Raw genomic sequence first — 576,716 nt, 5'->3', positions numbered from 1 at the left:
TTTTTTCAGGTTATTGGGCAAACTGAGCTGTGAGTGATGTTTATGTCAACAGTCAACTGGACTTCCTTTCGCTCCTTAGACAGCTCATTAACCGTGATTCAGCTAAACTATCGTGCTGTAATTTTAGAGTTGCCCCTGAAGTAAGAAGGAGGCTTACTTCTGTGAGATGTAGCTCCAGTGTCAGTCCCATTGTTTAGTAAAACTTCTATCTTCATCATATACCGTGTTCTGAAATAAAAGGCAGCTCTTCTCTACCGAGGAGCTTTCAGCGCATGACAGAAACTCTGCTGTCAGTGTCTAGAGCTTGAATTTTTGCCTATGGCATCCCTAGGTTTGATTAGAAAGAATTTCAGGTATGTAATGGCCTATTTTTAAGCATGTTATTAATGCTGTGTGTGTGTGCGTGCTTATCCATGTGTGTATGTGTGCATCTATGTGTGCATGCCCTTGTGTGTGTGCTCTTATGTCTAGGTGTATGACCATATGTGGCCATTCATGTGCCAATGTGTGCATATGTGCATGTGCATGTGCGTGTGTGTGTGTGTGTGTGTGTGTGTGTGTGTGTGTGTGTCTATATGTGCTTACATTTTTACATCAGGCCATTATAAAGTTCATTACAAAAAAGTTAACCATCTGCATTTCCCTTTTAACATGGAGTAGTAGTAAACCTGCAGACAGATTTCACTTTTACACAGATTTAGAAGTGATTGTAATGTCTCCCACACAGAGAGAACATTTAGGTGTGATGAATCCAATGCAAAGTGTCAGTTTGTTGTTAAAACTCAACAAGAGTCAGGAGATTAGCAAAAGACTCTGTATGTCCTTTAATATCATGATATGTTCTTCTCTCTTGACAACTTGGATAATAGATGGTCAAATTTATGTGAGAAAACTGGTGACATTTCAAAATCTATACTATCATCTCATATAAATGAAATTTTAAAATATGCAGTGCTTCTGTCTTCCACAACATCATTTAACACTAGCACAATTTTAAGCATTAAAATGTTTTTTTCTCTGCTACTGAAAATCTCAACCAAGGAGACACAGGCTCACATATGCAGAGTTTCTTCGTTTACACCATGGAAAGCATCAATAAAGAAAGAATATGGAATATCTATATAATTGTCACTTTGCATATGTTTCAATCTGGTATAAGAGCCAATGCCCTGATATTGAATTTTAAAAGAGATGATACAACCATGTACACTTCCCTGAGTCCTGATGCTTCTTCAAGGTATTGATTTCAGTAATTATCCAGTGCCATAAACGTAAGGTCAACAGGTCAAGGTACATCATAGCAGAGAGGATGGTTTTGTTTGATTCCTTCTGGCCAGGCTTCCCTGAGATGCTAAAGAGGGCATTGGTGCCCAGGGTGTAGCACCTACTGCTCTAGCACTTTCTTTTGTAGTGTTCTCTGCCTACAGTGTTGGAATTCTTCAGGAGTGAAAGGCCCAGCTATACAAATGTGAAAACCTCTATGTATTAGGATGGCAGGTCTTATAAGGAGCTGCTGTAAAGAGGAGATACCTCTGGTCGGACTGAATGTTGACACACAGTTCTTGACCAGGGAATCCTGGAGTAAGGTAGCTCTCCAGTGATAGCCTTGAGTCCCTCACTGCAGATTTTCAGTAAGCTCATTTTTCTATATCTGTGGTGTCTAGTTTCCAGGGACCCATCCATCCTGGGCAGCATGCCACTGCAAAGCCTGTGGCATTTCAGCATGTCAGACCTAGGCTGATAATTCCATGGCCTTAACCCCATGTGAACACTACTTCCAAACTTCTGCTGTCAAAACATGTGTCTGTCCTAAAGGTATGTATAGATGGGGGGAAAAGTGAAACAAAGATGTGCAGCCTCCTTAATACAGCAGGGGTGCATTTTGTCTCCTGTTCCTTACAGGGTTATCACAGAGTAGGAGAGGATGAATGTCAGCCTGTAGATAAGACGCCTGAGGCTCAAGGCACACACAGCTACTGTAGGAGGCCTAGGCTCTGCTGCACATACTGGGTGGGGCTCCCGGCTCTGCTGCATGTTTTGGGTGAGGCACAGTCTGGGCATTATCACTTCACCAGAGAGAAAAGCTGGGCTCTGACTTGGGGAGAGCACCAGGCCTTCCAAGTCAAACTCAGGATTCCTAATCTTCCTGTGGATCTTACCTGCTCTCAGATACTCTAATCCAGGACCAATTGTTGCTATAATTTTCCACAAGAGAGCAATTTGGGTTCTTTTTAAAATATTGTTTAATTTTTATTGGCATACAGAGCATTAAATATCATTATGGCAACTTTCAACCAAACGTGTTTTAGTAGGATCTCCTTTCTCCTCATCCCTCACCTTCCACATTCCCCTGCTATCCTTCATATCCTTTTCACATGTATATACATAATCCATATATGTGTGTATATATGGATTCATATATTATATCTACAGAAATTTATATATAATATTTATATTTGTATATTTATATATATTTATATTATATATTTATATATATATTTATATATGTGTGTGTTTGCATAATATGTTACATAATATATGTTTATATAATGTTATTTATGTTTATATTATATATAAATTATATATATGTCTTTCACATTTTCATTATTTATTCATCTGTTGATGAGAATTTCAGCAAATTAGATTTCCATGTTATCATAAATAAAGCATCAATACACATGGGTATTCAAGTGTCTCTCTGGTAGGACAAAAAGTCCTTTGAGTATTTCACATTAGTATGTGTCCCTGGGTCATATAGTAATTCTATTTTTAATATTTAGGAAACCCTCATACTTACTTTCATAATTGTTCCACTACTTTCTACCAATATTGAGTTGTGGTTTATTTTTATCCAGATCCTGGCCAGCATTTGTTCCCAGACTTCTTGTTAACCATTCTGATTGAGATTTGTATCTCAAAGTAGTTTTAATCTATATTTCTCCACTGGCAGAAAAAGTTTTCCTCTGATACTGAAAAGGTTTTGAAGTACATATTCATATTTTGTGTTTCTTTTTTTTTTTTCTTTTTTTTTTTTTAGAGTTAGTTGTTAATAATTTTCTTTTGTTTTCTTTTTTCTTTTTTTTTTAAATTAATTTATTCTTGTTACATCTCAATGGTTATCCCATCCCTTGTATCTTCCCATTCTTCCCTCCCTCCCATTTTCCCATTATTCCCCTCCCCTATGACTTTTCCTGAGGGGGATTACCTCCCCCTGTATATGCTCATAGGGTATCAAGTCTCTTTTTGGTAACCTGCTGTCCTTCCTCTGAGTGCCACCAGGTCTCCCCCTTCAGGGCACATGGTCAAATGTGAGGCACCAGAGTACGTGAGAAAGTCATATCCCACTCTGCACTCAAGTGTGGAGAATGTTCTGACCATTGGCTAGATCTGGGTAGGGGTTTAAAGTTTACCTCCTGTATTGTCCTTGGCTGGTGCCTTAGTTTGAGCGGGACCCCTGGGCCCAAATCTGCCTATCATAATGTTCTACTTGTAGGTTTCTAGGATACTCTGGATCCTTCTACTTTGCTATTCTCCCATGCTTCTCTCATCTAGAGTCCCAATAGGATGTCCTCCCCTCTGTCCCAGTTTCCTGGTAAGTGAAGGCTTTCGTGGGACATGCCCCTTGGGCTTGTGTTTCTTCTGAGCAGCAGCTGTCCATTTTTGGAAGTTCATTTTTTAAGTTTTGGGTGTTTAAAAATTATTTGTAAATTCTGTATACTAGGCCCCTGAAATATACCAGGTAAAGATTTTTTTCCTATTCTGTGTACTCTGATAATATAATATATATTCCTAAATATCTCGATGACAAGCCTATGCATTATTTCTCACATCCAAAACAATACAAATGAATAGTGGTCTTGAATTAAAGAAACAGGACTGAAATATCCTATGAAGCAATATGATAGGCAGATTTGGGCCCAGGGGTCCCGCTCAAACTAAGGCACCAGCCAAAGACAATACAGGAGGTAAACTTTAAACCCCTTCCCAGATCTAGCCAATGGTCAGAATATTCTCCACAGTTGAGTGGAGAATGTGATATGACTTTCTCATGTACTCTGGTGCCTCACATTTGACCATGTCCCCTAGAGGGGGAGACCTGGTGGCACTCAGAGGAAGGACAGCAGGTAGCCAAGAAGAGACTTGATACCCTATGAGAATATACAGGGGGAGGTAATCCCCCTCAGGAACAGTCATAGGGGAGGGGAATAATGGGAAAATGGGGGGGGGAGGAATGGGAGGATACAAGGGATGGGATAAACATTGAGATGTAACAAGAATAAATTAATTTTTAAAAAAAGAAAAAAAAAGAAATATGTCTGCCTATTTCATTCATTCATTCATTCTTTACCTCTAAAAAGAGGTGGATCACAAAAAGTATTCTCCTTCTAACACCATGCACTGCAAAGTGAAAGCCTAAAATCGCATCGTGGCTATGATGTTCAGTCAATGAATGTAATGCAGGTGATTTTTTTGGCTTTCTTTTCTCTTTAACATGGTGATAACCAGAACCAATTGATTTGTTTCTCCGATTGCTAAAGCCCTCCCATCACTTTCTTCAACATCGGTGTTGAATAAATCAATGTAATGTTCCCCTGAAGTGAATTGAAAATTAATTTACACAACCAAGACGATCCTCCTAATAACGGGGAACATGGGATGGGGAAATTGGAAATCATTACCCAGCAAACATTATCTGCATTATTTTTGTAGCTGCTTTAGATTGCATTGTAATAGAAAATTAGGAGACCGGCTGTGAAGAAGTTTAAGAGGGTCCCCTGAAGAGTGGCTGCTTTAAAATTGATTCTTTAAGAAAGCATTAAAAAGCTATTGGAATTGATTGCCTGCTAATATAAAGGAAAAACTCTTTGCCACCATTTGAGCTAAAAAAGAGCATCTTCATTCATGCATGTTATTAAAACTACTGGCCTGAAAGCCCCTGTAGAAAGATAAAGGATATGGATGGGATATTAAAATGGCAATCTTTACCTTATCTGGGATTTCAACTTAATACATAGCTTTTATTAATTTACCAGGAACCATTAGTTAGGATGTCAAAGACCATACTTACAATTAAAATGCTATAGGATTGTGGTATCTTTAATAAACAGTAGATGATGAATTCTCCATTAATCTTTCAAACATGAGACAATGCTTCTACTAAGAATAATTCTGAATATACTGATTTTCTATTGCAAACTTTCTGTACAGAACCAGTAGCAGTCTTAGCTGACAACATCTCTGAGTAGCTCTTCCAACTTTCCTTGAAGTGAGAAAATGACCAATCAAATTGCAGCAGTTTCTAGATAGTGGTTACCATCTTACAATCACATCAACACAGCCTTAAAAGGTCCCATATATCTGAGACATGGGCTATAACTGGCAAACAATTTTGTGTGGTAGCATATACACGTGTAAGTAAATTCAATAGGGTGCCTTAACACTACACTTCCCTCTCTTTCTAAGCCTTTGGTTTTTATTACATCAAATTGGAAATTGATTTGTCTCTTTTAATACTTGGTAAGCAGTACTATGTAACATCAAAGAATAATGGGTTGAGAATATCTTTTCAAATACTATATATTAGGCATCACTTTTTTGCTTTTGGGCTAATATCAAGCATGATGTAAAATATAACATATTACTGTTTACTTCAGGAGTTTTCTTGGAACTCAGACCTCGCCATGACTCCACTCAGTCCCTTTCTCCTTCTCCCTCTGTTTTATGGACAGTAAATATTTTGACACTGATAAACTATTATCAGCAGATTCTTGGTGGAGGAAAAGGCTAGATGCTGACAATGTCAGCTAAATCTGCATTCCTAAAAGGAGAATTTCAACCAAGACCCATCATAGCACCTCGCTCTCAGTGGCATCACTAGTCCTTAGTGATATGCTAAAATAACAAACAAACAAGAAAACAAAACAAAATAGATTAATGAGTCCCTTTGGGTGCTTCAGTTAGGAAACCTCTGGAGACCGCTGAGTGGGACTCATCCTCACTGTAGTGAATTTTGTGTTGTTCAGCCCAGGCTGCCAACATTTCTCAAGTATCTACTGCAAGAAATGAAGGAAACCTAATGTTTTTTTTTTCAGAACTTTTGAAATTAAATAACATCCACCGTGACAAATTTAACAAGCTTTTTTATGTTTTCTTATTAACATTTTGTTTTCATTTGATTAATGAGGTGATCTTTTCCCTATGCCCTGGTTTCCCTGGGACAGCATCGTTCCAGTTGCTGTGCATAGCCATTTCACCCTCGATGCCATCTGATACAGCTACCCTATTTACGCTGAAGACAATAAAGCGATGTTTAGAGCTTGTTAATGTTGGTGATGCAGATGGTTACAGTAACATATCATTAAAATTTAACACAGTCGCAAAAAAAGGCCAATACGACTTTCGTTACTAAGTTACAACACATTGAGATTGTAGAATGCACACAATTATTGGTGTCAAGAGTTAAGCTAAACAGTGAAGTTCTCCCTCAGCTCACTCCACCAAGGCAACTGTCATTAACAAATCTTTGTCTAAAGAGAAAATGTATATGTTTTCATAAATAATATCATTCCATGTTTAAGTTTATATATTTCACTCTGATGTAAAAGGCAGAAATAAAATAAACTTTCAATAACAAACAAAATTACATTTCCTTAGCATGCTTCTCAAATCTGTGGATCAAAGGTAAGAAACAAAACAGCATGTGTTGACAGCAAAGGAAAGAGGCTGTGCAACATATGGCCACCCCAGCAGTCGGGGCTTTCCCCAGACCACCTCTTTCATGCCCAAGTTCTGCACTTCTCTTAATTTAATTCTGTAATAACTTTACTAATATTGAATATCACATCAAAAATGATGATAAGACCAAAATTCTCCGACCCGAAGGAAAAGATTCTTATTTAGGTTGAAGCATTTTTGTTATGTGGATATCACATTAAAAATCCAAAGATTAAATATACTATTAAATAAATATCAACATTTTATTATAGATTTGTAGCTTTTTCAGAATACAGAAGTCATATACAACATAGGAAAGGTCTGCTTTGTAGGCTTCTCTGTCTGGCGTTTGCAGTTTTTGTTTTATCACCGTTCTCACTAAAACTTCAGATTTTTTTTTTATTCTAACAGTTTGGCACAAATATTAACTTTGAATATCAGATGTGTTTGGTAGAAAAGTTGTTTGTACATTAGATCCTTAAGATGTTGCATATAATCTAACAGTAGAAAGATATAAATACAGACACTGGGAATAGGGCTATAATTCAGTAGTAGAGCATTGGATCAGGGTGTATGAGACCCTGGCTTTGTGTTCAATACCACAAAAATCAAAGTAATATAGTATAATTTATACATATACACACATACAGACATATATAACGCCTGTATTTAGAGTACTAATGTCCTAAAATAAAGGGAAACACAATCATTTTTGTTTTTCTCCTCAGAAAATATTTATTTTACTTTTTAAAATGTCTCTTTTGAAAAAAACAAAAGAATATTATTCCATAATTCCAAAAGCTAGGAGAATAGTACTCTGTAATTCCAAAAGATAAAGGTGCCATTAGAAAGAATATGTGTTCTTCTAGAAGAATTGAGGTAAACTGAGCTCTAAAACAATCTCCACATGCTGAAACACGAGACAGCACGCAGAAAAAGCCACAAAGATCATCTGTGTGTCTCCTCATGTCACAAGGCATGACCATTGGTCTCCCAAGGACAAGAAACTGAGAACCAAGGGCCCACATTCATAACTTAATAGAATTTAGATTCTCTAATTTCATTCATTTCTTGTAGTCCAGTGGGCTACTCTATTTGCACAAAAGCAAAGCGCAGCAATTCATGAGAAACTGAGCAAACATTCATCCCCTAAATGAGCCAGTGTGAGTTGAAAGGAATCACAAAATGTAAAGGACAGAAAGTTAAGTGTCTGGTTATATATCATATCTGTGAAAATTAACGTTTTTAGATTTTTTTTTTACTCCCTCTTTCTTCATAAGAGCACTGAGAGACAAATAAGCTTAACGTTATAGCCTCTAAAGAGTGTGTCAATAAACAGTGGGCACAACAGTTAAACTATCTATCTCTGGAAAAGTCACTACCTAAACACACAGAAGCAAACATCTCTCTCTCTCTCTCTCTCTCACACACACACACACACACACACACACACACACACACACACACACACGCACGCACACTGGATAGTGGTCACCTTTTGAGTGATGAAAGATATTTAACATAAGACATACAGAAACCCAGGATCTCTGATGCATCTTTTTTTTTTTTTATGAAGCATTTCTTGTAGTTTCCTTTCTTTAATTGACATGTTAAGTAAAACTGAGCAAACAGAAGAACTAGCCAGTGAAGGACATTCTTTTTAATGAGATCAGGCATCATCCATCAAGATTCTTGACAGGAACTGGAGACTGACTGCTCCCCTGTCCCGCCTGGCATCTATAAGAGAAAGTGCTCCACCCAGAAGGGCCGCTCAGCCAGGTTCAGCATTCCCCCTACTGTTGTGGCAGCCATCAAGAAAAATTATTTGTGAGGCAGCATCTTGAACAGATGGCCTGTAGACAAGTTAGAAATGGGAAAAAAAAACCTATGAGAAGAAAATTGTAGAAGTGAAGCCCAGATTTTAAACCACAGGCAATAGACTACTGAGGGGCCCTGCTCTCTAGCTATGGAGCGACAAAGACAAGCTCTTCCTGGACATGTGTTAGCCAAGTCTACCTCTTGGATCCACGCCAGACTCTTGATGGCTTGTTTGCATGGTCATATCAACTCTATGAGTGATAAGGGGAGGCCAAGTAAAGAAACTTAAAAAGTCTACATTTGCATTTATCTTGAATGAAATCATTTCATAACACTAATAAAGGTGGAGGTGCATTATTACCGCTTAAATTCCCAACCTGGTTGACTAGAGTTATTTCTGAATTGGCAAGGGATAGAAATGAGAGCTTCTGTCATGCTAAAGCAAGTGCCCTACCCCTGGAGCAGAAGAAGCGACATGCCATTCCTTCTTCTGTCACCAACATGTTAAAGGTGTTAATGTATTTGAGAAAAGAACACGAAGGCAACCCTTGGTTCTACACCTCACCTGACCCTTCCTCAGGACCCACTTAAGCTGCTCTTTCATTCGGAAAATGATGAACTCTGCTTCTTTCAGAAGCACTCAGGAAGCCCATAAACAGACAGACTCTCGCCAGGCTGGACATTTGGTTTTGTTTGCAAGGGACAATGTACCCTCCATCTTTTCTGACACTATTGTAGAAACTTGCTCTAAAGTTGTATTTCTTTCATGCGTTACAATAGGATAATGTTATTTATTAAGCACCTTTCATATGTGCTTAACCATGAGCACAGCCTACCTCACACAATCCAACACTTAAAGATGTGTGCTTTTTGAGTAAAGAAACTGGGATGCAGAGACATGGTACAATTCATTCAAGGTTGAAAACTTATTCTAATTTTCATAAATGACTTTCCTGTCTTTAATAGTACAAAGTTTCTCCCCTGTCGCCTGGTAACAGAACTGACATATTGCCCACTGCATCATAGGTAGGATTCTGTTTATATTTTTTTCTATGGTTTTGCTCCTACCCCCCTCCTCTAAAGTGCCCCAGGGTAAAGACTCGGAAGAAACTGGATGATTGGCTAAAAGTCAGCATGTGATCTTCTAGCATCAGGCAACATGATTGGATGGACAGGTTGGATTTTGGAAGAGTGGATACTTCATGATCTGTGTATGCAGGGTACCAGCAGCATTTCTTTGTCCTTTCACAATTGCACCCTGCTGCTGAATCAAGCTGGAAGCAAAGCTTGAGAGGTGGAAAAGACATCCTCAAAGTCCTGCTGATGCAGCTGATGCTAATGTACATCTTCGGACTTTGCCGAAGCAAAAGCAGAGCCAGGCTTTTGCTGTTGCGACTGAGAAGGAATCAGAACAATACTAGAGCCTGAACTAGATTCACTCCCTTTGATTATAGAGCCATCCTGGCTACTATAATTCTTCATCAGAAGCCAATTAGAGAAGGGAGTCATTCCACTGTTAGTATAATCAGGACCAAATGTGGAAATGGTACCTAAATGCCCTGTACATGGCCCCATTAGGGTAATTGGCATTTTTAGTATAATTGGCTTTTATATGGTTTTCTTAGGTATCTCTGGTGATAAGGACTGTGTTTTATTCATCCTTGTAATCCTGCTGAGTATAATCTTTAGGATTTAAAAGGTGCTTAATAAATGCTTTTAGAATAAAAAAATATACTCCTGGAATCTTATGGAAACAGAATTCCTCTCAGGGGGATGCTCTATGCAAGGCCATTGCCTGTTGTAAGTGCCTGGGTTGGCTCTATATATTAAGACCTGAATTTATCCCAGAGATTCTGGACGGCTGTAATGAAGCTCTCTCGTTCATCCTTCCTCTGCTCACTTGATTTTGGCTTCCATAAGAATGCTAATCGCTTACCGAAATACTTAAGTTTTCTACTTTGTCTTCTTCTAATAAACTGTAAGAAGCTTCTCAAATGCAATTCTAGGAAGAGAATCAGACCTCTAAAATGACTGAGTGGGTATACACAGCGTGGTCAGGAAGTCTAGAGATTCACTCAGTTCCACATTTCTAATGTTCCCCAGCACATTCTACATGGGCATTAACTACTATAGTCACAGACAAAATAATTAAGCAGCACACATGTATCCTAATGCAATGGATATATTTGTTTGAAATTATTAAGTGTACTCCTGATCAAAATATTGTATCACTATATGAATTCTAAAACCAAAATGCTTCTACTAAATCCATACTGGTAGTCATATTGATTAAGACAGTACTGTTTGAAGACAGTCTGCTAAACTCAGCCATCTTAGTCTAAATTAACTACAGAAAAAAATCGAGACAACAAAATCTAGGAAATCTAGGACTATATCACAGTGGAACAATAAAAACTAGTCAAATATTACTTTACAAATCTTTATTTGGCTTTGATAGTTTTAAAGCATATCCATTGGGTCTTAAAATTTACTTATAAACAAACTTGAAGCGATGATAATCTACCAAAATTATGTTTTCAAATCTGTGCAACATTAAAATGCATTAACTAAGAAGAGTTCAGATAAAAATTTACTATGATAAAAATGATTATAATGATTGATTTAAAAAGTGATTGAAGAAACCATGGTGATCATCTTTGTTCTTTCTTTTCAGGATTATGTGCCTATGCAGTACCTTTTATTTTTTCTTCTTTGTCACCTTTAGAGCTACTGAAAATGACACACTTGATATTTTTCCAGGAGTATCATGAACTTTATAAATACTGTAGTTCAATGATAATATCAATCAGTAACCCTCATCTAATTAAATAAAAACATAATGATGTCTCTTATTTGCCTACTCTTCGTTATTTTTTATCAGAAAGAATAGCCCAGGCATACTGCTGACAGTTGGAAGCTTCTGGATGCAAGTCCTACTTTAAGAAAGAGAAAGAGAACAAGAACGCCCTCCTTCTCTAAACAGTGCTTCCATCAGACATCAGGCACTTGATACTGGAGTTGAGACCAAACCAGCCGCCTTTCATTTCACATTTCCTTGATGAAAACCATACGTATCTCACATGAGAAACAGTTGCCTACACCAACGGGTGACTCCTTCCCACTTGTAACATGTGCAAGCATTTTCTGTACCTGAAAGTAACTTGGCTATAGTTTTGATGTTCCTTTCATAAATGGCATGTGGTCAAGTTTTTCCTCTCACTTGCATAAGTGTGTAAAAATTACACCAAAATGATGGATCCTTGAGAACCAAGATGGAATTCTCAGGGAAGGAAGCAAGACTGGATGTGTGTTTTATTGAATTGTAAAGGTTTGTTTCAAATATTTTAAAAAATGTAAAAGCCCAAATATTTAGATTTCCAACTAATCCAAGATTCTTTATTTAGGATTTATATACAACTATACATATAGTGTTGCTAGATATTTTAATATAGCAAATGGCTAGAATAAACATAGACTCATTTATTTTTATAAAGATCACAGTAAGCTACCGAGTCTGTAGATGCCCAGCACCTAGTTACCTAAATGTTTCATCTCTGATTGCTGCTTTCCACAGAGAATGTTTTCCATTTACATGTGAGCTGTGATCGTAAACGGAATAAGTAATTAAAGAGAAAGGGAAAACATACAGAAGAAAAAAGACAACAAGCCATCATCAAAATAGCTATTTTGGGGAAGATGAATGCCATCTCTGAAATTTCAGAGCTTGTTGCAAAGGATTTTCCATCTTTTTTTTTTTTTTTTTTTTTTAAACTCTATTCATGACTCTTAGGGGCCCAGTTTTTACCTGAATTAATTTACTCATTTGTATTAAACTTTCAAGTCAACTTTTCACCACATACATTCTCATGCTCTGTCTCTGATATTATACAGATGCTAACATTAAAGTGCTCTTCATCGTAAGGTGGCCTGGAGGAGACATCAAGTCAATCAAGCAGACAGCAAAGGCATGGAAGGAGCTGAACCCTGTTTATCTGAGAAGGAGCTACTGGCAGCAAATGGCTGCTAAAGCGTTATCATATTTTGAGGATGTGGACACTGGTGGGTTGTTCATAGCCCAGTGAAGGGTGCATATGGGCAGCCCTAATTACATTCAGGATATTATTAAAAACAAAAATTTTAAGGTGGACATGAATCAGGGAGGAAGGTGGGGCGGAGACACTGAGGGGAACAGGAAGGAGGTTGTTGTGGATGGATATGATCAATGCATGTAGAACTTGCAAAGAACAATTACTTAATGTTTAACTTAATATTAATATTATTAAACAGAATATCAGCATACACTATTTCAAATGATTTGACACACTTTCTAGTTCTGTGGAGCACAGAGTGTTATATTTAAGATTGAGAAATTACTGCCGTTTTCTTTTTAGAAAGCTATTATATATCAAGTAAATGCTTAATACTTAACTAGTCAGCGTGTGTGTATGTGAGTGTGTGTGTGTGTGCATGCGTGTGTTTCTAATAAAACTGTGTTTTAAAATACTAAAAAGAAAAGTGCCTGAAGCTATTTTAAAGCTCTTTTCTTCCAGGAATACTGCTTTTGGCTATGTGCATGTCCCTAGTTAATACCCTTCCTCAAACTCTATTTGAGTAACTGTGACATTTTCTGCCTTTATTCACAACTTTAGACTCAAATCACAACATTTACTTGCCAATCCACAACTTGTACTGGCACTAATTTTTATGCAAAATGAAATAATTTGTTTTAGATATGGAAATGCATTCATTAAACATAAGTAGAGGAATACAATAGCATACAATCTGGGAGAGGAGAAATAAGCAGAGATACGTATTATTTATAACGCCTTTTAGAAAGATTATATTATTTAAATATAAAATATATAAAAGAATGAAGCCACCATTGTACAATAATCCTATAGCTGGAAAATTAATGAGCAATGTTAAAAATGCAGCTAAGAACATACCGTTTGTCCATGTCATTGAGTATTAAGCTTCTCTCCTTTCTACTTAACATTTCCAACTATTTTGACTTTTAATTTGTTAACACATGGCCATCTCAGCTCTAAGTTTATAGACATTGCCTTCTCCATAGAACGTCTAAATCAAAGTGCTACACGTTTCTGACTACACCCGACCAGGGACACTCTAACCTCCCCCACGCTCTGTTGGGAGTCCATCACAGCATTGACTTAAAAAACAACCTACAATGCCTATGAGGCAGGAAAAAAGTTCATAGAAATTCAAGAAAAAAAGAGTTTATCCCCAACTTAAAAACAGCATCCATTTAGGTCTCTACAATAGACCCTTGCTAGTTAAAATACAAGTTGCTGACATTTAAAATTATATTAAAAAGTAAATTTTAGCCAAGAGTGAATGACAGTAATCCCAGTTTGCAGAAGGCAAAAGCAGAAGGACAGTGAATTTGAGGCCAGCCTTTGGCTACAGACTCTAATTCAAATAAAGTATAAAATAATAAAAAATATAGGTTAACATCTAAAAATATTAATAACACTGTCATCATATTGCTGACCACTAGCCAATGTGAATTTTGTCTCTTACCACTAATCCTAGCATAAGCTGAGGCACCTGAACAGTAAATGTACTTTCCGTCCAGACCCAGTATTATTTTATCAGAATAATTGTCAGCCATCATTGTGTTCCTTTTCTGCAAACTTCAGTAAAATAATAACCCTTTGCTGGTCTACAGCTTTTAAGCTCACCATATCCTGCCAAGTTTCAGGTTCCTGACCTATGAGTTTCCTCTTCCTCTTTTGTATTGCATATTGTTCAAAGTCGTAAAAGGCACTATATTTAGCAAACTGCATTTTCCAAACTAGTTATTGTATTAAATTCTTTTTTCTTATCTAATCTCTGTTTTGCAGAGCATTATTTGAACGGCTCTTCTGTATATTATTCCACTATTGGAAGAGTTATATGTGTTTACCATTGTGCCTGCTTGTGTAAATTTAGTAAAACTATATATTAGAAAATAACCATGACATAAGAAGATGCTGGACTGGACCAATGCCCTCCTAATCACTAAGTGATGTACACCATGCATCAGAGTGTAAAGCTGTAACTTTTGTGTTGTTTTTATGATGCTGACACTGGGGAAAGAACATGAGCCTTAGGTATCCTAGGCAAGCAGTGCATCCCCAGAACCATATATCCCTCAGACACGTCTTTGTTGTGCTGCCAAGATTCGCCCCAAACTCCTGAGCTCAGGCAAATCTTCCCTAGTGCCCGCTATTACAGTCGTTTAAACCCTGGTCAGTGAACTGAATTATTGACACCCTCAGACACGAGTCCAGCTAAATCATTTTTTGAAAACTCATCAAGTTGAAGTACATCCACTGATGAGATGTGTTGTACAAAATGTCTCTGCTTTGATTGACAGATAACTCAGTCATGTCTTAGGAAATTCAGAGCGTGGAGATGCTGATGCATAGCCCTTACTTCTCAAGCCTTCGTGTGTTCCAGACTTACCTGGGGCTTTGTTTGATATATCCATAGCTCTGGGCTCAGGCTCCAGGGATAGGACTTATAAGATGAGAACTCAGAATCTACATTTTCAAGGAACTTCTGCTGGTTCTGATGCAGTAATTTTTCACGCCACACAGCAGTCAATCACTATTTGAGCTTCTGTATTAATATTCCACAGGTTAGTGCTATTTAACATCAAACTAAGTATTTGAATCAACACTCCATCATGAATGCCTATAAAACTAGCTTATTTTGTAAGTTTAGCTCAATGTCCCTTATTACAGCATGGAATTAATAGTCTCTGTATCTTATCATTATCCGATGTGTGTTAAGGAAACATTTAAAATTATTCCCTTGGACCCTAGTGGTGTACTTTAAAGACTTAAAGAGTTAAGATTCATTGTTTAAAAAATAGGACTATGACAAAATAGAAATCGAAATAAAACCATTCTTCAGTTGTTATATTTGTGTGTCTTTTTTGTGTTCTTTTTCTTATATTTTTTAATGGCAAAAGAAGGGTAAAAATATATTCAAGTTCTTACTTTAAAATTATCAAGGTTTCTATTAATTGTCCACACATTAAAGAAAACTGATTTATTTTAGTTCAAAGTCACCAAGTGGTCCCTTAAAATTACTGAGTGAGACTATTTTTTTAAGAATGTCTGTCCTTCAAGAAAGAACTTTGCATATGCAAATAAATGACGAAAGAGAGTTCTTTAAGAGAAAATGTACAAAGTAGACGAATTTTCTGTCACTAAGTACTTGGAAATTGTTGATGCATAACATATAAGCACCCATGCAATACAAGTGTCTTGATGGTAGCTAACCGGTAAAGTGAGTTCTGCTTGTGCCTTTATAGAAAAGTGTCCATAATAATGTAATCAGTCTTTATTTTTGTATTCTTAGGTTCTTTTAATTTTAAATAAAGAGCATTTGACTTACACAGACTTTAATTTTCTTCTTCCAAAGCGAGGCTTGCAATTGGTCTCTGTGAGGCCACCTGAGTCCTAAGGAACAGGCACACCTGCCCAAGATCAAAGTTCTCATTGACCTTGGGAACACAGCAGCTTCAATGCAATAATCTCACTTAGGAAGGAGGAAAGCCATATGTGAACGAGCATTAACCGCTCTTAGCCCGCATCAGGATGAGCACTCCCTTGGCTCAGGTTTGGATTCTGAGCAAAGGAATTTGGCCTGCACTTCCTCATGCTTAGCCAGGACAGCCTGATAAAGAGGTGCGACGTTAGCTTAATCAGCTGCTCTACATTTCTGAAATTTCCCCAATATGTTCCTCATGAGTTTGCTTCCAGTTGATAGACAGAAGGAACACATTCCCACTTGTAGTTTGTTTTTCTGAAATCAGTTTCCCATGTGTTATGGAGCACTGAGCTCAGAAAATATAGCTAACTACACCCACCAATGTAATTATAGAGGGTCTATTTACTGCCTGTAATAACGCGAAAATTTGTATAGTTTATTTTTTAAAGTCACAACAATTCTCTTGACATGACTATTATCATTAGCACAATTGTACACAGAAGAAGCTAAGGTCCAGAGAAGCTCAGCAATTCACCTAATGGTGGAATTATTGCATAGACAAAGAAAACTATATAATTATGTAGGTAGATTGAATTGTGGTTTTAACCTTCTACGTTGTATATTTTTAAAAGCAGTTGGCTAAGTGTGCTATTGCTCTGTTGTAAAGCACTTGCCTAGTATGTATGACATCTTGGCTTCAATTTCTAATACCTACGAGACAACTCTACCAAGCATGGAGGCATTTATATAGTCTTACCTGAATGTTGTTTTCAGTGGTGTATCTGTATTAAATCGTTTTCTGTAAAAAGTCACCATCATCACCATCATCATCATCATCATCACCACACTACTGCACCACCAGCATCATCATTATTGTCACTACACTTAGAGATGCTGAGGCCAAGAACCTTGTGTAAAGGTGAAAAGCTGACAAATGAAGGACAAGTGACTTAACTCAAGTAACTGGTTTCAAAATAGGCGTTTTTAATCAGGATGATATACAAACATTAAATAAGTTCCAAATAGCCATTTTTAGCTATTAAAAATGAAACTGCCTACTCATATACATCAAGAATTAACATAACATGACATAACATCTGTGCAATTCCACTTGATAAAAACTAACACTCCAATCCTATTCCTGCCACACACGGACGGGGTAAGGACACCCGCTAGACATCAGACGTATCTTGCTGTATAATTCTGAATCACGTCTGACACACAAAGGTAAGTGTTTAGACTCCTGAGAAGGTCTAAACAGCACAGAATAATCCACAAGGACAAGGAGCTGTAGATGACCATGACACTGGGGAAGGCGACACTGCACAGAATGTCTAAATTTGACATTACAGCTCTGATGAAGCAGAATAAATAAGATCTGATCAGAAATAAATGTACATGAGGTGACATAAATCATCTTTAAGAGAACCTAATGGAATGCTAAAATTATCTTGGATTATGTTTACAGTGTGTAAGATTCTAGTGAGTGCATCTAATTTGAGGTAGAGGAAGTCTGAGGTCAGTCTCTTTATGGGACCTGGCCATAGTGTTGCTGGGTTCCAATTTTCTCCACAAAGTGATAAGTTTAGTTAGCAAACACGAATTCTGCTAAGATACATCATCAGAAGAAAGGAACTTGGGCACTGTTTGTATTTAGGACATGGACTCAAATATCTGCAGTGCTTGGATTGTTTGCATCTTGATGATCTTAAAATGGAGGATCAGCACAAGCACTCTCCTCCTCAGACCATCCTTTCTACTCTCCTGGGAGCTCAGCCCTGGACAATTACAGGGTTGCTATCACAGCAGCTGTCCCTGTTGCCTGGTAGTGATCTTCTGGGTGTAAAACCTTAGGACTCCTGAGGGACATGACAATGTGAGTTAACATTACGTCTCTATGTTGTCTTCTGAAAGGCATAGGTTAATGGTACTATTTTTTTAAAAAAGTAAAATACTAGGGTTTTTTCCTTAGAAACTTTCTGTTTGCTATTATTGTTCTGCAATTAACCAATCATATTCTCATATTAATGTTTTTGCAAATGAAGAAGCATACAAATAAATATTTCAATTTCAAATCAATCAACAGAAGAAATTGAAATTGATAAAACACATTTAAAATGAATGAATCATTTTCTTAAGTTGAACACATGATGAAGTTGAATAATTATAATATCTTATTCAGGCTTTAGAATCTATTAAGATGATTTTTAAAATAAAATTCTTTTGGTCTCTTTCTTGGAACTATCTACTTAAGATCCAGTATCTGCTTTTCCAAAATTGTCTGATTATTACCATCAAGAAATTATTTCTCATAAAATCTCTTTAAAAATTCAAAATATATAATATTTAGGAATTATATATTAATAGTGACTACATTCAAAAGTTAGCATGATAACCCAAATTATTTTTCCTTTTGGAATATAAATACTGCAACTTAGGTGGCATGGCACCATTGAATACAGCCTGCCATATGCTTTTGATTTCACTGAGAGACATGCCATCTGCTGCCACATTAAATAATGATTCAAAAATATTTGAGGGAAGAATGGCAGAAGACTGTAACCAAATGCAAGAGTTCTGTCCACCAGCCGTGGTCTGGTATCTGGCCTGAGTAGCCGTTCATTTTGATTACTTCTAATAATGAAGTCAATTCCAGGGGAAAAAAGTGAAGTCTCCCTTTATTCTGGGTGATGGAGTGAGCACAGTGTGGTTCACCCAGCATGATTATTGATACAGATTTAGAAAGAAGTCTTTGACATAAAAGTGAAAACCAAAGATCCTGAGGCAATTTATATCTTAAAGACATTTTGGCCCAGTGACTAGGATTAAGAGAGAGAACACATTTGTGCAGTTAATTTATTATAAAAATTCAATACCTTCCTGGGGTTTGGAGAAGGAAGAAAATGGTCAGAAATAAGACTTCAAAGGGACATATTTATTTAGAGAAAGTAAATAAGTTTTGTTACTATATTTCACCAGGTGCTGAATCACCTAAGTGTGTATTTTAACTACACATAATAAATCCCTTAAGATTCCCAGAGAACAGAGGTAATTTTTCTAAGAGGCTTAAAAATAGAAATCTCAAGTATATCCAGACAATGATTTTACAGTATTGTTTTTCCAAAAAATAAAAAGGAGCAAAATCAAATGTGAATTTCTTAGACAAAGTTTTATAAGTAGCTGCATGAATATTTGGGTTTTTGTACTGGAAAGGGGAAATATTTATATCTAATGAGCCAAAATTTGGCAGAAACAACACCAATATGAACAAGACCACTTGAGGTTGACCGAAATCTTCCTTGTAAAAGAAAAATAATAGAACCAATCCCTGACTGTAAGCCTGGATTGAGGATAAAAAAATAATCCTGCTTCACAGGTTTATAACAAATGCTAAAAGGTTCTGTTCAAATGCTTTGTACCACATAACTAGAGGATAAATTTCTTACAAATAATAAAATTACCAGATTTCTTTTTGAATTAAGATTTAAGCAGTGTGTGGTGGCACACACCTTTAAATCCAGCACTCAGAAGCCAGAGGCAGAGAGAGCTCTATGAATTCAAGCCCAGCCTGGTCTATAAAGCAAGTTCAGGACCACCAGAGCTATTACACAGAGAAACCCTGTCTTGATAAACCAAAGATGGATAGGTAGATGATTAGATAGATAGATAGATGATAGATAGATAGATAGATAGATAGATAGATAGATAAATGGGTAGATAGATAGAATTTGACCACAAAACTCAAATCTAATGCAACCACATATTATTAAAGTTTCACACTCCAATATACCTATTTCATCTATTAAGTGGCTGTATTTGGCTTGCTTTAGAAAGTTCATGATGCCATTTTCTGAAAATTACTTAACAGGCACCTGAAAAAGCATTAAAAGAAACAATCAATTATCGACACATAACATACATGATTTATTTACATTATGCTTTCAACTGTTTTACCTACAAAACACTCACTTTGTATATAAGAAAACTTAAGCTTGATAGGGTAATCAGTGTCCTAAAAGCAGATCATTAATTCTTAACAGAATCAAAAGTGAATATGGCTGTAGAGATGGCTCAGGGGTTAAGAGTCGTATGGACTGCTTTTCCAGATGACCTGGGTTCAGTTCCCAGCACCCACACGGCAGCTAACAGCAGTCTGTAACTCCAGTTTCAGAGGATCCAAAACCCTCTTCTCGCCTCCAAGTACATTGCAAACACATGGTGGAGTGACATAACTTGAGACAAAACATCCATAAATAAAATTAAAATAAGTGAATCTTTACCCTAAATAATGTATCAGCACAAAAGCCAGCTTCATATGCATCAAAGACCTCAGTAGAAAACCTGGAATTCTAACACTGTAAGAAAACAAAATGGGAGTATGCTACAGCATATAGGTGCAGGAGGGGACTTTCTATGTAGGACTTATGTGACTAAGGAAATTAGGTCAACAAGTGACAAATGGGACTTTGTAGAGCTAAATAGTGTGCAGCAAATGAAACAACCAACAAAGTGAAGAGGTTTTTAAAGCGTTTTATATATTTTGGATATTGGCCCTCTCGTGGATATGTAGCTGGTGAAAATCCTTTCCCTTTCTACTACTTTGTCTAAATGATGGTGTCCCTCCCTCGCTGTCATTACCTTTTCAGTTTCATGCAGTCCCATTTATTAATTGTTTATCTTAGTCCCTGTGCTAATAGAGTTCTATTCAGAAAGCCTTTTCCTTGTGCCAATGAGCTCAAGACTATTACCCACTTTCTCTTCTATTAGGTTCTATGTGTCTGATGTAATGTTGAGGTCAATATTCTGTGCGGAGTTGAGTTTTGTGCAGGGTGATAAGTACAGATTGAGTTATATTCTTCTACATGCAGACATCAATTTGATCATCACCAGTTATTGAAGATGCCACATTTTTCTTTTGTGTATTTCTTGGTTACTTATCAATAATATGATGTCTATATGTATGTGGATATATATCCATGTCTTCAATTCTATTCCATTGATCAACATTTCTGTATTTTTGTGCTTATATCATGCTGTTTTCATTACTATATCTCCATAGTACAACTTGGTAGGATGACCATTTTAACTATGTTAATCCTATAGATGCCTGAGCATGGGACATCTTTCCCTCTTCTGATATCTTATTCAAATTCCCTCCTCAATGTTTTATCATACAAGTCTTTCACTTGTATGGTTAGAGCTGCCTAAAGGTATTTTGTATTGTTTGAGGCTGTTGTGAAAGGTGTTATTTCCCTGATTTCTTTCTCAGTTAATTTGTCATTTGTATATAAGACAGTTATTAATTTTTTAAAAATTACTTCTTATCCACCTACTTGGCTGAAAGTGTTTATCAGATCTTAGATTTTCCCAGTTGATTTTTTAGGACCACCTATGAATACTATCATATCATCTGCAAATGAAGGTGCTTTGACGTCTTCCTTTCTAATTTGTATCCCCTTGATCTCTTTCAGTTGCCTTATTCCTCTAACTAAGACTTCAAGTACTGTATTGAATAGTTATGCAGGGAGCTAATGACCTTGCTTTTGATTTTAGTGGAAATCTTTTGAGTTTCTCTCCATTTAAGAGGATGTTGTCTATAGGCTTGCTTTAAACTGCCTTTATTATGTTGCAGCATTTCCCTTGTTTCCCTAATCTCTCCAGGACTTTCATCATGAAAGAGTGTTGGAAATTGGCAAAAGTCTGTTCTAGTTATAATGAGATAATTATGTGGTATGGGTCTTTCAACTTGTATTTCAAACAAATGATATAGCCATTTTAATATCTGACAAAATAGAGTTCCAGCCAAGATGAGCCAGAAGACATATAAATGGATACCACATACCCAACTTCATGAAAGAAACACTACTATAGTTTGAATCACATATTGACCCTCACACACTGATAGGGGAGACTTCAATATCCAATTCTCCTCAAAGTACATATTATCCAAACAAAACATAAGTAGAGAAATGCTGGACCTAATTGATGTTATAAACCAAATGGAGTTAGCAGATGTCTACAGAAAATTTCTCCCCTCCAAAAAAAAAAGAATAAATCCTCTCAGACCTTCATGGAACTTTCTCTCAAGTCAGCTACATACTTGGATACAAAGCAAGTTTCAACAATATGAGAAAATTGAAATAACATATTGAATCCTATCTGACAACCATGAGTTTAAATTGGATAACAATGAACCAGTACCAACAGAAAGCTTACTAACTCCTGAAAACTGAGTAGCTCTCTACTGGAAAAAAAAAAAAAAAACTGGGTCAAGGCAGAAATTAAGAAAGAAACAAGACTATCTAGAATTGAGGGAACATGAATGAAAAACCCATTCTCCACAGTTGTATGGGGAGTGGGAACTGCCTCTGATACGAACTCTGGTGACCAGGATTTGATTACTTCCCCTTGGTGGAGAGGCCTGTAAGGCACACAGAGGAAGGGGATGCAGGCTATCTAGATGAGACCTGATAAGCTGTGGTCAGACTGTGAGGGGAGAGAGGCCACACTGGTCTAGGGCAAGGGAATAGGGCAGAAGAGGGAGGGAGAGTGAGAATGGGAAGATACAAGTGAGGGGTAACAATCAGGATGTAACACGAGTATATTATAAAACAATAATCAATAAAAAACATGACATACCCAAACTTATGGGACACAAGAAAGGCAGTTCTAAGAATCAAGCTCATAGCATTAAGTATCTACACAAAATTAAACTAATAAAATCTCATACATCCTTAGCCATCAAGGAAATGCAAATCAAAACTACTTCAATATTCCATTTACACTATCAGAATGGCTAAGATCTGTAACGGAAGTGATACCTTGTCCTGTCAAGGATGTGGAACAAGGGGAGCACTCTTCCATTACAAGCAGGAGTTCAAATCTGTACAGCCACTGTGGAAATCAATATGACAGTTTCTGAGAAAATTGGAAATGAATCTACCTCAGGACCCAACTATACCACGATTAGACATACACGTAAAGGATGGTCCATCCTACCAAAAGGATACTTGCTCAACTATGTTCACATTGGCTTTGTTCATTATACCCAGAAATTAGAAACAACCTAGATGTCCCTCAACTGTAGAATGAATAATGAAAATATGGTACATTAATACAATGGAGTATTACGCATATAAAAATAACATCAAAAATTTGCCTGCAAATTGATGGAGTTAGGAAAAAAATTCTGAGTGAAGAAGCCAGACCCAGGAAGAGACAAACATGGTATGTACTCACTTATAATTGGATATTAGCCTTAAGTAAATGATAATCATGCTACAATCTACAAACCCAGAGAGGTAAGATAACAAGGAGGGCTCTAAGGGACACATGCTAATCTCCATGAAAAGAGAAATAAAAATAGATTTTGTAGGTGGTCCGGAGGTAGGTGCAGTTTCAAATAGGAGCTATCAGGTGGAGGGAGGATGGAGGGATATAGTTTTGGAAGAGATTATTGGAACTGAAAGGTATTTGGGGAATGATATGGAAACCTCATATGGTGCAAACTTTTTGGCATCTGTGAGGACCTTTTTGGCACCTGAGTGAGGACGCCCAGTGATGGAGGATATGGAGCCTACCATGCTTAGTCTGTAACAAGGGAAGGCACCCAGTGGTAGTACTAGAATATCAACCCAGCACAAAACCTTAGAGCCGCAATCTTTCCTGCTTGCAAGTTGTATTGTGGCAATAGTGGTACAGAACTTGTAGAATAGGCCAACCAATGACTGGTCTAATTTGAGGCCCACCCACAATAGGGAACTGATGCCTGAAACCACCTGACTGACCAGGAACTAGAGGCTGGATAGCCCAGAGACCTAGGAAAAAGCAAAAAATGGCTGTCAAAAGAAAAAAAAATCAATGAAATGATTTCTACTGGCATTCTTCTAGCCTTTAATCTAGTTGTCATTAGAAAGACTGCCACTAGCAGCTAATGCGACCAGATTCAGAGACCCATAGCCATAGGTGGAGAGAGAGCACAGGTTAGAGGTCTCCATTGGTGCCTTCCCCTCAGAGATGGAGCTTGGGAAATCTTAAGGACAAGGGAGAGGGAGAATTGTGACAGGCAGAGGGTAGAGAACCCTGGGAGAGGATGGCCCTTGTAATCGACTAAGCAAGACTCCTGGGAACTCAAGTAACCGGAATGGCAATAATGAAGCCTTCGTGGCTCTATCCTAGGGGCTCTGTATATGTTATGGTTATCGGTTTGGTGTTCTGAGGGGACTCCTGACAATGGAAGTGGGGGTGTCTCTGACTCTTTTGCCTTCTCCTGGGGCCCTTTTCCTCCTAATGGGTTTGCTCACCCAGCCTTGATGTCTTGTGCAATGTCTTCCTTGCCCAGTCTTGTGCCTGATCTTATTGTATCTTATGACAAGTACCTTTGATGTCCCTGAGAAGCCTGGTCTTTCCTGAGGAGGAAAAGGGGGAGTGGACCTGGGAGGGGGAGTAGAGGAACATAGAACTGGGCGGGATGGAGGGAGGAGAGGCTGCCTTCAAGATGTATGAAATAATAATAATAATTTTTAAAAAATACAGGCAGCAACCAGGTACTGAGTCTGGCTGCCAAACATGGATGGAGCTCAGGGATCCTTGTGGAACTTAGAGGGGAATGATAGAAGGACCCAGAGGGGATAAGAACTCTATAAGAAGACCAGCAGAGTCAACTAACCTAGGCCCACTTGGGCTTACAGAGACTGAAGCAGCAACCGAAGAACACGCATGGTCTGGACCTAGGCCCCCAACACATATGGAGATGATGGGCAGCTTGGTCTTCATGGGGATCTGCTGGCAGATGCAGTGGTGCTGTTTCTGACATGAACTCTGCTGCCTGTTATTGAATCACTTCCCCCATAGCAGGGCTGCCTTGCCCGGCTTCAGTGGAAGACGATGCATTCAGTCCTGATAAGACTTGAAGTGCTGGGGTGGCTTCATATGGGGGTGGGGGGCCTTAGTTCCCCTTTTCTGAGAAGAAGGAAAGGGGAGAAAGGAGGAGGGTGAGAGGATGGGACTAGGAGGAGAGGAGGGAGGGGGCTGTGGTTTGGATGTAAAATAAATAAATAAATAAACTTAATTTTAAAAAATAAAATAAAATGACTAGTGGAAAATAAAAGAGAAAGAGAAAGCATCAAAAGCTGAGATAAAACTCGGATTAAAGTAGAAAAGAAAGCTGCTTGGAGACAGATCTGACTCTACATGCCCCAGATGGTTGGACTGCAATTCTGCCTGGCAAGAAAAAGAAACTTGTTCTGTGGGTAGAAAAATTTACAGAGTCACTGGGAAATTCCCTTCACCCATCCACATTCTGATTCCTGCAGCCTCTGCCTCTCTATGGAAAGCCCCCTTAACTTATTCAAACTGTGTTAGTAAAATTATCCCCAGTTTCTTCCCACAGAAAGAATTTTTACAATGTAAGAATTAGGGTCTTGAAGGCCACAATGCATTTGGGGTTGAATTCTATGCAGGTTGAGAGATAAGGATTTAGTTTCATTCTGCTATGTGTTGACATCCAGATGACCCAAGACCATTTGTAGACCATGCTGTCGTGTTTTCTGATGTGTGCTTTGGAAATCTTTGTCAAAAATAAGGTGGCTACAGTGATGTGGATTTGTATGTAGGTCCTCGATTCCATTTCGTTGATCAGTGCATTGGAGCAGCCACAGTCTGTTCCTTCACCATCAATTACTGCAAAGAAAAGCTTCTCTGATTAAAGCTGAGAATAACATTTATCTATAGATATAATCATCATATCTTCTCAGGACCCCTACAAAAAATCCTATTACACACACACACACACACACACACACACACACACACACACACACCAAGGAGATAAACTTAACCAAAGAATGAAAGGACTTTATAATGAACATTTTCATACACTGAAAGCAGAAACTGAGGTACAAACTAAACGTAACGACTACCCAGGCTTAAGGTTTGAAAGAATTAATTTTGTATAGAAATTATCAACCTACCAGAAGTAATCTACAGATTCAATGCGGCAGCAATAAAAATTCCAGGGCCATTCTTCACAGACAGAAAAATGAAACCTAAAAGTTATGTGGGTGCACAAAAGATGACGGATACTCAAAGCAATCCTTAACAAAAAAATGAATACTGCAGGAGCTATCATCACACCTGATTTCAAGCTGTACCACAGCATCATGAGAGTAGAAACAGCTATCGCTGAACTTGATTATGAACATCATAATAGAAACAACTTAGCAGCAGAATTAAACATAAGACAATGGCACTTCCCTCTTGGAGGCTCAGAGAACACCACAGGAGGAAGAGAGAATGTGAGAACCTGCAGAAAGAAAGAAAGACTCCAGCGCTCCATGTCCTGTGCATAGCGGTGCATTCTTAAACATAGCTGGAGTTTATAGTATTGGGTCTGCATAAAATTGTCACTGTCAACAGTTGAGTCCTGAATGGAGAACGGACTTGTGAGGTCCAACATCTCCTGATGAACTCTTGGCTACTGAGTGATTGTGGAAGAGAAAGAATCATTGTCTTCACTTGTGTGCTCACTAGTGAACCCAACAGGCTCCACCAGAGAGTTGTAAACCCATGCTTATACAGAGATTCTTGGTTAAACTCAGTGCAGCACAAAACAGAATGAAAACCATGAATGTGGAGATTGGGTAGTTAGGGAAGTCGGGATGATGACCGGAGTTAGAGGACAGTAGGAAAGGGTGGAGATGTGTTAAAATGCTTTGTGAATCTGCATGAAATTCTAAGAGAAGAAATTTAATTAATAAAACTGTAAAGTAAATAAATCACTTTCAAATAACAAAAACTGTGGCAAGTTATGACCAGCAAGGGCCCCTTTGCATTTAACATGAGAATGTAATAAGTGATAGTTTAATTGTATTTTTAATAAAGAAGACTTTTTTTCCCTAAAACCGTGAGACCCAGAGAAGGAGTAGCTAACTTAACATAATCAATTCTCTGAGTCTGGGTGATGTTTTTTTCCCTAGATAATGGCATGGCATTCTCTTGGTTGATACTAATTTTCAAACTTTTCTTTTCCCTATTTTCTAGTTGCTCTTTTTTTTTTCCCACTTGCCAGTTTAGGAATTTGCTTGGCTCCTTTCCTCCATTTAATGACTACATTTTAAAAAAGATTTGGCTATGTGCCTAGAGGCTCTTGGGTGTTGAGTGTCATATAAACAAAATTAATTACTAACTTCAGTGCCAATATCAGGTCACCGGCACTGAAAGTTCAATGGAAAGAAAATGCAGAGTGGTGAAAATTTCAACAAATGATACATTATTTTTACATAAAACAAACCATATATACAAGTTAATAAAATTTCACATTTGTACAATGTTTTTATTTAATGGATTTATATGCATTGTTTCACACAGTTGCCATAGCAACATCATTTATTGGCCACTATGGAGTTACCAACTTTACTAAAGTAAAGAACTAAGCCTCCGGAAACAATTGCTCTACCACATACTTTTTATTCACTCAACAAATACCACGAACCATGAACCACATATTGCCCTAAGACGTGTAAGATACCCAACCATTCAAGAGCTCCCAGTACTGAAATATTTCCTAGGATGCAGATGTTCAGTGATAAAGTGGGCCAGTCATGGCCAACACTACACCTGGTCACATCACGCAATTCTTGCCATCTTGTAAGCACCATTCAATTGTAGTCTCTATCTTTCTCCACTCTTATCTCTTGCTGGACTCAAACATCCAGCATTTCACTGCACATTCTCTTGAATGCTGCCACCAAAGCCAGCCCTCCTTGCTCCCTAATTTGTCTTACATTTCTCCAACTCTCCAACTCAAGGTGAGCTGGGAAGACAGAGCCCAAGTTTAAACCCATGGATGCTACATGACAGCTTGGATACATGGACGTGTGGCTAAAATATATCTTCCCTCATCCTGACTGTTCCACCAAGTATTCAAATAAGCAAATTCTCAAACCCAAAATTTTATTTTCTTCACAGGCAGTTCAGCCTTTTAACTTCCCTATTTCTGTTGTCAGTCAGTACCATTGTCTGGGTCCCTAAGCTCCAGATCGGTCAGTCTGGGGCAAAGACAGTCACCACACCTAATGCACTAACGGTTCAGAGCATGCATTTCTTTATGAGATGCCTAGGACCCATCCACCGTTTCATGGACCTGTACTTCAAGTACCCTTGCTCCACAATCCAACTTCCTTACCTCTATTTTTTTCCATTCAATCAGTTTAAACTGGGCCTACTCTCAAGTTGAAATGCATGCTGGTCTTAATGTTTAATGATGTTTTCTATAAGCAAAACACAAGTAACCCCTTCTCGTGAAGTCCCTTTCTCACTTTAGTTGTGCTTTTCCTCAGAAATTATACTTTTTCCCCCTCCAAACTCTCATTCATCTTTTAATACAATCTTCAACTTCAAAGTACTGCAGGTTTTTTTCTCTAGTTTCAAAAGCATATGAATACTCTCCTTTGAACTCATTGACTTTGTTCTGAGTGACTCACCTCACCTGCTTCCTGTTGTAATTATTTTTATCCTCATCTGTCTTCTCTGTCTTCAGAGTAGATTATCTACTGTAGACCAAACATACATGGCTCTGATTCATTCTACTATCCCTGGGTAACCCAGCAAGGTACTCATTAAGTTATCATTCAAGTTTAAACTGTTCAACACCTCCCAGCTCTGACTCTTAAAATACATTTTACGAACTAGCATCTGTGTGTGTGTGTGTGTGTGTGTGTGTGTGTGTGTGTATTTTCAGAATGCACTATTTGATCATTAGTGAGTCCATATTCCTATCAATCCAATCAGCTCTTCTTTACCTTCCTTGTAAAAGAGTCTTTAGGACAAATAACCTATTCTTGGAAGGACAATAATTTGTGTTCAGAAAATAGGCTTTAATTGAGTAATTTTTCAGATGGCTGATACTGAATTGTCATTAAAATATACATATATGGGGAATAAATTGTTTCTCCCTATTTAGAGAGGACAATAATGAAAGCATAATATCATAGAGCTGAAGGTTTATTGATTTTAGATTATATATGTGTTGTAGGATTAAACACAAAAATCAACAAACAACGAACTCCTTACTTTGGATCCAAAAATGCTTTACCAAATTAAGGTAGAACTTATTTAAACTTTATAACAAAATTTTTTATCACAGTTTAGACTTTATAAGGCAACTTTGAAAACAACAAGGCTGAGAAGAAATATGCATTTCTCATGATGTTCTCAAAATGTTCGCTCAAAGGTTTTTGTCTGTTCTTGAACCTGAAAGCAAGACTAATGAAAAAAATACAGTCACATCATTTCATACCTTATCCATTTCTCACTTTTCAATGCCTCTCTCCATAGTGAAGTTTCTTCCTGTCCCAACAGCGGACTAAGGAGACCATTACCTCAGACACCTCTAGCAATATTGCAGAACTAAGACTCTGCCTTTTTATCTTCATCATAATTGACTCTTCTTTCCTTGTTCGGAGTTGACTGACATAAGGGAAAGGAAGAGATAAATTGGTGACCCAAGCATATGGCATCTAATATCTGCTACTTTGGATTTGAGGTTTGATTTAGTAGCTATTGGAGAGTTTGGGGAAACTGTCTTTTATCTTCTTTAAATACCATCACTACTGGATCATTTAACTTCCCTGTCAGCTTTGTTATTCAGGACAATGGTTTTTTTTTTTTTTTCAGTTGCAGAGTATTTTGGTTTCCCCTTCCCTCTAGCATTCATAAGCACAAACATTTAGTTTTATCATTTCGAGAAGACAAAAGTGTTGACTGACACCAAGACATGTTTTCGTTGTCATTCTATTTATAGGTACAGAATAAAAAGCAAATTTCCATTTCTTATTCAATACAAAAATACACTCTGCTCTTGGAGACACATCCTGGTAATGCAATGATTGATGAGAGGCATTTTTACATCGCAGAGAAACGGAACAGAGGTCCATAGTGAACAACTTCTGTTTAGACAACATGGCACTGATAATTGCTATCAGCCATGCTCAAGAGAGCTCATGTTGGATATTCAGGGATCCATGAGTCATCCCAAACTTGCTGACACTAAATGTTCAGGGATCCCAGAAGTAAACTGTGATGCGGATTCTGCTAAAATAAAGCATTGAGGTCAGAGACCTGAGTGTTTGCCTGATTTCCTGACCAGCCTACCTGTCTGTGTCTGCCTATAAACCTGCATGCTCACCTCTAAGCAGCCTAACTCCCCACCCACTCACCCACATCTGCATCTGCCTCACATGTGCTGGAATGCCTGGGAGCCTACTAGCACTGATCTGCCAGCTGTCGGTGTGGTAGCTCCCCTCTCGAGTGAATATAGTATGTCGGACCTTCCTACAGCTTCTCACATTCTCTTCAACTTTTGGGCCTTCAGGGTGCTGCCTCCTCTCCTGGCTTTGAATTTAGAGTTCAGTACTGGTTGAAGGGCACCATTTTCTAATTGGTACAGAAGCACCATGTAAGCAGATAGCATGTTGGCTGTGAGGAGCTGATGAAGGTTTCCCAGTGCCTGATAGAAAGAGAATAAAAATAAACCAGGATTTAGAGCTTCATGAATAGAAGCCTCCTGCCAGTCCAGAACTTATCTGCACATAAAGTTAATTGATGAAAAGAAGAGAAGTTGAAATGGTGCTTGGGATTCTGGTAGAAAAGACTCAGAGGCAACCCTGACACTGTGAGAGCTGTTGTGCAGTGAATGAGGTCTGACAGAGACTGAAACTAGCATTGTGTTTCCCCATACAGGGGCAATGCCAGGGGCATGGGGGTTGGCGCGGGACACAGAACAAGACATGGATGCCTGTGAAGCAGAACGCAAGCTGGTAGATGAAATACTCATTCTAAGGTCTAAATAATTCTGCACAAGAGGTCACACTCTGAGTTTAATGGAAAGGCCGTTAAGGCAGTGAAAGATATTCCACAGCTACAACATTTGTCTTTGGAAGAGATGATCTTTCCTACTTGCAGCTCTCTTCAACTCTCTATGGTGCTGATGGAGAGAGGAACCTGTGTCAAAGAGATGCTACTGTGATCCCAGCAACCTTCATGCTGCTCTCCTTTATTCTTCACAAGGATGGTCCCATGCTCCTCCACTCAACTGACTCTTCTTTTCACTTATATGCCTGCTCCTTTATTATAGATATAAACTATTTTACAGGAATAAGATTGGTGAACTTCTTTCACCTTCTACCATATCATTCATTCGTCTAATTAGTATTAATTAAAGGTTCAATTTGCATCAGAAACAGCACCTGGCACAAATGAAAAAAGACTCGTTTCTTCCTATCTATTTCAATAGCTCTTGGTCAGTAGTGTCGTATCCTAGATTAAGTGTTCTGTCCTACAGGATTTCTTGAACAATGTGTGCTGGAGGGGAATATGCATGTACACATGTGTGTGGATATATGCATTTAAGTGGGAACATGTTTGCCCATGCAGGCACATGTTTGCCCATATAGGCACATAGAAAGGCCAGAAGTTGTTGTCAAGATTTCTTTCTCAATCACTTTTCCACCTATTACTTACTTGATTGTTTGTTTGTTTATAAGAGAAGCTCTCACTATCTCCGGAAGTTGCGTCCTTTCTCTCTGTAAACTTATTGTCAACAGTTTTCCCTTGTTCAACTTTAATATCTAGTTAATGAACTCTGAAAAAAGTTCCTGCTTTTCAGTCTATTAGTATTTCCTTTTAAAACATTTTATTTAGCACCAAAGAGATCTAAGGGTATATGTCTGTGCCTTCTTTCGCGCATCTGTGTATATCAAGGTCAGAAGACAACTTAAGGGGGTCAGTTGTCAATATTTTCAGCTTAACATAAAAATACTGTATTTTATTTCTGTTTAAAAACCTCCTAGCTAATCATATAGTTATCTCCATTTCCGTCTTCCTCATCTTGGAGTGTTATCTATCTGTGTAGTACTATGGTATCATAACACCAAACCCAGTTATGTGGGCATGTAGTCTTTTGTACTTTTTGAGGGCTCTAAATAGTTTGTCAGAAGTATAATTTGTTGAGGTCTCCTGACTATGCAATTTTGGAATTCTTAGTCTTTTCTTTTTCCTGTTGAGCTTGTCACAGGTTTTGCATTCCTGGCTCTGGTTCTTTCTCTCCCCTCCCTCCCTCACACCCTTCCCTAGTCCCTGGTCTGGTCCCCTATCACTGCTTCTGTTCTCATTTTATGGCATCTTTCTCTTCCTTGAGTAATTCAAGTGTGTTAGTTTCAGTATTTAATCAAGAGATTGATTTAAATAAGAAATGTTTCTAGTGTCCTCTCCAGACCCTGGAACAGTAGTCCAACTCCCTTTTCTAAACTGATGCTCCTCCGTTTACTATTCACTCCTCAGAACTTTCTTCCTCTGTTTTTGGCCACCTGACTAGCTGCCCTTTCATAGCTTGTTCTAGTTCTTCTGTTGTTACTTTCAATTTCATAGCGTTGGCATTGTTCCAGAACCTGTATTTACCTTTTGAAAGCTATTTCTTCTTAACTAGTCTTATCCTTGTAACTACCAAATTTACATGTGTTCCTGATGATCAGACACATATTGATATCATTATGTGTCCAATACCTGTTTTTAGTAATAAAGGAAATCCAATACAATCAAGAAAAGCTACTGTTATTCATCTTTCAAGCCTGGTACTTCTTGGGTCTTAGCCACCTAGTAATGGCCCTTTCGAAGGCTTCAAATTCAGGGCTCTTCTTGGTCCTTTTTCATTCATCACTGCTCTAGTGTCATTTATATTGCTCATCCTGCCAAAATACACTCCAGACCCTCAATGTGTGATGTAATTCTATTTTGGGACTTTATTATTAATAAAGTTCTTGCACACACCAGGATGTCTTTTGTGTCTGGGTATTTATACTGATTCTTTCTTTTCTATTCTTTGATGCCTACCCAGCCTTATATGGGAGGGGTTTGTACTATTTTTTTTTTTCATGTCTTATTTGATCTTAAATATTGTCTTCTTCAATAAGGCCTTCCTAAAATAGCTTCTCAAGGGCAGACACTGTATGAACCTGCCTTTTCTGGATCTTTGCACACTTTTACCAGTGTCAAAATGTTATTATTCATTGTTTATTTATGTATTTATTTATTTTTCCCTGGTTAAGATACAACTTCTGTTTGAGATAGGAGGACTTGAAGAATAGACTTTTTTACACTGCAAAAATGTTAGCTGCCTGGCCAAGAGTTGGGTATGGTCAGATAGACTGACCAAATAGGCAGGCCCTCAAAAGAAACACAGTAAATATGCACTTATTTGCATTATTGTTAAGAAAAAATTCTGTACCATTCCTATCGCATCAGTTTTATTAATGAATGTTAGACACTATACCTTCTAGAAAGATCTAGGTCAGTCCAATCCTACATTACACTTTCTGTACACTTGTTCACTGAGTCTTAAAAAAAAAAAAGCCTGTACAGACTGAGTATACCGACCCCCAGTGTATCACCTTTCAGGTGATGCTCGCCTCATACTTTGAAGCAGAAGATGGATATGCAGGAGGAAGAAGGTAAAATATGATGCATTCTGAAAGATAATATTTTAGATATGGAACCAAGACTTGAAATATAGTGAAGCCTGGGGAGAGTTTACCTTAATTTATTTCATTTGTCTGATAATTATTGTCAGTCTTTAACAAATGGTAAGCATTTGCCTGTTACATATGTGCACATTTTTTAACATTGAGAAAAAAACATTGCTTCTGACTTAAAAGGAATCTATGAAAATAGTCCCAGAAGTTTGTGTATATACACCAACCTTCTTCCAACTCTCTTATCTTGTCTTATAATGTAATAGTACAAAATAAATATTAGTACAGTATTGATCTCTACACTTTATTTGGATTTTACTAGTTTTCTCCAATTATGTCAAATTTTTGCAACAGGATCCCTCCCAAGACATCATATTGTATTCGAAAGTTATGTTGTATTAGTCTGTTTTGGAAAACTGCAATTTTTGACTTTCCTTGTTTTTTATATCTCTGAAACTGTGTCCTAGACACATATGTCTGAAATTGTGTCTTGGTAACATAACAGGTATCCTTGTCTCAATGAGTAGATAGTCAATAAATATTTTGTAATGGAACAAACATATGACCTGAGGGTAGAAATATGTTCTCAAATATTGATTTATATCCACCAGAGAAAAGTACTAGATGTATGGAAAGATAGATAGCAAAAAATATACTTACACAGTAGCTAGCCAAGACTGAACTGCCTTATGTGTCCTGGGCTAGCTATGCAAGACTAAATTTGTTTGACAGGGGATTGGGAGGTTGTGCTGGTAAGTCAGGAACTGACACATTCTAGAAGAACTTCTTTCACTAAGAAATGGCATTTCTTTCCACACAAGCTACAAGTGTAATCTTCTCCATAACATAAACTGATTATAGAATTTAATTACATCTATATAATATCAAGACAAAAACTCCAAGACTAATTATTATATTAGTCATTTTCCTATTAGTGTGATTTAAAAAAAAACATAACCAAGGTAAATTATAAAAAGACAGCTTTATTTTGGACTTAAAGTTTCAGAGAAATAAAAGGAGGAAGGATGGCAGCACTCAGCATTGGCAGTTGGGACAGTTGAGAACTCACACCTCAAGCCATAGAGAGAGCAAATTTGGAATGGCATATGTCTTCTGAAACCTCAACACCACCCCTAGTGATGTACTTCCTCCACCAAGGCCATACATCCTAAGCTTCCCAAATAGTACTCCCAACTGGGGATGAAACATTTAAATGCCTCAGACCATGGGGACATCTCATTCAAAGCACCACACCACTGTTTTGATTGAATAATTAAACTATGTATTAGACAAATGGATGCTTAAAAATGTCCCATTGAAACATTTGGCTTCTGACAGTTTGCATCAGAGGTACAGCCACGTTATGATCGGAGATGCATGATATCAACATGATACCACAGTAATCCTGACCTTCACCACCTGATAAAGGTGGTTCTTGCTGTTTTTCATTCTAGGGCATCTGTCACTTTCATCTCTTGCTACCCTCTCCGACCTAATGGGTCACAAGTGCTAGAAAGCACAGAGGCAGAAGGATTAAGCTCTGAGTCTTGAACTAAGCAGAATCTAGGCATGTCCTTTGGGACTCCTTCATAAAAATATCTCCCACTTTCCCCCTCCACTTATTAATTTGATCATTTGTTTGTGCCACTATGGCTTGCCTGTATTTTTTGTGTTACAAGCTAATATGACATCTTTGGTAGTTCTGATCATTAAGAGCTCTCATAGCTTCATCCACATGGCCCTTGGTACAACATATAATTGTGCAAAGACAGTTTTCAGTGCTTTCTTATACTACAGGGAGTTCCAGGTTTATCTAGCATTTTTTCCTGCTGTTATCTGTCAGTCAACCACTGGAAAATTCCAGGTACAGGAGAGACTATCTTTTTTATTTCTTTTTAAAAATATTAATGTATGTGTTTATTCATGTTACATTCCAATCATAGCCCCTCCCTCCTCTCCTCCTGACCCCCCTCTCCTTCCCTATTCCCCCTATCCTCCCCTCCCCTCAGAAAAGGGAAGCCCACCCCAACTAACCCACCCCAGTACATCACATCACATTGCATCATGACTGAGTGCATCCTCTTCCTCTGTGACCTGGCAAGGCAGCCCTGTCGGGGGAAATGATCATAAAGCAGACAACAGAGTTCATGTCAGGGACAGCCCTTGATCTCCTTACTAGAGACCCACATGAAGCTGGAGCTGCCATCTGCTACATCTGTGTAAGGGGCCTAGGTCCAGTCCATTCACGGTCCTTGATTGTTGCTTCAGTCCCTGCAAACCCCCCTGGGCCCTGGTTAATTGGCTCTGTTGGTCTTCTTATGGAGCTCCTGTCCCCTCCAGGTCCTTCTACCCATCTCCCTACTTTTCCACAAGACTCTTTATTCTACCTTCCATGTTTGGCTGTGAGGAGAAACTGTATCTTAAATAAAATGGTGTGGAGTATTTGTGCTGGCAAGTTTGATGCCAATTTGGCCCAAGCTAGAGTCATATTGAAACAAGGAACCACAATTGAGAAAATGCCCTCACAAGATTAATCAGTGGCAAGCCCTTGATATATTTTCTTGAGCAGTGATTGACATGGGAGGGCCCAGTTCACCATGGGCGGTGCCCTTCTCTGGCTTAGAAGTCATGGATGCTATAACAACACTGGTTGAGAAAGCCATGAGGAACAAGCAGGTAGGAGAACTTCCCCCCAAGGCCTCTACATCAGCTCCTGCCTCCAGGTTTCTTCCCTGCTTGAGTTCCTGTCCTGACTTTCATCAGTGGTAGATTTTCATATGGAACTGGAACCTAAAATAAACTCTTTCTTCCTCAAGTTGCTTTTGTTCATTATATTTCATCTCAACAAGAGAGACTCTAACTAAGACAATGCCCTAAGAACAACACCCAAAGATGTCCTCCAGACTTCCCACAGGCACATATACATATGCACATGCTTATGAATACACACACAAAAAAATGAAAATAATATTTATAAACCAAGACCTTTGTGAGAGTGTAGTTATCGCTACTGGATATCACTGCTTCTAGGCTTGTTCTTGAAATTATATATACATATATATAATTTTATTATATACTTTATTATATACTAATTATATTATATTAAAATGTACTAAGTATAAGTGTTTCTGCATTTGTCAAATTATATTTATATATATACATATAGTTATAACAGTTTTAGAATTTTTAACCTATATTCTTATGAGAAGGGAGAAAGAAAATTCTCCAAGAGTTCAGTGTTTGTGTGTAGATTTTTTTGCCAGTCTTAATTTTTCTAGCAAAATAGGAAGCAAAGTTACTTGCCAATAATTTCTTTCTGTTAGATGAGGCCCAGCTTTTCTCCAACTCACTATATAGCCAAAATGACCTTAAACATCTTCGTCTCCTGATTCTGCCTCTATCTGGCACTACAGAATGCACCACCTTGCTTGGTTTTCTAGAAGTTTTTCTTCTATACTTTAAACTTCATTCTTTCCTATTTATAACTCCATGGATCTTGACAAGTATAGTTGTACATCCATCACTGAAGAGCAATACAGTATATTTCTGTTATTCTAACACTTCCCTTGTGCATCCTTTTTGTAGTCAACTACTTGAACTAATGTGCTTTGCTTAAACTTTTATGTCTTTTATTTTTACTCTTTTCTTGATATGCTCTTGATTATATTATTGGATGATTATAGGGGAAACTCCACTGATGTATGCTAAGCACATAACCATTTTTTTTCTGCTCATTCTAATTTAATCAAATATTTACCAAGCTCTTCACACTGTCAGACAAAACGAGGCACAACACTTATACAGGATGCTTGTGGCTAAGGGTGTGTTTATTGCATACAGTATGTTTAAATTTTCACCTACTTTATTTCTTTCTAATTACCATGTTAATGGTTAATTGGGAAACTGACAGAAGCTTTCTTTTAAGAAACCAGTTAGAGTTACAAAAAAAAAAAAAAAAAATTTGATGCCATACTAATGAGATACTAAGGAGGAACATGCAGTAAACTCCATGGAATTCATGTTTCAAAATAATCGTGTAACAATTCAAAATGGATCAACACTATAGCATTAGGATATAATACAAATTCCATTGCCTTGTTGCATTTATAACTTATATATAAAACCATTGTAGGCCTTATTGATAAGCTGTATTTTTTCACTTACTAAATAAACTTCTGGATATCCCTTTGCTCAGTGGGTGGCATCTCTCAGACTGTCTACACACATGTTTATGCAGGGAAGATGGTGAGGTTTATCTTTGAACAGTCTTGCAGTTTTATCTCTTTTGCTGCATTCTCTCCATGACTCCACAGATTTAAATATGCTTAAAAGCCACACAGTATTGAGGAAAATGTGCTCAGAGGGTTCCTAAATAAAGCCTAATTAATTTTCAAAGATACCGATACACTAGAATAGTGTTTCTAATGCAATTTTCTGATGTAGAAAATAGCAATAGGATAAATTTAGGGAATTAGTAAATTAAAACCCAGTGTGTAGTCCCTTTTACTCTACCAGTTTTTAAGACTGGCTTTCCGTGTTAGCAATTCACCTCTCTTAATGATCTCAGAAATCTTTTCACTAATTTACGTCCCAACAATCAACTAAATACAATGATTCAGCTTCCCCAGCTCCTTGTGATCAAGATGGGATAACTGCTTTGCCTTATATACTCAAAGGACACTGCTTTCAGAAATAGTTTAGGATTCTGCCTTAATAGGCAACTTTTCTCAATGGAATTTTAAATCTGGTGTGTTGAACAATCTCCACAATAAAAAGAGAGGTCTCAAGAGTATTTGTAACTTAGCTAAATAAAAGCAGAAGCTGGTGTGTTCACCCTTGTATAATCTGAGAGTTTCTAGTATACTTGGCTTCCACATTGTCTTCCAAATGACCTCCAATTCCAGCCACCTTTCCCTTACTCTCCCCCTCTACCCATCTCCCCAAACCTGATTCATCCTGTTTCCATTCCCACCTGCCCCCATTACACCCACAAAATCTATGCTATTTCCCTTTCCTACATAGATCCAGGTGTCTCCCCTTAGAGTCCTCGTTGCTACTTAGGCTCTCTGGGTTTATACGTTGTATCATGATTATTAATTATAGATACCTAATATCCATTGATAAGTGAAAACATAGGATGTTTGTGTTTCTGGGTCTGGGTTACCTCAGAATAATTTTTTTCTAGTTGCATGCATTTGCCATGACAAATGTCATGATGTCATTTTTTAACAGCTGAATAGTATTCTATTTTATAAATGTTCCACATTTTCTCTATCCAGTTTTCAGTTGAAAAACATCTAGGTTCTTCTCAGCTTCTGGCTATTATGAATGAAAAGCACTATGAACAGAATTGAACAAGTGTCCTTGTGGTAGAACAGAAAATATTTTGGGTATATGCCCAAAATGTATAGCTGGGTCTTGAGGTAGATCAATTCCCAGGTTTCTGAGGAACTGCCATATTGATTTTCATAGTAGCTATACAAGTTTTCACTATGATCATCATAGAGGATTGTTCTCCCTACTCTACATCCTTTCCAGAATGAGCTGTCACCTGTGTTATTGATCGCAGCCAATCTGACCAGTGGAAGATGGACTCTCAAAGTAGTTTTGGTTTGCATTACCTTGATGGCTAAGGGTATTGAACAGTCCTTTAAGTGCTTTTCAACCCCTTAAGATTCTTCTACTGAAAATTCTCAGTTTAGATTTGAACGCTATTTTTTATTTTGTCTGTTGATGTCTAGTTTCTCGAGTTCCTTATATATTTTGGGTATCAGCCCTCTATAGGATGTGGAGTTGGTGAAACCCTTTTCCCATTCTCTAGGTTCCTGTTTAGGACTCCTATTAATCGAGGATATGAAGCCTAAACTGGCCAAATTCTGTAACCGGGGAACTTACTGTGGTATGACTGGGGCATCAACCCAGGTACAAAACCTTTGACCTACAATCTATCATGATCAAAGATCAATGCCTAGCCAAATTGTCATCAAAGCACCTTGCTCTTGCAGCTGATGGGAGCAGATACAGAGACCCACAGCCAAACATTAGACACGGAGAGAGCCCAAATTGGAGATCACCATTGGGGCCTGTCCCTCAGAGCTCAGGGAACCCCTCAGAAGAGGGTGAGGAAGATTTGTAAGAGCCAGAGGGATCAAGGATGCCAGGAGAATGCAGCCCACAGAGTCAACTAAGCAGAGGTCATAGGGGCTCACAGAGACTGAAGTGGCAGTCATGGAGCCTGCACTGAGTCTGGGCTAGGACCTCTGCAATTATGTTATAGTTGTTAGCTTGATGTTTTTGTGGGACTCTTAATAGTGGGAGTGGGACTGTTTCTGACCCTTTCACCTGGCCTTGGGACCCTTTTCCTCCTACTGAGTTGTTTCATCCAACCCTGATATTAAGGTTTGTGCCTTGTCTTGTTGTAACTTTTTAATGCCAGGTTTAGTTGTATCCCTGGGAGGTGTGTGCTTTTTTTAAAGGAAAACAGAGAAGGCATGGATCTGGGAGAAAAAGGGAGCTGAGGTGGGCAAGAAGGAGTGGAGGAAGGGGAAACTGCAATCAGGTGTGTTGAACAAGAAAAGAATAAAAACAAAAGAAAAATTTAAGTGGAATCTAGAAGGTTGCAGATAGCCACTCTTTAGTAGGCCTGGGAAAATCTTCCTTTCATTGTAATTTAAAGCACGAGAATAGTGAGGGACCAGAGCAGTCACTTACACACCACAATTTAATCTCATGTGGAGAGTTGGTGCCCCATGTAGGCCTATTATCTTCTCACCATATATAAAGTGGTGAACATTCGTAGAAGGTGATCTGCTTGGAAATATATTCAGTAGGATGGTTAATTAAATGAGAGAAAGGTTGGGGTAACCACTGAAATGAGAATGAATGTTGCTTTAGGATAATTCAATATTCAAAAACAGATTTGACATTTTCCTGTAAACTATATGTTTCTTGCAGCTGTTCGGGTAATTATTTTGCCAGCTTCTAATTGCAGATGTTGGCATCTGGAAATTAGGAATAAGTAGTAGTTTCTTTAGGGGATAGGATGAAATGTGTGTAAACATGAGGTTGCATCTGCCATACACAGCTCTTCTAGGATTACTGGAACTTTTACACAGATCTAATCACCTTAAATATTGAAAAGGCTTAAGTCACACACACACACACACACACACACAGACACGTGTGTGTGTGTGTGTGTATGTATGTATGTATGTATGTATGTCTCTCTGTATAGAAAAACTATATATGTGAATATATATAATTTCATATTTCAAAACTGAATTTGCTGACAAATGTCCAAAACCAGAGCAAAAAATAAAGGCAAGTATTTAAACAATTAAATAAAAGGAGTTATTTTATTGAATTATTCAAATAGTTGCTTTAACTCTGCCACTTAGCCATGATTATGATAAGCAAACAAAATGCTCTTTTCTCCTATATGTAATTGCTACAGCCACATAAAAAGGGTGCTGACAAACTTTGCATTATAAAATGGTCTCAATAGGTGACAGCAATTGCAAGACTGATGTGTCAATCTCCTGAGAATAGATTTCAGAAAGGAAAAGACATCCTTAAGCATCTCTTCAAGTCCTGTAATAATGTCAGTCACTTTATTTTCCAGTCAGAGGCTGCTGAAGGTCAGTACCTCTCCAACAGCTGGAGACACACATCTGTTCCTAGAGATGTGGTTTTTGTTATATGGCGGGTACCACTAATCACTACATTCAAGTCTCCTGAGTATCGCTTTAAGTTGTATATACAACTATGGGATAGAAGATGAAAGCAGTAAAAATGAGGACTTTAAGACACACCCAAACATTTGTTTCTCTGAAAGTTACTATAGGGAGAATGAAAAGGAAAATGGGAAGAAATTTGCAAATCACTAAAGTAACAATGTCTACGGAATTTAAAGAGCTCCCAAACTCAATAAAATGATAAAATAAACAGCCTAAACTGAAGGGGTGGGGAAGGGACAGATGTTTCTCAAAAGAAGATGCTGGAGCAGCAAATTAGCATATAAAAAGATGTTCAATATCATTAAACATTAGGGAAATGCAAATTAAAACCATGATGAGATAACTGTGTGCATTGATGAGAATAGCTATAGTTTAAAAAAAAAAAAATCTGACAATACCAAGTGCTGACAAGAATGTAAAACTATGATAAATCTTATGCATTTCTCTGCGAGCCTAAAAAAGTTCCGCTTGTCTGAGACATGTTCTAGTGTACTTCCAACCATAAAACCCCTAAAACCCCACTCTTGTGTATTTACCAAGAAAAATAAAAATCTGCGTTCACTCTAAACCTTGCACAGAAATGTTGCTTTAGAAACCTTGTTCATAGTCACTCTGAATTGGAAATAGCAGTGGGCTTTTCAGTGGATGATTGGACAAATCTTTACCCATGTAGTGGGATATGACTCATCACTAAAACAGACTAAGAACTAATAAACACATCTATATGTAAGATCCTCAAGGGTTTTCTTTTTTCAACCAGTTTTCAAGTGTTATACATTAAATTATCTCATTTAGAACAGATCTGTGGTTAACAGGCTGAGGGATTGGCCAGAGGTCAATTGTTCTGTATCCTGACTGTGGCAGTGACTATATCAGTCTATGGTTAAAAGTAATGCACTGCAAAATGTAAACTTTAACTTTTCAGACATATCAACTTTTCAAATCTTCCAGTTGTTACCTATGTAAACTGTGACATAATAATCAGTTTTCAATGTTACTTGTTCCTTTAATCATTAGGTAATAGTTTGTACCATCCATTGATATTTTCAAATTAGTGACAGCTACCTCTTCTGTGATGAATTGTACATAATTAATCAAGTCACTTTGCATTTTAAAGTAAGTATTTTATATAAAGAACTTTCAATTCATTAGATGACCCCAGAATACTGTCAAGTGCTTGGGAGAATCCAGACTGTGTCCAGATCCAGAGCAAGGAGTCAAAGGGTCTCCTGTATAAGAGCTAACAGACAGTCTAAAACATGTGGCATTTCCACACCTCAGGTTCAGCTGGGACAACTTCAGATGAACATCAATGCTGGAAAAGCCCCATAAATCAAGACTCCCTGCTACTAAGATGCAGTCATGTGACCTTTCCTAGGGGGATGCCAGCAGAGTGAACAGACATTTACTCATGAGTTTGTTCTCTTAGATCCCACTACATGTGTAAACTTTTGTCTAATCACTCATTCGAAAGGCCCACTGTTATTTTCACTGCTGGGTGATTATGAACAATGCCTCTGAAACAGCAGTTATGTATGAGGTTTAGAGTGAATATAGATTTTTACTTATCTTGGTAAATACATAAGAGAATACGAGTGACAGAGAAAAGAAATCATCCCACTAGAGTCTACCTTGCTCGGCATCTCCTGGTGAGGGGTACTTAAGAGAAACGGATGTCTCAAAGGCAGCCACATCACCAAAAGCCCACCCAAGCTTGCATCATGATGCACAAAAGCTACATCGCTGGAGCTCCCTATGCAAGTTACAGACAATTCTAGGAGTCTCCAGCAATGTTTGCTGCTGATGCATTCTTATAGAGGAGCTTGTGACTCTCCTAGCTTTCTGAGCTTCCAGACCTATGTAAGTTTCCACTGGCCTCCTCCTAAGACTCAGGCCTCCCTCCTGGAGGGTGTGTTTCAAGTCCGAGGTGTCTACCCAACAGAAACATTGAAGAGAAATTCAGGGTACCAGTCCCTTAGAAGCATCTACATTTTAATCTCAGGGCTAAGTCTATCCTTTCCCTTCAAGCTTAACCTGTCTCCTACAGGCATGCATTGTTGATTTATGATTTAAGTGTTCTTAGAGTACTCGTCTACCTGTGGCTCAGCCCCTGGATAGGATTTAGAGCCAAGATGAAAAAGCAGCATAATCCAGAACAAGCACTGCTGGCTCATCCTATTGAGACTAACATAAACTGTACAGAAAAATTCTTCTTGCTGCTCCTCAGAAGCTGATTTTAGGTTCTGTCACTAATGGAAGTAGGGTGAACAGCAGTGCGGGAACTCAAGAGTGCTCTGGGTGGACATTTACTGGAAAATTAGTGCTCAATGCTTAAATGAGTGGGGTTTTTTTTTTTGGAAAGCCTTTTAATGTGTCTAAAATTAGAGTGTTGAGGTTTCTTAGAAGTTTAAATATGTTCTCCAGAGGAAAGGTGAGATACTGGTCAATTGATAAACCACATATAACTTACTCACAATAATGTCTGCTCATAAGTTTATTATGCCAAATAGGAAGAGTTGAGCCATCTTATTTTCTTACATTATTTCTTTTACTTTGATTTTACTTTGTTTTAGATAGGTATGCTGGCTAGTGTTTTCTCTACTTAACACAAGCTAGGGTTATGTGGGAAGAAGGGAAACTCAATGGAGAAAAAGCCTCTGTAATATTTAGACAAGTCTGTAGTGCATTTTCTTAATGATTGATGTGCACATATCACCCTTAGACAGGTGCTCTTGAGTCATATGAGAAATCCCACTAGGCAGCACTCTTTCTTGACCTCCGCATCAGTTCCTGCCTCCAGTTCCTGCCCTAACTTCCTTGGATGATGGAATAACTCTAAACCATAAGACGAAATAAACTTCCTTTTCCCTTCTCACATTGCTTTGTATAATGTATTAATACAAACATAAAATTCTAACTGAGAAAACAAGTGTCTCACTAAGTTTTATAGGCTGGTCTTGTGCACATGGCCTCTAGTGATCTTTCTGCCCTAGCCTGCATAACAGCTCGGATTATGTACAGGCATGTACACCTGTACGTGCACATGAGCAATTTTAAATAGTGATAGCCAAAGACCAGGTGAATGCTGAGCTGATGATTGAATTGCTCTTCCTGTACTTTGTAGTGGGTACACCTGTAGCCCAAATGTCATAATTACTGTCTTCAGTTGTCTCTAGCATTAAAAGTGTGGCTATAGGATCATAAATCACATCAATATGATTCTGCCTTGTCACTCAGAAGTTTGCTTTTTTTACGTAGTGTGGATTTTTTTTTTTACAGTGCTATTTATTTGGAGCACAAAATGTGACATACCACATTAAATTTTATAAGCATACAATAATGCCTTTGTCAAAAGCAAAACCAATTTTTTGGGAGAAATTAGGAATTATTTGTGTTATTTGATGAGTGCCAATTTTATAAAAATTATTTCATAATTTTTGTTCCAGTATATACATCAAAAGAAAAACAAAGAAAAAATAAATCACAGCTACTTCTACATATTCAAAATATTTTCTTAAAGTCTAAAAAATATTCATTTATTATCATTACAACAAGAACTCATGATTTAGAAATCTGCTTTCAAAATTACTCTGAGACCTTAGTTTACATATGCAATATCAAAACAGCAGCCTTTCCAGGCTTTTCCGAGAAGTGTGTCCACTGTCACCTACCTTCACACCCCTCTTCCACACTGCTTTAATAATTATAATTTTATAATATGCTATGATAACTTGTAGTGAAAATGAGTTAATTTACATTCAAGAAATGACTTGTCAATTTACAGTAATTTATTCACTCTCATATCACAGAATAATTAGGTGACTCCCCACTCCTCACCTTCAAGCAGAATTATGAATTTGCTTAATCTTGTGTTAATATATAAATAATCGAATCATATTATCTGCCCTGTGTCTCTCATACTTAATATAGAGCCAATGACACTAAGCTATAGCACCTGCCACATGTCCAGTAGCACTGTTGCAGTGTGATGAGTAAACGTAAGACTGATGTCATACTTCCCACTATTTCAAGTTAAAAATAGAACTTCTGACAAGTAACACGTGTACCTAGTGTGAACCTTAGGGTGTAGCTATTGTCCCTTTCTCACACCTTACTCAAAACTCTGTTCTTCAGTTCTTAACTTTGCCTATGGATATTTTCTATAAAATTCCCTAGCCCAAGGCAAGACGCCTTCAATGTTAATTCCAGAACCATTTCTTGGTACACACAACTTGATCTTCTCTCTGCCTCTAGTTCACCAGATATCATCTATTTTCCTTTTTTATTTCATAGTAACTATTAGCTAATATCAAATGCTGTGAGCAATGATTCTCTTCAAGGAAAACACACTGAGAGTCCTTTAAGTTCAATTCAGCTTTATTGCCTCATAAAGTAATTAGAAAATAGAAACTACCCTTGGTTTTTTCCATTTAAAAATCACTGAGGAAAAAATTTTTTTAATTTAAAAAATCACTGAGGAGTTATACATGTGAAGATTTCTTCTATCTTTTTCTGTCTAGAGTATCTAACCTGATCAACAGCACACAGTAGGGCTAATAACAAATTTGATTCATCTATGTAAAAAAAAAAAAAAAAAAAAAGAGTATATGTGATGGTTGTCTTCTTTTTAGACCACACTCTAAAATCAGCGTAGAAGTCAGGAAACTACTAAGGAACCATGCGGGATGTATTACAAATGAAGAGTTTAGAATACTGGTAAATTAAAAAAACGTGGTATAGAGATGAATATGGGGAGGAATAACTATCACTATAGAGATCGTGGAAGAATTCATATGGAAATATTTTACCACGGAAGTTCACTAAAATATACATATATTTGTGTTTTTAAAGTTTGAATGGTATTACCCTATAGTAGGGAGACAATGTCTCCTCCAGACAACATAAGCTATCAAGTAAAAGGCCCAGGACCAGATAGATATAGGTAACCTCTTTCTGAGTTGTTGAGCAGTGGGGCCCCATACATTACATCCTATTCTCTTTGTTCTTGGTCACTGTGTGGAACTTGATGGGAAAATACTGTCACTGAAGACATTATATACGTTAGTCACAGAAGATCAAGCTGGCACCAACTAGAAGTGTCATTCCTACTGGCTAACTTGCATAGTGCTGAAAAGTGCTGTGCACAATATCAGAACTGCAAAGTAATCAAAACTCTGACCCTGCTTGAACCCTGAAAACTACAAGGATGAGTAGCCTGGCAAGATATGCTCACTGGTACAATATTAGCTGGTACAATGTTATGGGATAGATCTTAGGGGTCTAGGGGAGAACCTACCACCATTATTCTAATTAATGATTATAAGAATACAGTGAACCCTGAGGTTTTAACATTATACCCAAAAATCTGTGCATTATGCAACCCTCATGTAAGGACCCCCTTTTACAGTAGTTGGTGATAAATACAGAGACCCACAACTGGTCAGCAGGCAGAAAATAAAGGACTATGAAGTGCCCAGCCTTAAATGTAACAGCTATATTAGGCCTCAGTTTGGAAGAGGGGAAAGAAAGACTGTATGAGCCAGAGTTAGTGGCTACATGCAGCACAACTCCGTTTGCTGGACCTGACAGCAGCATTACACACAGGAACTTAACAGCGGCTCTGACTGCATGCTCAAAGTCTTCCCAGAATCCAGCCACACAAAACTCCAGCATAAAGCCAAATTATAAAACTGAGAAGCTATAGTTAATCAATGGCTATTGGAGGAGGGAAAAATCAATTTTCCCCTCAGGGATGTAGCCCCTGGTAGGTTTCCCATACCCTAAGTAGGTGGTTCTACACTACTCCTATAGACACTTAGCTGACTCAGTGGGTTTAAACAGTAAGCATGTGAAATTGTTAGGGAAAGGTGGTAGTATGGATAGAGAAGTTATAATGAAGGAAGCGAGTACAGGATGGGTTTAATCTAAACATATTATATGTATTATGAAACTCTCAAACTACAAAAACTACCATTGAGAGAGAGAGAGAGAGAGAGAGAGAAACAGGGTCTGGAGAGATGGCTCAGAGGTTAAGAGCACTGGCTGGTCTTCCAAAGGTCCTGAGTTCAATCCCCAGCAAGCACATGATGGCTCATCTGTAATGAGAACCAGATGCAATCTTCTGGCATCAGGAATATACCCTGGAAGAATACTGTATCCAAAATAAATTAAGTAAAACCACACACACACACACACACACATACACACAAACCAGAGGATCTCAGAACCTAGGTAATTCTGACGTAGCAATAAAACATTATCCCATGGTCACACATACACATCATCATTTATACCAAGACTGGAGGCACACATGAACATTACAGGACACAGGACCACCAGGCAAGCTACATTTCAGTATGCCCCACTTGAACTGTGACCCTCTAGCCATTAGACACAATGGCCAAGAGATACAAGCTCCATCACTCTATATTCCAGCAATGTTGTGTGGCAGTATTTTAACAAGGAAAGGGGATGAACAGAAAGAGAAAAATGAGGAAATGAAAGAGAGGGAATACACCTAGGACCTAGAGTAGACAAGCGCGAGAGAAAAATAACTAGCAAGTATGATGAACCCAAAATGGCTTTATATATGGCAGCCCCTGAACCTCTGGAGACGAGCAGGTTGCAGATGCTGCTATTTGGAACACATCTGCATCTATTCAGACATCCTCTGGAGTTGCCCTTCCATCCTCATTTAATCGTTAAGTATCTAAAGACCACTGTAAACTCTCCTATCAAATCCATCCTCCTGAAAAGCTTTTAAGCCAGTCGCCCGGCAGCCCAGAGACACAGCCTAAGCTAAACTGACTGCCCTACCTCCTCACTTGCAGAGCTGCCTGTTTGATTTCCATAAAAGGTTACAAGCTCTTCAACTATGAAGCTCTTTTTTTTTTCTTTCTTTCTTTTTTGTAAAGGAAAAAAATGTTAAATCAGCAATTTTCCATTTTTCCAGAACAAAACCAGGGACACACTTTATGACTTCTCTTCCACGTACTCCTAACACTGGCATTCCACTGCAAAACACTGAAAGGAAAGCTACCTTGTTATGTTTTGATCTAAGCTGAAATCCATTTTAATTTCTATGTTTGGATCAAGATATTGATTTTATTCCTCAGATATCCCACCTGTAAGCAGGAAAAATTTTAGTGTTTGATTCCATGAAGCAGAATGGAGCACTATTTCAGGCCGACTTCGTAGCGATAAGCTGGTCCATGCTGCAGCAGAGTAATAAACAAGCTCCCTGCATTGTACGCGTGGGGAGCCACAGGGAGAAATAGCTGATCTCAGGTGTGACATTAACTCAGAGCAAATGTCCTACAGTCAACCTTGAGACTGAGGCAAGATCGTGATGGATTCACACATGGTAGGATGTAATAGAATTGAGAGATATATCAAAGCAATACATTACCAGATTATCAGATTATCATTTTTCTCTCACAAATACCTTCTCTTTTCACATATAAGCTCTGTGGTAAGTGTTTAATCTTCTAAAATCTCTCTCTCTCTCTCTCTCTCTCTCTCTCTCTCTCTCTCTCTCTCTCTCTCTCTGTGTGTGTGTGTGTGTGTGTGTGTGTGTGTGTGTGTGTGTGTGTCTCCTGCTTTCTGAGAGAGCAGATTCTCAATGAACAGTTCATTCAGAGGCTGAGAAATAGTGCCTTTAAGAGAAGGAAAGCAGGAACTAAATCAATTTCCCATAAATCTTGGTATGTACCATTGAAGGAAAAGAAAGGAGGGATGGAGGAAGGAAGCAAGGGAGGAAAGAAGGGAAGGAAGAATGGAGGAAGTGAGGGAGCAAAGCAAGAGCTTCATGATTTAATTAATCCTATTGTTTCTGATTGGCTATAAATAGATGATAACTTCTGGATATCCCCTGAACCATTTAAGTATAGTTCTTCTGTTTCAACATTAAAAACAGCTTTTTCCAGGAGGCAATGAGAGACTTCAAATGTCTAAAGTTGTGGCAGATGAGGAATCTGAAAGGAAAGAGCTCACTATTGTTTCTTTCAATCTAAAAGAGGAGGTCAGTCTCCCTAGGAAGGAGAATTATGATAAATACTTGTGGATGAGTGGAGGGGGGATGAAATAGGAGGATCAAGCAGGGAAGGGAATGAGAATGAGTATAGGGAGGGACAGACAAAACTATGGGCCATTTGTAGCTCCTATGGAAACCTAATATAATAGAATCTTCATATATATATATATATGTATATATATATACATATATATATATATGCAAATTGGAAATTAGTAGTCTCTAAAGGAGTCTCTCTGGAGAAAGAAATCACTCTTAAGGGTAGGCTGCACGCCCAGCAGTGTATGGCCAACACAAAAAGGAATTCAATGTTTTTGGAGGTTCTGTCTCATAATATTGTCAGGGCATTTTGTGTTTGTCCTTCTCTTTAGCATTTTTTCTTATTTGATTGTTTAGTCATATTCCAATTTGTTTGTTTTTTGCCTTGTTTGGTTTTATTATAATTTCTTAGATGCTTGTTTGTTTTCTAACATGAGACAGAAATAGGTGTTTTTGGATGGGACAGGAGGTGGAACTGGTAGAAGTAGGCAGTGGATAAACTCTGATAATAATATATTGTATGAAAAAGTCTATTTTCAACAAAAATAGATAGAAAACAAGAACACAGAAAAATTGTTATGAAAAATTTAAGCATCTTGTCCATAGTAGTTGAGATGAAACTGTTTCTGTAGTAAACTAGGGTTATAGTTTGCTAGAATTATAAATGATTTTACTTGCCTAGGGAAAAAATAATAGTTTTGAACTATAAGGTAACCTAGAGAGCTTTAGTTGGAACTCAAGTGGAGATGAGAAGAAAGTGTGAAAATTTCATAGTAGCCAGGTATTCCATATGTCAACTTTCCAACTGTTATTAGAATTTTCCAGCTGTGTTTTTCTTTAAAATATAATTTATTGCAGAGACCAACATCTATCAGGGAACAGCAGGTGATAACTCTCTCCCAACTCCTGGCCTTCTAGAGCTCACCAGCAGCAGCACAGTCTTGCCTCAAGCCCTCTGTGCCCCATTTCCCCCCAACGCCACCTCTGCACACTCCACACTCCAGCTCCCAGGCCAGTTCCATTTCCTGGGTCCCACCTCCACAGGCAATCTGAGAGACCAGTAGCCATCAGAGACTACCAGTTCTCCCTGTACACCCAGAGGCCTGCTGTCACCCAGGGGGGAAAAAAAAAAAAAAAAAGACTGCTATCACCTGGAACCATGAACTCTACCCACAATTCCAGAGGCCTACTACCATCAGCAACCACCAGGCTTGCCAACTTCAGGGACAACTGGATGGCTAGAGGTCAGTGTAATAACAAAATCAACAAAAACCCAGGGTCATACGTCACTCCTAGGACCAGGGATCTTACTGGAGCAAGCCCTAGATATCATAATACACCTGAAGCTCAAGAAAACAATCTTAAATCTGATGTTATGAAAAAGACAGAGGCTGTAAATCCCTCAAAGAAATACAGGAAAACACAATCAAATGAGAGAATGAAATGAATATAACTGTTCAGATCTGAAAGTGGAAATAGAAGAAAGAAAGCACACTCTGAGGTAACCCTGGAGATGGCAAACCTAAGAAAGAGAACGGGAACTGAAAGTACAAGTATCACCAACAGAATGCAAGAGATGGAAGGAAGAGTCTCATACGTAGAAGATACGAAAGGAGAAAAATGCCAAATCTAAAAATGTTTCTAATATACAACATCCAGGAAATTTGAGACATTATGAAAAGACCAAATCTAAGAATAACAGGAATAGAGGAAGGAGAAGATTCCCAGCTCAAAAAGCCCAGAAATTATCTTCAACAAAAATCATAGAAGAAAACTTCCCTAACCTAAATTAAATTTTAAAAAAAAAATGCCTATAATGCACAAGAAGCTTACAGAACACCAGATATACTGGACAAAAAAAATCCTCCTGTCACATAATAATTAAAACACCAAATATACAGAAGATAGAACTCATTGCTACAGGAGACTACTTCCTGAACAGAAAAGCAACAGCTCAGGCACTAAGAGAAACAGTTAATAAATGGGACCTCATGAAACTGAAAATCTTCTCTAAGGCAAAGGACACTGTCAATAGGAGAGAACCGTATCCTACAGATTGGGGAAAGATCTTCAGCAACCTTACATATGACAAAAATTTAATATCCAAAATATAGAGAGAACTCAAGAAATTAAACACCAACAAACCAGATAATCTGATTAAAAATTGGGGTACAAAGATAAACAAAGAAGTCTCAACAGAGGAATATTGAATGGCTGAGAAACACTTAAAGAAATGTTCAGTTTCCTTAGTCATCAGGGGATGCAAATCAAAATGACTCTAAGATTCCATTTTACACCTGTCAGAATGGCTAAGATCAAAAACTCAAGGGATAGCACATACTACCAAGGATGTGGAGGATAAATGCTCCTTCATTGCTGCTGAGACTGCAAACTTGTACAAGTACTTTAGAAATCAATTTGACAGTTTCTCAGAAAACTGGAAATAGTTCTACCTCAAAACCCAGCTATACCACTCCTGGGCATATACGCAAAAGATGATCCATCATACAACAAAGACATTTGTTCAACTATGTTCATAGCAGCTTTAATCATAATAGCCAGAAACTGGAAAAAAACTAGATGTTCCTCAACTGAAAAAAAAAATGGATAAACTGTGGTGCATTTATGCAACGGAATACTATTCAGCTATTAAAAGCAAAGAAAACAAGTAATTTTCAGGCTAATGGCTGAGTGAGGTAACCCAGACCCAGAAAGAAACACAAAGTATATACTCACTTGTAAGTAGATATTAACCATATAATACAGGATAATCATACCACAATCCACAGTCCCAAAAAGCTAAGTAACAAAAAGAGCTCAAGGGAGGAGACTTGAATCTCAGAAGGGGAAATAAAATAGACATTGGAAGCCACTAAAGAGAAAGAACTGGGTTGGAGAGGTGGTGGGGAGGTGAGCAAGGGTGGGTATCAGGTGTGGGAAAGAAGAGGTGAGAGGTGGTAGGGCTGGGAGAAGGATGGGATCTCTAGGAAAACATTGAGACCTACAACAGGGTAGGCTCCTGGGAGGATATGGGGTGACTCTAGCTGATACTACTAGAAGCAGCAGATATGGAGACTGAAGTGGTCAACTATAAAGCAACAGGACTTCCAATCGAGGGAGAAGAACACCAACCCACCCACATTTACCCTGCCCACAAGATGGGCAGGGATAAAGATGTAGCAATTTTAGGAAATATTTAGCCAATGACTGGTCCAACGTGAGACCTACCCCATGGGAGAGAGTCAACCCCTGTCACTATTAATGATACTCTGCCGTGCTTCCAGACATGAGCCAAGATAACTGTTTTCTGAGAGGCTCCACCCAGAAGCAGATCAAAACAGATGCTGAAACTCACAGACAAACATTAGAGAGAGATCTGGGAATCCTGTGGAAGAGTTGAGGGAAGGATAGAGAGACCTGAAGGGGACAAGAACTTCACAAGAAGACCAACAGAGTCAAGTAACCTAGGCCCATGGGGGCTCAGAGAGACTGTTCCTAGGCTCCCTACACATACAGAACTGATAGAAAGCTTGGTATAAAGTATAAAGTTTAACAACACTCCATTGAGGACATTATTTGAATTGAGTCTTAGTCACAGGACTTGGTGTTAAGGAAGTTAGGAAATAAGGAATTTCATAATCCAAGAAACAGAAGCTAAATCATGCATGATACTCTCTGAAGAATAAAATAAGAGTGTTTTGTATGGTGGTTTATGTGGTTGGTTTATTGACTTGGTTTTTGTTTTGAAATTTTCCATCCTTTGGATTTATCCATAAATATCAATATGATAAGAAGGTAGACATACTGTAAGTCAATAGGAAACTCAAGAAAGTGAAGATAATAATAAACACTTAATAAACACCAAAAGAATAAAAGAAGGAATGGAAAGATGCTATATCTCTTGAGCCTGAACTGATGAAGGCTTTGACAATTCTCATGAGTGTGAGACATTGTCAATAATACACTTTCACTCGGGACTTCATAGATTCTCCATCCCTTACATAGTCACTTAGAGTTTTCTTCAATCCCCACCCTTTACCTTGGCACCTTGGAAAGTGTCTGTGAAAATGATAAAGCCATGTGCTGCGGTAGCCTTCCCTGGGGAAACATGAAAAAAATTCTACCTACCCTGATAGGGCATCAGTGACAGCCCTAATCAATCTACCCAAATCTAGCTTGGTGAACCAATGACTTTCCCAGCATGTCCAAAAAGCTACATCATAGAAAATCCTAACCCAGAATGGATGATGACTTCCTCATTGCTCATTAAAGGACAGTCCTCAATCCCTCACCCTGACTTCAGTTATATTTTCACACTTTACACACTGTGGTACTTCCCAATACTGTATGTAGCTGTGGCAGAATTGCATGCAGCTCAAAGGCACAGTAGCAACTGGCTGGAAGTTCAGATGTGGAACTAACAACTCCCCCATGTCCTTCCTTCTATGAAGAATTGCTAACAGAACTGATTAACTGAGAATTTCTGGCAATTTATCATGGCTGCTTCAATTAAGCTAGTAATGGCTGCTAATGCTTAGAGGACACCTTACCACAATACCAAGCATAATCAAGCCTCAGGCCCCTTGAAGTAAGTGGATGCATTTCTGCTTAGCAAGCACGTGTCTCTATGAGGTATGGAACTCAGAACAATCATAAAACTTCTACTGGTACTTGCTACCTAACAAAAAGTACAGTCATTCTGAACTAGCTGGGCTTCCTGTCATTTACGGTACCACGTCAGCGATTTTCCTTCTTTATGTGCAGACTAATTCTACAGTCCACTGTGAGATGTTTGAAGGGTTGGTCCTGACTTGTCATCATGTATTTATAGCACAAGGCACTAAATAACAGACTATTTCCATAATTGGATAAATTGTGCCTTTTGTTATACAAATTGCCTGTGCCGAAACTGACAAAGTACTATTACACTTATACATACTTACAAAGTTTTTAAAAGCATGACTTTCACTATTGATAGGGTGGGTAAGTTATTTTCTTACTCCAAGAAAAGTATTGATTTTTGAGAGTATGGAAAGTTGGTTATTGCCGTCTTTAATACCACTATTAGCAACACCTTGACGTTCTGGTCATTATTGCAGCCCATGGTTGTCACAGCTGGGTATAACAGTTGGTTGTTTTCCTCTATTGACAGCACCATCATGCTTTCTGGTACTATGGGAGCTAGCAACATCTGTCTAATTGGACTTAAGGCACACTCAACAGGGGGGTAATTGTGCCACATACCAGAAATCTCCTATCTGGGACTAGTACTGTTGTGGATATCAGAAGGGAACTTAATGCTGTCACTTTACTAAAACCAACATAATTGCTAAATGCATTCTAAAACTTATCCTTACACCCAAAGATAATGTTTTATCCTTAAGAAACAACAACAATAACAACAAATCAAACATAAACCCTCCTCTTTAAAACAAACGGAGAGCATTGAAGAAAACCATAACTGGACACAATGACAAGACCAAAATTCATGAATATTCCAGTACCAATGGATACATCTACAACACAACTCCTGAACCCAGAGCTCAGGAAATATGATTGAAGAGGAAGCAGGAAAGATTATAGGACCCAAAGGGAGTCTGCTATGGGAACTGTGCCTCCAAGAAATGCCTGCTTAAACGAGGCCTACAAATGAAGAAGTGGGGAAAATCTGTGCAATCCCATCCCTAAACAAAGAACTATAGGCATTTAATGACTGACCAGAAAGGAAAAATTAGGTTCTCCCAATGATGAACCCCTAATCGACTATCCAACATAAAATGATCAGCTCTGAAATTATATGTGCACATATGGCAAAAAAAAATTGTATTTCTCTCCCTCTCCCTCTCCCTCTCTCTGTCTCTGTCTCTGTCTCTGTCTGTCTGTCTGTCTCTCTCTCTCTCTCTCTCTCTCTCTGTGTATGTGTGTGTGTGTGAGTGTGTGTGTGTGTGTGTGTGTGTGTGTGTGCAACAAGAATAACCAAAGAAATGAAGCCATCAATTTGCAAGTGAGTGGAAACCATGAAAGAATTTGGAGGAAGGAGATATGGGAGAAGTTGAAGTGAGAATGGAAGAGAAAAACAATGTAATTATGTTTTAATTAAAATCATATTAAAATAGCAAGCATTTTTAAAGTATGTAAAATTGTAAAACCCAAGATATACAGGAGATGAGATGCACCTTAAGACTTACTTATTTTTATACTCTGTGATTCGTCTGTAGAGATGTAGGCGCTCCATATGAACATTACGGACCACAAAAATCAGAAGAAGCAGGAAATAAACTACAGGAAATGGAGTTACAGATGGTTGTGATTTATAATGTTGGTGCCAGGAATTAACCAGAATCCTCTGGAAGAGTGCACTTAGCCACTGAGCCATCTCTTTAGTCTTTTGTTTTTCTAGTGGAAAATCTGCATTGGAGATTTGGCTACAAAACAAAAGTTTGGAAAATATAACCTGTAAAAATATTTGATTAACAAACATGTGCAGAGAAACTAATGTTATACCAGCTCTACTATTTATCCTGTGTGCTGTAATAAGGTTCAAAAAAAAAAATCGTTTTGTACTATTTGCTGGCCTGTGACTTGGATTTTCACAAAGGGAAAATAAAAAGAAATTAGAACAAGCTTCAGGTTTTCCTTCTGCAAGATTACGTTTTGTTGCAAAACATGTAGGGACAATTAAATTTGAAAATAGGAGACATCTTAGCTACTTACATTTTTCCTATAAAACCATAACGTAAAAAATATACCATTCTATAGCCACAAGAACAAAAACTATTATAATTCACAATAACCCATATCATTTTATCAGGTATTCTCCCCCCAAAAGCCTTTTTTGTCTCTGAGATGTGCTTGTCTTTACTCTGGTCAATTAAGCTTATAAACATCACCCAATGTTTATTTTTTAAAACCTAAATGTGATTTAGATATAGAGATTATAGTGATGGTTAAATTGAAAGTGGTTTAATGACTAACACAATACATTTACACGGATGCTGATGTAAAAATAGTAAAATGTAATTTTTGTTTCTGAATTTCTAAGTTTCACTGAAAGGTCAAATATACTTTCTCTTTAAGTTCATCAACAAATATTTTAAAATGAATAGTGTTAAGACTAGAAATCTTACCATGTTGCTTTCTATAACTTCTGATGTATACAATTGTCTTAAGATGGGAGAAGGCACATTCCAAGGAAGGATAGAATGCACAGCTTATCACTTGGATTTTCACAGAAAAAGGGGACCATTTCTGGGCAAAAAACAAAAAAAAAGAGCTCACTGGAAAATTTGAGATTTCAAGATGATCTGAAGTCACTTAGTTAATTTGATTTGTAAACTATGAATATCTAAGAATTTTATTTTTTCACTTCAGCCTCGCAACTTGCTCTCTTTTTATTCCCAAACAATCAAACAGCCAAACGACAGCAAAATGTGACGTTAGGAGAAGGTATAGAAAATAGGAAAAGTGGATCCTTTTTCAACAAGAACTGCATTTTAGCCTGAACCTTTCATTTAGCACAAAAGGTCACTATTTTAAATTACAAAAGAAAAACAAACAGTGAGAATTAATTGCTATGGGTTTTCTGGTTCCCTTAAAAAAAAGAGAGAGAATGTGATGATTATTCGTGGACTGACCATCCTCTTCTGCGTAGATGGAGAGGTAGCCCTGATTTGCGAAACTGTTGTGCAACTCCACTAAATTCCACTAGTGTTTTCTGTATATATACTTTGAAGATGTTTGTACAGCGTTTTCTGACTCTTTTATACACATACAAAGACCTGATTTCTTTTTAGCTTTTTATTTCTTACAAAAGTGAAGTTGAATTCAATGGAGAATGTAATGTCTGTGTAGAAAATGACGGCCCACAGTGCGCGGCAGAACCTGTAAGACAAACTGAGCGGATCGGGTCATCGCCTTTCCATTTGTTGGGCTTTAGGGTTGGCACTGGCTATTCCATGAATAGGAACAAGGCAGGCAACACAAAGGCTAAAACAAAGAACCAGAAGCAAAGTGTGGAGGGAAGAAAGAAAGGAATTATGAGGTCTGTTTTTAAGCTCACAGTCGGAAAAAGAGTAGAAATTCATACTAGAATTTATCATGCAAATTACTATGTTAAGTATGTGTAAGAGGCCTAACAGGGAAAAGTGAAAGATTCATCAATGAATACCAAGTTAGAATTAGAACTACATTCTGGTGCGCTAGTGCATAGCGGGATGACTTTTGAAAAAAGTGATAATACTGTGAAAATTCTAAAAAGCTACAAGGAAGGATTTCAAAGGGTCACCAGAAAGAAACGATAAACGTGTAAGGAGATCAGCATATTTATCTTGAGTTGAAAATTACACGACATGACCATTCATCCGCACATCACACAGTGCCCCGTAAATGTGTATGATGTGTACAATTTGAAATACTTACTTTTGTTTCAAACTATAATTAACTTATAAACAAAAGTTGATTCTACGTGAGTCACTGACTCAATGGAATTAATGTTCATTATTCATCTGTGAAAATTTAAGTATTTATGCCACAACTATTAGTGAATATATATACATACTTCCAAGTCGTATATGTAGTATGAAGTTGTCCAAAACACATGTCTCATTGGTATGCTGTGATTCACACCTGTAATCCCAGCACCTGGGAAGCAGATAGAAGATAAAGGTAGTTAGTCCAAGGCCAGACTGTTGTATAGTGTTGGAAAACTATGCACAGTGGCTTCCCCCTGGGGCGGGGGAGGGGCTTGCCAGGCCACAAAGTAAGAGTATACAGGCAGTCCAGATGAGACTGAGGTCAGACTAAAGGGGAGGAGGGCTTCCCCTTTCTGAGGATTAGGGGAGGGGGAGGGAGGATAACGGAGGGAGGGTGGAACCAGGAGGTAACAAGGAAGGGGCCTACAATCGGAATATAAAGTGAACAAATTAAATTTTTTAAAATAAATAAATAAATAAAATAAGAGAGGCTATTCAATGAATCCTTGGATATATACATTTACTTACAAATTAAAATATCTTTACCTACTTTGTGAATACTGTGTCGCAAAGAAATAAAAAAAAAAATGGAATATTGTAATCTCATGCTAAAAGTTTGTCTAATATCTTTAGTCACCAGGAATTAAAGCATCTTCCTGAGTAATGTGTGGCCTTAATTCGGGCACATGTTGAGTGCCCTCGTGCTGTATTCAGACCTGTGCATAGTCTAGTGAAAAGTAACAAACAAACAACCATAGCCAATGATGAACCTACCCAGTGAGCGGAAGGTAGGGCGTGCTGTGGAAGGAAACCAGAGCAGAATATCCAATACCAGAGTTGTTCAGCTATAGAGAGGGGTCATTTGTTTTGCAATTTTACATAGAAGAGTGGTGAGGAATAGTCACTGTGTGCTCAGACTTGAAGGCCAAAGGCAGTCCCTCCACGAGTTGGGTATCTATCTTGTGAGAGATAGCTGTTAAGTCAAGGATAGCTGCAAGGTTTTCCCGCTGAGAAAGTAGATGGGTTTGTCATTGATGAAGATTAAGACTGTGCATAAGCAGGTACCAAATCCACTGCACTTCCCCTGGGTTTGCTCCTTCAGACTGTTTAACATCCTTGCTTTGCTTGCTGCAGCGGAGCCTCAGGTCTCCCATTTTTTCCCCCTCAGGCTATATCTATCCTCTTTGTCTTCTACCTGCAATCAGCTCCTACAAAACTTTCTTTCACTAAGACACTCTCTCTTCTATCTCCCACTCTAAGTCTCCACTGTCTGCAGAAAAATGCCACATATCTGCCTCTTCCTGCCACTTCTCTGCCTTCATCACTTCTGCTGTTTGTCATAAGGTTGTCCCTGACACAGCCGTCTTGTTCTTCAACCTCACTCCCCAAATTTATTTCTTGTTCTAGTAATTTTAATAATTTAAATTAATTCACCTTCTTCTCCCATGCCGGTCTTTGGATTTGAGCAATTAACATATGGAAATTAAGAAGCTTGTCAAAGTCTTTAAAATGTTGTCAAGGCTGAGGCAAGTAACAAAAGTCTTTGTAAATAAAGTGAGGTTTAAAGCCAGAATACAGAATGCATAAACTGCTGTAGATTAAAAGAACTCACATATTGTCCTGAGAACATTTGCTACTCACAGAGGGACGGGGTGTCCTTGAACCCTTGAACACATGGACAAGGAAGAAGGCTTCAAATAATATCTGCATTAAAAGTCTCATTGAGTGAAGTGATATTGGAAATAGCCATTGGTTTATGGAGCCTACAAGCAAGATTGTCCCCTCCAAAATCAAGCAGTGGGGGACAGAAGGAGATAATAGGTGAAAAACATCTGAGAGAAGAAAGAAAACTCATAAGCCTGAGCTGTGATAGGCATACATTTTAAATTTATGCATTTAGTGTTGCATGAAAATTTCAAGTTAGAAAATTAATATAAAAGCTAATACAACTGAGAAAATTGAGATGCCTCATGGGACTGCCACCTAAGGACACTTTTATTGTTTATAGGTGATTAAGAAAAAAGTCATGCAACTGAAACAAAACAAGAGTAAAATAGAGATAGATAATCTACTATTAAAAATTATTCAGAAAAATCCAGAAAGAAGATTCATATTCCTAGAAATTTGTATTTTGAAAAAATATGAAATATCAAATGTGCTAGAATCTTGAAGAAACAAGAGGGAAATTCTTCTTAAAAGACACATGTATAAAAAGGCCAAGTACCACATGTGGCCAAATATAAAGAATAGAGAAGTGATTTGTTCATTTAGGAACACAGGATTTTCTTTTATTCAACACACCCTAAGCACAAATGGAACAATGTGGATAACTGAAAATAAAATACTGCTGAGTGTCGTCAGTGTCCTAATGTTGCTATAACTAGAATTTTAATATGACATTTCATAAAGGAATATTTTAATTTATAAATGTTACCTTTCCCACATTTTCATTGAATATTCTTATAAACACATTTAAAACCATAGAAAAGTAAGTGCTTTCCCCACTTATACCATATGTTTCATGAAGCTTTCATGATTTCAAAATGTTGTTCTGAGGAGTAGAAAGATCAAATGTCAAAAAATAATGGCTTGGAGTCTTTAAGTGTTTTTGTAACTAGACTAAACAAAATGTTTTAGAACAAATTGTCCTAATCTAAAACTATAAGGATGACATTTGATTTAGTTAATCTATTTAACTTGGGGGGGGTGTAATTTCTAAATATTAGTGAATTCTTTCTTACCTTTTCCATTAACACTTTATAGCTGCAACCTGCAGAATAGAGTTGTACAATCTTAGGGTCTTTGGATCTAGAAATAGTATCTGACTTTTTGGTGAATCAATGGATACATAATGAATTACTTATATGTTCCCTTCACTAAACAATATGTAATCCTTAAGCATGTGATACTGATATTTTTCCAAGACTTATGCCAGTCGTTCCAATGTAGGATAACTAACATCTAACTGATAAATATTACTTAGGTTTATTCTCCAGCACTAGAAAATTCTAATACAATTTTTTTTCATCTCTTACCTTGAAGATTCTCAGCCTGAAAACTCCAGTTCTAATGTGTTTGTTTCATTGAGGCAAAGCTAGCCTTGAACTTGTTAGGTAGCTGAGGCTGACCTTGTATTCCTGATCCTCTCCCCTTTACCTCACATGAGCTAGGATTATAATCATGCACAAATGCTCAGCTAGGACATTTACATATTTCTTTCCCATGGCAATCTCTTTCCCTCTGAATGTAGTTTGTCAAAAATACTTACATACATCCATACAAACACACACACACACACACACACACACACACGGGATATGTTTTCAAATTTTCCTAAGCTGAAGAAAGCAATAGAATCACTGGCCAGTTTCTTTTTTAAATTCTGGGAACACTGGACTTCCTGGAAAGCAGAGAACATTCATCTTACAATGTTACAATGCCTTCCAAGATATCTGAAAGTTTCCTCCACTATCATCTTAGCCAGAATCTGGAAACAACCTAAATGTCCCTCAACCACAGAATGGATAAAGAAACCGGTACATTTACACAATGGAATACTATACACTTATCCGAAACAATGAAATCTTGAAATTTGCAGGCAAATGTATAGAACTAGAAATGATCATCCTGAGTGAGGTAATTCATACCCAGAAAGACATGCATAGTATGTACTCACTTATAAGTGAATATTGACCAACATAGATGCCCTCTGGGAGACTCCCCACAGCAAGGGAAAAGGACAGGTGCTGGGACTCACAGGTAGGCTCTGGGTGGAGTGCTGAGAGTAGTATGGAAGAGTGGGAGGATAGAAGGTCTCAAAGGGTTCAGGAACCACAAGGAGACCATAAGGCCTGCAGATCTGGACCCAGGAGGGCCTGCACAAACTGTTGTACCAACCAAGGACAATACATACAGTGAACCTAGACCCCCCGTTCAGATCTAGCCAATGGACAGTTCATTCTCCACGGTTGTTGGAGAGCAGGAACTACCTCTGACACGAACTCTGGTGCCCCCAATTTGATCACTTCCCCTTGGCAGGGAGGCCCTGGGGGCACACAGAGGGATGCAGGTTATCCTGATGAGACCTGATAGGCTATGGTCATATGGTGGGGGAGGAGGGCCCCTTCTGTCAGAGGTCTAGGGGAGGGCAATAGGGTGGAAAGGAAGGGAGGGTGGGAACAGGAAGATACAAGCAAGCAGTTAACAATCGGGATGTAATATGGATAAATTATAATAAATTTTAAAAAAGAAAAAAAGCTATCTGAAAGTTTCACATCCATAGACATTTCAATATTAAATTAAACAGGATACTTTGAAGGTGTACCCCTCTTTCTGTAGCCCACTGTAATACAATGTAATACTATCTAGTCCCCAACCAAACCTGTATACTTTCTGTTCCTAGTAAACATGCACAAGTCAACAGGAGTTCATATTGCATAAGGTGGCTAAGTTTTATAGCCAGGCACATTTATGCAAGCCTTGTGATGCAGCAAGAAACTAAAATGTACAGCATCTCATGTTTATGTTTATTGGATAAATAAAACTATACACTGATTTTTAAAAATCCATAGTGTGCGCAAATGTCCTATAGTACAATAAAGTTTGTTAAATTTGCAAATGCTCTGTATGTGTGAAAAAATCAGTAATACTAGAAAATAATCTGTCTTTGATTTAAATTATATATTTCATTAAAGTGGAATGATTGAACTTCATTGATTTCAATCTGATTACCAGGGGAATGACAGAGAAAAGCTACTGTGTGTTTGTCAGGCTGTGGAGCAATCAAGAAAGGTATGGTAGAGTTGGAGTGAATGGGAGCAGGGAGAGCCTGTGGTAAAGGGAGATAGCACATAAGGAAAGGGAGAAGGTGTGGTAAGAGCAGAGCCTGTGTGAGCCTTTAGAGATATTGTAGGAACATGCCATTTCATCTACATAGAGTAAGATGGACATTCGCTTTTGCCCTGGCCGGCGGGGTCTTCAAACGGAACCTGGGAAGAGGTGTGGGAGTGAAAGAAGGACAGGAGACACGAAGAAATGAGGGCAATTCCGGATTCTGATCAAGCCCCGTTTATTGAAAATTCTTACAGGGTTTATATAGACAATATCTAGGGCCAGGGCAGGGTTGCTGTGGGAACCTAATGGCAGATATCCCGCCATCTGTCCTTGGCAGGAAGAGCCCCAGGATAAGGGAGTGAGCTCTGAGGGAACACAGCTATGGAAGCAAGCTAAGCAAGTGGCTTCCCAGGACCAGGAGGAGCCCGCTACGTGTCAGGCAGCAGTTCCCAGGGTCCAGGTGGAATGGCTTGGGCTGACCCCAGCCTGCTACGTGCCAGGCAGAGGTATAGAAAATGGAATTGCCCAGTGTTTCAAGCCAAGAGCCACTAAGGGGCAGCTCCCCACATGCTTTATAATAATTTTGACTGTATATATATATATATATATATGTGTGTGTGTGTGTGTGTGTGTGTGTGTGTGTGTGTGTGTGTGTGTGCGCGCATATAGTGGACATGCTATATATTACAACGTAAAATAGAGAGAATGCGGCATGTCGAATCTGCATCACTCCCCTGGACTCCTTTAACATAGGATCACATCCTGGGTAATTTGAAACAGTGGACATTCATCCTTATGGTTCTGGAGGTTAAAAGTCTGACTTCAGGCCTTTATTGGGGCCATCCTGTCTCTGCAATCTTTAGGGAAGAATCTTGGTCCTTCTCAGACCGGCTGCCCCCCCCCCCCCCCCCCCCCGCTTCTATCCTTGCTGTCCCTGGGCTTGCAGAGGAGCGTCCTGTCTCTGTATCACACAGTGTTCTCCCTGTGGCTTTTTGTAACTTCTCTTACAACTCTTCCACAAAGACGTTAGTCATAATCTATTAGCACTCTCCCTGATTCAGTGTGACCTCAGTTTAAGGTGATTACGTTCCCGAAGAATCTATTTCCAAGCCAGGACACATTTCCAGGGATTGGGGATAGTTCCAATCTTCCAAGGGGGAAAAGTAATGCTTATCAGCGTCTACCTCAAAAGACTTGCTATTGATAAAGATAATGAAAGCTAAAATGGTTGCTCATAGTTTTAATTACATGAAGCCTATTGTTATACATTGAGATGTTTATTTCAGTCACTTTGTCAAGTATTAGTGGTAAGAGAATATATGTTCAGTGCATATGCTGGGCAGGGGATGTAAGCTATCAGAAATTAAGTACAGCTGGCAGCCTGAGTTAATTGTGGCTATGTCATCTATTGGATGCATTTATTTCAGGGTACAGAAAGTGACAGTCACATTGTAAAGCATGTAGCATAGGTTGTGTCAGAAGTCCATCCTCCCATGTCTTCTATTCTCTTGTTTGCTTTATTTTATTTTATTTTTTTGTTTGTTTGTTTGTTTTTGTTATTGTTATTTTGTCTCTGCATTTTTAAGGGCATGTTTGTCTTTCCCTCTGTTGCCTTTTCAATCACAGGTTCTCAAACTTGCAATTAAAAGTTAAGTAAGTTTTTGTTTATTTTCCAGCAGTATTTTTAAATATTTATGAAGGATCTTAAGTCTGACTTGCTTTGAGGAAATATAGATAAATTAATAATTGATGGGACTGCTTTGCAGAAAATTAAAGGTTGAAAGCACGTGTTAAAAAAATTAAATCATCCGTGACTAAGATAACAGATGTCATTGATTGGAAATCTTGCACAAAAAAAAGCACAATTAGTTATTTTTTTTAGTTCAAGTAAACTGGAAATGTAATGATCTATGACAACTTGCATAATTTTAAGATGTGAGGCAAAAGAGAAATTTTATTTCCTTATCCCAGAGTTTATGAGATTGTGGTTTATTAATATGGAAGCAAAAATAACTAAAGCTAAGACTCTACTTTATGTAGAATACATACATGATGTATTTGGAGAATTACTATAATTATAAATACATATTTCTTATTAACCTTTTGGCACAAAAACATTTGCAGTTTAATTGGTTTTTTTTGTTGTTGTTGTTGTTGTTGTTGTTGTTGTTTTGTTTTTGTGATATTTGATATTCTCCTCATTTTTTTAAAATTTTTTAAATAATTTATTCAGATTATATCCTGATTGTTATCCTCTCACTTGTATCTTCCCATTCTGCCTCCTTCCCTCTTTCACCCTAATCCCCTCCCCTAGATGTGTGACAGAGAGGATCCCCTATCATATGATCAGGCCTATCAGGTCTCATCCAGATAGCCTGTTTCCCCTTCCTCTGAGTGCCACAAGGCCTCCCCTCAAAGGGGAAGTGGTCAAGTAGGGGGCACCAGAGTTTATGTCAAAAGCAGTCCCTGCTCTCCCCCACAACCACGGAGAATGAGCTGTCCATTGGCTAGAACTGAACAGGGGATCTAGGTTAACTGCATGCAGTTTAATTGTATCTTTTACAGTAGGTGTTTTTGTACCTAAAGCAGATAAAATGTGAAAGGCAGTGTATAGAAGCTATTGAGTAACAAATGCTGGCTACGCACAGACATAGATAATTCCCACAGCTGTGGAAGAGCAGCTCACAATTTGCTCAAGATTTATGGAAAAGAACATTCAGTCTTGACTGGAAGGATTCATTAGAGGCTAACCTTTCTATAAAAGTTCAACAATTTTGCTTCTACCTAGAGAATAAGACAGTCTACACAAATCCTCACAGGCCATTTCAGACACAGAAGAGCAGAAAGCCTAACCTAGGTCCTTGCCAAAAAACCTTACTTTCTTATTTCAAGTAGAACAAAAACAAAAACAAACAAAAACTATGCAGAGTAAGTTCACTGAGTAATGAACTGCACTACCTAGTCTCTTTTACTCATTCAAGCCAGGAAATAGTCTCTGTAAAGGTATTATTTTTAAAAAGGCATTGATTTGCCTACATAGATTCAAAGCATCTTTTATTTCTTTGCTATAAAATACCCCATAACTTGATGGATCAAGTTTTATAATTCTGGCATGCCCATCTCTGTGACTGTAAAACACCTGCCCCTTTATGAGGCACTGGTGTGAACAGCTTGTAATGTTCAGGGCAGTAGAACTTTATATAGTAATTGAAACTAAAAATAAATAAGCTGTTTCCTAGGTCTTCTAAAAAGTGAAGATATAATATTTTTTCATATAGGCAAATTTGAAAACTATGTATATCCCTACAAAAGCCAAGGATGCCTGAAATCTGGAATATTTCCACAAAATTAGTGGAGCAATTATCTTTAAAAATTCACTTCATTCAATGTCATGTATTTGTATTGCTATGTTCTTGTACTGTTGAATTATGAAAGAAGGGGTGGATGGATGGATGGATGGATGGACGGATGGATTTATGGATGAAAGGAAAGAAGGGAAAGAAGTAATGTCTTCATCAAAACACTTATGGAGAGACCATGACTCCCCTATACTTAAAAGAACCCAGAGGAATCTATGGTGGATGTGGATGTAGCCATGGTTCCTCGGTAGTCTCAACGTTAGGGAAAGCACCCTGGCTTTTTGTGGTTCCTACTGTCCATTTGGTCATCTGAGTGAGGCCACTGTGTTTACTCTCCTCATAGAGAATAGAAGACTCTGCACATCTTAGAGCTTTTGTTTTACCAAGAAGACTTTTGTTCTCCACATTAAATAAAGAAACAAGTGATTATCTTGATCTATAAATACTTAGTCCTCACCTCTGAAAATAAAACATGAAGCTAAGGAATCTATTTTATGCTCTCAAAATGGCTTTATACGGATGCTTAAATTTGTCAACAATTCATAGCGAATGGAAAATACTATGCTTGTGGAAACGTTGGCTTTTTTCTGTAGTTAAAATATAAGACTATCTTGCCATCGCTGTCACGTACTGTTTCCCCTAGGCATCGTCAAAGAAGCAATGTTTGGCAGAATCTGTGCGGTTTTTCTATATTTGACCATTTCATTCAAGAAAGCACAAGAGAAATAGCTTCAGTACCTGGGATAAGGAGGTCATGGGCTGTTCATCTGACTTTCAGTTACTGTTAAAACTCACTCTTCATGGTGGCTGAAATGCATATTCCCTACAATGAAAAGCAGTTATTCAGAACTACCAGCAAGAGCAGAAATTAAAAAGCAAAGGATTCATTTTAAAATGAGTAACTAAGGTTAGAAATAAAAGTAATCTCTTCATTTTCATCATGGAATTGACACTGTGATGAGCTGCCTACGATTTCCTGCAGAACCCAGGGACTTACTCCTCTGGCTACTAGAACTGTATTCATTGTTTCTGTTCTCCTAACATTGTCTTTGGAGTGAACTATCGTGGCTCCTTCCTGGGTCACAACATTCAATGACTGGTGCAATGTACAAAGTGTAGTATGTAGCATATGAGATATGAGTAGAGGTTATGAATATATCACATGGAATAGAGAATGGTAATAGCACTTTCATGGAAATATGGAGCAAGTCCTCATCATTGAGGCATCAGAATTTTCTCTCTGCCTGTTTTGCCTAGAATGGCATAATGATGGGGTGGCTGACTTATAAAAAAAAATGTAATGATTATAATTCTGAAGATTGTTGTCATTAGTAAGGTAAGGGCACTCTTGCTAGCTGCAGAGCCAAAACCAATGCCGACAGAACTACTTAATCCTGTAGCTTCTATGAACAGGGACCATTGTTTTTATGTGGATGGTACTCTCATGGCAAGAAAGTTTTTATATGCAAGTGGCTCTGTATCACCATCTCCTATATTTGTATAAAATAGCAAGGATTCAACATACAATGGATACTTACACATCTGTGTTTCTTGTAGCATTCTTCACAAGAGACCAGTTACAGAATCAGAGTAAGTGTCTAACCACAAATTAAAGAGAATGTGATATATATATATATATAATTTACAGGAAATGGAAAGAACTGGAGATTATAGTGAATGAAATGAATAAGACTCAGACTCAGAAGGACAAATATAATACATTTTCTCTAATGTATTTAAATACAATATTGATAGTTGGAGGGAGCAGGGGGAGAAGGAGGAATGTAGATATACATTGTTAAAGTATATGATAGATATGACATATTTGTGTGAAAATATCCTTAGGATATTTATCACTATGTACAGTGAATTTGACAAAAAAAATGGTTTATAGTTTTTTTTTTTAAAGAGAAGCTTAATATGAAATAAATAACTTTGGGAAATAGGTGTCTTTGAAATAGTTATTAAAAAATAGTAAAATATCTATTACTCAGGAATCATTTTGAAATTTCAAACTTGTTTAACTTTCACATTACAACATTACAAGAAGCAATTTTGCATTAAAGATCATTTGTCAATGTTTCAGAATGCCTACCTCTATCTAGAAAGGAACGCTTGTATCTGGGCTGAAAAGATGTGTTCTTTACCTTTTTCTGCTTTTGTCTCTTTATACAGTTTCAACCTCTAATGGAGCAAGATGACAGGAGGAAAGAGTGGAAAGAAAAACATTAATGTTAGGGTTAATATCAGGTGGTAATTTCCCTGTTGAAAATCTCTACTTCCCAGAACACACCTGTCTAAATTACTGTTCTATTGCTGTGAAGAGACATAATGACCAAGACAACTCTTCTGAAGGAAAGCATTTAATTGGGGCCTTGCTTACAGTTCGAGAGGGTGAGTTCATGATCATCATGGTGGAAAGCAGACAGAAATGGAGCTGAATCAACAGCTGAGAGCTTTACATGCTGGTCCACAGGCAGCATGCAGAGAGAGTCAGACACTGGTCCTGGAGTGGAATTTTGAAATCTAAAAGCCTGCTTACTCCCAGTGACACCCATTCTCCAGCAAGGACACATCTACCAAATCTTCTAATCCTTCTGAAATAGTTCCACTACCTGATGATTAAGAACTCACATATATGAGCCTACAGGGTTCATTCTCCTTTAACTCACTACATTCCTGTCCCTGAGCCCTAGAGTCCTGTGGTCATATCATAATGCAAAATGCATTCAGTTTTATGTCCAAAAGCATCATATCCTTTCATGGTCTCAATGCTGTTTAAAACTCTAAAGGTCACTATCTCTTCGAGGCTCAAAGCAATCACTTTACTATAACCTTGAAAAGTCAAAATAAAAAGGCAGATCACTTACTTCTAACAGACAATGGTACAGATTATACGTTGCTATTCCAAAAATACTAGACCAAAGCAAGACCAAAAGTCCAGCTGGGCATGCTCCAAATTCTGTGTCCTTATGTCTTATGTCAAAGCATGCCAGATCTCTAACTCCTTTCAGCTTCATTGATTACAACAAAGCTCTCTTTCTTAGGTGGTTCCACAAGCTGTTAGCAGTTTTCCACAGCAGGTACCCCATGACTTTGGCAACTCCACCATCTTGGGGTCGCCAGTCTCCAGTGCCATATAAAATGAGAACATGACTACTCCAAGGTATGGCTGAAGGGAAAGTTTTTGGTTTGGGTTTTTTAGATATGAGGGAGAATACAGTCAGGTGCATCTGGAAGAGTTCAGAGCAAGGAGAGAGAGTAGTGGACTAAACATGGCCAGCAGGCTGGACCAGGCCATGAGAGGAAAGAGAAAAGAGGAGAGTGAGAAAGGAGAACCAAGAGAAAGCCAAAAAGGGACACAGCCAAAATGGCCAGGCTATGTAGGAATGAGAAACTGGAGGAAAGAAAGTTCTTGAGTCAGGTTAGTTCAGGCTAGGGTTAGGGTCAGAAGAGCCAGAATGTCAGAGTGAACTCTATCACAGGTACTGCTAATAGAGCTGGAGGCCAGCATGTGCTTTGATATGCTAATGGAACCACAGTTTGCCATTTGTTTCCTTTACACCTGACAAACACAATCTAGATTTCACCTTGACAGCTCCACACCATGGCTTCTCCAGGCCTCCACGCAAGGACTTCTCTACCAAATGCTTGGTCTCAGTAGCTTTCCTTAGCCACAGAAGAAGAGTCCATAACCACTTCCTTATGTCTTTCTTAATTCTAAATTCAGAATCATGGTGCTGAAGTTGCCAAGTTCTGCTTCTTACTTGGGCTGAAACCTTGTCCCCTCTGACTTGAATTTGCATTAACTTTGACTTGCTGATGGTTTCAAGGAAACCCTTCTGTCTTATTTATTTCACAGGCTGCAAGATTAGTTGGATGAAGTCTTTCCCTGAGCTTCCACTCTCTTTATTCCATTTAGTATCAGGATTTTTTTTTAATTTTTAATCTCCTTGAGCATAAAAGTTAGTTCCAATGTTACATCTCCTGGTGCTCCTGTTTCCCTCAAACTGTATATTTCATATTTCTCTGTTTATTTCCCTCCTCTTCATTATAGATATGTATAAACTGATCACTACTAACTGTGTGACACAGTCAATACTGGCCTGTCTTGAAAGCTTTTCTGCCAATATCATTAATCCAAAATTCTTCAATTTATCTTTAGGCAGATTTTTAGGACAAAGACAAAAAGCATCCACAGTCTTTGCCAAAGTCTATGTCAGGTGCTAATATTCATCCCCCTTAAACCTCTTGAGCCAAGCCTTCACCGTCCAAAGGAGACAGCACCACTTTTTTCAATGTTCATACAAAGATATCCTACTAAGCCCCACTTAATGCATTCAACTGGCTTTCTAGTTCCAAAGTCTTCCATATCTCTCCAAGCAAGACCATGGTCAAGCTTGTCTCAGTACTATCCCACTATGGTATCAAATTTTGTCTTAATTACTGTTCTATTTCTGTGAAGAGATACCATGACCAAGGCAACTCTAAACAGGGAACATTTAAATGGGGGGGGGAGGTTTGCTTTCCATTTTAGAGGATTAGTCCATGATTATGATGGTAGGAAGCAGACAACCATGGCACTGGAGCTCCACAGGCAGCAGGCAGCTGGGGGAGGGGTAACGGGGGGGGGAGCTGGGGGAGGGGAAGCGGGCAGAGCGGGAGGGAGCCTGGTGCTAGAATGGACCTTAGAAATCCCAAAGGCTACTCCCAGTGACACACACCCCCCCCCTCTAACAAGGCCACACCTCCTAGACCTTCTCAAAGAGTTCCACGGAGTACCAAATATTCAAACATACAAGCTTATGGGGGAGGGGAGCATTTGCATTCAAATCACCACTGTACCAAACAGCACCACAGTGCCTGCCTGCTCCTTCGTCTGGTCTGTTGACACCAGTGGCTAAGCACATTAATTTGGCACACTTCATTCTACCCAGTTATGACATACAGTGTTCCATAGCTTCCAATCTGCTTGAAGAGACTGTTTGTTATGTGTATCATCTTTTCCCGTCTTGTTTATATATTTTACAACCTACATGGATTCAAACAAAATTATCAAGATTTTTTTATGTGTTTAAATAAGACAAACTGTATAATTTTTAAATGCTAATGGGAGAAAAAAATCTTGCTAAGTTCTGTTCTTTATAAAATAAATGCACATGGAAAGAAGGAGGAGATCTAAGTCTGTGTTTGGTTCCCATGTATTCTAATCCTCAAGATATGTGTGCTTATTCTAAAATTGACATTGCTTCCCAAATTTTCCCGATACCAATATATGATTCTCTTTCAAATAATACAACTCAATACTTTGATAATGATTTTGTGTAGTTCTGCAGCATGAAATAAAAAATAGGTTTTTTTTTTTAAACTTTGGAAACCAAATACTAGCCTCGGTGGTCTATCTACTATCACATGTCCCAGTGCTGTTTGTGTTGCCATTGTTAGCAGATCTGTGTTCAGTTTTTGGCTAGGTAGGTACTTCACTCTGAGTGCAAACAATGTGAAAAATATCTGAAATTTAGTCCCATTTGTTGTAATATATAAATATAGAGTCTGCTCTGACTTTAAAATAGTTACTTTAATTGAAAATAGCTGTAATGTTGGGGGGGGGGGCAAAATGATGTAAAAATTTGAAAGGTCTGTTCTTACCTATTCATTAAGCATTAATTGTATAATTGATGCAGGACAGAAGTTTGACATTCTGCCCCCTTAGAAAAATTAATGGAGCTCATTCTTATTTCAGTGGGCGGTAAAAATGTTTTTACATTTTAAAAATGACTGCAGTTCAAATGGTTATATATGTACCTGGACAACTTCCCTGATTTTTGACTCTTGGTCAGAAAATCTTAAAATATTCATGCTGTGTCCTATTAAGTTTTGTACCAAAGAAAAGAGAATGCTGGGACATTTTATCCAAGTGTAGTTTCTGCAATGCCTGCGCCTGTGTTTCCTGAGGTCATGAATCACTCCCTCTGCAAACATAAGCAACATAGTTAAGTGCAGGGAAAGATTTATGGGGAATGTTTGGGTATCTTCTGCCTCTATCCATTCCTATTTTGTATTTTTCAATTTAATTTCATCTTTAGCTGTGGTTTAATGAGAATGTTCCTGATAGGCTCAGATATTTCAATACTAGCTCCCAAATTGGTGATACTGTTTGTGTAGGCTTAGGAGGTGTAGCCCTGGTGGAGGAAGTACCTCATTGAAAATGGGCTTGAGAGTTTAAAGATTCACATCACCTCAGTGTGTCTTTCTCTGCTTACTGTTTGAAGTTCAAGCTGTAAACTCAAGCTTCTGGCTCTTCTCACCATTCCTTCACTCTGCCACATGCACTTTAACCCCCTAACCAGAAGCCCAAGTAAACACTTCCTTCTATAAGTTGTGTTGGTCATAATGGTTTTTTTGTTTGTTTGTTTGTTTTTGTTTTTGTTTTTTTTAATCACAGCTACAGAGAAGTGACTAGTAGAGTTAGTGTTCCTGTACTCTGTTTTCGCTATTTCTTTCATGGTTCTTTTTTCCTTGCACATAGAAATATCCTACTTCTCAAAGATAATAAACATAACATTACTTAACATGTTTATGGGCAAGTAGGGCCTGAGATATTATCACCTCTGCTTCATAGACTCCAATGAAGTTGTTACAGATGTTGAAATAACGAAATAGTGAATATATAATAAGTGAATTAAAATAAGCTAATAATGTCAATATGAATGGTAAAAAAGAGGAAGATATGGAGTTTTCCAATTAACTAAGCACTGGGTGGACATATAGGTATAACATTTGTTTTTTAAAAAAAAAATGAAACTATGTTAATAGCTGATGAATTGTCTCTGCAAGTGTTATGAGAGAAAAATGTTAAGGTTTACTCAAGACTGTATACATTGTACTTCTGTATACAATGAATGTGTTGTTGATACTTGTGGACATTGACTGTTGGGGATGTTCGGTTAGGTTTTAGCATTCCATCTATGAATGAACCATTTTTTCTGTCTATAAAAATGTCAGTCTGCACATTCCCAATTGTGTGGTTCTACTCTAAATATGCACCATGTTACGACTGTATGAGTAAGCGTCTTTCTGAAGTGTCGAGATCCTGTGCTGTGTGTCTCTGGAATTCCACAGTGCAATGGGTTCATAGTACCATTTCAGTAGAATGGAGCACCTCGGGAGACGTTTCCCTCTGAGATCACCACAAGTAACACATTCCATGTCATGCTTGTCTGGCTTCACAAACTTTTCAAAATAAATGAAATAAAATAAAATAAAATAAACTCTAAAATCTGATTCTTCTGTAAGAGCAAACGGAAAGATGATATCTGAAAATAACCCCAAGCCCTTGTTTTAGAAAAGGAACTCCAGGAAATAACAAGTAAGCTCTTCAGGCATTAATCAGCATTTTCCTCGTGTGGGTTTTATTTCTAAATGAGTAAACAGGAGCTTCTGAACTTTTGTTTAACACAACGTAGTGTGTGATACAGTTCAACCCAGCCTCACAGAAGCACATTACTAACAGTCTAACACTTCCTTTTAAGCACCTCTTTCTTCCATGGTTAGTTCTTCATTTAGCATTAAAAAGACTACACTGCAGAACTCAGAAAAGAAACAAAAATTTTACTCATAAGGAGCATGAAAATTACACGTAACTAAAGTGTCTTTGATATCAAAATTATATTGGGTAAGGGAGAAATATTTTAGTTTAAGATTAACACAGTTGGGAATGTGGCAGACTTTCTATTAGTCCAGATTCTGGCAAGGGCATGAGGGAAAATACCACTATTTGTTAAGGAATGCAGGATATATAACAAGGAGCTATGGATTAACAACCCATTATTCACCCATTTATGTACAAACATATGCTAACAGGCTATCACATGCACACTCACACATGATTAAATCATTCTCACATGGTTTATATAGCATCTAGATGTAGTCTAATAGACACACCAAGTCACATGTGCATACATTATTAGATACCAAATTAATCAAAGTAATCATAATTATAAATTGAAGTTATTTACCTTACAGTCAGGTTATTAAAATATGACTACTTAGTTGCCAAATATTTTGTAACCATATTAAAATATCATTTTTTAAAAGATGGCAGAACCTTGATCAATTCAAGAATGTGTCAGGATAAAAAAAAATAAGAGGAAATGTTCCACTTTCACTTCTTTGGCTGTGGCAAATATCCTGACCAACAGCAATAGTTTATGTGCTCTAATACTATGAGAACTGTAAGTAGCTTTGGGGATATCCTAATGCAGCCCACACTGTTTATTCTGCTTATGAGTGCAAGTTATGGTAATTACAGAGAGAAAGGCAAGGCAAGAAATCAAGCAGTTAGTCACATCTCATCCACAGTCCAGAACACAGAGAAACAAATGGATCCTTGCTTGTTTGCTTTGTTTGATGCTTATGCCCAATTAGCCTTCTTCACTCTTACATAGTTCCGGGACCAAGCCCATAAATGATGCAACACACAGTGGATTGTGTCCTCCTACATCAATTAGCAGTTGACACAATACCCCACAGGCATGTCCACATGCCAACCTGACCTAGACAATTCCTCACTTAGATTCCTCTCAGACAAGTTTAGCGCTGTCACTCTAACATCTAAAGCTAGCCAGCTCAGCAACAAGCAGCACATCTTGTGTCTGGGAAAGCATGACTTCTGTTCCAGTTTGGGGACCTACGAGCTCTGCGGGCTCCATTAGGATTTCGAATTTTTCATATTCTTAGAGCATATATTTTCATGTGAGAAAAAGTCACAATGTCTGTTGGCTAACCCCAAGTCATCTGCTAAAGTATTGAAGTAAAACATTTAAAATAAAATATATTATATTATTATTATATTCTTCATTAAGTTAATGGTAATGTTTCCCATAGAAAACATTATAAATGATTGACATACTGTACTTTGAGCTTAGACGTATGCCTGTTTAGAGAGATAAAAATCTTTAGGAGTTATAACAGTAAATATCTGTATTACCATGGAATATATAACTTCCTAGGTTCTCATTTCCTTTTGTATTAAATAGGCATTTCCTTCCATTTTCATATAGTAAAGAAAAACAAGCATGTGAAGTACTCATATTTACTATTGTAAATATGTACTCATATTAACTATTGATTTTCTAAAATATGAGATATCTCATATAAAACATAAAATATCTGATACTTTAATATTCCAATGACAGGCCACATTTCAGAGTATTACTATTTCTGACAGCGCTCAAGTTCAAAGAAGATATAACCTGCCCAAGGCCACACAGTTGATGTGAAGTTGATGTCTAGTTCTGATTGACTCTTCATCAATGCATAACTGATTGAATATATGCAGATATCTAAATAAAGAAAATCCCTAGAGGCTTCTAGAAAAGAAGTCGCAGAAAACATAGTCTCATCTTCTAGGATGGTTGTTTCTAACCAGAGTTGCTTATCAGAACTGTGAGGCACTCCCGAATGACCAAGCTTCATTCAAAACCAAGAGTACCTATAAATAAAGTGAGCCTGTGGTGTTTTAAGAGTTACCTAGAAGAACCATGAAGATTGGGAGTTACTGTTTTGATGAATAATTTGTAAATTATGGTCTCCAGTTGGGCACATCAGCATCTGGGGGCTGCAGTCACCCTCTACCTAACTGAAAGCTTGGGTCTGGGGCTCACCGACATATGGTTTCAAAAACCATCTCGGCTGTCCTGACACAGTAAGGTTGGAAGCTTGTTGAGCTGTGTCAAAGATTCTAGAGGACTATTTTAAAAGTTTGAGGTCCACAGAACCAACTATAGAACCTGAGTTTTTTAAATGCACACTTGAAGGTAGGATGTCAAGGTAGAGCATAAAATTTGCATTTCTAGCAAGTTCTCAGGAGATGCAGGTGTCTGCAAAGAGACCCCCGAGTAGAGCTGATCTGTGGTCTACTGTTCATTTGGTTTTTTTTTATTTGTGCCATCAGTGGCAATTGTCTACTAAAGATAATGTTCTGGAATCATAAGGAACGTACCTAGAAAGATCTTCCCAGATAGTAAAAAGTAAGAGAACACGAACTTACTTCTGTAGCACACCCAATGGTAGAAATCAAACAGATTGTGAATCTATTAGAGATAACCATGGGTAAGCCTCAGGACTTCCTGTTCCCTACATCTATTCTGAATGGACTGAAGTCTTTTGCACCCCAAACTGTGTTAGACTATAGAAAGACTGCTTATAGCCCGCACCACAATTCATTACTGAAGCTATAAGCCTCGAAAAAATATGATGGTATGGAAACCATTAAGTTATGGGTGGTATTCGTTGTTGTTCCTTCTAATTCTTACAGCAATGTTAGGGGAAATTGTCATTCATAAATATTCATAAAGGTTATTATCCACAACCTTTATGAATGTGATGAGTGTCCTTACGGAAGAGGGCTCCTAAAGCTAGCTTGTTCTTTCACCCATATGAGCAGATGCATCTAAGAGGAAATGGTCCCTTAAGAGAATATTATTGTTTTAGCGCCTTGATCTTAGACTTCCCATCATCTATAAATATGATAAATAAATTTAAGATATCTGTCTACAACATTTGGTAAAACAACCTAATTCATACAAAATTGCCTATGATACACTTTGTTTTAATGTCTGATGAGCATTGCCTGGATTCCCGTACTCTACTTGGGATACATTGGCAGGTGCAAGGATTGAGACTTGTAAATATTTAAGAGCTGGCAATGTTCTCTAAGTGCTTAGCTCATTGTAGGTGCTTCTAACTGCTTGACGAAGGCATAAAAGCAAGCTGTAGACAATTTTTCCAGAAGACACTTCTATATACGAAAGAAACAGCTAGATTTTCATTTTCCCCCTACAGGTGTGTTCTCTCTCCACCTCTCCCTCTCTCTCTCTTTCTCTCCCTCTCTCCCTCTCTCTCTCTCTCTCTCTCTCTCTCTCTCTCTCTCTCTCTCTCTCTCTCCCCCCTCTCTCTCTCCTCTTTCTCTAAAAAAGCTCAAGAACTAGAAACTCAAGAAGGTCTCCCTGCTCTGAGAGAACTAAGAGCGTAATCGATCTCTGCGCTCCCGAGAGAAAGAGGCTCTCCCTCTCGCTCATGAGCCCGCGATCTACAGCCCTCTCCTCTCGCCCTCTCTCACTCCTCCCTTCACCATCGCTCTCCCTCTCCTCTCCGCCTCTCCCTCTCAGTCCTCATCCCTTCTATCACTCTCTTCCTACTCCATCCTCCCTCTCTCCCCTCGATCCCCATCTACCTCTTCTCCCTCTCTCTCTCCCTCTCTCTCTCTCCCTCTCTCTCTCTCTCTCTCTCCCTCTCACTCCCTCTCTCTCTTTCCCTCTCTCTCCCTCTCTCCCTCTCCCTCTCCCTCTCCCCCCCCCCCGCAGCCCCCAGCATGGGCACAGGCTTGCATACACTGCCTGCCCCTCTCCCTCCCTCTCCCTCTCCCTCTCACCCCCCCCCCCACCACCAGCATGGGCACAGGCTTGCATACACTGCCTGCCCCTCTTCCTTCCTCTCTCTCCCTCTCTCTCCCTCTCCCTCTCCCCCCCCCCCCCCCCGCAGCCCCCAGCGTGGGCACAGGCTTGCCCCTCTCCCTCTCTAACACTGTGACCTCCTTATGCGTCCACCAACCACATGGAGTGAACATAAAATGCCAACAGATTTAAAAGTACTGAAAGGATTTTGCTCTGAGAAGAGCAGAATTTTTATTTTGAGCTGCAATTCACAGGTCTTACAGGCTGTCATTTTGTCCTTTCCCTTGTTATTAAAGTTGAAAAGCAAAACAGGCAAAAATTTTGAAAGGGCAACTGCAAATGACCAAAGAAAATGAAATTTAATATTTTACAGAGTTCGGTATTTTGTGTGTGTGTGTGTGTGTGACAATTGTTTGCAATGCTTGTCCTTTATTTCTAAAACCAGAGAGGCAAGATAAACACTTGCTCTAAAAGTCAGAAACAAAGACAAAAATATAATCTTGAGACAAGAGGCTCAGCCCATCGGGAAATCATGAAATCTGACAGTCACCTTTCCAGAAAGGTGTGAGTATTTAAATTAGGCTGGGAAGACAAAATGACTAATTATATTTGGTTTGCGCTGGCCACATGACTCAGGACACAAAATGTAAACTGGAAAGCCACATAGAGGATAACATTTTGAGTAGGTGTAATGTCGAGATCGCCCAGATTGCGATATCCCCGAAATGACCACAGGGCTCAAAACCAATGCAACATTGGTCACAATCAGTCGCAATCCTTCCTGATACAGCAGGATAGGAGAGTGACCCAGAGCTTCAAGGGCAATGAGTTTATAAGGGGAAACGGAGTTGTAGGTCACAGGAATGTTGACCTTTTGGCAGGTTGGGTGGAGACTGAGTCTGGAGGGGAAGTTTTTTGTTTGTTTGTTTGTTCCTTTGTTTGATTGTTTGTCTTAATCTCAGAGGAACATTGGGAGCTAACTGTATGTAATCACTCCTGTGGAGTTTCTGGAGACTGCTGGCAGGTGTCATTCCCAGAACACAAGGAGAAGTGTCACAGAGAGGACAAGTTCTCGTACAGAACATGGCATTAATTTTGCCCTTACATAGGTACCTACTCATGAACATCACTCTGGAAAGTTACTCCATTGCATACAAGCATGACCCACTCTGGATCTCAGAGAAGAGCTCCAGGCTGGAAAGGAGCCCAAGGCATGTACCGGCTTAACCACAGATCTGCATGAGACTGGCTGGGAAGAGTGGATGAAAATGCAAAACAGTCTTAGGATGAACCTTTAATAAGTCTAAAATTTAATGATGAGTAAAGCTACAGTGATGTGAACATTCTGACCAGACTTTATCCTAATCTAAAAAGATGTTGTCAACAAAATGGGAAATAACAAATGAACAGAGTTAAATACGTTAGTGCCATAATTTCTAATGGCAAGAAACAGCAGCGCAAAAACAGCCTAGAATGGTCACTAACTTAAGTAAAGGATGGACAGTTTTTCAAATATGCAATCAAAGAATATACTCGGGTCTGATTTTCAGTTTAACTAAAAGATATTTAAAGACTAAAGAGATAGCTCAGTGGATGAAGCACTTACCATGCAAACTTGGGGCGGGGGAGCAGAGTTTGGACCCTCAGAACATAAAGCTAGGTATGGCATCATGCCCCTGTAATGCAGATATCCCTGGGGAGAGATGGGAGGTGGAGACAAAAGAATCCCTGGAAACTTGCAGGCCAGATGGCCTGGCATATGCAGCACAAACAGGAAACTCACCTCAAGCAAGGCAGAAAGGGAGAACTGACAACTGGGGCTATCCTTTGACCTCAACCTGCGTGCATTGTCTGGTACGCCACTCTCACACACATATACACTATAAACACATTATCATACACCTACATTAAAAATGAGGTTTCATTTATCAAAATATATTCCCTGTGTCTACTAGAACACTTGGTTTTCTCCAGAAAACACTATGCTGAACCAGGAGAAGCTCCTTGCCTCTGAGATACAAAGCCGAGTTTTCAGAGATGCTAGCAAGACAACAACTCCACTATAAACCTTAAAAAGTCCCTGTTTTCCAGAGAGAGGAGAGGGTTGATAACAGAGGGAGAGAGCTAGCAGTTCTTTGTGAATTACTGAGAGCAGGCTGTATAGGGAGGTGAGGAAGTACAAAGCAGAGTTGAGTAGGGCGTTTCCAGGAAGAAAATAATACTTCTAGGCATTCATTTTAAAGCCCATTCCATATGACATTAAATAATAATAACTTTTAATTTCCCAGAAATATATCATCATTCAAAAAGACCAGTTAGTTTTAGTACTGGGTTTTGCACCAAAGTGTATATAAACACAATTTTTTTTTTTCCTCTTTAAACACAATAGCTGCTAAGGTGCTTGGGCAAATGAGCACACAGAAGAGTTAGTGAAACACCCATCTAATGACTTCACCAAAGTCTCTCAGGACTTTCAATGAGATTTTTAAATCTTCATCTTAGTGATCTTTTTATATTTACATTTTAAATTGTTCAGAGGAGTATCTTAGATGAATAGAGGGAATGGATGAAAACATAATTGAAAATACATGGACCATCATCTTCAAGGTTTTGATAATCTGTACATTAAATTTTCTACCTGTTTTTCCTTCCAAGCGTCTGCATTTCTGTGGACATTAGTACTCCGTTGTCTAAATACCCATTGTCTAAATAGGTATATTTAAGTATCTCAGTAAACCTAAAATATAAGGATGGAAATTTCTTAAGCTGAATGTCAAAGTGCCCGCTTAATGGTATTTGTGCTGTGTGGTCAGAACTTGGCAGTAGGCTTATCTGTGGTTGCAGTCCCACACTGAAGAGGGTCCTTGGGGTCTGACAATGCTGGCATCATCGTATACCTCTGTTACGTGGGCAAAGCAGGCAGCCAGAGCAGAGTTCTCCGCACACATATGGAAAGATTTATAGACATGGCACAAGAGCACTCTGCCTGTTCCCTCCTTTAAATAAGTATGACTTTCCACGAATCTCTCTCTAAATCAACTACAGAATGACAAATATCTGGGCAAAGGAAAGGCCACAAAAATATCACTTACAGTAAGCACTATTGAAGTTTTAGAAGCATGGTATTGAATTCGCTGTTGTACTTTCTGCATATGATTCATTATGTGGGATGCTCCCTACCTCTCCACACACCATATATTTCTCCCATTATCATTCAGAGAGGAGTTTAGAGCCTCCTGCTTTCTGTCAAGTTCATTCTTTTCTCAATACGAGGGGTCAGGAGGAAAATATTTCAGTGTATTTTTCATCGAATGAGTTGAGGAGATAGAATAAAGGTCTTTTCCTAATTGATTCCATGATACGAAAACCCTGCGATTGAGAGGAAAATGACTTACAGATGTATGTCTCCTTCAACCATGAAGGCTTATGTTAAAGAAAATCTTGACTTTCTCTTGACTCAATAACATCTTAGAGTTCTTTCTACATTGCGATACTTAACATTAAGCTCACACTCTTCCCGAATAATTTGCCGTAATGCAGGTTTGCTGTATGTCCACTCTACTTCTCCGTTCTAGAACGGGTTGGCACCGCATAATTTAATGGATCTTTAACCTCTCTCTAAAGCGTATCATATGTGCTCTAATTATCTACTGGATGTCTGTCTCTGTTTGGATGCCCACAGATGGGCCTCAAATCCCCCATGTCCAGAGTGCAATTAATCACCACTGCTTCACTGTTAATCCCTGCATATCCTCTAGGTCAAGGTGATTAAAAACATTAGGGAGCAAAGGGATGGTCAGGGCTGATTCGAACTGGCTTATAATGAAGTCAGCACCAACTCTCAGAATAAGCATTTAGAGACTACCACAGCTATTTAACAATGCTACAGACCTCTTCTTCCACTCACATATTCTGACTGCATTTTACAGAAAGATACAAAAGAAGAAGAAGGAGGAGGAGGAGGAGGTGGTGGTGGAGGAAAAAGAAGAAGAATTTTAAGCCAGTACTTCATCACAAATAATCTGAGAACACTGACAATTGAACTCAACAAACAGTGCCACCCTTTAAGCAGACAGCCATGCCAGAGAGAGAGTGGAGGAGAGCAGAGAGGAACAGGTCCAGAAGCAGAGCATGACGTTTTCTAAGGCTCATCTTTACTAGCCTATTTCCTTTTAAGACAAAGGCAGAAGGATTGTCTTTCTGCACCTGCTCTCAGCTCCCTGGGGCTCTCCAACCACTGCTCTATCTTTTTTTGCCATATAGCAGTATCTGCTTTTTTTTTTTTCCCTACAATTTCTACTATAAAATATATTTTGATGCGGATTTCCCCTCCCCCAACTGCTGCCTATATATTTGTTCCTCTTTGTAGTAACAATTTCATAAACAAAACCTTGAGCGAGGCTGGAGAGTAGACTCGGGACTTAGAATAGCGGCTGCTCTCACGGAGGGTGTGGGTCCAGTTCTTGCCACCCACGTGGTGGCTCACAACCTTCTGTAACTCAAATTCGGAGGGATCTGATGCTTCCTTCTCCCCACCCTGGGGAAACAGTCACACTCACGATACAACCACATACAAACAAAACATCCATTACACAAAACTTGGAAATAAATTGAATGTTAAAATAAACATGCTTGGCCCATAGCACGGTCCCTTTGAAGCTCCAGGTCAGCTGTGCTAGCCCATTGCAGGGTGATTCTAGATTTTCAAAATCATGACAAATAGCCAGTGGTATCCTTATTTCTAAAGCCAGTGTTGTACATTTGAAGCAATTGACTAACCTTTTCCCGAAGGCCCTACTGCCCAAAGGGCCTATTTCAAATCTGTGAAATAAAATGTGAAGTTATCTCTTAACACAAAGTTGCAAAATTGCCCTTGCAGAGTCTTTGAGAAGTCAGCGTACACAGCAAGTCGAAAGGCTGTCTGGCAGCATTGAGGCTTTAGTGGCACCACAGCTCTGCTTTCTCCATGGACTGTCACTGTGCTGCAGTAAGACAAAGTGGTGGTCAGATTAACCCCACTTTTCTCCTTTCAAAGGCCTTTAGTGGTATAAGGCTCTCTGTGTTGAAGGAGAAACAAGGAGGGCCAAATTCCAGGCAGCGTTAATATTTAAAGACTTGGCAGAAAAGGTGTTTACTGAGAGCACCGAGGGAAAAACAACAGCGGCCAGAGAGGGGGATGAGCATGCAAAAACGGGAGCTGAAAACTACAAGAGGTTTAAAAGGTGGTCAATAGCAGCAACTGTAAGCAAATTATGCTGTGCGAGGCAGGAAAACACCTGATTGGGAGTAAAAGCTAAGAAGCCACTGGGGACTTTATCAAGAGCAGTTTCAGCAGCACCCGGGAAGTCCTTGCAACTGTAGCTTCTGATGAATTGGACACAACCACCGCTTCTTGCAGCACCGAGAGCAGAGTTAGTCTCCACAGTATTCCCAAAGCCATAAAATATGTGACCACAATTAGTGGGCAGAAGCAAATCTCCCTGGGAAAATCTTTCTCCCTCCCAAAGGCTCTGACCGGAGAGTGTTATCTGTCATCATCTACTTTACAGCATAAACCGCCCAGGCGCCCACGGAAGAGAGCCCATCAACACGTCAGTAAAGCTAGCTTTCCCCCCCTGGAGAACTTGAGTTCCACAGTTGCATCTCTGACTCTTTATTATTATTTATTCTTGTTCTCTTCTCCCAGATTCATTCTTCTCACCTAAGAACAAAGAAAGAGGCACATGATGCCAAACATAAGTCAGCCTGAATGTTACTCCTAGGAAAGACTAATAACTCTGTGCTTCCCCCTGTCCTTTCTCCCAGAGCCCTCCTCAGGAAATGCTTCTGTAGGAAGGACTGTAAGCTTTGTCACAGGTGAAAACAGTCTCGGTGGGCTTTACCCTTGGACACACCATGGATACCATGAGATAGACTGGGTGGAGCCATCCTGGGCCTGAAATTCAGAAAATTTACCTGGGGACTCCACCTGGACTATTGTTTTTCTAATCAACCCTCAATGGGAGAAGGAGATCGCCCTTCACACTTGACACAGGCAGGCAGAGAGGAGAGAGCAACAACAGGTTCAAACTGGGCTTGAGCACACATGGATCAGCGAACAGGCCGAGCAGCACACAGGCCAGAGACACCTAGAGACCAAAAGGTTCACTCTTTTTTCCCTTTAACCTTTTCCCCCTCTTGTGTAATAAAGGGTTGGGTTGTATAATAAAGTTTAATTGTTAAGAAAACAAAACCTACATGCTTCCTCTGTTTTGACATGTGTGTCATGGAGGTTTCTGTATTTCCAAGCAGCAGAAACACTTCCTCTTCTTCTTCTTCTTCTTCTTCTTCTTCTTTTTCTTCTTCTTCTTCTTCTTCTTCTTCTTCTTCTTCTTTTTCTTCTTCTTCTTCTTCTTCTTCTTCTTCTTCTTCTTCCTCTTCTTCTTTTTCTTCTTCTTCTTCTTCTTTTTCTTCTTCTTCTATGTAAACTCATTTTTATTAAACATTTAAAAATTTTTACATATACATTTATATTATTACACATATGTCCAATACACTACCAATAGCAAGAAGAACCAAGAAATAATCAGAATTATATAAATGTTACATTCTTTCTTAGTGTTTTGGCTATTTACATTTGGCAACCTTGAAGAAAACATCTTTCCTATCTTGGTGCGTCTACAATTCCTAATGTAAATCAGTATCTATCATATCTCGTCATTATCAACTTAAAACATATTAACCCCTAAACAACTAAGCTTAGTTGTAAAACTAAGTTATCTGGTTTTCAACCCCATCAGAGACTTGATAAGGAATAAAATTAATTACCTGAGTATGCAGGGGGTGCAGGTTAGCAGCTTCCAAAATGAAAAGATGACAGAGATGGTTTGCTACCTGAGCAGTCACCCAAAACTCTTTGTAATGTTCGAGCACCATCTTCAGCCTTCTGACCCAATATATCTGACAAACATATTTGTGAGGCAGGAACTATTGAGGACTTGCTTACCCTGTTTTGGAAAAGTTTGGCCATTGACTGCATCCAAGCTTGCCCTTCTTTAGGCAGAATTCTAGAAACGAGGACATTTTGCCCAGTGGCTTGTTTGAACACTTCTTGAAGGGAACACACACTTCTTACTACCCAGTGTTAGGGGTAGGAGCTGCACTCTTGGGATGCCTTGGTATGTGAGAATAGTGCTTGCCTGGCAAGCCTGAAGCCCTGAGTTCAGCACCCATCTCCCTGCACACAACATACACAGGGAGTCAAAGGACACCTACAACTTCAAGAATAGTCCATAAAAACAGAAGGTCATACATTCGGTCAGGAATGTGTAAAATCACCATAGATGCAGCTGCATTACACACTGCAGTACACACTGACTTAGAAGTGTGCGTTTTATGACTACTAGACTTCTTCTAACGGTTGTCTTCCAAAGACAGAATGATATCCATCCATCCTCACAGGTAGGTAGGTAGGACATGGGATGACTTTGTTCTAGCTGATGAAACGCAACCAGAGTCAAGTTTGCCAGAAATAGATAAACAGTCATGGTGAAGATAGTGCCTTCATATAGAGTCACCAGAGTCAAGCAGCCTGGTTAGCCGGGAGACCAGCTGGAAAACACTCATCGCCAAACCTGGAAGCAGTCCTCCTTTATGAGTGGAAAGCTCACTCTAAGCCATGAGATTTGCAGCACTGTGGGATAGAACTCAGTCAATAAAGTGCTTATTGTCCAAGCAGGAGGGTGTGAGTTCAATTCTTTAGCATCCGCATTCAAGAAGGAGATAAGGCAATGTAATTATAGTAGTACCTGTAATCCCACCACTAGAGAGGCAGAGACAGGAAGCTCTCACTTTAGCCAAGTATAGTATCTGTAATCCCACCACTAGAGAGGCAGAGACAGGAAGCTCTCACTTTAGCCAAGCCAGTGATTGTCAAACTGATGTCTCAAAACTAAGGTGTAGAGAGATTTAAAAGGATGCCTGACCTGTATTTATGTTACGTACACACACATACACACATAGATGCCACATGTTTATATATATATATATATTCATATATATATGTATGAATATACTATATACACACTCATTTGAAGTATGATTTGTTATCACACACCATAGCCTTTCCCACTTTAAATATTAAAAGCACCATATTATTTTAACTTAAAAGGACTTTTTCTAAAATGTCTTCTTTTTAGAGATGAAACTCATCTGTGATTATATGTGGCATGTTCAGTCATCAGACTTCTGTGTGATACAGAAAACCCTTGAATGCAAATTCCCTGAAAATTTTTCAGCTGCTTACTCACAAAGTTGCAATCTAATAGTACCCAAATAGTAGAGTAGGCCACTGGTGGCATATTGTTACCGACATTAAAATTAAATGTAAATGTATATGCATGCATGAATGAACATATGTTACTAAGGAAGTAACACATGGCTCGAGAGAGTTTTACTGTGTCTCTGCAATGTCTTCTGTGTAACTTGGTGGATTTGGCACCATTCACCTTTATTAAGAAAACCATAACCGATCAAACTGCAGAGTTGTGGAACCCAGTACCAACGGATACATTCTTCAAAGCACTCCTACACCTAAGGCTCAGGAATATTTCAGAAGACAGGGCAGAAAGATTGTAAGAGCCAGAGGACCAGGGAGTTTGATGTGATATGGTGTCACCTAGTAATATAGGAGCTACACACAACAGGACTGCCAGATCATGAGCCGAGCAAGCACACCAGTCAACATGCCAAAGTGAATGGGGAAAAGTCCAGGAGGCCTCAAACCTGCACAAAGAGCTGTAGCCAACAGAAAAAAGCTGAGAGCAGGCAAGGTAGGCTTCCCTAGGAGGAGCACACCAATTGGGTGTCCAGTACCAAATGGTCAGCCCTAAACACATACATACAAGTAGCATCATACGATACTGTTCATGCACCAACTGGTGAAAAAAAAAAACACGAATTTGAAGGAGCGACAGTATGGAAGGGTTATGAGGGGGTGGGGAAAGGGAAGGGGAAATGTTGTGATTTTATTATAATCTCAAAAGTAAAATAAGAAAAGAAAGATTTTTAGATTCATGTTAAGCCTAAAATGCCTTAAATGTTGTGTTAGTATCCTTAATGTGATGTTAGTTTTACCATTGTTATTGCTAAGAAAACTAAAGCATAGGGAATAAAATTGTATTCTAAATCCATGCTACCTAGCTGCTCTCAGAAGTAAAACACATACACACACACACACACACACACACACACACACACATAGTGGTCTACCTGATCCTACCAGGTAGGATTCATTGTCTGCAATCACAGAGTTCAGCCTGCTTCTTGGGGTGAGGAAGTAACCAGGAGTTGTGTGGTGGGGCTTGGTTTTGTGTGAGTAGAGAAAGAAGAGTTGTTTCTTCTACATGGACAGTCAGAAAGCACTCCAGAAAGAAACCTTGCAACATCAGGAACAGAAAGGGGGCTTGCCTGACTAGAACTGAGCAGACAGCAATGATGGCTAAGCCCTAAACAGCAGGCTGCTTCTTCAGAGTTCGCTTGCATGCTCATCGGACATGTGGGAGGGTGATTTCTGCTAGGAGAAAAAATTGGTGGTCTTCAGGGAATATTCATTATTGTTGAGTAAGGGTTAGGGACGAAGCAAAACAGAGTGAAGAGAATTGCTGTCCATTACATAAGACTGAAGTAGTCTCCTAGATTTCTCTGGGGACAGGTGTGATGAAAACAATGTCATTCACACTCCTGTTTTCCCTTGTGGTCTTGTAAGCCATTAGGATGCACAATCTCCCCCTTATGTGCCCATGTGCCTGTGAACAAACATCCATTTCTGGGGGCCTTTAATCTTCTTTGATAAAGTACTAATTGCCCCATGCTCAAATGACCCTCTGTTCTAAACTTGGACTGCAGTCTGAAAGTGGGGCCCCAAATTCCAGCCCTCTCTGCTAGAGATCTCTTAATGATAATGCCATTTCTTCTGGGACGTTTCTTTGAAAGTGAAGATTGTATTACAAATAACTTTGTATCTCATTAGAAAACCATGTTCAACAAATGTCTTCTAAGATAAGGACTGAGGACAAAAGCACCAAACTCTATGATTCAAAGCCACCAAGGCAATAGCTTCTCTCTGTTGCTTAGCTTTAAGTTTACCTTCACTGATGTACTGGTGGAGGTTTTTCAGGAAGTGCTATGCCCTTCTGAAAGCAATGGGGACTTCAAGTACCATATAATTACTTATATCTAATTTTTAAAAGACCTGTTTGTCTGCTGTGAAAATAGAAATCACCTCAATGTCAAAATACCACAGGAAAGTGGAAAGAGAAGCCACACTAGCCTTTCCGTGGCAGCTTATGCCACAGCAAGTAAGGGCTCACTAGTCAACAGCATCCATAGCTTCCCCCCAGTGTCCATAGAACTTCAGAGATTTGTCCATCATGCATTGCTAAGTAATGGTTAAAGTCTGTTTGTATGGAGCACTTTGGGTTATGTTTCTATCTCCAGCACTGACGTTAAAGCAATGTTCTGATGTAGTCTGAGCATGTAAATAAATGCACTTCTACATGAGTAACGACTCAGCAGTAAGAAATGATTCTACAGGTATAAACACACTAGCTACACACACGGTAAGCAAGCTAATATCAGAGGGAAGTTCAACTCATTGATCACAAGTCGTACACTCATCTGTCTTTCAAGAGAGTCTTACTTTTCCAAAGAAAAATTGTTTTCCCAGACTCTTAGAGATATCTATTTCCAGGTCAGCTTGTTTTCATCACATTTTCAAAAAGAGGCAACATACCCAGCATGGAATGAAAGGAGAAGAGCACCATGGAGGGTAAGAATTTCACCACATCCTGGAGAAAGAGACAATGACACAGCAAAGGGGGTCAAATTCCAGAAACACAGACCACATCAGATGGAAGTCTCTACGTGTTGATGGCTAATCAGGGGTTAATGAGAATCCTTGGAGTATCCCCTGAAGCCCCCAAGATATCTAATCTACTTCAAGTAAAATTCTTAGCTCTCTAGTTTCCTCACCCTCAAGCAGTCAACCCAGCCGACGCTTATTCAAGTGGACAGTTACTAGGGCATTTGTAATATGGCTCCAAATGGCCAAGATGAAAGTGTCTTTCTCCAGACAGAGCTGCGCTGATTTATCTAGCTTTCTCATGCTTCCTGTAACTTGTTCTCCCTAAACTCAATCCTCTGGCTGACCTTGCTTAGCTTGTATTATATTTTAGATAAGCCCATCTATTAATAATTTACTTGTTTCTCATTTACATCATGTTATGTTTGTTTTCCTAAGGAAGTAAGAGTATTGATTTTAATTCCTATATCATGAAGCAAATTATTTCTGACCTCTATATGTACAGAAGATATGCACTTAAGCTGCAACTCTTGCTAGTCATAAAATGCCCTGCTGAATCATGAATATTAAAACCAATAATTTTCCATCATGGGTCCAAGAGTATATACTTACATGAGGAGAAAAAATGAAGCAATTTAATTTTAAGCCAAAAAAGTAACTGGAGCATGTAGGAGTTGAGAGAAGTTTTCAGGATAATATAAGGGATTAATATAAGATCTTAATATTAAATGTATTGATATTTATATATTAAATATAATTATTATGCTCTGAGAACATTTATTCAGAATTCTATCATTCTTCTCTGATTAAAAGAACTTTGCTTTCCTCAGGAATGGAGGAAATGACTCCTAACTATTACCTAAACTTCCCAGGATGTCCACTTTTCCTATTTTTTATACATTCTATTGAAATACAGGAGACTTTGGCTTGTAATGATTCTTCCCATACGCAAAGCAATGCGCATTTACAATATTTCAAGCTTTCCTAAGGCTATGTTCCTCCCACACTACATGATTAATCTTTAAGATGGTATGTACATGTAATCTTATACATGTATTAATGTTCTTTTCTTCCCAAATTGGGAGTTTTCCAAATTCGGAGACGTTGATTGTCCCTAAGATGTTTAAGGTAGATGTGCAAGCACTAGAGGACAAGGAAGGAAGGAAAGCCAGGGGGCAGCTCTCTGTTCTCAGATCTCCATGCAAGAGGAGTCCATCGCAAGATTGATTAGCAGTCGAAAAACGTGGATACTCTTTCACTTGTTGTAAGTGACACTGCCAAAATTTTCAAAATGGTAATATTCAGAAATACAATCCTGTCAAAGTGACTCAGACTACCTGCTCCTTGGATCATGATCCTCTTCCCTGGCTTCTACCATGGTCACCAGCCCCTTATGGTCCATTGCTGTTACTACAATGTCTTTCTAGAATTTTATATATATATATTTTTTCTATTTATTTTGTATTTTTGAGTTTTTGAAACAAGCTGTCACTGTTGTCCTGGCCCACGTGGTACTCATTCGTTATGCAGCTCCATCGTGACCTGACGTTTGGAGCAATCCTTTTGGTGCAGCCTCCTGAATGATCATCGTGCCAATCTTTTTTTTTTTTTTAATGTATGTTTTATTTATTATAATTTGTTCACATTACATCCAGATTGTTCTTCCCTCACTCTTATCTTCCCGTTCCCATTCTCTCTCTCCCTCCTGCCCTATGCCCCACTAGACCTCTGATGAGGGCCATCCTACCTCACCCACTGTCTGGCCACAGCCTATCAGGTAACATCAAGAGATCCTGCATCCTCTTCCTCTGTATGCGTGGAAGGCCTTCCTGCCAAGGGTCAGTGATCAAATCATGGGCACCAGGGTGCATGTCAGGGGATCAGCAGCAGTAGTCACCCCACGCACACATCGCCGCCCCTCCCCCCCCCCCCCCCCCCCCCGCCACCGTGCTGTGGAGAATCAGTTGTCCATTGGGTACATCTCAACAGGGGGTCTAGGTTCTCTGCATGCATTGTCCATGGTTAGTGCATCAGTTTGTGCAGGCCCCCCTGTGTCCAGATCCTGCAGATGGTGATGTGCTTCCTGTGGACCTCCTGCCCCTCCCAGACCTTTTATCTCCCCTCCCCCACTCTTCCCTACAACTCTCTGTGCTCTGCCCAGAGTCCAACTTGAGAATCCCAGTATCTGTCCCAATCCCCCACTGGATGCAGTCTCTCAGAGGAGATCTCTTTTGGACTAATCTTTGTAACTCCTCCAAACCACTGTGAACTCCTTGAGAATATGGTATCTTTTTGCATGAATCATCTTACAAAACTAAAAAAAAAAACCATTCAGCGCTACGTGTAACTTTATATTTTTAGCTTTTATGCAATGTCAAGTATGTTGAAAATATTTGATAAATAATTAATTGAATGATCAATTGCATTAGCTAAATATCATTAGTTCACTTGTGTGGAACCTAAGATGAAACCTATAACTCAGTAAACAGATAGTAAGAAGAATTTAGTTCTTAATAGGTTTCTTAATTATCAGATAAGACTGTAAAAGTGAAAATTATCTTTTCTATGTCAAATCCACCTTAAAAGTAGGCAGTCACCAGTCATTCAAGCCCCTTCAGTTGGTCTTGGACAAGTGTACTCTCTAATTGTTTTAAACCTTATTAACTTTAAAAACTAGTGAACAGCTTTAAAGTGTAAATAAGCATCAGGCTATCAGGATTTATAGTTTTATATGACTCTCAAATATTAATTTATGCATATTTGTCCAAACAGTGAGGCAAGATTGATGACAATTAACTGGTTTTATTTAGACCTGAGTAAGGTTATGCCAGATAGTCTTCAATACTTGAAACTTTAAAACAAAATAAGATAAAGTAGTATTATGATTTGGATTTTTTTAAAAAAAAAAAACCTTCATTTACAAATATCTAAGAAAAATCATTACTAAGTCAAAATAAAGCATATCTACTCTTAGTGTTCAGGGGAAATAAACTGCTTTTCACAATACCAAAATGAATGTCAAAATGGATCATTTTATTATTAATGTCAATTTTTTATTTTCTAGAGATGGAACTACATAGAAAATAATGTCATAATCAATGAAGCAGGATAAGAAAAAAAAATTAAGTGTGGGCCGTGAAGGAAAATCTTTTATGTGCTTGTGATCCAGATCCATTTAGATTTATTGAAACATTAATAGATATCATGTCACTCCAAATAGTTGTCTGGTGATAATAATTATGTTGGGGGGCCATACTTTGTCAAGTTGATTCTACATATAAGAATTTTACTACCAAACCAATAATACCATAATGGGATTTCTCTTCTAAAACAACAGTGTCCTATTAAATGTCAGCAGATTTTAAAATCAGGTTAAAGAAAGCTTTGCAAATTGTGCTTTTTAAATGTATTTTCAAAATATGATAGAAGGAAATCAGGGAACAATATTCAGTGGTTGCTTTTGCTTGGAATCCATCAAACATTCTACCAGAGAAAAACATCAATCTGATACTTAAATTTCCATATGACTTCAATAATCTCTACTATTTTATTTCATGTCGTGTGTCTGTGTGTGTGTGTGTGTGTGTGTGTGTTTAACTGTCCCATCATCTCATTCTGCAGGATCAAAGTTGGTGTCCAGCAGCCTCTCCCCTGTGACCACATCAAATTGTCACCAGGGGCCTCCAACAGTTTCTGTGTAATTAGCTTCCATTTCTGAAACTCAAACAGAAACCGTTGAAAATGTAATGATAACTGGTGTATGGATAAAAAGGGCTCATTCGTTGCCATTCACTATGCCAATTCAGCCATGATAAATTAACAGAGATAGAGCATTCTCCATATTTCTTGTGCACTCCAGCCCAAGCCCAGGGTCTGCATGCTAAGTGCAAGGACCCGGTGGGAGATCTACATAATCAGGAGGCCTTTACGTGCTCTGAGTGTGTAGCCAAAACAGCCAAGCTCTGACTCATCTCCACGTCAGGCTTGTTTTTTTAATGTATAATTTTGTTGTGATGTGAATCATTGAAATTTAAGCACGTTAAGCTAAATATTTGAACAATACGTAAAAACCTTTATTTTTTTTAAAAAAAAAAATCCAAACTGTGTGTTTGAAGATTTTTTAAGTACTTTAACTGAACATAAAGTAACTACTTGTAATAATCTTAAGGAATCTTAGCTTCTCTCTTCCTGGAAGGTTGAGATTTGGGGCACAGGAATGTTTTGCTCTCTCTGAAAAGCAAATTATTTTAGTACAAACTTGCCTCCTCCGGATGAGGGGATGTGAAAGCTCAGCATTTAATAGATGAGCTGAAAATCCAGGTCAGCAGTGACAGAGGATTTAGGCTCCGTGTACATCAAAGAGCAAATCTCTGCATTATCGGGGTAAAGGCTGCCTTTCTCTTCAGACAGTTGAAAACTGAACAGAGAAATGGGGAAAGTAAGAAATGGGAAGTTTTCATAGAGATATTATTTGTCAGACATTATTAACATCTTAAATGGATGCATTGGAGACAAGAACTGTGATATTAAGCCCCGCTGTCACCCTGGAAAGCTACCCTTGTAACGGAAAATGGTAGACATCCTGGCTGTTGCTGTATGTAGGACAGTCAGCCCCTCCAGGCCAACATGAACCTCACTCAGAATCCACATGTTTCAAAATTCCAAAACTTTATAAGAAGCCCACTTAATGTTTACTTAAAATTGGGGCAGCACTGTGATACTGAGAGCCTCAAAGTTACTTCTGTAAAACCCTCCTGGTTTTACAAATCATCTGAATGCTCTTCACTCAGGCCTTGTCACTTAAATTCGAAAATTAACAAAAAAAAATCATAACAAACTATGAGTAACCATTCAAAAAGCTCAATTTGCTAAGTAGAACAAGTGTCAAATATAAAAGGCCATACTACAGTATTTGTCAAAATAAAATTTTAAAAAATACTCCAGCTGTTAACTTTGGCAACATAATAACATGTGAAATATAGAAGTAATTTAACTTCTAGCTTTGCAGTATAGGGGAAGGAGATGGGAGCAGCCTGCAGTAGTGATACCAAATACAGGGTCACTGTCTTCTTCGCAGCCACTGTTAAGGAAGCATCTTCTGTAAGAGGGGTGGTTTAAAACCATGTAAACCTTCTTTCCTAACAGCTGCCCAGTTCTCTCCAGCAGAGTTGGGAGGGGGGACTCTTTAGCACTAAAATGACCTTTCCACGAATAGGTTAGCCAGGTGCAAGCTGCCAGATGTGCATTTCCATAGTCTCTGATCCTCAGGAGGCAATTTATCTCTTCTATGGGATAAGGCTCAATTCTCCCAAGAAGGGTGTAGAAAGTCAACATTTTATTGTTTCCGTAGGTAAGCTTGATCACATTTTATACCATCCAATAAAGAATGCTCTTAAAAAACATTTTTTTTGTCATCACCTCATGATTGTAACACAAAACAGACTTCTTGGTATTGGGAGGCAGTAGGAAGATGTCTATAAAACCAAATATTAAAACTTTAATAACACCCCTGTCGAATACCCTCTGCAACCACTCTGCTTTGAACGATTAACTCTTGGTTCAAAGTCATGTTGGATGACTTATGCAAAGAGCTAAAGAGGCTTGAAACGATAGCGGACGGAGGTCAGCTGAGTTAGGGGTCTCCTGGCAACCTCAAAACATTCCCTCAGCCCATCAGTTGGGTACTTGCTCCACAACCAAGCTCAAACCCTGTCTCCTGTTTTGTGACTTCTCAAATTCAACATGAGTTTTTTTTCCAGTTAGAGCAGCAGATCCAGGCTCTACAACCTTTTTGATCCACCCTGCAGTTCTGAAGTCTTTCTGAGTCACTAAACTCTTGAGATAACTAATATCTTATGCTCTTTCAAAGACTTCAGAAGATACTATGTATTCAGTTTGACAAGTCCCTCCCTGTTTTTGCTTCCTTTCTTTGTTTGACCTAACCCGGTGGTACCTAAACCTAGTGTTTATAGACTCATAGGGGGAAAATGCCTAAAACTAAATTCTTAAGCCTTAGCCAGGTTTCTAATTCTGCAAGTATACAGGGAATCAGGAATTCCCAAATGATTTCACTAGGATGACAAATATTTGGCCGGATCATTAAGGACCACCGTGAGGTTTGGGTCTATGTCATTGGTGGGATATTATCTCCAAGAAAGAATAGCTTTGTGGCCTTTTCATTTTTTATTTTATTATTTGCTGTGCATGGGTATTTTGCTTGCATGAATATCTATGGACTAACATGTGCGGTGTCCTCATAGCTCTGAAAAAGGTAGGTGTTTGTAAATCACCCTGTGAGTGTGCTGGAAAAGGAGCCTGGGTCCCCCCGGAAAAGCAGCCGGTGCTCTTAGCCCCTGAGCATTCATTACTTCAGCCCACTTTACAAGCTTTGATATTTGACACGCTGGAGTTCAAAACTCTCACTAACGGATGGGCCCTCTGAGATTCACTCTTCTCCTTTACAAGACAAGGACTAATCTCAGTTGTCATATGAACGCAATGAGATACTTTTTTCCAAAGACATTCATATAAGGTAAAGGAAAAAAAAAAAAAAAACCAGGAGGCTGGAGACACATTGAGTAGCAGTACAGAAATAATGGCGACGACACAGAATCCTGTTGTACTGCACTGCTTTCCTGATGAGGAAGTGATGTCATCACACTTTTCTGAGCTTTGGAATGGAATGATCCCGGGTGGAAAGTTAAAAGTGGGAGCGTTTAGACAAAGTTTTAGTCAGAGCGCAGGGGACTTCTTCCCTTGAGCAACGTGAGAACGCTTCTATGTAATTCATTTATTCACCACATTTGTTAGTTGCCAAGCAGCTCTTATACAAAGGATATCACAAAGGGATGTAAGAGAGATGAAATCCCCACTCTGAATTTCTTTTTGTATTTTTATTTATTTATTTAAATTAGTTATGTTTTTACTTTGCATCCCAACCGCAGTTCCCCCTCCCTCCTCTTCTCCCAGGCCCTCCCTCTCACCTCACCTCCACCTAATCGTATCAAGTTGCAGTAAGACTAACAGCATTTTCCTCTTTTGAGGCTACACAAGGCACCCCAGTTAGGAGAAAGTAGTCCAAAGGCAGACAATGTAGCGAGAGATAGCCCCTTCTCCTGCTTTAGGAGTCCTACATGAAGACCTAGGCAGAGGGCATAAGTCTGTCTCATGCATGCTCTCTGGTTGGCAGTTCAATCTCTATGAGCCCATATGGACCCGGGTTAGTTGATTGTGCAGGTTTTCTTGTGGTGACCTTGACACCTCAGGCTCATTCAATCCTTCCTCATCCTCTTCCACAGGATTAATGTTTAGCTGTGGGTTTATGCATCTGTTTCCATCAGTTGCTGAGTGCAGCCTTTCTGATGACCGTTATGCTATACTCCTGTCTACAAGTATAGTAGGTAACATTAACAGTGTCAGAGGCTCCCTCTCATGCATGGGTCTCAAGCTGGACCAGTCATTAGTTGGCCAGTCCCTCAAATTCTGCCCCATCTTTTACCCCTGCACATCTGTAGGCACGACAAATTGTATGTCTGAGGTTTTGTGGATGGGTTGGTGTCCCAGTCCATCCATGGGAAGTCTTGCTTGGTTACAGGAGATGGCCAGGTCAGGCTTCATATATCCCACTGTTAGGAATCTTAACTAGAATCACCCACATAGATTCCTGGAAGTTTTTATTGTCCTGTTTCACCTCATCCCAGCCTATTTTTACTTTCTATTCTAGCAAGAGCAATGCTGATAAGAGACATAAACATATGAGCAGCGCATTACTACACAAGAACAATTAGGTTATGATAAGTACCATACAAGATATTTAGTGGGCAATCAGAGAGTGTTTAGATAGATGCTGCAGTACATCTCCCAGGCTGAAATACAAAGGACACAAGGGATGTAGCTACAAGAAGAATGTCCTTCTTGTAGAAAGAGCAGCTATGACAAAGGTTCTAGGACAATAAACTTGGCATGACCAGAAATCTAGAATAAAGCTACAGTGGCTGAGGTACAGTGGGTAAATCAAGAAGGCAACACATGAAGGAAAGACATAGAAAGTCAACAGAGCAAAGAGAACACCATACCAGACTCTGGACTCTAGCTTTTCTCCTAAGCAAGACGAGAATGCACTGGAAGTTTTCCAGTAGAGCAATATGATTACTATATACTTAATTCCAAGGTTCAATGTGGGCTCTTTCATCTAATGTTGAATTGGTTTTGTGAGAACAGGACCAGAAGAAAGGCAACCATTTGGGAGGCTGTCATAGTAACCCAGGCAGGAGGCCAACTGAAGAGACTGATGCTGATGAGGAGGGTGGAGATGCATTCAGAGGAGACATTTGTATTGCTTTGTGAAATGGAACATGTGGGATGCTGAGGGCAACTAAAAGGCAATTAAGGACTTCAGTATGTGGATGCTGGCTGCCTACGACCAAGTTACAAAAGACCAACACAGTCTGTGTCAATGACTTACAGTGGTGCTTCAGCTGCCATGAGACTTCAACAGCAACCAATTTAGCTATTGTCAAAGGTTCAGGAACGTCATCCAAAGGATAGATGATATTGTCACTGGGCATCGTCAATATTTTATAATAAGAAAGGGTGAAAAGTACTTTTCAACATGCTCACACAAAGACCAACTTTTTTTTTTTTTTTAAATCACTTAGATTAGATACTTAAAAATGTATAGGTGAATTATTAATCTAGGACAGGGCTTGATAGCTTTCATACAGCGAGTCAAATGTAGACAAAGGCCTTATGTTCCAGGTGAGCAGAAGTTAAAACATCAAAGCCTCTGTGGTAAATGCGCATCTTTCAGGTTCCCTATAAGAAAATCTGAAGAACCGTGCCTGTCTTACAGAAGGACTTGAAGGAACTTCTTCAGGTGTACAAATATACATAGGTTTGAATATACACAGATCTCAGCAATATGTATTCTCCTAGGAGGCTCTGACCTCCTCAGGGAGAAATGTCTATGATACCAGGGCCCTTGTTAATTTCTACGATGCCCCACCCCCCCTTTACAGCTGCTTGTATGGAAAGAGCTAACAGCTTCACACACTTCCTTGGTAGAATTTGGCCCACCTATAAGCAAGCATAAATGAGACTAAAGCCCTAGGTGTGTGAAAGCTATGATATAAAACAGATAATTGAATTGTTTACTTTACAAGGCCACTGCTCTAACTTGAATTATTCAATAAAACCTCATCAATTCAAGCCTAAATAACCTCATGTACAATTAACCAACTAAACTACATGTAATCAAAACATGCTACATTTTGTTCAAATCATTCTTTACAAAAGGATTTGAGGAAGCAAAGTAGGCTCAAGTTCATTTGTTTGGTTTGACCACGAGTCCTTTCCTTTCCTTCTATTCTGTGAACTATGTGCGTTATGTTACAAAGTAGCACACACCAGTGGTGATGTAAAGCAATCTGAATCATTCATATTGTGTGTTTAATGAGCTGTATTGCATGCTTAGGTCCCTGACCTCTGACAGTGGTTTCTATCTTAGCTTACAATATTAACTTTCCTTGAAATGAATATATCTCAATGTCTCCTTGTATGTTTTCTTGGGCAGATTTCATACTACTTTCCTTCCATTGCTCTAATGACTAAGGTCCTGTAGACTTCACATTTATTTACTAGGTGTAAAAATCATAATCAACACTGACTTGCAAAATTATATTCTTTTTAATTTTGCTTAGAGAAATAAAAACTAAATTGCAGGCGCACGGTCCTAGGTTCATGGAGTTATCCTTCCCCAGGTGACAGGAGAATTTAGTGTGAGCCCATAAGCACTTAAGACATTAGGGCAGGCGGTTCAACCAGCAGCAGACTTTTGTCACTTATCTGTAACAGAGAAATCTCTGTCTTGAACAGTGAGAAATAACGAACAGTGGAATTTGATTGAGGCTTATTTTTCATAGTTGAACAAACGATAACGTAAGTAAGAGAACCCGCTAAAACATGACACAGGACAAATAATGTTAATTTGTAAAAGGAAGGAAGTTTGGAAAGCTAATAGTTCATGAGAACTCACTATGAGCCAACTGAGCTATGAGGAAGTTCATGTGACCATTCACAGTAACCCGCGAGCTGTGCCCTGTGATTATGCCTAAGTAGGGGGAAGTGGCCATTCCAAGTGGCTGAGTTCTTGCGGGTCACACAGAGGCCACACAGGGAAAGAGGATGCTGGATCCACAGATGAGATCTGCTTCCCAAACAGTGTTGACAGAATAGAGTCAGTCTCTCAAGTCTTTTCACATCCCTGAAGGATCAGGCTCTGGGCAGCCTTTACAGTGACTAGTTGGGGAGGGGAGTCCTGGAAGAGTGTTGCCCTCAGTTAGCAGCAGACAAGGGCTGGAGCTAGAGACATTGGCCCAAGGAAGAATTTCCAATCCATCTCAGTAGCCTTTTCTCTGACTGGTAGCAGAGACAACATCTAAACAGCTTGGCACATTTGCCCTTTTCACACCAAAGTTTCCGTGTGTGTGTGTGTGTGTGTGTGTGTGTGTTTGTGTGTGTCTGAGAATGTGTGTGTGTGAGAGAGAGTGTTTTTGTGGGTATGTGAGAGTGTGTATATGAGAGAGAGTATGTGTAAGAGAGTATGTGTGAGAGAGTATGTTTGTGCAAGTGTGTTTGAGTGTGTTTGAGGGTGTATGAGTGTGTGAGAGAGAAAGAATGTATGTGTGCATGTGTGTGTGTGTGTGTGTGTGTACACACAACTGTGTACCTGTATTGTATGCATGTAGGTGTTCAGGTACATGTGACCCTGGTGTGTGTGTGTGTGTGTGTGTGTGTGTGTGTGTGTGTGTAAGAATTTCCATTTCATCTCTCATTATGTAACTCATAGTGTGACCTTGGAAAGGTAACACCCTCTTGTTCTTTCTGCTTTGCTATCAGACATAAAGGGAACAGCAGCAGTTTCAAGGCTGCTGAGATGATTAAATCACATATCAAGGAAGGCTCACTCCAAAAGCGGCTGGTTATCACGAAGCTCTCTGGTAGTGACACATTTCTGTTCCTTTCTCGGTTCTTCGGTTCTTACGCCCTATTTTGTATTTCTCATCTGTCACTTTAGCGATGCCTCATTTATTTGATATATCAGAGAATAAGGTGTTCCACTAGAAATTAATGGATTTTCCACAAAACCAAACCAGGGAAATTAATTCTTTAGCTTTCATCATTTTAAGTGGAATGTTTTCAAAACAAGAATTACTCATATCCTGCCTCCTTAAATATGGTTTATTAAACACAGTTATCATTCATGATGCCTCTGTTGCATCCTTCCTACAAACCTTGGGTGCCGCCCAAATGCTGCCACTAGGATTGCCTCGGGTGTTTGTTTCTAATACTCCATTGCTGATTAGCATGCCGTAGAGCCCGTGCTTTATAGTCTTTCTTCCCAAGTAACCCCAAGTTCTGTGATGACATAGCCCGTGTCTACCATATGCCCATGTTCCAAAACTAGTGCATGCAGTACAGGAAAGGTTGCCAAGCACGGCCTGAAGCTATAAAACTCAGTGGTAATCTGAACCTAGTCCTGTCTTAGGAAGGAGAAGGAAACACGCAAGCCAATGACAGCAAACACCTTTGTTACAGATTAGGCAATGCAGTCAGGGAAGAGACCAAAGAAGATACAAGATGTCAGCAATATGGTGTAGGAGAATTCCTACTGCCCCCTGGAGGAACAACTCTGGCCCTACACTTCCTATTCTTGGCACTTTGCACGCACGCGCGCGCGCACACACACACACACACACACACACACACACACACACACACGCCACTAAAATCTCATGGCTACCTCTGTTTCTGCAGCGTATATCATCTCCTCTGCCTGCTTTCTCTCTGCCTTTCTTCTTTCTTATCTTGCTGGGGCCCTGTCATGTTATTTGGCTTCTTGGCTTCTGCAAGAAAAAACTGACCTTTCATGTGCATCACATTTAAGGGAAAGGTTTTGTCCTTCCTGTTGGGAAGTTAATTCATCAGAACCCATTCATTATAACCTTTCTGTCTTTGGGTCCTTTTAAGTTCACGAAAGAGCTCAAAGCTCGTGGTTTCTTCCATTCAAACAGGGTAGACATAGTTTTTCCTTTTGTAACTGATATCAGTCCTGCTGTTTGGACTGGGACTTTGGGGGACTATGGTTGTGTTGTTTTCTGTGAAGCTGACCTGCTAGATGTCATTTCAGCATCATTCCGTTTATGACGAACATTACTGGAATTCAGAATCCCTCCCTCAGAGGATTAGGGAGTGTGATGGTCTAGCTTCATGACTCCCAGATGGACAGCTTGATCCATCAGGAACTCCCTTTGCTCTCCTGATTCTTCACCCAGACAGACTTAACTAAGGGAGACTGGTGTCACTGGAGGGATAACACCGTTCTGCAAGAAATGACATGCTTAAATCATGAAATAAAAAAAGGAAAGAGAGAGAGAAAAAATATATGTATCGAATCAACTCTTTCTAAAATTTATGTCAAAGCACAGCACATTTTTGATGCTGATCTGAAAGCATGCCAAGTCTAGAGGTCCAATATGGTAGAGGATGATCCCCAAACTATGAATGATCATGGCTCAGGATCACCAAGAGTAAGGGATGGCAATTAAGAGGTCTACCAGAGAGTTTCCTCTGCAGTGGGTTCCTGGCTGCAAATTCAATGCACAGAACTAAAAAATGAGGAGAACAGAAGGTTTCTGGGATATAAAAATGAGCATTTTTATGGTTGTCAATTTGTCATTCTGGGTAAGATACAAATTTTTATCTATGCCTTCTCATGAAAGTAAGGCAAGAGGAAGGAGAAAGAAAGAAGATGCATGGAGTAAGAAGAGGCAGGCATGGCATAAAGTGTTGCTCCCCTGTGTGACATTACTAACCACACGGACCTATTAAGCACAGGACAGACAGTGAGTGTGCATTGAGAAGGAGGTTGTAGAACTGCATTATGCACAGGATGTTGTGAACACAGCCTGAACCAAGCCATGCAAGGATCACATGCGTAATGGTCATACTGACCATATGTTGAAAGGGTAATTTGTCTATGTTTGTTTAAATGAAATACATTATCTAGAGTAAATGTATCTGTTTTTACTTGTGAAATATGTTGTAGTAAATAAAAAAATCTATCTAATGTGGCTTAATATCAAAACTTATAATTATTATGATGATATTATCTAACCCGTTATCACAATCAATAAAGAAAGTGACACATGATAGATTTTAGAATAGCCTTATTACACCTGGGGCATGGCAGATATGACCTCCTAAGCTATCTTTATTTCCCAAGCCCCCATCCCATGCCGTCTTCTCTAATAATTTCTAACTGGGCTCTTTCCCGTCCATAATCCTCAAAGATTCACTTATACTGTTCACCTAGGCCACTTCTTTCTATCCGAAACGGAACTTCAACACTCTCCCTCTTGGCCCACGTGGTTTTTTTTTCCTAGCCCATGGCGGTTGGGTTCATCATCCTTCTTCTGTCCCTGTTTCCTACCCAAGATCCTTCTCTCTGCAAACCCCTTGAACCTTCACTCTACCTCTTCCTTCTGCCCTGCCCAAGTGCAGCCTTCTATGCAGCCAGTCAGTGAGGCAACATTACCCAGCAATTTTTGGGGTGTGTGAGTGTCTGCTCATAACAGTAAAAATCTCGGGATGGGGTGGGAGGCAAGCAATTAATAAATACAATGCACTAGACCATGACCCAAGAGAAATGTCTACTAGAACAATTTAAATTACATGAATTGTTAACATATGTGGGTCAGGTAATAGTTTGGAGATTTTGTGCTTTTTATGGTTCTTTCTTTAAAAATATTATTTATTTATTTAGTTGGTTGGTTAATTATATCCGTATAGGTATTTTGCCTGCATGTATGTCTGTGTGAATGTGTCAGATCTTGGAGTTACAGACAGTTGTGAACTGCCCTGTGGGTGCTTGGAATTGAATGCTGGTCCTCTGGAAGAGCAGTCAGTGGTCACAACTGCTGAGCCATTTCTTCAGCCTTGTAGTTTATGTTTCTTCATTTGTGAGAATTTCATATATGTATACAATGAAATATGGTAAATTTACCTTCATTTTCTCCCCTAACTCCCCCATATTTCCCTCAATACATCCCTCTGTTAACTTCATGTCTCTGTTTTTTGTTGTTGTCTTTTTTTTAACCCACTAAGTCCAGACAGTGCCTCCCATATGTGCATGAGTATGGGGCCACGCACAGGATCATGGGAATCCTATCACCGGCTGCATTCTCACAAAAGAGTGTTTCTCTTTCTCTCAGCAGATATTGACTGCCAAATGCTACTCAGTAAGAGGTTTGGCATGGAGATCTATCCCAGCTTTGCCAGAATTTTGACTGGCTTGATATTCTACAGGTCTTAAGCAGATATGCAGCTGCTATGAGTTCCTGTGTATACCACTATGCCATATCCAAAAGACAACGCTTCACAGCAGTCCACCCCGTTCTCTGGCTCTCACTTTTCCTTCCACCTCCTCTTCTACAATGTTCCAACCCAGAGGATAGTGAGAACATGTTTACACAGATGTCCCATTTCAGGCCTTGCACTGAGTCCCTAATTCTCAGCACTGCAAAATAAAAAAAAAAAATAAAATAAAAAAATTAGAAGGTTCTTTGGCCAAGGTTGAAAGAAGCCCAAGTATGTGGATACAAAAATGAATCTTTAGAAGTTGCTTGGACAGTATAAAAATTCAGCAAAGATAACAATAGAGGGTGTATCCCTAGGGGATATGACTTCCATAGGCTTTTGATCATGATTACGGTACCAGGTTTAGGCATTCCCTCCTGTGAAGCAGGTCTCATATCCAATCAGAAAGTTTATGGTTATTCCCATAACATTTATGCCACTATTGTACCATTGAGTTTACAGCATGTCTGGCAGGTCAGTATCACATTATGTGGGGTCCATCACTAAATAAGACTTTTGATGTGGTCTTCTCTCGCCAGCAGCCTAAGTAGCACTTTCTGGCACTAGAAAAGATGGCCACCAGGGAAGACATTTCTTGATTCATTTAAGACTATTTTCTCTGTGTCCTGCAGCCAGAGTTTATGGTATCTCCAATAATGGGCTTTTACCATCACATAGTAGGTTTTGGGACCATATGTGTATAGGAATTTTTAGCATACATAACAGAAAATTCTTAAGTCATCCAGAATTATTAGTCAGGGTCAGGTCAATATTTATTCTCACACAACAGACCAAGAGGAGACTGTGAACCAACACTTCATCACTGGAGATGCAGTTCTTTCTCTGTTGTTTGGTTCCACCATCCTGACCCAAGGTGGTTGCAGAAACACTAACCAGAATGATCACACTCCATCCAGCGGAGAAGAGAAAGGGGTGCAGTAAGAATGAAATCCATAAGTGACCTTCTGCCATCACCTTATTCCACCTTCCTTGATAGGCAAAGACCTACTTTGGTCAAAATACAAATAACCCGACAATTCCTGTGTGATTTTGTAGGGAACCTATCTGTTTTCATTAGTGCCATTTACTTCCATGGTCTCCCATCAATTCAGAGTCTCCTGGACAGTGATTTCTTTATTCTTTTCAGCCAAATGTGCAGCCAAAAAATCAGGTGTTACTCCTCCGATGATGGTTTGTCCCTGGTTGCCTGAAACTCTGAGGATGTTGTCCTGGCATCATTATTAATAGTCTTCTTTTTCTTCTCTTGTAAGTACTTTAGTGCCCATGACAAATGGCATGGTCATCTTTGTTTTTTACCACCAAAGAAACAAGAAATAGCTGATAAAGTAGATTTTCTTTGTTGGAGAACTTTGCAGTATCACTCAAGAAACCTCCCGTTGCACAGCACCAATATTCTGAAGATTTACTCATGGGTATTTGAATTTCCAGACTGATGAATTAAAGGGCTTTATCACTATTTTTTATATATTCACTTAAGTATTTGTGGTGCGACTCTAAGTGACAAACACTGTGCATTTAGGACAGTGAGACTTCAGCAATAAAATAAAGTCAGTATAATTCATCTTAACTTTGAACTCATTTCCTATTTCAGTGGAAGAGTAATAGTCAATTTTTCTAACAGTCTGGATTCTTGCTCTATTATCCTCTCCCCTACCCTTGGACATTTCTAAGTCTATTTATGTCTTTCTTGTGCCAGAAATAATATCTGTCCACTATTTTCCAAAATATTAACCATGTGATACTTTTAATTGTTTTTTAGATTTATTTTACGTGTATGAGTGTTTTGCCTATGTGTGTTTATGTGTACCATGTTTGTGCGTAGAAGTCAGAAAAGGGCTTCAGATCCTCTGAAACTACGGTTATGGATAGTTGAGAACTACTATGTGGATTAAACCTGGGAATCGCACCTGGATCCTCTCCAAAGAGCACCAAGTACTTTTAACCACTCCAGCTCCATTACTTCTTTTTCTCTTAAATTACATCACTTTTCCCTTTCTCTTTTCTCTCTCCAACCCTTCTCCAACCCCCTCCTTCCATCTTCTCCCATATCCCCAGACCATTAAACTGATAGCTTCTTTTTGTTACTATTATTGTTGTTGTTGTTGTTATCATTAAATCACACACATAACTATGCACAAATACAAAAGCACAACCTGCTGAGCCCATGTGTGTTGTTTGTGTGTATTGGTTTCAGGACTGACCACTTTGATTTGCATAGATAACTGGGAGCCAGCTCTCCATCTCTCCACAGTGATTAGCTGCCTATAGTTCTTTCTCTATGGGTTGGACCCTGCACGATTTTCCGCCTTCCAAGTTAATCAGAATGACAGGATATATGTGTGACTGAATGTGTGCGTGTGCATGTGCGTTTATGTGTGTGTGTGTGTGTGTGTGTGTGTGTGTGTGTGTGTGCAATAAGTGGCACTTAAATACTGGTAGTAACCTATAGACATCTAACTGGTTTAAGATCCACTCAACAGGAGGAAAATTATACCTGATACTAAAAACCTAGCCAACTTCCTGGGGCTCATAGGTCTTAGAAGAGAAAATACTTTGCTAGACCAGCCTAATTCCTAACTACATACTAAATCTTACCTTTAAACCCACAAATAAGTGTAGTTACCACCCTCATTAAAGAAGCTTCTCCTTAGAGCAAATAGAGATCAACACAGAAAACCACAACTGGACACAATGCACAGGGCCCCTACACTTACGGCTCAGAGACATCGTGGAAGAGGGAGTGGAAAGATTGGAAGAACTACAACACCAGAAAGTGAGATGTAACCAGTATCTTCTAAAAATGGCTGCATAAGGAAGATCGAACAGAGGCAATATCGACACCGCTATTTCCTTCAGAATGGCTAATAATCAAATAATATTTGAAAAGACGGCGTTCTTTTTTTTTTGTTGTTGTTGTTGTTGTTTTTGTTTTCGAGACAGGGTTTCTCTGTGTAGCCTTGGCCATCCTGGACTCACTTTGAAGACAGCGTTCTTAGTGTAACCGGAAGTGGTGCATCTCAGCACCTGAGGAGCTCTTAAAAGAACTGCGGTGGAAACTCTCACTAACTCTTCTAAGCAAACTTTGCTGCAGACCGGTCCTCATTCGTATCCGATGCGATCATCTCTGGACACATCCCTTCAACTGCCCAAGTGTGGAGAATTTAGAAGTCTCCCTGCTCATGGCTCCTCTGTTCTGCCTGATGGTGTTCAGGCATGCTCTCTGTTAAAACCACTCCGAAGATGACACTACCAGCCTCCTCTGTGCTTTACAGAGCACGAAGCATAGGACTTCCTAAAAGATTGATTGACTATTCCACCAACTTCAGCTTCTCCTGTACTAGAATCCTGCAGACTGTTGTGATGATGCTCTGTGCTAAACCCACCCCTTTGTTGCTCTGCAGGTATTTCAGTAGTCAACAGGTCCCTGTGGCCGGTTTTTAAGTTCCTTGAAGGTATGGTGATTTAAATCACAGCGACTTTGCAGATTCATAGTTCCCTTAGCAAATTAATGATGATTCACTACTGAAAAATTGTTTTCTCTATGTAACTTCTTTATCTTTTTATAAAAACAAATATTACTTTTGTTCACCTATTATCAAGAAGTTTTGACGCATTCATTCTCATATGTGGTATATATTAAATTCACCTAGAAATCTATGGCTAATTTTTATTCTTGGCTCATGTCATTTAGATTCTTATTTAATTGATTTGGGTGCAACAATCAGATCATTGTCACTGTAAAGCTTCCTAAATGGTTCTGTGTTGCAGGCCATTTGAGATTATGAGTCATTAGCTTCATATTCAAGGTGACATCAGGACCATTAGGAGCATTCAGCCTAGGAGGGGCTAAGTGCCCATGTTAGTAAGCTTGTGGGTGATTCCCATGGACTTTAGGTTTAGAATAATGACAAAGAATAGAAATACAATGCAAATAACATATGTGATTGAGCCCCATACCACAGTCCTGTTGCAAAGATTTATAAAAGGTGAAAATAACTTGGTCATATAATTTATTTAGCTTCTTGGATTCTGACTATTATTCCAATACTTAATATAAAATGATTGATGAAATGTTTTGTGGTATTATTTAAAATTCTCTGTTCATTTTACACTCCTAGCGTGTCAATCTTCTTTGCTACATTCTAGTATTTCATAGCCACCTGTGGCTGCGTCTACCACTGGACAGACAGTGAAGATACAAGTCTTACGAACCCTGCTGGGATAATCCTAACTATAGATTTTCACATAAATGCTTTGCTCCAATCAAAAGGAATAGATGCATTTCAACCACCTAAAAGGGAGAATTATCAGTGTGTTGTTATTACAAAAATAAATAATAATAAGGAGTAGGGGACGGCTCAGCCAGTAAAGGTGCTTGCCACTGAACTTGAAGACCTAAAATTCATTCCCAGAATCCACAGGGTGGAATGAGGTAATCACTCTGACCAAGTTATCCTCTGACCTGTACACAAGTGCCCATGACACACATGCACTCTCATTCCTCCGCACAAATAATGAACGCGTGCAAAACCAACTCAAACAAAAAGAAAATAAGAGTATTCGTGAAATTTAACTTGATTTAAATGTTTCATAATACACCATTTTAAAACATCACCCCACAAATATATATAATTTGATGTGTACCATTAAAAATAACTTTAGTTCTAAATCAGGAACTTACCGTGGACAATTAATCTGCAGTTCACTTCCTGGGGCTGGAGACATGGCTCAGTGGCTAAGAAGGTACATTGTTCTCACAGAGGGACCCGAGTTCAGTTCACAGCATCACATCAGGCAGCTTACAGCTACTTATAACTCCAGATCCGGGGGATGCCTCATGCACATACACATACATACACACACATATAAAGAATAATGTAATTTACATATTAATAAAGTATTAATATATAAGTAAATAAAATATTTTATATATTAGTAAATAAATAATAGTGAAGCACACTTTCTGGACTTATATTACTAGCCTCATTCTTTCCCATAGACTACAAAGTTATTCCTCTACTTTACCTGGTTTTAGCTTTTACATTAGTTGGCTTTCAGTTGCTGTCATGAAATGCCATGACCACAGAAATCTACAGAAAGAAAGGTTTATTAGAGCTTATGATTCCAGAGAGACAGGGGTCCATCACCAATTGGTTACATTTGTCCACCACCCTTATGCCATAATGTTTTGACTAAAGGACAGATGCTTCATCTTAAACTTCATCCAAAGGGAGACCAGCAACACTCTATTGTTTGTTTCAAAACTTAACCAATACCTAAACGGAGATCCCAAAAGGTTTTATTATTAGCCTAGAATTGATACAACCCATAATATTAGCCAATGAATCCAAGATATGTGTTTTGTAAATGTTAACCAGCTTTCTGCTTAAAGAACAAAACTCCGTTCACATGAGATAGGGTGGGGGTCATGAAAACCTTGCCAAACTCATTCCTTGCTTGTTCCTCGTCTCTCTCCACATGATGACATAGGCAGCCAAAAACCTGACACTTCTCAGACACGGGGATGCTTTGTCTTGCTTTACACTGTCTGGTGCTGTAGCCACTAGCCACATGCGCCTGCTAGAAATGTCTGTTCCAAATTGAAACGTGTTGTACATGTAAAATACATACCAGATTTCAAGTCTTGGTACATATGTAACTTTTCTATGGTTTCTGTAAAAATCTACTACACATTTAGTAATATAAAATATTCATCTATCATTTCACAGTTCTACAGATCAGAAATGTTAGTGTTTTCTCTTCTTAGAATCTCAGAGGCCAGCATAAACCTTTACACAGCTTCGTCCTTTTCTGAAGGCTCCAGACAAAAGCTGCCTCCAAGCTCACTCATGTGGCAGAGAAGAATTACTTGGGTGGTAGAGAAGGTGTCTTTTTTTTTCTTTCCTGTTTGTTAGCTATTAGCTTCTCAGCTCCCAAGCATTTCTGTCACATTGTCACCTCTATCTTCAAATGAGCAAGGACATATTGTATCCTGAGCTTGAGATAAGCTGTCTGGCTTCTCCTTCTGCCATATCTTCTGTTTCTAGTCCGTGAAAATCCTCTGATGTTAGGAACATGTGTAAAAGCCCAGCGTAGTGTGGAGTAGGATAATGGTGCATGCCTGTAATCCCAACATGTGAAAGGGAGAGCAGTGAGGTTTTGTAAGTTTGAGATTCAACAGGATTATATGAAGCTGTGCCTCCAAAACGAACACACACACACACACACACACACACACACACACACACGCACACACACACTGTGCTCATAGAAACTCAGGGTTTCCGCTCAGTAGTTGAACACATAAACAACTGTAGCTTCTATAAATACCGTTGAAAGTTCTCTTCAGCTGGCCTGGTAGTTCATACTTAGAATCCCAGCATTAGGGAAGCTGAGGCAGAAGGATTGCCATGAGTTAAGGGACAGACTTGGCTACATAGTAAATTCTAGGACATTCTGGACAACTTAGTTAGACACTATCTCTAAGGTGTTTTGTTTTTTTAATCCTTTTTATTAATTTATTCATATTACATCTCAATTGTTATTTCGTCTCTTGTATCCTCCCATTCTTCCCTCCTGCCCCTTTCCCTCTACTCCCCTCCCCTATGACTGAGGTCCTTCTCTGTCACAGTCATAGGGGAGTTGTTTTGTTTTTAATGGCTGGAAATAGAGAAGTTTCATAGTATGTACAATCTTTAGGCTCAATCATATGCATGGAAAATAATAAATACATGCTAGGTATGTTTCATCATTAAAGTATAAACATAAACTGTAGCTCTAGAAACAACAACAACAACAAAACTTTGTGGAGAACTGTAGCTCTGCCAAGCAATTTACATTAAGTAAAATTCATTGTACCTCTGGATTTATCCTGCTGCCATGGATTTGAAGATAGCAGAACACAGAACTTAGTACATAGAACCAGTGACAGAGATAACCATACACATATAATATAAAACTATATAACTCATGAGGATTATGTAGTGCATACAGAAATAGATAGATAATTCATCTGTACAACACAACTATAGTTAAGTTTTGGATTCGTGCATATGCTATATAAAAACACATACACACCCATAGACCCACACTATGTTATATGTGTGTGCATATGTACCCACACACACACATATATATACAATATATTGTATATATAATATATATTTATATTCAGTAGTTTGTATTTTATTTTCTTCTCTTCAGACCATGGTAACCATTTGAATGAAAGGCTAAAGTGACGAGACATTTATTTAAAAATGACATATAGAATGGTGTTCAATGGCATGCCATTTTAAACCATTTGATTCATGCTCCAAATTCACTGGAGTACAATTTTGGAATATAGAAAATCATGGCAGATTAATTGTATAACAGTCACCAAATGTTCAGATTTCAGATTTAAGCAATCCTTGACATGTATGGACGTCCCTATACTGGAATGATTTTGAGGTATTTACATCATGTACAGAGATTTATTTTCCTTTCATATAAAAGCAGTGGCTTTTTACAAGTTAAAATATGCAGCTTTTTATTTTAACTATTTAAATTGTATTATATACAAATATTGCTTTACTATTTAAGAAAGGAACTCATATCATTAAACTACAGTCTGTAACTTAACTATACCTGAAAGATTCTTTTTACCATATAGGGCAAGGCACTTATAGGCTCTAGGAATTAATATGTGGATATCTTAGGAGTTATTCTGCTGTCATACTGTGAAAGTACAAAAGATTTTCTTAGTAATTTTTGATCACTTGTTGAGATTATATTACTAAGAATATTATGGTTTAAATAAAATATATTTCTAAAATTAGTTTACCTATTCTGAGCAGCTGAAATATTTTAATTTTCAAATTTGGCTCATATCTGTGTCTTGTACCACACTTGTATTGATCAGCACTAGCACTCAAAGGCTCAAGGGTGATAAGATTCTTCTTAACCATCCCCACATATTCTGCCATTCCATCTTGGGGCCTGTGTCTTTCACTGGAAATGGCTTCTTTACAATAATATCTGGCTTTACATCTTTAGGTTTCTTAAGAATAATCACAGCGCCTTAGCTACTTTTCTATTGATGTGAAGAGGTACCCTGACCAAGGCAACACATAATAGAAAATATTTATTGTAACTCATGGTTTCAGAGTGTTAGATTCCATGGGGAGCATGAAAGCAGGTAGGTAGGCATGGCACTAAAATAAGGCTAAGAGTTCACATCTTGACCTGCAAGTTGGAGGCAGAGAGAAAGCTAACTGGGAATGGTGTAGACTTTTGAAACCTCAAAGCACTCTCTAGTGACACACCTCCTCCAACAAGGCCACACCTCTTCCAACAAGGCCACACCTCCTCTAATAAGGCCACACCTCCTCCAACAAGACCACACCTCCTTCAACAAAGCCACACCTCTTCCAACAAAGCCACATCTCCTCCAACAAGGCCACACCTACTCCAACTAGGCCATACCTACTCCAACTAGGCCACACTTCCTAATCCTTCCCAACAGTTCCACTAACTGGGGACCAAACATTTAACCACATGAGTCTATGTGGACCATTATCACTTTCAAACCACCCCACACAGTAAAACATACTAAAAAAGAAATCTCTTCTTTTGTGTATAAGATATTCTATTATATGAAGCCTCTCTCCATGGAATCAGGGATCATTTTGTTCATGTTTTGCTTTTCAGTGGTTGGCATGTAGAAGGCTCTTCCAACAAATACCTGATAGTCAAATGATTCCAGGTGCCAATTACAGCTCACGGAAAGAAGCAAAAATCAACTTTGGAAGGTAAACCCTGCCCAATTTCCTAACAATGATAAACATCTACAAACCATGGGGTAAGCAATCTCCATTAGGAGCTGTCAACTGAATAATGCTTAATGATTTTGTTTTGATGAGTCAAGAGAGCTGATGGTTCAGGAAGAAAAAAAATCTTTACCAGATGAACATTCTAATTATCCAAGTGTTTTCATTGCTGTGCTCTATCTGGCTTTTGCGATTAAGCCAAAAAATAAAATCAAATTTGTGACTGTTTTCAAAATATTTTTTGGATGTACCACTTTGTGTGGAGTTTAGCTCCTGTCAGATGGGACTCTCGTGTGCCTTAATCTAGTCCTCCAACACTAAGGAAGCTAAAGGGCGTAGTTGGACCCATGCGTCATAATCTGTGACGCACCAGGCTTTAGCCTGAGGGGTGACCCTGTGACAGTGAGGCAAAATCTATGATGCTTTCCAAGCTCATCAGCTACCCAGGATAACGATCCTCTGAGGAAAAGTTAGAGTGGTTGAGAAAGCATAGCCTTCTGGAACATTCTCTCCTGCCAAGCATCACCCTAAAAGAATAGTGGAATGGGTACATTTTACCCATCCCCTTTCCCTGTAACCTTCCTGATTGCAAAGATTGTGTGCATCAATAAAGAGATTATACAAATAAACACTTAGAAGATAGTTCGCCAATTGAAAGGGTTGATAGGCGGAATAGGGCATTCTTCAAAATCTATTGTCATGCCTTTCTGGACTTTATTCTTTATCAGCACTTTTTTTTCCCCTCAAGAAAAACAAAATAGCAACATTTGTTGGGGGGGGGGGACTGTGTTCCTTCCTTTCTTATTACTTTTATTGTTTGAGGTTTCTTTTAGACTCTAATGTGGCATTGTGATTTTGAGATGGAAAGAAATCCCTTGTCTTTCAAACAGAAGAATGTGATTGTGTGCTATTGTTGCCAATGATGAGCTAAAGAGGTTAATGGATCACAGGGCTGGCAAACAGCCATCTCTCCTGCTGCTCCTCATATTACACGGTATACATGTGGCTGTTGCTGCTGAGCTTACAAATTTTGTCTGAGTAGATGGTAAATAAGTTTATGGAGGTTTAACTTATCTCTCCTAGGTCTCAACAGCTCTTTCCTCCAGGCGATTGCCTGCCAACTTAAAAATGCACTTTGGGATCCGAGCTCATGCCCTTTCACCGTGGTGGTAAAAAAAATGGGACTTGGAAAGGAAGTGAGGCTGCTTCTGAATGAGAATCCAGAAATACCGTATCTGATGGATTGCCACTGACCTTTCATCTCCAGATAGACAGAATTAACACAGGGCGATGATGACCATAACAAAGTACAGATACGGGAGAAAGCACAGCAGTTCTTCCTAGTGTTGCTGCTGGTGATCGTTCTCACAGTACTAATTAAGAGGACCAGTCATCTCTACTGACCCCAACTTATCTAAGCTTTGAATGTCATAACTGTCATTTGAAAACAGGCCAGTTCTCCTGAGCAGCAACATAGTGGTTTCTTCCTAAAGGACTTGTACATTTGTGCAATGTTGATACCCTATGAGCATACACAGGAGGAGGAGGTCCCCCTCAGTCACAATCATAGGGGAAGGGAGTAAGGAGAAAATGAGAGGGAGGGAGGAATGGGAGGATACAAGGGATGGGATAACAATTGAGATGTAATATGAATAAATTAATAAACTATCTTTTTTTTTTTTTTTTAAGTATGCAAGAGACAGACTACCTCTCCAGAAAGAACTAGGGGAAGAGGGAATGAAAGGAGAAACAATGTTTGTTTGTTCAGGCAACCCCAGAGAGACCAACCGGGTGGTAACTTTATCTTCAGGAAGGACAATTTTCTTGTAATTGTGATTAGTCAGGGATGCTTCTTGAGAACTAGAATTGGGAGGAAAGTAGCACAAATATACTTCCAGGTGGGATCCCTCCCATTAGGCAAAGACACCTAATGCAGTAAACAGACTCGGTCCCCTGGCCTGCCATTGTGCAGGCGACAAAGGGTAGGACAATTTGGAAAGGTGCATGTGCCTCTGGGCTTTGGAACTCCAGACCTTGCCTGAAGGCTGAGCAAGCCCAGAGCTCCTTCTCTTCCCGACTAGGCGGTGATCGCCCCCTGTGACTCTGAACGCACACAGCAGCCCAAAGCACAGGCGGCTGACGCCACCAGCCACTCCAGTCCGCCAGAACTCTCACCTGGCATGCCTAAGTCAATGTGGCCCATCTGGACACCTGTGCATCGATCTCACGCTCAAGCTCTGGGTCTAGCGTCCCACCATTACATCAGAGAGACCTATCTCGGCTCCTTAGACACTGAGTTACTTCAATCTCTGAGTATTAGACCAATGTCCCGCCTGCCCAGTCACCGCTTTAGGTTCTCAAAGCTGTGATCTTAGATTGTTCAGGAGCCCTGACCACCCACCTTGCAGCCACACTGTGCTAGCCAAAGCTTTCTGCTCCCGTGTGGGACATGCTGTGGCCCAACCGCACATCTTCCACCTCACGGAATATCTCCCCCTCCCACCCCTCAGGCTTCAACCCTTAAGGCCGGGCCCTCCCCCTGCCTCGGTGCCCATACCCACCTCTCAGTCACCTGCGCTCCCTTCTCCACCCTTTTCCTCCTCCTCCCTTTCCTTTTGGTCTCTCCGCTGCCTTAACGAGCACAGGAGCGGCCACTGGAGGAGGAGCAGAGGGAGGAGGGGAGCACACGGAGGAGAAGGGGCGGGGTGGGTGGGAAGAGAGCCGGGAGGGTGTGGACTGGCAGCCACTCTGCAGCTGGCCGCCGGGGACCTGGTCCCTCCCGCGAGCCGAAGTGATGGAGGGGAAGATATCCTCTTAGACACATACACGCGCGCGCATCCAGCTGGGCACGTCTCCGGGAGGCAGCAGCCGGCTCCAGCGCGCCAGGGACCGGGCGGCGGCCGTGACAGTGCGAGCGGCAGGGAGTCCGCGGTCCTCACAGCTTGAAACCGGCCGCAGGAGGACGAGCGAGGGAAGATCTCAGCCGCACTGACTTGCTCTTTTAGAGACATCCGGAGGGACCGAGTTCCTGACACTGTCACCACGGATGCCCGAGGCTCTGCCCCTCGCTTGAGGGGTCCCGGTGGGCGCCGGTGCCCGCGTCGTGAGAGGAGAATGCAAACCTCCTCCCGCAGAGCTCCTGCAGTCCCCTTCGCTGCGTGGAGTCGGGCTCCAGCGGCTGCCCCTGACGTGCTCGCGCCGCGGGAGCGCGCCCTGCCGCACCTGGCTCCAGCCTCCTAGGGAAGTGCGCGAAACGCGCCCTAAACTCCACTACTTGTCCCCTCCCCTCGCCGCTCTCCGCCAAGGACCTCGCGGCGGCCGCGGTCGCCGCCTCAGAGTGAAAACCCGCCCGCCCCGCACTCACGCGTGAGTACGGCGCTGCTTGCCTGCCCTGCTCGCCTGCTGGCTCACAGCCGAGCTTCCCAAACTACTGGACCACTTCTTCAGACCTCGGGAAAGGCCTGGCGACCCGGCGCGACTGGTCTGGACCACCACTTCCCAAATTGCGGCCGGCGCTGAGGCTGTGGCCACTGGGGACTACGGTGAGTGAGCAGGGCTATCTGCCGGCCTCGCGCGGGAAAGAGGGTAGGGCACTCGAAGCTCGGACCTTCTGGATTTGGGGTAAATTGACAAGGGGAGTCACCTAGAGGAGGCGTCTCTCTGCCTCAAGCACTTTTTGGGTCACAGTTTTCCTGGGTGCCTCCTGAGGGATAACTTGGAACCCCTTGCTTGGGTGGGGGTCTAAACTAATGGGAAAGGAGAAACAGCGAGAGCAATTGCTTGAGCGAATTTAGCGGTCTTCCTCCAAGTCTGCCCTTCTGTCCCCACTCTCTCATCCGTCTGTCTTGCCCAGGGACCTATATCCAGCGCTCTCCTAGAGTCGGATCCAGAACATGCATTCACAGTTTGATGATGATCTCTCAGCAGAGTTTGGTCATTTTTGCTTGGCTGCTTCTGAGGAGGTTATGTACTGTCACCTGGAGTTATATGGTAGCTTTAAGGGGAGTAGGATGCACTGAGGCCCAAGCAAAAGGCAAACAGAGTATAGGCAGAAGTCACATTACCATGGAAGTGGGTGCCTACTGTTTGGAGAAGACCCTACACTCTTGGTGTCATTTCTCATTTCCTCAAGCCTCTCTCTGCTCAATATCTCTCTCTCTCTCTCTCTCTCTCTCTCTCTCTCTCTCTCTCTCTCTCTCTCTCTCTCTCTCTCTCTCTCACACACACACACACACACACACACACACACACACACACGGGATGGGTGCAATCGAGCAGGTGATCATATTATTATTTTTAAGAGGTCTGCAGCCACTGTGACCCACTGCTGCATTGCCTCCTGCCTCCTGGACTTAGAATATTACCCAGTGAGGAATAATAAAACTGCCTGTTGGGCATGACTTTAGGTGCTTCAGGTTCCAAGCAAACCTCTAGTGCTCCTCCTGAGTCATTTCATCATGGTGTGCACAGTTCTCAGGCTTTGATCCTTGAGTATATTCACCCAGAAAAGCTATTGCTGGAGAGAGAGAGAGAGCGAGAGAGAGAGAGAGAGAGAGAGAGAGAGAGAGAGAGAGAGAGAGAGAGAGAGAGAGATTCTTCGTTTGTGTTCTCTCTGTGTCTCTGTCTCTGCCTCTCTCTCTCTTTCTTTTCTCCTCCCTCTCCCCCCCAGTCTCTCTCTCTGCCTCTCTCTATCATCTCTCTCTGTCTCTATCTCTCTCTTGCTCTTTTTTCTCCTCCCTCACTTTCTTTCTGTCTCTGTGTTCCCTCTCTCTCTCTCTCTCTCTCTCTCTCTCTCTCTCTCTCTCTGTCCTCTCTCCTCTCTCTCTCTCTCTCTCTCTCTGTCCTCTCTCCTCTCTCTCTCTCTCTCTCTCTCTCTCTCTCTCTCTCTCTCTCTCTCTCTCTCCCTCTCTCTCTCTGTTATTTCAAGTAAAATATTAGTCTCTTAAGGGGACATTTAATGTTTATAAAGTGCTTTACATCATACATTTTGTGGATGCATTTAATTGCCCCATGACTCTCTTCTGATTTATGTAAACTGAGCCTGATAAATGGCATGCAGGGTCTGGGGTGGGGCAAAACAGGCGGGCATCCTCTTGGTGTCACTGCTTCTTTCTAAACTGATTTGTTGACAGTCATAAAAGTGGGTGCTTCTAAAGGGTGTTATTCTGTGCATCTACATATTCTAGAGCTTTAAAAAATTATTTTCATGCTGCAATTCACTTCAAACATATCTGTCTTCTATTCAAAGAAACTGTTGATGTTGTTTTTTTTAAAGCGATTACCAAATTTAGATATCAAGTATAACTATTTTAAAAGTAGCTTATTGCTAGTAATTACAACAGATTTTAAAGTTACCTCTTTTCCTCCTCTTCATGATTTTTCTTCCCTATTCTTAAATTAGTAAAGTTTGTAGCAGGAGAAATAAAAGCACCTTTTCTTACCTTTTCCATTACTCTTGTTTGCAAGTGGCCCTGTTTGCAGTGACTGGGTCAGTATCAGACAGGCTTCTAGGAGAAAATAGAGTTATTTACTAGTGAATTGTGCTAAAACAAGGCAATGAGAAAAGAGTGGGAAGGAAACTATTGGTTGGCTTGTAATTGTCTCCACTGCAGTGTTTTAGCTGGGGTAGGAATAATAGCCCTGGCCTCTCCTCCAAGACACCCTTGGCTATTTAAACATGTTCTTTCTTCAATTAGGAAAATAGAAATAGGCATTGTTACTCATGTAAACCATTTTCAAATAGATATGCTTAAACAATTTATGAGGGAAATTATGGGCAGAGCATTCGATGACTGGTCACAGCAGGTACTAGGTCCTGGTTTCTAGACTAACCCAGACCTGGAGCTTACTGTTTGAAGTCACTCCCTTTAAGATCTTTGTGCGGAGACTTCCTGGGTTCAGTTTGGCAGTTTGGATGATATGCTGGCTTCACTCTTCTTACCATTTTGCAGGCATACGCAGATGTTTTTGAATGAATAACTTTTCTCCTCACTGAATTTGTACTCATTCAAAGAGTATTTCTTGAGCACATGAGCGGACACAATAAGCATAGCTGAGCCGGGCCATTATTTCAAACAAGGAAGGGTTATTGCTGGAAGTAGGGTGTTTGCTCCTACCCTGGGTAAATGGAACAGCAGAGCAGTCACTTTCTTAAGGAAGCAGTATTTTCCCTAAAGTAGGTGATCCAGGAACAAAGAGCTGTTGACTCAAGAGTCACATGAGATATTAGAGTATCTAACTTAATTTTCCATCCCAGTCCTGCCATTATTTTTAATTGATGTCGTCTCTCATCTTCTGGCTGCTTGTCTGGGTTCTTAGAGTAAGTCATGAGTCTGCACTGGGTCTCATTTCCAACTCTGTCTTTCTCTATACTTCTATGGAGCAGAGCCAGATCTCAACACATCATTAGTATTCGCTTATGAATAAATGCAAATCTTCCTGTAGCCTCAAAAAAAAACCAAACTGAATTCACAGAACAGTGTGTTGCTTCCTCATTTCCTCATCCCTATACTTTTCCAACCTCAGCAGCAGTGATACCTCCTAATAATGCAATTATATGCAAATGAGAAAGTTAAAAATGATTGTTTAGGTTCTTAGAGAAAAAAATGAAACTTCTTATGGAAATTTTAGTTGGGGAAAATTTCCTTTGACTCTCTGAGCATACCTTGGCAGGGTGAATTTTTTATGGTGGTAGTCTTTACTCATGAATAAAATAACTCTAGTAAAAGACACTATTTATTGATGATGAGAGTAAGTGCCCTTACTAAAACTGACTGTGGCATATGTAGGAATATAATATGAACTGTAACAGTGAATGTGTAACAAACTGAGTACTTACATATTTTATTTACTTCATGAGCATGATTTTACATTTTTGTGCAGTATTTTATTGTAATAGTTTAGTATTATAATTGAATAATTATTGTTTGGGAATTGGACTACAGCCTGTTTAAAGGAAACAACTGAGAAGTATGGAGACAAAAAAAAAATTAAGAAAAAGGAATAATGGTTCAAATTGCACGTTCACCTTTATTCAAGTCCTGTCTCCTCTTTTCTGAGGGGGCAACATAGAGGAAAGTCAAAGCCAGGTGACTTATTAAATTCTCATTATGGACTGGCAGGCTGAAATGCTGCAATTCAGAGCAGTAGGATCTTTAAAGTTTCCCAGTAACTTACTATGAATTCTTTAAAGTAAGCAAAGGCATATTTTTTCCTGGAATCCAATTAGCTATTAGCAAGCTTTTCTCTATATATAATCCAAGTTTGTTTTAGAGAACCATAATGCTACCCTAACGGATAAACATGAAGTGCAATTAGGCAGTTATGACTACATTTGAAGTCGCCGCTCAAACACACTCCAAAATAGTTAACCCTTACCAAATATTTAAAAGAAACTATTTCATTTCCAGATCCCTGTTAACGTACAGGTAAGGATAAATACCCTTTCTAAACCTTATATGCAAGTCTCATTATCTGGCTTATTATTTATTAATATGTTTTGCAATGGATTACTTTCCATTATTTTGAAAAATTTTATGAATGAAAGCTGTGTTTGTATTAAGAACTGTTTGAAGAATTGTCTTTACCAAGTTTCATATTTAAATATAGGCTAATATAATATATATGTAGACGTGTTCACATTTGTATATAAAATACTTGTTTCCATTGGATCTTTGTTTATAACTCTATTGTAATAACTTTGACTGACATAAGGTCATCCCTTTGTGACATATGTGATTTGTAATGAGAGCCTCATCCTTCGAGTGATGCGTACAAGTGTTTCAGAAGTTTGGTGTAAGAATTTATACCAAAGTGATAAGCTTTTATGAGCCACTTGATTAATAAATATCCACGTGTGTGTGTGTGTGTGTCTAACACTTTCTAAAATACTCAAGTAACAATAACTCATTTATTTCTACAAGTCTTGAGGAGAGAAAACACAAATTGCTATTATACTCATTTTGGAGATGAGGAAATTTGCAGCCTCATCTTACTAAATGATAGTTAAAGCGCTATAGCTACCCAATGGCAAAGCAGATACTTGGTCCCAGGCAGCTTCCTATGGTACTCCACTGCTTTTTAATGTTTTTTTTTTTTTTTTTTTTTTTTTTAAGTTTACTTAAATAAATTATATGCTGGCTAGTTTTTGTTAACTTTACCCAAACTAGAGTAAGCTTGGAAGAATGAACCTCAATTGTAGAATTACTTAGATCTATTTGGCCTGTGAACATGTCTGTGAGTTATTGTCTTGATTAATGCTTGATGTGGGAGGGCCCAACCCACCGTGGGTGGTGCCAACACCGGTAGGTATTCCTAAGCAAGCCAGCAAGTAGTTCTATTCCATTGTCTCTGCTTCCATTGTCCTGTTTCCAGTTCCTGCCTTGAGCTCCTGAGCTCAGCATGCACTGTAATGTGGAAGTTTAAACCAATAAACTCTGTCTTCTCCGAAGTCATTTTTTGGTTGTGTTGATTACCATATCGAGAGCAAACAGCAGAGGCTCAAGTGAGCAGTGAATTAAAGGTAATATGACATACATCCTGGCTTCTGAGATCTACAATGGTTTTTGACTTAAATTCATGAGGAATTTACAGGGAAGGGGGTTGTAATGAAACAGTGGCATAACCTGAACTTAGGTGGGACTGGGGTGCAGAGCTGCACCTCAATGTAGTTTTTAATTGGCTCAATTATTTCCTAAGGTTCAGCTGCTTTTAAATTAGGTAACTTTAAGAACTGGTGCTATACTTAAGCAGTTTTAATAGCACAGAAGATCTGATCCTGAATGTTTTGTGCTTCCCATAATATCCTTGTTATGTGAACTTCTTGCACTGAGGTCAATGCTGTGTGTTACTATGAGGTGCATGCCAAAGAAAACGTTTTACAAAAGGTGTGAGATGTAACTTAGCCTTGTCACCCTCATCTGCATACAATAGGTATCCTACTGTTGTTTGCTGTATGAATTGAAGCAAGCTTTTTCGTAAGTTGTTTGTCCAGAGGCAAAACAAAAGCAAAAAGCTTTTAAGCATCTTTATAATTACATTGTGTAATTTTACAGTCCTAATGTCATTCCTTGTCTAAGGGACACTTTCTGTTTCATGTTGATTTCAGTCATCATCTATGAATCATCTCTGAAGCCATGTGGAATAATAATCTTTGTGAAATGGGGTGGTAGAACAAAGCAAGAGAGTATAAGGAGTGTGAAAAAAATAAATGGATTCAAACACTTGCATTTAGAAAGAGGGAAGAGAGGCTGTAATTGTGCCTTTTATTTTAAAAGGACATAAAAAGACAGGATTAACATTAAATAACAGAATCTTTAAGCACAACTGGCCTGTCATAAATATTAGAGATCTTGCTATTTGAGTGTAGTTTGGGGAACTATTTGTAAACATATTAAAATGTCACTGCGATACTTTCTGCCATAGTTAGCTAACTCAAATTCCCTAAAGAAACTCACAGTAATCAAATGTACCTCGACGTGGATATTTATCACAGTACACGTGCGAGTTTGGACAGGGCTGGGCAAGTTGGACTCTGTTCTCACTATTGCTTACAGGTGACACCTTGGAGCAAGTTGCTTAGTGTTTGTAATTCTTATTAATTTAAAATATTATGTGGTGGGAGAAATGTCATTTGTAGATGCCCTCATAATAACTTGTACAAAATATGTAGAGTGTCAGATATGAGTCAGTGACTGATCCTGCTGACAGCATCATCGTGTTTGTGGCAGCAGCAGCAGCAGCAGCAGCACTGTGGCAGCATCAGGATGATAAAATCAAACAGCCATGTGATGCCCAATATGCAAACGATCGAATCACAGGGTTGTGGGCTGTAAAGCACAGCTTCTGTGTATTCTCTTACTGCTGAGGCAAGAACACAAGAAGGGATGTTTCAGACCTTAAGTTTGATTTCTGGACTTAAAAGTCCGTGTCTAGCATAGAATGTCAGCAGCTGGGAGTCCAGTTCAGTGACAGAGCATTCACCCAGAATGCCTAAGGCCCTAGGTCCCATGCTAAAAATCACCATAACGTGGAGCAGGAAGTTGAGAGAAGGCGCAAAGGTTTATGAAAGAGGTAACTCATCGTCTTTTTAAAGCCTGGCTATAGCACTTTTGGCTTTGTCTTGTCTTGCTTTGTTTACTTTTATCTCTCATTATGGAGACCTAGCATCTCTGGACTGTAACTCACTAACCCAGCAGACCTCAAATGTGGAGCACTTGCCCTGAATTTGCCTCTCAAGTGCTGTGGTTATCTGCAAGTGCCACAGAGCCCAGCTTGAAGACCTGCTGGGCCTGTTTGGAAACTACTTTGCCATCTGCATCCTCCTTAAAGGGGGTGGGGGATGGGAGGCAGGTTTCTCTCAAAGCCACCACAATATTGTTAATCTCTTGACGTTCATTATTAACTAAAGGTTGTGAGGTATATGGACATTCTTTGTACTCTTATCCTTTACATGGTATAGCTAGAATTCATTGTATAAAGAGAAAAGATTGATCTTGGTCGTGGTCATTAAATAGTTACTTCTTTTAAACATATAATTTAGTTCTTAGATTTCTCCTTTTTGTTAACTCATTTAATTTAGGAACTCATTCTGCCACCCCTACTCAGTTTTATGAGCTTAGATATCCATGCCCTTTTATGTAATTTTCATTTAATGAACTAATAAATGATGCTACCTCACAGTTAATCAATATTTCCAAAGTCTACCCCTATGCTTCTTTATTTTCCTGTGCCTTTCTTGCCACACACCTTCCCTTTCAAAAAGTTTTCTTTCTTAGTTTGTCATGTTACACTATTTTCACATGTGTATATAAAAGTGACTTAAGCAACAAACTAAACTACATTAATTTTAGCAAACTTTTGTATTTATTTTTAAGTAGGTTTTCAATGGTTTTTCAATATCCTGCTGCATCAAACTATATTGGATGCAGTAATGGAATTGGCCCTGCGTGCAAGTAGGATTTCCTCACCTGGACAGACAGCTGCCTAAAACCTCAAATTCCTAACTGCATCTGTTTTCTGAGCTGAAGGAAATGAAGCAGGACTAGAAAACACTAGAAGGAGTTTCTTCTCAAGAACATGATATGGGAAAGTGGCAAGGCTCTGTGAGTGACAAACCTCTGTGACTGAGAGGCCTCTGTGACTGACAATCCCCATAGGTGGCATGGCTCCATGACTGACAAGCCTTTGTGACTGAACAAACCTCTGTGACTGACAAACCTCTGTGACTGACAAACCTCTGTGACTGAACAAGCCTCTATGACTGACAAGCCTGTGACTGACCAGCCTCTATGAGTGACAAACCTCTGTGAGCTGTAAGCCTCTGTGACTGACAAGCCCCTGTGACTGACAAGCCTCTGTGACTGACAAACCTCTGTGACTGACAGGCTTCTATGACTGACAAGCCTCTATGAGTGACAAACTTCTGTGAGTGACAAACCTCTGTGAGTGGCAAGCCTCTGTAACTGGCAGGCCTCTGTGACTGGCAAACCCAGTACCTGACAGGCCTCTGAATGGCAAGCTTCTGTGGCTGACAGTCCCCATAAGTGGCATGATTCTATGAGTGGCAAGCCTCTGTGACTGACAAGTCTCTGTGAATGACAAGCCTTTGTGAGAGGCAAGGTGTTGTAAGTGACAAGCTGTTGTGAGTGGTAAGCCTCTAAGTGACAAGCCTCTGTAAGTGACAAGCCTCTGTAAGTGACAAGCCTCTAGTGACAAGCTCTGTAGTGATAAGCCTCTGAAGTGACAAGCCTCTGTGAGTGATAAGCCTCTGTGACTAACAAGTCTCTGTGACTGACACAAGCCTCTGTGACTGACACAAGCCTCTGTGACTGACTGACACAAGCCTCTGTAGTGACAAGTCTCTGTGACTGACAAGCCTCTGTGACTGACAAACCTCTGTGACTGACAGGCCTCTGTGACTGACAGGCCTCTGTGACTAACACAAGCTTCAGTGAGTGGCAAGCCTCTGGGTGTGGCAAGCCTCTGTGAGTGACAAGTCTCTGTAGTGACAAGCCTCTGTGACTGGCAAACCTCTGTGACTGACAAGTCTCTGTGACTGACACAAGCCTCTGTGACTGACAAACCTCTGTGACTGACAGGCCTCTGTGACTGACAACCCTGCATTTGCAGCCCTCCTCTCAGCAGCATGCCCAGCAAAGCTTTGAGTTTCACTTTTCTGATCATGGGTTTTGCTTCTCTGGGTCTGGGCTTTGCTGGATTGCGATCCTTCACACATGTATCCATGACATTTAACACATGATATAAAGAGATGGGAGTTATTTCTGTGGACATCTCAGAATCCAGGAAGCTGGCACTAAGACACTTGACTTGGGGTGAGGGGGCAGAAGGAGAGAACTGAGGCAGCAAGGAGGACAGGTTGAGGGTATGTGAGAGACTCATGGGCCACGGACAGGCAGGGTTCTATCCCACCATTTCTGAATCTACACTAGATGTATAGTGTCAACATAACATGGACATCTGAGCATGTTATTGCTTATTGTCTTGATAGCAGTGCCTGGCATACCAAAATTGTTAGTATTGGGTGCATTGTTATTTCCTGATTTCCTTTGGGTAGAATTCCATAATTAGATGTTTATCTTAGTGTCATATGCTATCCACTTTGAAATGGATGAGGAGAGACAGTCAGGAGTTACTATGGCAGCGTCTAGTTGTAGAGCTTTGAAACTCTTCAAACTAATGGACTCCCAATTACGTTCACTAACAAATGGCTTGAGAAATTTCATGAACTATTGCTTTCTTAATATTACTTCTTCTCAAGTACTTTGTTATTCCACTCTCCTGTGTTGGCAAAGCCATCTACCTAGTCACCCAAGAACAGTGAGAGACAGATTGTTACAGGGATCATAATAGGAAACAGACATATCCTTTTATTGTCCTCCTGCTCCGCACAGGTGTGCCCCTAGGGGCATGAGCATCCTGCCTCCTGAGCACTTATGTGTCTCACTAGCACTAGGTACCACTTTAGTTCAGGCCACTGAGAAGTCCCAGCTGAATCATGATACCCTTCTCCAGCCTTGAGTCTCCCTCTTTTTAAGTGCTTCCGAAAGGCTCCTAACTGTAAACCTTACCACATAATCCCCTTGCAGCACCCTCCAGCTGAAGGGCCATGCTCAAACTTACTCAAGATCCTTCTTAGCTCAGTCTTACTTTTCCAGTGACAAGGTCTGGATTCATCCCCTTTTCCAGGACATCACAGCAATTGTGTGTGTGTGTTTCCAAGAAGCAATGGGCCATGTCCCTTCATACAACCTTGCCTTTGAATACATACGTATAATGTTTATTACTCTTCTAACTTTTTTACTTTCCTCACCATCACGCTTTGCTTTACTACCTTTGATGCCCATTCCCAAACCAGAACGAGCTAGATTTCTGATCATCTGCTTTAGTCTCAATCACACTCTGGAGTTGGAGCATTGTTTCATATTTCCCTATCACAGACTCATAATCATCCACTCACCTCTCAAGTGACCCTAAACCTGTATCTCCAGTGTAGCCACAGAATCTGGAATAAAAGAGGCACTGAGTACATTTTACTGAAAACTGACCATCCTTTCCCTCCCTCTGCCTAACATTGTCACTCCTCTTTCTTATGTGGTACATTTTCCGACTCATCTCAGTGCTCATTTGTTGAGTGACTGCTGTATGCCAGAGAATGGGCTTGATGCTGAAGACACAAAAGGACTTAATTTTTCACTTAGGACACTTATAGGCCAAAAAAGAAAGAAAGGAAAGGAAAGAAAACTTACAGGCCTGATGATAAGACCAAGTGGCACAGAAACAAGGATCTGTTGACATTACTAAATGATGGTGAAAAGAACCAAGGAAGCTGGTATGAGAAGGACTGGGGGAGCAGGGACATCCCATCCCTCTCTCTGGCCTCTCCCTGTAAATCCTTCTCTCCAGTAACTTCAACTACTTATGGTAAGCATCCACCTATGGAGAATAATTATTCATTTGATTTTGGCTTTTTTGAGACAGGGCTTTTCTGTGTAGCCCTGGCTGTCCTGGAACTCCCTATGTGTACCGGACTGACCTCCAACTCGCAGAGATCTACCTGCCTGACTCCTGAGTGCTAGGATTAAAGGTGTGTGCTGCCATCCCTGGCTACTTATTACTTTTAGGACTAAATTTGGAACTCTGCTTCTCTAACAATGGTCTATAAGAAATTGGAATTTTAAAAAAATTTTTATACTTTCAAATCAAGAAAGATTCCGATGTTGCCATCAAAGTCCATGAACTCATCTTTTGAGATTTTTCTATTAAAAGTCTTTTCACCATATAATATAATCATATTACATGCTTATGTTCATATTTCTTATAAAGCAGGAGTCATTTAACCAATTGTTATCTGCTTAATGTAATTAAAATTCTGAAAAATCTTATTCCTCTATGGATATTTGAGATATGTCTAAAATTAAATTAGTTTACCCTGAACAAAATAGAAAACTCAATAAGACCAAAAGATAAGCTAATAACATATGATAATCCCATCACAGATGCTTATCTACTATGAAAGAAATAGCAGCCTGTTGGTCAATGTATTTCACAGTAAACACATGGAAACAAGGTTTTTCTTTTTATGTGTGTGTCTATTCCCTAGTAAGTAACCACAAATATGAATAGAATAAAAAGATATGTAAAACATAATATTACCTTCAAAACTATCTCAAGTATTCTATACTATGAGCATACAGGCATATTTAATGTAGTATATAAACTAAAGGCTGAGAAATCTGTTAAAGATCCAGAATCTATAGTGATTCATAATGTAAAAGCTTTTAAGTGATGACATGATGGCACAGATGGAAAATTCCTCATCTGACCTCACGTTACAAATCAGTTAAACACAAGTGCACTAACACATTGTGTAAAACTGAAAGACGAAAATAAGGTGCATGTGAAACACGAATGACTTTTCTGCTTACACTTGCTCTATTCCCCAATTTACATAATAACCAACAACTGCGTCTGAAATTTGAGCCTTTCAGATAAGAAATCCAGCACCTGAATAGAGTAAACACTTAGCTGACTTATGTGGTATACCCTTCCTGAAATTCAGAATCAAGAACACACAGTCAAATAAAGTGCTGGATATTTTCCTTATCTCCCTTGTAGATTACATAAAACATTAGCAGGTATAGTTAACAATCCAGACACAAGAATCTCATTTATACCTTAAAACCAAGAGAAAAACCAATGTGAGAGAACTAAGTCAATTTGCCAGCTTTCAGTTAGAATTTTACCTTGAAATTCTCATTGTGAAGCTTTAATAGTATTTTAATTTTTAATTGCTTTATTTATATTTGTTTGTTTGTTGTATGTGGGCAGTCCTGTGCCAGAGTGGGCATAGTACATGCATGTGGAGCTTAGAGGACAGTTTGTAGGAATTAGCTCTCTCCTGTCACCTTGTATATCCTGGGGGCTGTCTACAGGCCATCAGCCTTGGCAGCAAGTGCCTTTCCCTGTTGAGCCATCTTGCTGGCTACTCTATTCTAAAAGATTGCTTAACCAGGGGTTGGATGTATATGTGTGTGTATGTGTGTGTGTGTGTGTGTGTGTGTGTGTGTGTGTGTGTGTGTGTGTGTGTGTGTGAGAGAGAGAGAGAGAGAGAGAGAGAGAAAGACAGAGACAGAGACAGAGACAGACAGAGAGACAGAGAGACAGAGAGAGAATGATAATATCATAATAAAAGGAACTTTTGTTTATTATAAATAGATAGATAACCCTCCAAATGCATGATTGGAAGATGCTTAAAACTGAAGTTATGATGAGGAAAATGCCATAAAGAGGTCCCTAAAGTGAGTACGGTTGTCCTGCATCCCTTCTTCTCGCAGTCTTCTCTATGGACCTACCAGTCCTGGGAGCCTGTTATGAGCTCGGGCAGATATCCTGGGATTCCTCTGGTGCAGTCTTCACACCAGGCCATGTGAGATAGTAAAGCAAACTAGAAGCAAAATATGTCTCAATGCTTTTGGAGACTCTGGAGAGGCGAGATCATGGGCACATATACTGGACAAGGGAACCCCGGTATAGGAAGGTGAGGCAAAGGTACACAGGACCTGGGTGACCTGTGTTTGCTTGTATGAAAAACAAAATCCGGGTTCATCAATGCAAAGGTTCCAAGGTGTGTCATTGGCTCTGCTGCCTAAAATCTTATGAAATTGCTGACCACATTAGCCAGTGTTGTGACACCAACTCAAAGCTCACCAGATGCCCAGTGAGCACCTACAATATTCCAGGACCACAGTCAGCTGACTCAGAAGATGGACTTCAGCAGACACCAGCCTCTCTAAGGACTCAGCAGCAGAGGTGAGAGAACCCATCAAAGTGACAAATTAAAAAAACAAAACAAAACACAAACTACTAGAGCCCTCTTTACCATCGTCTTTTATCTTTTGGAATTTTCACTTTAAATATACCTTATTTTGAAGGCCTTCAATGTCTCTTTCATTTCTTCTATTACTGTTTCTTTTAGAAGTAAGAGCACTTAGGAATAGCATTAATTTTCTCTGTAGATATAGTTCAAGAGTATACTGAAAAACGAGGCATTTATGCCATTCCCAATGAACTATAGATACTGTGTAAGTTAGTGTCTTTATATGCTTTTGTGTAATTTTAGTTTACTTTTCATTGCTTTTGCCTCTGAGAAACTTCTCTTTCCCTGGTGTGAATACACATTTATATGAATATATTTTTATATGTGCCATATATATTTAAGAAACATGGTACATCCAGAATAATAGCTGGCAAATTTGTAAGAAACTACACAAGATAATTAATAACTAACATCGTGGGGTCCTATTGGAATGTTGCATTAAAAAAACAGATGGTGGGAGAAGGATGGTGCAGTCTGGGTGCTATGAGGGTGTGAGAAATCTTTTATCCTCAGTGAGGAGGAGCTACTCACAGGCCAACCTTCCCTCGTGCTGTGTATCCTGCTGAGCTTATTTTTCATCTTGACCCTTCTGCCAGTCTGTCATATATAACTCCTTGGGACTTCATCTTCTACTCTCTATTCCCACCACATCCGTTTCCAATGTCAGGGATGTGCGTAGCCCTTTGACCCTGGACAGGACGCCAGCATCTGTGGCTGCCATAGCACCTACCTCACGCAGTGAAGTCAGGCTGTGTTCACTTTGTCCTGACCTTGTTTTAGTATCACAGATTCAGATCTATTGATATTACATACAAAGATCATGAAAGTATTTGTTTTCAAATGCAGTTTGCCCCCAGAGAACCTGGCTGAGTATCAGTGAAAAAATATACAAAGAAAAGCAACTGTTCTTCCTCAAAAGGGATGTTCCTGTGCTTCTAACGCAGTTTGACAGCAACTCGAAGGTACATGCAGACTGATGGTGATCTCAATGATGTCACTCTCGGCTTTTCTTATGGATTTGCCACCTATTTCCTGATGTGCTTTCAGTGTGTGGCATGAGGATCTCATAGTAGAATTGAGAAAACACTAAGATCTATTGGTATTACACAGAGGGGTCGTGGTATTGAGATTTCAATTGATAAAGTAAGGACAATTTAATTGTAACTGTTTATCACTGCATGTGCTGAAAGTCACACAGAATAGTCCAGTAAACATGTCATCAGAATAAAAACGGCAATTCGTTCATCATTTATAAAATAGTGAGTTTCCAATCTGATAAAGTAAGCAGTCACCTTGCCTATCCCACACACTCAATATTAGGCCCCCCCCCCTTCCTTTTTTCTTTCTTTCTTTCTTTTTTTTTTTTTTTAATCATTTAGAGCAGAGCAACTGAAAATAGATTATACTGACAAGGAGTAATTACTGACAGCTGCATTTAATTAGCAAAGCAGATTTCTGCTCATGACAATAAAGTATTATTACATGTTTAGCTCTAACAGTGTGAGGTGACTTTGCGAGCAGAAACAGAAGACCTGCTTTTCCTACTGAAAATCACGTGCACACATGGTTTGGCTGGAGTTGAGCTTGTGCTGCGTGGGAGTGTCTATGGTTTTACAAAAAGGGAGAAAAACAGTAACTGTAAAGTGTTTTTCTTTTCCTTTTTCTTTTTTTAGGCAAACAGACAGATTGTACAAGGATAAAAAGTAGTCTGAAGCCAACAATTGGCTCTCATTCTGGAGTTGTATGTCATTGTTTTTATGTTTGTGTGTGTGTGTTGGGTGGGAGTCCAGGGACACTTGAGTATAGACACAGAAACATAATCCTTGCACATTTGTAGGTTTTTTATTCTTCCTCTCCCCTTCCTCCTGTTCTTGCCTCTCTTGTACTCACCTTCTCCCCTTTTTCTTTTTCTTTTAATCTTACAGATATTTCTTGGTTGTAGAGTATTTTAAAAGCACATGTGCTCAAACTTAGAACTTGTCTAAAAACTTTCAAATCAAATGCAACATCTACTTACTTGACTTGCTGTCTCATCCTGTTATTATTCTGTTTGTCAGCACAACTTTTTTTTTTTTTTTTTACTAAGGGTGAATCTACCTTGCTTGGACTTGAAGCATTGCAATTTGGGTTCAGTATTTGGCCAGTACCCCACCCCCTACCCTATTACAGCATTACTAACTCACAGTGCACGAGTGGGTATGGCTGTTTTAAAAATGACTATCAAGCCGGGCGTGGTGGCGCACGCCTTTAATCCCAGCACTCGGGAGGCAGAGGCAGGCGGATCGCTGTGAGTTCGAGGCCAGCCTGGTCTACAAAGTGAGTCCAGGATGGCCAAGGCTACACAGAGAAACCCTGTCTCGAAAAACCAAAAAAAAAAAAAAAAAAAAAAAAAAAAAAAATGACTATCAAGATGAGGGAAAAAAATCCTACCATTTCTTCATTTACTTGATTTTTACTTTTTTGCCATTTAAAAAAAATGTTACTCAGGGATATCTAAAGGTCGCTCTTGTGAAGCTGATGTGATGTATTTTCATGGCACTGTCTTAAGTTATATGAATAGTATTTCTTTCTTAAACTGTGATGATGGCCTCCGTCTAAGACACTGCTCTCTTGTAATTTGCCATTGTATATGCTGTAAGCATAGTCGGGTACTGTGTTTATTGCAAGAACAGGCAAGATGAATATCCATAAGGAAACCCTAAACTGATGCTCAAAAGAACTGAGCATCAAACTCTTCAGCACTTTGCCTTTCGTCATTGCTTTCACTTCCACTCACCTTCTAGTGCATATAAACTAAGGGGCAAGGGGGAAACTTGCAAGGGCGGGGGGCGGAGGGTGGGGGGCGGGGGGTGAAGAGCAAAGGTGTTATTGTGGCTAATTTACCAGTACAGCCTAATAATGTTTATTATCAGGCCTATAATTATTATTATGGCAGGATTTTCTAACACACTAGCAATCAATCAAGACACATACACCTGTTATGTTTTCAAATTGCCTTAGTTAACCTGGGGCAGGGCAGATATTAACCCCCTAAACTACTTTCCATAGTGGGGCAGGTATGGAATTCCTGCCCCAATCCCATGCCATCTGCTTGGAATTGTTTCTATCAAGCTACCTCCCATCCACAATCCCAAATACTTGCTAATGGTCTTCATCTGCTCCAAGTCTCCATCCTTGGTGCAGCCTCCTTCCTCTTCCTCTTCTCTAGTCTCTCCTCTTCCCAAAAGTCTCTCTGTTTCCCCAAGCCCAGGAACCTTAGCCATGCTTATCCCATTTGCCCTGCCCAGGTGTGGTGGCTTTTTGTTGGTTTAACAGGTTAGGCTCTTAGGCAGGGTACAAGGTGGGACACAGAAAGAAAGCAGTAATTAGCATCAAAATCCATCAGACCAACCTCCATTAAGCAAGAGCATCCCAGAGGCTGTGACCAGCATGATGCCCATTCATCAGGACACTGTGACCTCTCTGTATCCAACTGTGGGCTGAGGACAAAAATAAATGTGTGCAAGCCAAAGAATGGGTTATCTCTGTTGGAAAACTGAGCCCTTCTCTAAGGGAAATATTTCCTGAGCCTTCCTGTAAGTCAGCCGATTTTACTAAAAGTAACGTCTAAGACATAGCAGTTTGTGTGGGTATTAAGTATCAATAACTTAACGTGTACTTAGTTAGGAGACTTTGAGTTCCTCTATTAAGCCACAGACTTCACCAGTACCCCAAATAAGAGGTCCTACTGAGCATCATAATACTCGCATGCCTACATCTTTAAAGCAGAGTTGTGTCCCTTTTTTGTGACTTAGAAATCAAGAGAGAATGGCGACTCCTTACCGTAGCTTCACTGTAGCTTTAAGTCAAAGCTAAGTGCTTTACTTAAAAAAATAAAAATAAAAAGGCATTTTGGTCACTGGAATTGGGCATGTTTGACAACTCAGTGTTTCAACTACAAAACTTTCCCAAATTAGACCTAAAATTGGCGACTACTACCCAACTGCTCTAATTACGGTGCTAGCCCATAAATTAGTGCGGGGGGGGGGGGGGTGCCAGCTCAGATGTTCCTTTTAAAGGAATGCCGTTGACTTTCATACTGCTGTCACTTAGAGTGCCTGATTCGAGCATCAGGCAACCGATGACCGAGGGCCTACTGTGTGTGGCAGAGAGGAACAAAGCAGTGCCTTGCTTTCAGTGAGTCAGGAAAAAAAAAAAAAAAAAAAAAAAAAAAAAAAAAAAAAAAAAAAGGTAAACCATTACCTAAAATTAAATAAGGATTAATTCTTTATCATTTTCCCCCTTGGCATATAGTAAGTCCTCAATAAGTGAGTGAAATCCTTTATGTGGTGTTATGGGGAAAGTGCAGAGGAACAGAAGGTGTGAGAGGAAGGTAACAGAAAGGGCTCCAGGAAGAGAGAAAGCATACACAGGAAACACTAAATAGGATTAGCAGGGGTACCTTCATGAGGCCACAGTACTGGACAAACCCGAGTGTGTTTCCCCCTTTCCTCTCCTTTCTTTCTTGTTCCTCTCCCTTTGCTGTTTCCATTTGAGTCGGGGCTACAGTTTGACTCTGAGAGCCCTGCCACATCCTTGCTTTGAATGCTTGTTGTAAAAGGAACTTTTCTTGCCTGTTCTGTCTTCACCTGGGTCTAGCTTGTTCTCTCACTCAACCTCTCTCTATAAAATCACCTCCTCCCTTCTCACTCTCTGCGTTGCTCCTTTCAGTAGCTTCCCTTTCCTTTTCTGTTCTTGTGAGAGTTGGGTGTGTCCTATTCTGTCAAATCTTTCACTGATTCGTCACTTTTTCTTCCATTCAATTAAACATCACCTTCAAATATAGGTGCTTCCTTCTACAAACTAACTTTACGTTTATTGTTTGGGATTAGACGCATGTACCACCATGCCTGGACCTAAGCTCTTCTTTACATGACACTTGCTCTATACCAGGCTGGCCTTGGACTCCGATCTGTTTGCCTCTGTCTCCTGGATTAAAGATGTGTTTGCATCCTAGCGGAATCACACAGACCTAGTTCTTTGGGTGAGATCTGGTAGCAGAGCAGCCATATTCTGAATTAAAATTCCTCTGCAGCTTGTCCCTCAATGTGGGCTAATATTTTGGGAGATTGCAGGAGCTTTGAGAGGCATAACCCACCTAGTGAGGGAAGTAGAGGAGATGGGTTTTAAGGCTTTATCCCTCCTCTTGGCCCTGTCACTTCAGGAATTTCCAACAGACATCCCTGCTGCAGTGAGCTATGCCCTGCTTTTTCAGTCATGATAGACAGAAAGCACAGCTCAGTAGGTACTTAAGTGTTTACCTCAAGTTACCTTGGTTTTAGGACAAGGGATGTACAAATAAGCTTCCGGTGACTGTCTTGTTGTTTTGTTATAATACAAGATTTGCCACGCAAACCACTCAAGCACAAATCTCAGTGAGATGTTGAAAATTTATTAGAATGCCACACCCCAAGACTAGTCATGACCCGGGGACACAGTGGACTCAGGTGCGCAACTGTGATGTTGGTCGGCTTCAAAGGCAGGTTTTTTATATGAAAAACTGTAACCAGGTAACAACCAGGTAACTAGGTGGGAAGCAAAGGGGAAAGCAGGATTACATCATTTTGACCAGCTCAACACAAGAAGAATCTATTTTGTTCCAAGCACAATGTCCAAGTAACTAGCCAAAGCATTTTAAGCTGATTGACTAGGATATAAGCTTGGGGACTTTCGAGTTTCCCACTGTTCTGGGAGAAACGACCATAGCAGGATGTTTCCGTCTTAGAACATACATTTATGTTGTATCATTTTATTCAAAGCAGCAAGCATTGGACCTTCCTGGTTTCAGGCATGAAGGACCTGAGAGGTTGAACTGAATTTCACCTTATGATCAAAAGAGAGACTTGGAGTCAAAATGGTTTCTGATATGCTAAGAGCTGGTGTTAGCAGAAGAGCTACACTCATGCTAGGACCTAAAGAAGGTCTCAGTGGAGGAGCTACAGAGTTTAAGCAGGTTACAACAGTTTGACTTGAAATCAATTTTATTGGTGATTTGAAGAAACTCTAGGGACCTAGACTCAGTGAGTAATTTGGACATTCCTACATTCCCATGCAGTAAGTATTTGGAATGTTCTTCCACCTCTAGCCATGCTCACGTGAGCAGATTCCATATTCAGACCCATCATGCCTTGTGAATCCTAATGGAGCTGTCTTCTTTATACCAGCAAGCCTTGGCAGAGAGATTCCACCTTAATCACGTTTTACTCCAACATGTTTAAGCCAATCACCCAATTTAGAGCTGTAGTAGGCTAAACTGTCTTTTTTTCCCCCATATTTAGAACTTCAAAAGCCTTAGACATGACCCTAGGCTTCTTCTGTGGTCTAATTAGGTTCTTATTCCAGCCACTCATTAGTTGTCCCTGGCTAAATAACCCCGTCATAAACCGAGTCATCACACTTGTACCACACTTTGGAGGGTCAGGCTTTAGATGGATGTGATGGTGCATGAATGTGTGGGTGTCCTGACGATGCCAGAGTAGGTGTTCCTTCGCTCTGAGGCTGGGAGACTCACACTTCCAGGGTTTAATTCCTACTCTGGGTCAGCCCTAAAACTTTCCTGTTTTTGTTTGTTTGTTTGTTTTAACAATTCTCCTTTCTCATCGTTATTGCGCTAAAGCCAATCACAAACATCATCAGAATGTGGAATTAGGAGTTGGTTAGCCCATTCTGTGGCTGAAGTTGTTTTGTCTTTTAATGTTCCTTAAGTTGCTAAGACCATATCAACAACGAGAATCACCATGAAGCCTGGGTTTCCATCATGCTGACTAATCCATGTGAGAAAACCTGCTCTGGCGACTCATTCACAGCTCATCCCTTGCCCACACTTATGACTTTGGCTCTACCTAATGAGGGTCTCTCAGAGCATCATAACATGGAGAGTATAGTCATAGATTTTGCACATTTGAATGAGTTGTTTCAAAGGTTCAAGTAGACTTTGGCTGGAAGTGGCAAGAACATTATGATCAGTCAATAATTGATAAGTGGCACCTCAAGTGCACAGGGGAATTCATTTTTGTGGAAGGATATCTATAAGAATTTTTAGTAAATAAGTCCTAGCCCATAGATAATGAGATAATTTGTGGGAAAGGGCACTTATATATTTTTTAAAACAGAGCCAGAACTATCAAGCTAATGTTGCATCAAAATGTTTTGAGCTCCAAGGATTTTGTTGCATTGTATCATGATTGAATGTCAAGAGCCATGTGTAAATGATGAATAAATTTGATGCGTTGAAACCAGAAGCCTGTCCTAGTCAGAGACTCCTTGCCCCTCCAGGGCCAGCCTAGAGATGAGCGTTTTCAGAAAAGATATTAAGGGAAACACAGGTGTGACTTTCTCACAGGATGCAGTTTAGCAGCTTCCTAGTTTTCTCACCCAGGCATTAAATTGGATGCCAATGAGACCTGGCCGCCTGTTATCTAAAGGGGAACCAGAGTGGATAAGCATTTCCACGCAGTTATATTTTCATATGCAACGATGACAGTAGGAATATATGGCAACTCTTCTCTAGGATTCTATTTGTTTCATATTAACCCCTTCACTCCTTTTCCCTTTGAATCTTACATTCTCAGGGGTTAAGAAGAAACAGGATAGTCGGTGTTGCTGGAATCATCCTCCCTGCAGTGTCTTTAGTGACAGACTGAAGCAGAACTGTAGATGACCTTGGCTCAGTGTTCATCCAAAATAGCCCTCTGGCTCTCTTCAGTTCTGCAGTTGAGTTTTTTTTTTGTTTGTTTTTGTTTTTGTTTTTGTTTTTTGCCCCACATCAATCTTTAAAATGGGCATGCAGGCAGCTTGGTATAGAGAGTAAAACCTTGTCTAGACAGCAACAACAAAAATCAACCTAGAATGTTTAATAACTTTACATTCTTTAGTTTTCTGTGTACTGAGATGAAAAGTAAGGTGCACTGGTGCACCAAGCAAGCACAGTAAAAAAAAAAAAAAAAAAAAAAAAAAAAAAAAAAAAACCACATAGCTCCTGGCATGTCATGCATATTACTGTCACTAGAATCCTGTGGTAGGAGTTCTGTGCCCTACTTTTTCATGTGAAGAAATTGTAGCTTAATGAAATCATTTAAAGTTGAGCAGCTGAGAACTGAACTATCTTTCTTGTTCCATAAACGCATGCCTCCTGCTCTGCAGTTACTCACAATTATAAACGCTTTGGATTCCAGGGATAAATGTTAGCATTCCTGCACATGGTAAAAACAAGCAGGTCAAATATGGGGCACCAGAGTTCATGTGAAAATCAGACCCCACTCTCCACTCAACTGTGGAGAATGTCCTGTCCATTAGCTAGATCTGGGTAGGGGTTCGAAGCTTACTGCACATATTGCCCGTGGCCGGTGCCATAGTTTGAGCAGGACCCCTGGGCCCAGATCTGCCCATCATAATGTTCTTCTTGTAGGTTTCTAGGACCCTCTGGATCCTATTTCCCCATTCTCCCATGCTTCTCTCACCTAGAGTCTCAATAGGATATCCTCCCCTCTGTCCCACTTTCCTGGTAAGTGAAGACTTTCATAGGGCATATCCCTTGGGCTAGTGTCAAGATATAAGTGAGTATAAACCATTTGACTCTTTCTGCTTCTGGGTTAACTCACCCATTATGATCATTTCTAGTTCAATCCATGTTTCCACAAATTTCAGGGAGGCCTGGTGGCACTCAGAGGAAGGATAGCAGGCTACCAAGAAGAGACTTGATACCCTATTAGCATATACAGGGGGAGGAGGTCCCCCTCAGTCACAGCCATAGGGGAGGGGTTTAAGGGGAAAATGAAAGGGGGGAGGAATGGGAGGATACAAGGGATGGGATAACAATTGAGATGTAATATGAATAAATTAATAAAATATATGAAAAACAAGCAGGTCAAAGACCTGACCTGTATTGCCCAACCCCCACATTCCTGCTGATCATCAAAAGAAGACTCTTTAATCACTTCACTTGTCATTAAGCATGTTTCAGGCTCCTTTCCCAATCCCCAAAACAATTATATTTTACAATTTTCCCTTGTCACATCTAGATAAAAAAGACAAAAGCCTCCCTTCATCATGGTATATGATTCTTTATTCTGGGTATTGGACAGGAACGTGCTATATTAGATTGTGACAAATGGCAAGTCTCGATGCTCTGACCTCTCAAAAACAAATTTCTCCCCTCTATCTTCGAACATTACAACTGGAAGGCTCTGCTCCAACTTGTCTCCATTCTGAGGCCAATGGCCAATGCAACATGTAGCAGAAATATTGCACATGTGGTGGGGGAGAGAGGAGCAAAATAAGATGCTTCTCTGTATGAGATTCCTCCTTGAAGCAACACAAGTCACACGCACACTTCTAGTAGCCAAATGCATGTCCAGGTCCAGGTCTGACACCAATGGACAAGAATTAAAGGAAATAGAATATTTGGGGAGTTCCATCCTGTCTATACCACTAAATACGAATGCTCACTTGCATCTCAGTACCACACATAGTCATCTTATTGGGTAAGACAAGGAAGTCTTAAGAGATACAGGGATGGGAGATGACAAGAGGGAAGGACATGTGATGCAGAAAATTCTTTCAAATGCCACTCTTGTGCTCTCTGCAACAATGGCCGGCAGGACTCCTGTCTGGTCACAAATAACTTTTCTTCACAGCTACTGTTTCAGTTTAAGTAGATATTGGCCATTGCCAACAGAGAACTCACAGGCCACCATGTTGCCTTTACGAATTTATAATTTGTATTTAGAATCTGGAACCACTTTATGTGATGCCAATTCTGCAGCTGATTTTTTTAAAAAAATGTGTTATGCAAGCTAATGTAGATTGTAAGTATAAACAAAGTGCAAGGAAAAGGCAGGTCCTTCTGTCTCCTTCAACCTCAACTAGGGAATGCCGGGCAGACAATATATTTAGTGTGGTTTTTTAAATTAAGGTTAAGTTGCTTCAGAGACAGTGCTTTATGGGTAGGTTGATTTATTTTGGGGGTTGGAATGAAGCAAATTGAAAATATATCCACTTTCCAAAGACACATTATGTAGCTACTTTTAAAATGAATTTTTTTTTTTTCAGTTGCACAGGAAACACATTTGCAGCACAGAGAGATTTCCTTGTCTGCTTTTCGTGATAGAAATTTCAACACCATTACTGGTGTTAATGCTACTAATACAAGTGAGCATTGTGTCAGCAAAGGCCTTCATGCTATCAGGACTGCAGAAATGAAAATATGCAGTATGTTACATTAATATAAACCTCTCAAAAGAGGCATATTAGACAGAGATCATATTAAAAAGTGGCTTTTTCCCTAAGTATGATTTTAATAATTAATTGGAGAGAACATCCTATCACACCACAGGGCTATTAAGTGGCCAGAATGCGGCTGACTTCCTGAGCTTCCTTGGCCTCCCATTAGCATGATACAGGCAGAAGCCACAGTCAGATAAATTGCCAAATTCCAAACAGATATACATGGGTTTCTCATGTATAATTTCTTCAGAACATGTCAAACCTAAGACTGTGACATAAAGCTCATATGATATTATGTTAACATCATATTGAAATGTTGCCACATACATCCTTAAAGACCTTTACAGCCAGTAAACTTGGACTATTGGCAACAACAGTGACCATTGAATGGAATGGCACCAAGGCCGGGAAGGCACTCTCCAGGCCCATTGGCTTGCCGTCTACCAGGGCATGTGAACCTAAGAGCAGAAGCTCAGGCAGGGAACGTGTTGAGCCCAAATGCAAAGACAGACAGTACTTGAGAGGGGGAGTCGATATCCCTAACAAGGGTGAAAGATGAAGGCTGAGAAATAAGGAGCAACCTAGCAGAGAAAGAAAAGAATTGCTAGTCCCGTAGATGTAAGAACTAGCATGCAGCTTTAGGTGTGAAGGAGGATGTGACTCCAAGGCCTGGAATGTCTCAGCACTGTGCTTGGTCCTCAAGTCTTATTCACACAGTGCTACTGGACGAGGCTGGGGATGGGAGAGGGGCTCACAGCAGCTGAGTCAGCTGTTCACTGTTTCAGGCTTTATATAAATGCATCCAAAATTAGTTACATCTACTAATTTCTTCCAAGCGATATGTATTGTTCCTTTCCTAGGCATTGTTCTGGTCCTGAGGACCCTTCAGTGAACAAAAGGAAGAACCGTGTTTAGCCTTATGCATTTAATATTTCCAAATAACTCATAGTTTGGGTTTTAACACTTTAAATGTTATTCCCCACCCCGCAAATAGAAGATTATGCATCATCCAACTCTCTGATATGTAAGTCAAATAAAACAAATCTGTGCCATCTCAGCTCAGGTTACAGTCATTAAACCTCACCATTCCTCATGTCACATGTATCCTGATATCACCTCCAAACTGTGTCACTATCAGCTAGAAACCAAGAACGAGGGTACAGATGGTGCGGCACACTGCATTGCAAGAGGAGCATGAATACACAAGCACATTAGTGTCAGAGTCAAGAGATGAGAGATCAGACGGCCCCACAGATGTTTACTACGTGAGCCTTCCTGACGTAGTGCACCCTGCAAAGAGTCGGCATTCAGGAGGCCTCGTGAGTCACCATGAGACCACTAAAGATCACACCTAGAGAGACACGCGACACACATGAGCCCAAACTATTCAGGAGGCTGGGTCAAGTATGTCCAGGACCAGAGTCACCATGGGTAACATAAAGAGACCAGATTTCTTGAAGAAAAAAAGAAATGGAAAGCCAAGATAGACATTATCTATTAGGCAGTAAAGAGTGGGTTTAAAAGACAGAGGGCCTCAGGTGTCTAGCCCAGTCCCCAAAATAGTGTAGTCTCTAACAAAATGCCTATCTCACCACCAATTCCTACATATATTTTTGAGAGCATCTCTTATATATGCTCCGTAACAAGTTCTATTGTAGCATTATCATTATCAGCAGTAGTGTCACTATTTCTTCCCTCCCAGTAAATGGCTAAATGCAAATAGTGAGTGGAGGAATTTGATGCACCATCCCTTATTATGAAGGATGACAAAGATGATGAGACTCTAAACCATCAGAAAAACCGTGGAGGCAATGATAGAGAAATTAAAAAAAAAAAAAAAAAAAAAAAAGACTTTAAAAAACCCCAACAGCATGTGTGCAAAGGGGCTGCATTAATGGAATGTGGATTATTATAACAAAATATTGATAAACGCCCTCAGTATCTAACCATAAAGCTGAAGAAATTGAATGTTTTCCATACAGTCAAATTTTATTAAAGTGTAATAAAAAGATAAAGCTTTAAAAATATGAGATGGCTTGTAATATACAAAAGCAATATGTACGCTCTCTAGAAAAATAACATTAAGCTATTCCCCACACAACACACACACACACGCACAATGCAATTGATACTTTGTGTGTGTGTGTGTGTATGTGTGTATGTGTGTGTGTGTGTGTGTGTGGTGTGTTCATTGTGTACACACCCATGCAAGTGTATGTGGAGGCCAGATGTTGATGTCAGATGTCCTTCTCAGTCTCTCTCTACTTTATTTATGAGACAGAGCCTCTCTCGGAACCTAGGGCTACCACTTCAGGTAGACTGACTGACTGGCCAGAAATCCCCAGGGATCTTCCTGAGCCCATCTCTTGGCTGCTGGGATTACAGACATGTGATGTCATGCATGGCTTTCCATGTGGGTTCCAGCAATCTGAACTCAGATCTTCATGATGACTAAATAAATAAATGGATGTAGAAATTGTAAATCCACCTAAAGTGTCTCAGAAATCTAATCTCAGACACACTGAGAATGATTAATAAAAAGAAAAAGAAGCAAGTTAGGCAGGCCAATAATGACTAGGTAGGCTATTTAGAAAAGAAATCCATGTAGGATTTGAAATTATGAAGACTGAAGTTGAGTTGGAGCATTGCTAACATTTTTTTTTTTTAAGTATGGGCTATTTAGTATAGACATTAAAACTTTCTTCTAATCACCTTATACTATGGCCTATATATGATGTGGGCAGACTGTACTGTGTTTCCCAGAATGGGAAGCCACGAATAGCAAGGTGTTAAACGGTAGAGATTAATGAGCATTGGCAGATCAGGGTAGGGGATCTGGGGTGGCATCTGCTCACACTGCAGTGAGCTTAACTCTCGCCAGTTATATGAATTTTCAAAGGGAGAAAACCTCACTTCATCTGATAAAGTATTCTAAGTTTCACATTGAGCTAACAGTGATGTTAACAAGGACATCTTGCCTCCTTCTTCATAAGCTTTAATGTTTAGATGATATGGAAGCAGAGCACTAGCCATTTTTTCTAAAATGAACTGTCTCTCCAATCCCTCTGCTTTATCCAGCCCATCCATAGGCACCGTCATTATTTTGTAGTCTTTAGGATAATTTGTGACTATTTCAATGGTATCTGGTGTTAGTGTCACTTCCCAACTAAAATGTAAGCGCTACTAATGAAGGCACCACATCACGTTTTGTCCCTATCTTGGTCGGTGCCAATGCTATCACTATGAGTATTCAAGGAGTATCTGTTAAATAACAGATCGATGCATAAAGTGTTTTCTCCTTAAACCTTGAATAATAAAAAAAATATGATGTACAACTAAAGTGTCATATCCATGGACATCTCACCACACTGAAGAATGTGTTTCATATAGTATTTGAGAACTGCTAGAAATTTTCCTCTGTTTTCATCAGAAGCCTTACTTTCTTGTTTTTGTTTTTGAGATTATAACATAACTACAACAATTTTCCCTCCCGAACCTCCCATATACCCTCCTTGCTCTCTTTTGAATTCACAACCTCTTTTTTTCACTAATTGTTGTTATATATATTTTTTTCATAACTAAAACCCAATTATCCATATAATATTACTTGTATGCATATTTTCAGGGCTGACCATTTGGTATTGGATAACCAACTGATGGGCTCTATGCTGGGAAAGACTGTTTCTCCCACATTTAGCAACCCTTAGTTGCCTGTAGCTCTTGGGCCTTTTGAATTCACTTTGGTATGCTATGGGTATCCTCCTTGTTCAGTTCACATTTAAGCCGCCATGTTGGTGAGATTTTGTTGTGTAGCTTCTAAAATTATTAAGAAACAGAAAGCTCCTGCTACTCCAGCTCTTACAATCTTTCTGACATTTCCCCCCACAATATCCCCAGAGCCCTTACAATCTTGCAGACCTTTCCCCCCACAATATCCCCAGAGCCTTTGCTGCAGTGGATGTTTTGCAGATGAATCCTGTGGCCCTTTGGTACTGGGGTCCACAACTTTGCATTTTGATTGTCTGTGATTGTCTGTTATAGTCTCTGTCTGCGTCAAAGACAAGTCTCCCTTGATGAGGAGTTTGGACCACACGTATCTGGCCTAAGAAAAAGTATTTAGATGTTTTTAAGGATTATGCTGGTTTAGTAAAGGAGTAGTCATATACCCCCACCCACCCTGTAATCATGACTTCATTAGCACTGATTAGTTGGATAGGTTTCCAGTACCAGGCGTGATCTCCTTCTTGTTGTGTGCTTTTTAAGTCCAATTAGAGAGTTGTTGGTTACTGCCAAGGTATTCATGCCACTATTGCGCCCTTAGGCTTATCATGGCATGCCAGTTATTGTTGTAATTCATAGGTATTATAGATGAGTAGGATTATTGGTTATATTCCTCCTTTGGAAGCTTGGATGACACTTTCTGATGCCATGAAAGCTAGTCCTCAAAGAGGAGTCATAGGAGCCTCTTTCTTAAGGAAGATCTGCAGCTGTATTCCAATCATGTCAGTAGCTACGTTGGTGAGTATCACACTGCAAAGTGTCATTTGGGGAGGAGGACACCACTTCTACCTGACAACATGCTGTTCTGGGGAATCACCTCCAAGATTGGTCTATGTACTTTTAAAAAATATAATAAGATGGTTAGCCTTTTAAGTAAGTTTTAGCCTTCTAAAGATGTCAGACATTTATCTGCAGCTTGGCATTTTCACATTTTAAAGACTGAGAATTAGAAATTTAATTACTTGCACAGTCATCATATGAATTATTGGAACTTCTAAGATCTTAAATCAGATGTCTGCATCAACCTTTGGTGAGTTTTCTCTTTTAACTACACAATTATAACTTGTTTTTTGAAGAAAAACCTCGTTTCTCAATCTGAATATGTAACTACTATGCAACTGTTTCATTGCCCTAAAGTATAAAAATAGTGACAAAACAAAAACATCTTCCTGGTTCATAGTTTATTTCCTTTGTGTAAGCTAACCTGAAACAGTGACTTATAAAATAGCCAAAACCCTTTTTAATTACCTAAAATATAAATTTTTTTTTGCTTTCAAAGTCTTAGAAATAAATTGTCCTGGTAATTTATTTGACTTACATGCATCGAAGAGATTGATTTTTATAGTAATATTAATATCAGCATATATAAATAATATTTCAGTGTACCTGTTGTCCATGGATTAAATGTCATCTTGTAATATGTGGGTTGTCTTCCTGTGATATCATTTGCTCTTATTTTTTCCATCTTTTGGATCAAGTTGTCACTTATGCACTTTTAGTAGATCTAGATTTGGCTCCATTTCTTGTCCCCTTGGAATTGAAAAAAAAAATCATCAATTTGATTTCAGCGCTCATTTGATATGTGACAGAATAAACAATACTGGATGTGTTCCAGGTCCACATTATGGTTACTGCCATCCCTCCTCCAACAGATGGCCAATGTGCTGCTTGCTTTATGGGTGTCCTTAGACTAGGATGCTTCCTGCATCACTGGTTTATTGCAACTGGTAGTGATATGGTTGGAAAAGTAGGGTCCAAAAGCAGATGACATCGTATAATTTACACAAATAATTATCAGTACACAGGCAAACTACTTAAATACAAAAATAACTTATATGTGGGAATGCTAGCTCACTGATGGCCTAATTCACCTTATATTACAATAAACTCAATAATGGTTAATAGAAAAAGTCACATGCCCGCTTCCATTTCTCTTAATGGCCCTGCAGGGGTAGGCTGTAGCATGAATGAAAAGATGGTATGTTTTCAAAGCCTTGGCAGCCCGCAGTGACCTTCAGTAGAGATGAAATGCTCCGCTGGCTGGAGGAACAATTGAGCTGAAACCAGTGAGGCGCGGTAAGACTTCCCAAATTAAAAGCCGCCAGCAACTGCCCAGACAAGAAGAGAGAGAAAAGAATATCACTCTGCAAGGTGATTTTATGCAAACGTTAAGAATGGAGAAGGAAACAAAACTCAGATAAAAGAAATATTTCCATCATAGTGTAATGTGCATATGGTGTCTAGATCACAGATTGTAACTGCTTGAAAAACATAAATCAATAAAAAAAAAAAACCCAGACCTTTTGTATAAAATTGTACATGAAGAAAACACTAGTGTTCATAACATCTGACACACAGACTGTTTTTTTTTTTTAAATCCATCCTGTCAGGCAGGATGCATCTGTCGACCATGCTTGTGAAGACTTACCCCGTATTTATTGTGAAGTGTGTGTGTGGAGTCCACTGACGGTAGAGCTATAAGAGTGGAAAAATAATTGAATATGGTGAGGTTTCTAGCCATTTGTTGGAAAGCTAAAATGACCCCTTAAATATGTCTCTAGGCTAAAGGCCAAATGAAGCAGAAAAGTAAACATGCACATCTTGTATTTCTGTTAGGAATAAGAGGAATTGTTAAAAAAAAAAAAAAAAAAAGAGAGTGAGTACAGAGGTATGCCATTTTCTAATGTGAGATGTGACAATTTTGCCAAAAGGCTGATAAATAATTCTAACCATGTATAATGCTTGCATACTCTTCACATGAAATTTTATTTGTGCAAATAAAAAATGAACCTATACTCATAAATGCTGTACTGTCCATATGTTATCGAAGCAGTACAATAAAATTATTCATTTTACAAGAATATATACTTACATCAAACTGGGAACAGTAAAATAATATAAAAGAGAGAATATCTTCATTTCAAACTTGCTTGAAGAAAATTTTCTCATACAGAGTGGTGCACAGCCCTTGGCAGTACTCCCTGGATGGTGTATGCCTATCAATCCTCTTTGCAGTTACTGACCTACATAGTATCTGTGCCAAGTCTTAATGTTGGAAACTTCTGAGTGCTAGGCATGAATAAAGAATGAAGTTGTAAGCATCCATGTGTGCCTGCTGCTTATGGATGAAGAAAATGTATATAAGTGAAAATTCGAAACAAAAAGGATGGTCATGAGTTACTTCAGTTCTTTGGGATCTTTTCTGATCACATTCACTTGGGAATTTGATGAAGACTCTGCCTTGTCTCCAGAGACAAGAGAATACAAACATCTGCCATAGAGTTGTATGAGCCTCCACAGAGTTCTTGGGCCCCTGAAAGAAATGAAAAGCTCACTTTTATTTCTTGCAGTGAATTACTCAAAATACTCACTTTCTTCCATTCAATCCAGAGGCATTTTAGCCTCAGTGATTACACTCTACCCAACCACTGCAAGGCTCTTCTTTAGCTATTTCCCTCTGTGTTACAAAGCCAATGTTCTCAAATGTGCGGTTTAAACAGCAGCAACAGCAACAGTATTGAGAGGTTACAAACCTGCCCTGCTGGTTCAGGAGGGCCATCTGTCCATCTACAGAAAGAAGCCTTCCCATTGACTCGTGTGATAAATTGCTTTATCTAATTCACATTGTACAATGTATTTTTAATCTTCTCAAAATATGTAGCTTACATTTAACAAAGCGAACACACCTTAAAAGTGTATCTTGGTAAGTTTGGAAAAGCTACCTATTCCCTTTAATGTCTCTTGTATTCAAGATATTGAATATTTTTACATATCCTCTTATATTTTTGTAGTCAGAAAGCCCATCTGTCCCCAGTAAATGATTTGCTTTTTACCGCCATTGGTTACTAATGTTTGCTCTAGAACTTCATACAAATGAAATCAGCCTTTGTTTCCTTAGGATAATTTGGTTTGAAATTTACCCAATGTCATCATTAATCTAAAAACTCATTAATCTTTAACTCCCAGTCATGATGCACTGAATGGATATGCCACTGCCTGTGTCCTTTCACCTATCAGTAGACACTTGCATTGATTATGGCTTGGGATTCTTGTGAATAAAGCTACCAGGAGCATCCCTCTGTAAGTCCTGTGGGTATGTTTCTATTTGTCTCAGACTAGAACTAAGAGCTACTGGATGCTGTGGTTAAGGTGTTTGATACAGTGACTTCATTCTGATGGGGGCACAAGAATCCCACGTTCATCAATGTCACAACCCACATTGAATATCCTAAGTATTTTGTTATGGAAACTGGTATTTTCCCTGCTAGTGAATGTGGTTTTAGGTTCCTTTTCCTTTCATGGTTTTGTTGGCCATGTGTTTATCTTTTCTAACGATATCCCTGATCACTTCTTCTGGTCACTTTTAAATGGGTTGATATCTTAGTTAGGCTTTCTATTGCTGTGAGAACCACCATGACCAAAACAACTTGGGGAGGACAGGGCTTATTTGGCTTACACTTCCATCATAGACCATTACTGAAGGAAGTCAGAACTGAAACTTAAAACAGGGCAGCAACCTGGAGACAGGAGGTGATGCAGAGGCCATGGAGGGGTGCTGATTACTGGATTGTTCCTCATAGCTTGCTCAGTCTGTTTTCTTGTAGAATCCAGAACCTCCAGCCCAGGGATAGGACCATCCACAGTAGGCTGGGCCTTCCCCCATTGAAAAAATGCCCTATAGGCTTGCCTACAGCCAGAGCTTATAAAAGCATTTTCTTTCTTTCTTTTTTTGGAGAGGAGGTTTAATTTTTAATTTATTATAATTTATTCATATTACATCCAGATTATTATTGCCTCATTTGTATCTTCCCTTCCATTCCCACCCTCCCTTCCTCTTCTTTCCTATTTCCCTCCCCTAGACCTCTGACAGAAGGGGATCTCCTCCCCTAACATATGACCACAGCCTATGAGGTCTCATCAGGATAGCCTGCTTCCTCTTCCTCTGTGTTTTGCCTGGCCTCCCAACTAAGGGGAAATGATCAAATTTGGGGCACCAGAGTTCATGTCAGAGGCAGTGCACACTCCCCCTAGAACCGTGGAGAATGAGCTGTCCATTGGCTAGATCTGAACAGGGGGTCTAGGTTCACTGCATATATTATCCTTGGTTGGTACAATAGTTTGTACAGGCCCTGCTGGATTCAGATCTACCAGCCTTGATGGTCTCCTTGTGAGGTTCCTGAACCTTCTGGATCCTTCCATACCCCATTCTTCCATACCACTCTCAGCACTCCACCAGGAGTCCAGCAGAGAGTATCAGCATCTGTCCCAATCCCCACTGGATGGAGTCTCTCAAAGGACATCTGTGTTGGGCTAATATCCACATATAAGTCCTCCTCTCAGATGATTTTAGCTTGTGTTGACATAAAACTAGCCAGTACAAATGATTTTCTTATTACTCAACCTTATTTTTTATTATAATTTTTGTTTCTGAATTCAGGTTTTCTGTCATAATTATTATATGTATTATAAATATTTGTTCCCAGTCTGACTTGTCTCTTTGTTTTCTTGATAAATTATGTCTTGAAAATAAGCAATTATAATCTAATAGTTTCTATTTATAAGCTTTTTTCTTTTAATCTTTTGTTTCTGTCTTTATGGCCCTAATGATTGAATCTAGGGTTTCCCAGGCAAGTGTTCTACCCTTGTGCTATACTCTAAACTTCTTTTCACATTCTGTTTTGAAACAGGTGAGACTTTAAACTTAACAATTTTCTTACCTCAGCCTTCCTAGTAGCAGACTGCCAGATCTGCTGGGATGTTTGGTGTTGGTTTAGAAATCCTTATCTGTCTCAAGGATCTTCTGTTGTGATATATATTGGATAAGACACACAATTAGCTTATATGTTAGTGAGTATGCTTATATTCTATTTAGAATTAATCATATTTTGTGCAGAGTAGGGAGATCAAGATCAGTACTTTTTTGTTTCTTGTTTGTTTCCACTTGGGTATCTTTCTTAAAACTTGACATTTTAAAATGTGGAGTTTAAATGTTTAAATGGAACATTAAAAAATGTTCCAACATATTTTTAAAATGTCAGAGAAGCATTTGTTTTTTATGTTTTAAAAATATATTTAAGAACCTCCTTATGGAGATGGCTTCAAAGGTGGCAAACAAGCCACTGGGGAAAATGTCCTCATTTCTACCACAGACAGAATTCTGCCTATAAATGGGCAAGCTTAGATGCAGGCAGAGTCGATGGCCAAACTCTGCCAAGACAGGGTAAGCAGGTCCTCAATAGTTCCTGCCTCACAAATATGTCTTGCAGATATATTGGGCCAGAAGGCTAAAGATGATGCTCCAAGGTTTTAGAGAGTTTTATGTAACTGCTCAGGCAGCAAACTGTCTCTGTCATCTCATTTGGGAAGCTGCTAATCTATACTCTCTGTATACTCAGGTAATTAATTTTATTCTTTCTCACATCTCTGATGAGGTTGAAGACAAGATAGTTTAATTTTACAATTAAGCTTAGTTGTTTAGGTGTTAAGATGTCCTTTGTCTACATAGATGTGTTAAGTTGATAATGATGAGCTATGATAGATATTGATTTACGTTCAGAATTTTAGACTCACCAAGATAGGAAAAATGTTTTCTTCAAGGCTGCCAAATACAAGTAGCCAAAACACTATGAATATAACATTTATATAATTCCTGATTGTTTTGTGGTTCTTCTTGCTGTAGTAGTTTATTGTATATATGTGGAATAATATAAATGTATATGTAAAAATTAAAAATATATTTAATAAAAAATGTTATATTTCTTTAAAATTTTTTAAAGCGTTCTCCATCACTTTTAGATTTTTGAGCAGATGTTTGATTTGGTGTTAGTTTTCAAACTTTAACAAGAGATCTAACTATTCCTGCAGAATTTAGTATTTGCCTAAGTATAAATCCAAGTTTGTTCCAATTTTCCTAGAAGGAAAAGACAAAAACTCTAATGGTACTGATTTTCAAAGGGGAATGTTAAACTTCAAATAAAATGACTTAAATAATGCACAAATTAGGAAAACATGCTATGATTCAGAAAGGACTGTAAAGAGTAACTTGCACATGGACATGGATTTCAAATAGCTCTATTTTTAAAGTAAGATATAAGCAGAGAGTGGTTTAATTCAGCCATAATCTTTCTTCTCAGAAGTAGGTCCTCACAATACATTCATTCATGTACTTCCAAGTATGAAATCACAAAGCCACAATGAAAGCATGATCTGCCTGGTATTGTGACCCTTAAGGCACTGTAGAGTTAGTTCTGCCTTAAATAAAGACCAAGTTCGTATGGCGTCCTACATTTGACCTAACCATTTCTCTGGGAATGAACACATAATACATTTTTTATTATTCTTGTTTTTGTTTTGGTCATTACAATCAATACTGTGGTTATCAACCTATTATATATAATTTTTGCATTCTTGTCAGATTCTTTTAGGTGGAAGTATTTGTTTCAATGAATAAAAAAATGCAGTTACATTTCTTTATTTATATAATTCATTGTTCAGTCTGAACATCTAATTTTGGTGCCTTTGCCTGTATCAGCATTACTCAACCTCAAGGGATATTTATACACTGCAAGTTTATACTATGTAGTTGCCAAACTCTGTTTTCCCAGAGGATATTTGATTGCTTCAATGAGTTTATATAAGTGGAAATATAATAAAAGTACTGTCATATGGACTTATCACTGAAAATTATGGGGGAATATAATTCTATCATTAATTAAACATACATCCAACAAATATTGATCATGTTCAAGGCTTTATCTACAATACAAATTACTTGAAAAACAATAGTTTTTCTGAGTGTCAAGGAGGAAGAAAGAAGCTATTTGGTTAGTAAATGCAATTGCCTCTTCTACCACGGGAAACATTTTTATTATTTTGACTTATTTCCTCTTTACAGTCCACGTAAGTTTGAAGACTTGGTGTTGCATTGCTATAGGCATTCCTTTCTCAGAGCCTTTACACACCACACAGATAATCTTAAGCATTTGCTTTCTTTCCTCTTTGAGAAAAAGCGATGACAATCCCAAACCTTTTCTTGTGGAACCACTTCTCAAGCTTTGACTGGTGCCTGGTACGTGCAGAGCTCTTGCTCATCAGGTGCTGTATATAATAAATGCACTGAGCATCCTCGGGATGCTATTATGTAATAAATGTGTTGAGTATCCTCAAGGAGCCGCCTACTAGGGACTTGAAAACCGAAAAGGTTTGGTTAGCTATAAGAATTTGAGTTTATGGTTAGACTTGTCTTCCGCGGAGGCCATAGCATTATTTTTTTTCTCCCAACCATTCCATGCCGAAGTGCTGTTTTCCTGCTGCTGAGGCATAGAGACAATAAGTTCACATGCAAGGGTTTCATTCGCTCAGAAGTTTGATTCTCTACACGTTGCCCTTCAGACTTTGGTGAAAAACTTGGTGAAAACTATCAAAAGGTCTAGGATCCCTTTTCTTTGGATTGACTTTTATATTTATGACATAGAAATTGGAAAAAAAAGCCTTGGCAGGCTATATTTAATGCAAACTTAATTTTCTGCTTTGAATGTTCAACAATCTTGGCACAAAGACGATTGTTGTCCTATATTTTCCCAGTCTCTAGTGCCTCATATTGAAAAATGATGATTCTTAACACAAAAGGATATATGACATTTTCAACCCAAGGTTACTATTTAATTCATTACACTAGATAATACTTCTGACATACACATATATGTGTCTGATTGACAAGTCACTTCTATAGGAAGAGGTTTCACCTATTAACTACTTAAATCCATGCCCTGGGCAACTCTTCTTGTACGTTAAGTATTTTAAAGCTTCGGCCACTTTTAAAGAAATATCTTCTAGAGAGTTCATTTGCTCTGGTATATAAGTGGAAAATGAGAATGAATCTCTTAGACCATGACCAAAGAGACTGTCTTCAGCCTCTGGGAGACTTCTTGTGCAAAGTTAGCCTCCTAGGTCTTCCACCATCTAAGTGTGCGTTGTTAAGGTGAGAGGCTCCCTTGGTGCCACATGGCAGTCGAATGCAATGTTCTCTCCCCAAAAAGTGCTTTGTGCAATCAGGTCCCGTCCTTGCTTTCTGCTTGCCCATTTATGCAAAGTTGCTCTGCAGACTGCAGCCCACTTGTTTTGTGCTTTCTTGGATTAGAACGTTGGGTCCTCCATGACATATGGGCCTCAACTACCAGGGAGTGAGAATATCTCCAAGGGCATTTCCAGGTTTTATTGGTAAGTGGAGAACCACTTCACTGCCCTGTCTGTGGCTCTTGTCTCCTTACTTGGGCTCTTCTTGATTCTGAAACTGATACTGGGGACCTCAATGGCAAGTCAAAATATTGTGAAAGAGCTGTTTTCTTCTTGTGTTTATACTTAAGGTTAAGTATTAAATGAGACTATTTTCCACTATACAGGCCAGTCAAACAAGGCTAAGAAAGTTAAGAAACTTAGGATCTAAAAAAAAGTTTGTAAAACTTCAGTTTAATCCTGATCCACTCCTCTACTTATTACTAAGTGAAATTTCAGCTCAGCATTTTAGTAGGTGTTTAATTTTATTTCATGAAATAAAGACTATTCTGCTAATTATTTATTTCTTCTCTATGATCAGTGGCAGGATATGTATTGTCCCTATTAACTACTTTTTAAGAAAACAACGTCTAAGCCTCCACTATAACTATTCATTAAATCTTTTACTACATCAATCTTAATATAGCAAATGAGTAACTATCGTGTACATTTTTATAAGATTCTATAAATTTGTATGTATCAAAACGGTCAAAACTCATAAATAACATGACACAAAGCCGATATGCATGAATATCTTTGACAATAAAGGTGAACTCACTGTGCATTGCTAATAATTAAAATGGTAGTATGTCTACATTTTCCAGGCTATGTTGCTCCCAACATCATGATGTCCGTTAAAAGAAAGCCAATCTCATCTCACTAGTAAACAACAATTAATCTGATTTTTACATTTAAATGCAATTTTTCACCCCTTACCTTTACAGAAAGCTAACTCAATGTAGAAATTGCAAATGCTATGTACTATTTTACAGGGGTTTTAATATCAAAATTATTTTATAAATATCCTCTGAATCCTTATTTTAGACAAGCATCAATACATCCATTTTTCATCCTTGTTTCTACATTAAGTTTTAATATAGCAATAAAACTCTTAGACATCTGTTGATTTTAGAAAACAGCAGTGAGGTTTTATTGTAGTTCTTAAAAATCTGATTATATGAGAAAAAAGGGAAGCCAGTTGCACTATTCTCAAAGGGGAAAGAACTCTAGTTTTGATATGACTTAACCACTGACCAGAGTCTGTAACCACAGACCTCCAGTAGCAATCATAGTGGTGTGCTAGCAAACGTAGACCTAGACAATTCTATGGTCATAACAGAATATGGGCTTAGGAGCCGAAGTGTAGATTTTCCTCTTAGCACACACAGTCTTACTTTGAATTTTCTATATCAATAAACATGGAAGAACAATTGGCATTTTCTGGTAATGATCCTAGCTTAGAAGGCATGTCATATGCCCATCTGCTTTTACTACTACTGCTAACTGTACATAGCCTCCATCCAAGTCTCCGACAGTTGCTGCTACTACTTGTACCTTGGTGGCCAGAGCTGCATTTCAGGAGGACTGAGGAGATTTTGAAATGGACCAAAGAAGGAATCTTATCTGAAAGTATGTTTCATAGGCAGAGAGTAGGTGCTTAGAACTCAGGGATTCTCTTAGTGATCATGGTCTCTAACAAACTCAATAACAGACAAAGATTGTCAGATCTCTGACTTGTTTTTTAAACCTACTGGATTCCCATGTATGTACCTACTGGATTCCTGAGTATGTCACAAATCATTTATTACATCTTTGTTTACACCGTGTGCCTAATAAAACATGGAACATTATTTAGCATAGTTATCTTTTCCTCTTCTAGGATCAAATGAGACTAATGTAGTCTATGATCATTAACAATTGTGGTTAACAATTTATAGAGAGTATATAGGGGATATAGACTCCTGAAATCCTCTAGTCCAGCGATTCTTAGAAGACAAAGATGATTTTGTGCTTTTCATTACATTGGTATTTGTATGGTTGATGAAAAAATAAGTGGTGGGTGGCACCAAACTGATTGCCGTGCATTCACTTTAAGAGGAGACTAAGAGGAGGCAGCTATATTTATCAAAGAAATGACACAGTAAAAATTACTAACTGTAAGAGAAATCCTTGAGTGTGCTTTTATCCATATGCTATGTGCTGAAATAAAGCATATACACAAAACATTTCTTCTGCATGCACCAGTACAAATGTTTTCTTGAGAGTAAAGCACATGTGAGTTGTTTGAGTTGCCAGCTGAACTAGCCACATTTTCATTGAGGCAGTTATTTACCTAGAAGGACTGACAATGTATCATTATTTGTACTTAGAAATTTTACAGACATTTGTCAACAAATGAAGAAAATGAATAATATTTGCTTCTAGTGATAGCATTCAAGATTTCAAGTAAAAGTACAAGAAAAAAGTCTATATTTATGCCACCATTGGTGTTACACCTTTCCTGATGAAGTACTTGTTGATATTAATACATGTGAATTTTGGATAATTGAATGTGTCAACATTTAGAAAATCTTCAGAAGTCACTTCGGTACTTTTTAAAAGTCCAGTGTATTACTTTATAATTTATGTTTGCTAAAAATCCATTCATTCAAGGTGAAAAATGGGTCAATATATTTTAATGTGCTGGAAATGATTGATATGGTTTCAGATCTCATATTACAACTACCATTTAAGGCATTATTGCTTGTCAGTTTTTGGTGTGGTATAAAAAATAATGCTCAAAATTACATGAAAGGTATTAAATTACTCTTTCCTCTTCACCTACAAATCTGCGTTAGATCTATATTTTATTTCTCTACCAACCAAATGGCATATTACAACAGATTGCCTAATGAAACATTTATGACAGTCCACAAATGGCCTGTATTAAACCATATATATGTTAAGTAGATTTATAAATATATAAAACAGTAGATAACTTCCTAAATTCCTATACTTTTTTGCTTTGAATGTGCAATTATCTTTGTAACATTATTACTGATATTAACATAAAATAAACACGTTCATTACTATTATTCTAAAAATCAATCAATACTTCAAAATAGTATAGGTTAAAATCTCTATAATCGTTAGGAGATTTAGATAATATCTGCATAGTCAAAAACTTACAAGAACAACAAGTCTTGAGAATTAGTGATTGCAAACCATTAAGTGTGGGTTGTGAATGAAGGTATTCACATCCAAAGTAAATCTTTACTAGCCACTAGAGGGCGCTTCCATTTTATATAAATACATAATGTGGAGGCAATAAAATTTACCTGTTCCATTTCATTAGTAGCCCAATTGCCTCACAAAGGACTCACTAAAGAAGACACTTAAGAGAATACCGCAGGTTCTTGACATATTGTGTCATATGGGAAGAAGTTCCTCTGACAGCATCCTTACCCGTAACAGAATGATGATCCTTTCTTTTGACTGACTTTTGGGTAAGTGCCAGTTGAGTGGATATCAGTCAGAAACATTTAATCTTATGTTTGACCCAGGGATGTCCATACCTCTTACACAGGGATGACTATGCCTGTGGATGGAATGGTCACTCAATGAGTCATTATCTCTCTTTTCTGGAGCCAATGGAGAGTCACATGTCTGCTGAAGCCAATCATCCCTGGGTTTTTTTGTTTTGTTTTGTTTTATTTTATTTTTTTAATTTTCTCTAAAAAGGAAGAAAGAAAGGAAGAAAGGAAGAAAAAAGAAAGAAAGGAAGGAAGGAAGGAAGGAAGAGGAAGTGAAAACTCCTTAAATATATTTTTCTTTTTAAAAAACATTTTCACATGTTTATGTAGCCCCAGCATTCTTGTTGCCCCTCCCCTCACCTAGTGGTTCTCTTTTTAACTAGGAACATTTTTAATATGGTCAAACCTAATTCAGTAACGGCAGTGTCAAAGTTGCTGATCTCTTGATAGATTCGGTGTGGGCTCTTTTTATTCCTGCTTGAGACAGAGTAGTACTCTCTGTGAAGAATAAATCCAATGGGATTTGGGCAAGAGATGGAGAACTGAAGGCTGAAGGTGCATCCTAATGTTCTTCCAGTAAAGAAGAGCACACTGCAGAGACAGGGAAGAAGCTTTTGCTCACTAACTCACTAAGTTGAAGCTTACCCAGAAAAAAAAAAAAAAAAAAGACCAGCTTTCATTTCCAGAAATACAGTATGCACCAAGTATCTGCTTGCTAAAATTTTGTAAGGAATTTTCAATATTCCTTATTGCTCTTCAGATGGTTTAATGTCTTTTAGCCTGGCATCTATATATCTGAATTATTGTCCTGGGTTTTACTTAAGTAGGAAGATGATTGATGGTTTAATTTTGCTTATAGCCACAGTGAAGAAATAAAACCAGGTAAACTCTATCATTAATAAACTTATGCGTGACCTTCCCTTAGTATTTCCCATATGCTGCCATAGCCCACTGATCACTTAATAATCACTTTCTGTGGCTTCCAGCAGGCCTGCCTGGGTTACTGTTACCTTGAGACTACATTTTGAAGATTATGTTGACTAAAATGAGTTATCTTTCTGTCTTCCTTGTGACCTGTTTTAGCCTAAAAAAATATATTTAACGACATCCAGGATCATCACACATCAGATGAATGCGCACTTCTTACCTACCTAAAGTATAGCCTTCAGGATGACACTTTGGCAACACCATTCAGAATAAGTTCAAACGTTTGCTAAATCCTGGAGAGAAGAGCAGCAGACAGGGTAGTTTTGCAGCTTGGGTAGAAAATTTGGTGAGTCATCGATGGTGGGGAAAGCCAACAAAGATCTAATGAATACGCGCTGTCGTTTTAACTTTGGGAATGGTGTTTAATTATCCATGAGGTTGCTTTTTTCCCTTTAAAAAGATTCTTCGAAGTCCTTGACTGCCCTTCCGTTCTCCTAAATTTGGCAGGCATACCTAAGTGGTGATGAGCAGATAGTGGCCTGTGGCAGGGCTGTGGCATGGTCCTGGGAGACCTAGCCCATTATCAATTGAGCCCCAGGATGCAGTTGCGAGCTTGCCCATATGTTCAGATACTCTGGGAGAGAGATGAAGAGCAGAGTGCCTGTGTCCTGAAACTGAGTTCAAGTCAAGGATTCAGCCCCAGCTCCTTGAGAAAGGAACCTAAGATTTACTATATTTGGGAAATCCAGTAGTTTATGAAGAATAGAGAATGCCTTATTTGACATAAAGATACCTTAAAAGTACACTGGTACCTTGAACACTGTGTTATTCAGCTTCAGGGTCATTATCAAATATATGATATAAAGAGCTTAAAAATATAAAGGCTTTGTTTTGATTTCTGTTCATAGGCAGAGGGCTGTTGCTTGGGGTCTGAGATGGGGAACTATATTGTAGTGGAAAGATCTGTCAGAATGAAGCCACTCACCTCATGATGGGCAGGAATCAGAGGCAAGGAAGAAAGCCTAGGAATGTATGCTCCAAAGGCATGTCTCCTGTGCCCCATTTCCTGAACCTTCTTCCCACGCCCAGAAACCATTCAGGTAACATTGGGTGGATAGTTACATAATGTTTTAGCATTGTTGAAAACTGTCAACTCCTCAGTGGCACTAGCTGGGTAACATCAGCACAAGATGATGTGGAAGAGCAGGTTCACATCATGCCCATAAGAGGTGCCAAGACTAAATCTAGACTGTAGTTACCCTTGAGGATGGGACTCCCTGAGTCACATATGCCTTGTCCATCATTAACTCGCATAGGCTGACTGAAAGCTTTTGACCATGGGTTTGGAACTGAGGAATGTAATGCAACTTGTCCTCGGTACACCACTTTACCTCTCCCTGATGGTGCTAACACAGAAGTAAGCGAGCTTCCCAAGGAAAAGGCTACCAAAGGTATGAGTGTGTGTGTCTCCTCCAAATCGCTAAATCCAGTTGAGTTGATTATAAAGATATAGCCATCATAATTCTCATCTAGAAAACTAGACAAACAATGTGCCCAACCTTACCAAGCCACCATGATGACTAACTGAGCTATTGCCATAAAATTGATTTTGACATTTCTGACATGTAAGAAGTACATACGAGTGTTGGAAGTAGTGTGGATTTTTGTGATGTCACAAAATTGACATCCTTGGGAAACTTATAAATATTCTTCTCTACTGTTAAATGCTTTCAGAAAAATTTTAAAAAAAAATGTATTTTGAATATGAGCCCGATTAGACATCCACATCTGAACTAATAAAGACAAATCAAGATAAATCATATGTCTATTTTAAGATATTTTTCCTCTTAAAAAGATAGTTGATACATTCTGACCGTGGAAAACTCACCTCAGTCCATCTTTGTTGTTTGACTTGTTTGAATTTCAGTCATTAAGACAACACTGAAATGGGGCTCAAGTGATGGCTCCTCAGCTAAGGGTACTTATTGCTCTTGCAAAGTATATGGGTACATTTCCCAGGACCCATACCCAGTGGCTTAAACTCCTGTTCCAGGGCACCTTGATGCCTTCCTCTGGCTCTCAGGCACCAGTACACATGTCGTTCACATAAATTCATTCAGATGTACAAACAAACAAACAAATCAGCAAACAAACTATTTCCCAAAGAAAGCACTAATTAATGAAAGCAGTTCTCATTTACTTTCCACTGCAAGCACTGTATGCACATTAATATCTTATTTAAGAAAAGAAGGAAAAGGGATGCTACCCTCACATAGAACATGGACTTGTCAAATATTCATACTTGTTTTAAAGGAGCAAGAGGAAGTGATAGAAACATTAAGATTCCTAAAAGCAGTGTTCCAGTTTTTATTTCCACAATGTCTTACTGTATTCACTCCTGTGATACGCTGTGGCAGTTTTCAAATCTGATCTTATTAACTGAGACTAGTGCATAATACCGACTTGCACTGTACACACAGCCATTGCCGGTCTGTTGCCTGCTGTGACACTGTCACTCCTGGAAGGATGGCATCAGGCACATTCACTCTGTGTTTTTCAGATCTCACACTGCTTTGTCCACAGAAAGTGCTTAGTAGCTTCCCATGGACCTGTACAATTTTGGAGCGATGAATGTAATTCCAGAAAATGAATTGACTAAGTCTACGTTAAAATCCATGACAAAGATGTCCAAGGACACATTTCCCATTAGCAATGTTTCTTTTGTGCCTTTGGGTTTTTCAAATCTGGTTCCTTGTCCCCTCACTTATGTTGCCAGCATGCAGATGCCTCAGGCTACTCCTGGCTTGCATGTTCCCATGACACCTTGCATTTTCTCATCACATAGATTTTCTTGCTGTTTTCAGTGCACAAATTGGAGTTCCATGAGAAACAAAGGAGTTTGTCTCCTATGTCATATTCTTTTTATCTGGCTCACACTAATGCAGTACAGAGTCATAATACAAATATTGGCTGATTGGTTGAAGTAATGGCTAACCCTGCTATTAGCTAGTTGGGTTATCCTGGAGAATCCAGGGAACGTCTTGGGGTCTCTATCTCTCTGTAAAATGGTGAGGATGGTTTTCAACGGAGTTTCACTTGGTGATTCTGACCCAGTGCCTTGCTTTTCGTCATAATCTTTTTGTATTTTTTCCTAAAGAACCATGCATTCTCATTTTGCTGCAAACACTATGTCGGCTTCCACTCAGTGGTTCACGTTTTCCCACCAGCTCCTGCAGACATTTGAAGTTGTCACTCTTACCGAGGGATGACTTTTATGGACCTTTTCAGTACTGAAGTTCTGAATGTGTAGTGCCTTTTTAAAACAATACATGACTTTATGCATGGTTTTATATCCCACTTGCCTGGCCTCTTGAAAATTCTTTGTTTTAACTTTCTCCACATGGTAAAACTTTAAATGCCTACTCTTGACTGTACCCTGCACCTTGAGACAGGTGATTAAATGTGTTTGCACTTACTGTGTAGGTATTATTTTATTAGTACCTTACAAGATCCTAATTATCAGGATTGCATGAAAGATCAAATGCTATAGCAAAATTATATATATATATATATATATATATATATATATATATATATTTCATCTTGATGTTTTTCTGTAGAGCTGCATTTTACCGTGTACTTATCAGAAATAATATGTATGAATACATGAGACCTATAGGCACATTAATAAGTGTATGTGACTACTTATGAACTACCATTTCTTTTCCTTGAGACGAGGACTAGATATAAAATTTTGGTACAAATTTTAATGAATCTTTTACTTGAAACCTAGTTACCACCATGAGCTATTGTTCTGTAAACGCTGGTGCTTATCAGACTGTAGCATAGTTAACATGGCTCAGCATTTATTAATAGTTGCATATAAAGGCATACGAAGGCTACTGTTGGGGGAAATATTAGGATAACAGAGTACTCTGTGAGCAGTGAGATGAATTGCTGTGAATTTTATACTTAAAAATATAGGAAAATCTAATTTCTGTGCACATATTTTCTGTACCAATAGAGCTGCACTCACTACATGACCACTGAGCCCACTGTTCTTTCTTTATAGTCTTTTGTATAGTTAGCTGCTGGGAGCACACAACACAGTAGAGGGAAATTCAGAATGTAATAGAAATATGTGAGGCTGACACCTGGGATTATTCAAGTAACTGACTCACGCCCGCCCCCACTTGGTGCAGACTTGAAAAGGTAGTAAAGCTATAAACAAACCACCTGGATATAACTTGGAAATCTCTAACAAATACAGTAAGGTTGCATTTTTCTATTTTTATACAATGCTAGTTTTGTTTTCAATGTATGCTTTACTTGTCATGGAGTCAGCTATATGAGCTAATTTATTTTTTAAATGATTTATTTATTTATTATTATGTATACAGTGCTCTGCCTTCATGTACACCTGCACACCAGAAGAGGGCATTAGATCATGTTACAAACGGTTAAGAACCACCATGTGGTTGCTGGGAATTGAACTCAGGACCTTTGGAAGAACAGGTGGCACTCTTAACCACTGAGCCGTCTTCCAGCCTGCTAATTTCTTTTAATAGTCTTAAAATGTCACCTATAAATTCTCAGGTTATAGTTTTAAAAATAGAAAATACAGGAGGGAAATAGCTTGTGTCCATTTCTGTTGCTCTGTCCCTCCTTCCAAGTGAGGACAGAGGAATAAGGCCCACATCAGACTGGGTAGTGCGCAACCTTGATATTGGACATTCTAAACTCCAAAACTGTGAGAAGTGCATTTCCAGTGTTTGAAAATTCAGCACAGGAAGACTATGGCTGTATTTCCTAGCCATCCCTCTCTGAAGCAGTAGTTGGTAGATAGGTAGAGACCCATGAGCTTCCTCTGTATGACTTTAACATTCACTTCTCTGTTCATGGAACTTCTAGCTCTCAATATGCACCTGTAACCATGGCCGACTGTAGTGTGTTCCTCTCTATTCTTAGTCTTATTTCTCTTGCCCCAGTGAAGCACTTTGTCTCCTATTGAAGAGGAACCTGAGTTTCTGAATGAGTTTTCTGTACATAATATTGTGCTCACCTGAGATGCCTAGTCATTTGAGGGCCAATTATTGCTATTTTACGCGCAAAATTGTATTTTTTGGTGAAAATATATGATCTGAATTGAAAAAGGGACAGTGCAAAATAGATGATTATGATTTAAAATAGTGTTGCCACTCATTTTTAAAATGTGTTAAGTGAATCAGTATGAAAAAAAATGGAAGAATAAGAAAAAATGAGTAGGCACACACTCCTGTGAGAACACAGGAGGGAGACGTACAGCAGATGTGGTTGTTTTCAGTTTTATGTACCCCAACCCCCAGAGCCATGAAAAATAACTATCTCTGCAGCCATGCACACACACACACACACACACACACACACATGGACACCACATACACACACACAGATGGTACATACACACCACACACACACACACACACCATACACACCACACACACACACAGAGATGGTACATACACACACACACATACACACCATACACACCACACACACACACACAGATGGCACATACACACACACATACACACCATACACACCACACACACACATACACACCATACACACCACACACACACACACACACACAGATGGCACATACACACACACATACACACCATACACACCACACACACACACACAGATGCCACATACACACACACACACACCATACACACCACACACACACACACAGATGCCACATACACACTATACACACACATATACATCATACACACCACACATACACACACACACACACACACCAGTCTGTTATCACAGTCCCAAAAGGACCAAGACATGGCTCTATTTTACATTTTATAATAGAACTAACTGAAAAGCAAGATTAAGAAGGACTTACGAAACAAAAATGACTAAACACCATCTTCATGTCCTTCAGTGCTAATATATTCCTCGTTCTACTATTGAGGACCATTTTCATCCTGATTCCGCTGTATACCACAACAACTGGGCTTGTGTCTGTCTTCTGAGTAGTTTTCCCTAAGAACGTGTTTCAGGCTAGTAGGCCGATGCTCAGTGAGCATGCCCTCCCTTTCATCCTCAGAGTAACTCCATAAGGATAGGCTAGGTGTTCCTGTTTCTTATGTGAGAAAGCAGAAACCTGCAGAATTTAAATCCGGGCTTGCATCAAAGCCTACTCTCAAAGCCGGAGCCAAAGTGCTTTCGACTAAGCTGATGACGAGGCCCTTTGTAAAGTCTTCATTGAAGGCACTGATAACAGATGTGGAATAAGACACAGCTGAACTCTGAGCTCCCTGGGCCTGGCATTATGGATCTCTTTCCTGGGGGCACCGTCCATTCATGAGACACTCATATCAATCTTCCTATGAGACAACCTACCTTTCTTCATCCTGTCCAGAGGGGCATTCTGAGAGCTTACTAATGCCTTACACAAATCAGATTCACCCTATCCTCAGCACAGATGTTCTCTTATCTATCAGATGGGGAAGTCGGCTATCTGACCCGAGGTTCAATGTCTGCCCAACACTCGGCCTCATAAATATCTGTCAAATTAATGATTGACTTGACTTTGTTTCCCGTTCTGCCCATTATATTCATCCATTGCTGACCTGCACTTCATAGATGCTGTGAGCAATTACTCTTCGAGGCCTTAAGTATGCTAGCATGCTGACAGGTGAAGACACAAAACAAGAGCTCTGTTGGGAGGTTGGCTGGCTCCCTTGTATGAAGCGTGTGTGACTGTGGCCCTGTTTAATTAGCCTGCCGTTTGCTCCAACGCAGAGCTCTCCGGAGTCACACACGCAATTAGCAGTAGTGCTAAGGCACAGAGTGTCAGGGTAGGTGGATGGAACATGTGACTCCAATCCTCTCCAGAGGACGGGCCTGTCAGTCTGCTTCCAGGGGGCCTGAGCATGAGTGCCCTTCTGACAGTTACACTCAGAGAAATACGCTGATGAGAGCCAGCTCCCCAGAGTCGGGCACCGTTAGGTCCCCAGCTCCGCCTTTACATTTGCTCCTTGATAATGCAATCAGTGAGACCAGCAGGAAGAACATTTAAAAACAGGTCATTTTCAACACAATTTTAACAATATCTTTTCATGGCAGCTAAGGTCTTTCAATTAAAAAAAAAAAATAAGTCACAGAGTATGACACATGAGTGTCATTGGGCACTGAACAGGGCTACTTATAAGTTTTCCTTTGGTAGGAAAAATCCAGTTATGATTTTAAAAATGAAAATAAATGAACTCCCAACAAGCCTATATTACAAAAGGAAAAAAATTAGCATCTACTCTGAGAGACCATCTGGCATTTAAATCTCCCCAAACAATGCAGCGTACTCACTAGGGCCAGTCCTCCTAGGACAAGGCTGGAGAGAAGCTGGAGACAGAACTGAGCAACCTTGAGATAGCGAAATCCCTCTGGGCCTGACTGCTCTGTGGGAACCTCTCCAACAGGGTCCAATTTCAGTCTGATCTGCATCAGAAGGGTGTGATTTATAAGAAAAAAAATTCAGGATGGAACTTCCACAGCTTAAGGCTCTTTCCGTGTCTCTAAAGCAGCTCTGAGTTCTCCATTTAAACCTGACTGACCACCAATTATTCCGGTGCTGAGAGAGAGAGAGAGAGAGAGAGAGAGAGAGAGAGAGAGAGAGAGAGAGAGAGAGAGAGAGAGAAACTGTCTCCTCTGGCCTGCTCCAAGAACAGTAACAGGAACCTTTAGCACAAGGTACCTGTGAAAAAGTTGTTTCACATTGTTTAGTGTCTTTCAAAGGACTGCTTTTGGCACGTTAATTAGATTCTAAAAATGTAAAATTACAATAGAAGCAAAAAACAAGTGTGGCATTTATTCCATAGTGAGTCCTTTTGGAATAGTAGGCTAGGGTGGAATTTAAGGAAAGATGCCATTTCTAACTGTGCCTCCGTGAAAACTGAGGAAAGAGCGCTCATGTACAGTAACGGTACAGCCTTCCCAGCTCTCCAAAACTTCTATGATCCTTAATATAAGAGAAGTTTTATCACCTTTTATTTCTCATACAAGCTTCAATGCTTGCTTTATGCTACCTACAGGGCAGCCTCGTATTTAGGAACTGTGATCAAGAGAACAGGGCCCGAGTATAAAGCATTTAGCTTTGATGTCAAAGCCCATAAGAAAGTGCTTTGCAAACTGCAACGTTCATCTTGGTTAAGCTTTCTGATTTTGTTGATGACAAAGGCTAAAATTTGTACATATACAATAGTTCTCTGTGAGGGAGAGAGTTCTAGAACACACTGGTCTTCGCAACCTTTCTGAGGAAAATACACAACAAGCATTAATTCCATCAGCTGAAAACTGGGGCGCATCTTGTGACTTCGCCATCTGAAGAGCTCTAGGGGATGGAAAGGAGTCTCAGCAGCCTGCCTCGGGCAGGGTGGAGGTGCAGAAAATGGGGTACACAGTTGCTGATTAAATCCAAAGAGCTTTCTTGCTGGATGGGGCCATTTAAAAATAGCAGGGAGAAAGATGACGGGTAGAATGTCTGGAGATTTTGTCTTTAATTTTAATATGAAGATCCAAAGCAATTTTCGCCTCTTGAAGTATTGGCTCTACTCTCTGCTGATTTGGAAGCAGTTATGGCATCATTTTTCCTACCCAAGGAAAACTTATAAATAGCCCTGATCAGTGCCCAATGTGAGTTCTTTTTTTAGCTGGTGACTGAATTGTCTTTAGGGTATATATTTTTAGTGTTAAAAACTCAACATGGTATTGCGATCTTGGCTATGGAATAGGTTTGAAAATGTGTAGATTCCAGATTGAGAACTATAAGAGTGTTAGTTAGAAAAAGAAAGTCTGTAATAAACTATATTCACTCATAGCATTTACCGAAATTCCTACTGTGTGTCAGGTACTGTTCTAGTCAGTATGTGTTGAACATAATTCTCTATCTCAATAATTAGGCAAAGTATTTGGACTCCAAAATTCATAGTACAGTCTGTGTTCTTCAAGAACTGTGGTTCTTTTCAGTAGGTTGAAGTGGAGAGATTTTATAGCTGCTAGATCCAACAGGACAGAGCAACAAGTGCCATCACCATCAAAATGAATTGCTCTCATTCCGTCTTTAGGTAAATTACATTGAGCATCCTGGTCATCTCGGAACAGGGCATCACAGGGGTATAATCTGGAAAGAGTTAGAGTAACCATGCCCTAAATGCTCTCTCCACAAAACCTTTAGTGGTCTATCCTGCTGCAGGTAATTGTCACACAAACTATGTCTTATATTTGAATACAGGTAGGCTTTTCTCCATCCTCTGTCTCAGTGTGGCAGCCCACAGTTCTAAGAGCAAGTGCTTGGAGATACAGGAATTGAAAAGCTTTAGTCTCTTATGGTCTTCTGTCTTTTTACATTAAAGGAAGGCAAAATCCTAGGTATAATACCAGTGATGAGGAGTGTATGTACAGAATAAAATAAAATGTACCACTGTATAGATTTACTAAATAAAAACACATCCAGTGAATTTTGTCATTCATTAATGACAAAACTAAATGCAGTTTCCCTGTTGATTTCAGTACAGGTACACATTACTTAGCAAGTATAATTGCACAATTCTAACAAACTGATTGATCACTTGTGTGCATCCTTATAAAGTGTATTACATACTTATAAAGAGACACCTTTAGCAATTCCCAACTTTCTCAAGTTATACTGGAATGAACAAATTTCTTTTTATTAATAATGCCGACATAACTGTGTGTGCATGTGTGTTGGAATAAAAGGTTTACATGCTCTAGTCTCAGGAGAAGGGGATTTTAAGGATTATTCCCCTTGGAGCTTTTAGGTGGGAGTTGGTAAGACACTGGTATAGAGGAAATTGTCATGTTTCAGTGCAACACAGTTAGACGCTTCATGGGACATGGGTACATCTTTTGATAAACCAGGCAGCACAGAGCACTTTCAGGAGGAGGCTATTTGAGTGACGAGGCCTTTGGTGGGTTCTGCCATGGTGGTTTCTGTCTGCCTAGAAAAGGAGGTGCTTGACTTGGCCACACATTAGAAAGTCAGGCATGTCCTTTATACTTAGGCCCCTGGAATCACAGTGTGATGGAAATAGCCAAACTAAGGCTTCTTATTGAGCTAGATGCTGCTTTTCGTATTGCTTCAACAGGACGCTGCTTAATGACACTGGGAGATACACTGTGAATCTCATGGATTTTAGAAGGTTTTGACTATACCAACTACAGCCCTTATTTGTGCTTCTTTAAAATGTCATTGCCATAAACTTTGTGGTGATGAATTTCAGATGACATTTTCATTCTAGCATCTTCTATATTTTGCCCATCTTCATACCACACAGTCCTGTCACTTCCTTACCTGCCCACTGCTCTTTTTCTTTTTCTTTTTTAGCATAATGCTTTATACTTCTTTGTCATATTTATATATGTGTGCATTCAATACGTTGAACCTATAGTGGAGGGTCTTGGGTGGGAATGTTGTGGCTACATCACCTTTATAGGTTCTGAATGAGTTTAGAAGCTCATTGAGCCAAGGCTTTGAGAAGATAAGCCCCGTTTCCTCATTTTTCAAATGAAGACAAAAATGAAAATCTATATGATAAAATTAAACACACATAAGTAAGTCAGAGCCAAAACTGGTGTGGAGTGAGGCTTCCATATTGTTAAAGTGATATTATTACTATTAATGCAGAATCTTATTGATTAGCTCTCAAAATGACAGTAAAAGTGATTGCTTCCTTTGCTTGTTTATTTTGTTTTTCATGATAAGGTTTTTCTGTGTAGTCTTGCCTGTCGAGAACTAGCTTTGTAAACCAGGCTGGTCTCAAACTCACAGAGATTTGCCTGCCTCTGCCTCTCCAAGTGCTGGGATTATAGGCGTGCGCCACCATGCCTAACCATTTCCTTCAATGGTGTGATTTTCCTAATTTGACTAAAATATACATGAATAAAGGTTGCAGGTGTGACTGAAATGGAGAACGAGACTTAAAACGCTAATTTACAGTAGAATTACTCCCGTTCTACTCACCTTTAACCTCTTCTGAAGAGGAGTTATTCTGCATCACTCAGATGCTTCCTTCATTTTGATTTTCCTTCTCAGTGCATTGTTCTTGCAATATTAATTAGCCCAAGCACAACAGCTCCACCGGTGAGGGTTAGCAGGCAAAACTGTAAGGTTTATTTTTCCTTTGAAAAACATTAACTTTCTTTCTTTCTTTATCTATCTATTTACTCATTTACTTACTTGTTATTTTGTGGGTAAGGAGGGTACATGTTATGGCACACATGTGGAGTCAGATGAAAACTTACAAGAGTTGGTCCAGGGATTAAATCAGGTCTTCGGGTAACCTTTACCCTCTAAGCCATCCCATCCACCCACTCATAAGAAGAAAGCATTGTAATGAATATTAAGGCATCAATTATTTTGACTTTCTACATTGTTTTCTAAACTTAAGTACGTATTTGTTTTAACTTGAAGTGAGTCATGGAAAAATGTGAAACAAAAAAAAATTGTATTTTTAGGGAAAGAAATTTTTTCAACTCTTTCTTTGTTAATTCAAGGTTAGCTAATAAAACAAAAGAATCAAAATCAGCAATTACACACTTACCTGAGAAGAAAAACAGGATTCTTCCTGAGAGAATGATATACACCTATTGTGTTAAGCAAATTAAACAATACAATATGATGTATTTGACTGATGCCCATTGAGATCTTTTCAATTATTATGCTGATAAAAACTCTTCCCATGAGATTTCTACTTTGCAGAAAGTGTAAAATGCACAGATAGCATTGGTAATTATGCTATGGTGCTATAAAGCAGGTCTTAGAGCTGGCTCATGTTGCTAAACAGTGCCTCTGTGACCATTGGTGGAAATACCCATATCTCTCTCTTTTTTGAGGCTGGAGACCATCATCATACTTTATGATGCTAGGAGTCTAATTGTTAGGTAAATTCTATCAGCAGAGCAAGGAAGCATTTATTTTTCTGTGGTTGGCTTATTTCACTGAGTGTACTTTCCTTAAAGCTCTTTATGTTGTCACCTATTACAGAATTCTTCTCTTTTTAAAAGCCAAGTAACATTTAGATTGTGTGTGTGTGTGTCTATGTAACTTTTTTTATTCTTCTATACTGTTCCAATGAGCAGAGTCAAAAACAGGTTTCTTTGAGACCCTAATTTCCATTTATTTGGGGTAAAATGCCTAAAAGTTCTATCTGGTGTTGAAATCTTTACCAGCCAATTTATATTACTGTGTATGCCATTCATTTTGTCATGGTAGAGGACTAGTCTGAGCCAGCACACATACAAGCATACATTTACTCACATACCTACATATCTCACTCATATTATGTCATTTAATGGCAGGAATATGTTCTGAGAAGTTCATGGTTAAGCTGACTTGTCCTTGTGCCAAAAGTGTGGAGCATGCTTTCGCATCTTAGATATAGGTCAGTCACTTACAACTGCCTCTTGAAGCAGTCAAGGAACATGACCTTGAGATGTTGAAGGTCACTGCCAACATAACAAGGCATGCCATTCTATAGTAATCTGTAAGTAGGAAGAGTATACCCTAAAGGTTAAAACTATAGCTTAAAGTATATAAATCAGTAATACTTTGTTATCATTCATAAATATTGGGTCCTACATATAGCTAACTATGCATGTATCTATCTGTTATACTTTAAATATTATTGTCACTAGATAGGTTTGGTTATCCCAGTAAGACCACAAAACTATGACCAGCCTGCTGTGACACTATGGTTCCAGTGTCGCTGGTAAGAGGAACCTTCAGCTCCATTGTACTCTAATGGGGTCACTGATGAGTGTGGTGGCACATGCTTTTAAACTCAGAACTTGGAAAGTGGAGGCACGTAGATGTCTGGGAGTTTAAGACTAGCCTTGACTACATAGTGAGTTTCAGAGCAATCTGGACTACATAGTGAGAGCCTGTGTCAAAAAACAAAACAACAACAACAAAAAAATCTAATGGGATCCTCAAGCTATCATAGGGTGAAATGTCAGCATTGACACTTGGCTATATGGGTATATTTTGGACACAAAGCGTATTGAAGAATTCCTTACTATCACTATATTTTGAGAGTGCTATGGCTGTGCACCCTTGAGCTACACTTTATCAACCTTAAGCCTTTTCTCTGGATTCTGTTATCATAAACACAGGCTTACAACCTGGATGATTCTGTATACATTGGAATATGATTAAGGAGATACACAGTGACAGGGTTTTGTTTTTGGTTTTTTTTGTTTGTTTGTTTGTTTGTTTTTTTGTTACCAAGTTATGACTAAGACTTATTCCCTTAGCTCAGACTTGCTTTTTAACATGCAATTATTTAACAACAAAATTTCAAAAAACTGCTTGATTAAAAAAAAAAAAACAAATATGCAATGACAGTTTAAATACATTTTTCCTGTGTGCCTGAATAATTACTTCTTTCTGGGAAACAAACAAACAAACAACAAACACCTGCTTCTCTTTGCAGATTTGCCCTCCTATGCTACCTTAAAGCAGTGCCTAGGAGCATGTGGCAGCTAGTCATTTGCACCAAGGCTCTCAACCATGAGTTGGGGGACCCCGGGTCTCTGTAGTCCTTTTCAGGGAGCACATCTCCTCCCTGCCTTTTTCGCTTTTCTCTTCGTGGAGAAGATTTAATTTGAGGGGAGAGAATGCTGCATCATGGACTCATGATGTCTATGGCAGTTTCATTCAGTTGAGCACACTGGAACAGAAAGTGAGACGAGGCTGTTCACTCTGTGACGTGAAGATGGCAGTAAAATTCCTCAGTTCATACTTATAATTGTGGGGAAATGAGTAAATATAATTCAGTTTTACTTATGCAGTCTCTTGATAGAGCATGCGTTGTTACTACTATTTTTTCCACCAGAAAACTAAGCCTATAAGGCTTTGCAAGTACTAAATAAATGACCAACCAAGCCCAGAAAGTGCAGTGACTCCTAATCCAGGAAGCATGATACTGAGTATTTTGATGCTGATTTTGTTTGTTGGGAGGTTGTAAGGACAAACAAAGTCTAGACTAAAACAAAGTCTAGACTAAAATATGAAATAAAGGAACAGTAGGTCTGGTGCTTTAGAAAGACCAATCCAAACCTGCAATTCAGAATTTGGTATTCGCACAACATTCAGTGGGGAAAAATTTTTTTAAGTTGAAAATGAAGTTAAGGCTCTTCATTAGTGCTTTGTAACTTCAATAGGAAAGTTGAAGCGATGTCCTATTGACTGCGGTTTTTAGGGGGCACAAAAAACAAAAAGAACATGTAGCTTGGATTTAGAGGAAATAGACTTGAACGTTCTGAGAATTTCTAGCAAAGCGTATACATTATGTTACCTCCTGTAAGTCAATCAAACAAACAACAACAACAAAAATGTTAAGGAAAAGAGAATTGCGCTTGAGAAACTTTCACTGGAAAATTTTCTGCCCTGTGATTCCTACCAGCATTGAGCTCTCCATGTCTTCCTGATATGGGTTTCTTAGTTCCTACCTTGCAAAGATAAGAGACAGAAATGAGAAATGAAGGGAAAGGAAAGAAAAAGAAAGGAAAGGGGCAGGCGGGGGAAGAAACCAGATCCATGGAATGCAAACAGCCCCACGTGCAGTTCAGTGAGCAAGATGCACACTCAGCACAGTGTATTAACATGAACTTGAATAATTCAAACTTCCAAAGCACAGGAAGAGGCTTTCCAGTAGGAGGGAAAGCCCCCCCCCCCCCCCCCCCCCCCCCCCCCGTAATTAAAGTTTCTCCAGCACACGGAGGCAGCTGCTTCCTCCAACAGACCGAGGAAATTGGACATGGCCTAATAGCCTAGAGAAGAGGGAGCTGTGGAGGGCATTGCTGGAAAAGTGTTAGGTTTATGCTGGTGTTCTCCAATTATAAAGTCAATTCTCTGGATACCAGCTTCTTTTACATATTAATGACCTCACCCCTGGCATATGGCAAGAATGCCTGAAAATGGAACCTTGAGTTCAAAGATGCAAAAATGCCAGTGGCTGCACAGTACAGTTTTGAGAGGGCCTGGGAAATGTGCAGGTTGGATTTGATTGTTTTGTTTTGTTTTTTGTATCAGTACAGAACTAATTTTAGAAAATTTTTTCTCTACATATGAAACCTATGATTTCAAAATATGTGATAAATAAATAGACGATAGACAGATAAATAGATAGATGATGGACATACGTACATACCTACATACATACATACATATGATAAATCAGTAGACAGATGATGGATTGAGAGATAAACAAATACACATCCACATGTATGCTGGTCTCAAAGTCAAGATCCTCTGGTTTCATCGTTCTGCCTGTTGGAATTACAGGAGCTGCCATTCCATGCCACTTCCAGTGTCTGGGTATGGTACTTGAAGTTTGAGAGTATTTCTGCACCAAAGCAAATGTCCAGCACCTCATCCCATCACTGGAAGCTGTAACTTCCCATGCGATTTCAGTTCCATACCATCAGCACCTTGCTTTTTTGGAACAGGTGCTGGTTTTCCCCTCCAGGGCATTTCCATTTCCTGCTTTCCAACTTCCTGCCATCTCGCACTGTCTTCAGCAAGAATGCTAATTAAAGTTCTTTTTTTTTTTCCCTAGGGTTGAACAGAGAAGTACAGGGCTTGTCTGAAATAAACAATTCAGTGTTTTCCTGGGAGGTCTTGCCACACTGAAAGGAGCTAAAACACGGTGGTGTTCCCTTGGGGACCTCACACTGTGCCAGGGCCTCAGAAAGGTGCAAGGCAGAGGTAGTGGCAGTGTTTTCCTTCTTGACAGCAGATTTAAAAGCTCGCCTCTCTTCAAGTTTGATTTCCCGCTGCCTCCATGCCCCTATTGCCAGTGCAGTGGCAGTTGGTTTTCAAGTGGCCACAGGAGATTGAGAAACAGAAACAGGAAGCAAGGAATCTGACTGTTAAAACTCCAGAGAAAAAAGAAGTTTAGTGTTGTCAAGCCAATTAAAAGATGACCAGAAAAACTTTGTGTGGCTTTTCAAAGGAACTTTCAATTCCTTTAGGACGTAGTCCAAAATGCTCAGGATAAAACTCTGTTAAACAGGACCAACATTGCAAGAAATATCCTTTATGTCTTAGGACTATACTGGTGTTCTTCAGAAAGTACGACATATTTCAGCCCATCATTTTAGTTAAGGAACACCATTGCATCCTAGTGTGTAAGTTGTACTGTTGGCAGAGATATGGTAAGATTCAATGAATCATTGAGATGTATTGACTCCTACGACTGGGGGGAAATGACCTATCATAAATTCTAGAATATGTTTTCTGATTCTGAATTCAAAAATTAAACTCCAAGCCCTTATTTTCATGGTGAAAAACTTGTTGCTTAGTAAGAACTTTGCCAATCTTATAAGATTACTAAGTTACTTAAAGAAACAGAAATTTCTTTCAGGAGCAAGTGCTACAAACCCGTGACCTAAAACCCACATTGACAAGTGCATTATAGTCTAGTGATGGCTCAGGTCTCACGACTACCATCTATTAGTTTTTATAATTCCTCGAGGCTCTGTCTACAGCTGGCGGTGCCCTACTTTGGTTTTAACACTGAACTGTGAATAAGCAGGTCAGGTTATCTTCAAAGGTATACAAATTTGAAATGAGTCTTTGGAGACTCCTTCAGAAGGAAGGAGATGCAGCGTGATGTTTACTGTCTTCATAATTTTTAAAGTGTCATACTTTTTGAAGTTTTTTAAAAAATGCACTGAAATGCACTTTGCATATTCCACTCATCCTGTGGAAGGTAAGAGAATAATATTTGATATAATTTAGTAGTTCAACCTCTAGAAGACTTACTAATAATCCACTGTGTAACTAGGACGAGCCAGATTCTGAGATATTTTAACAAGTGGATCTCAATGACAACTCCTCCTCCTTTACCAGTCCCATGCCCTCCCTCTGCCTGGTGGTGGGAAGTCCCAACCTGCTGCAGGGCGTGGCTGCCATAGCCTGCCCTCTTCCCTGATTCCCTCTCCCAGAGGCTCTTCACTATATAATCCAGATATTTTGGTTCCTGCCTCTCTTTTTCCTTGCCCTCTTCTCTCAAACTACCTTCTTTTTCTGTCCTTCTGTCTCTGTCTCTATCTCTGCCTCTGTCTCTTTCTTCCCCTTCCCCTGCACCTCCCAATACACACACATACACACACACACACACACACACACACACACACACACACACACACATATATATATACATGCATATAACTTTTGTTTGGCTTGTACCAGTTCCATTATACCTACTGGTAGGGGTTCCAGAATCTCAGCCTGTTGCCAAGCACTCATCTTATCTGAGAAGTGCTCTGTGATGCTGGCCCAGAGTCCTCACTCAGGGTCCAACTACCACATTTTCATGAAGCTTTTCTATGTGTCCTTGCGGGCTAAATGTGGAGAGACCCAAGTCATCACCTTCACCTTGAATTATTTCAGACCTTCCCCAGAGACACAGGTGAAGAGTCTTGAGCCTGACATAGAGCAGCCATTAGCCCTCTGAAATCGCTCTTCCCTGACTCCATTCATCTTTCCATATTTCGGTCACCTGGACAATTTTCTCATACTTACATTCTTTGCGTTTTCTTTCTCTCTGTCTAAAATACATTTTAAGACATCCTCCCTCTCCCTCTGTCTCTGTCTGAGACCCCTTCCCCTTCCCCCCACACACACATTTAGGCATGAATGAACAGGTACACTTCTATCATGGAAAACTCAGGCTATGGTTATCTAAGACTTCCCCCTAGCCTAAAACCTTGCCTAGTTCTAATACCATGTTCTTCAGTTTTGTTCCTTCTCAGTCTAAATTTAAATTCCTTGCCATTCTGGGAGCTGTTTGTTTGTTTGTGTTGTTGTGTTTTCATTATCATTAATGTAACACAAGCTAGGATCATCTGGAAACATTCTTTGAAAACACCTTCTATTGAATATCAATGTGTCTATTGAAAAAAATGCCCTTATCGGATTGACCTCTAGGCAGGTCTGTAGAGCATTAGTAATTCATGTGGGAAAGCCAGCCTACTGTGAGCTCTATGACTCTTGGGCAGGTGGACACGGGTTGTATAAGAAAGAAGGCAAGCAAGGCAGGAAAAGCAAACTTGGCATCATCATTCTTCCATGGCTTCTGCTTCAGTTCCTGCCTTCAGGTTCCTGCTCAAGTCCTTGCCCTGGATTCCTTCAGTGATGAAGTGTGACCTAGGACTTGTTATTAAACAAACAAACAAACAACAAATCCTTTCTTCCCCAAGTTGCTTGGGTTGCAGTCTTTATCACAGCAACAGAAACCTTTTCCCGTTCTCTGGGGAACAGCTTCCTAGGTACTCCTGTCTGACCACGAATCACCACAGTGTTCCTGCCACCTGCTTTAGTTACTCTACATAGTAATATCTCAGTAAATTCCTATCAACTGAATGAGCAAACTGTTTGGAGCCAACCTGTCCAGAATCTTCAAATTTCTGAAAGTTAACCACCCTCCTCCTTCTCCTCCACCCCCCTTCCTCTTCCTCCTGCTCCTCCTCCTCCTCTTCCCTCTCCTCCCCTGCCACTGTCACAGGCATGCCTTATCTCCATTCTGCTCTGTCTCTTTGAAGTAAGCCCTGACATACTGAACCATGTCCAAACATAATGTAGCAGTTACAAGCATGTAATGACATGAGGACAGTTTGGGGGGAGCTCATAGAAATGAGATCACAGTCTTGGATAGAGAGCCTCCATATCCTTCAATCTGAATATACACCTGGGCCAGCTTTGTTATACACCATTTCTGTGTCCTCTCAGAAATGCGTACAACATGCACAGCACAGATCCCACTCATTTTTCTCCAAGTAGAAGGAAACCACGCTTCCATTGCAGAGCCCCATCGGGCCCCTCAAAGTTCCTTCGTTCTCTTTTGCCACTTTAAGGAGAAGAATAAGCTATGGGGCATTTGGTTAAACAGCACTCTCTCATTATGTGCACATTCTGGCTTTCAATTGTGCAGACACACACATAAGTTCTCTCAGTTCAACACAGATGAACACACAAGCACACACATGATGATTCCTCTAGAAGAAAATAATGGACTTGGAATAATCCCGAAGCTGTCCGTTTTTCAGTCACTCCAAAATCTTTGTCTAATAGGCTGCTAAAGAGATGATGGCAGCTCGTTTCTTGCCATTAAGATCACCTGGTTTGGATTAGCAGTCCTAAATTGCCATGCCTGCTTATTGAAGTCACTGGTTCCCAACCTTCCTAACGCTGCAACCCTTTAATACAATCCCTCGTGTTGTGCAAAACCCATCCCCCACAACCATAAAATTCTTTCTGTTGCTACTTGATAACTGTACATTTGCTACAGTTATAAATCATAATGTAAATATCTAATATGCAGGAGATCTGATATATGACACCTGTGAAAGGGTCATTCGACCCCCAAAAGAGTAACAACCACCCTACATGTTGAGAACAGCAGCTTTATGTGAACTGAAGGCAGCAAACTAGAAAGGACTGAGGAGAGAACTTACTCTCCCCATAGAGGCTGGATCCATGCTCCGCCTGCTGGTGCTTTCTGACCTGTGTACTCTCTTGTTTGCTATGGACAACACATTTTTCATCTTGTTTTCAAAGGGAATCCTTTGAGGTCTGCATGTGGACGTGAAATTGTAGGCAGAGAAAAGTAAGGTATCCTCCTAGCTTTCCCCCCTTTTTAATGTGAATCCACACCGAGATTCTTATCACTCTCTGTCCATTTATTCTCTACCTCAACAGTGTACCTGCCTGCCCTCTGTAATCAGCTTCCAGCCTTCTGAAAGTCAGGATACAGTGCTCTGAATACAGCTGACTGTTGATTAAAACCATTTCAGGTTGCCTGTAAGATCTTAGAATCTCCAACTTTACTACATTTTTAAAGAACTGAAATATTATTGTTTTCAAATGAATATATAAAGACCTCCTATTTGCTTCCATGCTTTTCAATTTACTTCAACTCTCATTTTGTCATATTTTAGTATTTATTAAAGAGGAATTTTTCTGATCCTTTCAACTCAAGCCTTGGAGGACTGTTAAATTTTCCAGCAAAATTATACAGAAAAAGTAATCCTTGCTACAGAGAAATTAGTAATAATGACAAGAAAAAAAAAAGAATAATGCCTTAAACTTTTTACATTCAAATCCATGCTGGAGAAAAATTGAATAGCAAGTATTTCTATTGATTTTGACATATTTTTTTTATTACGGCCTGGTGTTCATTTATGGAGCTATATAAATCTCATAAGAATAATTGAAGAGCACGTGTAAACCTGCTCCTTTGCCCTGTTTGGGTCGCCTCCCTCATGACTTAACCCAAATGTCGGAAAGCAGCTGTCAGTCAGTGGCTGTGTTTAATCATCTATTGTTTCTCCCATTGACCTGCCCACCTCAAATCCCACCCCAGGCAGTTCCCCCAAAGGTAAGAAATGAAAGCTGTGATGCTCTCATCAGCCTTAATGATGATGACCTTTTCATGCTCACAGAATTTAAAAATATAGTTTAAAAACAACAGAGGACAGAAGAAAACAGCCATCGCTTCTCACTCATCTGTAATTCCAGAGGCAACCTATGGCCAGACAGCCTTTCAGGACAGCGTGTTCTTTTTGCTCAAGAAGGGATATAAGAATAAACCTCTGGGACTAACCTTTCAAAGCATCCTTGAATAATATCTGCATATGGCTTTTCCTGGAGCCGATGAAATTTCCACGTGTGTACTCAAGCATGGAAGCAGTATAGAATGAATTCCTTATCAGAAACTGCTCCTCTGCTCCCCTTCACCTATGAAACGTTTTCTGCAACAAACATCATGCTGAGGAACATGTCTGTTTATTCAGCAGACACAAATGATAAAATTGCAACCATTAAAAGACGGGCGGCGGGAGAGGGGTGATCCTTGAGATTTGCATTTATACAATTTTACTTTGATATAATTACTGTTACTGTTCATATAATTGCTTTTATAAGCCACCGTATGTTTCCCATTGTAAAGAAGTAAGAGGAACGGACTGTATTTTTCTCTTTTCCTAATCCTACATTATAGCTACTCACCACTGGCAGTCTATAGTCTGTTACCATTAACAGCCACCCTGTCTTGCGGAATTCAGAAAGAAAGCAATTAAATCAAGAATTAAAGATGATTAATAGTGTGCATCCCTTTTAAGAATATATTGGAACCTGGAAATACTTGAGAATTTGAGCTGAAAAAAAGAACCTTGTGAATGTTGCATTGTGGCTATATGTTTTGAGATAGAGTCTTACTATGCAACGCAGGCTGGTCTCTTATTCCCTATCCACCTGCCTCAGCCAAGCCCAGCTCCCTTTTGAGTGTGTTTATCTATTTCTCCTCATATATCCTTTCTGTTGCAAAAGAAAACCAAGCTGAAAGCAGAAAGAAACTAAAGCCACAGAAATGTCTCTCCTTTTCCAAGTGAGCCATTGTCCTGAGACCGTATCTTCAGGAGCTACAGATTGTCCTAAGGTAGCCAGAGGACCACAGTGCCTCTCAGCAAGGGCTAAGCTAGGACCATGCTGGAGAGCATCTCATTTCATTCTTCCTTGTAGAAACAGAAGGATGTGGGAGAGAACAAAGACTTGATCCAAGGTGGATTATGTGGTCCTGTAGAAATAAGTGTGTATACTTGGAAAATTGGTTTATTTGTGCCCCTTAGTCCCCAATTTTTGTTTTAGAATTTGCCCTATATTTTATGCAATATGAGCAATAAAATAAAATTTGAAAATGTAAGGAAGGCTGAAATCATTTTATGCACTTAACCTTTAAACATTGCTCAAACCTTTCCCTGCTCTCTGTAACTTGAACTCCAAAAGGAACTCCTACACTGGATGACACCATAGCGTGTACGCATGCTGTCCTTCCCTTCATGTAGAATTGATTCTACTCCACCTCACTCTCCCTCCAGCTTCATGTCCACTTTCATCATCTGCTTTTAATCTGTAGCCACTGCACACCTCACAGGCTCCATCGCGTCTGCTTCTTGTTTGTAGAGTAGAACTTCCCTAATCAGTCGTTAAGACGCCATCCCTGGTCCCCTCCTCGTTTCTTTGAGATATTACCACTCCCATCCATTCTCCTGAAACAGCTCTCTCAGACGCACCCTAGTTACATGTTGCACATATTCTGATCATTGTTCGTTCACTATGATCTCTCTGCTCACGTTTGACACAGTTGGTTGCTCCATTTTTTTTTTTTTTTGATATATTTGGTTCACACTTGTCTTTCAGGAGACAGTTTTCTAGTCTTTCTTGTTATCCTGAACATTTTCCTTCATGCTCTTAACTCAGTTAATTTGGGTGGCATCTCTTGGGCCTCACCCTAGAAGTCAATAAGAATTATACTATTAGAATTCTAGTAAGTATCTTAGGTTTGAAGATCCAAAACCCATTTCAGTGCTCTAGTTAGTTCTCTTTCAAAGGACTGAGTTTGGTTCCCAGGACCTACATTGAGCAGGCCAAAACCATCTGTAACTCCAAGTCCAGGAGATCCAACACCTTACAGCTTCCACTGGCATTTGCGTTCACTTGCATAACTCATGTATAGAATTACATACAGACAAATATGTATAAATACAAAAAATTAAGAGTCTCCCTAAAAAGAATTTTTAAAACCCATAATAGACATGTTCAAATATTTAAAGAAAAATATGTTAAAATGAGTACAGATTTGGGTGATTTTCTGACTGATCAATATCCATCTAAATAACCACCATTTTCCTTCCCTTTTTGGTGTGTTGATACCATGTTAATAGTTTGCTGAGAAAGGAGAAAGATTTGAGAGAAAGATGGTGCCTAGTGTCTCCTGTAGGCAGGCAGGAATCACACTACGAGTAGAAATTGATTTTCTTCAGAAGAGGGCTTATTGCCTTGGGTGGGACAGATGGGGGAAAGGAATAAAGGTTTATCTTTAGGTAAATATGCATCTTCTAGAAGAAAACTTGATTGGTACCCTATATTAGATCCCTTCACTCACACAAGTCAGAAACAAAGATAGGGCAAAATTTAATGAAAGTAGAAAAAAATGTAGGATACAACTTTAGTGAACAAAATAATGACTCAGCTTGATGTTAGTTGGCTTCTTAAAAAAAATCACATATGTTAAAGGTTTTATAAACTTTAAAAATTGTATATTGGTAACCAAACTATATGAACCATCAAGGAGCAGTAGAACAGGTAGAAGAAGACAAGAACAGGAGTGAGGGGATGGCAAATTTGCTCTCCACAATCAAGCAAAACAAAACAAAACCCCCTATACCTACAATACTTACCACATCTGAGGAAATACACTGAGTGGGGAAAACAACTAAGCACAGGTGAGTACCAATTTGTAATTTCTGTAATAAACTCTGTGACAATTAGAATTGTTCACATAAACTCCCTTGTATTGTTAAATATTTGAAATGTTTGAGCAACAAAATTCACATTATATCTGTCTTTTTTTTTTTTTTTTTTTTTTTTTTGGTTTTTTGAGACAGGGTTTCTCTGTGTAGCCTTGGCCATCATGGACTCGCTTTGTAGACCAGGCTGGCCTCGAACTCACAGCGATCCGCCTGCCTCTGCCTCCCGAGTGCTGGGATTAAAGGTGTGCGTCACCACACCCGGCTTTATATCTGTCTTATATGTGAGAAAGTTTTATCATGATCAATACTGGGTGCCAGCCTGTTAAATATCCCTCTGATTTCGTGATAAACTATAGTAATAAGTCTTTTTGAAACATAAAATCCCAACCAAAATATGCAGATATTGTTATTCTCCTTTTTGTGCAAATTGGTAATTTTAAAACATTTTTACATGTTTGGGTATTTTGCCTGTGTGTACATCTGTGTACCATGTGTGCATGGTGCCAATGGATGCCAGGAGAAGGCATTAGGTCTCCAAGAACTGGAGGTGCAGATGTGTGTGCTGTGAATTTAACCTGAATTCTCTAGCAGCCAGTGCTCATAACTACTGAGATGATTTAAATGTTTATTTTTAACCTGTAAAGAACTCATTCCCCTTAGCTTTATATTGATGTATAAAAGGGTTACAATAAAATCATACACTTACATTTTCAGAGACAGAACGAGCTTTGCAAAGCTATACGGACAAACATCAACACTTTGCCAGAAGAAAACAGAAGGCTGCAGAGGTGGAGCTCTATGACACACTTGCAAAAACTTCTCGTCCCTTTTCAAGGGCCGTTATTACCACCAATACCGCCTTCTGTCCATTTAAAGGAAACTTCCCAGAACGTTTTTATTCCTAAAAACACAATTAATTTCAGTACTTAGAATCATGTCAGGTGACCAAGAGAATGCACTAAGAGAAACTTTTGCAACGTGGTCTAAAGATGTTATTTAAGTCATTTCCTATTCTCAGAGGTCTAAAGGTCTAGACATTTAAATGGAATCTTTTGTTTTTTTTTTTTTTTTAAGAAGTTTTCTTTCTGCATTTCCAATGAAGTAGGAACCAGTGGAATCATAATGCTTCAAATAATGGTGTGGATGGAATGTTTTCATTTGCAAGGGACTAATTAAATTACTGATTTTGTCATTATGGCTTGGCTGGTATTAGTGAAATTGGCAACGTCTGCCTCATTAAGCTACATCTGAGAGGGGCATCTTCTTTTTTTTCAGGTTTACTGATTCAGAATACAAGAACCCTCAGCAGCATTTCAACCCTTCCTGACATCTTCCACAGACCACAAATGGTGCCAGACAGATGTGGTGCCACCATGGCTAATAGGATTAAAGTCCCAGAGCTAAATAGTATCTGGTTATGCTAAATCAATCCAAGAACCGGAATGGTCAATTTGAACAGAATCCCAAAGTTTCTCCTTTCATTGTCTGTGGAAGCACTGAGATTGGCCAAAAGCTATTGATACCTGGGCAGATGTATCCATTACCAGGCCAGTAAAAGACTCTATGAGGGTGTAAGAATCTCTTTAGTTCTCTGGGTCTCCTTTTGTCATCTGGAAATTCAGAGAATTGGACTATATGATCTCTAAGAATCTTCTAGTCTAAAATTATATTAATGACTGTCCAATAGCCTCTGGGGTGTGCTCATCACCAGAAGGGCTATGGGCAGCTGCCCAACAGCACACTGAGCTAAATGGACGTTCGTATACTTCATTACTATTTAATCTCCTTATTTCTAAGGTTTCCATCCCTGTTCCAATCAGTGGAGAAAATTGAGCATTTGGGGACTAAGCATGAGATGCCATATGGTAGAACCAGGGGGAAATGGTGGTCGTTTTCTGAATATACTAAGTATCAAATTTATGAGTTAACCCTTTGAGAACATGATGAAAATTATGAATCATCCCTTCAGAGAGAGGAAAAATACACCAGCACTAAGGCTTCATCTTAATTTCAAAGGGAACATCAGCATTTCTGGTGTTCCTTCTGTCCCCAACATTACTATTTGGTGGTTATATGGTCAGATTCTCAAAATGTTATCGTGGTATGACACAAGTAACATAAGCTTTGGAATAAGACCTCCAAGCTTGATTTCTTAAGGTTGTAAAATATGAAAGGTGGTTGATCACAATGAACCTGTTTTCTCACCCTTAAATTAGGAAGAGAACACCTTCATATACCTGTCAGCTATACGATTTCAAAGCCATACATTATCCAAACTCCTATTTGGCACAAAATGGCATTTAATGAATCTGTTTTCTGTTTTTAAAAAGATGTGTTTTAAGTAAACTTTGAAAAGTAATTAATAAAATATTAGAATAATAAATATTATTAACTCATATTACTAACCTCTGAGGACCAATGAGATTGCTCAGCGGGTAAAGGCACCTGAAGCCAAGCCTGACTTCAATCTTCAGAACCCACATGGTAGGAGAAAGAAAACTGGCTCCTGAAATTTGTCTTCTAACATCCACATGTGTACATGGCATTTGCCCCGCCCAATGCAAAAGAAATAATGAATTCAAAATATAACCTCAAAATGTGATTGAGCTCTGTAAGTTGGGGTGCTAGAGGGGTGGCCTGTGGTGTAGACAACATCTTCAGGATCCTCGCTGGCTCTGACCCCAGTGAAGGCTCCATGCTGCTCAGGAAGTGGCCCAGATACCAATTTCTACTCTCTTTCTCATCAAAGCCCATCTCAACTACTAACATGTGAATGACAAGAAGGGACTTCTTAGTGTGCCTCCAGCTCCTTAACTCCTCTTTCTGAACTTGCTGCCCAAAGAAATGGAAGGAAATAAGTGGAATTTAGTGATGTGTTGCTACCATGACTGCTTGTCAAGCAAGCAGCTGTGAGTGCCCCTGAGTTACACTTTGAGAAAAAGGTAATTTGGTGAGAGTAGGACATATGCGTGTCAGACAAGTTTCTTTTTATGGTTTTGCTAGAATGAAGCAAAGAGTTTTACATAACTGCCTGTCAAAAAATTATGGGGCTATTTAGGGAACATCTCTTATTACCGTCCTTCTTAATAATTTTCCATATCTCTAACTCATGAAGAAAAGAAACAATGGCAAAGACACAGTGAGGTAGAAGCTCTTCCCTCTCCTTTTCTTCTCAGTATTTAATACTTCAGACAGATCAATACCTTCTATCCCAAATCCTCACTGAGAGAATTAAATGAACCCTCTATGAAGTGCATCTGCTTTGCAATGTGGATGAGTGCAAATCGACCCATACGACATGAAGGCTGCCTGAGAACTTGGAGTGCAGTATGAGTGCCTGAGCTACAGACAGACAAAGTCACAAAGACAAATCAAGTGGTCCAAGGTTAACTGTAGTTGAAGAAAGTGGGCATCTGTGAGGACCATCTGCCAGAAAGCTTCAGGCTTATGGAGAACACAGAGACTTAAAGTTATACGCGTATACATGGGAGGGCTGAAAATTTTCTATATTTAGATTTTTTTTCTGTTCATTAATTGTGTGCCAGGGGTGTTACACCATAAGAATTAGAAGAGAAAATAATGATAATAAAAGGTCTTCAGGGGGCATTCAAAAGACATATATTTTTGCTTTGACAATTGAAATTTTATTTTTGCCATGAGTATATTTGACTATTGAACCAATTGTTGTATCCTGATTATGACCCATCTGCATAGGTGGGCCAATCACTTCAGCATTTCCCGGGGCAGGTGCTGCGAATAGTTGTTGAGTTGCAGAAGTTGAATCAAACATTTTCTTTGGAAAAAGTTAGTACTTGCCACTTTCAAAAGCTTCTTGATGATGTGCCTGAAGTGCAGAAAAATGAATACTGGCAAGTTATTGTTCTCAAAACTGCGTGATAAGAAGCACTGTTGTTTTCTCCCTCATAATTTGATGCACTTGGGAGAAGTTTTTAAAAGAGAAACCCACACATTACATTTTATGAGGGAACAGTGACAGTTGAGTCTGTGATTGCTTTACTTGCTCTTCTCTTACTTCAGATATATTGTCAGCTCATGCCTCTCCATTTAACCTAAGAAATTCAAAGTAAAAAAGAAATTTTGACTCTTGTTTATTTGTGAAAACTCAACTTTTATTAGTTCTTTTTTTTTTTTTTTTTCTAAATGTTCTCCAATTTATAGACCTTATGCCTACATTCAAGCATTTTCTTCTAGACAAACTAAGGATGCCAACAAGCCAGAGAGAGAGAAACTGAGCGGTGTTCAAATTCACTAGTACCTAGGAAATCAAACTACTTACTTTTTCCATCAGAATCATTAGGCCTGCCCATGAGCTAGTTTTGTTTTTTGTTTTTTTTTGTTTTGTTTTGTTTTTTTGTTTTGTTTTGTTTTGTTTTGTTTTTTTGCCTTTTAAGGTTGGCCATCTGAATTTTGAAAAGCCCAGAGCCCAATAACAACTGATCTTTTCTACAGTTATTGCCAAAATAATACTAGCAATTTCTCACTGAATATTAGAACCTACCAGATGGTAAAACCACTCATAAACGTTGTTATGGATAGCAGGATGTTATCAGTAGTCTTCCTTGTATTCCTTGGGCCCAGTATAATTTCCATATTATTTATGTGCTCTTTTAGTTCTCCATCACAATATCAAACTTAACTCACTTGCAGCCATCACATACTACATACATTTCTCAACTCCATTTAGATGGACAAACTTGCTTAAAGATAATCAAATTTCCTTTACCATTAACCTTTACTCTCTAGTGATTCCTTCAAATCATCAACTGAGTATATTTAAGCTTATGCAAATGATAAAGGATGGTGTCATAAAGGTTTCCAAATATGGCATCTAGTAGTTATCACCAGAGACTTTTTTTTTTTTTTTTTTTTTTTGAGAAGATGGTTCTTCTGTTAGAGCACATTGCCTCTTGCCTTTCTTTAAAGGCAATTCAGTCTTTAACAGAACTGTTTATACCCAGATGAGATGATATATTCAAACTTGACCAAGACCCTGTCTCCAGTCACAGCTCTGGTTTCCCACAGACGCCCAGGCAACGCCCACAGACCTCCAGGCACCTCCCACAAGCTCCAGGACTCTGCCCAGAGACTCCCAGGTGAGGACTAGACACTTGCAGGTAACTTCCCAGGCTCCTGGGAGGAGCCCAGGAGACCGTAGCACCTCCCACAGACGCCCAGGCACCTTCCACAGACGTCCAGGCAACGCCCACAGACCTCCAAGCACCTCCCACGAGCTCCAGGACTCCTCCCACAGACGCCCAGGTGAGGACTAGACACTTGTAAACTGTTCCCCGGGCTCCTGAGCGGAGCCAAAGAGACCGTAGCACCTCCCACTGACGTTTGCTTATGCTCTCTGTCATTTGGGATTCTGCTGGCTTGCTCCACTGTTTCCTTCAGCTTTCTACCAGTATCTCCCAGGCAACTAAATCCCCAAACCCACCGCAGCATCTCTATAGACCCGTTAGCAGAATCACATATCATCACAAGTGAATAACTTATCTTCTCTTGTTGTGACGACACACTGCCATCTTTATGCCTTATCAGGAATTACTGTTTGTTGTCCTTGTCTATGTTCTCCCTTACTCAGCTTACACATGTCATTGTTTAGCTCGATGTGGTCCTGGACATGATTTGTTTACTTCTAAAGCTTTGTCAGGGGCGATCACATCTGTTCCTGGACTTTAAATGCCTCCCATAGGCTGAAGGTCTTAGGTTTACAGCAGCCGCCCAAGTTTTCCCTAGGCATTTGATACACAGATGTGCAACAAAAGTACCATAAAAAAATACTCCCAAGTCTGTAAAACAGAAAGATAGGCACCTCCATAGGAAACTGAAAGAACAAGGACATGTCAAATTAGCCATGAAAACGTGTTCAAACTTACTTGCAATCAAAAATCAAGTTAGCACTAAATCTCTTAGAGTGAGACAAAAATTAATACAATGCTCATGAGAAATGTTGACAAAGTGAGCACGTTTGTATAACTTTGAGAGGAATATCTTGGTACATATAAAACAATAGCTTGTAATACTTGACAAAAGGCAGGTCACAAATGTCCTTGAACATACATACTTTGAGAAATGTGTCAAGTAATATTCTGTAAATGTATAATAGGTAGACAATGTTTGCCACTATAGTTCTTAAGAGTAAAACTGTGTAAACAGTTTAAATCTCAACAGGTCAAGTATGACCTAAATAAACAATGTGTTATTTACATATAAATATACCCTTCAGGTATTCATATGGCTGGTTGGGTTTGAAACTAACAAGAATATTATATTTATAATGAAGCTTTTGAAAGCATTTTAGATCCTTTTTAAAAAGTAATTGTTTGGAGTTGGATGCACACGCACACACACACACACACACACACACATATATATATATATATACGTGTATATATGTATATTATAGTAGTCATCTTGCATGCTCAAGGCCCTTGGTTTAGTACCACCCCCAAATGACCATACATAAGTAAAAAAATGTAGTTTTTTACATATACCTAAAAAGCAATATGGAAGAAAACACAAGCCTAAGGAGACACCGGGGTGATGGTTTTGCAAGGACTCCTGTGTTTCCTGTGGTTTATGTATTTTCATGATCTTCCCATGACTGTGTAGTCGGCTCTCACCTTCTGGACAATAAACAAAATTTTATCCCTAGAAGTGAGTAAGTGTATCACTTTTCATTTTTAGCAGGGATTGACCCTTGACAGTTGCTGGGCGGAGGAGCTCGCTCTGTGCACATGTGTTCTTATCACCAAATTTCAAGGAGAGCTGTGCCATCCACCGCCTTCCCAGGAGGCCTCAGGACACTGCTCAGGGGTCTGTGCACACATTTAGGGAACACCCTGGCTGCTTCATTTAGAGTCAAGCTGTCAGAGAGCTTTTTGTTTTTATTTTTCAGCTAGAAATCAATTATCGAAACTTTAAAAGAAGTCAATTACCATCTGAAACAAGGCAGGAAGAACGTGACCTAGAAATAACAAATTTCAAGACTTTGAAGATCAGAAAATATGTTAGAAGTTCAAATAGCTTTTTTTTGTGTGTCTGAATAACCATATAATTTACCTCTTAACTAGCTAGTAAGGCTTTTGTTTTGTTTTGTTTTGTTTTTTTTTTAGTTTTAACTAGATTTAATGAGAAAAACATAGCATAAAATAGGAACTCAAAGCACACAGGATCGATTTTTTTCTATTGCAACTATGTTTTCTCTTTCTGAATAATAAAAAGCCATAATTGCCTGAATAAAAATTATTACCAGACTGAATATCAATTAGCCAGAAATGCAACAGTTTCCTAACAATTGTTTTTAAATTCCTTTTATTTTTATCTGTATTGGTACTTGATATCACTGTATTGATATTTCATTAACTATGCTGTTAAAGTATATATAAATACAAAAATATTTAAGACATGCTAAAGCCTTTCTATATCATATTAAAATGAGAGGAAGCATACAGCCACAACTTAATCAAAATTGTGTGTTATAAAATAATTGCTAAAGGGGGTAGCAAAGGTCTTACTCAGAAACAAGTCAGGTTTGTCAAGCAGGTCTAAGCACTTCAACAGTTTCATTCATAAATCACTTGTCAGTAGATGAGCTGTGCCTCAATTATGCAGATAAATAATTTACAAATTATGACAGTAAAATTGAGAAATTTCAATTCTTTGACTTATGACTGGACGCATAATGCATGAAGCCCACTTAATGGAAATTTACTGGAGTATTGGAAGGGGAGGATCCAGGAGGCAGTTAGGTCCTGTGAAGACAGAGGTTATCTTTCTCATTTGGGCTATTCTTTCCCTCGAGGCTCTCCGTGTGTATTCAACAAGGCTGGGAGAGGCTATGCAGGGATACATTGAGAAAGCGACTGGGGAACCACTGTCTCGACCTGTGCGAAGGTGCAAATCCTTCAGCTTCTATGACTCCACCCCTTAAGCTGACCTTCTTCTCCTCTTTCCCCACAGTGTCCTTCAGATTACTAGCTATATGGTGTTCCTCTGTGTAATAAACATATAATAATGCAACATAAGCTACTCAATTGATCTTGAGAATTCTGTCATGGAATAGATAATATCAAAAAACTGTATTTAAAAAACAAATCAACTTATGAACAGGATTTTACTACCATCTGTTGCTTTTTGTTAAGTGCTCATAAAAGTAACTTACACTTTGGTGTATTTAGATTATGGCTATGTACTAATTTTCTAAATTACTTATCTCCAAATCAATATGTTTAAGGAATCCAAAAATCCTTCAGGACATTTGCCACAGTGGTGCATGCCTATAATCCCAGCATTCAGGGAGGCAGAGGCAGGTGGATCTCTGGGAGTTCCAGGCCAGCCTAGTCTACAAAGTGAGTTTAGGACAGCCAAGGCTACACAGAGAAACCCTGCCTTGAAAAAAGCATGCAAACAAACAAACAACTCTTTAAGAATCTTAGTGATTGAACTTCTAGTAAATAAAAGTGAATAGCTGCTCTCTTATACTGATTGTTTTTAACTTGAGTGTTTAATAGGTTGAGTACTTATCTAATGTGTTATCTCTGTAAAAATCACCATAGTACATAGGTATAAGAGAAGACCCATTTCGCCCTGTGCATGGTATTATGCCCTCTGGTTCTCTAACACAATCCCTGGAGAGACAAAGATATAAATCTGAAGTGCCTAAGGTTCTAATTTAGACCTAGAGTGTGCTTGTGGTACGCACACACCCAGAGACGCGCTCAAACTAGGACAATTCTAACTAAATTCCTACTGTGTGTAGATAGATAGATAGATAGATAGATAGATAGATAGATAGATAGATAGATAGATAATAGAGAGATGATAGATAGATAGATAGATAGATAGATAGATAGATAGATAGATAGATGGTGTGTGAAAGCACAGGACACCAAGAGAGATAATCCTGACATATTCACAATCTCATAAGGAAAGGATGGTGTGTGTTCATAAAAGTTCAGGGTCAGAGTGATGTCATATATATGTGTGTATTTGTAGACATATACTCTTGTCCAAGATTAAGGAAGATGCAACAATGTCATGAAATACAAGCACAAAAACCCATTTCCAGAAATCCTATATAAAAATGGATTCCTTGGTTACTTAGAACTGCTCTCTAGTTGGCCAAAATATGCAATGGTACAAAGTACGCAAGGCTGCTGGGAAGAATCTAGAGAAACTGATGTTAATCTGAAGGCTCCGTTCCACTGCAGCTGGCGTTGCCCACTGCTAATGGCCAGACACTATGACATGGCCAGAGTGTGGATTATACAAGAATAAACGTTCCACTCGATGAGCATCTGAACCTCAGTGAGGAGGCTCTTCCTAAAGTAAAAATACTTGTTTTTTACACGGTCTGCAAATCCTTGTCAAATAGAAAATGACGTTCAGAGGACAGGTCAGAGCTGAGAAGATCAAGACTGAGACTCCAGGCAGTAAGAAGAATAAAGCATGAGGTCAGGACAAGCAACAGTTTTTAAATTGGAGGAAAGCTGCCTGCCAGCAGGGATCAAGAGCCTGAAACAAAGAGATGGAGCAAAAGGATTCAATTACAAGGCTGGGGGACTGCTGAGGGGTGCCTTGCCCCAGATGGCTCCCTGTGTGGACCCCAAGCATCAAGCCTGCAGCTCAGGGCATGCTGTTGACACCTTGTGTGTCTTTCTTCCAGCCTCTGCCCTCCTGCTACTCCCAAAGTGTGAAGCCCTGCCAATCTGACCCTGTTTCTGCTTGCCACCACCCTGCTGCTTGTCATCATCTGCAGACACAGAGCTGGTGGTTTTGAATGGAATCTTTTGATGTTGTATGGTTTTTTTTTTTTAATCTAAATTTAAATTTCTCATCAGGGAAATCCTGACTCCTTGGCTGCTAAAGCAACAGAGGAATCTTCATGTGCTCTTCACAGAGTTAAACTAGCTGGTCAAAGGAGGACATGACACGTGTGAATAAAGGAAGTCTCTGTCTTTTATTTGCAAATAAGGAAAGGCAATCAGGATCCTCAGCATCTCATAATTCCAAAGCTAAACTTATTAGAAAATGTACTCTGGTGCCTCACATTTGACCATGTCCCCTGGAGGGGGAGACCTGGTGGCACTCAGAGGAAGGACAGCAGGTAGCCAAGAAGAGACTTGATACCCTATGAGAATATACAGGCGGAGGTAATCCCCCTCAGGAACAGTCATAGGGGAGGGGAATAATGGGAAAATGGGGGGGGGGAGGAATGGGAGGATACAAGGGATGGGATAAACATTGAGATGTAACAAGAATAAATTAATAAAAAAAAGAAAAAAAATGAATTGATACAAGCAAATAAAAATACTTAAAACAAAACAAAACAAAAACAAAAACAACAACAACAAAAAAGAACACTTATATTTGGATCTGAACTCCATGAAGGGATAAAGACAGACTTGGCAGTTGGACAAAAGTTATCAAGTGTCTGGTACCTTGATATCAAAATCCTAGCATTGCATTACGTAGGCTTTGTTTAATGGGTTTCGGAGCTTTGTTCGGCCTCTTATCTGATGGTAGAGATGTGTGTCTAGATGCTGAGGCCAGCATCTTCAAAAAGTGGCTCCTCCTCTTCACAATCTATGACTTGAGGTAAATGACTTGGCTCCCTTGCAATGCAGTGTCCCCTACCTGTAAAATGAGAATGAAAAGATTGCCTACAGAGTAGGATTACTTTATAGGTTAAGTGAGTTGTCAAGAGTGAAGGACACTACTGGAACTTACATGCCTTGACTCTACTTTTGTCACTTCACCACCTCTGTTCACCAAACAGTCTTGCCTCCTAAGCAGAATTTGATAGGATTTCATCATTCTGGAAGGACTGCTACCCCAGTGCAGACTTCACCACTCACTTGAATTCCAGTAGCCATTTCTCCAGATGCTATAGGCTCTGTCACAGTCAGCACAATTCTCAATTCATAAGTGTGGATGTCTGGTAGACATCACATGATTTCCCATAGCCCCAGCTGACTGCTGATTTGAGGCTATATTGCCCCTTACAGAATAGCCAGATATGTAAAGATACTCGCGTAGAGGGTTCAGTTGCCAACTCATTAGGACAGGGACGAGTGAGAATCTCACTCTTGGGCCTTGCTGGCTGCCACAGATAGCCGCTATGTATCACTGTGCAGCTCTCCTCAGCCCCTTCTATAGTCAAACACCCAACTCTCTCTGGGACTTTCTGCAGTCACATCTTTGCTACATAGAATCATTGTCTTCTTGTTTTTGTTTTTATTTTTTATTTTTTTTTGGTTTTTGTTTTTGTTTTAGTTTTTTGTTTTTTAGGGGTTTTTTGTTTTTTGTTATTTTTATTTTTTTATTTTTATTTTTTTGTTTTTGTGTTTGTTGTTTGTTTGTTGTTTGTTTGTATATCTCTTCTGCATGTGGCTATTCCACTCAGGAGTTAGAGCTCAGGCCCTCTTCTTTCTAATGCCTCCCTTTTCCTGCTTCCATTTTTGTCCAAACCATTTCTTCTACTTGTCCACATTACTTCCTGGTTCTTATCTCACACATCTCTAAGTGTCCCTAATGGAATTTTGGATCAAAAGAACCAAAGAGAACATTTCTATTTTTCACCTTGCCTTCCTACTTCCCTACAGCAGTGAGCAGAAGGTCTGCTGTCTGCTTAAATGAAGAAGGAAAAGGAAGGAATTATGGAGAAAAACAATTGATTAGTAGCTGAAATAGTGTCTTTGCATTATCGATATAGTGACTGGATACAAGACCTTCACCACTCCTTATGTGAACGTTTTTGTGACTTCTGATTGTTCACGGTGGCACTTGTAAACATCTGGGCCAGATTTGGGCAAGTTGCAACAAAGCTCTCGGCCTCCTCCATCCTCTCCACTTTCTGCCTCTTTTTTTTTTTTTTTTTTTTTTTTTTTTTTTTTTTGCCAGTGTTGGACCATATTAAAGTTTCATTGCTTTCTGAAAAGGAGATGATGGCTCTTCAGAGATGAACAAGTGCCTAAGATAGCATTTGTCCTTGGTTTTCTTTCAGTCTTGACATCAATATACCAGGAGTGAGCAACTTTTTTCTTTGAGCCCATTAAGCAGTGTTGTCACTTGAGATTTTAAAGATTTAGATCCAGGGGTAGTGAGATGGCTCACTGGGTAGAGGCACTTGGCTTGCAAAAATGACTATTTGAGTTTAATTAGTAACATTCATGGAAGAAGTTAGAATACTGACCTCTGAGGTTGCCCTCTGACCTTTGCACTTGAGCTGTGGTATATATATATACCCACAATAACACATTCACATCACACATATACCACACACACATGCACACGCACACACATACATACACACACACACACACCATATACACAAAATAATAATGAAAACAAAATAAAATGAGCAAGAGCAAAAAGATTTAGAACCAGAAATGATTCCCAATATTTCCATATTTTTGCAATTATCATATATTAAAATAAGAGCTATAATGTAGAGGGCTAAACAAGATTACTAGTTAACTTTTTTCTGTTTTATTAAATGCATCTATCAGAAATATTAAATTGCAAAAAAAAAACAAAACAAAAACAGAAAACCCTAACATTCCTTGTATAGCTTACTCTCACTTGCATTGCATTTTTATCTGATAACTTTACTCCAGATTGTGACTAAGAACAACCTTGACTATGAAAATTAGAAAAAGGCAGAACCTCTTCTTTCATCCTGTCCTGAGGTCAAAGATGATAAAGCTGTGAGTACTTTGGCATAAGTTTCAGACAGGCTCAGCTTTATGCTAGACCAACTACATATAGATTGCATTTTCACACACAGAAGACAGCATTCCTATCCCTAGTCCGAACAAAGGCCCATAAGCAGGCTGAAATTTTGATTTAGAATTCAAGTATCAGCAGCTTCTCCCACAGTCGCCCTGAACCTTAGTTCCATGTTCGGGAAATTATTAAGCAAACAGTGATAACCCTACTTGTTTTTCCAAGTCTTCCAATATACATCTTCTATGGGCCACCACAATTTCACACTCAGGTGGTCAGCTGAGGCAGAAACAGGACTGCCTTAACCCTTGGCTAATGAAAATTCTCAAAGGGCTTCGCTCATGTCGTATGGAATTGGTACATCAGGCCTCCATCTCTGTGGTGTGTCTGAGATGCAAACACAGGAGCAACAACCTGCACAAAGTCACAGAGATGTCCTGTGAGCAGAAGATGGTTGTGGTTGCTGTTGTTGTTTTGTTTTGTTTTTTATTTTACAAATAAAGAGAATGAGATTTGGAGTAGTTAAATAAATTGTCACTTAAGGGCCGAGCAGGGATTTTGAGCCATGGCTCTTACCTCTGTTTGTCAACAATTAATGTGCTATGTATTGGTGCTGACCCACAAGTGACAGGAGCCACAATGCTTTCCTGATCTGCAGAAGTCCAATTAAGAGTCTGCTCAAGGAGTACCGACAATAGTCACCTGGCTTCGGGGGACTCCTGATCCAGCACAGTGTTGAGTTCATTAGGATGACTCAGTCCTTGATCCCGGCTGCTGTGGCTTCCTCCGGGCTGCAGACTCCAGCCTTATTCACTTCCTCTGCTATCGTCACAATGTAACAATCAGCAATCCTGTGGTTGCATGTTTTCAGATACTAATCTAGCAAATAACCCTGAACCAATTAGTGTGACCTGAAGATGAGACTTTATCTGGCTTATGCAAATCAGAGTCCACTCCCAGAGACAAGAAGGAGTCAATTCCTTCCAAACCATTCTCTGCGTATATGGAGGCGCCGGGAAGAAGAGAGCACTAAGAAACAAGAAAAATAAATAAAAGCCTGCTTTGGGTGCTTACCGCTAAGGGCTTTCAGGCACTTCAGTTGATTTCTGTACTCTGAGCAGCGGAGTTCTAAATACTGTCTGGAGGGATCTCAAGTCTGAGGGAATGACACGTTACATGCCCAACCCACGCCTCCAATACCAAACACCTAGATTCTCTCTTGTCTCTTTGACACATTGGGTTTCTGTACTAGATTTCATTTGAAGAAAATGCTTCCCTGCTGGACTCATTTTAAACCACTCTCCCTACCTTCGCTTTACATGTGACTTTTTCTTTGCTCCAAGGGCTTATCTCTATTTCCACAGCGCTCCTTCCAGGACTAGCTGGGCTGAATCCGAATGCCATGGAAGCAATGCTGGGAGCTTAGGTCCCAGTGCGAAAAATTCCAATTCACGAGCTTTTTTCTCGTGCTTTTTGATATTTTCCTTTTCTGGGAGTTGTCATTTCACAGAGATTTTTTTCCCCACTCCTTTTTCCATTTACTTACTAACGGCACACTAAAAGAATAATCTCTGCCTCTGCGAGACTTCAAAGACCAATGCTGAGGTTCTGCATAAGCAAGTGAGGTTCTGAGTAGCTAGGGGAATCTACAGATATGGATGTTAGGCAGCCTTAGTGTGTCTGTCTGTCCTTCCAGTCAACCCCCTGCTTACCTGCATCCAGATCTATCTCACAGTCTGGAGGTGAGCTTCTACATTAGCACGATGAGCTTTGATAGAGATAGGACAAATATTTATTCATATGAAAGCTAAGAATGCTTGTTATGAATACTTCTTTCTCTATAAATTATGTTATATCCTTCATATTTCCAAAGCATTTACATATAACTTGGAAAAACAGATCATACACGTTGTTAATTCAAGTGGATATTATGCATTCAATTTAACATTTTGTCAAGCTGGAGTATTGGTTTATAAAATTTACTTCTCTATTGGATGATTAAAATATTTAAGTTTTAGCCTTAAATGATAAGTAATACTCCTTTTACAATAACCATTAATATCACTGAAGACAGACTTCTGGGGAGCCCGTGGACGTGGAGTTTCGGACAATGCTTGAGAATGGCCATGCTAAGAAAACAAAGGAAGCAAGCTTAAACAGACAGAGGGCTGGCCAACAAAAGTGTCCCAAGGCAGGAGCCAGATCTTTATCTTTTGACTCAGATAGGTCACCAGAGTTATCCTAAAGTGAGTCAGTTCCACAGTTCCCAGTAAGGAGATGGAGACTAGAAAGCACAGAGAGGGGCTATACCTTCCAGAGTGCAGTTCCTGCTGTCACAGGCAGTGCCAGGAGAGGGGCCCTTTCTTCTGAATCACTGCCACCAACGGGCTTAGCAGTTGGGATAGTGAGGGGTTTGTATCTAAAGGGAAAGTCAGTGAAGGATACTGCTCCCACTTCAGGCCCAAAGAGTAGAGTGACTGGCATAGATTTGAGGAGTACAAAAGGCTTCTGCCTTCTAAGTTATTGACCATTCACACAATTATTTCTGGTAATTTTGATGCATGGTGGAATATAATATAAGACATTTCTTAATACAATGAAAGTGTACATAATGGAAAGTTGATGGAATAAGAAAAGCATGCGGCCTCTTAGAGGTTCCCCATGCCAATAAGATGAAGCCTTAATTAGTATAAGAGTGCTAAAAGAACGTTAATGAAAGAAATGTAGTATTGGCCAATGAGTGTTCAGATGCTGTTTGGTATGTGACGTACTTGTCTTCCTAAGCGGAAAGAGAAAAAGGGGGAAATCACAAGGAAATTATTTTTTGTTTCATTTATTAAACGGTCTAACCTGAGCAAGATTGTGAAGAGTCGGGTGGCATTCTCATTATTCTCAGAGACCACAAAAAGTATGGCAGAGCTCTCCAACAGCATACACAGCAAGGCAACACTCAAGGAATGGATGCAAGGCTGCATGACAAATGCCTGTAGGTTCGCACTCTGCTACTGGCCTGAAATGGCTACCACTGTGGGGTTTTCTTGTATTGCACAGTCCTGTGTTAAATGAATCCTGTACAGACTAGAATTGAAAGCGACAGTTACCTTATTTAACTTTTAAACTTTAGTATTGCCATGATTGTATGTGTGTGGAGTATGGGGTAAGTGTGAATTCAGCTATACAGGTGCCGTGTGTGTGTGTGTGTGTGTGTGTGTGTGTGTGTGTGTGTGTGTGTAGGTCAGAAGTCAAAGGACCACTTTGTGGATTCAGCTCTGTCTGGGGATCAAATTCAAGTCACCAAGCTGGACAACAAATCTATTGCTTTCCAGCTGAATAGTCGCAACAGCTCAAACTTTTGTTTCCTACACTGAGTGCTTTTCTTTAAAAAAACAAGACTTGATCGTGAGCATTATCAAATTGCTTAAATGAATAGACTAAGTGTCATGAAAGAAGGAGCCTTGTCAGATGACCTGATGGTTTTAGCCTCGCTGACTAAAAGTTGCCTTGCCAGACATTTGCTATTTGGTAAAGGAATGCCTAAAGTATCAACCAAATGGTATACCATGCAGCCATCTGCTGAACATACACTTTCTCCTTAGGCTACCTGACAGATGTCAATTTTGGCAAGCCAACAGGACCTTGTACAGTAAACAGGTTGTGCTTACTTCTTATTTAGCACCATATACTGCTATAGCAATCCTTCCCAAGATGGTATTCAAAACAAAACTTAATCTTTCACGTCTAGTGACTCATTGCAAGTCTGTCTTATAAACGGGTTACCTGTGTGTGTGTGTGTGTGTGTGTGTGTGATTGTCAGAGTCAGAGTAAAGATTTATTGTTTATTCTTTACTACCCAAGCTAGGCTAAGCTTTTAAATTCACATGGAAAAACAAGCTCTCTGTCTTAATTAGGGTTAATATTGCTGTGATGAGCCAGGCAGTGGTAGTGCATCCCAGAACTTAGGAGGCAGTGGTGGATGGGTGGGTGGGGGGAGGGTGGATCTCTGAGTTTGAAACCAGACTGGTCTATATAAAGCATGTGTCAAGAGAGCCAGGCCTACACAGAAAAATCCTGTCTCAAAAAAAAAAAAAAAAAAAAAATACTGTGGTGAAACATCATAACCAAAAGCAAATTGAAGAGGAAAGAGTTTTTTTTGTTATATAACCTAAATAACAACTCATTGAAGGAAACCAAGACAGGAACTCAAAAAGAGCAGAAGCTTGGAGGCAGGAGCTGATGCAGAAGCCATAGAGGGGTGCTGCTTACTGGCTTGTTTCCCATGGCTTATTAGGCATGCTTTCCTATAGAACTCAAGACCGCCAGCATAAAGAAGAAATATCCCACAACAGGCTTAGCCTTCCCACATCACTAATTAAGAAGATATCCTCTAGGCCTTCCCACAGCCCTATCTTGTGCAGGCAGTTTCTCAGCTGAGGCTCCCGCTCCTTAGCTTGTATCAAGTTAAGATAAAACTAGCCAGCACTCTTTCTGTTGACTTAAAAAAGAACCTCAACTAAATAAAATATTACAGTTTCTAGCTCTGGTAAAGGCCATTTATACTTACATATCCAGTGCTATCCAGTGTACAGAACACAGGGAAAGTGGATGTCAAACAATAGGAATGTTAAGATGACATACATTCCCATGTAAGGCCACGGGCAAAACTGAATAGCAGTAGGAAATAGTCCTAAGCCCCAAGGAGGTTCCCCACTGGTTTTGAAACAGCAGAATTTCAAGGAGGGTCTGGTGGATCCTCACAGCTCTGGGAAATGTGCCTTGATATTCTTCAATCACAAGATTTATAAGCTGCAATCTACAGATTTCTTCCACGTCACATTTCTGCCAGTTGCCCTGACACTTTAGACTAGAGTCTCATTTCCAATTCAGTCATCTGCTATTCTTTGAGGTTGCACATCCTTTATCTGTCTCCTCTCATGAAGGCCCACCATTTTCAGGAGTTCGTCCCAAGAAACAGGTAAAGCACAGCCTCCCCTACTGATGGCCATGTGGCTAACACGTTGCTTGGATAGCTGGTGTCCCCAATTCAGACTGACAACTCTGCCAGAAAACAGTGTTCTCTCATGTGGCTCCTTGTGTTTAATTCAGCAAAGCTGAAGAGCTAATGGCTGCGAGAAGAGTAATGACAGGAGGGACTTCACTCACTGCAGCAGACAGTTTGAAAGATGAGACTCAATAACTCACAGCTGAGTGAATTACCAATTCCACAAGGATGCGAAAGGAAACAAAATTAAGGAGGAAACACATGAAGATGACTTCACTGGGGTAGGAACTTTGATTAAAAACAAAATAACATTAGGAAAAGAGGAAATTTTGTTTAATCTCCTCTTCCTGCTCTCTTTTTTGATTATGGAAACAAACAAAACCAGACTCTGAAAGAGAAGCAGATTCAAGCTTCTTTTCTATCCAGAGTTCTTGCTGGGTTTTCTGCCTATCTCCATGAAGCGGTGATTGGCTAGAAAGAAAGCTTTGCCTCTCTGAAGGTAGGGAGCAGAGCCAGCACGGGGCTCTTTGTAGTCACTGCCCTTAGTAAAGGATGCCTGGCCTCGCTGTTAAGTATTCCATGAGGTGAATCACCAAAGATTTCCAGGCTGAGTCATAAAAGCCTTGTAATATTTCAACTATATCAGATCTAAACCAACTAACCAGAGAAAATTTTGGCTTTGAGTAGGAATACGGCATTCCAGAAGCCATAAATAAGGAGACAGCCAGTGTGTGTGTGTGTGTGTGTGTGTGTGTGTGTGTGTGTGTGTGTGTGTATGTGCGCGTGTGCGCGTGTGTGTAGGGGTGACCCTGTGTTCCTTTAATGGTTGTGTATGCATCCTATCGCTAAAACCACATTTTTTTGCCTTAGTTTAAGTGCTTGTAGACAAAACATATTATTGCCTTTTAAAGCTGAGAAGACTAGATAGACTACAGTAATTTTGCCATGAACACTTGTGGAAAAGCCCTCTTGATTCCTCTTTAAAGCTTCCTGTATGTGTGTGTAGCGGTGATGGATTACAAGTCACTCCTATGTCTAACGTCACTTTCTAATTTCTCAAAAAACACTGTGATCTAAGCAGAGACATTTGAAAAATTACAAGGCTCCTATGACTAAGCCTGCAAGCCTTCGCTAACCCCATTGGTGATTTAGTTCATGGAATAAGCTCTCTGCAATGTTTTCCTTTGCAGGTAATTGTGGCAATAATTGAATGCTGGGAAAGCACTCTTCCTGCACATTTATATTAATGCACTTTATTAACAGCGAGTATACCATAGCGCACAGCGAATGTTCTGTGTGTGCACTGTCACAGAGAGAATTTCTACGTGTTATCAGTAGCCCCAAACCATATCAGTGTGCCTGCGTGTGAACCCTGCAGACACAGTCACCTCCATCACCACTGTCCATGGGACCATGAGACTTACTAAAGAAAAATCTCTTGTGGGCCCCTTCCACAAAAACATATCTCAATCTTAAGCATAGCATTTTTGAGGCTACCTGGCTCTAATGGTACACTGTGGCTTGGGTAGCATGTGTGGGCTTCCCAGCTTCTGCATGTCAATTGCCTGGTTTCTCTTAGCTACTGATGGAGGATGGAGTGGTCAGAAGCCAGGGCTCCGGGAGTCTACTCTCCATCAGGTTTGCTTGATATTTTTGCCTTGAAAATGAGGCCTCTCTCTCTCTGATTGCTCCATGTCAGAGCAATCTGCCAGGCTCTCTCTATTCCCAGCAGTCCACTGCTCTCTGCAGAGCCCATTGAAATTGGGCTGCAGTATCATGGCAGTGGTATATATGTCCTCACAGCTTGTGACTGTCTCCGTATCAGCTCACTAAACTACACACGCTCAGTTGTCCTGTTGTCATCTAGTCTTCTTACCTGCAGAGCTACAGTGTGGCAATCTATATGCCATGGGACTGGCTGCATTCCAAGATATTGTTGCTGATGGCGCTCCTGACTTGCCATTTAATGCTAAGCATTACTCACAGTGCATAAGAAGAACCAGAGGGTTTTTCTCATCCATCTCTGTCTCATAGCTGTAGATAAGGGCACACATTACTATCCGATAAATCTAAACCTCCTTTAGTGTCAAGAGCACAGTGCTGTCTTGGTATATTTTCTAATTACTGAAAAAGAAAAACATTACTTTTTAATTTTCTTGTGTCTCTGGTCAGCCATGGACAAAACATATAGCATTAGCTACCAATTTTTATATTACAATTTCAAAGCCCAGGTATGAAATTAACAAAGCATTTTCTCAACAGTTCTTCTACACTAGCAGTGTCTAAAACCTAGATGCTGCTGGCTGAATTTCTGGTAAAAGCTAGGATTCTGTGAGGCTAGAGTCTTGGTTCCATGCAAGAGCACTTGTGTGTCATCACCTCTTACTTCTGAGAATGCTATAAAGACAGGAAGTATCTGGCTATGAAGTAACCCCGAGGTAACACTTGAACTACATATGGAACTATGTTCCATAGTAGTCACTTCATTATGTTTTCCAGTATTCAAGTCCCCCTTACTTGATAAGTTCCTTGTCAATTACAGCTGGCAAGCAGTCTCTTTGTTCTTCCACAAAATTGACCTTAGAAGAGAAAGAATTCTTTCCATTAGCTGGGGCTTAAGCAGCCAGCCCTGACTTTGGAATACAGCTTAGGGAGGGTACCATGGGTGTGCGGGTCAACTCTCACACTGACTGTGGGCTTCACTTTTAATTGCTACAAAGAAAGTACTATATTTCAGCTAAACTTTCTATCTAAGCACCGTACCAGATGTCTTAATAACCATTGTTTTACCTAATCCTGAGATTAGGAGTCCTGGGTTCTGACTGTTCCACCATTAGGTTCTTTTCTCTGCTGCATGACAGTAGAGTTGAGTCATCTATCAGGTATACAGCTAATAAATGGTATGAACAACAAAAGGCCTTGGAGGTTCTGGAATTCCTCCACTATAGTCACCACATTATGATTCTGGCTCAGATTGCATTCCTTTGTACACATGTGGCATTGACCCATTCTCTGTGGGAGACACATACCATGATCCCCAATGGGTGCTTGATGTCACACTGTTATTGAATGCTCAGTTGGCGTTTTCCTTATATGCCCCCAGAGTGCTGCCACATAGTGTAGAGTTAATGTGTCCTTTCAAATTGTAAGCCCTAATGTTTTTGACTCTTGTGTTCATGACTATTATTAAATACAATAAAGAGTCACCTATGCACACGCACAGTGATTCTGTGACATTCCATTAGACAACCATGACAGTCACTACGTGGGTAATGACTGATATAACATTAATATCTGAACAAATTAATAATTTACATTCTGAGAGGTAGGACAGGGAATGGGACACAGAATGGCATAGTATGAGTCTATTTTGCTATTCAGAAGAGTGTACAACTTAAAATATGAACTACTTCTAGAATTCCATATAGCATTGTTATACTGCAGTCGACTGTGGGTAATTGAAGCCTTGGGAAAAAGCCTTGATTGAAAAGGTGTCTATTGAATTGTGAACTTGGGATCCATATCCATACACATCATTTTCAGAAACACGGTGTGTTTAAAAAAAAAAAAAAAAAAAGTTAACTGCTTTTCAATCTATCGTATACCAAAGTAAAGAAAATCCAAATAAAACTTTCAAGGACATTTGTTCAGACTTCTTTTCCATTTCTGTCCATGGCATTAAAACCTCACTTTCTTAGAGTTCTTTTCCTTCACATTGTCGCAACCATGCCCTAACCCCGTCTGGAATTGGTCTGCCTTCTATGAGCGGCCACTATTTTGCTCTTCTCCTTTCACTTCTCTAACCATAATCCTAGTTTTCATGCTAACTACTCTTAAATAGCATCACTAAATCCCAAAGAATTTATCAGGCAGTAGATAGACCCACCCAAGAGGGTTTTGGGTACAAAGAATATGGTGGTTTCACTAATCAAATCTAGTCTGCCCTGTCTTCTGCAAGCAGCGCAGCAAGATAAAACTGGTTATAAAAGTTTTCTCTAACAATAAAAATCGAGGAATGCTTATAAAGAAGACCTTTCAACCTATTAACATCTGCTTGAGAAAATAAGAGTCTTGCTATGTAGATCAATCTCATTTATATTTTAGCATCCTGCCAGGTGTTTGCCCTAAGATCCTGATGATAATCAATGAGATACACTTCTGAGGGGAATTTGTCCATATCCTGTTAAAGAATATTTCATTGTTCTCATATTTATGACCACTGTGAAGAACATTTACCTAAGAAGGCAGGGTGAGAAGTTAAGTATGAATGTAAGCTAGTATCCAGTGTTAACAGTCTCATTGAGGAAAGTTCAGCTCTGAAGGTCCCATGCCCATGTCAAGGAGACATTTGGGCAAGTCTGGCTAAGCATCATTTCTGCACCTATGATAACCAACATCCATCCCACTCAGGGATCTGCCGTCGGCTGATCTCAGGGTGTTTGGTCCTCTAGGCAAGGATAAGGTGGGGATGTTGCATGGAGGCTTCATGGCAGCAGCTGGATTCTGACCTTCATGTCTTCTCCATAAATAAGCCAGTCAACCTGGGCAAATTCTCATAATGGCAAAAGGGCCAGAAAGAAAACAGTGTAAGCCTTGCTCAAACTTTCATCACAGCATGCTCAGTAACATTCCTTTGACTAAACACCTCATCCTTAACCCCCAAGTGGGAATCTAGAAAAATCAGTAACAAAGAGACATGGCAATGAGAAGGGACTCTGTAAAGGGAGAAGGCTTCAGAGCTCGAGGGAGCCTCTCTCACAATTGTTGACTAATTGGCCTTGAGTATCAAAAGTTAGGCATCATTCAACTGGTAGTATCAGCTCTAAGTGTGTATGTCATTCATTCAATCATTTATCCATTCATATTTAACTGCTTAGACAGGCGCTATTTAACAAAAGTATATATACACAGACAGCATATATTCAAGACAGAATTTCTCTGTGTAGCTCTGGTTGTCCTGGACTCATTTTGTAGACTAGGCTGCCTACGGACTCACAGAGATCTACCTATCTTGGCACTCAATTAAAAAAAAAATATTTTGAGCGATATGACATTTCAAGTATTCCTGAAGCTGCATTTAGGTAAGATATAAGAAATAAGTACAATTAAATTTAATAATGTATTTAATCAAGTAAAAAATATATTATCACTCCATGTGAATTCCCTACTATATAACCAAGGTCTTTTTAAGCCATCTTAAAAAGGCAGTGGCACTGAGTTTGTGTCAGTTTGGGCTCATCATATTTAATGTGCTGAATAGCCACAAACAGCTAGCAGCTATTTTATTAGCAAAGTTATAGACTATATTTTGAACTAGACTGTACAGCCTCTTGGCAAAGGCAGAATAAGAAAAAAAAACCCAAAGTAATAAATAATTGTAACTGGTGATGTGATAGAGGAAAAAGGAGGGTAAAATAATGATGAATGGCAGTTGGTTTAAATAGCACGGCCATCATGTGTCATTCGGAGACATTCACATTTTAGCTTACTGTGGAAAGCTTTGGTCCAGCCCTCTTGGATTTTCTTATGCAGCTTCCTGCAGCTCCTTTATCTTCACAGCTCTCTGCTATACACCTCCATACAGAGCTCATCCACATCCCCATCCTCCAGCGTGATTTAGCTGGTGATGTTTCAGCATGCCTTTTCAAAGGTCCTTATAGGAAGCCTTCTCTGGGCTCCTGAGTCTGCCAGCAGAGACATACTTTGTAATAAAACCAATAGTGTAAAAGATACTGTGTGAGATCTTATTCCCAGTTACATACACCCCCACAATATGACTTTACCTGATAAGATCCTAACTTGCTGGATGGCAAGTTCTTTTCTTCCACACTTATCTACCCCTTTAAATAGTAGTTGGTTATAGAGAGAATGCATAATGCCAGCAAATACAGGGGAGAGCGTTGCTTCAGAAACAGTGTAAGCACTGACAAAGGCAGAGGATGGAGGTGGTGAAGAAAAGAAAAAAAAAAAGTTACTGGCAATGTTTATTTGTTCTTAACCCAAGTAAGTGTATAACTGCTCCAAAGAGAGTTTTACTTTCCCTCACAAAATACCAAGCAAGAGGTACTGAAGAGGATAATATCTTAAAAGTAATTAGTATCTTGTGATGTTGCAGATAAGGACTTTTTTGTAGTGTAAAAGGGTTCTGATGTGTCTTGAATTGCACAGCTATATCTTAAGGTGGAGTAAGAACGTCAATTTAAAGCTGTGACTTGCCAAGGAATTCTCTCTTTTACTACATCTTGCTCTGCTTTTTGCATGCCTTGTCAATAGTGAGCCATTGCTTTGTGCAGCCCCCTGATATCAAAACTACCCCCAGACGAATGCCATCTGCTTTCATTGTTCCCAGCGATAGCACCTGGGATGGCATTCTGCGTGAACTCAGAGCACCGCAGACTCCCATCTCTGCCATGATCAATACTCAACTCAACAGCAAAGAGTTTAAGTTGTCTGGGGTTGTGGAGAACAGAGAGCAATATAATGGATGTTGATCTCAGCAATGCTGTTTTCATGAGGAATTACTGACAACTACAGTTGTGGCTGTGTGTTTTCATACCAGACACTTTAGAAAATGACTATAATTACACAGAAAAGAGAGTCCAGATTACATGGTGGGATTTTTTTTTTTTTTTATACTTTAAATCACACACAAAAAATGTAGTTGTGCATTTACTGCAGATTTCTTTGTGAAGGAATTAAAACAAGGTAACGGCACTGGTCTTGTGTTCAGAAAGGAAGGATCATTTCTGGTTAATCATTTTCATGCTGGACCTCTAGCACACATCAGGCCTCTCCCCTCCCACTCTCTGTATCTGGCACTCTGGATTTTAACATTGAAATAGTCTGGATCATTTTATTTCATTGATATACTTTCAAGTGAGAATCTGAAATAAATTAGGAAGTGCTCAGTGTTATTAGTAATAAATCCAATAACAAATTAATACTATGTGAAGAAGAGAAAGACAGCTAATTGTAAAAGAGCAAACTGAGAGTGAGTCTTTTCTTCTGGGGTCAAGAGGTGTGCAGGTGAGCTTGATTAATGTAACACAACAGGAAGTCTCCCAGCAGCAGAAACATCATCATTAACTCAAGGACAGAGAAAGCCCTGTAAAATATGAGTTCTTGCCTTGAATGTCAGTTAAAGTCACTTGGCAAAGAGGGAGAAGGAATAATAACTACAGTGAGCAAGGTGTGTGTGTGTGTGTGTGTGTGTGTGTGTGTGTGTGTGTGTATGAGTGCATGTTTGTGCCTGTGTCTATGACTCTTCATATACACATGTCTCAGTGTGAATATATATGTACATACGGATATGTATATATTTGAACTTCAGATGTGACAAAACAATTTAAACTGAAGTCAACAAAAAGGTAACTTGCAAATGACAGCAAATACATAGTGACAGGATAGATGGCTGACACTTAAATGAATTTTATGAGTGGTTTTGAGTTCCCCTATTCCTGGATATGAATCACCTTCAAACATAAACTGGGACCTGAGGATTTGGCACCTTTCGCACTTTCACACACAGCTACGGCTGGCTACCTGTGTGAGGCTGCTTTGGCCCTTGTGGTTCTGCCTCGCTATCAATTGAAGCTCACCGAACTGTATCAAAAAAAGGCCAGAGAAACTAAAAGCAACAAAATGGATCCCAGTTCTTGCACCTTAGTTTTAAACCATACTGTCAGTCTCTGCGCTGTGGACTGAATGTAGAAACAGTAAGTAATGAACACAGGGGTTGGTCTTCTATTTACTATGTGAGCAGCTTACACAGGCATAGGCCTCATTCTGTGCACCTTGACAACAAAACGTAATCACAGCAGAACCCAAATCAAGGACTTTATTTTTTTTCACCTGTACTTAGACAATGTAAGTAAATACCTTACAAATAATAGTCACTCAAGGAAGAAAGAAAAATATCTCAAATTTTAAGTAGATACTGGAAAGCTTACCGACAACACTTTTTAATCATGAGTTAAGCTCTGATTTCAACATGTCTTACTACCTAAGTATGTGAAATGATCAAAATAGGAACAGCATGACCTAGTCTTTAAAGATCCTTAAAGCTTTAAAGCAAGCAAAAAAAAATATAGATAAATTCAAAACCCAGGTCTTGTAATGAGCCCAGATGCTGGGAGGACAACAGTGCATTCCTCTGCATTTTTCTATCTATTGCCCTCTCTGTACTGATATTGGGAACTTCTGCATGTAATCCTGTCATGTCTTGAGTGAACTGGGCCTGTCCAACTCTGACTCTGTTAAGTCATTTGTAGATACCTTTCCATAAATACAATATTAAAATTAAATTATATTTATCTTCCTCTCAAGACAAAAGGAAACCGAAAAGTGGAAATTACTTATTTGAAATGGGCATGAAGCCTAGAGTTTGTGTATTTCTGATGGAGCAGTGCTACTGACAGCCACTGTCAGCAGACGGAGACAAAGGGAGACACTGCAGAGTCACCTGTGTATTAGGTTAGTGTTTTACCTTTGTTCAGGGCACGGATCATGGAAGCATTGAACCATGAAGTTGTAGCCGAGCTCTTTTCTCATCCTTCATGAAGCTCGCATTTACATAGGTGCTTCTTTATCACTCAGCATCTTGTAGAATGAAAGTGCAGACATCTAACTAAATAGGGAAGCCATGCCCAGGCTGATGTGTAGATACGTTCTTCCCCTTGGCCAAAGCACCAAAGCTCTGCACAGAGACACTATTCAGTGTGTTCTGAACCCATCACTAGCAAAGCAAAAACTACCAGTGTTCTGTTTGACTAATTCTCCCACTGGTAAGCTATATACAAGACCAACTCCACTCACTCAGCTCAGTGAATAATCATCGAGCAGTTTCTTCATTGTAATAAGCGTCTCCTCTAAAGATGCCAGCTGCATTTGTATAGCAGCGAGCTTTGCATCCTCACCATAAAATCAGCTCACTGTGTTTGCTGGATTGTATTAGAAGATGGAGAGTGTTTAAAGGTTAGCAATCATCCATCGGCACTGTTATTAAACATTAGTGAAAGAGATTAGATTGTTTTTTAGACAGCTGGGATTCTGAAGGGCTTGTGTGTATCTCTCTGTTTCTCTCTTTTCCTCTCTGCCGTCACTGTGAGTTCACATTTGAAATCTGCAGGCAGGCTTCTGGGGTTCTGATGGGTAGGTGAAAAGCCAGTCTTTCTGAAGAAAACTTCTCAGACTGGAAATGACAGTCCAGACCACGCTGCAGTGTGTACACACATGGCTGCGGGCACCTGTATAAAACAGAACTGCATCCAGAACTCTAGCATCATGTACTCTTGGGTGCTAATGATTTTGTAACTTTTACCCCAGTTTAAAGCTTTAGATACTTGTTCCAGATCAGTAGAACAAATCTTTTAAGGTTCAAACTTGAACATTGACCCATTGGCCATTTTTCATACCTAGGCTATCCTAACAAGCAAGGTATAAAACCCTATAAGTTAATCCCTGTACTTTCATAGTATTTAGTAAACACATTGGGAAAAGGGGGGTTTTAATTAATTAATTAATTTATTTATTTATTTATTTATTTATTTATTCACTTTATTTCCTGGTCATAGCCCCTTATCCCCTTTCCTCTAAGTCCCACTATTCCTCTGTTTTCCTTTATCCCCCCTCTATTCCTTAGAAAAGTGGACCCCCCCCCAACAACCCACCACAGCTCATCAAGTCCCATCAGGACTGAGTTTGTCCTTTTCCCCTGTGGCTTGGCATGGCAGTGCACCAAGGAGAAGTGATGATTTAACAAAAAGCAGATAGCAGAGTCCATGTCAAGGACAACTCCCTCTCCCCTTACTTGAGGACCCATATGAAGCCTGAGCTCCCTAATGGCTACATCTGTGTAGGGGGCCTAGGTCCAAGCCATGCATCGTCCTTGATTGGTGCTTCAGTCTTCACAGGCCCCTCTGGTCCCTTGTTAGTTGGCTCTGTAATCTTTTTGTGGAGCTCTTGTCACCTCCAGGTCCCTTTTTCCCCCTAGACTCCCTACCTTTTGCCCAAGGTTTGGTTGTGAGTCTCAACGTGTGTTTCTGCTGGGTAAAACCTCTCAGAGGATAACTCTGCTAGGCTCTTGTCTGAAAGCATAGAAGAGTATCATTAATAGTGTCAAAGGTTGGCTCTCTCACATGGGGTGGGTCTTGGGTTGGGCCAGGTATTGGTTGGATATTCTCTTATTCTCTATTCATCTGTTCTATCTTTGTTCCTTCATGACTTGTATGCAGGGTTATTTTTAGGCCTAAGTTTTTGTGGGTGGGTTGTGTTCCCCTCCCTCCAATAGAAGTCTTATCTAATAGAGGGTGTCCTCTTCAGCCTCAATGGCCCCTACTACTGTAGGATGTCTCAACTGAAGTCCCTGTCATATCCTCCTGGAAGCCTACCCTGACTTAGGTCTCCATCTTATTACAGAGCTATCCCCAACTGCACATTCTCTTTCCTCAGCAGGCCTTCTGCCCTCTAGGTGCCACTCCCCCAAGGTCTGATCTCGACCCTCATGTCTCTCTCCACTCCCTCTCCTCTCTTGTTCCCTCTCTTCATCTACCACCACTCTCTGTTCTATTTCTCCTCCTGAGAGATATTTAAGCATCCTCCCTTGGACCCTCCTTGTTACTTATTTTCTTTTTGTTTGTGAATTGTACTATGTTTATTCTGTAGTATATGTCTAAAATCTGCTTGTGTCTGGGCTACCTCTCTCAGGATGACCTTTTCTAGTTCCATCCATTTGCTTGGAAATTTCATTATTTCCTTTCTTTTAATAGCTGATTAGTATGCCATTGTGTAAATGTACCACTCTTTCCTTATCCATTCTTTTAGGCTGTTTCCCAATTCTGGCTATTACAAATAAAACTGCTATTAACATGGTTGAACAAATGCCCTTGTTGTGTGGTGGAACAAGAGTGGTATAGCAAGGTCTTGAGATAGAGCTATTCGCAATTTTCTGAGAAAGTGCCAGATTGATTTCCAGGTAAGTTTACACTCCCATCAGTAATGAAGGGGTGTTCCCCTTATTCCACATCATCACCAGCATGTTCTGTCACTTGAGTTTTTGATCTAGACCTTCTGGCAGGTAGAAGATTGAATCTCAGAGTCATTTTGACTTGCATTTTCCTGATGACTAAAAACACTGAACATTTACTTAAGTGTTTCTCAGCCATTTAAGATTCCTCTGTTGAAAATTCTCTATTTAGCTCTGTACCCCATTTTAAAATCAGGTTATTTGGTGTTGAATTTCTTGAGTTCTTTATATATTTTGGATATTAGCCTTTTGTCACATGTAGGATTGGTGAAGATTTTTTTTCCCAATCTGTAGACTTCCATTTTATTTTGTGGACAATATCCTTTGCCTTACAGAAGCTTTTCTGTTTCAAGAGGTCTCATTTATTAATTGTTGATCTTAAATCCTGACTTGTGGAAATTGTCTCCTGTGCCAATGAGTTCAAAGCTCTAACTCACTATCTCTTCTAATAGATTTAGTATATCTTGTTTTATGTTGAAATCTTTGGTTCACTTGGACTTGAGTTTTGTGGAGCGTGAGAAATACTGACCCTTCTGCATTTTTCTAAATACAGATATCCAATTAGACTAGCACCATTTGTTGAAGTGGCTTTCTTTTTTCCATTGTATGGTTTTGGCTTCTTTGTCAAGAATCAAGTATCCGTAGGTGTGTGGGTTTATTTCTAGGTCTTTGATTCCATTCCATTGATCAATCAGTCTATTTCTATGCCAGTACCATACAGTTTTTATTACTATTTCTCTCTGTCTGTCATATAGCTTGAAGTCAGGGATGGAAACATCTCCACAGGTTTTGTTGCTTTGTTTGTTTTGTTTTTGGTGTTTTGTTTGTTTGTTTAGGATTGTTTTAGTTAATAAGAGTTTTTGTTTTTTCCATATGAAGCTGAGAATTATTCTTTCAAGGTCTGTAAAAAAAACTGGGTTGACATTTTGATAGGGATTGCATTGAGTCTGTAGATTGCATTTGGTAAAATGGCCATTTTTACTGTGTTAATCCTACCAATCCATGAGCATGGGAGGTCTTCCCATTTTCTGATATATTCTTCAATGGTTTTTCTTCAGAGACTTGAAGTTCTTGTTATACAGATCTTTGACTTGCTGGCCTAGAGTTACACCAAGATACTTTATATTGTTTGTGACTATTATGAAAGGTATACTTTCCCTAATTTCTTTCTCAGCCCATTTGTCACTTGTTCACAGTAGGGTTACTGATTTTTTTAAAAAGATTAATCTTGTATCCAGCCATTTTGCTGAAGGTATTTATCAGATGTAAGGGTTCTCTGGTTGAATTTTGGGGGTCACTTATGTATAGGATCATATCATCTGTGAGTACTGATACTTTGACTTCTTCTTTTCCAATTTGGATGCCCTTGATCTCCTTTAGTTGTCTTATTTTTTTTCTTAATTATATAACCAGTTATTTATTCTTTTTTTTTTCTTTTTTTTTTTTTTTTTTTTTTTTTTTTTTTTTTTTTTTTTTTTTTTTTTTTCCTTTTTCTTTTTTTTTTTAATTAATTTATACTTGTTACATCTCAATGGTTATCCCATCCTTTGTATCCTCCGATTCTTCCACTCCTCCCATTTTTCCCTTATTTCCCTCCCCTATGACTGTTCCTGAGGGGGATTACCTCGCCCTGTATATGCTCATAGGGTATCAAGTCTCTCCTTGGTAACCTGCTGTCCTTCCTCTGAGTTGCTACCAGGTCTCCCCCTCCAGGGGACATGTTCAAATGTGAGGCACCAGAGTACATGAGAAAGTCATATCCCACTCTCCACTCAACTGTGGAGAATGTTCTGACCATTGGCTAGATCTGGGTAAGGGTTTAAAGTTTACCGTCTGTGTTGTCCTTGGCTGGTGCCTTAGTTTGAGCAGGACCCCTGGGACCAAATCTGCCTATCATAACGTTCTACTTGTAGGTTTCTAGGACCCTCTGGATCCTTCTACTTTGCTATTCTCCCATGCTTCTCTCATCTAGAGTCCCAGTAGGATGTCCTCCCTCTGTCGCAGTTTCCTGGTAAGTGAAGGCTTTCGTGAGACATGCCCCTTGGGCTAGTATGCAGATATAAGTGAGTATAATACTATTTGAGTCTTTCTGCGTTCTGGGTTAACCACTAATTATGATCATTTCTAGCTCAATCCATTTATCCACAAATTTCGGGAATTCCTTGTTTTTAATACCTGAGTAGTATTCCATAGTGTATATGTCCACAGTGTTCTTATCCATTCTTCTACTGATGGACACTTAGGCTGTTTCCATGTTCTGGCTAATATGAATAAGGCTGCTATGAACATGGTTGAGCAAATTTTCTTGTTGTGTGCTGGAGCATCTTCCGGGTATATTCCAAGGATTGGAATAGCTGGGTCTTGAGAAAGCCCTATTCCCATTTTTCTGAGATAGCACCAGATAGATTTCCAAAGTGCTGTACTAGTTTGCATTCCCACCAGCACTGAAGGAGTGTTCTTCTCTCCCCACATCCTCACCAGCTTGTGGTGTCGCTTGAATTTTTTATCTTAGCTATTCTGATGGGTGTAAGATGGAATCTCAGAGTGTTTGATTTGCATTTCCTGATGGACTAAGGAGGTTGAGTATTTCTTTAAGTGTTTCTCAGCCATTTGATATTCCTCTGTTGAGAATTCTCTGTTTAGTTCCAACCCCATTTCTCAATTGCGTTATTTGGTTTGGTGGTGTTTAATTTCTTGAGTTCTTTATATATTTTGGATATTAGACCTTTGTCAGATGTAGGATTGGTGAAGATCTTTTCCCAGTCTGTAGGCTGTCGCTTTGTTCTCTTGACAGTGTCTCCTGCCTTACAGAAGCTTCTCAGCCTCATGAGGGTTCCATTTATTAATGGTTGACATTAAGTCCTGGGCCGTTGGTGTTCTGTTCAGGAAGTTGTCTCTCCGTGCCAATATGTTCCAGGCTCTTCCCCCTTTTCCTCTAAGTGACTTAGTGTCTGTGGTTTTATGTTGAGGTCTTTAATCCACTTGGATTTGAATTTTGCGCAAGGTGACAAATATAGGTCCAGTTGCATTTTTTTACACATAGACCAGCACCATTTGTTGAAGATGCTATCCTTTTTCCATTGAATAGATTTGGCTTCTTTGTGAAAAATCAAGTGACCGTATGTGTGTGGATTCATATCTTGGTCTTCAATTTGATTCCACTGATCAACCAGCCTGTTGCTGTGCCAGTACCATGCTGTATTAATTACTATTGCTTTATAGTACAGTTTGAGATCAGGTATGGAGATTCCTCCGGAGTACCTTTTATTGTACAAGATTGTTTTAGCTATTCTAGGTTTTTTGTTTTTCCATATGAAGTTCAGAATTGAACTTTCAATATCTTTAAAAAATTGTGTAGTTATTTTGATAGGGATTGCATTGAATCTGTAGATTGCTTTTGGTAGGATGGCCATTTTTACTATGTTGATTCTCCTGATCCATGAGCAAGGAAGATCATTCCATCTTCTCAGGTTATCTTCAATCTCTTTCTTCAGAGTTTTGAAACTTTTTTTCAAACAAGTCCTTCACTTGCTTAGTTAGAGTAACTCCTAAATATTTTATATTGCTTGTGGCTAATGTGAAGGGTGTAGTTTTCCTAATTTCTTCCTCTGCAAGCTTGTCATTTGTGTATAGGAAGGCTACAGACTTTTTTGAGTTAATTTTGTATCCAGCCAATTTGCTGAAGGTGTTTATCAGCTTTAGGAGTTCTCTGGTGGAATTTTGAGGGTCACTTATGCACACTATCATATCATCTGCAAATAGGGATAATTTCACTTCCTCCTTTCCCATTTGGATACCCTTGATCTCCTTTTGTTGTCTTATTGCTCTGGCTAGAACTTCGAGTACTATATTGAAGAGATATGGAAAGAGTGGGCAGCCTTGCCTTGTTCCTGATTTTAGAGGAATTTCCTTGAGTATCTCACCATTTACTTTGATTTTGGCTATTGGCTTGCTATATATAGCCTTTATTATGTTGAGGAAAGTGCCTTGTATTCCCGATCTCTCTAAAACTTTAACCATGAATGGGTGTTGGATTTTATCAAATGCTTTCTCTGCATCCAAAGAGATGATCCTGTGGTTTTTTATTTTCAGTTTGTTTATATGGTGGATTACATTGATGGATTTTTGTATATTAAAACCATCCCTGCATGCCTGGAATGAAGCCTACTTGGTCATGATGAATGATATCTTTGATGTGTTCCTGTATTCATTTTGCAAGTATTTTATTTAGTATTTTTGCATCTATGTTCATAAGAGAAATTGGTCTGAAATTCTCTTTCTTTGTTTAGTCTTTGTGAGGTTTAGGTATCAATGAGACTATGGCCTCATAGAATGAATTTGGTAATTTTCCACCCATTTCTATCTTTTGGAGTAGCTTGAAGAGTATCGGTATTAGCTTGCCCTTGAAGTTCTGGTAGAATTCTGCACAGAAACCATCTGGCACTGGGCTTTTTTTGGTTGGGAGACCATCGATGATTGCTTCTATTTCTATAGGGGAAATAGGACTGTTTAGCTTGTTTATCTGTTCTTCACTCAACTTTGGCAAGTGAAATTGATCAAGAAAACTGTCCATTTTCCTTAGATTTTCAAATTTTGTGGCGTATATGCCTTCAAAATAGGATCTTATGTATTTCCTCAGTGTCTGTTGTTATGTCTCCCTTTTCATTTCTGATTTTGTTGATTTCAATACTGTCTCTCCGCCTTTTAGCTAGTTTGGCTAACAGTTTGTCTATCTTGTTGATTTTCTCAAAGAACCAGCTCTTGGTTTTGTTGATTCTTTGGACTGTTTGCTTAGTTTCTAATTTGTTAATTTCAACCCTGAGTTTGTTATTTCCAGACGTCTACTCCTTTTGGGTGTTTCTGCTTCTTTTTTTTCTAGGGCTTCCAGTTGTGTCGTTAAGATGCTTATGTGCAATGTTTCCAATTTCTTTTTAAAGGCACTTAGTGCTATGAATTTTCCTCTTAGCACTGCTTTCAATGTATGCCACAAATTTGGGTATGTTGTTCCTTCATTTTCATTGAATTTCAGAAACTCCTTAATTTCTTTCTTTCTTTCTTTCTTCCCTGACCCAGGTGTCATTTAGCAGAGAGTTGTTTAGTTTCCACGTACGTGTAGGCTTTTTGTTATTTCTGTTGTTGTTGAATTGCAGCCTAAGAGCATGGTGATCTGAAAGGATAAAAGGTATTATTTCAATCCTCTTGTATCTGTTGAGGCTTGCTTTGTGACCTACAATGTGTTCAATTTTGGAGAAGGTTCCATGGGGTGCAGAGAAGAAGGTATATTCCTTCTTGTTTGGGTGAAAGGTTCTATAGATATCTCTTAGATCCGTTTGACCCATGGCATTGGTTAATGATGTTATTTCTCGGCTTAGTTTCTGTTTCAATGACTTATCCTTCAGTGAGAGTGGGGTGTTGAAGTCTCCCACTAGTATTGTGTGGGGATCGATGTGTGGTTTAAGCTTTTTTAGCAGATCTTTTACAAATGTGGATGCCCTTGTATTGGGAGCATAGATGTTCAGAATTGTGATGTCATCTTGGTTGACTTTACCTTTGATGAGTATAAAGTATCCTTCCTCATCCCTTTTGATTCATTTTGGTTGAAAGTCTATTTTGTTCGATATTAAAATGGCCACGCCTGCTTGCTTCTTGTGACCATTTGCTTGGAATATATTTTTCCAACCTTTTACCCTGAGGTAATGCCTATCGTTATGGGTGAGATGTGTTTCTTGGATGCAGAAGAATGTTGGGTCTTGTTTATGCACCCATTCAGTTAGTCTGTGTCTTTTTATTGTAGAATTGAGACCATTGATGTTGAGAGATATTAATGACCAGTGACTGTTAAGAGTCTTAATTTTGATGTTGTTTTCAGTCGAGCGTTTGTGTAGTTGTGTTTTTACCATTGCTTCTTTATAGGTCTTCAGAGCTTGAACTGTTTTATTTATTTCTTTCATCTGGTTGTTTGCATTTTCCTGAAAATTTTCCAGTTCCACTCTATGTGCTTCTTTTATGTCTCTCACCTGTTTGGCTGCGTCTTCCTGCATTTGATTACGAATTTTATTTGTTTCCTCCATTATCCTCATTACTAAGGATTTGAGGTCATTTTCTTGTATTTCCATTGTATTTGAGTTTTCTGGGTTGTTTTCTTTGGGATAGCTGGAAACTGGAAACACCATGTTGTTTTAGGGTTTTTGCATATGCTTTTACGCTGTCCTTTAGACATCTTGCCATCTTTGTTTTTGTTGGGTAGCTTCCAGAGTTGGATGAAGGGAGTCTGATGATAGATTCACTTGTTTTCTCTTGATTTCCCCAGGCTGGAAGCTCTGATGCTTCACTGGTGTGGATGGTAGGAGGTTAGCACTGTTGTTTTGGACTCTTACAGACAGTGATCCTCAGCTCCCCTGTGCTGTGGGTCCTGCAATTGTTCTGGGTCTCTGAATGTGCATTAGGTCAGGCCAAGGTATCCACAGCCTTTTTGTCCCCTGCCATGTCAAGCCGGGGACACTGGGCCCGAACCACGGGCCGAGCTCAGCTAGATTCTCAGGGCCTGAACCGTCTGCCGACCTCAGCTAGGGATTCTTGCCCCAAAATGCACACAGGGTCCAGCCAGAATTTTTGGGCTGAGACTGCACACCAAGCTCAGCTAGGGGCTTTTGGCCCAAAGTGCGTGCTGTGGTCAGTTATTGACTCAGGGCCCGAACTGTCCGCCAATCTCAGCCAGGAATTCTGGATTCAAACTGCACAGTTTGTCCAACCGGAGTCTTAGAGCCGGGACTATGCCAAAAGCTCAGCTAGAGTCTCTGGTCCCAATCTGTCTGCCAAGCACAGTTAGGGACCCTGGCCCCAAACTGCACGCTGAGCTCCACCCGAGTCTCCGGGGTGGAATTGTGCACCGAGCTCAGCCAGGGACTCTGGACTCATACTGCGCGCTGAGTTCAGCCCTGGACTCTGGGCCTAAACTGCGTGGATAGTCTAGCCAGAGTCTTAGGGCTGCTGAGTCTGTGTGCACAGCTCAGCTAGAGTTTCTGGGCCCAATCTGTCTGGCAAGTCCAGGCCTCTGGGCTGAATCTGCATGCTGACCTCATCCTGCATCAGCGCCCCAGAACTGCCCACCAAGCTGAGCTAGTGTCTCAGGCAGAACTGCTTGCTAAGCCAAGTCAGCGCCTCCGGTGGAACCGAGCACTCTGCCCAGCCTGCGTCACAGCAGGAGAACTGCGGCTGCGCTGAGCTAGGGCCTCCAGTGGAGCTGAGCGCTCTGCCCAGCCTGCATCATAGCAGGGGAGCTGTGACTGAGCTGAGCTGGTGCCTAGGGTGGAACTGAGTGTTCTGCCAAGCCTGCATCACAGCAGGAGAACTGAGGCTGCGCTGAGCTAGGGCTTCCAGTGGAGCTGAGCGCTCTGCCCAGCCTGCATCATAGCAGGGGAGCTGTGACTGAGCTGAGCTGGTGCCTAGGGTGGAACTGAGTGTTCTGCCAAGCCTGCATCACAGCAGGAGAACTGAGGCTGCGCTGAGCTAGGGCCTCCAGTGGAATGGAGCGCTCCGCCCAGCCTGTGTCACAGCAGGGGAGCTGCTGCTGAGCTGAGCTGCTGCCTAGGGTGAAACTGAGCATTCAGCCCAGCCTGGGTCACATCAGGGGAGCTGTGGCTGCGCAGACCTAGTGCCTCAGACAGAATTGCTTGCTGAGCTGAGCCAGCATCTCCACAGCACTGCGCACTGAGCTGAACCCGGGACTCTGGGGCCAAACTGTCTGCCGAGTCCAGTCTGGGTCTCAAGGCACCACGCGACCCATATCCTTCCCAGAGTCCCCTCTCCCGCAGCAACTCCCACCAGCCACCACACCAATCGCCTCCACCAGAAGGCTCTGAGCTGCAAACCTCAGAAACCGCCACTGGTGCCGCTGGTGCTGCTGCTGCTGCTGCTGCTGCCTCTGCTGCTGCTGCTCCGATCTGAGAAAATCCATGCTCCTCCTGTGTGCAGGGGCACGCAGGTCCTCTGCACCCTGGTCCCTCCGAACTGTGGAGCACTCCCACTGCCGTGGTGTGGGGACCTCAGTGTTTCTGGCTCAGAAATCTGTGCAATTCCCTGAATTGTTCACTGGAGCCTCCAAACACAGTCCACACTGCTCTCCGCCATCTTGGATCTCCTAGTTGTCTTATTCTTGTAGCTGGAACTTCAAGGACTATATTGAACAGATATGGAGAGAGCAGGCAGTCTTGCCTTGTTCCTGATTCTAGTGGAATTGCTTTGAGTTTCTCTCCATTTAATTCGATGTTAGCTATAGGATAGCTGTATATTGCCTTTATTATGTTTACATATGGGGCTTGTATTCCTGATGTCTCTGAGACCTTTATCATGAAGGGGTATTGGATTTTTGTCAAAGCCTTTTTCTGCATTTAGTGAAATGATCATGTGAAATTTTTTCTGTTTGTTTATATGGTGGGATACATTGATGAATTTTTGTATATCAAACTATCCCTGCATCCCTGGGATGAAGCCTAGTTGATTTTGGTGAATGATATATTTAATGTGTTCTTGGATTTGGTTTGCAAGTATTTTATTGAGTATTTTTGCATGAATATTCATAAGGGAAATTATTCCTAAATTCTCTTTATTGAATCTTTGTGTGGTGTAGGTATCAGGGTGACAATGGCCTCATAGAATGAATTTCACAATTTTCCTTTTGTTTCTATTTTGTGGAATAGTTTCAGAAGTATTGATATTAGCTCCTCTTTGAAAGTCTGTTGGAATTCTGCATTAAAACAGTCTGACCCTTGGCTTATTTTGGTTGGGAGACTATTGATGAGTGCTTCTATTTCCTTTGGGGTTATGGGATTGTTTAAACTAATTACCTGATCTTGATCATCCATTTCCTTTAGATTTTCCAATTTTGTGGAATATAGGCTTTTGAAATAAGACTTGATGATTCTTTGGATTTCCTCAGTGTCTGTTGTTATCATACCTTTTCCTTTCTGATTTTGTTAATTTGGGTACTGTCTCTCTTCCTTTTATTTAGTTTGGCTACGGGTTTGTCTATCTTGTGGAATTCTCACAGATAAACCTGTTTGTTTCATTGATTCTTTGTATTGTTCTCTTTGTTTCTAATTTATTGATTTAAGTCCTGAGTTTGATTATTTCCTGCTGTCTAATCCACTTGGATTTGTTTGCTTTTTTTCCCCTAAGCCTTTGAAGTAAATTGTTAAGTTGCTGGTATGAGATCTTTCCAATTTCTTTATGAAGGTACATAGTGCTATAAACTTTCCTCTTAGCCTTGCTTTTATGGTGTCCCATAAATTTGAGTATGCTATGCCTTCATTTTTATTTTCTTTTTATTAATTTCCTTCACCTGTTTGATTGCATTTTCCTTTATGCCTTTCAAGGCCTCTATTTGATTGTATTTTCTTACGTTTATTTGAGGGATTTATTCATTTCCTCTTAAAGGCCTCTATTTGTTTGGTTGTATTTTCCTGCATCTTTGAGGGATATATTCATTTCCTCATTAAATGCCTCTTTTTCATAAGCATAGATTTAAAATTATTTTTCTGAGTTACAGTTGTATTATGATATCCAGGGTTTGCTGGGCGTACTGATGGGGCCATAGTTCTGTGGTTTTTATTTATTGTGTTCTTATGGTGGCCTTTACCCATCTGGTTGTCCCTGGCCAGTTGGCTAGTTGTCCCAGAACCTGCTGTGTTTCTCAGGCATGCCAGAGGAGCCCTAGGTCTTGGGCTTGGGTCAGAATTTCTTTCCATAGCCTACAGCTCTTCTCTGCTGATTGTATCCCAGTTTGGCCTATAGGCAGGGAATTAAGGTATTAGAGTGTGGTTTCTAACCACGACCAGATCAGCATGATGATGGGGGATCTGTACATCTTTAGAAACCATAGTCATGGCCGTAATGCCGGGGGTAGTCAAGAATTCCAAGGTGACAGCATGCATGACAAAGGGAATCTGGTGATTTGGTAAAAGCAGAGCTCCAAAGCAGTGTATGCTTGCTCACCCAGCAGACAGTGGCACTCAGATTAGACTGGATGCTGCCATCTTGGAATAGGCACTCTATATGCTCCTATTGTCCAACTGATCTCTGAAGTGGGCAAGATGGGAAGAATTGTGGACCAAAGGGGTGGAATACTGTCCCTGGCATCCAAGAACTGTCCTTGGGGAGGCAGGAGGAGTCTGGGGTCTCAGAAGCCATGAGTGAGCCCAGGACTGTGTGTGACTCTTAGAACCGGGAGACGACTGTGGCGGGGGGATGCTGTAACTGCCCAGGTCCAGCCCCCGGGATTCCTCCTCCTATCTAGGAAACACAGACACTGGCGTTCTGGAGTCAGCAGCCAGGTCACTCACTAGGTATGCCACTGCCTCTGATCTTTTGCTATTCAGATACAGTATGCAGTGGAAACCACCACATTGGACAGAAAAGGATGCTTTTTCTCAGCTCATTGGACATTCTGGATTGCAGAGAGCTCCCACTGCAAAATCCAGAGAACATTTTGTTAGTAATCCAATAATCATACTTTGCTTTCTTTTTTGCCTTATCTGAACATTCCCTCAATATGGTAAATCTTAGATTTAAAGTATTTTTCTGTCAGCTAAAGAAATATTATTCTAGCTGGGTATTATTCCCTTACTGGTCAGTGGCTAGGCTGGCCAGCAGTGAACCTCAAGGATCTACCAGTTTCCACCTCCCAGTCCTGGGATTACACAGGCATTCCAACTTCTTTGAAAATGGGTTCTAGGGATCGAATTCAGGTCCTAACTTTACACATGAAATGCTTTAATAACTGAGCTTTCTCCCAGATCTATAAACCCATTTTCAAAGTCATCATAATAACTCTGTATAGTTCGCTTTTTGAGAAAGCATCACCAGTGGGTTGGCCCAAAGCCAACAATATCAACAATGATGGATACGGTTAAACATTTGCCTGTTATTTGACATCTATCTTTCCTGTGTGTGTGTGTATCTGCTGAGCCCATCAAAGTATGAAATACTTCAATTCAGTGCAAAATTGTAGTGATGATTGTTACAAAGTATATGCTTTATCTTGTAGAGTGATGGAAGACGTATCTAAATGCATCATGCTCACACTCAGAAACAATGAAAACCTCCTGTCCGTCTTGCTTGAGCCAGAAATAAATGAAAATGACTGTAGATAAAGGCTAGCAACATTTTTCTCCTTTGCACTCATGCAAAACGCCGTGTGTAGTAATCATCACCATTCATTATACGCTTCTGTTCCCCAGTCCAACATTCTATTGCAGGAAGTGGGATACATATGGCACAGTCCCTGGACTCAGGGACCCTTCACATAAAGCAAGAACACTCAGCTGTGACCAATCAACAGCAAAGGGACAAACAGTGAAAAACCTCCTTGGAATTTGGATATTCTACAAAATATGAATAGAACTGAACACATTCACAATTCTTCAACTGGCTCTGTGTGTTCAGCAAATACTTATGAGCCTCACTGAACAATTGAACTGGGTGTTTATATGAAGTGAATGCTACCTGTTCTGAGCTGTGTGTGGTTTTTATAAATTAATGCTACATTGCAAATAATGGAGACATCCCTGTTTGACATGTGTCCTGAATAATATGTGCTTCAGCGGTCACCTTTTTAAACAAAGAGAAAACAGGGAGAGTGAAGAGTGTTGATGTGATGGACAGATCAGGTAGCCAGGGTTGTCTAGGAAGAACACTGTAACTAGTATGACCTTGAGGAATATACCATGGTCAAGGGTGCGGATTTTTATGTTATTTTTCTGAAAGTTTGAGGGTGGCGAGAGTTTGGTCATGCCCAGTAGTACATGATATTTGTAAACTGCAACATTAGTTCATGAATGGGAAGCACACCTGGCTAGGAAAACTTCCAATACACCTGCATCTTTGGATTCTCCTCACCCCTAGGGCCTCTTTGTGGCTAGGCAGTCACTGATAAGTAAGCATGGTGGAGGAAGGAGGCATAAATCATCTAGACAGACCTTTAAAGAGACATCTACATGGATTCCAGGTGGGCATAGGATCTTGGTTAACCTCTAAAAACCCAGGTTTCTCTTTTTGATTTGTAAAGTCCCTGTGGGTCTAATTGCATTCCATATGACTGTTTGCTCTGCATTAGTTTTTTTAAGTATTAATACCTACTCTTAATCTGGTCACCTCCTCCCTGATGTCAACAATTTGAGTTTCTGTAGTCATGGTTCACCGTGTTTCCTTGTAATAGCCTTATTTTCAGAGCTCCCTGAGCCCTTATGGGGGAGTATCCAAACCCTTCAATACCCCTGATGACTGAAAAGAAAAAAATCTCAGAAGATTGATCATCTGGGGGTTACCATGTGTATATTGCTTTCACTTATTTATCTCTCATATTACTGTATTGTATTTCTTGCCTCCTTGAGAAGCTTTGAAAACGTAAGAGAGAAATATACTTTCTGTCTCTGGATGTTATCAAAGGGCACTCAACACCTTTGAACTAGATGTACCTAGTACTTTGAGGAATACCTACCCAAAGTGAGCAATCTTTTAATCTTAATAAATTTTTTTTAAATGTAAAAGGAACACAAAGGCTAAACTATAGAACATGTTTTAATTTTTTATATTTTATAATTTATTGACATTACATCCCAATTGTAATCACCTCTCTCATCTCCTCTCTCCCTCTTCTCCCTATCCCTCTTCTCTGGTCCTCTGAAAAGGAGCCCTCCTCCCTTAGCATCTGACCCCAGCCTATCAGGTCTCATTAGGACTGCCTGCATCCTATCCCTCTGTACCACACCCACCCACAAGGCTGTCCCTCCAGGAAGAAGTTATCAAATAGTTGGCACCACAATCCATGTCAGAGAAAGCCCCTGTTCCCCTTACTAGAGGACCCACAGGGAGACTGAGCTACCCATTGGCTACATTTGATCAGGGGGTCTAGGTGCTCTCCATGCATGAGACTAATGCACCAACCAAGGACCATGCATGTTTCAACATTTTTGTTTTGTTTTTGTTCTTTTGCTTTGTTCTGTTTTGTTTTGTTTGAGAGCAGGGTTTCTCTGTGAGGCCTAGCTGTCCTAGAACTAGTCCTGTAGACCACACTGGACTTGAACTCACAGAGATCCACTTGCCTCTGCTTTCTGAATGCTTTCAACTTTTAATGCAAGAAGACAAACGCAATTTTATCAGTAGATTTAGAAATTATTAAGATGATAAACTTTAAAGCCTGGCAAGTGGAATATTCTGTAAGTAGAAATCAGTCATTCTGAATCAGAAAGACATGAATGAAGATGTATCAAGAGGCAGACTACACTCTTTTACCATTCGGATAAGTTCATCTTTTATGCATATAATACATAAATATGCACATCAAAACTAAATGGTGCAGAATTAACCTATCCTTTGGAGTCTGAGCCACAGGGGAAATGAAAGCATGACTAACACCCTGATGGGATCTATTCTGTTGAAAAACAATCGAGTAGTAAGTCCTGATTCACTAACTTCCTGAAATATCTTTCGATACCCTGGAGGAAAGGTATAAACAAGCTGCTCTCTAATTTTCCCCTTTCAAGAAGTCTTTGTAGTCATTTTCACACTGCATTTCCAGAAGAATAACCTTATTCCTTCTCTATCCTCCATTCCATTCTTCCTTCTCCTCGGTGGTTTCCTAATAAACGTACAGTAAATTATCAAAAAAAAAAAAAAAAAAAAAAAAAAAGACGTAGGACTGAACAAGTGTCCATGGAAATGCAAAGGTGGTTACTTAAATAAATGAATACACCTCAGGAAAGCATCAACATTGATTTTTCACGACTGTAGGAGTAAGTCTGTGGAAGAATTGTGTTCGAGTACAAATTTTTTTAATTAATTTATTCACTTTACAGCCTGTTCACAGCCCCCTCCCACCTCTCCTCTCAGTCCCATCTTTACCCACACCCTCCCCTTTTGCTCAGAGGAGGGAGGACGCCATCATGGGTAGCAACCCACCCTGGCACATCAAGTCTCAAGTCAAAGCAAGACTAAGTGCCTCTTCTCCCAGAGGCCAGACAAGGCCACCCAGCTAGGGGAAAGGGATTCAAAGGCAAGCAATAGTGTCAGAGAGAGACACCCTGCTCCAATTGTTATGATACCCACATGAAAATCAAGATGCATGTCTGCTACCTATGTGTAGGGGGGCCTAGGTCCAGCCCTTGCATGTTCTTTGGTTGATGTTTCAGTCTCTGTGACTTCTCATTGGCCTAGGGCTTCTTATGGCATCCTTGACCCCTCTTGCTCCCTCAATCCTTCCTCCCATTCTTCCACAAGACTCCCTGAGCTCATTCTATTGTTTGGCTGTGGGCCTTCGCATCTGTTTCCATCAGCTGCTGGATGAAGTCTCTCAGAAGACAGTTATGCTCGGCTCTCATCTGCAAGCATAGCAGAGTATCATCAATAGTGTCAGGGGTTGGCTCTCTCCCATGCTCAAGTTTAACCAGTCATTGGTTGGCCATTCTCTCAATCTCTGCTGCATCTTTATCCATACACTTCATGGATGGGTTAGTGTCTGAGCAGTGGTGGCAATTACCTTTAATCCCAGCATTCAGGAAGCAAGGCAGGCAGATCTCCGAGTTTGAGGCTAGCCTGGTCTACAAAGCAAGTTCCAAGACAGCCAGAAAAAAAGTATAAATATTTCATTGTTTACACTTCCATTTCCTGGCTTCTTGATATCTGGACCTATGAATTCCTTACTCTTACTTTGTCTACCTGTCTCTTATTTGGAAAAACATTGTCTAGCTATGCGTGAAACAGTCAGGAACTCTGAGGACGTAATCAAGGCACTATCCTCCTGTTGACATACATGCTTGACAGTTTTTTCTACAGGTTCTGATGTTAGACTGCTTAGAAAATAGCTGCTTCATTTGGAGTGTGGTCTGTGCATAACACAGGATGGCAGGTGCAGTAGACATATCTTTGAATTCACCTTTCATTCACTGAAATGTCCTTGGCTTTTTCAGATAAATATTCAATATCTAGGAACTCATTTGTAGCCAAGGTAACAATTTCCCACATGAGTCAGGCCTACTCAGAGAAGCTTTAGCTTTTAATTATCAAAATTAAGGAATCTTGCCTCTAGTTTTAAACACAATTCTTGTCATACTGGAAAACACATGAGCTTGTCCACCTAACCCAATGTTTGTTGGAAAGCTGTCCATATGTGCAGACACGTCTTCATAACTGATCTGTAGAGCTTACAAAGAACTAAGTAGGACATTGCCATAGAACCAGACATACTTGCAATTTTCCAGGTTTTTTTTTTTTTTTTTTTTTTTACAAAATACTATTACGTTTCCCTTTGCTTCTTTCTTCTCTTCTCTTTTCTTCTCTTTCTTCTTCTTCCTTCCTCTCTCTCTCTCTCTCTCTCTCTCTCTCTCTCTGTCTCTCTGTCTCTCTGTCTCTCTCTGTCTTTCTGTCTCTCTCTCTCTGTCTTAGTCTGTCTGTCTGTCTGTCTGTCTCTCTCTCTCTTAGTCTGTCTCTGTCTCTCTCTGTCTCTCTCTCTGTGTCTTAGTCTGTCTCTGTCTCTCTCTCTGTCTTAGTCTGTCTCTGTCTCTCTCTCTCTCTCTCTGTCTCTGTCTTTCTCTGTCTCCCTCTGTGTCTCTCTTACATCCTGACCACAATTCCCCTCGCTCACTCTTTTCCTCCATCCCTCCCCTACTCCATCCACTCCAGTTCTGTTTTTCTTCAGAATAGGGCAGGCTTCCCATGGATATTACCCAACCATGGTGTATCAAGTTGCAGTAGGACTAAGCACCACCTCTCCTATTTCTGACAGTGCAGAGAAGTAATGGCCTAGCCACTTGTGAGAGAGGAGAAGCTTCAGCATTTTAAAGAGGAACCACAGAATATTATCAACATCAGCAAATCAAATACCTCCCAACTACGCTGCTTGTATGGTCTCCATTGTTGGTCACCAACAAATATGTCAGGCATTTCTTTACTTTCAGCAGCCTTATAAATAATCCAGAAACTAAGGCATGAAGCAAAACTTGGTTACATAGTTCATGAGTTTTTGCATTTATTGGGTGTTCAATATTTACTAAACATATTGTTGAATGCTGTGTAGGTAAAACTGAGGGAAACAACGGGGCCCCATCATGTATGAAAATAAGGCTGTGGTGTGATTTGTTCCCTTTTGGTTGTTTAAGATAGACAGGATTTCATAATGCAACTCAGGCTTGCCTCAAACTCAGAATTTTCTTGACGCTACTCCTAACGTGCTGAGATAACATGTGTATAGCATTGTACCCAGCAAGAAGCTGGATATTAAGACAAGATTTGGATGGTATGCCACTACATGAAGTATTGGTCTATATACCAAGAGCATTAGAAATGGATAGAAAGTTTCTAAATAGAGTGGGAACTGACTTTCACAGGAACTCTGGTGCCTCATATTTGACCACGTCCCTTGGATGGGGAGGCCTGGTGGCACTCAGAGGAAGGATAGCAGGCTACCAAGAAGAGACTTGATACCCTATGAGCATATACAGGGGGAGGAGGTCCCCCTCAGTCACAGTCAGAGGGGAAGGGGAGTAAGGGGAAAATGGGAGGGAGGGAGCAATGGGAGGATACAAGGGATGGGATAACCATTGAGATGTAATATGAATAAATCAATAAATTAAAAAAAGAAAGATTAAAAAAAAGATTTTGATCAGTCATGAAATTTAAAGACACTAAATACTGGGAGAAAAAATAATGCCGGAAGAAAATGTAATGTCAAAATAGAAAGAAGCAAAAAAAAAAAAAAAGCCATATTAAATTCTTGAAAACAGATATGAACTTGATGGAGTGATGGTGAAGAAGAAAGAATAGAATATGAGGGGTGGTGTGGATGGAGACACATATTATCTAGCAGACCAAAGCAATGGAGCTTGCCTAAAGTCCATGCTGGGGAGGCTGTTGAAAATATGAATTTGAAGCCAACCTGAGAGACATATAAATATATAGATATCGAATTTTTTAGAAAGACTCACAAACATAAAATCAAAAGAGATTTGATTATGAGATGCTGAGTCTGAGAGATGGAAGAAGGCTCTAATACACTCTAATTTACTATGTAACAGAATTTGGTTTTAGGTTTATCCCACTGATAGTGGATGGTGTTATTTAAAAGATAAAAAATGAAACGTGGGAGAGAGGATGCATTTGGAAAGAAGTCTATAGCTAAATTATAGATGAATGTGATATGAAGATTTCTCAAAACTTGAGATATCAAGTAATGATTTAAAAATAAAAGTATGGTGGCTGAAGAGATGGGACAGCAGTTCAAAGAGCTTTCTGTTCTTCCAGAGATGCTGAGCTTAGTCCCCTGCACCCATGTCAGGCAGTTACAACTGTTGTAGCTCTGGAGGATGTGGTGCCCTCTTCTGGGTCCACCTGCAGCAGCACTCACATGATATAGACTTATATAGACATCGCACATAGATAAAATAAAATGTAAGTATGATAAATAAAATAATAGATAAAAACAATATAAAGTATAAAAGCCAGCAGTTATTTAGAGGAAATAAGAAAAAACATAGAGGTATCAATTGATAGCATCATGGACTATGAGAGTCTCTGTTAGTATCCATGGTGGGACAACAGGATGCAGATTAGAGATTTTCATAAAATACGAGAGTCTGAACATGTTTTCTTGGAGGAAAGGGTTGAACCATCCTAAACAGGTAAATATGGATAAGAAATGAAATGAAGAGCAAGGTAGCATATATATAGGTTGAAAGAAATTTTTTATTAAAAAAGAAAAGACAAAAAGAAACAGCAATCTGAAGCAACCAAAAACAAAAACAAAAACAAACAAACAAAAACACTCTTGTCTGCTATTTCTGCAAGCCTTTATCCAGGAGACAATCAACATGTCCATCCCTCAGCTTTCTTCCCATTTCTCAGCTCTGGTACCTTAGAGATCATCATATTTCTGGCAGTTTCCCTTCTCATGATTTCAAGATGTACTGTGTTTATGCATTCATTTTTGGCAGAAAATAGGTTCCATGTGTACTGTTACGATTCAGCAAAACACAAGTCGTTCATTTTTTTCCAAACAGCAAAATCCCAGAGCTATTGACTGAGTAAAGTTGTATATTGATCCCACTCATTGTATGCAGAGACTAAGGGGCACTAACTATCTTGAGCTAATTATGTTACACCTCCAGAGTGAAGACCTGTCCTCCCACTAAGTCAACTGAAATATTGGGAAGGAGTTAGAACTCAGACTCAGTTCGATATCCTCCAGGGAAGTCCTGTGTTCTGAACAGAAGGATGCTATGAAATCAATGTTCTAAGTCTTAAGACAACTCTAGGATATGCTATAGTGCTTAAGAAAAGGGAAAATATGCTGAAAAGTTTTGGCAGTCATCAAGGGAAGGTAAAGTGAGCACTTCACCTGTCCTGAGGAAAAAAAATGTGGTAGGAGGGAAGGCATAGTAAAGGGGCCAATTGAAACACATTTCAAAGAAAGAACGCATGGGGCTATCAAGATCATAAGAAAGGACTCTGAGGTGAAAGCTATCATCTTTTCAGTAAGAATCTCAATATTGTAAGTTTGGGCACTAAGCCAACAATGAGCACCTACCTTTCAACTTCTTCAATAATTGACTACATTCTCCCAAACCTACCCTGCAGCTCAGATTTCCACCCCATTTTGTTCGAAACAGTTATTACTCCCTTGTGTCTCATCACTCCACACATACACACAAGCTTCCTAGGAGTTGATAAGAAGGCAAATTCCTTGTATACAGAATGACATCTTCCTGTAATTACAGACCACACTCTAAGGAGCAGAGAGAGACTATAGTAACTACAGGACATGTGCATAGAAGTTTTAGGAGAATTTTGCCTGACATCAAGGCTTCTCTTAGCTAGGAATTGAAAACTCCAGTGTATTATTTTATTTTTACTAGTATTTTGCCTGAATGTATGTTTATGTAACACATGCATGCAGTACCTGAGGAGGTCATAAAAGGGCATCATATTCCCTGGACCAGAGTTACAGGTAGTTGTGAGCCACAATGTAGGTTTTAGGAACTGAACCTGGATCCTCTGGAACAGCAATCAGTGGTCTTAACCTGTAAGTCATCTCTCTAACCCCAAACTCAGTGGTATTAACCAATAGCATTCCAAAATGTGTAGCATTGGCTCTGCTATGCATTCATAGGTGTCTATATCTTTGTTTCTCTGAAGTCTCATTGAGTTGTTTTTTATTTATTATTAGTATGATAACAAGATGGCACCTATCTCTTTCATCTTCCTACTCTAACAAGTGTAGAACTAAAAAGCACCAAGAGTCCTTTTACTAATAAATTGAAATTCTGTTAGTATTTTTATTTATTATATTTCATATTGCATGTGATCTAAGATATGGTCACGTGATCCCTCTTATTTTTATTTGTGAGGCACAGGAAAGAATAAGGTAGCTGGATGGTGTTGGGACCCCTTCCTTGAGAGATATTGCCACACAAGGTATTTCGTGCTTACTACATAGGGTTCACTTGTCACTTTGCTTATGATCTTACATTTATACATACTCTTTGCTTTGTTTTTCCTCTTTAGAAAAACCATGTGTGTGGTTTATTATCATTGTGTAAATGTGTTTTATTCTCCTTTTCCGTTAACCTTTATCACCCTATGCACAATTAACTCTGCAAAGACAGAGACTTTTGGTTTTTTGAGTAGGAAAACATATCTTACCACACATACAAACTAGGAAATATTCTTATCCTTCTGACTGCATGATTATCTTTGAAGCATTGCCCATGTGAAAGAAAACAGCAAAATTGCCAGATGATTCCATGGGGGGTTAGTAAAAATATCTCATCTTTATGCTTTACAGGATATTATAAACTTTCATGTAAATAAGTATTTCCAAGAGACCTCATCAGCCTTGACTTATAATTCAGTATGAATTCAGCACCTGCATGTCAAAAATAAAGTTAGCAATTATCCCACTTCATTCATTGTTTGAAAAAATACCCAGTTACCACAATAGGAGCTCCAGTCGACTCCTCTGCAGTTGGAGCCATCCTATGATGCTGACCTCACAATGTCATGAAATTTTAAATGACAACTGTGCTAAATCAGGGAGCAGCAAGTCTCAGCCAAGTTTAAATTTAGTAACACTGTTAGTTTACTCAGAGTAACCTTGTCTACAGCAGATCCTGTAGATTACAGGTGACCAACTGTCCGTCTCTCTGCTCTGTTTAGACATAACCAGGCCTCACTGGCTTAAGACTGGTGGTGTCTGCTGCCCACCTCAGGAGTCTCAACAGCCAGCTGACACCCTCAGAAACTAGACGGAGACTCTCGTCCATACATACAGGACTTTCTGGATAAAGATGTGAAGGTAAGTGAAAGTTAAGTAAGTCTCCATTAAATTTCTTGTTATGTTATTGAAAATTACACAAACTAAAAGAAGTTACATATAAGAAATATAAGCACTGTTGGGCAGCCCATGGCAAAACTAGGAAGTATGCAGAATGGGATTTACGACTGCTAGAAATCACTCAGGGCAAACAAGTAAGGGTACAGAGAAAGCCTGGATCTCTGGCCATCCATCATTCTTCACAAAACACCTAAAACAGTCGTCTTAAATCCTGAATGTGTGCAAGAGTCACAGAGAGTGGGAGAAAGGGTAATTAAAGTACTGGCCCCTGCGCATATTCCAGAGGCTTAGATTCCTAGCAGCTGAGATACGCTTCACCCTGTTTGATGATCCTGATGTGCACACTCTGCAACTTTTAGAAATCATGAAACTGAGATTCAAAGTCATGTACGTTTCATTCATAAACTTAATGTACTACCTGGGCTTTTATGTAGTTTCCTTTAGTCATAACAATAAGTAAAGAGTGACTTTCAGCACAGAAGTGATAAATTAGCACTTCCTTCTTACCCCCCCCCGTTTGAATTCTGAATTCTCATTAATATTTCTTTTTGAATTTCAGAATGATGCGCTAATTTGCATCACCCTTTCAGGATGAGAGCACCCTCTTACTATCTCTCTCTGTTACTCTGTCTTGTGTGGTGCTGAAACGTATTCAGATATTTAGGGTTATCCGCGCTAGTTACAGGAAAAATCTAGAAGGCAAAATGTGGTTAGCTCTTCCAGGTTTGACTGGCAGGTTTTGCTAGTTTGAGGACTCTGTCTTTTTCACTTTCAAAAACTCAGGCTTTGATTTCAAAAGAACAGATGTGTCTAATACATCTTTCACTGCTTTTATTCATTTGCAGGATAGAACTTATAAATCATTTGTTTTTATAATAATAGTAATAATAATATTTATTATTATTATTATTATTATTATTATTATTAGTGAGGGGTGATTTTTGTTTGGTTTTGGCTTTTGGTTTTTCGAGACAGAGTTTCTCTCTGCAGCCTTGCCTGTCCTGGACACCTTTTGTAGACCAGGCTGGCCTTGAAATCATAGAGATTCGCGTGCCTCTGCCCCCTGAGTACTGGGATTACAGGTGTGTGCCACTACCTCCCCCCAGGCTATGATTTGTGGTTTTAAGCTTGAAAGATTTGTTTTTATACTCCAGCTATAGAAGGGGCCCATAGGGACGCACCCAGATTTAAAGTTATGATGAGCCTCTGAAGGCTTAACATGGTTCTGTGTTCGTTGGGAGGAGTTAGGTCTGTAATCAAGAGCCTTTCGCTGGATTTTAGTGTGATTGGCATTTCCCACCCTCTCTATTGCTCTCTGTGCTTATTCACACTTAGTAGATTTCTTGCCCATAAAATGTGAGAAGCAAAAGAAAGTATCAAGAAGAAATTCATTCCTCAATTATCAGAACCATACATAGAAAATGGAGCTCATTCGTATGGAGATCAAGAGGCAGTGATTTATACCTGATCAAATTAATTAATTACAGAACTGTATTAACTTAAAATAATAAATTTTATGTGCATTTGCCATTGGAATTGTTCTCAAGATTATCTCATCTGAATATAAAGCTCGTACGTACATCATGAGAATCTTAAAATTTATAAGGTACAAATTTGGAATTGGACAAGGTCTGAAAATATTACATAGTTGTGTTTTGTGTTAATTTTCTGTCTATTTCAGTTTCAAAAAGACCATTCCTGCCCCCTGCCCTTTTCCCCTCACTTCTCCCTCTTCTTTCTTTTTCCTAGTAGAGGAACCGGTAGGGGGCAAATAAAGCCATGTTCTCATGGCGTCACAGGCATACTTATCAGACTGTGTTCTTAAGTTCCAGTCCCTAAAGAGACCTCCCCCCACAGTCTCAGGCCCCTGCATGGGACTGCTCCAGTACTCAGCAGAATACGCACTGAAAGCAAATGACAGAAACGTTATGAACTCATAGCTGCATAAAATTTGAGAGAAGGGCAGCGTGGCTGAGCTTCTGCAGTCTGGTCCCCTCAGGAAACCTGTCCTCTTCTAAACTTGGTATATGAAAGTCTAACAGGAAGAACAGTAAACAACCACCTGGTCTGATATGACAAAGCAAGGAGAAATTCACCACGTATTTTGCAAAAGTGAAGTTTCAGTGAGGATAAGAACAGGAAACCTCCTTCTGCATGAAGGCTAAGGAGAAAAAAAAGGAACTGTTATCTGTGTGGTCGGAACTAAAATAAGCAATAATTTCACTGGGATGGGATATATCTTTCACCTTCATATTTCCAGAAGTGAAAACAATAAGATTAGAGAAGTGAGGGTTACTATGAAGGCAGCACCTTAGCAGGGCAGAGCCCTGTGGATAAGATAAGACATATGGGAGGAACTCTGGGGGTGTTACTGCTATTATGATTGTGTATAATAAGAAAATCTGTGAGACAAAACAAAGATATTAAAAATGTGTTTATTGATTTCAACATGCTGAGAAGTCATTAAAATGTATATAGAAAAATTACCAGTATTGAAAATATTCATAACCTCTATAAGTAAATACAAGAAATTATGAGAACATATTTCTGCATGGTCCTACTGTCCGTCTTTTATTTTTTCTAAGCTGGGAATGTATCAGCAGATAGTTGAACAGAATGGGTATATTATTTAGTCAAAATAATACTGATAGTGGTCCTCAACTGGCAGAATTATATCTGACATTTTATTAATTTTCCAGGCTTATAAAACTTCTTTCTAACTGAGTTATCATCACCATCATCATCATCATCATCATCATTGTTACCACATACTGTTTGTCTAGAATAACTGGTGGCATTCCATACATACATATAGCAAGCATGCTTTGGTCTTATCTACCTTGGACACATTTCGCCTTAACTTGCCTTACCTCAGTGTGGTCCTTTCCTCTTCTAAAATGGTCCCCCTTCTATTTTTATACCTGAAAGAGGCCTACATTTAATATATGTGAGAAGAACACATGCAATGTTTTTCCTTCGGAATCTGTTTATTTTGCTTAGCAATAACGATCTCCAGGTCTACCAAAATACATAACCTTAATGCAACCTGACAATATTTTAAAGAGCTGGAAAATATCTAGTTATCTGAAAAAAAATGACATTTTAGAAATGCGAGGGAAGAGCTTGAGAGACAGCTCAGTGGTTAAGAGTGCTGGCTGTTCTTCATAAGAGCCTGGGTTTGATTCCCAGCACATGAGGCAGTTCACAGGTCTCAAAATCTAGTTCCAGGAGAACTGATACCATCTTCTAGCCTCCACATCACTGTAGGAATGTGGTGCATAGAGACAAGCTAACCATACAAGTAAAAAAAAAAACCAAATTGAGAGAAACTGCTATGACAGAATTTATGAGTGTTTTTAAAGTAGTCTCAAGAGAGGTCTTGTATCTTACACTTCATTTCCTTTAATCAGTATGAGAATAATCTTTAAGCTGAAGTATTTTTTGGATGTAACTCTTTATCCATGGTATGCTACAGGAGAACAAAATCCCACTTACTTCCCTCTCCATTAAACACTGGTAATTTCAAATTATAACAACCGATGCTTTGGAAATGTTCCTTATTGCCTGTATTGGATAACTCCAGTGTGCACTGGGGAAGCTGCTAACTGTATTGATTCTTCCATTTGGAGGATAATTGTGTGGGTTTGTTGCATTGGTGTTGATGTCTTTGTTCTTAAGTCTCTTGAGTAACACATGGCTAGTTTCACCATTATTACTAGCTGCAGTTGGCCTAGGAATTTGCAAATTCTGTATATAGCCAAAATAATTATCTCCTTCGTTTAATTATAGTATTTGTTCATGAATTTTTTAGGCCAAATTTGTGTGTTGAACAGAGAACCTAGCACATATCTTCAGGGTAACCTAATAACATTTCAAAGTGATGACAAGAGTTTGACTCCTAGCATCCACATCCTGTGGCTCACAACCACCTGTAACTGCAGTTCTAGGGAAACTGACCCCTCTGGCCTCCCTGTATGCCCATACCCATGCGCACAGTTGCACAACTAAAAATAAAACACAAATATCTTGTTTAAAAGAAACAGAAATAAAAATAACAATGTGTGTAACAGCAAACTCACTGAAAATCATGATCCAGCTGCTTTGCATGTCATTCCATTGTGAGAATGTGGAAAATAACCATAGCCATCCAATTAGGTGGATTCTACCACGTGTCAACATCTGCGAAGTCCTCTGAAGTGCAGTGAAACATGTATGATCATTTAATTTCTGGAGGACAGAGGAAAAGATCTTTTAATGGAAGTCATTGTGGTCCAAATCCTGACAGTTGGCTAGTAGTAGTAAAAATGGATAGATAGATTATAGATAGATAGATAGATAGATAGATAGATAGATAGATAGATAGATAGATATAAGAGAGAGAGAGAGAGAGAGAGAGAGAGAGAGAGAGAGAGAGAGAGAGAGAATATCTTTACCACTCCAAGTTTTCTCCCATTCAGTTTCTTCAGCCTAAAATGATGCCTTTGCACTGGAAATCTCAAAAGCCTTCCTCCATCTCTAAATTATAAGTTCATATGCTTTAAAAGAATGCTGTAGGGGAGGGCAGGGATGGCAGGAACAGCATGTTTTACTAACTGGACAGAATGTTAAGCCCGCAAGGCTGGAGTTATGCTGCTATTGAGGATTTTTCTTCAGTGCCATATTGCTTTATCCTGGAGAAGGGGAACATTTGAGAATCTTTAAGCAGCTGTTAGAAGTTTGCAAAAGGATGCATTTGGTAGGGTGGGGGGAAGTAGTAGCTGAGATTTCCAACAATGAAGGAGGTGTCGTGAGAATAATCCATGTGCCAGCTTTGTGGGAGTCACTGGTTTGACAACCACTCAGTCAAGCCAGCTCCTAAAGTGTAAAATCAGGGAACAAATGCCCATCCCATGAAGGCTCTGTGGCCACATTGCCATCGTGAGCCCCTGTTGAACCAACCACCTAAGGGAAAGCTCCATGCAACCAGGAAATGACTGTAGATAAACACACAAAAAGGATCAACTGTGAGCACTGAATGGATTTAACTAGAGAACTAAACCCAGACTTCAGTGATTGGAATGACAGATGTGAATATAAAGTAGAGTGTCATTATAGTACAGAATTAAAATGACTAACAAAAAAAAATAGGATGCAATATGTAGTACTTTGAGTGTATAACACTATTGCTGGTGGTTTTCTTCTCAAGGCCTGGAAATCAGTAGGTGTCATTTAAATATGACAAACCAAATTATACAAATATAACAAGTACAGATGTGTTGAGGAATATCAGAAGAAAGAAAGTAGTGGTAGAGCCTAAAGTGGTGGTTTGTGCCTACAACCACCTGCACGTAGGAGGTGGAGACAAGAGGAGCTACCAGTGAGAGTTCAAGGCCATCCTGTGCTTCATGACATTCTGTCTTCAAAGAAATAAAAGAGATGGAAATAAAACAAGAATGAAGAAAGGAAGGGTTACTGTTGGGTATTATCTGAGGAAACTGGGAGAAAAAGAAAACTACACAGTACTTTTTCCATCTGCTTATTGAGTAGATCAAAGTTAAAAGAAGTGTCACACTGCTAAATTGTTCCCTTCTCTCTCTCTCTCTCTCTCTCTCTCTCTCTCTCTCTCTCTCTCTCTCTCTCTCTCTCTCTCTCACCCTCCCTCCCTCCCTCCCTCTCCCTCTCCCTCTCCCTCTCTCCATCTCTCTCAAGTGCTGAGATTAAAGGCATGTGCAACCACACCGAGTGATAAATGATTTTCAAAGCTGCACATATTTCACAAGAAAAACAGACTTTCCAAAAATCTTAAAAAGAAAATACACTTATTTCCATATCAGTAAATGTGAAGATACATACTCATTCTTTATTTCTTTAAAACACAGTATTTTGCAGACTAGGCCACAGTGCAAAACACACTTGTAAATATTTGATGCAGGGATGCAATCCACAAGTTGCTTTTAAAAGGTGAAAGTGGAAAGATACTGAAACCTGAACAATTATGAGTTTAAAATTTTAGTATCAGAAAAAACTAAAATACAACCCACCCATGGTACTAATCAAAACAACCCTGAGGTTAATGAATCATGGTAGGTACAGTGCAGAGCAGAAGTATATAATAATGAATAAACAGAATTTTATGAAGGACCAAAGCATTTTCTCAGCAAATAAGCTTAACTTCCTAGAAAATCCTAGTAAGTAGAAAGTCTAGCTGATAAATTTAGTCTAGAAAGCCATCTCCTGGCTTAACATAAAACATTTGAACTCAAATTTATGTTTAAGACAAAGAATTTCTCCCTTTAAAAAAGTAACTATTAAAATTATGTATTAAGCAAAAAGTGAGTACTTGCCTAATCGTAACATACTCTTCGCTGTTGGCATAAACTACTCCCTTTTGCAAAGGAGAGATAGCAAACTTCCCATAAGCTTGTGAGCAAACTCATAAAATTTACGTGATTGGAAGCAAAGTGGAATGTTCAAATTCCCACCACCCCAAATAGGCATTCTTACCAGCAGGACGCAATTTCAGACCTTTGCAGTCAAGAGGTTTCTGCTGAGCAAAAATTCTCATTCAATTTCAGAAAGCGGATGATAATAATTTTCCTATCCTCCGCACAGCAGGCTTCTTCCCTTCATTTGCAGACCCCTTAAAGAAACATCTGGCAACTGTAGGTCCAGGTAACACATCGTTCAAACCTAGTCCTGTTAACTTAAATTACTTATAATGCAAAGCCACTTACCTTCACCAGTGAGATGGAACCCAGTTCAATTGTTCTTCCAATGTAGTTCCTGTTCGTAATAAATGCAATGTCCTTATGATGACAATCTTCCCAGAGCATGGAAAATTACAGCGAAGCTGTCCTGAGGCAGTGAAAGAAACATGTGTGTTGCTGTGTGATATTCCTGTTAAAATGAAAAAAAAATGCTAAAAACTAAAAATTTAACACATTGCTCTTGATGATGTATGACTTCAGAAAAAAGAAACGTAAAAAAGCTATTCTATTTTGTAGTGATATTCTTCCTAGATTGCCAAGTCTTTCTAAATTACATACATTTTTATGAGTTTAAATTGTTTTCAAATTCTTCTTTATACGTGTGTGCATAGATACATGTGTGCAGATATGTATATATATGTGAACTTGTGTGTGAAAGCCCGAAGGCAGCCGTGGGCGTCATCCACAGAAATGTTACCTACCTACTTTGAAACAGCATGCTCATTGGCCAGGAGCTTATTGGTTGGATTGGCTGGCCAATGAGCCCCAGAGATCCACCTGCCTTTGCTACTGGAGTTGGGATTACAGACACATGGACCATACCAGGCTGGAGATGGAACTCATGACTGGGGCTTGCTGGGCAAGCATTGTGCCAGTTAGATCAGCTCAGCTTTGTGCACACTTGATCTCAACTCTATGGAACAAAATTACCTTACACTGTTCAAGAAAGATAGCTCAAATGACATTGCTGTCTGGTTCTGCTATAGCAAACCTATATGAATGTTACATAAGTCGTATAGCTGCATACAAAAGCTCTGGTCTTACCCTTAAGTAAATACTTGCTTTTCAAGCCCACGACATGTAAATACCAGGCAAGCATTTTAGCACTGAGCAGCATCCTCACCCAAAGTATGCAGATTCTCAATGATGTGAGATTGGCTAAAATCAAATGATAAGATCAAGTCAGGGGCCCTCTGTATAGCTCAACTGAATCTTCCGCTTCTTGTGCTTTTTATACACAGAACACACTGGCTCTGATCCATGACACCGTACTTTCATTGTGTGTGACCAGCATGGCAATGTTTATTTTCAGTTTTTTAAAATTATATTTGTAATCATTTGTATCCTGTCTCTTTCTCTCTGTCTCTGTATCTCTTCGTGTGTGTGTGTGTGTGTGTGTGTGTGTGTGTGTGTGTGTGTGTGTGTGAGAGAGAGAGAGAGAGAGAGAGAGAGAGAGAGAGAGAGAGAGAGAGAGAGAGAGAGAGAGAATGTGGAGGCTGTGTGAGTGCATGCTTCACAGAGCACATGTGAAAGTGAGAGGGCAGCTGGCAATTTTTGGGAGTCAGTCCTCTCATATATGTGAGACCTTGTGTTCACATTGAAGTCATCAGGGGTGGCAAAGTCCTTTATGCACTGAACCAACTCACTAGCTCCATGATAGATTTGTAACAAAAAATGTTGACTTGCCCAGCCAAGTGCTCTGCCCCATCCCCAATCTCTCTCTCTCTCTCTCTCTCTCTCTCTCTCTCTCTCTCTCTCTCTCTCTCTCTCTCTCTCTCTCTCTCTCTCTCTCTCTCTCATAGGGGTGTCACCTCAGAGTCTCAGGAAGCCTCATTCAAACCTTCCTGACTCCACTTCCTCAGTGTCAATACTCCAGGCTACAATAATATGCTCAGCAATCCTTATGAACTATTCTGGCCTGATAAGCTTGTCTGTCCTTGTGTATAAAGGGTATGCATTGGTCATGCACTGTTTGGTGCTCTTAGCTGAGAACTCTTATCTGTATCAGGATACATGCTAATTAAATGAACACTTCATTTCTTCAGCAAATAAAATAATGATGATGAATAATTGCTGATTGCTAGCCTATTCTAAAACCCAAGAATCATCACTGAAGAAAACTGACCAAGAAAAAAAATCTCTATTCTCCAGGCATTTGGTTTGGGAATGGCAGACAATAAAAATCAACCACAAGATAACAAATTATATGCTACCAAGAGAAGTGTAAGAGAAAGCATGGACAAGAGACAAAATCAATGAAGTTTCAGGAAGTGGACAATGGGCTTTAGGACCAAGGTGACAGGAAGTGGGCAATGGGCTTAGTGCCCATACAGTTGGTGCCAACTATACTGGCAGATGGTTTCCTATACCCATGCTAGTTTCCTGAAATCAAAATGGATTCAACTCAGAGGTCAGAGTCGCTTATTGCCAACACTTTGCTGAGTGGTGATCCTTTATGCATTAATTTTTATACTTGAGATTCTTACCTTATAGTTCCCTATATTAGAGCAAGCACCTACATGCGTTAGCTAGCATTGGGCTCAGTTTCCTTTACTTTGTTTATTATAATTTGTCAATAAATCAGTGCTATCTAAGTTATGTTATGGATTTTGAGATGGTCAAAAATAAGGAAAATTAAATTTAAATGCATTTGTCCCTCTTTATACTTTATAACTAATGCATTAATTTTAAATATCCATAGTATTGATGTAACTACAATCCTTGTCAGCAATGTTAAGCAAAACCCAATTAAAACTATCTGAAGAGACAGGTACCAGTATGTTATTTTTACAGTAAATTTGGGTCTTGAAAGTTTCTATTCAGGGGACCAGCGGATAAAACCCTCCCTCAGTCCTCAGAAAAAATGATGACCGAGCCTAAATTTGAATACATATTAAAAACCAGCCACTCTTCATTTAGTTCATTCTGCGATGCTGCCTTAAGACTTGCTCTCATGATGATTATCTTATCAGAGCTGAGGCATCACTGTCTGTTTGAGTTGAAAGTGAGCCCAGGAATTCCAGTCCAATCTGCTTTATTTTACAGGTGTGAAAAACAAGTCCCAAGGAAAGTATTTTGTGCAGAGTCAATGGTGTGTGCAGGTCCAGGAAGCTGGTTAGTAGTAGAGTTGGGACAGAAATTCACTCTTAAATCCCAGACCCATCTGCTTCTCAGCACATCACTCTAGCTGGAATTTCCACTGCTTTTGTTTAAAACCAGGATAATGTTTCTCTTACAAAGAACTTTAACCTTACCTTGGAATTTCAGAGTGGCCTGGTGGGTGGATGTTCCTAAGTCTTAGAATTCACTCCTTATATTAGTAACTGCTTCCACGGGGCTGCCTACAGGTTGTTTCTTTTTCATGAGGATGGTCATTGGAGATTTTGTTCTTGGAAAAAATAAATAGAATTTTTAGAAAGCCATGGAGAGGACTTACATAATAGTATAACTGACACAAATGAAATATGACTGTTTTTTTTTTCATGAATTGTGGAAGGAAAAAATTACTAGTAAAATGCTGAGTTTAGAAAACAAGTTGAGTGACATCTGTCATGGGAATACCTCATTTCCTCAAGAAATGATGGAGCGTCACATGAAAATTCCGAACATGGGAGGAAATTGCAGAACTTGCTGGAAAATCATTTCAGTGTATTTAAAACAGAGGAGTAGTATTTTCAAAATACAAAGGAAAGTATAAAAAGACTGCTGTCTTAACCTAGGCAGTTTCAAATGCAAAAAATTAAACAATTAAATCAATGTATTTCAAAGACAGTTTTTAGTTTAAGCATTATAATACATCTTAAAATACTGCACATGTAGTTCTGGTAAAAGGATTCTAAGTTTCTATGAAATAAAAGGTATAACCCTGGTTTTATCTCATGCGAAAAAAATAAGGTATCTGATTGTACAGAACTACATTTCCATGCATATTTCTAGACACACCTTTTATTCAGGTAATACAATTTAAATTTTAAATGAAGGAAAAAGTATGTGTGATCTAGGTGCGGAGCTTTAAATGATGGATAATGATGGTTAAAGAGAGCAGCTGTGAGCAGTCTGGAACCAAAGGGATTGCTGGGTACTCTGGGACTGTTCAAGGTTTTACCTGACAGTGAAAGCACACACAGCTTATGTTTCCTTAATTGTGCATCCGCCCTTCATACAGGACCCTGAGACTGAAAGCCTGGAGCTCCTATCCATCACTGTATCCATGATGTTATTCAATTGAAGTCTTCTATTAATAAGCTAATAGGCAATTATCGTTTAACCTACACCTGCTTTAGAAAGAAAAACTAGAAAATACAGGTGTTTCCTAGTGTGGTAGCTATTAGAATCCTAGGAATGGGAACTTAGACTAATTATCATTTTCAGTGATAACTAAAATTAACCTAAGTACAGAGTACAATTACCAGTGAAGGTGACTTATCTTTGGTTACTTTTGATTGGTGGGAGTTGTGTTGTTTGACGTTCTTGCAATGTCCTCTGGGAGGTCGCTCCACTCCTTCCTCTCCCTCCTCCCCTGTGGATATGGATGTGATTTAGGAAGGCTTTTTTTCCATATTCTTTTTCCAAATGAAATTTGTTTCCATTTTAATCACTGCATAGATGAATTGTCCTCTGACCGACAAGAGGATACTTGGGCCAAGTGTCCCTTCTCTCTAAAAGCCTTGTCCCAGCAGTCACAGCTTGCCCCTTGGGCTGAGTAAAACCCAATACACCTTTGCCTCTCATTGTCTTTCATACATTATGTAAATAAGAAAGAATAAAAATAATGCTGTGGGAAGTATGGCTTGACAGACAATATAATGTAATATAATATCCAAAAACATATGAGGTAGAATTTGTGCCTTGGGGCACCACATTTATTGTGAATAAGTATTTGCATTTATACCTTTTTGTGTAGAGTTTAGATTTGAATAATAAATCGTTCACTGTGGAAAGTAGTTTTTTTTTTTTTTTAATAATCTACTTATTGCTCTAAGGATAACAAAGAACCAAGTGTAATTTAAGTCTTTTGGTGGAAATACAGCTTGGATGCATAAAAAGTCAGATTATACAAGAGTTAATAATAAATAGAAATTTCTATAAGGACTAACACAGATATTATACAGCTACGTTTTCTCTGTAAATATGTCAATGCGATCAGAAGCTTCAAATAAATAAATACAGATATAAATTAATAAATACTTTTTTAAAAATCTTATGTTTTTATAGCAAGAATATATTACTGAGACTTTGGACAAAGGAATACTAGGTATTTGATCACTGACAGAGATTAAGCCATGTCTCTGGTAGGGCCTCATCAGGACATTGCATCCCTACGTCTTCCAGCTGTCTGACACCCAGCCCGTCAGGAAGCACATTTTCCCTTCGGAACTGTGAACCTACTGCTGGACCCAGTTTCCTAACAACCATGTTTTTTTTTTTTCTTTACTGACACAAGCAGCATTTTTAACATTGAAGTTTTGAGCATTTGAAGAAAATCATTCCTACCAGTTTGGGTAGCTATCAAACACAACTGTCAAGAAAACAGGAATCCGATCACTGTTGAGGGAATGAAAAGAAAATGTTTATTTTTATATGATTTTGACTTTGGTGTACAATCATCACTTACAGGAGCCAAAATGTTGATGCATTTAGCTCAATTTTTAATATAATTTATTTTTGTTTCGTGTGTATTAGTGCTTTCTTCGTCTACTGCTGTGAATTGCTATGTGAGCCCAGGTCCTCTACAAGAGCATTCAGTGCCAGCCCCATAGATTAACTTTTTTTTTTTAGAAATATGCATAAGATAATGCATATTTAGGCAAGCTCTAAACTCATTCCAGTGCAGGGTGACTAGGGTGAAGAAGCCATGGTCCCTTTCGGCTTAGTGCTCTAAGCATATGCTTAGATTTCTTGGTAATGTTCAAAGATAGTGTGGAGTAACCATTGAGAAGTGGGCTCAGAGTGGTTAAATTCTCACACCTTGTTCTTCTTACTAGCTGTGTAACCTTGTGCACTTCCATTGCTAAGTCAGTGTCCTCCTCTACAATATGCAGAAACTGTTACCGTCCTTACAAATCACTGGCCTTAAAGGGCATGACTCATTTAAGCAAAGTATATTACAAGACTCAACAGTAAAAACTGCCTTCATCTTCACTTCTCAAAACTGAAGTCCTGCCATGTGACACTAAGTGCTAATTGGTCCTTTATTTTCAGCTCCCATTAACTTGAAGAAGAAGAAGTCATTTATATAGCCACATACAAATAATACATATGGTGAAAATATTTTAATGCTAGTGTTTAATAAAAGATATTTTCAGTCTCAGGTGAGTGGTGCTTAAACCTACAGATTTGGAAAATGATTGAAATGGCAGTCTAATGGCCCTTTCATCATAACCACAGAGCAGGCTTGGCATGATATGTAAATTTGTGCATATGGGCATGGCTGGCAAGGCTTTTCAGTTGAAACTGACTAAGCCCGCCCAACAAGTTGTTTCATCAAAACATTGCCTTACTGCACAGTGGTTGGCTGTACAGCTAAAGCTTTAGTGAGTGGAGAATGTGGCCAACCAGAAGAGCAGGCAGCGGGAAATTCTGCCCCTCCAGATTGTTGAACAGCTGGAGCCAGTAAGGGATGCTGAACTGACACTGTCAGCTGTCCATCAGTTTACAATCATGAGATGAGCTCTGTGGACCAGAAGCTGCCGTGCACAGCACCAGAGAGGTACAAGTGACCTATAGCCCCAAGCTTCCCTCCACCTGCCGCTATGCCGAGAAACCATCACTGATGAGGTAACCATGAAATGTATTTACACCTTTGCCAATTGCCCATGCCTAGAATGTATGTTTTAGGAGCACTGCACCTCATTTTTGTTTTTAAAGGGAGAATTATTTTCTTTCTTCCTTTCTTTCTTCTTTTCTATCTGGCTTCTTTTCTTTTACATTTCTGAATATTTCTTAAAGTTTTCTGGATCGTACTAAAAAAGCTTGTCAGAGACAATTTTAGCTGAATAAACTAGCCTGCCCACCCACATTACCTCAATCTCTACTTTATTTTTGCCAACTATCTGTAGATAATAAGGCAAGAGACATGAGATGACAGGACATATATGTATCTGTGTGTCTGCCACTGTGTGAACAGGTGGCTGTGCATTACTATCTTAACACGATTAAAGCTATCATTGGAATTCCTCTGGACCAACATCAATGAATGTTTGTTCACTACATGGGGCCTTTAGAGTATTTAAAAAATTGACATTCTGTGTCTTGACTGAAGATGCTTGCATTCATGATTTTCCCTTCTTATTTGTGCACTGTTGCGTTGGGCTTTGCCAGATCACAGTGAAGACGCTGTTGCAAGTTAACACATCACACAGCTGCATGTACAATTTGATTTACTTGAAGGTCTGGCCAGTGTATTCTGCTTTATTTGCTAACCAAGCAGAACATTATTTATTAATGAGTTCTTCATGCTTTATTAAGCCTAATGTCAAAACACCTCAGTGGGACCCTGCTCTCCTTTCCTTCTTTGCAGTAAAGCATCCCAAAGAATGTGAAAAGTGATATATCCGCACTCAAGTTAAAACACATATCAGTTCAGTTGTTCTCCATCCCATCCAAAGAACCTTTGGATGGGGTCTTTGTGGAAGACCTCAGTCTAATGATGCATGAGATTCATATTGAAATGTCCCCCCTTTGGGTCCCTTCAAACTAGCCCAAAGCTTTTGTAGGTTTACTCTTCAGCAGGCCAAAGCTAGGAAATTGAGTGGAGGAAAAAGGCACATTCTGACTTTAGAACAGGAGGAAGGAGGCGGTGTAAGCTTAGGCAGATAAAAGTGATTTAAGGTTGCTATCAAAGCAAAATAGGGACATCTGAGCCATAAAGGGGGTAGGCACAAATCAGAAATACTCTGGGCCTTGGCAATAGAAGGTAGTGACTAAAATGGAGAGCTAGTGGGTGTGGTGTTATGCAAGAGGCATGAACCTGTCAGCAAAAGATTCTCCTAGGTGTAATAGAACCAGAAAGGTCATCACAACAGAACGCATCAAAGCCCAGACAACATGGGCTATAGTGGGTAGGTGAGTCCTTGCATCATGGCTTAACATATAATGAAACTCTGTGTGAGGAACTTGCAATAGAACCAGCTAGATGTCAGGGCCCCAGACAGCAGGACCAGAGTTCCTAGTTCTGAGTTTTCAACAGAAAGCTACAAAACAGAGCCAAGGTATAGAAAAGACAGGGATAATTAATTACATTAGCTCAGTGGTCTGAGCAAGAGATCACAACCATCCTTGCCATGGCACACAAGAGGCCCATAACAGTGAAGACCAGTAAGTCAAGCTACTTACTTGGGCTAAAAGGCTGGTCTTCCTATATACCACTATATGTAGCCATCATGACCAGAGCAGAGAGGGGAAGGCTAGCCTGGTGTCTGGGAAAAGTGCATTGAGTTACAACATTGGCAGATAGAATTTTGTCTTGCAGCTGCTTCTCTCTAAGCTTTGTAATAACTTGATTATGTCATAGCCCACACATCAGTATTTCATTAGGTAGCTTTTCTTACTGGCCTTTCTAATTGTTTCTGACAGGTAGTTAAGTTGTAATTATTGACTGCCTATCATGTGATAGGTCCTTTAGAAATAGAAAACACAGACATGATGAGAAATCTGAAGTAGAGTGAAGAAATAGACCTCTACAAAATAAAAGGATGATATAATGTAGAGATGCACAGGTCCTGGAAAGAGAAAGGGAGTTTAAAGAAGGGACACCACTTGAGGAGACAAGTTAAATGCATGATGGTAGCTTAAATTTGACCTCAGAACAGAAAGAGTACATTCTGCCAGCAATGATGAAATCCGAATAAACTTTAGTTTCCTTGATAATACGCTTTCACCTGGATCCTTGTGTCATGAGTTTGTAGGCAGTTGACTTTAGAAATTCACCAGAGGGTACTATAAGAACTCGGTAACTTGTGGGTAACCCCACATTTAGTCTAGCTAAATGTTAGCGAGTGTTACAGGAAGGTCCAGATGGATGTCTTTCGCTGTCCTGGGAAAGAATAAAATGGCTTCAGCTGAAGACATACAGTAAAGCTTCCCAAGATGGTAGTTAGGTACACAAGAGTAAATGAAAACGAGAGAGAGGAAGGCCTCACAATGCAATTCATAGGCAAAGGAAGGGGCCAGGGGAGCCCAGAAGGTAAGAACAGCAGCTAGAGTCCAGTGTGTGAACTGAGGCTCTGAGTGGAGGTCCATGAGGGCTCCGGTTTTATAGGGATAATAGGGATAAACTGGTGGGAAACCATTTTGAACACCAAGTGCGTATTTTTTTTTTCTTCTCTTCCCGGGCTGCGGTAGTGTCGGGGGTTGGGGGTGTGATTGAACTTCTGTTGAGGTATGTAGGGACAGGTATCCATGTGGAACGCCTGGAAGGGAGTATTAATCACACCGCGCTCACTAACCGGCTCCCGCGAGAGCCAAAGGCATAAAACCAGGTGGCGAACACAAACGTAATTGCCTTCGTTCAAATTTTTGGATAGATGATAAAGTGAGGAGAAATGTCTCTGACAACATGACAAAACATCTCTAAGTTAGTTAGGAAGCTATTCAGCATCTGAACACTGGACTCTCTGGATGTAAAGGCACAGGTATCTAACTAGTGTTTGTTTACAAGGAGGAAATAAAGGGCTTCCTGGGTCTTCTTTTCCCTCCCAGGTTTTATAGACTGGGAATGTGGGTGCCATGGCTGTAGACTTTATGTGAAGAGTCGTAAGAGAAAGCTGGGCGTGTCCCTCTGCAACAGCAAAAGAAAAGATCTAAAAGAAATCATCAACATCAGCACATAGTCTCATGTCTCCTAGCTAGATGGCAGGAACTCCCCGGGTGAAAACAGAAGAGCTTTGAAGCCTCCTCCATCACTGCTTCACTGTGCTCCCAGGGCCTAATGGGTGCTACGGATGCATCCTGATATCCTTGCAGGGACACTCAGGGTTGTCACATTCCTACCACTCCCAGCTGGCAGCTACTAAAAGGCGTGGTTACAAATAAACCATGTACCTCTCAGCAAGCAGGGACTCTGTGAACAATCGACCTCTGCTCTAGGGTGTAGGAGATGCCATTACAGACCTCCCCCACGCCACGCCTGAAGCATGGTCCTCTGGTTCTCATTTATCACATAGTCACTGCAAATCACAGAATGGCAGTGTATCTTTCTGTGTGACTTCCTGTAAGTCTGTAAAGCACTGGGAAGCACAGAGCATTGCACATGTCACTTGAGGACACGTTTATACACTCATTATGTTCCAGCAATTAGCAGTTACCTTGTATGATCTCTCTGCTATTTCAAAGTCTCGAGCATTCAGTCTATTTTGAATTCTATTGGATTCTACAAGCAGAGTGTGTGATGCCAAGTATTTCCCACACAGATACAGAATCAAAAATTGGGAACCATTTTTGGTCCTTCTGTGTAATCCAGGAATCTATTAATGAAAACTGATTTTAACACATTTTTCTTTGTATAAAGTTAAACATATGCCTTGGTAAATGTTATATTCATTTTAACAGAATATAAAATAATTTTAGGTAAAAAATTTGTAGGACTCAAAAATTAAATATGTTACTAGAAAGAAAACACATTTGTAAAGGTATCATATGCATTTAAAAATATAGGTGATTTTATTACAAATGGGTGTTACATTATAAAGTAATTGTCATCATCATCATCATTAGTTTTACAGAGTGAATCTTGAGAACAAGTGGCCCACTGGAAATCAGGCAGGTGACTGCCCTGAAATGAGAAATCAGGTACGACGTGATGGACAGTCAGAAACATCTTGACTGGCTGCCCCATCCCTAGACCATATGGGCCTTTGGAGGAATGACATAGAGATGAGACTCAAGTCTCGGCCGCCATTGAAGACCAAAACCACAAAAGGGGTTTAGCTAAATTAAAACCTGTCAACCTGCTTTCTGAGTTCAGACAAGTGCTACTCTCAGCAGTGAACAGTGACGAACACAGAGACTCATGGCTTCTCAGCGTGCTAAGGACAGGTGGTTGACAAGTGCACCTGAAGCGAGGCATCTATGCCATTCCTTCTAAGCCTTAGAGAGCATTGTGGACCGGGGGATAGAATGAATGCAAGGGCCGGAAGATGGAGAGAAGCGCAATGCAATATTATCATCTGAATGAGGCAGAGATATTGTGAACACAAACTCTCAACAGCCCCAGTTGCCCGAACTCCAATCGAGACCTGCAAGAGAATGGGTTCATCACCAGTCAGGCATGGATGGGGGAGGGGCTCAGGGGCCCCTAGCACTCACTGAAGTACTATTTGTTTCTGATAAATTCAACAAGAGGGGAAACATTGCCTTTGGTTATACAGTGACTGGTGACCCCATCAAATTCCTGTGGACATCTCTAATCAAATCTCAGAGACAGAAATAACTCTGGTTAAGTAAATGGGTCACAAAACAAAACCAAGAGTTATGAGCCTGGCAAAGAGATTAGTAGTGATGAAAGATGGGACTGATAAAGATTAAAACAAAATAAGAGAGAATGCAGAGGAGAGAATAATTAAAATATAATGTGTGTGTGTGTGTGTGTGTGTGTGTGTGTGTGTGTGTGTGTGTGTACAATTGTTGAAAAAAATTAATCAATAATTTTTAAGGGAGGGTTCATGGAAACCTGAGACTGTTCTTGTGGATAATAAGCATGCTCTTAATCCAGTGCGAGTTAGAGAAATGATGTAATTTTCAAAAGCTTACAATGGTATCACTTTATATTTGTGATAAAAAAAAAATGTGTGGGGGCAAAGAACACAATAGCCTCTCTTACTCTCCATAGGCAATGCAGGAGCCACTCCTCAAACAGCACATTAAAAAAGAAAAAGGCACAGTCAGCTGAGCAGGTATCAAATGTGTTCAGAGTAGCTAGGCCTGTAAAAGGATGTGGTGTGTACTGATGGAAAGGAGAGTGTTAAACCTGAAGAAGGCAAGACCTAGTGGAGGTGTGGGAGATGGCTACTGGCTTTTGAGATCAAAGTCTGCCTTGGGCAGGACGAAAAGAAGTAAATAAGACAGTGATGCACGTCTTGTCTTAACTGGGTTGGATGTTTGTAGCTAAAATGTCTGGCAAGTTGCAAAGGACTCTTCATCCTGAATGCTGAGAGAGCTCCAGCTGCGTGGCCTGAGCACCTTGCCTTTAGGGCCCCCCTAATGTTAGGTTTGAGTAGTGCATAAGCCCCAGAGCTTAACAGAGTTCAGTACATGCTCTTAATCCATTGGCTTTCTAGAAAGGGAGCGAAACATCACTTCGACTTTTGTCCTGAGCCCTTTACCGTGGTCCTAATAAAGCAGCGTCCCCCCCGTCCTCTTAGTTGATGTCCACAATACCATCGCTGAAGCTGGAGAAGTCCTCATAGCTTTCTTGTCCATCATTTTCTCAGAAACCCGAGCAGCCACTACAATAGCTAAAGAAAAAAAAAAAAAGCTAAAATTCCCTTAAGACATGAACTGTGATCACAGATCTTTTAAATGCATTTTTTCAGTTCATGTAATTGAAGTCCAACGCTACGACGGGCTCTTGCTCTCAGATTATGTGATGAAAATGTGGACTGTACCTAGAGGGATGCACAGATGAATGGAGCTACAGAATCACTCCTGCTCATGTGGAATTTTTATTTCCTAATTTCAGCTTGTAATTACTGCTAGTAATGAATATTTTATCTAAGCATGTTAGCAACCTTCCTACTTTATTCCACCTGGTCTAGTCACAACACAGCATTGATGGTTTTTTGCCTTGAATGACATCAATTTTGCCACCTTGGCCTTTGGCATGAAAATCAAAAGCCAGAAATATTCAGAAATATCCCGTATGATTGGCAAATAATAAGCTTCATGGAATTTGTTTTAAAGCTCAAGACACATTGGAAGCTATCCCTGTGCTATTGCCTGAGAGTGTTCTATTACCTTGAAAATGGGAAAATGCCCACCCTATCCCTCATGTCCAAAAAGAATGCTTTGTATTTTCTCTCCACCTCTTTTCTTTCCCCATTGCCAGCCTCTGTTTTACCCCTTATGAATTTGACCCATTCATCTATGATTCTTGAAGTTATATTCTTGAACTAATGCAGCCAAACTCATTTTGAATCCAATTTAATTCATGCACACATCCCTATTCCTCTAAAGAATTCAAAATAAAAATGGGACCAGCAATGGATCAGTGCTCGCTTTCTGCCTAACAATTCTCTTTTTATTATAATCGAGGATACCTAATTTGAATATCAAATTGTTTATTCTAGGACAACTTAGTGAGTGGCAACAGAAAAATAATGCTCAATAGAAACACTAAAACAATACAAGAAAGATATTGTAGGAAGAGAGCTCTTTTAAAAATGAAAAAATTGGGCCAAAGGAAAAATATCTTTGAAGTTTAAGCTCAGGATTTTTTACATAAAAGAGAAGACCATTTCAGTAATAAAATGTTTTTGTTTTATTTTTGTACTTTTGCATGAACACATGTGTACAAATATGAATATGTGGTATATGTGTGTGATGTTTCTATGTGCAAGTACATAGAGAGGCCACAGAAGGTTGTCAGGTGACCTGCTGTATTATTTTTATCATGTTCCCTCAAAACAGGTTTTTTTTTAATTGAACCTGAAGCTATCCTGGAAGCCAGCAGGGTCCAACAAGCCTGCTTCCTTCCCCTCCCCCTCCACAGTGGTGGGATTCTTGGTGCACACTGAACTACATCCAGACAGTGTTTTGAGCTGAGGTCTCACGCTTACCCATTGAGCCACTGCCCCAGCCCTGAAATGCGCATTTTAAAGTTCAGATATGTAATTAATAATTCTCAAAATAAATGTAGTCACGGAGTTTTTCTGTAAACCTTCTTAACACAGTCAAATTGATAGCGGAGAACATTTGGTCTCAATGACAGCTCAAAATGTGTGATCTTTATAATGTATTTTTTGGACCATAAGATGCCCTCCCCCCCTCCCAAAGTGGAGGGAAATTAGGGTGGACCTCATGGTCTGATTGCCGTTTTTACTGTTTTTCTTGTTTTACTGCTCTAAAACCTGAGTGTGTCTTGTGGTCCAAAAAATACGGTACTCACTGAGGTTGGCAAGATTAAAGTGATACTCAAAAACCTACCTGCTACCTATAATTCCAAATGGCCAGAACTGTTCATGTCTGCTATTCTCATGCCAGACATTGCTGTGGTCCCTTCTGGGTTTTGTCTCTTGCCATCTTTAGTCATTCTTTACTGTACCCATTGCCTTCACTGCTCAAGAATAAGATATGCTTTCTACAGGTGTAGTCTAGTAACCATCGTATTTGAGAATGAACCTCTGAACCCCCCAAAATATAATAAGATTAATATCTGTCTGGCTTTTGATTACAGTTTACAAAACATCAAACACAATGCAGTATGAAGGACGTATAATTACATTATTGATCCCTTCTGGAAACCAGACTTGGAGGAGCTAGCTCAGAGCTAGAGTGTGCATCAACCTGTAAAAGTCTCTTTTCACTCCCCAGCATCACACTTTTCCCTAATTTTTTGTAGTGTGTGTGTGTGTGTGTGTGTGTGTGTGTGTGTGTGTGTCTGTGTGTACATTGAGTATCTGCCCATCAGCATCTCCCTTATTTTTTGAGCTAAGGTCTCTCATTGAATTTGACTATAGTGGCAGGTTAACCAGCTTCATGTATCCCCTTGTCTCTGCCCCTGCAGAGGTGGAATTACAGACACACCTGTAATCACACATAATTACATACCTAGCTTTGTTGTATGGGCACTGAGTACCCAACTCCACTTATTATGCTTTCACACAAACACATCACCCACTGAGCCATCACCCCAGCCCCAAGTCTCCAGTGCCAAATGTAATGTTAAAAATGTAGAGAAGCTCCAAAAAGTCAAGAAATTCATCACAAGACATCAGGGAATCAGAAGAGTCCAGACAATCCGTTCCTACGTGACAATGCCTACAAAAGCATGCCTGTAGCTAGTGCATAACTAACATATAAATTCTTCAGACATAGAGTCAATGAGGCAGCTTGAGGGTGTGGGACCTCCCAATGCAACACTCACAGGCTCCTTGTAGCAAGCGGTAGGAATCACAGCACCATCTCCCCACTCTGAGAGTACATTGTGTTAGCCTTCCTGATAGCCACAAACGCTGGACTGAATTGCATTGAATTGAATCGTGTTCAGTCCTCAGGAACAAGGGAAGGATGTGTTATACGAGTTGAGACCTGTGCTCATGCTGAAAAGTTCTGAAGCCTCAAAGGTGAGCAGTGCCTTTGCTGAAAATCTCTTCCAGGATTATTTACTAATCTGAGTCCTTTTCTCATTTACAATATAAAACTGATAACTAATGATGGGTCAAAAACTTTACAAAGAATCTAGCCACTGGACGACAAAGTAGCAGATCCCTTTTCGAATCCATATATAGCAGTGGAGTTTCCCAGTGTTCAGGAAAACCACGCTACTGGTGACCGCAAAAAGTAGTCATTACTGAATTGAGGGAAACTACTGCATTCCCTTGTTTTAGGCTACTGTTTGCACCACTTGTGTGCTTAGTTTACTATGGGCTAACTGGCTACTCTGCAAGTGTTTACTGATATCTACATTTGGAGGATGGTACATTGACTTATGCAGTAACTGTATATTAAGACATATAAAACATTGCCATATATTGTGGTTTGAAATATGACTCTAAATTAGTCATATATGCATATCTTCTATTTTTGAAATTTCATATGACATAGAGCAGCTGTAAATACAGTAGAGAAGAGTGTAATTGTATGACATAAAATACTACTTATTACAGCTAAGGCTTCATATGATATGGTATGGTATATTTTTGCCATTTTGGCCTGTAGGAACATATGAATAAGTGATATCATAAATGATAGAGTGTTTTATTATCCGGCCTCCAATATGCTCTTTACTAAGGTCAATTAAAAGGAGAAAAACAATAAGCTTCAGTGCACTGTAATCAAAAGTCAGGGACCTACACAGCAGGTCTCAGGAGCTGGTGGTCTTCACTGAGCCCACTGCAAGGAGTGGTCACAACCACCAAGGCGCATCTTCTGGGAGACCACACAGCTTCCCTAACACAGCTCCTATGGCTCTTCATTTCAATGTCTATAACATGTTCTAAGGCCTTGAAGCAAAGACTGGATAATTTTTCCTTTTAATATCAGCTGCTACATTTTATGTATAAGGAAAAAATATTTGTCTATAGTATTTATCACCTTGTCCCTGGTTTTATTTTTTTTAATTTTCTGACTCACTCTACTCTTAAAAATATTTTATTAAGAAATAATAGAAAGAGAGTAATAGTATGAAGTCACAGAATTATACATATAGTCTACCACTATAATTAGAATTCTATAATTATAATATGTATAATTACATATATTATAATATGAAATGGTAGATAATATGAAACAGTAGAACTGTAAAAGTACATACAGCTAAATTGTAAGACACTCTGAGACACAAAGGAATAAAGCTACGGGTGCTGTGTAAGAAAAGTGCATGATAATGGAAGTATGTGATGTGATTTACTTGCCTGGCTTCTGTGTGGGAGAATAAATTCTATAATCTTGCCAAAACCTGAGGAAGCTGTGAGTTGAATTGCAGTAAATAATCTTATTGGAAAGGGTTTGATGTGATATACGGGATCCTCCTGCCTTTATACAAGAAAATTCCCCACTGATGACAACATTAAAAGCATGAGAACTGAAAGTGGGGTGATTTTTAATGTACTTCACGTTGTCCCTTGTGTCCCTAAGCCATAACCTTCTCCACTAGAGTTGGAAGAGAAGGTTGAGCTGTGTCTGGATAGCTCCAAACTCCCCAACATCCCTCAGGATTAAATAAAACCTACAACTAGCATTTTTCTCAATGTACATTTATTAAACCTCCTTTTATTCAGAAATGATTATTATTTTCTTATTAAGATTATTAATTTTATTCTCATATGAATTAACTCCTTCTTAGCTTAATGTTTTAAGGTTATGAATGCTTTAATGCATTATCTGATTTTTAGTCTCACAATATCAGTGTGTGATAAGTAGAAGTCTTTAGCCTATATGCTATGTTCAAATAAAATATGCTAGTTTGGAGAATTATCTGATCTCCCCAGTCACTTGTAACAAAAGAGGCCAGTCAGCAGCTGGATGCCTGTTTTATACATCTCAAATTTTAGCTAATAAGAGTTCTGTTGTGTGAGTTAGCATGACTTTAAATGGCAGTTTTATTTCTGCTGAAATGTCTACTTGTAATACATGTCTGTGGCTTAGAAACACTATAGAACAAGAAGTGCAACTGTTTTTCTTTAGATAATCTCACTTATGAAAAATATTTGAAGCAAGACAGTGGTGGCACACACCTTTAATCCCAGCACTCAGGAGGAAGAGACAGGTGGATCTCTGTGAGGTTGAGGCCAGCTTAGTCTACAGAGTGAATTCCAGGACAGCCAAAACTACACACAGAGAGAACCCTGTCTCAAAAACTATATACATATATACATATGTGAATATATATGTGTATATTTACACATAGTTATATGTGTGTACATTGCCTTCAAATAATTAATAGTCTAAAGGAGAAGGCAGAAAATTGTATACATTAAAAATACCACAATGATTTCCATTTTATTTTTTTTATTTTTTTTATTTTTTTGGTTTTTTGAGACAGGGTTTCTCTGTGTAGCCTTGGCCATCCTGGACTTACTTTGTAGACCAGGCTGGCCTCGAACTCACAGCGATCCGCCTGCCTCTGCCTCCCGAGTGCTGGGATTAAAGGCGTGCGCCACCATGCCCGGCTGATTTCCATTTTAATGCAATGTATGTTTAGTATTTTCTCTGCTGCCACCCAAAGCTCCTAAGAACATTATAATATGCTAGGTCATAAGAAAATCTATTGTCTGGTCACCACAGGATGTTGGGAGGATAAAAGAAGAGAAGTTATTTTAAAAAAATCAATAATGTGATTAAATAACATAAAACTTTAAACACTACCTACGAATGTCCAGGGAGGAGGAAAAAAAAACAGAGATAGATCTACATGGCTAGAGACAGATAATTTGATCATCCACACCTATGTAATGAAGTTTAAGCTTAGAACTCTGAAACCAGAACAAAGACCTCAGTTTGAAGAACATGTTAATGAGATAGTGAGGCATGCCTGGGAGCTGATGACCAGAAAGGGCAAGAAAACACTGCACCCCCATTCCCTTGCCCTGTGAATTTCTCTTATCTGGTTATTCCCAAGTTGCATCATTTATAATAAGCTGGCAATCATTAATCCTAAGTACTATATTGGAGCTAAAACTGTAGTACTCACATGGAACATGCAAGGCCATAGATGTGGTCCTTACTACTGAAAGCAAGAAAAGGGTAGGTAAGTATAGAATTTTCCTGAGTTTGTTGAGTTATTCTAGCAAATTGTTCAGCCTGTTAACCAATTGTGAGAACTACTAATTTTTATGTGTGTGTGTTTATTTACTTATTCATTAATTCATTTTGGTTGTTTAAGATGAGGTTTCTCGGTAGCCTTGGCTCTCTGGGAACTCACTGTATAGACCAAGCTGGCCATGAACTCACAGAGATCTACCTGGTTCTGCCTCCCTAGAGCTTGGATTGGAGGCATGTGTCACTGCCATCTGACAAGGAGCTACTAAATTTATAACCAAGTCAAGCAAAAGATCAGGTATCTAGGGAACCTGAGAACCCTTAACATAGAGATTCCTGCTTATTCTAGACAGTGTCTAAATGGGACTGAGCCACTGGACATCTCATTTGTGCAAGAGAATTAAAGAATTGGTTCTTCAGAAAATAAATATCATTTTCACCAACCCTATTGAAAGTCTTGACCTTAAGGCCTTTTGCATATGCATACCTGGTGTAGAGCATTCTATTACTATCCACCTCTTTTTCTACAAGGTATGTTATGAACTTGCCAAGACCTACAACTTATTCTTCCCAAACCATTTGTACCGACTCTATTCTCAATGTGGCTGTGTATATTAAGGAAGTATCTAATAGATCTTATAAATATGACTAGGAAAAAAGGAGTAATTTCTATGATTATGAACTTTGGTTCTTTCAAAAAATGAAGGCAAATATCCAGAAAGTTACATAAGAGTGACATGGATGACTCTTAGAGATTGAAGATAATTCTAGAAAGATTAAAAGTTGTATGTATCCATGTCTAGAATATAAAATTACCCAAGAAATGTCTTTAAGACAGACTTAACAAATCATACTTTAAAGCTTAACTTCAATGAAAATTATAGTTTAAAACTACAAATTTCATAATTAAACCAATATTGGAAGCTGACCATGGTTTAAAAAAAAAGTACCACTACATTACTGGCAAACATAGACATGTAGACCAATAGAATAAAATAAAGGAACAAAAATTAAGTCATACACTTATAGTCACCTACTTTTTGTCAAGGGCTTCAAAAGCATACACTAGAGAAAAGATGGTTGGTTCAACAAATGATGGTAGAAAACTGGATATCCATATACAGGACAATGAACTTATATCCATATCTCTCAACCTGCACAAAAGTTGACTCCATATACTTTATGGTTCTGTCGATTCTTATGGGACTCCCAACAATGGGAGTCGGGGTGTCTCTGGCTCTTTTGTCTGTGCTTGGGACCCTGTTCCTCCAAGTGGGTTGCCTCTTCCATCCTTAATATAAGTATTTCTGACAACCTTGCATCTTGTTAGGCCATGTGTCATGGATAACCCTGGGATGTCAGGGATTTTTAAGGGAAATAACAAAAAGAAGTGGATCTGGGAGAGAGGGGAGGTGGAGTAGGAGGATAAGAAGGAGTAAAAGGAGGGGAAATTGTGCTTGGGATGTAATGTAAGAGAGAAGAATAAAAGTCCTTATTTTTTAAACCAACTTTAAATAGATTGAATACCTTATTGTAAGAACTTAACTCTTCAACTGCTGGAGAAAACAAGCAAACCACTTCCAGACATATAAACAAGGACCTTCTAAAATTATTCTAATAGCACAGGAAATAATTCTAAAACTTGGCAAATGGGATTTCATGAAATTAAAAAGTGTCTTCTTCATAGTAAGGAAAACAATCCCTAGAATTAAAAAGTCAGCATATAGACTGGTTAAAATAAAACAAAACAAACAAACAAACAAAAGCCTTGACAACTACACAATATGCAGGTGATTGACTTCTAGAAAAACAAAGAACTACATAAATTAAACACTGAATAAACAAATCATACAATCGATAGACAAACTAATAAACTGAATAACAAGCTCAAAAGCTAAAATGCACATGATCAGTAAATGTTCAGGGACAAACAGATTCAAAGTGCTTTGAGACACCATAGCACCCTAGTCATAACAGCTATCGTAAGAAAACTAATGACAACAAAGGCTGGTGAAGATGTAAGGCAAGAGGAACCTTTACACTTTACTGCTGGTAATGTAAATTCATGAAGACACTACAGAAATTATGTAATCACTACAGAAATCAACGTGTCAATGTCTCATGAAACTGTCACATGACCATATGAGCCATAAGCCATATACTTGAACATCGTGTTTATCGCTGCATTATTCACAATATCTAGGAAATTGGTCCAGCTTAAGTGTCCATCAACAGATGCCCAAAGAAGCTGTAGCACCTGCACATAGTGGAGTTTTATTCAGCTACAAAGAAAAATAAACCAACAGTTGCAGGAAAATGGATGGAGATAGAAATCATGTGTTAAGCAAAGCAACCAAGATTCAGAAACAAACATACCACATGTTTTCTCCCATATATAAGACCTCTGTTTTAAATTTAAGTACGTATGTTGCGTGTGAGTATATGCATGTGTGCCTACGTGCACACATGTGTGCATACATACATGTGTGTGTGTGTGTGTGTGTGTGTGTATGATGAAAGTAAAAGGGAGATCATAGGAGGAGAAGAATAGACTTTGAGGGCATGAAAGCCAAAGGGGAACTATCTGGGGAGAAGGGAAAGGGGCAGCAGCATTAAGGGGGCACAGTGATGAACAGTGGAGAAGACATGGTACATCTATGGAATGCTGTAATGAGAACTGTTACTTGTATGTGTTCTTTTAAAAGATTCAAAATATATATTAGAAGTTGGGGCTTGCATATCACACATGAAGCCTTGGAGTTCATCCCCAGCATCCCATGCACGTATGTGCCCATGTGCGCACACACGCATGCGCGCGCGGGCGCATACACACACACACACACACACACACACACACACAGTCTCTACTAAAAAAGTCTTCAGGCCCATCTCCAAAGTTTCATTCTAAAGATATGGACTGAGATTTACAGATTGAAATGTTGACTATAACTTAGCAAGATACTCAGAAAAAGGGTGTGACTCCCGCTCAAACAATGATCCAAGGGCTAAAGTTAAAATGTGCATCAGTCACCAATTTGTTACTTTTTACAGCCAACCAACAGTTCTTACTGCAAAATGAGTCACCACCAAACCTCAACTATTTTTTTCTGGTTTTGTTAAGAAACTGAAGACATCACCAGTAAAACTGAAAGTGCCATAATCTAAGTTATTTGCCACACCATTTTGTTAGTGAAGCTTTACTTTTATTTATTTATTTATTTATTTATTTATTTATAAATAATTGTATGTACATGGATCTTTTGCCAGCTTCACATCACATGTGTCTTCAGAGTCCAGAAAAGGGCATCAGATCCCCTGGACCTGGAGTTACAGATGGTTATGAGCCACTATGTGGATATTGGGAATTGAACCCTGATCCTCTGGAAGAGGAGCCAGTGCTCATAACCACTGAACCAACTCTTTAGCCCCATTGGTAGATTTTTGATAATAGTTTTCATTAAAGACGATAGAATTTTTCATTGGTAGATACTATCCATATTTACTTTGAAAGAAAGAATATAGCCCTCATGTTCTTTTTTGTTATTGGTTTTTCCTTCTCTTCCTTAAATTAGGCACTCTGAATCTGTCAGGAGCTTGCTTTATTGTTCTCCATGAGGCTGACTCCACTAACAACCCTAAACCATCTGTGACTATAATCTGGAAATGGGATTTTCTAGGAGATGATTTTGTGAATTTTGCTCATTGATCTGAAAATGAGCCTATTTGGGCACTTTTTTTCCTCCAAGCATGAAACCTAATCTTATTGCTCATTTCAAACTCCATTTGGTTTACGTGCTCAAGTATTTATTAAGTACTTCCTAGGTAACCAAGAACTTTGGAACTGAAGAGCCATAAAGTATTAAGAGATAGGGTGATAAGCAAATCACTAGAATATTTGAAGGCAATAAGTATGGGATGGAGCAAGAAGACAGGGACCAGGGATTGAGGAAGGGGCTATAATGTAGAATAAGGAGTTCAAGATCATCTCACTGAGAAGTAAGCACTTGAACAACATTAAAGAAAGTGAGCCACGTGCTGTGGGAGACACATACAGGCTGCTTTGACCTGAGGTGAGAGCATGCAATATTCATGAGTAGTAAGGAGGGGATTGTGCCCAGATGAAGCCAGACCTTCAGAGTTGCCCTGCTAGGATGTCTTGACAGGATAGAAACAATAGGAAGAGCAGAGGGACCAGTGAAAGACCACTGTAAAAACATTACTTCTGAGTGACGGTAGTAGAAGAGTGAGGAGTGCACAGCACTGGACGTAATTACAAGGGAGGGTCGGCAAGATTTCTCTCTGATGGGTGAAGGAGCTTCAAGTATGACAGTCAAGCTTGGCTTTCTTGTTTACCCGACAAGATGAACAAAGAGGTTGCCAGCCACAGATGTGCATAATACACACCTTTTGAGAGGAGCTGGATGCTGGAGAAAGATTAAATTTAATGCTGGGCACATTGCATTGAGAATTTTTTTCCTTAAACCTCTAAGTGGAAATGTCAAGTTACGATAGCATCTGTGAGCCTGAAGTTTGGAGGAAGAACCATCAGCATACAGATTCCTGTCTTCAGAAACCAGCACTCAATCTCAACTAGATTTTTCACAAGGAAGTTATGCCCTGAAGCCTTAAAGCATATGTTCCGGGTACTCAAGCTCTCTCTAGGGCATATAGAATGACATTGCTTGTACAGCCTTCTAGAGATAATTGAGAATGCTTTAATTCTGTGGCTTGGATAAGAAGACTAAATGAGGAATGCCACTGTGGAAAGGGAAAGACGTAAGATCCTGGCTTTTTTTTTTTTTTTTTTTAGGCAAGTTTTCTCAATTCCTATTTGTAAGGTCATTTGAAATTTAAAAAAATTTTCTAGTTATTTTTAAACCTGAAGCAAAACACTGAAAACCAGTATTTCCAATTATAAACGCATTTAATTTGTATTCCAAAAAAGGGAGAAGGGCATCGGTGGTGTTGGGGAAACAAATCTTCCTCCAGCCCAGAAATCTTCTGTAGTAGTAGAGAGCACGTCTATCATTGAATACTTCCCACATCAAAAGATCATGCACATAACATGTACTCTGCTGGGCTGTGCAAACAGAGGGGCATTCCACTAGCATTCCCATAGCCATGCATACAACAATCCACCCACTGCAACATAAACAATGACTAGTATTCAAGTAAGAGGGCTTTGTGGCACTTTCATCATACACTGTGTGGTAACTGGAATCACCATCTGGATTCGTTCACTGGATTTACCCAGAAGAAGAACTAAATTCATGTCTTTATGACAAGAGGCTGCTGCACAAGGAAGCAAGAGTGGGAACTAGTGAACCTCATTAGTCAGGTTCTACCTCCCCTAAGAAGGGGAAGAGGATGCTTCCTTGACTTAGGATCCTTTGGTTGGACAGAAACTAGTGTCCTCATCTTTTTTTTTTTTTTTTTGATGTTTGCATTGAAAATAAAAAGCTTCTAAATCCTTTTTATAAATTCCTAGATCATTAAGCTAAAACAAAAACAAAAACAAAAAAAAAAACAAAGCATGACTTTTTTTTTTATTTAACTAAAACATAGATTGCATCATTTCCCCCTTCCCTTTCCTCCTTCCAGTTCCTCCTCAAGAATTGATTGCCTCTTATTCTTTAATTATTAGTGTGTGTGTGTGTGTGTGTGTGTGTGTGTGTGTGTGTGTGTGTGTAGTGTTTTTGTATGTATATGTTTTGAGGGTTTATCACACAGGATTTGATAACCAATTAAGAGTCCCATCCCTGGAGAAGATTAATTCTCTGTCTCTCTGCTGTGTTTAATTGTCTGTAGCACCTCATCTAGGGTTGAGGCCCCATGAGATGTCTTCCAGCCATGTTAGCATGTCAACTGATGTCACCATTGTTCAGGGATTGTTTAAACAGCCACATTGCTGAAATTTTATGATTGTACTGTTTTGGCTATATTTGGAAGATACAATCTTATAGAAGATTTCTCGGTCCTCTGGCTCTTACAATCTTTCCACACCCTCTTTTATGATATTCCTTGAGTATTCGGTGTAGGGGTTCTGTTGTACTTGTCTTAGTTGGGACTGGATACATCACAATCAGTTGTTTTCCACATTTTGATGAGTTGTGTTTTTCTCTGATGGTGTTCGTCTGTTGTAAAGCTAAATTTCTTTGGTGAGAGCTGAGAGCTACACTTATCTGTGAACATAAAGATAAATATTTAGTACACAGTTAGGAATTATGCTGGGTCAGTAGAATGACAACGCAAGGTTCTCCTCCAAGATCCATGGCCTCACTAGGACTAGTAAGTAGGACCTAGTTATCTGCCTAGCTTTCCAGTACTTGGGCATATTTCACCCTCCCCCTACACACACCGTTAAGGGGCCCTTAAGTCTAGATCAAGAGCTGTAGTTTATTGACAAGATGTGAGTTCCACTATTGCACCCTTAAAGAGATAATGCCATATCTTAAAGAGATAATGTTCTTTGGTGTGGTTCATAGGTATCACACCTGAGTAGAACTGTTGATTGCTTTCCTCCCCTGGCTGCTTGCATAGGACTTCCCAGTATTATGAAAGCTAGTCCTCAGTAAGGAGGCTTTCATGTCATATCTAGCTCAAATCCTTTCGAGTTCTGTGTTCAAAATGTGTGGTGTCTTCAGCAATAGGCACTTACCTTCTGTTTCTGGGACACAACCAACAACAATAGCAATAGTCTATAGTGTTTTGAGAGTCTCTCCAATTCCTCTGACAAACTACTCAAAAGGAAATCTTTCGTGTCTGGCACTGGAGATTTTCAATAGGCTATTGCTCTTAGGGAAGGCAATATCATCCCAAGTGGCATAATGTCAGTAAAACTATAGATATCTGTTAGATAGGTGTATAATGATGGTAAATGATGATAAATAGATGATAGATAGATAGATAGATAGATAGATAGATAGATAGATAGATAGACAGATAGATAGATAGACAGATAGACAGACAGACAGACAGATAGATAGATAGATAGATAGACAGACAGATAGACAGATGATAGATGGCAGAGATGAAGATAGACAGACAGGTAGATAGACAGATGATAGATGAGTACACATGTATCAATTGTATGTGATTTGAGATAAATATAAAATATGCTCCTCTATAGATATTTCAAATATCATTAGTGTTACTTATCTTCCTTCCTCTCCTACTGTGTTGTCCTCTCACCTTCTCTCCAGATAAAGGCCCCTCTTGTTTTTCCCATTTCCCCTTTAATACCATGAGGGTAAGGAAGGAGCTTTCCTGTTTTAGACAGGAAAAAGTACTTCCTTACAATCCTAAATTCTCTCTTTCATTTGTGTTAAATCTATCTATCTATCTATCTCATGCCTCCTCAATGAAACTGGAGCTAGAGAGACTGAAAACCAGGGACCCCAGGGCTCCTCCTGTCTCTGCTTCCCAGGTGCTTGGATCCCAGCATGAGTCACTATTCCCAGCTCTTACATGGGTATGGCATATCCAGACTCTGGTCCTCCTCCTGCTTGCACAGCACTCACTTTTCTGAGTGAGCCAGCCCCAAATGTAAGGTCTTCTTTTTTAAATTAGGTGCTTTAAGGTGTAAGGGAAGGGTTGGTAGAGCGGTTTGTGCAGGCCCCACTGGGTCCAGACCTGCCAGCCTTGATGGCCTTCTTGTGAAGCTCCTGGACCCTCTAGGTCTTTCTATCTCCCCATTGTTTCCATACTCCTCTTACCTGGAGTCCAGCAGCAAGTCCCAGCATCTGTACCAATATCCTGCTAACTGGAGACTTTCGGAGGACGTCTATGTTGGGCTAATACCCACTTATAAGTGAGTATATACCATGTGTGTCTTTCTGAGTCTGTGTTACCTTACTCAGGATGATCATTTCCAGTTCCATCTATTTGCTTGCAAATGTCAAGATTTCCTTCTTTTTATTAGCTGAGTAATATTCCACAGGGTCAATGTACCTAACCCCCCTGTTCAGGTCTAGCCAATGGACAGCCCATTCTTCACGGTTGTGGGGAGAGTGGGGACTGCCTCTGACATGAACTCTGGTGCCTCCAATTTGATCACTTCCTCTTGTTGGGGGGAGGGCCTGCAGGAACACAGAAGAAAGGGATGCAGGCTATCTGGATGAGACCTGATAGGCTGTAGTCATGTGGTGGGGGAGGAGGTCTCCTTTTATCAGCGGTCTATGGGGGGATAGTGTGTAGGAGGGAGGGGGGACTAGCAAGATACAAGTGAGGGGATAACAATCAGGATGTAATCTGAATAAATTACAAACAAAAAAGCAAACAAAACAAATAAAACATATCACTGGGAGAAAAAGATGTAAGACAATGAAGAAGTCATTTCTGTTCTTTTTAGTAGGAAAAAAACAGCCTCTTTACATCACTTGTCATTACAATGGATGCTTAGCTCCAGGTGAAAAATGAAGATAAATGTTTTTTGACAACAGTACATCTCAACCTTTAATTTGCTTGTGTGCATTCAAATTCCAAGACATATATTTGCAATATTATTTGGCCCTGGATTATCAGCTTTTGTTGTGGCTGCCTTGAGAAGAGGTACTTTTAGCTTTAGAAGGAAGACAGCATGTGAAATATTGGTCCACAGACTGACACACACAAAGTTGTCACAGTTGACCTGATACAGATTTGACTAACTCCAGGAAGTGAAGGACTTAATCTTGTTTCAGTCATTATCCTATACCTGTATTTTTCATGACCAAAAGCTTGTCATTTCTACACATGAACTTTTAGTTTGTATTAACATCTATATTTGGTACTTTGCATAAAATACTTATGTTTGTATTTACATATTTAACTAAAACAGAAGCACTCTGTATCCTTACTTTACCACTTCGACAATAATGGCATTAATATATTATGTTTCCTAGCTTTACCTAAAGAACTACTCTATGGGTTCCACATTTGGGCAGCCCCCTGCTTATGTATTTGAAATCACGCATGGTGCTTTATGTCTGAAAAACGTTTCTGGTCATAGAACAACATTTTATAGGCTAATTTTTGGCTATAAAGTACTGAAGCTTCACCTGGGTAGTGACATCATAGACAAGTATTTGGCTTTCCATCAACATTAACCTCCAGGAGAACTAGGTATAAAACCTGTAATTGTATCATTAATACATTGTTAAATATATATACCAAGTAACAGCTATTTTCATAATCACTAATTTCTAATCGTGATTTATGATGTGAGGTGACATCTACAATAAGAACAGAATGTTTTCCAAGTAACCCCAATGGTTTCTTTAATTTACATAATTACAGTTTGAAATGTGTGTGTCTTCAGGGATGTGTGTCCCAGACTTCCTCACACAGCCTGCCTATTCACCTCCTGTACTTGTGCTGTGTGGGGAAAGGTGCTAATTGCTCCTTAATCCCTGCCCTGCCTATAACCATTAACCATTAATTGTTTGCCTATCGGACAGCTGGTTGGAGCCCTGGGCCTCAGACTGTCTTCTTTCTAAAGCTTAAAATTACCTCTTTTCAAGGCAACCAAAACAAGAAAGAGGAAAAACTTGATGCTTTGATCTTTTCACCTTGAAAATAATGTTCTGCTCTCTTCATCTCATTGTTCCTCTACCTCATTCTTTTTTTTCTTGTGTATTTTCTTTTCTTGATTTATCTTTAATTTATATATTCACTTTACATGCTGATAATGGCCCTTCCCATTTCCTTCCAGTCCTACCCTCTTCCCCCTCCCTACTTTATTCTTTAAACCTTTCAAATTTTTCATTTCACTCTCCTAATGACATCAAATTCCCTCTTAGAAGAAAAACATCAAAATTCTACTAAATAAATCAGTAAGTTTTTAAAATACCCATGTAGTGATTTGGCCTACCCACATACTGAAATCAAGTGTCTGTCAGGATGGATGTTCAGACTAGGCTCCTACAAACTTCCAATCTCTTTTTGTGAAGCCCAAGCTGGCCCCTTAGTAGTGGGAACCTTCCTAGTGCAATTCCTGAGGTCGAGGCCACTGAAGAAGGCACCTCCCATTGGCCACAAACTCATTCTAAGATGTTGACTACAGAATTTGGGTGCTATTTTCTCTATAGTATAAAAGGAAAGAATAAATCAAAAATGTAAATAAAATAAGATTCAATTAATCTTCTTAAAAGATACAACATTTCGTTCTCCCAAAAAAGTCTCCTGTAGTGGATGGCCAGGGTCTCCCAACCCATCCTAACTCTCAGGCAGAACATGATCTCCTAACTAGAAAATATTCCTCCCCCTAATACTAATTCCTCTAGTTTAATTTGGATCTCACCAACTAAATTTCACCTTGACCTGGAAATAAGGGGATATGACAGGAAATTCTACATTCTCAGTTTCTATCTATCCAGTTATCTGTATTATTAACAAATTATTACACATGGTCTTCATTTTACCATAGACCAAAGACCACAGAACCACAGAATCATGAAGAAAACAGACTCTCAGTGATTCCTGAGTATTGGCTGGCTATATTTTCACTTTGGACAGAGACTCACTTTTTTTTTTTTTTTTTTTTTAATGTCTATGCTTTGGTTGACAAATGTGACCCACATTTGCCTATTGCTGAGTTTGCACACAGCCCATTTTGTGGCACCACCTGTGGGTCTCATCTATCTAGCCAGGCACTAAATGCTTATTCTTTTTCCATTCCATTTTCCTGAGTATATAAAGTTTTGGGTTTTTTTTTTTTTGTTGTTGTTGTTGTTGTTGTTTTGTTTTGTTTTGTTTTGTTTTTTTGCTTTGTTTTTGTTCGTTTGTTTGGGTTTTTGTTTGTTTGTTTGTTTTGTTTTGAGTTTTTTGCCTTTGGCTGCCTCCTCTCTCCTCCAACATGACTGCTTCTCCTTTCCCAGATGGTCTGTTTTGGGGACCTAAGAAAGTCTGTTAGTCATGGAATTAAGTCTGTCCTGCTGAATTCCAATATGGAAAAATGTGGGGCCCACCTCAACCTTCAATACACAGTTCTCTGGACGCTTGCAGCACTTCAGAATTACTTCAAATTTTCACATGGATGTGGCTTCTCGCACAATGTGACTGTTAAAGCTGTGTCTGCTTACTCTCTCAAAATGATCATTTAGCATTATTTAGCTAATGGGAGCCAGCTTTTAGAGAATTAATTACTTAGGGCCTTGCAGGTTTTCTTAATGAAAAGATAAAATGTCTAAATGAATTTAGCTAAAATTGGAGAGTGGGGGTTTAAGCTATCTATCCCAAATGGAATTTGTTTCTAACAATATGATTTTGTTCAAGAATATGCCTTGTATTTCTTCTTATAAGGTCTATACACAAGGAATCTCATGACAAAAGCATCTACTACAGTTAGGTTTGGTGTGTTTTCACTAACTGTCTATCCATTTAGGTAATCAGAATTCTTCCTTGGATTGAGCAGAATGTGTTAAAAAATGATACCTATATTGGGATAGTACCCTAAGGAATAGTTTCCTGATTTACAGAAGGGAATAGCTGACCAAAAGAATATAGGAATAGAATCTCATATTTAGTAAGAAATAGTAAGAAATAATAATTATGATGTCAGGGTTATGTAATATGTCTCTCAAGCAATATTTATTGTTTGGAAATGAGTTGTCTCATTGAGGATATAATAATAATTAATACTTAAGATCTCCACTGAGTTTTATGTGTTCATTGTGCCAAGGGATTTATAATATTATTTCATTTGTACCTGAAAAGCCCTGCAGCCTATGAAGTCTTGTCTTCCTATGAAATAATGTATCATATACATTAGAAAATTAAGGCCCAACAGATATAATAAAGAATTTCACGAGGCAATGCTAGTGTTTGAACTAAAAAGAATGATGTGCATCTAAAGTCTCTACTCAGCACCTGTTCACACACGTATCCATGCTGCAGCCATTGCTGCCTCCAAACCTCAAACATACCAACTCATTATGTTGTGTAAAGATTTTCCTTTACCCAAAATAATTCACCACATCGACCCTGTAAGTTGTTCCTTTATCTTTCTGTATGTGATTCATGTATCACTGCATCCACAAGGACTTTCTTCACTTTCCCAAGAACAGTTACAGTTTTTTTTGTTGTTGTTGTTTTTGGTTTTGGTTTTTTTTTCCTCTAGAGCTCCGTGTGTGTGTGTGTGTGTGTGTGTGTGTGTGTGTGTGTGTGTGTGTGTAGTTGTGCATTCTTACACCACTATTTCATAAATCAAGAAGCAGATGAATGAAGCCTTGGGCTCCAAGATTCCACACATTATTGATTAAAGGAAGCTTTCTGATTGAATAAATTCTGTGACTGAGCAAGCAAAACATATTTTTAGTCCTTTTCAACAGAGACTACTATGCAAGACATTATCTGAAATAAAAACAAAGCAAAACCCACAGTGTAACTCTACAGTATCATTTATGCTACTATTGCTTTGTTTTGTGGGGGTCTTGGGGGGGATAGAGGTGTGGGTGTTTTGTTTGGTTGCTTTTGGTTTTGGTTTGGTTTGGTTTGGTTTTTTGAGAGAGGGTTTCTCTGTGTAGCCTTGGCTGTCCTGGACTCACTCCAGGACCAGGCTGGCCTGAGACTCACAGAGATATGACTGTGTCTGCCTCCTTGAGTGCTGGGATTACAGGCGTGCGCCACTTTGCCCTTTCCATCTTAGTGTTATTATTTTTAAAATATATTATGTGTGGATTTCATATGATGTATTTGCTTATACTCACTATCCCAAATCTTCAGAAATCCATTCCAATTCCCCAAGTAATGTCCTCATTTTAATATTTTTAGACAAACCATCATGTTCCTTTGTACTGCATTTACGTTCTTGGGTGTAAGGCCATCTATAGAGTGTAGTCAACTTACAAGGGCACACCCTTAGGAAAAACTGACTCTCTCTCCCTCTCCCCAAAACCATTATTTGCAAGAGTGTGTAAGCTAAGAGTGGGGCTTTGTTTCTACCTCCTCACTTCACACTTCAATTTTGTCTGACTTGAGCTTGCTCAGGTCTCACTCATGCTGTCAGAGGCATAGTAAGTTCGTGTAAACAACAGCACGATCATGCCTAGAAAATACCGTGTCCTTGCACACCTGAATCTTGCAATCTTCCCACCTTATCTTCCACAATAATCCCCAATGCTGGAGAGGAATAGGTATGACACAGATGTCCCATTTGGGAATCAACACTACAGTCTCTTATTTTCTGCACCTTGACCAGTTGTTAGCCTCTTTGTTAATGTTACAAGTAGAAGTTTCTCTGATGAAGATTGAGAGATGCACTAATCTATGGATGTATCTATAAGTAAAAAAAAAGTCGGTTTACTACTGTGTCCATTTTGGACAATAGTACTGGGTTCTTCCTGAATGTCTGTGAACTGACTGGAAACATTTCTTGGCCCTTATAACAGTGCCTGGTACTGGTTTCACATTATAGAGCAGGCGTTCCCTAAATCTAATCAGAAAGCAGTTATTCCCATGGTATTTGTGCCACTACTGCCTCAGTGACTAAACCTTTTTGGGCTAGTTACTAATGTAGCTTCAGGATTCAGTTTTGTAAGCCTCCTATAGTAAGCTTCGTAGCTCCTTCAAACACGTGAACTATTTAGTAATGAAGTTTCCAAGGCAGTACTAGCTTGAACTTGCCATGTTCTGTGACTCAGGTGTGTTTGTATTCAGCAATAGGGTTTTACTGTCAAGTTCTGGAGGGTAACCGAGAGCAATGGCGATAGCTTGTAATGTTTAAGGGGTCTATGGGATCCATTGCCCAAAATTTCAAAAGAAGTAATGCATTTCTGACACTGGGCTTTTCATCTGTTAGCCTGTGGGATCTAATAGAGGCACGACTGCTTCACAGGATGACTCCAACTACACTCTGAGGATAAGTCCTGAGTGAGTGAAGTCCTTCTGTGAACGTGGTGATGATGACATGGGCATGGCCTTGTCAAGGTCTATGGAGGAATGGCAAAGTCTTGCCTCCCCCTGTGAGGTTACAATCAGAGATAAATAGCAAAGCTGTCCTCTGGTCCATGTGTGGATATTGATCATGTGTAAAAAATGTCCACCATAGCTTTCTACCCCCTGCATACTGATGGCCTGAAGACTGTTCCCCTACAATGCTGCTCTTATTAAGATTAGTTAAACCTGTCTTCTTGATCCAGATGTATGTATCCTCCTTGTTTATCTGAATGCAATAACCCTGCATCCTTTGCTTTCTGTATGCAATAACCCTGCCTCTCTGCTCAACTGCAGCACTGCACAGACCTTCCAGGGCATACCATTTTTTCCAAGAGATCCTAGACCACCCAAACCCAGCTTACTGTCCATGTGTCTGTTTGTATATCGCTCTTCATCTCCTACCACCCCAATCGGGTTCACCCCCAGAAGCAGTGCATGAATGCAATATACAAATTTTATATATTTATATGTAGTATATATTTTTAAAAGAAGAATAAAAGAAAAGTCTTAGAGAGTAATGCCTGTTCCATGTCTCCATGGAAACAGAAGTTGGAGGGGAAACTCACGAGGTGACACCTATAGGGGGAGATCGTGGCAGGCTATTTTTTCAAACATTGGTGTGACTTGTTTCCTTGTACTTCGTAGTTCAAGGCTAAAAGCCATGATCCTAGGGTCACATCTCCACAAGCTGGATAGTGTCGTGGCCTGTACCTGGATGATCTGAGGCCCTCCCTCTGAGGTTGCAACAGGTCTTTCTTCTAAATTTTCCAAGTGGGCTGCCACTCTTGACTTTCAGTGCTGTTTTCTAATTGACAGTTCAAAATCCTAAGGCAGTGACCACTTGTCTGGAATGTAGTTTTGAATATGTCACTTTTCAAGTACTTCATATGTGGAAGAACTTATATTTAAAAATAAGGTAGCCAACGTGGGGTGCACCTTAAGCAGGATGTCTTGGATTCTTGCCACTTAAAGACTTCTGCAGGAGAGTCTTCTCTTGTCTATAAAATAAGATGGAAGTAGATATGGTTCTAGCCATGCTCCAGCGGAAGACACGGGTTATATAAAGACTGACTGCAACAATGTATGACCCGAGTACCAAGTACACAGTTACCATCACTACCATATTGTTTAGAAATCTACGTGCACACATTGAGTTAAAACAAATTTTAAGGCCACCACTAACTGAATATGATATGAAGATAATATAAAGTCACTTCTCCAAGTTTTTAAGCCCTTGTCCAAAAATAATATTTATCACGCTACTTAAAATTCATTGTGTTATATATTATGTAAAGACTACATGACAAAAATCAATTCTGAAGTTAGTATTTTTAAATTTCTCTTTCTTCTGAAGAACAATTGTTTCTATAGGACACTGGACAGCTAAGGCATTGTTTGCTTTGTGGGGGAATTTGCCAACATTAACCCAAGAAAGACCCTAAAGTCTAAGCTTCTGTGTTGCTGCAATTCAGATGTAGCAACCAAATAGAAATGCAGCCAATTTTATTCTTATAGAAATTTAAGAAATCCAATTAGAAAGCATGCCTCAAAGATGATCACTGGATCCTAGAGGTAAGGTGGGCAGAGGACCACAGTGGTCCAGGCCAATCTTTACCTCAGAACAATAGTCAGCTACGCACATGGGGCCAAGTAAGTAAAAGACGCAGGTCTTGACACTGCAAGACAAGATGTAGTGGGATTGCCTGGTGGTGTTTGAGAAGCTTCTCATTCTTCTTAGTGCAGCCACTGAAATGAAGATGAAGGGATGAAAATGTAGCTCAGTTGGTGGAATGCTCATCTGACATGTAGGGAGCCTGGGATTAGGTTATCAGCATAAGCAGTGATAAAAACCAGGCCTGGTGGCGTATGCTGGGAAACCCGACACTAAGGAGATGGGGTTAGGAGAATCAGAAATCTGTGGTCATCCTTGACTATGTAGAAAGTTTAAGGGCAGCCTGAAGTACATGAGAGCTGTCCTAATGTTTTCTTTAAGTAAGTAAAATGAAAATTGACCCAGTGTGATGATACAAGCTATAATCCCATCGTTCAAAGGGCTAAAATAAAAGGAAGCATTAAAACTTAACCCTCTAGCCAGCAGCCACTGTTTTATTTTCAAAACCTAAACATTGCCTGCCTTAATACCACTGATTCTATAGACTTTTACCCTCACAGTGCCCTGTGCTGTTTTACAAAAATAAGTGTCAGTTCCTTTTGTTTTTCAACAGATCTCTTTTTTGGAGTTAACTTAAAACTGATTTTTGTCATGTGATACTGACCTAAGACACGGCCAATGAGTATCATGTAACATATGAGTATTATTTTGGGATTTCACTTCAGGACACATAATAGTAGTTTGAAGCTACCTTTTCATGCATTTCTTTAATAAAGTAAGGATCTTATTTTTGCATATCCTCCCTTCAAGCAGAGTGCAAATCCTAATTATATAGTACTATGGACAAGTAAGTATTAAGTCAGAGTTGATTAACAACGTTACCAATTTTAACCATAGTTTTCCTTTAAAGTAATTGTTACTCTGTGACTAAAAAAAAAAAAAAAAAAACAAACAAAAAAACAAAAAACCTCAAACCAAGGGAATGAAAGGGAAGACGCACAATCATGTGGAGTGTACATTTGAAGGTTTCCATCATAGGAAACCTACCGGGATAAGCAATGGATCATTTTGTGAATCCATGTTTTCTTCTGCCCATGTTTTCCATATTTAATGTTATTAGACCCTGTTATGTATGGACCAAGGGCATGTGTCAACAATTGAAGCCATTTTCCCTTTTGGGCACAGCTGCAGATTGAGGTTGTTTGTGATGACCCCATGTGAAAAAGGTCACCATAAAGTGACCTTCATCAGCCAAGAATCTATTCAAAGAACAAATACACATGTCAAGTGGAACCCAGGCAGATGGCCATGTCAGCCATCAGATTCCATAGAATGGACAAAGTGTGCAAATGGCAGCAGATCTCACAGCAATGCTGGTGACGACAAATATATGTAAAACTCAAGATAAAAACATTTTAAAAATATAATGCTTTTATTAATTCTTTGTGATGTTTGTACAATACTTTGAAAATAGTCACTTCTTACTCTTGTCCCTAACTACCTCCAGATCCACATCCTGTCTCTCCAACCCCTCTGACGTCCCACTCCTTTTGTGTGTTTTTTTTTTAGTTTTGTAACCCACCAACTACAATTTGCACTTCCCATATACTCAAGGGCATGAGGCCATCCATTGGAGCATAGTTGACCTACAAACATCACAGCTGTGATAAAAACTGACTTTACGTCTCCCAAGAAACTACCAATTGTCAATAGCTCCTCAACTAAGCATGGGGGGGGGGTTCATAAGACACCTCACCCATGCTGAAATGTTGACTGGATTGATCCTGTGTAGGTCTTCTGCTGGCAGCCACAGCTATGGTCAGTCTCAAAATGCAGTAGCTAGTCAAGTCACAGGATCGTCCCCTTCACCCCCCCCAACTTCAGATTCTTACAAACTTCCTGCTTCCTCTTCTGTCATGGTTAATGAGCCTTAGGGTGTGGGGGGGTGCAACATAAATAGCCCTTTTATGCCTGAACACTCTATAGACACTTATTCTGTGCTGCGATAGTTGTGAGTCTGTTAGCTACCACATTCCTCTCTGGTGAAGGACTGAGAATTACACGAATCTATGGGTGTAGAGATACGTTTTTAGCCTGCAGTTTAATACTACATAATATGTTTAGCAGAACGGAATAGTAGTTTACCCCTAACGCCTATGTATTTTCTATTTACTACTTCTCAGAGAGATTTGCAGTGCTGGGCATGCACTTTCTCCTGTGGAGTCTTAAATCCAATTAAAAAGTGGCGGGCTAACTTCACAACATTCATGCTACTATTCCGCCCATAAGGATATCTTACTTTTTATAATTCACAGGATTCCCAGATGGGTAAGATTGTTGATGATTTCCCCCCAGGAGCCTACAGAAGACCCTCTCATACTCTGAAAGCTGACAGACTGAAAGGGAACAAATCCCCACACATCTGGTTTTGTTTTCTTCATGGAGACCAATCTCCTTTATGGAGCCAATATATTAAAATGCTAAACCCATCTGGAAATACCTTATAAGACACATTAAGAAATAAAGTTTAAGCCAGGTGTGGTTGCACATGCCTGTAATCCCAGCACCCGGGGAGCCAGAGGCAGGTAGATCTCTGTGAGTTCAAGGCCAGCTTGGTCTACAATGTGAGTCCAGGACAGCCAAGGCTACACAGAGAAACTCTGTCTCAAAAAAACAAAACCAAAAAAGAAATAAAGAAATGATTGAAGGAAGGAACAAATGAATGAAGGAAAGAAAGAAAGAAAGTAAGTTAGTTAGTTTAAAGTGGGAACCCTGTGATCCAGTCATGAAGACATGAAACATAGTCATCACAGGCCAGAATAACTATAGGATTCCACCTGGAGTGAGCTGCTTAATAATGACAAAGCTGTTATAACCATAGGAAAGATAATATTCATCTGGAATAACCTTTCCTGTCTTCTTTTCTCATGCAGACTCATTTTTTTCTGAGTCTAGTATATGAAGAGCCACTTAGAATCACAAATTGGGTGGATCTCTGAGGACTTAGGAGCTCATCCATTTTATGTTACCCTCTCCTTTCAAAGACAAGAAAACTCTGTTCCAGGGGTTAAATAACCTGCTCAATTCTCTAAGCCTCTTGATCCCACAGGCAAAGCAGGAACTTACATCTCCAGTGCCTGACCTAGGACATTTCACTACATTTCCTCCATACAGGTTGGCCTTTTTAGAGAAACTGAAAAATAAAATAACTGAATTAGAGTAGTTGTCACACTTTGACCCAGCAATAGAAATCTTGCAAGTTGTCTAAATGTGTGCCTGATAGCAGCTCAGGAGTGGCATGTCTAAATAATGTATATTTTATATGCATAAAAAATGTGAAATCTAACAATGAATAACTTGTTATATCATTTCCAAGAAGTTTCTATAGCTACTGTAATGTAGATGACATACTTGCTTTGGATTTTTAAAAAGGTGGCCTTGCAATTACAATCTTATTTATACATTAGGAACTCTATGACCTAAATTTCAATATTTATCTTAAAATGTAAAGTAAATGAAGCACACTTTAAGAAAACTCTCCACAAGAGTAACAATGGAACTCACAACACACACACACACACACACACACACATACATTTATGCATACATACACACACATGAACACACCATGCACACATGTAAGCATGTGCACAATCAGGCTTTTCTGAATTTCCAGAGGTAGGATGTTTATGAGTTAGGAAGTCTATATTTTCTTTAAGAAGGAAATTCTCTTAAAATGTTCACATTATTATCAAGTATATAACAGCCAAATCTACCTTTTTGAATGTTGTTACAAGTCATGGTCTCTTGTCCTACAAGCTTAATTGCCACACCTCTAGCAGCTTCTTTGCAGCACAAGCCCCTGTAAGTGAATTTTCTATGAGATTTGTAGTAAATAGTTTAGAATATATTTCTGATTCTAGGATTCAACTGGAAATTTTTAAGGCATGCTAGTGATATCCCAAAGAATAATGTAGAATGTCAGTAGCTATGACTCATTGTTTGGTCAAAATAAGGACTCCTGGGTTGTTTATAAGGAGAATGTAATGGTTATTAGAGACTGTGCAAGGTCACATAGTATCTATACAATTTTTCCATGGGAAATGTTGCATATCAAAGATTCAGTGGACAGAAGAAAGCAATAGTTCTATGCATCTATTGCCTGGATTTCTAATGCTCTCCAAGTCATGTGAGTTCATAGGTTTGTCTAAGTCTGTGCTCATCCGTGCAGTGTTGATTCTGATCAATAATGGCCTGGCAAGGATGGATGTTCTGAAAAAATCTAGCAACTCCCAAAAGATTTTCATGGGGCAAACCCACCCTCAGAGCAGCTTGGCTACAGAGAGGTCTAACAGTGCTTCCAGTCCAAAACACATTGGACATAAATACACAAAGTTAACCTCAAACCTATTAAAGTCAAAACAGGAAAGAAAGAGTGGCAAAGAATTGTTTCTACAAATGCACCAGTGAATCATGTGATCAGAGAAGTGTGGTGTATTGTGTTATTGCGTCGCTTACACACTGAATTCCAAAATCATATGTCAAAGTGCTATGTCTCCCAGTGTGACTGCTTCTTTCCAACCCTCCAAGAACATGAGAAAAGTGAGTACCAAATCCATGGCAATTCGTGGTGGCCGCTCACACCAACTGAGAAGTCCAGAGGAAGACGCATTGGTGAGACTGGAGTATGGGGACAAAACTTGCACACTGAATCTCTACACTCAGTGAGAAAAGGGTTTAGATGAGACCTGGATCAGAATCTAAAACTCTTTAACTGTGGATGGAGCAGGATTATTAAACAAGGTCAAGCTATTATTTAGCAATAATCGTATTCACGGGGCAATAAGGTAGATAAACCTCTTTCTCTACTTTCTATAAGCTTTAGGCTTTACATGTTACCTAATTTCTCATCTTACCTAGAATACTACCAATATTAAAGTGGGGGTGACAACGCTTCCATGGCATAGAGTTGGAGAATTAACTGATCACATATTACATGATAACTGTTTAGTAATGCTGACATCCTAGTAAAACCAATGAGTATCAGTAACTACCCAAGTTAGTGAATATGGGGGTCTGAACTGAACTAATTTATTCACACCACAAATACATTGACACACTTCAGCAAATTAGGGGGACAAAAACAATCTTTCACTATGCTTCCATCCTTGCCTTGCAAAGCTCGTATGAAGAATCATGAGTAGACGCCAGGCCCCACTCTCAATGTCCAGGCCATCTTTCAGTAAGTCACATAGCTCCTAGTACAAATTTGGCAAATGCTTAAAACAAAAGAAATATATACTGTCAAATAGCTTGTCGCAGACTTGGTCAATAATGATTCCTTTTTCACAAGTGCAAAAAGATTCTTGTTGGCCCCAGCAACGTGTATAAAGGCATCAATCAACTTTATTCTCTAAAGGCCTTTCTTCATCATTTTTAAAAAGCTGAAGAGCCTTGAGTCTTGAGAGATGACTCCACACTTAAAAACACTGGCTGTTCTTTCATAGAATCAAGGTTTGAATCCCAGCAGCCACATTAAGGATCATAAAGGTCTTCTATCCCAGGGGATATGACACCCTCCTCCGCCGTCCTAGGGTACTGCACGTACACGGTGTAAAGGCATACATGCAAACAAAGCATCCATACACATAAAATAATAATCACTTTGAAAGACAGTCTTATGTAAAAAAGAAAACTATTAGCATAAAAGAACTGTTTCTTGATGTATCATTCTCCAATACTTTTTAAAGGATGGGAACATTTTTCTGGCTCAGTTTCTGAGCATGTTCAACCCACTTGGACAGGGAAGCCATGGCCGTGGGGACTAAAGAACAGACATCTGATTGTTATCTTATCCCTTGTATCCTCCCATTCCTCCCTCCCTCCCATTTTCCCCTTATTCCCCTCCCCTCTGACTGTTCCTGAGGGGGACCTCCTCCCCCTGTATATGCTCATAGGGTATCAAGTCTCTCCTTGGTAACCTGCTATCCTTCCTCTGAGTGCCACCAGGTCTCCCCATCCAGGGGACGTGGTCAAATATGGGGCACCAGAGTTCATGTGAAAATCAGACCCCATTTTCCACTCAACTGTGGAGAATGTTCTGTCCATTGGCTAGATCTGGGTAGGAGTTTGAAGTTTACTGCATTTATTGTCCTTGGCTGGTGCCGTAGTTTGAGCAGGATCCCTGGGCCCAAATCTGCCTATCATAATGTTCTTCTTGTAGGTTTCTAGGACCCTCTGTATCCTTCTACTTTACCATTCTCCCTTGGTTCTCTCACCTAGAGTCCCAATAGGATGTCCTCCCCTCTGTCCCAATTTCCTGGTAAGTGAAGATTTCATGGGACATGCCCCTTGGGCTAGTGTCCCGATATAAGTGAGCATATACCATTTGACTCTTTGTGCTTCTGGGTTAACTCACTCATTATGATCATTTCTAGTTCAATCCATTTGTCCACAAATTTCAGAAATTCCTTGTTTTTAATAGCTGAGTAGTATTTCGTAGTGTAAATGTACCACAATTTCTTTATCCATTCTTCTACTGAGGGACACTTAGACTGTTTTCATGATCTGGCTATTATGAATAAGGCTGCTATGAATGCTATGAACATGGTTGAGCAAATGTTCTTGTTGTGTGCTGGAGCATCTTCTGGGTATATTCCAAGGAGTGGAATAGCTGGGTCTTGAGGAAGCCCTATTCCCAGTTTTCTGCATTCTCCAATATTTTGCCTAAGCCTTATCTCTTGAAGATTTCAGCCTGTGTAGATGAAGAGGATCTTAAAATACATTGAAAAGCTGATGAGATGGCTCAGCAAGGTAAAAACACTTTCTGCCGAGTTTTGAAGACCCATGTTTGATCCCCAAACTCCATATGGTAGAAAGAAGGGACTCCCATAAGTTGTCTTCTGATCTCCACAAATATTCTATGGCATGCATGTGTACAGAGAGGGGGGGGGCAACAAAAATTGCAAAAAAGAAAACAAAAGTAAAAATTCTCCATGACTCTATTGTATTGCATGACTGTTCTCTTGGTGTTCCTGGAAGTACATGCTGGGAAATCCCAGAGAGATGATGTGGAACCAGAACCAAACCAAAGTACAGACAGCACCAACACCCAACTTGTTGACCCAGTGAGCTGTATTGGGGTTATAAAAATATGGGTGAGGGATAATTTACAGGAGCAGAAGTGACTCAAAGACTGCTGTATCACCAAAGCCCACCCACTAAGGGTGACAATTCACAAAAGCAGGAAGCCCTGAGCACAGGCAGTCAACAGATTAGAGGGTGTCCTCTCCCAGGCAGTTCAGCTGGCCTTAGTTCTTGTAGGCAGTTTGCCTTCTCTGTTTCTTTCAGGCTGCTCATTTGGAGCTTTTTGTTAGGTAGCTCTTTTCTCTTCTCTTCTCTTCTCTTCTCTTCTCTTCTCTTCTTTTCCAGTTTGTCTTTTCTAAAAGTCTTCTCCACTTGGCTTAACAGAATGTCACTCTCTGCAGTCTTTACTGTTTATAAACTCTTGGAGAGGGAGGAGCCTAGTGAATCTGTTCCATTTCAGGGACTTCCTGAAGCTATTTTGAGTTGTTTACTTCAGTTTGAAGGAGCTTCCCAATGTTTCAATCTCTGAAGAAACTGCTACACCGTGGAGGAGGGGATCTTCAGCTGCCTCTTGCCACTGTACATTTTCTCTCCTAATTTAGGAGACAAATTAAATTGCAAATTCTTTTTGTAAATGTAACTTTGGAAATTTTGTTTTATTTAAGGGTTGTTTTCCTGGTCTGTGTTATTTGTCACTCTTATCAGCCATATGCAAGGTTGATTAGTGCACAGATTTTAATGTTCTACCTTCCAAGTGGTAAAATCAAAGGTTTGAGCCATAAACTTTCTAACTAAATTCCAAATTTGAGCCCTACTTGCATATTACACACACTTTTAAAGTGTCCCACTTTTAGGAATATATCATTTTTCATAGCCTAAAAATCCATCCAAAAATGGATGTCTCATTAATGCATGTAACACAGTAAGTTGGCCTTTTGTTGTTATACACGTAAACTTTATTTTCCATTACCGTTTTGAGGCAACCTATGTTCATCTATATAACATCCAAAATCAAAATAACTATGTGAGGCACTTGTACCAGCTGCCTATCATTGTATACTTGAATACATTTTTTAGAAGTAAGAGTAAATATTTTGTCAAAGCATCAATGAATAATTAATTAGAGTAAATCAATTACTGCTATAGACAATGCTGAAGTTAGAGACAAACTGGATTTATTCCATCATTTTCTTTTTCCTATTTGAAACAAGGTTTTGCATTCCATTTACTTCCAGCATAAATGCACAAATGCATGTCTCTGGCTAGCTGCCGACAAGCATCATTTCAGTAAATTTCCTTCTGTTGTGTTTATCCCATGGTTCATAGCAAAAGTATAAGCTCACAGTTTGTTGCTTGTTGCATGTTTCTAATTTAAAATGCCAAATAAATATAGCCTTTCGAGTAGCAGGCAGCTTTTACCAAAGCAAACCTCCCTTTACAGCAGGAGCCTTCTCAGGTCTAAGTCCTTCTCTGGCAAGGTGAACTCTAGACGTGGATTTGAGTCAAGACCTCCTTGGTGTCTCTTCTGATTCTTGAGAAACTAATGAGGTACTACCAAAGACTTCGGCAGTGCCGCCCTGCAGTCACCACCCAGTAAAAGCATCTGCTCTGTCCCTTTGAAGGGAGAATACTGCTAACTTTAGCCATATAGCATGCTGCTCCTCATCAGGGCCGGTAGAGTGCTGAAATCGACTGCAGACCTACTTGAGTGTCACACACACTTTAAAGATGTCCCGATTTTAGAAATCCTCGAGTGACTATTAATACTGCCTCAGGATGATACCATAGTTTAACTCTCAACTATGAATTCAGAAAGGGAAATATCGGGACATCAGGACATGTGTTCCTGTTACCAGCTAGTTTTAGTGTTATTCTTTCACATAAAATATAAACAGTATTATGAGACACACTTGTTTCCTTGAAGACTGGTGTTACATGTGTCACACTATTAGAAGTGTGAGGATGGGAGCTGGGCATTGGAGAGAAAAGCACAGGCCAAGTTTCAAGCTTTAGGAGAACTTGGGTTGTACCGGAGGCTACAACTGAGGTGGTGTCACAGGACTGCGATAGGGAGGATTTGAGAACAGATTCTCGACTCTGGAGGCATGGAGACTCACTGGGGAGCCGCGGCATCTTGAAAATAGCTAGCATGTAAGCTAAGAGCACAGAAAAGAACTGACACATAAGATACAAAGAAAAAAGTGGGTTTATAATGCATGTTATAAATAAGTTTTTCAATGCCTTTAGAAAAACCAATATATCTCAAAATTTCTATCTTTTCTTGCTTTGGGGGTTGGCATGGGGTGAGGAAAGATATTTCATCCTTTGCCTTAGTAGGCATTCGGTGATGACTTTGGTGCCAATTTGACTCATTTCATCTTCATCCCTGTGGAGTTTGATTGAATGTTGTCTGTACCTGCGAGGAGGCGTGCATCTTTACAGAACACTCTGTGTGAATGGAAAGCAATATTAGCTCTTTCAAAAACTGTTCTCTTGGTTCTGATTAGAGATAAAAATAAAAACTAAGTTTTTGCACAAGACACAAGAAGAGGCTTTTACTTGCAAAATCTCTAATTTACATTCTCAACAGCATTTGCTGCCTTTCTTGAGAAAATTCTTCCCTAGGCCCAGGTGAGTTGGCTCTGTTGGTCTTCTTGGGGAGCTCCTGCTAGGATAGGGTGTGGGGTGTATGTGAGGGGGGTCAGGAGCTTACTAAGACAGATGCCCCAACCAAGGGTCATGCTTGGACTCATCCTAGGTGCCCCCATACATATGGGTAGCTGATGGGTAGCTTGGCCTTCATGTGAGTTCCCTAGAAAGGGGTGAAGGGGCTCTTTCTGACAATGGAGTCTGTTGCCTGCTTTTTGGTCACTTCCCTTTGATGGGGCTGCCTTGATAAGCCACCATGATAGAGGATGCGCTCAGTCCTGATGGAACTCTATGTGATACGATAAGTAGGTGGTGTGTGTGTGTGTGTGTGTGTGTGTGTGTGTGTGTGTGTGTGTGTCCCCTTTTCTGAAGGGGAGGGGAGGGGGAATACGCATAAGAGGGAAGGAGGGTGGGACCTGGAGAAGAGAAGGGAGGTGGCTGTTTTGGGATGTAAAGTGAAAAAATAAATGAATTAATTAAAAAAAAAAACATTTAAAAGTAAGGAGGGTGGCATGGACAATCCTTGAAATGAAAATATAGTTCTATAAAACAAATGCAGCTTTTCCGTGGGGACTATAAACACTCGTCTGAATTCATTCACCATGACTGTCAGCGGTTTGCTCCCGGTGGCATAATCACCCCAGGAAGCCTAGAAAAGGGCAAATGGAAATAGATCTTCTCTGTGTGCCCCAGGAAAATATTCTGATGTGCTTCAAAAACAGGAGGTTTGGTTAAGAGACAAACACGGAAGGCTAAAAGCCCCGAAAATGAATTTGGTCTATATAGAGCCGTCAATGCAGCATCCATCTAGATAGCTAAGAACAGTTATTTTAATTTATCTGGGTGTCTAAAGCTGATTTTAAATTATGTTTACAGTAGGGGGTGGGTAGCACTCTATAAACTAGTTGTATTTTGAACCTTGACTTAGGAAAGCACTTTTGAAGTGAGTTTGAACATAATTGTTGTATTATCCTCCTGTAAGCACTGTCCACCCTTCTGCACACCTTCCCCCCCCCCACCCGCCCCTGTGCCTCACACAGCCTCACCCATGGGGTTTGGTCCACCTCCTCTCCCCCGGCCAAGGCATCTGTGAAACATGGGAGACAATACTGCAGTCATCATCAAACCCCTACCCAGATCTAGCCAATGGATAGAACATTCTCCACAGTTAAGTGGAGACTGGGAATTGACTTTCACATAAACTCTGGTGCCCCATATTTGTCCATGTTCCCTTGATGGGGAGGCCCAATGGCACTCAGAGGAAGGATAGCCAACTACCAAGAAGAGACTTGATACCCTAGCATCATATTCAGGGGGAGGAGGTCCCCCTCAGTCATAGTCATAGGGGAGGGGAATGGGGTGAAAGCGGGAGGGAGGGAGGGAGGAATGGGAGGACGCATGGGATGGGATAGCAAATGAGATGTAATATGAATTATCTTATTTTTCAATAAAAAATGTGGGAAAATGTTTTTAAAAACATGGGAACTGTTAGGCAGGGACTTTGGGCATGCTTGTTAATGTCTTCTCTGTTTCAGAGGAGGTCTACAGAGGTCAGCTAATGCAATCCCACTTTGACTGCTTATCTGCATTTTGGATGCTAAGGACCCTGAACCGATCCCCTGAATTCACCATGGTCATAATTTCATTATCCACAGCTGCCTCATTAGATTTGAGGCCCTTTCAAGAGAATATTGATTACTGTGGCTCCTCATCATCTGGTAACAGCGTGCCCAACTTTCTATTCACCAGTTCCATTTCCTTAACATAGTAATGGGTACATGTTTGACATTTTCTTCTTTTTCTAATCACAAGATTCATGGGAAAGTTCTTCAGATTATAATGACTTGCCTGTCTAAAGCAAGACCCTCAGCAACTTCAGTTGTTAGAATGTGTTTCCGTAAATTGTTTTCTGGTCCTTTTAATCCACCCTGTTGCCTCCACTGTGCGTGTTAAACTCAAATCCAAGAGGGATGTTCTGTGGTAAAACCCTTCATCCTCAGGCTATGCCACTTGTGCTTTTCTTTGTAGAAGGAGGTGGCTACGAGAATGCTCATGGGCTAAAATGTGAAGCCCATTGCTAGCAAAATGAAGTAGACAAATGGGAATGTTAATATGTAAAAAGCCAAAGTAACCTACTTCTTAATGTGGCGATATTCAACAATCCATACTATCAACCAAAAGGGAAAAATATAAAAACATATGCCATTCACAAACTCCCCCTTTTGATGGTTTATTAGCCCTCATAACAAAGTGTGTTAGAGTTCCTCAAATAATCTAAGAACTGTTGTAAACAGTATGATAAAGGTCAGCACTGTCAGCCATCATGGAGTTTGGAGTCGGCTAAGGATACGCCCTAAGAAAGAAGCGATCACATCATGGTATTTTAGAGATTTTCATGGGCAAGAAAAGAATGGAAAGATCTACAGAAGGGACACTAGGTAAAAAGAATGGGACAGAGACTCTTCCTGAAAGCAAGTGACACGCAGCTGTCACCAAACATGTGAAAAACCATCTGCTGATCACCTGACCGAGCTGGGTAGAGAAAGAGCCTGGCACAGGCAAGAAGTGAGAGGAAGGCAGGTGTGCAGATGAGCAAGGACAAATGACAGGGGGACAGATGAGGCTGGGCTGGGCTGGGGGCGGGCAATCAGGATGTACATTCTCTGGCTTCACCATAGAGGGACACAGGAGAGACATGTGGAACACAGACCCCGTAAGTACTGGCTTAGTGGTACCTGAGAGTTTCCTTCAGGTTTCTAGTAGGCATGAATTGTGTCTCAATAGAGCATTTTGTTTTGAAATGTATATAGTTAGATAAATGTATTTCAGAGATACCTGAAATCTCTGGTTCCGTGAGCGCTTTGTTAGAAACATTTTTGACTTCTTGTTTCTACTCATTTATAGTTCGTTCATTCATATAAATATCTATTATTCTCTTTCTCAACAAATTTCAGAATTATGCACTCACAACACTACTTTGCTGGTGAGGTGACTTTGCCATTCTTGTTACTCCTCTTTAATTGCTCTGTACGTTTTCAAACATAAGCTGACGTAATTGAAAATGCCATAGCTTGCCCTAAAGTACAGCATAGAAAATACAAAATGGGCTATAGCATTACATTAAAAGAGTCACCTCTATGAAGCTTTAATTCCCCGGCCTTGTCAAAAGTTGTTAAAACATTGCTTGCCGGTTTTGAATATAAAATGTAGGCAGACATGTACTAATATATCAAAAAATGACACTTTGTCAAAGAGAGCTTTCATGGGAGAATGTTCTGAATAAAATGTTTTCTTTTAAAAAGAATCCAACCTCCTTAACATTCCAAAGCAAACACAGCAGAACACAAAATGCCTGAGCTCACTGCTGGTCACCATAGTCAGCTTCAGCTACTGTTTACTATGGTGTTTTAGACTTCAAAAATCTGTTTCCCCAGTCTTATTCCATGATAACCCTAAAAAGGAAGTAGCCCCAACTCTTCTACAAATGGACTCTCTTCAGACTTGCTAACATCTGTGATAGCATGGTGATGAGGCAGCTGGCTATGCCTACCATTGGGCTCCGTGTAAAATCCTAGGAAGCAACAGCTCCTTATTTGTTAGGAACAACTGCTGCACCTAACAGCACTGTCTGTCAATGAAATACAGAATTAAACTCTCAAACTGCGTTCTCACAAAGTGTCCCCTCTCAGTCATTTAAAAATGTTTAGCCTCCAGTAAGATGGTAATCAGGAAAGCATGGGAAGATGGATGGTAAAGGCCTTGTCAAGATTAATAAAACAGATTATGCCTCCATGTCAGTCTCTTGTCCTCAGCGGTCCCCCTGTTGTATTTGCTCTCGGATGGTTCCAATGCTCTGAGTCTTCCAAGGATACCCAGCCTTAAAATAATGGGTGATATTTGAAATGTTAACCTAAAAATCAATAGCTTACCATCTTTAATCTCAATGGAATACTCTCTTCCATACCTAGGAGGGGAATTTCTACCTGCCTATCACATTCTGTGCAAAGAATGACCCAGGTAGGAAGTAGAGGGAACAAAGGGAAGCAACAGAAACAGATGGTAGCTGAGGTCTTTGAGACTCAGTAGAGCTCAAAGATACCCTGGAATGCCACAGAACAGTACCAGTGACAAAGAAAAAGATCCCAGCCGCTTGACTGCTGCCTGTTCTCAATTAACAAACCCAGAGAGTTATTGGTGGAGGTAACGATTGTGCAAAGGCTTGAACTACTTCCAGAGAATGGGGAGAACAGAGCTTGTACCCCCGACTGTAAAGATTTCTTACAAAAATAGAGCACACAGGTTTTAGTAAAATATTAGAAAATTTTGCAGACACTGATGATAGGCATATCTGTTAATTTTCTGTTGCTGTAACCAAAAGCAACCCAGAGAAGAAAGAACTTATTTTGGCTTATTGTTCCACATGGGTAAGAGTCAAGCTTGGCAGTTGAAACCTGGCATCCAGAAGCAGGCATGGATGTGGGTTCAGGAAGCTCAGAGATCACACCACCAACTGCAAACCCTAAGCAGAGAGAGCAAACTGGAAGTGGGATGTGGCTACAATTGAACTCTCAAAGCCAGCTGCAGGTGACTTCCTGCTACAAGACTGACCCTCACAAAACTTCCCATCATCCCCTCAAACAGTGCCACCAAGTGGACATCAAGTGTCCAAATATATGGACAGATGGGGGACATTTCTCATTTAAACCATCACATTCTAATCCCTATATTGGAATTTTTAAAAGACTGTAGAACTTTTAAATTATTGACAGTCCTAAAATACTGTGAGACTTTTAAAAATGAGACTGTGCTTTCTGTTACAATATTGACATAAGAACTCGGGAACAAATGAAAGGTTACGGCTATAAGTCATTTCTTTGTGTGTGGAGTTTGACAACTTGTGGTGGCTAATCTTGATGGTGGTCGACTTGAAATACCTGGAAGAAAGAGCCTCAACTGATATTGGCCCACAGACATGTCTGTGGGGCATCTTATTGATTACTTAATGATGTGAGGAGGCGCAGCCTACAGGGTCCTGGAAATTATAAGAAAAATGGCTAAATGTGGGCCTGGAAGCAAGTCAGTAAGCATCACTCATCCATAGTCTCTACTTCAGTCCCCGCATCCAGGCTCGGTTGCGTTCCTGTCCTGCTTTCCCTCAGTAATGGACTGTAACTTGTAAGCTCAAATAAACCCTCTGCCCTGCAACTTATTTTTGGTCAGTGTTTTATAAAGGCAACAGAAATGAAACTAAGAGAACACTAAGATTATTACAGTAACAAATTTTAACTGCTAATGCTCAAAACAAATGGGTGACCTTTAGTCTTCATTAACTTGCAGTATTAGAACAAGGGAGAAGCATTTCGCTGTGGAGACTGTTGCAAACGTGCAGGAGGTTGCAGAAGTGGAGGAGGTGGCATTGGCAGTTCTTAGCATCTTGCCATTGAGAGTGCTCTCCCCGCCCTCTGAAGTAGAAGCTGGGGGTCAGTGAGTTCTGGGGTGAGACTTTGACTCCTACCTCCACCCCCTCAGTGATTTCAGGGGGGCCAGGGGAAAGCCTTAGTTCCGGAAAGCTTTGATCCATTCATCTAGAAAATAGGCTTAATACGACCTCACCAGGTATTTATTGAACTCAGTGCCCTAGTCATATTCAGAACTTAATAAACAGGACCAAGAGCAATAAATGGCCAGGTGCACATGTCTTCACAGACTTTTATTCTCAACACAGTAAGGACTGTAGTTTTGAGGGAAGCAGGAAACCCCTTCCAGCTGGCTACTGGAATGGTTTAGATGATCCTCAGAGTCTACAGACCAGAAACCTTGTTCTGCCTCCTGGCTCACACAGTCCCACTTACCAGCTATGTAGATCATACTGTTTGTTTACATAACTTAAATTCAAGATCTGTCCAATCTCAAGCTAGACAAAAATCCCACATGAATAAGAGGAAGCGGGCACAGAGTCCCATTCCCGGCGAAGAAGCTATATGTAATAGATAAATGCCAGGAGATGTTCAGTCAGTTTTCTACAGTGGGGTGACACTGGGTATATTGCCTACACTCCAGGGAAGGACCTATACAAAAATATTGTCCTTGAAAATATTTTCTGGTTACACCATTGGTATGAATCATTTGCTAAAGCCAGCAGGTCCCTGTCAATGTATTAAGACCAAATTAATTTCTAAACCTCACACCCTTTATAATTGGCACCGTTTTCTTCTTAGCCATAGACTGCTTACAGAGTGACAGTATATATCCAAAGTGAAACAGATGTGTCAAGGCCATGCCAGCATTTGACTCTCTTATACGACATCTGTACTGAAGACCCCAAATCACATCTAAAATAAACTGTGAGTCTGAAGATGGAATCAACAAAGGATGTAGATTGAGCCTGATACACTTACCATTACATTTCACAGTCCTTCCTTGAGTACTCTTATAAATTAACTTCAAAATGGATAACACAGTAGCAACAAGCCCCAGCTAACCATGTGTACATTTATTATAATACCTAAACAATCATTTCAGTTAAAAACAAAGCTCAGACAACTAATCATTAAAAGCAGAATCGATAACTCGGGGTTTATTGCTCAGAAGCCACTTGGTACCATGTGTCTAATGAGTTTCTCCTCTACTGAATGAAAGGCTTAAGGTACCTCCTCAGTGTGACATCCAGTATATGACAGCCTTTGCAGGGTCATGATGGTCAAATAATAAGTCAAATCTGAATGAAGAAATCGGTTTACTGGAGACTTCAATGCAAAACTTTATTTTCTACTTGCTAATGTGTGTACAACTTAGAATTTATTTTAGTCACATTTTATCTACGACAAACTTCAGCAATGAATACCATTTAATACTACAAAAAGAAAATGGATACATTTTACTAAAAGCATGTGTGTGTGTGTGTGTGTGTGTGCATATACAAAAAGAGCTCTGAATTAAAAAACATGAATAATTTATGATTCAATTAAAATTATATTACAATTTGTAAAAAATGAGAAATAGCATACACAAAAAAAAACCACTTCATTTCATACATACATAGCCCAAAGGTTATATCTGATAGACTATATAATTATATGTGTATGCATTTTTTTTTTAGTCTGATAGTTCTTACGATGCAATGTAACAATCATCCAGCATAATGTAGCAATAAATGCTTATGGTACAGAACGTGGCAATTGGAATTTCAGGACATGGACAGAGGCGGGAAGAATATTTTTTTGAGGCTAGTCAGCCTGGGCTGTTTAGAAGATCTAGCTTTGAAACAGCAGAGAAAAGCTGTGAATTAAGTAAATATATTCATATAACTCTATAAAATACATTTGAAAGAACTTTTATCTCATGAGAGAGAGAGAGAGGGGCGGTACACATGTGAGTGCAGGCACACATGTGCTCTGGTCTGCCTCTGGAAGTGAGGGGACAACCTGGCGAGTTTGTCCTCATTTCCTCCTTATTTGAGACAGGATCACTCCATCTTGTTCTGCTGTTTTTCTCAGGGCTGACTGACCTGTGAGGTCCTGTGGATTCTCTTGTCTCTGCCTCCCATACAACTGTGTCCAGGGTGCATACACTCCCCAGATCCAACTCAGGTCCTCACATCTACACAACAAGCGTTTTTCATCCCTGAGCCCTCTACCCAGCCCAGGGCTGGCTTTTCAAAACCATTTTTTGTTATCGATTGCCTTCTCTGTTGTCCAGTCAGAATAACTGATAAAGCTGGCGTGCATCTACTCTCAGCTTCTGAGGCAGAATTATTCTTCAGTTATCTGTTGCTTTTCTATATTCTAGAATAAGAACGGACCTTGAACATCGAAGAGAGTAGGGTCCCCACTAGTTGAAAGCGGGTGATTTGACAGTGAATTAACTTGTTTTCTTACTTGAACTGAATTCCTGCCATCACTGATTGTCACATTTATCTTTTGTTGTAAAACTGAACTAATTGAAAATGCTGCCCTCCGGGGACCAGCTCACATTGCAGGGAATGTTGAGAGCTCTCTTCAGTTTAGCATTTTAATTATTCATAATTATAATTATTTCTGTTTATCTGAGATCTTTGAAAAATAATTCTAGCTTATTAAACAAAATGAGAAGCCAACAAGTCTGGTCTTTGTTTTGTTTCTTACTGAGGTCAGCAGGCCTGGGAGATGGCCAGCTTCTCCCAGGCACTGAGACTGGTTTCCTGGCTGCTGGGTAGCCATACTGGACATGTGACCTGCCCTGAAGTAACTGAGTTTACTTTTTCTTCCTTAATTTCTTTAGAATTCCTGGATCCACTGGGACTGTGAGGCAGAAGGTTGACAAAAACTCAAGTGGAATAACTATAAATAATTTATGACAATATGTTAATCAGTAAAGAAATTCAATAAGGTCAATCATGGATATTAGCCAAGTGTATAGGTTTTTTGTTTTGTTTTGTTTTGTTTAGACTACGGCTTTTCTTAAAAGAATATGTGTGCCTAACCATAGGTTTCTATTGGCAACTCCTAGCTACCAGGAGAAGGAAAGACAGTATTCTCTAAGTGTGTAGCCAGGTACCCTGGCCAATCCCCAATAAAAGGCCATGCGTCCAAGAATTTGGGCACCCTAAATTAGACATGAAACATTTTTTAATAGGACATAAAGTTGACTGCGTATGGCAAGGAGAATGGATGTTGGAAAAGTAGTAGGAAGGGGAAATGAATATGATAAAAAATATTATATGAAGCCCTCAAACAATAAAATTAAAACAACAAAAACAGAACCTGTGTGTGTGTGTGTGTGTGTGCGCGCGCACGTGCGGGCTTTATATTTCAAATACATTTGAATCCAATATACTAAAATAAAGATGGATTTTGGGCCACTTTTGGATCTTTGTGTCTACTCTTGTTGCTCTGTGAAATGTTAATTTTCCACAATCAATGCACTGAATGTACATGCTCTAAGTAGTAACCTGACATAGTAATTGTCACTTCAAAAGGTTTTCCCAGTATAGTCAATGTCATTTATCCCATACCTGTCTTGTTTGGAGTCTCTCATATGACACTATAATTTTATATCCAAACATGCTAGAGAATTCTTTTGTCTCCTGGAAGCCAATAGCCAAAGGTAAGAAGGATTGATATGAAAAATCATCTGTATCTATAAAAAGGTCAACACAGAGATGCATGAAATGTGGCAATTTTAACGAGAATACATTGAGCCAGGCTTGCATCAAAGCCTTCGAGTCCAGAGAAGAGACAAAGTTCTGCTTAAGAACAATATTTGGAGCTCATGTCAGAGTCTCCCACATTTAACCTCTCCCCCAATCAAGTAGAACAAATGTTATGAACTGTATGCTGGGATTAAACTCCACATTCAGTTATAAATTGTTTAACAAAAGAACTGCAATGTTTTCTACCATCAGGAGTGTGTCTCTTTCTACAACAAATGTGTAGCCACAGCTTCTGAGGAAAAGCATTTTTTTAAAAGAATACTAATTGTAGTCATCATTTTCCAGGTTCTCACAGGGAGGAAAGCTCAGAGGACACCAGGAGGTGAGGCCATGGGACATCCAGTAGCTGGATAATCCTCACTGGAGTAACTGAGAAGTGTCTGAATGTAGGTATGTGTAGAAGACCTCTCTCTGACCTTCTCAACTTCCAACCACACATGGCCCATCACAGCAGCACTCTGAGGGCACTTCAGCATTGCTTGCCTGCACACAGGGGTGTCTATGCAGAAGCTCCCAGTGAGCCTCCACCATGAGGTCTTCCCTGATCTTTTGAGCATTTAAAGCGTTGTACAACATGATGCTCAATCTTACCCAACTCTCTTTTCTCCATATTCCCATTTCTTCCTTAATACAGCCTTTTATTACTTCTTTGCATATGGAAATCTTTGTCTTTGGTGTCTGTACTGCATAAAATACATTTCCAAATAACTCTTTGCTGGTCTTAGTTCTCTTATCATCGGGAAGGTGAACAGATTACAAATGTATACATTTGAAATTGATAAGTTTGAACACTCAGCCAATTTCTAGTTGAGGCTTTATGCTAAAATATTCTAGTCTTTAATTTTCAAAATCTCTAAAAGTGAGGGTAATAAGACTGTTGGTAAGCTTTCATCACTGTGACAGAGCAAAACTACTTTAAGAAGAAAATGTGATTTTTGGTTCACAGTCTCAGTGAGTACGGTCCATGGTCAGTTGACTCTATGTTTCCGAGTCTGTGGTGGCCTCTGTGGTGAAGGGACTTGGTGAGAAGACACTTAGCAGATGATGGCAGGCAGAAAACAAAGCATGGAAGGATAGGCTCTGGGCAGGATAGTCCTTTAAAGACACACCCTCCATGACCTGACTGTACCTTCTTACATTCCAACACTTGCCAACAATTACACCGTACCATTAACCCATTGAAGGATTCAGTCATGCTTGAGTGAAAGCCCACACAATCCAATCACCTCAAAGTGATGAGACCTACAGGCCTCAACACATGAGTCTTGAGGGGACACATGCTATTAAAAAAAATGACAAATGCTGTGCGTGCTGTTGGATTGTTCCTAAGACTAAGTAATGTAACAGGGAGAAACATTTAAAGTAGTGTTTAAGACACATTAAAGCATAAAAAAGTCTTACAGTCCGTTCTCTCATTGTATGCTAGAAAGTAGATAGTGTGATCCCATTTCAAAATAAGAACATTATTACCCTGAAAGGCTAGATTACTGTCTAAAAACACAGAAGAAGGCAAAATCAGGAGGAAAGTGTCTGACATAAGGACTCTGCTATACCCTAACATCACCAGACACTCAGATGAGTAATTATTAGTTGATATCAATAATGATGGATTTTTTTTGTCCTTCATTTAGATACTTTTAAACTAAAGTATTATAAGATTACATAAGATTTAACTCTTCAAAGGACATGTTGATGATCTGTAACTCAGTGGTTGAAGGCTTCTGTAATAGATACAAGGCCCTGGGTTCAATCCCCAGCATCTCAAAACATAGAATTGGAATGTAAGTTTGTGTGTGTGCATGTTTGTTGCAAATGTGTGTGTATGTGGTGGATGTGTCTGTAGGCAAGAGGTTAACACTGAGTAACTTTGTACCATGTTCCCCCTTAGTTTTTGGGACAGGATCTCTTACTGAACCTAGAACTTGCCAATGTGGCTAGATTGGCTGTCCAGTAAGCTTCATATATCCTCCTATCTCCTTCTGCCTCCCCAGCACTGAGATTTTCATTCGATGCCATCCTTCTTGGCTTTTCTTACATAAATACTGAAGACTGAACTTGGGCCCTCATGTTTACAAAGACATTGTTTTTACTGAATCAGCTCCCTGGCCCTAAGGACCTAATATTTTTAGTTGATGATAAATACATTTTATTAATGGATTACCTTAAATGGGGTAGGCATAACCACTAGATTATTTTTGTTGTTTTTGTTTATTTTTGGCTTGGCCCAGAAGCTGAAATTTAATTCAAGTATTTCTGTTTTTAGGCAATGAATAAAGGGGGGAATTCTAGTATCTTTTATATTCTGGGTCTTACTATATTTAGGATGACTCAAGTAATGGAAACAGCAGAATTATTTAACACATTCCTTTTTTTTAATGGTGATATTGTTTTAATTATGTGTAAGTATATATGTCTATGTGGCAGGAGCCTGTGGAGGTCATGTGATCTTCTGGCACTGAAATCTGGACATTGGGAAAAGAATTCAGGACCTTTGAAAGAGCATCAGATGATCTTGGCTGCAAAGAGTCATTTCTCCAGTCCTATGTAACACATTTTCATCTCTCCTTCCTCATTCCCTATGATGCAGCCCTCAGCCTTCTATCGCTCACCCTGTACCCCATGTAGTAGTGCAGGTTGGACACAGTATCCCAAGCTACGCAAATAACCTGTAGGATGTTTGGGGAATATGTCATTTCATTAAAAAAAAAAACACTATAAAATTTAGATGGAGCAACTTTGAAATTATTTTGGAAAATTTACAAAGTTCTCTGGCAACATGGCTGATGCACCTATCCTGGATTCTCTTTCTGCCGAGGAAGTCAAAGGCTGTGTCTGTACTTCTGCATCAGTTATGCTGGTTTGGAATAGACTGGTAAATTCATGCTTAAATTCAGTTCTACCAGTCATGTCACATTGACCGTTCTATGCCTGCTCAGCCCACCAGTGAATTTCAGAGTAACTTCAGATAGTTCCCTCCAAGGGAACTCACACCCCCACCACCAGAGGAAGCATCATTGCCTGAGGATTAGAAGGCTGGTTTTTTAAAACTCATCTTTTTTCCAATCGTTTTAACTTTACATACATTGCTTCATTAACTCTTAAAGATAACCCTACACAGTAGTTGTTTTACTCTCACTTACTAGCAAACAAACACAATTCAGAGAGTTCAAAGCTCAGAGCTAGTGGCAGATGCTTTCTAGCACAAGTTTAATCCAAAGACTAAATAAGGGATCTAGTAGTTATTAGGGCAAAGCAGGCCCCAGATTAAGAATCTCTAATGATTCACTAATTTTAAGTGACCTCAAGACACATCCTATACCCTCTTGCCTTGGTTTCCTCATCTCACATGACACTATTATGAGAAATAAAATATCTTAGATAAATCGAATTGAAATTATCAGGAACCCTATAAACAAATTAAACTTAGGAGCAAGATACAGTTACAGTTAAGAGGTCCACAAATGGCTCAAACACTTGGAAGGCAATGGTCAAGTAGAATAAAAGAAAACAAAGACAAAGATACAGAAACACTACACTGTGTAGGGGCATTACTATGTGTGGGAGCAGATGTAGTACTGTGTCAGCTAATTCAATGCCACTCAGTTTTCAGTTCTTAAATGTCAAAGACCCAGAATATGCTATTTCTGGTTTTTATTGTTTTATAGTCCACCTTTTAAAATGCAACTACATGGTCATAATCAATAAAGTAATAACTGGACAAAGTGTCATTGGACCAAGATCACAAGATATTCTGGGTCTGCTGTGGCACGAGTTCAAAAGCAGATGCAGAGGGGTCACAAGAACTAGATTTATATTACAGTTAGAGAAAGCCAAGTATACTCTAGTGATTGGGAAAAGTTAGCAGCCCCAATTGGTCTCCACCTTTCTATTTTTACAAAAAGCTTTTGTGTATATTTATTGTGGCATGTGTATAGGTGTCGTGTTCATACGTTTGTGGCTTTCTTCGTGTGACAAATCATGGAAGAACAGATCTTAACTTGAGGGTATTTCTTCCTGAGATTCACTTAAAAGCCCATGAGATAAGGTCATCACAATCACACTGCTAATGATGCTATAATGAAGCCGAGGTCTTTTGAGGGTACTGACCTGACTTTTCAAGACGCCTGCATTCTGGCTCACAAAATCCTCCCATACCTTAGCTCCCTGTAGAACAGGCGCTTCAAAGATGTTTAAGCACAGGCTTGTGTTTTTTAACTGTCATGAAAAACATCTGTAGTTGTCTCAGTCAGTCCGTGTCTCACTCCTTGCTCAACAAATCTAAATCAATAGGTAAAAGCACTGGAACTCAAGACTACTGCATGCCGAGTCTTGTGTAAGGAATGGCTATTTAGCAAACTTATTCATTTGGAACCTTGTGAGTAATACAACCCACTAACACATAGTGTTTTAATGGTGGGTGTGAGCTACCTGGAACGCCTGGAATAGCCTGAGATCCTCATTGTGTCAGTCTGCGTTTTGACCTTGTAAATACTGTAGGAAACTGAATACATTTAATGAATATTTATGTATAAGCTTCAATAATTCTGATACTAAAAGCATCTCAGTCTCAGAAAACTGTGAGGTTCTTTCTGTTTCTTAGCACTTAATTGCATTCCCACTGAACTGATAATAGTGCATTAAACTCAGCATATGGCATAAAGATTTTATTTAGATTTAAGAGTGTTACCGTTGTTTCTTTGTATTTTTCTATTTATCTGTTGTTTCAGATACCATTTACTAAATTGTTTCACAGAACTATATTTTAGCTTGCACTAGAACAGGTACCTCAATGATACCTTTACCAATATTGTATAAATCAAAGAGAAATGAAGAAAGCATCTTTATGTGTCCATGTAAAAGCCTAACCAGAGGAGGCTCTGCTTTGGAGATCTACTGCTGAGAGGGAGAATCTATGATCAATTGCTCAAGTCCATCTGTCCAATTCTGACTGTCAAATATTTCTAAAAATATAAGCTTGTGACTGCAATAATTCACTTGAGGTCCTTAATAGCCTCCTTAGGAAGTGGCATTGATCATTATTGTTACTTATTAAGCATCTTGATGAAAGAATGGGATGTAAGGATAATGATTACAGGAATATAATAGCAAATGACTGATCTCGGGCACATTGGAGGGATATAGTACTTAGTTACAAAGGTGCTTTGTAAATTGTAAGTATCTATACAAATACTATCGCACGCCTCCCAAAAGGTGTTTCCAGTGCCAGTTTATGGTACTATTACAAAGTAATAAGACGCGATGAAGAAAGTTTTTCTGGCTTTTTCACTTAAAGTGTTCCTAAGCATGTGTTCTTCAACAGCAGGACAACATAGTCTGAGAACACTCAGGCACTGTATCAGCTACCCATAGGGTGCTTGTCGTATTTGGGGTTTCTGTTGCTGTGGTAAAACACCATGACCAGAATCAACTTGACAAGGAAAGGATTATTTCAGCATACAAATCATGGGTCGCATTCCTTGCTGGGGGAAGTCAAGTCAGGAACTCAAGGAGAGAACCTGGAAGCAGCAACTAGTGCAGAACCCATGGAGGAGTGCTGCTGACTGACTTGCACATTATCAGTGACTCAGCCTGCCTCCTCCTGCAACCCAAGACCACCAGCCCAGGGGTGGCACCACCCACAGTGAGGTGACCCCTCTCACATTGGTTATCAATGAAGAAAATGCACCACAGGACTGCTTACAGACAAGCCTGGTGGGAAAATTTTCGCAATTGCTCTTCTTTCTTCCAAAATGACTTTAGCTGTGTCAAACTGACAGAAAACTAGCAAGCAGCATGCTGGACATTTTTTAAAATGTTGTTTTGTTTTGCTGTTTTGCTTTTTGTTAGGTTTGCTTTGGCTTGGTTTCGGCCGGCGGTGGTGGTAGGAGTGTGTGTGTATGTGTGTGTGTGTGTGTGTGTGTGTGTGTGTGTGTGTGTTCAAAATACTACTGCATGGAGATATTTCACCATCTTAGACACCGTAAGCAGTTGAGGCTTAGATGGTTTAAAAGATAATGAGACAATGAATGCTAAAGCCAAGATTCAAATACAAACCTATTTCACTCTAATATTTATGCTCTTTAACTTTTAGGTAAGCTGGGTAGTAATGAGTGAAAAAACAGACACAGTAAAAACAAAAACGTTAGTTAATAATAGTTACCATTTATTACTATACCAGGTGTTGGGCTAGATTTAAATTCATCATCCTAACAAACAACTCAAAAGGGCCCACTCATCCCAACTTCTCCTGAGGAATTAGAAGTTTATATGAGGTCCATTTGCCTTAGAGAATTTTAAAGTTCAAGGAAATTGAATTGTGGGTACAAGAAAATATACCTGGAACGTAACAGCACTGATGATCCATCAGGTCTTACTGATCTATACAACCTATACTGTCTGTTATAGACTATTATAATCTAAATAAAGCTTTCAGACTAAGTCATTCTTACTGATTTCTTCCTAATGTATTCCTTCATTGATTTTAGTTTTGTTTAGAAGTGAATGTGTTTTGTGGTAGCAATAAATTGTCACAAAGTTACTGTTTATTCAATTACTATGTACTACTTTTTGTTTATTTTATTGCTGCTCATATTTGCCTCAAAGTTAGATTTTTAAGGTTACAAATCCATGTGCTCAGCTTGTGCTTCATTATCTATAGTTACACACACACAGACACACACACACACACACCACACACACACACAAGCAAATTTGTTAAACTTGGGAAAACTGTCTGACAAGTATAAAGTGTTTGGGGTTTTTAGGGCATAGTTTTGTTTTCTTTTTATTTGTTTTTCTTTTTTACATATATATTAATATTGGTATGCCTATGTATACAATAAACTACATACTGCAGGAAGAAGCACGGAACAATCAGGAATTATATAAATGTTACATTCATAGTGGTTTTGGCTATTTGTATTTGTCAATCTTGAAGAAAACATCTTTCCTATCTTGGTGCATCTAAAATTCTGAATGTAAATCAATATCTATCATATCTCATCTTTATCAACTTAAAACATCTATCCAGGCTTAAAAACATCTTAACCCCTAAACAACTAAGCTTAATTGTAAAACTAAACTATCTGGTCTACATCCCAAGCTAGAGTATGAGGAAGCTCGATGGTATCCATCCTGATCTTACAAAAGGCTTATGGCAGCCCTTTGCATTCCTTCATTGAACAAGTGTCTACTGGGTACTCCTATTCCAATTCCATGCTGGGGTCATTGACAGATAATGAGAACTCAAAGTCCTCTGTCTTCCAAGAGCTTTATAAATTAATTTAGCGGCCAATCACATGATGCAAAATTTTATGATAATATAGTAGCAAAATAAATTAAAGTTTAATACCAGGCAACAAAACAAGCCGAGTGCTCTAAGTTCCTGGGTAGCAGGGCTGTGGATTGACAGGGTTTAAAAAGCCTCTACTACAACTGAAGAGACCTGGAAGGCACTGGCCACAGAGGTTCTTGTAGAGGGTCCAAGACAACAAAATCCTGAGGTTCTGAGACAACTAAATCCTTGTCCTGCAGCTATGTGTAGGGAACGTCCAGAAAACACAACTGGAAAGGGAGGTGAAGCCAGACTCCCAAAGCCTTTATTCTCCCTAAAGACTCTGGCCTTTGGCTCCTATGGGATGGCAGTTATTGAAAAAAAAATTGAGCAAGGAGTGGCATAATTAAAGTGGTGCTTTTAGAAAGATTAATTGGGCAGGACTGGTCAGGATGGATTGGTGGAAGGAGAGCAGAACAAGAAGGCTGTTGCAATAATTCAGGCCTAAGGTGATGAGGTTCTGGACAGAAGTGGCAACAGCAACAGAGAGAAAGAAAGAAATAGACAAGAAGGCACAAAGGAATACCGGAGATCCTGGGACCAGCTGTGAGGGTGTAAAGTGCATTCTGCTGGGAGATTTGTACACGTTACAATGTACAGAGTGCTACTGAAACATTATATATAGTAGGCATAATAGTAACTGTCTCCATGGAAGATAACTTTACTCCAGGCATCATTTGTTTTGGCAAAATATTCAGTTAAATTCCTGCACTTCAAGAGGAAATGAACACTCATAAAACTGGCCAAGATGAGAAGTTAAGCTTTATTTTAGCATAAGACCTATTAATAATTATTGTTGAAGAGACAGCAGGCTAGTTGGATGAGTAAAAAAAAAAACTAACCTAAATAGTGATATTTCATTTACATCCAAATTTCTGATATTGTAGTTTAGCTGTTGTTATGTACTCAACCAACTGACTTTAAAAAAAAGCCTGTGAGTTAAAAGTAGAGTAGCTTACTTTTTATAATTACATTGATACGGTATTCTACCCAATGTAAGGGCTTTGTGTGTTGCCGCCTTCCTGAGGTCAATTCAATTGTCTTCAAAAATGTTTCAATGTAACCATCATTTGACTTGTACTGACTGGAAGCAAGAGCCCTAGGGAAGGTAAATTAGTGAGTTAGCCAAAGTAGTGAGGATTCAGGAATCTAGATCTTCCATCCATAGGTCACGTGGACAAAATAGACTAGGAAGCAAAGACTTTCAGCTCTACACATTCCTGTTTAGTAGAAAAGCTGTCAGGTCAATGGAACTTTCCCTTGACACCACACACACAGAAAGCAAGTGTTACTCCAGTGGCACTTAGGTACTGCTTTAAGTGCATCAGGTAGAACAAATCATAGCTCCTAGTATTAATTCACCCCCCCCCACTTAGCATTGTTAAAATATTTATGATTATAATAAAAAATGCTAACATATTGTTACCCATTTCCCTAAGCTTTGATATAAAAGCATGTTTCCATTCACTCATAGAGGGGACTGTTGTCAACGTTTGATGGTAATTTATGTCGTCAGTCCATTAAGTTGATTTTATGGCAGCCAACACAACTATTGTCCATTTATGAGAAACCTGAGGACCATGCTCCGTCTTCACAAAGGCCATCTGATACCTGCCCTTTTGTACAGGTGACCTTGAGGGGAGTTGAGCTCAGTAATTTATGGCAAACACCATCTAGGAAGACCCATTTGCAAGATTCGCTGTCATTTAGTGCTAAATGATCGGTGCTGAGTCCAGAGACAATCTCAAGCTCCTGACAGAGCAATCCTATAAAAAATATTGCCCACCCACCCAGGTGTCTTTTCCAATTATCTGGAGTAGAAAATTAATACTTTTAAAAGCTGCTAGTTTTTGAAAGGTTATTACAATTTATTCCAGCACTTTCTTGTGCACATTATGATGAATTAGTTTATTACACCATTATTTTCCATGTCAGCTTTTTAGAAGATTGAACATAATGTAGAAACATTAGTGTGAATGGCAAACATACTATTTTGTAGCTGAGTCATATATTTCTTTGAGAAAAATGTGCTCAGTTTTTAATAACGGGTAATTTTATGTTTATGTTCCCTAATGCTGTTGTCAGATGTTATTTATTTCTGTTTGGTAGGAGCTAGAGAAGTTTCTTTTAAAATGTTAATGGTGGTTTGGACAGGTTTTAGAGTCACAGTAAGAATATATTACTTAAAAGTACAAAATATGAATGGGCAGTGTTTTCCCTAAAAGCTAATATTTTCTAGGGTTTCTTGACACCAGTTTAATATATAGCTACTTCCAGAGAGACCAATACGTTGATTTCAATGTGTGCCCTACATCTAGTGCGGCAGGAGAGATTTTCAAATTATTTTCTAAATCTTAATATCTTTCGAGTCTTCTTTTGAAATTAAATGCCTTGATCATAAATGATGTATTATTTCATAAAATCACTTAGAAATATACAATAACGTACAGATACTTTGAAAAGTGATACAATAAAATGTTGATAGTGATTTTTTTCCACGTTAGATGTTTATCCCCACTGTGTATCTACTAAGAGGGTAAGAAGATGTAATTTCCCATTTAATCAGATATTAAAGACATTCATTGCACTTTCACATGACAGGCTTGATTAGTCATATTTCAAATAGTATCTAATACATGCTATTCATTCATATAGCAGATAGATAGATAGATAGATAGATAGATAATTAAAAGCATACTCAAGGCAAATAAGAAAAATTTATTGTTAATGGAGGATGTTCTAAAAAGGAAAATGCATTTGAGTATATTTAGCCTTTGAGAATTTCATACAACTATACCATCTATTTTGATTACAATCATTCCCCATTGTCCTAACTTCTCTCACATATATTTTGAATACATTGTAGGGCAAACATTTTACTACAGTTGAAACATCCAATACAACATTCTAAAATTTTAACCATTTTATTTCTGATACAAGTATTTTTACTTCTACAGTTTTTTAAAATAATACAACATTAAAATGCTGGGTCTTTTATAAACAGCTCATGAGCAAATTTAATCACATATCAGCAGCTTTGCAATGCCACCTCCACTACAGGAACGGCAGCCAAAAGAAAGTTTGTTTTCTCATCAAACATATTCATTTCTTGGGCTAATATTTTCCATATTGGAATATTTATTTTGCTGATATGTCTGAAGCAAATGATAATTTTTGTAGTATTATGAATCAAATATTTCACAGATGTTTCTCATTGTTCCAGAATTGTATCTTGATCATGTGATGGCCAGTTTTTCTGGCGTATTGGGGAGCAGTAAGAGCTATGGTTAGAAGTCATTGAAATGTTCCACGGAAGGAGCACACCTGTACAACCAGCACCTGGAGCTAGAAGAAGTCACAAACATTCCACCAAAATCCATGTGTCTCCTCCAGTTGTTACCCTAGTCCAGTGTCGCAGCAGGGTACTGTAGATGACATCCCGTTGTGTGTTGAACTTTACTGTCTTAGACCATGACTTCCACTGTTCAGAGTAATGATTTGGAGATCGCCTGTGTAGGTCTATGCTGTGTTCTCTTCTCAGTGAGATTAAAGCATCTCATGGAGAAGAGCGAGAAAATGCTCTATGTGGCCCAATCATACACTTCCATGTAATACAGGACATTTTTCCAGGTTGGTAATAGTGCCTGGCCTAATGTAGAGTGGCTCTTCTCACTGATCCTGGCTGTGTTGCTGGGATAGAAGGGGTATTGTGGTGTGCACACATCCATCAAAACACATGTCTGTTACACTCACTAATCCACTTGACTCAATGACTCTTTATGAACTTTGGACAATATATACAACCCTAGTTTTGTCGACTGGCTTTGGCCAAATAACTCCTTTCCTTTAGCCTCATTTTTCTCATCTGCTACATGCAGACAATTATATTTCTGGCCTTATATATTCCTGTGGACAAAGTGACATGGTGTGTGTGACATACTTCACAGGTTAAAATTAGTAAACACAGCCTGCACATAATTGTGTTCTATTGCAAGAAGTGTCGTTTGGCTGACTTCTACCTAAAAAGGGTAGAAGTTCTGTTCTCAAAATTTATAAGTGTACATGCATGCTTGGCAGTAAATTGGAACTTGAGAAATAAGTTTTATTCTCCATTTTACTTTTTTTTAATGTGAGAGATCTTCTTTGGGCTTCAAGTGTTGAGCATCTTCTATTTACTATGCAGTAGGTCAGACACAAATACTCGATCACAAATAATCCAGACACGACCTCACAGAACATGAATCTGTTGAAACTCACAAGACTAAGGGTTGCACCAAGCATGCAGGGAAAATTCAGGCACCATGTGATTGTACAAAAGACGGATGTCATCTCAGGAAGGCTTCTTGGAGGAAGGGAGAGCTTGGCAAATACACAGGAACCCACAGATATATGAGGGCGAGGCAATGGGCATAACGGGGTGCGCTGTGCATGAGAAACAGCATCAAACGCTGGAAGCTTACAAGACTAGAATAGGTAAGAAGTGGAAATTCATACAGCCAAAGTTTGTTCCACCACACAACAAGGATGTTTGTTCAACTGTGTTCATAGCAGCTTTATTCATGATAGCCAGAATCTGGAAACAACCTAGATGCTCCTCAGTCGAAGAATGGATAAAGAAACCGTGGTACTTTTACACCATGGAATGCTACTCAGCTATTAAAAACAAGGATATCTTGAAATTTGAAGGCAAATGGATGGAACTAGAACTGATCATCCTGAGTGAGGTAGCCCAGACCCAGAAAGACACACATGGTATATACTCACTTATAAGAGGATATTAGCCGCATAATACAGGATAACGACACTACAATACAGAGACAGATACGCCAACCCAGGACCATATATGATGTGGACTTAGACCCTCTACTCAGAGGTAGTAGATAGGCAGCACTGTCTCCTTGTAGGTCCCGCAATATGAGGAGTAGGGGCTACTTCTGACATGTGTGTGCCCCTCAACACACACAGACACATTGATCCCTTCTCGCTGACAGGGCAGCCTTGCCAGGCCACAGAGGAAGAGGATACAGGCAATACAGATGAGACTTAATAGGCTGAGGTCAGATGTTAGGGGAGGAGGGCTCCCCTTTCTGAGGGCCAGAGGAGGAGGGAGGGAGAGATTATGAGGGAGCAAGAGTGGGATCTGGAGATGACAAGGAAGGGGCTACAATCAAGATGTAAAGTGAACAAATTTTTAAAAATTAAAAATAAAAATAATTGAGAGATAAAAGAAAATTGTATATGTGGAAATGTCACAGTGAAACCTGTTAAATTGAATAACTAGTGTGCTCCAATAATGTTAAATATCTATCAAAATAGGTAATTAAATTAAAATAAAAAAGAGAAAAGGCTACAAGGCCAAGAAGTGACCCACCAGTTAAGGCTCCTATTTGAACTTGGAACTTTGTTATCAGTGATAATTAATAGCCATCAAACAGCCTCATAATTGTTTTCTATTAATGAATAATTGACAAGCAAAATTATATATATGTGTGTGTGTATACATGTATATGTGTTTGTGTGTGTGTATATACACAACATAAGGGTTTGATATATGAATTACAATGTGTAATAGATAAATAGAGTCCCTCAGAAATTTTGAAATACATAACATTATTATTAAATATAATCTCCCCACAACCACCCATCCCCATCCTCCCTACCTCATGCTAATCACCATAATGCTGTTGAAAAGCCATTGGATGGCTTTAAATTTAACCAGTTTAGTCAAATTTGTACATTATAGAATCCACTCTTAGTCTGGGAATGTAACTCTGTTGGCATCTGCTTGCTTAGCATGCGCAAGGTTCCGTGTCTAATTCCAGCATGACTAAGCCAGGTGGAGTTCACAAGATCAAGCAGTTCAAAGGCATTGCTACATTGTAAGTTTGAGGCTAGCATGGGATGCATGAGATTCTACCATAAATAAATAATAAATAAAGCTGGTGTTGATTCAAGACGGAGAAGAATTGTATAGTAGAATTTAAAGAATTTAAAAGGACTGGAGTGATTAGGAGACTGGTGCAGTAAAGCCAAATAGAAGATAACAGAGGACTAAATTTGAATCTTAGCATTAGAAATAGGTAGAAGATGAATAGAACATAGCACACTTGGTGATCTTGACTGGTCCTTCTGTCCTGGTGTCAGCTCTGAAGAGAGGAAAGCAAGAGAAGGAAATAATAGGTAGAAGATGAGACAGATGAAGATGTCTCAATTCTGAACACCTGAAAGCATTCAGAAAAGAAATCTTAGGTGACTATGTAACTAATACAGTAAAAGCATCAGGGGCATAGGGTAAGTTGTCTAAGCAGAGCTAACAATGAGAAGAGTCAGGCCTACAGTGAGAAAACTATATAGAGATGGGGTAGAAGAAAATCCTCAGAGGACATTGAGGAGCAAGAGCCTCAGAGTGGTGGGATCGTGACCAATGGAGGAGAACGTTTTCAAGAAAGGATTGAGCAGCCAACAGAGTCCAAAGCTACAACATATGAAATGAGCTGACCCCTGAAGGTGTGACCTCTGGACTTGACAACAGGATCTGTGGAAATTTTGATAAACAGGTGCCAGCATTAACCAAGCCAGGATGCAAAGGAAAGAAAACGGCAACTACGAGTCTGTGGAATTCCAGGCAATCATGACAACCCAATAGCACATTCCATAAACATATTGCACGGTTTTTTCATCTGTGAAAATACATATTTTAAAGCTCAACACAGATATATTAATGCGTTGGTTAGCTATTGTCAGCTTGAAACAGATTAGAGTCACCCGGGGACGTGGGACCCCCAACTGAAGAATTGTTCTCATCATATTGGTCTGTAGGCAAGTACATGGGAGGGTCCTCCTGATGGACGGTTGCTGTAAAAGGACACTGCCCTAGACCACGATTGGTGGTGTCACCCTTGGGCAGGTGGTCCTGGCTTATATAAGAAAGCAGACTGAGCAAAGCTTGGTGAGCAAGCGAGAAAGCAGCATTCCTCCATGACCCTGTTTCAGTTCCTGCCTCCACGTTCTTCCTTTGTCATCAATGATGTATTGTGACATGGAAGTTTAAGCAAAAGACAAACACATACACCAAACAAAAACAAAAACAAAAAACCAAAAAACCAACCCTCCTGCCCCCAAAACTATTTTGTTTACTGTTTTATCACAGCAACAAAAAGCAAGCTAGAACTGGTATAAACATTACTTTTGATCTCAATGGATTTTTCATCGCTAAACAATCATTTCCTGGTAATTTTTTAATATTGTGCAAAGCCAATGGTGACGCATAGCAAAGAAAAACATTTTGGACTGGAGAGAAGTTCTTGCATGTGCATCAACATCTGTGGAGTCAAACTCAGAGCAGACTGCGGAGGGAAACCCAGTGATTCATTGCCATGAGTGAAGAGGGGACGTGCTATAAATCAGAGTTGGGAGCAGCGGAGTTCTGTGTCCCTTGCTCTCCTCCTCTGCTGAAAATTAATTTTCCTCGGGATTTTTTTTCCCTGCCAGCTGTTATTTACTATCGTCCACCCAGACTAGCTCATTCATTTCTATAGGCAGTTCCCATTGGTGCACCAGGGTAGAGCACCGCAGATTAGTGGAGAGAGTTATAAGAACTCCGTGAGAAAGCTCAGCTTCCACTTCCATCTATAAATGTCCATCACCCCATTTTACACCAAGCCCAAGCCCAGCTTGGAATATGACAATTGTGTTTAGATGAAATCTAAGAACAATCGTGTTTGGAGAAGTTTCCTCTTAAAAATGTTTAGCATCACTTAAGCATATGATAGATTGAGTCTTTTGGGGGGGGGGGACTCTGCATCTCCCTACAATGGCTTCAGGGAACGACTAAAGAATAATTGGCACGATCTGTGGTAGAGCTGTGCACAAGGCCGCTCACCATGCTTGCCATTTGCCACATCAGACATATATAGATCACCAGTTCTCAGGGTGGCCCACACACTGCGCTCAGGGCTCTCACACCTTCTGTTCTCATTTAAACCCCCCAGAGCCATGAAAGCAACACTGTCTTGGCACCCATAGGGTCTGTCTAGTAAGTACTAAGACCAGGATTCAAGTTCATCTTATTATCCTGTAGTGGCTTAGTGGGACTAGATGAGTGTGCTTGTGTGTTTTCTCTGTTTCCTTTTGAATAGAGTGCACTGGTTTGGTTAATAGGCAGTTGATGCTTTTGTCTTCCTAGATACTAAAACAAGCCTTGCTTTTCTCACTTGTTTTCTCCTTTCTCCTTCGTAATTATTTATGCCCCGTTATTAACCTTTCTACTAGACACTTAAAATCTGGGGAAAGATTAGGGGAGAAAAAGATTTTATTAAGTCACAAGATAAAGTTGTCATCAAAATTTAATGTCATAATAAAATATAATACTATAAACTATGTTGGTGTTAAACAAAAGAGGCATAGTGCTCCAAAATAATTAGCATAAATCATTTTTCTTAGGGGGAAAAATGAGAGAGTCGAGAAGATAGAATATGTCTGGAAAGGAGGGAAGAGGCTCTCTCTGATAGTAATGGAAGATGCCTGTGAGGTGACATTTGACAGAGGAAGTAGATGGAATCCCTGCCTGTCCTTATGTGAAGTGAACTCTGGGAAGATGATAACAGGCCCAGCAAGGTTCTGAGGCAGGAGTGCCAACCTGCTGTGTGTTGCTACCCCTGACTTCCCCCAAGCGCGGAGAACAGTGGCATGGGTTAGGCCTTCATGGAGACTAAATCAGATGAAATGGCACAGGGCGGTCTTGTCAGCCACTCTCAGACTTTGACCAAATATAGTCAGCCAGTCATAGTTATAATTTGCCTTGCTTAGCTACAGCCTAGCCGTATTTTCCTAGCTCGTTGCTCCTTGAAGTTTCCTTTCAGTTATAAAAAGGTAACTGGAGGAGTTGGTCTGAAACCAAGGCAAACTGATAAGAAGATAAGCATGCTTCCATACCCCCTCCCCCACCAAGGCAGGCAACAATAATTGATCACTGATTTCTCTAGTCACACTGTAAAAGGTCAGAGCTGAACAAGAGATATACCATCCCAGACACAGCATTTAACACTCAGATGTACCATCCCTTTCTGCCTCCTGGCTGTTCGTTGAGAGTGCCATCCAAAAGCTAAGATCCATCTCAGGATCTGAATTTGTCTATGAATCTGTCTAGCTCCTGTGTCACCTCCCTGAGATCATGCTGGCTCCCCAGTAAATGGCTCCGGAACCTCATGCATTCAATGTCCATGAGTCTCCTAAATAACTCTCCCTACTCACCCTTAGCCACTTTAAACAACCCCAACACCAAACATCTGGATGCAAACTAATCTTAGCCTTTCTAGAACTTATTTACTCATCTGCAAAATGAGCATTAATAACATGTAAAGTAGTTATTGATAAGCTGTTAATACACCAGAATAAAAGGTTTTGAAAGAAATGAACTCAAGGAATTTGAAGCAGAAGACATGAGTGAAAAGTAACATTTGAGACTATAAACCAATAGTTTTAGCTTAAGCTTCCTACCTGCCTTAAGCTGTCTTATCTGCCTGGGTGTGAAAGAGTTCATCGGAACTACATAAATAAAAACAGGACAAGGACAAAAGCTTGATATGTCCACCCAAAAGCCATGATAAGAATCTGTCTAGGTGTAAATACAAATATGAAAATAAACATCAAGTAAACACTGCCATGTAAGTAAATAGAATTTTTCAACAGATGGGCGGGAAAGGAGAACATATTGATAGAAACGTAGAAACAGACATTTGGAATTTTGAAAGTATAATCAATTTAACTAGAACATTCTGATATTCCAACCTATTGCTACTTAATGGGGTTACTCCTTTCAGTCAGGTATATTGGGCATGACAGAGTTAAGGCCAGGACATGACACTTCCTCATCGATATGAAGCACACAAGAACATATGTACCAACTACTCCAAGGAAGTGTAAACATAGGCATGGAGCCTGCTTCCTTGACAGCAGTGGCCACATTATGACTATTACATGAACTGGACCAAGGAGATTTGTTTAAAAAACAGTCCACTATAGATTCTGGAAACATTCTAGCATATATACAATATTTCAAGCATTAGCCGGAACACAGATGCAAGACTTCAACTTATCAAAGTCAGGAGAGATGGAGAAACTATGTTGCACACACTGAGCTGGTGTTAGATCTCTGTGGCAGAGGCTGGTGACATAGCGCAGTTGATAAAGTGCTTGCCTGGCAAGCACCAAGTCCTAGGCTTGAGTTCCAACACAGATTAAACTACCTGGTGGCACATACCCATAATCCCAGCACAACAGGAAGTAGAGCCAGGAAGGCAGAATCCAACGTCATCTTCCGGCTGCATAGCAAGTTTAATGCCAAGCTGGGGTGCATGAGAGCATGTCTCAAGATGAAGCAAAGAAAAGATCGGCACAACATAGCTAATGTAAAGCAACTAAGGTTGGGGAGACTTTTAGGCAGGTCCTCTGACTCAGCTAAACTAGAAACCAGTGGGTCAGAGCAACACAGAAGCTTGGCTAGCACATCTCAAAGCACAAGATTAAGTCTATAGCAGCCGAGACTGCATGATGTGGAGTCACCCAGTCCCAGCATCTGCCCCTATTGAGATAGGAACTGGTTGGTCAAGGAGCACGCTACTGAAATAAACTCCTACATGAGGAGGATAGACCAGGAAGATAAAAAGTATACAGAGGTGGAGAACAGCCATTGCTGACCCCTGACCAAATCCAGGCTAGCCTCTGCATTCCGCTGAGCTGCAAGATAAAATCCTGAGGAGGGTGATGAAAAAAAATAAATCTGGAAATTGCCCCAGGGTTTCAGATCCTTTCTTCCTTATAAAAAAACAAAAAAACAAAAAAACAAAAACAAAAAACTAGTCCATGTGTGGTTCAGGTAGCAATAGGCTTATTACCAGTTACCTAAAATTTTACCTGTAACTGGATTTCAGACAAGAATGAAGTCATCAAAACTTAAAACGCTGAAGCCAAGAGCTCATCCAAAATTAAGGAGTAATATGGAAGTATTAATAATGATGAAGTGTGTGTGTGTGTGTGTGTGTGTGTGCGCGCGCGCGCACGCACATGCATGGTGCTGGAGATTGACCCCAAGAGTTCATACATGATAGGCAAGTGACTCACCTCTTGAGCAAAACCCCAGTCACAGCTAGTGAATCCTTAACAGGGTTTGTGGTTAGCATATATGTGCTGTGGATAAACATCATAAGGGGAACACAAGTATGTGCTTGCAATGATTGAATGTTAAAAAATAGAAAACTATGTTCTACTGTTGAGAGTTGATGCTAAAATTATATTTTAAATAAATTAAAAAATGGAAGTTTGAAATGTCTAGCCCAGAGCCCAGGATATGATTATGCTAAGTGCACTGGGTTAGAAAATGCCACCTTATAATAAGAACTGGCACATGAGCTTATGTTTCTCTTTTAATTTAGAGTTGGAGAAATGTTGACATAATTTTTTACATTTTGCATAATTTGATTGTGTCTCCTTTAAAAGGGAGCTTTGAATGCATTGGAACTTGGAGGGTAAATGTGTATTCAGAAACTAGTGTTTGTTCAGCCACAATTGCCTTCGGGAGAAAGCCTGGGCTGGTTCGCTGAGGCAACTGTAATCCTAGCCACCGGAAAGCTAATCAACAAGATGGCTAGGTACATTTATGAGCATTTCTTTTAGAGGCATTTAGTTTCCACCCTGCAGATGGTAGCTGCACTCCACTAGCTCCAAGCCACGCTTTCCAGAGTCCTATTGTACTTAGCAAGATTGCTATTGCCTCAACACAATTATTCCAAATTCAGCCAGAGTCAGCGGCCCTAAAACAAAGCCGTGTCATAATAGTTTAATCCCAGCTCACCTTTCCTAATGCTGGCTAAACAATCAAACACCTGCTGAATTCTGGTCCACGTAATGAGAACACCTGAGCTACAAAGACCAAAGAGTGCTGACATTTGATCTGAAAGGCAACACAGTAGAACCCCACCATAGAAAGGATTGCTATTGTGAGGTTTCGGAGAGCAACTCTACAGATTAAATCCTGCTGCCTCAAATAAACAATACCAAAAATCCTTCCTTGGCACAGACAGTGGGTGTGTTGTGTGTCATTCCTCCAGCACCAGCATGTTCAGTGCTTCCCTGATCAAAATCAGCTTGGCTTTGAACAACTTAGGAAACTGGCCTTTCGTAATTTTCAGAGGCAAGACAGTGTGTGCTTTGTGTTTTCTTACTCACGACTTAAACGGGCCATTAAAATGTAAGGTGGAAGGGATTAAGGGTGTTTATCTTCTCAGTTACACTGGCATTTCCACTTTCCAGAGAAAGCAAAATATTTTGAATTGCGAAACTGCCCCAAACTTATTTTGTATTATAATTCAAGAGACCACCACAATTGTTCCTTCTAGGCTCCTCTCCTTCATGTTTATAACAAACAATCAAATATGACCAACATTCCTCTTCCAGGGTTTGGTTGTAGTTACTGCATACATCTCCTATGCCTGGGTATTCCTCCTTTACATTGCGTCTCTTTAACTCCTCTCTGTCTCTGTCTCTGTCTCTGTCTCTGTCTCTCCCTCCCTCCCTCCCTCCCTCCGTCCCCCCTCTCTCCTTTATCCTTCTCTTCTTTCCTCTCTCCCTCCCTTTTTCTCCTTCCCTCCCCACCTGCCCTCAGTCCAGGATAGACCAGGCTTGCCTCAGACTTAGAGAGACTCACCAACCTCTGCCCCCTAACCCTGACACAGACACACACACACACACATACACACACACACACACTCCAGTGAAGGCACTAAAGGCATGTGCCCCAACTCCTGCCTCCCCACACTTATCTTGAATGAAAATGGGCCAGGACTTTTCCATGCATGGACTCTGTCAAATTCCAAGTGTACCAACTTTCTCAGGTCTCTTCCCTGTAGACAGTGTTTGTGCCCTTTCTTCTGTATGAAATAACTGCCTGTCTTCATGTACTGCTCAAAACAGCAGCTGGATCTTCCATAATTACTTATGAGATTGCCATCTAAGAAAGATGTTAAGTCACATTGAGCAAGTCCTTCGATGCTGTGTACAACTGGATGTTAGGGGGCGGAAGTGCGTCCTTCATGTTGGTTGTTAGGTATACATAGGCTACGTGACACCTCCACTATGAGAAAGCCCCAGAATTCATGAATAATGGCACAAGTTCAAAAACACTCCATAGGACTTCCAAGAAATCCTTGACTTGGAAATATTAGTAAATCAATTCTCTGTATTGATTTATTGAGAAAAAGATTGGTTTTCAGTAAAAATGTTTGATAACAGAAAAGAAAAATATAATTTTTATGGTATAAAAACATTTTATAAAAAATATCTGTTCCTTAAACATACCCATTCTTGTATCTAAAAGTAAGACTAGCTAAAAGTGCCCTAGGGTCCATTCAGCATGGACAATCTCATTATACCTTTATCTGACATGCTCATCTAGGCAAGAAAGAGCAGCTGAACTGTAACGCTGCCTCCTCTTAGTACGAGCAGCTTCCTAAATTTGGCTCCCATGAAGGATATGGATTTAACACAACTTTGAACAGTGTTTTAATTCATTCAGGACAACTTCTGAGCAACTGATCAAACTTTAGCAAGACATGGTGGTGCTTGCCTGTATGTCCTGGCATGAAAGACACAAACTAGAGTCTCAAAAAGTTTAAGACCAGCCTGACCTAACTAGCAAGTACCAGGCCAGCCGTAGTCACATAGCAAAACAACTAAACTAAACATTGAAGTAGAGCATGGTGGCTCACAGCTGTAATCCCAGGACATGGATGGGGATGAGGGTGGTGGCAGGGGGATGGCTGTGATTTGTTGGGCAGCTTGGGATACAGGCTCTACAATGTGAAAACCTGTCTCTACAATGTGAAACCCTGTCTCAAAAACAATTATGCTTTTCTACCTGTGTATTAAGCTTTTTTTTATATGATTTTCAAAGATATCCCTCAGATTCCAAAACGTCCTAGCCACACATGGCAGCTCCAGCCTATAACCTAAGTTCTCAGAAGGCTGAGGCAGGAGGATTACAGTGAGCTTGAGGCCATACTGGGCTGTAAAATAGCAGATTGTGGCTCCAAATTTTTTTTTTTTGAGAATTCTCCTGGCCTAAGAATTTGTGTCTAGAAAAGAGACCTGGGCTACCTAGAACTGAAACTTAAAACTGAAAACATTCTAAAGATATATTTATATTTGTTCTTATATCAAATCATTCTGGAGTCACACTTTTATGCATTAGAATAAAAGTGGGTATATTTTCTATAACAGAGCCACATTGTGACAGCAGCTTAAGTATACTGGGGGGGGGGGCATATTCAGAACTAGCCCCAGGGCCTCATCCTTGCCAAGCAAGCATTCTAACACTGAGCTACATCCCAGCCAAGTTGAGTATCACTCAACCTGAAATGCTTGGAATCAGATTGGATCCCCAGACTACTTTCATTTAGGAATACTTGCATATTACAGTGATACATAGAATCCATCCATTATGTTATCCACCATGTTAGGTTTTAAAAATTACATATTAAATGACTTTAGGCATACCACAAAATTTTATGGTACATTTTTTTCCCACTAAGGTATCAAGTTGTCATGCAGAGTAGCTTTAATTCTATAATACTCTGGATTTGGGATTTCTTTATTAGAATACTCAGCCTATAGAAGTTTATTTCTCAGTTACCTAACAAGTTCAAGAAGTCTAGGCTGACACCTCAGCTGTGGTCCTTTGGTTTATCCCAACATTAGGCCATCGAAGTTATCTTCAGTCATCTTTATCTTCAGAAGTGAAGCTATACTGTGTCACTGCTCTGACAACGGGAATTGCTGAAATACATACCTGGAAAAAAAAAGCACTCAAGAATAGAAGGGTAGTGGGAAAGGTGCAAGCAGTAGTTTGAGACAGTTGGTCACACTGAGTCCACAATCATAAAGCAGAGGGAGATGAATGTTGCAGTTCAACCTGCTTCCTCCTTTTCATTCTGTCTGGTACCCCAGGTATGTGATAGTGTCTTTCTTCCTCAGGTAAATTTCCCTGGAAGCAACCTCATGGACACCCCAGCAGTATGTCTCCTATGCGCTCTTCAGTCTATAAAAGAACATTAACCATCATAGCACTGCAGAGGCATTTGCCTCATTACTATCTTCTGGGCGGGGCCTCTCGTTACGTGGCTGTGCTTTGTCATGTGATAGCACTTTGAATTTCATCAGAGATCCGTGAACAGGACCTTCCCTTAGCTTAGCCAACTCAGTCCTGAGGTTGAAGTAGATTCCTTTTGTATGACATAAAGCAAAAGCTTCATTTGGTTCAGGGTCTATTGTCTTCACCCACCGCACACATTCTTCTCCCTCCCTCGTGGCAACCATCCTCACTTCCCAGGCATCACGTGACTGCCACATGGCCACTCTCAGTCTCCATGTGGAACCGGTGGAAGACAATGCAACTAATGCCGTTCTCTTTTGATGCTGCTCTAGTCTACTCTTTCCCTCCACTGGTGTATCTGCACTAACCTTAGACCTCATTTATCCAGGACTTTGGGGGAGGCTGGTGGGGTTTTTGTTAAATTGTAGCTATAATTGTACAAGCCCACTAAGTGCCTTGCTCCTCACACCTTCTGCTAACAATTCTATTTAAAGATAGAATATGGTCACCCCTGAAATAACCAAATCATGATGCCTTGAAGCAGAAAAGCTTAAGGAGCAAGGGTAATGGAGAAAGAGGGGTGGAATACATCTTGAAAAATTAAAGAGCAATTCAGTATTTTGTGAGAGCTAAAGGAGGAAAGGTGGAGGTTCCAAAAGTATTGCACTCAGCCAGCTATTTGAAATGAGGGAGAAAGCACATGCTAGAAAAAGAAACAAAAAGATATCTGTTTTTATTCAAGTTAACATAAGGATCTGTGACCCACTAAAACACTCTACTGGCCATTGACATGGATAGCAAATGTGTGCTCAGAAAAACAAATGAACCTTTATGTTAGATGGAACATAGACAACAAAGCGGCAAGATGCTGAGGTTACTGGCAGTCCCTAAATGGTATCCACAGGATAGGAGCTAATAGGCAGGTAGGGCAAACTGACTTTCCATTCCGCTGTAATCTTGTCATATTCCAACTGCGTTTCATACATTCGGTATTGTACATATTGTTAAAATGGAAATTAAAACTGTCAGACTTGCCTGGCTCCGGCACATTTATAATTTATCACCTTCCTTTATAGTTAAAAAGAACAACCAGGGAAATGCTGCCTAGCTTTCACTCCCAGACCCTCAACGCTGCATAACGCATGCTTGTGCCTCCTAGGACAGATATACTGCACACATTTAGCATATTTATTTCTCTCCTTATGGAACTTTTTCTTATCCCTGCCATGCTTAGCTTTAAATAGATTCAGAGGCTATAAATATTGCATAGAATTTGGAGATCTGAAAAATAACTTCTTCATCGCTGATTTACTGATATGCTGGAGAACAAATTTAGTGTCTATATTTACATGATAAAACTTTTCCGTTAATGCATCGAACTGTCCCTAGCTACGCTTGGCAATGATGTGATTATAGCTTGATCCTTGAGCGACAAGGGGGAAGAGTGGATTTAGAATCCACCCAGTTTCCTAAAGTGGGTTTCTGGTAAGTACACTGATTCACTGAGGCCAGGGAGGCAGAGGGGCTTGGGCTTCTGATGGTGGAACTGATCTGTCCATTTGATAGGGTAATGAAACCGGATTATCCATCTGATATTATGTAGTTGCACAGAGGCCATCATTTTCAAAATGTCTTTATGTTTTCCTAAGAAGAAGAGGTATTACTTATCAAGTATTACTTTTTATGTTCTGGGCATGATTGCTCATCCTGTGTTATGTAATTATTTTTTATTGTTTGAATATCTCATCTAATTCTTACAGCAGTCTAAGGGGTTGCAGGTGAGAAAAACTAAAACAAATAAAAATCAAATACCTTGCAAGAATCACACACCCAGTTAATATAAAATTGCCTGGTTACCTTCCTTCTTGCTTCTGCCCTATACTATTTCCTGTTAGGAAGCTAAGAGCAGTCACTGTCTCACAGAGTAGCCTCTTTCCCATCAGCACTTCTTTACCCACAGAGCCCTTGGAGCAGATCTGAACATGATGCAAGTGTCCTGTGACAGAGTCACAGCCAGTACAAGGGTGTCAGCAATGCCAGCAACGATTTTTTATTTTATTTTATTTGAAGTAACCACTGCTTTGTGTCTTTTGATTTGTTCATCAGTCTTTTGTCACTGTGACAAAACACCTGAGTAATATGAAGGAGGAGACGTTTGTTGGGCCTATGGTTGCAGAGGCTTTAGCCCTTAATGGCAGACAGCCCAGCAGAACAGAAAGGTTCACATCTTGGTAGCCAAGAAGAGAGGGAAAGACTGCCTGGACTAGCTGGCTTCCTCCTCCTCAGCCCCATAGAAAGGTGCTGCCTACACTCAAAGCACCTCTTCCTCCCTTAGCCTTCCTGGAAACTCCCTCAGCCACATCTGGAAGGATGTTAAGTCAATCTCCTATGCAAGTCTCAGCCCAATCAAGTTGGCAACCAAGGTTAACTAACAAAGGTGAGCAACTCTGCTCTTGTCTATTTCCCACATTTAACAAAGAAACAAAATGAGCCAATGTCTGGTTAGAACTTTGCACAGATGAAAGTTTGCCTTTCCTCTTGGAGAAAAACCTCGGGACAGACACGTGGGAAAGGCTTTCTCACTCTTTGTCACTGTGTGGCATTTCATTCTTCTGTATGGTCAACTTTTTATTGCTGTGCCAATCTACTGGGGATCGTACTAATGAAGTAATACAACCCAAGCCCAGGAGTGGAACTCCAGCAATAGAATACTGTGAAACTTAAGTCTGGAACTTGGAAGATCTTTCTGTGGCATCTCTATGTGTGTTTGTGCCTCCCCGTAACTTCATCAGAGTCCTTTCCCATATGCAGTGCCATTTCCTGGCACCCATGAGCTAAATCCACCTACCGTGGCTTTTGCACTTTCAAACTGTAAATGGGATATTTGCGAGAGAAAGGAAAAAGTGAAAATTTACTTTAAGTGATACCCGTTCCCAGCACTTGGGAGGCAGAGGCAGGCAGATCACTGTGAGTTCGAGACCAGCCTCATCTACAAAGTGAGTCCAGGCAGCCAAGGCTACCCAGAGAGAGCCTCGGGAAGAAAAAAGAAAAAAGGACAGAGTTCTCACGTTTCTACTGGGGATGCTATTGATGTCAGAGCCTTTGGAAAGAAATTGCAGAGGTGCACTTACTGCCTTACCCACATCCCCATTTAGATAAAAGATACTTTGGTAATAGTTTCTCGGCAGAGTACATCATCATTTCCTACTGAATAAAATTGAAAAGGCAAAATAGTGAAGAAAGATATTCCCTTCCTCAACAGTCAGTCCTTCATAAAAACATCGGGATTTTTGATACTCCATAAATAACGTAATAAAAATAAGCAAAAGGTGCTGAGAGTCAAATGTGAAAAATATCCCCAGGCATTATATGCAAATGAAAGGGGGAATTTCCTGCAGCAGTTTACCCTTGAACTAAACAAGGCTTCAAATAGCCAGAAGTGCCTTGATTTGCAACATGAGGAGATCCAGGGCCCAAAATGTAACATGAAGGCTGCACATTCCTGTAGCCAGCAGTTCACCAAACAAAATTGAAATGGCCCTTGGGAAGAAGCTGAAGGGTTTCCAGTTAATGCCCGATTTCCTTTAATACAACAGACACATTACATCATAAGACCCTGTGGGAGAGATACAAGGACAAGAAAAGAGGAAGACTGAGATCTAAGGAGATACTGGGACAATTCATACAATCGTGTAAGGCAGGATTGACCTAGTATGCACCGAGGAGCACCTACTATGCACAGCTTCAGTGCTAGGTTCTGGAGACAAAGTGAAGAGTAGACCTCTCTGCCGCTGTGGTGTGAGAGTTTAACATGAGCGATTTCAAATGATGGTGAACCACGTGGAGAAAAACAAAGGAACGGGAGCCGCGGGGCTGGCTGACGTAATAAATCAGGAAAGAAGAATCCTCACTGAAGATGTTGCGTATGGGGAGAAAGATGAAGCCAGCAAGAAAGAAAGGTGCAGGCTATCAGGGAGGGCCTTCCAGACGGGTGAAAAATGAAGGCAGAGTACAGAGCATGGCTGGCCTGTGCAAGAAGTGCCAATAAATCCATTGCTGTGCAAAAGAAGACAGAAGTAACTGAAAGGAGAGGCTGTGTCCCAGCAAAGATGGCCTCTGCTCCAGTGCCTGAGAACTGGCGGAGGGCTAGGCTGCAGTCTTGTAGAAAGGAAGAGGAAGGCAGGTAGACAGGCAGCACCGGGAAGAAGCCGTGTATGTGAAAAGAGGGAGGCTCTGGGGGCTTTCTACATCTGCCCACCTGGGTCTGCTCAGGTTCCTATGGATTACCGGTGTCTATTACCTCCTCAACCGCTCCCAGCTGTCTGTGGTTCTTTACCTAGTTTGAGTTCCTCTTGTCTGGGGAAAGCTCTGATCAACAGCCTACCGTCCCGTCACCCTTAAGTACAATCCTTGGGCCCAGGTAACTCATCTATTTCCTTATGACTTAATTTTCCTGGTATCTAAAAATCAGCTTAGATTAGGGCCGCAGCCCAGCAGTGGAACGCTTGCCTCTATGCACAAGGCCTTAGGTTTGATGCCAGAGCTACAAGAAAAACAATTAAACGACTGGACAGGATTTGTGCCCTGAGTCTTTCTAAATTACTATCTTAGCTAGAATCTGCAGTGCACTGAACAGAGGAACAGACAGCTGACCGTAGGATGTAGGAAGACGCTCTGCAAGAGTGGACACAGGCTACTACGCAGTCTCTAAGCTCACACAGGGGCTTAGAGAACAAGCCCACAGTATCCTCCTCACATCTATCTTTTCAGTAGCAGAGGCCTCCCACTCATGGTCCCCCACCGGAGTCCCCGAGGCTAACAACATTTACAGAAAAGACTGGTTTGTCTCCAGGCTCACCTAGTTTGCCCAAACTCCCATCCTAGGTTTCTGAGCTTTCTTGACTACTTCAGCCCTCCACCCTTTCTTTTTTTTTCTTTCTTTCTTTCTTTCTTTCTTTCTTTTTTCTTCTTCTTCTTCTTTTGCTTGTTTGTTTGTTTGTTTGTTTTTCAAGACAGGGTTTCTCTGTGTATCCTTGGCTGTCCTTGACTCATTTTGTAGACCAGGCTGGCCTCAAACTTAGAGAGATCCACCTGCCTCTGCCTCCCAGGTGCTGGGATTAAAGGCATGCGCCACCATGCCTGGCTCACTTTTTCTTTTTATGCCTGTATGCGGATGCCTAGCGAGTTTGCATGAATTTCAATTGTAAATGAGGTGTGACAATGGTGTGGGCTTTTAAAAATCACCCAACACTCAAGAAGAGAGACTGACAAAAGTGAGGGAAAATGAAACGTAGAGCGTATTGGCACCTCCCCTAACAGCAGCAGTCCCTGCACAGCCTAGCCGTACACTGCAATCGTCTAAGACACTTAAGAAACAAAAAAACAAAAAAACAAAACAAACAAACAAAAAAAAAAACAAACAAAGAACAAAAAACTTAATGCTCAGACCCAATTAAAGAGTATGTCTGATGTGAGACTCAGGTAGACGTTTCCTGGTGATTTCATGTCTGGCAAGGGAAGTAAAGCACCGAGGTGGAATCAGAGCTTCCTCCCTTCCCATGGGGATGTCACCTTGCCTTCAGCTGAACACAGAGGATTCAGCCTGCCATGGGAGGAACTCCTCCCTAGCTTCCCTAATGCTCCTGAGCCTCCCAAACTGGGTTCGAGCCAGAAGGTCCTTATTTGGGACAGGAGTGTAATTAGTACATAACTGTTTGTGTGAAGAACCTTGGGCAAGACCTAGGACCCAGGCCAGCATGGAGTGTTTATCTTATGGCTTTTGCCTGTATATGACAGCAGTGACCATGGTATCCTGGCTCTAATGCTCACACAGTGCCCCCACTGGCCACAGCGGGAGGCTGATGTTCACTGTTGGTGTAATACATCTTATTCTGCCTTGTTCAAGTCCTTACCCAGCTCTCTAGCCTCTGAGTATGTCAGTTTCTTGATTCAATGCATCCACAAACACCCCCTCTCTGTCCCCTCTCATCTCTCCTCCTTTGTTCCTCACACCTAAGCACCTGCTATGCCCTCTTACTTCCCAGCCAATGGCCTGCCTGAGCAAACTCCAGACTCCTCCTCATGGAGGAGAGGCCCAGGAAAAAAAAAAAAAAAAGTTGGGTTGGGGTAGACAGGGCCATGTTGAGACAGTAGAGGGACCTGCCTGTAAAACTATGACTGGCTTTCCAGGGAGACAGTGGTATTTGAGAACCAGCTGGAGATCAAGATGACAAAATCTGTGCAGAAAACAGCAAGGCCAGAACAGGATGTCATGTAGGTCACATTCTGCCAGGCCTGAAAAGCTCCCGCAAGAAAATTAAACTCTAAGTTCAGGTTGGCCTGAAAGGGAGCCTGGGTTTCTGGTGGTGAATGGGACAGTGCCCCAGGTCCCAGCATTCTATCTGCCTTTCAGATGCAGTGGCGCCTAGCCACTGTTGACAGCAAGTGCGCACATGACTCGATGCAGAGTTTGTTAATATTTACTGAGCCTGGAACTATTTATCAATGTGCCTTTCCCCTGGACCTGGCCAAAGCCATTGCTGTGTTTGCGCCAGGCCCTCTCCAGCTTCAGGCCACAACACTGCGGCTTACTGCCATTTTTAGGTTTAGCCAGGCCTGCTTGCGACAGCATGTTCCTGCACAAGGCTTGCCTCTTGGTGTCTGCCCTAGCTTGGGGTAGCTGCCTTTCTGACTATGTTGGCTAAGGAACAGCTTTGCAAACAAGAGTGTGACCTTTTTCATTTCCAGCATGTCTACGGCATAGTAAGATATGACAGGCATTGGGGTGAGCACTGCGTACAAATAAGTAGCAAGAGCTGATGCATTGTTTGAAAGCAAAACCACATTTGTCAAAAAAAAAAAAAAAAAAAAAAAAAAAAGTAACTCATTGTACGGGCAAGAGACAAAATGCCGGCTCTGTTTTCCTGGAAAAATTATCACAGAAATCCAAGTCTTTTCAGCGAACTGAAGTATAGTGTAGAAATTAAGCCTTATCTGACCATTCACACACTTTGATGGTCATTGAAGGTCATTTATTCTCATTTTGTCATTTTCAGAGTCTGTTAGTAGGTGATATTTGAGAATTGCTAGGTTAAGAACAATAAAAATATTGGAAAAAAAATGTCACTTTAATGTGTAAAAATTTAAGTTTAGGACATAAATGAAATAAAATCCAAAATATTTATAAGTTAACATATGATAAATTAAGCAAAAGAAGAAAAATACACCGAACACTAATAAGGGAATTCCAAGTGGGAGCCACATCCCAGTGGCCCTGGAGTCAATAAAGGAGCACAGTAGACTATTGCTGAAGGTTCACCCAATTATACCAAGACTTAAAGTGACAACTGCTTATAAATTTTATTCAACAGAATGAAAAGATAGAAAAGTGAATAATTTTGTAAAAGCAAGATGTAAACTTTTTTTATAAGAAAGGGAAGTAAACCATTTCTGATAGCTATCTGAGGCCTGGGAAAAATCAAAACTAAAATATGAACTTTTCAAAAGTGAGCTTCATTGTGTGTGTGTGTGTGTGTGTGTGTGCGCGCGCCTGCATATGTTCACGTATATATGTATTCAAGTGTTTATATGCATGTGTACATGCATGTTAGGGGTGCATGTGTGTATATGTGTGTGCATGTATGTTCAAGTAGGTATACGGGAGGAGGGATGCACTGTGTGTGCATATGTGTATGTGTATGTATATGGGAGTGCATGTGTGTTCAGTTTTGTGGGGGGGAGGGTGCATGTATGTCTCTGTGTATGTATGTATATTTATATGTGAGTGCATATGTGTTCAAGTGTATATGTGAGTATGTGCATGTAGAGGGGGTGCATATATGTGCTTGTGTATATGGAGTCCAGAAGTCTGGTGCTGTAGCCCAAGAGCTGGCCAGTTTTTTGTTTGTTTTGTGTTTTTGTTTTTTGTTTTTTGAGAAACAGTGCATCAGTGTTCTAGAGCTCAGCTTGGCTAGGGGGTCAGCTAAGCTGGCTACCCAGCATACTTTGGCTATCTAGAAGCCTCTGCCTTCTCAGGATGGAAACACAAAGCCATCCTGTATGCCAGCCAGGCTTTCCCACACAGAGTTCAAAAGCAGGTCTTCATGGTAAAGCAGCAAGCACCTAACCACTTGGGCCATCCCCCACCCCCTTGACTCCCTGAAATAAATTATTTTTTATTTAGATCTCAAATTGTCCCCTCCCAGCTTTTAATGGTCATGTAATCTCCTTCTTCTTTGCTTTAAAACATTTTTCCTGGTGCTTCCTACTCTTTCAAACCCTCTCTTTAAGATTAGTATGTTGTGTATTTTTATATATTAAAAAATTGTCAAAAGACCAGGCACGGTAGAACATGCCTATAATCCCAGCACTCAAGGAGGAAGGGGCAGAGGGATGTCTGTGAGTTCAAGACCATCTTGGTCTACATAGTGAGTCCAGGACAGCCAAGGCTACACAGAGATACTCTGCCCCCCCCCTCAAAAAAAAAAAAACAAAAAAAAATTGTAAAAGATGAAAGGCATACTTCTTTACTCCCTAAATTTATAAAAGTCGATTTCTTTCCTCTTAAAGATTGATTCCTTTTTATCTTATGTGCAAGTGCTCTGTCTTCATGTGTGTAAGCGTTGTCTGTGTGCCTGGAAACTGAGGCTGGAGGCAGATCCAAGATCCCCTGGAACTGGGGTCACAGACTGCTGCGAGCCACCCTGTGGGTGCTAGGAATCGAACTCACATCCTCTGGAAGAGTAGCCAGTGCACTTAACCTCTGACCCACCTCTCCAGCCCTGAAAGACCATGCTCTTCACGTTTATACAATACATTTCTGAATTTACTCCTCAAGTGTGCTCTACTCAAGTTTCATTTCCTCCATCCTTCTTGCTGGAAATCTGTTGAAGCAGAGACTTGCCTTCAGTTCTTCCTGAGATGGGAGACAACTGGAACATCAACCTAGTTCCCAATTCCATCTCCAAAATCACATGCAGAACTTTGATGCAAAGGCGAGCATGTTCTATGATGAGCCTTAGGTGTTGCTGTGAAATGTTTCCGTGCTGAATTAGAGTTCTAGGTAGGCTAGCAATTACCTGGATAAATTTAGAAGTGTGTTAAAATAAATTTCATCACAGTGTTAAACAACTTTGTTTTTGGTTTGTCTGGTATTTTTTCTCCACCGTGAAATGCTTTTAAGTGTAATAGAGAGATAGTGTATAAAAACGAACAGTGCACTCCAGTAGAACGTCATGGGATAGTGAGAGCACTCATATGTGACTGACTGCTGGACACAGGAGTCACTGTCACACGAAGCTCTTGAAGTGTTGTGTGTTCAACTAAATAATGCAATTTTTAATTTTCCCAGTTGTAATTATTTCCAATTGAAATAGCCTGTGGCTCCCATAGTGGACAGCGTGGAGCGAGTGCCTCTGGATTTCTGCTCATAGATTTGCTTACATTTAGAAGAGCCTGTTGCTGTTTTCACTAATTTCATAGGCACCTTCTTCTGCTCCTCTAGAGGAGTAGATTCTATGTGACTGCTCTGCAGCCTCTTTGCCTCGCCTAATGCTCCCTCTATCTCAAAACCACACCCACTTCACAATTTTACTCCCATCAAAGATTGGAATGGCAAACTCCTATGTGCTAGTAATGCTATTTGCAGCAATAACCCTGCACATTTGAAGTTTGTACAAAATTTTGCTAATCCATCTTTTCATACCTACTTTTCACACAGAAATCAGAGATTATTTGATGAATTAGATATTATTATTATTAGTATCAAATAATTTGTCTCGAAACTGCCTTTGGGCAATTGCAGTCACACCAAACCCCCCTCTTTGATGTCTCCTCCCTCTCTTCCCTGCTGATGACTCCTGCTAGGGGCACCCGAGACCCTCTCCCAATATTAAGAATTGCACATCGCACCTTTGGATAGGACCCTCCTGCTCTGTGCCTCAGGACTGTTGCTCCATAGCAGTGTCTCTTGTCTTGCATCTCAGTTGCTGGAGGGTTGCCTGGTCAATGATGATGCCGCATACCAGAGATGTCAGTTGGCGTTCCTGAGAGCTGATCCAATCACTGGCACTGGGCTCAGGAATTTAGATTTTCATTTGCCCCCTTAAAGAATCTACGAGGCAGATACCAATAAAATCCCTGTTTAATGACTGTCTGGTGAGTGGGCAAGGAAACAGCTTGGTGTCTTGACTTTTTCTTTCCTGAAATTTGTCCTACTAAGAACAAAAAGAATCTGCCAGCTGCCTTTTCTATGAGAACGAGGCCCGAGCCACAGTTTTTCTCATTGTAAAACCTATAAATACCTAATATTTGTAATCACTGCAGGCAAGGCTGAGCACGGTGAAAAGCCCGGAATCATTTGCTGGCTTTCACACCAGACTGAAGGCAATTGCTCACTCCGTCTTCTAGTTGTTTTTATTCTTGGCAGCTGTCTTCGTCAACCAGCACACTGCCCAACGTGTGGAGTCGTGTGTACAAAAGAGCACATGTGACCTCTGGGCTTGTTTTGTTTTGATTCGTTTTTAATCTACTGGCCTGAGTCCAGTGAATGATCAGCTAAGCAGCTTTTGTGCGAGAGAACTTGAACTGAAGGTTTGCATGGAGGGGGCTGTTCACTACACTCCTCCAACTCTAGAGGAAGGTCCTTGAGAACCGATTTTTTTTTTTTTTTTTAGCACTTCTCCTTATCTGCATCATACAGAACAATACCTGTTCCAGGCACACAGCCAGCATTTGTTGGTGACTGGAGGTCTAAATGTACAGATGGGTACATCGTGGTCCTCTGTGTCACTTATATTTGGGCAAGTTCTGCCTGCTTCTGAATGTTTCATTATTTATATAAAATATTCAGGAGTAAGGACAGAAAGGCTTGTGCTCAATTTGAAGTGTTCATTTAATTAGGTTATCTAATTAGATTAAGGGGTTGACATTGGATCTCCCTAATTCCTGGCAGAAATGAGCAGCAGAGTAACCTGGGAAAGCTTCTGAGGACAATTCACGATCAGGCCTTCCGCCCAGAGATTCTGACTCACACTGAGGTCACAACACAATCTAAGAGTCTAGATTTTCATGAAGGCACCCAGATAATTTCAAGCAACTTGGTGGATCTGTTGGTTAGGATTCCTCAAAAGATAAACAGAACCAATCAGTGCTCTGGGGTGACTTGAAAACTTATGCAGTTTGGGGGCCTAAATCTCTAGGACAACTAGCATGTTGGAAACTCTAGCAAGAGCTGCTGCTGCTGCAGTGTTGACTGAGAAGATGTTCTCGAAACAAGATGTCTTTCTCTTCAAGAGCCCACATTTTCTCTGAAGGTCTTCAACTATTGCAGGAAGCCCATCCACACTATAGAGGGGGGGGGTATCAGAATCACCAGAAAGTGAGTTGAGAGAAAGAAAGAGAGAGAGAGAGAGAGAGAGAGAGAGAGAGAGAGAGAGAGAGAGAGAGGGAGGGAGGGAGGGAGGGAGGGAGAGAGAGAGAGAGAGAGAGAGAGAGAGAGAGAGAGAGAGAGAGAGATTCATGTGCATGCACAAGCTTACATTTGCCAATGAGGGAGGGAGAAGCGGGAAAGAGAGATTGATTTTTAAAAGTTGGCTCACATGATCAGAGGCTGAAAAGTTCCAAGATTTATAATCAGCAACCTGGAAACTAGGAATAGCTGGTGTGTAATTCTCATCCAACCCCCAAAGGTCTCAGGAAAGTAACAGTATACGCTCCCTTTGGAATGGGGATATGCTCAAGACCTGACAACAGGCTGGTGTAGAGTGTAAGGATACTAAGACCACAAATTTTGGGAATTCCTCATTTTTAATAGCTGAGTAGTATTCCATCGTGCAAATATACCACAGTTTCTTAGTCCATTCTTCTACTGAGGGGCACTTAGGCTGTTTCCATGTTCTGGCTATTATGTATAAAGCAGCTATGAACATGGTTGAGCATATGTCCCTGTTGTGTGGTAGGGCATTTTCTGGGTATATTTGTGGACAAATGGATTGATCTAGAAATTATCATAATGAGTGAGTTCACCCAGAAGCAAAAAGAGACAAACGGTATGTACTCACTTATATCAAAACACTAGTCCAAGGGATACGTACCATGAAAATCTTTACTTACCAAGAAAGTGGGTCAGAGGAGAGGACATCTGATTGAGACTTTAGGCAAGAGTAGCATGGAAGAAAGGGGAAATAGTAGGACCCACAGGGTCCTGGAAACCTACAAGAAGAACTTTATGACAGACAGATCTGGATCCTGGGGGTCCTCCTCAAACTAAGGCACCAGCCAAGGAGAATATAGGCAGTAAGCTTCGAACCCCTACCAAGACCTAGCCGACGAACAGGATATTCTCCACCATTGAGTGGAGAGTGAGATCTGACTCTCACACGAACTCTGGTGCCCCTTTTCTGACCATGTCCCCTGGATGGGGAGACCTGGTGGCACTCAGAGGAAGGATAGCAAGTTACCAAGAAGAGACTTGATATTCTAAGAGCATATATAGAGGGAGGAGGTCTCCCTCAGCCACAGACATAGGGGAGGGGAGAAAGAGAGAAATGGGAGGGAGGAAAGAATGGGAGGAAACAGGGGAAGGGCTAACAATCTAGATGTAATATGAATAAATTAATAAACTTATTTAAAAAAAGGATGCTAAGGCCAGACTTTACCAACCTCAGGAAGCACAGCAGGCTAGGCTCCTTTAGCCTTTTCTACTCAGGTCTTCAACTGAGTGCATGTGCTTGTCCTTGATACAGATTCACGTCGGGATAGGCAGTCTGTTTTATTCAATAAGACAATTCAGCAGTTACTGTGATCTAGAAAACAGCCCACTAAGTATCCAGATTTGATTCTGGCCAGGTTTCTGTTTTCCCAGGACTCTAATAAAGTTGACATATAATGTTAACCACTACAGGGATAATATGCTTTATATAAAAGCAACTAATTCAAATGTGCATCATAAACAACAGCAGCAGTATACATAGTAATATCTAAATTGGAGTTTGGTTAAAAACAACAAACAACTGGGTTCACAGCCTGGCTAAGTTATCACATAAAATTAACTGTCACCATCAAATAAAATTTGCATGATAAAGCATACCCAATTTAGACACATGATTAGGGGAGGTCTGCAAACTATTTCAAGGTATAGGAGATGTTCTGAGATAGCCGAAATTTCTCTCACCTCAGAAAGCTCTCTTCTGGGCTTGGGATATGGTTCTGTTGGTGAAGTGCTTGCCACATGGTGTAAGAACCTGTGTGGGAATCTCCAGAAGCCACATAATACACATCTATGATTCCAGTGCTCCTGAAGGCACATGGGATAGAGAGGCAGGAGCTTCCAGGCTAGCTATCTGCTGAACCCAGCAGCAAACAACAAGAGACTCTGTCTCAAACAGGTGAGAGGTGGGAAAGGGCATGTGGGGCTATCCTGTGATCTCCATCTGTACACAATGACACACTTGTACCCACAGGAACACACACACGTGCACACACACACACACACACACACACACACACACAAGCACACAAAGATTTGAAAAAAATAAGCATACTATTTAAAAGTTCTCTCTCAATCTTTTGTAACTATTGTTGACTTTACATTGTTATTGGCTACAGTTCTTTGTTCTAGCATTTCCCATAAATTAAGGCATACAGGATAGCTATTTGCACCTGCGTTGTTGCTATCGTTGCTGTTGCTTTTTGTTTAACTGTGATAAAGATTTATCATCTTAACTAACTTTTGACATGCAGTTTTTTGTCATTAGGTACATGCACAGTGCTGTACAGCCATGGCCACTATCACTTCCAGACCCTTTCATCTTCTACAGCAGAACCTTCTTACTGACTCAACTTCTTACCATTCTCTTCCAACAGCTTATTGGCCACAGTTCTGTTTCCCCCTCTGTGACTCTGTGTACTACAGGCTCCTATAAAAAAAAATGCCTGTCCTTTACAACTGATTTATATCATTTTCTATTATGTCTTCAAGGTTCGTCATCTGCATTCAGTCTAAATGTCCTTCTTTCTAAAGACAAAGTAATATTCTTTGGGGGATTTTAAATTTTTTCTTTGTTTGTTTAATTATTTATTGATTTTACATCTCAGTCGTAGCCCTGTCCATCCTCTCCTCCTGGTCCCAATGTCCTTCCCTCTTCCTCATATCCCTCCTCCCCAACCCCTCTGAAAATGGGAGTCCTCCCCCCTTCACCTACCCATCCCAGCACATCAAGTCACATCAGGACTGAGAGTGCATCCTCTACCACAGTGGCCTGGCAAGGCAGTCCCACCAGGGGAAAGTGATCAAAAAACAGACAACAGAATCCAGGTCTGGGACAGCCCCTGCTCCCCTTACTAGGGGATCTATATAAAGACCAAGCTGCCCATTGGGTACATATGTGTAAGGGATCTAGGTCCAGTTCATACATGGTCCTTGGTTGGTGCTTCAGTCTCCACAAGCCCGCCTGAGCCCAAAATAGTTGGCTCTTTTGGTTGTCTTGTGGAGCTCCTGTCCCCTCCAGGTCCTTCTATCCTTCCTCCCTCTCTTCCACAAGGCCCTCTGTGCTCTGTCTCATCATCTGCTTCGATCAGTTGCTGGGTGGGGCCTTTCTGAGGACAGCTATGCTAGGCTCGACTAGGTAATAATCTGCTGAGTGTATATGCCGTATTTATCTTTCCATTTGTCTTCATGTTGGAACTTAGGTACACATCTCTCTCACTTTTCCTCACATTTTACAGATTCGCCATTTTGTTCCATGTCGTTTGACCTATTTTGAGACGTTTAAGGATGCTCACTGTTGGCTGGCCAAATGAATGCTGGATGCCTGCATTTGAATCAAAATGTTTCTGGTGTTCTATTTTGTGCGTGCGTGCGTGCGTGCGTGCGTGCGTGTGTGTGTGTGTGTTTTCTTTCTCTAGCTTATTGTTGGCCAAATGAATTATTAGTTGTAGCTTAACGCTAAGAAATTTCTATCATTCTTGGGGCATGTTTCATGACAAGGGCAAAGAATGGATCATAGTAATAACTTACAATTTTATAGAGCTGGCTGCTGACAGCACCCATTTGCAGGCTTTGTATCATGTAATCCTCTTAAGAACCCGTTGATATATCATTGTCCCCACCTTAGCAATAGAAATCCTGGACTATGAAAGATTAAGGAGTGATGTGCCCGAGGTCACATCACTTTGAACCTAATTCTTCTAGGCCATGTTGAGTGCTCACAACTGGCTGCACATTCCTTTAAAAGGCAGAAGGAACGTTCCCATGGAAGATACAGGCTCACCCAGCAGCCTATCAGGGTGCTTGCGATGCCTCAAGCTAATGGACAACTTGAGTTGTGTTGAGTTCTGCAGTTCTTGAGAAATGCCTTGTGAAATGGAAATGCTCTGGAAATGAGTTACTGCCGTGCTCATCCAGGGAGGCTGCTGATTGATAGAGCAACTGCCAAGTGTTGTATCTACTATGTCAAAGTTTTATGCTAGACGCTTATATACACCACATACTCGAGACAGGTCTTTTAAAGTTAATGTTATGCCCACACTACAGATCAATAAAGTGAGACTAAAAAAGAAGTTTCAGCGGCCTGTCCAAAGTAACAGAGAGTTAGTGAAGGCGGGCGCGCTTCCTCTGCAGTGCGCCTTGGCTATTCAGACAGTGCTTTTTGTTGCCAGACTCTTGTTGCCAGAGGACAAGATAGACAGAACGGTACATGGAGGCAAGGAGCTGGGCGAGAGAAACGACTCGGACTTTTACCTAAACTCACTCGAGCTAGTGAGTTTGAATTGCGACTTACGAGTGGCTGTCTCAGAGAAGCATACCAAGTCCTCTCTGTTTCTTATCTGCATTTGATTTTGTAAGCACGCCTTCCTCTCCACTGCATGCCTTGCTTAGGCGGGACACATGCTCGGCTGCTTTTCCAGATCCATCCAGAGGATGCTTTTGAGACATGGCTTCTTGCTGAGTGCCTTAAGGAACCAACTACCCCGTGCTGAAAAAAAAGCAAGAACATAAGCTTCCTGCTGCTCTTTGATTAAAGCTTCTTAGATTGAAGTTTACCCAAAGAGCTTCATTGTTTCAGTGTATTCCTGGAGGTATTACTCTGAGCAGTCTCGGGAGGGGGCTTATTTTTTAATATATAGAATAACATCGTCAGATTCCAGGCTATGTGTAAAATAAAACTTAAAAAGCAACGGTGTTGGCTGGGTAGCGTATATCTGCATCTAAGGGCGGAGTCAAACACTGCCAAGCAGGCTCCCAAGTGCTGACTGGAATCCACAACAAAAGGTAATGGAGACCAAGACGCGTTCCTCAGCTGTGCCTCAGCTCAATGCTTCATCTATACTGTTCACATTGATTAATTGAGATCAGTACCACTTAGAGCTCCTGCTACCCATTTATAAAGCCTCAGTGTTGCAGTAAAATTTGCCATATTATTAGTTTCTTAATAACTGCCTTTGACAGAGTCAGGTCTATACAAGATGTCCAGAATAAGTGACGATTGAGTGTTGTGCCCTAAACAAGGCTGAGTGAACACTGCATCAGAGAGAGCAGGAAGACTGTGAGGCGCCATCTTCTGGACTGCGCCAGGCATTGCAATCACGCACTCTCCCCAGCTACTGACGGGAACTGCACAGGAATATCCCATGAGCAGCCAGGCAAGAATGGAGGAGAGACTCAGGGACCCGCTGCTTCCTACTGAACTATTTCTTGTGGATAGATTCAGGGAAGGAAAGAGGAGTCACCGCCTGGTGACTGCCTCACAGGTTCCGAAAGATTGTCTTAATCCGACAGTCCCACAGAAGCTCCTGGTTAAATAAAGTGGGTCATGCAACAAAGCAAAAACTTAACGTATCTGGGAAGCAAAAGTAGGTTTGGTAGGAGAGTGAGAGAGAAGGGAAGACATTAACTAAAATGTGTTACATGCATGCATGAAATTGACAAAGAACCAATTTAACTGAAAATAAATAAATACAGTTGCCATTGTCACAGAAGATGACAGACAATGCTAGAAATACAGTGCCTTGGGATTTTCTGAGTATTTAACTACCTTCACGAAGTGCCAACAAATTTAAAGATTGTTTTTAATCCAAACCAAAACCAAGTTTTAAATGTTTAAGACTGTGTGATATGTTAGCTTAAATTTTAGAGCTGGATTTTTCAGCATATTCAAACAGCCACCAAAGACACCTTTAGAGTTCTCTGCATATGCAATGGAAATTCTACTGGAAAGCATCAAGTTTCTAAATTGTGTGTGCTTTCTCCATTTGAAAGGTATCATCTGAAATTGCTTTTCGTATGAAATTCCACAAAGCTAAAATAGTAACTACTTCTAAAGAGATTTTAACTTTAGAAATATCTTCATTTTTTAGATGTGTTTTCTATTTGTAGAAAAGGAAAATAAAATTATCTGATTTATTGACTATGTTCCTTTTACATGGTCAGTGGAACACTCTATCTTCCAGAGAACACTTAACTACATTGTACTTGCTTTTCCTAGACTGAGTTTAATGACAATTTGAGATATATGAACTTATATCTTGCCTCACAAAATCTCCAGCAAAAGTAGCCACCACAGCAAAATGCTAGACTCACCCTGTAGACCAAGCTGTGAAATATTGCATCGAGTGTACTCATTTCAGACTATTTCTTTACTACCAACAAGCAATTTTCTCAAGGAAAAACATACAGTATTCCCTTGTCTTAAAAAAAAAAAAAAAAAAAAAAAAAAAAAAAAAGGAGCTGCTGCCATGTCTCAAGTTCACAGGGAAAGAGAGAGGCTGATGTGATAGTGTCCCATTGAGTGATGTCCCCCCACCCCCCACTGTCTGAATGTGCTTTTCATCAGCACAGCATTTATAAAGAGCTGATCTTGGACAGACCTGCTCACTCAATTATTGGCCATAGTAATGAAAACATGTTAACTGTGACATATGTGGGTGAGCACCAGAAAGTGGGTATGGCCATTTGCAGCACTTGTAGAAGTAAAGAATTTGATAAGGCAGCCATGGATGTGTTTCCGTCTGGCCAGGTTTCTCATTCCTTCCAGACTGGGGGTAGGCCTGGCCAGGGCTGGGGTCTTAGGAGCCAGGATTGTAAGGGGGCCATGGCCCAGTACAGTGCTGACTATCCGGAGGACAAGGGCTTTGGAATCAAGTCCTCAGTGGCTGCTATTGACAGTTCAGGCTGAATAGAATGAAGGAGTAGCAGTGGAAAACCAAAGCTAGAACAGGGGGTCAGAAAGCATCCCAGAGGCAAACTGAAAGGTTGGAAGCTGTGCTGTTTCTGGCAAACTGTCTCTCAGTAGAAGGGAAATGTTATATTAAGGGCCCTGCCAGTTTTTACCTCAGTCTTTGAGAGTAGTTGAGGTGGAGCCCATAGAAAAGAATGAAGTAATCAGCTGACATCTACATCCAACGCTTGAAAATGTCAAGAGCTGCAGCGCCGCTCTGGAACACGTTTGCAGTTTGTGTAGACATGACATCATTTTGAGGCACCGACACAAAACATTTTGGAGTCACCCAATACTGAAGACAGCAGTGACCTACAACAGTTATAAGGTCACCGTTCTGTATGGGGTGCATGTGATCCAGGCATGCACAGTCTGGAGAGTGCCCACCTGTCTGAAGGAAACGGGGATAAGATTTCAGAGCCTAGTGTGATAGTCACACCATGCGTTAGCATGCCATGACATGACGTAGTTTCACAGTGATAGGAACATGTTAATTATACTTGAAGATGACCTGGCCAGAAGCTAGAAGGAAGATCTTATGCTAAGAACAATTGGACAGAGAAGGAGCTAGAATGCCAGGCCCAAGAATTTGGGATGCATTTAGCTAGACAATTGCCGTTAAGGTTCATTTTCTTTTCATGACACTTTTTAGGTGATTGTTTTTAGGGAGAGATCCTGTTTATGTCTTAGTCAAATTATTGACTGCTTTTGGATGTTTTTATATATATATGTATATATATATATACACATACATACATATGGAATATATGGATGTTTCATATATATATATATATATATATATATATATATATATATATATATACACACACACACACACATATGGAAATCAAGTCAGTTAACCTTGATGCTTTTTTTTTTCCTATGGTGACTATCTTAGACAGTACAGTTTCTGAGATGCCTCTAGATTTGGCGTTTTAATCTGGGTGACGTAAACAAAATTCTCCATGCATATACTCAGTTATGAAGTGGAACAGACAATTATTTTTATTTACTTAATGATTATGTATACATAAAAATCCACAGAAAAACCCCACTACAGATTGGGAGGCTAGTGCATCCCACTTGGCAGATCTTGTGGGCACAGTGGTACTATGTCCCACAAGCCATCCTTATACGTTACCCTTGATATGTCCCTCCAATGAAAGGGGATCTGAGTGTGGGAGATGATCAGCTGGTTCTTTATTTTGTCACCTATATGAATGGAAGTGTAATTTAAACATCCTAGGTGTTTTATCCCCACTCAACCTTGAGCTGACAGCTGAGTCCTAAATTTAGAAGGGGAAAGCATCAAGTACACAGGACTGAAGACATCACAGATACCTAAATCTCATACAAGCCCAAATGCCCACTTCATTGATACTAGAACACAGAGATGAGATACACCTGCGTGTTTTAAATGCTCTCTTTCCTGACACAGATTTACGCCCTATTCTGAAGTACAGCCTGCAGCTATGAAGACAGAATGTGCTATATAAAGTTCTCTCAGCCAGCACAGGCAGAGATGAGAATAAATGTGGGGAGGGTCGAAGAATGGGCCATTGTGCGCATGCGTGGTGAACTGTTTCCTTGAGAGATGGCATGGGTATAACAGATCACCTCCAGGCCAAGGCATGACGCTAAGGGTTCATCAACACTTCTAGACTCTGACATTAGCAAGGCCAGCTAAGAAGAGTGTCAGGAAATCCAGCACTGGACAGTTTCTTCAGCATAATACAAGCTGGACCCATTCTAGGCTCAAGGCCCGATGCTTGACTGAGCTAGAGGGAAAACCGGTCTCCACGTGTAGGGAAGCAATGGGGGAGAGTGGCCAGCCTGGTGTTTGGACAGGACTTCCAGCAGGTAGAGTAAAGTAGGAGCTAAAATCTAACACCAACTCAGTCCTTACTCTTCACCTTTGCCCCCACCCCAAATATATGATTTTTAATGCTGAGCAAGCCAAGATAAGCAATCACTTTGAACTTGCACTTATTGCCTTTTTTTACCTGACATTTAAAAAATTTGACCTATTTGTGAGGTACCATATAATACTTCAAAACTTATATACTAACTTTTTAAAAATAAACAGTTACTTTCCAAAGATTGTGCCAAATATCTTTAAGGAATGATGCCATAGTAACCAAATACTGAAACTGACTTAAATATTCAAATGCAGTAGTCAGTTTAAAAACTGTATAACCATGCCATGACCATATGGCTATGTTAAATTATTTATAAATATCCCCTTTACAGTGTCATGGTTTACTTCAGTTGTCCACTTGACACAAATCTAGGGTCACCTGGAAAGAGGAAACCTGAGCTGAAGAATCACTTTAATCTGTGGGCATGTCTGTGAGGCATTTTCTTCATTAATACTCAGTGTAAGAGGGCCCAGCTGTGGGACAGAGTGTGTGGGCTGTGGGATTGGGTGACTGTGGGCAAAGTCAACCTGGGGCGAGTGGCTCTGAGTTGCGTGAGAAAGGAGGTAAACTTGAGCCTGGGAGCAAAGTGAGCAGTGCTTCTCTTTTCATTTCTGCTTCAAGCTCCTGCCTTGAGCTCCTGCTGCAGCTTTCCTCAGTGACCTATGACACCCCATAAGCTAAAATAAATCCTCTCTTCTGCTTGTTGCTTTTGGTCACTGTGTTTCTCACAGCAACAGAAATAAGACTAGAACAACATGGTACTAAATTAAAAAGTAAAGGAATAAGTTACTGGTGCTGGATTTTTCGTAATAAGGAAATTTCATTATCTACAGAGGAAAATGTTCGAAAGGGTTCAAAAAGCATGACCAAGGATATTGCCACTGGTTTTTGCTAGATACGTAGGTTTCTTCTTTCTCTCTCTCTTTCTTCTTTTTTCTTTTCCATTTGAACGTTTCTTCTTTTTAATAATATTTTTATTTATTCTTTATAAATTTCATGAACATATACATTTTATTTTTTGAGTGTCCTCCACACCCCACTAAACCCCACCCATCCCCTCCAATATGTCCTCTTTTTAACTCCAAGGCCTTTATTTAAAAAAAAAAAAATTACAGAGTCCCATTGTGTTGCTGGTGTGCAAATGTACTGGGCCATCACGGGTGAATGGACAACCTCCCAGTGACCAGCTAGAAAGACCATCAACTTTTCCCTCTCCAGCAGGCATCAAGATTTTTAAAGAACTCATAGACAATAAAGTCTTCCTTGAAGCACCAAGTCACAAGAAAGGACTCCATGGGACATTGTTTCAGAAATCCTAAGAAATGGAACTGCACTCTGGTGTGGCTGTGGAATAGAGTGAGCATTACTGAGACTCCTCTCATAGAACTTGCAGTTCTGACTACACCCAAACAGCTTAGAACATTCCTTCCTGCTACATAAACTGCAGTCAGAGCAGCAAGACAAAAATAGTAGGAGTAGTTTTGCTTCAGGAAATCCCACTTACTTTCAGGTGAATAAATTTCAGTTTATAAGCTTGAAGTACATTAGGCTTTGAGCACCTTTTTTTTCTTCCTTTTAAATCTACATTAATATTTGGCTCTGTGCTCACGGGGAAATAATTCAGAACCAAAGGTGCAATTTTTCTTCCTGAATGCTAAAATCAATTTGCTTCTCTGACTTATAATAAATGGTGAGTTTTATTCCCAGCAGCCAAAATTCCTCCAATTATGGGTGTACATTTCTAAGATCCAGGGAAAAGTGTGTACCACCTCCCTTCTTACTCCTTAGAATTCCAGTTCTGAAGAAAAATAACAAAATACTCTTAACAACAGAGACCTTCTACTCTGAGCTCTAAGTCTATCAACCCACTGATTATATTTTAGAGCTGGTTTTGTTAGGTTTCTCTGAATAACCCTGTTCAAAATTTTGCTTGAGATGAAATTTATAGTTTGCATTTAACTTGCTAGTAATATTCTCAGACTATGTCAGGTAAATCATTAATGCCCCATGGTTGCTAAAACCAATTGAACTTAAAATGACCAAATTGCGATTACATGGAAGTATATTCTGAGCCAAAATTCCATTGTCTGAAACACACACACACACACACTCACACACATACACACACTCACACACACACATACACACATACACTCACACACACACATACTCACACACACCCCTTTTAAAGAATATAAAACATCCTCATGTAACTTAGAGATAAGCATGAAAGACATCAAGATTTGCTCCAACTTATGGGAGTTTGATGAAAATCCGAGTTGTCATTTACACATGCCTTAGCTTCCTGGGATTTAGAATGCTATCTCTGTAGTTAAACTTAAGATCCTTGCCTCTGTGAAGGAATCTTGTAGGAATGGAAAGAAAGTGTGTGAAGGCCCTGTCATCCTGTCATGTTACTGCAAATAAATTCTCAATATATGTCAGATGGGAGTTTATTTGCTTTTGTTTAATCTACTCACCACACTGTGAACTCCCAACATTTTAGTACAAAACTTGTCGGTAGCTAACATACATTTGTTGAATGAATTAGTGAAACAGTGTAGTTTTCTGCTTGGATTGGCGTTCTCGGGGTCTTTTGTGAGTTTATGATAATATAATTTATCCCATCTCTCAATCTTTTGTTAATGCACCCTAAAACATTTTTATAGCCAATGATTTCTATTTTGGTTGTTATTTAATCTCCCAGGTTGTTCATGATGCTTCTAACACTAAACCGTTCTTTCTTATTGAGCCAACTTAACCCTATTTTACAGATCCATCACAGCCTCTGGGCTCCAAAAGATCACATAGTAGCATTTGAAAGAAGAGTCACATTATTTTCTGGCCAAACCAAGAATTTATCATATTCCACAGCTTCTGGCATCCATCAGATGGGTAATGTCTCCTGATGGTCCTTCCAGACTGGCTGTGAGTGCTAGGAAAGCATTTTTTTTTTCACTGATACATTCCACGAGGCTGCCTCCCACAAATCTTCCTCTTCACTGCATCTTCAAGGATGCTGTCTGCATGCAATTTCCCCTGTTAAGCCTGTGACCTCTATTCCCTATCTGCTTCTTCATATGCTTTGCCCTTCTCTTCTTTTTTGATTTCAGTGTATGTACATATTGATGTGGGTACATGTGCGTGTGCGTGTGCGTGTGCGTGTGCGTGTGCGTGTGCGTGTGTGTGTGTGTGTGTGTGTGTGTGTGTGTGTGTGTGAAGGGCAGAGGAGGATGGAAGGTGTCTTCTCTATCACTCCCTGCCTTCTCCAGTAAGACAAGAGATCTCGCTGACCTCGAGCCCACTAATTCAGCTAGGCTGCATAACCAATGGTCTTCCAGGGACCCGCCTTTCCTCCACTGCCTCTGGATTACGACAGCTGTTCAGCTCGTATTTGGCTGCTAGGGATGTGAACTCAGGGCCTTGTGCTTACATAGCAAGCACCTGACTGGCAGCTATCTCCTGAGTCTGAAGGCCCCTTCCCTAATGCATCTGCCTTCTCGTGGGATACCAGAAATTCAGGACAGCATGCCTGCTAGACAAGCCTCTTCCACTGTGTCGCATCTCCAGCCAGTGCACTGGCTCACTCCATGCCCGCTTTCAGAGCGAATGGGAAGCACCCTCCCACCATCTGTTTTAAGAAGAACCAGAAACAGCTCATGCAAAGGTTCATGCCAGAGTCAGAGTTTTCTACCATCTCACTTCTCTCCTATATGTGAGGTGACTTAAAATCTTGATGTTATGCTAATGATATTGTTCTCAAGCTCAAAAAGAAAACAAACAACAACAACAAACAGCTTACTTACTGTATTAGCCATAGACTCCTGATCAGAACACTGGAAACCAGTAGCTAAAATAATGATAAATAAAGTTCCTACCCCTTTTTAAATTGCTTTTCATATGTATATTGTTTTGTTGCTGTTTGTTTGTTTGTTTGGGTGCTTTAAATTAATTTATTTATTCACTTTACATGCTGGCTACAGCCCCCCTCTCCTTCAAGTCCCACCCTCCCTCCCACACCCCCTTCCTTTATTCCTCAGAAAAGGGGATCCCCCCTACCCAACCACCCCAGCTCATCAAGTCACATCAGGACTAAATTTGTCCTCTTCCCCTGTGGCCTGCCAAGGCAGTGCCAGCAGGGGGAAGTGACCAAAAAGCAAGCAACAAAGTTCATGTCAGTGACAGCCCTGGCTCCCCTCACTAGAGGATTCACATGAAGACTGAGCTAGCCATTGGCTACATCCATGTGGAGGACCTAGGTCCACTCCGTGCGTGGTCCTTGGTCAGTGCTTCAGACTCCATGGCCCTCTCTGGATTCTGGCTTGTTGGTTCTGTTGGTCTTCTTGTGGAGCGCCTGCCACTTCCAGATCCTTCTATCCTCTCCCCCCCCCCCCACACACACACTTTTCTACTAGACTCTCTAGGCTTCACCCAATGTTTGCCTATGAGTCTCAGCTTCTGTGGTGTTTTTTTTTTTTTTAATTCAGTGAACTCTGACCCTTGAGAAATGCAGGAGCCTTTGAGAAGCACCGATCTTCTAGAAAGAACAGGACACTTCTAAGGTAAACCACATGTCTGCCTCTCGCTTGCTTTTTTCCTCCATGACTTCAATCCAGCATGGCATTCCTCTGAAATTTGTGCCTCTAGGTAACCTGCCTGGTGACAGGCTAATCTGGTCATAATGTGGGCAGCCCGTCACTAAAGGAATAAAGGAGGCCTCATCTCCCAGACAGGGCTTTCTGAATGCTAATAGCATCATTAGGCTCCTCTGTGACCCGAGGCAAATCACTTAATTGCTAGCTGTCTTTCTTTTCTGGTCCAACAATAATATTAATATATTCCCCTAGTTCCTTGCAAGGCATAATATGCAGAACTGATTACATAGGCATTTTCAGGACATGGCGCACGGTAGAGGCATTCGATGCTGCCCAAGGTCTCTATATTGCCTTTAGCCCCACCCTTAGAGCTAACTATCTATGTAAAGCAAGAAACTTGTGAATTGGGGAGCAGCTACTTAGTGAAGTGATGACTATTCCTAAAACCCCAACCAGTGAGAATTAACCATTTCTGGTTTGATTACATCAAAGCAGCCACTTGATACACTAGCATTCACTCTTTTTTTTACACATTTTTTCTAGTTTCCATTCTGCTAAATTAGCCAAGGAGATAAAATAGTGACTAACGCTTTTGTGGTTGGCATCACATCTCTTGGAAAGTATTAGACTGAGAGATTGGTGATTAATAACGCTGACACTTTGAGCTTAGTGTTTATTTGCCCTTACTAGCATATTTAACAATATATTTGTTTAGCAGTTAACTGCTTAAAAGTCAACAAGAGAACACAGCAGCAGGTAAAGATACTGACTGCACAGGCCTGATGACCCAGGTTTGATCCCTGGAAACCATAGCAGAGTGAGTGAAGCAACTCCTGAGAGTTGCCCTCCACACACCTGCCATGGCTATGTGTCCACAGACCATACACACAGAATAATAAATATGAATTAAAATTTAACAAGACAAGAGAGCTTTCCTGTTACATGTCCTCTTATTTGAGCCTTTTGTGACTTTATAAGGAAGACTAATAATTTAGAGGAGATGGGGACAAATGACACCATGATGTTGTCCAGAGCTGTCCCACTATAGCATGACAAACTCACATTCACCTTTTCTGACATTATGTGGAGTAATATTTTATTCGGCTGTTCCAGGTTCCCTCTGCACTTCCCAATAGAACCAGGTGACACTCAGGTGGGGACAGGCAAAAGTAGCAAAGGAAGTATGATTATAAAAGAGCTCTCATATGAAGCTGACTTCAAATTTATTTTTTTTAGAACTAGAAAAAATGGTTCCTTCAAGATTAGTTTAGGTGTTCTGATCACTAAAATCATTTCAGCTCATCAGTTATTCCCCACAAACTATTTGAGCTAGGTGTTCTTAATTCCCAGTAAATTGATGGCTTGATATCTGGATGATATTAGCCAACCACTCAGCTCTGTCTGCCTTTCCCCAAAACAGGGGGGATAAGAAAGCATGGTTTTTATTCATTCATTTTGCATGCACCTTCCATCTTTCATAGAGAAGCTTTCACCCACTAGATGGAAGAGGAGGGCAAATAAGTAAATAGGTCCTTCAATGATACATACAGGAAGTGCTAAAATATAAAATACACAGCACCAAACCCAGAATGAATGCAGCCATGAAGGTGACATGAACCATTACCATTAAGAAAAGGTAGTTATGCCAGAAGGGGAAATGGGGTGCTAGCGATTAAGATCCTACTCCAATAGCTCTGGATGCTGAGTGAATGGGAAAAGAGCTGGGATGTTGGGGGAATACACAAAGCAAACAGGGACTCAGCCCTGTAAGAGCCCTGTGCCCTCCTGTGAAAGCTTTGCTTCATGATGGAGCTGCTGTCCAACCTAGAAACGCCTTAGGAACTGACAGTACTTGAGGGCCTGGCAGTTTGGCTGTCTGATAAAGAAGTATTTGAGAAGACTGTTAAAAATCAAAGCAAAGAAAATGTGGGTGGTGAAAAGATCAGATTAGGAGTTGTTTTCATCTTTGCTATATTATGTTCAGCCTGTCCAGGGCAAGCTAGAGCTCAGGACTATCATTTTCTTAACTGAAAATTTTCTTCTCTCATCCACTGTTTCCTATTTCCTCAGCCATTTTTCTTTCTTCTTGACTAAGTAAATTCTCTTACCTTTGGAATGTGTCCTGAGATGCTCAAAATACTTTTTTTTTTTTTTAAAGATAAGCTCATTCCTTTTGAGAGCCAAATATTCATCATGATATCAGCGTTTGGACCCTTCCCTTTGAGACTACCAAATATTGGTGCTCATTTGATTTTCTCCTGAGACTCCTAAAGCTCTTTTCTCCTTGTCTGGGTGAAAAATAAAGATGCCCTAAATTCCTCTTGCTAAACGCTTTAAGCTTCAAGTTTGGCTTTTCTTCGTATTGCAGTCTGAAGAATAAAGGCAAACGCACAAAGAATGTTGTTTTATTGTGTTCTTCACTTTCAAAAGACAAAGGCTTCTTTCTTAATGAGACGTGTAGGGGCCACATACAGTGAGAAGTTCAGCACACACAAGATCCATGTATCAACTCGACCTCACTCACCTTCTCTGCACTAAATGACGAACTGCTAGAAATAGCCCTTGGATCAGGTCACGGACACTAAAATACTCAGCCTTTGCTGTGGAACACTATTCAAGCCTGCCTGTCATTTACCACCTGCAGGCACCGGGGCTGCTTCTGTGCTTAACAGAACTTCAAACCAAAAATAGAACTTCCTTTTTGAAAGAGATCAATTTCTGGCTTTGTTTAGCATCTTTGGACTTGTGAAATGATACAAATAAGATCACAGCATGGCACAATGTGCTGTCGTGTGTGTGTGTGTGTGTGTGTGTGTGTGTGTGTGTGTGTGTGTGTGTGTAGAAGGATTGTGCCTTCAGGGCAAGTTTGGGCCTTGGATTACAATGTGACACTCTGTCTTACTTCACCATCCTTAAGCCATTAGCACTGTATCGTCACTACAATGACCGGACAGACAAAGGACACCGCCCTTCTCTTTCTCAGAAAGCTAGCCCACACTGATGGAGATTTGTCTAGTTTATAAGAGAAAGAAAGCAGCGTGATCCACCAAGATCTTCGAAGCCTCCAGGTCATGGGACATATACTTGCTGTGGAGACTTATTCTCAAACTTTAATTAAAGTCATTGTTCCTGGTCCTGAATGTGTGTGTATATATATATATGACACTCTTCGAGCCTAGTCCAAAAAAAAAAAAATCAAAATTAACGAAAAGTTTAACCTTGGGACATGAACACACAGACCATCAACCATGCTGCTACTCATGTGCTACTTCACGCCTTTTTCAGGTAAGAGAGGGATGTCTAAGAATTTTTTAAAAATTCAGTATATCCTAGTACAAAGACTAGACATGTTTATGTTTGGTATTTGTACAAACACTGTAGCTCACTGAAGAGACACTACCGAGCCTTTTGCATTGACAAAGCCTGCAGTGACAATAGCAAAGAGCAATTTACAGAACGACACAATGACTCAAAGGCTTCTGTCTCTACATACTCACTTAATAATAAAAAAAAAAAAGGAGTGTGTTTTCACGAGGCCAAGTCCAATTGAAGAGGCCAATAAGACCTTCCATTCAAATGTTGTGTTTCAACTGCAGCTTTTTCTTTAATCATTTTTTGTCACCTCGATAATATCTATTGCTTCATTTGTGTATTATACAACTAACTCAGTCATGAAAGGAAATATCACAACATGAATATTGTATCAATCAGGAAAAATATGTGTCTAACAACGAAATAGACCTGCTACTTTCACATAATCAGGTCTCACATAGCAGTTTCCTGGAAATATATGGCTTTAACGCCAAGGGCATAGTGAAGCCTGCAGCATTCCGCCAGCAACCTTGCCACGGGAGATCACTTTATTATGAGGTCCCGCTGGATCTTCAGCAGTCAAGACTCTATGGAAAAGCTCTCGGAGTTCATGCTATTACCATGTACCATTGAGGAAACTTCAGTAACGTTCTCTATAAATCAGAATGAGACTGATTATTCCCCTTGCTCTCTGCCAGCACTTAAAAAAAAAAAATCACAGTGTGATGAATAAGGTAGAAAACAAGTGAGTTGTAATACGCAGAGGAAAGGAAATTCCAGTAAGACTAGAAACATTCACAACTCCTTAGAAAGCCCGTCAGCAAATCAAACTAGTTATAGAGAGCCTGCTATACGCTCAGTTGTAATGGTGACAAAGAACTAAGTAGAGTTTATTCACCATTGAGATTATTCTATTTCAGTCTGAGCAACCAATCGCATGCATATGCACCAAGTGCAGTGAAAGCACACAGCCTTTAACCACAGGACAAAGCGTGAAAACAGGTGCCCTCGACAGGAAGCAAGCGACCCCTCTGGAGCACTTACTGCCATCATTGGTCCTGTCATAGATTCAGTATAGGAACCAAACAAACATGGGTGCTGCAGGTGCCTGGCCTGATTTCCAAGAACACAACTCCCAATGCCTCCTAGTGCCATACTACTTCCAAGGACAAGAAAATGACCACATAAACAGGACATCAGTCTTTCCCACAACCTGTCTCAACCATGGAGTGGAGACTTCCCTATACACTAAGAGAAGTGAAGGTCACTGTTGTCAACATGACTGAACTAAAAATCTCCCATGTTAGTAAAGGATACCAATGGGTGTGTGAGAGCTTGTTTCCAGATTCTAGATGAAGAAGGATCCTTAGGGTTTGAGTAGATTACCAGAGGTGGAGAAGACTGTGGTAGGTGGGCCTGGTTGAGGGAAACCTCGCTGCTCTTGTCTTAGAACTGGGCACACATCCTGCCCTGATTCCTTCTTCTCGTGTTCACTCTTCTTTCCACTGGTCACGTGGTAATAACATCCTCTCACAGACATTCCCATGGCCATGAGGTTCTCACCACTTTTTTTGTGATATTTCCCAAGAAAACATGGAAAAAAAATGTTTATTTACCTCAGATAAGAAACTGATAAGAGACCAAAGAAACAATCCCACTCAATCGAACTTTCTTAAAGTTTTTTTTTATATATAAAAATCCTTGTTTCTCAGTTTCTCTCTTAAACCAGCTATCACACAAATAATTCAGACTTTATTATATTAGTTTAACAACAAGTTTCGTATCACAAGAACTGAGCAGTTACTACCCTATTCTTAATCCTCTAAGCTAATTTGGATTCCACCCAGCTTACACCCCAGAGATACTTGCACTTTGTAGCTTTCCTGCTCCAGATCCTCTCCTGTCTCCTGTACCTCTCCCATGGCTCAATCCCCTACTTCCTTCTCTAACTCCTCCTCCCTTGGCTGGCAGGAAGTCCAGCCCTATTCTCTCCTCTGCTCAGAGATTGGCTGTAAGCTGCTTTGTTGGCATAACAGAGAACAATCGGGGAACAGTGTTTATGCAACATTGAGACAGGAGAGTCTCAGAACAAGGATTGCAACCACATATGGGGAATACATAAATCAGCATTTGAACTACACAGTAATCTTATGCCTCCATAACTTGGTGAACTGAAGAATTTACTGAAGTTGTGTATAGGCGTGTGGGTGGCTTACAGAAAACTCTACCACCCAAGATCCCACAAAAGCCTGAGTGATGGCTTTTGAAAACTGCATCCCTGGGTTCCTCTGTCCAACTTGCAGACAGTTCCATTGACCTCTCCCCCACCAATTGTTTACTGCTTGCGTGGACTTCTCATGAAGTTTAAAACTGTCAGAGCTCACTGATTCTTGCAATTTTTCTGAGCCTTGCCAGTTCCATCAGTTTTCTGAGTTTTGTACACCTCCTTCCTGCCTCCAGGAGGAAATATTTCTGTTCAGAGGAAATAGCCACATATCACTTACCATGGACCCAGAGTCAAAGTTGGCTCAAAGTAATAGGATAAAGAGTCTAAAAACACGAGGTAAAATAAATCTTTCCTCCTTTTAGGCTGTTTATACCAGGATCTCTATTACAGCAACAGGAGTCTGGCTTAAACAGAGAAGAATAGTCATAAAAAATAATTTAAAATGTATGCTGATGTGTGTTCTGGGAGGATAAGCATAAAGTATATAGATGGATGGGTGGGTGAGTGAGAAATAGAAACTTGATACTGATAGATGTTGTGAATAGCTTTTAAGAGTAAAATAATAGAATAACTAGGTTTGTTGGTGATGACTTCAGGCTTGCTTAGTGGCCAAGGAAGCCTTCAGAGGAAAGATGACACTTTAGTTGAAATATCTGTGAGGGAAAGAGATAGCCAAACATGCACACAGAGGGAGGACCTTAGAGTCAGAGGGGTCAACAATGGTTTGAACAGGAGTGGCCACCATAAGCTCGTATATTTGAATGTTTCCCCCCCAGAACATTTGGTTCCCAGCTATTGGAACCGTTTAGAAAGGATTGGGGGTGTGGCCTTGTTGGAGGAGGTGAGTCACTGGAGAAAGGCTTTGAGGTTCAAAAACCCAGACCAAGTCCAGTCCTATTTTTCTGCCTTCTGCTTGCACATCAGGATGTAAGCTCTCAGCTACTGCTCCAGTGCCATGCCCGCCTGCTGCCATGCTCCCCACCATAATGGTCATGGGCTCACTCTCTGAAGCTATAAGCAAGCCCCCAAGTAAACAATAAGTTGCTTTGGTCATGGTATTTCATTATAGCAATAAAATAGTAACTAAAACTAAAAGATAACTCTTATCTTTACCTTAGAAAAGGGATTGTGAAGCCTTCAGAATAACAGAACCTCCCAGCAGAAAGTTTCTCACACACACACACCCCCAGCTGAGAGATGGAGAACTGAGCTAAGTTGAGGTAATCTGATCTACAGAGGACAGAGGATGTTGGAGGCAGGCAGGGCTCACTGTGGCATGAAGACAGATACCTATGTATTTGAAGGTGGCATGTGAAAGGAATAGTAGAAGTGACACATCAACAAATGCTTCCTGAGCTACTGAGTAAATACCCCTGCCATTTATGGGAGCTCATGGGAAGTACTAACTAAGAGGGGTACATTTGAAGGTGGGTGGAGGGTACTGGCTTTTCATTGGCTCATAAACCATTCTTCACTAGAAAGTGTGAAAAACTGGGCAAATATGTAGCACAAAAGTAGACAAGGGTCATGTCAGGAATATGTTACATTCCCTATTGATCTTTTTTCATGTGAAGTAACCAGCACCAGCCTAGAGTAAATTGTGAAAAGGCAGAGCTAGATATTTAAACAAGGAAGCTGTGCAATAATCATCTTGAGGAAGGGAGAAATTGGATTTATGGAGACACGTGATAAGATTTTTGAAACTGTAGTCATCTTGAAGTGAGGCTAATCAGCATGGTTGTATGTGCTTCCAACAATAAGCTCTGTGAGTTCTCGAATGGCGTAAGGAGATAACTGAGTTTACCAATGGGCAGTGATGGCTTGTCTGGCCTTAGTAGGAGAAGATGCACTTAGCCCTGATGCAACTTGATGTGCCAGGGTAGGCTGGTATCCATGGGGGGTGGAGCAGGACTCCCTTTCTCTGAGGAAAAAAGATGGAGGGTATGAGAGTAGGACTGGGAGGATGCGATCAGGATGTAAAATGATTAAATAAGTTAATGAAAAAATTTTAAAGTAAATAAGTACTTTTTGTAAAATGAAGAAAAAGACATTTCTGGAGTGGGAACATTGGACTTGGTGAGAAAGGAAAAGGAAGTCAGGGCCACAGACAGATTTTTAAATGGTTGTTCAAAGTACTAAACAGCAGTTTAACATTTAAGAGTGCTTACTGCTTGTGCAAAGAACCCAAATGTGATGGAGATTGATTTACATTCAGAATTTTAGACACACCAAGATAGGATATATGTTTTCTTCAAGGCTGTCAAATACAAATAGCCAAAACACAAAGAATGAGAGAAGCATGGGAGAATAGCAAAGTAGAAGGATCCAGAGGGTCCTAGAAACCTACAAGTAGAACATTATGAAAGGCAGATTTGGGCCCAGGGGTCCCTCTCAAACTAAGGCACCAGCCAAGGACAATACAGGTGGTAAAATTTAAACCTCTACTCAGATCTAGCCAATAGTCAGAATATTCTCCACAGTTGAGTGAAGAGTGGAGTATGACTTTCACACGAACTCTGGTGCCTCATATTTGACCATGTCCCCTGGAGGGGGAGACCTGGTGGCACTCAGAGGAAGGATAGCAGGTTACCAAGAAGAGACTTGATACCCTATGAGCATATACAGGGGGAGGAAATCCCCCTCAGTCACAGTCATAGGAGAGGGGAATAAGGGGAAAATGGGAGGGAGGGAAGAATGGGAGGATACAAGGGATGGGATAACCATTGAGATGTAACAAGAATAAATTAATAATAAAAAAATTTAAAAAAAGAAAAATTTATATAATCCCTGCTTGTGTCATGGGTCTTCTTGCTATAGGTAATCTATTGAATATATGTGTAATAATAGAAATGTATAGGAAAAAATAAAAATGTTTAATGAATAAAAATGAAAAAAATAACAACAACAAAGAGCCCAGATTCAGTTTCCAGCACTCACATAGTGGCTAACAACGTACTAACTCCAGTTCCAAAAGATCTGATGCTTTTTTCTGGCCTTCATGGACTATGGTACTATTGTGGTTTATACACACATACACCCACACACACATACACACCCACACACAGAGAGCCACATAAAATATGTGATTTTTCAGAGTTATGGTGGTTGTTGGAGACAGAAAGCTTCATGGGTTTTCAAACTAAGGCTCTGACGTTAGGAAGATGGCTCAGTACTAAAGCGCTTACTGTGCAGGCCTAAGGAGCAGGGTCTGAGTCTGTGGAACCCATGTAAACAAAGGCCAGTAGGTTGCCCTACCTGTAATCTAAGCACTTAGGAGATAGAGATAGTGAATCCTGGAGAAAGCTGGCTGGCTAGATTGCCCAAGCCAGCAAGTTGTGGGGTCAAGTGAGAGACCCTGACTCAAAATAAAGTGAAGAGCAATTGAGGAAGAAAGGCAGCTGATATCAATCTCTGGTGTATTCACACACATACACCTATTCACATACCCTCATGTGCCACACACAGGCAGGCATTTGTACATACCATGCATACATGCATGCATGAACATGTGTGCCCACACACCTATAATTGGTCCCAAAGTTACAGTGAATTAGTAAAGGTCTACACTTAATTTTAAGAAAATAAGTGTAGATGATCAGTTCTGGATCACAAACCATGTGTGAAATAGGATTTGGCTCTTGGCCCTGTCTTGGGGGATGCTCACTTGCAGCCCAACATGGACAGTGTCAAGGGAAGGCTATTCATGGAGAGAGAGAGGGAAGCTGGTGCTGGGGGAGCTGGATGGGAGCCAAAAGACAGATATCCCTCGTGGGGACAGGCCATTCTACTAGCCAACCAATAAATGACTTAGAAAATGATGTGTAAATGACCTTACTAAGGTCTGCCACAGTTATTTAGAATGTCCTTATAATACCTGGGGAACACTGTGGATCTAATTTGCTAAGTATGTTTCCCTTACAAACCTGAAATTGTTTCGTGCTTTATTTTTCAATACAAATACGGGTCAGTTCCTTGCAGTGCCCATTGAGAGATTTCTCTTTGGTGCCCTGTACCCAGAAAGCACTGGATTCATTCTGCTCTATCAATAGCATTACAGAACTGTCTGAGAGGCGCATTGCTTCCATGCCACACCTACTGAAACATTATTATTTTCTTCCAGGCCCATGCATATCGTCTTTTCAAAGTCAGTACAAAATTAGCGTTTACTGAAAACAAGCAGCCGGTTCTCCATGTTCTCTGTAATTTGGGGTGATGAACTTATTGAGTCAATAGAGAATCAGCAAAATGATATTTTATGTTTACCTTCAATTATGAAGTGAATGTAATTACAGCTATGAAATTTTTGCGAAGCAATGTTGAAAGCAAGGACTTGCCACATTCCTTTTGAAAAGAGTTTGCCAAAGTGCTCAACTGTATTAATAGTTATAACTTTGTATGCAAGTTGCACACCCCTTTTAAATGTCTTACTGAGAGAGTGGAAGCTGTTGTATTTTAGAATGTATAAATTTAAGAGGCAATTTCTTTACAGTTTTGTTGTTATTTTCATGGACTTTCGAATGGTCTGCCATGTACCATCTCACACAAGGTCTTTTTCAGCATATTCATACCCACCTTCCCTCAAATCCTTCTTCCCAGATTTTCAATTTCTTGAACATCCTGGGAAACCATAGATGTCACCGACTATGAGACCAGCAACCTGCTCAATTTTGATTTTGTTTTCATCTCAAGACTACAACACTGTTCCTGAGATGGGTCATCTCTCTCTAGGAGTTTTATCATTTAACAACCCAAGGCCTGCAAGGAAAACCTGAATTTATACAGGGCTCTTGCACCTCCACTACAGGACTGGACTTATTCTAAGAACAAAGTCGTGTTCAAAAATGTGTTTTGAGCTGGAGAGATGGACCAGTGAGTAAGAGAGCTTGGTACAACCAGCATAAAGACCTGAGTCCAAATCTGCAGCCCTACATAAAAGCTAGGCAAGTAACCTGCATACCTACAACCCCAACAATGGGAGGGAGAGGGCGGTAGGTTACCCAGGAGCTCACTAGCCAGCCAGAATCACTGAAACAAAGAGCTTTAGGTCCAGTGAGAGATCCATCTTAAAGGAATAAGGTGGAATGCAATACAGGAAGATAGCCTGTAACTTCTGCTGGTCTGCACATGTATGCACACAGACCACTCACAGACGTACAGACCACACAGTTAACACACACGATTGATTGCTGACTGGCTGATTGACTGAAGTGATGATGAGTACATGCCTTAACCCTCTCCACCCTCTCTACTCATGCCAACCATCCCTCACACAAAGAGCTTGATCTCTCTTCTGAGTGACAGTGACCGAGAGCTAAAACAATGGATAGGCTCTACACTACAGTGATGTAACTCATCAACAGTGTCAATTACTTTTAAAATGATTAATTTCAACTAGGCCATGGGAAAAACAAACCGAATCTCTAGTAACCAGTCATCTCTCCAGAGCTTAGCTGAAGAGTTAAGTGTTCTGTGAAAGGTGACACCACAGGGTGTCATTTTTGAGTCCTGACCCTCAGGAGCTTCAGTGATCCTGACTGGAGCTTAAGACGGCATGCTGGGAGAGGAATCTTCACATTATGTTAAGTGACTATTATATGAGCCATGCTAGGGACTGTGCTTATATTTTCCTAACAAAAATGTATGTACCAGGACCATGCATGGTGGAGACCTAGACCTTCTGCTCAGATGTATTAGATAGGCAGCATAGTCTCCTTGTGGGTCCCACAATATGGGGAGTAGGGACCACTTCTGACATGGACTCTGGCACCCACATGTTGGTCACTTCCTTCTGGTGGGGCAGCCTTGCAAGGCCATAAGAGAAAGAGGACACAGGTAGTCCAGATGAGACTTGATAGACTGAGGTCAGATGTTAGGGAAGGAGGGCTCCCCTTTCCAAGGACTAAGGGAGGGAAGGAGGGGGCTTCAGGAAGAAAGGGTAGGACTGGGAGCTTATGAGGGAGAGGGCTACAATCAGAATGTGAAGCAAACAAGTTAAAAATAAAATAAAATAATTTAAATGTATGTACCAAAAGGTTAAAAAGTGTGTGTGTATTACAGAAGCCTTATTAACTAATAGAATGCCCGAATATCGTAAGCACTAAGCAAATATCAACATAAAGGGACTGGAGAGAGAGATGGCATGACTTTCTAGCCCAACAGGGTAGCAAGCACACCTATTGCCCAGCATAATATCTAAATGTCCCTGTGAGAAGCAACCTTGAGCCAATTCTCCTACAGGAAAAAAGCTAAGGTCTAGGATGTCGAACCAAAGCTAGAAGCAGAGCACAGCTCAGGGAAGGGGAAGAGGTTCTGTGATGGAGCCAGACAGTCAGCGTCTGTGAGCATCAGATCTCATGCAGAGCTCCCTGAAACACCGAGTTTTATCAAGAGAAGCTTAATTCCTGTCCCACTTGACAGACAGGTAGACCCAACTTCCTCAAACTATACTCCTTGAGTGATCATCAGTGTGGACATACTGGTTAATCCCTAGAAGAGTTCACTCTGAGTAAGGCCAAGGCTTCTTTTTTTTTTTTTTTTTTTAATTTATTCTTGTTACATCTCAATGGTTATCCCATCCCTTGTATTCTCCCATTCTTCCCTCCCTCCCATTTTCCCCTTATTCCCCTCCCCTATGACTGTGACTGAGGGGGATTTCCTCCCCCTGTATATGCTCATAGGGTATCAAGTCTCTTCTTGGTAACCCGCTATCCTTCCTCTGAGTGCCACCAGGTCTCCCCCTCCAGGGGACATGGTCAAATATGAGGCACCAGAGTTCGTGTGAAAGTCATACTCCACTCTCCACTCAACTATGGAGAATGTTCTGACCATTGGCTAGATCTGAGTAGGGGTTTAAAATTTACCACCTGTATTGTCCTTGGCTGGTGCCTTAGTTTGAGTGTGACCCCTGGGCCCAAATCTGCCTTTCATAATGTTCTACTTGTAGGTTTCTAGGACCCTCTGGATCCTTCTACTTTGCTATTCTCCCATGCTTCTCTCATCTAGAATCCCAATAGGATGTCCTCCCCTCTGTCCCAGTTTCCTGGTAAGTGAAGGCCAAGGCTTCTTAATGGTCAGCAAATTACTCACTTGAATGAAATATATACTTAAATATATACATATGTACACTCATACTTAGACACAAGGATACAAACTTTCTTCCACCGAAATGCCTAACTAACACTAGAGTTATTTCTATTCAAAAAGAATAAAAAGAATTTTATAAGTGCTTTCACACTTTTTTGGGGGTGTAATTGATGTAAAGAAATGCCACATATTTCACATTTGCTTTGGTAAGATTTATATACATGTGTCTGTGGCTCCATTACCACAATCAAGATGCATCTAGCACACCCTGCCTCCTGAAATTTCCAGAGTCCTCTTTGGCCTCTGTACTAGTTCCTGACTCAGCATCATCACACTTTCTGGCTGCTCTGTGAGAGTGGACCCCAGCTCTTCCATCATGTGTTTTACCTGCTTCATGAGCCTGGACCTCAGCTCTCTGCCACCTTTCCTCAGCTTCACACTAAGCTCTGTCACAGAAGGCACAATGGAGCTACAACCAAAGCCGGGGTCTTGCTTCTCGGTACTGCTGTGCACACTAGACAGGCACTTTCAGTGGTGATGCCCCTCCAGCGCCAGGCTCCTGCAGAGCCGGCATCTACAAGTACAGACTGTTCCTGCAGCATTCTCTGATGGCTGATGCAGGAGAGTGAATTTCAGAAGACTAGTTCCACTACTGAGCCAAGGCCACCTCTCTTGAGCCAAGGCTATCCCCTCACTGACAGTCTATAGTTCAATGTCATAGAATTTGACTGATAACGACGGAGTGTTTCCTTGTTTGCCCTCTGTCAGTTTTGGGTGTGATACCTGCTTCTTTTAGCTATTGTATCTGTGAGTTTCTCTTTACCTCTTTTAACTAATATCTGACTCTCCAACCTCAAGTTTACTTATTCCTTACATTAAGATGTCTCTATTTGTGTTACTCTGTGGTTCCCCTGTCTCAGTTACATTAATCTTATCTACATATACTTTGCTCCATATTTTATCTATCCAAGTACAGTAAATGTATGTATAGATAAACCCGCATGTTGCAGATATATATGAAACATACACACTTTTCCATGTATCTCTTCTTGCCTCCCTGCTCCTCACACCTTACACACACACACACACACACACACACACACCTCTACTAACTGTAAATATATTAAAAAGCATTTTCTACCCAAAGATTTAGTCCTATGCGTTCTTTGGGTTTTATAACTCTGGGTTGTCCATTAGGTTTCTGGTACATTATAAGCTAATATTTGCATACATTATAAGACATTTCTCTGCTTTGCTTTTTGTGTGGACATCCAGTTGTTGCAGGACCATGATTTCTCCACTGAACTCCTTTGTCAAAAAGCAGTCAGCCAGATAGCCATGCATTCTTCCCTGGTCTCCTCCTTCTGCTCCATGTATCTCCCTGCTTATCTACATATGGTTACTATGATCGATTATTCATTTATTATCAAGGAATAGATAAATAATGTCCTAAAATCAAATATAACCCTACATCTTTGTTCGTTTTCAACTCTGTTTTGCTTGTTGGAGATCTTATAAAACTCCAAATCTCCTTGTCAGTTTCAACCAAAAATGAAGAGGAAAAAAAAAAAAAAAAAAGATTCCAGAATCCAGAATGTAAACTCAGATTACATTGGGTCTATAAGTCAGTTTAGATAGAATCAAAAGGTTGATAATATTAGTGTTTCTAACCTGTGTGAGTCAGAATTTCATCTCCATGACAAACACCTGAAAGACATAATTTGAGAGGGACTAAGGTGTGTTTTGACTCAAGTTTTCAAATGCCTTAGTCCATTTTCAGCTGCCTTCCTTGTTTTCGAGCCCCTGAGAAGATGGACAGAGACTGGAGAAGGAAGATGTTTCCTTCATGGCATCTAGGAAACAAAGAGGCATGACAGGACTTGTGAGGACCAGCAGGTACCATCTAAAGCCACACCTACTTCCTCCAATGTCTGTTCTCCATGTTTGTATGACCTCTCCCTTCAAAGTTTGAAGTCATCAATGAACTAAACCATTAATGGGGCTAGAATAGTGGCTCAACACTTAAGACCTCTTGCTGCTCTTACAGATGACCTAGCTTAGGTTCCCAGCACCCATACATTAGCTTGCCTCCATTAGTAACTCTGTTTCCTGGGATCAGACACCATCTTCTAGTCTTTACAGGTCCTAGGCATTCACATAGTACACATACAGGCAGGCAAATCACTCATCTACATAAAATAAAAATAAATGTAAAATGTATATTGATACATAAGAACCCTCACAGGCCACTCGGTCCTGGAAATGTACTCAGAGAAGTGCTTTACTACTCTACTAGTTGGCTCTCCATTCGGCGAGGCTGACAATCAAAATTAGCCCTTGCCCAGCTTACATCTGTACATCCATTATTGACTCTTGTCTAACTTCTCTCAGCCGTGTGTTCTGATTGTTGCATACGTTTTGCAAATGTTTGTAAATATTATTTACCAAACAGTCCATACATTTCTACTATTTTTATGGCACTGATTTCACATTGATTACTGTTGTCATTCTTTTTTATTTTTAATTTTTATTATTTATTTATTTATTTATGGAAGGGTTTATTGTTTTTCTTTTTTACATATACTGTTTACACATATATACAATAAACTACCTACAACAAGAAGAACCATGAAACAATCAGGAATTATATAAATGTTGCATTCATAGTGTTTTGGCTACTTGTATTTGGCAGCCTTGAAGAAAACATCTTTCCTATCTTGGTGCATCTAAAATTCTGAATGTAAATCCATGTCTATCATATCTTATCTTTATCAATTTAAAACATCTATCTAGACCCAAAAATATATTAACCCCTAAACAACTAAGCTTAATTATAAAACTAAACTATCTGGTCTTCAACCCCATCAAAGACTTGAGAAGGAATAAAATTAATTACCTGAATTTTTATTATTTTGAATTTTTAATGTATAATTTGTTCACTTTACATCTTTTCTGTATCCCCCTTCCTTGTAACCTCCTGACCCCACCCTCCCTCCCTTATACCCTCTCTCTCTCCCCTCTAGTCCTCAGAAAAGGGGAGCCCTCCTCCCCTAACATCTGACCTCAACCTATCAAGTTTCATCTGGACTGCTTGTATTCTCTTCCTCTACGGCCTGGCAAGGCTGCCCCACCAGGAGGAAGTGATCAATGTGTAGGAGCCAGAGTCCATGTCAGAAGTACTTCCTACTCCCCACATTATGGGACCCACAAGGAGCCTGGGCTGCCTATCTACTTCATCTGAGCAGAGGGTCTAGGTCCTCACCATGCATGGTCCTTGGTTGGTGCATCAGTCTTTGCAGCACCCCCCCCCCTCCTCTGCCCAGATTTGTTGGCTCCCCTGGTCTCCTTGTGGAGGTCCTGATCCTTCTGGGTTCCTCTATTGCCCAACTCTTCCATAAGACTCCCTGTGCTCCACCCTGGAGTTTGGCTGTGCTTTCTCAGCATCTGCTTGCATCTCCTGCTGCGTGGAGTCATTCAGAGGACCTCTATGGTAGGCTTCCTCCCTGTTCCTTCTCTTCAACTGCTTCCAGTGTATATTCTATTGGTCCTTCTGAATGAGAATTAAGCATTCTCCCTAGAGTCTTCCTTGTTATTTAATACTGTTACCATTCTATACAACACAATTGAACTCAGATTCTGCAACAACACGAAGGCCTCTTATTCTAAGAGTATTTTTCTATATTCCATCTGTCTCTTTATATAGACAATACTGTTCATCTTCAAAATAAAGACAGTCTCCTTCTTTTTGCATCTACCTTTTCTTCTTCTTGCCCATTTCACGAACTATTAAGTTCCAGCACACGTTAAGTAGACATGGTGATGGGAAAATCATTAATATGTATGATGTTAATTGGATCTTTAAAGCCTTTTTATTACATGTATTAATTCAGACATCTCTGGGGACTTCACTTATGTCACTGTGCCCTGGAGAAGGTAAAAGGACAAGCTGGAGGAGTCAGTTTCCTCTTTTCACCATGGGAGACCCAGGGATCAAACTCAGGTTGTCAGGCTGGTTGTAATAGGCCATTTCTTCTTGTTGGAATTTTGTGGATGAAATTTACCAAGTCATGAAAATCTAATTCAGGGATCTGGTGCAATGGCTCAGCAGTTAAGACCACTAGCTGCTCTTGTAGAAGTCTCAGGTTCAGTTCTCAGTACCACATGACAGCTCACTGCCATCTGAAACCTATATGAAGACAGATGGATCTCTGGCACTTGCTAACCAATGAACATACCCTACTTAGTGAGGTGTTGACCAGTAAGAGACCCTGTCTCAAAAGAAAGCTATACCATGCAAGCCTGATCTCTGCCCACCACATTTGCACACACAGACACACACATACACACACACAGACACACACAGACACACACACACACATGCACAAACACACACAAAGAAGTTGCTATAGATACGTTTGGAGATTCAGAATTCACCTATTATGTGAAGTTTTGAGCTGTACTGCTGGTTATAGAAGAGTACAAGTAACATCGTGAATGGAGAAAGGAGAATCTGTTTCACACAGGCCTCGTTGGAATCAGGGAGTGTTTATGGAAATCAGGCTCTGTGCCAGGCTCTTTGACAAGCAGCGTTCCTGAGCTCCTTCCTTCGTTCCTACATGATGGAATGGCTATTTCGTCTCATGGCCAACTTCAACAGAGAGATTGCTACACTTAGTTTAGCCTCATTGAAAATGGCACTGCAATCGATCTCGTCCAAGGACCAATAGTCTTTGCATCTCAGAGAATCCCATTACCTGGAAAACTTTACTCAATTTCTCTTCTTTTGGTGGAATTGCCTTCTTTGCTTAATTACAAGCATAGTGTTTTCCCACAGGCGATATAATACCTACTTACCCTAAATACCTCAAAGGCAAAAAAAAAAAAAAAAAAAAAAAAAAAAAAAAAAAGCTTAAAGTGTTAAGTAAAATTGATTTGTTCAGACCAGATCGAAAACAGCATTTCTGCTCACTGGTTAATCAATGTAAATTTTGCTAATGCCATAAGTAATCAAACCCACTTGTAAACGAACACATGTGAAACCCATTTCACCCATCCTTATTGTCTATTTAATGACACTTTGCTTTCACTAAGGAAGTTTTGTGCTGCCAAAACAATATTTTCCCAGGGAAATCTTATTGTGTAGGATGTGTTGTGTTCTGGGTGTGGTAGCAGATGTGTGCAAAATAGTACAGAATTTTTTTTCAGTGTGAGAGACTCCTGGGTTATTTGTAAACTTAAAACAAGCCTCAGACACCAGGCATAAATGTGGTACACATATATACTTTCAGGGGAAACACTCTTACATACAAAAATATGTAACTTAAATGTCATGCTCATGGATAGACAGGAGCCTAGCGTAGTCGTCCTCTGAGAGGCTCCATCCTGCAGCAGATCGATACAAATGCTGAGACAACCAAACATTAGGTGGAACATGGGAAGCCTTGTGGAAAAGTGGGGGAAGGATGGAAGGAATGTGAGGAGGGGACAAGAACTCCACAAGAAGACCAACAGAGCCAACTAACCTGGGTCCAGGCAGGCATAGAGAGACTGAAGCACCAAGCAAGGACTATGCATGGACTGGACCTAGGCCCTCTACACAAAATAGATAACCCATGGGCAGCTTAGTCCTCATGTGGGTCCTGTAGCAAAGGGAGCTGGGCCTTCTCTGACACAGACTCCGTTGCCTGCTTTTCCATCACTTCCCTCTGGTGGGCTGCCTTGTCTGGTCTCGGTGGAAGAAGATGTACTCAGTACTGATGTGACTTGATGTGCTGGGGTGGGCTGGGGCGGGGACTCCTTTTCTGAGCAGTAAGAGAGGGAAATAGGGGGGAAAGAGAGGGAAAGTGGGACCAGGAGGAGAGGTGGGAGGAGGCTACAATTGAGATGTAAAGTGAATTATTTAAAAAGGAAAAAAAAAAAAAAAAAAAAAAAAACAGCTCAGCTATTAGCTGTGTCAGGTTTACACACAGTCATTACAAAGAGGGTATCTTCATTAGTGACCAGGAGGGTAAGTCCTTACAGCTCACTGAGTCTTATTTTTTGACATTTTTCTTATGGTGACAAATGGTAGTTTGTTGAAAGAAAAATGTTAATTATGGCTGTAGCTCCTTGGATAAATATGTCGTACCAAACACACAAACTATGACCAGTGCTATATTTTATTATCAAAGTTTCAATAAATATCAATTTTTTTTTAAATTTTAAACTTTTTATCGATTCCTTGTCAGTTTTGCATCATGCAACCCAGTCCCACTCACCTTCCTGTGGCCTCATATCTGCCCTTCATACTTGCAACCTTCTCCCAAAATGAAAACATAGATACAGAGAAAGAAAACAAAGCAGAAAAACACCTTAGCATGGAATCTGTAGTGTGTCACAGTGTGTCTCACACAGCATAGCCTCTGTCCACACATCTTTACTTGCAAATGTTCATGTGGATCAGCAGGACTGGCCCTTTCACGTGTTCCAATCATTCACAGAAGATATAGATTTTGAGGTGGACCAACTCAGAGCCTTGGATCAGGGCCTAAGTAGCAGCCCAGTTGGTCAGTGTGAGGCTTTCCCTTATCCACACCACAGGGAGAGCTCTCTAGCACTGCTCTGACTAGGCTGCCCAATGCTACCATGGCAGGAAGCAAGGTCTCCTCTCCTTTTCTCATGCCCTTGCACAAGCTCACCTGCACCCACACCTCCAGAGCCAGCTCCACTGTGAAGCCAGTCAAGGCATGGGGCCCACTCTCCCAATTCCTGTACCTTGAGAAGAGCTGGGCCAACTCTCCTGCTCTCACACACTCCAGGCTAGCTCACCAGGTCTTTGCTATCAGGGCCACCTCCACTGTGTTGCTCTGGCAAGGTACAGGGCCTGTTTTCCTGAGGGCTGCAGGGGGTGAAGGACAGGGCCAGCTCACCCAACTGCTGCAGGTGGTGAGAGTCCAGGGCGGGGAAGGCATCACCCTCAACACAGCTTTCCCATGCTCTCACCCTCGGGGTGGGCAAGCTCCCTGTACCCACACCGTCAGGGTCAGCTCTGCTGTGCTGTGCTGTGCTGTTCAGGCGAGGTACAGGGCTGGTTCTCCTGAATGTTGCAGGTGGTGAGAGGCAGAGCTTCGTGCTGTGTGGGCAAGGGCATGTCTTCCATACAGCTTCACCCCACCTGTACCATGGGCCAGAGGGCAGGTCTGTGGGTGGCATGGTGGTCTGCAGGTCTCTGTCTGTCTTCCTCCTCCCAATATGTGCTGCCTGGATTTGATTTGATTTGGTTTGGTTTGATTTTCATGTGTCCTGGACATAAAACAGCTTTGGCCACCAAGCCAGGCATCAAGCCGGGATGAACAAAGGACTGCCATCTGCTCATCTGCTCCACCCCTGACTGATATAAGAACACCACCAACAAGGTGTCTCTTGCCAGGGATGGGAGAGGGGCAAACACCAATTTTTAATGAATTAATGTCACGGAATTATGCTAGAGTCATACGAAACAGGACACATGGACTATTTTTTATGCATACACCTCCTGAAGGTACCAAATGCCCTGGGGGTTTATCCTGAAGTAGCATGTCAGCTAAAGGGTGTTTTAATGAAAAACCTCAGTCGCATACTTTGACTTGCATTGTTAGGAGGCCTTTGGAGAGAGGATGCTGGCTTTCAGCTCTCCTGAGCTGTCCGTCAGCATCCGAGCCCCTGTCTTCTTTTTCTAATATATATGTCCATTGTGCAAACCAAGTTTCTCAGTCATACATATTCTCTTCACCTTGTAACCCTTCAAAATAAAGTAGCCACTGGTCCCTGGAAGCTTCTGGTGACAGCCAAGAGCGATCACACATCTCTAAGACCAAAAGCTCGCTGGGTTGTTCAGACAGATTCTTCTTGTCTCTGACACGAGCTTCTGGAAAATGTTCTTGGAGACTGAGGAGAGGAGCAGGAAGCCAGAGTATGTGCTCCGAGGTCTGTTCCTGTTTCAAAGGAAATGGGTTAAAATGTGAAAATAAGGTTTGGGTGTAAATGAAGGCTGATCCAGGGCAAATATTCTTCAAAGCCACAAAAAAAAAAATGGTCTGGTGATCTGATGACATAGACTTTAGGCTCTGAGTGATCATTTCAGCGGAAAAGTAAACTCAATTTTCTTTGCATAGACATCCATCAGAAGGTCAGTGGCTGTCAGAAAAGTGGCTCTGACTTCTGCAAGTAAGGACAAGCATGTGCTCTGACCTCCACAGAGCCAAACAAAACCCAGCAGAGTCCTGAAATAAAATCAGCTCTGCCCATGAGTGCTGAAGATATCTTGTTGAGATGAGGCCAAGTGCAGGCCAAGAGAGTGGTAGGACCCAAGAGCAATGCTGGAAAACCCTAGAGCCAGGCACCTTGAAGAAAATGCCCATGGTGCATATAGAAGCTGTAGGGCTGGAGTTAAGACAGGGACAGTGCCAATTTAACCCTCGCTGTGCTCAGGAAGGAGACCAGTGAATTCTCATAGTGCAGAACCTAACTTCAAAGTATAGTTGTTCACTGGGGGTGGGGTGGGGGAGTGGGAAATGTGTCTGCTCACTGGATGGCTGAATGCATACATTTTTCTAGTGCTTTTCATAGGGGTTAGAGGAATGGAGTACAGTTCCTTGCATTGTCACTTGCTTGGCATATGATTTGAATAACATAAAGAAATGCCTATAGGTTAAACAGTTTGAAAGTAAAAGCCAAAACTCCACCCTATTTTGTACAGTATTTTTCAATATTTTTTAAAAAAAGATAAAAATACATAGGTATCTTTTGGAAACTAGAGCACCAGAAAAGATATTGAAAATGCAAGCAGATGTGCTGGTGTAAGCCTCTAATCCCACTACTGGAGAGACAGAGGCAGGTGAACTCTGTGAGGTCAAACCAGCTTGCTCTACATAGTGAATTCCAGGTCATTTAGGACTACATAGAAATTCATTCTATCTATAGCTCTTTCTCTCCCTCCTCTCCCCCCTCTTTCTTTCCTCCCCTTCTTCCTCTTTCTCCTACTCTTCTTCTCCTTTCCTTCCCTCCCCTCCAGTCCCCTCCTCTCCCTCTCCCTCCTCCTCTCTTTCTCTCCCCTTCTGTCTCTCTAACAGATTACTGTGTCCTCTGAACTCACTGTGTTGTGGCTTGCAAAAGCTCTCTTTATATCAGTGGCTAAGAGTGTTTAAGTGTTTAGGTGTTTTCTTGTCCTTTATACCCTATTTAGATAATAATTTCTCTTTGGGGATGGAGAGGGGGATCTGCAGTTAAAAGCCCTTGCTGCCTTCCAAAGGATAGGAGTTCAATTCCCAGCACCTATACGGTGGCTCCTAACCACCTGTATCTCCAATTCCAAGAGTTCTGATGCCTTTTTCTGCCCTCTGCTGTCACTGCAAGCATGTGGTGACATGTATACATGCAGACAAAACACTAACACACATAAAATATATCTTTACAAAAAAATTATTTTACTTCAAATCAGCTCAATTGTTTTCCTCTTTGTACTTATTTCATTCTCATCCAAAAGCTAATATTCATAAAATCATAGCTTGGTATATTTATTATACAATTTCAAAGAATATTAAATTAAACATATTTATTAAATGTCAAAAATTCTTTATATCCTGCCTGATAAATATTGCTCCATACAAAGGCATTAACAGAGAAACAAGCCACGAGACTCAGGAGTAAGAATGGAAGTCATTACTGGTGTGTGCTAAGGTTAAGCCACACACAGGTACTTGTTTACAGTAAGCAGAAAGCTCCAGGATCAAAGACTGAGCAATACTACAATTAGAAACAGGTTTTTACAGTTCCCAATCTTGGGATTCACAATAGGATCAAATATCCTGCAAGAAATTCTTCCTTATATCTGAATAAAATTCTGTTATGTAGACAAAAAAAAAAAAAAAAAAAAAAAGAATGGAAGTCATCAGAGGCTGAGGTCGTAGTCAACGCTGCTTGTTTTTTTTCTCCAAGAATACTCACTCAGCCTACAAAGGCAGCACTGCTTGTTAAGGTGAGCTGAAAGCCTGTTTTCAAAATCTTTCAGAATAACTGAAGACACCTGTAAGTGTGCAATTGCAAGAAAACCTTGATTGGGGTTTTTTAAAATGTATTATCTTGGGCTGACTACTCATATTTCCCAGAGGTAGGGGAAACCACATATTCTGCAGTTCAGAAATTTTTCAAAATGCTTATTTAAGAGGGAAGACTTTTAAACTTCCTACACCTAATGCCAGCTGCGATGACCTATGGTGGCATGCTGATATAACTTTAATGATTGACACATGCATTCAGTTCCACAAACAGAGCCTTCCAACTGAAGAAATAAATACCACATAAAGCCTGTCTAGTGCTTGCTTCCTGGAGAGTCGTTCATATACTTAAAGTTTATCACCTTAAGTCATCTCTTCCATCATCTTCCTTCATGGAGGCAAGATTCTCCCCAGGCATAGGGAACCTGTTGTGATGATGTCCACAACATCTGGAACACCAGCACGGTGATGTCCACAACACCTGGAACACCAGCACGGTGATGTCCACAACATCTGGAACACCAGCGTGGTGATGTCCACAACATCTGGAGCACCAGCACGGTGACGTCCGCAATATCTAGAACACCAGCCCTCATGCTCTGAAGTGGGAAGACAGGAAGATAGACAAGAAACAGCTGCGGGCACCCCCATATCAACACATCTGCTCCACTTTTCAATGCCATGTGTCAGAAACTCCCCACAGCTTGTGTCCCGGGAGTGTTTCAGACCTGATGTAGGACGGGCTAGGTACAGCTGTGTGCAAGCTGTACTAAACTTGAAGGCAGTAGAGGAGACGCCCACAGCTTTCCTTCCTAAAGATAGTTTGGTTCCCTTTACATACTTACCAGGAGGGGCATTCCTCATTCATCAACAGAGTGCTCTTGGGGAAGCATCAGAAGTGACTGGCATCCCGCTGGGCAGCACTCTAAGAAGACACCAACGCTATCTGAAGGCATTGCAAATAGAATGTGATGTAATGCAGGGTGTTGCCTTTTCATATATTTTTAAACTATGTTACTTTGGTGCTGGGTAACTGCCCTAGATAAATATACTGCAAACCTCTGCGAGGCTCTGCTTATTCAGCTTAATAACCCCGTTGTGGGTTCTAAATAATGTACGGATTTGATTCATTATTTAGAAATCTGAGTTACCACAGTAATGAACTACATGCTACATTTACTGAAGACTGCCAATGCTGCAGAGGTTGCCAGGCTCGTGTGGCATCTGATCTAACTGAATTTCCAAGCTAGCTTGAAAATCAAAAGAAGAAAGAATCCACTTTCAAAAGTCAGAGAAAACACTTTGCCAATCATTGGGGACCCTTTACGACCTGCCACTTTAAAAAGGAGACAGGCGGGTTGTCTTCAGATCAAATGCCATGACCCCCTTTTTCAGCAATGTCCCCTTTGTAATCAAGTCTCAGTCTATGCCTTGTCTGTAGATAGTTCCCACAAAGTCTGAGGTTTGTAATAAGTGTCAAGCATAGTGCTACCCTAAGAAGCTGTATACTATACACTTTTTAGAACTAAATATTTCCTTTCCCTATTGACCCTTGACCCCTTTAGAATAACTGTCACCTTCTGCAAATGGTTTCACTAAGTAAAAAGTCAATTGCCTGTAAGTGGTGATGAAGAAATGGTCATGTGATTAATGTTGCAGTTTAGGCTGCTGTGATTAATCCCAGAAAAGAACAGCTAAACTCCCTCCTGAAGAAACATGCTATGTTAAGGCAAATGGCCTGCCTGCAGCCCTATAGGAGGAAAAAGTCGGACAGTGTTAAAAGCTACCTATTGATTTGTACCCTGACTGAAAGTCATGTGCCGATGTAAATGAAAATGTGTCAAGAGTTGGTATCGATTTTTTTTTTTTTTTAAATCAGACCATCTCTGGGGAAATACTGCTAGCCATACTGCTGCTCTTGTCCATGAGGGAAATAAGGTTCTTTTCCACAAGACTACACATGCCCAGGTATCAGAAACGTTCTCTTTAACGGCGGTATGGTAGAATGTCAGTCCATCATCTGTAGTCTCTGCTTGAAGAAAATGGCCCAGAGTAGCCGTGTTCAGAAGAAACACAAATGAAAATGAAAAGTCTGTGTGCAGGGGAGGGGGGAGGAGTATGTGTGAGAAGATGTTCGCACTACAGACTTTCAGATTAGCCTGTTGTACCTGAGTCATAATACATGTTTTTTCTTAATATAAGAACTTTTATCTCAAGTCTCAAAATAAAAGCCATTACAGAAGAGTAAGTTTACTTTAGAGACTGCGGTTCACAAACAACTACAATAAAGACCAGAGGAGCCATAGGTTAGAGGCCATGGCATGCTCTTTCTTCCCCTTTAGCCAACAGGGGGACCAGCCATATATTCTCTTCCTTTATAGAACTATTCTAAGCTGTGCCTTATTCATAGATTATGACGCTTGCAAATATTGACTAACGATATAAGAAAAGGCCAGGAGTTGTAATAATCGTGGAGCTTTGGGTCACATCTGTAGGGATTTCTACTGTGTAAGCAAGGCTGGCAAGACATGCTCTCCAATATTAGGCAATTAGAATGGGAAATGACTGTGAAAGAGGAGAGAGGTCATTGCCTACCAATACGTGCGGATTATTAGTAATAACTATTAGGATTAGAGAAGACCCTAATAAACTCATAGGGGCCCGGCCAGTCCCTTCATGCTGTCTTGGAAACCTAAATCCATTTCATTTGATTCAATGGCCTTAGGCACATACTTACAAAGAAAAGTTTGTTTTTCTTTTTTTTTTTTTTAAGATTTATTTATTATGTATACAGTATGATCAGATCACATTATAAATGGTTGTGAGCCACCATGTGCTTGCTGGGAATTGAACTCGGGACCTCTGGAAGAGCAGTCAGTGCTCTTAACTACTGATCCATCTCTCCAGCCCCAAGTTTATTTTTCAAATAGGTAATTTTTTGTTGTTCTTGATTAGCCAAGGATTCTGCCAATACTCTCTGTTTTATGATCTGTAAGCTTTGTTCCTATGTTTAAAGCTGAAACAGTGAGCTGAAACAGAACTTATGGGTGTGGGGACACCAAGGTGAGATGATTCTCGGCTAAATGTTTTAAATGTGTAGGAGAAACTTTCAGAAGATGGTTCATTTCTAGAAGCTGGGAAAACAAATGACGTGATATATGACCTGAGTCAATGTAACTTTTAGACTAGGCTCCCTCTCTTAAAATTTTTGCAATGAGCATATATCTCTTAAGACAAGAGGAAATTGCTGGGCCTGGAGTTAGCTAACATGTCACAGCTTGCATGGAATCTTCAAGGGTGTCCCTGGACCTGCAAAGTAGAATCATTCTGTGGCAAGGGGAGGCAAGCCAGAGCCAGGCACTTTTGTCTGTCGTGAATCCTGTCACTCGTGAAACTGCTATCTTGGTTGCCATGTGACTTCAGCTACATAGCTGTAACATTCTTGCAGCTTGGCACCTTTGTTAAGGTAGAGACTGTGGACTGCAGTTCACTGTGCTATCAGAAATACTAAGTTCATAACTGCTCAAGAGAAACTACCTATGTGGATACATACACATATATGTGTGAGTGTACACTTACGTATATGTTCATGCATATGTATATACATAAATACAAGATGAATTAGCCTTCTTGGGACACTAAATCATGTGGTGAGTCTTCAGTCTCAGAGCACCAAAATAAGCATCAAAGGCATTACATAATTATTTATTCCAGGATAAAACTCTCTAACTCAGAAAACGCTGCTTAGGATAGAAATAAGTCCTTTTCCTCTTGTGTTATGGTTGCCATGGCTGTTTAATCTGCCTATTCATCACGTACTTCCTAGTTGTCCTTCTCTCAGGCTCAGTATACAAATATCATCTCAAAATACTACATGTTCAGATGTGTCTGAGACAATGAATGGAAAAGTATTTCACAGTGTCCGTGAAGTGTGCAAATACATAAGATATCATAGATGTGATGCGGTATCCATATTGGTTACACGTTTGTTTCGGCCTTCGTATGTAATGCCCACCCGCTTTCGAAAGATACAGCTAGCTACCTCATCTTTTCACTTTGTCTTGTGTTACCAAGTTGAAAGTTTTTCTTTAGCTATGCAGTTTGTTTGTCTGTCTGTTTGACATAATAATAACGAGATTTTGTAAGAGAACCGTAGCAAAACAAGACCTCCGGCTTAAGCAAAAAAATCCTAACTTCACCTGTGAGCTGCCTTGAGCATTTCAGCATGTTCTTTACTTGGCTGACAGGAAGTCCAAGTTAGAAAGCACCGGCTGCTACTTGCTTACCAGCATTTCCTTTTAGAGTGCACATTCATGTTTTAAAAGGCTAGAAACATGGGCCAAAAGCAAGTCATGCACTGGTCTTTGTAAACCTAAAACCAAACACATGAATATAAACCAAAAAATAACCAGAATACAGATCTCCAACACCTACACAAATACTGGAAGCCCCTGTCATCCCATTGCTCAAAGCCAGAAATCCCTGGGAGAAGCTGACTAGCTCCATCAGCCAAATCTGCAAGTGACCCTACCTCAGTAAAGAAAATGAGGAATGGTCAAGGAGCGCACCCAACATCAACTTCTGGCACACACACACACACACACAAACAAACACACTCCCACATGTGAACACACATACACACATGCACAACACACTCTCACATGCAAACATGTATACACACCACACACACATGCACATACTCCATACTTGCACAAGCAAACATGCATATTCACACCACACACATGCACATGAGTGAACATATATACATATGCACACCAAACACTGATACATGTGAACATGCTTATTCAAAGACACACATAGACTCATATATGTGTACATGTGCACACACACTCACACATATGAATGTACACACACAAATACACACCATGCAAATACACAGATTAACAAGCACACCACACACTGGTACATGTGAACATACATGCACACATGCACATCATACAAACACACATATGCAAAAAAAATCATTTATTAGACTAAAAAGTTTGCCTCAGGAATTTTTTTGTCCATTGTGAATAGAGTTAAACTCAATATTTAATATGCTAGTAATAACAAACTCAAAAAAGAATAAAGCTAAATACTGCAATAAAGACAAAGAAAAAATAACTAAAAAAGAAAAGCCAAGGGAAACTGCCTTCCCTTTCTCATCTCCAACATCTCCTGGCCTTAAAAAATCTTGATTTAATAAATTTAGAGGATTCACATTTTTCACAGCACAAAGGACATTCTAAATACACTTCTATGTGCAATTTTTAAGTTTTTATGTCACATCATCCTAGAAGACTAGGAATGAACAAATAGACAGTTAATTATTCTTGTAATTTGAAAATCTGGGAAACAAACGTAAATCACAACATATAAGAGAAAACAAAAAAAAAAACCCAATAATTCATTCCTTAGTAATAAGGAATGTCATAAATATGGTTAAATGTTGCAGGAGGAAAAGATTTCATGTACATTTTTTATTTTAGTTGCTTAAGAACAACAAATGAAAAATACTCTAATAGCAAGTTACCCTTTTCCCAAATATGTCTGCACAGGACCAAGGTTTCTGTGGAAATCTTGAGCTGGTGCTAGATCAGTTTTAAAAATACATTCCATATGTTTGCTAACTAACCTAATCTCCTATTTCATATGTATGTGTCTCAATGTACAGATACGCAAATATTTCATATCAGTAAACAGTGTTCCCAATAATGACTCACTGATATGGCAAAATCATCCTAGTGGGAAGTGCTCTAATTGGTTTATTTTGTGTGGCTTGGGAAGAAAAGAGATCAGAAACTAGATGAAGTTTTCTTTCTTTTTTGTTGGGTACAACGAAGCACAGTGTACCGTTCTCGGTCAGGGACGTATTTACATTCATTGCTAAATTATTTAGCATAAATGCATTTTTAACACTAGAAAGTCTTAAAATAATAAAGTTCTGTATTCAGGCTGTATGTGAACATGCATATGTTAATGTGAATAAAGCACATACTTTCAGTTACAGAGCAATTTAGTAGTGGTATTGTTGCCCTGCTATGTTGGTCAGGCCTTGTAGGATATTAGGGTGCCCCCTAGTGGCACCTATATTCCTAGTAAATTTCCAAACGTGGTTGATTCTTTTTCCTGTTAACTATTTAGACCAGTTTTGATATCCAATTTTACCCCGATGACTTTTTCTCTAGTTACCCATCCCAAGCTGACTTCCTTCATATCTCACACATACCTACGAGATTGTGGCAACAACAACAACAAAAAAATGTAGGCATAAAATCTGCAACTGTACAAATGTTCAAATGCTAAAGTCTTTATATCCTTTTTTGTCTTCTGTTGTTCCCAGTCATCTTAGGAGTCATGTGGAGATTTTCTACTTCAAAAAAATATATGTGCATAGAAAATTAGGAGTTCATGGAGTAAAAAATAAATACATATCTTCGCGGTTTTATCGCTGCGATACCAGGTGACATACCAAGAACTTATTCACATCTGTATTCACTAAGGTCATGACGTGACGAGATGCTGAAAACTTTTGCCCACTTGGATAAATGAGCCATGTTTTGTCATTCTGGTCCTCTTCCATCTGGGTCCTAACAAAGCCTCTGCATCCATCTCCCAGAATCTTCTTTAAAAGGTGTGCAAAGGCTTCTCAACTCTTCCTGTATGTCCGTAAAGAGGAAGGTGAACTTAACTTGATGCATGGTAAGCAAGGACATGCCTCAGAGGAAGAACAACTTTGGAAAGCACAGAAATCTGGAAATAGCATGGATTTCCACTGGGTCTTATTGAAACATAGAAAGAGTGAGTGGTGGCTGCACAGCGTCGGAAATCTATCCAGAGATAAAACAAGGGCCGGCCAGGCTAAGGGAAACCTCTGAGCACTGCACTGGGGTGGATTCATTTATTTCAGATGCCATGAGTAAATATTGTAGGGTCGGATTTCCATATTAAGGAATTAGTCTAGGACACAGGTAGAGGACAAGTGAGAGGAAATAAGATCCAAGCTGGGGGTTAGCATTTAGTTCAGGCAGGAAGTGATAAGCAAGTTTTAAAAGTGCATCGTCAGAACAGTGAGGTAATTTCTTGACCACCGATACCCTGAGGAATGACAGAATTAGCTGGGGCTGAGCAAAGGCCCACATGGTGCCCAACATCAGCTCAGCATCCTGTCTGCCCTGTGTTCTTTAGTTATCTGCTCCTGTGCTTGACAAAACTACTGCTCTCTCCATCTCCCTGATGGCATGGGTTGTGTGGTTTGCATTTTATTTCTTTGGAGAGTAGGAAGCACGGAAAAGGAGAAATGATTAGAAGGTCAGGTCTGGGAGTATGTAGAGCATTCAGATGCTACCTATGTGTTTATTCTAAGAGACAGAGAGAAGTCTAGAATGGTGTACAGATCTCAGCCTAGCAGCTGAGAGAATGCAAGCTCTTCTTGCTGATTACAGAGCCAATAAAAGAGGGGACCAAACTGAACTGTATTGATTTTCTACCCTGCTTAAGGAATCTCCACACATGTTATAGCTAAAAGGCACACACACACACACACACACACACACACACAGAGAGAGAGAGAGAGAGAGAGAGAGAGAGAGAGACGCACACACCACACCATTCTTTTATTTTTCCAGCTGTCAAAACCAAAATGGCTACCAAATTATGACATATATGAGTTACTTCACACACTTCTGTGATCAAATACCTGAAGCTATGTAAGGAAGGGAAGATTGGCTTTGGCGGCTGGCCTTTGGATGGTGCCATCCTTCAGGGCCAGGAAGTGGAGGTAGCAGCTTAAGACACCTGGTCACATTGCATTCTCAGTCAGGAAGCAGGGAGGTAAATGCCTGTCTTCAGCCCACTTTCACTTTTTATCCAGTCTTCATTCCCCGGACCATGCAATGGTCCCTACCACCCGCATATATTGTGGGTCTTCCCATCTCACTAAATCTAATCTAGATAACCATTTATGAATATGTCCAGAATCGTGTGCCCATGGGTTGACAACCCAGGATAACCATCATGTTCCTACGGCGCCATGTGTCATGAAGTCTGCATCACCTCCTCCATCCTCTTAGCATCTCCCGAACCTGCTTTATTCATCTCCTATTTAACACAGCAAGGAAGCGGGCTACATTTCAGGTTATTTATTTTAATTTCCCAAATGATGGTGTGAACTTCTTAATGAGAGCTTTCCTAGGGCTGAGCTCATTGTAAAGGCTCAGCTGGTACTGGCAATTACAAGGCACTTATTGCACTGTTCAGTTGTTCAACAAATACGTATGAAGAATCCACCATATGCAATGCACTGGGGATGTAACAGCACAGAAAAGAAACTGGGCTTCCTGGAGTTAGGCACATATTAGTTCGCTAAAGCAAGAATATTCTAAAAAGAGAATGCCCCGAGGAGACTATCTATCCCTTCTCTTCAATTTTGTGGAGGTATGATTAGAATCAAAGGAATAACAGTTTTGCTTTCCTCTCCCCTGGCCAAATTTAGACCTATTGAATCAACGTCATCTTGAAGAACTAATGGGAGAAAAGTCTAGGACATTTTCAGCTAAGTAAAACTTTGAAGTGTATTGTTTTTTACCTTTGCCAGTGTCACTGAAATCAAGCCCACATCTCTCAGACAATGTTAGAAGCAAGTGTGGATGGCATAGCTTCCTGCCAGTCTCCATAAGAAAACTAATATTATTCTTCTATGGCCGCTATGCTCTGGCCACTTTATGAGTTCTCCCCTGTGCGAGGGGGTGGGAGGGATGCCATCAGGAAGAAATGCAAGCTATGGAAGAAGAATGCAAAGATGCTTTCAGCTTGCTTTGCTGGAAAGGGACACGATGGTCGCTTCTTCTGATGATTAGTCCAGACCAGTCCTTCGTGCATCTGGAAGGACACACAGAAGCGTCTGTGGGTAGAGATACATTTGAATCAATAGTATGAGAGTAGCACCTGAAAACTCCAACTGTTCCACGTCTCTCAATCCTGATCCAAGAACTCATTTCAAGATTAGCATGCCAAGGTGAAGGAAGATTAATACTTCCAGTTCAGTGGGCTAATGAGACATGACTTATTAATCCTACAAGAAAATCTTAATTAGACATGGGAACACTGCTTGTCTCGTTGTTAAATACCACCTAGTCCCTGAAGAATTGGAAAATAAATAGGGATTAAAATAGAAAGTGGTGTTCTCATTAGGCCCCCCTCAAATGGAAGCATTATTCTTTCTCTACAAGGAAAGTATTCATGGCTTTATTTTCCCTAAATAACTAAGTATTAGCATTTGTAACACAAGTTTGGTATAAGCGTTCTTGAAGTCGTCTCGTGGCTATTGGAGGACACTGCTGAGGTGGCAATGGTATTTCTGAAGTTAATTAGCAAAGTGGCTTCCTTATTATTTACTTGTTACTCAATTAATAAACCGTCATGGAAAAAATACTCACTTTGAACAACAAGGATCAACATCCACCTATCTTGGAATTTCCTCATTTTAGTTCATTCGTACTTACTTTCCATCTGTTCATCACTTACCAAGAGGAAAGCAGGAAGAGAGGGGTGTGGCAACTCAATGGGGGATGTTAGACCCTTACGAAATCTTCCTAAAATTGAAAGATAAAATCCAGCATTCCCACAGTTTACATGCCCATCAATGCATGTTCTCCCAATGTCTCATGTCCTAAATTTCGTTTTCATCAGTGAATTAAAGGCAAATGCTGAAAGAAAGGAAAGGGACATAGCCTTTATGCTGTAAGTTTCTGACTTCATAATAATCCCCTTGTTAAGCTGCAGCTGGGGAAATATTTCTGTGATTTTACATACAGTTAGTTACAAAGTAAACTAACAACCCAGATTGTCAGATCCTGTCTCTCACACCCAGATAAAAACAAGCAAACGGCCACACCCAGATGGAAAATGTCCTGGATGCGCACATTCCTGTGTCAGCAACCTCCACTAAAACAACTGATTAATTAGTCCTACTTATTTATTCTGTTTACAAATCACAGACAGCTTTCTTTCTGCCTTTTATTGGAAAGAGAAAAACCCTTGAAATCTAAGTAAGCCTCGTGTTTCACAATCATCAAGTCTCCTAATCATTGGTAGAGGGGCAGTTCTACATGCATGGGTTCTTCAAACAAGTGACAGCACCCACTCCACCAGCATGAAGGTCTCGCTCCCTCTGCCTCTCTGTCTCTCTCTGTCTCTGTCTCTGTCTCTGTCTCTGTATATATATATATATATATATATATATATATATATATATATATATATATATATATATTCAAATTACTGCTGATGATTATTAAATAGAACACAGTGTGTTACCGGGGAGCTAGAATCAACTGTAGGTGTTAAGAGAGACACACTTAAGCATGTCAGCAGTGTGTAGAACCGATTAGTGCATCAAGAGTCATCCAACCTGCATAATAATTTGACAGTTATACTAGTTATTTGTATGTCTAATGAAAACGGTACAAATTACTTTCTTTCCGCATACACTAACCCTCAAAAGTCGTGTTCCAAGAGAATATCCAGAGGGGTAAGGAATTAGATGATGACTAAGGTCGTGGCATTATCCCATGACTTCCCTCTGTGCGGGGGCCAAATGTCACTCCCATTCCCTTAGCCATGATGAATGTGGGTGTGTGTTCTTGCTCAATAATAAAATGGGAGCTGGTGGATTTTGCTGGCTAGTGTTTTGTCAACTTGACAGAAGCTCGGGTCATCTGAGAAGAGGGAACTCCATTTGAGTAAATGTCTCTATAAAAATCTGCTCAGGGAGCATTTTCTTGATGGATTATTGATGTGGGAGGGCCCTCAGCAGGTGGTCCTGTAATATCCAAATAAACAAATTGACTGAGCCAGACTGAGCAAGCCAGTAAGCAACAATCCCTTCACTGTCCCTGCATCAGTTCTGGCCTCCCAGCCTGGCCATGTTTGAATGCCCCACCACCCCTCACCTTGCTCTGAGTTTGTCAGCGATGACCTGTGGTGTGGAACTGTAAGCCGAAATAAACCTTTTACTCCCCAAGTTGATTTTGGTCATTGTGTTTTAGCCCAGCGATAGAAACCCTAACTAAGACTGGGTTAATCTTATTATCATGACACCTGAGAATAATATAAAAGACCTACAACTCTCCCACTTTTCAGCATTTTTTTTTTCCTCTCCACTTCATGATGTTGGATCAGTTTACGTTAACTTCTTTGAGTTCTTTTTTTCCATACTTCGAAGTAGGGGGTGCAAATTCAAACTAAGTTTTCTTCAAAAAGTCGATGGCATATGTGTATGCGGAGTGCTGTATAAAATACTAAGCAATAAAAAAACTCATGAAAGGGTCCAGGACATGAAAGAAAGGGGAGATCAATTTGTTTTTAAAAATCACTGCTATTAGGAAGATTACTGAATGCATGTTTGGGCTTTGTTCTGCACAGATAAGGTCCAATGAATGCAGCTGTAACCAGTTGGGGAGGCCACTGAGAAGGAAAGCAAAGTATCCTGAAACACCCCACGCCCTGCCCTGTGTGCTTCGCTACCAAAAAGCTCTCTTAAATGTTAATTAACACTTGAATGAAGTACTATTTTAAATATTATTACCAATTACTCCCCAACCTTCCTTCCCTCTGAGTACGCTAGAATGAAAATGTTACTTATTGATTAATCAAAATGTAGTCTAGTCTGAGTTCACTAAGTAAGTCACTTGCATTGTTCGTATGCACTTATCCATTCAGCCAATAGTCATTGACCTCTATGTGCCAGTTCACACTGAGCATAGAACACAGAGTGGAGATATGCACTTCTCAAACATGGAGCACCTACTGTCCATGGTCAAAGATGGAGGCGAGAGCCTCAGCACTTCAAGCTCATCCTCAGCTACATAGTAAGTTCAAAGCCAGCCTGGACTACTAGAGACCTTGCTCAAAATAATTATGTTCCAGATTATGAAAAAAAAATGAAGCTGGAAAGAAAATTATTAAGTTAAAAGTGTGGGGTGGTCAACAGTTAGCTACATGCAGAGTCTCCACTTCAATACAGAGGCCTGAAGCATCATGGGGGCAGACTAGTCCTTTCTGAGCCCATGGGTCAGCCTGGAGGGATGTGGGTGAGGAAAGACAGAACGGAGAGAAACAATGAAGACAGTGACTTGCAGATTATAACTCGGAGTGCTGACTTGTCAGATATAATGATCTGCCCATTCACTGAAAAGTATTTGACATTTCAGGGAATTGACCTTTGCCTGCCAATAGCTCAGTCAATTGCATTATCATCTCTGTTCAAAGTTTAAGCATAAGAGCTGGTGGTGTTAGGGGTACATATCTCTTGAAGGTGAACTTTCACTTTCTTTTCCACTTTTAGTATTCTGTGAAAGAAGCTTCAGGGGGAAAATCAGTTATTTTCTCTTTAAAGCTACAGATGACTAAAAATAGGTCTGTGTTCATTGTCTATTGCTGAAAAAAAATGCACACAACTGTATCAGTTTAATGTATCCTTCACCCTGTCACTTGTCATCATTCTATGGATGAGGACATCTGGCAGGCTCAGGTGGATAGTGTGCTGGGAGCCTCACAAGGCTGGAGTCAGGTTTCAGGTGCACTGGAGACACCAGGACAGGATGCTTCTAGGCTCTTGTCATAATGAGTGCAATCCTGTTCCTGGAGCCTAATGAATGAGATCCTGGTTCTGTTGCTGGCCGTTAGCCAGGCAGAGGTCACTCTCCGCTGCTTTAGGCTGCCCTCCACGTCTTTTCCTCATTAGGCTGGCAACAGTATGTCTAGCCTTAGCTTACTCACATCTAACCGTGGCTGGTACAGGCTAGAGAAAGTACCCGACTGTTAAAGGCCTCCTCTGATTACTCTCATCCTACATGGACGACCTCCCTGTCTTAAGGTCACCTGATCAGTAAACTCAGTTGCATTCTTCAAAATCCTTGCCCAGTTTTGTGGCAAACAACTCTAATGCCAGCACTCAGGAGGAAAAGGTAGAGAGAGCTCTGTGAGTTCCAGGCCAGCCCAGGGCTACATAGTGAGACCCTGTCTCAAACACACACACACACACACACACACACACACACACACACACACACACATCTTCTTGCTCTATAATGTTGCCATAGCAACCCCAAGGCCTAAGGTTGCAGGGGACATGCAGACTTCTGCACTTCCTGTGGAGACCTTTACTGTCATAGCAGAGTAGTTTTCAAAGGGACAGTGAGTTCAATTTCACTCACATCCACATTGGGTGGCTGACCACCACCAGTAATTAAACTCCAGAAGGATTCAAAGCCTCAGACTTTCCCAGGAACTGGTCCTTGTGTACACACCCTCACAGAGACAATATACACATGCACATAATTTAAAAAATAATTTAAAAAATCTTTTAAAAAGGTGTGGGATCTGGAGAGACAGCATAGGACCTAAGAGTGAGTACCGAAGGACCCAAGTTTGGCTCCCAGCACTACTTCAGTCGGCTTTACAACTGCTTGTGACTCCTAGCTGCTGGCGCTTCAGCGCCCTCCTCCTGCCTCCCACAGGAACTGGTAGAGGAAAATTTGTTTAAATGAGGCACACAGAAACCACAAAACTAGACCACTCTGTGGGTGCATCAGGCTGTCTCAAAGAGTAGAGGACTGTTACCCAACAGGAAAAGCATGTGTTCATCCTGAGATTCGCAAGGGGAAGAAAGCAGCTCTTGAAGCAAGCTTTATTAAATACTGACCAGGATGGACTCAGGTCAGGTTTACTCTCTGGAATCCCAGATGAGCCGCGTCTTGTAGGGGTTTTTTAAGGACAAACATATAGTCACCTTATCTCCCACGTGGCTTTGTTATTTTCCCAAGAACTACAACTCCCAGCATTCCAAGGAGTTACCAGGTCCTTAGGAAGGTGGGGCTTACAGGTCTACTTTGGCTCTTATACCTTGTAAGTTTTATTGGGGAAGAAAGGGCTAGAAGTGGAATGGGGACTTCCAACTGCTTGCTGTAGGCTGGTCTGGTTTGCCAGAGGTATTTGACTGTTAGGACCAGATAAGGAAAATAGTGGATGGTGGCCTTACCCACAAACAGAAACGGTCTCAGGAGAATTCTGAAGAAAACCGAGTTTTGGTTTCTGTTTGCTCAATATCAATCCTTCTGTTTACCAGAATTCAGCCTGGCTTGGGCCTCTGGCTTCGTCTTAAAACATAGTCCGCAGCACTGCCATTGGAGGGCTAGGGGTTGCAGGTGGCACTTTGTGGCCTAACAATTTGTATCTGCATTACAAGAACTAAGGTTGAACTAAAGTTCAAAGAATGCTAACAATACAGTTCTTTATAAAATAAGAATCCAAACAAAAAAGTCACTGTGTGTAAAGTAACAGACTAAAAGACAAGCAACAGAAACCCAGACCCCAGAGTTTTCAAATATAGGATTGGAGCACAGGACTTGGAACAGCTATTACCTAAAATCTGGCATGCTTCCACTAGCTGAAGCCGCGGCCTCCAGGATGACACAAGCCTTGTTTAAAATGCTTTACTGAGGCAGATGGATGCCGCCGAAGGAGTTTCTGACTGACAATAGGCCCCTGAGCCTGGTGTTTGAGTTGTTATTTCAGGAAATGTGCAGGGCTAGATGCTCTCTCTTCTCTCTGCTGTTTAAGAACCAAATCTTTCGCTAGTCACAAGTGCATCCTGGAGTACCTGGAGCTGCCTCTCTCAAATGCGAACCTGGCGGCGGGGGGAGGGGGGGGGGGGCATCTGTAGCACATTTCTCTCTCCCTTCTTCCTTCCCTCTCTCTCCTTACTTGTCTTCATGCCTTCTCAGTCCCTGTGAAAAGGACAAGGCAGGGGCCTAATTTCTATGGATTTCTTCTCCAATTTGCAAATCTATTTTCTGTCCTGAACATATGAGAAGCTTGTTTATGCTTAGGATAAACGACAGTCAATAAAGCCAGACAGATAAAAATCACTCCGAATACTCCCTTCTCACTTTTTGTAATTTTCCACTTCCTGGCTGCTGGAGCACCACCTTGGTTGACCTCACATGTTCCTCGTTTTCTCTTTGAGACGCCCAGTCCCCTCTGCCCATTGTGGTACAAACTCTTTAGTGCCTTTGGCTGTAATCGATCTTCGCGTTTGAGACTCAGGAAGTGACAGTTTGCGGCCTGGTACTGTCGCTGCAAACTCCTTTTTCCTGGAAATACCAGGCTCCTTGCCATTGTAACACATCTTCACTGAGTACCAACCATTCTAACGTCCAGTCTGTGCTGATGTAACACGGAAAGGCTAATGTTCCAAGGAGAAAAATATACTCAGTTCTTCCTTCTTTTAAGCTACCATTTTCATCTCACTGTTACTCTCAATAGCTAACAAATCCTTCAGGAATTAGATCATCTATTAATGACTATCCAAAATTCTCTGGGCTTAGAGGGAAGGAAAAGATATTTAGAGAAAAACTTTTGTTTGTTGGATGAGAAATAGAAGGAGCTCAGGTGAAAACTTTCAGCAGAAGGAAAATGGAAGGGCTGCAGTCCGAGGAAAGATAGTGATACCAAGAGCTGGCCACTGTTGCCTGGGCTGGGATGGGGAGACAGGGATAGTTGGAACACCAAGGGGTCACAGGATCTCTCCTGGAGAGATGGAAGTGCCTAAACAGATGGTAGTGAGGACCACACAATTCCACTTCCATGAATATGTTAAAATTAATCCAACTACACTTTTGGACAGGTGCATTCTTTGTAGATGGATCCCAGTGAACCCAATAAAAATAGAAAGAAAAGCAACATGGTAAAGGGCAATATTAGTGCATGTGAAAAATCTAAGTGATTATTGGGTAAGATAATAACACCTAATTTAGGAAAACTTACAAAGTTAGTCCAAAATAAAAATCCTGACAAAGTTATATTAGCTGGGAAGAGAAATAGGAGTCACTGTTCTGATCTAACAGCTGCTACAAAGAGTGTTGTTATTTTAGGATATTATTCAATTAAGTGGTTTATTTCTTTTGCTACTCTCAGTGAGTGTATTTATAATCCTTTTTCATTCTATGAGGATATTTTTCTGAGAGAAACTGCTGAACCAGTCAGAGAGAGAAAATAACAACACTTACTAATTCAAAATTACTTTACATGTCTTTCACCTTTTTCTACGCCCCATATTTTAATAAAATATATTTTAGTTAGTGCTCTTTCAAAACTTATACTATTCCAGAATTAAATGTGCACTAATAGGTGTCTGAGTCCTAGGACTAAAAATTAAGGCCAAATCTTCATAGAAAAATGATTAATTTTTTCCAGCATAGAAATCAATGGTAAAAATAGCCAGATTCTCCTGTGAGCTCTGCCAGTTATTAGCTGTGTGGACATGAGTGCTCCACTCAGCCAGCCTGGCCTGCTCCGTCTCTGAAATGGAAAATATAAGGTCTATGTTCTTCACATTTTCTTTGTGAAATTCCAGTGAAATGCTTAAACTGGTGTTTTAAAAGTAACACAAACACCCATTGCATACACCGGCGAGCCACTGAGATTGAGAGTGATGCCGATTCCAGGCCACGGTGAAATTCAGCTTCCCTGCCTTTCCACTACATGACACTCCTGTAAGCTTGGTCATTACAAATCAACCTGAGTATCCTACGGCTGACAGAGCCCGCAGACGACTCACGATAACTGGATGATGAGAGGGGAGATAAATAATGGATGTGTGCTACCAGGCTCTGAATGGAATAGAGAGCCATTCAAAAGTCAGCATATGCTCATAGTGGCTCCAGAAAGCACAGCACTCACTCTCACTCTGTGTTATGGTGGAAGCCTTTTTCCTTTTCATTTCTAACTTTGACCCCTTCGTGGTTAGGTGAAGAAAGAGCTAATAGCCTCCTTGGCCATTGAATAGAGCAAGCATGAGCATCCTTGCTGGGACATTTTCTGCTTCAGCTTTTAACCAGAGCCACCTACATGGACGTTAACATGGCATGAAGCTGAACATAGCCTCCCAGGCCTGCTCTGGTCCTCCTGAACACCCATTTCTTCTCATTGCCACACTCTTATTTTAATTATCACTATAGAATAAAAGCAAATTCTTTATGACAGCCTTTCCTAACTGCCCTCAGTTAATTTCCTCAGAATGTGCTTCCAGTGGGCTCCTGATGGTAGGACAAATTGAAAGCTAATCAGCAGACTGTTTCTCAAGTGTCGAGATCTTTTCAAAGAGAGTTCGTGTCTCGGGAAAAGATGATTATTTCCCACAATAATAGGCAGTGTGATGTGGCGGAGCCATCTTTAACGAGGCTACTTCTGTTTAAAACTGAGGGGTAGTAAGATATTAAAAATTGAAAATGACCTCAGGCATGAATTTCACTCCTCAACTTGCAGTTGTTACTTTCTGGCATGTCCCTGTCTCATTATGGGAGCAGGCCGTGCAAACTAAGCTGATGAAATCTCTTGGAATAAAAGAACTTTAGGCCAAGAAAGGATTGCTGAACACAGTCCTCTCTTCCAACTCTTAAGTGAAAAATCAGGAAGATTTCCAAATTAACAAAGGTTAGATGAGCGAAGTGATTTATTCGAAATCACACAGGAAGTACATGATGCAGTTTGAGGGTTCTGGTTGAGGTTTCTCTGTTTTGTCACTTACCTAATGGGTACTTTTCTCTTCTCTCACAGTAATTCCCCTGAAAATCTGTGGCAATGAAACTTCTTTTTCGTGTGTGTGTGTGTGTGTGTGTGTGTGTGTGTGTGTGTGTGTGTGTGTTTGTGTTTGTGTGTGTATGATGACCCTATGGGCAGATTCTACCACCATTCCACTGTTCGTTATCCAAGTAAGCAATGAGCCACAGGGAAGATCGCAAAACTAAGATGGAAAAACAGTGGAGTGGGATTTCAGGTCTGTAAGAAGAACTGCAAAGGTTGTGTAACTGTGATAGAGTCATGGCAGTGTGTGCCTTTTAAAGTCACATGTGAGAAAGGGTCTGAGGAAAGACCACTGTGAAAAGCCAAAGCCCACACAGGAGGGGCCTGTCTTCGAAACACTGGGGGCTACAGCAAGTTGTATATAACCAAGGTGGGGGGGGGCGGGGCAAGAAGGGACTTGAAGCAATTTGAAAGCAGTGAAGTCTTTCTGCCAAACAGGATTAGTAATTTCAGGACGGTGCCCACAAAGTATGAAGCAACATGTGCCACCCTCAGCAGCTGAGAATCCCATGTGCATGGCCAGGTCACAACCCATGGCTGCCAACTGTCATAAGCTCCTCTAAATGTGCCCAGCTAAATCTTCACTCCACCAAAGGCTTTGAGAGAAGAGCAGTCGTTAGGGAAAGTAGTCTGGTGGCTACTTTGGTAAGAGACAATGCCTCTCCAAAGAGGAGGAACAGATGGGGGCCAAAGGGTGGCAATGAAGACCCAGCAGATTTAGACCTGTAAGAGCCTTTCTTCCCTATCAATCTAAAAGGGTCAGGTCCTCACGCAGCAGAAGGTCCTGTTTCTCCACACTTCCATCAAGAGTTGACCTTGGAGAGTAAGAACACAACCGTGAAGGATTGCCTGTGTCTCTTGTTCGCCATATCATTTATCGAGGGGGAGTGTGGGTATGCATACTAGTGCGCTTGTTACCTGTGGGGACATGCATGAAGGACAAAGACTGGCTTCTGGCTCTTCCCTGTCACGTCATTCTCAACCTTATTTTTTCCGAAGCACAGCTTCTCACTGAGCCTGGAGCTCGCTGTTTAGGATGAACGCCCTGGCCATCAGCTCCTGGAAGCTGCCTGGCTTTGCCTCCCCAGCACTGAGGTCCCAGGAAGGAACTGCACTTGTGGCTGTTGGGGGATCTGGGCTCAGGTCCTCATGTTTGTGCAGCAAGAACTTTACCCACTGATCCAACATTCTGAGCTCCATATTATTTCTATCATAATGGACACATCATAGATGCTTGCTGGTGATCAGAGTTTATCCTGCATCAGCATTGATGGAGGCTTCCCAGCTCTCAACAGAGATTTGGCATTCAAGTGAAGGTATTCCTGGTAATTAAAAAATAATAAAAGGAAGGGTTTAGAGAAGTTTTTTTTTTTTTTTTTACTTATTTTTTTATTTTACGGTGTTTCATTTATGTATGTATGTATGTGTTATCATATATAGTGCCTGTGAAGGCCAGAAGGGGGCAGCAGATCCCCTGGAACTAGAGTCAGAGATGAGTGCTAGAAACCAAACCTAGGCCCTCTAAAATAGCAGCAAGCTCTCTTATATGCTGAGTCATCTCCCCGGTTTTGAAGCACATTAATAATATAAAATTGAATATTTCATTTTAAGAAATATTAGCTTGCTGTATTATAAACAGGAGATTAAGTATCATTTTGCATGCAAACTAACTGGATTATGTTATAGGTTTATTAAATACAGGTTTTATAATGTATTTAGCCATCCTTTATTTGGCTATAAATGTTATTTAAAATCGTTTCTCTTCATAATTTGCTTTTTAAGCTATTTTATCTGGAAAACATACTCAGTGGCAGTCTAGGGGGAAACTGGAAGGCAGAGGACGACAGGGACCAAGGATCATGGGGACAAAGGAAAGGATCACAGGAGCCTTAGAAATGAAAATGGGAAGTCAGGAGAATCGGGACATGGGTAACGAAAGGAGGTAAGGCAGGACAACCCCGCCTGGTTTTTACACAAACAGTATCACCCTACATGTTTTGAAGTTAGTTCTTCAGAAAGACCTAAGTAATGAAAGACAGAAGTAACACTGATGCAGTGTCCAGCCCCAGTGAGGGTGGAAGGCTTGGATGCTTATCGATCTCTGTTGCAAGAATCGTCCCTTAACTGCTACTTTTAAACTACCAACATTACTGGACTAATACGGATCTTTAAGCTGTGAAGATGAATTTCCTGGTTGTAGAATTGGAAGGAGACATGTGCCATTGGCTTCACCTCAGAATTACAGATCGTTGGGAGATGCATCAGGATAATTAAGTAACAATGAGCTTTCAGTACTTATTGCCTTCTACAATTTACTTAATTTTAAATAGATGTAGACCTTAACTACTGCCTCTGTCACCTGAGAGCTGGGAGCTGGTGTCTTCGTTCTGGTTTTGTTGCTGTGAAGGGACAACTCTGTAGGCAGATCTTTTGAAGGCAAACATGTAATTGGGGGCTGGTTTGCAGTTTTAGGGGTTTAGTCCATTATCATCATGGTGGGAACCACGGTAGTGTCCAGACAGACATGGTGCTGGAGAAGGAGCTGAGAGCTCTACATCTTATTCTCAGGCACCACAAGGGAACTGTGTGTCACCCTGGCCATAGCTTGAGCATTTAAGACCTTAAAGTCCGCCCCCACAGTGACACACTTCCTCCAACAAGGACACACCTCCTAATAGTGCCGCTCCCTATGGGCTAAGCATTCACACAAGTGAGTCAATGGGTGCCATACCTATCCAAACCTCCACAACAGGTGTACACCACCTCATCAGACTAGGGTCTAATTTCTAAGGATGTCTTTAAGGGACTTGGAATAGGGCTTTATCAGTAAAGTGCTTACCACACAGTAATGAGGACCTGGGTTTTATCTCTAGCACCAAGTAAAAAAAACTGAAGTGGGGTGAAAACACACCTATAATCTCAGCTCTGAGGAGGTCGAGACAGGAGAATCCGTAGGGATTTCTGCTAGTCTACTGACTCGGTGAGCTCCAGATTCAGTGAGAGACCCTGTCAAAGAAAAACAACAAGTTAAATAACAGAGACATCCGATGCCTGTCTTGACCTGCACATACACCACCATGTGCACAGACACACAGACAGAGACATGACAGAGAGAGATGCATGATTGTGCACACACACACAGAGACAGAGAGAGACAGAAAGACTGAGAGACAGAGAGACAGACAGAAATAACACAGAGATGCATATGTGTGTGCCTGCACACACACACACACACACACACACACACACACACACACAGAGAGAGAGAGAGAGAGAGAGAGAGAGAGAGAGTAACTGGCTTGAGTGAGGAGCCAACTGTGGCATATCAATGGGAGCCATCACTCTACCTGCACCAGGCATGTTAGGTAGCAAGTTGATTCTTCAGATTTCTCTCATTAAAGGAATTAAAAATGGGAGTAAAATACATACATCAAGAACCCTGCTGGGACTATTTTTTCTCTATTCCCTTCCCTGTGGTCAGTCGGGCTTTCTTCCTCTTTTTTGTTCTGTTTTGTTTGTTTTTCTTACACAGCTCATCAGACTTCACAAGTTGAATTTGCAGAAAGGTGAGGCTACATCAGATTCTAACAGATCTGTAATGTTTGCAGCTTTCTCTGAAAGGCAAGAGTGGTGCTGTAGGAAGCATAAGACTCTAGGAAGCTTAAGCTTACAATTAGTAGATTAGGTGGTTTGAATCTGTGCCCAGGCCACGTCACCTCAAGCCTCTGAGTCATGAATGCCTTTCTTCCATCCCAAGTCTGGTGGTCATCCTATGGGGCCTTTAAATGCTGCAAGACTGGTATATGCACTTATTTTCAAATGCCTCAGTAAAATTAATATGTTTACATAGAGATAAGTGAGACATAAAGCAAACATATAGCAAAATGTTAACAAAGGATATATAAGCACCCAGGTTTTCTCAAAAAGGCAGGAAAAGGAGATCACTTTGAAATGCACTGCACTTGATGAACCTGCAAGCCCTGTGCAAAGACAAAACGTTTTTATTCCGTTAAAGAGAGGCGGTGTCCAGGTGTTACGGCTTTCAGGATATTAAAGTCTTTCCCATCTAACTGATTTGATTATTCAGCAATTGTTTCCTGAGCATCTGCCACCCTAAGTGCGGGTGATAACTCAGTAATGAAAAAAAAAAAAAAAAAAACACACAAACGCACTCTTAATCTGGGAGGCTGACATTATGGAAGGACACACAGGCAAGCCATCTGGGGACTAAGCAGAGTTCTTTGGTGCATGTGGTGGTAAAATGGGAAAAGAACATGTTAGCTGGCCGTGGATTACCAGAAAGACTCCCAAGGAACTAAGATGAGAACATTAGGCCTAGGGGAGATGGAGGGAGCATTAGCCTGACAGTGAAGGCTCCTGTACTCCTCACAGAGCCCTCAGCTATGATTTAAGAGCTATAGAAGCCTCAGAAGAAAATCACTAAAACCACATTCACGGTGCCCAATTCAAAAGAATGGCAAGCTGTCCTTCGTGCTGAAGTTACTAAGTATAGATTTGGGGGGTGGGGGGTGCTGTGGAAAGGGGTAAAGGGTCCTTTAAAACCACCTCAGTGATAGGAACCCATTAAAGAATATTAAGCCTAGAGGCAACTGGATCAGATATCCATTTACGAAGGTCCATCTGGCATCAGAGTGGAGAATAAATTGAGGCAGAAGCAAAACTAATAGTAGGAGGCCACTTAGGAGACCATAATGGCTGGTTTAAGAGAGAGAGTGACCTGAGCCATGGCAGTGACAAATGACAATGCTGAAAAGCAGGTGGATCCTGACACTGCACTAGAGCTTTAAAAAAAAAAAAACGAGGCCAATGAACTCTGTGTCTTCTTCTGGGACATGTTAGTGGGCAGATGGAGAGTCATGGACTACAGTACTCAGAGGAAGGGCTTGAGTGGGGGAATCATGGGGCACAGCGATGAGGCAAAGGTATTAAGCAGATATCGCCAGGGTCTTCCGGTCGTCAGCACATGAAACCCAAGTCAGTGACAGATAGCGGTCAAAATCCACTATTTCCATCAACTGTAAAATCCTTCATAGGGACCAGGCAGAGGGCAAGTGAGGGTCTCAAGGTTCTGGTGAATCTTCTGAATGGCACGGTGGGAGAAAAGAGACGTAACAGCTATGATATACAGCCTTCTCTTAATTTGACTGTCGTGGTTTACCATCATTCCTCCTCCGCCAGTTGGGTTGAAACCACGCAGTTGTTTCCATTTCCGGTTCTCTTCTCCATAGAAAAGTCTTCCATATTTCTCCCACCTCTTCATTTTCTATTATATTATTTTGGGTAATACTTTCTTGTCTGCACTGGTCCGTCGGTGAATAAGTCCTTATCAAGAGTCGCATGGGTGAGCAACGGGGGGGGGGGGGGGGGGGCCGGGGAGGGCTTTAAGCGGTGCTGCGCTCGAAGGGCCTCATCCTATGCAATCACGCAACTCTGAATTTAAATCCTCCCTCTGCATGTGCTAGCCACGTGCCCCTAGGTGAGTAAGCTGTACACCTCTCTGTTCCTCATTATCCATCCAAAAAAATAAAACTTAACAGCTTGTGCTGTACAAGGCTGTTGCCAATGTGAGCAGAGCACAGCCTGGTGCCCCCAAAGACACATGTCTTGTCTGCCCCTGAGGGCCGTTGCCTGGGACGACTGGGTTAGTACTCAAAAAGAGGGCTGTGATTTCCCCAGGAATAATTCTGCCATAGAAGTCTTAATGAACCCTGTTGTTACCATTCCCATTATTGTTGTTACTGCTACCAGGGGCTTGTGGGAACCGTGTCTACAAGCCTTAGAGCAACACTTGAACATATCTGTATCATTATTATTTCTGAATCCCCTTACTTCTTTGCTGTAGCTTGGGAATTGTTTCTTTCTTTGCTGAGTGCTGTTTTGCAGAAGCAGCCAGATGTCTCTGCAGCTTGTCGTTTCTGGCCACGTACTCTCTCATATGTACTCAGATGTGTTCAGCTAACGCACCATGTCTACGGAAGTCTTGCTGGGCTGAAGAAACCTGTACTTGTGCTGTTCTTGAAAAACAAAATGAGACACTGAGAGATTAAAAACTATAGACAATTGTGCATTAAAGTATTTTACATTTTAAAAACTTTATAAAGGGCCTGTTACCAACATAAATATAACGGGGTTTCAGCCAGAGCTCTCGAGAAGAACGGGACAGATAAAATGAACGTAGATTATTAAATGAGTGTATTAGATTGGCTTGCACAATACAAACTGGGTATTCCAACGATGGCTATCTATACACAAGAGAGGCTGAGAACCCCGTAGCGCTTAAGGTAAGAAAAATCTGTAGGGACCTGGGAGCTGCTCCAACTGTGAGGGTGGATGCCTCAGCTTCACAGTCTGATGCTGAAGGCCTAGAGGATTCCTCAAGAGCCACTTGCTTTCAGTCAAAATTGGAAGACTGAGGAAGCTGGCTTTCCATCAACAGAGTAGATGCACTTACCATCAGGAGGGAAGGAAAGCAGGCCAAGTGAGCACGGAATTTCCCTCAGACATTTTTATATCTGGGCTGCTGCCAGGAGGTACTGCTGCCCTCTCTAGAGGATTGTCTTCCCTCCCCGTTGGTCAATCCTTCCAGGAACTGTTATCACATATCTACCCAGAGCCTTGTCTCTTAGTTGACAACCAATCATGTTGACAACCAGAATTAACCATCACAACTTCTCTGATAAACTATTACTAAAATATCATTAGCTCTATCTAGTTTACTAGCATTGCCCATAAAGATTGCAACTATATCATCTTGATGTGTTCCCAGACTAAGAGGCATGACTCCTGATTTTTTAAACTCCAATATTTGTAGGGTCTTGAGCACTTCTAGATACTAGAGGAAAACAAAAAGGTATCCTGACTCATAAGGCAGTATCTTTAATTTTTCTTGAAGAAAAGTATGCTGGGACTACTCTCATATGATCCCTGTCACCTGCAACTGTTATAAAAATGAAAGAAAGTGACACTTTAGATGTCCCATAAGAAGCCTCACTGGGATGTGCTGGTAAGACCTCCCCACTCCCTCAGGAGTTGAAAGAAGGTTTACCTCATGACGACAAGCATTGACTGCATGGAATGTGCATGTGTGATCACAAGTCCATGCCCACCATCTTGCTTGAATAGAAACCTCAGTGTTAGTATCTGAATGTCTAATAGGGTATCCCATTAAAAGTTATTTATGCTAAATAAAAAATTTTATGCTTAAAATGAACCTGTATTTTTCACAGTTCAATTATACTATTCATAAGAACTACATTTATTCTATTTTTTCCTCTTTAAAATGCATTGCAAGAACTAATTTATTTGCCTCCTCAAGATACTAATTATGCTTCATTTCTATAAAGTACTAAGAGGCTCACAAACTTCTTTCCTGGGGTCCATGCCATGAAAACACTGTTTAAAAGACGCTGTTGTCTTCACTCTACAGGTGAGGAAGACAAAATTCAGAAGGTTCCCATGACAAAAGTAAACCTAAATGCTCACAAGTGCTCCTGGCACTGAGACTGTGGGGTCTGTACTACGTCATTGGTGGTCCCCAAAGCAGCTGATATCTCACACTCAGACTCCTCACTATCATAGCAAACACAAAGACACATGAATCATGTGATGACCCAGATACAGACAGCATAAGAGGAATTAGTATGAAAAGTAGGCCAGATCTTTAAGCAACATGCTAGAGAAAATTCTAGTAGATGTGTTGAAGGCATCTTGCACACAGAGAGGCTGAACTGGTACATAGATCAGGAAGATCAGCACATCTCACAGAGCAAAGCCTACGTGGGAATCTATGGGCTTGTCTAGAGGTCAAAGTCTATATTTGAGGTGCTCAGGACATGGATGAGGTTGAAAGATCCTCAGGGGTCATAGAAAAATTAGCCTCAGAGTCAGTAGGGTTTAATGACCTAATGAATAAAGCTAGTATAAGCATTTCTACAGGAAACTAGCAAGTGTAATATGTAATAGTCCCCTAAGTCCTGGACCACCTCCTCAACAGCCTTCTCATTCTCTCTTACTTTTTCTTCTTCTTTTAACTTGCTATTCTCAAGCGGGGTCCAACCATGAGGTCACCTCAGAACTTCACTTACCCATCTGAGCAAATACTTTCCAAGCTGTGTTCCCAGGCCCAGTTACTCCCCTTTGGCCCACTAATTGTCAGCATAACAGACTAGAGCCATTCATATCAACTGGTGGGAATCGTGTTGGGATGTTCCCTTCTAAAAAGAACCAGTAAGACTGAGGAATGCCAAAAGGAAAGATGTGAGAAAGATATTCCATGCCTGTGAGGAGGCTAACAAGACCACTGAGCTAACAGGGATGAAGAGGAGTAAGGAAGCGGCCAAGTGGGCACAGAGGCAAGTGTGGCCAACTCATGAAAGGGAAAGAATCTGACCATCACATTGAGCCCTTGGAAAGAAAGGCCTGCACTACTGTACCGGGTCCATTAAACAACCCCCAAACAGGTCATGGGCAAAACAACTTATATTAGGAATCTTAGCTGGGATCTGCAATCCCATAGGAAGAGTGCAGAGAATATACCTAGGTTAAAATATAAAGTGGGTATGTGGGGGTGCCTGAGTGTCTGGACCGGACAAGCCATGAAAAACTCACTGGCAAGGATGGTCAGACATGTATAGAAAGCAATATCAAGTGATGTGCTTTTCTCGCATGGAATCACAAGTGCAAGCTTAGTGTAGACACATTGGCCTAGGACCTCTGAGGATAGGGACAGGTGTGTTTTTAAGGTGTCTCTGTCAGGATCCTGGAGAGGTCCTCTGGCCCAGACAGAAAAGCAGACTGAGTCAGGCTCAAGTCCTTTCAGTTAACTTTCCAATACTTTTAAATTCCACCTGTGGACTTAGACACGTGTTGGGACATGGCGGCAATACATTGTGAAGGCAACAGTTAACATCAGTCAAATATTTAAGAACAATGAAATGTCTGTGTGATAGAGTGCAGGAAGGAGAGACCAAAGCCAACCAAAGAGGACCATGGACAGCAGCTTCCATTGGTGGTTCACTGAAGAGACAGGATGTATCCTGATCCTTAAAGGTTAGGTGAAGTGAAGGTAAAGACAGACAGATGGACTGGGGAGCTATGACCATAGACAGAGCATCGTTTTTGAGAAGGATGGTGTGAAGACCATGTGAAAATACCTAGAAGAACCCAACTGTTTCTTCAGCCTGAACTCTTGGTCCTCTGCGGAAGCCTGGTGACTCCCACTAAGGCCATGAGACTTCTCCCATCAGTACCACTTATAGCTGCCCTCCTTAGCTCACAGCACTCTTCTGTGAATGCACACATAACACCTTCACACTAAACCACAAAGGATGTGCAATCTTTTAGTCAGGAAAGCTAATAATCCTTTGAGGAGTGTTCTTATTCACAGAACACTTATGTCCTTCTTACTGCACCACTATAGCACGATGTGTTCATTACTTTTCTGTTCCTGCGATAAAACTCAGTCGTCTAAGAGCAAGTTAGAAAAGAAAACGGATTTATTTTGGCTTACTTTTTTATGGGGATAGTCTGTCAAGATGGGGAAGGCATGACAACACAAGCTGTAAAACCTCAAAGCCAGAGTGACATATTTCCTCCAGGAAGGCTCCACCACCTAAGTGTTCCAAATGCTACCAAACAGCACCCCCAGCTGGGTACCAAGCATTCAGATGTGTGTGCCTATGGGGGACACTTCTCACTCAAACCACCGCTTGTGGGAAGGTGACAAGCTCTTCTACCTTGTGGCTAAGGAAAGAAAGGTCCTGAGAATGCAAGTTCAGGCCCTAATTGCTCTCCGCACTGTGCTCCGCACTGTGAGCACAGGGTGAAACCCTGTGCTTTAGGCTGTGGGAATTTGCTAAGTCCCTTGGGAATTAACCCAGAAGATAGCTGGTGCAGTCTTTGCCTTCTCAATACCTGGCAATTCCGTAGCCAAGAGGAAATGAGGCAAAACTGTGAACTCATCTATGAAACTCCATCCACCTCACAGGAATTTTTATGCTTTGGGATTTTCTGAGATAGCATCTTGACCATGTGCTTAGCGCAGAGAAGGCCTCTATAAACTTCTTTTTATCTTCTTTCTCTTTTCTATGCTATTGCCTACAAGCCAAACCCTGATAAGTCAGAGCCACAGGTGCACCTATCCATCGCCCCAGCAGATACCCTTCTCCCTCCCCTCTTTAATCTGTCTGGCCACACCTACCTTCCCTTATCAAGCTATCCACACATTCCCTACCCTAGCTTCTATACAGACTGCTTCTGCCTTTAGCCCACCTTACCTCCTGCCCCCTACTGTCCTACCCAATACCACTCAACTCTCTCTCCTCCATTAGAGAACATAAACTCTCTGCTGCTTTTTTTTTTTTTTCTCCTATACTTTTCCTTTGTGGTATTTAATACAGTTTGCAAATATTTTTCGGTCCTATACAGGTTTGACGGTTTACCACCTGTCTTTCCCTCTAGAATGTGGATCCCTAGTGGGCAAGAATTGTGTCTGTTTAGTTGACCATGATTCTCTGTAGTGCCCAACAGCATTGTGAGCTTGCTCTCTTATCTGCTTTTATTCCCTCTCTTAGGATGGCTTCCTACAGTTTCCTTGGTAAATAAAAGCTGAATTCTATGGAGCCCATATTCTCTGCTGATTTCCCTAAATTTCCTTCTCTGGCATTTATTCACACATTATTGAGCCATGGGTTGTGTTCTCGGGTTGTTCCATGATTCTCTAATTACATGATCAGCTGCCAGAGGACTGAAACTCATCCAGAACATCTTAAAATCTCCAGTGCACCTACTCTAATAGTAGAAAATACTATCAGCACTCAGTAGTTTCTTGATAAATGAAAATGTACATCAGCCTGACCGTGGCAGCATATCCCTTCTGCATAGTTGGAATCTTCATATAACGAACACGGCATTGCAGCAAGAGCCAGGGCTCAGCTTCCATCTTCTCAGGTTCCTATTTTCAGTTTCAATAAGAAGCAAACAATCTTATCTTGAAAGGGGATTGGATTTATTTTTAATAAGAAATCTGAATTGGGAGCTTATTTTTTTTTTCTCCAGAATGTAATAACAGTGCAAGTAAAGCCTTACACTACATTTCTCATGTATAAGAGAACAAAGCATCCAGGCAAACTTCTTTGGTCAGGTAAAAGAAGCTTGGTAACACGCAACTTTTTCAACATCCCTGAGAGCCTGGAGAGGCCACATAGCAGGGCCACCTAGTCAAAGTGTGTTTCCAGTATCCTGGGCTGGGAGTAGACATGAAAGCAAACAGCAAGCTCCTTGGAGCCAGTGTCTTCAAACACAGGCATCCTGGACACCCACCATCGGTAATCTCAGTAACCAGTCACCTTGGACTCTGCCCTCTTCCTTTATTCACAACCAAAGCAAAGCAAAAGGCATGTACCAAAGATGTCAGCGCTATGGCCCACATGATCAAACCAGAGTTTTAGCACTCACTCTATCATTCTACCTCCAATTTACCAGTTACTTGACTTACTGGTAAAACCTCAGGCTGCCGATTTTCTCAATATTCTTTGGATGACCTACACTCACTCTGTCTGTCTGTCTGTCTATAGCTACATATATGAGTTTCATATATATATATATATATATATATATATATATATATATATATATATATATGAAACATACATATATGTGTGTATATATATGTTTTTATGTGCTTCAGAAATTGTTGAAGACAGAACAAAATCTGTATAAATCTCCCACAGAAATAAGAGTTGATCTTATAGAATGAACCAGGATTAAAAAAGAAAGAAAGAAAGAAAGAAAGAAAGAAAGAAAGAAAGAAAGAAAAGAAAGGTAGTGTTTGCTAAAATCAGAGACACCATGAAAACTGCCAGTGTTGGTATGCAATCTCTTCATTGCTTAGTGGCTTGTATCTACCTCTCGTTGGCTTTATGACAACTGCTGATGGGCGGCTTCTCTCTGCTCTCAGGCTGCGGCAGTCCTGAAGGTTGATGGAGGGCCATGCTATTCAAACAGCAGGCGTGGCTGAGACAGAAGCTCCTGGTGCTCGGAAGCCTTGCTGTTGGGAGCCTCCTGTATCTCGTTGCCAGAGTTGGGAGTTTGGATAGGTAAGTGGTTAAATATACGTTCCTCCATCCACGTAGCTTTATGTATCCCTGGATGTGAACCTCCTTGGGTTAGAACTTTAATTTGATGCATTTGTCTTTGTTCCTCAAAATTCTCAAGAAACTCCTTTTTCTGTGTTGTTGATTTTGACTCATTAAGGACCTGAAATGAACAAGTTCCACACTACTCAGACCAAGATGCCTCATCCAGATCCATGGGTATTCTGTGAGCACTGACACTTATTCTCAGAGAAGGCATAACACTGTGTACAATAAATAATAATAAGTAAATAATACTGTCACTGACTAGAACAGTGTGGCCTGTCTGCATCTGGTGCTGACCTTCAGCCATCACAGTACGGTAGTGATAGGACCATGTTCCTTCCTTTTGAAATTTATGAGCAGACAATTATATATGCACCAGTAAAGAAGCTCATCAAGTTTGCAGTCCTCTGCCCTGGAAAGATGGCTACAGGCATGGATTTTTAACTATGTTAATTAGCTCTGGCTTTCAGGAGCTGAGCATACCCGACAAGGATGCTGTCACACAGTTTGATTGCCACAAGGCACTGGAAAATCCATGAAGAGGAAATTACAGAGTTGGGGCTTGGCTCTTCATAGATAAACAGATGAGAGGTGCTAGGCCTGCAGGATTTCCAGCCATGACAGTTAAGTGTCCCTAAGATGTCCCTCAATGGCTCTATAGTCAGAGTGAATATGGAGGTGCCCCCTTTAAATTAGCTCTTGAGCTGAAAGACTGGATGCTTTGTCAGTTCAATTCCCAGAGTCAATAAAAATACATCCTCAATTTTTAAATAAGAATAACTTCTGTTTTCTCCTCAGTATCCTATAGTTCAGATGTTTTAAAATAATACAACAGTCCTTGCTTTCCTTCATCCAGTGTCCGTCGTAACTGATAAACATTAACCTCTTGTTGATTTTTTTTTTTTTTTCAGTTCAAAATACCTCCCATGGGGGCTGGAGAGATGGCTCAGAGGTTAAAAGCAGCTTCTGCTGGCTACTCTTCCAAAGGTCCTAAGTTCAATTCCCAACAACCACATGGTGGCTCACAACCATCCATAATGAGATCTTATGCCCTCTTCTGGCCTGCAGGAAGAGTGCTGTATACATAATAAATAAATAAATATTTCTTTTTTAAAAACCTCCCATTTTGTAACTATGAACTACGTAGTTGAAAGCTCATCACTGGAGGCTGACAATCCAGGATTATTCTTGACATCTCATTTAATAGTGAAAAGCCTTGAGGTGACATTTGTCCTTTGTCCTTAACAGAACTTTACTATGAAGTCTTCCCAACACCTTTAATATGCCTCCAATCACTGAGGTTTTATTCGGTAATTGGACTTAAAGTTGTGAACACACCTCTCATTCAGCTGGTATCCGTTTTCCTCTCCAGCCTTCCCAGCTCTTGTTGAAGATGTTAGGCTTACCCTTAGTAACTGAAGACTACTCTGTAGGAGGGATGCTGAAGTTACTTTCCTTGTCTCTTACAATGTTAAAAGTTGCTTTGGGTCTGGCAGCCACGATTAGAACTGTTTTTCAGGAAGCAGGGAAGTGAGATATTCTTCCTACTTTTTCATGTTCTCTTGAGTGAAGGAGTCTAGGAAATACTTGTCCTACAGAGTGTGATATTGCAGGATAGGAAGTAAAAAGAAGAAAGTTCAGAAGGAAGGCTGCCCTTTCTAGGCAGAAGGACTTCCATTCGTAGAGATGCTCATGTCAACACTTTCTCCCATGGTTGGGCAAGGTAATTACATCTTACAGGAAAGCATTTGAAAGACTATTGCACTAGTGCTCAGAGAAACGCTACTCACATCATTCTAGATGCCTGAAAGTCCATCCGTGGACAACTCAATGAAGTAGGGCCAATTGCCTAGGCAGAAACCAAGAAGAACAGAAAAGCTAATTTATAATACCCTCATCATTGTCACAATCAAAACCACTTTTAACTATGTGTCTGTTGATAACTTTGCAAGATCCAGTTAGAATCCTAGCATAATAATCCCAATAAATTTATAAACTTCCATTTTCCTAAAATGTGAACTCTAGTTGTCCTGCTTAGTTTGTTTTATTTTGTCAACTTGATACAAGATAGAGTCAGTTGGGATGAGGGACTCTCCAGGGAGAAAATGCCTCCATAATCCTGGCCTGTAGGCAAGCTTGCAGAGCATCTTCTTGATTAATGATTGATACGTGCAGAGGACCCCACCCACTGTGAACAGTACTTGCCCTGCACAGCTGGTCCTGAGAAAGCAGGCTGGGCAAGCCATGAGGGACAGGCCAGGAAGCTGCTTTCTTCCAGGGCTTCTGCCTCAGTTGCCACCACCGGGCTCCTGCACTGCCCTCCCACCCTGCCTTCCATCCATGATGGACTGTGATATGGAACTGTAAGCTGAAATAAACCCCTTTCTCCTCAATTTTGCCTTTGGCCATGAATGTTTTATCACAGCAAAGGGCACACTAGTCGAGGAAGTGGTAAGCCCTGTTTTTACAATATATTTTCATTGTTTTTAATCTTTCTGAGATGAATGTGAGTTGTTTTAAGAATGAAAGAATAAATACTGCAAAAAGTAATAACGTTTATAGTTTCCTTAAAGATTATGATATAGATCTAGATAAACAGAGCAGACCTAAAACCATTCATTCCCCTGAGTTCTACACAATGGATTGAGCATTGCTTGAGGATGCAACGGGGCCTCTTGGCGAAGCCAGAGACTGCCTCATTGCCACAGGGAAGGAGAAAGACTCCAAATCACTGCTGTCACTGGAAAATTTTAACTGGAAGGAATAATTTAATAGCCCATTTGACTAGTATTATCCCCTTTCTCCAAGAAGCCTGGAATGACTTCCTAAATCAATCTAGCTGACTCAATAATTATGAATTTTCAGTTCGTCATCAGAGTATGTACAAAAGTAAACACAATTTTTAAGCCATATACAGAGGCCATGTTAAAGTAGCGACTTCATTCTGATACCACTGTAGCTATTACCACATCTTTCTTTCTCAGAGCAATATGAATAGCTGTTCATCCTTCCTGACTTTGTCCATTGTGTGCGTTACTAGTGCCTGGCTTAAATTACATAGTGATGAGGATCTGGGATTTCTGGCCCCATCAAAGTCTTCCTTCTGGATGTCTGGTCCCAGGAGTGATAGGTCATACACAGGACAATGATGGCTGGCATTGCTCCTACAATCAGCAAGGCAGAAGTGTAATAATCGTGACCCTTTCAGATAGAAATGGAAAGATAGTCACAAGTAGAGCACCACTCCTCTCTTGAGGCCAAGGGCCAGAAATTCTCACAGAAAAAAAAAAAAAAAAAAGATTCAGCAAGGACGAAGATTGGATTTCTGGATAATGGTGACGCGCCAAAAAAAAAAAAAAAAAAAAAAAAAAAAAGCCAAGGGCAGGGACTGGAGCCTCTTCTCAGATTATATCTCAAGGAGGTTGAAGGACCACATGACTGCTGCTAGGCTGCCAAAGGAGAAGAAAAAGACAAAGACTAAGACTAAAACAAAGACAGGGAACAAAACCATACAACCAACGCCTGAAATAAATGGCCTTCCTCTTCGCCCTTCAGCTTCCTAACTGAAGACTATAATCTCCTGCCTTTCTGATTTTCTAAATGATTTTAACTGGTGAGCTGTTAAAAAAGCTATTAGTATGGCTGGTGTCACTTGTCTATCCTGTACTGTGAGCATAAGTACACGCCATAGTCAATTAAGTGCTTGGTGAATAAAAATTTTAAGGAGCACTAATTAAAAAAAAAAATCCCATCAATTATGTGTGCTCTACTGAATACAGGGCTACTTAATATAAAATTTCCCAAACATATGTTCATTATGGATTACAGCAGCCTGGGACCCAGTGGCTTTATTTATGCGTGTTCAATTTGAGTCTGAGCACAGATGCAAACCAGTGATGGGTTTTTCACAGTGCCTCTCTTTTGCTTGCAGGCTCCAGCCCATTTGCCCTGTTGAAAGCCGATTTGGTGGTGCCCAGAATCAGGCTGAGCTCCCACTCCGAGCCCTGCAGTTTAAGAGAGGTTTGCTGCATGAATTCCGGAAAGGCAACTCTTCCAAGGAGCAGGTTCGCTTCCATGACCTGGTCCAGCAGCTTCCCAAAGCCATTATCATTGGGGTGAGGAAAGGGGGCACCAGGGCCCTGCTAGAGATGTTGAACCTCCATCCTGCAGTGGTCAAAGCTTCCCAAGAGATCCACTTCTTTGACAATGATGAGAACTATGCCAAGGGCATTGAGTGGTACAGGAAAAAGATGCCTTTTTCCTACCCTCAGCAAATCACAATTGAGAAGAGCCCGGCGTATTTTATCACGGAAGAGGTTCCGGAAAGGATTTACAAAATGAACTCATCAATCAAGCTGTTGATCATTGTCAGGGAGCCGACCACAAGAGCGATTTCTGATTACACTCAGGTGCTAGAGGGGAAGGAGAGGAAGAACAAAACCTACTATAAGTTTGAGAAGCTGGCTATAGACCCTAATACCTGCGAGGTGAACACAAAGTACAAGGCGGTTAGGACCAGCATATACACAAAACATCTGGAGCGCTGGCTGAAGTATTTCCCAATTGAACAGTTCCACGTCGTGGACGGAGACCGCCTCATCACCGAGCCTCTGCCGGAACTACAGCTGGTGGAGAAGTTCCTGAACCTTCCTCCAAGGATAAGTCAGTACAATTTATATTTCAACGCTACAAGAGGGTTTTACTGTTTGCGATTTAACATTATCTTTAATAAGTGCCTGGCGGGCAGCAAGGGGCGTACCCATCCAGAGGTAGACCCCTCCGTCGTTACCAAATTGCGCAAGTTCTTTCATCCCTTTAATCAAAAATTTTACCAGATCACAGGGAGGACATTGAACTGGCCCTAAAATAATACAGCGTACAACACTATGTGTTGTATCTGGAATCCCGTGGTTTCTTCTCTAGATTAAAATCTGCATTTTCCCAAACACAGCTACCCAGATCATTTTTCCATGAATACTTGTAAATATGCAGTGTGTGACCAAATATAAGATCAATTTCCTTTTCTACTGAAAATTTACAAAAAAAAAAATATGCTAAATTGCTGTCTGCATAGTTGCATCTTTTAAGCTATTTACAGTAAAAACAAAGACAAGGGAGAGAGAGAGAGAGAGAGAGAGAGAGAGAGAGAGAGAGAGAGAGAGAGAGAGAGAGAGAGAGAGAAGAGGTGATGGGACTGGGGAAAGTGACCAGATATTCCAAGAGTTAGTCTTCCTTTGATTCAGAACTTGTCACCCACCATTTTCATAGATTTAAGCCAAAAGACGAATGTGTGAAAATGTACCAATGGCTACGGAGCTTCGGGAAGCAGAGGATTCAGATTTATGGTGTTTCATTTCTGTTTGTTTTGTTTTGTTTTTGTCCTAAGGCTCTTTAATTCAGATGCTGGATTGGTGCCATGAAAACAGAATATTGCTATTTTCTTATAATTTAAAAGAATGTCTTATCTCACAAAATTGACCTTGTTCCAAAGTTCCAGTGGTAATTTTGCACTATTGTTTCCTTGTGTGGACCATGGAGTCGTTTGTAGCATGTCAATCACGTGCTGGAGAATCAAGTCCTTCTGCGTCCGTGTCGTATGTCAACAAAAACGAAATGTCCTGTACATATTGTAAATATATGTAAATACCAGTTTCACACTAAGTAATTCTATTTTGTAAACTGAATATGGCTATTTAATTTATTGTGAAAACTAAATTTATTGTGGTATTTAAAATGGAATGGATTAAAATCACACTATGTGCAACTTTTCTTAAAAATGCCTTTTGTTTTGTGCGCCCCCTGCTGGCCACCAGCATGGAAACCGTGTGGTTTTGTGGGTACTTAAAGAGTAAAAAACTTCATCCCTGGATTTCCAAACCCTTGTGAAAGCATTCTTAAAAAGTGAGGTTGGAGACACTTTACAAATATCGCAATTCTCTGGAAATCAAGGAAGAACAGCCACCTCAGAGAAGCCCAGCATTGCTCCTGCCTCTAAATGTGTTCATGGAATTCACACGCTGCTGTTAGAAAGGCAAGAACCAACACAGAAGACTTATGGCTGTCTTTGAACCTCTAATCACAGTCAGGCCAGACAAAAAATAAAATAGAGTAAGATTAGAATGCTTGTGTGATCTCTGTACCGAGGGCTGCTGGCGCTGCACAGATAGGAGCAAGGACACAGAACGCTCTTTGATAGGAAAATGTCTTAATCTGCTCAGATCAAATCACACAGCATTGCCACAAACAAACTAAAGAGACCGTCCACATTGCCACACAGGGAAACAGCACTAAATTGGATGCCTCTGTAACATCAGAAACTCAAACTTTGACCTAAACACCATTCAGAGAAAGGCAGAAAGAGTTACAACAGCATCAGCAAAAGGTTCCTCTGCGTCCATAGTTGCTTAGCAGAGAGGAAAGGTTTGAAGATGCTCTGCTCAGCACTAGGGTGCTAGACAATAGGCCCATGTGGTAGTGAGGGTCAGTTTTATTAGCTCTTTCTCCAGTCTGTTGCTTTGATGGTGATCCTTCCTAAATAAATAGCCTTTTAGCCTTCCAATATCAGGATGGATGATCTCTCCTGCCACAGCGTTGGCCATCATCTCTTCTGTCTGAGTTAGCAGGATGCTTGTCCCCCAGGATCACACAGGCAGGGCAGCAACACAGGCTGGCCAGCAGGTCCTCGATGTGCAATGACTCTTGAGTCTGAGGTCTCAGTGGCAGTCATGCCTCTCCTAGGCAGGTGGAAGGCCAGTATAAAGACCCTGCTTCGTTCTTTCCTGTGTCTCAGCTCTCAGCTACACATCAGAGCAAAGTCTCTGAACCTTACATTCCAGGACATAATCCCTGGATAAGCATTAATCTCACACAAGTACACCAAGAGCTCCACACAGCTAATCTGGACTGGTGGACTGGTACCAGCCCACTGAATTATGACCCACAAAAACACTGACACTTCTAAGATTCAGCCTCAGATAACCGAACTGAAATGCCTCTGTACTAATGTGTTACATTGTACATTTTAAAATTTTATTTCTTATTATATATTATCAAATTTTAGTTGGCTATACTTAGGGCATACAAAACAATGAGGTAGTTTTTGTAGTGCTGAGGAAAGTGATCAAATTAATCTAGTTCACATATCCATCACCTCAAATTCCTTACTATCTGTATGATGAGAATATTAGACACTCACTCTTAGTGCTAGTGTAACATTCCACATTCAGTTATTAGTTGCATTTGGCATGGCGTGCTTGATCTGAAAAGACAAGCAGACAGACAATGGAAGCAAACCTCCTAATGGAAGCTTAAAATGCTACCTGTGGAATAGCCGGGTGTCATTCTAAGATTCTGTCTTACTTAAGCCAACAAGTTTGGAACCCAAAGGTGCAGTGACTGCTCAGTTGATACACTTCCTAAATGAGTTGATTCAACGCTTTCAGCACTGGGGCCTCAGATGGCAGAACTTTGGGGATAGCATGGCTCATTTCACGGGAGAAGCAATCACAGCAGCACTGATTAAGCCAGCTAGAGAAATAAAGGACATAGGGCCGAACAGCACACTTGCACTGCAGACTGGAAGTGGAAGAGTGTTCAGAAGAGTGTGTCCTGCTGTCATCAGACAGGCAGCAGAGCTCTAGAGAAATCCATAGCTCCTTATGATCACTCCACTGGGCCTGTCTTTTATAAGCTACTACTTTCCCATCACGAACACTTCCCGTTCCTTCCAGAGGCTTGGAAACACTGGACAAGCTTTACAAATAGTTTCAACTGGAAAAAGAGTGGGTGTTTAAGCAATGGTGGCATTTCCTATGGATTATAAACTTGAAGCACTGTAAAGGGGATTTTTTATTTGTCTGTTTCAATTGCTGTCTTCGAGGTTTACTGGCTCTGTCTGCTAACCTAGGCCTAGTTCTGGAAGCTTCTAGCCCCTGTACAATCTAACCCAAGCCTAAAGTGTTTTTAGCCTGTGAGACTTGCTGCTTAACAAGCTCACCTTTACTTGTTCTTTCTGAGCTTTGGGCTGGCGGGTTCAACTCAGCCATTCTGGCTCAAACTCTTACCCTAGCTAACTTATTCCATCTGCCTTTACTCTTGGCCTCTGAATTGCTCTGCTTGGCCTCAAACTAACTCCAGCAATCTTCTCTATTCTTCTGACTCCTTCTCATTTCGCCTTGTTCTGTCTTCACCTGTGTCTAGCTTGTTCTCTCATTCAACCCCTCGCTGTAAAACTCTCCCATTAAAACTGTTTGCTCTCTCTTCATTCTCTGTATCGTTCCTTTAAGTAGCTTCTCTTTCTTCTGTGTTCTAGTGAGAGTTGAGCAGAACCTATTCTGTCAAATCTTTTTCTGATTCATCACTTTTTCTGCCACTCAACTAAAAATCACTTTCAACCATGGGCTCTTCTTTCTACAAATTAACTTTACCTTCCTTGTTTGACATTAAAGGCATGTCCCACCATGCCTACTACTTGCTCTAAACCAGGCTAGCCTTGAACTCAGATGTGCTTGCCTCTGTATCCTAGATTAAAGGTGTGTTTGTAATCCAGCTGGATCACACAGACCTTGAAGGTTTTTGGATGTGATCTCTTGTCAGAGCAGCCAGGTTCTGAATTAAAATTCACCTACGAGGCACCATTTTGGAACCCAAGGAATTTCCATTTCAATTATACAAAGAACTCAAGATAGAGAGAGTAGGGGCTCCCAATCCTAAAGATGAATATCTTCAAATCCCAAGTCCATGCCCACCCACCTGAAACCACCACACATAAAACTACAGCTGACTCAGGCACCAACACTTCCCAGTAATGGCACTACATTGTAGGAGATGTCTAAGATACTTTGATCCACAGTTAATGTTGCTGACTCAATGGGTTATAGGTCTCTCATTATCATGTATGACCTTAGAGTTATTGGGTGTGTGTTGATTAAGAATAGTCTTTTGGTGGCAGTGGGTTGCTCATAGGGCCAAAGGTTCTGGGTACATGATCCAGGATGATACAAGAATTATCCTGGGGGAGAAGCTCAGGGACTAAGAGAATCTTACTTGCACACTGCAGACTCCTCAAGCTGAGGTGATGACCAAGTGCAGTGTACATTCTAGCCCTACTGATAAGCTTTTGCTTTGTCCCATCAGCTATCTGTTAAGTCCCGTTGCCTTCATAAGCCTAATGCCAGGGGTTTGATCACTGTGCCTCGTTCTTGTCACCTTTTATATACTCTCAACCACTGTGTCTCACTATGGCAAAGGGTCAACAATCAAAGCAAAACAGAAAACTGCAGATATATTCCTTCTTAAAATGATAAAACACATGAGTTGATAAGGTAGAAATACAGAATATTTTTAAATAAATTTAGAGAAAATATTGCTAAAAAGAGTCAAGATATACAGCAGTATACTGAAACACAAATGCCTAGATTAATATTATTCAGGTATTTCAAATCACTGTGCCTTCTTAAGAAAATACTCAGATCTCCTGACATGTGTCGGTGCATTTTTAATAGTGAACCACTCTTTAATAGCTAGAACAAACCTAAAATGTAGCCAAAATAGCATCACCTGATAAAGCTGTAATTAACGACCTTACTAAATGCCTTATAATCCCTTTATATTTTCAACTTTTAGTATTTTTAAAATTTTTTTATTTTATGTGTACTAATATTTTGCCTTCATATATGTATGTGCCACCGTGTGCATACCCGGCTTCCTCAAAAGTGAGCAGAGAGCATCAGATCACCTGAAGGTAAAGTTACAGCATGTCAGACACCATGTGGGTATTAGGAACAAAACCCACCCAGGTCCTCTGCAAGAGTAACAAGTACTCTTAACTGCCGAGTCATCTCTCCAGCCACTATTATCAACTCTTAAAGATTGCATACAATTAAATATTATTGTCCTCTCCATGAATCCAAGCACTACTTCATAATAACCAGAAATAAATCAGAGAGTTAAAAGGTGGACAGCAATACACATGCCTCATAGAAAGCATCAAATTCATATCCCATTGTGTCTCTTTGAGGATGGTTGGTTGAAAAGGCAAGTCCTTTCAGTCTCACTAAGTAAGCATGCCTGGTCATTCCAGACTAGCCCTATCACAAGTCTGTGAACCATGTCAGCCTGCTTGATCTCCAAAGCTGTAGGGAAAGGATTTATTCTCCAAAAGCAGCCTCTAAACAGCTGACTCAAATTGACAGGTAGTCAATTTTGAAGAGCAAGCTGACCTTGAACATTTACAAATGAGCACGCCTCAGCTTTGTTCTTCTTTCCCATTTAGGGAACCAGAGAACAATATGGACAGACAGAACTACCTACTTCTTTGGTAAGTTAGCACTAAAGTCCAAGTAAAGGTTTACATACACAGAAGGAACAAACAAGCAAGCAAGCAACCTTGAATGGCTGTATGGCAGTTAGGAGAGCCTTAATCTTGACCGTTGTTTTAGTATAGCTCTTTAAGAGTGATACTTTTTGGTCACATCTGATGACAGGATGGCTCCACCAAGAAGAATTAACAGTGCTGACAGATGAGGCAAAATTGAGAAGCTAGAGAAGAAGAAAGAGCTTGGAGAAGTGTGAGAAGACATGAAGGAGGCTGAGGTGGAAGACCTTATGTCTCTCCAAGAAGTACGCACAGCAGGATGAAGAAAACAGCTGAGCAAAAGCTAAGGGGTGAATGAGTCTAGCAAGGCTGGGAAAGGTGGGGAAGGGTCACAGGCAAGACCAGGTTAATGGTATCACGAATGATAACTACTACTAGAGCACTCTGGGATCTGGATGAGTCTGACTGCCACACCCCTCAGGGTACCCTGCCAGATACCTAGGCCAAGCCTGAGTTCTTGCATCTGCATCCAAGCGCTACATAGAAACATCATTTTTCCTTCTCGTTACTCTCCCCTCACTCTGTTTCCTCATTTAGTGTTTTACTACAACTGATGGGGTCTTAGGTCATTGCCTCATATTCTTTCCCAGGATTGAGGTAAATGTGCCTTTTCAAAGCCAAGCTTGTGGGAATCCTGAAGGGTCATATAAAGAAAGGTCATATTGTATCCTTACTACTGAGGCTCATATCATACCTCCACCTCCCTTAACCTCAGAAACATGTGACTATAGTCCCTTACATGGTGAGGAGGTTTGAATAAGTATGGCCCTGATAGACTCAAGCATTTGAATGTGTGGCCCATGGGGAATGGCACTATTGAGAGGTGTGGCCTTGTTGGAGAAAGTGTGTCACTGTCAGGGCCTGGTTTTAGGTCTCCTGTGCTCAAGCTACAACCAGTGTGGCTCATAGTCTCCTTGTGCTGCCTGAAAATCCAGGTGTAGCCCCTTCTCCAGCACCATGTCTGCCTGCACACCACATTTCCCACCGTGATGGAATAACTAAGCTCCCGAGACTGTAAGCCAGCCCCAATTAAGCATTTTCCTTTTAAGAGTTGTGGTGGTCATGCTATGTCTTCACAGCAATAAAAATAAACTAAGATACATGGCAAGGGACTCTAGAATGTGATGTAGCTAAAGATCTCAAGGTGTAGATGCTATGCTGGAGGACCTTGGCCATCCTCACAGAATAAAAACTGGTCCCTGAGAGACAAAGGTCAAGGCAGGGGAGGGCAGCCGGAGAGGCAGGGATGGTGGAAGAGAGAAGTGTGGTTATAGGGTTTGCAACTAGGGAGAGCACCATGGGTCAAGGAGTAGGCAAGGAAATTAATTTCCTTTGGAGCCTCCACAGAGAAGCTCAGGCCAGGCAAAGAATTGATTTCAGCCCAGTGAAATCTGTGTTGCACTTACAAACCTACAGAAATGTAAGATGACAAGTTTGTGTGCTAATTGTGGCTTGTGTTATAGCAACCCTGTGCGACTAATCCAGAGCGTAAGGGGAAATGAAGTGCTCCCAAAATGTGGTCATGGTCAAAAGGTGTGTTCTCTGCGTTTGCAAAGAAGTGATGAGGCCAAAGGTGAGGATGACAAGGGTATGTCCACACATGGCAGTCAGCATCTCTGAAGAATAAGAGGAACTTTGCACACTTCCTAAGTTGACAAGGCCTATTCAATACACATGGTGACCCTCCTGGAGACACTGTCCTATGGTAGAAACAAAAAGAAAGACTTGATTTCCTCTGGACCTCTGCGTTCAGTCTCAAAATTTATAAATGCAGTTATAATGGGAACTGTCACAAAATTTTGTAGTGAAGTACAGTTTATATAACTCTGTATGTGTGTGTGTTTGTGTGCACATGTATGCTCATATCCCCACATAGGTGGGACCATATGTATGTACATACATTTGGAGACCAGAAATTGATCTCAAGTGTATTTCATGTCCACTCTCCACCTTATAAATTGAGACAGGTGATCTCACTTGAACACGGAACCCACCAATTTTGATAAGCTGACTAGCTATCTTGCTCTCTAGCTCTATCTCCTTTCCCCTAGCCCTCCCAAGCACAGAGATTGTAGGCGAATTAGAAGGACAACTCAAGTTTTATGTGGATTCTGGGAATCTGAACCCAAGACTTCACACTTATACAGCAAATGCACTACCTGCTGAACCATCCCCTTAGGCCAATATTTTTAAGTATATTTTAAATTATTATTTTCAATGCTGAAGAGACAATTTTTTTAAATTCTTTCTTTTTCCAAGCCTATGGAATCTAGACTCAGTCCAGAAAATCAGATGTTCTCAAAGACCAGGAGCTTCTGGTTTGTTCCATTTGCCCCAGGTTCCATTCTAAAGGCCTCAAAAAAAAAATAAATAAATAAATAAATAATAAATAAAATAAAATAAAATATCTGTACTATAGCAAACCACAGTACTTTGCTCTTTTCCCTGAGGCTAATGGAATTCAAGACCACTTGCTGATCAATCATTTAATATATTCCCAGTTTCTAAAGGACTCCCCTCAGTTACTAGGAAAAGAATCCAAGAAAGCTAAACGTTGAAGATGTAAACAAAAAGCACCCTTCCCAAATTCCTGCCAAAGGCCATTTGTCAAGAAAAGCTTTTTAATTACTTCTTTTTATTGTATATATATCCATCTAATTCCTAAAGAATTTCAAGTGGCAATTTTCTTGTTAAAATTAGCTTTTAATCTTGTTCTTTTGGGTATATTTCAGCTTCTTGTACTTAATAAACTTTGAATACTAAGATGTATTGAGTGTACACAAAAATATGAATTACCATTAAAGTTAGACTACGCTCAAATTTAATCCACAGGTAATAGTTATTGACATAGGTATTTGTGTTTGAAAGCCTGTTGAAAGAAACTAATTATGGGGCTAATCCAAGAATTTCTTGTCTAATGATAACTGGTCAAATTTGCATAGCTGCCTTTTAAGTGCTAATTCCTAAGCTCTTGTCCAGCCAATCAATGAGCATATGCAAAAAAAGAAAAAGAAAAGAAAAAAAACCAGTTTAGTACATTAATGTTTCAAAATCATATTAACTAACTTGGTAGCAAACGGTTTAATAACAGAACACAGTCTGCAAGCCAGGACTAGTGGTGTGTGCCTGTAACGCAGCCCTGTGAAGGCTGAGACAGGAGAATCTCAAGTTCAAGGCCAGCATGGACAATGCATCTCAAAACAAAAGCCAAACAAACAAAACAACAAAGGAAAAGAGTATAGCTAGTCTAAAGTTTCAACCCATATAATATCGGAAATTTCACTAGTGAAAACACATGTGCCCTGCAATCCAAGGATGCTGACCTACTTACAAAGGACAAGCAATCATTTTGTTCATATGGACGTAGGGTCTTGTGTGTCTGTGATTGTCAGTAATTCCCTAACAGTGATCCATTCCTTGGTGACGATTACATTTGCCTTAAGACCTGTATGAGTTTTTCACCTGGGAATTCTATCAGGTTTCTCTGAAAGCACAGTGATATTTTAAAACAAACCTGATGATTTGCTGTGATCAGCTTTCATGTTCGAGCCTCCCTCATTAATGTCAAAATGACACTAAACTGTTAAGGACACACAAACTTAAATTTTTAAGTTCAGAGAGTGTGGAATTGATAGCTCCCTGTGTGGTCCTGGAATAGCCTTGGGAACTCTAGCTGAAGCTCTAAATAGTACAAGAAACAGAAGTACTTGGAGTGAGGGCTCACGACTACAGTGGACGGACGGAACACACACCCTGTCTCCTGTGCTATACCTACTGCATCCTCGCAAGCCAATCCAAGCCATCATTTTGAGGGCGGAGTTTATTACAGGCCAGACTATTGCTTATTTTGTGACTGTATGCAAAAAAAATGACTTTTGCCTTCCTAATTTTTCCTTCAAACATTTTTAAAATAGTAAAATATACAATGAAAATTATTTATTTAAGTTAATTATGGTTTTGATGCTCTTTGTCTGGTTCATAACTACTTGGGTTCAACCTCTGTAATGTGCTCCCAAAACATTTTCAGGAGCTCCGGGAAGCTGTTAGCAGTGTTGACATAATCACTTCCAAATATCCAAAGAGATATTGAAAGGGGAAGGGTGGGTGTGCACGTGCACTTTCAAGCATGTGCATATGTGCATACACACACACACACACATAGACACACACACATAGACACACACACACACACACATTAGAGAAAGAGAGAGAGAGAGAGAGAGAGAGAGAGGAGAGAGAGAACTCAGAAATCTGTCTTTCCTTGTCTTATAGTCCCTTCTAGCAGCATTCTATCCAAAGAAGACTCAACAAAGCTGATAGATGTCTAATAAGCAATACTCTATAGAATGAATGAATTGCTATTTCATTATGATGAATGTTTTACTGATGTGTTAAATTTATCTATTTTTTCTTCTCCTGTAATGGGTCTTTCAGGCCAAAGATTCTAAGATCCTGTATGTAAACTGGCCTTTAATGGCCAATTCACCAGACAAATATGGTCCCCAACATTAGATACAGTGCTGGCTTTTGATGGGTTCCTACATGCCCACTATACTTTAATAAATTGAAAGAAGCAAATTCTAAGCACTGAAGGCTTATTTCAAAGTCAATTCTTCAAGATCCTCTTGTGTCAAGCACCAAACGGCATTGTCCTCTGTGCTTTGTAATATATAATAGTAAATCAGCAAGTGTCAACACACCTACCAACTTATGTCAGAGCTCTTGGCTCTCAGTAACATGAGTCCTTAAATTCTCCCTATTAAGCTGTTAAGTTTTATCCTTAATTAAGCATGAGTTGAAATTGCAAGTTTCAAAAACAATGACCAAAACAATAAAGTAATTGCCATTATCATCACATTAAATCAAGGCTTTGAATATTCATTGTTTTATAATCTTACAAGGGAAAGTCTTAGTTCACTAATGGCACAGAAATTAGAGCTCATTTTTGTTGTTAATTATACTAGAATTCTACCTCTTTTGCATGTTAATGCCTCTGATCCTGGGAAAGTGCCAGACACAATATGGTGGATGTGAAGAGGGCAGTTCCTAAGACACAGAGACTCCAAAGAATAACAGGGATCTACAGATACACAACACCCCAGTACTGATTAGGAAAAACCTTCATTCTTATTCAATTTGATACATTTGGGAAATTATTACTATTAAGTGCTAATTAAAGAACGAATGAAGCTAATTACTTGAATAAAGTTCTGAGTATTCAAATAAAGTAAACAGATCAAGGATGATCCACTTTTTCTTGCTCTCTAATGGCAGAGCTAGCTGAAGATTAAAATTGTTATTTTATCATTCAATCTAGTTGAGTACTGCCTCTGAGATGGCTGATACAGACATAGACACATCTTTTAGGTATACATTTTGATGCATGAATGATTTTGAACAATTGCCAAAGAAAAAAGAAAAAAACTATAAACACATGAAAGGCTCTTAGCTTCTAGTCACCCAGGCCATTAGAGCTACATCTTTCCATCAAGGCAGATTGGTAGGCAAGATGGGCATCTATCCATTGAACTATTTCAGTATCGCATAGATAATTCTCTCTGAGAAGCAAAGAGGTGTTTAAATCAGTCTCAACCTCTCCTGTGATAGAGGTGAAAGTCAAGAGGCAGAAAGCCTGGTGATATGTAACAGGCAGTGACAAGGCTGGGGTCTGCTCACAGTATGTGGAACCCCACCCTCTGTGGAACCCCACTGTCTGTGGAACCCAGCTCTTCTTGTATTTATCTCATGGTTGTGATTGCACTCAGAAAGAACTGTTTTGTGGAAATTCTTGGTAAAGAAAAGTAGTAAATATGACAGAAGGCCACATTCGTAACCTGCAAGTGTTAGGCAGGAGCCCTCAGTACCTGGCTTTATAGCACGAAGCAGAGACTAAACCTTCTCAAGCTCTTCAGTGTCACATGTGTGCAACATAATAGTATTCATTTAGAAACCTAGAAAACCTATCAAAGACATCACCATAGGCCCTGGATCCTCCTTGGTGGCCTGACTTCACCCACTCTGCTCAGCTCTTCCACAGGCACGAATTTCTTTTCTGAGAGAAATAATTTATCTTGGTTCACCTCTATCACTTCAAAACTCACAGACGCCTCGGCCCATAGATGTGATACTAGCATATTGTAAATATTCTTTTATGTATTTCAATTAAATATTAAAAAAAAAGAAAACCAAAAGTACCATATATTCTTTTCTCCCATTGTTCTTCACTAAAGAGAATGTCAAGTAAAAAAAAAAAAAAACCACACATATTTAAAGATGAGAAAATATAAAGAGGTTCTTGGTTTACAGAACAGTCCATAAATGTGAGTTTTGAGCTGCTCAGACAAGGCTGAATTATTTTCTTTGACTCCTTAATGGTCAAAATAGCGGTTCTTGATCCTGGCTGTGTTGAAAAACTAATGCATCAACTACATTTTCAGAGACCCTAATATACTTGATCTAGGAAGAAGCCTAGGCATTTTGATGTTTATTTTTAAATCTCCCAAGGTGGTTCTGATACACACACACACACACACACACACACACACACACACACACACACATGAAAGATGAAAGCTAGGTCCTAAAATGTAGGTATTGACCTTACTGTTTTGTCAAATCTATCATAATTGATGAAATGATGTCTTCGACAATTTTTCTGTATTACAAGCAAATATGTCTTCTATATGCCCTTGTCATTGGTTAATGCATAATTTAGATCACAGTAGATGATAAAATTTCAAATAAAAATGTTACTTATGTTTTAAATGGTATTACAAATCTGTAAAGTTCATTACTTGCTGAAAAACAACACCCAATGCACAATCTGTTTAGAGACCACCAGCTACAGATGACATTCAGCATAACCATGTGGCATGGGGTCCATAGTAGGGAGGGTAAAGGGCCATTTTCTTGAAGCTTCACTTTAACAAAGAGACCAAACTTTGACTGTTGACTTTGTCTGCAAGCCAAGCTCCATTGCCATGCCTGTGAACTCTGTCATATGTCACATATCTTGACACATCCCACTCTTTGACTGAACACCTTTGAGACTTCAAAAACTGGTAGCAGATGTCCCATAGAGGAAGCTCAGGAGGAGGGCATTTGTCTTCGACATGCCAGGAGCTGGGATTAAACCACAGCCCCGAAGACAAATGTACTGGATCTATGATCACAGGGATCCAGAAAGCTGGAAGACTGAAAGTTCAAGGCCTTCTCAGGCTACAAGGTGTTGACCTTGTAGTGGCATGTGCCTTTTGACCTCTGAGAATCCATAATCTCACCTCTTGACATAAATTCTTTCACAATAGAATTTTAAGGAACAGGTGTGCTTTCAGTATATTCACCTTGCTCATCCTTATCCATTTATTTGAGAAACAAAAGCATGGAAACACAGGCCAGCCAGAGAATCTACTTCTGAACAGGGAAACCCAGAGAAAAAGTGCAGGTTTGAGAATCCATAGTCTCATGGAATGCTTTGGCTTCAATATTCCTTTTGAAAAACGTAGCTTCTCTAGTGAGTTGGTCACACTCCAAGAGGAATTTAGCTTGAAAGATAACAGAACTTCAAAAGCCAAATTGAAAAGACCAGACCTAAGGCTGTGTGCAGTGTCAGAAGAGAAGGGTTTTAACTCAGCTTTCCAAGCACATTCTCCTTCCTCTTTGAAAGTTTCTGACGCGGTGCAGGGTTGCTGAAGATTTTCGCACCCGTGACGTCTTTCATCAGAAAACCATGAAATAACAAAAATCTCTTTCCTGTTAGAACAGAGAGAAAGTGTGAAAGTGAGTTAAAGTAAGTCGCTGCTTCTTGGGTTAACAAGGCACCTCCAAGAAGACTGCTTGAGCTGCGACTCAGGGAAAATTAACAAGATACACATCCTACTGTGCACAGAGTGAGACCCTGTTGCGCATGGATGCGGTTCATCTCCCAAAGGCCCTATACTAGAAGCTTGATCTGAAGTGATTGCCAATGGCAGTAACCTTTGAAGTGTTGCACCCTAAAGGATGACATTACACCAATGGAGGTACTACCCTCAAAAGTTATTAAGGCAGTTCTCATGAAACTTAAAAGTTAGTAGTTGTAAAAGCAAGTTCTTACAAGGGGAGCCATTCTTTCAGCTCCCCTGTCAATGTGATCTCTACCACCTGTATCCCCAACATTGTGAGCCTGCCTGTCCTGATGACTTCACTAGAATAAAACTAAAGCCAGTATCGTGCCCTTGACCTTCCAGAAGTGTGAGGCAAATAAACCTCTATTCTTTTAAGAAGTGCTCCTTCTTGAATATTTCAATATACCAACAGAAAACAGTCGGCAGTGGGCCCCATGCAAGTGGCCTTCAAAGGAACATACAAGCTGTGTTGTTAGCAACAGATTTCCATGGCCCTATTCTCCAGGACAGTAAATAATAATAATAATAATAATAATAATAATAATAATAATAATAATAATAATAATAATAGAAAACTGGGTGGTATGAATACAAGGTGTGATGTAAGTTTCAACAATTATATCACACTTTTTGCAGGCTACTCCTTTTACCCATAATCCCTTGTGTCCTGCAGTTACCTGAGTAAACTTTGCTAACTGTTCAATCTTCAGCTGATCTCATTCCATTTACTGTTATGAATAGGCCCAGTTCTGAGCACAAGGATCACAAAGTTTACAGCACACAGTTCCTAAGATCAAAGGTGATCTTTGCTAGACTCAGTGCTGGGCACATGAAAGATGGCAGTCAACAAAATACCAGTGCCAACAGGTCTGAGAGTAGGTATGGTGGTTTGAATAGGTATGGCCCTGACAGAATCATGTGTTTGAATTCTTAGCCCATAGGGAATGGCACTATTAGGAGGTGTGTCCTTGTTGGAGTAGGTGTGTCCTAGTTGGAGTAGTTGTGGCCTTGTTGAGGAATGTGTGTCACTGAGGAGGTGTGCTTTGAAATCTCATATATGTTCAAGCTCTGCCCAGTGTGACACACAGTTTCCTCAGCAGCTTCTCCAGCACCATGTCTTCCTGCATGCTGCCATGCTTCCCACCATGATGATAATGGACTAAACCTCTGAAATTGTAAGCCATCCCCAATTCAATGTTTTCCTTTATGAGAGGTGCCATGGTCATGATGCCTCTTTATAGCAATAAAACCCTGAGACAGTATGCTATATGCTAGACACAAGAAATGTGACAGGACATGAACAAAAATCCTCCTCATAATACCCATTTGCCAGGCTCAATATGGGACAAATGATGATGTCCAAGGCAAGGGACCAAGTCTTTAAGAAGCAATCTCCCTAAGCCATTCAATTACTCCCTGAAGTCCACTGAAACCCTAATATGCACCACTCCTCAGGGACTGAGATCTTTCAGTGTTATCTGTACCACCGACCTCAAGTATGTCGAGAATATCAGTTACAACTTTCATTTGCATTTCATATACTAAACACAGTGACCTCAAACAACAAAATCCACAGTTAATAATTACAAGAAAGAAGGATGTGGCATTGAACCAATGACTAAATTTCTGTCCAAAAACTGAATAGGGTTTTTGGGAAGTATTTACATGCATAATCTTCTTCTTAATGTCTGCATCAATATTCAAGGGTCTGTGGCTTTCTCCTGCTGTCTTTGTGCAGCTTCTGTGACACATCTATGCTTGCCTGAAGGGAGGCAGCAGGGGGGTTTTTCTTCCCTTACAGTGTCTAGAACAGGTGCCATCACATTCTTTTCTGTAATTGCACATTGTGAATACTGTAGGCTCTGTGGTCTGTGTCACCTCTACAAGAATTACTCAGCACTGTCTGAAAGCACTCAGACAATGGAGACACAAGCGGGAGGGCATGGCCATATTGCAGATGAAGTTTAATAAAAAGAAAAGTAGAAAGTTGGAGCAGAACTTCATCTGTGGGTTTCTCTTTGCTGCCATCTGCTCTTGAATAATCCATGAAGCATCTGGACCATGACGACTTGATAGATGGTAGTTGGCACATAGGTAGCTTCACCTAAAATGTATCTGTTGAAACCCATCGCTGGTGTGATGTGTTATAAGGTATGGACTTCCGGAGGAGATTCAGTACCAGTACCCTATGAAAGAGGACAGATAGGTCTCCCTCATGAGTATGCCATACTAAGGACTGAACAAGATGGTGCTCTATGTGAGCGAGGAAGTGAAAAGTCACCAGAGACCTAAAGTGCTGCCACCTTCACTTTGGAATGTGAGAGACACATTTCTGTAAAGGTGTCCTATTACAGCAGCCTAAAGCAGAGCAATAGAAGAATGGCCCTGTGCATGATGGGAAAATCTCTGATGCTTCTTCATAGAGATCATGAGATGCGCCAAGGGTTGTGAGACATGCTTGTGATCCCAGCGATTGGGAGACAGGGGCAGATGAGTCCTGAGTTTGGTATCAGACTGGGTGAGACTGAGACCTGCCAAGACCCTGTCTCAAAAATAATTATAAATAAACAAGAGAAGGAAAATCCAGATTTCTTCATATTCCACTGAATCTGGAAACATGGCTGGAGTAGAAGTTGGACCAGTTCCCCTCCAAGTGAGTCTCTTCCTCCAGATGCCCCACCTCCTAAGATCCTACAAGCACCCAAACAGTGCCACCAACCGGAGATCAAGCTTTAAAACGTATAAAGCTGTAGGGCTTGTTTCACAACCAAACCATAACATGGGCTATCTGCAATTAGCAAAAGTGGCCTTGAGTAAGACAGTACCTCCCTGGGCATCCATGGGAATTATATCTAATTGTATCTCACATAAGAGCCAGATTAACCCACTTAAGATCAAAATGGACTGTATTTTTTCCCAAAATATTCTGTGCATCTTTCTACCCAATACTTTGTCTATATCAAGAGGAAGACAAAGTGTTGGTTTGTGGTCTTATTTGTTTGTTTGAATGGCGTGGTGGCAAGTGACTAAAACCATTTATCTTGGGGGTTAATAAACCAGATTTGCAGCACTTGGTGATACTTGTGGTATCTGCAAATACTGACTCAGTGGAATGTGAAGGAACTTGGATTTCCTTTCTTTGTTTAATTACTTTTTTTTTTTTTTTTTTTTTTTTTTGAGACTGGTATGTCTTAGTCTCACCCAGCCAGAACTCAAACTCAGGCCTCATCTGCCTCTGTCTCCCAAATGCTGGACCGCAAGCATGTCCCACAACCCTTGGGATACCTCACGATCTTTATGAAGAGCACTTGTGATAAATGGTCCCACCACAGTTTTAAGCTACCACCTTGTAGTCCATGCCTGCAGTGCTGTGGGGAAACATATAACAGAGTATAACTACACAGTAGTTCTGTCATGCTACATAGCAGTCATAAGTAGCCCTGAAGTATAGATAAGAGCAACATAGGATAAAAATACTAGTGATGAACAATATTTACTACACTGTATTTGATTATGAGCATGTTACTAATTTGTGTGTTGAACCACTGGTTCTTAAAATTCCTGTTTATCCCCTGGGTTTTAAGAGCTTAGATGAGCAGGTTACAAGTCTTGACTGATTGCCACCTGTTGTCTTCCAGATGTTATGATTAGCATTTTAGAAATATTATTTTGTCATTTATTTAAAAGTTGTTTTAAATCAAATTTAAGATCACAAAGACATAGTATACACAATAACTGTGCCCTCTTGAGACTTACTATTTTACAGATGAACAAAAAAGTCCCCAAAAGACTATTTAACTTTGTTGGAATCAAACAGCTAAGTCATATTTTATTATATCACACTGGCATACACTTAGCAAAATTGTACTGTAAGCTGCTTTATTCTCTATCAGAGTGAATGAACTATGTTTCAAATAAGCTAGAGTTCTCTGAAGTCAAAGAGTTTGTAAAAGTCAATGCATGCTTTGGCTTATTAGAACCAAAATAGTTTGTTTATGCATGTTAATATTAAGCCAGGTAAGATGCATCAATAAGCAAGACATAAGCTATGTGATCTTTGAAAGCATTATAGAGTTCTGGTTACTTCACACTGAGTTTTCTATCTGAAACACTAGAGGCCATGCCACACATTCCTCTTACACACCTTTCTTTAAATTCCATCAGAGAGTCGGGGAGGAGGTCTTTGTAAGCAAGTAAGATATTTAAATAACAAGCCAAAGAAATTTATCAAAAAACATTTTAACTACTGTCTTTAGTGAATTCACAATATTCATATTTCCTATTGTTTCTTCTACAGCATAAGAGAAAACAAAAGAGGAAGAAACATGGCATTTTCTTTCTTTCTTTTTTTTTTTTTTTTTTTTTGGTACTAAAATTTTATTTGAAGAAATGGTACAAATTAAAGAACTTAAGCAGATGTTTTGGTGCAACTTATAGAAAAGATAAAGGCAGACCAACATGCATGCACTGCCTCAGTGACCAGGGAAGTCACGTGGCTTTGGGGACGCCAGCTTAGCTCTCATTACTGTGTCCCAGGGTATGCTTGTCAAAGAGATATTCTGCCATGCCAGTTTCGGGGGCTCCCATCCTGCACAAGTTGGTCACGTGGTCACCCCAGTTCTTTGATGGATTTCACCTGCTCATTCAGGTAATGTGTCTCAATGAAGTCACATAAATGGGGGTCATTTTTGTCAGTACCCAGTTTGTGAAGTTCCAGTAGTGACTGATTCACACTCCTTTCCAAGTGCCGTGCACACTCCATTGCATTCAGCCCGCTCTCCCAGTCATCACGGTCTGGTTTCTTGATATCCTGCAGGAAGATCCGGCCACCTCGTTCGTTCTGCAGCTTCATCAGTTTCTCAGCGTGTTCCCTCTCTTCGTGAGACTGGTGGAGGAAGTATTTGGCAAAGTTCCTCAGAGCCACATCATCCCGGTCGAAGTAGCAAGACATAGACAGACGTAGGAGGCATACAACTCCAGGTTGGTCTGGCGGTTGATGGCAGCCTCTGAGTCCTGGTGGTAGTTCTGGCGCACTTGAGAGGCAGACAAGGTGGTCAACGAGGTGGTCATGGCGGCAGCGGAGCGAGGTGCGGTGGCGACGCTGGGAGCGGCGCGACGAGATTGCAGAGGGCTCAGGCTCGGAGCTGCCAGCTGGGGTCGGAGGGGCCAAGCACCGGGTTCCATTCGAGCACTGTTGAAGCAGGAAACCGCGGCGACTCCGGGCGAGAACATCTCGGTATTTTCTTTTTAATACAACTTTCTGTTTGCCCAATCCACCTGAGGCACAGCCAGCAGAGGTGAGCTAAACTCTGTCCCTGAGCTCCATTGTCAGGAACCACTGCTCTCCTTCCCTTTACTAGGAGGCCTGGGATCCTGGGGAACATTCATGTCCACCTAAAACATAGCTCCCAGAGGTGAGCACTGGGCTGTTCCCTGACCTCCATTGTCAGGCCCAAGGTTTTGCCTGCCTCCATGAAGAGTCCATCAGCAGGAACATCCAGCCAACACTAGCAACAGCCAGATAGCTAATGGTCATTATAAGAACACGATCACGAAGAGCCAGGGCAATATGAAACCACCAGTGCCCAGCTACCTTACTACAATGAATCCTGGATATCCTTACACAGCTGATGCACAAGAGGGTGACCTTGAATACAACCTTATAAGGATGACAGAGACCTTTAAAGAGAAAATTAATAAATCTCTTAAAGAAATACAAGAAAGCACATTTAAACAGGTGAATGAAGTTAATAAAACTGTTCAAGACCTGAAGATGGAAGTAGAAGCAGTGAAGGAGACGTGATAGGCTGTGGTCATATGGTGGAGGAGGAGGTCCCCTTCTGTCAGAGGTCAAGGGAAGGGGAATAAGGCAGAAGAAAGAGGGAGGGGGGGGATGGGAAGATACAAGTGAGGGGATAACAATCAAGCTGTAATCTGAATAAATTATTAAAAGGAAAGAAATAGAGAAAATAAACCTAGGATGAAAACCTAGGAAAGAAAAGAGGAACAACAGATACACCATCACCAACAGAACTCAAGAGATGGAAGAGAGAATCTCAAGCATTGAAGATGTGATAGAAGAAACTGATACATCTGTTGGCTCTGATTCCTTAACAATTCTACTTTATTAGGGATTTATTAAAGGCATATACCTCCCTTACAACCTAACTATCCTAAATAGGATGGAAAGGAGATTAGGGAGAACAAGAATGAGACCTTCTGGGTGTCCATTCCATGGGGGCAACTCCCTTGGTGTAATTCTCAGGAGTCTAGCAGTTCATCTACCCAACAGAAGAAGTCGCACCATCCATGGACTGAACTTGAAGGTATCCCTTGAGACTGCCACCACTGCAAAGCCTGAAACTCCAGGAACCTCCAATCTCCTCTCTGGTTCCCCAATCTTCATCTTGTCTCCCCCCTCACCCCTTCTTCCTCCCAAACAATGGTCCTTTTTGCAATACAATTTCCCTGGCCTGAATTGCATGCCCTTTGTCTTTTGTCTTGGGCTGATCCTTCCTCCCTCTCAGTCTATACTAAGATGCTTATCAGTTTGTAGAGACAAAGTCTCAGTGGGGTCAAGTATCCCAAGACTGTTTTCACCTTGGGCCCAGTCTAAAGCAAGATTACATTCTCTTCACATTCTTCAGTCAAAGAAAATCCCTGAGTCACAGTCATAGGGGAGGGGAGTAAGGGGAAAATGGGAGGGAGGGAGCAATGGGAAAATACAAGAGATGGGATAACCGTTGAGATGTAATATGAATAAATTAAGAAAATTTTAAAAATAAAAAAAAATTTATAGAGATAAAACCCACAACTTCTCAGACCAGTTCACTCAATTCAAATTAACCAGCCAACCAAACAATAAGACCATTAATAAAAATCAACCTATACAAAATAAAACTGTGGATTTGTACCATTAAAAAAGAAAGAAAGAAAGAAAGAAAATCCCCGAGAGAAAACATCCAGGAAATCTGGAATACTATAAAAAGACTTAACCTAAGAATAAAAGGAATAGAAGGTGAAGAGTCCCAGCTCCAAAAACTAGAAAATATTTTCAACAAAATCATAGAAGAAAAATTCCCCAACCTAAAGAAAAAGATGCCAATAAACATACAAGAAGCATACAGAACACAATTAGATTTGACAAGAAAAAAAAATATCTCACCACTTAATAATTAAAACACTAAATCTAGAGAACAAAGAAAGAACATTAAAAGCTGCAAGCAAAAAAAGATAAGTAACTTACAAAGGCAGACCTATTAGAATTATGCCTGACTACTCCAAAGAGACTCTAAAAGTGAAAAGGGCTTGAACAGATGTCTGGCAGCCTCTAAGAGACCACAGATGCTAACCTAGACTACTACACCCAGCAAAAATCTTAATCACTGTAGATGGAGAAAACAAGATATTCCAAGACAAAACCAAATTTACACACTATCAATCCACAAATCCAGCCCTACAGAAAATATGAAAAGGAAAACTTCAATCCAAGTAGGTTGACTACATCCAAGAATACATATGAAATAAATAATTCCACACCAGAAAAAACAAAAGAAGGGAAGCACACACACACTAATACCACCAACATCAAAATAAAGGAACTAACAATCACTGGTTATTAATATCTCTCAACTTCAGCTGACTCAATTACCCAATAAAAGACACAAGCTAATAAAACGGATTCAAAAACAGGATCCATCATTCTGCTGCATACACTGCCTCAACAAAAACAGATATTACCTGAGAGTAGAGGGCTGGAAAAAGGTTTTCCAAGAAAACAGGCAAAGAAGCAAGCTGGAGTAGCTATTCTAATACGTAATAAAATAGACTTTCAACCAAAATTAATCAAAGAAGATAGGGAAGGAAGCACTTAAAATAATGCTCAATGTCATTAGTCATCAGAGAAATGCAAACCAGTCTTACATCCATCAGAATGGCTAAGATCGAAAGCTCAAATGACAGCACATGCTGGTGAGAATGTGGAGAAAAGGAAGCATTACTATATTGCTGGTGGCAGTAAACACTTGTACAAACATTGTTGAAATCTATCTGGTGCTTTTTCAGAAAACTGGGAATAGCTTTTCCTCAAGACTCTGCTATACCACTCCTGGGCATATACTGTAGAGATACTCCACAATACCATACTACAAGGACACTTGCTCAACTATGTTCATAGCAACTTTATTAATAACAGCCAGAAACTGAAAACAATCCAGATGTCTCTCAAACAAAGAATGGATAAAGAAAATTTGGTACATTTACAGAATGGAACACTACTCAGCTATTAAAAACAAAGACATTGTGAAGTGTACATGCAAATGGATAGAACTAGAAAGATTGTCCTGAGTGAAGTAACCCAGACATAGGAAAACATGCATGGTATGCACACATTTATAAGTGGATATTAACGGCAAAGCACAGGATGACCATGCTACATTCCATAGACACAAAGATGCCAAGGAGGGCCCAAGGGAAAATGCTTGAATCTCACTGAGAAGAAATAAAATGGACATCTGAAGTAGACGGAGAGAGGGGACTGGATGGGGGGCGGGGCTAGATGGCTTTGTGTCACCTTGACACAAACTAGAGTCATCAGGGAGGAAGGGGCCTTAGTTGAGGAAATGCCTCCATAAGATGCAGCTCTAAGGCATTTTCTCAATCAGTGACTAGCGTGGGAGAGCCCAGTCCATTGAGATGCCATCCCTATCCTGGTGGTCCTGAGTTCCATAAGAAAGCGGGCTGGGCAAGCCATGGGAAGCAGGTCAGTAAATAGCATCTCCTTATGGCTTCTGCATCAGCTCCTGCATCCAGGATCCTATCCTGTTTGTGTCACTGGCAAGTGATGTGGAAGTGTAAAGCCAAATAAACCCTGTCCTCCCCCACCTGCTTTTTGGTTATGATATTTTGCCTCAGCAACAGAAACCCTAACTAAGACAACCACCATACCACTTTTTTTTTAGAGCAAAGTTTTTCTCTGGTCCCAGGAGCTTATCAATTGGGCTAGACTGGCTGGAAAATGAACCCTAGTGATCTATGTGCCTCCACCTCCCCAGCTCTAGGATTACATGGCCCTGCCACCACACCGATCTGTTTATGCGGGTACTGGAGATTAAACTTCTGTAACCTTCTCTGCATCCTGAGTCATGTAAGCTAATAGCCTCCCTCCTCCCTCCAGGAAAGATAGTTTCGATTCAGAAGAGATAGCTAAATGGAACAATGAAAAATCATTTTGTCTATCACTGGTTGGTAAAATTATTCTCATATTCCTTTTCATAAAGTAATTTATGGTATGGGGAAGGATGGAATCTATTAATTTTCATTGCACCGTCAATTCAGGATGTCACCCTTGCATCCGTGTTTGTCTTCGGGACCTTATAGGAAGGTGTGAAGAGCAGTGGGCCCGTCATCTAGAATGCTGAACTGGCATTGACTGTGCCTCCTTTAATCCTCATGGCTTCTGACCCCAGCCATCAGTGACCCTCTTCTGTTCCCTTGTGGATATGGCGCCTCTCAATCCCTCCCTTTCTCTTCTGCCCCCTCAGTAAGGGAGCTGAGGGGATGCCAGAAAGGAACTTGGATGCGTGTCTTTGATGCCAAACACATCACAGGAGCTGAGGGTATACATAGTGACTGAAGAGGTAGAAAAGGCACATGCGGGAGGGAGGATTGGGAGGATACAAGGGATGGGATAACAATTTAGATGTAATATGAATAAATTAATAAAATATATTTTAAAAAAAGAAAAAGAAAAGGCACACGAGCAAGAGCCAGAGATCTCTTAGTCTGCACATGTTTACCTGGCAGGTGGGACACAGTGTATGCTGTAAGCCTATGGCTTAAATGAACATGTGTGAGGGGCTATATGTGCTTAAGCATGTACAGAGGCCAGAGGATGGTGTCCTGGTCTATTACTCTTTGCCTTATTTTCTTGAGACAGGTTCCCTTACTGGGCCTGGAGCTAGGCTAGTAGGCAGCAAGCTGGAGAGATTCTCCTGTCTCCACCTACAGCATCACCAGAGTTTCAGGCACATGCCTGGCCTAGGCTGGCTTATTTATATAAATGCTGAATGTTTGAACTCGGGTAGCCGTGCATTCACAGCAAGCGTTCTTGTACATTGAGCCATCACACCATCCCTATCTGTACCTGGGCACATATGATATAGAAGGGTTTGGGTGGAGCTTCTGTTTGTTTGGTTGGTTTGTTAGTTGGTTCCTTTTGGGTTTTGCATTGGAATAGAGGTAGTCTGAAGCGAGGGAAATATACAGTGACTACGCAAGTTGAGTCAAGACTAACTAATCATACTGTTTACATCCTTTTTGGTCATCCTAAAACCAGAGGCTTAGTTTGCTATAAGCCAGTTGTGGCACATGTGTATACTCTCAACACATGAATGGGCAGGAGGCCCGTTTGAGGCCAGGTAGTAATACACAGCAAATAAATAAAAAGTGTAGTTTGGGTGTGATTAGGCAGAACTGACTTGTACCAGTATCACTGGTGCTGTTGTAAAGGACAAAGATTTCTGAAAATCAAAATTAATGGAAAAAGGAAAATGGACAGTGGAAAGGGACATTTCATTTTACTTAATATATTTGTTTTGTTTTAAAAGGCTTTTAGAGTTCCTGACCACAGACCTTCTCTGCTCTCTCTGCTCCCCCTAGCAGACCCAATCCCTCAGGCTTGCCCGTAGTACTGCAACAGAATACCAGCTGTAGCCTTCCTCCCTGCACTACGCTCCTGTGAATCCCACAGACCATGCCCTCTTGGCCTCCCAGAAATCAGCACCTAATCTTAGAACCACCCCACACCTAGATGCTAAGATTCCAGCATGAAAACACAACCAATAACAGCTAGGACAAAAAGACCAGACCTAAGAATAATAGGAATAGAAGAAAAAAAGAATTCCAGTTCAATGGCCCAGAAAACATTTTCAACAATATCATAGAAGAAATTTTTTCTAACCTAAAGGAAATGCCTATAAAGATACCAGAAGCATACTGAACACCAAATAGATTGGACCAGAAAGAAATTCTTCTTGCCACATAATAATTAAAACACTAAGTATACAGAACAAAGAAAGAATATTAAAAGCTGCAAGGGGAAAAAGCCAAGTAACGTATAAAGGCAGACCTAATAGGATTACACCAGACTTTTCAGTGGAGTCCCTAAAAGGCAGAAGAGCCTATACAGATGTCCTACAAACACTAAGAGACCACAGATGTCTACCCAGACTATTATTCCCAGCAAAAGTTTCAATCACCATAAATTTAAAAAAAACAAACAAGATATTCCACGATAAAGTCAAATTTAAACTATATCCATCTACAAATGCAACCTTACAAAGTGTACTAGAAGAAAAACACCCAAGGAGGTTAACTATTGGACCATGGCCCAAAATGTTGGACCCTGGGGGTCCAATTCAGGAAGGGGGTCGCCGCAAGAGACCACTCAAGTCACACCAGCTGAGCGGTATAGGTATAGGTAAAATTTATTACTGACATGTCAAAGGTCCCAATTGTTGATGTGTCAGGATCCCTCAGCACTCCGGAGGCAAAGGACCCCGAGTAGCTTTTACAGGCTAGTTTTAAAGGTAAAAACCGCAAAGCAGGTGGGGTTGCTTATCACTGGAATCTATATGGACATTAGGACATCTGGCCTGAGGGAACCTCGTGTGAGGACATCTGATATCTGCAAATTTGCATGTAACTATTCTGGGAATTAGAGTGGAACTCTTGAGGTTAGCAGTTCGGAGAACTGGGAGAGGTTCTCAAGCCACTGGGCAAGCAAAGTTGGACAAGCAAATAAGTATCTTATATTTTATAATTTTACAGTTTCTCATAACTATACTCATAAAAACACGGGAAACAAATAATCTCACACTTGCAAAAATCAAAATAAAGAACACACACACACACACTCACAAACACACTACCACCACCAAAAACAATATATCTATGGGGAGCCATGCTAAATTCATCCATGTTAGAAATCCTGTGCTCAAATGGATTGATCTAGAAATTATCATAATGAGTGAGTTTACCCAGAAGCAAAAAGAGACAAACGGTATATACTCACTTATATCAAAACACTAGTCCAAGGGATACATACCATGAAAAACTTTACTTACCAAGAAAGTGGGTCAAAAGAGAGGACATCCTATTGAGACTCTAGGCGAGAGTAGCATGGAAGAATGGGGAAATAGTAGGACCCACAGCGTCCTGGAAACCTACAATAAGAACTTTATAACAGGCAGATCTGAGTCCTGGGGTCCTCCGCAAACTAAGGCACCAGCCAAGGAGAATATAGGCAGTAAGCTTTGAACCCCTACCAAGACCTAGCCGACGAACATGATATTCTCCACCGTTGAGAGGAGAGTGAGATCTGACTCTCACACAAACTCTGGTGCCCCTTTTCTGACCATGTCCCCTGGATGGGGAGGCCTGGCGGCACTCAGAGGAAGGATAGCAAGTTACCAAGAAGAGACTCGATATTCTAAGAGCATATATAGGGGGAGGAGGTCTCCCTCAATCACAGACATAGGGAAAGAGGAGAAGGAGGGAAGTGGGAGGGAGGGAAGAATGGGAGGAAACAGGGGAAGGGCTAACAATTGAGAAGTAATATGAATAAATTAATAAAATTTTAAAAAAGGTTAAAAAAAAAAGAAATCCTGTGCTTAGGCTATACACTGTGACCTTCGTGTTGTTGACCCCTGCTGAGGGAGGTCTTGTGTTCTAGGCTATCTTTGGGTTATTTACCTTTGAAAGAAATAGGGACATCCTTACAGGGAACTAACCAGAGCTTTGAAAGAAATAGAGACATCCTTACAGGGAACTAACCAGAGGATTAAGGAAGTTCTTACAGGGAGCTACTCAGGCAGGTGATTGTATTCTTGTCTGAGGGCTAGGGGAAGTAGGATTAGAATAGATCTTTTTGACCTTGCTATATAAAGTCTTATTTGTCTTGATCAGAAATTTCCAGATTTTGGCTCAATTTTCTAGAGTCTCTGTCCCCACTTTCAATCTGCACTCCCTCTTTCAGGTGAACCCTGGTTAGATTTGTCCCAAATAAGAGACCACAGATGTCTACCCAGACTATTATTCCCAGAAAAAGTTTCAATCACCATAAATTTTTTAAAATCCAAGATATTCCATGATAAAGTCAAATTTAAACTATATCCTTCTACAAATCCAGCCCTTGTCTCTATTATACATCCACAGTGCCTGGCACAGTTTGGAGTACACAGTTACCCTCAAGGCTTTTTAGTTACATTAACATTTTCTATGGTTTATGCAGAGATTGTTCATGTCATCAGCATGAGCCATCCTTTCTTTAGGGACAGAGTGTACATAAGTTCACCTGGGTTGTATCTATTCTGGTAGAAGTAATTGATGAGACTCATCTATTCATCAGAATGTGTTTAATGTATCTTCATATTTCACTTTTTATTATGTGTATTTGTTTATTGTGTTTGCATGGACACGAGCATTCATGTGTTGTGATGCACATGTGAAAGCCAGAGACTAGTGTACAGAAGTTGGCTCCCCCTCAACCATTTAAGTCCAGGGAATCAGACTCAAGGCATCAGGCCTTGTAGCAAACGCCTTTCTTTACCTTCTAAGCCATCTCATTCACCTGTATTTTCATGTTTTAAGTGGGAAACATAGGATACGGGGAATACTTTCCAAAATAAATTGAGAAAACTCATGGTTAAGGACATTAAAATAATCTTTCTTTTAATAATGTAAAAAAAAAAACAAACTGAAGAGTAGGCAGTTAAAAGTGCTGAATTGTTCTTAATGATTTCAAAGGTCTTCAAAGACAAAAAGCTACAAACATTCTTTAAAAAAGAAAAAAATCTATAAATGGCAGGTGAATTTACAAGTTTGGAAGTGTTTTAGGCTAGGTGTTCATTTTGGGGATGTGTTTAAATGAGGTAGTGATTGACAAAACTGAAACGTTATGGAAAAATTCCAAGAGGACACAGAGAACAGATAGAGCCTAAGAATGAAAGTATATACAATTTAGCTCCACTATGGGGATGGGCCATTAGGCTAAAGGCAGGAGGAAAAAGAAACCATTTAACACAAAATGAAATAAATAAACAACCTAGATGCTTTCAATGTATTCTGTTTGCTTTTGTTTTAAAGTGTTCTCTTGGGTTCAGAAGTATATCAGTGCAGAAGGGTAAAGGAAACCAGAGCCATACCCACTCACAAGGTTGGATCCTCACAAAACAAGAGAAAGAAGACGGCTGCCCATGTTAGCATCTCTTGGCCTTGCTATCACGAGTAGTGCTACATTGTTTTTTACAGTCCCAATCAGACAAATTCTTAGCAGAACACCTAAGTATCTAGGTGACTCAACCAACTGGACTAACCAAGCAAGAAATGAAAAGAAATTCCAAAATGAAATGAGGGCCAAAGACAAAGGGCTGTGGATGTTCCAGATTTAAATTCTGTCCTGAAGAGAGTATTAGGCTTTATTTTAGGAACTCAGCCAGAAATACTAACAGACAATGTTTCCTCTCATTACAGGGAGCTAGCCAGACTGTGGGGCGGGGGAGGAGGAGCTATTCTCACTCAGAGGGGTAATAAACAATGTCATTTGAAGATATTAGAACTGAGGCCCACAAACAGAAAAACATAATTTATTTTATTAATCATCATTAGATTTCCACAGAGAGCACGAGATTATCTCACACTCAGAGAAGAGGAGTAAAGGGCAGAGTCTGGGAAACACTGGTGTTGACACCCCAAGCATCCCATGTTAGCACTTACATACAAAAGAGGGAAAGGTTAGCACAGTAGAATCTTAGAAGGTTCAGGTGACAATACCCTGTGTGGAACTATTGCGTACTGAGCAGCAGTTATTATTAAATATAAATAATAGATTACAAGTTGCCTCTAAAATGCTCCTATATGACAGGCAATATGCTATCAAGAACTAAAATGAGGAAGAAAATACACGCCAACCTACAACTTGGTAAATCGGGACTATTTCTCAGAGTTGATATTTTTCTGAAGATATAAGCAGACAAAAGAACTTACGTAGAAGTTTTCACACAAAGCATAATATCTTGTATTTCTTGCCACAGACTCACTCTGCAAATATAATTTTAGCAGGGAACGGTACTCCCAGCCGATTTGGCCCACAGCTTCCTCAGTCTTAGGAATGCACCCAGGCTACTGGTTTACCAAACTTTTTGATATATTGACTTTTCATTGTACTGTCACGGGATTATTCAAGGACATAAATGATTTCTTAAGCAGTTTATCGTTTGACGGGCATGCGCTTTTCTTTTCTAGACTGTGAGGCAGTATATGACACTAAATATTTCACCACCTCCAAACATTTACTGAGACAAAATCAGAATCAGCACACATAAAGAATATGTAATAAAGCAACAAAGCAGACTAAAGCGTATACAAAGGGAATGCTAAGGACAATGTGTACCATAGAGAGAGGTAACAGTAGTCTGGAGAGATTCAGGGGAGAAATTATGAAGGATGAGGACATGAAGTGAATTGGTAAATGTTGAAAACTCAGATAAATGAGGCAGCCAGGGTAAGGGCAGAGTATGGGAAATGGTGCAGGGGTCTCAGTTCACTCAGTTTTTCTCATTTGAATGTACTTAGCTCCTATAGCAGTTATGACAGAAAACAAAGGAAGACAGAACATTTATGAAGATGACATTTCTTGAATGTCAGGTTTTGGTCTATACTTTAAGGTAAATAGACAAAGGAATTCAAGCCTGTAATGCCAGATACTTAGGAAGTTGAGGCAAGAGGATTACCAGCAGAAGGCCAGCATGGACTACAGAGTGAGTTCAAGGGCAGCCTGAACAACTTAACAACAATTGCTTCAGGCAGTAAAGAGCTTGCAGTGCAAGCATGGAGACTAGAGTTTGGATCCCAGGGCCCTTGTAAAAAGCTGGGCACAGCAGTGTGTGTTGATAACCCCAGTTCTGCAGTAGAGTGGAACAGAGACAAATAAATTTTCAGAGCGTGTTGTCTAGTCTAGCCGAGTCAATGAGTTCTGTGTTTAGTGTCAGATGCTGTCTCAAAAACTAAAGTGGAGAAATCTGGCCATAGTGGTAGACACCTTTAATCCCAGCACTTGGGAGACGGAGGCAGGTGGATTTCTGAAATCGAGGCCAGCCTGGTCTACAAAGCAAGTTTCAGGATGGCCAGAGCCATACAGAGAAACCTTGTCCCCCAAAAACCAAATAATAGTAATATGGAGAATGATTGAGAAATGTACTCAACATTGAATGCCGTCTGCACACATGTACATGTGCACATACCCACATGAACACATATATACACGAACACAAATAAAACATAAAATGGGGCACCAGGAGATGACTCTACAGGTAAAGTGCTTGATGCCAAGTTTGACAGTCTAAACATGATCACCAGGACTTATGTGGTAAAAGAAGAAAACAGAATCCTGTAAATTTTTCTCTAACTTTCACACACATGGTGTGGTATATATGCACCCCAGACACACACAAAATAAATACATAAGCAAATAAATAGGCAATTTTTAAAGTAATTTGGTTTGAGGTGTGGCTTAAGGGTAAACAATGTGTGAGTCCATAGGTTCAATAGCCAGCATCATTTTTGAAAATTATTTATGAAAACTGATGGCTGTAGATTAAACATACAGTCACAAACCAGATGAGTCCTAAGAATGAAGGTGGAGAAGCCCCTAAGCAAACTATTCAGTAATCCAATATGATCAAATTACATTTATCTCCTAGTGCCCAAAGGGCACCAGTCTGTCCCTAAACAGATTTTATTTGGCCTACATGCTTCTAGAAAATTCCAGCTAAACTGCAAACAGTTAAAATTGAAATATTTGGGGTAAGGAATGTATCTCATTTGGTAAAGTGTTTGCTTAGCATCCAGGCATGGGGATATAATCTGTAATCCTAGAACTCGGGACATAAAGGTGGGAAAATCAGAAGCTCAAGGTCAAAGCTCCTGGAATGGCTCAGTGGGTAAAACAAACAGTGTGACAACTTGAGTTCTATGTTCAGAAGTCACATAAAAAGCTGGATACCGTGGCATATATGTGTAATCTTAGCACTCCTGTAGCAAAACAAGAGGCAGAGAGAGAATCATGTACAAGCTCATGGGCCAGCTAGCCTGGAAAACACAGCATGGCGGAAGCAACAAGAGAGACCCTGCCTTAAGCAAAGTGGAACTCAAGAACGAGAAGCTGTCCTCTGACCTTCACATACAGGGGATGGCCTGCACATGCACTCAATCATAATAATAAGTACAGTTTTTTTTTTTTAAAGTTTAGGGTTATCCTCAGCTATATAAGGAGTCTGAGGTCAGGTTGGGCTATACAAGACCTTGTCTCTAAAAATAGGAAACTAGATGGGCATTTCATAGTGTGACCTGAATTTAGACTTCTCTAGCAAGTTTGTCTCAAAATGTCCTGTCCCTGGAGCCAAGTTGCCCAATCTAGCTTCTTCATGCATTTTCTAGAAGATATTCCAGTGGAAACCCAAAGTCTTCTCTTGTTGAAGTGTTCCAACAAGAGACTTAAGCGTGGAGGCCTCATACCCAGCTAGTGGTGTCACTGAGAAGTGCTTGGGTCATAAGTGATAGTCCCACAAAGAGATTAATCTTTTTAGCTCAGAATATAATAATAAACGAGGCCTAGCTGATGGAAGTAGGCCACCAAGCTCATCCCTTTGATGTGTATCTTACCCTCAGTCTCTGTCTTTCCCTTCTTTTCTCACTTCTGGCCACTAGGAAGTAAACAGCTTTGTTCCATCATGCATTTCCTCCTAGATAGTTCAGCCTTCCCTCTGCCCACAGCATCACAGACAGATGGTCATGGACTGAAAGTTTTGAAATCATGAAATAAAATAAAGTTTCTGTTTTAATTTGATTTCTCTCTGTCATTTTGTCACAACAATAAAAAAGAATTGACTAGCACGCCTATCAGATACCTTTATACAAAACTGTAGAGGAGTTGATGGTTCTCAACCATGTTGCCCCTTCAGGGCTATTTTTCTCCAGTCAAATAAATTTGTGTTTTTACAAAACAGATAATTTTTAAAGAGTGGGGTTTTGCCCTCAGGGTCTCTTTTCTGTTGTAGAACAGGAGGATTTTCTTTAGTGGCTATGCTGGCTAGTTCTTTGTTAACTTGATACAAGCTATAGCTATCTGAGAGGAGGTTACTGATTAAATTCCTCCATAAGATCAGGCTGTAAGCAGGCCTGTAGAGCATTTTCTTAGTTAGTGACTCACTGGAGACGGCTCAGCCTATTTCATGTCTGGCCACCCTGGGGTTGGTGGTCCTACATTCTAAAAGAAAGTAGGCTGAATAAGCCATGGAGGGCAATCTAGTAAGTAGCACCCATCTAGTAAGTAGCACTCCTCTATGGCCTCTGCATCAACTCCTAACTTCATGTTCCTACCTTGTTTGAGTTCTTGCCCTGACATCTGTCAATGATGAACTATGGTGTGGAAGTACAAGGCCAATAAACTCTCTCCTTCCCAAGCTCTTTTAAGTCATGGTGTTTCATCACAGCAATAGTAACACTAATAGGACAGGAGTTGGTACCAGGAGTCAGGTACCACTCCTGTGAAAGACCTGATCATGGTGTTTAGGGAAGAACTGTGGATCCAAAAAGATTTTGAATCTGTAGGCAGAAAAAAAATAAATCATTGGGTGTTCAAACCTTGGTGAGCTGCTCTATAGAAGCTTGAAAGATAAGAATGCTGAGCGCACTGGAGATAGAAGATGGAGGGTTAGCTTGTGAACTTTCAGAGGGTCATTTGAGAGTCCTTCAATGACTATCAGGTGCATTTTCTATTTGGAATTAAAAGTCTGTGGTTCTGGCTAGCTGGTGTCGAAAAAAAAATCAGCTGTGATAAACGCAATTCCAAAACCACTGAAATAAAACCTCTGCTTTGCTGGGACAATGGATACTGGTCAGTTGGAGCTAGAGAATCCACCGTAACTAAGAAGAGCCCAGCATCATTGAGTTGGAGTCTTCTGGCAAGTGTTTCCTCAGGGTCAGCACTCAAACCTTGTGTTCTAGAGGTGGTCAAGGTTGTACCTTGTGCTAGCAGCTTAGTTTTGAAGGATTGAAGGGGTTATGGAGAGCAGCCGAGGCTTGGCATTATTTGGCAGGGTTGGACTCCCTTAGGAGAGCCCAGAAGATTCTATTGGTGAATGTGTAGGCTCATTTCAGCAAGAGACCCCAGCATTTTGGAGATGCCAGTACCATGAATGACCACTAAGAATAGCAGCAGTGGTGAAGTATAGCCAGCCAGAACTGAGAAGCAAAGCTGTGTGTGCTGCAGAAAGCAGACCCAGAGAAGTGACCCCAGGCCTTTGGAAGAATGCAGAAGCTCATGGATACTGAGTTATTTACAGCTGGAGATTGTTTTTCCTTAGATTTGATTGTCACTGTGTCCTGGTTCTTCCTCTTGAAGTAAGAAAGTATTTATTTTTGATTTTATAAGAGCCCACAGTTGAAAGACATCTGATTTTAAGAGACTTTGGATTTGAAGAGACTGACTACTTTAAAGAGTCTGAATTTTTAAGTTATTGAATTTACAAAGAATGTGAGACTTTAAATTTTTGGAATGTTCAGGTAGAAAACTGTCTCTGCCATCTTTTCATTTGGAAAGCTACTAACCTGTACTCCTGGCATACTCAGATAATCAAGTTTACTCCTTCTCAAGTCTCTGAGGGAAGTGATGACCAGGTAGCTTAGTTTTACAATGAAGCTTAATTGTTTAGGGGTTAAGATGTTTTTAGGTCTAGATAGGTCTTCTAAGTTGATAATGACAATATGTGATGGAGATTGATTTACATTCAGAAATTTAGATGCACCAAGATAGGAAAGATGTCTTCTTCAAGGCTGTCAAATACAAATAGCCAAAACACTAAGAATGTAACATTTATATAATTCCTGATTGTGTCACAGTTCTTCTTGCCATAGGTAATCTATTATATATGTGTAATAATATAAATGTATATATATAAAAATAAAATAATTTTAAAAAATAAACATAAACCAGTATAAAAATGAAAAAAACTTGGAACGTTTATGATGTAATGTTGATATTTATGTGTGATCTATGAGATGAATATGAAAGGAAATGCTATGGCTTAACAGTGAGTCTTCGCAAGTCAAGTTGACAAAGGATCAATTTTTTGGCCTAATTTTATGTCAATTTGACATAGGCTAGAGTCGTCCAAGATATGGGAATCTCGAGTGAGAAACTTCCTCCATGAGATCAGGCTGTAGGCAAGCCTATAGGACATTTTCTTAATTAGTGATTAATTATGTGAGAGGGCTCAGTCCCTTGGTGGTGGTGGTCCTGGGTTCTATAAGAATATAGGCTGAGCAAGGCACGGAGGGCAAGACAGTCTTGAGCACTCTCCCGTGCCCTCAGCCTCCAGGTTCCTGCCCTGCTTGAATTTCTATGCTGCCTTCCTTCAGTGGTGGATAACACTGTGAAAAATGAAAGCTAAATACACCCTTTCCCCCTCAACTCACTTTTTTTGTTTTGTTTTGTTTTTTTGTTTTTCGAAACAGGGTTTCTCTGTGTAGCCCTGACTCTCCTGGACTCACTTTGTAGACCAGGCTGGCCTCGAACTCACAGTGATCCGCCTGCCTCTGCCTCCTGAGTGCCGGGATTAAAGGCATGCGTCACCACCACCCGAATCAACTCACTTTTGGTCACGTTGTTTCCTCACAGCAATAGTAACCCTAAAGAGGACAGTGGTGTTAATCTTTTTGACAATTACAGCTACTCAGCTGGTTTCAAATCTGCCCTCTCTGCAGCTTTATAGTTGCGTCTTTCTACACCAAACTGCACATTTCTCATACATTTCCCCTTGGTGCTTCCCCAAGCAAGATAAGAACAGTGAGCAGTAGCCATGACAACCGGAATGCTATCCTATCATAAACATTTTTTCTTCCACAGAAATTCATCAATTGCTTTCAAATTCATTTCAGAGTATGCATCAACTAACTGGAAGTTATTTTGGACATGTTATATCCAGAGATAGGAGGGAGTGCACACGGTATTCATAAATATTTGAGAAGTGAGGAAAGAGAGGGGGATAGAGCTGTAAAAAGCAAGCAACGGCTAGCCTGGGAATGAGTTAAGTACCCTCCAACATCTCACAGGCCAAAGGATAACTAACGTTCCACAACAGAGTTTACTAGCCAGACTGGCAATGCATCTGAGGAGCACGTTCTACAAATGTCTTGCAATGTCTTTCCACATGACTACTCTATTCAAACCTCAACACGCTTGCTACACCACTACCAACGCAATTCTAAAGGAGCCTTGACAGATGCTTCTGGAATAGTCTCTTAGGTAGTAACCAAGACTAAATTAGAAGAGCAGAGAGTAAGATCCAGACCGTGCGGCATCCTAATGTCTGTGAGCCTGTAAGCTTCTGTTTCTAAGTGTGCTGCCCTTGGCAATTTTAATGTCATTGTTGCATGCTGAGTGCTGTGCCAGAGAAGGTGCTAAGGGAAAGAGAAAATGCTGGTGGCAGAGAAAAGAGTGAAGAATAGGAAATATGAGTGAGCCCACCAGGCTGAACTCCAGGGGAAGGAGTCCTGCCTTGTGCTGATAAAACAATGATTTCCATATGACACTGCAACTTGTCAATGGTGGGAACTACATTGTATTAGGCAGGGCAAGATCTCTAGAGGACAAGAACCAATGTAGTGTGTGCGGGCGTGCGGGCATGAGTGAGTGCGTGCGGGCGTTATAGAGCAAATCTATTAGATTGGTTTACAACAATGGCACTTGCATGTTGGAGAGGCAGAGAACCCAGCAGTGCATCGTTCTGTGCAGCCAGATGCTTTGACAATCCCAGTCTGGTAATGAAAGCCTGGGTGATGTCTGGGGGAGCTTCTGATGTTGAGTCCAGGCTGGAAGAAGAAGCTAAAGCCGCCATCACTGGAGGATGGCAGTGGCAGAAACCAGTGATAGACACTCCAGTTCCGAAGAAGAAGCAAAGGCAGGCAGGAGCACACTGCTTCCTCCTGAGCCTTCTTGTGTCTGGGTTGCCCATTGGAAGGCACTACTAGCTTTAAGGAAGGGTCTTTCTCCTCTAATTAACTTTCCGTGGAAATTTCCACAAAAACACACTCAGAGGTATCGGGGGTGATCATCCATCATATGTGCCTCGTTCATTTTAGATTTCTTTGGAGCTTATATAGATCATCTTACTGTTTGTATTTAATGAATAGTGGTATAGAATAACAATGGTTAACAAGTTCTCTTTGTGTTATTAGCAAATTAAACTTTTTCTGTACATTTTCAGGGCCTAGAACGTAGCCATTTTCTTAGCTTTATTTTCTGACACATGAATCAGAAGTAATGCAACAACAACAACAAAAATCCCTAAATGAATGTATAAAGATAGAGCAATTAAACCTGGCGTGGTGGCATGTGCCTTTAAACCTAACATTTTGGAGGCAGAAGCAAGAGGATCTCTGTGAGTTCAAGCTCAGCCTTGTCTACAAATTGAGTTTCTGGACAGTCAGGACTTTTATGAAGAGAGAAACCCTGTCTCGAAACAAACAAGAAAAAAAAACAAAACCAACCAAAAGATAGGGTAATTAAGAAATAATAATAAAGACGTTTTCTTTGTATGTAGTTATCTGGTCATTCTGAACTCACATAGAATCATGCTAGGTAATTTAAGCTATTTAAAGATTTATTTTAATTTTTAGTAACTGTGTGAGTGCACAGGTATGTGTGAGGGGACTCACATGGGTACCCCGGAAGTCTGTAACACTTGGAGCTAAGTTACAGACAGTTTTGAGGTGCTGCTTTGAGTACTGGGATATAAACTCTGGTCCTTATGATAGAGCAACAAGTGCTTTTCATCACCAAAGTATCTCTTAGGCCCCACCTTGGTTATCTCAGTGCCTCCGTTATTCATCAGGGAAAGATTGTATGTTTGCCTTCTTCTGGGTTCTATGCTAAGGTCTAAAACAGTTCTATATTTCATGGACCTTCAACTCACAGTCATTTAGAAAAGACTCATGAGAAGAAGTGTGCTTAGGCGTTTGAAGAAGTCTGGATGCAGTGTTAGTGTGACTGGAATGCAGTTCTGAATGAGAAAGGGGACAGGTGGTCCTCTAGACTAGGAAAGAGAAAACCCCCAGCGAAGCCATCTTAATGAAGAAAGCTAGGCATGTGCGGGCCTCTCATTAATCCCAGCCCCATGATATTCATATTCAGACATATCCAGAACCAGAGCCAGAAATTGAGTCTACCTTGCTCTCACGCCCAACCTTGTGCTGCCTAGCCAACCTGCAAGGACTTACATCCTTCCCTAATATTGTTCTTCTCTGCGGAGAGGACAAGATGGGTAGAGCTAAAACGGCCACCAAATTGCCAGCCAGACCTTCTCTGTTGCCATTTCAATCTTATCAGCACATTACAGGATGCATCCCACAGGACCCTTAGCTAACAGCTGCGATGAGGACAGTTGTTAAAAACAACAACAACAACAACAACAACAACAAAAGAGTCAAAAGACTGCACTACAACTCTCAGGGGCAAAAAAGGAAATGGACTTCCCTCAGCCTCCCCTTCCTTTCATTCTGTGTTGGTGCATCTAGACCTTCTGACCTTCACAGGGTTTACAAGCTAATTTGTGGGTGTTTCGCCCTGTTTCTCCATTCTTCACCTATTTTGGGGCAAGAATAAAAGTCACTGCTGTTCAGCCAGAGATCAGTTTTATTGATGTGACAATGGTGAGGGGGAAAAAAGATCCAGCTTGGGTCAAAGATTGGTGTCACTCTTGAGGTCAGAATCTAATTGCGTGGTATGGGTACTAAAATGCTACTGTTGAGGGGAAACCTTCACTGAAAAGATGTATTCTTGTAGCTGATGGCAAAGAAGACAGAGTATTCACCCTGCGGAGAATTTTCAAGATGACTTTCTTAGCAAGGAAGCCAAATGAACAAACCAAGAAAGCTGTGGCAGCATGGATTCTGCTAAGACTAAAAAAAAAAAAAAAAAAAAAAAAGGCTGCAGGAATAGAGAACAATCAGAGGGACCCGGCAGCACTGGGGTCAGCATGAAAGACAAGAATAAAGAGACAAGGGCCTCCAAGCCTGATGACCTAGTTAATTCCCCAGGACCAAGAATTGACACCTGAAAGTTGTCCTCTGACTTCCACAGTTGGACATGGCATATTCTTTATCCTTCCCTCCCTCCCTCCTTCCCTCCTCCCCTCCCTCCCTCCCTCCCTACCTCCTTTGTTTCCTCCCTCCCTCCCTACCTCCTTTGTTTTCTCCCTTCCGCCTCTTCTCCCACCCCCACCCCCATCTCATACACACACACACACATTAATATTTTAAGGATAAAGAGATGGGCTATGTAGGCAAAAGAGGATTAAAGAGCCAGAAAAGGAGGGTGATGATATCAAGAAAATGCTGGTGTGAAAATACCCTAATGAGAATTGCATTTTACCAAGTTAACCAGGCAGTCTGAGAGGTGGACTCAAGTAGGGCAGGTGACTATCGAAATGTTGGGAGAAAGCCCAGCATAGTGACTCACTATGTCATAATCTTAGCATGTGTGAGTCTGCGGCAGGAGAAGTGCAACAAATTCCAGGGAAGCCTGGGCTACAGAGTGAAGCCCCCAAAGAAGAAAACAGACAAACAAAAACCCCAAAAGTTTGGAGGATGCTATCATGTTTACTTCACTAATGCTTCAAGAAAGACCTGTATGACACAGAGGTGTAAGAGCTGGTCCCTTACAACACGAGGAAGATCAGAACCTTTAATATGAATTGATCGTATATCCACTTATCCAAAACCTAAGATTTACAGTGTTGGCATACACACGCCAATGCTCTCTAAGAGCATCCTCTATTCTGGGTTGAATATGAGTGACAACAGCATAAGATTGCAGATCTAGGCCAGGCGTGGTAGCACACACCTTTAATCCCAGCACTCAGGAGGCAGAGGCAGGGGGATCGCTGTGAGCTTGAGGCCAGCCTGGTCTACAAGGCAAGTCCGGTCTACAAGGCAAGCCCAAGACAGCCAAGGCTACACAGAGAAACCCTGTCTTGAAAAAAAACAGAACAAAACAAAACAAAACAAAAAAAACCATAGCAGATCTAAGGTGACCTGAATGACGTATCCCACCATGGGAAATTCTACATGAACTTTTATATCCAGAAGAAATTTTCTCCTCTCACACTAGCATTTAATGCACGACATAATTCCAGAACTATTAACTTGCTTCCCAGAGAGCCACAGGTGAAATTACAAGGTAGGTGGCTACCACAGGACAGGGAAACATATAGAATTTAACTCTTCTTTAGCAATCTTAGCTATGGCATTCATGGGGGTTCAGAGACATGTCAAACTTATCAGTACTTTTCAAAAGTTTGATCTAAGCATTGAGCAGAAGTTATAGTAGTTAAAGGTTAATGGTTAGAAAAGATAACCAAAAACCAGCCCAAGACACCTTTGGCTCTTGTCGTACACCCTACCATCTCTCCATAGTCACCGTGTTCCACTCAGCCATGGTGGCAGTCTGCGGAGTCTTTGATACAGATTGCGGCCACTTCAGAGAACTACAACTCTGTATAACCTTTCGTTGTGTTTCCGTGTAAAGTATGAATACATATCTCAGGCTGCGGATCCTAACCGCTCTTTTTAAACCTGATTTCTCTCCTCACACACTAGCGTTTAACATGCAGATTAATTCAGAGACTGTCACTTTGTGTGCCAGAGGGCTGCAAGGTGTTTGTGCTGACGGAGGAGTGCGGAGAGTTCTCTGATGTAAAAATATGGTGATGCCTCCCCCCCCCCCCATCTCACATGATTTACAGTGCATATGTCAGTAAGATACACCCACTTAGAACTGGTGGCCGATGTTAGCTAAGCAGCTCTCACAGAAGGAACATGTGATTTTTTTTTTTAAACAGTCTTGCGAAGAGAAATTAGGTTGTCCAAGCCATGAAAAACTGAAGCACAAAGGAAAAGGCAGCGATGAGGATGTTCTTCCTGGTCCACCATGTGCATTAAAGGCAACGGCCTCAGAGAACCAAAATTAAGTTGGGCCAAAATGTCTGAGTCATCCATAGTCTGTACTAAATCTTGCCTGATATCTAAGAGAAACCATATCCAAATTGTATTTTGTGGCTTTACTGATGCTAGTTTGTGGTAGTATGAAATCGCTGAAACTAATAAAATACATAAGCAGTGAGAATGACAAAGTATGGATTGATTCTCAGAGTAAAAATACATTGAGGATTGTAGTTGTAGCCCTACAGGAGAATACTTGCCTAGCATGCACAAAGTCCTGGGTTCAGTCCCAGCACTGCATAAGCCGGGTGTGGCGGGCAAATGCCTGTGATCCCAGCACTGGGAAGTGAAAGCAGAAGATCAGAAGTTTGAGGTCATCCTTCGCTACCTAGGGGGTTTGAGGCCAGTCTGGGATACACAAAACTTGGGGTGGGCAGGGGAAGGGGCAGGGGGGGGGGAGCAGAGAATGAGGAGCAACACCAAACTAAAACCCAGAGACCAGCAAGTAGGAGGACTGGCTTTGTGAATGAATCCAGACAAAATTCTAAGCAAGTTAAAATGCATGATGGTGTTTACAGAGCAGGTTAGTAGTCACCTTTTCTATGGGTGTGATGGGGACTTTTGGATGCTGATAGTGTTTTATTTCCTGGTCCTATTAAATTATTACATGGTCGTGGAGCTATGTCCATTTTGTGGCAGTTCTTCAAGCTGGATATATGCTATGCTTTTTTTGTTTATTTGTTTGTTTTGTTTTGTTTTTTGGTTTGGTGCTAGGAACAGAGGCAGGGGCATCCATTCACTGAGCATGTGCAATATCACTGAGCTATATCTATAGTCTATAACTTTTTTTAAAAATTAACATGTTTAAGTATTTTAGATACTTCTTATCTGTAGACCTATACAGTATTTGTCCTTCTGTGACCAGCTTGTTTGACCTAGCATGACGTCCTCCTGGCTTGTCCATGATGTTGAAAATGGTAGGCTCTATTGCATCTCTTTACAACATATTTACCTATTACTCTGTTGGTGGAAATTTGTGTGGTTTCTAGGACTTCATTCCACTTATATGAGTTTTCTAAAAAAAAAAAAAAATGTCACTTATAAAAGCAAAGAATAGAATGGTAGTTTCTAGTGAGTGGCACAGTGGAAAGGCTCAGCTTTGTTCTCTGGATACAAAGTTATAGTCCACACCAGCTTAACTAGTTCTACATGTCTGAAGATCTGTCGTCGCAACACAGAGCTTGTGGTCAGTGAGACTAGATTAAAAATGTGCTCAGATCCTAGGTCAGTCTGGGATTAACTGTCCTTATCCCCAGGATCTGGGAGGCTCAAGCAAGCAGATCTCTCTGAGTTAGAGGCCAACCTGGTCTACAAAACAAGGCTGACCTGTCCAGGACAGCCAAGGCTACACAGAGAAACCCTGTCTCAAACAAACAAACAAACAGAAAAGTCCTTATCATCATACACACACACACACACACACACACACACACACACACACACACACACACACTGCCACCACCACACACACACACACACACACACACACACACACACACTGCCACCACCACACACACACAAACCACATGTACACACAGAGAACATACCATATGCATACACCACACATGTGCACACACACACACACACACACACACACACACAACTATAGACCCCGGTACCTGATGTTTGAAATGAATAAAAGAGACAAAGATGCCCCAGTGGGTCCTGGGGTTCCAACATGCTCCAAAAGGCTGCCTGTGCCTTTCCTTGGTAAAAGAAACCAGAGAAGATGTTGCTGTTAACAGTGGTCACGCTGCTGTGTGATGGGATTCTTGAACTCATCCCTCTTTTATAGTTTGAACTTTGTATCCTTTGACAAACTCTCCTCAGCTTCATAGTCTCACACTCTACAACCACTAGTAAAGCTTCCTTCCATGGAGTCAACACTGTAGCTTCCTCTAAGAGATGTCTTGGAGGTGCTCTGGGTGGGACCTCACAGCATCTTTCTTTCTGTGCCACATCCTTTCTTTTTAAACTTAGCATAATGTCCTCTGTGTTCATTCATATTGTTGCAAATACCAGTATTTCCTTCCTTTACAGCTGAATACTATTTCACTGTGTCCATGCATCACGTCTTCTGTACCCATCACATCCACCAACACTGTCAGTATGTGTCACGCCACTGTGGCACAACAGAGTGCCCACTGTTAATAATAACATGTATCCTTTTTTCTTTTTTTTTTTTTTAAGGATTTATTTTTATTTATTATCATGTATACAGTGATCTGCCTGCATATAACACCTGTAGGCCAGAAGAGGGCACCAGATCACATTATAGATGGTTGAAAGCCACCGTGTGGTTGCTGGGAATTGAACTCAGGACCTCTGGAGGAGCAGTCAGTGCCTTTAACCTCGGAGCCATCTCTCCAGCCTCCCTTTTTTTCTTAAAGTGTCTCTGTGTATAGCTTATGCCGGCGTCAAATTCAGGAGTCTCCTACCTCAGCCAGGGTCCTGAGTTCTAGGATTACAGGCATAAGATGCCAGGCCTGAAAAATGCTAGGAGACTAAATACTATGAATTCTCACTAGAAAATTTTAACTGTTAAGTTTCAAACCCAGGACAAATAGCTGAGGCCTATTTAGTGTAAGAAAAAGGACCTGGCCTCCAGGTTCTCCCAGCATCCCCCTGTCCCTAGTGGTTGGGATACCCCAGCCTCTACCCTGAACTCTACAGCTTAGAGGCTGGGCTGCCTTCCCCGCAGAGGCTCTTCCCTATATAATCCAGAAGGAGGGAAATTTGTTTTGCCATTACTGTATTTTGGTTTTGTTCTCATACAAAGTCTCACTTTACAGCCAATGTTGGCTTTTAACTCACAGTGGTCCTCCAGACTCACCGTCTTAAATGCTGAGATTATAAACCTGTACCACTGAGTCCAGCTTTGAATTGACCTTTGAACATAATTTTTATTGATACTGCCATTAATGAGTTTCGGGCTGCCATCCTAAGACCTCCAGATTCACAACACTATTTTTTTTTTAAAGCCTTAGCTCTTTTCCTTCCCTTCTCCCACAATTTTTAGTTATCTCAGGTGATGTCAGATCATTATCCAGCCCAGAAAGTGTGCTTTCCTCTAATGTTCACTACAGAGTTTCCAGACCACAGTGTCCTTCCCATTCCTCAGCCAGCTTTCCCCACATGGACAAGGATTTCTTAGAAACTTACCCTGGGTTTGAGGTTGTAAGACCTGCCTTCCTCCTTTTCGTCTGGTTGTTTATTGAGCCAGGGTCTCACTGGAACTTCACTATGTAGTCAAGATTTATAGATATTGCTTTTATTTCTTCAGATGAGAGGATGAGATAGGAGTCATACCCAAGCTTTACAAACACATGGCTTGGGCTGAGCCCAGAGCATTTCTATATAACTACCCCTAGGCCTAGGCCTGGAAGCTTCTAGCCTCCATACAGTCTAATTTTGTGTAAGCCCAGACCTCAAAGACTACAGCTTCCAGTTTCTGTGTGCTAATCTAGGTCTAGAATGTTCTTAGCCTCTGAAACTTATTGCTGAATAAACTTATACTTTCTAGTTCTTTCTGAACTCTGGCTGGCTGGTTCAACTCAGCTATTTTGGTTTAAAACTCCTCTGCAAGATGACTGACTCAAATTGGCTTCTCTCCACTTCTCACTGAATTGTTTTGTTTGGTAAAACTACCTCTGAACTCCATGAGCTGAATTGCACAAACTCAACTGCACTCAATTGGACTGCACCAAGTTCTACTGTACTCCCAAACTCTACTGTGCTGGTTCCATGAACCCTCTTGTTCTCTCTCTCTTCCCTGCTCTTAAATGGCTTCTCTTTCCTCTTTGTTCTCATGAGAGTTGTTCTGTCAAATATTTTTGGGATTCATCGCTTTGCTGTCACTCAATTACATGTCATTGTTTGGGATTAAAGGCATGTACTAAAAGCATGTCTGTGTTCCAGCCAGAAAGATTAAAAGTGTGTACTCCAGACAGAAGGATTAAAGGCATGTTTTCTGGCCTAGATTACACAGACCTCATGTCATTCTGTGTCTGGTGGGACCCTGGGCTTTGTCCAGTACTCTACCAGGAACCTCAGGCCCCTTTGAACATGAAACCAGAAGAGCATGCTCCAGGTAGAAAAGGATGATGAGCAGAGTCAAAGGAGCTCAGGGCTCCAACCTGAACTAGGTGGCAATGTGGGCCCAGTCTGACTTGGGTGGGTGGGTCAGTGGGTGCTTTTTGAGCAGCCAGTAATGGAGGCTTGCGTGGAGCTCCAAAACTGAGAGAGGCAGAGACGGGAGGCCATTTTTGTTCAGGCTGACAAAATGGCTGCTCTAGGAACAGCCAGCTGCTTGCTCCCACAGACTAACACTGGGCTGGGTGGAGTGGTACTAGAAAGATGGTGGCAGCAATCTGAGCTGATATGCCAGAGAATGCCAAATCCCAAGGGTCCAGCAAAGGATTATTTGGGGAGAATGGGAGGCCTTCATTCCCCAAAATATCAGATGATCACTGATGAAACAGATGATGCCATTTATTTTGTGTGAAACATGGACTTATAAACCTTGGCCAGTGGGAGGAGTTTTGAAGGTGAATGTATTTGATTCGCTGGGGCCAGGGATGCCAGGGATATTTGGTATATATGCAGTGGTACAATCTTATAGTAAGAAGGAGAACATAGTACTAAATTACCCTATGGGTGGGGGAATAACTCCAGGTATGGTTAAAGGTTATTGGTTGAAAGCCAAGACACCAAGACATCTCATTAGCATAGGGTGGGTGTTTCCAGGAATTCCAATGTGCTTGATAAATGGGTATGTCTGTGTGTGTGTGTGTGTATGTGTGTGTGTGTGTGTGTGTGTGTGTGTGTGTGTGTGTGTGTTTGTGTGTATATATATATCCTAGGTTTGTAATCTCTCTGAGGCTATGTGACTCTCCTTAGGCGATCTGGGATTCTTCAGATCAGGTGCATAAGGAACCCAGCTTAGAAATGGAATGTATCCTCTCATACTGAGCTCAGAGGCTATCTGGAAATGCCAGACTTCCACCTTAACAGCAGGGTTCCACAACCTAGGTCTTTGGATGTGATCTCTTGCCAGAGTAGCCATATTGCTGGACTAAGTTCTTCTAAAAAGACTGGTCTTTAATGCACAATTCTTATGTCTCAGAATGCTAGGATTACAGATGTATGCTATCACAACTGTGGGTGTTGGAGTTACAGGAGTGTGCTCTCACACCTTGTTTCACACTGCTTTGTTTCATCCTTTGCTTTTGTAGAACATAGTCTCGTGTATCCCAGGCTGACAATGACCTTGAACTCATGCACTTTCTGCATAGAGCGACTACAGGTATGAGCCACCACACTCTGTTTATAAAAGGCTGAGGATCAAAGCCAGAGCTTACTGCTTAAGCATGCTACCAACTGACCTGCATCCTTCTCCTTGAATGCTGCTTTCTCACTGCAGCAACTTCCCTATTTGTGAGCTGATGGCTGACTCCGGTGATAACAAAATGGCAAAGTGAGCTTGAGCCACTCTACTGAGTGGCCTCCCTTGAATACTCTGCCTGGTATGATGGAGAGAATTTGGCGCCCTACTGGCTGCCCTGTCCCCCCAGTGGTGGTCATATGTAAAGGAATCACAACCTCTGTGCAGATGAAGCTGATTTTTGCTTAGGGAACTGCAATGAAATGCAATCAGAACTTGCCTTTAATGGATTGAAAAATCTAAACCAATTAGAACACTGTCTGACCCAAACCACAGTTCAGCTCAGACAAGGAGAGCGGCTATTGTCTCTAATGTACTTCCGCTCTCCTCTGAAGCCAGCCCTGCTGCTTTTGAAAAGGTTAAAATTATGTCCATGCAGCAAAGCTATAAATGGCCTGCCTTAAAAGGACCAGGCATCAACATGATACCGGAATCCTCACCCTTGGCAGGATAACAGAGCAGACGTTGGAGAGGCATGGCTGTTATGCTTTCAGGCAAATACCAGGAGGAGTGGGGAAAGAGAATCTTTAATAAGCCAGTACTTCAAAATCATGTCGAGAGGAAGGTTAGTGCTACCATTTCCTTATTCAAAAGGGTGGCTCCCATCTCTGAATGTCCATACACACAGAGGCGCCTGCTCCCTGGCACATTGGTGGACATAATAGTCTGTTAACTCAAACAGAAAGGCTAGAAAAATCAAACTGAAGGTCAGGTCAGTGTAGAAGGAAAAACAGGAGCAAAAGCTCAATATGCTTTTTAAGTACGCAGGAAGACTGAGATGCAACTAATTTTGACACAGAGAGAAAAATCTTCAGCAGAATCCCTCACCCCACCACCCTGCCCCTAACAAGCAGGTGTGCACGCACACCTGCTGCGGTGAAACTCTCCCAGACTAGCAAAAGCTCAGTGACCAGTGTGGCTGAAGCAGAAATAGAAAGGGGAAGTTAGACAAGAAAAGCACCAGCAGGTAGAAACAGATGCTGGGACTCACAGATAAACACTGGGATAGTGCACAGGATTTTTTGTTTGTTTGTTTTGTTTTGGTAGGCAGGGAGAATAGAAGTACCTGGAGGGGACAGGAGCTGCTTAAAGAGGTTTTTATGAGAAGTTGACTTTTCTGTTGCATGGGACTATGTGAAAACAAAAACAAACAAACAAACAAAAAACAACTCTGGAACTGACTGAACACTTTCTTCCATGCAAAGATAAGTCAATCTGCTGAATGGTAGAGCAGAAAAAGAAAAAAAAAAGGAAAAGCCCACATCCCTATCCTTAGTTTTAAGTTGTTAATTAACCCTGGAAATGTCTTCTCAAGGTTATATTCATAACATTGCTTGTTGTTTTTGCAATCTTTTTGAGTCTTGTTTTTCACTCTGCTGGAGCTGCCATAATGAAATGCCATAGATAGGGTGTCTTATTAATAGTATAGTAAACTATCTCTACAGTTATTGTCATCTATAGTTGTAATTTCAGTGGGTCTGTGAAACTTGAGAGTCTGCCCCCACTATTTGGTGGTGTATATTGCCCATCAAATTCTCAATTTGCATATCACAAGCAGGTGCAATGGCCTTTAGCAACACTCCCCCCGCCATCAGAGTCCAAATATCTTCAAAATCAGAACTACTTATACAATGCCAGTTTAGCTATGAGGACCAGAATATCCAGTGGGGGGGTGGGGAAGAATTGCTTAAGCTGCACCATATGACAAAGAAGTTCAGAGTTACAGATGTTCTCAGATTTGTTATAAATCCATCTAAATCATCAGGGTCAAAAGCCTAAAGAGTGAAAATGTAGCAACAATTCTCTTATGGTCGTAAGATAACTGCAGGCCTTCCAGGTATCACAGCATTGCATAGCACCGCCACAGCCAGAACAAATCCGGGGGTCGACAGTAAGTGCCTTTGCTTCCTTCCATTCTCTAAGAATAAAGAAAGTTTGTCATTAAGCTCCCCTACCCACCCCAGAAGTACCTCACTGATGAAACATTTGTCATTTTTGGCTGGCAGTAGTGACAAACATATCAAGTCAATCAAAACAGGAGGGTCGATAAGATGGCTAGTTGGGTAAAGGACCTTGTTATTTGAATTTTATCTCAGGATCACATTGTGTAAAGAGAGAATCAACTACCTCAAGCTGGCAACTTTTCTCCACACATGTACCCTGGTATTGATAGATACATAGATTGATTATATAGATGATTGATAGATACATAGATACATAGATAGATAGATGATCGATGAGATAGATAGACGATACATAGATATAGATAGATGATAGATAGATAGATAGATAGATAGATAGATAGATAGATAGACAGATAGACAGATATAAATAGATGGGTAGATAGGTAGAGAGCTAGAGAGATAGTTTTTTGTTTTGTTTTGCTTTGTTTTGTTTTAATTTCCTGACTAGAGAAATGGCCCAGTGATTAAGGGCACTGTTCTTCTAGAGGACCTGAATTCATTTCTGAGAACCCACATGGCACATGGCAGCTCAGAGTCGGACACTCTCTTTTGGCCTCCAGGGTTATAGAGAGACATGCATGCATGCTGGGGGCACAAAGACCTTGCACCCACAGATCACTAGGGAAACCAGGAATGTTATGCACACAAGGGCCTTTTCTCAATGGAGGAGATGAAATATATATTTTTTCACCCAGAAGAGTAGGGGTAGATTATTTTTTAAGAACCTGGTGACCTTTTTGGTATCTATAAAGGCAGACCACGCCGACCTTTTGCTGACCTCACCCAAATCCCCCAGAAAACTTATCCCAGAGTCTCCCCCCCTAGACTGTTATATTTAGCTCACAGTTAAATCCATCCTTAAGGGAGATGTCACATGTATTTTACGGCCTGCTGACAGAGACCACACTAGACTCTAGGCATTTTAGCTGGAGAACCCACACTCATGCACTTTGTAAACAAGTTTCTATGTAGAAACACCTTAGGCTTGATTGTGTACCTGGAATTGGAATGATTGTTGCCTAGAAACTTCTTCCCAAATTGTACTGTGCTTTAAATATGATGACAGTGAATCACCTGGCATTAGACTCCCCGAAGTCTGATCTAGTTTGACAAAGTCAATCTGAACTGGGTTTTCCTTTTTTTTTTTAATATTTATTTTATTAATTTATTCATATTACATCTCAATTGTTATTCCGTCCCTTGTATCCTCCCATTCCTCCCTCCCTCCTGCTTTCCTCGTACTCCCCTCCCCTACAACTGTGACTGAGGGGGACCTCCTCCCCCTGTATATGCTCATAGGGTATCAAGTCTCTTCTTGGTACCCTGCTATCCTTCCTCTGTGTGCCACCAGGCCTCCCCATCCAGGTGACGTGGTCAAATATGGGGCAGCAGAGTTCGCGTGAAAGTCAGTCCCCACTCTCCACTCAACTGTGGAGAATATCCTGTCTATTGGCTAGATCTGGGTAGGGGTTCAATATGTGCAGTAAACTGAACCAGGTTTTTATTCTTAACTCTTTGTGGGTTCACTTCTCTGCCTGGACACCTGACAGGTCCTCTCACATGCAGGCAAAAACTCATACACACAACATAAAATAATGATTTAGAATTTGAAAAGAAATCTTAATATTTATTTATTTATTTATTTATTTATTTATTTATTTATTTATTTATACTGTTTTTAATTGTGTGTGTACACATGAGCATGTTCTGGGGAAGGCTATAGGTGGGCAGATCCATGTGAATTCAGATGCCACAGAAGCCAAAGCAACTTTAGCACCTTCGGTATCTTTGTTTTGGATGCTCCTGGCCATGGAAGAACAGAAGGTTGTCAGCCATTTGACATGGTTTCAATCAGATATGAGCCATTCAGAAGCCTTCCTTTAGGGTCGATAAAGTGTTGTCTCTCCTCTGAAAAACATATCCCATGTCCAGAGTGGACCAAATCCAGATTCTGTCAACAATGAAGGGCAGGACAATCTGCTAGCATCTTAGCAGGGAAATAAGCATCTTTTAAAAAAAATTTTTTATTGAAAAACAAAATCATTCATATTACATTTCAAGTGCTATCCCATCCCGTGCATCCTCCCATTCCTCCCTCCCTCCTGCTTTTACCCCATTCCCCTTCCCTATGACTGTGACTGATAGGGACCTCCTCTCCTTGAATATGATGCTAGGGTATCAAATTTCTTTTTGGTAGTCTGCTATCCTTCCTCCAAATGGCAACAAGCCTCCCCATCAAGGGGATATGGCCAAATAAGGAGCACCAGAGTTCGTGTGAAAGTCAGTCCCCAGTCTCTACTTAACTATGGAGAATATTTTGTCCCTTGACTAGGTCTAGGTAGGGGTTTCATGATGACTGCACGTATTGTCCTTGGTTGGTGCCATAGATCAAGCAGAACCCCTGGGCCCAGATCTGCCCCTCATAGTGTTCTTCTTGTAGGTTTCTAGGACCTTCTGGATTCATCTATTTCCCTATTTCCTATATTTCTCCCATGTTAGGGTGTCCTCACCACTATCCCATTTTCCTGGTATGTAAAGACTTTCATGAGACATACCCCTTGGCCTAGTGTCCAGATATAAGTGAATATATACTATTTGAGTCTCTCTGCTTCTGGGTTACCTCACTCATTATGATCAGGGAATGAGCATCTTAATATCAACACTATTCCAGAAATTTCAAAGCACCACAGAGGCAATGACCACAGTGGTTTACACCCTGTGTGCCCAAAATACCAGATGGTGCTCTTGGGGGTGTCTGAGCCATTATCAGTATCATGAAATCATCAGAGAGGTGCATAGTAACTGATGTATTCATTTGACCTTCAACTGAAATTCTATCAAGTTGGGATTGTGAAGGGGATTCTCTTATGCTAATCTGGAGCTCCTATTGGCTCTTGACTACATACTGAAATGTGAGCATACACTTAGCAAAGAGAAAAAAATATATATATATATATAGGTAGATATATAAGTTATGTTTACAATGTAAAAGACTCTTAAGATAAGAAAGTCATGGAAGAAAAATGATTCCAAGGCATCATTGGTGGAAATAAAAATATGTAAGACATAACTGATGTCATGATGGTTTCTGTGGTCAGTCTCCGGACATCTAGAATCACCTGGGAAATGGGCTGGCCAATGCCTGCGAGGGGCTGCCTTGATTACGTTGACTGAGTGGTGATATTCGTCTTAGTTGTGGACTGCACTGTCCCTTAAGCAGGATGTTCTGGGCTGTGTAAGGTGGGGAGGATGGGCTAGGCCTAGCATGTGGTTATCATTGCTCTCTGTTCCCGGTTATGGATGTGGTGTGAGCACCTTCCTCAAGCTCCTGCCGCTACACACAACATTCTTACTCGGAGCCAGAACCACCCCTTTCTTCCTCATGTTTCTTTTGGTCAAAATATCTTATCACAGTAATGGGAAAAGGAACTAAATCACCTCCCGAGGGGTTTTGAATGAGAACGGCCCCCACAGGCTTGTCAGGTTGACTATTTAGCCCCCAGATTGTGGCACAGTTTGCGAAGGATTACGAAGTACGGCTCTGCTGAAGGAGGTGTCACAGAGCGTGGGCTTTGTGGTTCCAGAAGCTTATGCCAGTCTCAGTTAGCTCTCTCTACCTCATGGTTGTGTCTCAAGATGTAAGCTCTCAGCTACTGCTCCGCCATCAGCCTGCCCACATGCTGTTACGCACCCCTGCAGTGATGGTCATGACACCTCTGCCCCCCTGGACCCATGAGCCTCAAATTAAATGTCCTGTTTTATAACTTGTCTTGGTCATAGTGTTTGTCACTGCAATCAGAAAGTTTACTAAGGCACCTGCAATGCTCAAAAATTTTTAAAGAGTTTAGCTCCTTGAGACCTAGGCATACGTTTCGGTCTGCCCAGAAAAGCAAGGGCCATTCACACGTGTTAAAGCATCTTTGTCTCTGTGTCTCTGTGTCACCTGTGGCTGTGTGATTGTCTTTCACTCTGAAGTCACTTGTACCATTAACTCATGACATCACTCAGATTTCTTGAATAAATGCATGAATAAATCTAGGTCGGATGAGCCTCTTGCTGAGGTAGTGTTGGAGATCTGGTCCTGGTGACATAGGCACAGGAGAGCTGCTCTGATGATATGGGTGCAGGAGAGCTGGTAGGTTAACCCTTTCAACTACCATCCAGGCCTAGATCCAGGGCTTTGAGTTGGCCCACGTCAAACTCCACTCCATCTATGAACTGTTGGGGCCAGTGCTGAAAAACTGAAGCAGCAAGATCCCTCTGACACAGGGCAACAACAGGATATCTGAGAGGAGTCCCAGTGAGGATCCAGGATTGATGGTGTAACAGAAGCCAGAGGCCTTGGACCAGACCAGTGACTTCTTGCAATGAAACATTTGCAAGTAAAGCTGTTTAGGCAAAAGAGAATCCTACGTATATGACACTCTATGACACACTACAGTTTGTTTTCCTTGTGGGGGAGGTTGCAAGGGTAGAAGGGCAGATAAGGAGTAACGGGGAACAGAGAGGGATCAGGATGCATGATGTGAAATTCATAAAGTTTAAAAACATAAAAGTTTAAAAAATTAAGTGGGATGGAATGTGTATCGTTCTTTTCCTGTATTTCTATATGAAAAGGACACATGATAAATAAACATTTCAATTACGTGGTATTAGAAAAAATGTATTTACCCAATATCATGCACATCTGCATCTTATACCCTACAACTATCATTTATTAACAGCAAATTCTTTGTTTAATAAGTAATATAAAGGAGAGTAAAGACTAATGAAGGTGAAATACACTTAAGATGAGTCCTGGTTTAATGATTCATTGGTGGCAAATATGTTTAGTCATTTCTATCATTTTTCAAAGCCAGGGAGTGATCATGAGAGGCAATGCATAGTTACTGAATATTGGATGGTCGGAGGAAATACAAGGTTTAGTCATTTTAGAGGAAATAAAGTGAAGCATAAGCTGACAGGTGTTTTGAGTATGTGCCGCACTACTAGTAAGAGCGGCAGTGAGTAACCCCCGCCCCGCCTCTTTTATTTTCTTAGTGAGAGCTTTCAATTCCCAAAACTTACAAAGGCATTTTAAAGTATGGAATAGGAGCCAGGCGTGGTGGCGCACGTCTTTAATCCCAGCACTTGGGAGGCAGAGGCAGGAGGATCGCTGTGAGTTTGAGGCCAGCCTGGTCTACAAAGCGAGTCCAGGATGGCCAAGGCTACACAGAGAAACCCTATCTCGGAGAAGAAAAATGATAAAGTATGGACTAGGTCATTTATGTATGTAACACACACATAAATAATAGGTGACAATGAGGAAAAATGAGGAAAGGAAGGAGAATGAAAAGAGAAAGGGGACAAGGAACCAAGCATTTCAAAGTATAAACTTTGAAGTATAAACTCAATTACAATCCATGCTTTCTTTTAAAAAATTAAAATTATAGGGAGGGATACATATTAAGAAATAGCTTTTAAGAAAAACATAAGGAAACCTATGAATATAGATGAAATATGAAGAGACATAAAAAGATGAAATATAAAGATAAAAACACACAGAGAGAGACCCTATACGGAGCAATAGTGCCTTACTAAGTATCAGAGGCTAGCAAATAAAACACCCAGAGGCAGGAACAGGTTACCTCTTAAGAAGTTATTGAAGAATGAAGTCCCATAGATCCCCAAACATCACAGGTTATCACCATTGTTTTTGCCCACCCTCCATAACTTGATAGTAAGACAGTATTGCTAAAGATAGCCCATGACTAAGTCATAAAATATGATGACTTCTTGCCGGCAATGACCAAGAAGTTTCTTTCCTACTGGCTAGCTTTTATAGTGCTAGAAGGTGCTATGCGCACTACCAGAGAAGGAAAGTAATTAACAATTCTACTCAGCTGTGAACTCTGTTGAGTTATGATAATGACTGGCCTGGCAACAAACACCCACTGATACAATAGTGGCATGGATGGTGTGGGAGTAACTAACTGCTTTCTGCTTGTATTTGAGGCCTATTCCACAAGATGAAACCCATATCTGTCACCACTATTGGTAAAATAACCTATGGATAGAACCCGTACTATTATCACGCCCACAATTAGATGCATCTCTCAACCCTCAACTAAGAAACATCTGTTTGCAGTAGATTGTGATTGACACAGAGACCCGCAACTGGCCAAAGCTCAGAGAATAAGATACTGCAGAGTTCTCAGCCCTAAAGGGAACACCTGCCCTGCATCCCACTCTCAAGTCTCAGGGATTGTTGCAGAACAAGGAATGGAGAAAACTTAAGAACCTACTGAGGAAGTAGATGACTATAAGGAAACATCTGGACCCATCAAGGAAGCTGCACATATACACCCACAGAGATTGTCACAGCATGCACAAGACCTGTGCCCAAGCCAGACCATAGCCCAGAGTGGAGGAGGAAGTTGGATAGAAAGTCCCACTCCTAGTCATGGACCAATTGGCAACCATTAGCTGCAGGGAAAAGAAGAGCTAGTTTTCTCTAAGCACAGCCCCTGGTAGGTTGACTGTGCTCCATTGGAAGAACACACATCCAAAATTATTTGGGGAAGCACAAACTGTCTTAAAATAAGTCTGTTTGTTTGTTTGTCTTTTGTTTGTTTTAGTGACACAAAGATGGGTAGGTAGAGCAGGGAGGGTGAATCTGGAAGAGTTGAGGGAAGTAAAATATAAATCTCAATGAACTAATAGATTTCTAAAAGGTGTGGGTGTGGGTGTGTATGTGTGTGTGTGTGTGTTTGAGCAGATGTGTGTCTGAGGAGACAAGAAGATGGTGTCATATTCCTTGGAACTGGAATTATAGGTGATTTTGAATCACTGAATATGGATGCTGGAGACTGAACTCCAGTCCTCTGCAAGAGCAGCAAGCACTCTTGACCCATCCATTAACCATGCTATTAAAAAGAAATAATAATAAAGATAGTATGTAATCCCACTTGACAGCTAAAAGGTCCTAATAGCCTGATAAAAACTAAAACATCTGCCAGGCAGGCACCTATTTCAAATGCTGTTGTAGGTCCTTGGAAGAATCAGTTCGTAGCTGTCCCTTTGTTGCTTTGCTTGTTTTCATTTTTTTAAACTGCCTCACAATGGCTTGCCTTTATACGATAGTGATGCAGACACTGAGCAATGTATGTATGCCATGGGTTATGTAAGGCTAGAGAGTCACTCTTAAGGAGCTATTTCACTTTCTAGGTAAAGAGCTAACTTAATTCAAAGGCGTCAAAGTTTGTAGAACATCCAAATAAGAGAAAGAAGTGCCGCAGCCATAGGACACAGGAACTGGAGCCCAGCTAGGCTCAAGGCTCAGGTTCTGGGAAGCAGAACTAAAGGGTGGGTCTCACTCCAAGACTCAGCTGGTTATCTCACCTTCTCTTTTCTGCGTTGACCTACACGTTTCATCAGTTTAGCACATGAACACCCTGTTTTCCTATGAACTGGACTCTTTGTCTTTTAACCTATAGCTCTTTCCCCATCTTAAATATCTACTCACTTATGATTGTAACTCATGTAGCGTTACACCCCATTCATGATCTGACAGCCTATCTCTACCCCATTTCCTCTTACATTCTCTTCCCACAAATAACTAAAACCTTCATTCTTCTAAGAAAACCCCAGTTACAATGCCCAAGACCATCTGATTAACCCGGGTCATCTTTTGTACACTTCTTAGTAACAGACTGCAACTGTGTCAGGAGGCCATCTTGTCCACAGAGGTCAGGACACATAGTAGTAGCAAATGTGACCATTCAAGGCTTGTGCAATAAGACATGACCTGTAAGTCAGCCAGGCAGCATGACTGACATCACTCACAAGACAACTGAATCAGGTATCTCCTGGTAGAAGAAATACATCTTACTGGCAACCTTCACTAAGTCGGTGAATGGGATGATGGTTTTTCATTTCCTTTAGGTAATATGGCCATTGTCTGTGTCTCTTTTAACTTAAAAGTAGATATAACTAATTCTGAGAGACAGCCTGCAAGCACACAGGGGTGTTTCACAAAAACTTGCTTCTTTAATAAAAAATAAATAAATAAATAACTTCAATAGCTGGGAACCCACAGGAACCCGCAGTCTTCCCTAATTCCCATGAATAAACTCCCCTTTAAAGCCATGACATTGCAGCCGTGATAAATAGCTCTGGAGGAGACATTTCACAAAACAGCGCAGTTATTATTTATTGTTTGTAATGAAGCTTTCATCCCAGGAGGGACATGATGAGGAAAACTGTCAGATTTCGTAAAATGCCTTTGGCTTTATGGCAAGGTACTATATATGGTAATAGACGGACAGGACAGCACCAATAATCTCACACCACCCTGACTCCAAGTTCATCTTTGTCTTAAGAAATAAGTTCATCTTTGGGCCTTCTGGGGATTACTGAATTCAATTTGTCTGAGGATGCTGATGGGGAAAGATGCTCATTTTAAAGGCAGTTCCTCTGCGGATGTGGTGGCTCATGATGGAATCTCAGCATTCAGGGGTTTGGGTAGGAGGGGTGTGAGTTTGAGGACAGCCTGATTTGCATTTTAAGGTCTCTCAAAACTACAATGAAAGTTTTCTCTTTCTTTCCCGTTACATCCTGTCTCCCAAACCCCATGTATACTGAAGACTTGACGTTTGTAAAGGCACAACAGTGCTAATTGGAATCTAACTGCATGAAAGTTTTAAGATGATGTAAAAAAATTTTTTTTCTGATGAAACAAATGAATGAGTATGCAAGAAATATATACAAAGGAGGGGAATCAAAACCAAAGAGAAACAGTGCACAGCTTGTAAGAATAATGTTATAATCATGTCTATATAGGGTGATGCTTCTATTACTTTATAAAGCAGTTTTATGTGTGAATATTTGTATTCCTTATTTCTTCTGGTTCTCACTAGAAACCTTGGAGCTACGTGACCTGACAGAGTTCGCTGAACTCTATTGCTCAGGAAACAATTAAGATTCAAAGAAACCAACCTTTAAAAGAACAGCATGGCTGGGGATGGGAAGCAGATATATCAACAGTTTCATGTTGTGCGCGTGCACACACACACTCACACACACACACACACACACACACACACACACACACACACTCACCAGAGTTCTCCCTGGTCCAGACATAAATTCCAGATGCTTTTTCTTTAACTCCCCAGTGCTGGGGGGGAGTTGAAGAAGTTTGAAGTGTGGGATGTTGTGTGAAGGACTAGGGTCAGCTGGGTCATTCCTAAGTAACTTTCAGGAGCCAGTAGAGAACAAATAGCTAAATCCAGTGACCAAAGTAAAAGTAATGTGATCTCTGTGAGTTCGAGGCCAGCCTGGTCTACAAAGTGAGTCTAGGACTGCCAAGATAACCCAGAGAAACCCAGCCTTGAAAAACAATCAAAAATACAAACATACAAACAAAACTAACGTGGTTTCAGAAGACCAGGAAAGAGGGAGATTGGAGTCTGGAATTCCTGCAGGAGCATCATGAGGAAATTGGACTTATCCATTTTATGTGCTATTGGTAATGTACAAACAAAGTCGGCTTTGCCCAAATCACAACACTCAACTAAGAAAATAGACCCAGAGAAGCTGCCCTAGGCAGCCTGAGCCTGTATCTTCTTTTGTAATAACTATGTGCATTCTAGCTCTTTTTTGATTCCCACTTTGCAGAAACTCCAGGCTGCCTCAGACATGGCAACCCAGCAACTCTGTCTGTATAGGAAACCTCACCGTGTCATTCTGCCATTTCTCAATCTAATTTAGAGTTGCTTTTCTGGTTTTTACAACTCTTCCTGGGTTTGTTCCACCTTCCCCCTCCAGATTCATTTCTCCTCATCTTCATCAATCTGTCACCCTCAGCTCCACCCCCTCATTCTGCCTCTTGGCTTTTCAGGCAGTTACAGTGTGAATGAGACGGGCTGTGAATCTCATTTATCACTTGTGAGAAGTCTCACGGGAACATATTGCAGAGCCTCCCTCCCAACCTACAGAGTGGGAGAGACAGTGCAAGAGACATGCAAAAGTGAATCTCTAAACAGGGGAGGGGGGCTCCCCAAAATAGCTCTCACTAACAATCCAGGGTTGCTGCACATAAAGAAAAAAACACAAACCTGCAATCAAACTTTGCCTTTGTTCCACAAATTGCTACATTCCCCTTAGAAGAAAAGCCCTAAAGTTTAAAAGTCTGCCACAAGCACACGGGGAGGTGAGTGACAACACTGCCCTGGTGTGTGTCACACCTCAGAGCAGACTTGACAGTTCAGGCATCTGGTGTAACATGTATTTTTCTCACAAGGGCTGGTACCTTAAGTTGGGTTCCTAAGATTGATGAATTCTTAATTGCTCCAGGTGACACGTGAATGGTTGGTCCTCAGCACACTGCTCCCCATCACAACTCACCCCACCCCACCCCCACCCCCAGCCCACACCCTACTCCAACTCCAGGCAACAAAGCTGAAATAGTAGGAGGACCAGCATGTCCCCTGCTGGCAGGAACACCAGACTGTGGAGTGTTGGTGCTATTGCATTCATATTTCATGAGTGGCAACAGGTCACCTGATGTGAGGAGAAAGAGAAGGACACACAGGATCCTGTCTGAAGTTACTTGCAGCTATTTGGAGATGGAAGTGAGAATTCAGTTTAAAAAAAAAACAACAACAACAACCAAAAAACCTGCCTGTCAGCCCCTTAGGACCATTGCCGATAACTGTCAAGAATCTCTTATCTTCAGAATGAGGCGAAAAATAAGTTCCACAGGAGCCTGGGTAGGAGCTATTCTGTCAGAGTTGCACGGTGAAGTGTGTGTGGCTGGCAGGCATGTTTCTGATGTACCTTGGAACAGCATAGAGTCGAAATTCCTAGCAAAAGGAAAACAAAAGCTGCTGTCATCTCTCTGCCACCAAGACAATTGTGACCGCAGAGTCACACAGGCTCGGATCCCCATTTATAGGTGGTGGTGAGCAGGCAGTATTGTAGTTTTAAGGCCCTGTCTTTATGTATCTGACTATATAGTTTTTTTTTTTTAACCGACTGTTTCTAGTTTTCCTTTTAGCTCTGAGTTGGCCTGAGATCCAGATTTTTAAACGTGTGAGGCTGTGTCTGAAGAAATGGGTTTCCTTCTATTTGATTTTTGTGTGTGAAATCTAGTGTAGGGTGCTTATGACCTCTGCATCGGGCTATGAGAAACATCATTTGATGAGGAATCTGCTTCTTGTGGTTTTGTGGCTTCAAGTACTATAATGAAAACTAATCAACTTCTGCTTGATTAAAATGTGGGAGCTAAGGAGAGAGCTCAGTGCATAAGAACACTTGCTGTGCAAGGCTGAGGATCTCAGTTCCAATCCCCAGCACCCACGTGGGAAAAAAAAAAAAAAAAAACAGATATCTTGGTGTCTGCATGTAGGCCTGGCATTGAAGAGCAGAGACAAAAATCCTGAGAGCTCACCGGCCTGCCACCAGCCTAATGAGACAGGAGCAAGATGAAAGAGAGCCGCAGATTCTCCCCTGATTCTCCCCTGCTGTGTATGCACAGGTGCATGTGCCATGTTTACACACACACACACACACACACACACACACACAGTCAAGGATCTCAATGCCTCAGCCCCATGTAAGTGGCAAAGACTTCCCCCAAGTGAGGCTCAGAAACATGGTGAACAACTCCTCTGGTCCAAGTACAATTATTGACAGTATGGGCATAAAATATCCACTATCGCTTTCTCACCCCATCACCACCACTATCAAATTCTTATGGCCTGAAGACTGCTCCCCTACAGAGACTGCTCCTACCGACATTAGGTAAACCTGTCTCCTTGATTCAGCTGTACACCATAAACCCTACTTCCTTCTCCAACTGTATAGAACAAACACGCTGAACTTCTGAGTGCCCGGGTTTCCCTATTGAGAGCCGAGGACACCTGATGCCAGCCTTTCTCTATATGTGTATCTGCCATGTCATCATTCTCAATGCCCAGTTAGGTCAGTCCCTACCGATCTATAAAGCACATCCACACACAGACAAGGTATTCATGTTTGGGTGTGCCCCTTGACTTAGTTACTGTTCTATTGCCGTGAAAAGACACCATGACCACGGCAGCTCCTCTTATAAACAAAAGCATTTTGTTGAGGCCTTGTGCTTACACTTTTAGAGGGTCAGTTCACGATCATGGTGACAGGAAGCAGACAGGCATTAGATTGATAGCTGAGAACACTACATCTTGATCCACAAGCATGGGCTAGCATGGGCTTTTGAAAGCCCAAAGCCCACCCCCAATGACATGCCTCCATATCTCCAACATGTCTCTACACCTCCTAATCCATTCCAAGCAGTTCCACTAACTGGGGACTAATGGGGTGGTTTTCATTCAAACCACCCCACTCCTTTGCTATTTATTTCTTAAAAGGTTGCACACTCATCCAATTCCATGCTTCTTGCCATGCACAAAGTACCTATTTTTCTTCGCTTCCCCACTGTTATTCTAACTCACATTTGGTTTTCACAACATTTTTCCCAATTCTAGCATTTCCATTGGCTACCTTTTGATAATTTTCTGGAGGTTTTAAGAGCCTATTGTCATTTTCTTAAATACTGCCAGAGTGAAGCTAAAATAGTTGGAAATAGCTAGTTTCATAATTATCAAAAAGTGGCTGGTATGTGGATGGGGAAGCAAGAATCTTGGCTCATTGAACATGGTCTGTTGTCAATAGGCCACATCAAATAGGATGGAAACCCCAAATCCCAGTGCTCTTAGTTTGTTGTTGTTTTGTTTTAGCCAAAGTGAAATCCATTTCTCAGTAATAAATTATTATTAAGTTATTTCATTCAAAATGACAACGGAGCGATAACAGAGGTACTAATGTTATTAACTCATTTTTAGTATTGAGCAAAATGGATAGATTCCTGTTAAGTTCCATGAAAGCAAGACATCGGGAACATAAATATCTTCATTTGGTTAATAAAATGGAAAAATATTTAGATAGCGAAACAAAAGTGAAATTGAGCCCTTAGCTCATGGGCAGGAGTTTCTCTTTAAGAACACGAGGATACCCAGGCTCCATGGGAGGCATCAGCTGAGGACTCTTAAGCTGTCTGAGCAGCTGCCAAAAGGACTGCATAAAACCTGCTTTGGTATAGTTTACTGGTGATGATTTTTTTTTTTTTAAACTGTTTAACGTTAAGAATTGCAATGGTTGCCTTTCCCTGAAGAAAAAGAGGGTGTGACTGTAAAATGTTAGCGCCAGACCAAAAACTCGAGACTCCGCTGGAAAAGAGCTGAACCGGAAGCATATAGCTGCTCGGCTGAGCCAGACCAGAGAAAGCCATGAGAGGCTAGCCAGAGCTGGCAGACAGCAAGAAACAGCAGGCTGAGGGTGACCTCGGCTGGGGGGAAGGAGAAGAGCAGCTGGGAGTAGTGTTACAAGGGAACTGTTTATAGCCACTCGCCTGGCTGAGGTAAGGAAATTATAAACACACACACCCTTCCCCCTAACCCCCCGCACCCCTCCCCTACACCCCCACCGCGGTCTTTCAGACTGTTGAAACAACGGACCCCAAAGAAATACAACTTTCCCCAAGGAATCTCATGATGGGAGAAGAGAAAGTCAACAGCCAGCAGCTGGGAAATTTGACTCTCTGAAAGAGATTTCCAGTTCTATCAATTTGTCACAGCTCATGGGCTGGACGACAGGTTGACCTGGACTGCTTTAGAGCCTGGGTCCTCTATGTAAACATTAATCTCACTTCAGAGCCCTCCCGAAGATGAAGTTGGGGGAGGGGGGTCCCTAGATGTTCGTCCTTCTTCCCAATATGATCACATTGAAAAAAATCTCCTTTTTCTCTTTTCCACTTTTAATTTGGCTCTTTTAATTGGCCAGAATGACTTGGGGGGACAAGCTTTGACACCCCTTCAAGTCTGATAACAAAAATAGATACAACTTCACTGAAATGGCAGGGAGTAAGTGCCCGCTCCTCCACCCCCTGTAGGAGCCCAGAGACTAATCAAAGGAGCTGTGTACAATTCGAGCCCACTGGCCCACTTCCAGAGCCTGGGAGAAAAATCCACGTCTTGTTTTGCTTTTGTTTTTTGTTTTTGAGACAAGGTCTTTCTGTGTAACCTTGGCTGTCCTGGACTCACTCTGTAGACCAGGCTGGTCTCGAACTCACAAAGATCCACTTGCCTCTGCCTCCTGAGTGCTGGGATTAAAGGCGTGCGCCACCACGCCCGGCAGACAAATCCGTGTCTTAACCCATCAGCGCAGGTGATCTCATCAGCTCTTCAGAAACCAAGCTTTAAAAGAAAACAGAACTGGAGCCGGGTGTGGTGGCACACGCCTTTAATCCCAGCACTCGGGAGGCAGAGGCAGGCGGATCGCTGTGAGTTCGAGGCCAGCCTGGTCTACAAAGTAAGTCCAGGATGGCCAAGGCTACACAGAGAAATCCTGTCTCAAAAAAAAAAAACCAAAAAAAGAAAGAAAACAGAACTGAACTGGGGTGCGGCATATGCAATTACAATCTGCATGGTTTGTGACAACCATGTGGGTCACAAGGTGACAAATCTCAGCCTGTGGTTTAATGTTCCCTTAAAAAAAATTTACTCATCTAGGAAAGGCACTTGCCATCAAGTCTGAAGACCTGAGTTCAAATCCTGGGACCCACAACGTAGAGGGGCTCCTGGGAGTTGTCTTACAACCTTCATATGAACACTGTGACCACACACACACACACACACACACACACACACACACACACACACACACATAAATTCACAGATAAAAACCTTCCTTCACATACATGGTGGGAGATTCCGAAGGGCCATACCCCAAGCTGATTGCTATTGGCAGCTGGAAGAGAAAGAACCAGTTTTCTGAAGGGGTGTGGCTCCCCCAGCTTTGCCCATGCTCCAGCGCGTGGCTCCTTCCTTATACCTCTGAGCATAGAGGCTGCTCTAATTGGACTCAGTGGACTACAGAGCAAAAGAAAAAAGTCTAAGTTGGGAGACGGTTATGAGGAGAAAGTTTGGGAGAAATTAGAAAGAGGAGAGAAGGGATTTGATAAAAATACATTGTACGCATGTATGAAATTCTCAGAAGGTAAGATAGAGTAAAATTAAAACAAATAGAAAAGCCTGGCATAATCACCACCGAGTGTGTTCTCAGCGGTAAGATGCAAGGTGGCCCAGGGACTTTCAGGCGAGAAGAGCCTGTGGGAACAGAGCCATTCTCACTGATCTTTGAACAAAGCTTTCCTTACAAGAATAAATTAAGCCTCCTTTTTGAAAGAAATAGCAGGTACCTGACCCAGATAGAATATAGGCAGAAGAACAGGAAGGCCTCCCTCTCAGGACACAGCCTCAGAAGTGGATGGAGATGCAGCAACCGAAGCAATCACTTCCCTTGTGTATCTGGCTCAGATTGTCTGCATTATCATCTTCCCTGAGTATTGTGATTAACTTGTTAGGGGGAAAATGCTTACCTGTGGTACCAAATTACTTAGGACTACTGAATTAAGACACTTGCTTGTTTAGGTATTGTGAGGTCTCTCAGGGTAATAGCACCTGCTTGCATGTGCAGCATTCTAAACAGCATCTCCGGTGTTTGCTGGTGCAGTCATCATCTGTCATCTGTGCTAGGTGCCTTCATTCTTTGTGGGAACCCATGCCAAATTCTGCTATGTCAGAAATCCTGTGCTTAGGCTGTATGCTGTGACCTTCAAGTTGCTGACCTTTACCTCACGAGGTCTTGTGTTCTAGGCTATCCTTGGACTATTTACCTTTGAAAGAAGTAGGAAAATCCCAACTTGGAACCACCCAGAGGATCAAGGAAGTTCTTACAGGGAACTACTCAGAGAACTAGGAAGTTCTACAGGGAGCGATTTAGGCAATTGTGTTCTTGCCCAGGGGCTAAGGTCAGTGAGTTTAGAATAGATCCTATTGACCTTGCTCTATATATGTTCCTGCTAGTTGGCATTAAAGTGAATCTTGGTCAGAAATTCCCTGACTTGATTCGTTATTTCTCGCGTCTCTGTATCCTACTTTCAATCCCCTCTCCCTCTTTCAGGTGAACCCGGATTCGATTTTTCCCCCGGGCTGGGACTCGACAATTCTTGCCCTGTTATTGTTGGGTTTCTTTAGGGATTACGTTGCTGAGGCAGGGTTTCAAGGATCCCAGACTGGCTTCAAACTCAAATGGAGCCAAGGATGACCTTGAACTTCTGACCCTCCTATCATGACCTGCTGCCTCCTGAGTGTTGGCAGTTCAGGTATGCACCACCAATCCCTGACTGGTATGTTCCTAGGCAAGTGCTCAGCATCAAAGATCCCCTACCCCATAGGTGTTACTTTTATTCTTCAAAAATAAAAGGCTTGTGGAAGAACATACACTCTTCCTGCTGCCTTCAGTTATCTGGAAATAAACTAAACTTGTCTATAATAGAGCCTATACTTGAGCCAAAACTATGCTAAGCCTTCCGGGGGCCTTCCTTGTGAAGTTCCTGAAGCCAGTGGCAGGTACTGCCATTTCTTGAGTAGTTTCTGCATCTGGCCAATGCCTCACAGAGTTGCTTGTTGCTCACTGGTATCCTTTCCTATGGCTCCCTCTAAGGCATCCTTAGGGTCTGTCTGGTAAAGGCTCAAGAGAGCCATCTTGGGTGGGAAGTGGAAGGTTCCGGTTATAGTCTTCTCTAAGGAAAAGAGCACAGGAGCTGAGCTACATGAGACCCTGTCTCAAAAAAAAAAACAAAAAACAAAAAACAAAAAAAAAACAACAATAATAATAGTCTTCTATTAATGATGGGGCTGGAGAGATGGTACAGTGGCTAAGAGCACTGGTAATCCTGATAACGCAGGTTTGATTTCCAGCACCCACATTGCAGTTCACAACTGTTCTGGACATCAAACACCTTCTTCTGGCCTCCTCAGACAGCAGGTATACATATGGTGCAAAGACATGTATGCAGGCAAAACACTCAAAGACACAGAATAAAATAAAAGTTTAAAGTTGGAGCAGGGGACCAAGCATGGGATCACATGCCTTTAATCCCAGCTGAGACAGGCAGACCACTTCAAGTTTGAGGCCAACCTGGTCTCGAAAGAGATTTCCAGAATAACCACTGATTTGTGGAGAGACCCTGTCTCAACAAACAAACAAACAAAAGCAATACTACTGCCACCCACCAATTCAGAGTCTGCTGTCCTTGTCTGTGGGTCAAGGGTTTAAGCAGCAACAACATAATAAGCAACACAGAAAACTAGAACGCTTTGTGGAAAGGTGAGGCTCTCCTCAGACAGCTGCAAATGTGCTAACTTTAAATCACCAATTAATATCTGAGACATTTAAGACCATTGTATTTTAGAACTTTTGGGGAACAAAAAATTACAAGGATTTCTTTTTAGAAAAATAAACTGTTATTTTTTTTTTAAAACACACACACACACACAAAAGCTTGCAAATAAATAAAATCACCACACACTAAAACTAACCAGAACCATACAACTTAGTGAACTTGCATAGAGATGGGACTGGAGTTCCAGATGGAAGATGTGAGGCTTCACGTTCAGTTTTACATTTGGAGTACCAAATACTTTGGAACCATGTGTCTTATGCACTTATCCACCACCAGAACAACAACAACAACGAAAAAGCGTATGATGGACTTGGAACTGGAAGTCACTTAGCTTTATATACCCTCTCTTAACTCTTGCCGTTGTCTCCTTACCTCCACTCAGTCTTTCCTCTTCCCTTTACAGTTAGTCTCACTTGTTTTCCTTGCTTCATGTTATTCTGAACCCACATGTACATTGATTTGCATACATATGTGTGTATGTATATATATATATGTGCATATATATGTGTGTGTGTGTATATATATATATATATATATATAATTGGTTAGAGAACATGTGGTTTACTTCCTTCCCCTCTAAACTGAAGTGTCAGTAAGCCATTAGATAAGTATTTAAAGGGTTAACACACTGGAACAGTGCACTGTTGTATGTAGATGTAAGCAGCATGTGATGTAACTTCTGAGATGAGACCTCATTTGGCCTTTGGTTTTTACACCGAATCCACCTCAGATACCTGCTCCCCCCACCTCCTCCCCCAGGAACAGGATGGATAAAGGAGAGGAGAGGAGACAATGAGAGGGGTCACATGGAATAGATCAGTAGTTTCCTACTTGGCATCAGAGAAATGGATGTACATACAATTCACCTGTTTCTTATAGCTGCCATGGATACCAATGCTGATGCTCACATTGAACCTTACATTCTCTCCTTAAGCGCAGATGAATGATAATCCCAAGGACAGCTCCTTATGCTAGGGGAACACCGGATGGATTAACTGTAAAGGAAAAGTGACCTGAAGGACACAGCAAGGAGCTAAGAAATGCCATGGCGTCGACAGGCTGGCAAAGGATGGAGCCTAGTGAACAGCCAGAGGGAGTTTGAGGCAAGGACTTGGTTTCCAGTTAGCGTGATGCTCCACAGTAGCTATAACCCCTGGATTTCAGCAGCTTTCCTTCCACTCACTGTTAAGCCTTTTGCAGGAGTGTTTAGTGCTCAGGAGCTTTTCTCCGTGGAGTACCCTAAAGACCAAATTCCTTTCATCCTCTGCCTACACCGTCACCAAAAGCTGCAGGGATCTTTCCACTTAGGCTTGATTTTACATTTCCATCTCTGACGTGCTATAAATGTCTCCTACTTTCAGATGCGAACTGACTTCAGGACCATATCTGGGAGCAGAGAGGATTGAAAGGTACAATCTTTGAATCAGCTGCTATCCCCTGAGAAATCTATCTCCAGCCTATGAAAAGGAGATAGAACGTTGCACGGGAGCGCTAGTATATGATTTGTGCACAACACACCAGACTAGGGAGGAACAAGTCAGAGAAAAGATAATGCCAGAAGTAGACCAGACAGTTTCCACAGGCTAGAATACTGCAGTAGCTGCCTGGCTCCATCCAACAAGGAGGTGAAACATGACTGAATTCATGCTGACATTTTGAGGTACGTAGACTAGGAATGGAGTTGCAATGATGTTAGACGGTCTTGCCCAGTGTTCAAATGGGATTTAATTCAGACCTTGATCTGGGGTCTCCAAAGAAATTCTTCCCAGTTTACGACAGGATTGGATTACATACACACACCCCACCCCACCCCAGAGGAACTTGCTGTGTCCAAAGCTACAACACTTAGGGTTTCTGCTGGTAGAAGCAAAAATGTCTGAGCGCTAGAAAAAAAGCTGTGTGATATGACTGCATTCTCCGTATTGCATTGCCCAGTGCTGCAGCCAGTGTCTGCATGCAGCCAGCCAGCCAGCCAGCACTTGAATTGGAGTTAATGCAGCCAGGGAACTGAATGTTCAGTTGTGTTCAATGTCTAAGAAAGTTGCCTTTACAATTAAGTAACTTACACTTCAGCTAGGTGAGACCATGGCCCAGAGAATAAATATACTTGTTCTTCTGGAGGACACGAGATCAGTTCCTAGCACCCACAATGGGTGGCTCACAATGACTGTAACTCCAGCTCCAGAGTACCTAACATCCTCTTTTGACCTCAGCAAGCACCTTAATGCACGCTATGCACATGCACAGCAAGTTCCAGAGTACACACACACACACACACACACACACACACACACACACACACACAAAGTTTATTTTTAAGTGAAGAGCTGGTGAAAAACAAAAATTAAGACTCACCTCTGGCTTCCATGTTTACAAATACACTTGTGCATTAGCACACAGATCCAGTGTCTTCACAGACACATCAGCCAAAACAAACAAGATGGCGGCCAGAGCCTGCCGTATCAGACAAGAGGCTCGAGAGAGATGTAGCAGGCAGCTTTTGCCTGTCTGCTCCGGCCTCCCTTTCCCTGTGAGCTGCCCCTCCACACATGTAGTCAGGTGGCTCAAGTTCATACGGATGCTCCTGGCCCACCGGCTACGGTTGTCTTGTCCCAGGGTGAAGACTAGATCAAAATTGACTACTCAGGGTGTCTTCACAAATGCTGCAGGAAGGACAGGGTGCTCTTCTCCTTCCAGGTGGATACAGAAGCTGCTGGCAGCCATGTTTTCTATATACAGGTGAGCAGCAGAAGTCAGGCCATAAGGAGAGATGGATGAAACAGAAAGGACACGTGTGGAGAGAAAGCTAAACGCCATGTTCCTCACCCAGCTCATGAGCACCAGGCTGCTGTTAGCCCTTAAGCCTTGCCAATCATTTCTATACTCTTCTAATAAGAATCCATTAAAATCAATTCTCTTCTCAATAATCTTCTATTTCTTCTGCGAGGAATCTCCATTAAATAAGATTTAGGGAAGCATTCTCTGAGCGAATCAAGCCAGGGAGATGAGGACAGGAGGGAGGCTGGGAGGGCTGGCCCAGATGTGCTCACAACAGACTCCTGGGACAGTAGGCCAAAGGTAAGCTGAGGCTCCAATAGAGACTGAGCCTCCCGAGTGCTGGGATTAAAGGTGTGCGCCACCACGCCCGGCTCTCCCCGCAGTCTTTTTAAAAGTTTTAAAATTACGTTTTAGCTAACTAGTTAGTTAGATTGGTTGAGAGCTATAGCATGCATCTGGAGGTCAGAAGACAACTTTCAGGCACTCTCTTTTGTGAGTCCTGGTGGCCAAACATCAGATCAGGCTTGCCAGCAAGCATCCCTCCCTGCTGAGCCAGCTCATTGGCCCATATCTCACTTTTCCACAGATATAGCATGGATTTTCCTTCTTTTCCTTTGCATCTACCCCTAGCACAAGCCCAGCCTAGGATACCTGCCTTCCATGCCCACCTGTTAATTTCCAACAGTATTTCAACACCTTTTTCTAAGGTCATCTCCTCTTCTAGGCTCTTTTTCTTTCTGTTTTACTTTGTGACTCTATCTGAGCATATGGCCTCACATTGTTTTATAATTATTTATAAAAGTTGTATATCTGAACTACCGCAGAACCTTTTCCAGCGCAATTATTTATTAATACAGTCCAAAATTGCATTCACTTGTCTGGTAGCTATTTTATATTTTCATCACACTATGTGGTCAATTTAAATCCTTAATGCCATAACTCTTGAAGATTTAGCCCAGAGCATGTGAGGACCTCATTGTCAGGCTGGTAGGGACTTAGAGGAGAGGGAACACACTGCAGCAAGCAGAGAAACAACACAGGAACTTGGCACCACTCCAGCAGCACTAGCATGAGATTGACGAGTTAAATTATGTAGTGGTATTCTTAATCCCTTAATTAATTTTTCTTGCTTTAAATTCTTTCTAACAATATTTACATACATATAGAGTTACTTTTTTTTTTTTAAGAAAAACTGGATGGATTTGAATGAGAAGGAAAAGACAACAAGAGATTCTAATTCATCTGTCTTGACCTTTTATCTAAATTGTTAGAGCTGGGCAGGAGAATGGGGCATTAAGAATGAGCCCAAGACCCTTTGGGACCCAGGAGACAGGTAAATTAGAGAGGAAAATTCTGCCGCAGAGCCAGACAGACCTGGGTTCTTGCCTGGTGTTGCTACTTGCCAAAGGTAATTTTTTTTTTTTCAATCTTCCTCTGATCTGCAAAATGAAAAAAAACAGGAAAATGTTTCCTCCTAAAAATAAAAATAAAATAAAATAAAAGGTTCCCTAAAGTGTCTAATGTGCTCCTGATCTGTACACCACACTAATTATCGACTTTCCAGCAGAGGCAAGGGCTTGGTGGGCTGAGTGGCTCTGAGCCTCAGCAGGATTTCAAGTGGAGCTGTGCCTCCTGGAGCCCCGGAGGCCAGCCGGAAAACCAGGACATACAGCCAAAGTGTGTAGTCTAAAGCAGCAGCAATTAACCACCCAATCCAAGCATGGTTCCGTAGCATAGCAGTTACGGAGCTCACCTCACAACACAAAGACGAAGACCACCTGGGTGAAGACAGTGACGATCCACCTTTAATCCTATCCCTTGGGGGACACAGACCTGGGGAGTCCCAGAGCCAGCTGATTAGCTATGCGAACTGAATCAGTTCCTTTCCAGGTCCAAGGACAGACCCTGATCGGCATGTAAGGTGGAGAGCAACCAAGGAAAATATTCAATGTCAACCTCTGACCTCCGCATGCACACAGCCGCATGTGCACACAGTTACATGTGCACACCCTCACGCACTCAAACTAAACACACATCCGTACGTGCGTGCTTGCACACAGAAGAAGAAGGGAAAGAAGAAGATGGGAAGGAGCAGAAGGCAAAGGCATGGTGGTGAAATAAATGGAGATTCCTGTCAGAGATTATCAATATAATGTGCATATATATATTTATATAAACACGCATATTTATCATAACTGTAGCAGTCATAAATATAGATGCTCTGTCTCCCACAATGCACCTGCCATCCCGTGCCTTCCTCTTTCCCATTGCTCTCGTCTTGTCCTCTCTTGTGGGGTATCTTCAATTCTCTTTATAAACACTGGTGCTCACTGAAGGGAAGCAGTTCTGCATCCAGGCTCTTCCCATCCATTGTGCATTCTTGTCTGTCCATCTGATCTGCACACCGTTAGCTGTTGCTGCGATTTGCTGCTGACTGCCAGATCTTCGTCTCCATTAATGGCCCACAACTGAAAATGCCTCCAACATCTCTGGAAAGTCTGAGGTTAGCTTGCCTTAGAACTACAGTTATCCCTCCTGTTAAAAAGCTTCAAACCCATAGCCGGGCGGTGGTGGTGCACGCCTTTAAATCCCAGCACTTGGGAGGCAGAGGCAGGCAGATCTCTGTAATTTCAAGATCAGTCTGGTCTACAAAAGTGAGTCCAGGACAGCCAAAGCTAAATAGGGAAACCCTGTCTCAAAAAAAAAAAAAAAATGTTTCAAAGCCAGGACAAGCAGCTGAGTGTCTATTTAACATATCAAAAAGCCAACATCCCTCAGTCCCTACCTGTTACAGGGTATGGCTGGCATATGGTACCCTATACCATAAACTCTCCAGCCCAGCAGCTGGGCCATTCCCACTGCCCCCCCAACCCAGGCCCTTCTCTACATAATCCAGATGTTTCAGTTGTCTGCTCTCTCTGCCCCATCTTTTGGCCTCCTGGCTACTGTGCTTGGCTCTCCTCTCTCCCTTTTTCTCCCCATCTCCCCACATGGTCCAGGGTCATGTCCACTCTGAACTTTCCCAGATGTGTCTGCCTCTGGCTATGCTTGCCCAGGTATCTAAAATAAACTTTCTCTTCCACCATACCTAGGAGCTCTTTAATAATAAAAGGCTTTTCTGACGCTCAACATGGGGAATTATTAGGCAATAATGACAATTTAACAACAACAAATTGATATGCAACTAAATTCAAGTATCCACACCCTTAAAATTCATATTTTGTCCCTATTTTGGCAGGGGGCAATAGCTCCAGAGAGCGTTCATGGGCCAGAGCACTTCACAGGCACTGTTCCCAGCTGCCTGCGGGCTCAACGCTTACAGAGCAGAGATGGCTGCAGCCACGTGGCTGGTTGGAGAGGCAGAACTAGGAGGAGGACATCTAGAACTATACAATCTTGTTTTGATTTCACTGTGATAATAACTGTATGCTCGTTGTTAATGCTGATATTATATTTCGTCTTTGAAAGAGGTCAAAATGAAACAGGCATGGATAAAAGAGAGACTGCTAAGTTAAGTGAGTCTATGTTTACATGAATTCAAACTGCAGAATAAGCAGTTAACTTATATTGCTTATCCCACTACATGGGAATAGCTCTGAGACTGGCTGAGACATGAATTTCTATACCTAGCTAAAGCTTGTTGGTTACAGAATCCCCATGATTTATTATTAGATGCCGTTCTTCATATGGTATGAATGACGATTTACAGATGTCTTTCTTGTGCTCATACAAAGAGCAGACAACTATCCTTAATTGTTCTGTGAATCCTGCACACCTAATACATTCATAGTTTTAGGACTGTATAATGCTTGTAAAAAATTGTATGTTTTCAGAATAAAAAAACTGGACACTGACAGGATTCATTCCTCCAGCATGCTGAGGTGCTGACATCCTGCATCCTTCATGTTCCAGCCCCAAGTGCGTTCGTTGCTGTTCCTCATCAGAGAAGGACAGCTTCAAAGAAGGCTTCAAATCCCAATTGGTCCAGCATTTCAGACTGTCCCACACAGGATTTATATTAAGTCTGGAATTTCTCAACGTTTAGAGACTGGTCCACAAATACTGTTCCTAGCTTAACCATTATTTTCCAGTTTTATTTAGGCCTCCACATAGGTATTATTTGCCCCAAGTCATCCTGAAGAAACCTTAAAAGAAAGGTGTCTCATTTCCCTTAAGGGGAGTTGGGTAGGTTTTTGGTTGCTTTCTTGGGCTATAGATGTTTATTGTCCTTGGGAGTTGATTATAAGTTATTATTGGTCTTATTCAGAGAGAAAATGAGGTTAGACTCAGGGATTTCTCTTTTCCTTCATCTTTCTTAGGTTTGGAGATGGAGGGTCAAAAGAAAGGGGAATATAGAAATATATAGGGATGATAGGACAAAAAGTAAATTATTGAATCTACTCCTCAACGTAAGGCCTTAATTATTACTCACAAAGAAGGTTAATTTTAATTCATTGATATAGAATTTTATATATTGATGCAAAATAAGTTTAATTTTGATACATTGAAATAGAATTCAAATTTAATATTATTCTTCACATTATGTTTCAACTCTAATATGAGGTATTGTACACATACATCTCAATAAATATATGGTGTATTTCTAATACTTTGATAGTGCTATTGCAAGCAGTTTAGGATAATTAAGTAATACAAATCAATGATCAATTCATGTCATGTCAAATACAGGAATATATATCCTTGGTTAACAGATATGATTCTATAGATAGATAAGGTAAAATAGATATGGTCTTCAAAAATCTCAGAGACCTACAGAATATGGCATTTAAAGATGTTTTTATTATGTTAAAGATTGTTTGATGATAAGACAGGTTAACTCCTGGTAATACCCAGCCTACCTCAAAGAAGATGATGAGTCAAGGAAGCTCCTTATGGAGATGGCTTCAAGTGTGGAAAAACAGCCACTGGACAAAAATGTCCTTGTATCTGCCACAGACAGTATTCTGCCTAAAAATTGGGCAGGCTTGGATGCAGGCAGAGTCAACTGCCAAACTCTGCCAAAGCAGGGTAAGCAGTCCTCAATAATTCCTGCCCCACAAATATGTCTGTCAGATATCCTGGGCCAGAAGGCTGAAGATGATGCTCCAAAGTTAGAGAGTGTTTTGGGTGACTGTTCAGGCAGCAAACTGCATATGTCTTTTTTTAATTTTCATTTTGGAAAATGCTAACCTGCACTTTCTGTTTACTCAGGTAATTAAATTTATTCCTTCTCAAGTCTCTGACAGACTTTAAGACCATATAGTCAGTTTTAAAATTAAGCTTAATTGTTTAGGAGTTAAGAAGATACTTTTAGGTCTAAGTAGGTATTTTTAGGTTGATAGATATGAGCTTTGATAGATACTGATTTAGGTTCAAAACTTTTGACTCATCAAGACAGAACGGATACTATTTTCTTCAAGGTTACCAAATACCCTTTGATTAGACATTATGTATGTAAGTTTTATGTAGTGGTTTTTATAAATTTTTGTAATTGTTCTTACTGTGTATAATACTATACATAAAAAAGAATGTCTTTTTCTTTAGACAGAAAGGGGGTATTGTTGGAGGTTGGTCTGATGTATTTTGATGCTAATTACTGCTTGCTGTCTCTGTGTCACCTTGCCTAAGAGCCTAACCTGTTTGATCAATAAAAGGCCATCACACCTGGGCAATGCAAAGGGGATAGGTGGTGTTAGGGTTCCCGGGCTTGGCGAGACAGAGAATCTTGGGAAGAAGAGAGACCCCGGAGGAGAGGAGAGGAAAAATGAAGGCCGCCATGGGTTAGGTGGAGGAGAAGCACATGACCGGCATGGATGGAGGATTTGGCCCAGATGAAGAACATTAGCAAGTACATAGGATTATGGATGGGAGGTAGCTTGACAGAAATGATTAGAACCAGATGGCATGGGGTTGGAACCAGTATCCCATACCTGCCCCACTATGGGAAGTAGTTTAGGGGATTAATATCTGCCCTGCCCCAAGTTAAGTAAGGCTGTTTTAAAATATAGCAAGTGTCTGTGTCTTGATTGATTGCTATTGGGTTATAAAGTACTGTTGTAATACTATAGGCCTGATAATAAACGTAATTAAGTCATACTGGTAAATTAACAACTGTCGTGCCTTTCTTTTCCTTTTTGTATCTTTTCTTCATTCATCTCATGCCAAAACCTGATAACAGTATTCACCTCTACCCTCCTGCTTGCTGCTTCCTTGTTCTTTCTTGAACCACTGAAAGTGCTGACCTGCTTAGAAAATGGGCTCCAAAGTTTCCCACAGACAACTTCTTGGATATAGAGACATAGAGGAATGGACAGAGCACTCAGACAAAGCACTTACTGGTCAGCCATTGGGCTCCACGACTCAAGGGTCCAGGGTTTTGGGGATCCCAGATAAGCCCCAAAGTTATGCTCAGATCAGGAAGACCCCAAAAAGCACGAGGAGTCTGAAGTAATGTGCATAAACAAAAGCCTTTATTCTGTAGCGATCCAGCGCACTGGGGTTCTTGCCTATGGAAAGCAAGATCATGAAAAGATGCAGATTTGAGCATGCTATCTTTTTTATAGGTAGCCATGGGAAGTTCCAGGGTGGGTCAGGTAATCTTTACTTCTAATGGCAGATATCAGGAGCAAGGGTACAAGTACATATAGGATTGGTCAAGGCTCTGGTCCGGGACTAGGAGCTCTCTGAGCTGGTTCAAAATGGCCCCAAACTGGTAGGTGTTCTTGGCTCTGGTCAGGAGTTAAGGGCTCTTCAAACTGATAGCTAAGCAACATTATCTTCCTCCGGCCAGGTGGCTAGATCGTGCCTTATTGACTGTCTGTTTTCTGTGATATTTCTAGTCACTGCTGAGCTCATTTCTGAGGAATGGAGGCTCAAGCCTGCTCCAAGCTAACAAGAAACTGAAGCCTGTCCTGGAGTCATCTAGACTTATTTAGCCAGGCCTCCTCATGGGTAGCCTAGTGAATAAGCTCAGAATTCTCTAACAGACCCTTTCCCTTTCCACCATGTGATGATGCAGCAAGAACCAGAACTCAGATATCACATCTGCTGACACACTGACTAGTCTTCTTCTCCTTAGAACTATGAGAAGTAAATGCCATTTGATAAGCTACCAGGTGACAAGATCGAAGTAGACTAAGATGGCCACTAAGCAGCTATAGGGTTCATTGTAATCACTGCAATGAACCGTAATGTCATTACTGCCAAAGTTTCTAGAACCAGAGGCCAGGACCTGCCAAGACCATCAGCTATTTAAAGACAGAACTCAAAACTGAAATAAGCATTTATCTATGCATGGTGATTCATGCCTTTAATGCCACACACACACACACACACACACACACACACACACACACACACACGCATGCACACACACACATACGCACACACAGAGGCAGAGGCAGGCAGATCTCTGTGTGCTGAAGGCCAGCTTGGTCTACATAATGATTGCCAGGTCATCCAGGGCTATGTTCTGAGAAACTGTGAAGATAGACAGAGAGGGGAAGGAAGGAAGAAAGGAAGGAAGGAAGGAAGGAAGGAAGGAAGGAAGGAAGGAAGAGAAAGAAAGAAAGAAATGCTTGCCTTCTTAGTAAGAGATTGCTTAAAATTGTTTTTCTTTCAGTGTGCCTCCATCAGTTGTAGTAAAATTTGCATCTTATTGGAACTGTAGACAAAATTAAGCAGTCACTACTGAAGGGCAAACATGGCCCCAACATGGCAAACATGGTGGCAACAATTTTTGCATTTTACCTTTCTTCCACTTGCTTAGCTATTAGATTACATCCCTAAAGCTAGCCACCAAAGTTTATTCTTTAATTTGGCCACTGAGTCATTCCTAAGACTGACTACCAAGGCTGACCTTTCAAAACACCAAGGCTCAGGAATCAAAATTTATTATTTTGACTAACATAATTAAAACATGCCATCAGAACTTACTAATGTGTCATAGCTCACTCTAAGACAGACCTTCCCCCTTTCCCTCTTAAAATTAACACTTGCAAAGCTATTTTCTGCTGCTTCTGCCCAATTCAGATTCAGCCACCTTCTCTCTTTGTCTTGCTTAATAAAGGATCCCTTTGCACTTGGTCTGTGCTTGGAAATTGGTGTTTGGGTGTGGCCTGTGCCTAATCCTGGGTCCAGAAGGGAGTGTTCTGCAATATGGAGTCCCTTCATTTTGATTCCATGACTTGAATTAGTCAGTAAGCCCCACCCACCCCTTTCCCCACACTTTCTAGTCCTCCTGACACCCAATCTCCTCATCCAACATCAGCTGATGGACAAGTCCCCCATCCTCTCTGTCCTAACCAGTCCCCAGGTCACCAGGTTGATGACTGGCATCCCTACTCTGTCCTATGAGACTAAGGAGACTGCAACCCACCATAACCTTCATGGGTTACAGTGGACTCCCTTGGATGGCTGCTAGGCACATTTTATTCACTTTGGTTTGGTTGGCAGGTTCTTGTTCACTTTTATTGGGTATTCCTCAGGAATCTAGTGTCCATTCCTGATTGTCTGAAAATCTTGTTGACAGGCCCTGGATTTCTCCTCCCCATCTTGGTGATGACCTTTTCCTCACAGAGGCCTCTCTATCAGCCTCTTGATGTCTTTACCTCTCTACCTTGGCCACCAGCCACCATTTGTGACAGCATCTGCTCCCTCCATCCCAACAGAGTCGACTTTGGGATACCTTCTCCACAATCTCAAAAGGCTACAACTCACTCCAGACCTTAGAGCTGCTAAGCTCATTCATTTCAGTACTTAGTACCCACTAGGTAACCAGCCAAAATGGCCACCTAATTGTTTCCTTGGTCCTAATATTATGCAGGATCTTTACAGCTTTTGTGTACATAGAGGAAAATGCAAAGAGGTCCCTTGTGTTTCTGTCTTCTCTGTTCTTTGCTCTAAGACTTCTTCATGTGCCTCTTGTTCACATTCCCATGTCTTCCTTGCCCTTGAATCTTCTACCTCACCTTCTGATTCTTCTGCTCCTGAAACTGAAAACCCATTCATTGATCCCACTGACGAGAGCATCACATCCTCCTCCCCAACCTCCTCCCCCTTGCCAGTTGCCTGCTCTTCATCCTCCTGCACCCACCACTCTCCCCTCTCCTCCATCTGCCTAGACTTCACCAGAACAGAAGGGGTCAGCTTCCCCTCCCCCCACCCCTGCTCAGATCCCACCTCCACTTCCTCCACCTCTTCTCAGTCCAGCTCTCATCAGAATCTGATGGCACCCTTAGGGAATTGCAGGTATGCATGGCCTTACTCGTGTCTATGTTCTCTCTTAGTGAACTTGCCCAGGTTGAAAAACATCAAGGTTCCTCAGACCTCATCACCTTCATCAAACAATCCCAATACCTAACCCAGTCCTATGATCTCACCTCCCAGACCTCTAAATGACCTTTCTAATAACCTCCTCCGTGGGGAATGCAGATGTGTCTGGGAGCAAGCCCTCCAACATGCACCAGATACACGAAACAGATTAAACCCACCCCTTGAGAGCTGCAGCAGTCCCTGACACTGACCCTAACCAGAATTCCAATAACAGACATTTTGTCAAGCCAGAGACCATTTCATTACTTCTCTCCCCTCTGGCCTGAGAGAAGCTGCCCTTGAACCAATTCATTTTTTAAAAATAATCCTAGAAGTAGATCAGGACAAATCTTAAAAATCCATCTCAGTTCCTCCAACACAGGCCCTGTTCCAACATACAAACCTGGACCCAGAAACTCCAGATGGTCAACAACTCCTTATGACCTACTTTTTTTGCCCAGTCCTTCCTAGACATAAGGACCAAACTCAAGTGTCTAGACCAAGGCCACTTACATTCCAGGCTGAGGTTCCAGCCCCGTCATTTAAGGTCTCCCATAATCATGGTGAGTGCTCCCAAATCCCAGGTACTAGCTCTTGGCTAAGGGTCTCCACCTGACTTCTTCTGCTATAGCACCCCCAAAGAAAGGGGATGTCAGGTCAGAAGGAACTACCTGGCTCTTAGTTTGGCAAGGAAGGTCACTGGGCCTGTGTCTGATCAAAATCCTTGTAGACCTACTAGACCATGCCTTAAATGTAACCAGGATGGCCACTAGGCATCAGACTGACCCTAGGGCAGAGCTTTCCCTGGGGTCATCCAGCCTTCAGCATCCCCCTTGGACCTACTGAGCCTGATAGCTGATAACATCCAGGGCCCAGGCTTTGCTATAGGCCTGACTAAACCCACACCAATTACCCAGGAATCTAGGGTCACCTCATCAAACCCCTGCTATATACCAGAGTCATATTTTCCATCCTGAGACAATTGCAGGATCTCACTCACCCTTCTCCCTCAAGCATAGTTGGAGTTCATGGTCAGTCCTCCAAACCCATCAATTAACTTGCTCCTTTAGAGACTTTTCCTTTTGACACCCTTTCTCACCCTTTCACTCTCATGTCTTAATCCCTTACTAGAAAGAGATGTTCTCTCCAAAATTGGCATGAATTTTGCCTCTTACCGTGACAACTCTCTCCCAGGACCCTTGTATATCCCTTCTCTGTAGCTGGTTTTTGCTACTTTGTTGGCTCTTCTGTTTCTCACCCTTTATCCCCCTGGTTTCACCCTTATCACTAGATAGGAGAGAAAGAAGGGAGAGAGAGAGAGAGAGACAGACAGAGAGAGAGAGAGAGAGAGAGAGAGAGAGAGAGAGACAGAGAGAGAGAGAGAGAGAGATCCCTGAATCTAATTTCTTCCCTTCTTGTTTCTTCTTTGAGCACAACTACTAACAAAACACAACCAACCCTCCTGAATGACCACCAGCCACCAACCATGCATCAGGCTCCAGGCTCCATTATTTATATGCCCTCTGAGAAATTCCCAGAATTCCAATTGTTGTCACACAATCACAGAAACTATCTGCAGCTGCCAAAACCAGGCCTCTTCTAGAGCACGAGACAAATCAGATCAACAGTTGCAAAACAGCCCCATAAACCTGGAATCAAGATGAAAACATATTCTTAGGTTTCTGTGATTGTTTTGGTTTGGTTTGATTTTTGTTTGTTTGTTTGTTTGTGTTGTTTTTGTTTTTCGAGACAGAGTTTCTCCGTCTCGTTTTGTTTTGTAGACCACACTGGCCTTGAACTCATGGAGATCTGCCTGCCTCTGCCTCCCGAGTGCTGGGATTAAAAGTGTGTGCCACCACACCCGGCCCAGATTTTGCGTTTTTTTAAAGCAACCAAAATCCCAGAATTCTCATGACATGTCTCTCCTTTTCCTTGACCTCTATTTCTATGCTCCCCGGCTCTCCCAAAATCCCAAAGCTTCTCTTGACCTCTGCCTACTTCTCTAGCCAACCACATTGTATGACATTGGTTTTCCTTCCTTCCTCTCCTTCCCTCACTGCACTTCATAAACCCCTTTATTTTACACTCAAAGACCCTTCTGCCCACATCGCCAAACCTCAAGAACCCCTACCCTTAACCAGACTCAGAGGCCTCAAACCCCTCATTCAGTCCCTGTTAGCCAGCTTCTCCGCTGCACTTCTTCACAGGATAACATTCTCCTATTGGCAGTCAAAACTTACCAGAACCTTCTGCCCCACCCAAGACTTTCACTCCACACTGCCTTGGTCCCACTCTGTCCTGTAGTCTTCAGCCGTTACACCACCCCATCCACTATCTCTGGCAACACTATTCACTTCCCAGTCCTAGATCTTAAAGATGCTTTTTTTCCTCAATACCCTTAGATGTTAAGTCTCAAGCTCTTCTTGCCTTCCCTTGCACAGACCTCTGACAACTGACTTGGACTGTCTTTCCCCAGGATTCAGAGGCAGACTGAACCTTTTGGACAAGCACTAGCTACAGATCTGGCCTGCCTTCCCCCTTTCCCTCCCTGCCTGCTTCATTAGGTAGATGACCTACTTACTCCTTTCCAGTCCTTTCCTCTCTGAGAGCCAATATGACTCTGCCTAACTCCTCAATTTCCTCATCTCCAGGAGTTAGCAGGTCTCACTTTTTTTTTTTTTTTTTTTGGTTTTTGGTTTTTTGAGGCAGGGTCTCTCTGTGCTAGCCTTGGCTGTCCTGGAGTTTCTTTGTAGACCAGGCTGGCCTCGAGCTCACAGCAAGTCACCTGCCTCTGCCTCCTGAATGCTGAGATTAAAGGCGTATGCAACCATGCCCGGCTTAGGTCTCACTTTCTATAGCGCAACTCTCCTCCCTCAAGTCACTTGTCTGATTCTCTCTCACCTCAAGCCATAAACACCTCTCTTTAGACAGTATGCCCATTTCTGCATCTTATCTCTGCCCAAAGCGAAATCTGAACTGCTTTTCTTTCTGAGCATGGCTAATTTCCTCCTTTCATGGGTCCCTGGATACTCATTCCTAGTACATCCCTTATACCTAACAAACAAATGTTTAAAGAAACAAGCAAATAAAAACCAAAAAAAAAAAAAAAAAAAAAAAAAAAAAAAAAAAAAAAAAGAAAGAAAGAAAAGAAAAAAGAAGAAAGAAAGAAAACAAAACAAACACATACACACAAACCCATGTTCTCCTTTTAGCACTGGCACTCTGCCTCCCAGATCTATACAGACCTTTCCACCTTTACACATCCAGAAAAACAAGGTTATGCCCTTGAGGTCTTGAAACTCTTTCTAGGACTGACCTTTGCCCATGTCCCCTAGCTCTCCAAAACTCTAGGCACTACCGCCTGTGGCTGACCACCCTATCTATGTGCTCTTGCCACAGCCTCTCTGCTAATCTCTGAATCTAACAAATTAACTCTGGGATCCACCCGCCGCCCCGCCCCGCCGCCCCGCCCCCTGCCCCGCCCCCCCTCGCCCCTTTTCTCTCTCTCTCTCTCTCTCTCTCTCTCTCTCTCTCTCTCTCTCTCTCTCTCTCTCTCTCTCTCTCTCTCCCTCTCTCCTCCTAACTTACAAAGGACTCCAATCTCTTCCACCATCTTGGATTCAAACTTTTCTTATGGAAAACTTGTCACTCACATTTATTTATTTATTTGTTTGTTTGTTTTTCGAGACAGGGTTTCTCTGTGTAGCTTTGACTGCCCTTGAATTACTTTGTAGACCAGGCTGGCCTTGAACTCACAGAGATCCACCTGTCTCTGCCTCCAGAATGGTGGGATTAAAGGCGTGCGCCACCATGCCCAGCTCACTCACATTTCTTACCCATCCTCCCCTCAACCTCTCCACACTTACCCCATTACCCCGACATTCCCCAGAACCTCTTCACTTCAGTCCATAGACCCTTGAAGACCTCACACATCCCTCACACATACAACAGGGCCCTGTAGCTACCTCTGCCTACACTTTTGATACAGATGGCAGCTCTTTCATGTCAGGTGGCTACCACATTGCAGGATATCCTGTGATATCAGATGATACAATTGTTGAATAACCTCATTACCCCCTCCCCTACACACACACACACACACACACACACACACACACACACACACACACACACACACTACAAATCAATAAGCAGAATAAATAGCCCTCACCAGAACCTTCCAAATCACTAAAAATGCATCATTAATGGTGCATGCAGGCTCTAAATATGCTTTTTGTATCTCGCAAACTCACTCAGCCATCTGGAATGAATGAGGATTTCTGAATACAAAAGGCAACGCAATTACTAACTTCAGATAGCCACAGCCTCCTCAAGGCTTCTCTTTTACCCTCTCAAACTGGCTTGGTTTGTTGCAAGGCACATCAGACTAACCCCTCCACTGTCAGTAGAGGCAATAATTGTGACAACATGGCAGCCCATCAAGCTGCCCTTTCGTTCCTTACGAGTCACCCCACTTCTCTCCAGGTTACTCTGTGACATAACCAGATAACAACATACCTAACCTCTTTCAACATAGGACGTTACTTACTACTTCTATCAAATATTTCACTACAAAATCTCTTCTATCCTTCATCCAAACACACTAAACCCGCAATCTATCTCAGCAAAGTAACCCCACCTCCAATATACGACCTTCTACCTTTCCCACTCACCAGGTAGGGGCATTGCTTCCTGGCTATGACTAGCATATTGGCCTTACCCGTATGCCCACTGTAAAATGCATAAATATCTACTAGTCTGTGCTGAAACATTCTCTGGCCTGGTTGAGGCCTATCACAAACAAAAGGGTGTCAGCTGACACCACTCTTCTACTCCCTACATAGTGTCTCACATTGGACTACCTACTTCCCTCCAGTTAGATACTGGTCCAGTATTCACCTCTCCAGTTACCCAGGGCCTAGTCCTGGCTCTACAAATACCATAGCACTTTCATATTCCATAGCACGCAGAATTCTCTGACAAGGCAGAAAGCACCAGTAGAACCCTAAAAGAAATCCTAATTCAGGTGCCATGGTGCAAGCCTCTAATCCCAGCACTCGGGAGGCAGAGGCAGGTGGATCTCTGAGTTTGAGGCCAGCCTGGTCTACAAAGCCAGTCCAAGACAGCTTGGAAATACTAACTAAACCCACTCTGGGACTCCATCTCACCTTGACTATACTACTCCCTGTAGCTCTTCCCCTCCTTCGCTCAATCTGCCTCAGCCATCTCTCTCCCTTTGAATTAATGTTTAGAAGATCCCTTCTATCACCAGGACTGCTTCCCTCACCTCCCCATCCCCGACGAACACCTGCCCCTTCTTTTACAGGCCGTCCAGTCCTCATCTAGACTCATTTCAAATGTCTCCTTCCCAACCCACTCATAAATCTTCCGTCTTGTCCCACACAGCAGAGCATTTCCCAATCAAACAACCTTGCTTCTCCAGCTTGAAGCTGCCAGGGCCCCATACCATGGTACAACCCCGACTGCTGTCACAGGCCAGGAAATTCCACATGGAGTCCATCTATCTCATCTAAAACTTTTCGTTCTCCTCCTCCTTCTCCCATTCCTCAGTACTCTGCTCGCCTCCACCCCCACGCTTTACACACTCATCTAAACCCTCTGGTCCCCACTTCCTTAAGATTACCCTGTCAAAGTGAGTCCAGGATAGCCAAGGCTAACATAGAGAGACCCTGTCTCTAAAAACTTAAAAAAAAAAAAAAAGATTACCCTGTCTCCACCACCCCTATCTCTAAACAAGATGATTCCCACTCTTGCTTTTTCTTCGCCCAGCTAATTTCCAGTATACCTGGCAGTTCCAGGGCAGGGAAATGTTCATAATTCACCACTCAGGTTATTGGCAAGGCTTTCTTTCCCACAGTAGGTGCAATGTTCCTATAACAATGCCTGTTTAGACCCACTCTTTTAGCAAATTGTAACAATCCACTCTTCGCCTGCTTTACTTTTGATCAATTTGATAGAGACTGTCTTACTTCTGAATATGGGGGATGTCCCACACTTGGTCTGCAAAGTCCATTGGGGCCACTGGCACCATCCAGTGGCAGGTCTTAGAAAAGTCATTCCTGTGGTCTGGACTCCACCATTGCACTACTCCCAAACAAACACCCAAGACCCATGGAGGTATAGATGGGCCACTGTTGTCCAGTATGTCCTTGACAAAGGAAACTGTTAGATTGCACTGCTAAAGCTAGCAATTGCTAGCCACCAAGGTCTATTCCCTTATTCGACAACTGACTCATTCCTGCAATTGACTATCAAGACCCAACTATCAAAACATCAAGGTCCAGGAATCAAAAGTCATTATTTTGACTAAGAGAATTAAAACACCCAGTTAGAATTTACCGACACATCCTAGCTCATTCTAACACAGACTTCCCAGTTTTCTCTCTTTTGGCAGGGGGAGAGGTTCTTTTAGAGACAGGGTTTCTCTGTGTAGCCTTGGCTTTCCTGGACTCACTTTGAAATCAAGACTGGCCTTGAACTCACAGCAATCCACCTGCCTCTGCCTCCCGAGTGCTGGGATTAAAGGTGTACACCACCACGCCAGGCCCCCAGTTTTCTCTCTTAAAATTAACACTTGCAAAGCTATTTACTGCTGTTTCTGCCCAATTCAGATTCAGCCAGCTTGTCTCCTTGTCTTGCTTAATAAAGGATCCCTTTGTAAATCAGGTGTGGTGGCACACACATTTAATCCCAGCACTTGGAAGGCAGAGGCAGGAGGATCTCTGTGAGTTCAAGGCCAGCCTGGTCTACAAAGCAAGTCCAGGACAGCCAAGGCTACATAGAGAAACCTTGTCTCAGAAAAATAAAGAAAGATAGAAAGAAAGAAAGAAAGAAAGAAAGAAAGAAAAAAGGATCTCTTTGCATTTGGGTTTTGCTTGGAAATTAGTGTTGGGTGTTGTCTGAGCTTTATCCTGAGTCCAGAGGGGAGCGCCCCACAATATGTGGGTCCCTTTTCAACTACACCAGGCTCACCATTCACTGAACATCCTGCAATTTAACAAGAAAGATTTCAGCATGTAAGCACCAGGGTTTAGTCATATGGCACAGCACACAACTAGAATCCCAGTACTTGGGAAGCTGAGGTAGGAAGCCTGCTTCAAGTTTGAAGCCAACCTGGGCTATATAGCAGGTTCCAGGCCAGCTAGAGCTCCTAAGTGAGACCGTATCTCTGATGACAATGACAACAACAACAACAACAACAACAACTGTGGTGGTGGTGATGGTGATGATATGATGACGATGACGATGACAACGATGACGACGACGACAACAACGACGACAACAACGACGATGATGATAGGCAGGAAGGTAAATCCCAACAGCAGGTAAACACTTATGTGATTATTTGTGTTCCGTAGTTCCTGATGCCCTATGTAATACTTTGTACTTCGTGGCGTGGAGAATTCGAAGAATTGTAAAGTTGAGCTTGTTGTAAACTAGAGCAAGGCTCCGAATCAGTTAGCATGCATAGGCCTAGAGCACAGGCTCAAGCTTACAAGCTGTGTTCCCTGAAGAAATGACTTATCCTTTCATCTCTCAATTTTCTCATCTGTAAAACTGGCATTAAAGCTGTACTTCCTCAAGACAAGTTCATACCGTAGTCAGTGTCTGACATGGAGGAGTGATCACTTGGTGTTACCGGTGTATGAATACAGTATGCCCTTATCCTCTATTAAATATGTTGAAGTTTGGGGAATTCGTGATAGCCATATACCGGATAGGATAATAGGCAAATCCCTTAGTGTGGTTTACTTAAACCATAATCTCCCCTAGCAGATGGCATTATTCGGTATCCTTTCTTGGCTTTGCAATCTTCATGGCCATTTTCAGCATTTCTCAGCCAATTCTTTTGAGGCGATTCTGAAGTACCATTTACATGTCTGAATATCAAGTCTGTACATTACTTAAGCTGTGTGAGTCTTTGGTGGATGCTGAGGTTTCCAGGCCATCATCTTTGCCCTGTTTCCTTCCTCCTGCAACGCTGTGAGTGAGAGATGTATTTCTGATGCACACAGAGCACATTGCTGAGAATAGCCCTGACCTCTCCTAGAGGGTGGAGTTCGTCTGAATTGATCTAAGCTTCTTGGGATTTTTATGTACGTGACAAATAAAGCAATGGTGATTGGACAATACTGTGGGGTAGGAGGCCATGCCATCAGGAGATGAACAGACAAAAACAAACAAGCAAACAAACAAACAAAACAGTAGCTCCTGAGCAGCAGGCAACAGCAGCCTGGAGGACTGAAAGGGTCACCATGTCTATGCTTGTACACCATTCTCACTATAAGGAAGAGCACTAAAAATGCTCAGCTAGGAACTTCATGACCCTCCTATGGCCATAGTTACCACCCCAAGCCCGGCCTGTGATCAAGAGTAACTTAGAAGTCTGACAAGGATATACACCTCACTGTGCCTTTTTCTCGCTCAATACACAAGCGGAAGACACTTGTTGCCCAAGTTGATATGCCATCCTTAGGATGAGGCTTAGTCTGGATGATAGAAAAACTGACCTAAGGAACTTGGTCTCTGATAAAACTGATGAATCGCTGAACCTACCATCCCTGGAGCCTACTCCCTCCCATCTCTTCTAGATCCCCCAGTGGGGGAAAATAATAAATGACCTTATTAAGAAATTTCAATTTCGGGGCTGGATGTGGTGGCACACACCTTTAATCCCAACACTCAGGAGGCAGAGGTAGGTGGATTGCTGTGAGGTCAAGGCCATCTTGGTCTACAAAGTGAGTCCAGAACAGCCAAGTCTACACAGAGAAACCTTGTCTTGGAAAAATATAAAAGGAAGAAATTTCAATTTCATTCAACCCATAGTATTCTAACCAACTCAGTCCTGCTCTATTTTATGAATTTTCTGACATTGTAATTCACAAAATGCTTCTATACTATAAAAAAAAATTACATGCAACTTTAGGAACTGGTATTATGGGCCCCAGCAGTAAGATAATCACAAAGAGAATTTTAGGTTCTTCCCAGCTCCTTGTTAACCCTTCTAGGGTGAAGGCTGCTTTAAGCCTACCTGTTTCACTTGCACTTAATTTTAATCCTTTGCTTCTTCGTGGAATCGATGCACTTCTGTGAGTCATGGTAATTTTAGGGTGTGAGCAGCTACAAGCCAAACGTCATCATTCTATGTAATAGCTTTAAAAAAAAATAGTAGCCTATGGGGCTGGCTGGCTGGCTCAGTGCTTACTAGGGCATAAGGCTTTTGCAGGACACCAAAGTGTAGTTGCCAGCATCCGGGTACCTGCACCTGGCAGCTCACAACTGCCTGCAACTCAAGCTCAAGGAACCCTGACACCCTCTTCTGGCCTCCTGGGAACTATGTTTATGTGTACAACCACACACACACACACACACACACACACACACACACACACACACGCACACACACGCATACACACACACATACACTTTTTTTTTTTTTTAAATCTTAAAGCTTTTTAAAGAAGAAGCTTGTGGGGAACTCCAAAATAGCAAGTTTATATTCACTATAAAAGGATTTAGGTTCAGAGAACTCAATAACTATGTGGACATGTGACACTCAGTCCTTACAAATTGGCCCATGATTGGTTCTGCTGGCTTTGATGGTGTATCTGTGTTGAACCAGCTGTCACAGATGAACAAAAGCCAGGACAGGCACCATGAGAGCATCTGTGTGAGCTGGTCGTCGGTCCTATAGATCTGCAGAAGTGGAAGCTGAAACAGTGGGTCAGACAGCCTAGAAATGAACACCTTTCCTCACCCCTCATCCATTCTAGCTCCCGCCTCTGCATGAGTTTGCACCAAAGAGGGAAGTGAATGTTTACACAGAGGTCCGTATGATTAGAACAGTGATGAGGCACATCTGAAATCCCAAACACAGCCAAGTTCATCCACTTGTCCCTGCATTTGCAGGCAGCTGTGGACTCAGTCACTGAAAAGAACTGTCTTGCCCTTCCCCACTACTGAGTTTGCGTAGAAGCCATATGTCTGGGCTGGATTGCTTAATCTCATGACGTTAATTCATTAACTCCTGTGCTGCCTTGTGTCTGCCTGTTTGTTTGTTTATTTGTTTGTTTTGATATTATGAGCATTCAGGAGATGAAGATGTTTGGCTTTTGACACCAGAATGTCCCTCACACATTCCTTGTTTGTATAAGCAGCCACAGGAGTCTAGTGGCCGAGTGAACAATTTGACTTCCCGAAAATGATATTTCTGGGCCTTTTGAACAAAGTACTCTCAGTTTTTGTGAATTTGGTGTAAATGCAGACCCTGGAGACATTGAAGGTTAGATTTCAGAAATCTCTCTTATTGTTTCTTTTGAAATTTGCATTTAATTACAACATTCTGCACTTCTCTTTGCTCCCTCCAAACCCTCTCATATCCCTCTCCCCACTTTCCTTCAAATTCATGGCCTCTTTTTGTTTTGACTAATTGCTATTATATGAATATATGTATATGTATAGTGCGGGTGTGTGTGTGTGTGTGTGTGTGTGTGTGTGTGTGTGTGTGAGTTTGGCTCTATACACTCATGAAACATAATGAACATAACATTCCCCTCTCAGGCTCCTCGCTGTTAATGTTATTTTTATAAAACTATTTTTGTTTCTCAGTTTCTCTCTTAACCCTGCTATCATACAAATAATTGAGACTCTTTTATATTTATATTATATTTTATGTTTGTTTAATAATAAGCTTTACAACACAACAACTGAGCAGTTATTACTCTATTCTTAACCCTCTAAACTAATTTGGCTTCTTCTCAGCGTACATCCTAGAGAAACTTGCACTTTGTGGCTTTCCTTGTTCCAGCTCTCTCTCCTGATGTCTCCAGGACCTCTCCCATGGATCAATCCTCTACTTCCTCCTGTAGCTCCTCCTCCCTGGCTGGCAGGAAGTCCAGCCCTGTTTTCTCCTCTGCTCAGTGATTGGCTGTGAGCTGCTTTATTGGCATACCAGGGGACAATTGGGGAGCAGTGTTTACAGAACATTGAGGCAGGAGATTCTCAGAAGAAGGATTGCAACCAGATACCAGGTTACATAAATCAACATTTGAATTACATGATAGTCTTATGTCTATACCTCACCAACACTTTTTCCATCTTATTTACTTTCTGTACATATAATTTTTTTTTTACCATGTAGAGTTATTCATCTATTTGTTCTTGTCAGACATCTTTCCCTAAGTATAATTATTTTGAGACTCATGTTACTTCATACAGCATTTTCTTAAATGCCATAATTGGTTATTTTCTCATGTGGACATATTTCAGTTTGTTTATTCATTCACACATCAATAAACATTTAGGTTGTCCCAAGTTTGGAACTATTATAAATTAGTCTTTTATGACTACTCATGTACAATATTTGTAGTTTTATATGCTTTCATTTCTCCTGGATAAAAAATTGGTATATAATAGCTGAATCTCAAGATAAAAATATGTGTAACCTTTTAAAGAAGCTGTCAAATTACTTTGTATACAAGTTGTACCATTTTACATTACCAGCAATGATGGATGAGAGCTCTGACTGCCAAAACCTGGGGTGCCCTGATTTTGTGTTGGTTATTTGGCTTTGGTCTTTAAATAAGGTCTGACTATGCTGTCCAGACTGGTATTGGACTCACACCTCACACTACTGAGAGTGCTGGGGTCTCAGGCTCCTGACATTGTGTCTGACTACTAGTTTTTTCCTTTCCTATCCTAGTAATAAATTTTTCTTTGTTGAAAAAGAGCAAAGAGGGGTGTATAGGAGGGTTGAGAGGGAGGAAAGGAAAGAGAGACATAACGTAATCATGAATCTTGAAAGTAAAGGAAACAATAATAATTTTAAAAATTCAAGACCTGTATATGCTAGGCAAGCCCTCTACCACTGAGCTACATCCACAGCCAACCAGTGAATTTGGGCCACTCTAATATGTGTGCAGTGACACCTTGTGGCTTTGATTTACATTTATCAAAAGACTAATGAAGTTGATCACCATTTAAAGTTAGAAACCAATTTAAAAAACAATAACAATGGGCTTCATTATGACATTTTCATACATGTGTATACTTTGACCAGCTTCAGACTCAACCATCTCAGGTTCCCTGCCCCCTCCCCCCACCACCACTGCTGGTCCTCTTCCTTGTTACAAACAGTCTCATTTATGTCTTGTATATGTATTTTTTTAGTGTCTGAAATCTTCGTATGAGAGAAACGTGGCATTTTTCTTTTTTTAATCTAGCTTATTTTACTCCAGTCCCAACTCGGCGAAGGACAACCCTCATTCCTATTTATCCGTGAACAAGATTCCATTGTATGAGCCACATTTACTTTATCCATGTCCATCTGTTGATGGTCATCCAGGCAGGTTTCTGGAACTTGACCTTTATGAGTAGACACACTAAGCGTGGCTACGCAGGCATCTCTGTGGTCAGCTGACGGTCCTGGTATATCCCCATGGAGTGAGATAGCTGCATTGTTTGGGTATTAGGATCTTCCACCTCTGCAGGGCTTTACTACTTTGCATTCTTTCTGGTAATATAAAGGGGGCTCCTTAACCATCACATCCTTACCAGCATTTGTTAGGGCTCTGGATGATAGCAGTTCTGACCGGGGTGACATGGATTTTTTTATTTTTTGTCTATTTTTTTTCTTTATTGTGACATGGAATTTTATGGTAGTTTTGACCTGCATTTCCCTGCTGGCTGAGCATGTTGAACATGTCAAAGTGTATTTATTGACCATTTGTGCCTCTTTTGAGAGTTGTCTACTTAATTCTCTTACCCACTTATTGAATTATATTATTTATGTGTTTTAGTGTTTGATTTTTCTTTTTTTTTTAGTTCTTTATATATTCTGAACATTAATCTTCTGTCAGATATATATCTGACAGGCTTTGTCCCATTTTTGTCTCTTCACTCTTATCTCCTTTGTCTGTTGTTTTAATTAAACGTAATTCTAATGGTCAATTATTAGGATGTTTGCAGTGATTACTTTTATGATTAACATCTTCTTTGATTTGTTTAAATATTTTGCCTATTTGTAATATTATACATGAAAATATATATTGATATATTTATGTACAATATCCTTCTAAAATGACTTTTATGATAATTAATACTAAATCAACATGAGAAGACAGATTACTACCTCCAAAATTCTTCACACCTGCTGAAGTATTTTCAAGTATAAAATGTGGAAATTATCAGCCCATTTGCAGAGAGCCCTACAAGTGTCTTGACTGGCAGGGAAACAATCTGGGTGAGATTAAGAATGAAATTCGGGTTAGCACAACTTTAGCAGGTGTTCGGTCAAAAACTTGTCATGTCTAGCCAAGTAGTTTGATTTTCCTATATGGTTAAACCCAGGCAAACTTTGGGGGGCGGGGGATGGGAATGCTCAATGACAAATATCACAACAAATCTTCAAGTGTGACTATATCAAAACTCCGTTGCAAAGTTGATCTCTACAGCAAAGCATCTGTGACCTTTACCATAAGAATGCGTTCTACTGACTGACAAACAATGCTCAGGAATCTAAGCCTAGCGAGGAAGAACTTGTAATAAGAATAAATGTGGGTAGGGTTGACTGAGAATGCAAAGTACATGGGACCACTTTCATAAGGATGGGCTGTAGTCACTGAGAGGAAAAGCTCAGGATAAAGGCCTAAATGATGACCAGGATTGGTGGGGCGGGGACGAGGAGAATTTACGTGAAGGGTGACTCCACAGAACAGCAAAAGATCAGCAGATAGTAATTAGCCTTAACAATTCTGGCTTCTTTGGTGCTTTCCGTAAGCTCTGCCTTGTATATCTGACTATTTAAGTAGTAGAGCATAAACCTCCATTCTGTTTGGAAGAGAAGACTTCCCCAGGTCTATGCTGCCTCAGGAGTCTTGCAGAATTCAAATCATCTTGGAACAAGGAGTGGTAAAGATAAATTGTTGCTATGCACAGATTCTTTTTTTTACAAAAGTGAAAAGGGCTAAAGGCAATTGGAAATCAAAGAGGTTAGAGAGTCGAACAGTGTTTGTTTGTTTGTTTGTTTGTTTGTTTTCGAACAGTGTTTGTATGTAGCTCTGGGACCAACAGCAACACAAGGGTCTTTGTGTCTACGTTGCCCGACTTGTCGACACAGCTCATGGGACTGTGTCACGCTGAGTGGAAGCAGCAATACTTAGATGCCTTTATTATATTCCAACAAAACCAATGGAAGGTAAGGCTAAGACTCCTTGAAAACTTTTATCTCGAGTGTTCACAGAAGCCTGAAAGTGAATGACCAAGGCAGAACTGAAACTGTGGCACTGCTAGAACTAATAAACAAGCCCAGTGAGGAAGGCAGGATTTTTCAGATGGCTGCAGCGATACTTTCAGTCTACAGTGGTTTACTCAAATGTGACTTTTATTCCATTATTCACCTAGTAGATTATTTGTCCTCTTGACTTGAATTTGGACATACACTTGAGATTGCCTCAGCCAAAATGAAACTACTATAGAAGTGAAATTATGTGAAACATCAGACTCAGAATAAAATATGTCCTGTCTAATGCTGTCTTGGCAAGAACGTTCTCAGAAACACCGTAACAATGTTTAGGAACACTGATCACCATATAGAAATTATTAAAATATTACTCAATTACAGAAACCAGCTGTTAAGGTCAAGGTCTGGCATTTCCAGATAGCCTCTGAGCTCAGTACAAGATGGTAGAGTCTCTCTCTTAGCTGGGTTCCCTCTCCACCTGATCTGAAGAGCCCCAGATCCTCTAAGCAGTGTCACATAGCCCTCAGGGAGACTACAAGCCCCAGTCCTTTCCAGATAAGAAACCCATGTCAGTGTGCACCTGGGGATTCCCAGAAACACCCACCCTATGCTAATGAGATGTCTTGGTGTCTTGGCTTTCAACCTAAGACCTCTAACCTTACCTGGACTTCTTCCCCCACCCATAGGATAATTAAGTACTGTGTTACCCTTCTTATGATCGGGCTGTGCTATTGGATGTAAGTGAACCACCCCTGGCATTCATAGCTCCAGTGAATCAAACGCGTTCACCCTCAAAGCCTTTTCCACTGCCCAAGGGTCTGTTGTTGTTGTTGTTGTTATTGTTTTGGTTTTGGCTTTTTGGGTTGTTTGTTTTGTTTTCTCGAGACAAGGTTTCTCTGTGGAGGCTTGGCTGTTTTAGACTCCCTTTATAAACCAGGCTGGCCTTGAACTCACAGAGATCCACCTACCTCTGCCACAAGAGTGCTGTCATTAAAAGTGTATGCCACCATGACCAGCTGCCCAAGGTTTTTAAGTCCCTGTTCTACACAAAATAAATGGGCCAGCATCATCTATTTCACCATGACTGGATGAGAGTCATCATTTATTTTGGGGAAGACAGGCTCCCCTTATCCCTGAAAGTTCATCAGTGGACGCCTGGGGCTTGACTGCTGGCCAGGTAGCCACGTGCCGCTGGACACCAGGAGCTTCTGCCATTCAAAGGTGTTTAGAGATCCCTGTGCCATCTTTCTAGCACCACTCTACCCACTGCAGTGCCCATCTGCAAGAGGAGAGAGCCGGCTCATGCCTCTGCCTCTCTCGGTTTTGGACCTCCAATTACCCGGTACTCACGAAGTAGCCATCAAGTTGCCCACCTCAGGCCGGGCTTCACGGCTGCCTGGCTTGGGTTTCGGAGCCTTGAGCTCCTTTAACGCTACCTTTTCCACCTGGAGTGTGCACTTCCCGTTTGTTCTTTGATCGAGATCAAGCTTTCCAGGGTCTGTTAATGTGATGACCTGAGCATGTAATGCCAAGATCACCCAGTGTAATACTTGAATACAATACAGAGCATGTAATGGTAGGACCCCCCAAAATGACCACCAGGACTGGATACCCAATGCAACATACACAGGGTCCTGTATTATAGGCTCAAGCTTCAGATCACAATCCTTCCTGACATAGCAGGATAGGAGAGTGACCCTGAGCTTCAAGGACAATGGGCTTATAAAGGGAAGCTGGGGTTATAGGTCACAGGAATGTTGACCTTTAGGCAGGTTGGATGGAAACTGAGTCTGGAGGGGAAGTTTTTTTTTTTATCTCAGAGGAACATTGGGAGTTAATTGTGTGAAATCGCTCGAGTGGAGTTTCTGGAGACTGCTGGCAGGTGTCATTGCCAGAATGCAGGGAAAAAGGTTGCCTAAAGGACAAGTTTTCACAGAGCATTCACAGACCACAGCATTAGTTGCAGAATATATAGGATATGGCATTAGTTTGGTCCTTAAAGCAGAGATATCACCTATACTTATTTATTAGTCCCCTAAATGCTGCCTCACAATTAAAAACAAAAACAAAAATCCAAAACAAACAGAAAACAGAAAAACACAGACAAAAAGACATTATACAACGGCAAAACAAATAATAAGATAAAACAAACCTGTAAGGATGGTATCCTTTCAGGGAAAGGTCAAGAGAGAACAAGAAAGGCTGAGACATGATGCCCAATTAAAGTATAACAAGCAAGTATAATAAAAAAAAATAATAATAATCTAGGATTTGATCCAGAACCATTAGAGATACAAGATATAAAATCCTTTTGGAGTTGGTTGTGGTGGTGCACACATACATTTCCAGTACTAACGAGGATGAGGCAGGTGAACTTAGATTTTGAGGGCAGCCTAAGCTACATAGCCAAGCTCCTTTAAAAAACAAAAACAAAAAACAAAAAACAAAAAAACTGTAAGTCAAAAATAAATGACAAAACTCCTCACTGCTGGGACAGTTGTCAAAATGCTGACATAAGCCATTCATGGTAGCAAATGTCTTTAATATCCCAACACTCGAGAGACAGAGGCAGGTAGATCTTTGTAAATTGGAGGCCAGTCTGGTCTTCAAAGTGAGTTCTAGGACAACCAGAGATACATCAAGAGACCTTCTCAGAAAAAGTGAGCAAACAACAAAAATGAAAAAAAAAAAAGAAAAGAAAAGAAAGAAAAACAACAACCTGAAAACTATGAAATGCAGTACTTGTTTCCTGAGTTTATCACTTAATGCTAATCAAATGTCCTTTGCTTTAACACACCCTGTACAGCTGTGCCAACTCACACTAAGTCCCAGGGAAGACAAAACACAAATGTGTAACTTCTCACAAATGAAGAAAGTACTACTGCGAAGCAAAGTTCCATAATAGTAGGCTGATAAGATGGCTCAGTAGTAAAGGCACTTGCTGCCAACCCTAGTGAACTGAGTTCGATCCCCAGGACCCACATGGTAGAAGGAGAAAACTGACTCTAGCATCCTTTGACCTCATGTTCATACTGTGGCATTCACATGACCCCGTGTGTACATACACATAAATAAAATTTATAACAAAATTATTTTAACTTCCACAGTAATTTTGCATGCACTTTCTTAAAAAGCTATGAGTAAACTAAACTTTAATTTTAAAACCATATTTGTATTGTAACTTTGAGAAACTTTAAAAAAGAATATTATGGGATAACATAATGCAAATTTTGGGCTCAGTGATTAGAAACACTGGCTGCTTGTCCAGAAGTCCTGAGTTCAATTCTCTGTAACCACATGGTGGCTCATAACCATCTACAATGAGATCTGGTGGCCTCTTCTGGTGTGCAGGTGTACAAGCAGGCAGAAGATTGTGTACATAATAAATAAATACATCTTTTAAAACATAATGCAAATTTTATCTGAAAAATACGCTTTGCTTTATGTGCAGCATTCTTGAAAATCTAGACATGTAGTCAGAATAGATAGGAGGTAGAGAAATACTGGGTTAAATTAGATACTAATATTATCTTTTGTTATCCACGACACCTTCCTGGGAAGACTCCATTGCTGAAAACACCATATACTTTTGTTGTAGGACACAGAAAAATCTATCTCAATTGGACTGGCAAAGTTATTCCCTGCTGGCTAGCCATAGCTCTGGAAGGCACTATGCAGGATGATGGTGGGAGAAAGACAAAGACATCAATGGTCATTTCCAGCTGGAGTCTGCATGCTGGAATATGGACCTTCAAAGTAAAATGTGTCCACCAGCAAAACAGTGTCATGACTGCTAAGGGGATAGCCAGCCACTTTGTCATTGGACTTGAAGCCGGCTCCACAGGAGACAATTTCATGCTTGGTGCTGTAATTCTGGTTGTAAATTGGTACTGTAAAGTCCTTGGCTGAGAGGTCAAAGGCCCCAGAGTAGAACCTGCTATTGGTGTTTTGCTAAATGGTCTTGCTGTAAAAGTTGCAGTTTAAATACTTATACCCATAGACTGAGGTTATGCTCAACTCAGTCCAAAGAAGCTTCTTTTTGCTGTGGACAAAGAGCATATCTGGTCAAATGCTAAAAATAAGAGACTGAGCCCTCAGCCCTAAAAGAAACATCTATATTGACCTTATGACCACCAAGGTCCAGGGAACACATAGAAAAAGAGGCAAAAAGTAAGAGCTGAAGGATGGGGATGAGTGCTATGAAATGTTACCGTCTGCACAGGACAGGAGTGCCACACTCATGAACTGACTTCCAGGCACTGCAGTTACCTGCACAAGAGCAAGCTGGCCAAAATCCTGCCATAGAACGGGTTGATGGTCTTCAAGTCTTTACGGAGGAGCAATTAGTAGTTGATGGCTGTATGGAGAGTGAGAATCTTTCTCACGTCATTTGAGGGTGTGACCACTTGTAAGTTAGTGTGTTTCACTCTCGTGCACATATGGGCTGCACTAACTAGACTTAGTGGCTTAGAAAATGAAAAAGACATGGAAGTGTGAGGGGTTGTATTGGAGAGAATTGAAGGGTAGATATGATCATATTTCATACATGTATATAATTCTGGAAGAAAAAGAAAAAAAAATTAATTAAAGGAATAATTTTATTATTGTATGTAGGGTTCAATATTCCTTCCCTGGTAGTAAACACTTCAGAAGTTGAGTCATAGAAATTTCATCTTATAAGAAAGCATTCCAGGATTACAATTCTGTGATTAACAAAGCCATGAACATAAAGATAGTCCTGAAAGACACGTAAAAGAAAGGAAGAAAGAATGAAAGGGAAATTTCCAAGCGCTTGCTAGGTGTTAGAGCACAAAGGGTAAGCACTTTTTTTTTTTTTTTTTTTTTTGGTAAGCACTTTGATATCAGATAATATCATCAAAGTGACTCCTTAAGTGATTTAAAATGTAACTTTAGTGTCTTAAAGTTCAATCTACAAATTAGCTTTTAGGGGATCCTAGCCCTTTATATTATCCTAACCTAAGAGCAATAAATAAGATAAACAAAGTAGAGTGAGTGTGCCTGCACTGACTCTTTAGCTAGCTAGCTAAGTCACCACTTGAAATGTTGTAGTGGAAAACAGAGAGGATTCAGGGGCATATTTTCATAGAAAGGTTGTTTGGTTTTGTTGTTGTTGTTGTCGTCATTGTTGCTGCTGCTGCTGCTGCTATTTTTTGGGGGTTTTGTTCTATTTTATTTTATTGCAGCTGAGGAAGCTGGAGGCTGGTGGAAACCAGCAGCATCCCACATAACAAAGAACATTCTTTTGTTTTGTTTGCTTGGTTGGTTTGTTTGTTTGTTTGGTTGGTTGGTTGGTTTGGTTTGGTTTGGTTTTGGTTTTGGTTTTGGTTTTGTAGACCAGGGTGGCCTCAAACTCACAGCAATGTAACTGCCTCTGCCTCCCGAGTGTTAGGATTAAAGGCATGTGCCACCACTCCCAGCACAAAGAACATTCTTTGCAACCATAGGAGGAACTAAAAAGGGATTAGCGGATTGATGAAGGCACCAGACAGGCTATAAGGCCATAATTTCAGAAACTGATTTTTTTTTTCACTCACCCTTCCTTGTGGCCGCCAAGTGTTAGGAGCTTAGTAACTTAAGAAAGATACTAGAGAGAAATTAGAGAAGACTGGAGATCCAAGAGGGTGGTGAGCAGCGTGGACTGTGTTTAGAAGCTCCAGTAAACGATTCATGGAATTGCAAGGAATTCTTAACCAGGAACACTAAGCTCCCCACCCCACTACAGCAGGAGTGAGTACACCACAGTTCGAAAGGACCAAAATGCAGAAACCCTGCATACCCCTGCACATGGGAGGAGTGCAGATGTTCTCGGACCAGAGCGGCAGCAGTGGTGGTTGAGGTTTGCAGCTGGGAACTCTCCAGCAGAGGCAATTGGCATGGTGAGCAGTGGGAATTTCTGTGGGAGAGGGGACTCAGTGCAAGATTTGGGCCACAACCCAAGCTCAGCTCAGTGCATAGCTCGTGTCCTGAGACCCAAACAGGACTCAGTGCTCGGTTCGGCCCCTGACTCTAGCTGAGCTCGATGAGCGGTTTGGCTCCTGAGACTCTAGCTGAGCTCAGCATGTAGTCTCGGCGTTGAGACTCTGGCTGGACTCGGTGAGCGGTTTGGGCCCAGAGGCCCTAGCTGAGCTTGGGGGGAAATTTGGACCCAGAGAACCTAGCTGGACTTGGCAGGAAGTTTGGGCCCTGAGACTCTAGCTGAGCTTGGCACATGGTCCTGGTCCTGGCTGGACTCGGCAAGCTCAGTATGTGGTTTGAGCCTATGACCCTGGTTGGACTCAGCGCTAACTGGACTAAGTGCACGGATTAGGCCCTGATACCTGCTTGGGTCCAGAGACTCAAACTGGACTCAGTGTGTGTGTGGTTTGGGTCCCTTGACACTAACCTGGACTCTGTAAGCTGTCTGGGTCCCGAAATGCTACCAGGAACCACAGACCAGAGGAGCATCAGAGCTCCAGGACCAAGGAAATCTCAGGGAGACAGGGAGTAGAGTGGCCATCAGACTCCCTTTGCCCAACCTGCTTCAGGCCCTGGAGAGCTCTGGTGCCACAAGGGGACCCAGAAGGCTGTGGACACTTTGGCCTGATCCAGCACACATTCTGAGACCCATGACGATTACAGGACCCACAGTACATGGGAGCTGGGGATGGTTTAATATACGGAAAACCATAAACGTAATCCACCATATAAACAAACTGAAAATAAAAAACCACATGATCATCTCCTTAGATGCAGAGAAAGCATTTGATGAAATCCAACACCCCTTCATGTTTAAAGTTTTGGAGAGATCAGGGATACAAGGCATATATCTCAACATAATAAAGGCTATATATAGCAAGCCAATAGCCAAAATCAAATTAAATGGTGAGATACTCAAGGAAATTCCTCTAAAATTGGGAGCAAGGCAAGGCTGGCCACTCTCTCCATATCTCTTTAGTATAGTACTGGAAGTTCTAGCCAGAGCAATAAGACAACAAAAGGAGATCGAGGGTATCTAAATGGGAAAAGAGGAAGTCAAATTATCCCTATTTGCAGATGATATGATAGTGTACATAAGTGACCCTCAAAATTCCACCAGAGAACTCCTACAGCTGATAAACACCTTCAGCAAATTGGCTGGATACAAAATTAACTCAAAAAGTCAGTAGCCTTCCTATATACAAATGACAATCATGTGGAGAAAGAAATTAGGAAAACTACACCCTTCACATTAGCCACAAGCAATATAAAATATTTAGAAGTTATTCTAACCAAGCAAGTTAAGGACTTGTTTGAAAAAAATTTCAAAACTCTGAAGAAAGAGATTGAAGATGACATCAGAAGATGGAATGATCTTCCTTGCTCATGGATCAGGAGAATTAACATAATAAAAATGGCCATCTTACCAAAAGCAATTTACAGATTCAATGCAATCCCTATTAAAATACCTACACAATTTGTTAAAGACATTGAAAGTTCAATTCTCAACTTCATATGGAAAAACAAAAAACCCAGAATAGCTAAAATAATCTTGTACAATAAAAGATCCTTTGGAGGAATCTCCATACCTGATTTCAAGCTGTATTATAAAGCAACAGTAATTAAAAGCAGCATGTTACTGGCACAGCAATAGGCTGGTTGGTCAGTGGAATAGAATTGAAGACCCAGATATGAATCCACACACATATGATCACTTGATTTTTGACAAAGAAGTCAAATCTCTTCAATGGAAAAAGGATAGCAACTCCAACAAAATGGTGCTGGTCTAACTGGAGGTCTAGGTGTAAAAAAATGCAATTGGACCCATATCTGTCACCATGCACAAAACTCAAGTCCAAGTGGATCAAAGACCTCAACATAAAACCAGAGATACTAAATCTGTTAGAAGAAAAAGTGGGGAAGAGCCTGGAACACATTGGCACAGGAGACAACTTCCTGAGCAGAACACCAACAGCCCAGGCCTTAAGGTCAACAATTAGTAAATGGGACCTCATGAGGCTGAGAAGCTTCTGTAAGGCAGGAGACACTGTCAAGAGAACAAAGCGACAGCCTACAGACTGGGAAAAGACCTTCATCAACCCTACCTCTGACAAAGGTCTAGTATCAGAAATATATAAAGAACTCAAGAAATGAAACACCACTAAACCAAATAATCCAATTGAGAAATGGGGCTCAGAACTAAACAAAGAATTCTCAACAGAATACCGAATGGCTGAGAAACACTTAAAGAAATGCTCAACCTCCTTAGTCATCAGGGAAATACAAATCAAAACAACTCTGAGATTCCATCCTACACTCACCAGAATGGCTAAGATCAAAAATTGAAGGGACACCACCTGCTGGCAAGGATATGGAGAGAGAGGAACACTCCTTCATTGCTGGTGGGAATGAAAACTAGTACAGCTACTTTGGAAATCTGTCTGGCGCTATCTCAGAAAACTGGGAATAAGGCTTTCTCAAGACCCAGCTATTCCACTCCTTGGAATATATCCAGAAGATGCTCCAGCACATAAGAAGAAAATTTGTTCAACCATGTTCATAGCAGCCTTATTCATAATAGCCAGAAGATGGAAACAGCCTAAATGTCCGTCAGTAGAAGAATGGGTAAAGAAACTGTGGTACCTTTACACTATAGAATACTACTCAGCTATTAGAAACAAGGAATTCTCGAAATTTGTGGACAAATGGATTGAGCTAGAAATGATCATAAAGAGTGAGTTAACCCAGAAGCAGAAAGACTCAAATGGTATATACTCACTTATATCTGGGCACTAGACCAAAGGATATGTCTCATGAAAGTCTTCACTTACCAGGAAAGTGGGACAGAGGAGAGGACATCCTATTGGGACTCTGGGTGAGAGAAGCATGGGAGAATGGGGAAATAGAAGGATCCAGAGGGTCCTAAAAACCTATAAGAAGAACATTACGACAGACAGATCTGGGCCCAGGGGTCCTGCTCAAACTATGGCACCAACCAAGGACAATACATGCATTAAACTTTGAACCTCTACCCAGATCTAGCCAATGGATAGGATATTCTCCACAGTTGATTGGAGAGTGGGGACTGACTTTAACACGAACTCTGCTGCCCCATATTTAACCATGTCCCCTGGAGGGGAGACCTGGTGACACTCAGAGGAAGGATAGCAGGCTACCAAGAAGAGACTTGATACCTTATGAGCATATACAAGCGGAGGAGGTCCCCCTCAGTCATAGTCATAGGGGAGGGAGTAGGGGGAAAGCAGGAGGGAGGGAGGAATGGGAGGACACAAGGGATGGGATAACCATTGAGATGTAATATGAATAAATTAGTAAAATATATTTTTTAAAAAGATACTAGATAGGGGATCCAAGGGGATCCTTGTGTTTATTTATAAAAGAAGTTATTTCAGGCTTCCTATCTTTTTCTCATCATGTTGAACTGTATCCCCTCAAACTATAAACCAAAACAAATTCTTCTCCTTTAAATTCCTTCTTTCAGGTATTTCATCACAGCCCTCAGAGAAGTCACTAATACAGTACATTGGGAGCAAGAAGTAGCATCGTTGCTCTAGGAAACCTGACCATGAGGCTCTTAGCTCTTCCAAATTGGTGGGGTGTTGAAGCTTTGGACTCTGGGCTACAGAAGCCCTAGAATGCTGTAAACACAGCTTCACAGCCACTCTGGTGGGAATTTGAAAACCAAAGCAATGTATACAGTCAAGTCTGAACATATGAGGTTTCAAAAAGGATGGGCGACAGAGGTTGTTCATGTTATAGGCATATGAGGAATCTGTCTGTGTTTTGTTTGTGTCCTGAAAATGTGAGTGAGGCTAAATCTGAAAGTAATAGAGTGAGGTATTTGGCAAAAGAAAAATCTCCAGACAGCGTAACATCCAGGATTGGTCATGAATGGGTTCCCCTAAATATAAAATGGAAGGAGTCAAAACAGAGGAGAGCATCATGGACATAGCTCACCGTGTTATATATAAAACTTAAAGACAGATGACGGATGATAGAATACAAGGTACCAGGCAGATATTATGTTATACAGAGTTTATTAGATGAACACGGGGGAGAAGGATAAGGGGTAGGGAGTTACCCCAGAGAGAGAGGAGAGAGAGAGGAAGAGAGGAGAGGGAAGGAGAGAGAGAAAGGTAGAGAGATCTAGAGAGGGGAAGAGAGGTAGAGAGGTAGAGAGAGAAAAGTAGAGAGCGAGAGCCACTTAGAAGATCTGTTCTTTTATATGGCCCTGGGCAGGGCCATGCTCCTGTGGCAGGTAAGCAGTGACATCACAGGTAGGCAGACTGTAGCAGAATCCTAACACACCGGGGAAGAGGACTTGCTGGGCAAGCAAAAGGCTCTGAATTCAAGTTTCCAGAGCCTTCTTTCTTTCTTTCTTTCTTTCTTTCTTTCTTTCTATTTATTTATTTTTTATTTTGGTTATGAATTAAGTTTCCAGCACCTACTTTATTTATTTATTTATTTATTTACATTTATATTTTATTTTGGTTTTTCAAGACAGGGTTTCTCTGTGTATAACCTTGGTAGGCCTGGACTCACTTTGTAGACCAAGCTGGCCTCAAGCCCACAGAAGCCCAAGTTCTAAGATTAAGGTGTATGCCACCATGCCCGGTTCCAGAGCCTACTTTAAAAATGTTATGATTAGAACAATCCAGAATTTTCCACTCTATTGGCAATATCAGTGGGCTCGAGGATTTACTACCCTAGCTCAGGGACCACAGTATAAAGGAAAATTTCACCTGGGTAGCAGTCCTTTGGTTTTATGTTGCCATGTGCTGCACAACATTTGAGATCTTTTTGTTTAGCCTTCCTGCAAGCCTGAGCTAACCTGCCAGAGATTCCTGGTTGCTGGCAGAATCCAGGAGATTTGGAGTGGAACAGTGAGCATTTACTGTGTACAGGACAGCAAACAGCATGGACATCAGCATGTTTGAGTCAGTGTCCTTTCCCCTAACCCCATGGGGAATATTTAATAAGCCCAGATGATATCTACAGGCATAACAAGCTATATTGCAAAAGAGAAACTCAATGCCAAGGGCCAAAGCTTCTCGAAAAAGCAGCAAAGAGGCCAGAATCTTTCTTCTCATAGTGTGGTGCCCTTGACCTACTTAGTTGTATATGTCAACCTACAAACACTGACAAGTCTCAGGAAATAGATAAGACTTACAATCTGGTGTACAAGGCAAAACTATGCCAGACTCAAGACTGAACTAAATCTGCTTCTCATAACAATCCTCTCCTAAGTGTGTGTGTGTGTGTGTCTGTGTGTCTGTGTGTATCTGTGTGTGTGTCTGTGTCTGTGTGTCTGTGTGTGTGTGTGTGTCTGTGTGTCTGTGTGTGTGTGTTTCTGTGTGTGTGTGTGTGTCTGTGTGTGTGTCAGTGTGTGTGTGTCTGTGTGTGTCTGTGTGTGTGTGTCTGTGTGTGTGTCTGTGTGTGTGTGTCTGTGTGTGTGTCTGTGTGTGTGTGTCTGTGTGTGTGTGTCTGTGTGTGTGTCTGTGTGTGTGTGTCAGTGTGTGTGTGTGTCTGTGTGTGTGTCTGTGTGTGTGTGTGTCTGTGTGTGTGTGTGTGTCTGTCTGTGTGTGTGTGTGTGTCTGTGTGTGTGTGTGTCTGTGTGTGTGTGTGTTTGTAGCACTCGAATTTTCATATGAATATGTGACTATTGATCACTTTGTTAACTCTGACTAGCACAAGCTTCATTCTGCCTTTTTTATATAATACTTATTCAAAGAGCTATCAACACTACCTAAGCAGGAGAGTGAGGTTGATATACAGTATTGACCTCAACTATGACCTCCAGATATCTAAAATCCCATAAGCCATTGGATGCTGCTTTAGAAAAATCTATGGCGCTGAGCAGGAGAATTGCTGTGAGTTCAATTCCAGCCTGGTCTACAAAACAAGTCTAGGACAGTCAAGGCTAGACAGAGAAACCCTGTCTTGAAAAAATAAATAAACAAAAAGATGCATCTTTCCTCCATCATTAAACAAAATGTATTAGTTCTTTGAGAATTTTTTACAGTGTACTTTGATGACATTTATTCCCTCCACTAACTCCTCCAAGATCTAGTCCCCTACCCTACCTACTCATGTTTGTGTTCTTTCTCTTTTTTTAATTAACTCATCAAGTCCAAATTATGCTGCCTCTATACCCTTAGGTTTGTGGCCATCAACTGGATCATTGTCAACTGCAGAAGTCATCCTCTTAAAGAAAACCAACTTTCCCTCTTCTAGGATGTATTAATAGCCAACAGCCAATAGCCTCAGCCAGGGGTGGGACTTTGTGATCACCTCCCATTTCTGCACTGGGGTTTTTGTCTGGCTTGAACTTGCCTGGGTCTACTGTTTGCATTGTGAGTATGTATGTGCATCTGAGTTGTTGTGTCCAAAAACACTGACTCCTTGTAGTCATGCACCTCCTCTGGCTCTTACTCTCTTTCCACCTCCTCTTCCTCAATGATTCTTAAGCTCTAGGAGGAGGGGTGTGATACAGATGTCCCATTTAGAGCCAAGCACTCTGCCATCTCTCATTCTTTTCACCTTGACCAGTGATGTGCTTCTGTGTTAGTTACACTCTATTGTGGAAAGCAGCTTCTTGAATGAGGATTGAGAGAATCATTAAATTCAAAGTATACCCCATAAGTCACTAGGAGTCTGTTCAGTATTATGTCCATTTAGCAGAATAAGAATAGTAGAGTCTCCCATATGGTCAATTATCTGTTTATTCAGAGGTTCTTGATATCTATAATAGTTCCAAGTATGGGTTCAATTTTATGGAGTAGGTTTTAAATACAATCAGAAGGTTGTTTGCTCCCATGACATCCATGCCACTAGTGCACCATAGGACATGTGTTGCCTGGCTGATCAATCCTGGAGCTTATTAAAGGGAACATAACTTAATAAGGTTGACAATCTCTTTTCTCCCTGGTTGTGTGCATAGCACCTTCCAGTGCTATGGAAGATAGACTATAGGGATGAAACTTCCGGATGATTTCTCCACAGTCTTTGACTCCTTTGGACTCCTATCTTGAGATTTCTCTTTGATCTAGCCGCTAAACCAGGCTCAGCTTTATTGTCATCCAGACCAAGTCTTTCATTAGCAATAACTGGCCAGTGACCTGAGGTAGGTTTGGCTGACTTTTAAAATTCAAGTAACAATTGCTGATCAGTTTAACTAAGTTCAGGACAATTCTCTTGCCATGTGTTTTCACTGACTCCTCTGTGTAACTGGGGTGGCTGTTTCAGAAAAAACCAAAACAGAACAAAACAAAAAACTTTCTATGGTCATCTCAGGAAAAAAAAAAAAATTCCATATGGTCCGGTATGATCAATTTCAAGTTCCCTAAATAGTTAAAGTCACTTATGGCCACCAATATTGTGACACAGACCCGTCCTCCCATCCAGGGGAAAATTTTAATAATGGTGACAATTTAAAAACTTATGTCAGGCTAAAACCCTTCCCTAAGCAAGTATTTCCTGAGCAAGTAGTTGAGTGGAGAAAATGGAAGGAGTCTACTAGCTTTACTGGGGAAAGTATGATGAGAACAAGAGATAAAGTTTTGCTAAGCAGGGGCTGGAGAGATGGCTCAGTGGTTAGAGGCACTGTCTGCTCTTCCAAAGGACCAGGGTTCAATTCCCAGCACCCACATGGCAGTTCACAAATATCTGTAACTTCCGTTGCAAGGGATCTGACATCCTCACACCAACTACACAATCTAAAAATCAGATAAGTTATTATTATTTTTAAATTGCTAAGCAGTTTAGGGCAAGGACCCCCAAAGTAAACATTTCTATTGTCCTTCCCATGGAATGCCCTTGGTTCTCAGCTCAGCAATGTGAGAAGGGACTCTGATTCCTTATTTCCTCCAATTGGAGCCACTTCCGGGCAGCTGTATGTGAGGGTGCAGCATAGATACCCAGCCCTGATGAAAAGCTTTAGAAATGGATATTTGAGTCTTCACAGAGGAAACAAGTTATATCCTTTCTGTGATTTCAGCTCATCTCCTAAACCATTTTGAGATCCACCCCTCTTGAGGGCCTTGGAAGCCATCACAGCTCTGTAACCTAACCTTACATTTCCCAGGTAACACTTGTCTTAGTTAGGGTTTCTATTGTGGTGGTAAAACACAATGGCCACAGCAACTTGGGGAGGAAAGGGTTTACTCAGCTGACACTTCCATCACTGTTCCTCATCAAAGGAAGGCAGGAGAGGAAATCAAGCAGGGCAGGAACCTAGAGGCAGGATCTGATGCAGAGGCCATGAGGGGTGCTGCTTACTGGCTTGTTCCTTATGGCCTGCTCAGCCTGCTTTCTTATAGAACCCAGGACCTCCATCCCAGGAGTGGCACAGTCACTGTGGGCTGGACCCCTCCCCACCAGTCACTGCTTAAGAAAATGCCCCAGGATCTCTCTCTTTCTCTCTCTCCCTCTCTCTCTCTCTCTCTCTCTCTCTCTCTCTCTCTCTCTCTCTCTCTCTCTCTCTCCTGCTGCCGCCGCCGCCATTGTTTTTCCTTTTCTTTTCTTTTCTTTCTTGATTTTTGGTTTTGGTTTTGTAACAGGGTTTTTGAAGACTAGGCTGACCTCAAACTCACAGAGAGCCTCCTGCCTCTGTCTCCTGAGTGCAGGCATTAAAAGTGTGTGCCACCATGCCTAGCACATGGAGGCATTTTTAAACTTGAGATTCCCTCCTCTCAGATGACTTTAGCTTATGCCAAGTTGACATAGAACTAACCAGCAAAACAATACAAAGGTACATATCAGTTTGGCCACTCTTTTTTTTTTTTTTTTTCCTGAGTCAAGATTTCTTTGTGTGGTCTTGGCTGTCCTGGACTCATTTTGTAGAGCAGGCTGGTCTTGAACTCACAATGCTCTGCCTGCCTCTGCCAGTTTTGGCCAGTCTTTAAGACCTGTCTAGAGAATAGAATATCGCTGACCTTCTGAGGTAAACATGACATTTTTCTGTGCTCCAAAGACTAAAACAGTTTATGTTCGATATAATAAAGGAAGACGAGGCGCCCTTGATGCAGACAGGTGTCTGACACATAATTCACCTTCTTTCTCAGGTTTAAAGTGTATTAGAGTGAGGGGAACTCACGGATATGATTGGGCCTGTAGGTGGGAGGGAGAGCATCAAACCGAAATAATATAAAGTATGTAGATCTAAACTAGATGGGGCCTGAAAGGGAAGGAGGGGCTTCCATTTAAAGCTCACTGAGGAGCTTTATTAACAGCAAGAATGACCAGGATACAGAGGTGGCTCTTGCTGCTCTTGTGGAGGGCCCAAGTTTGAGTAGCCACATGTGGCTCACAAGTATCTGTCATTCCAGTTATGGGGCATTTGGTGCCATTTTCTAAACTCCTTGGACACCAGGAGCACACACGACACAGTAAGTTATACGGAGACAACACACACACAATAAAAATAAATAAATATTTTTAAAAGAAAGTGGGGTTCTTCCCCTTTGTTGGAAGGCCTGTTGGGCACACAGAGGAAGGGGAAGCAGGCTATCAGGATGAGACCTGATAGGCTGTTGTCATATGGTTGGGGAGGAGGTCCCTTCTGTCAGAGGTCTAGGGGAGAGGGAATATGGTGGAAAAGGGAAGGGAGTGGGAATGGGATGATACAAGCAAGGGAAGAACAATCGGGATGTAATCTGAATAAATTAAAATTTAACAATAAATAAATTTAAGAGAGAAAGAGAGAGAGAGAGAGAGAGAGAGAGAGAGAGAGAGGGAGAGAGAGAGAGAGAAAGTGGTGCTGAGAAACAGATAGGGAAGGGAATCACCACAAAAGGGAATGCAGGGATGGGGAGGCCAGAGGAGCCTCCTGAGACAGACAATTCCTGGACAATTCCCGAGCAGCCTCCTTGAGGGGTCTTGGACCAATCCCCAGAACTGAAAAGAAATCTGAATTTTTATAATCTTTAGGTGTGGTGGGAAGTTTTATGTTACATGATTTAACTCAGTATAGCATGTGACAAGGGGCATGGAGGAGCCAAGTATTATGAAGTAAGAGGTGCCAAGTCACAAAACAAATTTCTTCTTCTTCTTCTTCTTCTTCTTCTTCTTCTTCTTCTTCTTCTTCTTCTTCCCTTCTTTTCTTCTTCCTCTTCTTCCACTTCTTCCTGTTCTTTCATGTCCTCATCCTAGTTCTCCTCCTCCTCTTCTAAGATTTATTCTACTCTATGTGTATGACTGTTTTGCTGGCATACATGTGTGTGTACCCCATGTGTGCTTGCTGGAGCCCCTTGAACTGGGGCTGTGGATACTCATCAGGGGCACTCATGTACTGGATGCTGAGAATCAACTCTGATAATCTGTAAGAGCACCAAATGTTTATAACCACTGAGCAAGCTCTCCAGCTATCCTCCAGGAGTTTCTTAACTGTCTATCCCAGATAGCCACAGGGAAACATGGCCTGATCCAGGCTGTGGGATCTGGGCTATGTTTACAGACCTGTGTTCTGACTCTTTGTCCTTTTGTCCCCTCCCTTTTAAAAGTTAATCCAGCAGCCAGTTAGTCACCTAGATGAAAGGACCACCCCTAGGGAAGGTTGATTTATCTTAAGATACACTAAAGCTGTGAGGCACCAGAGTACGTGAGAAAGTCATATCACACTCTCCACTCAACTGTGGAGAATATTCTGACCATTGGCTATTGGAGGGGGAGACCTGGTGGCACTCAGAGGAAGGACAGCAGGTAGCCAAGAAGAGACTTGATACCCTATGAGAATATACAGGGGGAGGTAATCCCCCTCAGGAACAGTCATAGGGGAGGGGAATAATGGGAAGATGGGGGGGAGGGAGGAATGGGAGAATACAAGGGATGGGATAAACATTGAGATGTAACAAGAATAAATTAATAAAAAATAAAAAATAAAAAATACAATAAAAAAAAGATACACTAAAGCTATGCGAATAATAATTATCTCCTCAGTGAGATAATGTATGTTTCCTACCCAGAAGCCCCACCCTTTGTGCATGTTCTTACTGAATCACTGCCATGCAGCTCAGGTAAGTTAGTCTGCCTTCTCTACACTCCTCCTTCTAACAGCTGCTAAGCTTTACAGTTTGTCCATCTGGCCTCTCAAGTTCTAACAAAACTTGAATTTCCCACTGAGTCAGATTTTTAATTCTTTTATTAACAAGACTAAGAACCCTAAGAGGGAGGCCTGATTTTTCTGGTAACACACAGTGCCCAACCTGCAGTTGCCCAAAATTTCTGCCACAGTTGGAGAATAGCAAATTCTATGATATGAATAGTAATTTAGAAACAAAACAAAGAAGACTTTGGGAAATAGGATAGTCTAGAGCCTGTACCAAGGGCAGGATCAGTCCCAGCTGGGGAGCACTGTGCCCTCAGAAAAGAGCGATGGTAACCACAGAGGGCCAGAACCTTGCTTTACGATAGAAAGCTGGGAAAGAAAAAAAAAAAAAAAAAAAAAAGATAATGTACTTTCAGTAACAAATAATTTAAAGAGAAAGGAGAGAAAGAGGGACAGAGATGGAAAGAGGCACAGCTGAGAGGATCCCCAATGTTCTCTAAGCCCACGTAAAGGCTTTCTTTTAGCAGTTGCTTTTGTCATGGTTTTTTGGTTTTGGGGGTTTGTTGTTGTTGTTTTGGTGGCAGTAATAGAAAATAAAGAACATACTGAGAATATATAAAGTGATTTGATATTTAGTAAAATATCAAAAATCCAAATAATAGCCAGATAAAAAAATTGATTATTGAAAAACAATTTTCAAAAGGTGAAGTACAAATGCCAGCATGAGGCACATGCTTCTAGGTAGAAAACCAGAAGCTCAAGGTCATCCTAAGCTACATAGCAAGTTAGAATAAGTAGAGTTGGGGCTGGAGAGATGGCTCAGTGGTTAAGAGTGCCGCCTGCTCTTCCAAAGGTCCTGAGTTCAACTCCCAGCAACCACATGGTGGCTCAGATGTGATCTGATGCCCTCTTCTGGCCTGCAGGTGTACATGCAGGTAGAACACTGTATACATAATAATAAATAAATCTTAAAAAAAAAAATAGGTAGAGTTGGTATGGATCTTAACCTCAACTCCCCCTGTCAAAATAAATGAAGCACCAATAAACAATAAATAATAACAACAAACAGAAGAGACAATGTTCAACATCCTAAACCAGCAAGGACAAAAATATTAAAGCTACACTGAGATTTCCTCTCAACCATGTCAGAATGCCTGTCAACAGTAAACCAGTGAGAACAAATGCTAGCAAAGACATAGGAGACAGGGACCCCTTAGACACTGTTGGAGGTGATGTATGTCCAGACACCATGGAAATCAGCAGGGAGTGTTCTCAAAAACAATAATTATAAAACCAATGTTTAACTCGTATGTAGTGAGAAGTTTTGCTTCTTTAAAAACATAGGAATATTGTTTTTGTTTTAATCCCAGATGTGGGATATGGGGCTGCTTAGGGTTGTCCAAAGCAGCTATGATTTGTGTCACGCTCTGGGCTCTGAGAGTGGCATGATTTTTCTGACTGAAGAATTCTGGGGGCTCTTGAGAAGGTATAGAAATGCCAGAGCCCTGAGAGCTGTGGTGACTGTTGCTCATCCTGATGCTGTGGGTTGTCAAGTGGTCTCAGGCGAAGAGACAAAGAACATTGGGTATCTTGATGATAAAGATTGACATTAACCCCAAGGAACTCAAAGGCCTTAATCAATAGGAAGTAGTCTAAAGAGGTCGACACCCCCTTTCCCCTTTAACCTTCTTTCTCACCTACCTAGTGTTGGGGGTTGGAAGGGACTGGGGTGGAGAAGGAGTATATATACAAGAACCTGATGAAGTAGCCAAAAAGTGCCATTACAGTCATATATATCCCTTCTGGATATACACCAGAAGGACTTCTATGTTTATTGCAGCAATACCCACGGAGGTCAAATTTTAGGTGTCTTTCAGCAGATGAACGATTAAAGAAATGTACATGTACACAGTGGAAATTTATTCTGCCATAAAGAATGAAATTGTGTCATTTTGTGGAAAGTGGATACAATCAGAGATAATTTATTTAAGTGAAATAAGCCAGATTTAGAAAGATAAATACCATGTTTTCTCTTATTAGTGGATTCTAGTTTTTTAATAGATTTACTAAGATATATATATAGATATATAGATATATACATATATGTGTATATATATGGATGTGGGTGTAATGTGAAAATAGAAGGAGACTGGGGTATAGAAGGAGACTAGCATGACTGGGCAAGGGGCAGAGGGAAAATGAGAGAGCACTGGAGGGAAGTGTGGTTAAGATACGTGATATACGTGAAAGAAATTGTCTTTATTAAACCCAACATAGCAGCAAAGAATATATATTGACTTAAAAACAAATAACAGGCAACTAGATGGGGAACCATTTATTTTCTGATTAACTACTAGATTCCACAGCTTTTTCTTGGATTTTTTTTTTTTTTTTTTTTTTTTTTTTTTTTTTTTTTTAGTTCATCAATTGGATACTGACATGACCAACAGGAAAATGAAAGTTCAGATTGATGTTGACCAACTAGGTAGTTTAGTAGATATGCTAAGGTTCAAAAATCTTTTTTTTTAGAGAGGGTTTGTGTGTGTGTGTGTGTGTGTGTGTGTGTAGTCTTGGCTGTCTTGTGCTTGCTTTGTAGACCAGGCTGGCCTCGAACTCAGAGATCCACTCACCTCTGCTTCTCTGAGTGCTGGGATTACAGGCCTGCACCACTGTGCCAGGCTCTCAAAAATACTTTTAATGTATGTTTTTTAGTTGGTACATAAATTCAGAGTTTAAATTATTCTCTTCCAGTGTATGTTATCAGTATTCTAATCTATGAGTTAAGGTTTGTAGTACAGTGGGAAAATAAAAGCATGCTTATTGTCTTAGGGTTTTTGTTGCTGGGGTGAAACATGACAAAAACACAAATTGGGCAAGAAAGGGTTTAGTTCAGGTTACATTTCCACATTGCTGCTCATCACCAAAGAAAATAAGGACAAGAACTCAAAGGGGCAGGAACCTGGAGGCAGGAGCTGATGCAGAAGCCATGGAGGGGTGCTGCTGGCTTGCTTCCTGTGGCTTGCTCAACCTGCTTTCTTTTAGAACCCAGGATCAGGGATGGCACCACCCACCATGGGCTGGATCTTCCCCCATCAATCACTAATTGAGAAAATGCCTTCCAGCTAGATTTCATGGAAGCATTGTCTCAACCGAGGCTCCTTCCTCTCTGATGACTCTAATTTGTATGACACACAAAACCAGTCAGTACCCTTACAGAGAGACCAGAACTCAGCTGGAGGCTTGCAGTCTGTGACAACACCTAAGAGTCACTACACTTCTCTATTTTCTATATTTCCTTATGTAATTGCTACACAAAATTTAACAAATAAGTCTAAACATCCTAAGTGTAGAAACAGTTTTATTATTCTCTTTACCAAGTAATTTTTTTAACTGTTGCACTTACCAACATGATCTAATTTTTATTGTTGTTTTGTTTGTTTGTTTTTCAAGACAGGGTTTCTCGGTGTAGCCTTGACTGTCCTGGACTCACTTTGTAGACCAGGCTGACGTCGAACTCACAGAGGATCCACCTGCCTCTGCCTCCCTGAATACTGAGATTAAAGGCTTGCACCACCATGCCCAGCTTAAGATCTAATTTTGTTTGGTTGTTTTGTTTTTGTTTTTGTTTTGTTTTGTTTTTCTGAGACAGGGTTTCTCTGTGTAGCCTTGGCTATCCTGGACTCGCTTTGTAGAGCAGGCTGGCCTTGAACTCACAGTCATCTGCCTGCCTCTGCCTCCCGAGTGCTGGGATTAAGGGCATGCATCACCACGCCCAGCTTAAGATCTAATTTTTAACATAAGCCAGAGTACTTAGTCTCTAGACAACTTTGTTTCTAGCCATGATGCATTTAATATATCATCTTATTGAATGATTTTAGAGTACTAAACGTCCTCAAGGTTGGAAATACAATGACATTTCCATTTGCAGAATAGGAACTAGAGAAGAAAAGGCAAAGGGCAATCCTTAACTAGATATTCTATTAATATCTATGTTCTTAGTTAGTTTGTTTGAGACAGGGTTTCTTGTTTCCTTCTTTTGTATACTGTCTATGACTTGATATTTTGAAAGGCTTGGTAGGAAGAAGTTTGAATATAATACATGGTGTCTGAAGGTTTTTGTAACTAATTCTCTTCCAAGTCAAGTTATCAAAGATTCCAAAAGACATAAATGTGACAGAAAACTCTTGTCACTGAATTGGTCCTCTTTAATGCCAGTTTTTAAAAACAATATCCTTTGTTCTATTCATCTGGGGTTTTTTTTGTTTTTGTTTTTGTTTTTTTTTTTTGTTTTTTCAAGACAGGGTTTCTCTGTTCTTTCATTTGTAACTGTTAAACTACAATATCACAGATTCTGCAACAAATTGAAAGATTAGTTCAGCCTCTTCTCCAGGTTTAAAGTTGGTTTCTACTGATGCAAGAAGTAGTGGTAGTTAGCTGGGCGTGGTGGCGCACGCCTTTAATTCCAGCACTCGGGAGGCAGAGGCAGGTGGATCGCTGTGAGTTCGAGGCCAGCCTGGTCTACAAAGTGAGTCCAGGATGGCCAAGGCTACACAGAGAAACCCTGTCTCGAAAAACAAAACAAAACAAAACAAAAAAATAGTGGAAGCTATGACTATTCTTAGCAAAGTGGTTATTACAACCCACAATAGCTTCTGTTCATGTGGCTTAAAGACTATTCAATGTGGATTTTCTCAAGAAGTTTTAATTAGTCATGTAAGAAAGTCTCTTATTTTATGGGTAAAACCATTTATACGAAAATTTCAAGTGGTTTTCTGGAAGTCAAAGGCACTAGAGAAATAATTAGGTTTTAGGATAAGCTTGGCTTGTCCTCTTGTGAAACTGTATCCTACTGAGACAAGCACACAAGTTATGGGCAACTGTAACATGTTAATCGTTGAGCTAAAAGGGGGCACAGTATTTTTTTTTAAAGATTTATTTATTTATTATGTATACAGTGTTCTGCCTGCATGCACACCCGCAGGCCAGAAGAGGGCATCACATGACATTACAGACGGTTGTGAACCACCATGTGGTTGCTGGGAATTGAATTCAGGACCTTTGGAAGAGCAGGTGGTGCTCTTAACTACTGAGCCATCTCTCTAGCCCGGGGCACAGTATTTTTAGAAGCATAGAAAACAGGCATGGGGGAGGGGAGAGAGGCTAGAAGTCTCCCTGAAGAAATGAAGTCTATTTCACACTTCAACGTGTTGGGTCTGGAGAAGAACGCAAGTGTCTAGTAAAGTGTTTCTGTTTTCAGAACCTTCTCTAGTTCTGGAACTGACAGAGCAAAACGCAGCAAACAACAGTCGGTAGTCAACTTCGAAGCTAGTGTTTCTTCACTGTGGTTCCTGAACCAACCGTGTCAGTCTCCCAAGGTCTTGTTAAAAATTCAGGCTTCGGAGAGAAGGGGGTGTGGCAAGTGGTACCTTGGACTAATTCTAAACCTCTTGGGGTGAAGTCTAAGAGATTGGTGCTTCAAGCATGAAGAGTCCTGGGGATCAGAGGGTAGAAAAATAATTAGTTTTGTTAGTGGCTCAGTATGATTCTTACTTCTCAATACCTCCTCTTTAAGGAGGAATCAGTGGCGGATATAGAAGGAATTGTAGATGATAATAGTTAAGACATGAGAGTGTTGCGTTCGATTGTCTTCTTCGAAGTTTTACCTGCACCATGCACGCTGCCTTACACAGGTGCTCAATAAATGTCAAGCTATTAAAACACAGGGACTCATCTATTCAAATCCTTTCTTTCAGATTTCTGTTCTTCTTCCAGTGTCTGGCTAGTGGCACATCCAGGCTGGTGCAGTAGGAAATACAAGTGAAGTCTGGAAAAGTTCGACACCCCTCCTGTCCTCAGGCCTTAATTTAGGACACTCCATCTAGCCACACCCATGAATAAATGGGCATGGCACGTGCATCCCAGCCTCTTAGATAGTTTTAAATAAGCGTTTGTTATAAACGAGTATCGATGCTGAGAACAGTTCTTAAACTTGGGTCCAATAAATGCTTATTAAATCCTGGAGGTACAGTCTACCATTAACGTCTGTAAGTCAGTAACTCAAGAATAGTTTATCAGGGGCGGATGAGAGAGGTGAGACCACGAGAATTCGAACGCGTGGGAATATCCGACCACCAGGTAGCCCGGGAGCAGCCCTGGGGAGCTTTCCCATCGGGTTCCCTTCAGGGTCCCCCGCGGCACGTGGCCGGCTCGGGCCCGAGCGTCGTGGCGGCGGGGGAGGGGAGCGGCGTGGGCCCTGGCGGAGGGGTCCAGACTGCCCGGGATACGTTTGAGCAGGCGCCCAGTGCGCAGGCTCGGCTCAGGCGCAACCAGTGCGCTCAGTCTGAGGGGGGCTACTGGAGAGGTGCGGGTCCCGGACTCCGAGTGCCCAGCCGAGGTCCGCTTGTTTGCACCTCCACACTGCGTGAGACAAATGACTCCGCGCAGTGTTCCCACCCCGGCCGCTGACATCCTCTCCGGGCTGATCCCTTCCCTGGTCCGCAGCCGCGCTCCCCCCTCCCCGTGGCTCTGCAGTGGTCGCGCTCGCCTCCCAACCCCGCCGCTCGGGGCCTCCCCCGCCGAGTGTCGCGCGTCGGCGCCGCTGCCGCCCCCCGCTCTTCGCTCTCCGGCTCTCCCGGCACTAGCACCGGTCCCCCCTCCGGGCCGCCCTTGGTCCGCGGGCCGCCGCGCCCGCCGTCCCCTCTTCAGCCGTCTTGTCTGGCCGCCGGGCCGCAGCGGGCGGGAGCAGCCGGAGGAGGAGCCGCAGCCGGGAGGCGGCGGCCCGAGCCCATGGCGTACAGTCAAGGAGGCGGCAAGAAGAAAGTGTGCTACTACTATGACGGTGAGTGGCCCGGGAGCCTGCAGCAGGGCTGCAGGGAGGGCGCAGTGGGGCGGACGCGCGGCTCGGGGTGCTTAGGGTGGCTGCCCGAGGGGACACGAACACGGCCTAGCCTAGCGGTCGTGTCTCGGAGACACCCGCCCTCGCTGGTCTCAGGTCCTCCCCTCGGGCACGCTCAGGTTTGGGGTGCACTACCTCGGACCTGTCCCCGAGGAACCCCAGTCAGTACCCCGGGCCTGACTGCACAAAGCCGGCGGCCTGGAGCTCCGCCCCCACGTCCCTGTCTCTGTCCCCTCCCCCGCTCGCCGGGTCCCCCTTCTCGTCCGAGATGTGTCTGCTCTTCGCTTCCAGCCTCACCCCGGACCCTACCGCCCGGGTGGGGCTGCGGAGGAGTTCCTGCTGGCTGGGGTCCAAGTTCGCAGAGCGGCGCTGTCTCGCTCGTGTTTTGCGTGAACCCCATCCCTCCCCTTTGTTCGCTGGGTTCTTCCAGCGCCACTTTCTCGGGGTTCAAATGAAAAGGGCTTTACTTCCTCGGTGACAATGAAGGGGTTTTGAGTTGGAAATAGGTAGGCCTGTGGGGAAGTAGTAAGAAGGAGGGAAGCCTACAGACAGTTCCAGTTTGATGGGTCCTGGCGTGCCTCTGTGGGAGGTTGTTACCACCCTTCTTTACTGCTCTTTGTTCAATGTGCAATTAAATCCCACTCTGGGGGTTTAGGAGAGAGCTTGGGCATCTCTCTGAGGAAGTCTTTCTCCGTGTGGCAGGGACCCTACTGCAGGAAACTTTGAGAAATGGACTAAATGTTCCAAACAGGTAGGGCTGAGCTCATAATGCAGTGGATGGTACAAGTTAAGGGTTCTCTGATTTGGATTATGAGCAGTTATAGTCTTGAGTTCTGTGGGCTCAGCTGGTCTCGGTACACTAATTGGCGTCGTGCCTTGTCTAACAGATTTCACCCAAGACAACTCTTAATGTAAGACACTCAAGATAACTCTTGAGAAAAGACTAAGGAAATTTGACAGAACTAGCGTCATTGACCTGAAAGACTTAATACTGAGTTGGGAGCTGTTTTCTGTATTTGGTGTGTTGAAGTCACAGTGTCTTGGTAAGGTAGATAAGAGCCTGCAGAACTGAGCAGAATGAAACCGACCTTAACATGGAAATAGTCGTGCGTTCTCTTAGTTTGACAGTCTTTTAATACAAGCTTTAAATAAAATAGCCACCTGTGTCACAGGCTGGAAAATTAAAGGCCTTACAGAAAGCTAGGACAAAATTGAAAAGGCTTCTAAAATAGCTTTTTGTGTTGAGACAGGATCTTAACTGTGTTGCCCTGGCTAACCATGAGCTCACTACGTAGACTTCTAATACACAGTAATCTACCTATCACTGCCTCCCAAGTGGCATGTGCCACCATGGTCTGGCTGAAATGGCAGTTTGAGAGGACTGCACATGAATTGAATGCATTCCTTTGAAATTATACCATCATGGGAAGAAGAGATGGAAGAACGTGTCAGTTCAAACGTGAATTGCTTTGCGAAGCTGGATTTGTGGCAAACCCGTCCTGCGTTCTCTGATTTATTGGAAAGGATGTAACCCTGCAAATTCATCTGAAAAATTATGACAGCCTTTCTAAAGTAAAGGCTTGCTCTTGTTGGAGGGTAGAGCCAAGGAGAAGGTGCAACAGTTGAACTTGGTGCTCAGTCTCCTCAGCTGTCAGCTGTTTCAGTGATGAACTCTAGCGTGTAACTTTCACTAGGCCTATAGAACTGTAGAACCAGACAGTTCTCTAGCTGTGTCTTGAACAGTTATTTGTTCCTGGGTTCATGTATTGGGGAATGGGATAGGCACTGGTCATGGAGATGGGATGGATGGAGGTATTTTTCAGTTATGTGATTTTTGACTTAACACCCATGCAACTGGTTGTAAGCAACCAACTGTATAACTGGTAGTGGAAATCTGCTGGGTTGTCTGTGGTTCTCACTTAACATGCTTTTAGAATGCACTTAACTTATTTTCATTCTAAATATTTGCATTTTGCGGGCAAGCTAACAAAATTGAGATTCTTAAATTGATGCCATAATTATAACGCGTATTAGTATGCTAGACTACAGATAGAATTCTCTACACTTATATCTTGATTACCAAAACCCTATTCTTGTTGGTTTATAAAAAGTAGCAGTGATTTTTTTTTTTTAATTGTCTTTAGTAAATTGTCAACACAAGGTGCAAGTAAAGTAGTAAGTTTTGTACAGAAAAAAGCACACGACTTTCAGAGGCACAGAGGGGTCGGGGTGGCAGAGGACAATGCCAATAGTAATGGGACTTGAGTAATAGACTAGTCTAAGTTAGCTGGCTTAACTTGGTTGGTAGAGGAAGTAAAAGGAAGTTAAAAAAAAAAAAAAAAAAAAAGGAAAAGAGTGAAGCATCAAATTCTGTATCCACCATGGGGCCCTGTCTCTTCCCAGAAGAGAAGTCAGAGTTGTGCTTCCTTGGTGAGCTGTGGTTATCGCTAGTCTCCATGGTTCCCAGAAACACGTTTCTGAATATTGGTTATTATATATTAAAAGAGCAATACTTTGTAAAGTGATATAGAGCTAATTAGGCAGACACCGAGATCCATCCTGATCTCGAGTCGATGTTATTTTTCTCTGCCCAGGGTACTTAACCCGATGGAGCTGTGTTTGGTTCTGAGTGCCGTGCTCACATTTTTAATACCTTATCTAGAAATGTAAACTGTGCCTGTTTAGGGTGAGGCATGAGATCAATCATGCTAATATCTAATGCATACTGTATAGCAGAGCTGAGTGTGTGCACGATTTATAGAATTAACCACCAATCACTTTCAGTTATGATTTTCTCTGAAAGAGATAACCGTAATCATAATCAAAGTGTTTGGTCCAGAGAAAAGCACTTGGCAAAACAAATGTAGACTATAGCAGTTACCAAAATCACGCCTCCCAATGTACAATTTACTTAACAGATAACAAGAATTCTACAGAGCAGCCAGCTGTTGTCAGATTTATCTTACTTTTATTTAGAATAGTGGTATCAGTGTCTTATAGGTTGTGTTTTGTTTTAAGTACAGTTGCATGAGTTTTTAGCTGCTTTAGTGTCCAAGGAAAGCATACTTATTTTTTGGTCACAGACCCATACTAATGAATTATTGCAGCACTCTGTGGGCACTGTTGTTGTTACACACAGCATGCAAACGTGGTAGGTGATGATACCCAAATCCCCTGTCCCTTTGGCTTCCCTCACATTCACCCTATCAGACAGGCTTCCTTGCTTCTCAGTTACCATTTTTGTTTTTCTGTCTGTCACTACTCAAGTTTTCTCCTCTTCCCTCCAGAAGAAAAGTTTCATAGAGTTGTTGGTGAAGAAATGACCCGAGAATCCTTATAAATTTTGTAGTTAGAACTCATTCGTACACATTCTTTCTTTTAAAAAAAAAAAAAAAATTGTTTAGATTTATATGTATAAGTGTTTTGCCTGCATGTCATAGTATGCCTTGTGTGTACCTTTGAATGTTAGAAGAGAGTGTTGGGGCCCCTGGAGCTGAGTTAGGGGTGGTTGTGAGGTACCACAGAGGTAGAGGCTGGAAACCAAAGAGCAATAAGTGGCCTTAACCACTGAGCCAGCTCTCCAGCCTCTCCACCACCACCCCTTTTGTTGTTGTTGTTGTTGTTTGTTTTTCGAGACAGGGTTTCTCTGTGTAGCCTTGGCTGTCCTGGACTTGCTTTGTAGACCAGGCTGGCCTTGAACTCACAGCGATCTGTCTGCCTCTGCCTCCCGAGTGCTGGGATTAAAGGCGTTTGCCACCATGGCCAGCTTTCCATCCCCCTTTTTAAGTCTTAACAGTTACAGGCAGGAAGGATGTGGATAGGGCTTTGCCACACGACCACCTTCCTACCTACGCTGTCCTTGGTTTAATGTCTAAGCAAAGACTAGCACCTGGAATCCAAAGCTTTTTCTTTCTTTCTTTTCTTTTTTCTTTTTTGTTTTGTTTTTTGTTTCTGTTTTTGTTTTTTGAGACAGGGTCTCTCTATGTTATTTTGGCTGTCCTGGACTCGCTTTGTAGACCAAGCTGGCCTCAAACTCGAGGTGCTGGGATTAAAGGCGTGTGCCACCACAGCTGGAGCAAAGTTTTTTCTTTTGTGGAATTTTTTTCTTGCTGCTCTCCCACCCCCCGCACCCCCCGCTCATGTATTAATGGTTGTTTCTCTTCCTTAATATCTTCCTTAACAGTTGGAGTAGGTGAAGAAAAGCCAGATTTCTTATGTTAGCAAAGCGAAATGTGACGCCATTAGATTGATGTTCTATTCTAAGGATGTTTGGTTAATCAGTCTCACACTGTTTGGGCACCTTATACTTGGAGATGAAGTCAAATTTGGGTTCAGAAGTCACTGCTAGGTGCCGTATAGACAAAGATTACGTATGAAACACAGGGGTGTTTGTGATAGAGATAGAGTGAGGGAAGCCGGGCGTGGTGGCGCACCCCTTTAATCCCAGCACTCGGGAGGCAGAGGCAGGCGGATTGATGTGAGTTCGAGGCCAGCCTGGTCTACAAAGCGAGTCCAGGACAGCCAAGGCTACACAGAGAAACCCTGTCTCAAAAAAACCAAAAACAAACCAAGAGAGGGAACCCCTGGTAGCCAGACAAGCGTCTCAAGGAAGAGAATGCACCTCACCGGCCTTTAGAAAGGAGACCCAGAGAGAACTAGGGGAGCAAGGATGCTGGGCTGCTCCGTAAAGGGCCAGGCGCAGCAAACTTGGTTGAAAGAGATTTTGACTTCTTTAGGGAGTGTCTTGAAGCTTTTAAAGTGGAGGCCACTCTCTTAAGAGAGTTGGTGAAAAGTAGAATGCAGGCTGGAAGCAAACATTAAATGCGTAGTTGTCTACATAAAATGAAACAGTTGTCTTTCAGATAGAGTCTGAGAGTGCTTTATAGAGGAAAAGAAGAACTTGGTGGAGGCTCGGACATGGCCTTAGAGATGGGGAATGGTGACTTCCGGGTTGAGCATGAGATGGGCCTGAGACTGACTGTGCGTTGAGATTGTATAGACTAACCAAGGGCTGTGCGTTGGCCATTATGAATTTTAGACCTTTATTTAGATCAAATAAAAAGTTAACCTGAAGCCCAGGGAGGAGAAGCTACTGAAATTATATTTCTCAGCTGTAAGTCTTTGAGGTGGAGAAGGAGATGGTATAGAGTGACCCAGGACCCAGGAATTAATTGTTCCCTGAGAAAAGACAGGACAGAGCCGGTGTCCCTGTGTAGTTGGGTACGCACATTAATGCCATCCTGGCCAGTGGCAGGCTCTTGATTTGTTAGACAGGTGAGGAAACTGGGGTTTAAAAGGTTTTGGAGAAAGTAAGCTTAGAGAAGCTACAAAATGGAGGAAAACAGTATTGTGTAGATCCAGACTCAGGATGTTTCAAAAATGAGGGACTAGTGGTGTTAAAACCTTCTGCAGAACTAATGTTGTATGGCAGACAAAAACACGGTATTTTCATTTTTGTTTTCTTTCTTTCTTTCTTTCTTTTTTTTTTTTTTTTTTTTTTTTTTTTTTTTTTCTTCACCCTTGACTGCTTTTGACAGCTTATCTAGGTGTAGGGTGACAGTACGTTTCAGAGTCCTGAAATTTACAATGATCTGAAAAGTACAGATTTTTTTTTTGTTCACTTGCTTGGAATCAAAAGCTTATCCTGAATTAATGGGATTTCCAATTATTATCTTTACTCCATTTACTGTGATGCAGGGTTTTTTTCAGAAGCACATTTGAATATAGACTGTTGCCCCAATTTTAGCACATTATACCCTTTTATCTTTTTATTTCAAGACAGGGTTTCTCTGTGTAGTCCTGCCTGTTCTGGACTTGCTTTGTAGACCAGGTTGGCCTCAAATTCAGAGATCCTCCTGCCTCTGCCTCCCAAGTGCTGGGATTACAGGACTGTACTACCTCGCCTGGCTTACATATTTTTATGTTGAGTCAAGTTTTTCTGGATGTTCTTGATTGGTAAAAGAATATTTAAGTATTGAACAAAAATGGAATAACGTTTGAAATATCCAAATTATGTAACTGACAAAAAGACCATAGGTACATGAAATTAAAAAAAAGAAGGAGGCTAGATGGTTCAGCAGCTTAAAATACTGGCTGCTCTTTCAGAAGACCTGGGTTCAATTCCGAGCACTGAGGTTGGATTCCCAGCACGCCCATGGTTGCTTACAGCAGTCTAGTCCCAGGGAATCTGATGCTTTCTTCTGCGCTCCATGGGCAACAGGCACAGACAAACGTACTGGCGAAACACACATGCACGGTAAATACATTTTTTTAAAAAATCAGTTCGCAAGACATTTTCTTAAGAAAGAAGCAGATCTTTTAAGAAGTAGATGTGTACAAAATCATCATGCTGTAGAGCTGATGCTGAGCTGGCCATGGTGGAGCACGCCTTTTAAGCACTTGGGAGGCAGAGGCAGGTGGAGCTCTGTGAGTATAAGGCCAGCCTAGTCTACAAAAAAAGTTCCAGGACAGCCAGGGCTCTTACACAGAGAAACCCTATCTCAAAAAACAAAAACAAAAAGCAAGAAGCAAAATTAATGTTCTCACCCTACTCCTCGTAGAGTCTCCTGCCCTCTGAGAGTGCTGCTGTTACAGGCTTGCGTTGTCACACCAGCAAAAGGGTGCTTTGTTTGTTCGTTTGTTTGAGGTTATTGTTTATTTATTTATTCGGTTTTTCAAATAGGGTTTCTCTGTGTAGCCTTGGCTGTTCTGCACTCACTTTGTAGGCCAGGCTGGTTTCAAACTCAGATCTTTCTACATCTGCCTCCCAGAGTGCCGGGATTACACGCATGCACCACTGTGCCTGGCTGAGAGTAAAATACTAGTTACATCATTTTCTTCTGTTTCCTCCCTCTGAGCCCTCCTATATAGCCCTCCACCTGCTGGCTGCCTTCTTCATGACCTCTGTTTTCTTTGATTCGTTTAGGCTTGAGGCCTCCTGAGCATTCCTTGATGTACGTTAGCATGTCAGTTGATGTTCTTGTTCAGGCCGTGGTTAGCCAGTTATGTTGGTGACATTTCTAGGACACACAATCTCACAGCAAGCTCTGTTCTTGTAGCCCTTAAACTCTGTCTACTCCTCTTCCCCAGTGGTCCCTGAGCCTTAGGTGCAGGGGTTGTGTTGCTGATGTATCTGTTGGTGCTGAGCTCTACAACTCCACATTTCAATTGGTTGTGGTTTTCTGTGATGGTCTCTGCTGCAAAGAGAAGTTCCCGTGATGCGAGGTGAGGACTACCTGTGTGTATATGGACAAATTTATAATGCAGATAGGGCTTATGTTGGTTTAGTAAAGAGCAATTGTAAGTTCTATTCCAAGATCCATAACTTCAGTAGTCCTAGGAAGTTGGCTAGGTCTCCAGTACTAGGCATGATTTCCCCCCTGCTGAATGGGTATTAAGTCTAATTAGTAAGCTGTTGGTTACTGCCAAGGCGTATGTGCCACTACTGCACCCTTAGGGTCTCATGCGGTGGTCACTGTTGTGGCTCATAGGCGTCACAGCTGGGTAGGGCTGTTGGACGCTTCCATCCTCTGGAAGTCTACACGACCCTTTTCGTAACATAAAGGGTAGTTAGTCCTCAAGGAGGAGCAAGCTTTCAGGTCAGGTCCGGTCCAGCTCAGGGGCCTATTGTGCCCTGAAGTGCCTCGTGTCTTCAGCAATAGGGCCTTACCTTTTACCTCTGGGGGACAACTGAAGGTAACAGCCTATAAAGTTTTGGGAGTCTTGGAGGACCCTGACCAACAACTCAAAGGGGGCTTCTCATGCCTACCCAGTATTGGCCCTTGCTTGCTTGCGTCCTCTCTTCCTTTGGATAACGGCTCTTGGAGGGAGCACATGTTCATACACTGACTTGTGTGTATTGTAGGTATGTTAGGACAATAGTATGATTGCTTTTGATTTCTTGAGGCATCCTTATTGTTACTTTACTCTCCTCCCTTGTCCTGTATTTCTCTCCCCCACCCGCCTTGTTAGAAGCCCCGCTTCCACATCCCCTTACATTTCCTCTCTTTCCCCTTTCTTCCTCACCCCCACCCCCATCCCTTCTGTGCTGAAGAATTAAACCTAAGGCCTGTGCATGCTAGAGAAGTGTTCTGCCACTGATCTATATCCCAAGACGACTTCGGAGGGATTTTGCAGCTTGGCTGCCCCTGTGAATATGTCTTTTAGGCTGAATGAATATTCATAGAATAAGGCCTCAAAATTATGACAAGTTAAAAGCCCCCATAGTTACAAGTTAGTTACTTTTATAAATTAGGTAGGTCATTTATTCTGTTCATATTCTTTAAACTAACAAAGACCATGCTTTAGCTAAAAGCATTTTTACTGTATTCTTGTCTTATTAGTCTTGATCCTGCTGTTACTTTCTTGTTGCCCTGACATTGTTCTGCCAATGACAGTACAAAAGAATATTTACTGCCTGTGATCTGTCCTTCCTGGATCTGAATGTAGCTTCTATCTGCTGTATAATTTTGGCTACATTACTTAACATACGTGTATGTTATGCATCTCTATAATTATAAATGGTAGCATTTTCTAGAGCTGAAAAAATACAAGCTAATGCTAAGAACTAGATAAATGTTCTATTACCTTTTTTGTTGTTTGTTTTTCAAACGCTAGAACTTAAAGTTGGCTAAATAGGGAGAACATCTGGAAGGACTGTAGGTAGGGAAAGAATTAATCAAATATATTTAAATTTAAAATTGTTTTGCGATTTGTGTTTGTTTTTTGCTTTTTCCAGACAGGATTTCTTTGTGTATAGCCCTGGCTGTCCTGGAATCCCTCCATAGACCAGACTCAAAGAGATCCTCCTGCCTCTTCCTCCCTGAATGCTGGGATTACAGGCATGCGCTACCGTGCCTGCTGATAAATGCTTTATAATGTTGGACGGGGACACGGGGAGACACACACACACACACACACACACACACACACACACACACACACACACGTCTGTGTTGTTTAATGGCCTTTTTTCTCTCTTTTAGGTGATATTGGAAATTATTATTATGGCCAGGGTCATCCTATGAAGCCTCATAGAATTCGGATGACTCATAACTTGCTGCTAAATTATGGTTTATACCGAAAAATGGAAATATATGTAAGTACTCCATTGGCATTGCTTTTGTAAACTAATATTTAAAGCTCTTAATTGTGGTGGGAGATGCATATAAAGATGGGAAAGAAAGCAGCTGTTTTATCAGAGAAAGCTTAAGGTATAGGAGGTATAGTCTCTCCACTTTTATCATTTGAAACACCTCCCAGTCTGAGCCTGTGTTTCTGAAGAATAGTTTTGTCCAACATACTAAATGTTTCTGTGACAACACTGTCAAATTGCCTCTGCTGCTAGAAAGAATTGATCGGGTTTGGTGAGTTGCTTTAATAGGTATTGGTACTTGTCACCAAGCTGCTGAGCTCTGTTCATTCCTCAGAACTCTCACGGCTGAAGTAGAAGCCTAATTCCCCCAAGTTGTCTTCTAATTCCACGTGGGCACGCTGGTGTATATAAAATATACAAAACAGGATAATGCTTAATCACTGCAGAGAAGAGGGCTTGACATAGGGCTGGACAGTGCTATAGGAATTTTAAGATGAGGATGTTTTAGAGACGTGGGAAGCCTTGTAGACACAGTCTGCCATAAGTGAAATTCAGCTCTTAAGAACCAAAACCAGAATAAATGGAACTTAAGGTAGACTGTAAGCTGATGTTGTCTGAACGCGTTGGTGCACATCGTGGGTGGAGAGCAGCCAGTGCAATGGGTGAGTCTGTGACCATGTGACCTATCTCTACTAAACAAGAGTGGCCTTAGCTTTCAGAGGGGCTGACTGCTGCCTGAAAGACACGTGTATGCGTTTGGAATAGCTTTGTAGTTTCTTATTCAGGTGGATCCAGCTAATTTGAGGAGATGGACCATGGGAACTTAGACATAGCATTTGATAGTTCTGATTTAACCACTAATAATTCCAATATCCTGGTATTTTTCTTTTCAGAGGCCTCATAAAGCCACTGCTGAAGAAATGACTAAATACCACAGTGATGAGTATATCAAATTCCTACGATCAATAAGACCCGATAACATGTCTGAGTACAGTAAGCAGATGCAGAGATGTACGTTGTAAATAACACATTTTAGTAGTGGCGAATGCAAATAAGTAATTTCAAGGCTTATGTGTAGAGTTGCCTGAATAGGGGTTGCTTTAGTAGTTTGAAGTATTAATATAACTGTTAATTCAGAAGGTCATTGGATCAATATTAATGCTACTTTAGAAAACAAACCTATTTGAGTGTGAGTTTGGTCTTTTGTTTTTTATTTTGCTCCCATGATAACTTTGGGATCGGTAGGGAAATCACATTGTTTTACAAAAGAAAAATAGACTGGTGGTGGTGGTGTTTTCACATTTTTAGAGACAGGGTCTCACTTTGTAACTAGCTGTCCTGGAGCTTGCTAGTGCAGACCAGGCTGGCCTCGCACTCACAAAGAGACTCACTGCTTCTGGCTCCCGTATTAAGGCTGCTGCACTTGTGTTTTGTTTGCGCCGTCAGCACACTGTGCACACTGTGATATGAACAGTCTTTCCCCTTTGTTGGGACATTAGTGAAGTTGTTACTGTCCTACAGGTTTCTGATTATAGGTGAAAGTGTTTTTGTTATTAGAAACTGGTAATAAATTGAAAAAATATTGCCACAATTCCTAAGTCATGTGGGATACTGCCCTTTGAAGCTTAGTGCTGGGGCCATTTCCTCCGCGAGAGGTGGATTTCCATGGTGATAAGACTTTCCCAAGTTCATAGACTTAATGTGTTTCTCTACCACCGACTAGCCCATTTGACTGATTCAGGGCTCTAACCCGACAGATAGTAATCTACAAGTGTTTTTGTTTTTTTCACTTGGGATTTTCTTAGTGAGTTATGGGTAGCCCTTGCATAAATGAAAGGATTTGCTTAAAACCTTTATAATTCGGACTTACATTTAATCATATTTGAGCAGCCAAAAACTAAATAGCATCTGGAATTTGTAAGTGTATAGAACAGTTGTCCTCTTCCTAAAGGGCTGTACCTTGGAGTGTGAAGAGTGCCTGAGCATGGGGCACACACATCTTCTGTCTGTCAGCACAAGGAGCCAACCATGTCATGATGGTGTGGCCTGTCATGTATCTGTATGAGGTAGCCTCTGCTCTTAACTACCCTTTCTTCTGTGTCTTTATATCAAACTGTTTAGTTCTTAGCATCTTCTAAAGTCAATTTTAGCCACAGAAAAAACAAAGTATCTGTTAATGTTTTTATGCTGCTAAGATACACTTCAAGGTTAGGGATACAGTGTGTGTGAGGAGATAGAAAGGAGTTACAGCTACTTAATTTTTAAACTTAGACTCATTTCCTGTCATATTTAAAGAGAAAACAAGAATTTACTTTAGGCTTTTGATTGTTGTTGCCGATTGGGTAGAGATACTTCACAATATCCTCATAAGGGGCAGGAGAGATGGCTTAGCACTTAAGAGCACTGTCTGCTCTTCCAGAGGACCTGACTTCAATTCCCAGCAACTACTTGGTGGCTCACAGCCATCTGTATTAGGATCTGTTGCCCTCTTCTGGCCTGTATATATACATGCAGATAGAGCACTCATACATAAGATAAATAAATACTCAAAAAAATTTAAAATGTTAATAAGAACATTTTATCTGTGGTATTCCACAGATAACAATTTGATTATCTTGAATAAAATATGAATTATATTTTACAATTACAAATGTTATATTACTACCATGAACATATGCCCTGTTGTGTCATTGCCTGAAACAAAAATAGTTGTAATAGTATATAAGAAAAAACCTTCAATAATTTGCATGATGAGTTGACTTTAATGAAATTTGTCTTCCACAGTTAACGTTGGGGAAGATTGTCCAGTGTTTGATGGACTCTTTGAGTTTTGTCAGCTCTCTACCGGCGGCTCAGTTGGTAAGTCTCCTGAGTCGGTCAGTTCATACATGATCTGAAGGGGTTATGGCTCTTTTTAGTTTTTGTCTAAAGCAGAAGTTCTAATGGTGGTTACAAGGTTTATTTGCTTTATTTTGCTTTTGTCACTTAGCTGGGGCGGTGAAGTTAAACCGACAGCAGACTGATATGGCCGTCAATTGGGCTGGAGGGTTACATCATGCCAAGAAGTCAGAAGCATCAGGATTCTGCTATGTCAACGACATCGTGCTTGCCATCCTCGAATTACTAAAGTAAGTTAATTCAGACTGATAAAAAGGGACCGTCAGGGTTATCACGTAAGTCTTGATGGGCTGGTGCTTGAGTCTTCCTGGGCTCACTGCGGCCAGTGCGGAAGTGTGAGGAAGTGCGGGCTGCTCTGCGGAGAGGAAGAAGGAAGCAGCACAGGTGTCTAAAACTGTGTGAAGTGCTCCTCATGAACTTAGGCTTATCAAATACAGATGACTGCTGGGAGTCCGGAGGCGTGCGAGCTGACAGTAACTTGAAGACAAAACGTTGAAACCTGGCTTACAGGAAGTTTGCCTACCCATTTCATGAGCCTGGCTGACCCCACTTCCTCATCCAGTAACGCTCTGTTCCCTACTCACAGACACTGCTATATCTGAATCAGAAGGGGTTTTGGGAATTTATTCTTAACTGCTGTTTCATCAGAGAATATGAAGGTACTTAGGAGTTTGGAGATTTATATTAATTTTTACTGCTAACTGTAATAATTTAGTAGATGGTGTTTCCGATTTTATTGACTTTGTTTTTGTGATCTTGATCCACACGTGCTTCCCACCAGTTAAAACGTGGCATTGGCACCTTAAACGCCACCTAAACATTTAGCTCACCAAACCAACAAATACCTGAAGTCATTTTTAATTTGCTTGAGGTTTATTTCACTATTTTCACCCTGAGCAATTTGCTGCTCCTGTTCTTTCGAAGCCCAGCCTTGAGCAAGCTCAATTTGTCTGAACGTTGCTTCACCTGGTAAAATTGAGCACAGTTTCGTTGGCTTGGAAAGCGGCTTTCCTCGCTCTCCGAACACAATTGGCCACTTGAAAACTATGTTCGTGTTTCATTCTTCAACTCTGTGAAGAAATTCTGCTCTAGTGAAGCCCGCTCTTTGCAGTTTTGTAGATTTTCTTAGTGGTGCTTTCCTGTGCCTTGAGAGCTGCTGAGTGCCTCTTTGGCAATGTTGGCTGACGTCATATTAGCACAGATGTGGCGTCTTTAGCTAATAAGATGTTCTACGTCAGCTGCAGTGGCAAGACAATCATTTTACTGCTTTAAACGGTGGATTTAGTTTTGGAGGGGTTTTATTTTATGTATATTGGTGTTTTGCCTGCATGTATGCCTGTGCACCCACATGTACAGTACCCATGAAGGCCAGAGCAGACCTGTAGATCCCCCAAAATTGGAGTTAAGAGACAGTTGTGAGCCACCATGTGGGTGCTGGGAATTTCACCTACATCCTCTAGAACAGCAACCAGCGCCCTTAACCACTGGGCTGACTTTGCAGCACCAGTGGCTGTTTATATACATAGTTTTTTTCTGTTGGCAGTTAACATAGGTGTGGAACTAATGCCATGTCATTCTGTTGTGGAGTGACTCCACGGTGCCCTTGAGTTGTTGCTGAGACTGATTTGTAGTGTACAGAGCATCAGTGAAGTGACAGGAAGAGCACTTGTGATCTGTCACAGTCATAGGACAAAGGATGCCAGAGAGAATGTGTAAATATGTGGTCATGTTGCTATAGAAAGTTTTGTGGATCTGGAAATTTGACTGTCACATAACTGTCACGTCATAAAATATTCGTTTGATTTTACCTTTGAACCATTGGAAACTGGGGAGTGGTGGTGGCATACCTATTTTCCAACACAACTCTCAAAAAATCAAGACGGTAAAGGAAATGATCGAAGACTCCACTCAATTCAAGCTGTTTAAAAGGATAAAAAAAAATAACTGGACTATAAAAGATAACAGTTGCCATGGATTTTTTTTTTTTAATCTTTTTAAATTTATTTATTTTAAGTGCATTGGTGTTTTGCCTACATGTATGTCTGTGTGAGGGTGTCAGATCTTGATGTTACAGACAGTTATGAGCTGCTATGTAGGTGCTGAGAATTGAACCCTGGTCCTCTGGAAGAGCAGCCAGTGCTCCCAACCACTGAGCCATCTCTAGGCCCCCCTCTCCGCGCCCCGCCCCTTTTGTTTTTGGTGGTGGTGTTTTGGATTTTGTTTTTTGGTAGGTTTTGATTTGTTTTTGTTTTTCAGTGTGTGTGTGTGTTTGAGACAGGGTTTTTCTGTATGGCCCTGGCTGTCCTGGAATTTGGACTGTACACTAGGCTGGCCTCAGACTCAGAGATCTACCTGTCTGTGCCTCTCAAAGACTACTAAGCTCTGCAATGCTGAAATTTTCTAATGTAGCAATTGGCATAATCTTGAGTTGAGTTGTGAATATATAGGCATGTATGGCTGTTTTTAAAGTGTATAGAAGAAGTTAGCCTCAGGGAGTACTAACTTCCCTTCACTGCCCAAAGGAAACGTGCTCTTCCAGCGTCTGCATGCTCTTAGACAGGCTGCGACATAAGAAGGCTTGAACAGTCTGCGTAAGATCAAGAAGCAGTGTCCTCCTTGCGGTTTACTTCTGGTTTCCTTTCAGGTACCATCAGAGAGTATTATATATTGACATAGACATCCATCACGGGGATGGTGTGGAGGAAGCCTTTTACACAACAGATCGCGTGATGACTGTTTCATTCCATAAATACGGGGAATACTTTCCTGGGACAGGAGACTTGAGGGTAAGATCAAATTCTGTCAGAACAGTTATGAGATGAGCTTAGGAGGCTGCTAACATCCGGAGGAGCCGTGTTGTCTTGTTTATTGCCTTGTTTATGTATTTATGGCGGGACCTAGGCACCTGTGTTCCTTGGTAGAGATGCAGCCTTGCGTTAGTTGAGCAGTTGTTTGGGTCATTAGTCACTGTGGTGATTTGTCAGGTTGTGGGCCAGCTGAGTGCCTAGTCACACTGAGGCTTGTAAGAACTTTAAATTGTGTGTGTTGGGGAGGGCCATAAGGGTGCCATGTTAAAGGGTGACATGCAAGAGTCAGTTCTTCCCTGCCCTGTGTGTGGATCCTGAGGGCATCTAACTGATTGGATTTTACCTGTTTGGGCATTTCACCAGCCCAAACTACAGGACTTGTGTTTTATGTGTATTAACTGTATGTTGCTGTTAGGTTTCTTCTCTAAAAACTGTCCTAGAGCTTTAAAAGTCCTTCTACTAACACCGGAACATGCGCTTACTTGTTTTTCTTTTCCTTTTCGAAAAGTGTGTTGCTTGTCTTTTAATCATTTCAAAACATGTCAGACTTTTTCTTATGAAATAGTCTCTTGATACCTATTTCTGTGCCTTAGGATATTGGTGCTGGAAAAGGAAAATATTATGCTGTCAATTTTCCCATGAGAGATGGTATAGACGACGAATCATATGGACAAATTTTTAAGCCTGTAAGTACTGCTTTCCGAAATAGAAATTGTATAGAGTTGTAAACTATCCTTTGGTACTAAGGTGTCGTCTTCTCTGGCTAGATAATCTCAAAAGTGATGGAGATGTACCAGCCTAGCGCTGTGGTGCTGCAGTGCGGCGCGGACTCCCTGTCTGGGGACAGACTCGGCTGTTTCAATCTCACTGTCAAAGGTAAGCATGACAGTGGTAATCGTGTCCCCGCAAAGTGGTTCTCCTCCTTCCCCAGAACCTCCCATAGAAGTTCTCTTTGTGGAGGGCTGGTTAAGAGCACTTGTTCCTTTTGCAGAGGACCAGGGTTTGATTCACAGCCTCCGCATGGTGGCTCACTCCATTTCCAGGGCATCCAGCTCCCTCTTCTGATGTGCTCAGGCACTAGGCATGCATGTGATGCACAGTATACACATTTAAAAAATATTTTAAGAAAAAAATTAAAATTTTCATTGCTATCTTCTGCTTGCTAACTTGATGCCAAAGTCTGTACTTCAGTACTTGTATTTTTAGTGGATTTTTATCTTTTTTTTTTTTCAGTGTGGCTGACTAGTTGACTAGTTAGTCTTGTTCCCCATCGAGTCTTCTATGTTGATAGATTTATGTTTATAGATTTATCCATGAATAGTTAGTTTGTTGCTATGCCAACTGGGACAGGAGTTGTCGGTGTTTTTATCAGGTTTTTTTTTGTTGTTATATTTTTTTCAAAAAACCTGTACCATGTTTTTATCAGTTCTGTCAGTGTTTTTTTGTTTATTTTTTGTTTTTTGTTTGTTTGTTTGTTTGTTTTCCCAAGAAAACCTGTACCTTGTTGTCTGATGAAACTGTTTGCTGTTACAGAAGATGAGCATTCGGCCTCCCTCACTTTATTCTAACGTGCTCGCTGTCTTCCCATTTCCCAGCCATAAGAATCTGGACTGCATGTTCATGGCTTAGGAGCAACAGTGTTTTCAGCTTAGCAGTCTTCCCTACTTGCACAACTCACTTTTTTATTCTGAATTTTTTATTTGCTTAGTTTTTTCTTTGTTCATTACTAAACTGAATTTCTAAGTATATTCTGCTATTCTCTGCTGGGCGCTCTGTCACTAACATTCTGATCTGCTGTTTGGACTAAGTTTCCTCACGGGTCTAATGGAACATAGACTTCTCTGCTTCTTTTTTATTGCCTCTGCCTCGTCAGTGTGCCCTCCTTCTCCTCAGCATTTACCTAGTGTGACGGTCGGACATGTTCTTAGGTGTCTTCATGAGGGCAGGTGCACAAGGGCTTAGTAGCGCTGCCGAATTAATAGTTAGGACCTTATGGTGTGCTGAGGTGTCAATGTTAAATCAAAGTCTTTAGTCGCCATTATGCAGTGAACTTCTAGAGTATAAGAATGAATCGAAGCTGAGCGTGGTGGCACACGCCCTGAATGCCAGCAGCACTCAAGAGACAGGGCAAGGGATCTCCGTGAGTTCCCGGACAGCCAGGGCTACACAGAGAAATCCTGTCTGAAAAAAAAAACAAAAAACAAAAAAATAAATGAAATAATTTAAAAAATAAATCTTTTTAAAAAATAAACCTTCATATACGCTATTAATGTTTGGATCAGAACTGGCTTAGCATGCACATTGCTAGTATTACGATAGAGATTTTTTTTTTTCTGTGTGAACTTTGTTGACAAAGTTGACATCTTGGTTTGAATTCTCTTATAGAACTTTATAAATAACTAAATATAGATATTCACAACTACTTATGATTACACTCTGCAGACCAACCTTAGAAATGTGGTATGCTCTGTTATTCTACTTGTATTGAGTTGAGCCACACAAAATTAATTCCTCACTTTTCTGATAGGCCAGCATTCACTTAACAGAACTTTCATGTTGTTTACCATAACGTGTTAATAACCATCTAGCATTTGAAAGCAGATATGAGTTTCCTGACGTGACCAGTCTGATGTTTCCTTCTTTCTAGGAACCTTTCTCTGGGGACCTATATTATACCAATGAGCAATAACCCCATTCAGCGGAAAGTTTATAATGTCTGTATTGAAAAGTAGTTTTCATTATAAACTGCATGGACTCTACAGTACAATTTATATTGCATTTCAGCAGGCAGATGTTCGTTTGTGTAAGGCACATGAGGATCTTTGCACTTCCATTTTTCAGACTTAGAGTACACTTCTAGGACTGGCTTCAGCTACATTCTCTCAGGCCTAGGGAAGTCAGGCAGCCAGCTGCTGTCCAGCTCACCCCACCTTCATTATGCTCTTCTTGTTACGTTCTTTCCGTGCTTGCCCTTACGAGTTCTGGCCTATTTTATAAAATCCCTTTGTAGTAGATGCTGCCTGCTGTTGGGTGGTAGAAAGGAGAATGCTGGTTTTGCCTGCTTTCTTTCCTTGTAGTCTATAAATTGACTTCTGTCCTCACAAGTGTCCAGATGGTCTGGTCTAAGAAACACTTGTTCTGGCAGAAGAAACCTAGTTGACAACTGCATGAAGAAAACAAAGAATTAAACACTGTAAACAAGCTCTTTAGGTAATGGTCCTCCACCCCCTTTGTGCCATTTTAATTTTTTTCCAAATATTTTAAACTTTGTTATAAAAACAAAGTTATAAAACCAAACCACAACAAAAATCACACACTGAAATTAACCAGACCCAAAGACTCAGTGACCTCTATGTTTAGAGTAGCCATCATCTCATGACCAGCAAGAGTCACTACAGAGGGATTTTTTTATTTTTGTAAGTTTTCATTTGGTTTTTGTTTTTTCAAGACAGGGTTTCTCTGTGTAGCCTTGGCTGTCCTGCACTCACTTTTGTAGACCAGGCTGGCCTTGACCTCACAGAGATCCACCTGCCTCTGCCTCTGTAGTGCTGGGATTAAAGGCATGCACCACTGCCCCTGGCTGGGATTTTTTTTTTTTTTTTTTTTAAATTAAGTCTAAAACCCCTAAAGAGGAAACATGAAAAGAAAAAAAAAAAAAAAAAAAAAAAAAAAAATGTGCAATTACACAAAAAGTTACTGGTAACTTGTCCCTATGTTAGGTTTGTAATCTTAGGTGAGTTAGGAAAATTATCCATAATACCAGCATATAAGAACAATCTATGGTCAAACTATGGTATAGGCTTCCATAGTTAAGTCACAAGTATCTGTGTGGGAGAAACACAATTTAGGATGTGTATTGTGTTTCTTTGCTCTGATTTTTCTCTCCCTTCTGTGAACTCACATGAATGTTTGTTAATACATGCGTGCATATTTTAATACTAATATAAATTATTTGTTGGATACAGTCCTCATCATGATCCCCTGCCCCCACCCCCACACGCCTTGGGCCTGCTATGTAGTATACACTGCCCTCCAAATTCTGATCCGCTTGCCTCAGCGTCACGAGAGTTGGGATTGCTGGCATGTGCCTCCGTGCCTGGCTATCTAGAAACCCTATTTTGGTTGAGTAAAATTTTGTTTGTATTGATCATTTTTTAAGGTCCTATTTTTAAGTTGCTACAAAATACATATTTTGTTGCTATCCAAATCTTCTTTGTCCTAGGTCATGCTAAATGTGTAGAAGTAGTAAAAACCTTTAACTTGCCGTTGCTGATGCTTGGTGGAGGTGGCTACACAATCCGAAATGTTGCGCGGTGTTGGACGTATGAGACAGCAGTTGCCCTTGATTGTGAAATTCCCAATGGTAGGTGTTCCAGTTGTTGTATGTAGAGCTACATGAACGGGAGAGGCTACAGCCACGCCCCTAGACTGTGTGACCTCACCTGATGAGTGAGACCGCGGCCTGAGTCTTCGCTCCCAAGTTTCCCTTTGGGAGTAGTTTTCCACCTGGATCTGGGTTAGGCTTGTAAGCTTACATGGAAACTAAGCTTTCAATGTATAACTTGCTTTTTATTTTTTTTAATAGAGTTGCCATATAATGATTACTTTGAGTATTTTGGACCAGACTTCAAACTGCATATTAGTCCTTCAAACATGACAAACCAGAATACTCCAGAATATATGGAAAAGATAAAGTAAGAAATAATTTCACCATAATGAAATTTCAGGACGCTATAGAAGGTCAAGTAAAGAAAGCTATTTTAGCTGTGTGCATCAGATATTTCCTTTGTTTTAAGAAAAAGATTTGAAACTTTAGGAACACTGATGTTTTTAATCTACACAAATATGCAACCTTTGTAAATAGAACATTTTTATTCAAATGCATTTTAACTTGCCAAGGGCACTAAATTTTACACTTTGTTGCTTTCCATTAAAGTGGATGCTTTGTTTGCATTATGAAACATTTTGTTAAAGCTTTTTGTCTAAAGTCATCAGTATAGGCTGTGTCGTCTGTGCCATAGACTAGTTGTGTGGCCTTGGTCAAGCGGATTTGTTGCCTCATCATCAAATGGGGCACGAAAACAGTGCACATCTCAGGTGCTGTGGGGTCACTTAGCTGATACATGCAAAGGATTGGAGCTTCAGTGTTGTTTTGCTCAGTGGTTAGCTAAATGAAAGGTGCTTTTATTGAACGTCTGTCCTGTGTGTAATAGGAACTTTACATAAAGCGGGTTTGTCTAATGAATTGTGTTCCTTCAGACAGCGTTTATTTGAGAATCTCCGCATGCTACCACATGCCCCTGGTGTTCAGATGCAAGCTATTCCTGAAGATGCTGTTCACGAGGACAGCGGAGACGAAGATGGAGAAGACCCGGACAAGAGAATTTCCAGTGAGAAAGCCCTTGATATGTAGTTCTACATTTTTGTGGTGTATCAAAATAAAACTTAAAGCCGGGCGGTGGTGGCGCACGCCTTTAATCCCAGCACTCGGGAGGCAGAGGCAGGTGGGTCGCTGTGAGTTCGAGGCCAGCCTGGTCTACAAAGTGAGTCCAGGTCAGTCAAGGCTACACAGAGAGGGTCTCGAAAAACCAAAAAACAAAACAAGACTTAAATTGAAGGTACACAGGGCATGTTTCCCAGCATGGATTGGGATTGTCAATGTCTCTGTTTCAAGTATGTGTAGATTTAGCTTCTGATGTCTCAAAGCCTGACTATCACCACTTTCATTTTATGTGACTACACAGTTGTGGCTGTGTCCAGAAAGTAGGAGCTTGATACATGGGGAAAGTATTGCATTCGCTCCGTGGGCTGAGTTGAGTGCAGTAACTGCTTCTGCATAGGTAGATGTCTGCAGGGGTCGGACAGCCTGTGGCTATTATCATCCAGTTCACTAAATCTTTCCTGTATCAGTTCGAGCATCAGACAAGCGGATAGCTTGTGACGAAGAATTTTCAGATTCTGAGGACGAAGGTGAAGGGGGTCGTAGAAATGTTGCTGATCATAAGAAGGGAGCAAAGAAAGCTAGAATTGAAGAAGACAAGAAGGAGACAGAGGACAAGAAGACAGGTCAGTTTTTGTTTGGGCGACCATTTCGTTGTTCCTAAAGAGTCACTGTGGCTTTTCAGAGGTCTGGGTGGGTGCATCTTGTGTACGTGGTTATTTACCTCTACGTTTGCTTAACGCTTTCAGAATTGGCTTAAGGCTTTTAAAAGTGTGTATGATCACATTTTCTTTGTGATATAGAAATTTTATCTCTTAATAACAGACAAAAATAGTAGATATTATATGTCGCAGAAGGAAATGTGGGAATGAGAGAGAAGTTGCAAACGTTGGACCATGAAGCAGAACTGCAGTGTATCTATTGTACTTCCATGAGCTTGGACTCCCAGTGACGCTCCTGCTTTGTCCTCCTATGTGCTGGCATTTGAGCATGGCAGGACATCGTCGCACAGCAAAAATTCTAAGATAATTTTTAACTATTTAAAGTTGACTTAGTGAAGCAAAAGTTAAGTTCCATAAGCTTTGAAAAGTTGCTGTAAACATGAAGATTCTTCAGGAATTAAAGTAAAACTGAGGAAAGAAAGGAAGGGACTTAGCAGCTGGGCTTTGGAGGGTAGTTTCTGTTGTCATTGTGTATTTCGCAATGCTTTATTTAGTGTGCCATTTTAGCACCTCCTAGAGGACCTTAGATGTCTGGTTGTGCTGTACTACACAGGGATAAGGGATGGGGCAGTGGTCTCTTCACCATGTTCCTTCGTATGAACAGTGATAATGGTGCAGGTTTTAGTTGACCTGTTAATTGTGACAGGCCTCACTATATAGGCCTGGATGCTCTCTGGTTGCTCACCACCATGGCCTTGGACTCAAGCTAGAGTGCAGAGGTGTGCCGCCTCAGCCAACTCAAGTTTCTTTTCATTTTAAAATCCCTTCTGCATTTTTCTCTTTCTTCCATATAGGAAAGTGTCTCTTACTATTTTACAATTACCAAAAAGGTAAACTGTCTCTTAGTAGTCTAGACAAAATTATTGCTCTTTTAGACAAAAATCTGTATGTCAAAACCTACAGAATAAAAACGACCACCCCTTTGGCACTGTGAGTAAAAGTTTAGCTAGCCAAAATTAGCTAAAAACTGAAATGTAGTGAAATTGCCATTGTCAGCACATAACATTCGTATGAAAGGTGACGTCAGTGCCCTGCAGTGTCTATTACCCAAGAGTGCCAGTTTCCCTGCACCTCGTCGTTAGGCCGTTGCAGCACGCTCTGAACACCTGGGAAACTTAGAACTTCAATTTAGTGGTCATTAAAAATGTAAGGTCAGAACAGTGGGGTTTAACTGTTGTTCCTCTTCAGCCTTCTGTCCCGCCACTGCTTCCTTGCCACGGAGTCCTTTACGTTCCTCCCTCTGCCTGAGGGTGTCTGTCCTTTGGGAGCCCGCCCATTTCAGTGTCCCTCCCTGTGTGCTGCACTGCTCTGTGCTCTGAAGCTCTTCACAGAAAGGGGGGCAGGCCATCACGTGGGCAGCATGCCTGACATCACTCAGCAGAACCTAAGACGGCACTTCTAATGACAGGATTCATGAGCAGTGAAACTCCATAGCGCAGCTTTCTATATTTAAGATGAAAGGCATACACTTTATATTTCTAAATAGGCTTTAATCTTTTTCTTCTGTCGTTAGATGTTAAGGAGGAAGACAAATCCAAGGACAACAGTGGTGAAAAAACAGATACCAAAGGGTGAGTGGCGCTTCTCTCGCTCTAAAGGTGATCCATGTGGGGGAGGGGCAGCGGGGGGATAGAGAGCCATGTACACTTAAGAGATACTAGCCTAAACCCGAGAACATCTTACTGTAAGAGATGTCCTGAGTCTGGGGAACATGGTTTTCACGATGCTCAAATTACTGCGTTTGTAATATTTTAGTGTTGGGAGACACTGGCATTTTAAGACGCCAGTCTGAACTGAAGAGTGAGATTCTGTGTCAAAAGCAAGCACGCATGCCTGGCCACTCACAGCTGTGTGCCTTTTTAAAGGGTAACATGCAATGCTTGACTGTAAAACCGCTGGGAAGATTCATGTTTTCGTAGCACAGAAACAACACTGAATTACTTGGTGTGAATCTATGACTTGATCAGTAGCTAGGCCAGTGCTGTTAAACCAAGACTGCTGTTTTTAATATTTCATGATACCTCTTTCAACAGAGCTAAATCAGAACAACTCAGCAACCCCTGAATTTGACTCCCCATCTTTAGGAAGCTCTCAAAAAGTGAGATGATACTGGGATGAGAAACTTTTGTTGTTTGAGGACTTTGGCTTCATTTTATACTGTTTTGGCATGGACTGTATTTATTTTCAAAATGGCTTGTTTTTGTTTTTCTTGGCAAGTTTTATTGTGAGTTTTTCTAATTATGAAGCAAATTTTTTTTCCACCATGCTTTATGTGATTGTATTTAAATTGATGTGTTATTATGTCCAAAACTGGATCTATTAAAGAAGCAATTGGCCTTTCTGAGCTGATTTTTTCCATCTTTTGTAATTATCTTTATTAAAAAATTGTACTTGGATCGTCTTCTGTCTGCTTATTACAGAAGCTTGTTTGCAAGCTGGTGAGTTGTTGCTCCGTAGGACTAGAGCTACCAAAGGTCATTTCAGTGTGAGAGACCATCACTTGGTCTTCACAGTGCCTTCTGCCTCTAACAGGCATTTCTTATTACAGTAGAAAACACTGTGTCACTTTAAAACTCAGCCAGTGTCAGGAAGCCTGGGACTTCATAAATTATATCTAAAACTCATAAGCTATACATTGGGATGAAGCTCTTTGAACTGAACCAAAGACTTAAAAATTAGAATTGTAAATTGAGAATGGAAAGAGAAGCCTGTAATTTCACAGAGCAACTGAATACGTCTCTGCCTGTCTCTAAGGGTTGTACCCACACACACCTCTACCACGTACACAAAAGACTGTAGGCTGTAGAAACGTCTTTGCATTGTGTTGTCAATGTAAAATGGACTCTGCTAGCAAAATCTGGTTCACAGCCAGGATTTCTAATCAAAGAAACAAAGCTTAGCATGATTTGTCATTGGCACCTATCAGTTGAGCCTTCTCAGTGTGGATTATGGCAGTCGCTGCACCTGAATAGAAGTTAAAGCGTGCTCTCACCTAAGCTTGGATTGTTACAGTAGAAAGCACACAAATGTTTCGAGTTTCCCAACTGTACTTGCTAGGACCAGGTTGCTTATTTTGAGATTAGAAGAACAGACGCATAGAAGGCAGTGTCCTGGAGAAGGTCTTACCATTGTTGTGAGGGTTGGGTCACCATATCTGTGAATCCGCCCCTTTTGCAGTGTGTTGTCAACAGTCCATACTCTTTATGACGTCAAGAACTCAGGGAGCAGGCAGGGTCCCTTCATTGCAAAGATGACTCAGTGTGTATTGATGAAGCAAGGAAAGCTAGCCACTTGCACACTTAACCCAGTATTGTGATCTGCCCTCTAACACGCGCAGCATAATAATTGCCACGTGTTAAGTTCTGTTGTATGAATTTACTGAAACTATGTCTTAAGTAACATCGCGGGTGGGTCTGGGAGGCTGTTTTCGTACTTCGAAACCTGTGAGACTAAAGGAGTTCCAGTACAGGTGATTAGGGACAACACAAATACACTGATGCCCACGAACTGCAGCCCACATTGTTTGGGAGAGCAAAGGCTTCGTTTATGTCTCAGTAATCATAGTTTGTACAAATGTATGAAACTGACTGTACATAATAAGACCAGTAACAATAGACTGTCAAGACAAAGGTTAAAAAGTCAAAACAAGAAATAATGACCATAGTGAGGGAAAGATAAGCTCATTTGTCCGTCACAAAAGTGAGATTTAAATACGGGGGGGGGGGGGGGAAGGGAGGCCAGGGAAAAAGAAAAACCACTTCAAAAAGCCATAGAAAACTTTCAGAAGTGAAGACCACAGTTTGACACCAAACTTAACGGAAGGTCTAAGGCCAGCAAAACCTTGTGAACTAAGGTGTGGGGAACTTGACTGTGATTTGTTCCAGTTCAAAAAAACTTTCTTCTACATTTTACATTGGTGGGGTTTGTTTGTGTTTTTGTTGCGGGGGTGGGGGTAGTGGCAAAGGCTAGAGAATTCAACGGTTAGCAGTGTTTGCTGCCCTTACAGAGGATCCAGATTTGATTTCAAGCACCCACATGCCGACCACAGCCATCCGAGGACCTGATAGGCTTTTCTGGCCTCCAGGTACCAGGCAGACGTGAGAATAGCTTCAAAAGTTGGCAAGAAATCAATGAAACCCAAGAAGGTAGTTTCTTAGGGTTTCCATTGCTGTGAAGAAACATGACGGCCAAGTTGATTTTTGGCTTTCCAGACAGGCTTTGGTTTTCCATACAGACTTTCTCTGTGTATCCTTGGCTGTCCTGGACTTGCTTCATAGATTGGGCCAGCCTTGAGCTCACAGAGATGCACCTGCCTCCCCGAGTGCTGGGATTATAGGTGTGCACCACTGTGCCCACCTTATACATATTTTTAAAAGATTTGTTTATGTATTTTATTGCTCTATCTGCATGTACACCTGCGTGCCAGAAGAGGGCATAAGATCACATTATAAATGGCTGTGAGCCACCGTGTGGTTGCTGGGAGTTGACTCAGGACCTCTGAAAGAGCCAGCTCCCCAAGGTAACTCTTATAAAAGGAAAACATTTCATTGGGGCTGGCTTACAGTTTCAGAGGTTCAGCCCATTATCATCATGGCGGGGAGCATGGCAGTGTGTAGGTAGACATGGTGCTGGGTAAGTAACTGAAAGTTCTGTATCTTGTTCCTGCAGGGAACGGAAGGAGACTGTTTTCTGCACTGAGCAGAGCTTAAACACAAGAGACCTCAAAGCTACATACTTCTTCCAATAAGGCCACACCTATCCCAAGCAAGCCATACCTCCTAATAGTGCCACTTCCCACGTTCCAAGCAGTCAAACACGTATCTATGGAGACCATACCTATTCAAATCACCACATTTCACTCCCTGTCCCCTATACGGTTGTAGCCATAATATAATGCTAAATGCATTTACTCCAGCTTGAAAAGTCCCCCTCGTCTAGTCTCAACAGTGTTTAAAACTTCAGTCTCCTCTAAGATTCAAGCAATCTTTGTTTTTTTTTTTTTGTTTTTGTTTTTTTGAGACAAAGTTTCTCTGTGTAGCCTTGGATGTCCTGGACTCACTTTGTAGACCAGGCTGGCCTCGAACTCAGAGATCCACCTACCTCTGCCTCCCAAGTGCTGGGATTACAGGTGTGCACCACCATGCCCAGCTCATGCAGTCTTTTTTAATGCAATCTCTTAACTATTAAAATAACAAACAAACAAAAAAAAACACCACCATGCCCAGCTCATGCAGTCTTTTTTAATGCAATCTCTTAACTATTAAAAAAACAAACAAACAAAAAAACACCACCATGCCCAGCTCATGCAATCTTTTTTAATGCAATCTCTTAACTATTAAACAAACAAACAAACAAACAAAAAACCCAGAATATTTCCAATATATAATAGCATAGGGTCTACATTGTCATCCCATAATGAAGTAAAGGCAGGATAGTCAGAAATTACTGATCCAAAACCCATCAGGGCAAACTCCAAACTCTGCATCTCCGTGTCTGATGCTCTTTAGATCTCCAACTCCTTTTAGCTCTGTTGACTGCAACACACTTCTTTCTCATGGGCTGGTTCCACTCCCTGCTAACAGCTTCTCTCTGCAGGTCTCCTGTGGCTCTGGCATCTCTAACCTCTTGGGATCTCCAAGGCAATCCAGCCTTCACCTTCACAGCTTCACACAGAGCCCTCTCTGGGCCTCCATGTCGGGACATCCCTGCCAAACACCTGACCTTAGCAGCTTTCCTTAGTCACAGAGATTTTACAGCCCTTTTCTTCTATCCTTGGTTCTAAACACAGAACCACATGGCCAAAGGTGCCAAGTTCTGCTGCTTGCTGGGGCTGGAGCATGTTCATTATTCAATTACACCCTCTCAGCTTTCAGTTTTCAATAATTTTCTTCACTGCCTAAGCTTGGCTATCCTGGAACTTGCGCTGTAGACGAGGCTGGCATTGAACTCAGATCTGCTTGCTTCTGTCTCCTGAATGTTGGGATTGAAGGCCCCATACCACTTCCTGGACCTAAGCTTTTCTTTAATTGTTTTCCACAAGATGGAAGCTTAGCTGGGGAGGATCTTGCCCCAAGGTCACCACTGCCTTAATTCCTTTTAATATCTTTAATTTGTTTCTCCTCAAACACATGATTTAGCTTCATTCCACTTCCTGGTACACGTTTAATCCTTGAGCCGTATATTTTGTGTTTTTCCTAGCTCAGCTTGGTTCATTTCATCAGAATATTCTTCAGAGTGAACCACAGGACAGAGTCTATGCTAGGCTGTTTTGAGATTTCCTTTGCTAATACAATTAATCTCCTCACCTTCCCCTCAGGCAGACAGTGGTAAAAAGCAGCCACATTCTTCACCAAAATATTACAAGAACAATCTCTAGACCACATACTAATATTCTCCTCCTAAACTTCTTGATCTAGGCTCCTACAGTTCAAATCATCCTTGGCACATTATCTTCCATTTTTCTATTAGGATGGTCCAATAAGGCCACACATCCCATGGGCCAAGCATTCAAACACATGTGTCTATGGGGGCCATACCTATTTAAACCACCACCAGTAGATTAATAAAATCCCTTGTGCTTAATTTAACATTGTCAAAATTACTGATGGGTTTCAGTACTTCACAGGGAGAAAGAAGATATTTTATATGTAAGTGATTCAGAAGACTTTCTTCTTGTAACATTAAAACAGTTTAAACTTGTACAGCTCAATGACACTTGTGAAAGTATGCTATGAATGCATCCTTAACATATGAGGTCATGTAATATTGTCAAGTTCATGTCAACCACCGAAGAGAAGGAAGATCTGTCCCATACCTTTAATCCCAGCATACAGGAGGCCAAGGTAGATAGATCTCTGTGAGTTCAAGGCCAGCCTGGTCTACATAAGCAAGCTCCAGGACAGCCAGAGATACATAGAGACCTCCATATCAAAAACAACAAAAGGAAGACATGAGGCCTGTGACAGGTACTTTTTCTATTTAAAAAAAAAAAATGATATTCAGTTATCTGATTAAATTACACCCTGAGGAAGAGATTCATGAAATTCAGTACCTCAGCGCAGTGGCTGCCTTCAGGGGGATTTTTATGCTGAGCCATGTGGGTAAAAATTTCTGATAAGTGCAAACAGATAATTCCAAGATCTGGTTAGGGGTTAGGACAAGGGTTCCTTTAGGACCTGCCTACTCACACAGTTCTGGCATGCCACAATGGTAGTGGCCAAGTTTCTTATTATCTGGCTAAAATCACCACTGCTGAGACCAAGGACTGTCTGGAAGAGTCCTGTGGAAAGCGAAAGTCACCATCAGCTATATGCTTGCTTCCTTAAAAAGTACATTTAAGGATGAAGACTTCAGCTTGGAAATGCAATCACATGAAGACGTCACTGCTTTGCCCTTGGTTTCCTTCTTTGTCCAGGGTGTGCTGTTGTAAGTCAGCATTACTGCTCAACAAGATGAGTTTGTAACTAATCCGTCCTCCTAGCAAAGCTACCCAAAGTCTCCCAGCACCCAATCTCTCTAAAATCATTTTTATATTTACTTGTGTGTGTATGGGCATTTGCAGGTGTGGGCACACACCTGTGCAGGTGTACATTCACATGCGGCAGGCACGTGTGGAGACCAGAAGTTGACATTGAGTTTCTTGTCTTCCTTGGTCACTCTCCACCTTAGATAATGAGACAGTGAGACAGGCTCTCACTCTAACCCACAGCTCCTGATTTAGCTGCAGCTAGCCAGGTTCCCTGGATATTCCCTGCTTCTTCGCAAGTGTAAGCTAAGCTACACACACAAACACACACACACACACAGAGAGAGAGAGAGAGAGAGAGAGAGAGAGAGAGAGAAACTACGATGTCTGTCTACTATTTACATGGGTGTTGAGGGTCTAAGCTCTGATCCTGGTACTTGCATGGCAAATGTCTTACCCACTGCGGCATCATGTCATCTCATGCAAATTATCATCTTTGTGCCTAAACAGATTATTATTTAAAGACAAGAGGTAGTTTCCTGTTGGACTTAATGTGAGATTCAAGTAATTACCTAGGTAATGCTGCAATCACTGTATCAAGATAACAGGCAGTCGAATAGTGCAAGAGAAAGCGTTACACCTTTAGGCGTTTTTAGAGCTACCTCATGGGCTGCATCCCAGCTTTTGTTGCACCTCAGATGTCTTCTACTTTCAAACCAATAGATAGTGGTAGATAGAGAAGCAGTTTTCTTAGATTTGGTTTCCTGGAAGAAACTAATAAATTTTAACAAGTTGAGGGCAATACTAATATCCTAGCAATTTGCTAAAGTATAATCCTAAGGAAAATGATGATCAAATGGTCAAAGAAAAAATAAGACTATTATTATTGGTTGGAGTAGTAAACTTAGTAAGGAAGGCCTCAGCTTTACAGACCACTCCATTGCTTTTTCGTCACTAGGTCACAAGATGGCAGTGTCTCCATTTAGAAAAAAGAAATTTTATTTTGCATGTATATGCATTTCCCAGCAGTCCGTTTTGTTTGGCTTAAATGAGAAGAAGTAGCTTCTTAAGTTCTTTTCTGGGTCTCAGCACCTAACCCTGGCCTTGCCAGGCAAGTGCTCCACCACTCAACTCAATCCCCAACTCGAGATTCTTTTTGAATGCTATATTGGACTAAAACCTATTCAAATTAAATTACAATTTGCGGGTACTGATGGAGGATTTTCCATAAAGAGACCAATTGTTACACTCATTTACAAGCTTTCTATCCATAAAGCACTGTGTCTGACAGCAACTAGTTACTTGTGACTTTCCTAGGTGGAAGTAGAATGGAACGGAATATTAGAATCAGAATAATTTTTATTTTGGCCACATGTAGACCTTGTTAACATACGTACTGGAGACTCGAGAGTTGTTTTCAGGAATTCAAGCTAGTATTGAGAAATGGGTATTTTAAGGGAATTGGAGTGCTGTCCCATGGTTGCTGTGCCCGAGTCTTTGAACGAGTTGTGAGTGAGAGTGCGGGGTGGTAGACTGCTTACCGCCACACACACAGTCTAGTTTACGTTCCCCAGCTCTGCAAAGTCTTGACTGAGTAAAGAGACTGGACTCCTGGACGACTTTCTATTTGTTCATAATACTGTAAGAGCATTTTACTCTAATAATAGGTATCTGGTGCTATGTTTTTAAAAAATAGTTATGAATACGAAAAATGCTTAAGCTAGTTCTTTTTTGTATATAGAGGTTTGTGTTTAGGATAAAGTGAACCTAAGAATATATCCTTTTGTTTTGGTTTGGTTTTGCTTTTGGTTTTTGAGACAGGGTTTCTCTGGATAGCCTTGGCTATCCTGGACTCATTTGGTAGACCAGGCTGGCCTCGAACTCACAGAGATCTGCCTGCCTCTGCCTCCCAGAGTGCTGAGATTAAAGATGTCCTCCACCGCGCCCAGCTCTAAGGCTATCTTGTGACAAGTTGGATTAACTGATAAGACAGAGGTTTCTAGCATCAGTGCATATTATCTAACAAGTCATCTTTTCTTGCTTCAGCAATTGACATTTCAAGGGTCACTTGCCAGCCATTTGACACTCAATACACTGAGCTCAGACCCTAGTTGTTCACTAAACAGGAAGGTGCAGAGAGGCAGTGAACACCATCAAACTAAGCTGGGAGGAGGTGTCCCCCTTGTTAGTCATCACTTAGGAGGCCAAGGCAGAAAAATCAAGTTCCAGGCCAGCCTAGGACACAGTAAGACCCTGACCCAAAATAAAACAAACCAAAAAAACTAACCAACTAACTAACCCCTGCCTTTACCAGACAAAGGCCAATGAGAGGAAGTTACTGGGAACCAGTAAAACAAACAAACAAAACCCACTGATTTGAAAAAAATGAAAAGCTCATCTTCAAATGCACAATTCTCCTACCTCAGCCTCTGGCACCAGCTCGCTTTTTCATTTTTAATGGCACTTCTGTGCTACGAGTAAGTCACGCTTAATACTCAAGCAACCCACCAGAGGCAAAGGCCAGGAGCCTAAATCTCAGTAGTATTTCAGAAGTCCTTTTCTTTTCTCTCTCTCTCTCTCTCTCTCTCTCTCTCTCTCTCTCTCTCTCTCTCTCTCTCTCTCTCTCTCTCTCTCTCTCTCTCTCTCTCTCTCTCTCTCTCTCTCTCTCTCTCTCTCTCTCTCTCTCTCTCTCTCTCTCTCTCTCTCTCTCTCTCTGCTTTTAGATACAGGGTTTCTCTGTGTTAGTCTTGGCTGTCCTGGAGTTACTTTGTAGACCAGGCTGGCCTCAAACTCACAGTGATCCACCTGCCTCTGCTTCCTGAGTACTGGAATTAAAGGCGTGCACCACCACCACGCCAGGCTAGAAGTCTTTTTCTTATTTAGAAGGCTAGAGCTGGGTGCGGTGGTGTATGCCTTTAATCCCTGCATCTGGGAGGCAGACACTTGTGCATCTCTGAGTTCAAAGCCAGCCATCTCTATAAAGCCAGTTCCAGGCCAGCCAGGAGTACATAGAGAGACCCCGTAACTCAAAACAAATATTAGAAGAGAGAGAGTAGAGTAGAGTAGACTTTGACTGTTTTATAACCACCTGTAACTCCAGCTCTGAGTTTTAGCATTCTCTCCTGGACTCTGGGTGCATGTGTACCCAACATGTGCACAGTCCCACAAAAGATCCGCACAGAATACATAATCAAAATAAGTTTCTAAAACCACTTCAGGGCCCAGGGTTCTTACAGCTAACCCCTCCCCCATAGTGTTAGCACCTGCCTCCCTCCCGACATTGTTGCTGAGCTGAGGATGAGGTTTCCAGGGTATGACCTTTGGCTAATAACTAGGCATGATGTGTTCCCACTGCTCCCTGTCTCACGCTACACCTGACAACACAGATTCCCTTCTGGACTGAAAGTCCTCGTAGTCTACAGAGCCAATTTGGCTCATCAGAGTCTGCTTTAAAGATGAAAGCTTTTGCCCTTCCTAGGCAGCAAGATCATGATGGTCTAAATCAGTAGTGTGCCTTGAAATCTCACCAGCTCCCGCAACCATCACCCCTTCCTCAGCTCTCACTAAAATGGAAGGTCTTGCCAGGCTACTCCTGAATGTGTGATCCCCCTGCCTCAACCACCTGAATGTTGTGATTTGGGGTGTGCCACTATGTTCAACTGTGTTGTTTGTTGGTAGTTAAAATATAACACACTTTTCCTCATATTGAAACATTTGGTGAATAGAAGTGTATCTATTTGAAAGTTGCGATTAATTCACTATATGGCGTGTTGCTGTTGAGAAAATACAAAGATCAGAAGGTTTTTGCATTCTGGATCCAGTAAAGAGAAAGATGTTTGTAACAAGATTGGAGTAATTAGGGATTGGAGAGAGAAAGAGAGAGGGAGGGAGGGAAATTTCCTTCCTCTCATACTGACAGGGATCCTACAGACATGAGAAATGGATTCTTAAAACTTTTACTTTCTGTAAGAAATACAGAAAGTGCCAACTCCACAAAGGACACAGCACTAGAGGGACAAGGATTCTGACTGCGCAGGGAAGCAGTTTTCTGCATGGAAGCAGTGGCTAGGGGCAGACCAAGCCTGTTTCCCACCAGAATGCTAAAACCAGAGGACTGTACTCAGGCTTCAGTGCTCTGAGCCCAGCTGTAGGTGTAAGAGAACGCTGGCCAGTGAGAGATGTGAGCATTTGAACAGGGAGGGGTTCAAGAGAAAGCCCAAGTGATTCAGGTCATTTCATTTGGTCACAGGTGGTCTTCAGGATGAGCAGAAATAGAGCAATGAGAAAGATAGCGAGAGCGAGGGTGTGAGAGAGTGAGAAAGAGAGAAACAGAGAGAGTGAGAGAGAGAATGAGAGAAAGTGTGTGTGTGTGTGAGAGAGAGAGAGAGAGAGAGTGTGTGTGTGTGTGTGAGAGAGAGAGAGAGAGAGAGAGAGAGAGAGAGAGAGAGAGAGAGAGAGAGATTTCTTAAACAAAAATGAGCAAACCCCTGTAGAACCATCTATTTAGGAGGCAGTCAGCATCCCTCACACTTGGGCCATGCCTTGGGATGGCCCACCGCCTCATCCAGGACTGAGAACTAGACTGCATGGGGCACACCCGCTGTGGCTCTGTTGAATTCAGAGAACTCACTAGGACACCACAGTAGAAGTTGCTGGAAGTGCGCTGTCCTCTGGAGGTCCAAGGTGAGCTGTTCAGATAAGACCCAGCCCATGGGAGATGCTACCAGAGACTGGCTGAGCTGCTCAGAGAGAGGAGAGAAGCCCATAGGTGCCGTGTCGTTGACCACTGGACATTGCAGCCCTGGCACTAGACAGCTGAGCATGCTGCAGAGACCTCTGGAGAATACACTAAAAACCCAAAGAGAAAAGCTCTTCATTCTTCCCCCTGGCATCTTCTCTTGAGGAAACTTTGCATCATGACAGCTGACAAAGTAGGACTATTTAAAAGGTTTGACTCTTTTTGTTTTGTTTGTTTGTTTGTTTTTGTTTTGTTTTGTTGGTTTTTCGAGACAGGGTCTCTCTGTGTTAGCCCTGGCTATCCTGGACTCACTTTGTAGACCAGGCTGATCTTGAACTCACAGCGATCCGCCTGCCTCTGCCTCCCGCTGGGATTAAAGGCATATACCACCACGCACGGCTTGTTTTTCGTTTTCAAGACAGAATTTCTCTGTGTAGTCTTTGCTATCCTGGACTGCCTCTGTAGATCAAGTCAGTCAACATTCCAACAAGAATAGCGGAGAGGTTCACAAGGCCCCACCCTTAACTGAGGAATTATTGATGTTCGCTCGGGGATAGAGAATCAGTTTTCTTCAGAGGTAGGGGCCCCATTATGTGGCGGTTTCCTATCTCCAGTGGATGGTCCCACTTCCATGCACATACGCAGAGTATGAGATGAACTCAGTGGGCAATAAAGAATAAACAAAAAGAGCAGGCTGGCCTTGAACTCACAGCGATCTGTGAATGCTAGAATTAAAGGCATGCACCTCAGAGTGAGTTTCAGGATGGCCAAGGCTACATGGAGAAATCCTATGTCAAAAAAAAAAAAAAAAAAAACAGAAAGCCAACCAATCAACCAATCAACTAACCAGCCAAACGAAGAACTTGGGATCTGATCTAAGCCACTTACTGATGCCTGACTCAGGACCCTCATCGTTCCCCAGTTGCTTAATTTGTAAAGTAGGGCTGATAATATGAATATGTGGACCTCACAGGCCCTTAGAGCTTGTCAAAGGATAAGGCATACGAAGTGTTCAGCACATGCCTGCAACATTTTACGTGCTTATGTAATGTTAGTTATTAGCCCAATTCTAATCTATAAATCAGAGGAAAGTCTGGTGTTTGACGTTAATTTACGTTTGGTCTAAGTGTTGAATCTTGAACCAACGGAAAGATTCAATGTCACTAAAGCAATGTTGTCTCCAAATACTTGTGGCTCCAAAAGGCCCAAGTAGATCTTCCCTTGTAAATAAAAGAGTTGGTAGATGAGAATGTGAGCCACTTTAAAAATCAAGATTGAGGCCCGGGCATTGCTGGTGTACGTCTTTAATCCCAGCACTTGGGAGGCAGAGCAAGGTGGATCTCCCTTTAAGTTCAAGGCCAGCCTGGTCTACAAAGGAAGTTCCAGGACAGCCAAGGCTACACAGAGAGATCCTGTCTTGAAAAACAAAACAAAACAAAATCAAGATTGTGATGGTGGCACTGTACTGCTGTATATGATTCCTCTAGTGATAACTGCTCTAGAGTGCTAAAGACAGATCTAGAGACCACACAGCTAAGGAAAATCCATTCTCTTTCCTCTCTCTAGTCACAAGTGTGAAACTGATCAACACCTCCCATTGCTATGTGGCCTTTGGAAGCAAAGAAAGGGATCTCTGGATGCTTGGAACTGGAACCTTTTTTTTTTTTTTCATTCTTTTTTTTTTTTTTTAATTTATTCTTGTTACATCTCAATGTTTATCCCATCCCTTGTATCCTCCCATTCCTCCCCCCCCCCATTTTCCCATTATTCCCCTCCCCTATGACTGTTCCTGAGGGGGATTACGTCCCCCTATATATTCTCATAGGGTATCAAGTCTCTTCTTGGCTACTTGCTGTCCTTCCTCTGAGTGCCACCAGGTCTCCCCCTCCAGGAGACATGGTCAAATGTGAGGCACCATAGTACATGAGAAAGTCATATCACACTCTCCACTCAACTGTGGAGAATATTCTGACCATTGGCTAGATCTGGGAAGGGGTTTAAAGTTTACCTCCTGTATTGTCCTTGGCTGGTGCCTTAGTTTGAGCAGGACCCCTGGGCCCAAATCTGCCTATCATATTGTTCTACTTGTAGATTTCTAGGACCCTCTGTATCCTTTTATTTTGCTATTCTCCCATGCGTCTCTCATTGGAACTGGAACCTTTTAAAGCATGATTTTTAAACATTGTCATACACACAAAATAAACTTGCAGATGCCCACTTTATTCCTTAAATAGCAATCTAGACATATACTCTCAAAAAGATTTAAAGAAACTATACTTTATTAAGTCAATGAAATACTTACATAATAGGATGAAGATCTGTATTCTTGACACAGAAATATATAGAGAAATCATGGTAAAGTAGGTTATATAACAATCCTATAATGGGATTATTGTCAGATCCAAAAGAAACTCCAGTAAGATGTGTAAACTGATGACTTGATTGCTTCTTAGTGTGCTTAAGGGGGATGTTTTATTATAGATATGAGAGAGAGAGAACAGTCAGAGGAATTACAAGAAGAAGGAGTTGCTGGGGTGAAGGAAGCCTGTGAGCTGGAGGGAGTTTAGGGTAGGGTAGCTGGTGACAAGAGCTAGAAAGCCAGCATGGAGTATGAAATGTGTAGCTGGTACTTATGAGTCTGGAGAACAGCGTGCAGTGGTATGCTAATAAGCACCACAGAGAGACATTTTCCCCTCCTGCCTTTTGGAATTTGAGGAAATGGTGCTTCTTATGGACTTGGTATTTCAGCCTTTTGTTGTTGATGATAAGGGGTGATGTAGGCACTTCCGTAGCTGCGATTAGGGCACCGTTGTCAGGGCCCAGAATAGCTGGAGTGCTAGTGAAAGGCTGGGATGGGGAGAGGATCCAGGTAATGTTCAGGAACATCTGGTTTGCTGACCCAGTCTGAAGAGACAGGGAGCAATCACAATGGCTAGGATGCTTCGCATCATCTTTCATCAAGTCCCTGGTTCCACAAGACCATCTGGGGCTGGCATGCAGCAGGATGGTTCGGTGCAACATTCAGGCCTCAGTTGATTCCTGGATGGTATCTGTCAGCTGATTCAAAATACGCTCGGGCAGATATAGACTGGGGTCTGAAGGTCAAGTTAAAGAGCTTAGGGGACAATGTTTATCTTGGATGGACATTTGAGATTTCCAAGCCTGTGGTCCTGGTAGTTGGGGGAGGAAAAGGAAGGGAAGAGACTCTCAGAAATAGGCAGTGGATGGAGGAGACCACCAGGAGGACTTGTCTGGAGTCCATGTGACCTGTGATGGGTGGATCCAAGTCACAACTCCCTGAAGCTTACGTATATTTTTTTAAAGCTTACAAAAAAAGACATAAAAGTTTAGACACATTAGCACGACCAGTGTCTGCAATCTGTGCTGAGATCCATGTTGTAGAAAGAGCAGTTAACAAGTGTTTATAAACTACTGGAGTAGATTTATACCTTTGAGCCACAGCAAAAGTTTAGATGTCACTCTCCTTTTCGTGCAGCCAGGCTGCCACCTCTGACAGCTACACCAGAAGTACATGCTTCTCTCGAGCGCCGGTCCGAGAATATTGCTGGCTTCTGGGCTAGAATGCGCAGAGTGAAGTTCGCGCACAAGGCTTTTGATCTCACCAGCGGTGTGGAGAAGAGTTTTTCTATTGTGTTACAATTAGTCCTTTTTAATTAGATTGCTGATACCAAAGAGCCGAAACTCAGGTGTTCCAAATCTGGTAGTGACACCTCAGTGTCATTGCCCTTTGGTCAACCTGCCATGGCAATGGCAGAGGGTGCAGGCATGCCTGGTAGGTTCCCAGCAGTCAAGCAGACTTCAGTGGTGAATTCTTCAGGGAGAAGGGGAGTCTTTCTTTCCCCTGATTAAATAGTGAGTCTCAGACAGTCATGGTGGAGGAATGGAATGAGAGAGTTTATTTCATGAATCAGGGACATTATCAAGATTGGGCAGTGGGGGGGGGGAGGGGAGGGCTTTCGGGGGTGGATGTGTTTGATTCAAGGGGTGCTAGAAGAGCCAGGGACATTCCATTTGCATGCTGCAGCACAGTCTTCTCATGAGAAAGGGAACAAAGTACTTAATTATCCTTTGGGGTGGGCGTGGGGGAGAACTCCAGGTATGGTTAGAGGTACGGGAAAAGGCCATTGGTTGAAAGCTAAGGTACCAAGACATCTCATTAGCATGAAGAGTATTTCCAGGAATCCCCAGGTGCATACTCAACAGTCTTCTTATCCAGAAAGGACTGGTCCTGAAATCTCTGTGAGGTCCCAGATCAGGCAGAGAGGAAGGAACCCAGGTAAGGAAGGGAGATAGTTGTTTTAGCACCTATTTCAGGGGCTGTCCAATAATGCCAGACTTTGACCTTTAACAGCAGGGTCCAGCATTTAGGGACCCAGAAGAATCATTCTATGTTAAAAGCAAAAAGACTCTTTGCTCTGTCCAAAGCCTAGAGATAGTTGTATGTCTGCCAGTCTGGCTAGTACATCTTTTTTTAAAAATCTATATCCAAAGGAAATCTAAAAATTCGAGCCTGTGAGAAAGTCGTATCACACTCTCCACTCTGGTGCCTCACATTTGACCATGTCCCCTGGAGGGGGAGACCTGGTGGCACTCAGAGGAAGGACAGCAAGTAGCCAAGAAGAGACTTGATACCCTATGAGAATATATAGGGGGACGTAATCCCCCTCAGGAACAGTCATAGGGGAGGGGAATAATGGGAAAATGGGGGGGGGAGGAATGGGAGGATACAAGGGATGGGATAAACATTGAGATGTAACAAGAATAAATTAAAAAAAAAAAAAAAAGAGTAAAAAAAAAAAAAAAAAAAAAAAAATTCGAGCCTGTGACTATGATAATAGTAGCCGATGATTTACCAAGGCTAGATTAATAGTTTATTAGAACTACATTGATTAATATATTAAAACTCTGGACTTTTGAACTTTTAATATAACAGTAGCATAGCAGGAGGGAAAGAAATCGGAAACATTTCACATGTTTTATATACCTCAAACCACTTTCTTACACCCTCACAACTTACATAAACTTCTATCCAATCATTTACCATTAGACATAAGTTGTTGATTACTGAGAACAGTCACTGAAAAGCAAGCTCTTTTAAACAAAGCAGAAGTGAAAAGCCATAATAGCATTGTGTTTGCTTTTCACACTGAAACCTGTTTTGTGAGTTTATCTCTTTCAGTGTGAAGCCTGTCAGCAAAGTAAGCCAGTCTGCTTTTCTCAGAAGAAGACCTAGCAACTCTAGAAAAAGCAAGGCCTGATTTCTACATACAAAATAGACTGACCAGGCAGATGCAGCGTGTTGTTGCTTGCTACTGCTAAATTGACAAAGCTATAGCTTGCCATCAATATCATCAGAGATCCAGGGAGGATAAATTTGAGCAGAAAGTATAATCTAAATGGCATCTGTGTCAGTGAAAATGACAGAGATTTACTACCTGGATGGTTACTGCAGGCTCCTCTATGGTGATCTCATTTGTTTCACTGGGCTAGAGGTTCCAGGGAAACATCAGGCTATGCACTCCTGTGTTTGAGTGCTTGGCCCATAGGGGTGGCACTATTAGGAGGTGTGGCCTTGTTGGAGGAAGTGCATCACTGTAGGGGCGGGCTTTGAGGTCTCCTATGCTCAATCTATACCCAGTGTGGCACACAGTCCCCTTCTGCTGCCTGTGGATCAAGATAAAGAACTCTCAGCTCCTTCTTGTAGCGCCATGTCTACCTAGACACTGCCATGCTTCCTGCCATGATGATAATGGACTAAACCTGTTAAACTGTAAGCCAGCCCCAATTAAAATTAAATCGTTTTCCACAGCAATTCATAAGGTTCTAACTAAAGCGGGGCTGCGTGGTGGCGTGGGGGCCAGGAGGGTCAAAAGATGAGGTCCTCAATGCATTCTGAGGAGAATGATTATGTTCCAGAGCTACACAGAAATGTTCACCTCCAAGAGCGGCCTGATTGGGAGGAAACACTTAGTGCAATGTATTAGAAATACCCAAGCCGAGAGCATCCAAGATGGCGTCAATTGCACACCGTGGCACCTTGTCTGATCCACGGAACAGCAGTGACTGCACAGCTACCAAAGAACCATACTCAGAGCTCCAAAACACACCGCTGGTGTTTCCCAGAAAGAAGGAAATCCTGTCATGTGGATCGTCCATTCCCTCCCACCGCAGGATGATGGGACCACACTCGGGTGAGCTCCCAAGTATCCCAGGCCTCTCTGCCACTGCTGCTGCTTTTCGAGTTGCGGCCTGACACTGTGCAGGCCAAGGAGATGGCATTCGAGGAAGGGGTGCTGTTTGAGTCGAGCCCGAGTGAGGGCTGCACTGCCCATACCACAAGCCTCATGCACCTCCTCTCATGGGCCGGGGCCATGCTCAGTGCCAAAAGCTGGATTATGCAGAGGTGGATACTAGCATCGAGGTTTGGGCCCATGGCAGATGGAGCATGCGATGGAACCAGTGACTTGGGAGGTGCAAATCAACAGAGCCACAAATTCCCCAGGACCAGAAGCTAAGCTGGACCAACGTCACTGCTTTCTGTGAGCAACTCAACGAAGACTTTGAGGGGCCTCCACTTGCCACCAGCTTGATGTCCCACAAGATCCAGTACCCACAGGAGTAGAAGGCCATCCAGGCCTTGACAGCCAGCAACAATCTGGCAAATTGAACAGGAGCAGGAGAGCTGGCCCAGAGGACATGATAGCAGGAGAGCTGACCCTGAAGACACAAGAACAGGAAAGATGGTCCTGAAGATGCGGGATCAGGTGAGCTAACCCTGGGGACATGGGAGCTGGAGATGTGGCCCTGCCTTGAGGACACAGGAGCTGGAGAGTTGTCCCTGCCCTGAGGACACAGGAGCTGGAGAGCCAGCCCTGCTCTGCCCTGCAGATTCAAAGATTAAGAATCCCCTTGACACATGGCAATAGTGGGATATCTGACAACAGTCCCAGTGAGGATCCAGTAATGACAGTGTAGGCCTCAAACCAGATCCATGACTCATAGCAATGAACATTTGAAAGTAGACATATGTGGACAAAAGGCTATTCTGCATGATACACTACAGCTTCTGTGACAAGACTTTTTGGTTGTCTGTCTGCTTTATTTTACTGGGGGGAAGAGAGGGAGTTTGGTGCATGATGTGTAAATCATAGACATTCAATAAAAGTAATAAAAAAATTAAATGGTTTTCTTTACAAGAGTTGCCTTAATCATAGTGTTTCCTTATAACAATAAAAGTCATAGGATAGACCCCTAGCCTGAGAAGATCCTATTTATAAGGAACTTGAGAGACTGACTTACCTTGGCAAGCCAAAGAGGGGCAACCAATTCTCTAGTGGCTTGGTGTCTTGCTTGCCCACACTTTGGGCAGGGTCCTGGTGGTATGAGGGGTACTCCTGGTAAAGTTTATTTGTGCCCCATTGTCTTCTTTGGAGGAGGCTTTATGGCTGCTGCTGCTCACTGGCATTTCTGTCTATCATGGGAAGCTTTTCATTAACCACTTTAAAGTCCATATTCAGGAGATCTCTCTGAGGGGTTTCAGGGTTAACATCTAATTTATTAAGTATAGCTGATTTTAAACAAACTTTATGTGTTTTTAGATATTGCTTCAAGCTTAACTGTGATAGCATCTACAGAAGGCTAAATAAAGCTTGTCCCTATAAATGAATTACATTTGTACTTAGCATGACTACATGCATATTTCTGAGCACATTAAAGAATTTAATCATTCAAAGGGTAAGTGACCATTAACTTGCATGTCTTAATTACATTACTAGCTTTTATAACATTAAGGTTTTACAGTTTTATCCCTGTTAAGTTTGAGCCTTAAAAATTTTGAGATTAAGGTTCAATTGAAGATCCTATAGCATCAAAATAAAACTTTAAACCATAACTACAGTCTACAGATAAATTGGGAACCTTACTTTCCTGACCCTTTCATAGTGTACAATTACAGAATATTATAGTTTCTTGTATGACCCAGTTTATCCAAATAGCTAGAGTTTAACAAAGTTAGCAAAGACAAAAAAGGCTAGATATATATATCTTCAAGTGAATTTCTGCTAGAACTTAGGAATTTATAAATCTTATTGACCAAAAATATATTGTTCCTCATCTAAAATATTTAGTATTGGGACAAAAGCTATTATACAAAATTCCATCCTAATCCAAAATATCTTGAGAATGTGTGGTTATCTCCTTACTCTATAAGGGGATACAAGAAGCAGATGGCTCCCTCTGTAGGACTAAAAGGTTTTATGGGTGCTGTATTACTTGGCTTATTCTACATGATCATCTTAATCCAAGTTACATACAAGCATATTATATCAAATTAATATTACCAACATAAACTGGGCGGTGGTGGCACATGCCTTTAATCTCAGCACTTGATAGTCAGAGGCAGGTGGATTGCTGTGAGTTCAAGGTCACGCTGGTCTACAAAGCAAGTCCAGGACAGCCAGGGATACACAGAGAAACCCTGTCTCGGGAAACCGCCCCCCTAAAAAAAAGATTACCAATATATAGATTTCTTTTAGACCAAAAACCTTTTGTTACAATTTTAAACTTTTTATTATAGATTTTAAAGATTTTTTTACATTTTTTCTTTTTTTCACATACACATTTATATTATTACACATATATACAATAAACTACATACAGCAAGAAGAACTATGAAACAATCAGGAATTATATAAATATTACATTCATAGTGCTTTGGCTATTTGTATTTGGCAAACTTGAAGAAAACATCTTTCCTATCTTGATGAGTCTAAAATTCTGAATGTAAATCAGTATCATATCTCATCTCTATCAACTTAAAATATCTATCTAGACCTAGAAGCATTTTTTTTTGTTTGTTTTTTGGGTTTGTTGTTGTTCTTGTTGTTGACAGGGTTCTCTGTGTAGCCTTGCCTGTCTTGGACTCACTTTGTAGACCAGGTTGGCCTTGAACTCACAGACAGCCGCCTGCCTCTGCCTCCTGAGTGCTGGGATTATCAAAGGCATGCACTGCCACGCCCAGCCTAAAAACATCTTAATCCCTAAACAACTAAACTTAGTTATAAAATTAAACTATGTGGTCTTCAACTCTATCAGAGAATTAAGAAGGAATAAAAATAATTATCTGAGAAAAAAGGAAGTACAGGTTAGCAGCTTTTTAAGTGAAAAAAAAAAAAAAAAAACCATTGGTAGAGACAGTTTGCTGCCTGAACAGTCACCTAAAATTCTCTATAACACTAGAGCACCGTCTTCAGCCTTCTGGCCCAGTGTATCTGACAGACATATTTGTGAGTCAGGAACCCTAGAGGACTTACTTACCCTGTCTTTGCAGAGTTTGGTCATCAACTCTGCCTGCATCTATGCTTGCTCATTTTTAGGCAGAATTCTGTCTGTGGCCAAAACAGAGGACATTTTGTCCAGTGGCTTGTTTGCCACATTTGAAGCCATCTCCATAAGGAGATTCTTTGATGCTCGTCATCTTCTTTGAGGAGGCTGATGTTGCCAGGAGTTAACTTTTCTTATCATCAAAGAATCCTTAAAACAATTTAAAAAATCTTTAAATGTCATATTCTGTAGGACTCTGAGGTTTTTGAAGACCTTAACTATCCACAGACTCATAGCTATCTGTTACACCTAGGATGTATATTCTTGTGATAAAAATAGATTAGTAATTGACATGACCCTGATTTGATCAACTAACAATTAACTTGTATTACTTAATTATCTTTAACAGTCTGCAATAGCATTTTCAAAGTATTAAAGCAAGCCTTGCATTAGAATGTCTCATGTGGGTACAATAGCTCATATTAGAATATATATATACATATATATATATATATATATTCTAAAAAGTAATCTTAAATTTGAATTCTATACCAATTTATCAAAATTAAACTTATTTTGCATCAATATACAAAATTCTATATGAATTAATTAATAATAACCTTGTAACAATAAAGGCCTTAATTTGAGGTAGATTCATTAATCTACTTTTTGTCCTATCATCTTTATATATTTCTGTATACTCCTTTCTTTCTTTTCAACCCCTATCTCCAAACCTAAGAAAGAAATATAAAGGAAAAGAGAGACTTCCCTGAGTCCAACCTTGTTTTGTCTCTGAATAAGACCGATAATAACTTATAACCAACTCCCAATGAAAATAAACATCTATAGCCCAGGAAAGCAACCAAAAATCTACCCAATCCCCTTTAAGGGAAATGGGACATCATTCTTCTAAGGTTTCTTCCAGCTGATTTGTAGTGAATAACACCTTTGTAGGGGCCCAAATAGCACTGGGGGAAATGGTTAAACAAACTAGGAATGGCATTTGTGGTTCAGTTTCTAAATGTTGACAAATTCCAGGTTTATGCAAAGTCCTGTGTGGGACAGTGAAATACTGGACCAATTGGGATCAGAAGATTTCTTCAAAGCTATCCTGGGAGCTATCCTGTTCTGATGAGGAGCAGCAACTGAAGCACTTGGTGCTGGAATATGAAGGATACAGGAAGTCAGTGTCCAGTATGCTGAGAGGATTGAATTCTGTCAGGTCTGATCCAGTATCAGTGTTTGGTTCTTTTGTTCTGAAAACATAATTTCTCACAAGCATTATAAAGTCCTAAAATTATAAATGTATGAGGTGTACAGGATGCACAGAACAGTTAAGGCTGTTTTTCTGCTGTTTGTATGAGCAGAAGAAAGATATCTGTAAATCTTCATTCATGCCATATGAAGAATGGCATCTAACAATAATTCACAGGGATTCTGTGACCAACAAGAAGCACTGTCTATGCATAGACATTCATGTCTCAGCCCATCTCTGAGCTATTCCCATGTAGTGGGATTTAGCAATATAAGTTATGTGCTTGTTCTGTGGTTTGAATTCTTTACATCACAATTGAAGCCTCCTCCCTCATTGCCTCCCAATCCCACCCTCTCTTCTTCATGCCTTCTCCCTCCCTCCCCTAGTCCTCAGAATGGAGAGCCCTCTTCCCATAACATATGACCTTAGCCTATCAAGTCTCATCTGTACTACCGTATCCTCTTACTCTGTGGCCTGGCAAGGCCACTCTGCCAGGGGGAAGTGATCAACATTGGTGGGCCAGAGTCCATGTCAGAAGTACTCTCCATATCATGGGCCCCACAGGAGACTGTGCAGAGAGTTTAAGTCCGCATTATACATGGTCCTTGGTTGATGCATCAGTATCTGTATTGTAGTCTTGTTACCCTGTAATATGTGGCTAATATCTGCTTATCAGTAAGTACATACCATGCATGTCTTTCTGGGTCTGGGTTACCTCACTCAGGATGGTCTTTTCTAGTTCTATCCATTCACATGCAAATTTCAAGATTTCCTTGTTTTTGATAGCTGAATAGTATTCCATTGTGTAAATGTTCCACAGTTTCCTTATCCATTCTTCCATTGAGGAGCATCTAGGTTGTTTCCAGATTCTGGCTATTATGCATAAAGCTGCTATGAACATAATTGAACAAATGTCTTTGCTGTATGGTGGAGCATCTTTTAGGCATACGCCCAGGAGTGGTATGGCTGGGTCTTGAGGTAAAATTATTCCCAATTTCCTGAGAAACTGCCAGATTGATCTCCAAAGTGGTTGTACAAGTTTGCACTCCCACCAGCAATGGAGGAGTGTTCTCCTTTATGCACATCCTCGCCAGCAGGTGCTGTCACTTGGGTTTTTGATCTTATTCATTAGCATAGGTGTAAGATGGAATCTCAGTGTCATTTTGATTTGCATTCCCCTGATGACTAGGGATGTGGACCCTTTCTTTCTTTCTTTCTTTCTTTCTTTTATGTTATATGAGATTTATTAAAGGAGCATGGGGAGGGGTACCCCAGAGAGAGACAGAGACAGGAAGAGTAAGAAGAGAAAGAGTAGAGTAAGAGGGATAAGAGCTATGAACTATTTCTTTAAGTGTTCATCAGCCATTCAATATTCCTCTGTTACGAATTCTCAGTTTAGCTCTGTATCCTTTTTTTTTTTTTTTTTTTTTTTTTTTTTCCATTGGGTTATTTGGTTTGTACACACCTATCATGCCAGGACACAAGAGCTGAAGCAGGATCAAGGTCAAAGGTCATTCTTGGTTATATAACAAATGTAATGGACAAACACTCACCAGAGGCAAGGCCTAATGAGGAACTGCCTAGATGAGGTTGGCTTGTGACCATGCCTGTGAGGAATTTTTTCTTAAGGGTTCATTGAGGTGGGAAGACACAGCCCACTGTGGGCAGTACCATAACCTGAGGTTGGGTCCTAGACTGTTTCAAGAGTAGAGAAAGTGTGTTAAATTCCAAGCATTCAAGCTGGGCGTGGTGGTGCATGCCTTTAATCCCAGCGCTGGGAAAGGCAGAGGCAAACGGATCATTGTGAGTTCAAGACCAGCCTGGTCTACAAAGTGAGTCCAGGACAGCCAAAGCTACACAGAGAAATCTTGTCTCAAAAAACAAAAACACAAAATTCCAAGCATGCGTGCATTGGTTGCTCCATGTGCGTGTGATATGACCAGAGGCTTCAGCTTCCTGCTGCATGACTTCCAGAAACAATGGACTAACCCTGGAATTGTAAGTTATGGTTTTTGTTGTTGTTGTTGTTTGTTTTGTTGTTGTTTTGAGACAAGGTTTCTCTGTGTAGCCTTGACTGTCCTGGACTCGCTTTGTAGAACAGGCTGGCCTCGAACTCACAGTAATCTGCCTGCCTTTGCCTCCCAAAGGCTGGGATTAAATGCATGCGCCACCACTTCCTGGCTGAAATTGTAAGTTAAAATGATTTTTTTTCTCTCCCAAATTACTTCTTGTCAGAGTATTTTATCTTGGCAAGTGAAATGAGAGCAGGGCAATGAGGTTGAAGCTAGCCTGGACTACATGAGACCTTGTCTCAACAAAACAAAAACTAATTTTTTTTCAAAGGAGGGAAAAAAGGGAAATCTGAAATTATCAAAAGGGATGAGGCTGAAAGGTTTAAAATCATCAGTAACATACACATGGACCCGCGAGTCCCATCTAGAAGGGAAAGCGATATGGGAAAGGCCGAGAAGAAGACTGAGAAGGAGCCCTCATACTGCCTGTTCCCGATCTGTTCCCTCCGACACACCTAGGGGAGCAGGGTCCCTTCCCTGAAGCCCAAGAAAGCAGGTCAGGGAAACCTACCAACAATCCATGATGGAAACTGGGAAAGGACACTGATGTTTTGATTCAGCGAATATTTGAAATGATTTCGTTCCAAAAAAAACTACCCCAATTAAAGTGCCAAGCATTCGAAATTCACAAACAGAAAACAGATGTGACATGTGTTAAGTTCAAAACGGGCTTGGGGATAACTCTCTTGAAATTGAGTGAGGATGCATTTAAACAATATAATTCATGCCAGAGCATCGGAGAGGCTTTTCAGAACAGACAAAGGGGTATTATACACACATTTCCTTATCCCTAGAGCACGTGCATGCAGCAAATGCAATAAATATGGCTGCTATTTAGCCCTGAAGTTCCCACGTGCTTTTTAAATGACTGAGCTACTGATTGCATAAGACACGTAAACAGCTTACATATATGGCTGGTAATATTTTTGGTACAAACATTTTCAAACAATTAACCAATCGGTGAAGAGAATCTCCTTCCCTGCTTTAATGCTTTCCTTTAAAAAAAAAAAAAATCTGCTTTGGAAATGAATTTGGAGCTAAGGTTTACTTTCTCTTTGGAAAACAAAACAAAACAAAAAACAAAAACAAAAACAAAAAGCTCCCTAGAGTTTTTCATGCTTTAGCCCTCTTAGGAAAATGAAGGTTATTGCATTTTGGGGAAAGAAAAAAGGTCCTCTGATAATTTTTCACAATAATTATGCATTGAAGAAAAAGTACTTGGGGATATAAAAATAATATAGTTTAGGAAAAATGCCATCGGAATGGCTACATGTTAGCCAATATTCTACCCAAGCATAGCAAAAACTTTTATCAGTTCAAAAAAAAGCTTCCACATGTTTTTAACTAGAACACTGATCATGGGTTCCAAATTGTGACATCTTACAGCTAATACTGTCATCAGTGTTTTGCATGTATTGTTTTTATTGTTGGTGGTGTATTTTACTTCAACAAGTAGGATTTTTCCACATCTTGAACATGTTGTTTTAGCAATAGTTCTCACATTCAAAACAAATTCTCACAGACTTTATCCAACAAATATGTATTGAGTAATTGTAACGTAGAAAATGCTATGAAATTTTCACTTGAATTAAACTTTTGTATTAGATAATTTGTACATTAATTTTATTGACTGATATTCAGAATCACATATTCAATGTGATGTTTCTTATTCTACTCCTCACTATCTGCAATTGCCAATTTCAGTTGTCAACTTGATGAGGTCTAGAATCAGAGGGGAGACAGACCTCTGGGCAATGTCTGTGGGGCTGTCTTCATTAGGTTAACTGAGGTGAAATACCTGCCCACCATAGGTGGCATCAATCCCTTAGGCTATGATCCTGCACTGAAAAACCTGCCCACTGTAGGTGGCACCAATCCCTAGGCTATGATCCTGCACTGAAATACCTGCCCACTGTAGGTGGCACCAATCCCTAGGCCATGATCCTGCACTGAATACAATGGAGAATAAAAGGGGCCTGAGCACAAACGTTCATCTTCTTCCTGTTTGTGGGTTCAATGTTGCCAGCTGCCTCAGGCTCCTGCCACCATAATTTCCTCAGCATGTGGGACTGTACCCCAGAACCATGAGCCAAAAAAAAAAAAAAAAAAAAAAAAAAAAAAAAAAAAAAAAAAAACCCTTCTCCCCACAAGTTGCTTTTGGCAGGGTATTTTATCACAGTAATGGAAAAGAAACTAAAACACTATTCTACATCATTGAAAATGTACCTCTGTAGTCCCAGCTCATTAAGGCCGTTGATATAATATGTATGTTATACAACCAATAAAAATTTTAAAAATCGAATCTTATTTTTAAATATGATATAATGTTAAATGTTAAAATGAAAATGTACAGATACAGTGCATAGCTTGGGGCATGGGTATAATGTCAGCCTGTATATAACCACATAATGCATTATGATAGAGGACGCTGTTGGTCCCGATTCTCCCAATGCCCTACTCCATGTTCACAGACATACAGTGCTTTGAGATGGTCTACGACAGCAGGTAGGCCATCATCTTCTACCTCGGGCTCAGCCATGTGAATTTTTATGATCAATAGGGTAAGACAAAGGTGCTAGTGCTCTGGTTTAAAGGGTTAGGCCTGTTTCCATTTTCTCTCTAGTGTCTCCACAGTGCATTAGAAGGACCTGACAGGGAGGATCCAGAGGTACCAGAAGGAGGAATTTAGGCACTGTGGTTTCCTTGTTTGTTACCTGAGCACTCACATAAAGTACTTACCTAAATCCAGCCTAGAGCAGAGCTTCCGGCCAGTGGATAGCTTGAGCACAGCTGAGCCTAGCCATATCAACTTATCAGGGATCCTGCACCTAGGTACTGCACACTAGGTGAGCTAATCCACAGGAATTCCTTCCCCGCTCTTCTGGAGGCCTTAAGTTAGAGTCAAAATCTAAGCAGACTCGGTTTCTTCTGAGACCTGTTCTTTTGGCTGTGGGTGGCTGCCTTTCTGTTCACACAGGGCTCTCCCCTTATGCATGTCTGTATCCAAATGCTGTTTCTTTACCAGAACTATAGTTGTATTAGGACCACCATAAAAACTTCATTTAACCTAAAGAACTCTTTAAGGATTTTATATATATATATATATATATATATATATATATATATATATATATATATGTCCCATTTCAAGGTAGAGGGTCACCATCACAACTTAGCACAAATCAGTGAAGCTCAGCACACATCAGTTAAACGTTAGGTATCACATAGACTCGAGTGTCTATGGAGTTACAATAATGTAATCACTAATGTTCTGGGGACCGGAGAGATGGCTCAATGATTAAGAGCACTTGCATCTCTCACAGAGGGCCTGAGTTCGGTTCCCAGCATCCACACTCTGCAGCTGACAGCCGCCCATAACTCCATCTTCAGGGATCCCATGTCTTTCTCTGGCCTCCATAAACACTAGCACTCAGATGGCAGTACCCTGAACCATGCACATATACATAATTAAAAATAATTAAATAAATCTTCTAAATGTTAATGTCTCAAGTATTGTGTTTTGGCATGCTTTGAAAACAGTGGCCAACAAATAATATAAAAAGTTGTTCCTTAACCCTTAACCAAGAAGCTATTTTGCTCTGAGTGCCACCAGGCCTCCCCCTCCAGGGGACATGGTCAAATGTAAGGCACCAGAGTACATGAGAAAGTCATATCCCACTCTCCACTCAACTGTGGAGAATGTTCTGACCATTGGCTAGATCTGGGTAGGGATTTAAAGTTTACCACCTGTGGCAGTCAGAGGAAGGACAGCAGGTTACCAAGAAGAGACTTGATACCCTATGAGCATATACAGGGGGAGGTAATCCCCCTCAGGAACAGTCATAGGGGAGGGGAATAATGGGAAAATGGGAGGGAGGGAAGAATGGGAGGATACAAGGGATGGGATAACTATTGAGATGTAACAAAAATAAATTAATTAAAAAAAATTTTAAAAAAGAAGCTATTTTGCAGTTTACACATGCTGGAAGAAGGAAAATTTGCTTCCTACAGTGGAGTGTCACTGGGTATATCTACGCTCCAGGGCAGGCTTCATGCACATGAGTAATTGGCCAACACAATTGAACTCCATAGTTTCCTGTGCACTTTTTGTTTTTAAGAGAAAAAAAACAAACAAAACAAAACAAAACAGAAAATTGGGTGAGTGGACCGGAGGTGGGAATATCTGGAAGGAGTTGGGAGAGAGAAAAGATATGATTAAAAGGCATGTAATGAAAAGTTTTTAAGATGTTTTAACAGTTCTTAGATAGTGACATATATAGTGATCTTAAAACATTTTCTTAACGACGATGTCATAGCTGATTATGGTGGTGCATTACCTATAATCCCAGCATTTGGGAAGTAGAGTCGGGAGAACCAGGAGATCAAGGCCATCCTTATGCACACAGCTTTGGCTACAAGAGGCTGTCTCAAAAAAAACCTCTAGACATGGGGCTGAGAGGTGGGTCAGTGGTTAAGAGAACTGGCTGCTCTTCCCAAGGACCCAGGTTCAAATCCCAGCACGTACATGGAAGTTCACAACTGTCTGTAATTCCAGTTCCAGGGGATCTGACACTCTCACACAGACATACATGGAGGCAGAACACCAATGTAGATAAAATAATAATGAAAACACATTTTAAAAATTGTAGACACATAATATTATTTTGGTCATATTTTCTTAAGTATAAAGTAGTATTTTCTATAATTACCAATATAAAAACATAGTTGTATGTAAACTAAAAATAAGTTCTGCTGATAATCTGTCTATACCCAGTCCATGGTCTGTAATATTAAAAACATTTATTTTCTTATATGTAAACACAAGCCTCTGCAAATTTTTGCACATATATTGATGTTTTTACAAGAAGGTATTCTACATGCTTTAAATTGCTTTAACTTCCAATATAATTTTTTCCCAAGATAATGCCTTGTGGTAGTAAATTTGCATACATATGGTCTTGGGTAAGTAAATTTTAATTAGTAAAGATAGAGCTATATTCTATTCCTAATTTCTTATGATTCTGGTTTTTTTTTTTCCTTCCCCATTAAAAAAAATGTGAAATCACAGTTTTACCTAAAATGAGAACATTAATACATGTGAAGACTTTTACTTACTTCAGTGGCCTGCGCCCGCCTCACACAAATGGCTTTAACGAAGCGTGAAGATGGTGATGTGCTTGGCGGTGGTACCATGCTCATCGAATCAAACCAAGCAAGATGGTAAACACGGAGTCGATGCTTCCATGACCCCTGAAATGCCGGATGCTGTCCCACTACAGGAATGAAGCAAACATGAGCTTCCTCCAGCACCAGCGGCGCAGGCAGGGTGCTCACAGTAACTCCATGCTCTGCCATGGAATTGGTCTCTAAGGCTGAGTCTGAAATCAAAGAGATTCAATGTCAGCAACATTCCAAAGAAACTTTTTTTTTTTTCCTCTTAAAAGTTTTCTAGCTGGGCATAGTGGCACACGCCATTAATCCCAGCACTCAGGAGGCGGAGGCAGGAGGATCACTGTGAGTCCGAGGCCAGTCTGATTTACGAAGTGAGTCCAGAACAGCCAAGGCTACATAGACAAACCCTGTCTCAAAAAACCAAAAAACTAAGGATGTTGAGCATTTCTTTAAGTTTCTGGGTTTTTTGTTTTTGTTTTTGTTTTTGTTTTTGAGACAGGCTTTCTCTATGTAGCCTTGGCTGTTCTGGACTCACTTTGTAGACCAGACTGGCCTCGGACTCACAGCAATCCTCCTGCCTCTACCTCCCGAGTAACATTCTCCACAGTTGAGTGGAGAGTGGAGACTGACTTTTGAACAAACTCTGGTGCCCTATATTTGACCATGTTCCCTGGATGGGGAGACCTGGTGGCACTCAGAGGAAGGATAGCAGGTTACCGAGAAGAGATTTGATACCCTATGAGCATATACAGGGGGAGGAAGTCCCCCTCAGTCACAGTCATAGGGAAGGGGAGTAAGGGGAGGGAGGGAGGAATGGGAGGATACAACGGATGAGATAACCATTGAGATGTAATATGAATTAATTAATAAAATATATTTTTAAAAAAACAAAAAGAAGAAAAAAAAGTTTTCTAACTTTATTATGGACTGACCAAACCTTTCTGAAGAGCACAGTGTTTTTCTCTGGATTTTTCTTTCTTGAATAAGAACAAAACTGTAATTGCACTAAGCAGAGGGTACATTTACTGATCCTTAAGACCTTTCCAAGAAGAGGCGCCCTAGCCAAGGGCTTCCTGAGAAAGTTTGGAAGTCTAAGTGTCTGTCTTGAGCAACGGCCAGCATCTTGTAACTTCAGAATTCGCTTTCCTGCTCTCTGCCATTCCTGCCAGTTGGCCACGTCAGGCAGTAGACAGTGCCCACTGAGGTATAGCACTGCTTTAGCTGTGCAATGACACTGAGGCCACCTTCATAGATGCTCTCACTGATGCCACCGTTGGAGAACACCCCTTAGCCGTGGCTTGGGGCCAGAGAGTCCTTCCCTCTGGAAAATGTGGTGACATTTCTGTGAAATTTCTCCTCTAGAATGTAAGGCCGCTCTTCATGACGACTAACACACCAAACAGAGACTTTTTTTTTTTTTTTTTTCCTTTTCCTTGCCAAATTCAAAACCTCCCTGGAGGAAACAGCAATTTTTATCCAAGCACATGATGAATTCAAGTCAGTGTGATCCAGAAATTATGCAATTTCCATTCCAACCTACTTTCTTCATTTCCGTCAGCCGATTTAGAAAGCATGGACTAGCTCAGCGCTGTGGAGTCCTCATTTCGTGTCAAGCCATTAGCTATGCTGTGGGTTTCTGGGATTTGGTTTCTAGGAGGAAATATACTGTAGGGTCACGTGAAAGATGAGTGTTTTCGCAGACTTACCTTCCAACACGTATTCAACGTCTGAGCTGTGGGAGAAGGGGGCTGTGAACCAACAGGCACGGGTTTTCAATCAAGATGGCAAAGGTCTGGGCCAAGGATGGGAAATCAGCTTTTATATTGGAGATTTTTTTTTTTTAACAGACCAGATAAAAGAAATAGAAGAAAAGATTAGATCATAATAATAACAACTACTGTAATCATCACAATAATGAGTGAGGGGATTAGAAGCTGTGCCTGGCTTTGTGGTAAATATGTACTCTTCATTGTTTCTTCTCCACTGCAGTATCAAGGCAGATGCTATCAACACTCCAATCTCTATTATTTCATCACTGAGGCGAGAAATAAATGTGCAGATGTCTTTATGAAGCAGATATTTCATTTCTTTGGGTATCTATTCAGAAGAGAAGAGTATTAAATTGTACTTGTATGTTTAATTTCCTTTTTTAAAATATATTTTATTAATTTATTCATATTACATCTCAATTATTATCCCATCCCTTGTATCTTCCCTCCCTCCCATTTTCCCTTTACTCCCCTCCCCTATGACTGTGACTGAGAGAGATCTCTGGGTCTTCGATTCGATTCCACTGATCAACCAGCCTATTGCTGTGCCAGTACCATGCTGTTTTTATTACTGTTGCTTTATAGTACATCTTGAGATCAGATATGGAGATTCCTCCAGAGGATCTTTTATTGCACATGATTGTTTTAGCTATTCTGGGTTTTTTTTTGTTGTTGTTGTTGTTTGTTTGTTTGTTTGTTTTTTATTGCATTGAATCTGTAAACTTCTTTTGGTAAGATGGCCACTTTTACTATGTCAGTTCTCCCAATCCATGAGCAAGGAAGATCATTCCATTTTCTCATGTCATCTTCAATCTCTTTCTTCAGAGTTTTGAAATTTTTTTCAAACAAGTCCTTCACTTGCTTGGTTAGTGTAATTCCTAAATATTTTATATTGCTGTGGCTAATGTGAAGGGTGTTGTTTTCCTAATTTCTACCTCTGCATGATTGTCATTTGTATATAGGCAGGCTACTGACATTTTTGAGTTAATTTTGTATCCAGCCAATTTGCTGGAGGTGTTTATCCAGATTTTATATACACACATACACACACACACACACACACACACACACACACACAACACACACATATTTATATCTATATCTATATCGATATATGGCCTGGAAATTCCTACATCAATCATTAAATAAGAAAATGCTGTACAGGATTGCCTACAGACTGATCTTATTGAGGCATTATCTCAGTAGAGACTCCCTTTTCTCCAGTGATTCTGTCTTGTTTCAAGCCAACATAAACGTAGCCATATATGGGGTCTGTTATATATGTATTATATATTATATGTATAAATGTGTGTATATGTATATATATCACATCTACTTTCCTTATTGTATAAATTTTACTATAATAAAAAACTCACAAATACATAAAATTATCACATACCAGAATTAATCAGATTCAAGGCCTATATAACTTAATGAAATTGTATACAGTTAGAATATTGAAACTATGAAGCTCCACATTTATGTTTTACACTTTTAGTATCAAATATATTTTATGCTCTCATTCACCACTAGAACCAAAAATCGCATTTTAGAGAAATGTTAATTCAGATCATGGCTGCTCTGGCAAGAGATCACATCCAAAGACCATCTAGGTGTGTGTGATCTGGCTGGAATGCAAATACAGCTTTTTAATCTAGGAGACAGAGACAAGCAGATCTGAGCTCCAGACCAGCCTGGTATAGAGAAAGTATCAGATAAAGACAAGCTTAGATCCAGGTGTGGTGGTACATGCCTGTATCCCAAAGGAAGGAAAAGTTAGTATGGAGAAGGAAGCACCCATGTTTGAAAGTGGTGTCTAATTGAGTGTTAGAAAAGGTGATGAATCAGAGAAGATTTGACAGAATAGGATACGCCTAACTCTCATGAGAAGAGAGAGGAAAGGGAAGCTATTCAGTTTTACAGAGAGAGGAGGCAGTTTTACCAGGACTACAAGAGAGATGGGTTGCAAGAAAGAGCTCAGGTGAAGATAGAATGAGGCAAAAAAATGAGGGCAGATTGTCGAGTTAGTTTGAAGCCAACCAGAGCAATTCCTGGCCGAGAGAAGCCAGATAACATAAGTCAGCTGGGAGAAGAGCTGGAGCCAGAAGAGCTGAATTGAACCAGCCAGCCAATAGCTCAGAAAGCAAGTAAGGGTGAGCTAATTAAGCAGTAAGTCTCAGAGGCTGAAACATTCTAGGCCTAGGTTAGATGGCATGGAGGTTAGAAGCTTCTAGGACTAGGCCTAGGCTAGCAAAGGAGGCAGTAATGCTGCGAGACAACAGTTGAAACAGGCGAATAAAAGTTACTTTTGCATTTAGAGTCCCAATAGGATGCCTTCCCCTCTGTCCCAGTTTCCTGGTAAGTGAAGGCTTTCGTGGGACATGCCCCTTGCGCTAGTATGCAGATATAAGTGAGTATATACCATTTGATTCTTTCTGCTTCTGGGTTAACTCACTCATTATGATCATTTCTAGCTCAATCCATTTATCCACAAATTTCGGGAATTCCTTGTTTTTAATAGCTGAGTAGTATTCCATAGTGTATATGTACCACAGTTTCTTTATCCACTCTTCTACTGAGGGACACTTAGGCTGTTTCCATGTTCTGGCTATTATGAATAAGGCTGCTATGAACATGGTTGAGCAAATTTTCTTGTTGTGTGCTGGAGCATCTTCTGGGTATATTCCAAGGAGTGGAATAGCTGGGTCTTGAGGAAGCCCTATTCCCATTTTTCTGAGATAGCACCAGATAGATTTCCAAAGTGGCTGTACTAGTTTGCATTCCCACCAGCAATGAAGGAGTGTTCCTCTCTCCCCACATCCTCGCCAGCATGTGGTGTCGCTTGAATTTTTGATCTTAGCCATTCTGATGGGTGTAAGATGGAATCTCTCACGTACTCTGGTGCCTCACATTTGACCATGTCCCCTGGAGGGGGAGACCTGGTGGCACTCAGAGGATGGACAGCAAGTAGCCAAGAAGAGACTTGATACCCTATGAGAATATATAGGGGGAGGTGATCCCCCTCAGGAACAGTCATAGGGGAGGGGAATAATGGGAAAATGGGGGGGGGAGGAATGGGAGGATACAAGGGATGGGATAAACATTGAGATGTAACAAGAATAAATTAATAAAAAAAAGTTACTTTTGCAGTTCTGTGGCAGATCTAGATAGAAAAACACTTAGCTTTATATCTTCTTCCATAACTCTTGTCTATTATCTGCCTTCAGTCCTTAAGAAAATTCTGCACAGGCTTGCCTATAGACTGATCTTCTGAGGCGTCTCAATTGACACTCCCTTGTCTCCAGTAATTCTGTCTTGTTTCAAGCTGACATGAAGCTAGCCAGCACACTGGGTTCTGTCATGTAATCTTGCTTAATATTTACTTCCTAAGTTCATCATTTTCCTTCCAGCTTTTAACTCCATTTTCCTTAGTGATCAGTGGTATTCTCTCTCTTCTAGATGCCGAATTTTCATTATTCAGTCACCTTTTGATGGATGAGGAGGTTTATTCCAATTCTTTGAAGCAACAGTAGATGTGTGTGTGTGTGTGTGTGTGTGTGTGTGTGTGTGTGTGTGTGTGTGTGTGTGTAAGCATTCCTTTGATGTATGAGTTCTCTGGGAGTATTCCCAGTAGTGAAACAGGAGGCTCATATGATGGTTTTATTTTTAAGTTTTGGGGAAATTTCCAAATTGATTGCCACAATGGCTGTATAAATTTTATGTCCCACCGACAGTGAAGAAGGGTTCCTTTCTCTCCACATTTGTTGGTGAACCCAGCTGCTTGAGGTTGCAGTCTTCCAGGACATGATAGTATTTCTGAGCTTGGAACTAGATGGAGGATGCCCCAGCAGGGCCCCCTACTCTCTGCCTGACCTCATCTGGAGACTGTCTTTAGGCATAGATGTCCCTAACCAGACCTGATATATGATTTTTAGCACAGTTCCTTTATAGCACTCCCCCGTCCCTGGACCTATAAGATAATTAAGTGCTGTGTTCCCGTTCATATAATAGGACCCTGCTGCCAAATGCAAGTCAAAACATCCGTAGAGTCCTTAGCCCCATCCAATGGTGTACACTATCCTGTGAGCCCCTCACCCACTCCCCAAGGACTATACAGCTTTTATGTACTCAGAATACAGTTGTGCTATCTCACTGAAGTGGTTCCCAGAGGTCATTCCTTTGTACTTGTGGGCCATCCAAACCCCAGTTTATCACTTCAGCCCCCTTGTTCCTGAGGACTGGAGGCCCATGACCCCAGGAATGAGGGTGAGCCACACACATTCTTTGTTAACAGCCATTCTGATTGGGGTGAGATGGTATCTCAAAGTAGTTTTAATTTGTATTTCTCTGATGGCTAGGGATATCAGGCACTTTAAAAAATATTTAATGGCCTTTTGTGTTTCTCTTTCTTTCTTTCTTTCTTTCTTTTTTTCTTTCTTTCTTTCTTTCTTTCTTTCTTTCTTTCTTTCTGCCTTTATATTCATGTCATTTGCTCATTGACTTTATCCCTTTGGACTTTAATTTCTGTAGTTCTTTGTAAATTCTGGATATTAGCCCCTTGTCTGAAGTACAGCCAGTGAAGATTTTCAGAAACTTTTTTATTTTTATGTAGTCCTATCTGTTTTGTACTGTTAGTGTTCTATTTTAAGAGTTCTTGCCTACCCCCAATATCTTGAAGGGTATCCCCCGTGTTTTCTTCAGTTTCAGTATTTCAGGTTTTAGATCAAAGTCTTTGATTCATTTTGTATTGACTGTTGAACAAGGTGAGAGATAAGAATCTAACTTCATTCCTCTGCAGGTAGCAGGCCAACTTCTACAGCCCCCTTTGTTGGAGAGGCTATCTTTTTTTTTTTTCAAGGTATGTTCTTGCCTCCTTTATCAAAAACTAAATGGGTGTAGCTTTGCTGCTTTAGTTTCTGTGTTCTATCCTAGTGAGATTCCTGTCTGTTTATAGCAATACAGGCTGTCCTTGTCACTATGGTTCTATAGTATAATTTGAGGTCAGGTATTGTAATACCTCTTGTGGTTTCCTATGAATTCTTGTATTGTTTTTTTTCTAAGTTTGTTTACAGGTATTGTATAGTAATACTGAAATCGCTCAGTGTAGTCCTGAGATCACCCAGATCACGAGACACCCCCCCCCAAAATGACCACCAGGATTCGATACCGATGCAACATACACAGGGTCCTGTATTATAGACTCAGAGCTTCGGATCACAATCCTTCCTGCCACAGCAGGATAGGAGAGTGACCCTGAGCTTCAAGGGCAATGGGGTTATAAAGGGAAGAGGGGGTGGTGGGTCACAGGAATGTCGACCCTTAGGCAGGTTGGGTGGATACTGGATCTTCAGGTAAGTTGTAGGACACAGGAATGTTGACCTTCAGGCAGGTTGGGTGGAGGCTGAGTCTGGAGGGGAAGTCTTTTTATCTTAGAGGAATATTGGGATCTAGTCATTCCGGTGGAGTTTCTGGGGACTGCTGGCAGGTGTCATTCCCAGAACACAAGGAGAAGGGTCACCTAAGGGACAAATTCTCACAGAACATCATTAATTGCAGAATATAGAATATGGCATTAGTTTTGCTCTTACAGTATTAATTCTGTATATTAATTTTAGTAGTATAAATAGTTTCACAATATTAATTCCATATATCTGGGGACACAATTTTTTTTCAGCACCAAGTATTTTCTGTGATTTCCTTTTGAAATAACTTGAAATTTTTGTAGAGGCCTCTCTCTCTCTCTCTCTTTCTCTCCCACCCTTCTTCTTCTTCTTCTCTCTCTCTCTCTCTCTCTCTCTCTCTCTCTCTCTCTCATTAGTTATAGTCATAAACACTTAGTTTTGGGTCAGTTATTTTGAATACATTACACTTTCCTAATTTATTTTTCAGAGGATAGTCTGTTAGTATAAAGCAAGGCTACTTTTAAAAATGTTGATTTGAAGCCAGGTGTGGTGGCATACACCTTTAATCCCAGCACTCTGGGAGGCTGAGTTAGCAGATCTCTATACAGAGAAGCCCTGTCTCAAAACAAACAAACAAACAAAATTTTGATTTTTGTATTCTGGAACTTTCCTCTAGATGTTCCACATATTTTCTAGCAGATAATATTTTGGTTTAAGTAAAGAATCTTATCATCTGTAAATTGGGGATAATTTGACTTTTTCTTTTGCTAGTGTTATCCCTTTCGTGTCTTTTTCTTGTTCAATTTCTATAGCTAAGACTGTGAGCACGATATGGAGTGATAGAAGGGAAAATGGGCACCCTTGTCTAATGCTTGACCTGAAAAGAAATGTTCTCAGTATTTAATATAGTGTGGTCTATAGGCTTGCTATATATATGCTTTATTGCTTTGAGGCATGTTTTATCTATTCCTAAAATCTCTAGAACTTTTATGTCATGAAGACATGTTGAACTTTGTCAAATGTCTTTCAGTATCAATTGAAAAAATTTTGCGGTTTCTGTCCTTGAATGTGTTTATATGGTATATTACATTTGTTGATTTCTTTGGTTTTGTTTGGCTGAGACAGTTTTTCTCTGTGTAGTCCTGGAGTTCTGGAACTCACTCTAGATCAGACTGGCGTTGAACTCAGAGATCAGTCTGCCTCTGCCTCCTGAGTGGTGGAATTTAAAAACATGCCTACAGGCTTACCTTAATCTACTTAATGTGTTTTTAATTCAGTTTACAAATGTTTTACTAATAATTTTTGCATTCAGGGCTGGAGAGATGGTTCTTCAGTTAAGAGCACTGGCTGTTCTTCAAGAAAAGGTTTCAATTCCCAGTACCCTTATAGCTGCTCACACTTGTCTACAACTCCGGTTACAGTGTCTCTGATACCCTCACACAGACAAAATATACAAGCAAAACACAAGTGAAAATAAAAGAAAAATAAATTATATTTAAAATAAAAGAATTTTTTGCACCCACGTTCAACAAATACATTGGCCCATTTCTTCTTTCATTTTTCCTTTTTTCCCTTCCTTTCTTCTTTCTTTCTTTCTCCTCTCCCTGTCCTCTCTTTTTTTTCTTTGTGTGTATATGTGTAAATATATTTTAAAAACCATCTTAAATTACTTAAAATGAGTGATAACAGATAAAAATGTTGAAAGTCTAGAGGAGCATAGCTCATACAGAGGAAAGGAAAGGCAGGAACCATCAGAGCAAGGCCACAGTGAAGTGTCATCCTTATGCTGGAGGAAAGCAAAGCAAAGGCTACATGAAGCTCTGTAGCAGTCAAGCAGACAAACGAATAAGCCTAAACCCCAAACCTTTCCAAATAGAACTCTGTTCCCAGCAAAACAAACAACAAACAACAATAAAACCTTCCAAAAGCCGCCTTTTCAGGCATTAAAAAAAAAAAAATCTGATTCCTAAATTAAAGCAAACAAAATTATGAAAGCATTTATAAATATGGAGCCCAAACTAAGCAGTCTCCCAAACTAGCCAGCACTCAAACTAGCCAGAGTCCAAACTAGCACACAAATAATAATATGTCCAGGTCACCTGAAGAGGGAGTTGGTAGTAAATATTCACAAATGTACACAATGTACAAAGTCTGCTGTAGTCTTAGGATAGCCTTGACCACCCAATCCTCCTGCCTCCACCTCCTGGAAGCTGGGATTACAGGTGTGTACTTGTATGCCTGGCTCACAAATTTTATAATAGTTAGAAAACTGCAAACAATAAGCAAACCACAAAACACTTATTGTACAAGAAATTAAAAGCCCATGCCTTTCCACGGCTTTGAAGGTTTGTAAAAAAAAAGAGAGCTATCATTAAACCATCCTGTCCAATGAAATCAATTCCCCTTTCTCCCCAATATAGTATACTGTTCAAACATAGTACTGCAAATGGCTGAAGCAATCTGCACACAAACATCTACAAACTAGATTCCTTATTAATAAGCTGTCAGGCATCCTAGATTAGAACTGATGAATAGAACACTTAATAAATTAAATTATATTAACGTTATTAATGCCAGCCATTAAGAAGACAGAGTATCAGCCAGGATGTCTTTACGCTGGTGATTAAGTTGAAAGCAATTGCTGTGGAAATGCTTTTGTATTTTTCCAAATAATTAATGATAAAAGAAAACTAGATTGTAATTTTACTGTGGGAGTTCATCTGATTAAAAATTACTGTTGCCATATTCAACTGGGGAAACACGAGAAACTTTCCCCCATGGAGTAAGGGGAGGGCTGTTCATCTCTCCGAACTGTGTTTGTTTCTGGGAATGCTTCAGATACAGAAAATTTTCATCAGTGTTTCTTGGACAGAATTCTGATGTGCCAAGACTTTTTAGATACCTTTAGAAAAAATACTTTGGAAAAGAAGAGGAGCCAGGCATGGTGGTGCATGCCTTTAATCCCAGCACTTGGGAGGCAGAGGCAGGTGGATCGCTGTGAGTTCAAGGCCAGCCTGATCTATAAGCCAGGGCCACACAGGCAAACCCTGTCTCAACAAAACAAAACAAAACAAAATAAAATAAAAAGGAAAGAAAAGAAGAGGAATAACCTCTGGATACAAAGTTAGACAAATTGCCCCTTGCCTTACATCATCTCCTTAGATAATTAAATGGCTGTCCTTAAAATTCAAAGAAGTAGGGTCCAGAAAGATGATAAAGGTGGTTGCAGCCTGCAGCCAAGTCTGACAGCCTGAGTTCAATGCCTGGAACGGAACTCACATGGTGTCAGGAGAGACAACTCCTTAAATACTAAAGCTATTTGAAAATTATCTTTGCAATTATTTTGGCCTCTTTTTCTGATCTCATAACGTGTTATTTTTCTATTTAAAAAAAAATATATGTACTAAATTAGAAATGTTGAACTAGATTATCGAATCAAATAATATACAAAGATAAAGAGGTCACACGCCAGTAAAGAACAGACTGAACTGTGGGGGCAAACAGCGAACTTTAGACTATCCTACACTTACTACCCTGACAATGAGTCCCAATTTGGCAGCCATCTTGGAGGTAGAGAGGATGAGACACTCAGGTATCACTTAAAGGAGTGTGTGCTTCGCTTCTCACCCTTCTCCATAGTCAGCATTCACAGTAGCAGACGGTACCTCCAGGCCCACGTGCCACAAGCATAACGCACTTTAAGTGCTCTCCAGGAGGCACGTGGCCTACACACATCCTGTCAGCTGTCCTCCTCATGGTAGGCACCACCTGTGCTAAAAGATGAAGTTCCACCTGGTAATTGTGCCAGAGCAGTGGGGTGGGATTTTAATTAAGATTAAGCTGCAAGGCTGCATGGCTTCAGCTTGGAATGCTGCCCTGGGTCTAAAGAGAGCTATATTGCTCTCATCCTATATGGCCACCCAGTCAGTTCTGGTTGATTAAACTTTCAACTCTTTTTTTTTTTTTCAAGATTTATTTATTTATTATGTATACAATGTTTTGCCGGTATATATACACCTGCAGGCCAGAAGGCGGCACCAGATTTCATTATAGATGGTTGTGAGTCACCATGCAGTTGCTAGGAATTGAACTCAGGACCTTTGGAAGAGCAGGCAGTGCTCTTAACCGCTGAGCCATCTCTCCAGCCCAAACTATGAACTCTTGAGCTGCCAGGATAGCTCCTCATGAAGGTCCCTAATGATCTGAGTTTGATCTCTAGCTGGAGTTCCATATGACAAGGCCATGGTAAAGAGAGGACCAATTCACAGAAGCCCTCTGATACACACACACACACACACACACACACACACACACACACACACACCATAAATTAGATATTTAAAAACTAAACTATTGACCACACTCCATCTTGGAGATAGAAGTAATTTTGGACCTGTGCCCACAAATATGTAAGATGGTGTTGGTGACTTCTGCCCAGAGCCTTCATCAAGGCTGTTACGTCCCCCATTAAAGAAGGTAGAGCTAACTGGACAGAGATGCAGTTCCTGCAGCCCCAATGTCTTCTGGGTAGACAGGATGTTTATAGTCTTTGAATGTCCCCAGGCAGTTAATCATCACACTCCTGAAGCACTATTGATTCTGATGGATGGCTCTAGCCTTCACTGGCAGTGTTCCTCTGCATGGCTGACTCCTTGTCCTCAGCCTGGGATCCCCTCCTCTGGGAAGGCAAGTTGCCTGCCAAGCTCTTCCTCTACAGATGTGTATCCTAGTGTTGACGCTTCTGCCTCCCAGAGACCTGTACTCAGCTTTTAGTTATGAGGTCTCCTATCTGAAACTGAGCACCTTAAAGCTAGAGCAGGAGTCAACTTCATCTCTGTACCTTATTGTGACTTGTAAGAGACTAAAAGGGGGGCCTGGAGAGATGGCTCAGAGGTTAAGAGCACTGACTACTCTTCCAAAGGTTCAGAGTTCAATTCCCAGCAACCACATGGTGGCTCACAACTATCTATAATGTGACTCGATGCCCTTGGTAAACAGGTGTACATGCAGACAGACCACAATAATAAATAAGTAAATCTTTTTTAAAAAGAGAAAGATTAAAAAGTATGGAGGTGGGTGGTATGATATGGGGCATGTAGACTGAGTGACCAGGGAAAACAGGCACGAGGCTAGAGTGAGGTCAGAGATGTGTCCAAACCTGAAAATCTCAAACTTGAAACAAAAAGTGTCACCCTAAAACTGGTAGGAATAGGACCACTCCCTCCCTGCCTCTGTGTCTGCCTATATACCCCGGGCACATAGACTACCACACCTCAACTCTCCAATTCTCGAGGTAGCCACAGGTAGCCATGTAGCTGGACACCTGGATGCAAATGGAGCATCACCAGCATCCCGACCACAACCAATGCCATTCATTCACCCTAAAATACCCTTCCTCCGGATCCCGCCCACATCGAGTAAACTGACACAAGCAATCTCATTGACGATCGCCTGAGACTGGCAGTTTTTACTGAGCTGTCACACTTGGAGAACTGTTTCAGAAAGGGCTTTCTCTCGCCTGACATTCACTGCTGGACCCTCAGACCTGCCTGCCTATCTAGGTTCTGACCGCTGCTGTTGCCCAGCCTAGCATCGGAGCCCAAGCTACCTTAGATGCCCACCGAAGAGCTGCTCCTGCCCGCCTCACTGACCACCAGAACTGCTCCACCACTTCTTCTTGTTCTTGTTCTTCTTGTTTTTCTTGTTCTTGTTCTTTTTCTTGTTGTTTCTTCTTCTTCTTGTTTTTCTTCTGGTTCTTGTTGTTGTTGTTGTTTCTTCTTCTTCTTTTTCTTCTGGTTCTTGTTGATTCTTCTTCTTCTTCTTCTTCTTCTTCTTCTTCTTCTTCTTCTTCTTCTTCTTCTTCTCTTCGTCTTTCTTCTCTTTTGTTCTTTCCTTCTTGGTTCTTCTTCTTCTTCTTCTTCTTCTTCTTCTTCTTCTTCTTCTTCTTCTTCTTCTTCTTCTTCTTCTTCTTCTTCTTTTTCTTCTGTCCCTCTTGGGAAACGGTTATAAATACCCACCAAGCTAAAATAATTATAACACTAAAAACCTTTGGAGAAGGTATGTGTCATCATGCCATCCTATCCTACCCTCCAAGTCTCTGTGTATCCCCCTACCCACCCACCCCCAACAGCTGGACTGGAATCCTGCAGAGTCCACAAGTTACAGACTTAGCTCCCTCACTCCCGGGACATCTGGTGGGATGGATCAGACTGTAGAATGACAATGTATGTGTGTACATGTGTGTATATGTAGTATGTGTGTGGTACATATGTACGTGCTATGCGTGTACAGTGTATATGTTTGTTGGGTGTGAGTGTGTGTGTGTGTATGTGTATAAAATGAATGGAATGACCTTTCCCTAGAATTATAAATGAGAAACCAGATATAAAATATGAAGCAGAAGCCTGCCATAGATGACACTCAACATTGATCTTTCTTCTCACTCCTCCCTACCCTGCTATGCCTCTCTGACCAGTTTTCACCTGACAGTGTCCTTAGAAGGAATGGGTATGGCCTAACTGGAGGGAGCGTGTCCCTGGGGGCGGGCTTTGAGGTTTCAGCATGTCTTAGTGCACTTCTTGCTGACTCAGGCATAGAGTTATTGCTCCTTCTGGAGTGCCACGTCTGCCTGCATGCTGAGATGCTCCTGCCATGACAGCAATGGTGAACCTCCGACCTGTAAGCCAGCCCCAGGTAAATGTTCCTTTTGTATGCATTGCTATGTTCATGGTGTCTCTCCACAGCAGTGAAACCTTACCTAAGATAGGTGGTGACTTCTGAAGACTGTGCCTTGGGTGGTTTCTTCCTGTAAGACATGATGGGATTACGATGGGACATGCACACCTTAAAAATAGCTTGTAAGAGCCTGTGGGTTTGTCAATGAACATATTTTGTGGTGATAACTGATCACCCCACTTTCTTGGAACAGTAGTCTTGCATTACCTCATACATACTAGGTGATAATTGCATTTTTATGTAGTCTGAAACTCAATAAACACTGCTGAAAACTGATAATTAAAAATTATGATGACAATAGCATTTGAGGCTCATCATGGGCCTCGTGGAGCCTAGTTAGTAGCAAGCAAGAGAAAATGCTAAAGTGCAAATACATATAAAATTATTTTGTTAAACCCATTTAGATAGTAAACACAGAGCACACCGGGGAAAGCGGCAAAGATCACTTTGACCACCAGAGGGCGCACATACATTTAAAAACAAAAACCAAAACCGGCAGTTTCTCTATCCTTTTAAAACCAGCAATGGCGTTTCTCAAGATTGTTTTCCCAAGCTTCTGGCACGACACACATAGAGCAGCAGCAGCCGTTCTCAAACTATGGGTCGCCCGGCCCTTTCAGAGGGTCGCATATCAGATGTCCACATTATGATCCATAACTAGCGAAATTACAGTTATGACGTAGCAACAAAAATAATTTTATGCTTGAGGTTCACTGCAACGTGAGGAACAGTATTAAAGGGCCGCAGCATTAGGAAGGCTGAGAAGCACTGTACTAGAAAGATGGGTAAGCAGAAAAGTTAGAAATAAATGTGAGCATATTAGAATTGACTACAGTACAGAGCTTGGAGGCTCACCCCTGCAATCCCAGCACCCAGGAGACAGAGGCCGGAAGAAGTTTAATGCTGGCAACCACAAACGTGGGTTTGCCTCGAAACCAGAGGCTTAATCCACCTCAAGGAAAGCTCTGGAAATGAGTATCAGAAAATTTGGACTTAATATGTTTCCATGTGGTGAGCAGGCTCCCTCCTTTCTCCAGAAGTGATCAAAGCAAGGGGCAATATAGGCAAGGGCTGTCTTTTAGATAGTTAGCGGCTGGCTGCTTCCAACTTGGTTGGTTATCTAGCTATCGATGTGGCCATGGCCCATCAATAATGAAAATAGATACTTGTGAAAACACACCATGGTGAACACATTTGCTTTCACGTTTCTTTTTAGCATTTACTATTGAGATTGAACGTGATGGATCTCTAGATGTTTTAAGATGAGGTTAAAGATTATTGTTTTATTTTTTGTTGTTGTTGTTAAATTCAGCCATCATTAGGTTTACTTTTGGTAGTTCCCACAAAATTCACAAATTATGAATAAAACAAACTTACATTAAAAAAAGAAAGTCCCATGCCAACACAGTCTATTCTGCATAGTGAGGCCCTTGTAAGCCAGAACCACATCAAATGACCTTGTGTCAAGAAATTAAAGCCAAAACAAATCCTAGAAAGGACTATACATGCTCCAAAGAGAAATCGCCAACCATATGTCTGCAAACAATTCAATTTAAACCTTTCTCCAAAAGTTTTTGTTTTTTTTGTTTTTTTTTTTTTTTTAAGCATTGTGTGGAATTATTTCTTTTGTTTACACAGAATCAAGGGATGGGTTTGGGAATAGGGTCTGTATATAAAAGCACGTATGGAGTGAGCAGTGTTTCTGGGTATCTCTTAAGTCTGCTCCCTTTCACCCCATTTCCACTGTGACATCCGGGTTCTAGGCTTTTCCCCCAAGACTGCCACGACCATTTCCTCATAACTGTCTCCTCACACTGATAACCTCGGCCTGGTGTCATTCAAACACAACTGACTTTGAACATGACATTCAAATGTGTGTTTAACGTGTGCTGGGGACCATATGCCCTGTTCTCACATGTGCCAGGCCCACTCTACCACTGACCTACCTCCAGTGCCCACACTAGTTTTCAGGAGACAGAGCCTTGACCATATTGGTTTTCTTCTCGAGACATTTAGTGGTTCTCTGTTTCTTCAAAACTAGTCAGCCAACTGCCCCTGGGGTTAAGATCCAACTGAGTATTTCCTCCCTCCTCAGGCCACTGTGCCCCAGGCAGAATAAGTCTCTGTCTGTGTTGAGCTCTCACTGATTTCTTTCCTAGATGATTCTGGGTATGCCTTATGTCACCTCCTAGAACAACTTCCTAAATGACTCCATGCTCAAAAACCAGCATGGAAGCCTCATTGAAGAAGGTTATGGATGCTGAAGGCCAGGCTAATGAGAATCAGAGGGCAGATACAGGCTGGGGACAGGACAGCTGAAGACAGTGGAGTTTAGACTACACAACAAGGCAGTATGGATTTCTTTCTTTCTTTCTTTCTTTCTTTCTTTCTTTCTTTCCCTTTCTTTTTTAAAGATTTATGTATGTATTATGTATACGGTGTTCGGCCTGCATATATACCTGCAGGTCAGAAGAGGACACCAGATCTCATTGTAGATGGTTATGACTCACCATGTGGTTGCTGAGAATCAAACTCAGGACCTCTGGAAGAGCAACCAGTGCTCTTAACCTCTGAGCCATTTTTCCAGCCCGTGCCAGTAAGGATTTTGAGCCATAATTAGTGATTTATCACCGTCTCTCGGGGTTTTGAGACTTAACTGGATCAGTCAAGTGATTCTCAGCCGGACTCTGAAATACACAGTCACAGTGGCCGGTGGCTGGGCTGGAGTTGTTTGAATGGTCCACCAGGCAGTGTCAGAGGCGGCATCTTCACTTCTCTGTCTAACTATTCAGGGCAGGCCTGGTGGAAACCGTTTGCTGGCCAGATGTTTTACTCTTTGCAGCAGCCCCGCGGTGACGCTAGCTTCGGCCTGCCTGTTTGTCTAACAGGATCTCAAGTTAAACATTTCCAAAGACCAGATGTAAGCATCAGGCCTATTGCGCCCTCGCCTTAGAAGTCACACATCCCCACTTGCTCTGTGCAGCAGCCTGGATCGAGTGTGGGAGGGGACTGCATGGTGTGGTTCCTCCCTAGGCCCCTCTTCTAAGCCTGCCTGCCTTACCAACTGACATTTCCAATGCTGAAAGTTCTCGAATTGAGGGAAAGGCCAAGATGGGTCAACCAGAGGAACCAGAAAAGATCAGGGCAACTGATCTCCACAATGGGAGAGAGAGAGTCGGCAACTTTTTTAGTACATAAGCTCACATCATTTTGGGCTCTTCTTACAGAGAGCGTGGTGGGGCCATGTTCTCTCTCTCATGGAAAACAACCAGGAGTCTCTGTTTTGTCCAATAAAGTATAACAGAATTAATTAGGTAAATTCTATGACGAGACAGGAGAAACACTATCTATCTTGCTTTCTAGAGCACTGAGTCTTTAAATTTGTCAGGTTCTGTACAAGCTGAGGTCTGCAGGCCTCCATGCCATGAGGAAACCTGAGCTAGCACATGGATGCAGACTCCACAGACAAGCTTGAAGATGCACAGATACCCCAAATAAGCCAAGAGACCAGGCACCCCGCACATAGCTGGGTAAGGGAAGTCTACCACCGAGGAGAGGTGGATTGGGCAGGCGTGGTAAGTACGTTCTGTTGTTCATTTCCTGCCATTATTCAGCTCTGATATGCAATGGGGCTGTGGATTTCTGGTCTGCTTCTCGAACAATGTTTAGACTTTCTGGAGTGGTTTGTATCGGGCAGAAGTGTCACTGGGCAGTTGGGGTCCCTTTTGAGGGCCCCCTAATTTCCTTCACAAAACAATTTTAAAAACAACCTTGGAGGGAAGCCGGAGAAGCACTTTACTAGAGTTTTTGAAAAAACAAAAACAAAAAAGAAAACCCAAACAAACAAAAATCAGGCCAGACAAGATCCCAGCAGCCATGGAGAGGAGGAAACTGGGTGAGAGGAAAGGGAGGTGTTTTCAGGTAGGCTCCCAATAAGCAGGCAGCTATCAAGTAGATGTGGAAAGCTGTTCAGCATCTTCAGAGAAGACAGTCAGAAAGCCCAGAGTGCCAGGGCCGAAAGCGTGGATTTGGCCCAGTACCCAAAGAAGGAATTAAAAAAAAGGAGAGAAACGAAAAACCACTCCTTTTGAGTTAGAACTCTGGACAGCACACAGGATTAGCAAGCAACTGAATTAGGGAGGGCCTTCTCATTAAGGGGACCGCCACCCATATTTAGCAAGTCTTCGGGTAAATCAGATTTCCAGAGGAGTGACCCCCTTCTCCCCCACCCCCAGTGGACCAGTTCCTACAGAAAGGGACTTCAATCCTACTTTTGGGCTAGGAAGATGTAAGAAGTTTTCCCTTCATAGACCTTAATGGGGCCTCCATGATGCCTGCCTTCCTCCTTTTTGTATGGAACTTTAACCTGGGACAGTGAGGGATGGAGCCATCCTGTAGGCCTGCAAGTCGGCTAACGGCCTGCCTGTATGGCTACCTAACACAAGGTATTGCTTGCTAACCCCCAGAGAGCCCTTTATCCCTAAGGACACTTTGCACTTGAAACTGAAGGCTGGCAAAAGATTCTAGTGTTTGGTGAGCATTCCGGAGCCGAGGCAAGAGGCTCTCAGGTGCACCATTGTAAGCAAATGGAATAAAGAATATCCATGCCACAGTAACCTCAGGTCTCCTTTTCATTCATTTCCGGCCAAGTACGCTACTCCTGCGTTTGAAACCATGGCCTTCAGAGAGAGCTAAGTGTAAAGACTTAAAATAGACTTAGGACTGAGCAAAGCCTAAGCGGCACCCACTCCTGCTGTCCTCCAGCCTTACTAAATGTGTTTCTAAGGCACAAGGTCCTAAAGGAACAACGTCCCCTGACCTCATTTCAAGAAGACAACACTAGGACGAGATAATCTGAGCGACAAAGGCCTTGCTTTTAGACTCCACAGTGGGGCCATGGCACCTGGAATAAGCAAAGGCTCAGGAGGAAAGACTGAGAGACAGGGCAGAGGGGTCAGAGGTCTGCGTCCTGGGAGAGGGGCTGGTGGGCGTGGTTAGGACCCCTTTTTTCCTTTCAACAACTACCAAGGCACTGGGTTTGGCACCAGGGAGAGCCAGAGGCAAACCGAAGAGATGGAAGGTCAGCTGTTCCTCTGGCCTGGCCAAACCACCAGCAGTCTTGCCGGAAGGAGGAGGTGTGGGGACTGGAGTTGCCATAGCAAAGAGCATGCGTGGACCCGCAGCAGCAGCGCAGGAAGCTCCAGGCACCAACAGGCTCCCTCTAGGTGCACCAGGGAAGGCACAGGAATGCAGCGAGGCCTGCGGCTGTATACTGCCCAGGCTGGCCTTAAACCCTGACCTTTCCTGTTGACACTCTGAAACGGAGGCCGTTGGATCACAAGGCTTGTGCCACCATGCTGAACAGGGTTTTGACCTGAGGGA

General features: G+C 40.8%; 2 protein-coding genes, 1 non-coding gene and 1 pseudogene across 4 annotated transcripts; 2 read left to right on the top strand and 2 right to left on the bottom strand.

Moving 5' to 3' along the window:
* Positions 1–114,297: 114,297 nt before the first annotated feature.
* Positions 114,298–392,781, top strand: Hs3st5 (heparan sulfate-glucosamine 3-sulfotransferase 5). Of its 2 annotated transcripts, none has more exons than XM_051164343.1 (5): positions 114,298–115,111; positions 227,870–228,008; positions 287,665–287,765; positions 386,845–386,983; positions 390,957–392,781. In XM_051164343.1, the coding sequence occupies exons 4-5, from the start codon at positions 386,877–386,879 to the stop codon at positions 391,888–391,890; spliced, it is 1,041 nt and encodes a 346-aa protein (XP_051020300.1). In that variant the 5' UTR covers positions 114,298–115,111; positions 227,870–228,008; positions 287,665–287,765; positions 386,845–386,876; the 3' UTR covers positions 391,891–392,781. The 2 variants fall into 2 exon arrangements, with proteins under 2 accessions (XP_051020300.1, XP_051020299.1); XM_051164342.1 differs by having other exon boundaries at positions 287,665–287,769.
* Positions 354,481–354,626, bottom strand: LOC127205396 (small nucleolar RNA SNORA48). The gene has a single exon (XR_007832612.1). It is a non-coding gene; the product is annotated as a small nucleolar RNA SNORA48 (small nucleolar RNA).
* Positions 392,782–409,668: 16,887 nt separating the features above from the next.
* On the bottom strand, positions 409,669–468,029 carry LOC127204940 (ferritin heavy chain-like; annotated as a pseudogene).
* A 38,171-nt stretch (positions 468,030–506,200) lies between these two features.
* Positions 506,201–529,778, top strand: Hdac2 (histone deacetylase 2). The gene is made up of 14 exons (XM_051164233.1): positions 506,201–506,366; positions 515,408–515,520; positions 516,411–516,528; positions 518,302–518,376; positions 518,507–518,645; positions 521,060–521,201; positions 521,816–521,908; positions 521,990–522,098; positions 525,445–525,585; positions 525,808–525,916; positions 526,482–526,612; positions 527,133–527,288; positions 528,898–528,955; positions 529,418–529,778. The coding sequence occupies exons 1-14, from the start codon at positions 506,315–506,317 to the stop codon at positions 529,446–529,448; spliced, it is 1,467 nt and encodes a 488-aa protein (XP_051020190.1). The 5' UTR covers positions 506,201–506,314; the 3' UTR covers positions 529,449–529,778.
* Positions 529,779–576,716: the final 46,938 nt, after the last annotated feature.

The sequence above is a fragment of the Acomys russatus genome, chromosome 21 (assembly GCF_903995435.1).
Source record: "Acomys russatus chromosome 21, mAcoRus1.1, whole genome shotgun sequence".
NCBI classification, from domain to species: domain Eukaryota; kingdom Metazoa; phylum Chordata; class Mammalia; order Rodentia; family Muridae; genus Acomys; species Acomys russatus.
This window is presented reverse-complemented; position numbering and strand designations above follow the sequence as displayed.

What these genes read in the sequence shown, in the direction of transcription:
- Hs3st5 (XM_051164343.1), top strand. Translation starts at nt 386,877, where the DNA reads ATGCTATTCAAACAGCAGGCGTGGCTGAGACAGAAGCTCCTGGTGCTC. An exon ending in AGAGTTGGGAGTTTGGATAG is followed by an intron (nt 386,984 to 390,956) that starts GTAAGTGGTTAA and finishes TTTTGCTTGCAG; the next exon opens with GCTCCAGCCCATTTGCCCTG.
- Hdac2 (XM_051164233.1), top strand. Translation starts at nt 506,315, where the DNA reads ATGGCGTACAGTCAAGGAGGCGGCAAGAAGAAAGTGTGCTACTACTAT. An exon ending in ATGGACAAATTTTTAAGCCT is followed by an intron (nt 521,909 to 521,989) that starts GTAAGTACTGCT and finishes TTCTCTGGCTAG; the next exon opens with ATAATCTCAAAAGTGATGGA. An exon ending in CCCGGACAAGAGAATTTCCA is followed by an intron (nt 526,613 to 527,132) that starts GTGAGAAAGCCC and finishes TTCCTGTATCAG; the next exon opens with TTCGAGCATCAGACAAGCGG.